Source organism: Pipra filicauda, unplaced genomic scaffold, assembly GCF_003945595.2.
Source record: "Pipra filicauda isolate LSUMZ 115617 unplaced genomic scaffold, ASM394559v2 scaffold246_size1145428_pilon, whole genome shotgun sequence".
In the NCBI taxonomy this organism is placed as follows: Eukaryota; Metazoa; Chordata; class Aves; order Passeriformes; family Pipridae; genus Pipra; species Pipra filicauda.
Window position 1 is genome coordinate 133,466 of NW_024104361.1, and position 514,792 is coordinate 648,257.

At 50.5% G+C, this 514,792-nt stretch overlaps 11 protein-coding genes and 1 long non-coding RNA gene across 29 annotated transcripts; 6 read left to right on the forward strand and 6 right to left on the reverse strand.

Annotated features, from left to right (window-relative positions):
- The first annotated feature begins 3,347 nt into the window (after positions 1-3,347).
- On the forward strand, positions 3,348-103,012 carry COL13A1 (collagen type XIII alpha 1 chain). The gene is made up of 44 exons (XM_039381894.1): positions 3,348-3,426; positions 6,204-6,373; positions 10,814-11,106; positions 16,742-17,056; positions 24,487-24,556; positions 44,346-44,353; positions 49,587-49,622; positions 50,228-50,254; positions 51,926-51,976; positions 55,797-55,832; positions 57,288-57,314; positions 58,357-58,383; positions 59,431-59,457; positions 59,576-59,602; positions 59,893-59,919; positions 61,885-61,941; positions 66,988-67,104; positions 67,587-67,628; positions 68,474-68,500; positions 69,243-69,278; positions 76,635-76,667; positions 77,265-77,291; positions 77,915-77,977; positions 79,815-79,868; positions 80,899-80,985; positions 81,441-81,494; positions 81,703-81,747; positions 82,336-82,404; positions 82,977-83,000; positions 83,425-83,478; positions 84,021-84,065; positions 84,355-84,507; positions 85,265-85,363; positions 85,673-85,726; positions 86,518-86,559; positions 87,048-87,074; positions 88,502-88,582; positions 91,213-91,248; positions 93,037-93,090; positions 93,367-93,420; positions 94,133-94,168; positions 97,028-97,114; positions 101,229-101,267; positions 102,424-103,012. Exons 4-44 carry the CDS (start codon positions 16,754-16,756, stop codon positions 102,424-102,426), a joined length of 2,265 nt encoding a protein of 754 aa, XP_039237828.1. The 5' UTR covers positions 3,348-3,426; positions 6,204-6,373; positions 10,814-11,106; positions 16,742-16,753; the 3' UTR covers positions 102,427-103,012.
- Positions 103,013-113,839: 10,827 nt separating this feature from the next.
- Positions 113,840-115,786, reverse strand: LOC113987807. The gene is made up of 3 exons (XR_005563736.1): positions 115,635-115,786; positions 114,665-115,026; positions 113,840-114,020 (listed from the first exon to the last, which is right to left on the reverse strand). It is a non-coding gene; the product is annotated as an uncharacterized LOC113987807 (long non-coding RNA).
- LOC113987817 (core histone macro-H2A.2) lies at positions 114,967-136,955 on the forward strand. Of its 5 annotated transcripts, none has more exons than XM_039381896.1 (9): positions 114,967-114,989; positions 120,897-121,130; positions 126,929-127,035; positions 128,243-128,440; positions 129,707-129,817; positions 131,010-131,109; positions 132,027-132,116; positions 133,543-133,717; positions 136,256-136,955. In XM_039381896.1, exons 2-9 carry the CDS (start codon positions 120,959-120,961, stop codon positions 136,419-136,421), a joined length of 1,119 nt encoding a protein of 372 aa, XP_039237830.1. In that variant the 5' UTR covers positions 114,967-114,989; positions 120,897-120,958; the 3' UTR covers positions 136,422-136,955. The 5 variants fall into 5 exon arrangements, with proteins under 5 accessions (XP_039237830.1, XP_027576732.1, XP_027576731.1 ...); XM_027720931.2 differs by lacking the exon at positions 114,967-114,989 and adding an exon at positions 115,198-115,314; XM_027720930.2 differs by lacking the exon at positions 114,967-114,989 and adding an exon at positions 115,500-115,543.
- Positions 136,956-137,484: 529 nt separating this feature from the next.
- Positions 137,485-141,937, reverse strand: AIFM2 (apoptosis inducing factor mitochondria associated 2). Its single transcript, XM_027720967.2, has 8 exons — positions 141,598-141,937; positions 140,639-140,754; positions 139,816-139,935; positions 139,351-139,443; positions 138,976-139,084; positions 138,649-138,801; positions 138,129-138,329; positions 137,485-137,936 (listed from the first exon to the last, which is right to left on the reverse strand). Exons 1-8 carry the CDS (start codon positions 141,770-141,772, stop codon positions 137,782-137,784), a joined length of 1,122 nt encoding a protein of 373 aa, XP_027576768.1. The 5' UTR covers positions 141,773-141,937; the 3' UTR covers positions 137,485-137,781.
- Positions 141,938-149,302: 7,365 nt separating this feature from the next.
- CHST3 (carbohydrate sulfotransferase 3) lies at positions 149,303-157,874 on the reverse strand. 2 transcript variants are annotated; one of them, XM_027720965.2, is made up of 3 exons: positions 157,774-157,874; positions 151,540-151,753; positions 149,303-151,389 (listed from the first exon to the last, which is right to left on the reverse strand). In XM_027720965.2, exons 2-3 carry the CDS (start codon positions 151,674-151,676, stop codon positions 150,159-150,161), a joined length of 1,368 nt encoding a protein of 455 aa, XP_027576766.1. In that variant the 5' UTR covers positions 151,677-151,753; positions 157,774-157,874; the 3' UTR covers positions 149,303-150,158. The 2 variants fall into 2 exon arrangements, with proteins under 2 accessions (XP_027576766.1, XP_039237835.1); XM_039381901.1 differs by having other exon boundaries at positions 151,540-151,749; positions 157,774-157,781.
- A 16,537-nt stretch (positions 157,875-174,411) lies between these two features.
- On the forward strand, positions 174,412-199,887 carry LOC113987810 (prosaposin). 6 transcript variants are annotated; one of them, XM_027720907.2, is made up of 15 exons: positions 174,413-174,509; positions 186,435-186,568; positions 187,554-187,628; positions 188,317-188,442; positions 188,702-188,896; positions 189,458-189,601; positions 190,155-190,211; positions 191,354-191,362; positions 192,991-193,104; positions 193,921-194,034; positions 194,220-194,406; positions 194,559-194,710; positions 196,341-196,421; positions 196,940-197,047; positions 197,607-199,887. In XM_027720907.2, the coding sequence occupies exons 1-15, from the start codon at positions 174,464-174,466 to the stop codon at positions 197,640-197,642; spliced, it is 1,578 nt and encodes a 525-aa protein (XP_027576708.1). In that variant the 5' UTR covers positions 174,413-174,463; the 3' UTR covers positions 197,643-199,887. The 6 variants fall into 6 exon arrangements, with proteins under 6 accessions (XP_039237825.1, XP_039237827.1, XP_027576708.1 ...); XM_027720908.2 differs by having other exon boundaries at positions 191,357-191,362; XM_039381891.1 differs by lacking the exon at positions 197,607-199,887 and having other exon boundaries at positions 174,412-174,509; positions 191,357-191,362; positions 196,940-197,107.
- A 715-nt stretch (positions 199,888-200,602) lies between these two features.
- On the forward strand, positions 200,603-208,811 carry LOC113987831 (prosaposin-like). 4 transcript variants are annotated; one of them, XM_039381904.1, is made up of 15 exons: positions 200,603-200,663; positions 204,322-204,446; positions 204,741-204,818; positions 204,906-205,031; positions 205,219-205,413; positions 205,900-206,043; positions 206,307-206,363; positions 206,571-206,579; positions 206,696-206,803; positions 207,002-207,088; positions 207,189-207,372; positions 207,456-207,625; positions 207,704-207,784; positions 207,930-208,037; positions 208,117-208,811. In XM_039381904.1, exons 1-15 carry the CDS (start codon positions 200,603-200,605, stop codon positions 208,150-208,152), a joined length of 1,569 nt encoding a protein of 522 aa, XP_039237838.1. In that variant the 3' UTR covers positions 208,153-208,811. The 4 variants fall into 4 exon arrangements, with proteins under 4 accessions (XP_039237838.1, XP_039237839.1, XP_027576757.1 ...); XM_039381905.1 differs by having other exon boundaries at positions 206,574-206,579; XM_027720956.2 differs by having other exon boundaries at positions 204,744-204,818.
- Positions 208,812-209,023: 212 nt separating this feature from the next.
- CDH23 (cadherin related 23) lies at positions 209,024-404,379 on the reverse strand. Its single transcript, XM_027720948.2, has 69 exons — positions 404,286-404,379; positions 394,304-394,375; positions 389,956-390,033; positions 358,734-358,876; positions 355,433-355,480; positions 355,120-355,212; positions 319,132-319,326; positions 315,084-315,212; positions 307,604-307,682; positions 298,010-298,122; positions 295,914-296,102; positions 287,493-287,642; positions 286,558-286,716; positions 272,073-272,137; positions 271,281-271,518; positions 270,618-270,723; positions 270,101-270,228; positions 266,866-266,938; positions 266,500-266,616; positions 266,027-266,139; positions 263,799-263,906; positions 262,380-262,569; positions 261,561-261,706; positions 260,865-261,084; positions 259,772-259,924; positions 258,547-258,660; positions 257,246-257,394; positions 249,319-249,379; positions 248,299-248,447; positions 247,118-247,253; positions 246,534-246,922; positions 246,340-246,441; positions 245,795-245,797; positions 244,642-244,791; positions 243,773-243,901; positions 243,534-243,662; positions 242,378-242,605; positions 226,690-226,911; positions 226,488-226,607; positions 224,452-224,632; positions 223,457-223,590; positions 222,997-223,206; positions 222,737-222,844; positions 222,139-222,241; positions 221,179-221,304; positions 220,889-221,092; positions 220,209-220,667; positions 219,251-219,367; positions 218,533-218,757; positions 218,280-218,449; positions 217,896-218,033; positions 217,621-217,740; positions 217,030-217,207; positions 216,097-216,308; positions 215,358-215,552; positions 214,970-215,080; positions 214,678-214,807; positions 214,246-214,509; positions 213,989-214,150; positions 213,627-213,883; positions 213,282-213,379; positions 213,074-213,194; positions 212,822-212,901; positions 212,496-212,536; positions 212,135-212,195; positions 211,620-211,749; positions 211,416-211,538; positions 211,115-211,228; positions 209,024-210,189 (listed from the first exon to the last, which is right to left on the reverse strand). The coding sequence occupies exons 2-69, from the start codon at positions 394,368-394,370 to the stop codon at positions 209,863-209,865; spliced, it is 10,080 nt and encodes a 3,359-aa protein (XP_027576749.2). The 5' UTR covers positions 394,371-394,375; positions 404,286-404,379; the 3' UTR covers positions 209,024-209,862.
- Positions 228,481-238,991, forward strand: VSIR (V-set immunoregulatory receptor). 2 transcript variants are annotated; one of them, XM_027720951.2, is made up of 7 exons: positions 228,481-228,614; positions 233,270-233,716; positions 234,420-234,467; positions 235,786-235,893; positions 237,346-237,373; positions 237,794-237,981; positions 238,260-238,991. In XM_027720951.2, the coding sequence occupies exons 1-7, from the start codon at positions 228,551-228,553 to the stop codon at positions 238,295-238,297; spliced, it is 921 nt and encodes a 306-aa protein (XP_027576752.1). In that variant the 5' UTR covers positions 228,481-228,550; the 3' UTR covers positions 238,298-238,991. The 2 variants fall into 2 exon arrangements, with proteins under 2 accessions (XP_027576752.1, XP_027576753.1); XM_027720952.2 differs by having other exon boundaries at positions 237,797-237,981.
- On the forward strand, positions 251,536-256,200 carry CUNH10orf105 (chromosome unknown C10orf105 homolog). 2 transcript variants are annotated; one of them, XM_027720953.2, is made up of 2 exons: positions 251,536-251,735; positions 255,101-256,200. In XM_027720953.2, the coding sequence occupies exon 2, from the start codon at positions 255,106-255,108 to the stop codon at positions 255,520-255,522; it is 417 nt and encodes a 138-aa protein (XP_027576754.1). In that variant the 5' UTR covers positions 251,536-251,735; positions 255,101-255,105; the 3' UTR covers positions 255,523-256,200. The 2 variants fall into 2 exon arrangements, with proteins under 2 accessions (XP_027576754.1, XP_027576755.1); XM_027720954.2 differs by lacking the exon at positions 251,536-251,735 and adding an exon at positions 251,749-253,348.
- Positions 404,380-412,401: 8,022 nt separating the features above from the next.
- On the reverse strand, positions 412,402-422,228 carry SLC29A3 (solute carrier family 29 member 3). Its single transcript, XM_039381906.1, has 6 exons — positions 422,180-422,228; positions 421,341-421,601; positions 417,846-417,928; positions 416,904-417,130; positions 415,740-415,902; positions 412,402-415,087 (listed from the first exon to the last, which is right to left on the reverse strand). The coding sequence occupies exons 2-6, from the start codon at positions 421,587-421,589 to the stop codon at positions 414,418-414,420; spliced, it is 1,392 nt and encodes a 463-aa protein (XP_039237840.1). The 5' UTR covers positions 421,590-421,601; positions 422,180-422,228; the 3' UTR covers positions 412,402-414,417.
- A 3,655-nt stretch (positions 422,229-425,883) lies between these two features.
- UNC5B (unc-5 netrin receptor B) lies at positions 425,884-489,068 on the reverse strand. 3 transcript variants are annotated; one of them, XM_039381902.1, is made up of 17 exons: positions 488,934-489,068; positions 442,231-442,452; positions 438,658-438,801; positions 437,096-437,199; positions 436,324-436,504; positions 435,590-435,757; positions 434,598-434,762; positions 433,818-433,850; positions 433,133-433,327; positions 432,474-432,866; positions 431,790-431,877; positions 431,533-431,701; positions 431,194-431,427; positions 430,153-430,302; positions 429,725-429,889; positions 429,447-429,628; positions 425,884-428,737 (listed from the first exon to the last, which is right to left on the reverse strand). In XM_039381902.1, exons 1-17 carry the CDS (start codon positions 488,962-488,964, stop codon positions 428,572-428,574), a joined length of 2,790 nt encoding a protein of 929 aa, XP_039237836.1. In that variant the 5' UTR covers positions 488,965-489,068; the 3' UTR covers positions 425,884-428,571. The 3 variants fall into 3 exon arrangements, with proteins under 3 accessions (XP_039237836.1, XP_027576763.1, XP_027576764.1); XM_027720962.2 differs by lacking the exon at positions 488,934-489,068 and adding an exon at positions 479,303-479,388; XM_027720963.2 differs by lacking the exons at positions 433,818-433,850; positions 488,934-489,068 and adding an exon at positions 479,303-479,388.
- Between the last annotated feature and the right edge of the window lie 25,724 nt (positions 489,069-514,792).

Genomic DNA, 514,792 nt, shown 5'->3' on the forward strand with positions numbered 1-514,792 from the left:
GGGTGGGAATTGCAAGTGGCATTTTGCAGAGAAAGAAGAGAGGAAAAAAAATAGAAATCAAAGCATTGAAAAGCTTTCCAGTAACAAAACTCTTCTCAGTCCTTTAAACAGCACAATAGCTATTGATGGATAAAAAATAAAACAGGACGGCGTATCCTCTTGAATTTATTCTGGTCCCAATGGGCAGTCCTTGGCATTTTTTTTGGAAGAAACCTTTGATTAAACACGTCGTCCAACGTGGAAAGACACAAAGCATGTCATAAAAGCAATTTGTAAAATGTTCTGGGAGACACACCAATGCTGTCAGGGCTGGGGAGCTGCTTAGCTTCACTTTGATTTACAGATAAATACAGTGTGTCTGGGGCTCCCAGTTGCCGACTGCGCGGGCGAGCTCCCGATTACGTGCTGTGTTCTGACTCCATGGGATTAATTGGGACCACCGGGAAGCGTGGCAGCGAGAGTAACCTTCCTGATTGCATGTTGGTGTAAGAAGTAAGGAGGAGAGTTTGCGTGGAGAGGTGGGGCTCAGCTTCTCCCATCATGGGACTGGGGACATAGAGTAAGATGAAAGGTAAAGAGGATATTGTAAAATTAGGATTTTCTGGATGTTCCCACACAGGCAGAGCTCTGAGTATTGAACATGGCTGTATCTCCCTGGTTTTTAACTGTGATGCATATTATAGTGGTTTTGGGGGTTTCTTCTGGGAATTGAAGTGAAGCAGGTGCCCAGTTGAGATATTTTGTTTTCTGTGGCATGATGAAACCCATGTGAGGACATTTGCCCTTCAAGCCCATGATTCAGGAAAACACATGTTGGAGTGGCCTAGAGGGGGCTGGGGGGGACCTGGCTTTTATAGATGGGGGGCTGGGGGTGTCCATAAAAGAGGGAGGAGGTTTTCTGGAAATGCAAGTGCAAAGGTAACTCATGCAGAATAATTAACTGGCGCTCTTATGGTTGTTAATTACTTTCCCTCTGGAAATGGCAGGCACTTTTCACAATGCTATTGTACTTCAATGTAGAGGCTGGGACACAGCAGGAGTGTGCTTCAAGTGTAAATAAACGTCAGCTTTTGGTACAGGGTGAGTTTGGCAGAAAAGCTGTTCTTGTAGGAGCAGGGAAGCCAGGAGGATATGCCATGGAAAACAGCTTTGTGCTGAGGCCTGAGGGTTTTTGGTGTTGGCTATTTTGTTTTGTTTTTTTTTAATATGTCTCAGCAAGGTTATGAAAAAAAGTACAAGTGGATCTGCTGAAAGATTTGTAATATTGAAGAGAAAACCTCACGTCCAACAGATGGAAAGAGAAGAAAATACACTCTATGTGTGCATGTGGAGAACAGGGGTGAGGTGAAATTAGCTTGTAAGAGCAAGAGTTACTCATAGGTGATACTTCACCACCCCATCTTATATCACTCTCGTGGGTCAGGCCAACTCTGCACAGGAATGTGATGGCGTGAGCCCTTACCAGCAGAGAGGAGCTGTTGAGTTTTTGTCCAGGGCTCGGTTTCTGAATCCAGCTCTAAGTGCTCCTTGATATGCAGCAGGTCTGGATCCTGATCTCCACCTTGCTGAGGTCTCTGATTTTTCTAGCCCTGATCTTCAGCTTGCAACTCCTGCCTCCTGCTCCTGGTTTTGGCCGGGGAGGTTAATCCTTGGCTCTCCAGCTTGCATATGAGTGCACGGCAGTGGGGATGTGCGTGTTGCCTCTGTGCTTTTTGCAGGCAGCAGTGTTGTGATGAGGCCAGCATGGTATTTGCTAAGGTTACTGTTCCTGGTTTGGCTTCTGCACTGGTATCCATTGTGCTTACTGTGGGAGGGATTCTCCTTTTTTGATTTCAGGCAAGGAAGCATGCAAGTGCAGATAAGTACCTTTTCCTTATCATGCAGAAGTGAGCAGAAATCCCTGGGAAAGATGAGAGCTCATTGCAGGAAAACATGAACAAAGCCAAGACAGCATCACCTTACGCCTCTTGCTGCCAGCAGGGTCTACTGACCTAATACAGGAAATTGCCAACAGGGAAGAGGCATTTTGAGGGACACTTCTGGTTTCCAAGGCTTGGGAAGTAGTGTGTGAAAGCACCTCCTCACCCCCAAGGCAGAAAACCACCTTTACCATTGTACCATTTCTTGAAGTCAGGCACCTTGGAGGGATTTGTCAGTGGGTTGCTATTCCAGACAGGTTTCTGCAACGTTTCTCTACCTCTTACATAGATTCTCTGACCCCAGCCATAGGGACTCTCCTTGGTGCAGCTGGAGCAGGAGCAGCCATGTGCAGGGAATGCTGGATGCCCAGGCTTTGCCACTGGAACCTGAGGTAACGGTGCAGGCACTCACTGCCTGCCTTCCCCATGGCTGTTCTTAGCATCATCATCAAAAACTGAGCAATGACACCTTTCCTCGTCCCTCCTTCCCCTTTTTTTCCTTCTGAAGAGGCTCAAAGAGCGCGGGTCCCTTCCGTGGGTCTCCTCTCCACCAGCTCACCTCCCTCCCTGCCCTCAATTGAAGGCAGCTGCCAGGAAATGTTTTTGGTGTTTGGCTGAAGTGAAAACACATGGAGGTGGGGGGGAAATGAAAGGCAGCCTTTACGACTTAATTTCTGTCATTTCGGGAAACTTGGGTTGAGGCAGGGAGAGCGGTATATCGAGCATCGAGTGTTTGTGTGCACAGGGTGAGACGCTCAGAAGATGGTGGCTTTGTCTGAGGCGAAGCGCCACAGCCCTCAGTGGTCCCTGTGAAGAACTGGGGCTGCTGCTTGAGCACAGACACCAGTTTATCCCAAGCATCCAGACCACCAAGGGTGAGCATGTGCCCTCTGCCCAGGGCTGTCAGTGGGGCTGAGAGATCTTTGAGGAAAGGCAGGAATTCCCAGGGATGATAGTGAGGTTGAGGGGTCTCTGTGAGGGGAGGTGGGAACTGCCTGAGGATGGCAGAGGGGCTGAGGGGTCTCTGTGAGGAGACGTGGAAACTGCCCAGGGATGGCAGTGGGGCTAAGGGGGTCTCTGTGAGGAGATGTGGAAACTGCTCGGGGATGGAAACAGTGTTGAGTGGTCTTTGTGGGGGATGACAGGAACTGCCTCAGGCACGACGAGTTCCAGCTGATTCTGGCGGCTGCACAGCCCTCACAGCCTGTTGGTGTGGTGCCTTTTGGAAATTGAGGTAAAAAAGGGAGAAAATGTTGGAAAACGGAGAGGAATAATGGGGGGGGGAAATGAGGAACAGCCCAGTGAGCACTGGGGGGTGGAGGAGGAGGTGGTGGTCCTCCCCTGCCTCCTGTGGAGACGCCCTGAAGGGGCAGGTCTGTGCCCGCCATTTTCTCCCTGTTGTGCTGAGGCGATGTGTGGGTGACAGCTGGGCACCGCTAACACAGCACAGCCTGAGCTTGGCTCATGTCATTTATATGAGGAAAAGGAGGAAAACAAGCCCAGAACCGTGAGTTTCATCTGTATGGCTGTGAGTTCAAATGACAGACCCCCGAGGTGTCAGCTCAAGCCCTAGTGGACACTAGTTCATGCTGCTGAGTCCACACAAGGCTTTTAGTTCGGTTTCCTCACTGAAAGAGTATCAGGGGAGGTGTTTGTGTGGGTTTTTAGTTTCATGGCACTAGATGCTCTGATGACAACCCAGGTTTAGTGCTGAAGCTCACAGGTTTCTCATTTTCTGGGGCAAGAATGTGTTTTGTCTACGTAAGGAGGAAGAAAAGTTGCTTTGGCACTTGCAACTGATAATGTATTTTTTGAGACAACCGGTTTTGACTATAGGCTAGATTTGATAGGTTTGTGCAAAGTTAAATGAAGATAAGATAATTTTATTGCTATTGTGATGTAAACCGAGACACAGCTCTGCCAAGAAAGGTATCCCTCCCTCTGGTATATTGTAAACTCACATACAGTTTATGAATGTGCAGATTAGCCAGTTTAGGGCTAAAAGGGGATATTGAAGACTACTACTTTGGATCATTCATTGTGGTTTTGTCCTTGGGAGGGTGGGAGAATGAGGCAGCTTGATGGACTGATTTGCTGTTAGCACAGCCATGGCTTTTCACCAGAAACAATATTTAACTGCTTACTGGCTGGCTTCAAACTGAAAGAGGAGAGATTTAGATTAGGTATTAGGAAGAAATTCTTCCCTGTGAGGGTGGTGAGGCCCTGGGACAGGTTGCCAAGAGAAGCTGTGGCTGCTCCATCCCTGGAAGTTTCCAAGGCCAGGTTGGACAGGGCTTGGAGCAATCTGGGATAGTGGAAGGTGTCCCTGCCCATGGCAGGGGGTGGAATGAGATGATCTTTAAGGTTCCTTCCAACCTAAACAATTGTGGGATTCATTCTGTGACTCTATGCACTTCCAAACACCGCTCCACACAACAACCCTTGTTTGGTAGGGTAGCCCCAAGAAATCAGTCAGATGAGGATATTTAATGAAATAAATTCCCTGAGAGAAGGAGCTTTTGATCCACAACGGATGCTTCTTGACATGGAGTGGAAAAAAGTATTAGACTGCTGCTGCAAACCTGGCTCTGTCTATATGAAGGCAGAGCAAGAAGAGAGAGCTGGTGTGTGGCAGGCAACAGCTCAGCATTAACAGATTGATAAATATGCCTGCCACCGAGAGGATACCATTGACAGAAATTGCAGACAATTAGTATAAATAGTGGAGGTGTGAACTCCAAGCCAGGCTGGGATTTTTCAGTGACTGTTGCCAGCAATGGGCTGTGAGGACTCTTGCTGGTGCTGAGACACATCTGACATAGACACAGCAGCATGGCTGGCCAATATGCTTTTGTCAAAAAACATACTTTATTTTTCATTATTTCTTTCTGCATTTGGGCATTTTTTTTTATCAGAACCATCACTGTTTTCTTTCATTTTTCCAAAGGCACCAAACAAACAAGCCTTTAAAGTGAAACAAGTCCGAGTTTTCTTTTCCCTCAGGAAATTTGTTTTCCATATTTTCAGAAACCAGTTCTTGCTAGTCCCTGCTGCTAGGCCTCTCAGGCCTGTGTCAGGGGAGCATCAAAGGGGACAGGGCCTGGGAGGAGCTGTTTACAATCTGAGAGTTTTCAGGACCAGTTTTGGGTTCACTGGGCTGCAGTTTCCACACTTTCCAAAATGCTAGTTTTTGGGGAGAATCGTCTGAGTTTGGCTTGGATCTTACTGTATAGCTGCCTAGTCCTTCAGACTTTTCAATTTTTTAATTTAATCCAGTGCAGCAATCGAGTATCAGCCCTGGAACTCTCTTGCACACCTGCAGTGATTGCTCATAGTTTAACATGTCAGTCCTTCTGCATATGTTATTTTTTTCACGTCTGCTTTTGCACACATTATTTGATTTACTCTGCAGAGAAGTCCAAGGACTTGGCCACAGCAGCACAGGAGTCCAAGGCAGAGCCTGTTAAGACCACAGTGTCCTTTGCGAACTCAGCCAGGAAAATATTGCAAGCCTGCAAATATCCTAAACAAACAGAGGGCAGTTTCAGAGAGATGTGGGCAGGGGAGTGAAACCAAAACAAACTACTCCTTTAAAGTAATATATGGCCCTGGTCTTTGCTACTGTGGATTCTGTGTAATTGTTTGGGCCGGAGCTGAAGTGGCTGTAAAGTGCAACCACTCAGATTTGATGGTGGTTTACACTTCTTTGCTAAATGTGCATCCCTACAAGAGGTACTGGGAAATGGAGACTCAGGAGATGCGTGGGCACTGTTAGGCTGTGTAGTGGAGACCTGGCAGCAAATCTGCCGGTCTCTGCTGGGTGTTGCTCAACACCTTGGCTCTCCCACACAAGAAATGTGCCTGGCTGAGCCTCTCCATCCAAGCCAGCCACTGTGGTCCTGTTCTTGTGTAATGCAGTGCTCGCTGTGAGGCCCATCAGGCCTGAGTCCACCCAAATGCTGCAGCACTGGCTTTTAGGTGTGGGCTTCACAAAGTCTTCCAGGAATGATCTTGCCCATCCACAGCATGACTGACATTCATCTGATCTTCTTTGCAAGCTCTGATTGCCCAGAGATGATGGCCCCAAGTAAGCTTGTTCTCAACCTTTCCCCAAAAAGCTAATTTCAGTTCCATGCATGTTGCTAGGCTGACAGAGCCCCTGAAAACATGAAGATACTTAGGAAGGGCACAGAGGCATTGAAATGGGATGGTTGTTCTTCTATCAGCTTCAGAGCATTAAGAGTGAGGGAGGCTTACTCATTAGTGTCCCTATGGGCTTCTCAGGTCTCCCTCAGCACCACTCACTGCCTTTCCCTGGACGACACATGGCACACGTCTCTTGGAAGTGTGAGTTGAACACGAGCAGGCTTTTAAATACTGTCCTGGTGACAGGAGCCTTTCCAGATGATGATGAGGATGTGTTTGTGGGTACCATGAGGTTCAAGACTTGCAAGGTAAGGGTTTGATAACTCTGGCTTGAAACTCTTTGTGGTTGACGGTTTATTCATCTTCTTTTTTTTTCCTTGACCCTGGTCAGCAGTTTATCTTAAAGCAACTTATAGTAGCCTTGTTTCCCTGCAGAGGAAAGGAAGAAAGACTCAATGAAAGGCATTCATTGGTCACCAAAGGCCACCAAGCAGCAGAGTGGCATACGTGGGAAAAACACCAAGTTGCCCATCCATCAGGCCACACAGCCCTAGAATTATATGTGCCTTGTAACAGAAAGGCTAAAAGGACAAAAAATGTCACGGGGACTGAGAGGAAGCCCCAGACTGTCTATCTGAGCTCTTGTGTGAGCTTACACCAGCCACTGCTGCAGATGATGGGTATCTTCCAATGCCGTTTCCCTACAAGCGGTCAGCCCCTGGCATTGCACCTGCCTCTGAGATAAAGTTTGTTCATCTCAGCCTGAGCTGCTGTTCCCAGCAGCTCCCCAAATTGGACACAGGGAACAGGGCAGCTCAGAGACCTGCTCCCAGCCACATTTGGGGGCTGCCTCAAGGCACTTGCCACCTCACCTCACTAGCCCTCAGCGAAGCAAATGATAGCTCAGGCTTGTCGCTGTCAATGGCAGCATTTTAACACCCTGTGGCTGTCAGCAATGTGAGTGTCCCGTGTGTAACGTGCCACTGGCCAGACCCTGGCTGTAACCTAAACCAGGATTGAATGTATCCTTGATTCTGCCCCGGCAGGACACAAGAGGATCTTGTGCTATTCAAATGCAAAAGCAGCATGGTGTTTGCTTTCTTAAAATTGTTTTTGATTTGGGTTGGTGTTAAAACAGGTTGAGCAAGCCCAGCAGAGAGAGTCACTCTTGAAAAAGGCAATCTGAAAGGACTTTCCCAGGGAGACCAATCCCTAATCCGGCAGTTACAAAGCTGCTGCAGCTGTCGAATAGGCTTCTAGGAAAAACAACAGGACAGCGAGGCAGGGCTGAAAGCTGAAGTGATACAGGTGATGGAAAGCGATGCTGCCTCACCAGGAACTGAAGTGACCGTTAGCTGTAAAAAAAACAAATTGTATGCCAGGGCATGATTTGGGACCTGAATGTACTGGGATATCTGCTGGTGAGTGCAACTGGGTTTTCCATCTGGAAGGCATGACCCAGAAGCCAATTTAAAGTACAAATTAGATCTGTCTCCTCCCTGAAAGGAGGACAGGGTGGTTATATAATATAAAGGACATATATGCAATAAGGACAGGGTGGTTATATAATATAAACCATTCTTGGTAATTTAGTGGTCCCGAAACAACAAACAAGCCAAGAGGGGAAAAAAAATGGTTTGCAGAAGAATTCAAAGCCGAAAGAGCTGGACTGAGGAATTCAGTCCATATGATCCGGCAGAGATGTGTGCTGCTATTCCTGTACTTCTTGAAAGGAAACTGCCACCAGATCCTCTGCTATTTTCTGTCTGCAGGGCCCTACTGATAGGCGTGATATTTCAGCCTCCACGCTAACCCCCCATGCTCCAAATGTGCAGGGACAGTTGTGTGCTCAGCCCAGCAGCGTTCTCCGGTGTGCCCGTGAGAGGCAGCTCTTTCCTTGCAGACGTACAGCAGAGCCCTCGGGAAAGGCAAACCTCTGCGGATCACATGGGTTGTGTCAGCTTTGCCCTGATCCATTGCAACATCCACTGACATGGGCAGGATGGGCATTTCAGGAAGAATGTCTTCACCGAAAAGGGTCGTCAAGCATTGGAACGGGCTGCCCAGGGAGCTGGTGATCTCATTCCTGGAGGTGTTCAAGAAATGACTGGACACGCACTTAGTGCTATGGTTTAGCTGGACAAGGTGGTGATTGGTCATAGGTTCGACTCAATGATCCTGGAATTCTTTTCCAACCTAAATGATTCTGTGATTCGCAAGGTGGGTGGTGGGCAGCAATGCCTCCAAAGAAGGGGTTCCATGCTCTCTCCCTGCTGACCCCTTTTAAACAGAGAAGTGTATTTTATTCACTGCATTTGTAGCTGCATATGGTCAAATTAAAAAAAATATAATATTCTGAGCCTGAAGGAAGTGAACCACCATTTCAGGTGAATCCTTCAAGGACCATTGCAAGGTGTGTTTACTACTTAATATTGGTCTACTAAGTATATATGCTTTACTCCCTGCTGTTTGAAATCAGCAACAGGCCTCTCAAATTCGAAGCAGGTATGAAGCACTCACACAAAGTGGATAGCACTGGTTTATTGAGGAGAAAGAGGAGGAATGTTACAATGCATCAAGATGCAGTTTCAGATGCCTGTGGTAAAAATGGGGGACTTGGCTTTTCCGTGTAGAGACTGAGTTTTGTGACCAGAGGACCTAGCTCTCCCCTCTTCTCATTGGGACCTGTCATAATGGATTCCCTTTTTCTAGACTGGCATAAATCTGGAGTGACCACACTGACGTCAAGCTGCCGTGAGACCTAAGTGCCAAAGACTAAGGAGGCTAAAAAGAGCTTTTTTCCATTGACTTTAATGAGTCCCAAGCGAGAAGAACTGGACCCTTTCTCTTAAAACAAGTTCATTTATTGGCACTCAGCTTCAGACATGTCCCTTGGGTGCCGAGCCTGATGGGGATGCAGAGCACTGACACTGCACATCCTGGAGCACTGCAGCCATTGTGTGAACTGGTCTTGCCAAGTGTGCCTTAGGGATGGAAAAGCATCTTTCCATAGTCCCCTTGCAATGCTGCTAAAAGGAGACAAACCCCTGGTGGCAGGTAAAATCCCAAAAAGCTGGAAGAGACTCCATAGGTGGCTGAAGGTTTACTGATAGAGCTGCTTTGAATAAAGCAGGTTAACTACCCTGCCAGGAGGGTTTACATCAGGTGCTGAGAAAGCAACTGTGGTGGGAGCCATGCTGCTTCCTGACACCATCAATCTGCTTCCAAGGATGGCAGCTCATGTCCTTCCTGCTTTGCTTTGGCTTTGCTCTCCCTCACACTGGAGTGCCGGGGGGATCCGCAGGGAACTGCGGCGTGGGAGGCAGAGGGCACAAGTGAGGGCTTTGCCCTGTGCAGGGGAAGCACTGGCGTTGCAGAAGGACATTAGCAGTGCTCCTTGTCTCCTGGCTTTCCTCTGCGAGCAATTTCCAGGGAAATTGAACCCGACTCCGCTCCATTAGCCACTAACCTCCTGTCCGCCGGGCCTGTCTTTTGCATTACGATGGAGCAGAACTGCTTTGCTCGCTGCTGTCAGGGTCTGAATCAGCTTTGATAAAAGACCAAGTGCTGGAGTGAGAGGAAGTATTTACCCAAAGTTGTTTTCAATTTCCTGAGCTTGCTGTATCCATTCTCCTTCACTTCTGGACTCCAAAACAATCAGTCTTCTAGGGGAGCCTCGCTTCATTATTTTTGCTTCCCCTAGTGCAGTTGACACTTGGTCTGGGTTTCCCAATCCTCCCAGCTCTGATTCATTAACTTCAAAGTCCATACAAAGCTGCTGCGGGTTCCCCGGCTGCTTGCACAGGGATCCCCGCCTGCCCCGGCACTGTAGGGCTTGGTTTTCCTAGACAGAGCTGTGACACAACTCTGCCAGCCTCTGCACATGCATGTGGCATCTGGTCTGCCCTGGGCAGGATTTTGGGGTTTCCAGATCACCCTATAGCGTGTTCACCCCACGTGTGGGCTGGTTGTCCCAGGTGGGTGGCAGCTTGAGCCTGATCTGCATCTGTCAAAGGTGAAGGGTTATTTTAGCGATGTGTGTGGAAATAGGCAGTGGAGGATTAATGGAACTCTGTACCTGGCAGAGGTGAGGGGGAGGCAGGATAGCCCAGCTGTGCAGTGAGGCTAGAGGCATTCAGCAGTAGCTTCACACCAAACTGTTTAATGGTAAACCCAAATGCAAATCAGTGCTCTGGCTTATCAGTCCCTCTCGTGCCAATGCACCGCAGGGAGCACCTCGGTGCACCAGTAACTAACTGAGCACACAATGCCTGAGCTTGGCCTTACCAGAGGGAGGTTTTCTGCTCAGCAAGGAGCTGAGGGGGAGTTGCTGTTGGGAACAGAGGAGCTTTTCTCCGGAGTCTCAGCCTTGTCCTGGAGAACATTGTGCCCTACTGATTTCATGCCTGAAAATCTCACCCTTATTTTTCCACCTGGCTGAGCAGATTTGGAATGTTCAGTCTGAGAACCTCTTTGCTACAGCTAATGCTTTGTACTGCTCTAGCTGTGCTGAGAGCCTGTGATGGTGCTCTGCATCAGGGGTTTCCCAGGTTCACCAAGAGTTTCCAAAGCAGCTTTCCCAGTGTAGGCACATCTCGGTCCTGAGCAAAACGCATCTCCCACAGGCTGCTGTGGGAATTTTTAAGCTTGCAACATATTGGAGAATAGTACTGTAAGGGTGGAGGCTTTTTCTTGTCTTATTTGTAGCAATGTTGTTCCTTTTAATTTACCATCTCTTTCCCATCCAGGCTCTGCAGGAACCAAGATAACAGCGAAAAACAGGCTAGAAGAGATGACCTTCTCTGCAGACTGCAGCAGCATTGAACACAACCCATTAAAAATCAGCTCCAAACACGGAGGAAAAAACCCAACAACAAACAAAAAACCCCAAACCACTGCTGAAAAGAAGTAAAACATCTCCATGTGAAATGCTTCTTGGCTGTGAAATGCTTTTTCTGTGAGAAAAAAGTTCCTTCCGCCATGAAGAAGGGTGCAGAGCCTGGTTTGCTCAGAGCCATTCCTCTCGTCATCTGAACAAAAGGTGAGAGGTTAGTTAAAAACACAGGGAGAAGCGTGGGCAACTTAACTGTGTGTGTCCACCACTTGCTGCCTCACTGTCCTCCTGCAAAGCCTTCCCTCTGCGGGGGGTGCGGGAGAAGGGGTGGCCTTTCAGAAGGATTGGCCCCAAACCGTGCACAACCCGGGTTTGTTTCACCCTCCCTTGGAGGCTGTGAGCCAGCCTCTGCAGGAGCTGCTGGTGGCTGCATTCCCACCCTGACGCAGCCCAGCTCTGCTCGGTTGTTCTCACACAGCTCCGGGGACAGGTTCCCACCACTGAGGCTGCACGAAGCCAGTTTGGCTTTGATGGGAGGGAGGCAGCAATGAGCTCAGGCATTTCAGGGTTATGAAAATATAAACCCCCAACCAGATACTACTAACTCTGTTTCTTCCCTATTTTCCTTGCTGCTACCAATACTAGGAGTTCATATTGTGCAGTGAGCCCCTTTGTTTTGTAGGAAACCAAGTGATTGAAAACAGCCATGATATTACTATGCGTGGACAGTACATTTTTTCCATGTATTTTCATAACTCTTTTCCCAAAGGATCAAATGTGTCTTTATTCTATAACTCTACAATGGGTTAGAGCAGCTCCTCAGGCGGGAATTGTTCTGCTCCATAGGCTACTTAATACTTCCTATAAACAAATGCCAAATTGGGTAGGTAATACTCAATATTACTGACCTTCCTAGCAAAGTATGTGTAGCTGCCCATTAGAGAGACAGGGGTGGAGATACCTATTGTGAACCTAGGGCTAAAGATGACAAAATACTGGTTGTGGGTGTTTCTTTTTTGTTGCTGTTGGTTTTTTTTTTTTTTTTTTTTTTTTTTTTTTTGTTTGTTTGTTTTGTTGGGGTTTTTTGAGTTGTTTGTTGGCTAATTTTTTTTATTTTATTTTTATAAAAAGCAAGGGGGTGTGTTCAGCTGCATTTCCCACAAAAGAAATGCATGGAAGCTTTGATCTCAGACCTCTATTGTAACTTAGGCATCTCTGCTACCTAAGCTAAAATCTATCTAGTTGAGTTTCACAATAATGCTATAGGATGTATTTTTAAGCTTGCATTTGCCTGCTTGCTTTTTGTCCCTAGTTAACACTATGTAATTCTCTAAATATTGTCTAAACTTGAGCCATGACATCAAGACTCTTCATCAGAGCAGGACCTTCACAGTCCTTGGGATGGGAGGTTTCCACTCTGTTTGCCCTTTGAGAAAGAGCTGCTTGGGGCAGACAGGGCACTGGTGGTGCCCCATGGGGACCCTAGACCAGTGGCAGATGCTGCCAAATTGTTGTGGAGGTGACATTACCCCACCATAAGCCTGGCAGTCTCTGGGACATAGAGCAACTTAGGATGAGGGAAGGTCTGTGACCAGGAAAGGAAAAAAAAAATGACTAAATCTCTCTGCCTCAGTATCCTATTTGTGTGAGAGCACTATAGCTGTTCCTCACAAGGACCTTGAAAACTGATGTGAGTTTTTCTATTCCCCCACTGCTGTTTCTCTCCAGCAACCCCCCTCAGACATCCTACTCTCACTGCCTTGCCTGGGAGGGACACGGCTGCGCTCGCCTCGGCCCCTTGCAGTGCTCCATGTGAGCAGCATTGTGCAAAGGGACAGTCTGCAGACCATGCACTTCCACTTGCAAGAGTCCTCCCCTGGCCTCGTTTTTCTACTCTTCTCCCTCCTCGCCTTTGCGCTCAGAAAACATCTGTTTCCAGATGTTGTTCTTGAGTCTAATAAACGCAGCGAAAGGCCTTGAGTTAATATATTTACAATAGCTGGAGATGTCGGCTGCTAGTTAATGGCTCATCGAGCTCACTAAGACCCCCACGTTTCCTGGGCGGGGGGAGGACAAGAACAGAAAGGAAAAAGAGAACTGGGGTGGGGTTTTTCCTCCCTAGTAAATGACCTGAAAAGGGGAAGTTCTCCTCAGACAGTTTTGGAGGTCGCTGGTGGGATTGAGCACACAGCCATTTCCATGCAGTTGGCTTCAACTTCCACTTAGTAACAGGAAGGGCACATTATTTCTTTAAGGAAAGGTTGTGCTTAAAGCGAAGGAAGGTGAGGAAAGCCTGCTGCTATTATCCACCCCTTTCCAGGCCAAGTGAAGACGAGCTGTAGATACCTGGCAGGCTTGAACTGTGCTTATAGAAGCAAGAACCTCATCCATGCGCAGCTCTTCTATTTCTGGCCTGTGGCATGGAGTGGTTCATGTCCACAGTGCCTACCTTGGGTCAAAGAGGGTCTGTTGCAGTGATACCACATTGTGCCCTGCCTTACACATTGTGCCCCTTTATGAGCATTGTGTGTCCGTTGCAGAGCAGTGCTGGGCAAACTTTGCCCACATACCAATGCCCCCTAGAAAGCTGAACTGACAGTGCCAGCAACAGACTGAGCGAGCCAGAGGCTTGCCAAACTCTTTGTCACTGATCAATTGCCCCAGTGCCATGTGCTAGATGGGAAACTCTTTCGCTGAACAGAGGAATTCAGCTGCTTTGGGAGGTATATATGGTTATATTTGCTCCAGATATCATTGTATGTTTGTGCTGAGGTCCATAACCGCCCCAGAGGACCTCCTAGAAGTGGCGGAAGTGTGTGGTTACTGTCGTTGTAAAGAATTGCATCAACCTCCCTGAGGAGAGAGGGATACAGCCTCAAGCTCAGCATATCGAAGGCGGTCCAAGAGTCACCGGTCAGTGAAATCACTCCTGATTGTAACGGAGCATCTGCTTCTACTCAACGAGCCTCAAGAGACACAAACTTGCAGGAGGTTTCAGGCCGGCACCCACCTCCTCAGGGGCTGTGGGGAGAGCTGAAGGCTGAGCTGTGCTCACCTCGTGGAGCGATGACTCCACATGCTGGGGCCCGTCCCTGGAGGCAGCTCATTTGTCGAGCAGCGCTGCAGACGCGACATGCGCAGTTGGCTCAGGTTCGGAGCTAAATTAGTCCATTTGTATTGGCATGGGATGACAGGGCTCCTTAATGCCTCATGGGTAGAAAAATTGCCCTCCTGCACATCTGCAACTAAGGCTTCCGCATGAAACCCGGCTGAGTGCGGCTCTCCAGCCTGCGGCATCCATGACATACCCCCTAAATGAGCTGATCAGCTGGAGAGGGGCTGGTGGGGAGGCAGGAAAAGGCACTTACAGAGTCATTCAGCCGATGCTTGTGTCTGGACAGCAGGGTCTCTATCACAAATAAGAGCGAAAGAGCAGAGACCTCTCCTCAGCCAGTGTGGGGAAATGAGATGTAGACACCCAGCAGATTTCTGTTTTCAGCTTAGAGGGTGGCTTTTTGTGATTTTAGTGCTTAGACTGGTATAAAGGGGAGATAGAGAGAGACAGCCTGAGGTGAAACAATGTATAACACAGGCAGGTAGCTGCAGTCATCAGTAGCTCAAACTCAGTCTTAGTGTTCTTCATCACTCTCTAGGATGCTCAGCACCCCAGTTGCCAACTGACATTTCCCTGATCTCTGCTTCCCAAACACTGCATCATCAGCCTCTAAGCATCTCCTCTTCATTTCTTGCTGTCTGCTTATTTTTTGTGATTGCAGATGGTATCTTCGGTAACTCCATGGACCGTGGTTTATCTCTGGAAAAGCCACAGCCTCAGGGACTCCTTTTCCTTTTGCAAAGAAATTGGCTGCTAACGTAGGGAAGAGACCGAGCAGGGGGTAGGAGACAGGGGTGGCTGCGCCTTCCGAACAGACACCCAGTGTGTGCCAGGTCTGTGGGTAACACGTTTCTGCCCTGCTCATATGAGAAACTGTTGAAAGGCTGCAGCCATCAGAGAGGTGTTTTCCATGCGTGCCGGAACAGCAGCGCAAATTGGAGCAGTGAGATGACAAGAAACCTGCTAAAAGAAATAAAGAAAGGATTTCCTGCCTTGCAGACACTAAAGCCCCGTTTTGGGAAGCGAGTGGCTGTGAAAGGCATGAGGCCATTCAAAGAATTGGGGTTGTGTGCTACTGGGTCCTCCAAGGGTTTGTCTGGTGGAGGAGAAACAGCTCGTGCTCGCGTTAACCTGCTCCCAGAAGGTCTATTTCTTCCAGCCCTCTGAAACAGAGACCGGGCCAGAGATGAATATGAGTTTTCTCTGCCAGTAATTTCCAGCACAGACTGCACGCAAAATCTTCATTTAAAACGTGTAAATGACAGCGAAAGAGCCACAAGGGAGCCAGATTTTAAGAGACCAATTTGCTGCCTGGGTTTTAAGGACTGTGCACCATGGTGAGCCCTGTGCTGCTCTGCTGCTGAGCGTGCTCAAGGAAGGGATCAAAGAATGGACAGACAGACAGGCAGGGGCTCAGCAGAGCCTGCATGTCACCCTGGAGGATAAAATATTGTATGTTATGCTCAGAAAAATTGGGAGAGGTGGGCCTCCCTTGCTCCTGAAGAACAGAAAGAGACTTTGTTTCCCAGACGCGTGGCTCGGAGCTGCCCTACAGCACGTTTTAGGGAGACTGCTCCCTGCCAAAGAGGGTTGTCTGTCTGGTGCCCTGCGCCCGCCGGGACACGGAGGAGAGGACGAGAAGCACTGCTTCACTAGAGGGCCTCAGCAGATTATTTCCTCTGAACGCCCTTGGCAGGCTGTACCCCCAAATCAGGCCCCAAAAGTTCCCCCCTTGCACTGCAGCTTGCCTGCCTGGGATGTTTCTCCCTGTTGCCCTTCGGTTGTTTCTTGCAGAGCCCTCAGCTGCCAGCTCTTGTTTCCAAATGTTTCCCTCTGTTTCTCACCCTGCCTGGCTGATCTCCTCAAAATATCAGGGTCAAAATACCCCGCCGCTGGTGCCTCAGGGATGCCCCAGGATCTGCGTGGGGGACGCGACAAGGCTTTTGCATCATCCCATAAAGTGCTCTCGGCTGCGGGGAGGAAAGGAAGACGCAGGCTGGTGTGAGCCCAGCCTCTGCTTTACAATCTCTTTCCTGCCACTATAAATAACCTCGGCGAGAGTCACTTCAAAGGAAGGGCTGGCGGCGGAGAGGTGCTTTGGGGACCGAGCGGGACAGGGGCGTCCCACTGCCCGATCCCACCCCGGCGCTTTGCATAAATAAATAAATCATGCAGCAAGGGAGAGGTGGAGAGAGAGGGCGAGCAGAGGAGGTTACTTTGGGAAGCCGCGCAGCTCGCTCATCCCAGCCCCGTAGTTCGAAGGGAGTGTGTCATGTTACAGGGGAGCCACGATCAGCCAGAGCACAACGTCGCCAGAGCAGCTGAGAATTACCTCTCTCTAATGGGGACTTTCATGTGCAAGCTCCTGGCCAGTTTGCGAAGGAACTGAAACGGGCAGCTTAGAAGGAATCAAAAACCCCCCAGCGAACCAAAAGACAGAAACACAGGAGGAAAAACAAAAATCTTGATCAGATTATTTTTCCCCCTCGCACTCTTTGCTGCAGTTGGATCTCTTTTTTTCTGCACCTCTTTTATGTGTGTGTGGTTTGTTTTTATTTTTTTAAAGACCCCCCACCCCCCCATCCACTTTTGTCATTATTGCTGTCATTTGTCATTTGCTGGCACTGGGATCCTCTTGGATGCTCTTTTTCTGTGCCTTCTGGATTGTGCTTCTCGGAGTAGGAGTGAGGCTTTCTTTATTCTATTTATTTATTTATTGTTTCTCAGGACAGGGAGGGAATGTTGGAGGAGAAGAGCTGGAAAGGCGTCGACGAAGCAGCTTTTGACAGGGGGTGTGTGACTCCCCCCAGGACCGGCGATGGGGAGAGATGCTGCCGCCTCCCTCTCCTGCTGGGCTCGGGGCTGCCCGGCGTCTCCCTGCTTTCTCTGGTGCTGAGCCTCCTGCTGTACTTTCGGACCTCCGATCTGCAGTCCCGGGTGTCCCACTTGGAAGCGGACAGACCCACACAGCTCCCTGCTTGGCTCTCAGCAGACCAAATGGAGACGGCTATTTTGGGAAGAGTTGACCAACTGCTTGATGAGGTCGGTGTCCTTTCATTTTGCATGTATAGTTTGCAGTGCTGTAGATTTTAGGCACGTGCATGCTTGCATAGCTGTGTTATCCGTTTTTTTTTCCCCTGCCTTAAAAACCTATCTCTGCACAAGTGATGCTGCTTCTAGGTTGAATTCCCTGTGTCTCCAGGTCCCTCCCGCCTCTCAAACTCACCTGGTGTTTGCTTCTCTCTTCCCTAGCCCACACTGTGGCTGAACTCTGCACTTTGCAAAGAGGAAAACCTCATCCCTGGTCCTGGCAGGGAGGGAAGAACCTCCAGCCTTCTCCGTCTGGTAGTGTTGCCTGCTGAAAGAATTTGAGCTAGAGGTTAAACCTGGGGATTCAGTGTGTGTCTGAGCCCCAGGAGAGGGAGAGGCATGGCACATTGCAGCTAGGGCTTCTATGGGAGGAGGTAATTGCAAACACCCCAGTGTTATGATGGGCTGGCTTTGCTGCTGTGCCAGCCTTGACCCCCTCTACAGCTGCTGGCTCAGGAAAATGAGGCACACTGGCATTGCCAGGATGGCTTCTGGTACTGCCAGAGCATCAGTGCAGAGCATATGCCTGTGTTATGCCTGCTTGAGCCCCATCCAAGCTCCACTGGACCCTGTGGGTTTTCCTCTGAGGATGGGGGAATGCTGGTGCTGGCTTCAGCAGGTCAATAAAGAAGCAGATTTTTGTTGGTGACACCCTTTACTCTGTTGGTGCTGCTGGGGGCTGTCTGGGCTTCTCTACCCTGTGCGGGATAAGTATTCTACAGTATTCCTTGCCTTGTTGGGCTTTGAAGCAGTGTTGACATGTCTGGGAGCAGATGGTGGTTCATGTCTCTGAACTCTTCAGATGGGTCCACACTGACCTGTTCCCACAGCTCTGGGGGAGTCTTGGGGCTGAAATTCAGGGCTGGAGCTGTTTCCACCCACCTCTCATTTTCTCTGTTTATTCCAGCTTTGGCTTGAGTCATGCTGGAGAGATCCCTGGGGCTAGCCCAAAAACTGTTTGTGTCTGAAAAAACCCCCTCTTGTGCTGCTACTGCCAAACGAGGCGAGGCGAGGAATGGAATGATCCGAGTGGTGGCTATAGGGACCTGCCTTGGGCAGTGCTGCCTGGTACCTGGGGTGACCTTGGCCCCCCTCCTGCTTTCCAGGAGCGGCAAAGGTCTGTGGTGAGGAGTTTAAACCTGCAGCTGACAGGCTCGGCTTCTGTTTATGAGTCTTGTGAGAGCAGTTCCTGGATCGGCTGGGGTTTGCAGCCAAAAGCTGTGAACCTCGAGTTAGCAAACACCGCAGGAGCTGAAGGATTTGGTTTTGAGTTGTCTCTTTAGATGAGGAATAAGGGGAAGATAGGGTACATGGAGTAGTACCCCACTTAAAAGAAGGTTTTTGGGGAAACAGAAGCATTGCAAGTGGCTGGAAGAGTTGCGCTCTTGAGCAGGAACTCCTTCCCCACTACCAGGCAGGGGATAACGTCCGGCGATCCCCCCGTTGCTGCTGGCATGAGTCTGCTGGGAAGTCGCAGTTTATCTCTACCAAGTGATTTGAGAAGTGCTACAGGATGCCTGCCGGGAGCGGTGCCCGAGGCCGGATGGCCCCCTGTGTCCTGCGGGCTCTGCTGGCCACGGCACCTTTCCGCCTTTTTATAGCTCGGCTTAGCGAGGAAATGGGGCTCTCATGGTGCCCGTGTGCCAGGCAGCGCCCCTGTTTTCTGAGCAGTCCCTCCTGTGCCCCTGGGCATGGCACAGTCTCCCTGGCAGCCAGCGTGGGGAGCAGCCGTGGAACAGGAGCGATGGCTTGAGGGGCCAGCACTTGCTCCCGGGTACCACCAGGGTTAACAGCTCCATGCTGGGTCACAGCTTCCAAAAGAGCTTGGAGGAAAGTGCCGGAGCCAGTGGAGAAGCAGGGATGCCTGGCCCAGGTCTCTGTCCCTTTACACCTGGGAAGGGCTGCTGCCAATGGAGAGAGGAGAGCTGTGCCCCCTGGGCAGGAGACCTTCCCCAGCTCCACTGCCCACTTCCCCTAGGCTCCTAAACCTCAGGTCTCCACACTCAGCCAGAAGCACTGTCATGGGCCAAGTGGCTCGAGGTCCAGGGTGGGGGTCTGCTGGTGGACAGATGGTGAGATGGCATATGGGGCTTTTGCTTAGGAAAGAAAAACAAATCCCCCTGGTCCTCCTCTTCATTGTGTCTGAAGTGGGGCTAAGTGGGACAGGTCTGGCTGGCAAGGGGCAAGGATGGAGAAAAACAGGGAGGATAAAGGGGAGCAGGAAAAGGATGTGAGAAAAAAATAAGGAAGGCAAAAGACTGTTCTGAGCACGACTGGAGGAGAGGGGCTGTGAATGGGCTGCTGTGATGGACGTGAAATTCATTCCCTCCTGCTCAGACCCTCGCTGCCTCTCATTGCCACATCCTCACAGAGTTTTCTGGTGTTTTGACCTTAATGGGTTTCACAGCTGCCAGCTCAGTGTTATCCATCACAAAATAAAACAGCAAAGCTTAAAGGAACCCCAGCTTTGGAAAAACCTGGTCTGAGGCAGGCAGGGAGGTGGGAGGTAAGGGGAGCCATGGTATGGGAGCACATTTCTAGCTCTGATGGCTGTGAAGATCAGCTGGAGAAAAATGAAGAAGCCAAGTCTGTAAGGGCTAATATAGAGGAGCTCTAAGGTTATGCTCAAAACCAGTACTGCTCTGTACTCCAAGCTGGAGTGTGTAATGCTCTCCAGTCAGTGCCCAGGTGTGCCCTGGATGTTCCCAAGGGTCTGTGAGGGACACCATACAGAGTGCAGTGAAAAGCGCAAAATGCCAAAGCTCTGTTAGGTGCCTTTCTTCTAGACATGCAAAAATAAAGCAAACCGGCAGGGAGAGGAGCTGAGTTGGTTTGCTTAAAATGTTAATTTTAAGGCAGTTGGTGGGGGTGTTTTCTTGATCTTGGAGCCTGGTTTTTGAGCATCACTGGTGCTGTGTCAGTGTTTCCATCTCAGTTCAGGAAGAGCAAGGAGAGGGCGGCAGATGCTTTCCCAGAGGCAGCCTGACCAGTGCTTCACTTGCTACTGTGTAAACCTCTTGCCTGGTGTAGGCGAATACCCGAGGGGGATTTCTACCAGACACAAATTGACTGGGTTTTCCTATAAAAACATCTGTGCAGAATGGGCCAGAAATAAGTAGTTCAGGGGGAACTTTACCTTCACATAGGAATTGCTCTGCATTTATGGGACATCATAAAATCATACAAAGAGCACAAATAAACTCATATTTGCAGGAGAGGCAAAGCTTTCCAAAGAAGAAAACAAGGTCCTTTACCATGCTGGGTAACATTTGGTACTATTTAATTTGCCGAAAGCTCATCAGGGTGGAGAACAGGATGGATTCAGTGCTGCTGCTAGGAAAAACAATCCCCGAATTTGTGAGCTTGTAGAGATAGAAGTGTGTATGTGTAACACAACAGCAGGTATCCTGTGCAGCCTGGAGGAAGATCAGCTGCCCCTCTGCACCATGGTGAGCATGCTCAGCTTCTCAGGGGTTTGTGTTGAAGGTATTTGTTGTGGCTTTAGTGATGCTGAAGGGATTCAGGGACTGTGCCCGTGAATGGGGAGGGAGCATCGATCCTCACTGCTTTCCCAATAGTCTCATTTCGCTGAGATTCTTTCCTTACTTGTGCAAGCAAAGGAGGGACAGCTGAAAACTCCCTTTCCCTCCCGACTTAAAGCTTTTTTTCTTCTGCTTTTATTCAGTATCTCAAAGCACACTGCTCAATTCTGCTTCCCAGTGTCTGCAAGCTTGCTCTCAACCTGGCCTCCATCTTCAGCTTAGTGTTTTCCATCCCAAAATACCAGATATATTTTTTCCTTCCAACTTCTCTGGTAGCTAAGTCCTGTTTCTTTTCAGCTGCTTGCAATCCCTGCACCTAGATGGTGTTATTTCCAAGCTTTTTACTCTATCTGGGAGGACTCCCTGCTTGCTTTTGCTCTGGGCCACATGGTCCCATGATTCCAGGAGCTGGGCCTTTAAGAAAAAACAGTGAAATTGGAGATAAAACAATAAGAGTTAACAAAACCACCCACCCTTGAAATCCCCCTGATGGTTGTAATAGATTATCTATTTAAGATGTGTTTCTTTTAGCTGTTGGAGATAGTGGTGGGAAATGATTTCACCTTCCCCGGGTGACTGCAAACAACTGGGAATGCTAAAGAGCTATTAATCTGCCCCCTTTGAAGAAGTGCCCTCCCTCTCCCCTGATCTCAAGTGCCCCTCCAAAACAGACAGGCACTTGCAAGGTTTAGGAGACCACAGCCATGGTCCTTTAATGCCAGAAGAGTTCTTGCTTTCTCTGCTCTGTCTGCCCCTGTCAGCCCTGTCCTGTCATGCTTGCAGTAAGTTCACCCACGGGAAAACCCCATGCTGGCTTTACTGCCATTCCCAGCACGTGTGTCAGCCCAGCCCTCCTTGCCTTTCCCTCTTGCAGACAGAGGGTTTCCCCCTTTCCTTGATGCTCAGTGATGTGTGATAGCTCCCTAAACACGCAGGGGTGCCCAGTTGGAGCTGGTCAGCTCTGGCTCCGGCGCTAGCGAAGGCTTTTTCAACCACGTTCCTATGTGCAGAGGGAAGGTGCAGCTGTTATGTCACTGGAAAACATGACAGGCAAGAGCAAGCTGGCTCTGCTGACAAGGCAATCCTCTCCAGAGGAAGTGTTTTCAGCGTTTCTGCCAAGGCAAGAGGGAGCCAGTTGCTGCTCTTGGTGTTACATGCTCCAGGTATCCCCCAGGTGAAAAAGCAAACCCCAGTTCCCAGGAAGGAGATCACAAAGCCTAGATTTCCAAAGCCCCACCTTCTTTTAATTTTGCTTACACAAGTCAACCTTGCCCTAAAATTGAATGGTTTTGTGTTGCCTGGGAATGAAAGTTTTCCCTTGAAAACACCATTTTTAGAGGGAAGCCCATTTGTTTTGCTGTCCTGAGCAAAGGCAGCTGCTTATGTTGGACCGGGCGATATTTTGTACAGTGGTATGAGGGAAGCAGAAAAGGACAGAAAATTGTTTTGTTTCACCATCTCAACCTAAAGTTGAATTGAGGTCTCCAGAAGCCAAAGATTTTTTTCTGTGTTTCAGTCCGTGTTTAATAGACTGTGCAGGAAACTGAACTCCAGGTGCTCCTAAATTCCTGGTAGGGTTTGCCTCCCACTGAAGGGGAGCAATCCCACGGCACCACTGCCCTTTGTATTCCCCAGGGATGTGCAGAGCTCTTGGACTCAAGGGAGGCACCAAGGATGGGGAAAATGCCAAATGCCGGTGAGTGCCTGATGGCTGATGGTCATGGTGCACAGGGCTGTGCTCCCATCCCTGCCCAGCAGCTCCTGCACCTTCCTCCTGAGGCCCCCCCCATCCTTAAGGCTATTTCAGTAGTCCCAGGTCTTTCCAGGGCCCTGACCCTGCAGATAAAGTCTTGGGGAAATGTTATTGCTCCGGTTCCGTTCCCGGTTATGCTGAAGTCCTGCTGGGTCATCACTTCCCTGACAAGTCCAATTGCTGCTCTTCTCCTTCTGTGCTGGCACAGCAACCCAGCCAAGGCTTCTTGCAGCCCACCCAAACTTGGCCCTTTCCCCTTAGCCCCTCCAGTGCCTCTGCGCTCAATGGGGCAGCGATCTGTTCCAGGTTTCCTTGCAGATTTCTGTCCTACAAAGGGTCCTGCTGCAGCCAGGGTGTTTGGATCCTTACTGGTTAGGAAATGCCTTTCTGCTCCTGCCTTTGCAACCCATCATCCCTCCCTTGTGCTGAGGCCGATTCCCAAACGTGGGAAAGCCACCCAAATGTGGCGGTCTGATGTTGAGACATTTTGGTTGGCATGCGTGTAGATGGAAATGGGAGTGTGTATGCCTACATACCAGTGTGAGTATCCAAATAAAGGCTCCTCTGTCCTGTTTGTGCCCATGTTTGACCATTAGCACAAAGTGATTCAGTGCTGCAGAGCAGAACTGTGCCATCGGGGAGGTGGCAGCTACATGGGAATGTGTCCAAATGCAAAGATTCACATATCAGTGCTTTTAAACTGAGAAGGTAAACACAGATAAAAATGCTCTATGGGAACTGGCAATTCTCACCTGAAACCCCCTCATCACCCTGATATCAAATCAACTCTCTATCAGAATGTTTCAGCACTGAAAATACTCAATTTCTAGTCAGTCACAACAACCCTTACTGCTTTTGACTTGCAATAAGGAAGCCAGTCATTTCAAAGTGAAAAAATGGAAGTGTTCCAGCCAGTTCTGCCTTCCCTCATCCAGGCAGAACCAAGTTGCTTTACTTTTTTCCTCTCTAAAAGGAATTTCCCCCTAACTGATGTGTTCTTTCAGGAAGGTGCTCGATTACTTGTGAAAATAAAGTCATTTCTGTATGATCCTGGGCATGGGCTTCTGTTGCACCCAATATTTCTTTTGGAATGTTGGCCCAGTTGTGAAGTAGGTCAAACAATAGGAAGGTGTAACTGGGATGGGAAGCTGGGCTTGAGGGTTAGAAGGGAACAGGGAGTGACTCATTAGCGCAGGCAGCCCAGCAGCTCAGCCTTCTCAGATCATCTCAAATCATTAACCAAGTGTACTTTGCAGGCATTAATGAATAGCTTCTTTGGGTTGATTTGCATTTTCTTTAATAAATTACAGCTATTTTAATACAGTCTATGAGGGGTGGTGGGGATGCTGTCCCTAAAGCACATTTGGCTCAGGACATGGGTTAAGTTTAATGACATTTCCAGTGAGGGAAGATTTGGTGACCTCAGGTGGACTCTATTGGCCCTTTAAGAGATACACAGGTGGGCCCAGAGAGCAGGAGACTGACATGCTGGCACCATTAGAAATCCAAACTCATTGGAAATGAACATTCTGATGCAATTCGACATTGTGGAAGCTCTTGATAGGTTTTGTTCTGTTCTGCACTTGGAGAAAAGTTAAGTTTCACAGCCTCTGAAGGTTTCAGGAGATGCTGTTGCTGTTCTCAGTTCACCTTGAGCCACAATATTTTGGTGGGACCCTCCTGTCCATCCAGGTGTCTCCATGAGCATAAGGAGCCACAGGGGGGAAGAGTACCTGCTTCAGATCTTCGGGTTTTGTCTGCTGAGTGAGTCTGCTGAGAAATGCAGCTTTTTCACAAGGACACAGTCACCAATTTATTTGCCAGTGCCAGCTCTTGGTTTTGTAATGCCTGTAAGGACCACATTTGGAGGCCGTTACGAAACTCCCTCGGCCTGCTTTTAATCAAACCCCACATTTCTAGTTAAATACTGTGAACTTTAATGCCTTTCTTCATTCCCAAATTGTTCTACCCTGTCTTTCCCATCTCTTGGGCACCCCCCCCCCCCCAACTCCCACTTTTCCAAGAATTTGAGGCTTTGGTTCTGATGGTATAAATTAATCCTTTTCCTGTTTCTCCTCTATTGACAGAAATTGAAGTTTCACTTGCCGAGACATCGAGAAGTTCGAGACACACACCAGCGATGCAACTGCCCGGCAGGTAGGGATGTGGGGAAAGCTGGCACTTTGGAAGGACCTTTTTTGTCCACATGTCATTGAAGGCTTTTTTAATGCTGTGTCATGTATGAGTGCAAAGTTGTGCATGTTTGCATAACAGTGCGCTCCAGATATGGGAATTCGATGTGGAGGGGTGCACCACAAGTTTGGTATGTGCCTAAATACCAACAGGTGACAGGAACAACAGGGCAAGTGTCAAATGTCCAGGTAGATTCTAGACAGACAATAAAGAGAGAAAGATAACATCTAGAGGGTAAATATTCCCAGTGATTTTAGACATCGGTGTTGAAGTGGGCAGAGTGGCTCTTGGGGAGGTGCATCTTTCTTGGCTGGTTTTAGAAGGTTTGAGACATGTAGGCTAGACCCAACACCAAAGCTGAACAGATGGATTTTGGTGAGCCAGAATGCCTCTGGGATGAGAAGATTTGAATTCCTTGGTGTTGTACCACTATCTGAGGCATCTTGCAGAATAACAGCCTTCTGCTAGAACTGTTCATTTGTGAGGGGGTTCGATGAAGTGGTCACTCGAGGTCCTACTTGTATAACATACAGAAATATTATGGGATTGCTTAATTGCATTATGTTTTTAATCATGCTAATATCAAAAGGCTCTTTGAGACACATCTTCTGAAGTGGTTTCAATACAATAAGTGACAAATTGCTATGGAAAAAACATTTGTGAATGGCATTTCATTCCATGACTATGAATCATTCAGCCTTCCTCATTGTCTTTTGATGCATCGGGCTGTGTAGAAAAAAACCAGAGAAGTGCCAGCTACCACTCACATCCTCAGCTGAATTTTTGTGAGAGTTTGAATTTGTATATCCAAACTGGGTATCTGAAGCTCATTTTGCAAAGAAAGAGGCAGGGGAAGTTGTGTCTGGACGAGCACATGCAAGCAGCATTTCTATTTTCTGTGGTTTCTCCTTTGGTTCTCTTTGGTGCCCAACACGAGGTGTTTGACAGTGTCTGGTGGTACACATATCAAAGTGTATTCAAATATGGTCAGCAGCGGGATAGTGGTGGAAATTATGGGGGGTTGTCTTTGCTGTAAGTAACGTCTCAAAATCATTGTATTTAGACCTGTGTAGAGACACAGGAGGCAGTCTCTTGCCACATTAAAATGGATCTGCAAGGTGGCAGCTTGTAAAAGCAAGAGGTAAAGTTGTACAGATTTATGATGGAAAAGAACTAAAATCCAGGATCCAGACTTGTAGAACATTGGAAAAAGCCTGATTTGACTACTCTGGATCAGGACTGTTGGACTTCCTTTTTAGTCCCAGAAAGAAACAACTGGAGCTATTTTAGTTTATATTTAAAAGATAGTACAAATGAAATGTCTTCTAAGTGTCTATTCTTCTAAGTATCTATTCTCTAAAGAACAGATCAAAACTGAGCTCAACTGTTTTTAAATGTCAAACTTTTTCCTCCAATGGGAACACAAATCATAGCCCTACTCCATTTTCAAGTTCTTGCCTAGACTCGACATATAAATGCCATAAAACCACAGGAATGAATATCCTCCTGGTGTTTCTGAGCCAGCTTGGAGAAGGAAACTTAGAACTTGAATGCAGAGCTGAGAAAAAACAGATTCACTGATTTTTGAGGCCATCTGAATGTGACCCCCTGCACCAGGCATGTGATAGATGAATTGCCCAAGTATTTCAGCATCAAGGTCATAATACTTGGTTACAGATACCCACATCCCGTGGGAAGGCTTGGCAGCAGTTGGTGATGGATTTCTCCTAGCACTTGGGTGCCCACTCATCCAGTTAAGCTCATAGTATTGCTGAATGACAGCTTTGATTTAGGAGGACTGTAGTATCATCTCATAAAGGTTCAGGCTGCCTTTTTACCTGTTAAACTTGCTCGTCTTCATCAAATATTCTACAGGTATGGGTACTGTATGTAAATTTTTCCCCCACCCTGTCACCTAATCCGTTGAGGGAAATGAGACCACGGTCTAAAGCTGATGTTGTGGCAGGTGAGGTCTTGATTGTCTTGGATCAGTGCAGAAATGAAGGCACCTTCAACCAGCTGCTGTCTCTTCTCAGACCCTTTGCTCCAGGGTATTTCCCTTTGGTCTCCAGGCTGATGCAACACAGGCCACCTGAATGCACTGTCACGCTGTTTCAATGTGGTCTCTCTTCCAGCCCGAGACCTTGGGAATCCTTTTCCCCAGTGCCTTTTCCCCCTTGTGTTTAAAATGCCCCAGGGACCATACAACGTGACTTTTGCGGGAGACCAAGGTATTCAGAAGCGTCAAGATGTTGCAAGACTTGGCGCATGCCTGTTGCTTCTCACTGGCCCACTTCACTGCCTATAAACACATCGTACTCCTCAGCAAAAATAAATGTTTATCAGAAGTGACATTTGAGTTCATCCCGAGCTGCGAGCCAGGTCCCTGTATGGCAGAGAAGGGGAAAAGGAAGACAAGTTCATTTGCTGACCTGTTCAGTGCGGATGTGGAGGTCCGGGGCAGTGTCACCCGTTGCCATAGAAGAGCTTCAGAACACAGGGGGCTGTGAATGTAAATGGTTTGGAAACGCTGGGAATAGGAGAGCAAGAAGGTTGTGAAGTGTGTGACTGCGCTGTGGATATCTGAGTGTGTGTGATAAGGACTGTAGGAATAACACGGTCAGGAAAACAGCACAGCTGTATTTATAGCAAACGATAAGGAAATATAAGTTTCCTTTGACTGGGAAGCTGCTACTTCAGATCACTTGGGCTGGGGGTGGGTGTGGCTACCTGTGACGCGTCGCTCCTTGGCATTGACTTTTTTGAGCTCAGGGGTCACAGTGGGCTTTTCCAGCAGTGTCTTGGCCGGGAGGACACAGCCTCCAAGTTTAGCACAACCTTTCTGGGTAATTAATCACTCGGTTCCCTCTGTCTGATAGGTAACCTGCGTGATTCCTTCTGTCCCCACTGTCTGCCAGACTGACCTGGGACAACTTTGCACAGGTTGGGAAAGAGACCCTAAGGTTCAGTGGTAGTAATGACTGTAGCTATTCACCATCCCCAGAGCCTGCGCCGTGCTGGGGCCAAGTGTGGGGAGGGAACTCAGCACAGGTTTGGTCTGAGGTTTTTGCATGCTAGGATGAGACTGGGGGAGGTTTTCTGGGGCTGAGCAGATGCTTTTCCATATGGTATGTGGATGTGGTTGAGAGCTACCTGAGGCTGGAGGATCCTCTTACAGCCAACTGGCCTCCCTTGATTTCTTCCACGTAGTAACAAAACACTGTGAGGGAAAGCATTGTCTTTCAAGTTGACAGAGCAAAAAAATCTAAGCTTTCTGTAGATCAGGTCTAATCTAAGATTTCCTTAGATTTTTTCTTATATTAGGTCTAATCCAAGATTTCCTTAGATTTTTTCTTAAATCAGGTCTAATCCTGATCCAGTTACATATCCAGACTGTGTCTGCCTGGACAGCCTCGATAGCCAGAGATTACACCAAAATCCGTTCCCACAGCCGTCCTGGTGGAGGTGGGTGCTTGTGTATTTTGTATACTGTGACTTTTTATTAGACCTTTCCCATCATCCTCTCTTCAGCTCTGATTTTCACAGTCCCCACGTGGCTGTTTTTCACTCTGCTGGCTCTCTGCTCCAGTCTTCAATATCCCTGGCTGCTTTCTGTCTACCCCCACAATGCTTGTTTTGGTCCAGTTTCTCCTTGGGCAGGTTAGGAGCCTGCGGTGCTGGAGGCGGTCAGCCATGCAAGCAGGGAAGCAGCTCGGAGGGATGCCGAATGACTTTTCCATCTCTCCCTGTGGCAGCACTCGCGGGCAGAGGAGAGACCTCGGCTGCAGGAGGAGGCAGCTCCCGGGAACTGGGACTGGCAGTCAGAGGGAGGTTGCACAACCCCGCCACAAACAAGCGTACCTTTTGCTGTTACAGGGGCTTGGAGGATGGTGTGGGGCAGCCGCAAGGATTTTGGCAGTGAATGGCAACTGGGGTATTCTCGGGAATGTCTGTAAGACTTTACAAAGGAATGTCCCCGAGGCATTTCTTCTACAAAATTCCACCCACGTTCCCTGTCTGCCCCAGCCTGGGGCACAGGGAAAGGTGCTTGGCCACTCTTCAGCTGCGATTGACCTTACAGAAATTACAGCAGGAGATACTGCAACACACAAAAGTTGCTGCTGTTCCCCTTCTTGCAGGGTGGCCTGCAGAAGTCAAGGTGCAGTGGTGGCCCCAGTTGCACCCGGGAGACAAGTGCCACATGCTGTGCACACTCGGTGCAGGCATTCCGGTCTCCCCCTTGGGCACCCCCCTGTCCATGCTGTCCTGACCCCTCGGCACACTGGCAGCTGCTGGAGGAGCCCAGCAAGAAACAGTGTAGGGCATCAGTGGGGCTCTGGCTCCCACCCAGGATGTGTCACCCAGAGCCAGCAGGGCCAGCTCACGGGAGGCCGCAGGATTAGAGGCATATCCTGACCCCTGCCTGGCCCCATAGGCAGCTGCAGAGGGAGGAAAAAACGCTGGGAAAGGCAGGATTAGGGGTAGTGGGGATGGCTGAAGCAGGGGTAGACCCTTGGGCAGCATGGGCTGAGCCTCAGCTCCGCAGCACGCAGGCAGAATATTGCATCCAGGTAGATGCATCTGTTCCTCCCTTGGGATTCATATCTTCTCCCCAAATGTCTCTGTGGAGATGAGCCAAAAAAGGGGACAGTGACTGAGTCCTGCCTGCTCCCCACATCCCAGCTGACATGCTCCTCTCTTGACAGGTTGTTTTCATGGCTTTTATATTTTCTTGTTGTTGTGTTTGACATGATCCTTTTTTAGCTTGCTGGGGCTGCTTTGGCAGATGATAGAATCACAGACTGGTTTAGGTTGGGAGGGACCTAAAAGATCATCTCCTTCCGACTCCCTGCTGTGGGCAGGGACATCTTCCACTAGACCAGATTGTTCCAAGCCCCATCCAGCCTGGCTTTGAACACTTCCAGGGATGGGGCATCCACAGCTTCTCTGGGCAATCTGTGCCAGTGTCTTAATGCTTCTCAGGGGCTCCCATGAGATGAAAAGCCTGAATGCTCTGGTGAGCACTGAGAGGTGGAGAAGGCGTTTGGGATCCCTGGCGTGGGGCGAGGGTGTGGAAGCTATTTAAACACCAGCAGCCATGAGCCGTGTCAGAAGCTCTGGCTCAGAGCCATGAGGAGCATGAGGTGGGAGGATGCAATGAAACACCCATCCCCATGGCCCTCCTGTCAGGAGGTGCAGTGAACTAATTGAAATGATACAGTTTTGTGTTTGACCCCTTTTCAGGATGGTAAATCAACGTGGCTTCCTATGCTGACTGTGCAAAAGGTGTTTTCAGCTTTAAAAGTGTCTGAACACAGCTTTTTGACAAGTGCTAACAAAAAAAATTGGAAAAGAGGACTTTTATCTCAAGCAGCCACTCCTTGCCAAAAGCTCTGAGCTTTCTGATTTGCCTGTTTTCCCTTGAATGCACTGGCAAAGCCCTCATGGCCAGGCTGGCTGGAGAGCCGGGATCTGGAGGGAGCAGTGCCCGGGCTGCTGCGGCACCACCGCAGGCACAGCAGAGTGGTGCTGTGTCAGAAAATGTGGTTCTCTGGCACGCCATCCTCATGGCACAGCTGGGAGAAAAACTGCAGCATAATCATTGCTTAAATAGTACTCCTCCTTTTTTCCCCCCTTTGTAAGACATCTCCCTGGGAATTCCCTGAAATTTAAATATATTCCCCCATCCACATATTTTGGGCCCTCCAGAGTATACACACACTTCAGCCTGGAAGGTTGTTCATGCGCCCTGGCCTGCTGGCTGTATTTTTGGGTTGGGATTTGTTTGGTTTAGACATACTGTTGTTTCATTTGTTTTGAAGATGCAAACCACACAATGAATTCCACAGATTCTGTGAGCAGTTATGAATAGATGAGGATGAACAATTCAGGAAAAAAAACAAACAAATAGTTTGCTTGGTCACTTAACTCTCTTTCTCTGAACATGTAGGCTGCTGTGCTCTTGCACAACTACCTGGAGCAACTCGAGGAGTCACCCCCACCTTGGCTCTTGTCACCTGGAGGTTGCCATATCCATGGCTGAGAGACAGTAAGAAAGAGGAAGTCAGGATGTTCCTTATGCCTTTAAGCACCATCTCATCCAGCTTAGTCTGTGTATGGGATTTAAGCTGACTTTATTAAGGAGTGTTTAATTGATGTTAATGAACCTGCTGTTGTTGTCTCAGTGCAGACTAGGAGGGCTTGCATATGCCATTAGTACAGCTGCGAGCATGGCCTGGGCTGGAGGACTTAGAACAGCCCCGTGGTGCTACCATGCTGATGGAGTTTGGATGGCAAAAACCTCGGCCTCTCCCTCTTTATCCAAAGTATGGTTAGAAACAGCCAATGAATTGAAAAGGGTGGGCTCTGAGGCACAGTAATGGGCACAAGTGCTCAGCAAGGGAGTGGCCTGTTTATTCACACTCGTCTGCTTGTTGGTATGATTCCTTCTTGCCATTCTCAGGCCTGTGTCTGGGACACCCCAGGGCTCCTCTCTTTGTCCTTCTATGTGTCTTCTCATTTTAAACTTTTTATTTTAGTTTTTATTATTTTAAGCTTGCTGGAAGGTGGGAGGAGTTTGCTCCAAACACACAGAACTGCTGTGGGACTTTTTCTCTGGAGGCTGAGCTCTGCCCAAAGGTGCAAACAGGTGAACCTTTATGTTCAGGTGTGCATGAGTCCTGGTGGCACAAGCATTAATTTTAATGGTGCTTGTATATTATAGCCCAGGTGTTATATCCCAGCCACTAAACCTTGGTTGTTCAGTGCAGCCATCTATGCAAAACCATAGATAAACTAACCTCTTCTCTAGGCAAGGGTATGGTGCAGAGAAAGACATTGAGGATTAAATGCACGGGAAGGAGATTTCAGAGCAGATACCCACCACAATGGGCTCCAGCCAGAAGCACAGATTGAGGCAGGAGAAAAGCATTGTGGTTGTGCTGATTTTTATCAGGTAATGGTCCCACTGTGACCCTTACTGTCCCTATCCAGCTGTGTCTGAGTAACAGATCCAGTGGCACATGGCATCCTGCATGCAGACCAGGGCCTGACAGGTTGCCTGTGGGGCAGCTGGGATGCATGTCAAGGGCTGCAGCAGGGAGCTTCTGCATATTTGACGGGTTTGTGTACAGATGTTTGGTAGAAGTGTTTACACCATTGCGTGCCTTGTGCTTACAATGTATATGGTACATATGGGCATAAATCAGCGCCTTGACAAAACAAGGCAAAAACATCCCAGCTGGCTGAGGAAACCCGAGGAGCACATTCGCTGCTACTGTACGGCGACGGCTTTGATTGAGCACGAGCGTGCTACCGGGGTGGAGGATTTTTCCCAGGCCTGGGCTGTGTGCACATGGCCGGGCTGGTTTGCGTCAGCCGCTGACGCACGTCCGGGCCCCACGACGCGGGCCTCGCGTGTGCTGCCCATGCTGGCAGCGCTGCGGCGGCCGGGGGAATGAGGGCGAGCCGTACTGGCCGCCAAGCGCGGCGGCGGGCGCGGCGCCCGGTGGCGGCCAAGCCCCTTGCGCAAAGCGTGGGCGCCCGCCAGCCGGCGAGGAGCACCGAAAATACCCGGCATGGGCCAAGGGGGACGTCGCAGGTGCCAAGTGGCTCACTCCAAAGTTGCTTGTGAGGGGACTTCGTGCCAGTGCCAGTGGGACATGCTGCCATGTGCTTGAGGGCAATGGGGAAGTAAAAGGCGGGCTGCTGGCCTAGCCAGTGGCAGGGTGGCTCTGTTAGGTGTCCCTGTGGTGGGGGAGAGAGGGGCTTTACAGTGGGGTAGAGAGGCTCGTGAGGAATCCTCCTCTCCAGGGTGTATGGTTTCAGTGTGGTGATACCCTCTTGGCTCTTCCGGGCATCTGCCCACACCTTTTCCCTGTGGAGACCAAGGACCAGGCTGATTCCCTAGTGCCCAAGGGTGTCCCAGGACGCAGATCAACAGGAAGAGTGGAGGAGCAGCTTTCCTTCCCCCGGATCGTCTTTCAGCCCTCGTGCCAAGCTGAGGCCACAGGTACGCTGACGGTACAGGGGCAGAGGCAGCCTTAAAAAGGGAGAGGTTGCATCATGTGGGGCTGGGCAGGCTTTGGGAGGCAGAAACCTCATCTGTTAAACACATACCGCCCCCCCTCCGCCAGGGAACATTCAATCCTCTCTTTGATGGACGTCCAAGAAAATACTTCTTCCACATCCTAAACTTGTTAGCACCAGTTAATCATCTTAACCTTCTTCCCCTCTGAACGCACACTCCAATGAGTTTCCCATCGCTGGCAGCTGTTAAAGACGCAGCAACGCTTTTCTCACCGACCTTCGCAGGCGAGTGTGCAGCCATTAATTATTGAACATCCCGGCTGATCCCAGGTGGGAGAGCAGAAACCCATGTCTTCTGCTGAAGGCTCTTCAAAGTGACTGTCCAGTGCGTCACTTTGAGAGTGGATGCAGTTGATGCAGCCCTCCCCTTGCAGGAGCTGGACCAGGTCTCTACCCCTCCGGGTCCTGCCTCACTGACATTCATAAGCATAGTAAAAGAGAAGCCTGGAAAATATTTGTCTGCATTAGAGCAATGCTCCCAGATTAATGTTGCAGAATGCCAGCAGCATGACAACCAGAGGGTTGGAGAGATGTGCTCACATGAGGGGTCTGTGCCATGCAGCTGGTGAGGGGAGGGGGGCTGTAGCATGACACCTGCTAACTGGGCATTTCCATTTCATCTGGCTATTTCTCCCCCTTCCTGTATGAAAACCCCCTTGTTGCCCATTGCATGTCTTTGATTTTGCCTCCAAAATAAGCTTGTGTTTCAGATAGAGGAAAGGTGACTCCTCGGTGCATCCATCCCCTCTGCAGTGCCTGTGGCTCCAGAGGGGCAGTGATGCCCTTGGATGCTATCTGGCTCTTGTATATGTGGGACTGGGAGGCAGCCCGCTCGCACAGGCTCCCTGGACCAATTCACCCCCTCACTCCTCCCACCGGGGCCGCTATGATTCCTGCTCTGCTTGCCCATCCTGTTCCAGCCTGGCTGCTGCAGCTCAGTGTCCGTTTCTTCCTCATGTGATGTCTTGGGTGAGCAGCATCACAGACGGACTGTGCAAGCAGGAGGTAATTAAATCAGCGTATTCCCCAGGGAGGGGAGGCTGATTAACAGCACATTTTCCCCACGCCGGGGGGCTGAGACACACACGGGCAGCAGTATCAATCCATCGCTTGCCTCACTCCTCTCCCTTAGGATGTCTGGTTTTTTTCTTTTTGCCTTTCTTTTTTCCCTTCTTTCAAAGGGAAGGTGAAGATTATATCAGCTGAACTGGAATCTGAACTGACAGAGCTTTGTGCGAGGGACTTGTTTATTATGATTTGGTGTTGCTCCGGGCAGTGTGCGCGCCTCACTGGGGACCACCCAGCTATCCCAGCCACACCAGGCTCCCCTTGCCATGCGGCTCAACCAGCAGCAGGTAGAGAACCATGGGGCTGCTTTGCCTTTGGGAAGGGGTCTTACAGAGGCCAAATCTGACTCTGGAATGTGGCACTGGGTGGATGTGGCCAGATCCTGGTGGCTGCTCTTTTCTTGGCCTTCGCCTCTGTCATCTGCCACTGCTGTCCAAGGGAGGAGATGTTGCTGGAGGCAGTGGCAGCTGCTGGGAGTTGTGTGTTGGCCTCGTCCCTAAGCTGAAGCACACAATGGGCTGGGATTTTTTTTTATCCTTTTTTATTTAGTTTTTAAATATTAGCTTCTTATTAGAGTAATTTTGGCAGCAAAGAGGGAGTAACTATGTCTCCCAAAAAGGCAGTCACTACCTACAGATTAACTTCCCCTTAAACCCTACTATATACAAGTGCCACACAGATGAAAGAGGGGTTGAAACCCCAAAAGCAGCCCACAGAGCTTATGGGTTTTTGGCACTGCCCTGGCCACAGCGAGGGAGCCATGTCTCAGCTCTCTGCTCACCAGGAAGTGAGGTACCTGGTTCGGACCTGTCAGAAACCCAGGGAAAAACTGTGGTATGGCAAGGCTGTTTGCCATCCCCTGTGCAATGGGATCTAATGTGGGCTTAAAAACAGAAAGAAAGGAGAGGGGGGGAAAAAAACCATCTATTTTTGGAAGATGTAGCCTCATGTTTTTTAGTTTATCCCAATGTGTCTAGGGATCTTTTGCTTATGGATGACCTGAGTGCTTATGGAAAATGCTTTTTTTCTGGGGAAAAAAGGAGGAGATGGGAGTTATCAGGTGTGGTTGTGAATAGTTCTCTCCTTGAATTCCAAAGCCATCCTGGATAAATCCCCATGCTCTGTTATTGCACTAACCCCTATCTTAATGGGCAGGGTCCTGGAGTTTCTTGGGACAGTGATGGGAAGCGCCTCTCAAGTCCTCTAGGAAGGGAAGCTACAAACATGTGACTCTTGGACTGGGGGCTGGTGTGGTGCATGCACTATCCCCAGCCCCACGTGGTTTAGCATGCCTTCAGCCATTCCCCCTTCCTCTACATGGGTTTCTCCATGTGCCTTTCCCCTGCAGCAAACTACTGCAGACCTCAAGTCCTCATTCCTCCCCTTTGGTCTCTTTTGTTTCTAGAACAGTGAGGATTTCCTGTTTTGGTAGGACTTGGACCTCTTTAGTGGTGGCTGAGAAGCCTCAACAGTTATTTACCAGGTGTAACACACACCCCATGTACTTTGGAGAAGTTTCTCTCTAAATGTAATGCCCTTTTCCCCTTATGCCCTCAGGGCCTTTCCTTTTGTCTGGGAGGAAGAGCTTCAGAGTAACTGGTTTCTAAACTTGCTTGGGTTTCTTCCAAGTTATTTTTTCTCTGCCGCGGGGAGAGGGGAAAATATGTCTTTTCCATTTTCATTGTACTCTCTTTTCTTTTTGAGATTATAATGGGATCTCTCGCTACCTTAAAAACTAACAACCTATATGCCTAAATAAGAAAAATCTTTTAGTCTCAAACAAGATGGAGGTTCTGACAGAGTTTAGCAAACTTATTGAGTCAAATTTGCCATGTTGAGAAGATGAGAGAATACAGGTGCCTTCCAGACCATGCTCTGAGGGAGACAGCGTTGGTTGGGGTTATTTTTTACCTTTCCAGTTCAATGGCTCTCTCCACAGTGTGTGCTCTGCAGAGCATCTGGTTTTGGCACTGGGGGTGGCAGGGAAGGGATCCGCACGCTCAGTTCATTCTAGGTAAGGGAAGCCGTGAGTCCTTCGTCCCTGTGAGCCAGTGCGGGTTGTCTCCATATGTGCAGCTGTCCCAGCCTGGCTCCCACCAGGCAGAGCCCAGCACTGGAGTAGCCAAGTGAAGCCAGCCTCCCCGAGTTCGAGACGTGCTAAGAAAGCATCAGCTAGATTTGGATGAATGAATGAATACTCTCCTCTTCCTGCGCCATAAAACACGCTTAGGCTCGTAAACTCCATCACATTTTTCCTTTTGAAGGGACTAGCACCAGCCCCACTCTCCTCCACATGCTCTGTTTGGAAGCAAGGCAGTGCATCAGGAAGGAGCCTGAAGGAAGAATTTATGGTGTCTCTAATTAGTCAGTTTGTTCCATCCTTGAAGAAGAGGATAACGAGCGACAGGGATGCATTGCTGGCCTCTGGAGGAAGAGTGCTGTGGCTTAGGCTCATGTCCAACTGCTGATAGGGTAATTAGTGGTAACTGGGAGCTATCAATCATCTTGGGTGGAAAAATGTCTGGGCGAAAGGAAAGACCCTCCCAAACATTTTCATAACTCAAAAGGGTGTGAGACAGGGTCTGGAAGACAGTACTGGCAGTCCGTAAGGTATTTGAGGAAGGAGTCTATTAAAAGATAAATTGAACACAATGGCCTTTTGTTCGTCCCTGGGTAGGTGACAGAATTTGCTGTTATAAAAATTGCAAAGTATTTTGGAAGGAGGAAGGAAGAAGAAAAGAGTTAGCAGATGGAAAAGAGGGAAGAATAACAAGAATTCGGGGGAGAAAAAAGTAACAGCGCACTAGTTATTGAAATCAGCTGCTAATTGCAAAAATGATATAGGACGAAAAAGAATTATGCAATTTGACAAGTAAATAAAACTTGTCATTTGCATTTTAAGTGCATGATCAGAGAATTTATTTAAATAATTATTAGATATAGTAAGGTCCAACTTTCTACTTTTCCCAGACAACCACATTATGAGAGAGATTTCAATTTTCAGCAGGAAGTAAAAACACCATGGATTTTGGTTTTTACTTTACCCAGTCATGATTTACTTTGGCCAGTTTTCCCCTGTTGTTCCTTCCTAATTCTGAGGCTCTCTGAGGAGTAGGACTTGTGCAGGGCCTGGCCGAGTGCTGAAGAAGTGGCCAGCTCCTCGATGGAGGAATGTCAGACTCCTCCTGAGTAACCAACTGCAGTTTTCAAACTGGTTTGGATCTCCAGAGTTTTCAGACACCACCTTTTTAGTCCTGCCGTGGAATAGGATGTGTTAGTGAATGTAGGGTGGGAACTGCAGAGAGATTATCAAACATCTACTCTGCCAAGAGTAGGGTTTTGTTGGAGTGGTAGCTTGCTGCACTGGCACGTGTGTCTTCAAGCTAAGAGTTGTGAGATGCTTCTGGAAATGTCCAGATATTTGAGGTGGATTTCAAAAACACAGAAGGAGCTGGAGAATTGGTGGGGTAGTGCCCCTGGAGAGCAGGAGCTGGGGAAGAAGTTGAGGAAACTCAGCAACCTGGCAGGGAAACTGTTGGAAGCATGAGGAGCTACAGGAAGGGATCAGCTAAAGAAAATAACGAACTCCTCAGCAAGCTGAAATTCAAGACAGGAGAAAAGTAAAGCTGAAAGGATTTAAAATGTATGGGTATGCAAGATGAAAATCTGAGAGCCTAGGGTCAGGTGGGACTGTGAATGACACTCAAGAAAATGCTAGAGTTGTTCATTGTGAGTGAGAAGGAGACCTTCCTTCTCACTGGAGCATGAATGCCAGTCACACCAGACAACAAGGACACCAACTTCCTGAAGAAGTCTCTGAGCCTTTGAGGGCTTGTGAAGGACAAGTGACATGTCAGAACATAAGGGCAAGGCAGAGGTGGTGACAGGGAGGAACTTCGTGTCCCTCTGTAAGACTCTGCAGATAAAGTAAATAGACAGTGTGTCTTCTGCCTTCACCACGTTGTGTGCTGTTGACTCCTGCAGTGAGCCAGAGACCAGGTTACTGTTTAAGAACTACACTTCAAGGTGCAAACGGGCCACTGACGGGGAGCAACAAGAACAACCAGAGGTCCAGAAAACATGGCTTCTGCAGAGAGACTGAAAGAATTAGGTTTTGTTTAGTCTAAAGGCAAGAGAAGACTGTGGGGAACAGAACAGCAGACTTCAAACGCATAAGAGGTAACCGCGAGAAGGAGGGAAATAAAAAAATCTGTTCTTCAAGTTTGCTGTGCATCAGAGGTCACTGACTGACTTAAACAACAACACTGGAAATTTTGGGTAGTCTCTAAGAAAGATAATAAATATGGCCTTATGAATCAGGGCTTGGGTATCGCCTGGACTGGATCACTAGGGAAGCATGTAGTGTCATCATCTCCAGAGGACAGCAACACGTTAGAGAAATATTTGCCCAAACGGGCTAGGTAGAGACTTTTTATTCCTTTGGTTGCTTTGAAGATGTTCCCTCCTCGATTTCATGTCACTGTCATTCCACAGGAATCCTTTAATCTCTGTTTGGTTTGCTCAGGGGAGGTGGAAGGGGAAGAGAAAGGGGATAGTCAAGAGCAGCAGTTTTGGGCTGGTGGTTTGCTGTAGCCTGGGGGCACGTGGGCTCTTCGGCAGAAGGTGGTGTAGCGGAATGAGCCTGCCACCATAAGGTTTCAATTTACTGTCCAGGGGTCCGCACCGCTACTGGAAAACCTTGAGGGGGCCTCCAACCATGAAAACCCACTGGGAGAGCTGACCCCGGGGGTCCTTCTCTGCTTTCTGTGACGCTAAGTGCTTCAGCATGGCAGAGAAAAATGCGATTGTTTGCTGCTTGGAAAGAGCTTGCTGACCCACGGATGCCTGCCCAAAACGAGCATTGCTGCCCAGCCCTGGCCATCCCAGCATCTCTCCCCCGGCAGTGCCTGAGGTGCTGTGCTTGTCCTGGTGCAGCCAGCGCTTCGTGGGCCATCTGCTCTTGACCCTTTCCTGTCCTTTGTTTTCACAAGGGGCTCTCCCAAATGTTTGTCAGACTATTTCTGCTTGCCTATTGTTGAACCCTTGTCTTTAAGCACTTTAATCTGCCTAATGGGCTGCCTGCTGTTATGCCAATGGCCCCAGTTATCCTCATCAGATTCTTCTGGCTCTGGAGGCCCACTGGCTCCCATTGTCCTTACAGACATTTCTTAAAACAAGCAGAGATGCTTGGGGATGCACTTGGAATCTAAACTAAACTCCACTATCAGACCCTCTCTCTTATTTTTGCTGCCTAATCATGTTAATTCTGCTGTGAGGCTCCACCTCGGTGTTCACTTTGTTCATGGCATCCTTTGGACTTCTCTTGGTGCTCTGCTTGTGGCCTTCTCCTTGGCTTGGACTGGTGGTGGTGATGGTGTGCCGGGATGCTCAGAGTGCCTGAGCAGCGACTTTTATCCTCAACAGCTGCTGATATTAACTGCCGAGTCTCGGTGATGTCATGGGTTTGATTTCGGAGGCGAGCTTGAATGACTGGCATAACCTGGTGCCTCAGCTTAGCGTTGGTCAGATTTTTTGGCAGTGAAATCCTGATAGCCCTTTTGCCGTCCAACATTGCTGCAATCCTTTGAAGAACCTCTTGCCACTCTGCAAGGGTGTAGCCGAGAGGGGAGTGTTCTGGGGACGGGGGGGCCTGGCCTTTGCAAGGGATTCGCACTCTCTGGAGTGAGTTATAAACTCAGATTGGCTGCTACTGCTGACAACACCTGAAGCAAAATTTCTGGAGGTTGTGCTTTGGGTTGTCACTGTTGCTTAAAATTTTTCTTATTATTTTCAAGATTTTTCTTGTCTTTAATTTCCCCTGCAGCTAATAATGAAGCTCTCTGAGTTAACGTCCCTCTGCCTCCCCTTGTATCATTTGCCCCCGGATGGACATGGGGAAAATGGCTCTTCATGGCTATGAGTACTGTAGGTGTGTTGTTTGAAAACTGTAGCGTGGCCAGTCTCTAAAACAGGCCCAAGCCACCATTTGGGCTCCATGTACCCAACTGGGGTCTGCCTGCTCCAAAATGGGATCACTCTGCACTGGACACCCATGGAGCCAGGAACGAGGGGATCCAGGCCACCCTGGATAAGGTCATGCTGAGGCCACTGACATTTTAATCAGCATTTCATAACTAATTGCCTGGCCACAGCTATCTTATTATCAATTAACATAGTCCTGAATGTCAGGAAGTAACTGTATCTCTCTAACTCGCTAAGGCTGCCTTCTGGGTCTGTGAAATGGCTGGATTTCCTCACAGGGATGGATTACATGTTTACATCTTCCCTGCTGCCAGAGTGTGTAGTGCGGATGACCCAAGTAAGCAACAATAATGTCTTCATGTTCTCTCTCTGTCCTCCTCATCTTGTGTAAGCTAAAGAGGGGGGAAAAAAAATCCCTTGTGTGTGAGCTTTTGGAGCAGGCTGGAAGACACCCACATTGCAGGCACTGTACTGCCTGAATCCAAGAAATTAGAGAGAAAAAAAAAAAGCTCCAGCATTTGAGAGCCTTTTTAGAATGGACATTTTTCCAGACAGCAGGAAATGCCCTTAAATGGATGGGATCATTTCAATGATCCTTTTGGTCCAGAGAGCATTGCTGTCTCTCAAGCTGGAGGATATCTCTGCCATCAGCGGAAGGTCTCTTACCAAACTGACCTGCTCCAATACGTCCATCTTTTAACATCTGCTATTTTGGAACACGGGACTTTCCAGATTAGGATAAATATGACCCACTTAACAAAACTAAGCATTCCCTCTTGTGAGGCTGAAGAGGGTACAGCATGGAGGGTGGCTTTTTATCTCTCTGCGTGGGTGAGAGCAAAGGGTTCCTTATAGTTCTGTTTTCGTTAGTCACTGGTTGAACGGGCCATGTGGAAGGTCAGGTGAGGAGAGGGCTCTGTGGCATGGCCTTGCTGTTCATCGCAGGTGTGTCCCTTCTGTATCTGCAGTAAGGTGGGTTTAGCCTATCTGCAGACCGTGGCTGCCCATTTACTCATTTGGGCTACAGGGAAGGCAGAGCTGCTTTAAGAAAAGCTTGTCTGCATAAAAACCAGAGCAGCTGAGAAGGGACAGTGCAGATGGTGCTAATTTCCAGAGGCCATATGTTTGGAGGGACCCCGGGTACCCCTACAAGAATTCTTTGTTTTCTCAATGTTCAGTTTCAAAGGTGCTCTGGGGGTCTCCTCTTTGCAGGAGACCGCTGCTTCCTCCCACTCATCCACTCCCGACACGTTTTCTCCGTCCCCTCCTCCGTCCCCCGCTGCTCCTGAGCCCTGCAGCTGGATAAACAGCGATCCAGTGCTTACAGCCCTCCGGTGCCTTCCAGCGAGGCGCCGGCACGGAGAGAGGCTTCCTGAGCTGCCCGTCGTGGGCGGACAGCCGTGCTCGGCCCACGTGCCAGCGCCAGCATCGCTCCAGGCCCAGCAAGATCAGGTTCAAAACACACGGCATCTGGAGGTGCTAATTACAAATGGGGGTTCTCTGTCTGTGCACGGCTGAGGGATTTGGTGGTCTGGGAGCTCTGGGTCTGCCTGCTGCCCGGGCTTAGCTATGGAATGGGCTTAGAAATGTTCGCGGTAGCTTTGATCTCTGCTCTGTTGACTCATTGTCTCTTCTCTGTTGACTGTTTGTATGGAAAGGGGATCTAGCTCTTCTCCTATGCAGCACCACCACTATCTCACCCCAAAAGAGCCTGCTGTAGGGAGAGGAGGAACGCCCAGAGGCGTGATTTGTACTTGTGACTGTTGATAATATTGGCTCCTGGTTGTTTGTGGAGCTCTTTGGAGTTCACCACCATCAAGAGCTGGCCCACCTGGGGGCAAGCAGGCCTGTTTCAACACAGCTGCCCCAGTCTGGCTGGGAATGCAGGACACTGGTGACATGAGGGACAACGTGCAGTGGTGTTGTGGTGACTCTGTTGCAGTTCAGGTGGCTTTCGTGAAGGCTCCCATGAAGCCTGGTGGACTTGTGAGTTTGCCCCCTTGGCTTACAGAGTTGTCAGCGTCCCTGACCAGGCCAGACCTCTGGCCAGGGGCAAGTCTAGTGCACTGCCCAGGAGGGGCTGGCTCAGCCTGACCACCAATGGTTGGAGCAGTTGGGGGTGGAGGTGCACATATCCCTGTCCTCCTTTGCCAGCTCTTTCCTCTAATGTGCCTTTACTACTTGTTTTATTAAGAATACACTTTATAACCTCTGCTCCACCTTCTTGTTTATCACTGGGACAGAATATGACCAGTGCATTTTGCTGAAGCTTTATTTTGCTTTGTAAAATCCCCAGTGCTTTGCAACAGCTTATCCAGCAACACCTCCTCCCTCCCCGCTGTCTTTGAGACATCTTGCCTCCTCCTCCTCTCCCTTTTCCTCCTCCTCCAGCCCATGTAAGATGATGTTGCTTTTGGAAATGACTCTGTCTGGGGGCTTCGCTTTCTCCTGGGTCACATGGACGATCCCAGCATTTGAAGCCCAGTCCCTGGATGGTCTCTACCAATTGACTTATTGCAGCCAAGACTCTGTCCCTGCAGCTCCCTGATGTGTGTTTACACAAGACTGTGCAGTCCCCCCTTCACAGAACCATTAATTTTATAGAGGGCATATAACAGAGATGGGCCTCCACTATGCCTCCTGCCTTTGATCTGTGTGGGGTGTGTGGCCTGGTGGGCCCAGAGCTGCTGGCAGTGCTGATTTACTCCGCTCTGTGGACAGAGCTTCTGGAGCAAACAAGAGCTTATGTTTTCTCGCAGTGGTAATAGCAATACCGTTACAGGCTGTGCTGCTGGCTGGGTGTGTTGGGGCTAGAAGGGCAGGGATGGCTCAGGGTTTGCTTGTCTTTAAGTTTTTCTTTTAATATTAGCTCAGTAGTTTGGCTCATGCAAGTCGTGAGTGCCCCAAGCCCACGCAGGCAGGTAGGCGGGTTATTAAGGGTCTGCAGTGTTACTAATGGAAATAAAGTCCGTGTATTGGCAAGCCATAAGCATTGACCTTGTGACAGGGCGCTCACTCTGAAACAAAATCTCTCCAGAACAGTTCTCTCACAGAACTTCATTGTCACCCAAGCCAGACTCAGAAAACTTTCTTTTTTTTTTTTTTCTCCCAGTCTGGCATAAATTAGGATTCCTGGATGTGAGTCTGACCTTGCCCTCCAAAATGAACTCTCTGATGAGGAACCCTTTTGTTGTTTAGACTTGATGTACCAAGTAGGACACTGACCTCAGCATCAACACTGGTTGTGGGGCAATTGCCAGACCAACCAAATCTGGGTCGCCCCTGAGATCCTGTCCTAAATTTGATTGGAGTTGAGTTGTTGAGCCTTCTGGCTGTGAGTGTTGACCTTAGCTCTGTCTGTCAGTCATCACGAAGGTGCTAAGCTTTATTATTTTTTAACCCAAAGGTACTCTTTAGAGGTAACCTAAATGAACCACGATGAAAGCTGTGTCTAACAGTGGCATTTGACAGGGCAGTTTTAGGTCACCAAAGCTTGATAGCCAAACCATTTGCTGAAGCCCCTGGTATGAAAGAGTCATGCTAAGTGAGAGATTTCCAATGTGGAAAACGTTTGTTCATCCAGAGTCTCCGGTTTCTTTTATGGACTTTCAGCCAGGGGCATTTTCAGGATGACGACGTATTCCGCAGGTGCTCACTGTGACATCCGCCTCCCGTGCAAGGAGGAGGCTGCTGCCTGTTATCTGTCAGCTCGCCTGTTATACTGCTTAGCCCTAATTCTTGGCACTCTGTATAGAGAAAAAAAAGAAAACAAGAGTATCTATAAAGTATGGAAAATGTAGAAGCCCCTGACAGTTGTATGGTGTGTCTTGCTTCTCCCACAGAGAGGAAACCACAAAATAGTGAGTCCAGGGGTTTCTTTCCACACACACAATATCTGTCAGGATTTTGAGGAATTTTCTGGGAACTGATGAAAGAAGCGTGCTCTTTAAGCCCTGATATATACTGTACAACTGTTCTGTACAAGGGAGTTGCAGCACTCGCAGGTTCCAAAAAGCTTTCCAAAATAAAAGAAACCCAAAGGATTTCAGGGAATTTCTTCCAAGAGGCAAGATTGGCTTCTATTGGAACATAGGCAGAAGCAAAGGGGAAAATGTGCTTGTATTAAAGAGAAAAGATACCTGATACGTTTAATAGCTGTAGTTTCCTAATTACCTTTTCACACCTTTGCAAGATCACCAATGCTGATGGGAAGTGCATAGGAATTTTAGCAGCAAAGGGGCTCTTGCCTCCCTAGATTCAACTTTTTCAGTCCCCAGGGGTGGCAGGGATGTGAGGTGGAGTCACACAAGTAACAAGCCCCCCACTCGTGTGCTGAAGGACCAAAACTGTGTGTAACAGCGTCAAGAGCTTGACTTGCATGGCCTTCCTGACACAGGGCTGTCAGAGGCTGCCCTGCACTCAGTGATTATTAGCAGCTGCTAATTGTGGGGATACCTTAATTAACAAACAGAGAGTTGGTGAAAGTGCATCAGCAAATGGGAGCAGCCTCAGGATCAACCCCAAAAGATGGTGCAATGTTTTTATCTAGTCCTTCTGGTTAGCATTTATTACATTAAAATAATTAATGATTGTTCATTTTTTTCCTCTCTTTCAGGTCCGCCTGTAAGTACCAAACCTCTGTGGTTTTAGAAGCTGTTGACACAGAGTTTGTGGGGCATGAACTGGCACAGTCTCCTGTCTGTGGTGTCTGGTGTGGTAGTCAACTTTGCAGTCCTGGTACCCTGAGATCTCCCAAACAGCAAGTACTGTGGGTTGTCAGGATCTATACTGGAGTGGGATTGCTCTTGCCTGCAATTCAGCCTGTGAGGGGGAGACAGAGTGAGCCAGGGATGGGGACACAGCAAACCCATGTGGTACAGGTGTCTGTGTGTTACCAGTTGGCCCCACATACCCCGGGGGAACCGCCTGCATGTGCTTCACATGCACTGGGTGCCACACACTGAACAAGACGTGTGTGCAAAAAAGAGAAAGACAGATCACAAACACATGGCAGGAGCTGAGCTGGAGGGACTTGTTCCCTGCTACTTCACCCAGGCTGGCTGAACTGCTGGGCTCTCAAGTATAGCTGCACAGCTATCAATTTCCAAGGAAAAATTGTGTTGACAGCTTCCTTTTCAAATGTTAGCTAATGTAAAACCTCAGTGCAGATGATTTAGGCTTCAGGAAAATAGCTAGGTTATTGCAGAAATTTTCTTGTAGCTCTTAAGAGACCCACAGTGAACCAGCAGCAGCAATGCAAGGACTGAGGCCATGTATCTCTCAGGATTATAAAGAAACACTATATTGTCTCTAGTACAGTCCTTCCAGGGGAAATGGTTTATATTCGTGTACAATAGAGTGACTATAGTGGGTTTCTGTGGAGGAACATGAGAAGTTAAACATACGGTAGTCATCTTTTGTCTGTTCATGCAAAAATGTCTTAAACAGTTTGCAGATGACGTTCTGAGGAGTAGTTGCTGTGCACAACCTATTTTCTTTCCTGTTTCATCAAGCTGAAATGCTATAGACTGAACTCCCCCAGATATACGAACACAGACGTATTTAATGACAACAATCTTCCAAAAAGTTGCACCTTCTAGGCCAAAAGGTCTGAAAGTGTTTCACAGCTGGAAGCCCTGATCCACACAAACCTTCAGCTTATCCCAGGGGCTTTGAGGATAAGGACAGAAGTGGATGTATTTCAGCATTAGCTGTGGGGTTTTGGGAAGAAAGCACTGCTTTGGAGGGGGCTGCAAGTGGAGTCCGTCCATGGCTGTCCCTCCTACTCCAGCCTGGGTAGCCAGACGTTGGCATTAAATAGACGGGCGGGCACAAAATTGGTAGTGGTGTTGGTATGTCTGTTATTGCTGTGAGAAATTAAAGAGAAATTAATAGCTCAGCACAGACATCTCCTAGAGAGCAGTCGGTGCCTTGTGGGGTGAGGAAGACGCACGCTCCAGGCTTCCTCTGCAGCACTAAGGGTTAGAAACCTAATATTGTAATGAGAGATTGAAGCCTGGCAGAAACACATGAGACCACCGGAGAAGTGCTGACATTATTTGCTACTGTATCCTGGCTTATTGCGACCCCTGAACCTGCCTCCGCATGCAGACTTCCAGGACAGGCCATAAGGAGTGCTACAGCCAATGGAAATAATAAGAGGAAGTCAGGCAGACTGCATGTCGTTAGCCAAGGTGGAATTTGTCCTGGGATAGCAGCACCCTCATCTCATTCAGGACCTCTTGGGTTTCTGATGGCTGGTGAGCGAAACCACTGTGAGCGAAAGTTCACCTCTGAAGAGCCAAATGGAATCCTCCATGTCACCATAGGAAATATTTTCCCCCTCATATTTCTTGTGATTAAAATGGCAATGGGTTTATGAGCAAACAGACCTGGGCTCCTGCCTGGCTGACTGTCATATGCATTGTTCTGGAGAGCAACCCCAAAGTGCTGACCACCTCACATCTCTCTCCTGTTTTTGTTTTCCATCTTGCAAAACACAGTGTGCAGTGTGGCAGGGCTTAGCTCTCAGTGCTGGTGTTGGCTTGAGTGTGGAGGTGGGCAGAAATTCTCACTAGAAATGCACTGGAACCTGCTTGTAGTCTAGGACAACGAGGAGAAAAGCCAGGGAAGTGGATGAGCAACATCACAGCAGCAGAAGGGGTCTCCATGCTCTCCTCTTGCCCAACTGATGCTCCCCCCCCTTATTTGTGAAGTCAGTTGAGGCTTTGGTGAAGGCAAGGGCAACCCGCAGTCACGTAAGATATTTGGTGAGATTGAGACTAAAAGGGGCAAAGGAAGGAAGGAAATGATGAAATCGTGCAATAGTCCAGAGGTTTCCAGACTCTTTCACTGTCTGGACCACATCCGAAGCAGAAGATCCTCTCATGGACATTTTCTCTCCCATTTCTGATCATGCAACATTTCTGTGGCAACTGCAGCAATTCCATACATGAAAAAATAATATTTAGCAGATGGAAAGTAATGAAGAAAGTCAAAGCCCTGTAATTAGCTTGTTCTCCATGGAGTTGCAGATACCTTCGGAGCCCGTGCAGAGAGCTGTGGGCAGAGCCATGCCAAAAGGAGAGAAAACTTCACAAGCAGGAGATTAGGAAACCAAAGCAATCAGAGCTGATGGTCAAGGAGCTGTGGAGAGTTTTTTAACCATTCTGTTTCCTAAACCATTCCATGTGATTTCATCTCTTTATCAAGCCCTCCCTTCAGAGTTTGAAGGTAGTTTTTGCTGTTTCTGTGTATTTGTCCCAGGGCCTCACAGAAAGGCCTGGGCTCCCAGTAGGTACTTCATTCTTTCCGTCTCATCCCCTCATTCTCTCTGTCTGGTAGTACTTTGATCAGGAGGCCTCCAGCGTTCGTAAACTGGGAGAAGTAAGTCTGGCATAGAAAATGTGCTGTGGAACAGAGTATTGCAAACAGGACATGGCTCATACAGAACAGGGACTGCAGGAGCTTTGTAGGACCAAACCTGAGGGTAACATAATCCCCATGAGCCCTCCTGTGTGTGGGAAACACTACTTTTGAAGATACCTTTGTCAGCTTAAGAGTCTGGTCGAAGAGGCGGGGTGTGCAGTATTCTTGCTGATGGGACTTGCTAGTTGCAGCAAGATTTAGAAGGCCTAAGTCACTCTGGGACAAATGCAAAAGTCTGTAATAACAGTATCTGCATCTGAGTTAGTCATGAGTGAGGAAGGAGTGTGGGTTTTGGAGTTAGAGCTGTGTGCTTTCCTGGTGATGGCTCCCTGCTCCCCAGGCTGCTGCTCACCTGGAGACTGCACGAGTTGCAACAGGCAGTTTCCTAATGAAGGAAATGCAAACTGTGCTGCTGGCTCTCCCCTGACTCAGGACAGAGGCTGTTTGTGCTCCTCTAGCTCCAATGTGGGAGCTTCAGGCGGCTTTGCATGACTTTGTAACCAACCTACATGGTATCATCCACCCACGAGTGCTCTTTCCTGGCTCCCTGTCACAGACAACCTTTCCTTATAAACATCTGGCATGTATTTGCTGTCCTACTGGGAGCTCCCCCTTTGCTGTTGTTGCTCGGAGGGCTGTAATGCTGTGCAGTCACATACCAGATACGGTGCCGTCATGTACCACTCCGACACCAGGTACTCACGGGAGACCTGACACGGCTCAGCCCCGACCTTGGGCTCTTCCTGTTCAGGCACCAGCCACAGCAGAGCCAGGAGAAATTAACTCAGCTTTTACCTCAAACCACGAGGGAGATCAGCCTGGGCTCAGCTGTGGAGGAAAGCAGCATTTAAGGGACTAAAAGCAGAGGAAAGCTCAGCGTTACGTTTTCCAGCAGCCACAAAGGAATCCCAGGGCAAGATGCTGACACCAGGAGTTTTGCTTGCTGCTGGCACACAGAGATAGGCAAATATTAGCAGGACTGAGAACCCGCCTAAAACCTTGGAAGAAAGCAGTTTCCCATAATATATCATGGACAAAATTTAAAATCAAGCAGCTGTTTAGCGTTTGATCCATCTGCAAGGGATGCTTTTGCAAAGCATGTATTGCTCTTCAGTTTATCAAAACATGGGCTGCATGGGAAGGAATGCTCCCCACACCGAACAGCTCCACAGAGGGAAGTGGCTAAACTTCCACCAAGGAATGGTTTGATCCCAGGCAATAATGTCGGAGTTTGGGTTGTACAACCAGAAGAGCCTTTGTGTACACCCAGAAAAATGAATATAGTGAAGTGCCTTCCCTTTCCAGAGATTTCAGAGTACGTTCACATGCGCCGGGGCTGAATGTGGGGGAAGGCACGAAGAGGTGGCACTGATGAGGCCGGTGTCTCCAGCTGCAGAAACCAGAAAACCAGGTTTGTGCCCACAGACACAGTCAGCCATGGGCAGGAAAACTCTGTTTTACATAAGGAAACCCCAAACATTGCTGGAAACAGAACTGAGAGATTATTATCATGTCATTTTTGCAAAATATAGAGCAGAAGCTGCATGACTGCTGAAGCCATAATCATCAAGATCCTTTAGCAATGAGCTGCTGTCTTCCAGATCTGCACAGCCTTCAGTTTTGGTGACCAGGAATGCAGAGGGGGGTGGTTTGTTTTTTTTTAATTGCATAGTTAAATTTAACTGCAAGAGGCAGCAAACTGCCTTGTAGGTAAGTGGCTGAAGAAAATTGCCACCAGTCCTGCGTTCATGTGTTTACGAGTCTCTGTCCAGTGTCTCCTGACCCACAGTCATTCCCAAAACCACTGTTGGGATCGTTCACACCCTGACAACGCACTGGGAAGTAACTCAAAGGGGTAGAGGACACTGAACACAGCTGCTCGTATGTCTTCTTCCAGACATGCTTTTTCCTGTGTCAGCTTGTGTTCTCACATTTTTCTGTTGCTTCTGGACAGGACTGTATTTTCAAGTCTAAGAGAATTGTGTTTCAAAGTGATAAGTCTATAAATAAGTAGCTAACACCCAGCTGACTTTGGTCAAGAAAGAGAAAAACGTGACAGTTGGCTACTTCAGGAAGCCAGTTCCCAGGACCTGAGTTTTATGAAGTGTTGGAAATTGGGATTACACTTTGTTTGACTGGAGACTCTTGTCCTTCTTTTGCTGCCTAAATTGCAGTGTGTGATTTCTGTTGTGAGATTTGCTGGTTTGTCATATATACACATGAACTGGTGGCTCACACATGTTCTTAAAGACAGGTTTGGGCACACGCAAATGCACTTTCCTCTCTTTAACTTTCTTTCTACCCCTCAAAATCCCTCGACACTTGCACCACAGCACAAAGCTGCTGCTGTGGCACACTTCATTGTGCTGTTTTATAACCTTGCTTTTGGTTAGTTACCAATTGCCTCTGATTTTGCCTTAATTGCCAGGGAGACAAAGGTGCGATGGGGATCCCTGGGCGGCCGGTAAGTCAAAACCTCTTGTGTGTGCCTTATCCTCCCCGTTCTCTTCCAACCCCCAGGATTTGGCGGGGGGAGCTTTCAGGATGGTCCTTGGCAGGTGTCAGTGTTCTCTCTGAGCCCCACACCTGAGGGGCTCCCCTTGTTGCTGCAGGGTGACCAGCCCTGCAAGCCACACACGTGCCAGGAGGGGTGTTTCCATTCCCTCTGCTGTGCTATCCAGGTCCTCCTCTGGTTCAGCATCCCCCTGGTTGGGTGCCTCCTGCTCCACCTCGTGTGCTGGCCAGGCTTGCTAACTGTGGGCTTGCTAACACGCACCCCTGCCTGCCACCAGCAGCTGCCCTTTCCAGATAATTCTGCCCTGAGTGACGGGGACCATCCCCTGCCTGGCTCAGGGCTGTATTTTGGAGCTGCTCCTTGCTCAGGCATCCCATGATGAGGATGGGGAGGAGGGGGGGGGCAGGAGCTGAGGCCACCCTGCTCATCCCAACCCCATAGCCAGGGTTTTGGGGCGGGAGAGCGTGCCCCTGCCGCTGATGCCTGTGTTTGTCTCTCTCTCTCTCTTCCCTGCACCCTCTTGCATGTGGCTGCGGTGGGTGCCACTGACCCAGGGACTAAAAGGGCAATCTGGAGAGAAGGTGAGTCAGCTTCTCATAGCCTGTAGCACCCCTAGACTCTAGGGCCTCCTCTAGGGCCAGCCCAAGCTCCCTGGTCACAGTCATGACCACTGCAGTCAGCTTTGGGCTTCCACACCCCCAGGCTGCCCCATCTTCCGTGTCAGTGCAAGTATATTTCCCAAATTCCTTCCAGGCTACTCAGCCTCTGAAGACGCTGCGTTTCTTGTTTATGACAATTTACTAACAGCATAAGAGCCAGCGGGCACACGCAGGGCTTCCCTCCAGGCTTCCTGGGTTTTAACCATTGACTTTCTTCCCCACTGGCAGCTCTGCTTGACCTAATCAACCTGCAGCTCCCCTCCACCTCCCAGGTTAGCCTGATCCCTGGTGCAAGCAGGAGCAAGGAAGAAAATGGCACAGCGTTCTTCTATTTCTGACACAGTGGGACACCATCTCAAAGACTGCTTGCTGTGTAATGAGTTGGTGTTTTGTGCCCACAAAGAACTGGTGGTTTGCAAAGCACCCTACTGCTGGCCCCTGTTTTGACATGTCAGTGTTAGCGTATTTTCCCCAGAGCTGTGAGTACTTCCCACCTGTGAGAACAGGGAAATGGAGGTGTTTGGGGTGTGTGAATAACTGAGTAACAATATGTAGGAATTAGGAAAGGGATGAATATTCACCTGACAGGGGCATCACCTGTGCGCTACCATACCAGGCCTATTTGCTCCTCTTCATAGTAGATAGAGAGAAAAATACAACAAGGAAGGGTAAGGTAGGAGAGAGATTCTCCTTCCTTGCTTTCACTGCTTGCTCATTGGAGCCAACCAACCTTATCCAACAGACTAAGATTTCCCCACCTGAAGCCATCCTGCTTTTTCTCTGCATGTCCTTGCATTTTTCTCTGGCCAAAGTTTTCAACATGAAGGGACAGCAGATACATACAAACAAACAGTGGAAAAAATCCATTGTCCCTGCTTCCCCAAAGCACTCTGTGAGAGCCCTAGGTCTTTGGCAGGCCACAGCTTTGTTTTGCAGAGAGCTCTGCTTGCTTGCAGGCTGCTTGGTTTATGGGATGCTCCATCCCAAAGATCCCCAGCCCTGGGCACTTCTGGAACTGCCTCTCAGGAGTACACTGTTTTCCAGAGAGAGGGACATGTCTTGCCCATCGCACGCCATGGGTGGCAAGGAGCTGGAGAGGCAGCTGTTTTCTTTTCCAGCAAGCACTTTGCTCTGTTTTCATCCACATCTCAGCTGAGTTTGAGAAGTACACAAACTGCCCACAGCTCCAATTTCCCTGAAGCCCAGTACCTCCCTCCTCCTTTTCTTTCTTCTGCAGGACACAGTCCTCCTGGACTCACAGTAAGGAAACAGCAAGGGTTTCAGGCCATCTTTCACACTTGCAATGGGGCAGAACCTTTGTTTTGCCAGAAAGTGTTTTATGTGTTTATAGTTCTCCTTGCTGTGCAGCTTCCATTTTCTGGCACTTCTGAGCGACTACAAATGACATCTCTTTTCTCCTAAAGTGTGAGGCAAGAGCTGGGGGAGGCCAGAATGGCAGCTGCCCCATAAGCCCTGAAGGTCTCACATCTGAGGCACCCTCATTTAACCCCAGTTTTGACAGGAGTATCATTGTCTTTGTATTTTCCTTTCCTCCTTTGCTCACTCCTCTTCCTCTCCCTCGTGTCTCTGCAGGGTGCTCCAGGAGAAGCCGGCATGTCTATCATCGGGCCCCGTGGTCCGCCTGTAAGTGGCTTTTTCTCTCTATTTTTGGCTGATGCAGGATGTGGGCAGGTTACTGGGAAAGACTGAGGAGGGGCACTAAGACACAGCATCAGCTGGAAAGAGCAAAAACCCTGTATAATGTGGTTCCCATACTGAGCCAGCCTTGGTTTTATACTGCTATTATATACTATATATAATGAAATTACAGCTCATTCTCCAGAACAAATAAGGAAGCCTTTCCTTGCAAGGAAACCATATTCCTGCATTTAAAAGGAAGAAGCATCCTTTCTTCTTTCAACAGGGCTGCTACCACTTTTGCAGAAAATGCCTGGCTGATCTCAACCTTGGTTTCTTCAGCAGGGGACAAACTCCCTGATTTTGATGAAGGAGCAGGATCAGAGCTAAGCTGATGAGTGGCGAACTCACAAAGATGAGTCGTTTGGAGGTCTTGTCAAGTATGCAAAATCTTGAAAACTCTTTGTCAACACATTTACTGCTATCTGGGCAGTCCCTTAGCTGTCTGGGGCGATGAGGAAAGTGCAGGCAGGATTATGCATCCTGTTCCTGCAAAAGTGTCCCTGCAAGGTGCAACAAGTCAGCCAGACAAAGCTTTTTGCAAGGATAAGGTCATAAAAAAAGACCAAGTTGAAGGGTTGGAGTGTGTTTACATGCCCTAAACGCTGGATGTTTCTTACACTGCAGTTCAGCCGGCAAGCCTCTGCTTTTGTGAGGGTGCAGCCAGTCCTCTCCACTCCATCCCTGCACAGCCTCCACCAGAGATTTCCATGAAAAAAAGACCTGGAGATTCAATTCTCTCCCTCCCAGTGGGCACTTCCGATTTTGATTAACCTGTGAAGAGCACCATCCTTGACCTGCAGAGAGGATGGGCCGCTGGAGCCTTTGTTTCACAGCAGAGGTCAAGTGAGAGAGACCTAGGCAGTGAGAACACTTGGCTACATCTGGCTTTCCAATTAACTTTCCAAAAGCCCCATGGCAAGTGTTTCTAATAACAAACAGCTTTGCCGGTTCCCAGACCCACCTGCCTGGGATGCTGGAGTTTGAGAAGTGACAGAACCAAAACTCAGGACCCAAACAATATGCCCAGCAGATGGTCCCTGGCCATATGTCCAGGCAAGGAGGAACAGCTGGCAGGTCTCTCAATGCCAAGATCTGAGCAAGACCACCCTGCTCCACAAACAGCAGATTTTGGAGGGTAAGTGTCCTGTGGATTTTGCTGTTTCTCCCAGGCTGTGGCTCTCAGTCTTCTGGACAGTGTAGTTACAATAATCGGAGAGAAAAGCCATCAGTCCCTGTCCATGTAGGTCCTGCAGAGAGAGACAGGCATCACTGTTTCTTGAAGGACACATGCCTGGTTTGCAGAACAGTTTTTAATGTCTGCTTTGGTGCTGCTGCCTTTGCTGTGGTTTGCAAAAGTGCAGAACACGTTGCATCTTCAAAGCAGCAGAAAATTTAGATGGCAAATGGTATCTAAAATGGGGTTTTGCCTACACCAGTCAAAGCCCTGATATGCCAGGACTGGCACAATTCCACACTTTTCCCGCTGCAAAGCCTACTGTGAAGATGATCCAGTTTCCTGGGGAGCTGGTGATAGGTCAGAAGGATGGCTGAGCACTGAAGACAAACACGGAAACCCTGGCCAAGGGGCCACTCGGAAAGACGTGGGATGACAAATAGTTTCCAGATTTTTGTTTGGAGGTTGAAGTTTTTGCTCAAGCTCAGAGCTGCTTAACTTCTGGCCAGAGAGGGACAGTGCAGCGATAGTGGCAGAAACAGACAGTCTCCATGATTTGGCAGCTCCCAGGATTCCATTCTTCATACAATCAACATTTTAAAAAGAAGACAAGGAAAAGCAGCCACCCAACAAAAACAGTCTCTTGGAATCACTCACTGCTGAACTGTTGTCTTGGCGTGATACTGTGCAAATCACGCTGTTGTCCTCCAGAGAAAGAGGCAACAGTCTGTAGTCTACAGAGGAAGCCAAATTGCACCATTTCCAGGTTTTTCTCCCTAATTCTTTTTTTAGCACTTCTTGTCCGGGGAAGTGTCCAACCGGGAACCAAAACTAATGAATTGTGGCTAGGCTCTTCTTGCTTCTTGCCTTTTCAGAAGCCAGCGGTGGACAGATCCTCTAATTTATAGCCTATCTTCCCTCCTGGTCACTGGCCAACAGGACCAGGTGGTTTTCTATGTATCTTGCAAAGCAAAGCTGACCAAGTTCAACTCTGCAGAGCTAAAAAGCCAGTGCAAATGTTATAAGTTCCTGCTAGCATTGTGTACAAAACCAGAACTGCCAGTGCAACACGAGGCATTTTGTGGAACGGGCACATCCCTCAAACCCTGCAAAAGGACTGTTTGGCCCCATCCTCTGCAGGGTTAAATATTCACTGAGTCTGCAGAGAGAGGGAGGAGATGTAACCTGAAGGTAAAGGTTTTCCCTGCCAGTGTAGCTCTGAGGTCTCTCCCAAAGGATACTTATTGCTTCACTGTGGCAAACCTCAGTCTCACAGCCCAGCAGGCCCGTCCCCTCCTTCCCCTTCCCTTCCCTCATCACCACACGGGATCGCTCTGGTTAAGGCAGAGTTGCACCCTTGTTTATAGCTCTTTCCTGGGAAACCCTTGTGGGACTCAAACAGTCCAGTCGTGGTGTCTCAAATTGCTGAAGAAAGCATTTTCTTCCCCAGAATGGGAGAGTACATAAGGAACCTGGGCTTTTTGGCATCGTAGCAGAGCTTTCAGGGTAGGCAAGATGCCGCAGTGGTCACCTGATGAGCATGGTACAGGATTTACCTCATCCTGCTGCTTCCATCTACATGAGTGCTTCAAAATCTGCTGAAGTCTGGACCATATGGACCATAAACTTCCTGACTTGGCTCACACAGTTTTTAATTTTTATTTTTTTTAATTTGAGATTGAAAATCCCTAAGTGAAGTGGTATCTTTACTGGATACCCACAAATCTACGGTCACTGTGACCTGGGGTGTCACAGGTCCCAAAAACTGAAGAACTGGGAAAAATTAACAGCCAGGACATTTTCTTTTTTTTCTGTGTTTTTAAGTGGGTGATGAAGAAGCTGCCAAACACATCCCAAGCCAGTGTTTGCTGTACCTGATCCCAAACTGGTAGCCAGTTCTGGCTAGCTAGCAAGAGGTGGGGAAAAGACTTGGTGCTCATGTTCCTCTTGTCGCAATGCCTAACTCTCCTTTTTCTCTTAGTTTTCAGAGGACCAAAAAAAACCCAACCAACCAATCAACCAAAAAAACCAACAACCAAAACCAACCAACCAAAAAAAAAAAAACAAACCAGAAAACAAAAACATCATCTCTTCTCCAGAATTATTTGTGAGGAAAATGAATGTGCTGGGACTTGAGATTAGGGGAGGAGGAGAAGGGGGATGGTTGTGTTTAGACACCAGTGATCTGTGAGGCTTGTCTTGCACAGAGCAGCACCCTGCATTAAACGCCTCCGGTTTATGGCAGCAAGAATTGCCATAAAATGAGCTCAGCCTCTGGAATATACTCCAAAGCCTAGCATATGGGCTAGGGACACCCATTTAATTAATGTAAAAACTTCAAGGAAACTGCTTGCAGTCCAAAATGGAGCTGCTCCAGCATTTTCTTGGCCCTATACAAGCTGGAGTGGGGATGAGAGATTTCCCCTCCTTCCCAAGACACTTTCCCTTGGAGGAGAATTAGGTGTCTCTTCAGAGAGTCCTAGGATAATTGGTCAGAGGCTGGAGGAAAGGCTCTGTAGAGAGGACTTAGGGTCTATCAAAATTCATTTCAGTTCCTCTAAACTGCTGTCTCCGTTTCATCCTTCCCAGGGACAGCCTGGAACAAGAGGTTTTCCTGGATTCCCGGTAAGTGTAACTGTTAATTTATGAGGTACGGGTGTGTGATGTTACTAGGAAGCCTCATTAGTGCCTGCTGTATCTCATCATTTCTTCCTGAAACCAATTACCTGATCTGATATCACTGGAAAAAGTAATTCTTTCTTCATTTGTTTTTCTTTTTTTTTTCCTTTTAAGTGATACTTAGGGGGGAAAAAACTCCAAACCACACAACTCCAGAAGGAAATTAATTTAAAAAAAACCCCAAGTGTTAAAATAACATAGGTGAAGCCAGATCTGTTCGATAAAAGAAAACCGTCCTAAGAAATATCCCCCAAAAAAGAAAATAACCCCTAGGTAGATGAAATTCCAACCTTAATTGAGCTTTTAGGTGATATTCCAATAGCAGGAAGTGCCTGGGATCCAAAGGGGGCCCTACATGGTGAGGGTCAGCTGGGGACTGTGCTGGGCTGAACACCCTGGTCATGCCAAAGGGAGAGTACATAAAACATGAGAGGGAATTCTTCTGAAACACTGTTGCAGATGGGCAAGGGAACAGAGAACAAGCCCAGGAGAGGACAAAGCAAATTTCATTTCAATCCTACAGCTGCTGGCAGCACTCTCTGAAGCACTGAGGCTGCTGGAGAACTCAAACGGTTGCTATTTATTCATATGCATTTATCCTGGACAACTAGGGAGCCTAAGGCAAACACCCCCCACATCCCTGCTCCTGCCAGGCAGCTCAGCTGCTGCTCCAGGACACTGGATGTGCCAGAACAGGTCTGCGGGGGAGACTCTCATGCCTGGAAAATGGGAGGAATTGGCAGTCTCTGAGCTGTCTGACCAGGCTCCATGGCTATGCCCTGTGCGGAAAGGGGGGCTGTGAGCTGCCCCGGGGCTGGGGAGAAGCAGATCTCTCTGGGCCGTTGTGGTCTTTGGCTTTTGGAGGAGCAGAAAACAAATCAGCCCAGCTCATGAGAAAGTGCCGAGTGGGACAGCGCTCTGTGGAGCCTGTTTCTCATCAAACAGTACCTTCAGCATGTGCTGAGCTGTGTGTCACCTCTTCCCGGGGACACTTTTATTATTCTATCACTTGCAAAAATGCCTCTTCCCCAAAGGCGTATGCCCTTTTAAGTTGAAGTCTTGAGAAAACTGCTGATTTTCAACTAGTTTACTGGACACCATAGGATTTTAAATTCTGAGGGCTTTTTGCAAATTGCCTATGAATCCCTCCTCTCTTCCCTTCTTTGTGTCCAGCATTGCTGCTGAAATGGGCTGACAGTGAGCAGGTCCCTGCTGGAGCAATTGGGAATCTGGGCTTGTACTCAGTGGGCCAGGTACCTGCCAGGACCTGGCCAGAGGGCAGGGAGAGTCACCTCACCTCACCCCAGTCCGTGCAGTCTTGTGGCACATGGTGCTTCCTGGGGCAGATGGACAGACACCCCGGGAAAAGCACTTCTCATCATTTTTCCTTTTTTATTTCAGGGCCCTATTGGCTTGGATGGCAAACCGGTAAGCAAACAACTTCTCTGCAGGCTTCCTGTCCTGCCTCCTGCTAGGTCCCACTGCCCTGCCAGCCTGTGTCTTATACAGTATGTTTTTAAGGGGATTATTTTGCAAAGTCATGCACGTGCATGGATTAAAAGAAAATTAGGAGACTGGCAGGTAGGAGGATACCACAGATGCCTTGGGGGGAGATGCAGGAGTCAGGAGAACTCGGGAAGGCAGAGTGTGGCCTCTTCCCTTCTAGGCAGATCTATAAAATAGCACGTCACAGGGAAAGCCTTAGCAGGCACTCCCAGCCTGAATCAGACAGGCAGAGCAGGTCCCCAAGGCAGCAGCCCTCTGCCTCAGCCAACATCTTCCTTTGAAGTTGACTCTACAGCATCTTTCTCTTCACTGCTTTGCTGAAAAGAGCTGCAGTAGAGGAGGGAAGGATCCTAAAGATCTCCATGAGACCTCCATGCTGTCCTTAGAGCCTCCTCATAATCAGCTTTGTAGTAGAGAGACTGAAGTTCTTCCCATCCTTTGGAGAGCCAGGTGTAAACACAGCTACTTCCCCATGAACCCAGCAGACATGAAACCCACAGCTCCATGTAGCAGCCACACAGCCAAGTTCCCCACCAACTTCCTCTAGCCATGCTGCAATGGAAAAGGAGCTGGTAGCTCATACCTCTGGCATCTAACTTCCTGCAGCAGGATCCTGTTTTTGCCATGAGGAACATGATCCCCAAGAGAGACCCAGCAGCCTCTCTCTTGTACTGCTCTGTGGGCACACACTGCACTCAGCAGAAGCTGTTCTGCCAGCCCGAGGGGGGCTGAACTGTGTCCCAGCCATGCCCTGCAGAGCCTTTTCACCCTGTATTCAGCCCCCAGAGCTTTGTTCTGAGCATTCTGCGTAGCAGGGAGTCGTGTCCTCTTAGTTGTGTGAGCAAAGCTCGGCGCTGCATCCCCCTTTGGAGGTACCTCCCGAGGTAAGGGGGAAGCGGGGTAAATCAACATCTTCTAGTGACTGTGGTGGCCGAAGCTGATGCATATTTTCTTTCTTTTGCAGGGTCATCCTGGACAGAAGGGAGAGACGGTAAAAATATACATGTTTGTCTGCAGGTGATGGGTAGGTTTGAAATGATGTTGCCTCTCAGCTGGAAACAAGCTCATAGGCAGGGTAGCAATCTTCGTTCAGCTGATGCGCGAGCTGCATCCCTAATTCTGTAACTTCATAATAGCAGTGCTGGGATGCACGGCTGTAATTTTTACATTATGGCTATCAGATTCATCATGTCACAACAGCAACTCTCTAGTTATGCCTGGGATGTGTTTTCCTTGCACTTAGCAATTATGTTCTTTAAATATATTCTGGGAGCTGACATTTTTTGTGGTTGGCCTCATAGCAAAAGTAAAAGTTGATGGAAAGATTTCTCAAAACCCATCTGGCAGCTTTCAACTTATCTAACAACAACCAAAACCCCCATATTTTTTGTATTAAATGTGTTCCCCCCCCCCTTGAAGCTCTGTTTCATATGTGCATCATTCTTAAAATGCATTTGGTTGAAAATGATAAACTTAGGCCGCACTTGATGGAAGCCCAAATGCGGTCTTGTTCCTCTTGACATCTCTGATGATGAAATCCCAAACATGAGTATGCCGAGCTAGCAGCTCTGTAGTCACCTTCGCTCACTGGAGTGCTGAATGTTTTCTTCTGCTAATTCTGTTTTTTGAGCCCGAGTGTCAGTACAACCCTCTGGCAAGCACATGTTGAAGATCCCTGCTCCCCACTCCCATTGTGCAATCCTAGCTCAGGCTTCAGTCCTTGCTGCTTCTGGTTCCATCCCAGTGCGTCGGCCGAGGAGCCGCGCTGTCAACTGAGGTCCTGGGAACAATAAGGGTGTGTTTTCCTGATGATTTTTCCCCTCTCCTTTTAATAATTCCCCCCTGCAGTGCAGCCAGAACATGTGTGCATTTTTACTCCTCCAGAGTAACAAAGGGAGCCCAGACTTCTTTTGGGAGTTTTCTCCACAACTGTTTTTAAAAGCTGAGTTTTTCACCTACTCCATACACTGAGAGTTGTTGTCTTCTTGTCACTGTAAATGGGAAACCATCTCATGCTCACATATGTATTTCTTTAAAGGGTGCTGCAGGTCCCAGGGGACAACCTGTAAGTATCCAAGTATCCCATCTCATCCCTATCCCATGTCTCCCCCTAATCCCTCTCCCTTGGCATTCACTGAACTCCTTAATTTACTGAGGCCTATTTCGTCACTTTTCTTTTATAGGGACCCCCAGGACAAAAAGGAGAAAAGGTAAATTCAATGGGAGATGTGTTAAGAATTAAATGTAAAGAGCGGAAGGGACTCAGTGGACTTGGTGCTGCTCGGTCTGACTGTGAGTGGCTGAGGAGTACAGCAAGAGCAGAGGGCTCAGGGGATAGGTGACAGGAGGCAGGCTGCTTGTCGGGTTCAAATTGGTATAACTGCACTGAATTTGATATAATCACAATGATTTACACCTTCTGGATCTGACCCCGTGTGCCTATTTCAGTCCCCTCTGTTTGTGGTTTAAACTCTTTCCTTTTAATCCTGTTCTTTCACAGGGTCAGTGTGCAGAGTACCCGCACAGGGTAAGTCATTAGTGTTATTATCCTCTGTCCCGTGCCTTCCTGCATGTTAATCCTCCCTCGTTTGAATGGCTTTTTGTTGTAAGTAGAGATCGTCTCATTAACAAGATGCGTCATCTGGGCCCCGAGGGCAGCGCTCGGCTGATTGATGTGTTTCACAGAAAAGCAGCAGATAAGGTTTTCCAGGAGGGATGTTGGTTCTCTGGTCTGTTCCTGCCCACCGGGGCTGACCCCTAGATATCTGCTGTCATTGCTGCTTCCTGGAGATTTGTGCTGGAGAAGGGAAGGTCTGTGTCCTCACCCCAAAACCCAGTGAATCCAGAGGTTTCTGGAGAAGTAGGGGTCACTCACATCTTGTGCTGCTACACCAGCTCCGTGCTGCTTCCACAGCCTCTGCGGTGGTTGTGTGGCCAGGAGCAGTGTGGGGTTTGCAGACCTGGGGGAAACTATCATCATCCCTTCGTTTTTTCTTCTCCCTCATGGTGGTTTCACCCCTGCATAGAGGCAAGAGGCTGTGCTCCCTGACCCACCCACAGTGCTCTGGCTGGTCCCTGTGCCGGTCCCGAAGCCTGGTGGACTTTCTGCCTGCAAGGAAGAGGCTGAGAGGGAGGGTTGATGCCAGCAACCATTTAATGGAAGCCAGGATGTTGCCCCACTTGCCTCTTCATCCTGGCCTGGCCGGCATCCACAGCCAAGAGAGTACATCATAGGGTTTGAGGGGATTTAACCAGTTCTAAAAACAACCGGAGTGCTGAAAATCCACTGGAAATGCATTGGAACGACATCATATGAAGTGGCTGGAATTTGTAATCTGGGTGTACAGGGAGACAGGCTTAAGAGCTTTCTGTTTATTTTTGACGGGCCTCTGGATAATTAGCTGGGCTCTGGTCCCTGGCCCCGAGGGAGCAGGGCTGGGATGCTCGGAGCAGCAGAGCCAGTGGAGAGAGAGCTTGGCTGGCAGCAAGGGAGAAGGGAGCTGTGGGTATGTGCCAGTCCCCGTGCAATAACAGCCGGTCAGCTGTGTTTATTTAGCGAGCGGGCTCACGAGATTGTTATGTTAAAAAGAAGCTAACAACAGCGTTCACCAAGCATCGTCCTGGGTCATGTTACAGCCCTTGGCTTCCACCATCCCCAGCGCTCAAGGTGAAAAGCAGTGGCAGACCCAAAGCAATACTAGGCTACTGGAAGTAGCCTAGGCTCGGGCTTGGGGGCAAAGGCACGCTGGTTTGGTGGGCTGGGATTGTAGGGTGACACGCTGCAGGGCTGTGACAGCGGGAAGGGGATGGGTGCAAAGCTTCACATCTTAGCAGTGTTTCCTCATGGAGGTACTTTTGGTTGCATGAGGCAGCAAGTTCAACATTTTCAAAAGCCTATGAGTTGTTCCAAGGCAGAGACATGCTCACGGGAAAGGTGACTGTCCTCAGATCAACTCAAGAATGGGCTGTGCTGAAGGCTCTGGTCACAGACTGTGCAAGCTCAGGGAGCCAGAGGCACAGACCAGTCAACAGAGGTGCAGTTCTCTTTCTTCCTCCCTGAATGAAAATTAGGATGTTGTAAAAATGCTACACAGCTGACTGAATTGCAATTTATTCTTGCTTTTCTGTTTGACAAGGTTCTTTGTCAGAAGTTCTGGGTGAGGAAATGAAAACCAGTATCCTGAAAAACCAGGGATGTTGTTTCAGTTTTGTTTCATCTTTGTTTTTATAGGAAGGAAATACAAAGTCAGGCTATATGCCTTGGCTCTTGTTGTAGTTTCCTATTTTTTTTCTGTATAAGTCTGTATGGCCTGCACTGCTGTGAGGGATGAGCCCAGGCATTGGGGCTACACATGTGGGGTGAGATGGCCACTCGAGCTGCTCGAAGTGCTGCTTGGGGGAAGGGGGGATGAGCTGTGCTCCGTCTGCTCTCAGAAATGCCATGTGTGTCTAACTGACCCCATTTGTCTCACGTGTCTTCACTGTTCCCCAGGAATACCTAAGTACCACCCTTGCAGCCCTGCGCTCTAACCAGATCCTTACGCTGAAGGTTTGTGGGTAATAGTCTGATGTGACCCAGTTCTGAAGCAAAGGCATGAGGATGTGACTCCAATATTGCACATTGCCTTCTTCCCATTGGGACACAGAGGAGGCAGGGCAGGAGCTGGGTGGGAGAGCCTTCAGATTTCTTCTCTAAACTCTCCCACTTGCACCTGAATCCATTGCTGGGTCTTGTCTCGCCTCTGTTTTTTTCCTCCTTATCCTTTTCAGCATCCTCCTTCTGCTTCTCTGTAAGCTGCATAATATTTCAGATACCCTTCAGCGCTTGAGGAGCCAGTCAAAGCCAGCTCAGCTGGCTCTCCTGAGCTATGGGGCCTCCTGCACTGTCTTTTAGAAAGGGATAGAATTGCCTTTGGATAAAATCAGCCCAGCTGAGTTTCCAGCAGCACTGCTTCTGGAGCGATAGCTTGTGGCTGTCTGGATCGAAGCATTCAAACACAACCACTTGATCACCATGCTGCAATATTGGGTTGCCTCTTCTCTTTGCAACAGGACTGGATCCTTGCTTTCACTGCGCACAAGAAGGACAATGTTCGATGGGAATAAAGTGCGCTGCTTGGAAGCGTACGGTGACTGTGGTGGGAGACCCGTGAGCACACCTCTGGGATCTGAGCGCACAGCTCACAACGGGGAATGGCGCACGCAGGCACGATTTTGTGTCTGAGCACAGAAAGCCTCTCCCTGTGTAAATCAAGAGCAGCTTCAATGGAAAACTGATAGCAACAGGAAAGTGGATCAGGCCAGAGGAGCATTCCTGGGCCTGGAGCCGGCACGGTGGGTGCCAGGCTGACAGCAGCGTGCATGCAAGTGGAAACTGGATACAGCAGAAGGATGAACAAATGCTCCTGAGCTTTAGTGCATTTGATTTCTGTGTGTCCGGGTCAGCTTTGTACCCTAAGGCAGCATTCCTGGCTATAAGCAGTCAGAGGGTGATGTTACTGTTGAGCAGAAAAAGCAAAGCACCAGCTACCAAGGCAATGTCCTTCTGCAGAAAACTGCCATTTGGATAGTTGCCCCAAATCTGATGATGAGAAATTAAGAGAAACAGTCTCATCAATGCAGATCTTAGCAGAGCCAGTGGGGGTATGTCTTGCAGTGAACAGTGCCTAAGGATATCAGTGGAGCTGAGTTAAAAACCCCCTGGGTAAGTTCTGTTTCTGAGCAGAGGAAGCTGTAAAAGCTCTGTACAGTGGGAGCATCGAGATGGTGAGTGGCCACCCTGCACCTGCCAGGCTGGCACTGCCAGTCCCTCTGTGAGCAGCGCGGGGAGCTCAGAGGTCTGCCCGCAGGTCCCTGTGCTGTGCTCATGCTGGGCTTTATTTTCATGGCAATCTCTCTGTTCCCCTCTTCTCTGTTCTCTCCCCTGGCCACTCTCTGACTCTCGGTGCCCTAATGGCCTCCTTTGCCCTGTGACCTTCTGGTTTGATCTTCTTCAGCTGTTGCCTCTCCTCAATTCAGTGCGGCTGGCTCCACCTCCGGTCATAAAGAGACGCACTTTCCAGGTAGACTTCTCCTCCTCATTGCCTGTTTCTAAGCTTATCCTGATGCTTGCCATTAATCAGCTTGCTACCTGTCTTTCTTCCCCTACAGAGGGGTTTCCAAGAGTTTCAGGCAGAGCTGAGGGACTTTCTTTGAAGCAGAGGAAATCTTTGATGTGATAATGTTGCTAAAAAGAAATGCAGTGAAGCCAGTTTTTTAAACTGAAAGAAATGGGCCATGAAACCGTTCTTAGGGCTGTCGACAAGCAGCCTCCTCCCTAAAGGAGTCAGTTCCTGCATATTCAATCTCCAGAAGAGGTTAGAAACCTCTTGCTGAAATGCAGCTAATGTCTGTGAAATTTAACTGAGATGAATGAATAGGCAAACGCTTCTTCTGAGGACTAGTCTAGTCTGAGGCACTTGGGAAATGTGTTTAAATAAGCTCTTAGAATGGTTTCATTAAATTGCATTAAATCTTTGTGTAAACACATTTATTTTTGTTTCCAGGACCATAATTCATGTTTAGTTTATTTTGGGAATTAATTCATAAAGCGAATTACAGACATATGAATAGTGAATAAGAGTGTCCATAGTCAGAGTTCATGTGGCTTTTAATGAGCCCACTTTAAGCTCCCTCATTCCATCAATTGGGATTAACTCTCCGTGTGGACAAACCGCTGTACTTACCCCGTGAAGTGTGCTGGGCACTCTCTATTAAGTGGCTGGGTTTTGTCACCCTGCTGCCTGTCTAGACAGTTGGATGCTAGCAGGGAACTGTAGGATGCAATTAGAGACCTTTACCATGAGGTGCCCGGTCCTTGCCCAGCACTGGACAAATCTTGACCTGACCAGTTGAGCCTGTGCTTTCAGTTCAGTTTCTATCGATTCAGCATTTGCACCACACAGAGCCCCATGGCTTGCACTGTTTGCCCTTTAAAGTGACAGTCTGGAGAGCCAGGCCAAGGACTGACCTCTTGGGAAGGCTTTGAAAGCTGAAGTTCCTCTCCAGGATGAAGTGGGAAACTTGAATAGCTGCCCTACGTCCTGTCGTCAGCCAGGGCTGCAAATTCCCTCTGTCCGCAGAGGCTTTAACTTCACCGGAGAGTTTTGCCATGATCTGTTTTGCTGTTGCTGTTTCGTTCTCTAAGTGCAACAGAGTGTAATCCGCTCCTACAGGTCTGCCAGCACCAGGCAATTCCAGGAGCCCATGAATACTAAGAAAAAAAGTGTGGCTGCAAAATGAATGTAGTGCCAGCGCCTGGAAGAGAGGAAAACCATGCTGCTGCCTCTGAGCACATCAGCAGGAGTGCTCTGCCCAAGGGCTGAGGCTTAGCCGAGAGAGGGGCTGAGCAGGGTCCTGTGTGAGAAGGCTGAGCAAGAATTGCAGTGCTGGGGCACAGTCAGGGTGGCTGCCTGGTGTTTAAAAGAACTGAAAAGTAGCTACAGTCAATGGCTAAAAATATAGAATGACAACTGACAAAAATGACACCTGATCTCCCACTTACTGTATCCACTTACTGTCTGGTTAGCTCTGTGGGGGTCCTTTTGTGCTGAACACATTAATAAGACTATAATGATGTGGTAATAATGCTTTGTGTGTTTAGGGATCTGCGTGGACGGGCACTCTCCTCAACAAAACACGCTTTAAGACAGCAAAGCAAGGGTGATGCGAATGGGAGTTTGGGTGAGCTCCTTCCAGCTGCTCCCCATGCTGGGGCAGGGCTGCTGCTCTTCCCAGCACCTTGTCCCCTGCCAGCACCCCTTCCCAGCACTGTGCTGCATTTTAGTGCCCTAAATCTGGAGCATGGACTGGGCTGGCAGAGAGCAGCTGAGGTGGGAACAGGAGGGAGAGCCAAAGTGAGATGGGCAAAAAGCCCCCTTTGCCTTCCAATGGTGCACCCATGCTGGGGGTGCTGTAAGATGGAGTGGGAGGGAAGTCTCTGAAGTTGGAATGAGAGGTCAAGGCATGAGGTAATCTAGGAATATACTCCAGCGTCCTCCCAACATCTTCATTAGATCCAAATTACCTTCCACATTTAAAAGCTACGAGACCATTTACAGGACAGTTGAATAGCACTGAGCGTGGAGGATAGTGAAGCTTAGGAAAGATCCTGTGTTCCCTTGCATGGGCCATAGGATACACTTAAAAAATGGGGGAAAGTGAGGATGCCCCTCCTGCCTGGCCCAGCAGGCTTCCCAGTGTGAGCTGTGGGTCCAGTGGTGAGGAGCAGGAGAAGGGCTGTGGCTCTACACATGACTGAGCTTCTTGTGAGCCTGGCCCACGTGTTGGAAATTTTCTTTTAAATAAAGCTCATGGAAGAAGGGATGAAATTTGCAGCTTATTACTTTCATCTATCATTCTAAATAAAGCAAACATCCCTGTATCTGCATGTTTTACTAAAGGCAGCCAGGATAAACAGCACACTTGGTAGGAACACATGCAGGGGACAGATTTCATGCGTCCTCCTGGAGTGTATAAGGCTGTAGAGAGGATAAATGCAGTGGAGACCCAACTGCACACCTAGTGATTTTTAACTGAGAAACAGCCATGTTTGATTTCTGGCTTCCCATGGATCCACCAAGTAGCGTTTTTCAAATTTAAATTGGATCACTAACAGTGATCACTGTCATGATACTTTATCCAGGGAGGGGAGCCTGTGAGACGAACAGCGCAGCGCGGGTGCCACGGTGCCTCAGGATCTCGCTGGATTCATCAATTATGGATCAGCTGTCTGGTATTCAAACGTGGCGCTTCCAACCCACTGTCTCCTCAGCGCCGCTGGGTCCCACGTCCAGGTCCTTGGGGCCAGATGACATTGCTGAGGCATGAGCCACAGCCCCTGAACGGCTACTGAGGGCCTGGGGAGGAACCGGCTCAAACGGCCCCGTGGCAGAGAGCTTAAAATGGCAGGTGGCTCGGCACGCACTGCCTTGTTAAATCTTAGAAAAACAGGCTATGCCTGGTGCACATGGGCCTGCTTTGGGTGGGCTCCAGAAATGCCATGATGATCGTGTTATTTTCTTTTGGGTTTGTGGCATTTCTACTTTTGGTCCTTGGCAAAACAGAGGGAGTGTTGTCCAACAAATATAGCATGGGGGAAAAAAATAGGCTGAGGTAAGACACTGCGGGTTTGCCTGGAAGTGCCAGTGTGGTCATGGGAGGCTTTGCTTCACATGTGACTGTCAAGTGCTTTGGAAAGCCTCCTCAGAGGCTCAAGAGACGTCGGTCTTTCGCATAAATATTGTACTTGACCGACTCAATGAAGAAAAAGGTCTCTTTGGACTGCTCTGTCATTTATAGATCCCTTTAGAAGAGAGGTCTGATCAGGCAGCTTCGGATGTCTTTGCAAACCGTAGGGTGCTGGCTCCTGCCACCCAGGCAGCCCAGCCATCCTCAGCAGGGCTCTCCATCACTCTTGGAAACTTCTCCTGGCACTAACCTGTGACTTGCTTCTACCTCATCTGCTTCAGCCAGGCTGGTCTGCCTTGAGCCCTTGGGGTGGCGGTGTGAAGGGTTTGTTCTGCCAGCTGATAACCTCTTGCTTTACAAACCACAGGGTGAACAAGGACAAGCGGGGATCCAAGGTCCCCCGGGGCCCCCTGGACCACCAGGGCCCACTGGACCGGCTGGACCTGAAGGAACCCCAGGACGTCCTGGGCCAGTTGGACCCCCTGTAAGTCCAATTACTGAAAAACAAATTCTTCTGCTTCCCCTTCCCCTGGGGCACAGGCAATTTCCTCTGGCCTCTCTTGCCTCTGCTGAAGCTGAGATAGTCACGGACACGAGACTTGCAGAGGATGTGGATGTGTGGAGCGGATGAAGTTCCCAGGAAGGAGGGGAGCGGGAGGGAAGGCGGAGGTGTGCGCAGGGCACTGCTGCTATCTGGGCACACAATGGGTGACACCAGGCTCATTTCCTCCTTCTCAGACCCTGCAGAGGGCCCCGGAGAGGAAGTAACACGAAGGGTGTAATTGTTGTGCTCAGAACAGAAACCTGACTGATAAGAATCCCTGCCACCCCTTTGAAGTCCTGTCCCTGCTCTAGCAAGCAGCCAAGGAGGGAGAGGACAGAAGCACCATTTATAAAGTCATACCATTGCTAAATGGCAGGGGACAGGGCAGAAAACCCTGCTAATGTACCTCTCTCTTGTAACAGGGCAGAGCGGGAGAACCTGGGAAGCCTGGCAGAGACGGAAAGGTGGGTACCAGGAACCAGCTCCGTTCCTGGGGGCTGCAGGGGGAGACATGGCACACTGGCTCTGCAGCCTCTGCGGAATGAAAGGAGTTTCCATCTCAAAGAGTTTTCAAGGCCTGCTAGCAGGACAAGCAGGTCTTTTCCCCAGAGGCAAAAGCACCCCTCCATACGTAGTACCGGAGTCAGGGATCCTGTAAGCATCCTATTTCTCTCTGAGCTCTGAGGAGCCAAGGATAGGATGGCTGAACACTTGAATTGCCATAAGCAGGCAACATCAAGGGTGGTATAGGCATCAGAGCATATCTAGAGTAGTTTCCCCCTTCTATCTGCTCACATACAGCTCTGCCACGGATATTTTGTTTATTTATATTTACATATACATATATCTGGTATGTTTCTTGGTTCATATCAGGTAAATTGCTTGGTTATTTCTCATTTAAAGACATGAATGGTTTGTTTGTTAATATATTCTCTCTTGTCAGAGGAAGCTGCAAATGCCTGATTTACTCCAGAGCTGCACAGTGGGTACAAATTTCCCAGGCAAGCCAGAGAAGCAGAAAAGGTTCTAGAGCATAATGCATAAGGCAAAGCAGCTCTTTGGTTTTCAGATTCAGCTAGATCAAACCTGGGGAGATGGAGCACTACAGACATGGATTTATTTGAGTGTATGGTTAAGACAGTATTCATCTACATGAAGAATAGATTGGGGGTGTTTGAGCTCACCAGCATAAATCATCTCTGTAAATCATCTCATTTCAAACCAAAGCAGCCAGCGTCTCCCATCACCCTGCAGTCCATGTAATGTCTACGTTTGCCAACCCCAGTGTCTGTTTTGATTTTATCCACAGGGCTTACCTGGGCCTCCTGGACCAAAGGTGAGACATCTCACCTCATTTAGAGGTGTAGCACGGTGATAAACAGGGATGGATACTCCTGGTGAGGACAGATGTGTACATTTTGACGGATGGAGGAGGGGAAAGGAGGTTACATCAAATCGCTGAGAAAGATTTCTGACCCAGCTTAGCATTGCCTTTGGGGCCCAGCCCGTGTGCTGATTCATGGGTTTTGTCCAGGCAACACGTCTGAGTTGCATCTTGACTGAGCCAGGCACGCCTCATCAGCCCCTCTTGCAAAATTGTTTGCCACACACAGCTTTATTGGCTTCTTCCATTCTCAAAGCATTTCCCAGCGCTTTAGGAATGGATTTTGCAATGCTATTGTTAACTCCGCCACGGGTTCCCATTTATTCACTTGCCAAAGTGCGAGGAGGGGGGTGGTTGTTGTTGTTTTTCAGCTGCAGCCACCCACCCTAATTAGTTTTTATCTGAGATATGTAGCCAGGGTGAGGAGATGGGAACCATGGAGCTGAGGCACAGAGCTGGCACGTGTTGTCCAGCTGCCAGGGCTTACTGTGCCTTTCCTGCCAGGACTCAGCCCAGTGCAAGTAATGGTGACCCATGGGTTTGAAGGGTCAGGAGCTCAGTGGAGTTGCTCTGAGCAAAAGAGGAATTTCTCCCCCTGGAATGCCCTCCCATCCCAGCAGTAAGTCAGGGAAAAGAGCAGAGATTTGTCCTTCTCAGGCCAAGCCTCACTTTCTTTTCTTTTTGCCTTTTGCAGGGAGAGGCTGGGATTCAGGGATACCCTGGCAGAAAGGTAAGAAGGGGAGCTCCAGTGCTGTTAAATGAATTAAGTGCACTGATGTCCTGTGGAATCATGGCTGCAAATCAGTGGACTACTCTGGAGCCCTCTGTGGAGCTCTGCTCCCACTGGACATGGGGCTCTGGCAGGCCCACAGATCTCTTCCTGTCGCCCACATCAGGAGAGCCTGGGCCCAGAGGTGTCTTTAACTCTCCAGCACCTATGAAACAGACTCCCCGTGCGTGTGCCCCTCTATACCCACTTCCAGGCTGAAATGCAGGTCTTGTTTATCCAGACCTGAACAGGAGGCTGAAAAGGGCCAAATCCCTGGCCGTGTACTGCTCTCTGGAATACAGGAAAGAGTCCTTAACCTCCTCCAGGTTAAGAGGCAGAAGCTGGCAATGTCCGAATGCCTTCAGCAGCAGCTGATCAGCAGCAGGGTTGTCAAGGCCGGAGGGTGTAATGAAGAGACAGAAAGAGAGACAGGGGAAAGACACAAGGAAGATCAAAGGGGAGAGAGAGAATAAAGAGATGTTAGCTGGAGAAGGGGTTGAATGTTCCCAGCAGGCAGGAGTCCTGTGTCCCCTGTTATCTCCACCTTGCTTTATGGGTGCTCTGCGAGTAAAATGGCAAGACCTGAGAGCTTTTTAAATAGATCTGTATAAACTGAGAAGTTTTTGTTATGTCAGGAAGTGGAAATTATAGCCCCTGCAGACCACAGCCCACTTCTGCAGACAGACACAATTTATTGCCCCTTCTCCCGGTGAACTGTTGGATTTTCCATTAGGAGCCCATCCTGTTCTGTGTGCGCTGGGCGGGCGGTCCCGGCAGCGACCTCACAGCGAGGGCCTCTGCTACCAGCTCCTCTTACACAAAACCACTTGTCTGGCTAATTTACTTCCGAGCAAAGAGCCTGCACTGATCTTGGAGGAATGAGCCCAAGGTTGTGACCTTTCTCTGGGAAAGGTGGAAGGAATAGATGAAAGTAGGGGAGCAAATCCTAAGAAAAGGGAAAAGAAAGCAAAATGTAGGGGAAAATTGTTAACTCAGATATAATACAGGATACGGGACCACTCCCTTCCCGACATTTCACACACATCTTTTGTGATGCAGAATGGTGCTCCTCTCCCAGAGAGACCCAGGTGGTAGGTTGGTGTGTGGGAGGCACCTCAGTGTGGGACATCCCTCTCACACCTCTGCTGATCTTCCTGGCAACCCACAGTTCCTTTTCTTGCTGCTGTGTTTGCTCCTTCCTCCATTTTCTTCTCTTCCTCAGGGTGAGGTGGGCGAGTCAGGCCTGCCCGGTGCCCGTGGCCTCCCTGGAGCCTCTGGCCCCAAGGTAACCCTTAAACTCGAGTCAGTGGGGGCATCTCCCAAGGGCAGATAACTGGCCCACAAGGCTAGAGACACACTAAAGGATGTCAAAGGCTGGGGACTGGAGGCAGTTCTCTAGAGCCCGTAATGAGCCATGTAACCAGGAACACTTGCTCCTGAGTGGGGAGCCTGGGCAATTGTTGGCCAAGGTGATTTCATGCTATCTGAACCAGTACCTGCACAGGGCTTCATTATAGAAGGCTTATTATTAGAGGCTTTTGCCCCAGGGTTGAGGGAATGGGCCATGAAACATTTTGACGGTTTCTACAACCAAATCATGTGGAAGAACATTAGTATGGGTGACCTCCAGCATCTACTCCAGAAACCTAAACTGCCTTGCATTCCCTGGGAGGGGTGGGCTGCAGCCAGTGCTTGGGCTGGTACCGTGTTGCTGTCAGGAGAACCAGAGGCCTGGGGTTGCATTATCACACCCCTCTTTTGGCTGCTTTCTCTCTGTCCCTCACTGTTATGATTGCTTGCTCAGTTACTCTTTATGTTCACTGTCCCTCTCTCTGTTCCCCCCCCTTCTCTCTCCTTTGCTGGGCAGGGTGAAAAAGGGGACGCTGGCATAAAGGTAGGCATGAGGAATATGTTTCTCTAAGGCGCGGTAGATCACCTGGGAGATAGATACTGCTCCTTGGGCTGACGGATTGCAAGGGGAAGTTGGGTCCGAGGCAGCTCTGTGGGGTATTTAATGGAGTGCACATCTGTGCTCTGATTAACCACAGACAGGCACTCTGAGCTCAGGCAATAAAAGCAGCCTTTATCCGTTCGGTGGAATTCGATTCTTACCAAAGGCATTTCTCTGACTATGAAGCTTGCTAGTGATTTGTTACATCTCTCTATTTGATGGGCTAGGTTGGGGTTTCCTCATAAAATCTGGTTAGCTGACGCATCAAATCCGCTCAAACTCTGCAACTCAGGCTGAGGTTTGGCACCAGGCGTTTCTGTCTGTTTCTGGACACTTTTTACAGGCTCATATGGTCTGTGCCCAGATGTTATCTATTTGACTGAAATTTACTGTACCCATATATTTAAAGTATATTACTCAATGTAGGCTGTGCTTAAAACATTACAACATTGGCTAGTGTTCATGGCAGTCAGAGCACACTGTGTCATTCCATACATCTTAAACATCACGAGGAAAGACCGGTCCTGTAATACTTGGAAAAGCATTAGCTGTGACACGTACATTTCAAGTATTTAGTGCGTGGCATGCGGCTCATTTATCGTGCAGCACATACACTTTCTATATCTTTTCCATCTGGGTGGATTATTGTTTGAAGGGAGAAAAGGCCCCTTCAGAGGTTACCAGGGACGTGTAACGTGGAGTTTAAAGAAATGTTCTTAGGGAATGCAGGATCTGGGTCCATAGTTGAATAGAGCAACAGCAATTGTCTTCCTACAAGAAAACTACACCTCCTCAGAAATACTGAGATGCATGTACAGTCCAAAGGTTCCCTGTGTCCATCTCCACATCAGTGTAATTCCATCAAGCACAAAGGCATCGCTCCTGTTTGTGCAAGTGTGAATAAAGGTGGAATTGCACCCAGAACTGATGTTTTGGGGCTCAGAGTTTGTTTTCATCTCTCCTGTTAAGCAGAACTGGAGGACTGAAGTCATCGAGTGTAGCCTGGGGGGAAGGAAAGGCTGGAAGGGGAAGTCGTGTTTCACCCCTGCTTGTACTGCCATGTTTCACTGCCAGCAGACATCTGCTCTGCTTGTGCACATCTAACCAGCCCTTCACTAGATCTCTGGCAAAGGGAAGTCTCCAGGTATTACAGTGATGTCTCAGGGCCATCCACAGGCAAGAGCCTTCCCTCACTCAGGGTCATGCTGGAGACACACTCTTCCTACTTGGCTCCTTATTCATCCCATGTCACAAAGAGCAGAGATGAGACCGGAGACACTTTTTTGTGATACTAAATTGCTGCTCCAAAGGGGCACCTCCCCAGACCCAAAGTGGCGTCTTTTTTCACACACAGACTTTAATTTGGTACTGTCAGGATCACTTGTCTCTCAACTTCCTTTCTTTTTGCTCAGAGGAGTTGAAAGGGAAGTGCAGAGGTACCCTTAAATCAGCAGCCAGACCTCACCCAGTAGCAGCTCTTGAGCGTCCAACACTGCATTTGTTGTCTTTGGAAATTGCTTCTTTCTGTTGTCTCCCACCTAAGAGGATTGATTTAGATTCTGGAAGACTTTTAATGCTTCCAATGTTGGATCCAATTATCTAGGCTAGATTCTAGCTTCTCTTAGCTTTGAGGAGCCCTGGACAAACACTGTTATTCATGGTTTAGCTGTCATGACCAATTTTGCATGGGATATCACTGCTTTGGCTGGCAGTGAAGAACATCTCAGGCCTGAAAAGGTTTGCTAGTATAACACAGACCCGGTGCTAATTTAACCACCTCTCCCCACCCAGTGACAGATGCAGCACAGCTTAGATTCTCTCTCTGTGGCCTCGTACTTTGGTCATGTAAGGACCTAAATCTGTGTCCCATAAAGGTCATTAGCCAGTGATTGTGATCACCTGGGCCTCTTGAATGAGCATTTGACTCACTGCCCCCAGCCTGTCACATTCAGCTTCACTGATGTTTTCTTTTTTCTGAAAGGTCTGTAGGATGAGGCTTTTTGTCATGCTCTGAGAAGGAGCAATAAATAAAGTGCCCACAGCCTTGCTATATAACCCCCTCATAATCTGCCTCTCCCCTCACGGAGCAATAAGGAAGGGTGTCTGCTTTAATTGGGAGCTAACGAGCTAATCAGCCTGGGGCTTCACTGGCACCCCGTGGGGATAAAGCTGCTCACACCAGGTGGAGGGTAAGCGAGTGTGAGGGGAGAGGTGTAGCCTAACTTTTCGGGAGACGTGGGGGAGGTGTTTCCTAAATCGGCGTGAAGCTTGCGAGAGCTGGGAGATGCTGCTGATTACCTTCCTGGAGCCCACTGGGGACTTGTGGTGGGTGTTTTGCCTATTGTACCCACCTTTGGTGATGTTTCCGAGCTCTTCGCTTGGCTGCACTGTTTCAGTGCTGCTTTTGATGGGCTGCTGCTGTCTGGCTACAGCGCCCTGTGCAGCTCGGAGGGCACCGGGGGATCACAGAGGGATCAGCCCAGCGGGTGCTCGCTGCGCTACAATGGCTTTCAAACACATAAGGGTTTAAAGATGTTTTGGAGATGTTTTTCTCTGGCTCTGGGATTTCATTCTGCTCTTCAGTGGTGCAGTGTCACGTTTGCTGCTCCCACTCTCTAATTAGCTCTAGTGCCTGTGTGATCCTGCCGGTGCCGGGGCAGTGCCAGCGGGCTGAGGCCATCTTCAGAAAACACAGGGTGGGGTGGTTGCTCTGTAACTTGCCCCCTGTGGGGGGTTACCCTGCTGCCTCTCGCTGAGGGGGCTTTGCTTGTGCAGAGCTAAATAATTAAGCATCTCTTCAGGCAGGCAGTTCTTCCAGGAAAGTCTCTGGGATGAGGAATTACTGTCACAGTCAGGGCTGCCCTGTGGGAATGGTCTCTGCAAACAGCGTGGGTGCCTCCCAGCAGAAAGCATTGGTCTTCTTTGCTTGATCTCACTTAAAAAAAACAGGGAGCATAACTGGGAAGGAGAGTGAGAGAGTGGTCCCCATTTTCCATTACAAAGTGTTCGTAATTATTGCTTTACAGCTGAAAATAGGGTAGTTAAGTATGTTGTACAGGGCAGGAGGTGCTCACACTGCCTCGATTATGTGTATTATGGTATTAGAAGGTATTTTACAAAATATAGTTCACAGGATGGCACAATTACAAACAGCGCTTTTTAAAAAAGCATACACATATATCCCTGCTGAATAGTCTTTCCAAGCAAGGACTAAACACCCAGAACAAAACAACAACAGCATGCAGATTGCCTGAAGACGTTTTATTTTCCAGTTATCACCAGACAAAATTCAGGTTAACAATACGAAGGCAAGCCTTGGATTCTCTGCTTCTCCAGATAAGTTTGTTTATCCTGTAGTCACTGCAGACTGACTCCCTGTGCCCCTGCAGCATGCCATGCCATGTGGCAGCAGGATACAGAGACTGTGGCACTCTAGTGGGGTTGGTCATGCTATAAGCAACAGGCTTGAGAGGTGCCACTGAAGGGAAAGGTCTCTGGTTAGGACAGTCGGTTGGGTGAGAGTCAGGTGGGGAGAACGGGCCATGTCTCATCTCACCCAGGAGGGTTTCTCATCACCTGTGCCCTGGGCACTCTGCACGGAGCCCTGAGAGGACTCACCTCCTGTCTCCTGCTCTCTTTCTCTGTGTGTCTTGCTCTGCTTCCAGGGGGAGAGAGGCATGCCAGGGCTGCCAGGAAGACATGGCTCTAAGGTACCTTGTAACCAGAGGAGTGATGCTTGTCTGCCTGATCTCACCCATAGCACTCGCCTGTCCCTGATGCGCAAGCATCGCCTGGAGTTGTGTGTGTGTCCGTTAGTTAGTGACTGTCCTCAGCTGAATTATTTCTGCTTCTAAATTGCAAAACATAGGGCCTAATTTATGCAGGGGATGGTGGGGGAAGAAGTGTTTTAGCAAGCAAATGGCATGCCCAGTCCAAGGATGACTTGCAGCATCAGGATCTTAATGCTTTACGCCAGTGAGAGCGGCCAGTGCCAGTAGGGAATTGGTGTTTTGTAAATTGGGGGTCCCAGGTGACCGCAGCAAATGTGGGATCAGCAGGGCCAACCCAGACTAATGCAGTGGTGAATCAGGGTCAGTGTGTGAGCAACCCTGCATGTCTGTGCCTTGCAGTTTAAGGATAAGTACTAGAGAATAACCTCATCCACACTCACTGCCATCTGAAGGCCGAAGAGTGAGGAACAGGCATCCCACCTGCACTGCAAAATCCTAACACAAAGCTGCTTGCTGCACGTTATCCCTTTTCATGGCTCTAGCCTGTATTCGCTGAAACCTACTGACCCTGAGACAATCTGGAATGCTTTTTCCCCCCATTTATTGCATAGAATCCCTGATCTCCATCTTCTGTCCTTGTGTTTTTTAGCTTTTGTCCCCGATTTCTGTTTCAGAAAGCTGAGAGGTATGATCCTGCTGCTCTCTGGCTCCCCACTCCTCCTTGTTTGAACTTTTCCAAGCTCTTTTCACTTTCAACTTGGCTCCCAGTCCTCCTCTCTGCCTTGTGCTACATCCCAACCCCTCACGTTTCCTAACTTCTAACACCACTTCACTCCCTGCCCTCTCCTTAGTTGACCCTCATATTTGTTTTTGTAACTTGACCTTTTTGCCAGGACCTAACTACTACTAATACAGGGCATTCAGAGATTTCAGAGCAGAGGGTTGATAGGGAGACCTGCTTTTTGCATTAGTGCTGTTGAGGGCAATGTGGCAGTGCCTATGGGAGCAGCTGCCGGGAGCTCCGAGGCTCCTGTCTGGGATGGCAGGGCAGGCTGGACCCCACTGTCCCGTGGTGGTGCCTCGCTCTGCGCTGCAGAATGACACCTGAATGGCAGATGTGTGGCTTCAGAGCTCTCCTGGAAATGTTTTACTGCAGGGTTTGTCTTCTGTGATAAAAACAGAATGATGGGAAATAGCAAGGCCAAGGCTCTGGGGTACGAGCTGGCCTTTCTCGAGATGCTCGAGCTGATGCATTGGGCTCAAGCACTGAACTGGGGGTTTGGTCCTTGGTCTGTCTTTGCATTCCTCAGTTATTTGACACTGTTCATCTTGTTGGCCTTAGCTTCATTTGCAAGACTAAAACCAGGATGGGGGGTGGAAATCTGGTTGTCTTGACTGGGTTGTGCTTTGGAGGAGCTTTCTGGAATGCAGAGCCACTGCCATAGGTGAATGACCTGCGCAGGGAAAGAGAGTGTGTGCTGTGTGGTGTTACAGCATTATTTCTGAGTTGTGGAAAGGAAAAGATGTGGATTTTTGCCTTTTTAGTTCCACCTGACTGATACCGTTTTGCTTTTTAAAATTTTGTGTCTGATTAATTTTCAAACAAGGTGTTCCTGTCTTTCCTCTCTCTGCCAGGGCGCTCCTGGGATGGCCGCTGCAGGGATGAAGGTCAGTTTTACACTGCAGTGCCTTGAGTAGGGCACGGGCTGGGGCTGGGGCTGGGAGAGCGCAAGGCGCTGGAAAATGGTCGGACAGCTCCCACTAAAGGGAAATATCAGAACTGCCATGCCTTTGGCAGAGGTACTGGACCTGTCTCCAGCAGCAGCCCTGCTACCCGGCACCGCTCTCGCAGAGATTGGTGAACTCGGATCATCACAGCCTCCCTCAGCCCCAGCTGCACCCGCAGCCTTGCTCTGCCCCTCTGCACGCACAGCTGGGAGCAGGCAAATTCCAGGAGATGAGTCTTGTCTTACTATGCTCCCTGGTGCCTGGTAAGCCTCTTGAAGTACTACAAGGTGATTACTCAGTCTTGTAGAAGCCATTACTCTCAGGTTTGCTGGTTTCTTACAGCAGCCTGGACACTGGCTAATGAAGATAAAACAAACTCCAGGCACAAAAGTCTGCACCTAAAGCATTCTTATGCCCTTATTTACAAGCCCAAAGGCCCCACAGATGAAGGTTCTTTTCTCTACTCTGATAGCTCTAGGAGGATTTGTACTCTCTCCTCTGGCTTTTCACTTTATTTTCCTGTCTCTTCCTCACCAGGGCGAGCCTGGGACTCCAGGAGAAAAGGTACTCTCAGAAGGCTTTACTGTGAGCCTGCACTTCTAGTTGGTTTGTGTATCTTTATTTTTTTCCCTCACGGAGCAGCTGAGGGATGGCTCTGTACTTCCCAGTACCCAAATCCAGGCCCAAATGGCACCTGCTGGTGTAAGCAAAATGGTAATAGGATACAGGGATACCAAGTGAGAGAGGGACTGTATTGCAAACATTCCCTCCCTCCTACTCCTGTCTGTGTGGGTGGGAATACCCTCCTCCAGCTGCCTTCCTCGTCTCCTCCCTACTCCACAAAACATGCACAGCATGCTTTGCTTAGTGAATACGTTCCCTCTGTCCCTTCCCCATCCCCTTCTGCCTCCCAGGACTTCTGATCCCACCAGCAGCCTTCCCCTGTCCCTGAAGGGGGCTGTTCTGCTGTGCAGTGTCTGCCCATGTTCTCAGTGTAGCCTGACCTGGTCTGAGTTCCCGGGGCAGGCACAGTACAGAAGTACCCCATCCATGAGCTCTCCATCCCTAAGCAGCCACTTTGGCTTGGGAGCAGCTGGCCCCTCTGGTTTGAGGCTGGCTGGGTTGTGTTATAGCGTGTGACAGCCACGTAACAGACACATTCTCTGTCTCTTTTCTTCCCCACAAAGGGAGATCCTGGAGTCCCAGGGAGGATGGGCCCCCCAGGTTTGCCAGGGAAGAGGGGGCAGCGGGTAGGACATTGTGTGTTTGGGCTGGGTGTCCTGGCAGTGCCGTGCTGTGTTCCCTGCGAGCGGGAGCTGGCGGGAGCCTGCTGCGTGTTGAATTATTGTGCTTGCAGGGGATTATGTGTCCTTTGCTGGCTCTTGCCCCCTTGGTGAAGTGTGTTTGCATGTTCCCGCTTGCAGGAGTGGGGGGCTGGTGGCAGGCAGGGCAGCATGAGATGCCTGGGATGTAGTCTTGTCCTGGGAATGATTAAGGACAGTGCTGCCTCTTTTTGACTCCAGAAATAACACCCTACAAAGGGATTCAGTAATCTGACCTCCCTCCTCAAGAAATCTGCTGCTTTGCACCTTAGTTCTGGCAGCACAGGATGTTTTCAGTAGCCCTTATGGACATGTGTATTCAAAATTAGTCCTTGAATGAAAAGTGGGATACTGAGGCAGAATCGGGGATTCACAGAATCCTGGGACAGGATTAGCCATTATATCTCTACAAAAACCCCAAATGCCCAGCCTTTTCCTTGGGTTCTGCAAATGTTTTCGCTCTTTCCAGGGATAGAAGCATTAATTTATGGCAGCAATGTGCACGCTCCAGCAGGGGAGGAAAGCTGTGGGGGTCTTACAGGTGGCTGGAGGCCAAATTACCTTGGAGAAAGGGGTCACTGGGCCCCCTAGGATTGCCTGAAAAAAAGATTGCTGCTAGTTAATTATTTTCCACGGAGCCACCAGTGCATGTCTGTTCCTGCAGCATTGACGCTCTAGGAGTCTCACTGAGTCCCCTGCATGTCAGATGGGTGCCCTTGAGTTCTGATAAGCAGCACCAGCCTCTGCAGGGCAGAGACAGGGCTCCAGGAGCCATTGTGGAGAGAGCTGGGCAATGTGTGGGGGGAAAGAGGGTTTGAATTTTCTGTGTAATCTGTACAAGTTGCTAAGTCTTGGAGGTGTGAGGGTTGAAGGTAAGAAGACACCTTTCCCTGGTGATGCATTTGAAACATCTTTTCAGGGTAACAGAAACTTCTGATATCTCTCTCTGTCCTGGCAAAATTTGCACTCCCAAACAGGACACTGCCTGGAAACCATGGATTTAGCAGCTGGATGGAATGGGGCTGAATAGAACTTAACTTCAGCATAAAGACCACTAATTGAGTTCCAATATTGAAAATATGACCCGGCTGTCATGGTGAACTAAGCAAAGGCACTTCACCAAGGGAGTGCTGGGTGCCCTCCGTTGTTCGCTGCCCGTGGCATCCTCCGTGGTGCCTCACACAGCCCAGCCTGCAGCCCTTGCTCTCCAGGCATCATCTTACACCATCAGCTGCTGTCTTAGCCACTTTTGCCGCTCTTGTCTTCGCTGCTTTTCGCGACCAGTGCGTGTCGCAGAGCTTGGTTGCCAACTGAGATGCTGCACTGCCTGTTTTTTGTAAGAGCACGATGAGACTGGGATTTGGAGTTAGGGAAGAGGAGCAAGGCATGGAGAAAGTCCTGCGTGCCAAATAAAATTTGCCCTGGGCAACAGCTTCTCTGTAAGTATAGAACAGGAAGATCCTGGGCTGAAGAACTGTCAGGGAAAAGGGTTTAGCAGACTAGAGTGATAAGGAAGATTCTCGGGGGGGACCCTGGATCCCTTTCCCACTGACCTTCCTTTGGAGAGAAATGACAATGATGTGTAGAGATAGTCAACAGGAAGGAAGAAAACATTCACTGCTGGAGGATGTCCTGGCTGTGCCTAAAATAAAATGCCTGGGGAGGGGAAGGAGAGTTTGAAACCAGGAGCAGCTCACCCTTTGCCTGCTCCTCCAGAATGAAGAGTCTGCAGAGGCAGCCCTGACCGTGTCTGCTTTGCCAACAGGGCGAGAAGGGACGAGCTGGTGACCCTGGGCTTCCTGGACTCCCTGGGCCGAAGGTTTGTCTCTTCCCTGATATTTTGGTTTTGGTGGGACCACTCTCTTCCCCTTTCCTTCGTCCCTCCTGTGTGGCGCAGCTCTCGCACTCTTAGGTGACTGTGGCAGCGTGTTCTGCAGCACTCAGCTGGATGTTTGTGCCCCAGGGACGTGAGGGGGCACACAAAGGATGCCTTTTGGTGAGGAATTCCTTGCGCTCATGCATGGGGGAGAGGTTGTGGTCCTGGGAATGGGACCATGGAACCACATTCCAGTAAGTCCACGTTAAAAGCATGACCTCAGATGTAACGTGGCATTTCAGCCTCCCTCCAGCTCCAAGATCCTTGTGTAATGAGGAGATGGGCTTTTTGGGAGCTGCACTGCTGTGCTCTGAGTTGGAGGAGTAGCCTTGTAGCCTTGGAGAGACCCAGGGCAGGTCAGCTAAAGCTAAGCCTTCAAACTGGCTTTTTCCTGGTGCTCTGAGGTTTCTGGATAGAAATCACACCTTTCAAATCAGACTTTCACAAAGTGCTTTCCCTTTGGGCAAGGGGACAGTGCATGGAATGACAGTGGCCATTTCAGGAAGTGATGTAATGGCAAAGGTTTCCTGTTGCTGCCTTTTTATCTGCTGTGTGCAAAAGATGTGGTGTGCAGGTCTGACTGGCTAATGACTACAGTTCCTGAGAGAGACATTGCAAAGGAAGCCACTCTCAGGTGGTTTTACCAGCTCAGTTCTAACAATACAACACAGTTGTGTTCAGGCTGGAGGCCAGGGATGAGGTCTGTGCACAGACCTTGGGCAGTAAGTGCTGAGCAGCCGCAGGGATGAGGATACCTGTGGCTGCTGGCAGGGCTTGACATGGACCCCTGGCAGGACTGGCCTGGTTCCTGGCCAGCTCCTGGTTCTGGAGCAGTACCTTTCTGGGCTATCAAGAGTCCAGCTGATAGACCTTGTCTTGGGCCATGGCTCTTGAAGCCAGCAGTTTGGCAAGTGAAATTACAGAGGTGGAGAATCTGATCTGTGACACATGCCTTGTTCTTCTTTGCAAACAGGGAGAGAAGGGAATTGCTGAGAATGCCTTGGTGGGAGCTAAAGGAGAACCTGGCCCTCCAGGTCTGCCTGGACCCCCTGGACCAAAGGTGAGTGATTTTTTTTCCTTCAGGGACTTGTGTGTTGTGAGGGATTGTGCCCAGCACAAGGTGTGTAGAAAGGAGCAAAGGTTGCATTCATCTGTGCCCACTTCTGATTACCTGCTGAAGGGATATCAGGTGCTGCAAAGTGTTTTAGTACTGCTCTAAATGCTGAAGGTGATTTGTGAACTGTGTTTCTGGAAGGAAAATACCCTCCTTGTGCTCAAGTGACTCCCCTCTAGGCTCTGTGAGAAACCAGTCTGAACACTCCCTCTGCGCTGGGTGGAACAGAAGGGCTCCTGGTGGGAAGTCGTGGCAGGAGATTTGGGCTTCCCAAGGAGAAGGGGGCACAGCAGGGGCACTTGGCTGGTGCAGTTCTTCCTCCTAGAAATGCAAAGCCAAAGTGAAGTCACCCGTGGTGCACACAACACAAACCCATTCCTTTCCCTTTCTCTTTCTGCCAGGGAGAAGCTGGTGACGTTGGCCGGCCTGGTGCTGCAGGGTCACAGGGAGAAAAGGTACAGAGTTTCTGCATAAACCAGCTCCAGTTCAGAGGTTCAGTAGCTGCAAGTTTGTTCCTACATGTACAAAATTTACTGGAAAAGGAGAATTTCTAAATTAAGCTGTCAAGCCCAGACTGTTCCAAAGGACCAGCAGAGAATGATTCCTGGAGTTTGAGCAAGTGAAGGGGCAGGCTCTGTTGACAGCATGTTCTTCTTGTTACAGGGGGAACGTGGTTCACCAGGAGACCAGGGACCCATGGGCCCAAGGGTAGGTGTTCCTTTACTAATGAGGAGTTTGGGCCCTTCAGAGGGGTCTGAGGATAGTGGGGCCATACTGACAGTCCAGATTGGGTCTTCCTGTCACTAAAATACTCATAGCTGGGCAATGGCTAAGTTTGAGACAGGCCATTTATTTCTCCACTCCGTCTCCCACCTCCACATTAGAAGGAAAAAGTCTTCCAAGCCATCTCAGGGTGGCTTGTTTGTAGGAGGAGGTGGGTTTGGACATCCCAGTCTGAACTCAGGCCCTTGGCCTATGAGAGAAGGGCAGCAGGAGGGTGCTTGGTGCGTGCCCGAGTCCAACAATTGGTCAAAAAATCCAGTTCCTGCATTCTGGCTTCAACTGCACCTCTTCCTGGACCTGCCAGCTTTGATGGTCAAGGCATGGCGATCTGGGCTGGGCTGGCTGCACTTCTGTAGTGTTTCCTACCCTACAGAAGCTTTCTGTAATAAATGAAGAACTGGACACTCATGAAATGGGTCCCTCTGAGCCCCCTTTTTCAGGGTGAACCCCAGCTCTGAGCACCCCAAGGGAAGAGCAATCCCAACCCCTGGCTAAAGAGGTGGTACTTTGCAGGGCCCCAAAGGAGAGCCTGGGAAGGACGAAATGATGGACTATGATGGGAACATCAGTGAAGCTCTCCAGGTGAGCAACTACCCTCCTGTCCTGTGAGGTGACTGCTGGATGCTTTACAATTTTCCAGGGGAGGCAGACAGCTGGGAACAAGGTAGATCTGCTTCCTCAGCAGTAGCAGCAAAGGGAAGCACTTGGATTGTGTGCCGTAGTCCTCTCCATCCCACAACTCCCTGCATGTAGTATTTTTGTCAATACCTGGGCACCTTGCTGGGCTGATGGATTAACACCAGTGGGTGTAGAGGTCATGTGAATCCCCTCAGGAGTGGCCTATGGTGTGGGATAGGTGGTGAGTGAAGGTCACCAAAGCTTCCTGGGAAGTGTGCACTGAGGATGAGCAGTGAGTGAGTGGCTGTGCCCAGCTCTGAGTTAGCCTGGGTTCCACTTTGGAAAAGGGGAAATTGTAGAATAACAGCTCTGTGGGACTCAGAGTGAGGGTTTTTTGCTCTTGTTAATTCTGTAGGTTCCTTGCTCATTTAGGCCAGTGTTACATTAGTGGAGAAGAAACTACCTCCAGGAAAAAGCTTAGTTTTCTGATAACTGTTTTAGTTTTTAATTTTATATTTTTTCCTGTATTTTCCTAGGAAATAAGAACTTTGGCCTTGATGGTGAGTTCTGGTCTTTGCTGTGGGATTTTGCACGAGTAGCCTTATGCCTATCCTAGGCAGAAGGCCTGACAATTTAGATGCAGCTAAAACATTTGGCCTTTGCTCTTGGGAGATAAAGCTGGGGCAGCTGACAGCTGAAGGGAGAGCTCATCTTGCCTTCTGATCTTGAATTCTAATCAGGACTTTGATCTCTCTGCTTTAAGACATAATACATGCTGCTGAGAACGGGGAGTGCTCAGAAGGAGCAGGGAAGAGCAACTCTGAGGACTCTCCCCTGCTTGACTTCCCAGCCAAATATGATTTTAGGAATCCCTTGAAAAATTCCCTGTGATTTCCCTTTTAAACTCCAGAGAGCCTTTGGGTTTCAAAACACAATAATAAAAGCCCTGTTGATAATATGAAAATGAACTTTTTCTTTATCTAGGGACCCCCAGGACTTCCAGGTGTGGCTGGACCTCCAGGGCCACCAGGACAGAAGGTACTGGCTCAGTTCAGCACTTGCAAAGCTTAAGGAAACAGGAGTAGCCCAGGAAGAATTCCCACCCACAGCTCTTCCCTGTGCTCCTATCTCCCTGTCCAGCACTCTTGAACTGTCCTGCTGGCCTCTACCACTCCTCCTCATGCACTATATCCTGAAAATCTCTTTTCCCACAATGATAATGCCTTATCCGAAAGATGAAGGATCCTTTCTACTTTCCCTCCCCTTCAGAGAGCAGCTTGTGGGAACTGCACTCTGTGGGATTGTGTCAGTTGGGGACTGTGTTACAGTATTGGGGCTGTGAACTGGCAGTCAGGATCAACAAGACATGGAAAATGCTCAGGCAGTCACACAATGTATTGTTTCAGCAGAGGCTTCCGTGCTTTATTTTCTGTAAAAAATAAAAACCCCCAGGTTTTTCCACGCTTTTCCCCTGTGACTAGTCCCTGCAGTCATTTCTGCAATGCCAGTCCTTCATTGTCGCCATGAACGAGTCACAACAGCTGCTTTCAAACTGCCAGAGTAACAATTCTGTGTTTCAGGGTGAAATTGGCTTGCCAGGTCCTCCAGGCCATGATGGAGAAAAGGTAAGGCATGATGCTCTTCCCTTCAGTGGCCTTACCTGGAGTCAGTGTGTTCCACCTCTGTCACTGACAGAGCACAGTTGCTTTTCCCACAGGGGAGAACAGTATTTTGCTTGACAAAAGTGAGCATTAATGGTTTATCAATGTCCTAACATTTGTCATGGCAATGCTACTTTGTCCTGTCTCCAAAGGGCATATCCATGAGGGAGAGGATGGGCTCTGGGCCAGGCAGGAGTAAACTTTCTCTTATCTGTAAAAACTTCACTTTGTGTTGTGTGAATTTTTTTTTTAGGGACCGCGTGGCAAGCCTGGAGAAATGGGCCCCCCTGGTCCTCACGGACTGCCAGGAAAGGATGGCCCCCCTGGAATAAAGGGAGAGCCAGGCCATGTCGGGGTCAGAGGAGAGAAGGGCGATAAGGGAGAGCCAGGACAAACGGGCTCACCGGTGAGTAAACCAAGGCCTCCCAGACTACTGGTGGCTACCCAGGTTATGGGCAAGGCCCTGGGACTCCTTGGGCACCTCCGAGCCCCTCCGAGGTGGGTGCTGCTGTGTGAAGTGTGACACTACAGAAGTGAGATCCTGGCATCTGGCAGATGTGCTGTCCCCGCTGCCTGCCCTGCTCTCTGGACCCTGTGTCACTGCCTCAGCTTGCTGCCTGGCATGTTGCTGGCACTGACTCTGAGCAAGGAGGCTGATGCACCAGTACACCCCATCCTGGGAGGGCACCTGCATGGGGTAACCCGTGACATCCTGGCCACTAACAGGGGCACAGTGCCCGGGCTCCCAGCTTGTCTGTCACAGCTTCTGTGTCCCCAGCACTGCTCAAGGAGAACGACTTCTTGCCTCTCTATAAGAGCACTAGGATAAAACTCCTGCTGTCTCAACAGCAGCTGGGGAGTGATTCCTAGCATGGACTCCAGCAAACTGCATAACCACAAGCAGAACATGGAGGCAGGAAAGCAGTGCCCCATCCCCGCTCTGGGGACGGGCACATCCACAGTGGCAGGAGGATGTTCAGCCATTTGCTCGTCCACTTCCAATACTAGTGAAGCCCAGCATTTTCCCGGGCACCTGATGGATGTCTGGGGTTTTCAGGGAGCTCTTGGGATGGCCAGAGCCAGTCTTGACTCCTGCAATGATGTCTTGTGTGTCTGCCTGGCTTAGTCTTGCAAAAAATCCACAAATCTTTCTTGATCCATAGGGTCTAGATGGCCCCACTGGAGAGAAAGGCGAACGAGGTGACCAAGGGATGCCAGGACCATCAGGATTGCCGGGTCCCATTGGACTTCCAGGATTGACAGTAAGAATGGGAAAGACAGGCTGCTCTTTCCTGCTTGGTAAAGAGAGAACAGCACAGAGCAGCACACAAGGGTTCATTTCCCAAAGTGCTGAGTATCCCGGGAGACTCAGAGCCCTGCCCTTAATTAGGTGTCGCAGAATGTCCGTCTGGTCTCCAGCAGCAGGCAGGGAATGTGGAATACATGGTCTGCTCACACTCCTCCCTGAAGGAGCTGCTGCTGGCCAGCACATGGGTGGTTCACAGATGGCTTCTGATGGAGGGAGACTCCAGAGCACAGCCAGTGGTGACAGGGTCTGTTGTTGTGTGCAGGGAGAGAAGGGTGAGCCTGGGGAACGTGGAGACAAAGGAAATCCAGGAGAATCGGTAGGTCACCTTTCTCATGTTTCTTCTGCAATCTGGGCAGCCAGGGAGGGACGATTTGTCAGCAGAGCTGCTGGAAACAGGCACATCCCACCCTCTGGTGATACCCCCTCACTGAGGACAGCAAGGCCCCATCTCCTGGGACTGGATCACCAGCCACCTCTAGCTCCTGATGCCTCCCTTTCCCTGACACAAGAACAATCTATCTCACAACCAGCAGTCAATAAGGAATACCTGGGGTAGAACAGAAGATCTTGGAAAGTGTAACAAATATTTTCCTCAGCATTTGCAGTATAGGGGTTTCCTAGCAATACTTGCACATATATATATACACACACATATACGTTTAGGGTTTTTTCAGTAGATTTTAGGGTTCTTGAATTTGCCCACTCTCCCCTCAGAACTCACCCCTAGGTTTTAGAATGCCCTGCAGCAAGGAGTCCCACAGGCTGTTGACATGTGTGGAGCCAGCCACCTTCTTCCCCATCTTTTGCTCTTTGACCCTGTGCCTCCTTGCGGTGAACTGTGGTAGAGTAGTGAAAGCGGACGTTTCTTTGGCAAAAACCTCACTGCTTTCTCTCCTCCTAAATATTTGCAACTGCTGCATAACCCTCCCCAGCGTCCTGCTGCTGCTTCCCAGTCACTCTGTCCTGGATTGCTGCTGCTTCCAAATGCAGTCCTTAGGGGGAGTCCAGGTTTCCCAGCCTGGCAGAGATCTACTGCACCTTGTGCCCTGTCTGCCTTTATCCCTAGGGCAGCACATTGACGGTGACTTCTCCTGGTTTGCTTTCTAGATATCTGGCCCCCCCGGACCCCAAGGTCCTCCTGGACCTCCAGTAAGTTTTGAGTGATTCACCTCAGGAGCAAGGCACTGGGAATGGGGGGGATAGAGTGGGAAGTGATTGGGGAGGATTCTGAGTGGAGAAAACAGGCAGAACCAGTGCAGTGTTGAAATGGGAAAAGTATCACTTCCAAACTCACCCCCAGGGTAGGTCAGAGCTATGGTGGGCTGGGTGGGCAAAGAGAGGGGGTTATGTTAGTCTCAGATGAAAGGGAAGACAGTAGTAAGATGGGATGATGGGATTAAAGGGATCAACTGCAGAAATGGTCTTAATAGCACACCTGGCCCCCTGCCAGGGTGTGCTTGGCAAGAGCCTTCTCGTTACCAGATGAGAACAGTACATGAAGTGCCCGTGACACAAATAAAGAGGCCTCTGTGCCCTCAGAAAGCGAAAGCCCTGTACTGAACACTGAGCTGGGATACCTGGAGTTTAAAGCCCATCCTGAAACATTACTCATGTCTTGTCTCTCATCCCAAATACAGGGTCTTCAGGGCCTCCCAGGACCTAAGGTAAGGCTGCAAAATCTTACGTCCTGAAATTTAACTAAAGTTGTCCTAGGTGTTAGAATTCCCTTCAGTAACAACTTCCTAGTGTTCAAATAGTACTTTTCTTCCATCTTTGTAAGAGGACAAATCCTTCTGGATGTTTTCTTGAAGGAAATGGATTAGCAGCTCTCACTTTAGGGCCCAAAGGACTGATTGTTCCCTCCAGTTTTCACCCAGAGAAGTGGGAAGTCACTGGTCCGTGGAAATCTTCCCATGAGAAAACAGTTGAAATCTTTGTCTGAAGGGTCAAGATCTGTACAGCAGGATGAACGTACATCATACATCCCTAAGTAACTGACCTGTAGCTTGAAAGGAGCCTTAAAATTACCCTGTATGTTCTGCTGTAAAGCACTGGAGAACTTCCCTGTCCTTGGTGGTGAGAATCTTTTTAATCTCTGTCTAAATGCTCAGCCCACACTATTGCTTTGCCTGCTGTAAAACAGCTCCTAGACAAAAAATAGTTCAAGGAAAGCTGCATCTTTCCTCTGAAATTCTGGGCAAAGATTGGAAAATGTGGCAAACATCTTAATTGTTCTGGTTATCCTCAGTATTTGGCCACCAGCACTGTTTGGGTGCTGAAGGGGATGGTGTCCTTATCCTGATTCTCCTTTCCTCCAGGTGTTATTACAGACACAGTAATCCATCTGGTCTGTAACTCAGTAGCCACTGCTATCAGGTGGCTGGGAGACTTGTGTAAGAGACCGTGCAAACTTGGTTCTTCTGGCACTTCTGTCTCAAAATGCAACCAAAATAACGTCTTAAAATGCCTCATGAATAGGAATGAGGGGAAAGAAGCTTTAGGTTACACTTTGAGTTTGTGAGAAAAAAAATATTTAATGTATTGTGTTTTGTTTAACATTGCTATATAGTTCATAATAAAGAATTTTAAAAATACAATTGGGAAAGGAATGATGAAATTATTTTCCCCAAATGTTTAAACTGATGCCTTTACATTTACAAAAGTCTTTGCAAAGATGACTTCTGCATGATTTTTCTCTGAAGCTTGTAGACACCTGTTATTTACTTTCAATCAGTCCACATCTTAAAATGTAAACCTGCCCTATCAGATAACTTCTGGTTATTTGTCTATAAATATATATACAGCAACAACAGCAGGGAGAGCAGCACAGGAGTGAGCCCAGTTCCCCTTTCAACATCTTTACTCACAGGGCCTGAATCTCCTCCATCTGCCATTGACTTAGAACAGGTGCTCACACAGGGGGAATTTGACTGACAGTGGTTTTCTTCAAATTGGGCTGAGAATTGCGCTAAAGCATTACTCTGGTGCCTCTTGTATCCCCCCTGCTGCTCTGGGGCTCTCTGAAGGGAGGAATGTTTGTTATATAAGTGCTGTTATGGTGAGTTTATTTTCTGCTCCATCCTTCCTTTAGGGGGAAGCAGGGATTGATGGAGTGAAAGGAGAGAAGGGTGCCCAGGGTGAAAAAGGAGACAGAGGGCCACTGGGATTACCCGTAAGTATCCAGGAAGCAAACAGCACTTTGTGAGCCAAACTTGTGTCAGCTGTAAAAAGATCCCTCAATAGGAGACGCATGCGGGGATTTGATATGTAAAGACAGAGAAAGAGATGGTCTATAAATAACTGTGCCTTTGCTCTGTACAGAGCCTTCAACTTTGAGATCTGTTGAGTAGATCAGCGATCACTTTATTTCTTCCTGCTTCTGGGAGGATTGGGAAAAACAGGCAGTAGCTTTCCTGGGGGTTCTCTGCACTTCAGGGCAAAAGGACAAGGCCAGAAACAGAAGTCAGAGATGTGGAAAAGTAAATGCCTTCCCAGCCACTTGTCACCTGGGCCAAGCTTTGTACAAAGCGTGGTGGTTCTCAGTGCACCCAACTTCTTCAATAGCCAAAACATTCCTGTCACTTCTGCTGCAGAATCAGTGCTTTCCCTGCCCTGGCGTGTCCCTGCTGCTCGTGAACTCAGTCCTTTCAGTCTGTGTTAGTGCACTGCTTAGCAGCCAAAGGAATTGTGGCTCAATACATTACAGAGAAATTGCAGGAGCTTTAGATACAAACCTGGGGACTTGGTGAAGCTCTTGGCTCACATCTGCTAAAGCCTGCTGTGTGAGCTGACAGCTGATAATGAGTTAGTCCCACCCAGTTGCTCCACTGGCCCCAAAGCCCTCTCCTCATAAAAAGCACTGGTAGCACAGTACACCCTCTCCCTTTCCTGAATGCCCTGGAATGAGCACTGCAGAGTGCATCTCATGTACTGTGTGACTTTGTTGTCCTGTGTTTGACCACCCAGATCCCTTGTCCCTGACTTTGGCTGAAACGTGCGTGTCTTTGTTTGTAAAATGTTTTCCTCCTTTAGTTGTGCTGTGTAGCAATTCCCTTCCAGGGCCTGAATGCATCCCCACTGAGTCTAGGCCCCCAAGTGAGCTCACATGACTCTATTCCTGTGGCTCCAGGCAGAGCCAGTGGGGAGAAAGCAGTGCTTTGGGAAGGCCACAACAACCCCATGCAGCGCTACAGGCTGGGACAGAGTGGCTGGAGAGCAGCCAGACAGAAAGGGACCTGGGAGTTCGGATTGACAGGAAGCTGAACATGAGCCAGCAGTGTGCCCAGGTGGCCAAGAAGGCCAAGGGCATCCTGGCCTGGATCAGGAACAGTGTGGCCAACAGGTCCAGGGAAGTGATTCTGCCCCAGTACTCAGCACTGGTGAGGTCACACCAGTTCAGGAAGGATATTGAGGGGCTGGAGCACATTCAGAGAAGAGCAGCGAGGCTGGGGAAGGGACTTGAGCACAAGTTCTATGAGGAGAGACCAAGGGAGGTGGGGTCGTTGAGCCTGGAGGAGACTCAGGGGAGACCTCCTCACTCTACAACTCCCTGACAGGAGGTTGTAGCCAGGTGGGGGTTGGTCTCTTCTCCCAGGCAGCGATCAGCAAGACAAGAGGGCTTGGTCTTAAGCTCTGCCAGGGGAGGTTTAGGTTGGATATTAGGAAGAAATTCTTTACAGAGAGGGTAATCAGGCATTGGAATGGGCTGCCAAGGGAAGTGGTGGATTCTCCGTCCCTGGAGGTTTTTAAGATGAGACTGGATGTGGCATCAGTGCCATGGTCTGGGAACCACGGTGGTAGTGGATCAAGGGTTGGACTTGATGATCTGGGAGGTCCCTTCCAACCCAGCTGATTCCATGATTCTGTGATTCTATGATCAAATCCAGAGGATTGTGCTGCAGTGAGAAGGCAGATCCCAGTCCCACGAGAAATAGAAACAGAAGCTTTCTGTGTAGATGGTTATTCCCTCAAGGCTGTGGGGTATCTGGACAGGGGAAGGAGATCCTTGTGACAGTCTGAGAAGAATTTGCCCCAGCAATTGTCCTGAGAAGCTCACCAGCATGGCAGGGAATGTGCTGGCTGCTTCTCCTAGAGCCCCATTAGCCCCCAGGGTCCCTTGGCTTCTCGCGTCACTCTTCCTGAGCTGTAGAGGGGGGGAAGGCTCAGAAGTGTCCTCTGGGAAATATTTTGTGTTTGGATCAGCACTATCAGCTGGCCAACCAGGAAGCACAGTTACTGAGCTGCTGCTAAGATCAGACACTGTGGACCTTGTGTCCCACCTCAGAGCCACTGAACTCTGTTCCTAAGCTTTTTCATGCCTGATCCTGTGTGTCTTCAGCCTGTAAAACTAAATGCAGTGCCAGACATGTACTGAACTATTTCAGACTCTGTAAAATCGTGCAGCTGGATCTGTTGCCTTTTCCTCTGTGACTAAGGGCTTGACATGATGCCAGAATTTCAACAGCCTTGGGCTTCTTTATGGCAATGCAGGTTCCAACTCTGCTGTCACATTGTCCTTTTCATGATCTGTCACAGAACAGCTGCTTCCCCAGGAGTTTTCTTGGTGGCATTGAGAGAAGGAAATTTACCCTCTTTAAGAGGATCTAAAAGTTGCAGGTCAATGTTATATGTATTCAGTGTTTCTGTGTTTTTGTTGGTTTGCTTGTAAGTACCATCACCTGTCCTTGAGATCTTAATTTTTGTTAATTGCAAGTGTATGTTTGTCTCAAGTCACTGCTTCACTCACCTCTCCCCTCCCCTCTCCTCCTGCCTTGTTTTTGTGAACCCTCCCCGTCTGTTCAGGGTGCTTCAGGTTTAGACGGCAGGCCTGGACCACCGGTGAGTTCCATTTCTCCATTGCCCTATGTTCCTCCTCCCCAGTTCCATGATTTGTTTTGTGTCTTCCAGCCCAGTTCTAGTTTACACCAGGAATAACCTTAATTTGTTCCAAAGCAGGCTTGGGAGGGTGGCTAAACTTAGACTGGGGAGTGATGTCACACACTTGTCTTTTTTTGATGCTATGAGTCTGTCTGGATCCTGGGATCACAGCTGCCTTGTTCCACTTTGCCTCAGTAACAAGATGAATGAAACCTCTGCATGGTTCCATGATGTTCTGTTCTCCTGTCCTCTCTGTCCTGAGGGGTCTCTGTCCTGTAGTTCTCCGTGGTAACCTTGCTTGCTGCCTTTACACAGCAGGAGCTCTTCAGTTTTGTCTGAGGTGTAATAACGCCGGAGCGTTTTGTGCTGTGAGCAGGAACGTTTGTGTCAGCTGCTCTGACTTCTGAACAGAACCTGAATGGCAGCTTATACACTCGCTTGTTTGGGGATATTGTAGATTTAATTTTATAGATGTGCAAGGGAGACCTCAGTGTATTCCAAGGCACTGAGTGATGCCGAAGTGCAGGCAATTAAGATTTCCATGATTGTATGAATTCAAGGAGAGCCCGATTTTTCTTACTTCCTTCACTGCACTGAAGTTGTGTGCTACATGAGCTACTCCTCCACTTGTATTCTGCAGATCTTAACTTGTCTGAAAACCTCTCCTGATCCACATGAATCATCCTGCTCACATCGGAGGGGTTACTTCAGTGACTAAGGATTGCAGGCTGATGTTAAAAAATGCAAACCCCTTTGCCTTAAGGCTTTTAGAAAAAGACTTCTCAAGCCTTGGTTCTTCCTAGGAGGCAGGTAATATGCCTCAAAAGTATCCCTTTTTCGAGGCTCCATGATGGAAGTGTAGATCCATACCTGTGTGGTTAGCAAAGCATGGATGGAGTTCAGGGAGTCTATAAAGAGTTGGAAGTGCCCAAATCCTGTTCTTAGCCAGAAGGACTATTGCTGAACTGCTGCACTGCCCACATTAAAGATCAGCTTTGGCTGATTCATTTCCCAAAGCTCCAGCAAGTTTCAGGAGCACTGGGAAAGAAGTTTGGTATGCTGGTGGGAGATGGCCCCTGTGTCAAAGGGTTAGGAACAACGCTGGGTTTTCCTGTTGGCACGACTGGGAGCCTGGTGGAGTGACAGGAATGGCAAAGAGGGAACAGAGGGACTGGAGGGTACCCCTCTTAGTTCACATCTCTGCCTGTGCACCCCTGCATTCCTCGCTGCACCACGGGGTCTGTCACCTTGCATGCACAACTCACTGGCTGCCTGCCACCACGTAACCGGACGCTTTCCATTTTGCTCAGCTCTGCTGATTTGGGGGGGGGGGCAAAGGGAAAATAAGGAAATAAAGGAGAATTGCCTAACATAATTCTAAATGGCCTTTATTCTGCTACAGCTTTCAGCCTTGTCTGATATAAACTAGAGAGAAAGAAATCCTGTCTGTGGAGTTGGTAGAAATGCCTGCTGAAACAATTGTCAAGGGAAAACTTCAAAATTAAAAATAAGGCTCTGTACAGTGGTGCTGGTGTGATCTAACTTAGCAGTTCCCATGTTGTTCAAACTGCCTGTACCAACTACTTCAGATCACCACCAACACTGAAAGCTGTAGTGGTGCGAGGTGCCCTCCACCACCAGACTGTCCTTCCAAGCTGTGCTTTTCCTCAGGGAGCAGCGGTGTCTCCTGGCTTTAATGAGGCCCTTGAATAAAAGCATCCTGATGTGTTTTCCTTCCTACAACTGCAGGGTACTCCAGGACCAATTGGGGTTTCAGGACCAGCAGGACCAAAAGGAGAAAGGGTGAGTTTGCTTCAGAACTGACTGATGCTCTGTAACTTCTCTGAAGATGTGACAGCTCTGAGGAATAGAGGAGATCTAGGCTTTTCCAGAGATGGAACTGCCCTCTCCTTGTGCATACAAGGCTCTCAGCTGGGCCTCTTTGATATTTGAGTGCCTCATCCTTGGAGGTTTTAGGTGCTTTGAATTGCATCCTTTGCTTTTTCTTCTCTAGTGCTTTGCTCCCTATTTGTACTGAGTAGGAACGTAGCAATTTCTACTCTTTTGTCTCCATTTCAGGGCAGTAAAGGAGATCCTGGAGTTGCAGGACCAATGGGGCCAGCAGGGCTTCCTGTAAGTATGGGCATACAAGGGATTTATCTACAGGGCCTGTATCACTGACAGCTGAAGATGCTGCAGTAATCCAGTGTTTGCAATCACAGCTGGGTTGAGTGTAACTCCAGTTACAAACCTTTGCTCACTACGGGAGCGACAGAAAGAGCTCCAGAGCAGTGACTCAGAGGGAGGAGGAGGAAGCTGAAGGGAAATTGTTAATTCACCTTGGTCCTCAAGCTACCAAAAGAAGCTGAGTGGGGCTCCCAGGATAGGTATTTTAGTCCAAAATGCTGCTTTGGAGCACATCTGCTTTCACAACCTGGCTGGGAGAGCCCTGTCCTGTCATTGCAGGGACAAAAGCTGCCTCCAGTGAGGTTAACAAATTCCACTGTTTGGGATTGCTTTTGGAAAAACGGGGCCAGTGTTGGAACTCTAGTGTAATGTAATCATGAAGCTGCTTTGTTGCTTAACACAAAAAAGGAAGTTTACTGCTTTTATCAGGGACTGCCTTCTCTAAACTAGTTTGTTTTTTATCTGAAGAACCCTTAGAGGAGTAGTGCTGTTACAGCCTGGATGGTCTGATGGAGCGGAGGTTGTCTGCTGGAAAAGTTTTGTTTGTTTGTAACATAAGTGGAAAAAACCCCAAATCCCTGAGCACACATTCTTCTTTTTGAGTGGGAATACAGTGGGACCTACTTGTTTTAAAATATTTTATGTTGATGCATTTCAGGGTTTACAAGGTCTGCCTGGTGACAAAGGAATCCGGGTAAGTTACCAGGCAAACTTCTTGTATTTAATTACTAACACCTTTACACAGGGACAGCCCAGTTAACTCTGAGCACCTCTAGTAGCCAGCATGTGTTTGTCTGCTAGACCTTCACACGAGTGACTTTGCATACCTGGATTTTAGAAGGTGATACCTGTAGCTTGTCCCATCACCTAGGACATTGTGGCACATCTATCTGAAGGCTGAAGGAGGGATTTTCTAATGTGTTCATTGCTGTCACAGCTCTGTTCTCACCAAAGCATGGGACTTCATGTGTAGTTCAGTTAGGCCAGAGTGGTGTGCTTTAGGAAATCCTTCTTATCTACTTACTGATGTGTGTGAATTCCCATGAGAATTAGCTGAGGTGCAGCCACAAATCTTATTTTGGTACTTTTAAATTCCCCCTGAAGCATGAAAAAGAAGGTTGTCCTCTAGCAAACACTCCTCCAGAGAATTTGGAAGATGGAAATTTGGAAAAGATAAATTAAATTTGCCTGCCTTAAAGAGTCAGACATGAAATCTCTTCAGGCATTACCCTGAATAGATATGATGGTGAAGAGCTGGGTCAAAACCAGTAACATGAATGGCAGACTTTCCATTGTACCACCCGTGTTAATAGAAAGATAAATATTACCAAGAAGTGTATGTTGAGAAGCTCCTTCTTTTTCATCAGGTTTTCTTGCCTGTTAAAGCTCTGAATCTTTTTGATAAAGACACTTGAGAGCTATAGTTGAATATAATTTATATTTAGAAATACAAATGACTTCTGGATTCGAGTCTTTGTAAGATAACAATTGTCTTAATGTCAAGCAGTTCAATATTAGTACAAGTGTGTGTACTCACACAACTCTTCATATGACTCTGGTATCACCTGAGTTTATCTGAAAACATAAATTTTGATAGTGCATGTGCCCATGTGGTGATTTCATTATATGGGTTTGCTTTTGATACATAGTGAGTCTTCCATCTGCAATGGATTTCTGACCTTACTTTGCACAGAAAGGGCAGTTTTGTAAAGAAGCAGCCAACTGGCATCTTAAACTAGGGGAGAAAGGTTCAAGGGAGCCCCAAAGTTCTCCCCTTTTTTAATCATTGCATTTCTGGCTTTGCTTCTTAACTTCCTCTTCCCTAACATGTGTTTTGTTTTGTTTTGTTTGTGTGGCTTCTAAACAAAAAGTAACTTTTAATTCCTAGACTTTTTCAGTTGGTTTTTAGACTGGGTGTCTTAGTTACAGAAGGATCTGTCATTAGCTGTAGATGGAATTTTTCTGAGCTCTGGCATAAAAGCAAGTGAAACTGGGAGAAATTGCAATTCCTTGTAGAGAATGAGTTCGAAAGCACGAGTGGGAGGTTGTGCTGGCCCCTTGAAATGTGCATGCACTTTGCATCACTGCAACCCATAATTTGCAATGATGAAAAAGTTTGAGAAACTTGAGTGTAAATGGGCAAGTGTGATATTTTAGCAGATGGGATCCTAGAAAATACCCCTTTTCCCACTGAGTAGAGGGGATTCCCCTTACTCCTCCAAAAGTCCCAGGCAATTTGCCAAAATCCTGTCTGTTCCTTTAGGCAGAGCAGGGCTCTTTAAACCCCAGAAATGTTCCTGCTGCCCTCTGCTCCGAGTGGGAGACGAGTGTAGCTGTGCCTCGGGTTGTGGTTGTGCCCTGGGTAGGGGTGGGAACAGGCAGAGTTTTGTGTAACCCAGCTGAAAAAGTGGGACCCCTGAACTCGTACTGCCAACCTGATACCTTCACTCTTATTTTAATGCCTGTGTTGTTTTTTTTCTTGTGTGTATGTGCCTCTTCCTCGCTCCTACAGGTCCACCTTTGTCCCCTTTATCCCTCCATCCTGTTCCGCCTTTCTTCCTGGTTCCTTCCTCCTTCCTCCAGAGCAACCCATGGCGCACTTTTCCTGGATTATCCTCTCCATTCCTGCGCTTGGCTCTGGGTGACTTCTCCTCATTGCCTCTCCTCTCCCATCCATTTCTCCTGCCAGCTTTGGGTTTAACACCTTTTTTTTTTTTTTTTTAAAGAAACAGCAGCCCATGCTGTCTGACTTTATCCCTTAATTCCTTAAACGCTCCCCACAAGTTCAGAGTTCAGTTCCCTGTGCAGCAGCCCCTTCCCCTGTTTCATGCTCAGCAGCTCTGAGGATTTCGTGTTATACGTAAAGATTTGGTATATAGATGTAACTGGCGAATACCATGCTATACCCTTGTGCTGCCAGGTAAGAGGGTCAGGGAGCAGCTGCTGCCCTGTGGCTGCTCTAGTCCCTGGTCTAACAGGTTTTTTGGGAGAGCACTACTCAGAGCATCCTAAGGGGCATCCAGGTTGTATGGACTCTCAGGGCTGAGTACTTCCTTTATTCCCTGGCAGAGAGTTCTCCGAGTGAGACTTTCGTTAAGAATGAGAATTCAGAGTGGTAAGAAAAGCATCTTAGTGCCATCCCAGAGCTGGAGTGGCAGAGGAGGGACCTTCCCAGCCAGCTGCAGATTGAGATGAGGTGGCACATTGCTGGCCAGAGGGGTGTTTGCCCATCCTGTGTGTCTGGGGTCAGCATGTTCCCTGATGTACCTCTCTCTGGAGTGTGGGAAGCCCCAAGAAGTCCTCTGATGATCCCTTTGATGCTGAGCCCTCCCAGTCTGTCAATGTGGGACTGCAGCCACAGCCAGTGTGTTTATGCAGCTCAGTTACAGCTTAGCAGCTCTTCACTTAACATCTCAAATGGAGATTTTTCTTCTTTTAAAATGTTTCCTAAATGTTTATCTTTTTTTTAAACTATCGCTGACATTTGTTTGAAATGGATGATCCTAAAGCTTTTGTGTATTCTTTTTTTCTCGGACTAAACTATTATTTACAGGGGGAGAGGGGCAAGAAAGGCTCTAGAGGGTCTAAAGGGGATAAGGGAGACCAAGGAGCGCCTGGATTAGATGCACCCTGTCCGTTGGTATGTTCTGTTTCATCAACTGTATTGTTTTAAGATGTGTTGATGGGGAAGACAGAAGGAAATCATAACATAAATAATGGTCTTGCAAAAGTACAACACTTGGATAAGGCCTGGCTGGGTTCCCACCTCAGCCTGTGGCAAAGCTGCTTTCTCCAGGGGGAGAACCCCCGATCCTCTGAGTGACCACGGTTATGTTCCTTCCTCTTCCAGAGCCCACTGAGGTTTGGGGTACATGGGGGTGTCCCATGTGCTGGGAGCCCAGGGCTTTCTCCTTTGTGGATAGAGCCCTGTCTCCTTTGCTGCCAGTTGCAGCTCTTCTCTGAGATGGTCAGTGTGATCCTGTCTACGAGATGGCAAAACTGGAATGCTGGTTCCCCTGCCTCGGAATAACGGCCAGCTGATGGGACGGCCTGAGAGCACACAGGGCACTTGAGCTGCAGCACCCAGAGGAAAAACAAATCTCACTTATCCTAAATGGGATGTGTGTCTGTCAAAACAGATTGGCTACAAATCTAGGCAAATTAATAAATATAGGAATATGCGTACACTTTTATCTAAACTCATATGCTGCAGCGAATTCTGCCAAAAATCTGTAGCAGTGCCACAAATCCCAGGAGTACCTGTGGATCATGCAGCTAGAAATCCAGCTGCTGGGTTTCCTAGTGAGGATCAGAGGAAGGGATGATTCTGAAACTGAGGAAATGCCGTTCCCATCCTCTCAGCTTCAGCTCAGAGAAGCATCTCCTGGCTCGCAGATCGTGGAAAACCCAAAAGGAAACTGCTGGTGCTGCTGATTATCTAAGTGTGGAGACAGCTGTGTGCTGGGTGTGCAGCAGAGTGCCCTGTGAGGGTCCCGGTGGGGGCTCGGCCACCCCCCGTGACAGGGAGCTGGCAGTGACTGAAATAACAACAGTGGTTGATTTCATGAACAGGGTCTCCGAGGTTTTAAAGGCGAGAAGGGTGAGCCGGGGTTACCTGGGCTGGACGGCCTGGATGCCCCATGCCCATTGGTATGGCCTACCTTCCCTTTCCTGCATGCTCGTTTGCTTTTTGGGTCTTGGGTGCTATTTCTGATACCTCCAAATAGCTGCATGCCCTAGAAACACCTGGCAGCTCCTTCCTTACCTGTCTCCATCCTCCCTTCCTCACATTGCTGCTGTTAGAACCAGGCCCTTCCCTTCATGCTGTGATTCCCAGCTGCTGCCAGCACTACTTTGTGGCATGAGGAAAAATAGTGGGAATGCAGATTTATTTACAACTACTTCACTTCTTCCTTTGCCTTCCCTTTGGCAACTTCCACTAAATCAGCCTATGCAGATCCAGCTCTGCACTGGCTTTGCTTCCTTGCAAGGAGCTGTGATGCTCGTGTCCTTCATTAACTCTGTTTTTAAGTGCTTGTGTGTGGTAGGCACGGCCTGATGTGGCTCTGTATTGCCTCAGTCACCCCCTACAATAAGATGACTGAAAAGAATAGTTATCCTGTTAGCAAGCCCATGTGAAACATATTAAATGGACACTTAGCCTCCCTGCGAGATAATTCCTATATATGACTCTCCCCAGAAGTCCAAATTGTACTCATAGTGGCAAAAAAACTTGCGTGTTTCCCAGTATCCAACTAAAGTAATAAAATGATTATTGTACTAGTGCCTGATCTAGCCCAAGTGCCGTAAGACAAAGGTCTTGAGGAACACTTTATCTCAACTGATTTCAAAGTGTCCCCCTAAACATCACCAATTTATTAATTTTCTCTGAGATTTTCTGAAGATGCAGCGTTCAGGTGAGGTTTTTGCTCCCTACAACAGTCTCAACATCTCCATGATACACAGAAACTACTGCCCTTCTGGCCTATTTGGCATGACAAAGTTTGCTTGAGGATGGTCTGTCTAAGCTCCCTTAAGGCTGTTTGATGCCATTTACAAGGGATGGAAGATCTGTTAGTTCAGCTAGCTGGAAAAATGCATCCCAAAACAAATACCCACATTTAGTTTGGAAGGTTTTCTTAGTTCTCCCAGGGAGAAAAAAAGCTGTGAAATTGCCATCAAAAGCCTTTGTTATTTGAGCTTTGTGAAGAGCTAACCAGTTTTCCTCCCAGCACCCCCTCCGTTGGGCACTGCTGTGTCCTCTTTGGGGCACTGACTCTTGCAGTGGCCACTGGTAAAGTCTCAGTTGCTGCTCTGTAAATTCTGGGTAGTAGAAAGAAACTTGGGCCAGTCCCACAGGTGAAACCAGACCTGCCCAGAACGGCCCACAAAGGAGGAAAACCACAGGGCCATGTGTTCTGCCTCCTGATGGTCATAGCCAGGTTACTATGGAGTAAGTTTTGGCTGAGTAAGGCACCTGATTCCCAGTCCCTGTAAGGATTCCACGGGTGCCTGGCAGACCACCCCTCTGTTTGTGTCACTGCTCCCAGTGAGGATTCACCCCACATGGCCATGTTGGAACACACACTTCTTGTCAATCCTATTTTTGTTAAGGGAAACTTGCCAGAAAATCTGATGAAATACAGATGCCATTATTTTTTTATATATAGTGTTCTGGCATGCGAGCTAGCTTGGGAACGTGAATAAGCATGTTTTTGGATCCAACTAGGTTAAAAGCTTAGCATCCAGCTGACACATCCACGTATGTAACTTATGGAGGCTGTGAACTAACGCTTTGCACATCTGAGATATGTGGAAGGAGATCCTTGATGCTAATAAGCATGTCATGTTTCCATTCTCAGCACATTCGCCTGCAACAAACACTTCCTCGTGACCCTGGTCTTCCTTTGATCCCTAAGCTGTACCTCCCTGGCCTCCCATTCCTTCATACACCTAACTTCCCATCTCCTCCTGCGCTGCACTACACCAGTCATTCCTACCACCATCAGTGTACCAATGGGAACACCGCAATATGCCCAGTAATTAACTGGTAACTCCATATTTCCACATGGGGAGGGAAGAGGAGGAAACAGTACAAGGAGACCACAGTCCAAAAAATACATTTGAAAAGCAATATTGTTGTGGCAACGTTCAGTTCATCAGGCCCCTGAAAGTGCATCTCTGTTAAATAGTTCGTTTCTCAGTATACTACTGTGCATTTGCTTTTCTGTTTGTATTGGTTTTGGTTTTCCTGGGGAATAGTGATAGCCTATAAATGGGCCACATGGACACAGCACAAGTGTTTGATTTCTCATGTCAGAGATGTATCTCCTTACCTCTGACTTCACCTCCTGCTCAAGAGCACCTTAGCACTGACATAACATCCTGTTTTCTCCTGTCAAACAGGGCTTCACAGAGATGATATGAATGGCAGCCACTCACAAAAGCCTTTCCCAACCATGGGGTCTCCATCTTTTAGTAGCACGGCCCTTAAAGCGTCCAACCTTCTTCAACGTCAAACAAAAATTAAAAAATAATAATGACAACAACACACCCACCTGGGGCTGTGCAGCCCAAGACGTCGGAGTTGCAGAGGTGCTGGGGAATATTCACAGAAATCCCACTGCTGTTATTGAAGCCCAGGACCCTTTTCAGGGAGTCAGCTGAGACATCCCGAACCAGCACAGGCGCTGCCCAGCTGCTTGCCTTCCTAATTTCTCTGGAGCGGGATCTCCTCAGAGGCAAGAGGGGACAGCTGGGCAGGATCTCACATGACAAAGCAAAACCCTTTAGCAAACAGGGCAGAAAGGAAACGGAGGTTTTTTATAGACCCTCCTCAGGATCAGAGGTTAGTGCTGACTCTGGGGTTTGCTTATAACCTCAGCACTACAGAGCCAAGCATTAAGACACAGACCCACCACCTCACACTTTCCTCTGCCTTCCTTCCTCCTTCCTTCACGGAAGCCTGGATAAACTATTCCTTGAGGAAGAACGAGAACAAGCCTACAGACCTCATGTGTGTAAGTCCCTTGCATAGCCTGAGGCCTCTGCCCTCTGCAGTCCCAGCCCTTGCTTCAGGTTCTTTGAGCCAGAAGTCTGGGTCACTCCAAAAGGATGAGGAATATCTCAGACTATTCCTCCAGCCCTGATTCACACTGTTTGTTGCAACTGTTATAGTTAACCCACATCTTCTTTCCTCCATCTCTGCACCACTGTCTGTGTCTAAACTGCTATTTCATCCATCTCTTTTTCAGGGGGAAGATGGGCTTCCAGTTCAAGGCTGCTGGAATAAGGTAAAATAATCTTGGAAATGCTGCTGTGCTGAGTTGGCAGTGCCGTGTGTTCTGCTAGTGTTTTCCAATGAGTCTGGTTAAGAACAAAAGAGGTGTGGAGGCATGGATGGGATTTCCAGGACTGTAGCCCTGTGCTGGTTTAAAGGTAAACCAGCAGGGGAAATGAACTCAACTCAAAGGAGAGATTATAAATCAGAATAACAATTTAATAAAATAATACAATAAATACGATTATACAGACAAACAGTTGGTTTTAACCCACAAAACACAAATGTATAACCCAGCACCCTGGGGCATGAACAGAGTGGTGTTCGTTGGGCCCCCTGAGTCCAAAGTAAAAGGAGAGGGAAAAACCTGTTGGTGAGGGTGCTGTTGCAGTCTGGTCAAGAGTGGTGATCTGCAGTCTTCCTCTGGATCCCACAAGTGGTTAAAAAAGTCCCAAGACTCCAAGATTATCTATCTTCCAGTTCAGGCAGGAATGCCCAGTACCTCCCTCAGGGCGGGGAGTTCCACAATGGGTGCGAGGAAAGGAACATCCTCCTATCTCAAAGGCCTCTTAACACCCAGTTTATAGCCTGAGGAGTCAGGGCTGCTCTGGGCAGAGGGTGTAAATAATCTATTGATAACAGTTTTTGGGAAATGGCATGGAAGGCTGTAGAATACACAGTTTTGGGTTACACCCATCCAGTGATGAACTGGTCCCAGCTGTTCTAACTAGGACAACAGCTGAAAAGCAGCAACCAAAACTCCTCCTTGTTTGCGTATCACGGTACAGCTCTATCTGCTACAAAGGAGAGAACTGTATGTGTGGCCTTTGAGCTGCCTGGCCCCAAAGTGCTCTAATCCTTACACAAAGATGAGATTTCCACATGGATTCCCTCAGACCCCCTGGGGTCTGGCCCACCTTCAGCACCTGTTGTGGGTGTAAATGCCAGGTCCTCAAGCTGCAGTGGTGGGAAGATGGTGGAGGCAGAGTCAGCCCAAGCTGAACCTCCCACCCTCACTCAGGGAAGTGGAAAGGATCCCTGCTGAGATTCCCATTGCTCTTCCTCCTGGAACCAGCTTCTCTAATGCTGTCCTTCCCTCCACGCCCTGTGAGCTGGCATTAACACTTGGTATTGAGTTGTCACTAACACTCGTTTGTTTTCTTTTGCAGTGATGATTCTAACCTGGACTGGCCTGTGTGTGTTACTGTACATAGGATATTTATTTTTATACAGTGTTCTTCTCCAAAATGCCAAAAGTTATGCATTTTTACAAATTATCAAAAAGCTGCATATTTTTTTGTACAGAAAATACTAGATTTTTTCCCCCTGTTTGTCAGTTCTCTGTATGATTCTATGTCTGCATTATGCTTGTTTTGTCATGGAGTACAGCTGTAATATTTACATGATACTTGTGCACACGTGATGAATATAGGAACTTAATAAATTATTACATTAAAGATGCCCGAAGGAACTGCCCTGTATAGATTTAAAGGTCATTTTCATTTTCCAAGCTGGGTCATTCCAGAATATTTCAAAATATTATGTATTTTTTATTAAAGTGAAATATAAACAGTTTTGTTGTGACTGAATTAAAGTGTTGCTGAAAAACCTGCTGGTAGTCACCGTGCACTGGGAATGTAAAGACTCCATGATTTATAATTATCCTCCCATGGGCTGGAATAACGCTCGTGACAATGAGCTCTGGCTGGCAAGAAATTCTGACCCCTTTCTAAATTGTAGGCGTGCAAGTAGCTCAGTGAAAACCTCATTTAAAATTAAGCATAATGCAGCATTCCTCGATGATATCCTAATGAATGTTTGTTAGAGAAATCAATCCATATGGCTTTTCAAAACATTAACCAAAGGTCACATGCAGATTTGCCATTACAATTTGCATCTGTACATCTTAATTATCCGTCCTGACCTACCCTTGTTAATGTCTCAAGTCTAAACTACCCAGAAAGGAAAGTACTGCCAGGCTAAAGTGACTATCGCAATATGCTTTCCTTAGAAAATGAGTGGAAGCCTAAATCCATTCCCTAAAACACGTCCACTGGCATTGGCCCTTCACGTAGGGGGAAAGGCAGTGGGCAACCCAGGAGATTCAGGGGGAAGCCACCATGTTTAACGATCCCAAGGGAGAAACGTGAGTGGTGGTTCATTAGTGAGCCTGATCCACTCAAGTCCTGCTCTTTGTGTGATGCCACCACTGAGACAGGAGCTGGGCTTCTCCTGGCTGCAGCTGTGCCAGCTGGAGTGGTCCCCACCACCACCCCTTCTGTACTCGGCTACGCTGCTCAATTATTCATCTGTTCATAAACCATTCATTAGTTATTTTCCAGATGATTCCATACAGTCTTTTAGCACCATCAGAGTCAAGTGACAGGGTATAAGGGATGTACTTCCCTGGTACACAGGGACTGCCCAAGGAACCCAGTGCAGCCCCTGACTGCTGCAACCCATCTGTCACCTCACCCTTTCAGAAATTTATTGAATTTCATCTAAAAACCAGTGAGGTTTCTCTGCCTGTGTCCCCTCCCTCCCCACCCCGCAGGCTGTTCCGACTCAAGTGCTCTCGCGGTTAGGAAACTCCTTGCAACTTTCAACCTAAACTAATTCATGGTATTTACAACCATTTCTTCTCATGCCAACATTGTCCTTGGGATGGAACTTTTCCATGCATGATGTTTTTGTGAGATGCTTGGGGTACTGGAGCTGAAATGGCACAGAAGGAAAATGAACCACAAGAGCCATGAGGGATTCTTGTTGGTTTTCTCAGTAATAGCTATCGTTAATATAAGCCCCAGCTCCCTGTTACAAGGCTTTGCAGCTGTGGAGCTGAGCTAATTGGAACAGCCAGTGTTCCAGTCGTGTTTTAATTGCTCACTTGTTAAACAAAGCAATTCCTAAAGACCCAGATGGGTACACTGGAGGTGCTTTGGGTTTGGGAGTTTGTAGCAGCAGTGAATTTCTACTCTGATCTTGAAGCGTTCAGCTGCAAGGTAGAATGTTTGAATGCTTCACCCCTTCTAAAAATGCTGGCTATCCTTAATCCTTGAAAACTTACAGATCCCTAAGAGAACCTGCCAATGCTTCCTGTCCCCTTTGGTCTCTGTAGAGTGCTTTTGTTTTGTAGCTGGTATTTGTGATTGCACTGCATGGAATTGTTGTTGCTTGGTTTTATCTGATCCAAAAGCAAAGTGCACGTCTGTAACGTTGCCCTGGCACAGCTACTGAAAGGTCAAGGACTTCTGAGGTAATACTGTACCTGTTTTATTTCTTGAGCTGTTTTTTGACTGATACATTTGTGAGAAAGCCCTTGCCTGAGGTGCAGGAGGCCTTGAAATGTAGTTGCCAGAACTCTTGAAAGTACCTGACTTGGGTCAGCAAAGACTTATCTGTTTCTGGGGGAAATGTGTAAGGTACCCACTCACCTGTCCTAAAGGTGGGAACGTGGTGGCAAATGTTCCCTGCCGTTGCTGCAGCCACAGCCTGGGATTTTAACTGAAGTAGATGAGTGAACATTTTGGATTGCTCTTCCTACAGCCCCCGTACTAACACAATCCCATCAGCCACTGGGATAGACCGAGGGTCAGTGACACCACACTGATCCGCTGCTCTTCCCAAACCTGAGCACTTTGCATGTCAAGAGAAACCCAAACGGTGGCAGCGGGGTTTGCACCACCCTGAGTGTGACAGTTTCCTTTCAGGGTCTGTCCCTACTAAAACCTGTAACCTGATTACTGTTGATTCTGCCTGGCTGTTTTCACATGAAACACTTTGTCTGCCACTTCAAGGGTCAAACTCCTTGGCTGATAGCCAGAAAGTGAGTCTGAGGGTGGAGAAGCTTGAGAAATGGCAGCAGAGTGAAAGGAGAAGGAGGACCTTCCTGAAGATTTGCTGGAGATGTTTTGCAAGTTGCCTCCCTGAAGCCTGGGAAGAGTTGTTGAGCTGCGCACCAGGAATGTGCCTGCTTGGGGCTGCGGGAGCTCGGCATGCCAGCGCTTTCTGCTTTGCTCTCTCTTCTCCCAGAGGCCAGAGGCAGGGGTCGAAAATGACACCATTTATATTCTTTTCCTTTGGTCATTTTCGCTTCATTCGACTTTTGTGGTCAGACTCTTCAGATGAAGAATTAAGCTCGTTTTCCAGCAGCGGCTGCATAAATGAGTGCAAGACATGGACAATATTTCGGGGGGGGGGGGGGGGGGGGAGGGGAATCCTTTGATCTGAGAGAAATCTTTCTTGAACGATTCTCTTTAGGAGAAGCAGAGAACCCCCCGTGTTCAGCTCAGAGTGCTGCTCAGAGAGGACACGATCACACTTTTTGCTTTCGTTTCTGGTTACCAGGTGACAGACTTCCACCTGTATCACTGATGATTCCATCTTTAACCTTTTCATCACAAACTTTCTTCTCCTGTGAAATTATAAGGAAATGACTTTGTTTTTTGGGTATTTTTTTTAACTGCTCTGGATTTTGAAGGCATGAACTATGTGTTCAAAGGAGGCAAATGTGGAGTGTGGAAAAAGTCTGGTTTCACTGACTAATTCCTTTGCTTCCTGTACTTGTGCTTTGGTCTCCACTGCACACACTGGATGTACTTTGCCTGGAGCCCTCCAGAAATGTTTTCTGCTGGCCCATTAAGGCCCTTTTGTGGGTATCTCTCCGCAGACGTACTTCCAGATGGAAAATAAGGATCACAGAGGTTCAGTTCCACTGTTACATGTTTTAATACATTCACTGAAGGGAAATAAAGATTTGGCAAAGTACTGAGGGCTTCGGAGGATGTTTCCCAGCTGCCTGAAGGGCAGAATATACAGTCCTGGATACCTCCTACCAACTGCAAACCTGGCATCCCTTCCTCAGCCCCTGCTGCTGAAGATTAAATTCTGTTCACATGTAAGCTCTAGTGTCTTGCCACCACAGCAATTTATTAAAAAAACCCCAAACCTAAAATAAATAATTAAGTATGTATCTTATGAACATGACTACTTCCCTGAGTGCATTGGGAATCCCATTTGCCCAAGCACTAAAACACACATTTAACTTTGATTCCCTGTGATTCCCGCTGGCCTAAATGATCCATTTGCATACTGAAGTACTCTGGTGAGCCAGGGCCATTGTTATTAGAGCTAATGAATGATGTTATCTGAGTCATTAGGAAGAATTAAACGATAAGCAATTCATGTTACAGTTCAGAAAGAAAGAGCTGATTTCAGGCTCAAAGGGATGTATTTAAACCAGAGCAATCCCAGATTCGAACGCCCTTTGTTAGCACTGGAATCATCCTGACCTTCTGATAAGGACACCTGTACCTGACACCCACCTCCTCCTGCCAACGCACAGGAAGTCTACTGTTAAAATAATTCCAGGTTTACAAAGATTGGGGGGGAAGTCCTACTTTCAGTTTCATCTGAAGGATTGCAGGGTTTTTTCTTAAGGCTTCTAACAGATGTATTCAGTGCATAGAGTAACAGGGGAAGAAATTGTTTCAGTTAGGAACTAGACTGGTGGAAAGGTTAATTTATTTTATTTGTATTTTTTTTTATTTTTACTTTTTCGGGGGGGGGGGAGGGGGTTGGAGGGAGAACCTGACCAGAACTGCAGGCGGTAGGTGTGCTTTTTTCCTTCTTTTTTATTGAAAACATTTATATATATAATTTGATAATGTTACTTTTACTGTTCTTTTTAATAATGATTTTTGGGGGCAATTTGTTTGCTCTGTTGTGTTTTCTTCTAGGTATATTTTTAATGGGCTTTTAGAATAAGTGTGTAAAAGTTCCTCACCGAAAACGCCCTAAGGACATTTCTATCGTCTTTTTTTTCCTCCCTAAGTTCAGTAGTAAAATGGTGCTTTCCACAGGCAAACCAGTTTTCAGTGGGAATAAACATATTCCCACAGGCCACACCGAGGGACCAGGTACCAGTGACCTCTCTCAGACAAAACAGCTCCCTCCACACTCTCCATTTACATTTACAAAGATGAAAAGGGCTATGTGAGGGACCAGCCGACTGGAAATGGTCCCTTCCCACCTCGGGGGTCTGTCGGGAAGCAGCTGGTCTAGCAAGAGCTGCTGTGTCCCCTTCAGCTGCATTCTACAGCCGGGCTAGAAAGCTCGTTAAAATTAAATTAAAAAGTCATGTTTATTTGAAGATGGCAAGTTCTTGGAGGGTACCTGCTACGGTATTGCTGTCTCTTGTTACTGTTTTCCCTCCTCGGAATCCAGCAACACACTCAGGCTCAAGCTTAGCATTAGGCTGTGCTTCACCCTGAGCCTATCTGCAAATGCTTTGCTGGATGAGGGTCTCCCCTTCTTTTCCATATTTTTTTGTGTTCTTTTTTTTTCCCCTTCTCTTGTTTGTGTCCCTATTGCTTCCAGATGTTTTTGTCCCGGACAAAGTAGTTTCCTCCCCCCTACATTTTCAGAAGATCTCTGTTGGTCGCATTTTGATAATTTCCCACTCACTTTTATTATCAGTCCTTCCTGCTATCCTTCTGCCCTCCGTGTAGGCCTGCTTTGTTAAACATTTTGATCTGATGAGAACATCATGGCAAACATGAAATAAGATTGTAGATGTTTGTTGATATTTTTTAGAGTTGACTGTAAAGCTTCTGCTGTTTAAAACACACGGCAGCAAAACCAGTGTAGCTTTGTAGCTTTCTTATGATCTCTGGTTTTTTTTTTTTTGAACAGGCTCATTCTGAGCCTGAATATTGCAAATTTTTTTTTTCACGAAAAACCTGCTAAACTTTTGTTTTTCCTGCAAAACGTGAGCTTGTTGAACTGCTGTTGCAAGGTTTAGTAGGTTAGACATTAATGACAGGTGTGAGAGGACTGGTTGTGGAGCCTGTGGAGTGCAACTTACACGCTTGCTTTCCATTGTACGCCGTTTGTTGGTCTGTTGTCTCTGGTGGAGGTTTGCTGGGAGTGTGAAATTCCATTTTGTGATAATTCCATTGGGGTTTTTTTCCACATTTGTGTTTCAAAGTGTTGCTTCAGTAAATCTTCCCTTTTGCTCTCCTGCAAAGATTTGCATTTACCCTGATGTTGCACCCCGCCAGCAGTGCCACAGACTGAGCAGTTTCACCTGTTTTTTGAGCCTTCCAAAGGAAGTGTGTCATCTCCCTAAACTCCACAGCCTTTTCTGCAGCGGGATGATGTCCATGAAAAGGAGAGAGGCAGCAAGACTGTGCAGGCCACCATAAGGAGACTCCTTCTCCGAGCCTGGTCCCTCCCCATTCACTCATGACCTGCCCCATTACCACTCCTTTTGCTGTGTTATTGTTCTCCCTCACCAGTCAAAGGCAGAGAAAACATTGCCATGGGCATGTTCAGCCCAGCCCCAGAAGGACTGAGATGACCCCCTGGATGCAGGGAGGAACCATCCTCATGGCTCCAGATGTTGGGCAGTGCAGGGATGGGAGGGAGTTCCTGATCCTGGGGGATGGCCTGCAGATGTCACGGCTCTCCCACTGGCAGTGCCCGAGTTCCAGGCCACACTCCCACTGCGTGTGTGGAGGTATTGCTCCTGATGCCCTGGCTTGCAGGAGTGTCCCCCATCCAGGGCAGTTCGCTTCACCAAGAAGTCAAGTTGTTGACCCTTGACAGGGTCCTCAGAGCGATAGAAAACCCCTCCCTGGTTCCACCTAGAATGCTTGTGTCATTGGCACTGCTCCTGTTTCTCATCTGTACATCAGCTGGACACCAAATTGACCTAATCCCTGCAGGAGAATGATTTCTGAAGCAACTTTATGTTGTTACATATCTGTATTTTACAACAGAGATTTTACTTTTGTTTTCCCTTTGGTGGCATAGACTGTAGAATATTTATTATAGCTGTAGTAAAGTGATGATTTATGAGTAGACCTTGACAGGGCATTGTTTCTGTGTTTCTCTTACAAACACTGATTAATTAAGATGTTTAAACCTGAATACACTTTTTACACTTTTTTTTTGCTTGTTTTTACATTGAACTTTTCAGCCTGTGTATTGAATATCCAGTGTTATTTGGCATTCATTAATGTGTGTGCTGTGTATACTTTGTGTTACCAGGAATTTTTACTGTCATTGTGCTGTTTCTAAGACATTGTTTCAACTCCTTTTGACATAGTTTAGCTATTTGGAATTTTTTGGCCTTCCAGACAATTCTACACTAAGTAATTGCTAGAATGAAGAGAACAAAGGGCTGTTCTTTCCCATAAGCTTTTCAACCTCAGCAGGAGCTTCTTCAGCCAAAATGAGCATTTGATTTTCTTCTTTCACTTTTTCCTTGTTAATATTCTTTTGTTTTGGTTTTCAATCCTGGGAATTCTGAATTCCATATTGGCCATTTCTAGCAATATTTTAGAAAAACAGAGATAGCTGTGCCATAAGGAGTTACTGATCATAACAGAATTGAAATACTGTAATTATTTTGGGGTTGTTAGTAAGTATATTTTCCACTATTAAGTTTTTAAGCAAATCTTTTCACAGTGTGATAAAATAATAAAAAGACACTAAAGGACTAAGCACTCAACATGAGGAAAGGGATTCAGGTAAATTATTTCCATCCATAGGAATGAAAAATAGCTTAGGAATTTTAATGTCAGAACAAATGCTGGGCTTCAGTTACCCATTTCCTGTGTCCATTAATTAATCCAGTGATTTCAATGAAACCACACCTGGCCTGGAAACTAAGGGCACACTTACAGGACTCACTGAATCACTCCTCAGTAGAGTGATTCATCAGATAAAGAAACTAGTGCTGATGTTGTTCAGAGGTGCTGGTTTATACTGTGATAAAAACTGCTCCGCAGAGCTGTATGTTGCTGTTTTAAGTACCTCAGCCTAGTAATGACATCAGGAGAACAAAGATTCCAGGAGCAAGTTAGTTTGGGGAATGGACTTTTGGAAAATCAAAGGAGGGCTAAAAAACAAGCAGGAGGCAATGAAAAATGTCTCTGGCTGGGTAGTTGTTGTAATGGTAAACATAACATGTGAAGTGTCATCTATTGTTCTCCAAGAGGAGTCTGATGAATTGCCCGTGCCTTCTGTTGAAGCTTTACTCCTTTGTGTCAATGTTTTAGTGAGGTTTCTGTTTTAATTTATAAATTAAATACATACATACATATTCCAGTACAGTCTGCATTTGCTACCTGTGATGTACATACCTTCTTCTCCCTTTTATAAAAACCCCTGTTTATGTACAACTAGTTTCTGTCTTTTGTAAATGACACCACATGCAGATCCATAACCCATAAATGCACATACAGGTGAATTCACTTCCCATTTGGGGTTTTAGGCTCATATCCTGAGACAACCGCGCCATCTGCTGTTTGCCATCAGGCCCGGGAACTATGGAACTCGGTGGGAAATGTCAACCGATTTAGCAGGGCAGAATTCTCCAAAGTACTGTTGTCACTGTGAAACTGGACAGCTGGAGAGAGGACAGAGTCCTTCCCAGTGCCTGGGCAAAGGGAAAGGCAGCAACCCCAGCTGAGACACAGTGCTGGACACTGGGGAATGTGCTTGGGAGAAAGGCAGCCTGAGCCCTCCCATGGCATGAACAGCCTTACTGGAGCCCACTCTTACAGTGTTAATTAATGTCATAAAACACAAAGCCACACTAATTGTGGAACTGAGAGGGCAGGGGCAAAGAGGGGAGAGAGGGAAGACCAGAGGAAAGTGGAGACTGACTCTCTAGTCAGGCCCACGCTAAAATGATCATAATTATCAGCCGTGGGTATTGTCTGTCTTTCCTCAAAGCAGACAGAACCAAAGAGAAGGTGTCCATCCATCTCTCCGTTGCCCTCAGCTTAGGTGTACCTCCCCTCCCTCCCCTCCTGCTCTCCTGTGTGCCCGGGTGTGTATCTGTGTGAGCCCAAATCACAGTGGTGGTTCCTTGGAATGAAAGCCATGTGCTGAACAACCATTAGCTCCTGAACAGACAGCAAAAGTGTGTGCTTTGCTCCTGACCTCCTCTGGGTACAGATACAATGAGCCTTGGAGTGCAAGGCAAAACCCTCAAGGATCTGGATGTTTAGAAGTGACTGATGCATCAAGTTATTTAGGAAAACGGACATGTTTCGATGCTCCAGCTTGGAACGGAGAATGCGTTTGAAACTTATGGCTTTTATCATTCCTGAAGGCTTCAAGGTCACTCTTGCTTTATAAAAATGATGGCTCCTGGATGTGTATTGCTGTACCCTGGGAGAGTAGTGAAATCTTGCACTGGTGCAATAAATAAACCTTCTGGAGGTTTGCTGTGTGCTGCCTCAGACCCAAGGGTAGGTTTGTTTCAAGGCATTTTCATTTATTTATATGTCACAGTTGAGATTTTTTTTTTTCCCCCCTAAGGGCTCTGCAGTTAGCAGGAAAAGTAGTTAATGAAGTAAATTGTCTCGTTTTAAATCAAGCTCAGGATCAATTATGAAAGCAGACAAACAAGCAGTGCTGTGCAGTCCTGCCCTGTGAAGCTTCTCTGAGAAGAACTTGGAGCTTAATGGTCCCATCCAGGGAGACGATGTGCTTGTTTGTGCCACCAGAGGAGAAGGGAAATGTGTGTCACTGCTCCAAACTGCACCAAAGAGTGTAACTGCGAGGGGACAGACATCTCTGCTGGCACAGAAAATCGATCAGATATAAGACCCCTTTGCAACAACTGTGAGAAGCGGGAAATATGATACATTTCGTATGTGAAATGCCAGTTTGCTAAGGATGTCCCCTGCAGTACAGACCTGGAGTTTCCATAATTCTGAAAGATATATTTGTAAATCTCCATCAGACCAAAAAAAAAAAAAAAAAGTCATGATTATTGTGATTAAACATGACTCAGATATTTGTATTCGATTAATATTTTTACTTACATGACTAAGGAATAATTAAGACAATGATCTCTGCAGTCTGCATTGCTGCATTTAAGGACAAGTAACAAGGATTAAAACCTGCTTTTAAATAACAAGGATGAAAATGCATTTTTGATATTTTTTTAAGCTAATAACCAGCATTAAACCTTTAGAATCAGTTGGTGTTTGGGCAGGAAAGACCTCTCTCATTGCTTACACATTATAACTAATCTGTGACTGCAGCTAGTGAGCCTACTTTATACACCATATGCTAGAATCTGACACACACAAAAATGTTAAATTCTGAAAGATGTGGGATGGTCTAATTTAAAAAATGCTACTTAAAAGAGAGTTCTCCAGAAAGTTGGGATTTAGCTTTTCTGGCTCATTGTGCCCACCCTAGCAGCATAACAGCCCCATAAGCAGAATGGAGGGTGGAGGAAGGGTTAAAAAGGGCTCAAAGAACTCCTTACAGAAGTACAGAGTATTTGCAGAACTTGGTTATTACATCTGTGCTCTGCTGCCACAATATTGACACACATCAGCTTTGATTGTGTTTGGTTATCCCAGTGACAGGGCAGTGCTTACACTGGTTGATCAAATTCCTGGATTATATACTCCCTTGAAACAGAGCTTTTGGAGCACTTGACGTTCCTGCCCTGCCAGGGCGACCCTGGACACCTGCCAGCCTGAGCGAGAGTGAAGCTGTAACTCCTGGTGCCAGAGCTATGAAATATTCATTGCAGTGTTTGAGATGTAACAGCTTCTGGCCCAAAATGAGAGTGCCATAAACAGGCTGGTTCTCCCATAGCTGGGGAGTCAGGCAGTCAGCACTCTATAAATGCTCCTCCGATGGATCTGTTGTTTATTTTGACAAAGTAACAGATTGTATTTGCGCTGGGAAGGCAACCGGCAGATGGTCTTTGCACAACCTCGCGAGGGCAGGCCCCGCTCCTGCTGAGTGGGGAAAGCTCTTCAATCCGGTGCTGCGCGTTTTTCCCTCGCACAATGTTAGTTAGTAACAGTTCCTCCCTGTACAACCAGGGATAAATGGCCACAACACACAGCTACTGTGTCCAAAAAATAGGTCTTTTAGCTGCTGGTTCCAAAAGTGTGGTTACTGCAGAGCAGTTCACACGTGTGGTAACTCTGTCCAAATGCTGCCTTGGTCTGATCTGCTAAAAAATTCTTTATTCTAGTGTCACAAAGCAACTGAGAATATTCCAGAAACACTTGAAGCAAAAAAAATCCATATAATCCTGTTAATATTTAGGTTAGAGGCTGTATCCACTGCAGAAATAAGGAGGGGAAATTGAGTTTATGGGACTATTAAAAATCACAACAGTAGGAAAACTGGTCTATAACTGCAGACGTCTATGACTGGCTTAAAGATAAAAACTGTTATATTGTGAAAATCCTTTATGTCCTCTCTCACACTTCTCCAGAATTCCCGTTTCCTTATGGAGAATGTTGTTTATAAACAGAAAAATGTTGCTGTAAACAGAGTGAGTTGTCCTAATGTTGAAAGTTTGCCTCACATAAAGACTTTTTTTTTCCTTGAAAGGCCTCCCACACATTTGTGTTCTTATCACACAGCAACTATTTGATGTTAAACTGGGAATGTCTTCAAAAACTCGGGATGCTTATTTTGCCTCATCTCAAATTATTTTTGATTACAAAGCTATGTATCACATGCATGATTGTGAGGGTTATTGGATGCAACTATTTGTATCTGGAAATAAGACAAATGTAAATGCTTTACTTCCTTCTTCACATGGGTTTTATGTTGTCATTTATTTTTATGCTCAGTGCTTGAAAATCTTCTTCAGATTCCTCCTGCCCTCCCAGTATGGTTCAGTACACTGACAAGTCTTACAGGTATCTTTTTCCTTTGCTAAATTCCAAGCCTCAGCAGGGAAGATCCAGGTAAGACTTTCCATTACCTGTAAAATAAAAGTCACTCACAAATGTGAGGTTTTTCTCTTATGATTTCAAAGCACCTTGACCTTGTTTTCAAAAAGAAGTGGGGAATAGACTCCAAAGCATTAATCCACAGAAATGTGTTAAAGCTCTTACTCATTGCTTAAAAAGAGGCAAGATATTTTTATTTCCATTTTAATGACAGTCAAAATACAGTTGTGTGTATGAAATGCCTTACTCAAGGTCACAGAGTAGCCCAGGAAAACACAGGTCCTCACCTCATGCCCTTTTTCTTCAGGAGATGGTGCAATCCACAATTAATATAACCTGAGGGAATATTCCATTGCTCCTTTTCCCCACCAAATCCAATTCTATACAGACACAAAATTGTTTACTTTGGCAGAGCCAAAAACCAAACTCCAGCGAACCTGTATGATTTTTTTACAGCAACAAAGGGAAAGCTGAAACCATGGATGACTCTTTATCACTCTGTTGTTCCCAGACACCCTCCTGAAGTAACACCGTGGGTTGGAGTGCTCTGGGTTAATAATGTATCTCCTAGTGCATTACAGCAGCCCTCAAATGTCTTTATTGTGAAATTGGTGCAACGACACTAAGTATTTGTATAGGCATGATGATATAAACCCAGCTTCATATAACAATGTACCTGAGTTAGAGGTAACCTGCACTCTTCTGTCTGCACCATCCCGTGCTCACGGATTTGGCGCTGCCAAGGCTCGTAACACAATCGCTTATTGCGTCTCTCGGAGTTCAAGCTCCTGAATCCGTGTGACTGCGGGGAAGAAAAGCAAAGCCCTCAGCTTTCGTTCAGAAGGGAAGTTTGCAGCCCCCGTGGATGAGTTGGAAAGCCTGCGAGAGCCCAGAACGCCAGACGACACAAAGAGCCGCCGACACTCTTTGTTACGGCCGTTCCCAGCCAGCTCGGGGATGCTGGAATATTTGGGCTGGAGGCACCGTGGCGAGGCACGCAGGTCACCTTGCTAAAGGGACGGAGGGACGGGTGGCTCCCTGTAACAAAAAACAAGCGACTCGCGAGCTTTAGCCCAAGCTGGGGTTGCCTTGAAACCTCTCCCGTCTCCCAACTCCCCCACCCTGGGAAAGGATGGGAAGGCTTTCTGCCTTTATGCTCCCCACCGCCACAAGCCCACTGGGAGCGGGGCCGAGGGGACCCTTTCCCCGCTGGGCGAGGAGGGGGTTCCTGCCCCCGCTGCAGCCCTGGGGCCCGGGCAAGGAGGGCGGCAGCCGGCAGAGGGGGGTTGTTGCGGGCCCGGGCTGCAGTGACTCCTCCTAGAGGCGGTATGTGCGGAGCGGGAGGAAGCCCCTGCCGCCCCCCTCAGCAGCAGCCGCCATCGCCATCGGAACATACAATACGGGCAGAGCTGCCGAGGCGGAGCGAGGGCGGGGGGAGCCCGACAGGGAGAGTGGGGAGGGCAGGCGAGGGGGGGCAAGGAGAGGAGGAAAAGAGGGGGAGGAAAAAGAGGAAGGGAGAAGAAGAAGGAGGAGGAGGCGGCGACGGCGGCGGCAGGTGAGGGGAGCGGCGGCGCGGGGGCTCCGGGGGCCGCGGCGAGGCCGGCCCTGCTCCTCTCCTTCCCCCTCTGCCCGGCCGCACGACCCACCTCCTCCTCCTCCTCCTCTTCCTCCTTCTCTTCCCGCCGCCGCCGATGCCTTTCTTCGGGAAGGTCCGGCCGGGGCCGTGAGGGGAGGGGGGGGACGGCCGTGAGGGGGGCGGGGGTCGCGAGGCGGCGGCGCGCGGGGCCGGCCCCGGGGAGGGAGGGGGGGTGTGCGTGCGTGTGTGTGGGGGGGGGGGGGGGGGACGACGGGGGGGAGGCTCTTCCTCGCTCGCTGCCTCCTCTTCGCCCCCGCCGCGATTCCCGTGTCGAGGCCGCGCCGCCGCCGCCCCTCAGCGGGGCAGCGGGCGAAGCCTCGGCGGCGGCGGCGAACGCTGAGGGCGGGGAGGGGGCGTGGGGGGGGAGCGTTTGCGCGGGAAAGCCGCGGCCACACCCCCCGCACCACACCCCGCCGCGCTCCAGCGAGCCTGCGCGCCCGGGCGGCACCGCCCGCCCCCCGCCCGTCCATCAATCGGCTCGCGGCCAATCAGCGCGCTTTCCCCGCGGCCCGGGCTGCCGCAGCGGCCAATCAGCGCGGGGGTGGGCGGGGCGGTGGTGTCTGGGCAACGTCGAGGCGCGCGCGGAGCGGGCGGGCCCAGAGGGGCGCGGGGCGGGCTCTGAGGCGGGACGGGGCGTTCCCCTGGTTCGGCCGCGCTGAGCCGGCTCCGGACGCTCGGTCTGGGTCTCAGTAGCCGGGCCCATCCCCTCAGCCGCTGTGCTTTGTGAGGGGGAGCTGCCCAGGCAGGGCCCCCGGGGTTTGGGGTGCTCGGGAAGCTGCTTTCGCAGGAACGCGCTCTGTGCCTGGTCCTGGGGTCCGGGGGATACCTCGCCTGCCCGCTGCACAGCGCTGTGTTTGTGCCCTGCGTGTGCCTCACCGGGGGCATTCGCGTAACCAGCATCTGCTCTGGGGCTCCTGGATTATTTTTCACAAGTATCTTGTGTCTATATGAGTGTGCAGCCGAAGTTGGCCCGTGATAAAACGTTTGTGGGTTCCTTGTCAGCTCGTAACTGTTCTAGTAGATCTTTGGCTGGAGATGAGGACAGTGCAAGTGTGTTGATAGTCCCACGTGTCCTTTGTTTCAGTCTTTGCCTGCTGAGTTCGAGCTCTCTCGGTGTTTGGAAGTCAAGATGCTCCGAGGGCTGGAGCCCCTCTGCTCTGGAGCCAGGCTGGGAGAGATGGGGGTGTTCATCTGGAGAAGAGAAGGATCCAGGGAGACCTTATTGCAGCCTTCCAGTACTTGAATAAAAAAGAGAAAGGGAGACTTTTTACATGGGCAGGGCAAAGGGGAATGGTTTTAAACTAAAAGAGATTTACATTAGATATACGGAAGAAATTCTCCCCTGTGAGGGTGGGGAGGCCCTGGCACAAGTTGCCAAGAGAAGCTGTGGCTGCCCCATCCCTGGAAGTGTCCAAAGCCAGGTTGGACAGGGCTTGGAGCAACCTAGTCTAGTGGAAGATGTCCCTGCCCATGACAGGGGGTGGAATGAGATGATCTTTAAGGTTCCTTCCAATCCAAACCATTCTGTGATTCTAAGTACTGCCAGCCTGGTTCTGCAAACCACTCTGCTGTTCTGGGGTAACAGCTATTAAATAACAGCCAAATGTTTTCAATCCTTCTTGGGAAATCCCGTATCACCTGTGTAAAATCCATTTGTCTATTTAAAAACAAAAAGCAATTCCTCCTCCTCAGAATTTACTATTCTCCACCAGTGCTGCAAGAGTTTTGGAGCTATATTGTTCAAACTAATCTTTCTTTTACTGTTCTCTGTGGGTTTTCTTAGTGAAAAATTTAGATTTGGTGTCTCTTAGGCATTTTGTACAGCACTGAACTCTCTGATGTGAGTCCCTGCTTTCTGGCCCCATCTTGACACACTAATTTCTGAAATTGTTTTCTGGCCAAGTCCAGGTTTTTTTGAGGGTTTCATCTGTTTCTGTGTCAACAAGTTGTTCATATTTTCCAAAAAAAGTTATATGTGCTTTTCCTGCCCAAAGATGATTATGAGAGTTTGTTCTTCAGACTCTCAAACCTGTGTAGGACGGACAGAAATGTGGTTGTAAGGTGGCTGTGGTAAAGCTTGATCCACTGGGATGTGGTGTGAGATGCAGATGGCACAATGGTGAGAGGAATATCCCAGGGCAGTCTGTCATCTCAGTGTCCTTGTGGAGCAGTCCTCACCCTCTGCTGATAACTGTGGTGGGAGAAAAGAGGGTGGTCATGTCTGCAGAGGAGGGACCCTACAAGTGGCCAAAGCAGACCTACCTGAGAGAGGTGAGGAGGCAGAGCTCTCTCTCTCTCTCCAGCAGGCAAAAGGAAAATGTCACTGGTTGTCTGGGCTCTGAAGAAGGTAAAACTCAACAGATGAACGCCCAGCTTGCAGAAGTCTACCCTGTTTCCATCACAGAGAGCTCTGGGAGATGTGGTAGCTGCTCAATCCCCCATAGCAACACAGGGATGTTGGAGTCATGGCAGAGTAGGAGTGTGCTGTGACCAATTAAGGGATTGGGAAAATTAATCGCTTTAAATTGCCCAGGCCTCGTGATGTCATGGTAGCCAGATATAGACTCTTCCAGCTCAGCGAGGACGGACTTCGCACGAACGGCACAGGCGTATCTTTAAATGGAGGCTGTGCTTTGTGAGGACAAACGTAGAGATGATGAATCAGCCGGCACAGAGGGAATTCATGTGGGTAGACTCGAGAGCTTTTCAAATGAGAAGCCCTTGAGGCTTGGCTGTGTCATCAGAAGAGAATAATTAGGATGGCAGTGCCCAACTTGTAGCTCTTTACCTGTTGGTTGCAGTCCAGGTGAGTGCCCTACCTAACTGTGGCAGGGCTGAGCTCAGGGGCATCCTCCAGGGTGATGGTGCTGCAAAGGAAACCAAACCCTTGCCTGTGGGATTCCTTTGTCCAGGTCCACAGGAGCTGATGTGCACATTTCTTTGTCCAGGTCCACAGGAGCTGATGTGACTATGCCATAGCTTGGCTTTCTACCAAAAAATTGCCTCCTGTAGGATTCAAGACAAGACAAGAACACAGTGTTGTCTGTATTGCTCCTCAGTGTACCCTGATCCACGTTAAGTTGCAAAGGAGAGAGAGAGAGACAGTGCTAGCAGAGTTTTGAAACCTCTTTTGTATTTACAAATGTATCTCAAAAAGTCCCACAATCATAACCTGCTCTGTCACCTGCAGTGTATTTGGAAAAATATTTTGGGATTCCAAAAGTTGGCTTGGCAGCAGGGGGATAAAAATGACTGAGGCTTGCTGTGAGAGAGAAGGGGAAAATAAAGGAGTAGACTGGGTGGAATGTTCAGTGAGGCAATGGAAGAATGAGCCAGAAGTGAGTAATTAAACATAAATTTATATAACGCTACAGCATGCCCAGGGCAATGTGGTTAGTTATATACAAATATGTTTGGATTTTCTATCACAGAGATCAAGTACAACTATGGTATTTTCTGTGGGTGTAATCTCTTGATGTTTGCCTTTTCCCATTGATTTACAAGCAAGTGGGATTTGATACTATGGGAACAAACATATGAGGAGTGAGCTTAATATGATTTTGATACATGTAGTGTACTCTGCCAGCATGGCTCTCTGTAGGGATTTCAGTGCTGGACTGAAGCCTTGGGTGATGGAACCAGTTCCTGCCCTACTTGCATACACTTATTAAGTTCCACCTTAAAATGAGTTACTCTTGCTCATATTGTTCACAAGTGAAGGCTGTTCCAGAAATTGGCTCTTCTGATGGCTAAGAAACCTAATTCCCTACGTTTATTCAGTAGTTTGAGTGTCGGTCACCTTGAATGAAAAAGACACATTTTAAGGGTGGTTATTATTATGAAACTGAAAGTTTGTAAGGAGTTTGTCACAAATTGCAAGTTTCATTGAGGAAAGGACCTTGGGAGATCACCTCCAGTCCCAGGGCAGATCCAATGCTGTCCGGTGATTTCTGGCATTCATTCTGTAACTGTTTTAAAGTTGTGGGAAGGTTCTGCTGCCTCCTGTCTGACCGAGTCCGGTGCTCTGCTCCCCCCCTGCTACACAGCTTCTGTGAGAGCCACTGCTGTAGGGAACACTCACTCTCTCCACCTTCGCAGCATCCTCTTACATCTCTGAAGCAATCTCTAAACTGGTCATGTCTCCCCACTCCCCTTTCTACCTTCCCTTTGAGCTCTGTTACCACCACTCATGATTCCAGGCTGGCAGTCAGCAGTGAGCTTGGAGTGGGATGATCAGCAACAGCAATTTTGACGTGTCCCTGTCTGATAGGTTTACTGCTTTAATCTTTCCCAACTTTTCTTATCATGCCCCCGTAATGTGTTGCACACAGAATAAAAAAATTGGCCGATACACAAGGACATGCCAGGGTTTTATAGATCCCTGCTGATATTTTTTTCCTTGACGCCATAAACGAAACCAGCGTTCAAGTTGGGTTATTGTAGAAACTGCCCCTTGGCTTTGGCTGTTATGGATGAGATGGTTTCTGGGAACGCCTGGCTTTGTATGGGCAGATTACTCTCTTTGTACATGCACTTCATTTATAATAATCAGTATAAGATTGAAACAGGTTTCTGTGCCCTGCTTGGGTGAATGTTGATTGTTCCCGAGGGCTTGCAGTGGTGTCAAATGAAATATATTTTTATTTTTCCGGAAGGCTGTTTAAAATGAAGATTGTGATAAAGTTTAACAATATCACCTAAATTCATTTATTCCCCCCCCCCCAAAATTATCTCCCTCCTTGTGTTTCCTCATTTCACTGGGGTGAATGAATACTGGGAATGAAGTAGCTGTGCCTTCACTGACAGAAATACCACCTGTGGCAGACCTGCTCTTCGTTGGCTTCAGAGGAGTAACCAGGCTGGTAATTGGGCCTCCAGGGCAGCTGTCAAAATGGAGTTAAAACCAGGTTTTGTAAACAGAGCTAAAATATCCCCATTATTTGGCTGAGAACTAGGGGTGTAATAGGACCACTCGCATCCTTTGGAGTGGAGCGGCAGATTCCAGGGTTTGTTACCTGTTTGCCTGTGATCTCGTGAAAAATACGGAGAAAATGAGGTTTGTTTTCTTTGTTGCTGATATTGCTTTCCTGACAGCGCAGTTCAAAAGCAAAGTTACAGCAAATATCCCAGTTATCCAACTTTTGATGAATAACGCCTCAGGTATTGAGGGCGGGCTTGGATTTTTTTTCCTCCTGGAACAACAACAACAACAACAATGCATGAAGATGTTTCCCACGCGCTGAACACCAACCCTGTTTGCCTTCTCTTGCAGCTTGTGGATTTGGAGCAAGGCGTTCGGAGTCACCAGGGGGGTGAGAAGCACAGGGCTGCGAGATGTCGGGCCGGAGCGGGAAGAAGAAAATGTCCAAACTGTCCCGCTCGAGCAGGGCTGGTGTCATTTTCCCCGTGGGGAGGATGATGCGCTACCTGAAGAAAGGGACGTACAAGTACCGGATCGGTGTGGGAGCGCCCGTGTACATGGCAGCTGTCATAGAGTACCTCGCAGGTAAACCAAGAACCTGGGCCTGCAGCTGCTGAGCACGCACGGGAGCCAGGCATGGCCAAGGGATGGGGCAGGAGCGTGTGGAGCACTTCTGAAAATCAGGCTCTGCCGGTGCAGCACTTGTTGATGTTTGCTAAAAATGCTGAGGAGGTTGACTTGTTTCTTGAAGAGACCAAGGGTGGAAGTTTTCTCCTATGGAGGCACCAGATGGACAGGATAATAACTGATATTATATTATTATGTTAAGCTTTTGACACACCTAAATGTGACCAGTGACAGGACCTGAGGGAGTGGCCTGAAGTTGTGCCAGAGGGGATTTAGGTTGGATATTGGAACAAGGTTCTTCCCCCGGAGGGTGGTTGGGCTCCCCAGGCAGGGGTCACAGCACCAAGGCTGGCAGAGCTCAAGGAGTGTTTGAATGATCCTCTCAGGCCCGTGGTGTGACTCTTGGGGATGGTCCTGTGCAGGGCCAGGAGCTGGACTCGATGATCCTTATGGGTCCCTTCCAGCTCAGCAGATTCTGTGATTCTGTGAATAACAGGAGAAAAAAAGTAAACCTACCTTGTACATCTTTTGTGCTTTTCAAGTGAGCAAACTGTTTTGCTGGCTGTGTTTCTCCTTGCAGGACAGTGTCAAAAGTGTTATGAAATATAAAGGTTGTTCTTTTGTATTTTAAAAACACTTTTGCTTTGCCTAAGCGTGTAAAGAATGTGCTTCGGGGTTTAAATCTTCCCACGTACCCCAAGTTTTCTTTTTCCTTCCTTTCTGAAACTGAACTCAGAGGAAGGGGCAGGTGTCACGTGGTGATACAATATCCTGTGATTCTGTACAGTAATGTTTCGGAGAGTCCTGTGGTCACATCTGCTCAGTTTCTTATTTAATTATGGAAAATAACACTTTAGGAAATTGTTAGAACTCACGGTGCAGAGAGGATTCTGGTTCAGGTTACTCAGGTGTTACAGATCAAGACTGAGGTGCATTAGAGAATCAGTGAGGAGTCACAGCCTGGATGGAATTAGTTGAGTGGATTGTGTTTCAGGAGCATAGTTTATTGCCAAAGTGGCAGGAAGAAGCTTGCATGGAGCCTTGGTGTCCATGTAAAAGCATGCCAGGCTTTACATAAACATCTCTGTCTTTTTTACATATGAAAGCCTGTTCTCACTACCAGGCAATAAAAGCACTATTTTCTTTCAAAGGTGTGGAGAAAATATAAAATCTCACTATTAAATTTCACTAATTTCATCATTAAAATTAAATTTCTGATGATGCCTAATAGCATATTACAGAAACTTCCATGTTTGTGCTGGTACATTGCAGGATGAGAGTTGACTTTTTTTGTTGTTTTCTGAGGCTACTTCTGGAGCTGGAGTGACAAAGTATTGCTTGTGTTGAAGAAATCACACTAACTTTTATAACATAATGTGCTGCACTGTGACTCTGCTGACCCTCTGTCTGGGGAGGAATATGTCTTTTCCCACTCCACATGGATCCAGAGCATTCAAAGGAGCTTCTAGGAGAAACATTTGGAGATGCTTGTTCTGAACTGTGGCAATTATTACAAGGTGCAGTAATAAATTGTCAGCAGCACATCTGGTGTGTGCAGCCTTTCGGTAGTGCAGACTGAGTTATGGTCAGCACTGTTGACCTATTACCTGAACTAGAACAATGTATATCTTGGCTCTGCTCCTGGCTAGTAAATGCAGTTTAATTTGGGTCATTAATATTATATGGACAGATTACGTGTGGGCCTACTCTTTGTTTTAGAAAAAAAAAGAATGTGTAGTGAACCGGGCAAGAAAATTGCTAGAGGTGTGGGCTGGGAGCCCACATAAATTGTAAAGGAATGCTATTTTAAGCTGCTTGGTTGAGCAGAGAACCCAAGCCTGCATATATTGTCATAGAATGGAGTAATGTTTCTGAGCAAACACCTATTGCTGGTGGATAGTGGCCTTTCCAAAACAAAGTTTCTGTGCTCTGTCCAGAGTTTTGTTTGGAAATACTACAAAGGTGGAGAGTTCGATTAAAAAAGCAGTGTTGCAACATCTAACCCTGCTGATCTAGTTATTACTAATACTTTGTGTGAGTAAAGTCTTTGGTTTTGGTAAGCCTGTAGAAACAAAATGTGTTTTTCCAAGGCTGTTGTTAAAGGGGGTATTACATGTCAAACTGGCAAATTTTCTTAACATTATCTGATGCTTCCTGTTACAAATGCCATTCTTTTCTCGTGGACTTGCATTTAGGAAATGCTGGTTACTCAGGATGAAAGGCTGCATGCAGGGGAACTGCTTCAGGCTAAATCTGAGACGGTGGCAATAAGGGAGTCTGGCTTTTTAGCTGTTTCACAGAAGCAGGTCAAACCATATATTTTTGTTGTGTTAAGGCATTCATGAGAACTTCTCTAAATCCCCGAGTGCTTCTCTGCATTTGAGCAGAGATTTGATGCTTTACAAAAGGGGAAGGGTGGTCTCTATGCCTTTCATTTAAATCTCTCTATGCTGTTTTATATCTTAGGCTGCAAAATCATATTGCAAAACTGCAGCTTAATTCCTGTCTAGAAAGTTTTGTTTGCTGGAACAGCGTTGGGCTCCACTGGCTTCAGAGTTAAAGCTCTGGAAAATTGGACTCGGTCCCATTGGATTTATGGAGTCTGCAGCAGACTCATGCTCTGAGTGTGCACGGGGCTGACTGCAGTCACAGTCATCTAAATCAAACATCAGCTGCACGTGTCCCACAGTGCACCTTCCCAAAAAGCAGGCAGAGAATGCAAATGCCCCTTGATTAGGAGGCAGAAGTCATGTGAAGGGGGTGCTGCTCAGAGGAACTCATGGAAGATGCCAATGGAAAGCCATCCCCTCTAAATTAGGGCAGAACACATCACCAGGAAAGGCTTCTTCCTTCACAGAAATCACCTGGCATGATCTGCCTCACACAACTTATCCTAAAGGGGAGGTGGAAAACAAGATAAATAACCTGTATGAAATCTTTCCAGTTTGCTGTCAGTAATTCTCATAGACCTTTCTTATCAGTCCAGCTTCACAGAAACAGGCTGAGCTCAGCTGAACAAATACCTTTGGCCTGGCTAGGAGGCTTTTACTTCACAGACACTCCAAATGTGTTGATCCATCAGCCAGAGAAACCTCTTTTTTCTGGTATGCCACAGGATGAGGAGATGTAATCCCATTCAGGTCATGGCTTGGCTGCCGCTCGTGTCGGCTGGAAGGGAGTTATATTCTTCCCTGGTCCGAGTGCTTATCAAACAAGAGAAAAGGCTCCTTTGAAGATACTTTAAAAAGAAGTGTTGGGTAGAGCCAGTGGAGAGTCCTGGGCACTGCTCTGTAGCCCAGCATTCCATGTGTGCCAGAGTCCCTCAAGGAGCTGGTTTGCTTGTAGCCCCCTGTGCTGAAGATGTCTGGACTTGAAGTTACACTTCTGGTGTGGAGGCATCTTTGTGGGTTTTGAATCCTGAGGGAAGCAAGGTTGTTTCAGATTTCGCTTTAATTCTTACTGCCTGCTGCTGAGAGCACATAAAGTAAAACCAACTTATGGCTGAGAATATCAAGATGCCCGATTCCCAGAGAGCTTGCTGTAGTACATGCTTTTGTTATAGGACCTATATTCTCGGACTAGTCTTAGAATTTAGGTAACCTCAGCTGTTAAGATGTTTCTGCTTGAAATGTAAAGCACTTTCTTTACGAATCTGTTATTATCAGCAGAGGATGTGACAACTGATGCCTCTAGTTTTGATGTGTATTTTGCAAGTGCCATTTTATATTATTAAGACTATGAGTCCCTGCCTCTACCATTAGAAAAATATGCATATAAACCACCATTAGAAGGAGGTAAGGTGATTATTTACCTATGCAGATATTTGGCATCCTTTGGGAAGTTGTATATACATTTTCCACAGTCTGCCATACATCACCTCTGCCTCGGATTCCCTTCTTCCCAGTGTCCTGTGGTGGATGGCTGGCATTTGAGTGTTCTGCCTTTTTTGCTCTTGACATTAGGCAGAGGACATTTGGGTGCACCATCAGGATGCTGCTGGCCAAAGGACCCAAACCTGGGGGAGTGGGGTGAGCACACAGGTAGCAGGATGTGCCTGTTGTTGGCACACCTGAAAGAACTTCAGTTACCATTCAGGTAAGTATGTGTTGCTTTTTTGGATTTTTGGTTTTTTCCCCCCCTGATGCAATTTTCCTCTGCTATCAGCACACATCTGCAAAACCCACTGGAGAAGCCTGGGTCTCTTTTCTTGCTCTCTGCTGGTCTGCACAATGGATGGAATCTGTTCCTGCTGTCTGCTGCTGCCTTAGCTCCACTGGCAGAGGCCTGGGAGAGGGTCTGAAACTTTCAGCCCCGTGGGGGTGAATATAGCTGGATTATGCAGAATTTCTTTTCAGTCTCTGTTAAAATCCAGGACAGACTCTAGGAAATGCTAGAGCTGAGAGGTTCCTCCCCTAACTCCTACAGTTCACTGTGAATATGCACATAAATTTCAAAAGATAGGCTTTTACATCTCCAGCATTCATTTAAATATGTTCACTGTGTACTAGTGAAAACTGGAAGACAAATGTGTACTTTTGTTATTCTTACTGAGTGATATTGAAAACTTGTATTTTTCCCAAGAGCCGAGAGCTAAGCCTCATGTTGAAATCATCTGGATTTTAGCCAGACAGCATTATGTACGTTTCCACTAAATTCTTCATGAAAGTTCTTCTTCTTATAATAGTTACAGTTCTTTATTTAGGAGTAAGGTATCATTAGGACACTGATGGTCTGTAGTTTTCATACCCCTGTATGAAATGCAAAACACAAACAAATGCAAACAACAAACCCCAAACCCAAAAGACAGGGACACTGTATGCTTTTAAAATGAAACAAAGTTTGAATGTGATTTTTGTGATTATTTGGAGGGGAGGGGGGAAAAAATCCCTTCTTCCTTCCCAGTGTTTCAGTAGAGTTCTTACCTGAGAAATAACTTCTGAGTAGGGGCCAAACTTTGTAAGTTAATGAATTCTAATGATTGTTTACTGCAGTCCAAATAAGCTTAGAAAGATGTGTCTATATTTCCTCCATAACACTTAGGAGAAGCTCGGTGACTTTGGTTGCAATATAAATGTTACTGATAATTTAGAGAAACTACTTCTGAAGTGACCTCCGGTTCCCAGAGATGCAGAAGGAACCTTCTGTCAATATTTCGTGCACTGAAGCTCTTACGTTGTCTCTGCTTGCACCTAAGGCAAACCTCTCATATCTTGATCTGAAATGAAGCTTCTCACAGATTTTCAGTGCCCTTTTATTCCAGCAGTGCCTGGCTAGTGTGCTGGCTTTCCAAGTATTTCTTCAAATGCACCTCAGTCTTCATCTTACCTAGTCCTGAGAATCCTTGCTGTTTGGCAGAGCTGTCTGTGCCAGGTTTGGGGTTTCACTGCATGCTTGACTGTTTGTTGTTACGGTGCTACTGCTAAATTTTGGACTGCTAATGTACATTTTTATAGGGTAGTTCTTTTGTCTTTTTGAAAGAATTATGACTTGGGGCTTGTAAAAGAAATGACGTGAACCGAGCTTAGCACGTTTTCTGCTAGCTCTCCTTTAGGGGGTACTGGGAAGGACAAATTAATTGACCTAAATTTACAAATACATTGAGTGGGATTTGGTTTCTGCCTTTCTGTAGCAAAGACCCTTTAAATCTGGAAACGTCCCGAGAAGGTAAATGGATATTAAGAAGGAATGTAAAGCGTGACTGCAGCGTGTACCCGAGGTGCATTTTTGTTGCTCATTTTTATCTCGCTGTGTTGCAGCTGAAATTCTAGAGCTGGCGGGAAACGCGGCGCGGGACAACAAGAAAGGGAGAATTGCCCCCAGACACATCCTCCTGGCAGTTGCAAATGATGAGGAACTGAATCAGGTACCTGTTCACTTTTTAATGCAGGAGTCACGTGCTGTGGCATAGGGGAAGGCTGGAAACAGTTTATTCTGAGACATGAAAATGGTTGTCAGAGCAGAAGGCAAGACCGTGCCCTCTTAAATAAAAGCAAACAAAACCAAAGGTTCTGAGATACCTTATCTTAAATCTTATGGACATAAATTTTGCTTCTTTTGTAGCCTGTGGGTCCTGTTGAAGTGTGTAGGCTTGATGCTTCATTCTTCTCAGGGACATGCAACACTTGAAGAAAATGTACTTTATGCAAGACCTTTTCCCAAAAAGCTTAGAAATGTGTGTTTTCCATTATACTGGCTGTGAGGCCCGTCTTGGGTAGGGATCTGGCTCACTCTGTTGCTGCCTCCCCACCCATTTGCCCATTAGCTGTGGTTTGCAGTGCTCTGACTCTCAGGATCACGTGTGGGTTCACTTCTGCTAAACTTGGTGAGTGAGGACAGAAATCATTAGGATGGCCTGTAAATCGTACTATTCAGGGATGCCAAAAAGGTTCAGGCAGCATCAGAGTATCTCTTCTTGGTGGGCCCCATGTTAAGATGGATGACATCATTCACACTTTGAATACTCCTGCACTTAATTTGTCTGCTTTAAATAATGAAAATGTGGTGCCCATGAAGTCATGTGACTCTGTTTCTACTCAAGCAGACTGAAAAGTCAAAGCAGAGGCCAGGAGAGAAGGAAAGTCATGCTAACACTACCAGCCCTTTCCCAGCTCTGTGGTTCTGGCCGGTGACCTGTGAACTGGGATCTATAGAGATCCAGTGTTGTCTGTTAGGAATTAGCCAGACATTGTCCTCCACATAATATCACAGCCCACTCCTGTTGTTTGTCTCTGCAGAGCAGGTCCTTGGGGCTCTTCCTTGCTTTGTCACTGCATGTTTCCCTGCCAAAGGGGTCTGCATCCAGTCCTTTGAGCAGGGCTGTGGGACAGGCACTTTTCTTATTTTACCCACACTCAGTGTTTCTGAGCCACCAAGGACAAGTTTGCACAAGGATCACTGCACTGGAAGAGACAAGAGTGATTGTACAGCAGCAGAGTTCCCAGGATGTGCTGGCTGACTTTGCTGTCACCTGCCAAGTTCCTTTGTATTGTGGATTTTCTCCCTAACAGTTTTTTGGTGGTGCGGGCTAAGAGGATCTGTAATATGCTTCTCTACACTGCTTCTCCTGGCAGTTGCTAAAAGGTGTGACTATTGCAAGTGGGGGTGTCCTGCCCAGAATTCAGCCTGAGCTTCTGGCCAAGAAACGGGGTGCCAAAGGCAAGTCTGAGACCATCCTTTCCCCTGCTCCCGAGAAGAAGGGGAGGAAATCCGTGGTGAACAAAAAGAGTGGGAAGAAGGCAAAGTCTCCCAAGGCCCGGACATCCAAAAAGGTAAGCACAAGGCAGGTGCACATTCCATGCTGCCCTTTGCACTACTTTCTTGATAACTGTGTGGAATCTCTTTACCTCCACATTAACTGTGTGGCAGTGAGCTCTTGCTTTTAAACATCGTGTACTGGAGGGATGTCTTGCCTTCAGCCTTGTGCAGTTACTGAATTGCTGTTAGAGATTTTCCTAACTGCCCAGAGAACTTGTCCTGACGTGGTATGGCAGTGCCGTTGTGACAAGCTCTTTGTTCCACGTGTTCTTAGCTGTGCTGTTGTTAGTGGTTTTTAAAAGAAGAATAAATGAATCAGAACTTGAGCACTGCACCTTCCCTCGTGGTTGCCCTTCCTCTGTCACTATCCAAAATGGTTTAATTTGGTAAAGCAGTAACCCAGATCAGTGCTCTTGGTTTGTCCTTCCAGAGCATGCACCTTAAAATGCTGCTAGGTTTTGTTTGGGTAGGATTGGATGATATTAAGCTTTGACTTAAGCTTTTTAAACTTGCATTAAGCACATTTTTCTAGAGGCCTTTAAGCTTTGATAGAGTTCCGTAGCTGAGGATATGCAGAGACAACTTTTGAAAAGAAAACAGGAGTTGTTTAGTAGGATGTTTATTAGGAAGCCTCTGTGTATTGATCTCAGCCACCACCTTACTTTGAATTGTGCACATCAGAGTTTGAACTTGTTAGGAAGAGTTAGCTTCTTGACATACCCTAAAGCAAATGTTGAAAGATGTGAGGAGATGCTCCTGCAGCCCTCTAGGGCTGGTGTGTTTGCTGCTCCTAGAGCTAAGCAGCAAGAAGGATTTATGATTTATTAACTGAGACTTAACAGGGTTTTTTTTCAGATCACAAAGTTGTTTTTTCTTCAGATTGGGATATTTGACTGGGTTACTAAGTTACTAAATCTGATTTATTGTGAGCTCTGCTCTGTTAGCAACAAAAATAAACTAGCACACACCCACCCATAAATACAACTTTAATTGTTAGTGAAACCACAGATGGCTGTGGGTGCCCCGAATCTGAATGTAACCACAGATGTATATAATACCTCAGATGAACCACTGATGTTTAGCATTATATAAACAGAGCAGACCTCTGTTGTTATATAATCTTTGGGGATTAGAAGGCTACAAGTAATATATTGATCTGAGAAGATTAGATTTATAGTAACTGATTAAATCTATCCATTATTCAATAATGGTATATGTTGATTTTTTTTTCTCCCTTTTGAGAGTCCTTGCTTCCTTGCTTTTTTTCTCCCCTCAAATAGAACAAGCAAAAAGACAATGAAAAAGAAGGAGCTTCGAACTCAACATCTGAGGATGGACCTGGGGATGGTTTCACTATCTTGTCCTCCAAGAGCCTTGTGCCAGGACAAAAGGTAATACGAAGTCAGAACGGATTGGGATCACAGCAGTGGGGCCTGGCATTAACAAAAGGATGAGTTTGATCCAACAGCACTGCAAAATCTCTGTGTTCTGCCTTAGTGGTTCCAAATTTAAGGCCAAAACTCGCTCCAGTCATTGGCAAGGTCTCAAAAGTATGTCTGCAGATAAAAGATTTCCAAGAACAATGTTGGTGAGCCCCTCTGCAGAGATCCACACTGAGTCATTTCTTGGCCTAAGCACGACTGGGGTTTTGATCGGTTTGGCTTTGTCTGTGTTGTGCTGACATACTGCCAAACCAGGTTTAAACTTCTAGGCTATTTATTGTTTCTCAAAGAGTATTTCTGGGCCAGGTCCCAGGATCACCCAGAGCTTGTTGGTTTGTGCCAGAAGCCCGGGTGCTCCATCTGAAAGTGGGCTGTGGGACTCTGCTTTGTCAGTGTTCCAACTGAGGACCTCACCAGAGCTGCAGAACGTTCCTACTGCTCCATCTCAGCACAGGCTGTGGCGTCTTGCCTGGCCAGAGTTACAAAACTGTCCCACCAAAATACATCTCCTTGGTGTTCCATCGACTGTGCCCTGTGTTTATTACTTTTTGTTCCCCTGTACTCTCCAAGAACAAGAAGGTTTTTTTGTCTTCCTTAATTTTTGAACCCTCTGAATTAAACTGGAGGTTTTCTTACAGATTTAGCTATGGGAATATAATCAATTTTTTATTATTATTTATGCCAGGAATAGGTAATTAATCACTGGGGTTGTGAAGCCTTCATAGATCAGGACAGTGCTCAGCCCATCTTCTCAGCCCCCTTACAGTAGTTCTCTGAGGGCAAGTGCTTCTACAGGAGAAACGCTTTTTGGTTTCTTTATTCTTCTCTTTAAACCAAAGCATTTCCAAAATCAGCCCTTTTTTCTCCAAAGTGTGAGGCTAGAACACTGATTCTCCTAGCAGTAACTTCCTCTGGAGCAAACTCCCAAGCTGTGGGCACATCACCAAATAATTGGAGCGGTGTGCAAATTAATTAATCAGAAGCTGAAAATCAGAATCACACATACTGAACACAATAAAATAACTGATCTCTGAAAGACTGAATCCAGACTTCTTTCATTTTAGTTTTTTTGTGGTATGAAAATGCTTTTGCACTCACATTACTATTTTTTTTTTCCTGTCCCCTCATTATTATTTTTCAGCTTTCTCTGACACAGAGTGACATCAGCCATATTGGCTCCATGAAAGTAGAAGGCATCGTTCACCCCACAACTGCTGAAATAGATCTCAAGGAGGAAATAGGTGAGGCTCTGCTACAGGCAGAAAAAACAGATCTAGAGCTGGAACAGTAGCTGGTCTACTGGCTGCCTGCTGAGATCCCATCCTGTTTCATCTGAATCTTCCCCAGGCCATAAATATCATTTACAACACTTCTGAAAATCAGGCTGGATCTGACTAGGTATAACAGGCTAATCACTAATTTATCTCTTTTTTTTTTTAATGACGCCTTGTGACAAGCAAAACACAGATAATTGGTTGAAGCACGTGAGCAGCAAAGGTGTAAATAATCATTACTGCTGTCTTTTCTTGGATTATTTTTATGTTTGCCTCTGAAATTTCTCTTACAAAACTTATGCATTAATAGCACTGCTAATTATGCTTTTCAGTATAGGATATGACATAATTTAGAAATACTCATGTACAAAACCTTATCCTGCTCATGTGAAATAAGGAAATATTATCATTACAGATACAGAAATCGAAGCAGGAGGGAGGTAAAAAGCTATTAGTCCCTCACATAGGGGGGCACAGAATCTAGTAACAGGCTTTGGGATCATTGTTTTGTAGTCATCAAGACCTTCACTGGCATCTCAGCTGTGTTTGTTTCAGCAAGTAGTAGGGTTTGTATGCTGAACTGATTCTGAAGGCTGAAAATCTGAGTCCTGAAAATCCTCACTATTTTAGCCATAAATCAGAGTAAGATAGCTTTCTTGCAGATATTTATATTAAAGTCATTTCCAGTAATATAATAGAGGGCTCTTCAAAACCAATAAAAAGTAACTTTATCTGTGTCTAGGCACAGTGGCAAACATAAACATCAGCTGCTGCTGATAGAGGGAGACAGGATAATAAGTGTACAGTGTTCTTTTAAAGAATGCAGAGTTGTTTTTCCACGCTGATGCTCTGAAGCCAAGGCCTTTTGCTCCGTGTCCTTGCAGGCAAGGCGTTGGAAAAGGCTGGAGGAAAAGAGTTTTTAGAAACAGTGAAAGAGCTTCGCAAATCTCAAGGACCTTTGGAAGTTGCTGAAGGTAAAAAGGATACTGCAGTCTGCCTTGGACACAGCTCATTTCATATGTTCTTTTCTCTGGACATTCTGGTCTGTTCTGGATTATATATGTGCCTTTGCTTGTGTGATGTAAATGTTTCCTCTTCGAAGCTGCTGCTGATGTGAACAACCTGCTGAGGGGGCGAAAAAGGAGGAATAGGATACCTGTGTGCTGTGCACGTTCTGTCTTTGGGCTGATTAATTTCTCTTAGGCAACTTCTGTCTGCAGGAGCCCCAAAACTAAGAAAATCTTGTGCTGTCACCTATGTGCCATCTTTCCTGCTGTGTTTGTACTGATTTTCGGAAGAGCAATTGCTCAGGCACTACAGCTAAATTATTAGAAGAGCTCCCTGCAAGGGTTTAGTGCATCTGTAGCAGTGAATGGGTTGGGACTTGAGCTTGTGCTTTCCTTTGTGGACAAATTAAACCAGTTTATATGGATTAAAGGTGGCTGGAAGATGGATTACAGAAAGTTATAATATGTCTTATTTGACTTAGTATCTCAGTACTCAAGAAAGTAAATGCTTTAAATTGTCTCATTTTGGAAATTTTCTGAATGAGTAGCCTAGTTTTATAATCTCAAATGACAGGGAAATTTTTATACAAGATAATGTGCTTCACTTTCACATCTAATCAAATTTATCTGCCCTAAAATCAAAGTAAACTGCTTTTCTCTGTAATGGTGGACATGTGAATACATCAAAGTTTTTCATCCTTGGGCTAATTTCATCCTGCACAGCTAATATCAGAGAGTTTAACCTGAGATTCCCCAGACCCAGATTTCCAGTAGTTCTGATGGTCACAGTTACAACAAAAGCAAACTGATGCCATGCTGTGGACTCTGCAGGTCCTGGAGAAATATTAGGCTTTCTGAAAAATGAATCTGAGTTTCCTAATTGGACATAACTGGTGGGGACCTTCAACAAGCATCTTTGATTTTCTTGTCCTTATCTGAAATTACCCAGCTGTGTAAATATTACTCCCCAACACTCTGGAGCTGTAATATGATGGTGATGATGATGCAGGATGTTTGTACAAAGCATTGGGTGACAGCACTGCAGAAATGTCTGTTGGGGGATTAGCACTGCCGTGTTCAGGGCAAGGTTTCGGTACTCTGCATAAAAAAAACTCAGAAGCCATGCTGAATGAGAGAGCTGAAAACCATTACTGAATAACTGTGTGCTAACCAAATGAGCCCTGGGTTCTTTGGTCTCCAAAGAAATAACCATTGATCACAAAGGTAATGATGAGACAGTCAGATTATGATTGCGAGCGAGCCACTGTGGCGCGTCATAATTCCAAATGTAGTTCTTTGGAGAGGTGATGTAATTAAGAAGTGCATTGGGTTGAGAGGTCAGCGCAGGGTGGTTCCTGTTCGACACTAAATGTTACGTTTCCGTTTGTGTTAGCTGCACTCACTCAGTCTAGCGGCCTAGCAGCAAAGTTTGTCATCCACTGTCACATCCCACAGTGGGGCTCGGACAAGTGTGAAGAGCAGCTCGAGGAGACTGTCAAGAACTGCTTAACAGCTGCAGAAGACAAGAAGTTGAAGTCCGTGGCGTTCCCCCCGTTTCCCAGCGGCAGGTAGGACTCTGGCTGCACAGGAGGGTTCTGTGTCAGGGAGCAGTGGTGTAATTAGCTGTCAGAGAGCTGCTGCTGGGGCAGAGAGGTGCCCTCTGCTCTGTGACCCTGCCTCTGCCCCTGCCATCCGACACCGTGCTGCTCCGGGGGAAACCAGCCTCGAGGGCAGCGCTGGCAGGACGCTGCCAGAAAGCCTTTGTGAAGAGAAATTAGCCACCTCACAGGAGAGCTGAGTGGGCTTGCTGTGTTTTGTATTGCTGGGCACTCATTTTCATTCCTCTGCTACGGGCCTACACCCCCTCAGGTCCCTTTGTTTGGCTGTAGGGGTCTTATTAAAACTGCATCTGTACTAATAAGGTTATACCAGCATAATACTGAGGGCAGGTAACAGGGATGCAACCTGAGGTAGGTAAGTAGGTGTGGGGTGCTCACTTAAGTCACCCTGGCAATATAGATTAAACAGACTAGTCACACAAAATCTCTTTTTTCAAAAGAAAATGTTTCTCAAATGTATATTTGCTTTAAAAAGGGAACTATGAAACTAGCTGTGAAGCTACGTGTTTCTGTCTCAGTGACTAGCAAACAAAATGTGGTTGACTAAGAAATCCAAAGTATTTATCTTTTTCTTTTTTTTTTCTTTTTAACTTCTTTTTAAACCAACAGTTTGTTGGTCTCTGATCACAAGAAACGTTAGACAAGCCCTGCTAACTGCAGAACTTGTTCTTCTGTGTTAGAGTTCGAAGGCTTATATTTGATTTGAAATGTATCTGCTGGTTTTGGTAGTAGGGCCCGAAGAGTAGAGTACATAGTACAGTCCAGTTGTGTTGGCCTGACAGTGAGTAAAATGAAAGTAAAACTGTGTTTTGATCAGTGGAATCACCCCACATCACTGAATAGACAGGAGGTGAAAGTGCTATTTTTACACAGACAATTTTCAAAGCAGAATAATATTTTTATGAATCAGGACAAAAGAATAAATAGAGGGGCAGTGCAATATTTAGTGATTTTTTTTTTTATATACAGATCTTTTTGTTTATGGTTTTCAGTCAGAGCAGATAGTGATAATTTTTTTTAACACTCTTTAATAATAAAGAGCACCTTTCAAAAATGAACTGTAGCTTTTAATGCCAATAGAAATAGTTTTGAGACCTCTTGTCTTCTGTTAGCATAGAATTAGAATAATCCAGTCTTGGACCATTAGTCTTGATGGAGATCCTTCTGCTGCTTTGTTCCATGTCACTCTCTGTTGCTCTTACAATTAGTCCTGCTAACAGAAAATAGAATAAATCTTACCACGTGGTAAGATTTATCAAAGGACCTCAAAATTTTCTGAAAAAAGGGAAGAATTTTTCAAATCGGACTTAATGACTTTGTTTTCGTTTTGTTCTCCCTACATGTCTGCACAGGAAATACTGGTTTTGTGAGTAGATCACGAATTATGCTGCATCAGTCCTGTGAATTTTTTACATATTCCTCTGTCCCATCCTAGGGACTGTTTGCAGTAACTGATGTAACACTACAATAGATGGGATATTTCAGTTGAGCCAGATCTTTTTGATGGTTTTCAGTATAAGTATGAGAGGTAGTCTGAAATCACTCACATAAAACTGAGTAAAGAGAAGTGAGAAGTACTAAATGTAGAAAGTGAAATACAAAACACATGCAAATGTTACCAAAAAGGAGGGGGGGGGGAAAGGAAAAAACACTGCAAAGGCAGTTCTGGATGCTATTAGAAGAAATACTGTAATCTCTCAAGTGTAAGGATTGTTAGGCACTGGAATGGCTTATCTGTGTATTCTGCTGTAGCCCCATCAAAGATCTGTAAGTATAAGTTAGACAGACCTTTTTTCAGAGCACAAAAGTTTTATATGTAATCCTATCCCAGAGGAAGGGCACGGCCTAGGTTGTGCTGACCAACTATTTTTGGCGTGGATCAAAATTCCTCTGGAGCATTATCATGCAGCAGAATCTAAATAGGAATTAAAAAGCCCACATACTGGAACAACCGGTAGCTTTTAGCTGTTCAGATTGTAGGTTAGAGAATATTACCATCAAAATGAGTGAATGAGTGTGTCTTGAGCTTAATTTGGCTTGGAGCTGTAATTTCAATTATTTTCACAGGAGTCCCAAGCAAAGTATTTTTAATGACAGAGTGAGGAAGTCAGCTAAGTAGGTGATGTTTTGGTTTTTGGTTTTGTTTTTTTTTCAGTTTTCAGCTAGAAAACATAATCATCCTTTGAACTTTCTAGCCTGTCCAGCATGGCATGGAAAAGTTTAATTCTAAGGGGGGGGAGCATTAAAAAAACCTTTGTGTGGTTATAAAAAGGAGAAGCAACTGAAAACAGCAGCTGTGCCAGCAAGGAGACTGATATAGCAGCAGGTGAATACTGCTATCAAAACCTTGGGGTTTGCTTCTGGATTTGCCAGACTGCGACTGGCACTGTCTTGGCAGCAGCGCTGGCTGGTTGTTCTCAGCATCACCTGTACCCAGTGCCTGCCCTGTGACACTCACCTGTGCTCTTCTCTTCCCCTCCCACACAGAAACTGCTTCCCAAAACAGACAGCAGCCCAGGTGACTCTCAGAGCTATTTCCACCCATTTTGATGGCACCAGCTCTTCCTCCTTGAAGAACATTTACTTCCTGCTCTTCGACAGTGAAAGCATCGGCATCTACGTGCAAGAAATGGCCAAGCTAGACACCAAGTAGCAGTGGCAGCCAAATGAAACTTTATTTTTCAACAAACTTGAGTAGCATTAAAAGCATTAGAGGTGGGTTTTATTTTTTCAATGTGATGAGGAGGGGGAGTGGTAGTAGTGTGATGTGTTGTGACTTGATGAAGAGCTGTGACTAGAGATGAGAGGGGTTTAGTCCGATTTCTTCATGCTATCAGCATCCTCTAGCAATTTCTATCACCTTAAGCAATTGAGTTACCATCTGTTTTTGGGAGTTTAGTGTCCCTTGGTACTTTAGTTTAGGAGTTTTGAAAGAGTAACCTCATTTTAGATTTGTAGTGATGATTTCTCCACACACACCACTTTAAAGAAAGCTCTTAAAAATGTTCTGCTCCCTTTTCCCCTCCCTTGAGGGTAGATGGTAAACTGCCTTCAGCCCACAGAGAGAGGGGAAAAGGATTTTAGAAGTGATGCATGAGAAGCTTCTGTTTTGCTTTTAACTCACAATAACCTCTGTAATTACTGAGAATATTTCATGCTGATTTTGTTTGTTTTATAAGAAAAAAAATGTGTCAAGCGTGGTTATTGTTATAATCCCTAATTTTGTTCTGGAAATTTCTCACCTTAAAAAAAAAAAAAAAAAAGAAAGCAGCATCAACTCTAATTAAGTACTTGCTGTATCACAACAGCAGTTTTTCTGGCTGAAGTGTAATGCTATAAGTGACGTGATCAAAACATCTGTGGTGATTTTGACACAAAGCTGCATTAATACATTATATGCATTATATAGATATATTATAATATATATAATATATTATATATGTAATAATATAATAATATATAATATATATATAATATGTAATAATATAATAACATATTATTATAGGAATATATATATATATTCCTGTCGAATCCCAGGATTACATTAGCCCCTCCCAGGTTTTAGGCAGGCTTTTCCCTGGCAGCACTGAGAGCCATTCTCCCTGCATGCTGCAGGACAGATTCCAGATCTGTAAGAGGCAGGTACTTTTTAGAAGAGCAAGAATAGAGAAAGCCAGGGAAAAAAGAAAACCCACATAACAAATAAAACACAGAGATTCTGAAAACCACAGTGTTTATTGTTACAAATCAAGGTAAGCCAAGCTTCTTGCTCAGAGATATCTCAGCAGGGGAGTAAAAGAGACATTCCTTCCCTGGTTTTTATCATGGGAACTTCTGTGCAAATTGTTTGGGAAGTGCTTCGTTCCCCTTTAGAGCAAGGCAGGGCGCTCTGTTAATGTGGCACGGGTGGTCGAGGAGGTGCTGCAGGAGACAGCACCAGCCAGTCCAAGCAACAGGAGTGCACCTCACCCTCCAGTGGCTGTTTTCCTTGCTGGCTTGTTCCTGGTGTCCTCCTAAGAGGGCATTGTCTGTCCCATTGCCTTCCAGCTCTTGGAGACGCACAGGTCCCGGCTCTTGGCAATGGTCACCAAGAGACGTCCCACGTAGTACCCGTTCACCTGGCCCACACCATCGTTCCTGCCCATGGACAGCAGGAATGATAGTGACCCTGGAAAGAAGATGTAGAGGCTTAAGTTAAGCAACTGCTGTCCAGATTCGCTGCACCCATGTGGAACAGCTCTCGACACAGCTATGGTTAGTGATCAGTGTCCTCTGATCAGTGTCCTATGCAAGTTGAACAGCTGTTCCTTGCAGCAAAGCAGCCCAACACCTAAGGCCAGGAGCTAGGAGATGACCTTACCTGGCTCGTAGGTTTTAAGAGGCTTCTGTGTGAGGCTGTTGATGATGTTTGTCACCACGATGTTGGCGTGGAGCCCGGCATGGTAGGCCATCTTGGGCTCTTTGAGATCTGCACAGTCTCCAATGGCGTAGATGTTCTCATAGCCTTCCACCTGGAGGTGCTTGTTCACTTTCAAAGCACCATTACTTGCCATTTTGTCACCTGTTTTGCCAAACAGCAGGTTTTTATAAGCAGCTTTGTGTTGCTTCTTGTGGCCCAAGACTCCAAAATGCTGCTGATGTTATTGACACAAAGTAAGGAGCTGGCTTTTCACCCTCTTTTCTATGTGTCAGGGAAGAGATGCTTTTTGCCTTGCTGTGGTTAATCATTGCAGTCTCATGCAGTGCATCATCCTTTGATATTTCAGTAGAATATCCCCTGCTGGTCGTATACAGTTCATTCCTAACCTCACACCCCTCAAGCAAAAGACACTGAAGAGCTGTGCTGGTTCCCCCACCCAGTGTTTTTTTTTTTCACTTACCAAATGCAGCAGCATACGCTGAAGAGTTAATCTTTATCCCCGTGCACAGCACCACCATGTCAGCAACCACCTCGGTGCCCTTTTCTGTCCTCACCACCATGTCCTTCTGGAACTGGTTTGGCGTGAGGTTTTCCACATCCCTGACCCTTTCACCTGTTGCAACAGAGAGTCCTGGGTCACAAACCTTTGCTAAGCTGCCGTTTCCAGCTAGCACAGAGGAACAGGAATCCAAGGGAGTCACACTTTGTCAGAAAGAGGACATCAGGAGATGCTTTGGCTAAAGGAAGAGCAGCCCATAGATCCTCAGAGGCATTGTTAAGTACGTACTTAGCAGGAGCCGCACTCCTTTCCTGAGGAGAATCTCCTTGACCTCCTGACGGACGCTGGCAAGCAGCTCCACATCAGCCAGGGCAGGTTTGGAGTGCATGAGGATGACCTGTTGGGGACAGAACAGCAAACGGGGACACAGGAGTGGGACAGGACTCACTACATGCCATGTGGGAGCAGCTGTAGCTGGCTTCCCCCTCCCTGCAAGGAGAGTGAGCCAAGGAGAGGCTTTTAGTGCCAGTTGCTGCTGGTGGCAGGCCAGAGGGTGCTCTCAGTAACTCCTGATGTGCAGTCATCTTGGATACCTCCAGCAGCACCATCACAGAACAGTCTCAGAGAACAGGATGAAGTTCTTTGTAACCGAGATGCTCCTACCTCTTTGGCTGGGTACTCCGTTTTGATCTCAGCAGCCATCTCAGCTCCAGCAGAACCACCTCCCACTACCAGGATGCGCCCAGATTTCTCAACCTTGAAGAGGCAACTCGTGTTAAATAGAACTGCAAAAGGTCTGGTGCCTTCAGCCACTCTGTGAACGTTCTGAGGCGCAGCACAGGCCCAACAGCAACAAACCACTTAGTTCGTTAAGAGGAAACAAAAAGCGAGAACCCCGTGCTCTCCTCCTGCCTGCACTGTAACACTGTTGAGCATTTCAGGTTTCCCCTTGCGCAGAATGCTAGACAAGCCTTGATGAGCTCCTTGTCCTGGCCTGTCCCTATAGGCATTTTATTGTGGCCTCTTGTTCTAGGACACAGATGGCTACAGATATCCACAGTGCTGCCTGGGACAGGTAGGCTGAACAAAGGCAGGCAGCACCTACTAGGAAATAAGTTGATTCCTCACCTCTTTAACCATGTCTTCATAGGTCTGGATGGCGCTTTCCATGTCAATAACTTTGTTGAACTTGCCAGGGAAGGGCCCATCACTGCCTGTTGCAAGAATGAGATGGGAGTAGTGAAGCTCCTGGGAGGGGAGAAAGTGGAATGGGACGTTAGACCTCTTGAAAACGGAGCCTAGGACACAGTGGTTGCCTCCTAGGCTCTAGTCACTCATTGCCTCTTCTCCAGCCCTTCCTGGTAACTAGGAAAGTGCTTGTTATTGTCAGGAAGTGACTTTAGGAGGAGACCTGGTCCAGGTGACACCAAGTAACTGCCGTTCTCAGGGTCTGAGAGAAGCACCATTCAGGTGAGCTGAGAGCTTTAAAGAAATTACCATAAGTTTACAGGGTAAAGTTATGTTTATTTTACACTTTGTGTTTAACTTATGTGTTATTTATGCTGGACGGTCACAGCTGGCTCCAGAGCATAGCATCTCTCCTTCACCCTCTTCTGAACAGAGGTGGGATGCTCTGGCTGGAAAGAGTGACTGGAGCTGCTGCCCTTGTCTCTTCCTGCAGTTAAATTAGGGTCTGAGCTCCAGGGTTAACTGCTGAGCTCTAAATCCAGCTCTAAGAATAAAAGCTCGTCTGAGCAGGAGATGGGATGGGGTATTTACTGCACACCCACATCCCACACAGCTCTAGGCCACTCAGCTTGGCTGGAAGGGATGGTGCCATGCAGGGAATGACGGGGGCTGTTGCCCTGCTCCTCAGGATGGTGAAAACACCACCTGACTCTCTGCACTAGCAGGTGATCCCATAAGGCAGCCAGGTCATTGCAACACCCACCTCACCGTCACCGAGCAGGACTTGTTGCCTCCCAGGGTCTATGCCCACAACCTTGCCTTGTCGGAAGCTGTCCCCAAAAGTGATGGAGTAGGAGATGAAAGTCTTCTTGGCAAATCCTGTGGTAAGAGGAGACAGCAGAGAAGAGCTCTCCCTCAGTGGAGGCTAAACCCCTCCTCCCTTCTGCCCTCATGCCATCCTTGCTCAGACAAAAGCACAGCATATACCTGGGACCCTGGGTTGTGCTGTGTGCTATCTCTGCCCAGCAATGAGCTCCAGGACCTTGGCCTCCTGGTGATAAGATCAGCTCCTCAGGTGATGCCCTTGCTTTGTCTCTGCTCCCCATATCTCCTGTACTGGTTTGCCAGTAAGTGCTTCTGCGGTCTCAGGAATTTTGGGCTGGGTGTCAGAGGCTTTTTTCATGTTATCTGCCTCTCAGACCAAGTTTTTGCCATCCTTTTGATGCTTGTTCACAGCCTTGAACATGAGATTTTCCCCCTAAACCCCAGTGGCTGGAGAAATGGGGTTAGCCCAGCCTCCCAAGTGAGATTCCAGACAAGCCTGAGTAGCTCTCCAACATGATTTCATCATCCAGGGCCTCACTGCTGAGCTGCTCGACATCTCAAGGGCCAGATACAGAGAGTGATTCATTCAGCCCTTCCAGCTGCTGCTGCTTTTAGCTTAGTCACCTACTAAACTCTTGAAATAAACACAAAGGGATCGTCTGAATAGTTTTTGCCCAGTTTTCCCGGCGGATCTGCAATTAAGTTAACACAGACGGGCCGTGGGTCCTCCCGGAGCCAAGTACTTGTTTTCCAGACGGAAAACATCAAGCCTCTCAGCTCGGCGGGGGCGGAGGAGGCAGTGCGAGCACCCCGTTCCCTGCCGCTCGAGGGTAGCTCCGCAGCCCCCGGTGGGACAGGGGAGCTGCCGCGGGGGTCCGGGGTGGGCTGAGCCCTTACCGCTCTCCACGGCGGCCCGGAGCGCGGCCACGTTGTGGTGGAAAGCATCCCTCACGTCCACCAGCACGAAGGGCACGGCCCAGGACTTGAGCAGGCTGGCGGCCGCCGTCCCCCCGAAGCCGCCCCCGACCACGACCACCCGCACGGAGTCGTCCAGGGACAGGCGGGACCCCATCGCGGGCAGGGCAGCGCCGGGCTCTGCGGGAGCGGAGCGCAGGAGCGGAGCGCAGGGGTTGTCCCGGGGGGAACACGGCCTTCCCGGGCGGAGCTGCGGGGCGGAGCCGGGCTCCCGGGCGCTGAGCCCGGCCTCCAAACCTTGGCTCAGCCGGGCGGGGGGTGCCCTGCCAGGCGAGTGCCGGAGTCCCGAGAGCAGAGCGCTTCACCTTCCACCTGCCTGAAGTGTTCCCCCCCCCCCGTACATCCCCCACGCGACAAAGGGAGCAACGATCTCACAAACCAAGGGCTGTGTTCTTAAATTCGTAAGTCTGCAGGCCGGGTGAATAGCGTGGCAGAGGATGTCTCACTCCATCTGGAAAAATAACCCCTTGGAGAGGAGATTGACGATCACAGAATCACAGAATCAATGAGGTGGGAAAAGACCTCTGAGATCATTGAGTCCAGCCTATGACTGAACACCAGTATGTCAACTAAACCATGGCACTAAGTGCCATGTCCAGCCTTTCCTTAAGCACCTTCAGGGGCGCTGATTCCACCACCTCCTTGGGCAGCACCTTCCAGTGTCTAATCACTCCTTCTGTGAAGAAATTCTTCCTGACGTCCAACCTAAACACAGATGTATCTGCTCTGAGTGGAGCAGGGGAGAGGGCTGTGCAAGAGGGATGGAGGGGAGATCACAGAATCACAAAATAGGGAAGGGACCTTAAAGACCATCTAGTTGTAACTCCCCATGGGCAGGGACACAAGATGAGCTCAGCATCACCACGGTGGAGATAGTGGGATGTAAGGAGGAGCAGGGAAGGGCTCAGGAGGTAGCAAAGGCCCCTGCAGAAGGGGAGCAGGGAGTGGAGAAGGTTGACAGTAAAACGTCCAGATCGTAAAATGTCCGCAGCACGGAAGTTTCCCTGAAGACTTTCGGCTCCTGTGGCATTCCGGATAAATATAGCTGCTGGCCATGTGGATAAATATAGCTGCTGTGCACACTGAGGTGCTGTGCACACTGGGCCGCCCTCGCGCTCCCTCGCTCCTCATCCTCCTTCAGTGAACCACAGCCCGCTGTGCCAAACCCCTTCCCAACGGGGTCCCCAGCAAAACTCCCCACCCTACCTCGCGGGAGGGAGACGACGAAGGAATTCGCATCTCTTCCCGGGAAAGCAGGGCCTGAACTCAGGATTGCCGCCAGAGGGTGCAGCCGGCTCGGCCGTGGGGACACGGGACGCGGGGGTCCCAGTCCAGGGCACTCTCCCCTCGGCCGCAGGAGAGGCTCGGGGCTGGGGAAGGAGGGTGACAAAAGGGTGGAAAGAAGCGGGGGACGTTCCTGAATCCCACACTGTTCAGCCTGGAAGAGAGTTGGAAGGAAAGGGATAGAACAGCAGACAATAAAGGTGGAGGGGAGGAAGGTCCTTGGTGGGAAAGCCCACGGCTCTGCTGAAATACGCCCAGGGCAGGTTGGTGCTGTTTGTTACACAGGACTCGGCTGGAAATGCTGAAGTTTTCAATGGTAGAAAAATCATTTTGATTAATGCATGCAATATAAACCCTCCAGAGCTGCTAAACATCGAGGCATCTGTCCTGGCCAGGAAATCCAGGAACTGTGAATGTCCAGAGGCTGGGAAGTATCCCCAGGGTAACAGTGCTCCAGATCTGCTCCCTGTCCTCTCTTCTGGTACTGGCTACCAGGTACCATGGTACCTCTGCGAGGAGGCTGCTGGAAGAGCCTGGCAATGGCCAGCTTTGGGAAAGCACCATTCAATGCAAAAATTGTAAAAAAACAAACCTGCCTCCATTTCTAAAGGGATGAACTCTGGAATCAAAACCTGGTTTAAGCTCTTCCCTCAAATTACATGAGCTGGCTTGTTTGGCACCTGGTGTGTGTGAACCCATCCCATCCTGGCAGGGTTGTTCTTACCTCCATAACTCCCCTGGCTCTTTATCCTGTGGAGCAAAGCTGGATCAAAGGCCCATTCTAAACAGATGAGGATGCTGAGGATGAGTCACCACTTTCCATGTGCTGCTGCCCTCTCCCCTAGGCACCCTTGTGCCTAGCTCTGGCTTTTCCAGAGGCAGTTTTGGGCTTTTCATGCCAGGCATTTGCACATATTTTACAGCACATACCCACTGCTGAGAGCAGTAGATTACTCCAGCAGTATTCCCCTGATTTCCCCTATCCCCTGGTGTGATCAGGCTGGACACCAGAAGATCAGGGAAACCTTTCAAAAAAAGGGGGGAAATATCTGGACCAGTGAGTTGGAGATGCACCAACAAAGGAAGAAAAGGCCAGTGCCAAAAAGGGTGCCCAAGGCAAGCAGGGAGGGTAAAAGGAGACATTATGAAAACCTCACATCCAGCCCCAGGCAAACAGGAAGAAATTCTGAGTGCCCAAGGCTGCTGCTTGGGTTTGGCAGAGGGGATGTTTTGATGATATTTCTCCGGCTGGCTGCAGGCAGATGGCTGAGGTGAAAGCTGCCCAGCCTCAGAGAGGGGTTTGCCTTCTGCTGGTGATCTGTGGGGCAGGGGCAGGCAGAAGGCCAGGAGCAGCAATCAGGCTCCCTGGGCTTTTCCTCACAGCTGCCCTGTGGACTGAACGCTCCCTGTGGGATGGCAGGGATCCAGTGGGAAGGAAGAGGTGTAGGGAAGGGGCTCTGCCACTCTGAGACAGGCAGCGTGGGTACATATATGTATCCTCTCCTCATCGGGTTTAATGCAACATCAGCCAGAGCTAATAATCCCTCCGAGTATGACTAATCCAAGGATGGGTACAAAGCTGCTGTGTGGGGAGACCTTACAATCCCACAAGTGTCCCTGCTCTGCACTCACCTGAACCCCCCCTAAGCCAGGGCCTCCTTGTCCTGCCCACCACGAGCACCAGGGCATGTAACTTTGCAATAGCCCAGATAGGCTGGAAGAAGGATAACATCCTTCCCTTCACCCTCCTCTGGAGAGTTGTTATCCTACCTGGGCCAGGCTGAAGGCCCCATCCCAGCTGGTCAAGCCTGAGCTGCTGGAGACACTGTTATTGGCTCACAGCCATCTCTGCAAACCCCCAGATACTCTCCTGTATCAGCAGCCTCACACAGCACATTCCCTCTGCCCGCAGACGTGTCCTGCACATTGTCCTGCGACAGCCGCAGCGGCACCAGCGTGGCTGCAGCGCTTGAGGCTGTGCTTCAGTGAAAGGGGGATCTTGAGTCTCCCAGGGATGAGGGATTGCTCTAGGCAAACTGCTTTGCCTCTCCTTGGCACCCGCCCCACAGCTCCCCCTTTTTCCTGGGCGATCTGCTCCCCCCCCCATTGCCTCAGGGATCTCTGCTGCAGCCGAGGTGGAACCGTGTCAGTTCAGGGCAAAGAATCGCCTGGAAAAAACAATTCAGGTTGTTCCTGGCTGCTTCTAAACATCGACACTGGCCATTTTATACTTTATAAATATATAAAAATCTACTTTTAGCAGATATCAACAAGGTCCTGTTTTATTTATTCTCTTCCCAACAAACCTCATTTCTCATTTTCAGTTTTTCAATGACACTGGCTTGGGAAGACAAGCTGCTTCTCATGGGCCATAGCACCAAAATCACCTTATTTTGGTCAGACCGGACCAGTCACTCGTATTTATAGGCAGCGCCTCTGTACGTGCCAGCCCGTAAACTGGTGGCAAATCCCATCCAGGAAAGGGATTCAGGAAGAGCCCAAAGGTGAAATGCAATGGTCTCTGTGGTTCAGGTGATCTTTGTATCCATAAGAGGAGCCATACAGAGCTGGTAGCAGGGTTCCAGTCCATCCCAGGGCCGTGCCATGGCTCTGTTCTCCCTGTTCCTGGGATGGCAGCAGACTCTGTGCCAAGGTGCTCTCCAGCTCCTCTTTCCCTGCATTGCAGTGGGATGAGTTTGCCAGGCTCAGTGTGCTGTGGTGATGGCTTTGTCTTACCTGCCATTGGCACCTACAAACTGGGGCTCTTGAGAGGCTCATCCCAAGGCAGGTTTTGGGGAGCCAGGGACGGCCAGGTTCCTGTCAGCCCCCAGCATGGGATGAGCAGGGGCAGAGCCAGGGCTGTTCTTCCCCTTGGAGGAAACCCCAGCTCAAACAGCTCCAGCAACTGCCTTGGGGTTTCGTGCCATGCAAGTCTTCCCTACCCCTCCAGAGCCAGGTGTGGGAATTTTACAGAAATGCCATTTTGTGGATATTCATCCCTTGTTGTGCTGTGATCCAGGCAGGTGCAACAAAGAGCTTTATCAGGTCAGCTGCCTGGCTGCAAGGATTGTGGGGATCTCTCTGGAAACACTCTGCTCCTGCAGCAGAGGAGCCCATGGACTGACAGTGTGGTGACACCTTTCTTTTATGGGACAACATGGTTTGCAGCACTAATCCTTGTGGGGTGGTAGAGAAGCATAAAGGAAGTCAGCAGTTGGGTTTTCCTAGAGAAATGGGAGAGGGCTCGGGCAAGTTCCTTTGCTCTCAGGGCAGATTTTGGGAAAGAACAGCTTTCACCCGTGAATTGTGAGGAATTTTCTCCTCCCTGCCCCCCAGATTTCATTACAGTGAGAGCACAGCGTAGAATAAAACTGTGTCCTTAAAAAAATCAGCCTCGAAGACAGGCAGCCTTTGTCCGAAGGTGTAATTACAGGATAAATATGGGATGCAGACCAAGAAATGCAGTCTGGTCAGGCATGCAGTCTCTTAGAAAAACACAACAGAAAACAAGGCTGTCATTTAATACTGAAATATCCACGTGTGCTGCAGCCCTCACAGGGTCCCTCGCTGGCCCACGGGTCTCCCCACTGACCCGGCATTTGGCTGTGAAGCTGAAGCCTGGACCAGCTCCCTGTGGGAACTGCACCGAGCCCTGTGATGGACTGGAAGAGGGCAGGGAGGATGGGTTTCCTTCCCTCCAGCCCCTGTGCACAAATCCCATCTGATAGCGCTGCGAGGAGACACGAGGGATTAGCTCATCCGATCCCATTAAATGGAGCAGGAGCAGGCGAGGAGAAGGGAATGGGGGGTCAGGACAACAGCAGAGCAGCCACAACTTCTGATGTTCGGGACAAACCTCATGCCAAGCTGGAAAAAGGCCTTTTTGTGGATTTCTGTGGGCCAACCTGGAGGCTTTGCTTTGTGGCCCAGCAGGGGCACCTGGGTATTAAACTGAGGGGCATCTAAGGTGGCATTTCAGAGACTTGCCCACCTTGACAACTCTCTTCCTTGGCAATGGCAGCTTCTGCCTCAAGCAAGAACTGCCTCTCCATGGCAAGCCCAGCCATGCCATCACAGCCACTCCTGAGTGCTCCAAGAAGGAGGCATAGAAACAGCAGGATGTACCTGCTGTCCAAAGTCAACTCTGGATTAGACCAGTGAGGGAAGCATTACCCTAGAAAGATCCCATTGACAGGGGAACATTGAGAGCACATCCATCGTTTATTAAAGCTCTCATTGTTGCTACATCATTTTGTGTCACCTGCAATGACCCTCAGGAGAAGCAGTTTTGGCTGGTGGCCCTGTCCCACAGGGCACGAGTCCCCTTGCTGCTCTTGGGCTTCTTGCAGAAAGGGTCTCTCTGGTGACAATAAGCATTACCACAGTGTGGTCAATTCCCCACAAAGCACAGCTGTGGCAGAGGCAGTATAGCTGCAGGTTGTTGAAAGGGTGGGAAACAGGGTGCTTACTTTAAGGCAAGCCTGAGCCTTTCAGGTGTGTTTTATTTCTGCAGGCTTAAATCCCTGGAAAAGAGGATGGTTTGGGTTTTTTTGGCATTGGTGTGGATGGTGAAAGGGTAAGGCTGCATTTGTTGCAGCTCCTGTTGTGGGCTTCCTGCATGGTTTGTCTGGATGCAGGTATGTCCTTGCTCTAAGGCTTTGTCTCTTGCCGTGGCTTTCCCAAGGCATGCTTTTCCTCCCAAATCCATGCCTGTCCTCCTCTAGGGAAAGAGCAGGGCAAGGCCTGGCAGCAGCCAGAGCGGAGTGAGCGGGAGATCCCTCTCCTAGCGGGACAAACCTCCCCCTAGTCGGCACAGGGGGAATTCAGCTGCTCTGGTCTCGGAAGGAGCCGCGTGTCCCCCGTGGCTTCCCGATGTGCCTGGCACCGGGCGGGAGTCTCGGCTCCGCGGGTTTAATGGGAGCAATTAGCCCCGCGGAAATCTGCATGGGTCGGGGGCGTGTTTTTTCTCTGTCCTGTGACGTTTTTGACGGGAAGCTGGAGGGTGTCCAGGAATAAATGCTCGTGCTTGGCTAGAAATGACAGGCTGGAGCCAGCCGGGGCTGAGGCAGCCCAGGTGAGAATGGTTGGTTGTCACTGTCCCCTCTTGGCCTCAGCTCAGCCCAGCACCCGGTTCCCTCGACACTTGCTTTGTATTTCCCTTGTTTGCTTGTCCTTGCCCCTGAACCTGGATTTCCCCAAGTTCCGAAGCACCGCCTGCACGCTGGATGGGAGGGGGATGCTGAGCACCCTTTGCATCCCTTCCCCGGCTGTTGGCAGCTCAGTAGCTATTCACCCCTTGTGCTGTTTTACAAACGATTAACTTAAATTTTATTTTCTCTGCAAAAGCCAACTTAACGGTACTTTTCCAGAGACATTTGCCCGTGACCCGGGTCCGGCCGCGTTCCCCCCAACGCTGGCTGAGCTCTGTGAGCTTTTCCCAGCGCGCAGCTGCGGAATATCCATCCGACCTCAGTGACCCTGCTGCTTTCCCAGCAGGAAGCCTCCAAACAAAACCCGATTCACTCAGCAAACCCAAGGCTGCTTGTGATGCCGAGAGCTGCGTGTGAGGCAGGGAGGGGGCTGACGCTTTCCACCGCCTGTAAGCGATGCGGGTGCGCCAAAAAGTGCCAGTTTTTGCACCCTGTCCCCATCCAGCCTGTGTCGAGCGCCCTGAATTCACACCTTGAGGCCAGATGATGCCCGGCCCCGCTCGGAAAACCTCCGCTGCCGGGGCGGGCGGGTGGCTGCGCAGGGCTCCGGCGCGGCTGCTCCCCGCCGGCCGGCCCCGCGCTCCTCAATGCCGCCTCTGTTCTCCCTCCGGCGTCAAAAACGCAGCTTTTGTGAGCTCAGCCCAGCCGCAGCCCGTCGCTGGAGCCCCAGCACGCTCCTCTCAGCCGGCAGAAGCACAGCCCAGCTGTACCCAGCCGCCGCCTCGTTTTATTTATTTATTTTTGCTTTTGGCCAACAGCTCCAGTTGGGGAGAGGGGACGTGTGGCTGCTGGGAGCCCTTGAGGCTCTTCAGCAAGTCTTAGGTGGAGGCAACCCCCCTCCTCCACCGAAACGCCTGGCTTCTCCCTCAGGTGGCTGTTGTAACCTAAAATACATGGGGGAGAAAAAGGATGTGCTGCAGAGAGAGCTAAAAATAGGCATTTTAATTAATGAAATGTGAATTGGATGGGGTAGCTCGGCGCCGGGTGAACGTCTGCACGTGGCAAACACCCTGAAACTCCCTGGGCCTCCACCAGGTTTGGTCACTCACCAGTGCTATTGGCCTATATTTCTGGGGCTCCCCCTGGGACAGGGGAAACCCACCAATGCTAAGGAGACAGGAGAGGCTCTGAGCTCTGTGCTGATGTTTTTGTTTTTAATCAAGTAAGTCCGACCATCTTTCAGCACCGCCAAAGTTCGCAGTTGCTTCCGCGCGGGGCTTGGGGGATTTACAGCCCATCGGTCCCTGGGGGCTCTCCCAGGATCATACAGCAGGACACGTGTTGGTCTCCAGCCAAAATGGGACCTCCCTTCTGGGTGTCTCCCTGTTTCTTTGTGGTATGTTGTGCTGCTCTGATTTTTGGGCTTAGCTCTTTGACTAGCCTCCCCCTCCTTTTCACAAAATAAATAAATAAATTCTCCTGGTATGCAAATACACAGGGGAAAAAAGGAAAAAAACCCAAACCTCCCAAACCAAGTTTGAAGAGCACCAAACCACAAAGTCACCTCATTTTGTTGCAGCCCAAGTGCCGTCCAGGGCTCTGTGGGCAGTTCCCAGTCTGTGCTGGTGTATGAAGGCACAAAACCAGTAAGGCCTCTGAGGTCTGTGTCTTTGCTGGCACCACAGCGATCTTGTCCCTGCCCTGTTCCAGCTGGGACAGGGAGTGGCAATGCAGAGGTGCTTGGTCCTGTCACCCTCAGCTTGCCCTCACCCTCCTCTTCCTCGGTGCAGCTCCCAGGCTGGGGAGGTGGCCCTGGTGCCGAACCCACCGCCCCTCACCCTTGCCTTTTCCCCGTTCCCGGGAAAATTGTGTAATTCAGGCTCTGCAGGACTCTGGGGTCAGCTCTGCCAGGGTGCTCCAGCTCCTGGGGCTGCCATGTGGCAGCAGCCAGGAGCATTTTCAGGAGCAGGGACCCCCAGGTCGTCTCCGGACCGGCCGGGAGCAGGGCCGCAGCCCCTCGTTCTGCCCCGCCGCCGTCCCCCGGTGCTGTTACGTGATCCAGGAGGGCTGTGCCTCCTCCAGCAGGCTGAAGGAGCGGTTGGCCAGCTCGGCGGGGCTGTTGGCCAGTTTGTAGCCAAAGAGCTGCATGGCCGGGGCGCAGGCGTCCTGCACCACCTGCGCCAGCTTGAAGGGCATGCTGAACCGCCACTTCTCGAACTGCTCAGAGGAGTTCTTGCACGTGGAGTAGACGCCATTGCCATCATGGGGCGCCTGTGTGTTCTTGCCAATCCACTCCTCCACCTGGGGGGTGAGGGGCAGCCCGGCGAAGCGGTACATCTCCTCTGCCTTCGGCAGGGGTGCCCGCGCCACGTCCTCGTAGCGCACCAGCATGTACCGGCCCCGCAGCCAGCCCGGCCGCCGCAGCCCCAGCTCGGCCGACGCGCGGATGCTCTCGCAGTTGCCCCGCAGCCGCTGCACCTCCTCCTCGTGCAGGGGAGCCTCCCCTTCGGATGCCCACTTCTTCCAGGTCTCGTACTTGCCCGAGAAGGCCACCATGCGGGAGGCCAGGACGGCCCGGGGGTCCCGCACCAGCTGGATGATGCGCAGGTCCAGACGAGGGTCCTCCACCAGTGGCTGCAGAAACTCCAGCTGGCGGACGCGCACCGTCTTCAGGGCCACGTGCTGCTTGCGCCGGCACGCCTCGGTGGCCAGGGTGATGTTGAGGGGGCCGCAGCGCCTGTTCTTGCAGTAGTACTTCTCAAAGACCTTCTTGGCGCTGGGCGTGCAGACAGGGTCCTCGCAGAGCGAGCGGCTGGAGCCCCGCCGAAACAGGAAGGGCGTCAGATGGCCCTCAGGCGCTGGTGAGATGAAGTTCTCCAAGATGTAGAGGTCGCAGAGGAGGAGCTGCTTGAGGACATCTCGGTAAACCAACGCCGAGCCCACGGCACTGGCTCCCCCTGGCAGGAAGGTCACCGTCTTCTCGACATGCCAGAGGGGCTCAAAGAGGTAGAAGATGCTGCCTTGCTGGTTGAAGAACTCCCCCACGAAGGAGGAGCCGGTGCGGGTGGTGGCCATCAGCAGGACGTGCCGCCGTGGCCCGGGGTCTCCATCCCCTGCCAGCTGCAGGGTGAGGTTGTGCAGGTGGGACCTCAGCTGGGAGAAGGCGGCATCCAGCTCCTGCAGCGAGGCCAGTGAGCCGTTCTCGGCCGGTGCCAGGCTGACCTCTGTGCTGTTGGCCTCTGTCAGTGCCTGCGGGGACTGCTTCAGCTTGTCTGACACCCTGCGGGGAGACCCAGCCCAGCCTGGAGGAGAGCGGGACCACCCCTGCATCCCGGTGGGGGATTTGGGGGGCCCTTGCTGCACAGGAGCTTGGGATGTGGGGGAAAGAAAGGGTGAAAAATGCGGGGTGGCTCAGGTACCCGCTCCCTACCTGGAGATGAAGTTGTTCTCCTTCTCGATGATGACGAGGCTGACAACGAAGACCAGCAGGACGGCGTACTTGCTCCTCATCTTCAAGAAGTGCAGCAGCTCCCAGATATCCTGGGGTAAAGCGCGTCGGATCTCCATGGGGAGCACACACAGATCTCTCCTGTCTGCCGGGAAGGTGTCCTGGGCTAGGGCATCCTCTGTCTTGCCAGCCCTGCCTGGGGGGAGAAGAATGGTCAGCATGGTGGTGGTGGCTCCCTGCAGGCAGAGTCAGAAGCTGAACCTTTCCGAGAAAGGCTTGACAAGAGCAGTAAAAAAAGGGGAGCTCCTCCCTACTGCTTTATCCCACCCCTGAGGAGCAGCTGCATGAAGGCCCCATCAGCTGCTCCCCCTCCTTCCCAAAATACGTCTGCCCGACAGGACCCCTTCCCATTCCCACGCTTCCACTAGCCACCCCTGCGTGCCCTGGAACCCAATCCCTGCTGCCCTGACAGCTGCCTGCTCCCCACTGGCAAAACCTGCTGCCCACAGCGAGGGACCCGTCGGATCATCCCGGTCTGTGGCGCATTGTGGCTCCCAGCCTTTGGAAAGAGCTACTTTTGGGGACAGTTGGAAGCTCTGCCGTAGGGCCCCGGTGTGGGGCCGTGTGGCTTCTGCCTTCCCCCAGCACAGCAGCGGCAGCTGCTCAGTACCGAAAATGAAACCCAGAGAGTTTCCAGCAATGATGACGGGCCGGAAAACGCTGCTGCTGCCAGTCCCCTTCGGGGTGTAAAATGCTCTGGGTGGTGGTGGGATTTTGCCAAAAAGGAAAAAAAAACCTTGGTGTGGGATGCAAAACCAGGAGACTTGGCATCCCTGCCCAGCAGAAAAGATCCCCCTGCATCCTTCCTTTTCATCTTCCTCCCAGTGCTGAAATTGGGGTGTTGGTGGAAACCACTCTGCATTGCTGCAAATGCACACACCAGCTGGGATGTGGTGGAGATTTTGGGGGCCAAAGCTGCTGTTTGGAGCTCTGGGGCAGGTCCCCAGCATGTGTTGAGTGTGCACATTTACACTCCTAGGGCTCCTGTTCCCTGCCCGCTGGTTTGCATGCTCGGACAGCTGTGTGGGTGATGCCATTTGCTCGTCCTGCTTTCTTGGCCAGACTTTCAGTGACTCAGGGAAAGTCTATTTGGCTTTTGTTTCACTCTGCCAGCATGACTCCAGCAGCCTGTACCACCCCTGCTTTCTGGGGTGAAGGGGGGAGCCAGGCACAGCCCCATCTGTTGGGGAGCGCTGGGGTTTGCCAGAGGGGAGATGCCCCGGCCGAGCCGCGGTGCCCCCATCCCTCGGCAGGGTGTGGAGCAGGGAAGCCCTGCCAGGCATTGCATCACATCCCAACCTCCTCTGCATCGTGCTTGGCCAAAATGTGCTTTTTTTGGTGTTGCTCGCTCTACTTCCCTCCCACAGGGAAGGAGGGAACACGGGCAGGAGGGGAGGGATGTGCCCCGTGGCCAGGGCAACATCCAGACTGTCCGGTCCCCAGTTCTCCCTGTGTGAGGACCAGGAGTTTCCAGGCTTGAGCAAACCATTCAGCTCTCAGGGCTTGGCTTTCAGCCATCCCCTTCCCAGCAAAGGCTTCTAAAAAGAGACACCTGCACCCACGCATCCAGGAAACTCAGGATTCAGTGGGATGCAGGGACTCTGGAGAGCCATGGCAGCTCCCGAGTCCTCCCTCAGGGGCCCCCAGGCTTCCCCCTTCAGTGAGTGGCACCGACATCACCCAGCACGTGTGTGTGTGTGTGTGTGTGTGTGTGTGTGTGTGTGTGTGTGTGTGTGTGTGTGTGTGTGTGTGTGTGTGTTTAACAGCCCTGTTGGCTCAGTTTGTCAGCACACTGCTCCTCGGGGACAGGCCAGCAGCCAGGGCAGGTGCCTTTCACCGCGTAGCCCTCCGGGTCCCCCCTCCTCGGTCGTGCCCTTGTGATGACAGGACTTGTCGGAGTATTTGAGGAACCGAGGAAAGAAATCAAACATACAAAGCCCTCGGTGTGCGGCTGTGTCTCTCAGCCCCTGCCAGAGTTGCTGACTTGGCTGTGGCAAAGGACTTTTGGGTTTGTGGCATCCCAAGGGGCGGCGGTCCCCATCACTGCCCTCGCCTGGGGCTGGGGACAGTCCCCTTGCTGCCTGCAGCACGCAGGGGGATGCCATCATCCACCTCCTCAGACAAATCCATGGGCAAAGCCAGCCTGGGGTCTTCCCCCTCTAATGCTGCCAGCTGCCCGACCACAAATGAGCCACAGACCAAGAATTATTCACAGGGATGACACAGAGAGCCACGTCCAGCAGTGCTGGCAAAACCCTCATTCCCAGGCCTGGGGCAGACATAATTCATTAAATGAACAGCCGTCTGCAAACGTCCGGCCCAGGACCCGCGGGGCAGCAGCGACAGGCACAGGGGCCCTGTCAGGGCTGAACCGTGGGGCTGGGTACACGCAGGTGACCTGGCGAGGCTGGTGGGGGCTGCTTGGCATCCCAAAGCTCTTCCTCGCTGGGGCACAGCCTGGACGGGGCAGCATGCAAGCGACAAGCATCCCTTTGTGAGGGGGAACAGAGGGGCTCTGTGTGCCCCATGTTCTCCCCTCTGGGGCTCCGCTGGGATGGGAGGGATGAGGAGAACCATCAGGATGCTGCTGCCACGCCGGGGTGCCCCACCAGTGACTGCTCCACCGGTGTGAGCAGACAGACGGACGGATGGACATGGTCCCTGGTGATGGCAGGCAACTGCTCTCCTCTTGCTCTGCACATCCCAAAGCAAAGAGCAGTAATTTCCAGGAACTGAGGTGCCTCAGACAGCAGCACTCACAGGTCCTCAAGTGCTGCTCCCTGACTTATCCTTCAGGCTGGAAGTGCTTTTCATTTCAGCAGGGACTGCTACAATTCCCACTGCCAAGAGGATAAAGGATTTATGGATTTCCCAGCTGAGTCAAAGCCAGCATAGGGTTTTGGGTGGTGGTGGGGATTTTGTTCCCATGCAGAGCTGCCCAGGTGGGATCTGATACTACCAGCAAGTTACCCTAACCCTGCCACAGCAAGAAGGAAGGACTCGAATGGTAATGGAGACACCAAACCATTCCAGTCCGCTGGAGCAAGTCAGTTCATGGGATGGATGCTCCCAATGGTGGTGCAGGTCGGGTGAGCAGGGTAGTGTAACTCCAGAGCAAGGACAGCAAGGCCCGCGGGGAGAGGGAGGAGCAATGGGATGCTCTTGTCACCCTTCTGCAGAGCATTTTGCAGGACTGCCTGACTGGGAGAGAAGAGCAAGGGTTTTCGGCTTGGTTTTGGGCAAGGGAAGGTCTTCCACGAAGCCTTGGGGCTCTCATCCCCCTCCTCTGGCTGCCCTGAACCCACACCAGGTGAGCTCCAGGAAGGAAAGGTGCCTGTGGCTGGCAGGGGAAACCAGCTGGAGGTGAGACTGGATGAAGTCACATTTTCCTCTGGTGACTCAACAGGCAACAAGTGAACTTCAGATAAGGAGCGGCAATGAAGCACCTACATGCAAGTTCCCTCCCTGCCCCAGATCCCTCTGTCCATCCAGCCCCCATCTGCTCCCACGCAGAGCCCACAGGGAGCTGCAGCTGAGCTCACTGCCCCCTGCACTGCTGCTCAGAGTAATTCCCTCCACGATCCTTTGCTTCATCAGATTTCCAGCAGACACAAGGGCCAGCAAAACACAGGGGTGGAACAACAAAGAGATAAGGAGCATGGGCTTATCTGCTGTCTGCACTGCTCTTTGTCTGCAACCTGGGGAAAAAAAATCCTCTGTATTTACTCTATCAACTATTTCCGCTCCCAGCTTCCTCCCAAGGCTGGCTTTGGGAAACGTGCCACCGGAGCTTCCCACTTTGCTTTCATCTCCCAGCAATTTTCACCCCGGCCCTGGCTGTCCTCCAAGCCATGGCACAAGCACAGCACTGCTTCGGTTTGCCCTGCAGCGCATGTAAGGAGTCTGTCTGGACAGGTATTTTTTGGTTAAAAACATGTCTAGTCAAGCTAAAAAAAGGAAGGAGGGAGGGAAATGTCACCGCCTACGATGTTTATAAAGCAACCGAGAATAGCCACAGGCCTCATCAAATTGAAGCCTGGAAACTGCCCATCAGAGAAGAAAGTTTGGGACGGAAAGTCCTTCTGGCTGAGGTTACACTCAGGAGCAGCGGCAGCGGGTGTTGGTACAAACAGGCACCACTGACACAACTTTGTTTTCATTGCATGAGCTCTTAAACTCCAGATGCACAAGGTTGTCTCCTGTCCACTCTTTATTGTCCCACCCTGAGCTCGGGGGTGAACTAGATGAGCTGTCCTTGCTCCTCGTCTCCCAAGAAGCACTGAATCCCAGATGGGATTTAGAGGCAGGTGTTGGCACAGTAACGCCAGTGACAGGACCAGCACAGGCTTCGTGGCCAGGACAGACCAGTCTGGGCTCTCCCTCACCTTGGTGGTGTCCAAGAGAGGTGTTTTGTCCCAACCCAGCAGAGAGGAGAGCTGCTGCTCCTGCCCCCGGTGATTGTGATGGGAGACACAGAGGCATCTGTGCTGGGCATGGGGGAAGATGTGTGTCTGCCAGGCAGGGACCGGCCTCTGAGGTTGGATCTGGACCAGGAGGCAGTTGAAACACCTACCACCTTGAAGCCAGCTTGCTGGAAACCACAGGCACCTCTGGGGTGGGTTTTGCAAATACCACCTGCAGCAAAGGTGAGCGACTGAACGGCAGCTGAACGGGCCACTGAACGGGCCAAGCTGCCGGGCAGCAAGGGAGTCCGGAGCACAGGCCACCAAGGCGGGTGAGGGGCCTGCCCGACCCCGTGTGCCCGGCGCCGGCGGCACAATGCCGGCTGCTGTGCGTGCCGGCAGCCCCCGGCCACGCCGGCAACCGCAAGCGCGCGGTCCTGCCTCAATGAGCCCTTTCTCTGGGGCGCAGAGCCCACGGTCCCTCCCACCGCCCCGCGCTCCTTCTCCTCGCTGCTCCGCACTAGCCTGGAAGCTCCCCCGCCAAACCCACCCCAAACCCAGGGACACCGCTCCCTCTGTGCCCTGCTCCGTGTCCCTTTCACCCCGAGACAGGCGTCTGTAGCGCTCCCGGGACCTCTGGGAGGGACCGGCGGCAATAGATGTTTGCTGGGGGGAAATAGTGACCCGTGCCCGGGTCTTGTTGCGAAAATGAGTCGTACACTGAAGCAACATGGCAGATGTGGGAAAACTGCAGAGTTAAATCCCTGTCCCGGTGTGGTGGTGTGGAAAAAGAGACACTTTCCCCGAGGCAGCAAAGCCAGGCTCGGTGCAAAGGTAGTGGGGTGCGGGCAGCTCCCCCAGATGTGGGAGAGGCTACTGAAATCCCGGCAGGCTCTGAGTGGGGGCTCTGCTGGGGCGGTCTTTGTCATCCTAAGGTACCCCCATACCAGCCAGGTCCCCTCTGGGGCCGTGAGGATGTCGAAGCCCCAGCTCCGGCAGAAATGCCGCTGGCTCCTCGGTGCCGGGAGCCGGCCCGAGGGCCAGGGTGCCCCGGAGGCCCCGAGGCAGGAGGGGAAAGGGTGAGGACAACTTTCCAGTGCTCCCTGGTAGGGGCTGACAGGCCGGATGATGCAACTCCGGGATGGTTGTGAGAAAGTCTCCTTTTCCAAAGTCTCCTTCTGCCGCCCCAGCTGCGCTTCGCTCCGGACGGAGGCTCAGCGCTGCCGCCGCAGAGCTCGACTCTATCCCATTGATTGCATTTTTCCTGTTTTTCTTCCCCCGAAAGAAAGGCACGGGGAGAGCTGCTGGGGCAGTCGTGCTGGGAGGACGCTCTCTCGGAGGCAGGGCGCTGGGATCCGGCTGTCGGCCGAGGGGAGTGAGGGACGGAGGCAGCGCCGGCGCTGCCCCGCTGCGGGAGCGGGCGGCCGGGGCCCCGCACCGAGACAAAGGAGCGGCCGAGGCCGGAGGGCGCACAAAGGACCCAGCGGAGCCCGGGGCCGCCCCGCGGGGGGATGCGGCCGCCGAGCCCCCGGGCTCTCCGCCGGCCTCGCTCCCCCTGCCCGGGGGGGCTCGGGGCCGCGGCCCCTCCTCGCACGCCCAACTTCCCGCAACTCCCCGCCGCGCCGGGAAAGGCCCGACCCCCGCCGCCATCCTCCCCCCCCGCCCCGGGGCTCTCGCTGCCCATCGCCCCGGTCCCGGCCCCCGGCTGCGCTCCGGCCCCATCGGTCCCGCTCCCGGCTCCCGCCGCACCTACCGGCAGTGGCTCCGCGGGGCGAGCTCGCCCGGTCCTGCCGTGCGGGAGGAGGGACGGCAGAGGGTCCCCTGCTTTTCTTCACGGTGCTGTCATCCTCCCTCCCTCGTTCCCTCCCTCCCCTCTTCGCTCCCTCCTTCCTTCCTTCCTTCCTCCCTCCCGGTGTAGCGGCGGGGGGAGCGGTCCCGGCGCCTGGACGCGGGTCCCGGGGCGGAGCCGGGCAGGGTCCCCGGGCCAGCCCCCGCTGCCTCTCCGCTGTCCCCTCCCCGACACGCCACGCCGGGAAACCGGGAGTTGCCGGCCCTAGCCCCAGGATCGCTGGAAGGGACCGCCTGGCCGCTGGGGTGGGGAAGTGGGGGCCTGGAGCGCACAGACACCCCGCGAAACTGTCAAGACAAGATCCCTGCTGGGCACCACGGTGTGATCTGGGCTGCAGGCTCATGTCTAGTTCCCTGCCCAAAGCGGGATCACACTGGGGTGGTCAGGGCTTTATCCAGCAAACCTCCAAGGATGGATCCAGTATAACGTCTGCCTGCCCGCTGTCGTCCTGGAGAAAATGTTTCTCCTTATATCCACTCCAAATCTCTCCCAGTTTTCACCATCCCACCACGTGAGGAAGCTGGCTCCATCTCCATGACCACCTAGTGGGAAGGTTCCTCCTGCTTGTCCCCAGCCAAAACTGGCTCCAGGGTCAATAGCTTTTCCCCCAAACTCCACTTTCTCCCCATACAGGAGCTTGGGGGAAGTTGTCCCCACTGTGGTGTGCTGTGCCAGTGAGCTCATGTCTGTGTGCTCCAGGAGGGCAGGGAGTGAGAACATCCTACTGGAAACAGCTCAGGAGTTGGGGGACACTGGCTGTCACTGTCCCCGCAGGGCAGGCTAAGGGTTTGGAGCATTAAATTGTACAGAAACAGCTGTTTTGGTTTAAGTGCAGAAATTCATACGTACACACACTCCCTCAGAGCTCTGTAACATTAGATACTGAGGAGCTGAAAGACATCTGGCTCTTCAGGCAGGGAGAGATCCAAAAAACTAGTCCCCATAAAAACTTTCAGCCTTCTTTTGCATTCCTGGCATAGTTTTTCTGCTACGCATGTGGCATAGGCAGAGAAATGCAGGTTTTCTTGGCACTGAAGTGTGAGGACCTGCATCACTCCTCTGCGGCTTCCTATCAGCCAAGGTGATGGGGACAGGTTTGCTCACAGAGTGCCAGTGGCTGGTGGCACAGTTGGCATGCAAACACCAAAGCAGGAAAGCCTGGGTGTGATGTTCATGGTGTAGCCTCCATCTATCCATCCATCCATCCATCTGTTTTTCCTGGTTTTATCTTGCACCCACAGCAGTAACTCTGTGATCCAGCTGCAGGCAGACACAGTGACTCCGGTACCCTCCTGCCGTGGCTCTGGCTTCCACAGCGTCCTGATGGAACTGGGGTGAAGGGCAGAGTCTGGGAAACTCTGCCTAAATGAGGCAAACCCGGCGCTTGCAGGATCAGGCCTGTGTAGGCTGTCAGGTTGATCACGTCAAAAAAGAGTGGATAAGTCTGGCTGGCCGCACACCCGCAGGAGTTTTGTGGGGTTTGGAAATGTGGCGAAGCACTTTCAAGCTCCTCGCTTGTTATTTCAACTGAAACGGGGAATTCTGCCTTGGATTTTGTGGGCAGAGGAGATCTTGGTGAAAACACAACCCTAATATGTAAATAATTTTAAGATGAGGGCAGAGAGAGGCTGGTGGGGAGTCAGACACTCACACTAGTGGGGTGCCACTGCCTTTGCAGGATGCTTTTGCGGTGGTCCCAGGGGGTGGCAGGAGCAGAGGAGAGACCTTCCCCACATGTGGGGCACAGCCTGGACTGAAGCCCACCCTCCGGAGCCTGGGGTGTGCTCCCTGTCTGCTCTGCACACACACACACACACACAGACACACACACACACACAGACACACACACACACACACACAGACACACACACACACAGACACACACACACACAGACACACAGACACACAGACACAGACACACAGACACACACAGACACACACAGACACACACAGACACACACAGACACACACAGACACACACACAGACACACACACACACAGACACAGACACACACAGACACAGACACACACAGACACACAGACACACAGACACACACAGACACACACACACACAGAGACACACAGAGACACACACACACACAGACACAGACACACACAGACACACACACACACACACACGCAGGGCTCGGGGTGGAGATCACCTTCCTGATTCATTAATAAGTAAAGATGGCACAGGGAGAAACAAAGTGTCTTCTCCACCCCTCAAGCTGCAGAGAGAGGCGACAGGAGAGGCAGGGAGTTGTGTTTCCTCCACCCTTTGCTAGCTGTGGGATCACGTTCCCTTTGTCCCCCATTCCTCTTCCCCAGGGATAACAGAGACTGTTCTCCTTGCTCCCCGTGTTGCACATGTGTGTACACACACACACACACACACACGCACACACACACACGCACACACACACACGCACACACACACACACACACACACACACACACACACACACACACATGTATCCCTGCCGTGCGGGAGCAGGCAAGGGACCAGTCCCCAGAATGACATCAGGAGCAAGGAAAGGGGAACATGTTACTATAGCAACCAGGATGCTCTGGGATTTCGGGGAATAGAGGCATCTGATGCTGATTTTCTGCCCTCGGTTCAAGCCGATGATGTGGTGGTGACCACATCGACTTGAAAAAGCCTCCACTGGTCTTTGCCCTATTATCACCAGGGCATTCAGCCTAGAAATCTTCCTGAGAAGACTGTCACCAAATTCTGTCCCATGTTCTTCTTGGTGGATAATTGAGGTTCTTGTTAATAGATCCCTTGGGGCAGGTTAGACTGAAAGGACATTGAATGACCAGTGTTTATATACATATATGTATATGCCAGGTTTATTTTGGAACAATTTGGTTGCAATGGAAAGGAGGTGTGTACCTTGTTTTGGTTATTATCTGTAGAAATATAGGAGTATAAAACTATAAAATTATCACTTAAGAAAATATATAAGGAAAAGAAAGAATTAGAAAGAAAGGATAAGGGCAGACAGCAGAAAGATGTCAGCACCCATGGATCCACTGATGAGACTTGATTGTTGCAATTTAGATGTTCATTGGTCTGAGTCTTGATCCATTGGGGGTGAGGGAAGCCCCCAAATAATAGAGTCTAATGGGTTAATATACACTCAGGTTCAGGTGGGAACGCCCAGGTTTCCCCCTGAGAGGGGAGTTTTACACTGTCATGTAACACTGTGGATCACTGGTGGAAGCCCCAGAAATGAATCTGGGGGCACTTTGGGAGTCTTCGATGTTTATGACACCTAAGACATGACAGCTGCCTCTCATGTCAGCCTGGGTTTGCCAGTGATGCCTTATCAGAAGGATGTGAATGTCCCTGTACCTCCCCCAGGGAGGAGTTTTACACCTGATACAGTTGTGTAAAGGAGGACATTGGCATGATAAAAAAGCATTCTCCCACCCCTGCAGGATCTGCTTCAACAATTTGGGGATAAGATAGAGGTAAACAGTTGTCTTTTGGGTGGGCAAATCTACTTAATCTGTAGGGGACAAAATTAACATTCTGGGGGTAAATATTGAGTTAGTCTGTAGGGAAGAGAATGAACAATTTAAGGTAAAAATGAGGTAATCAGTTAGTGGACAGGTAGGGAAAATTTTGTGTGCAAACCTTTAGGCAATCTGTAAAGGGATAGTGAATATTTTGGGGGTAAAATCCGAGATTATCCGTAGGGGACAGAATGAAAATTTGCAATAATCTGGAGGTAATCAGTGGGGGCTTTTTGGTGGCAAAGTGTAGGCAATCTACAAAATGCCTACAAAGGGAACATTTGGGGGTAAATCTTGAGGCCATGAATATTTTAAGGTAAACTGTGGTAATATATTGCAGACAGATAGGGAAAATTTGGGGGATAAAACTTGATGTAATCAATAGGGGATAATGAATATTTTTGATGGCAAATCTGAGGTAATATGTAAGGGAGAAAATGAACATTTGGGGGATAAGATAGAGATATTCTTTTGGTATTAATCTGTAGGGGACAGATTAATCTGTATTAATCTGTAGAGGACAAAATTAACTTTTTCGGGGTAAAACTTGAGGTGATCTGTAGGGGACTAAATCTTCATGACAGATCATTGCACAATATCGTCTTTTTAGCTTTAGAAACATTTAACTCAGAGAGCAGCAGGGCTGACCCATGTCCCAGACCACTTCCGTGCCTTTTAAGCGCTGGCAGCTCCATCTGCTGGGAGGAGAAAGAAGGAAAGGATGGAAAACAAATGCAGGGAGAGATCACAGAATCGTCATGGAATTCCAGACTGGTTTAGATTGGAAGGGACCTTCAGGATCACCTCATTCCACCCCCCTGCCATGGGCCCTGACTCACAGAAGGAGACGATTCTTGACTGGATTAGAGGAGTGAATCAGCCCAGGGTGCAGAGAACAGCACATGATGAGCCAGCCAGGCTGTGGGAGTGAGAGCACAGCAGCTTCAAACTGACAGAGAGCAGGTTTAGATGTGATATTGGGAAGAAATTCTTCCCTGTGAGGGTGGGGAGGCCCTGGCACAGGTTACCCAGAGAAGCTGTGGCTGCCCCATCCCTGGAAGTGTCCAAGGCCAGGTTGGATGGAGCTCTGAGCTAGGTTGCTACCTGGTCTAGTGGAAGGTATCCCTGCCCATGGCAGGGGCTGGAACAACGTGATCCGAAAGGTCCCGTCCACCCCAAACCAGTCTGGAATTCCATGACGATTCTGTGATCTCTCCCTGCATTTGTTTTTCATCCTTTCCTTCTTTCTCCTCCCAGCAGATGGAGCTGCCAGCACTTAAAAGGCACGGAAGTGGTCTGGGACATGGGTTAGCCCTGCTGCTCTCCGAGATAAACGTTTCTAAAACTAAAAAGACGATATTGTGCAATGATCTGTCACGTAGATTTAGTCCCTCAAGTCACCTCAAGTTTTACTCCGAAAAGTTCGTTTTCTCATCTACAGATTAGCGCAGACGTTACAGCCAAAATAACCCTCTGATTACCTCTATCTTAGCCACAAAATGTTCATTCTCTCCCCTACATATTACCTCAGATTTCCCCCTGACTCTGAGGGTAGGAAACCCCAAAGGATCCTATTTATTGGCAGAAGAAACTTTACAATTCCTCTTTTTTTCCTTTTCCTAAAGGAAATTCCCCATGGATCATAAACAATTATTAATAGTTTCTCCTTCTGCCTCCAAGAGGGAGAAGGTTGATCTCAGTGCCAGGGTGCAGGTGTATCACCCTGGAGTATGTGCACAGCCAGCCCAGGGCCCCCAGTTTTCCAGCTGAGTGCCTATCCATGACCTGTACCTGGCCTTCCCAAGGAAAGCACTCTTAGATGCTTTCATGGGAGCTCTAACGACTCCCTGGCTCTGGGCTGATATGGGAAAGGCAGCAGTGGGAAAATTCTTGTACCTTCCCATTTCCATTTGCAATCACTGTCCTTGGACTTTTCCTCTTGGACCTTGAGAGAGGTTTTTTTGTTTGTTTTTGTTTGGTTGGTTTGAGTTTTGTTTTGGCTTTATGTTTGGTTGGTTGGTTTTGTTTCGGTTTGGGGGTTTTGTTTGTTGTTGTTGTTTGTGTTTTAATGATCCTGTGAAAAAAATAAACCCTACTATTCCCTCCTATTGGCAAACCTCTCTCCGTGTAACTATCAGCGAGGTGTTCCACCCTGTCTGCCGCCGATGGGTCCGATGCCAAAGGCTGTAAAAGAGCCAGACTTTTTAAACTCAGTGTTTTAAGCCCCGTTTTCAGAGCCCTGGGATGCTGCTGTTCCCCTCCCCATGCTCCCAGTGCTACCTGGCGGCCGCTCGCTGACCCCTCACCTCTTTGCAAACTGGTTCCAGTTTCACAGCTGCAGCCCTTCCTGGGAGCCGGTGCTGCCTTTGGTTTGGGGGTTCCTCTGCCAAGGAGCCGAGCTCGCCTCATGCTTCCTGGCCTTGCAGGTTGGAGAGGGAAAGCCAGACCCTACATCTGCTTTTTCTGTTTCTCCTTCCCCATCTCTTTTTCAGACGAAACGAAAAAAAGCCCCTGCCTGCTCCCCTGCCTAACCTTTGTCTTCCCCTGCAGTGCCTGTTCCTCTCTCAACATCTCTGCTGAGCGCCCCCGGGGCTGTCCCGGACCCAACACCATGATGCACAGCCCTGGTACATCAGCTTTCGAGGGGAAGGTGTTGCCATTGAAGAAGAAAAAGCAAATTTCCCACAAAGAGGGCAGGAAGCCCAAACAGTGGCCCTGGTGACAGCACCCAGGGACTCGGAGAGGTGACAGCCAGCAAACAGCACGGAAAGGGCTGTCCATAAACCAGCAGCGTTTGCCACCCTCTGCTCAGCACCTGAGGAAGGAGTTGCTGCTCTCTATGGAGAACTGATACTTGCCTGGTTTTTATCCAGCGTCTGCGGTGACAGCTGCTGTCTTGTGTTTTGCTTTTCTACCCCAGCAAATCCCATGCTTTGAGCTCCCCTGAGAGATTTTCAGTGGATCTTTCCCCCCACCTTCCCAGCAGGTATACTCAAAACGAGAGGACATAATGAGGGTGTGAGCTCGGTGGGATACTCAGTGCTTTTGCCTGAGCTGCCTCCTGCAGCCCACCCCCGCAACACGCGCAGGATTTTCAAGTGACCCTGCTCCACATTTTCCGTTCCTTTTTCAATTCTGCTTCTCTAAAACTGCTGAGGGCAAAATAAAGAAGTTGGTTTGTTTTTAATCACAGCAAACGCTTTCCAAACCTGCAGCGCAAAAGTCTCGCTTTGACATGATGGGAGCAGCTGAGCCAGGGGGATGTCTGTCGAGAAGAGAGGCTGGCAAACCTTGAAGTAGTGATACCAGTAGAAAAGGTCTCTGATGTCCCAGCAAGGCCAGTCTGCTGCTCTCCCAGGCGAGCTGGAAGCCTTGTGCTTTCTGGATTGGCTTTTGAAGTCTCTGTCACAGAGAAAAAAGGAGAGTGGGAAGAGAGGGGGGATCACACACAGGCTGCAAATGTGTTTGTAACAGTGTCATTGGCTTTGGAGCAGCACTGCAGCAAAAAAAATGCCATCAGGTGCCTGTGAGCATCTTAGTAAGGTCAGCAGCATCCCCAGCTGGGTAAATCCTTGTGTCCCTGCTCTCTACAAACATGGAAAATTCCCCATCTGAGCACCCCACTCTCCCAACACACCATTCAAGGAAGAGAACTCCATTTAGGATCAACCAAGTAAAGCTCTTTTTCTTTTTGACCAGCCAGTGTATGACAAGAAAACCCCAGCAAAAAGGAGCTGATTGTGCTAAATGGCACCAGTGACCCACTCTGAGCCACAGTGGGGGAGGAAATGTCTGCAAAACCATGACTCGTCCCACTCTCTCCCCTCCAAATAGAAGGAAGTGAGAACCACCTTTAGAGGGAAGTTCTTGGCACCCATAAAACCCTAAGGGTGACTCATGTTTTCGGGTGCTCAGTGTGTGCTGAACTATTCAGCCTGGTGCCCGCTGGGTTTTACTCGTGAAGTGCCATCTGGGGCCACAGGCACACACCCAAGTGTGGTCCCTGCTGCAGGGTGTCCTCTTCTGCTTCTCACCCACAACACCATGAGATGGTCTTAAGAGCATGAATATAAATTCTGGCAACAGTGACTTATTAATATTTTAGCCAAACCCCTGGTGTCAGGATATTTGCAAGACAGTGTGGTTTTATCAAAGTATTCCCAAATGTTGATGAAACCTTTAAGAAGCCTTAGGTTGGAAGGGGGGTCCTCATGCTAAATGCTCTCATCAGTGAGATTTATTGATTAAGCTTATTTCCTTGTCCTAATGTGTTATTTGTATCTCATCTTTTCTGTTGCCCTGCCATTTCATGGCTTGCCTAAACCTACCTGAGGCAGGGAAGAGAAGAAACCATCCTGTGCTCTCTTTCTGTCCCCAACACGTGTTCCCTCTCCCTCCCTTTGTGTCACCTGCAGCAAAAAAGCTTGAAGTCTCTTCTTTTATTGCCTTTCCTTTGCAGGGGGAGCTTCTAGTTGGATCCCCCTGATACAGCTGGGTCAGGAGCTGATTAGGTCTACTCAGAGTCAGTCTGTCCCTAGGCAGGGAAGTAGCAGGAGCACATGGCCAGCAGAAATGTATTCAGCACCAGATATGCTTCCACTCTGAACACCACCGAGGAGATGCAGAAACCTGATTTGGCACTGTCCAGACAGACATATGTTCATCCTATCCTGAAACACCTTTCAGGACTGAGATTCCCCAGCCACTGCCCGAAGGATCCACTCTTGCATGTGACTGCTGCTAGTTTGCTTGACTGCCAGGTTGGGCTTTTTTGGGGGGATGTTTTAATTCTGCCTATGGCTCAGCCCCTGTTTGCAGAAGGGCAGGCAGTGGATTCTGACTATCCCCTGGTAGTCATGCTGTAGCCCTGTGGGTCTGCTTACAAAGGGAAGATAACATCTGGCTTGGTGATAACCAAATCCTTGTTACTTTACACAGAATAAGGGCACCTTTGAAGCCTTTGAAGCCCCCAGAGAGGGGCTTTTCCAATGAAGAGTCTGAAACAAAAGCACCAGCACAGATAAAGAACAGAGAACCAATATCTGCCCAGAAGCCTGGGGACTTCACTGAGATACCCATAGGGGCAGCCAAGCCCTGCAGCTGGACTTCTGGAAGATCCACCTCTAGGAAATGGCACTACTGCATCCTGGCAGCCTGTAGGGATGAGATATGCTTCTACACCTTGGGTGCTCTGGTCATGGCGGGTGTCATTGGAAGGGTGTGTTGTGCAATGAGAGATGGTGTGTGACACAGGGCAGGACACTCCTGGTATAAAACCCATAGGTCTCAGGGAGAGAGAAGGACCAGATCCGCCAAGGAGATCCTCTGGGGATTTGTGGGGACACCTGTAGGAGGAACCACCACTGCCAGCAGGGAGGCTGACACTGGAACAGCTGTTCAGAGCAAGCTGGGGAAACACTTTTACTAGAAATCACTATAAATTCCTCATATCTTCTGATGACCCCAGGCAGCAATGGGAAAACCAAATTAGAGCAAAACCTGTTTACTTTCTAAGCTTCCCGGTGAAATAGGAACAGCTCAAACCTGATAATCCTCATTTTTATGGAAAAGGAACCAACCAGTTTTCAAATCTCTCAGGGTTAATTAACTCTCATTTGCAGGTCTGTTAGCAAGAACAGAACATGGCTCTGAATCTTGTCCCACTAAAGGAGCACAGAGAGAGATCAGCTGCAGCTGAACATGACAATTACAACCTGAGGGGAAGCAGCTGTTGAATAAGTTTTAAAAGGCAGCTGCACTGTGGCCTAGTGGAGGGAGTTGGCAAGGTTTTTTTTTCTTCTTCTTCCCACCAGTGGGTTAGTGGTGAGTGCCTGAGATGTCCTAGGTCAGTTTTTCTCCCTGTCCTTCCACAAGTGGTGGATGTGACCCCAGGTGTTAAGCCAGGAATGACATTTGCTGCTCTTTACAGAGTGGTTTCTTGGTTTTTCTTTTTATCTCTTTTCCATGGGCTCAGCCAGCCTTTTGTTCTGCTGCTGGCTGGGCCGCAGTGCCCAAGGTTGGGAGCTAACTCCTACGCCTCTCTGCCCTCCCCTGGGGAAGGATAAGAGAGGTTTTGTTTCTCCTCTGATGTCCACCATGGCAAACAAAGCTCAGCAGAATGGGGAGTTTTGCTGCAGCTCTTTCTGGCTGTAGCTGAGCTGGTGTGGGTACATGATGCTGACTTTCTCAGGCTGAGATTTACAAATAGAGGGTTAAAATAACCTTTTATTGAACTAGTTTGTTTCTGGGAAAAGGCGAAGAGCAAGTGTCAAAGACACGTGTTAGGTGATAATCATGGAAACTGTGATTGCCATAGAAAACCAGGCTGTGAGCTGCCAATACTTCATTAGTCCCAGCACCTCTTTTGGCCCGTGTTTGCTGTTTTGAGGAGATGGTCCAATGTCTTCTCAGCTGCTGTTGGGTGAACTGTGGGAAGGACACAAAGGGGGGGTTGCCAGCAGGGAAAGGTGCTGCTGAATCCTCTTGTGAAATCCAACGGTGTTGAGCTGCAGCTGTTTGCCCTCCTCCTGCTGTACTCCAGGTGTGGGGTTTTTGGTTATTTTTCCTGATCTGAAACCTGCTGCTTCTCTACGAAATTGGAAGGTGAAGAAACACTAGAAGAGGCTCAGGAAGTTTGAAAAGGGATGCCTGTCAGATGCGGAATAAGCAAGGGATCAACACTACACTGGACAACTTGCTCCCAACCATTTAAATCCCAGACTTAGCTGGGACAAAGGGAGAGGGAGATTGAGTCTCTGACTGTATTTTTAGCCTTTTGTAGAAGGGCACAGGGCAGCTATTCAGATGCCCATGACTCCGGGCGTGGGTTGTGTGCTACTGGTAAAATGATGAAAGACCTTGTGGTGGAAGTCACAATAGCTGAACTCTGCCACTTCCCCCCTCTGTGCGGCCTTGTGACTTTGATAAATCCTGACCCGTGCCAATTTTGGCCAGGGTTAGCTGCTATTGGAAGCTTCATTGAAATCCACAGCCTGACTTAAATGTCCTAGGCTGTGAGTGCACAGCTGAGGCAGGATCACATGTGAGGAGGTGCTGCCTGATGCCTCCAGAGTTTGTGACCTGAAAAAAAGGATTGTAAAACTTTCAACAGTGCAGAATCCAGTGAGCAGGAAAGCAGTGATCCCTGCCTGACTTCTGGGCCTGTTTATTACAATATTGGACTGTATGAGCTCCCTGATCTATTCCCTCCCTCTTCCCTATCCACCAGCTATTTGCTCATCCAAATTTCTGTACCTTCTTCCCCAAATAATATTCCCTTCAATGCCTTCACTTTGGATAATGAAGGAAGAGAAAGAACATATTTCAACAGTCGAGGAAATTGTGTGAAGAAATTCTAGGGGATGGGTGTTTTCTCAGCCTGGTTCCTTACAGGAACCCTTGTAGCTGTTCCCTGCCAACTCTTATTTTTCCTGCTAAGTCTGTAATACTTTGTGCTTTTCCTTAAAGCTGTAGCTCCCAGGGTCCCGTGATTATCTAATCGCTTCTGTGTGAGCTGAAATGAGTCACAGCAGATGGAAAAGACTGGATGGCAATACCCTCCACGGCTGAAAAAGCCCTCAGAACTTCTGAGTGTAATCCCTGAAAACCTGCAAAGTAGAGAGCAAATAAAAGGAACTGAGCTCTGTATTTTGTGAAGGCATTTTGGGTTTGGCAGGAAAGTTTTGCCCGTTTCTGGCTGGTAATGCTGAAAGGTGGTGTTTGGAGCTACCAGTCCTGTGCTGAAAGCTGAGACCAGAGGCGACGGGCAGGCACAGGAGAAGGAGGAGGAGGAGGAGGCTATTTTCCACTCCACACCAAAAGCTACAGTGAAAAAGACCCTACACATATAGGGTCCCCCCCATGCACTTGCCACCCCCATCTGGGTCCAGGGCCTGGCTGTGCTCTTTGGTATTGGCTTTGGAAAATACCTGCACTGCTTGGCACCCTGGGTAGAGGTGAAGCCCTAAACACATCTTCTGGAAAGTGTCTCTTCTGGGGGATAGATGAGCTGCAAAGACCTGGCTGCTCTAGGAAATGGTGGTGAGCTTCAATGCAATATGGCACGGTGTGACTGAGGGAGGGAGAGCAGGAATAGCTCAGGGCACTCTTCTGTTTGCTCCATTATTTACTGCAGAAATCCTAAGAAGCATCAAGCCTGCTCCTCTTATTGGAGAGAATCTCAGCTCCCAGTAAGGAGCCCAAATCATCTGCTTTGGATGTTTATGTACAAGTCAGGAACGAAAAGAGGTACTGGCTCCTAGGGGCAGCTGGGGATCTGCTTCTCTGCTGTAGCATGAATGGGAACCAAAAGTGTCCTAAAATCCTCTTTTCTTGGTCCGAGTCGATTTTAATTTTTTTTTTTATTTCTGAAGTATATTTTAAAATCCGTTATTAATTTTCCTTTATTTTCTTCCTGGATAACCTAGATGTATATTTCTAAATTATTTTTTTTTTGGAGGGGGTAGGATAAAGTAAGATTTACAGGAAAACATCACTCTCTATTGATAAATACAAAGCAGTTTCTTCTCCAAAGAGTGTTGCAGAGGTTTGTCTGACTGCTTTCTTACTGCTTACAACCCTGAAAAGATGACACAATGGGAGCAGGAATGGGATTGTGCATCTTTGTGCATGTCCTTTAAAGCACAGATGAGGTGGTGCTGCATTGTTGATTCCCCTCTACTTAGAGAAATCATCTGCTTTTCTGTTAAGTCTTGCTAGCACTGGTCAGAAATCCTGGTTCACGAGGGCAAAGCATTTATGGCTGCTGACTCTCTGCTGACTCTCCTTATGTTGATCTACTTGAAGTAACAGTTGCCTTGGAATATGGTTTGCCTTGGCATAGGACTCTAATCCCAGTAAATGCTGAGGAAACCTTGAAACAAAATGAAGCTTGTAACTAAAATGTAAAACTTGTGACAGCTGACAAAGGAAATACTGAAATGAGAATTAGCTGCAGTGATTGGAGGTTTTATGTTATGCTTTGCTTGGAAAATCCAGTGGACTTGATGTGACCCCTTTGGATAATTGAGCTGTGGCTGAGCCGAACGTGGGAAGGAGGGTGGCCTGTGACCATGCCAGTGTTAATTGAGAGCTTGCTGTAGTGGGGCTGCCAAAAGGGGAATGTCCTCAGTGCTTTCACCCCACACTGCCATAAGCATTCAGAGAGAGAACTGGATCCAGGCAGAAAACTGCCCTGGGAGAGGAATGGGTCGTTCCTAAAGCCAGATCAGTCGCTGGGCTGGGCAGTGTGGGGCTGTTTGTGCTGATGTGAGGGGCTGAGAGGCTGGATCATAGAACCACAAGATGGTTTGAATTGGAAGAGACCTTTAGGGTCACGTTGCTCCAGCCCCTGCTATGGGCTGGGACACCTTCCACTAGCCCAGGTTGCTCCAAGCCCTGTCCAACCTGGCCTTGGACACTTCCAGGGATGGGGCAGCCACAGCTTCTCTGGGTAACCTGTGCCAGGGCCTCCCCACCCTCACAGGGAAGAATTTCTTCCCAATATCACATCTAAACCTGCTCTCTGTCAGTTTGAAGCTGCTGTGCTCTCACTCCCACAGCCTGACTGGCTCATCATGTGCTCTTCTCTACACCCCGGGCTGATTCTGTGCCCTAATCCAGTCAAGAATCATCTGCTTCTATGGGTCAGGGTTCTCTTGCTGTGTGCCAGGAGGAGGGGGACATGTCCCACCTGCCCTGTCCACTATCAGTGTCAGCAAGCTGCAGCTCTGCCCCTGGATGCAGTTTGCGCAGCATTGCCTTCCTGTCTGGAAACTGCTCTGCTTTCTGCTTTGGGAAGTATGTCAGAGCAGGAGCTTTTTCCCTGCAGCCTGTTATGGTGAGGAAGGGGGTGTGTGGTGGGGTGTCTTTTTCTACTCCAGTGGGACCTGCGAGCAAAATCATTTGCTGAATCACAGGGAGGCTGCTGTTGCTTGGGCTGGAATAAACTTCAAACATGTGGCTCTTCACGAGGCTACCAGGCTGTAATTTGCGGCTGGCTTTGCTGCAGTCTGAGTGGAAATGCAAAATAGCCTGAAAGCCAAGCTGCTGTGGAAAATGCCTCTTTTTATTTATTTCACTTGTTTTTTTTTGTTTTTTGTTTTTTGTTTTTTTTTTTCTTTTGCAATAAGAGCACTTCTCCCGCAGAGCTGGCTGTGGCTGCAAAACCAGAGCCTGCAGGGGCCTCTGGCTGGCCTCCAGGGATTGCCAAACAGAGATTCCTCACGTGCCCCACTTATGCAAAGCACAGAATTGAGTGCCAGGAGGACGAGGTGACGTGGAAGGAATTTGTGTGCTGTAGGCATGACAAAACTGAGCACCAAACCCGGCTTTCTGGAGCCAGCTGGGCTCTGGTGCCAGCCCGGTCCAACTGGTTGGTAGGGGAGGCAGCGGTCCTGGACACCAGCCCCTGGAAAATGAGTCATGCATTTTGCTGCAGGAAAGTCCCTCGCTTGGCTGCAGCTTTCCAGGCTCTTCCTACTCAGTTTTTCTATGCAGAGTATGCTCCTCCCAGAAAATAGGGCTAAAAATCAAGTTTAGGCTGGGAAGGCCCCCTTCTCTCCCAGCCACGGCCAAGTGATTCAGCTGTACATCACTACTGACAAGCCATGCCTGAGAATCCTCATCTGACACCTTATCTGGGAGGTTTATCTTCAGGAAAAACCCCAGATCCGAGCAGAAGCCCACCAAAAGCAGGAAGTGGAGGCAGACAGCAGGCCACTGCAGTTCACACCCTCAGTGCGAGGTCTCAGCTCATGTCTGTGAGCTGAACCTGATCTCAACAGGCTGAGGATACCCTTTGGAGTTTCCCGCTCTTCCAAACAGTCCTGTTGTCCATGGCAGGCAGCCTGTGCTTGAACTCTTGATGCTGTTTTATTTTTTTTAATCCCATTTTTAAGTGGGAAAACTAGCAGGTGGTGTGGCTAAACCAGGGAAGCTATGTCACGGTGACAATTTGTCATTGTCAAATATTACATGCTGTGTACTTGAGAGGAAAAAGAAGGCCTCAAATCAATGGGAATTAGCGAAGCTCCAGGAAAACCTGGGCTAGTCTGAAATGATAACAGATTGGAGGTAGCACCTGCTAGCTCGAAGCTAGTCCTTCCTTACTCCTGTCCTTCAGTTCCCACATGTAAAACACCCTGCCTGCTGAAATAGCTGTCCTGTTCCAGACAGTCTTACTTAACCTCCCTTTTATATATTCTTCACAAAGCTCTTTTTTTGTGTGTGTGGCTGACTGTTTGTTAGAAAGCCAGGGTGCCTCGTCAACACTTTATGTGCACTCCTGAGATAAGAGCAGCATGCTGAGCCCTGCCCAGGCAAAGTGCCTTTAGCACCAGAGTAAAGGTTGCTTGTTTAGTCTGGCCAAAGTTGCTGCTGGGGGAGGCTTTCTGCCTCGTTGATTCAGTGTGAGTGCACCTGGCTCCAGTTTGGGAATTACCTAAGAACCTGGCTTCAGATGGTGGTGATAGCCAAGGCTCTGGAGGCTCCAAATGAAGCTGTGCTGATCTGCAAAGGGGCAAAGGCCCTGTGTAAGCATCAAGCTCTCCTGCTGTGGTTTGCGAAGAAGAGCATGATAACAGGGGTTTCTTAGTTTGAATTTTAAAAGTTCTTTATAAGAAAAGGAGAAATGTGCATTACCCTGTTTAGTATAGCCTGGCAAAGTGAAACAGAACAGATCCATTTCCTCCTAACGTTCACAGTGCAAATAAACCTTAAATGTTATCAAGAAGCCTAGTCCTTGGAAAATGAACACACAGGTAGGGACCTAACAAGGTAATACCGTGTCTGCCCTTAAATGAAGAGCAATACTTTGGAGATCCCCATGAAATGGGCAGGATAAGTCTGGCAGATGGCAAGCACTTTAGATGTGATGAGTCTGTGTGTGTTGTGGTGATGCTGCAGGGGATACCCAAGTGGAGCTCTCCAGGCTGTGAGAAGCATTATCAAGGACCCTTCCTCCAGCTACAGCAAGCCTTAAATGTGGGTTTAGAAGAGAAGGGGAGCTGGTCTGGCAGCTCTGCACAGTCCTGGGGAGCCCACGAGGGACCAGCTCAGGCCTTTAGCTGAGCTGGTTTGGTTTGTTGATCCAGTCAGGAAAATGCTGCATTTTTTTTTTTCCTGCGTTAGTTTGTTGTTCCAGTTGCTGAATCAGTGCAAGGCACATCAGTGCAAGGGAGACAGCAAGTCAGTTCAGGCTGTCGTTCTTAATTGCTGTTCATTTGGACCACAGGGATACCTGCCTGCCCTGTGACAATGGGGAGCTGGATTCTGCCCCGCATAGCAAGGAAAAATCAGCACCCCCCTTGCCTCCTAACCCCAGGCAGTGAGGTGGGAAGCCTGTAAGTGGGAAGCACTGCTGGAGCACATGTCCAACAATGTCCAGCGTGATGTTTGGTTGTGTAGAGACTTCGATTGGTACCTGAAGAGGGCCACGGGGAAGCCAAAGAGAGAGAGAGGCTGCATTAGGAACTGTAGTGATAGGACACGGAGTAATTGCTACAAATTGAAAGAGGATAAATTTAGGGTGGGTATTGGGAAGAAATTCTTTGCTGTGAGCATAGTTAGACACTGGCACAGGTTGCCCAGGGAGGTTGTGGATGTTCCAACCCTGGCAGCGTTCAAAGCCAAGCTGGATAATGCCTTGAGCCACCTGGTCTAGTGGGAGGCATCCCTGCCCGTGGCAGGGGGGCTGGAGTGAGATGAGCTTTCAGGTCCATTTCAATCCTTTAACACTCTCATTCCATGTTGGTGTGCGCCTCCATCAGACCCCGCCAGCCCCCTCTGGGGGCTCTACTGCCCGTGGAGGCAAAAGGCGCCTTTTTTCGGCTGTGAGGGCTCTTTTATTTGCAGACAGCGCCGTTTCAAGCGGCGGGGACTCCGGGGAGGGGCGGCTCCAGCGCCCCCCTCAGCCCCTCCCGGCCGCCATTTCGCGCCCCTTACGCGCCCCCCCCCTCCCCGCCATTGCGCGGGGGGCGGGGCGCCGCGCGCGCGTGCGCCCCCCGCCTCTATATAAGGGCGGTGGCGGGCGGTGCCGGCGGCGCCGCATTGCAGACGGGCACGGAACGGGATCATGGCGCGGCTGCTGCTCCTCAGCCTCCTCGGGCTCCTCGCTGCCGGTGAGCCCTGCCTCCACCTCCCCGGCCCCTTCCCCACCGCGCCCGGGGAGAGCTGCCCTCAGCGCCCGGCGTGCCCGGGATGGGGGAGTGCTGTGGTGGTGGTGGAGGGAGGGAGGCCGGTCCTAACGCTGTTTGTGTTCCCACAGCAGGACCGGATCCCAAAGAGAGGAGGCGGCGGCGATGGGGTGGTTTCGAGGGTGCCTTCGGGGTGATCGTGGTGGAAGGGCCGTGTTTGGGGCGGCGGCAGGGGAATCGCCCAAAAATAGCGCCAGGGAGAAGGGGGGTCGGGGTGGTCCCGGTGAGGAACCGGCCTTTCCCGGTGCTGGTATGGAAATGACTTCCTGATCCTGCGCATCCACATCCGACACGGATCGGGCGTCTCAGGCACTGTGTTGGTGGGGGCTGCTTTTTCTGCCAGCAGCGCTGTTTATCTTCGTCATTTCAGGGAGAGATGGCTGCTAATCCTCTTGCAGATGGCGAGAGGTAGCCTTTGCTGTAGTGTGTTTTCATTACTCCAGATGGAAAATTCCACTAATTTTGCTGCTCGCTATCTCGTTACCTGTTGTTGCAGCAGTGGAAGTGCTGGGGGAATAGCTGTTATTCTCCTTTTAGCACTAGGACTGGAGGTTAGAACAAGCAGCCCTTGTGTTTCGTACACTGCAGAGGCTTGACAGAAGCGATGTGTAGTCTGACAGGAGTGGTAATACACCTTTGGGTTGTGGCATGGAATAGCTAGAACCCCCAAAATCGAAGGACTCGTACAGTGATGTGCACAATTACTCGGAGAATTTTCTTCTAATTGGGACTACTGTAATCCTAGAGCTTATTTACTTACAGGTTTAACCTGCAGCATTTCACAAGTCAACTAAAAAAAAAAAAAAAGCCTGACCGGCTGTTTAAAGGCCACGGGAATAACCACCTGGCAGAGGACAGCAGATAATACCTATGAAATCTTTCATGATTATACATTAGTCTTGTGCTTTATTGTAGTTTTAATGTCATAGAATGGCCTGGGTTGGAAGGGACCTTAAAGGTCATCTGTTTCCAACCCCCCTGCCATGTACAGGGACACCTTCCCCTAGATAGACTGATAATATTTAATATGCTGATATGACAGTGTAATGGAGAACCTCAGACTTTTCAGGCTGGAAGCAAGAAAGCAAATATCAGCTTTCACTCTGCATATTTATCTGCGTTAATGGTGTCTTTTGAGTCTGCTTTGCACTGAGTTAGCTGCCATCAGTTACCACTCCTACTGGGACCATTTCCAAATCGCTAAAATCATTGCAGCTTCTTGTGCTTTAAAAGTGAAAAGGATTCACCTTGAAGTATCCACCAGCTTTCCCACTAGTGTATTTAGGGAAATTGTAATGAGAAACCAGTTCAGCAACAAGGCTTCACTTGGCCTACCTGTTAAAGGCATGGTATGCAACTGAGTGGTGGAGTCCCCAGGCAGGAGACTCGTCGGGCCTGTTTTTCTTTAGGAAGTCCCTGTTTTAACACAAATAAACACCTATCTTTTCTCCACCAAGGTTCTGTTACGAATACTAATTGACTCTCTTGCTGTGCAGATTTTTCTGAAGATTTTGCTGTGACAACCTGAAACACCGTTTTCGTCTCCTAAGCTGGTTAATTATCTGTGTAAAAATTCAGCCACCCTTGGCGTATCTTAATGGAGTCACTTGGCTGGCTTACAGGCCATGAGGGTTTTTGGTTGACCTACTTACTTCCCTTTAAGGGATGCACAAAGGAATTAAAGCAGGGTGGACAGGTCCTGGCATCTCTGGACCACTGATGCACACTCTGATTATTGCTTGTCTTTGAGACCAGGAAAGGAGGAAGGCTGGGCGTGCTGTTAAAGCAGCAGTCAGTTTCTCTTTAGCTGATTTTTTTTCCCCCCTCCTTTTTCTAAAATGAAAGTTAAGCTGGGAGCGGAAAGTACAAACTTTGAGGATGTGATTATTTTACGCCCCTTCCCAAAATAGTAGACTTAAACCTTGGAAGGAGGGAAGATTCGAGTTAATATATAATTCCTCCAGCAAACGCTGGTCAGAACATCTGGTGACAGGAAATTTGAAGGCTAAGTTAGCCTGGCTTGAATTTTCTGGAGGATGTGGATAAAGCAGATAATGGGACTGTGTTCTGTGGTTTGCAGGCTGGTTATGAGTGTGGTTCCTAACAATAAATGCCAGGCTGGTGCAGCCCACTGCTGTAGGTTAAATTAGGAGAAGAGTGGAAGGTGTCTTGTCCCAACCATGGTGTGGGTGCAGTCCCAGGGCAGTGCCCGTCCCTGTGCTGTCATCGCTCAGGGACCTCGAGCGCTGTGTCCAGTTCTGTGTCCTCACCTCAGTGAGACACTGAGGGGCTGGAGCGTGTGCAGGGAAGGGAACGGAGCTGGGGAAGGGGCTGGAGCACCAGGAGCAGCTGAGGGAGCTGGGGGGGCTCAGCCTGGAGAAAAGGAGGCTCAGAGGGGGGACCTTCTGGCTCTGCAACTCCCTGACGGGAGAGGGGAGCCAGGAGGGGGTTGGACTCTGCTCCCAGGGAACAAGGGACAGGACTAGGGGAAACAGCCTCAAGCTGTGCCAGGGAAGGGTCAGGTTGGATATCAGGAAGAATTTCTTGCTGGAAAGGGTGGTCAGGCCTTGGCAGGGGCTGCTCAGGGAGGTGGTGGAGTCCCCATCCCTGGAGGTGTCCAAGGAATGACTGGATGTGTCACTCAGTGCTCTGGGCTGGGTGACAAGGTGGGGATCAATCACAGGATGGACTCAATCTTGGAGTGCTTTTCCAACCTAAATGATTCTGTGATTATATAAAAATGAAGGCCCTGTTTGTTGGAGGAATAACGGGGTCCGAGGCACCTCACAGCCGTCACAACGCAGCGGCGCTTTGATAGCGCACCAGTCATGTGCCCTGTGTAAACCTGCCCTTGCACAATCCCTCCCGTGTGTGCCGAGGTCTATAAATAGAAAGAGTGGCTCTCGGTTGTGTCTGGAGGAGCTGAGCAGGCCTTTCTTCCTGCTCAGTCACGCCTGGCGAATGCACCATCACATCCGCAGAGCTGCCCGAGCCCAGTGTGGGCTTTTTGCACTCGGGTTGTGCTGTTCCACACACCACAGAGGAGCTGTTCTGGGAGCCTCCGAGCGCCCAGAGGATGGAGAGGGTGGAGCAAGAGAGGGGGAGCTTGTCAGCAAAACTCATTGTGTCACCTGATGCGGCTGAGGCTCTCCAGGAGGTTGGGCTGTGCTATTTCAGGAAAGGTTTTTCTGGTAGAAAATGCAGGAAGGTTTTTATTTTGTACCTGTGGGGGAAGCAGGGCCAGTTGCTGCTGCCTGCCTCTGGATTTTTGTTTCAGTATCTCACGTAGATATGATTCTTCAAAGTAGGTTGGGGCAACGCCTTAGAACTGTATGACATAAAAAGGGATTGTTTGTTTTTTCTTTACTCTTTCACTTTCTATTTTACTTTTTTTAATGTAGCAGCTTTTTTTCCCCCCCCAATTAATTTGCTGCTATTAAGATATCAGAGTTCCTGTTGCAATTTAAAAGGGCTGCCTCTGTGGTCTTTGAAGTGTGTGTATTTTAGGGCAATGCTTCTCTGTATTTGGTTGTGGGGCAGTGTTTGGTTTCAGATGTCAGATAGCAGATTTCCCCACTCTTTGTGGTGTGGATATGTTTGCCTGGTGAAAAGGGGATGTTAAGTACAGGAATTCTGCAGAGACTCACACAAAAATCTGTCCCATCCTCCTCCCCCAAAAAACCCTCTCAAAACAAAACCAGAAATAATGGACATGGACAATAAGTATGTCCAACATGTTGTGGTGTATTTCTACAGGCATCTGCAGGGAAAAATGCTTCTCATAACTTTTTGGGAATATCTCAATGTATTGTATGGGACCACTGTCTCCTACTGACTGACTACCAGATGCCCTTGAACATCCAGTTGTCTCTTGTAGATTCTGTCATAGAAGAATCTCAGGCAGAAGCCAGGGCCTGCTTGACAGTGACCTCTGGCCTGTCTGGAAATTATTCCCTTGCAACCTTTGCAGTAACTGGGACAATTTATTGGGACAGTAGAGGTGATTTTGCTGTCTCAGCTCACCCAGTTCTCCGCTGTCTTTATTGTGATTTCTTGTACATACACGAACTGCTCCTCTTGCCGTACTTGTCTGCTGGTGAGGGAAGCGAGGGAGCACCTGAGGCAGAGGCATGTGCCAAAGTGAGAACCTGTTCCCCACTTTGGGGAAGAGCCTGGTTGTGGTCGTTAACTCATTTCTTCTGAATCACACTGGTTAGAAATGTTTCGTGCTTGGTTTTTCATCAGTAGATGTGGAACAGGAAGACTCTGAATTTTAACTGGAATGCTAATAACAGCCAGCCAGATTTCATCTAATTTTTCTGTAAATTGCCTATAATCTCTCAAATATTGTGGTCACTTTACTGCCTCATTAATCCAGAGGGTAGTAGCCCTCTGGCAAGAGTCACTGGTGTGTGATGTGTTTACAGCTTTTGAAGTTTTACTCATTAACTGACCAGAGAGGCTGTGGAGTATTGAACCCTTCAAATAACTTCAGATTGAGGTCACTCTTTGACTTGTAGACACTTTGTAAGACTTGGTGGTGAGAAGTTGATCCCTCTCGACTTCTTTAACTTAAAAACACTTGGCTTTTGCAGTTCTCAAAAGAAGTGGGGAAAAGTCACTAACAGAGCACAGAGTGGCAGAGACTGATAGATTCACTTGGTCTGTGGGTGTTTCTGGGAGATAAGGAATGGCCTTTTTTGTTTTAACATTACTAAGCGAGAAACCTTGGAAAAAACATCCCCTCCTGATGAATATGTTAATGTACTTGGACGAGTTAGACTGTTAAGGCCTGAGAGTTGACAGCACCCCAAATTGTCTTCCACATTTGACTTCAGCCCTTTGAGGTGAAGAGCAGCTCAGTGCTTTCCTGTTTTGGGTCTCCCCCCCACCCCAATTTACAGGTTAATTCTTCTGTAACCATGTTGCTCACAGCTGGGGTTTTCTAACAGTTTGGTTTGGAGGAGGCTGAAGCCTTCAAGTTGAATTCCTTTGTGTCCTGGGTGATAGTTTTCTGGTTCATCCTTTGGCTCTTTAGCGAATCTGGTCTGGCCCATTCAAATCCCTGTTCATAGAAACTTATATAAGGTATTAACTTTCAAGCACAATCACAGAAGTCTGATTAGTAGCTTCAGTACAGCTTTGGATGGGATTTCTTAGGATGCTTTTTTGAGAATCTCGGGGAAAAAATTCAGGCTGGCTCTCCTTGGAAGATGAGTAATACAAATGCCTGAGGGAATGGAAGGTTTTTCTCAAGACAGGTAATTACCTACCGATTTTCCTGTAGCTGTCCTTGCAGGATGGTAATCCAGACATTACAGCCATTGTAAGACATTTTAGGTTCCTGTTTCCTGGAGAGGAATGATGAACTGAGCTGTGCTTCCACATGCATGGCTCTGTAGGCTTTCCAAGGAGAAAAGGTGGTATTTTCTGAGGAGGCTCTCACCTCTGCTGCCCTAAGCCTGTCTTTATGTTCATGTTTCCAATCCAGGTGTGGAGGAAGGAGGTGAACATTAGCATTTGCTGCTTTGGAGAAGTGAAACAGTGCACAGTTGCTGAAGTAAATAGGATAGAACCACTGTGGGAGTGAGTTGCAGGTTTCCCTTTATCTTCACGGCCTTTAAACTGGTTTTTAAATGGATTCCTGGCAACTGTCACTGGCAGGACTGTGTTCCTGGTGTTTTGACAGTGTTGGGGTGCTGACCTGGGCCTCAAATCAAATGATTCTCCTTCCTTTTCTGCTGTTACCCTTCTACCCTTGGAGTATTTTGATCGTGTTGTTGGGCTTCAGGCTTTCTGGGGCAACGCTTGTTCTAGGAGAGGATTTCTCTTGTCTGTTAGACACAAACATCACAGAGGTGAGAGCGGGTATAGATCTTTTTTCTCCTCCATTTTCTTGCACCGCGTAATTTAGGAAAAACTTGGTAGAGCAAAGGCCGTTTTTTGTTAAATTAAAGAAGCCATGTCTCTGAAGCTGTTCAAGGAGGGAGGAACCAGTGAAGAGGATGACTAAAGAAAGACCCTGGTCTTCACAGATAAACTTGTTCAGTGCTCTAAAAACAGTGGCTTGCAAGAACTTCAAGGAAAAGGGGAGGGCAGATCTGGGTGGGCATGAGGTGTGACTGTTGAGAGCTAACCTACAGAGAAAGAATTCTGTTTAAAAACGGATGACCTGAGATAAAGAACAATATATAAAAGAAAAGGAGGCCAGAGAAAACTGTTATGCATTTGAGTGTACCCAGCAAGCGTTGAGAGCTGTCACTGTAAGTGACAGTGCTTTGCTTTCTCTTGGGTTGCTGCTGGGGATGTGAAATGCCGCGTTTGGGTGTTGCACTTCTCGCAGCAAAGGCTGTTTGGAGGGAAGAAAACTGTTAAGGGTCAAAACTCTTTGTTCTGAGACAGCACAAGGTCTTAACACACTTCATTGGCACATTTGCCTTTGTTGTAAGTTAATATATGATTGAAAAATGCTGTTTCATAATTAAATAGAACAGACTAAAGGGGGAAAGTGGGAACAGTAAAGGATTTCAGGCTGTACTTTTCTGAATCTGCAAGATCTGAATTAATGCAGGGTTTTTTAGTTTTGTGTGTTTTACACACAAAATGTTCAGATGTTCAGAAAGGAAGGGTGGTGGATATTGTAGCAATGAAGGTACATCCTTTCATATTAGACATCTAACAAAAGTATTCCCACGTGATAGAGAATAAACTAATACAAATTTAGCTCTATTTGAAGTCACTGTAGAAGATGGAAGAAAAGAAGCCATGATCAGTGTGTTGTCTTTGTTCTGTAGCTGCTTTCTAAAACGTGCCAGCCATGTGAGGCCCTGACAAACAGATTTGCCTGGTCATTGTTTGACCAGAATGATCTGTACTGAAAACATGGAATTTAGAGTTGTCTTCTCAGAAGGAAAGAACTTCCCCAGTGTCATTTGCAGGTGAAAGGGCACTGCTGTTCCACCATTTTCTGTTTCTGTAGGTAAGTGTTCATCTCATGCTGTAATCAGGTTTCCTGAACCTGTGGACTTCTTTTGATAGAAGTCTGTAGGTATAGTGGCATCTCCTCGTCCTCTGATGTTGTGCAGGAGTGAAGACTTTAAATAATACCAGTGAGAAAGTGTTTGGAGTGCTTGCTTCCATCCTAAAACTAGTTTTCACTGTTTGGTGGCTTATGAACAGTTTTCTTATGCCTCACTGTCCCTTCTGCTCCCAAGTTCTTCTGAGATTGTCTTTGGCCCTCTGTAGGGGGTGGCAGGTAGCATTAATGCCCTTATTCTCAAATTCCAAGTGACTTTGTGCCCAGTGGCAATGCTTTGAGCAGAATCTGAACAAAATGTGGCTGTGAAACTCCTCATTTTTCTCCTTACAAGCTGGTGAGATGGGATGCAGGGAAGCAGAGAAGTCAGAGGCATTGGTTAGTTAATACACTGCCAAAGATCAATCTAATTTTAAACCTTTTTTTCCCCTCTCCTTGTGAACAAGTCAGAGCATTTGTGACTGTGAGCATGTTTGATACAGAAGCCATGCAACACAGAGTTTGTTAAAGATACACAGCCAAAAAAGCTGATCAGTAAGAATAAATCTGAAGCGTAGTATTTTTGTTATGCACTTATTCATCATCATGGCTGGGCTTCACAAACAAAGATTTGGGAAGGGCTCTACCCACGTTTGTTACAAGCGCGTTGGTGGCTAAAAAGGCCAATACGAGACAGGCACGTCCGGTTGCAAAAGGCACAGCAGAAAGACTCCTTAGGTGGTAAATCCTGCAAGACACGGTTCTTTCTGCGTTGTCTTTTCTCCTCAAGGGTGACCCTGCGAGTGTTCTCAAAGGCATCAGCAGCGTTATAGATGGTGTGAGTCCAGACCTCCCAGTTGGAGGCCAGAGTAGACCAGTTATGGTGGTCAATATGGCCAAGGCTGAGATGTTGTTTCAGGGAGTCCTTGTATCTTCTCTTTGGGGCTCCTCTCTTGCAGCAGCCAGTGGCAAGTTCACCATAAAGCAGGATCTTAGGGAGGGGGTGGTTGGTCCTTCATCCTGGAGATGTGCCCTGCCCAGCACAGCTGTGTTCTCAGCAACATGGCCTCAATACTTGTGACTGCTGCTTGTTCTAGAACAGATGGATTGGTCACATAATCTGACCAGTGGATGTTTAGGATTGTACTGTACAGCGTTGATGGAAGTGTTCTAGGAGTCGCAGGTGGTGGCAGTAGATGACCCATGATTCAGATCCATATAAAAGAGTAGACAGCACTATGGCTCTGTAAACACTGATCTTTGTGCTTTTCTTCAGGTGTTTATTTTGCCAAACTCTTTTATGAAGCTTTCCAAAAGCACTATATGCCTTTGCTAACCTGTTGTCTATCTCTCCGTCAATCTCACCATCCGAGGAGATGAGGCTGCCTAGGTAATTAAACTGCTGAACTGATTTGAGCTCTGATTGGCCAATGGTGATGTGGGGATGATGGGGGACTTCCTGAGGTGTAGGTTGATGGAGGACCTCTGTCTTCTTTAAGCTGACTTCCAGTCCAAAGAGCTCAGCAGCATCTGCAAAGCAGGATGTTAAACGCTGCAGAGCTGCTTCTGTGTGGGCGACAAGGGCGGCGTCATCAGCATAGAGCAGCTCCTGGACAAGATGGTTTAAGGTCTTGGTGTGGGCCTTCAGCCGCCTTAAGTTGAAAAGGCTTCCATCAGTACGGTATTGGATGTAGATACCGTCCTGATCCTCGAGGTCTGCCGTGGCCCTTTGGAGCATCCTGCTGAAAAAGACTGTGAATAGGGTAGGAGCGAGAACGCAGCCTTGTTTCACACCATTAGTAATTAGAAAGGGCTCAGAAAGTGTGTTGCCATGTCTGACTTGGCCATGCTGATCCTCATGGAGTGAGATGATCATTTTAAGGAACTTGGGGGGACAACCTAAATGTTCCAAAATCTGCCATAGACCTTCTCTACTCACAGTATCAAAAGCCTTGGTGAGGTCGACAAAGGTTACATAGAGACCTTTGTTCTGTTCCCTACACTTCTCTTGCAGTTGTCTGAGAACAAATACCATGTCTGTACTGCCCAAGTTTGATGTGTTCTGGATATATTTGCTTTGCTCTGTTACACCCTGACAGGGTGGTCAGGACAAAGGGGTGTTCCTGGCTATTTCCTGGAGATTGTATATAGATAGGTGATAGCAAAGTAGGAAATGTAAGATATGCCCAAATTGTTCTAAGAGGAATGAAACCTGTGCACCCCTATGTGGTTGCGAGCTATGCTGGCAATGGTACATGCCTTAGGTAGGGTCGCCCATGCCAGACAGGTCAAAACCATAGGACCAGATACACTACATTCTTGGGCAGGATGAGCTCTTTAGCCTTCTGGCAGTCATCCTAGGAGAAGGACAACTCTAATCCCAAACCCGGGCAGATGGAGCTCGCTTAGCCCTGTAAGGCCATCCATCTAAGAGAAGGTCACTCTAATTAAACCTACGTCCAAGCTTGCTCGGCCCTATTCACTTATTAATGACCTGTTATTAAGACTATGAGGAAGGAGCAGCAAGATTAACTGTTGGACATTCTGCTGAAGCTGGTATGGATCTGAAAAGTCATACAGTGACAGGATCTTAAAGAAGCAAAAAGAACCTCAAAGGTCATTAAGAGGCAGATCAAACCAGTGCAAGCTACAGCACAAATGCTTCAGTTTGGCTTTAAACATTCTCTTAGATCAAGATTTTGAGAAACTGCTTGGAATAACTGTAACTTGAGTTATATAGTTTAGATTTGGAGTTTTACAGTAAGTTTCAATGCAGGGGCAATAATTTCCTTTGATTTACAGAAATAAAGGCATAGGTTAAAAGCTTTACTTGTAAATAGTTGGGAGCCCTTAATTCCACTGTTTAAAGTCCAGGTCTTGCTTTACTTTATTCAGAGCTTGACTCTGCCTTCCAGAGCCTTCTTAGCACTGTTCAGTGCCAGTATCTAAAAGAGAAGAATAACTTTCCCTCAACCAAGTGTATACTTGGTTATTGTCACCCTGCCAGAGCTGACAGCTCTTTGGCTGGCCAGTCTGACTTTGAAAATCAACTATTCTTATGTTCCCAGATCCATAATGCTGGAGTTTAGGATAGGCTGTAAATATTTTGCTGACCATACGTTATTAGGAGCTTTGAAGTCTTTTTTTTCCCCTACAGTTTCACAAGCAGTCCTGGTGTGCTGTCTTGCTCAGCAATAATGTGCAATCAGGGCTTTTTGCTGGGAGAGAGGGTGGCAAGCTCCAAGCTCTTGTGTAAAAGATTAAGCGTTCAAAGCACGTCTTTCTTGAAATAAATGGGTCATTCCTCTGAAATCCAGTGTAAACAGGCTTTATTAAATCAACAGCTGAGAAGGCTGCAGAATGCCACCTATAAAGCAGTGTTTGTGTGGCTGTTTGATGTGTGGTGGCTGTGCACCTGGTACGTGCACTCGTAATTCAGCTGTTACATCGATCCCCTGATTGCTCAGAACAAGACATGAGAAATGGAAAAGTGATGGTTCATCTGCTGTAACCTTACTAGAACTTTCTAGGGATGAAACAGCTTAATTCCTGCCTCTTGGCTGACAGTGTAATTTTACAGGATTTTGTCATGTGTAAACAGCATTGATGTAAAGATCCTCAACACCACCTGTACAGGTAATGGCTTAGAACAGGTTGGGTTTGTGTTTTCTTTTGATGTTTTTGTTATTGTGAACTTTGACAGCAGTGCCTTGTAGGCTTTGGACCATGGTAGATTTTGTTGGAACTTGTTTGCTGTAGGATTATAGGAGTTGTTTCTTCATAGGTTAGTGCAGCATAGGGCATTGCTGAAGAAACTGAGCCTGCTTGACAGATAGGATGGTTTTAGAACCTGGGAGCAGTTGGGTGTCCAGTCCAGACAGCACAATTAAAAAGAAGCTTGGAAAGTCAGCAAAAAGGTACAGTTGATTCACTTTTCCTATTGCTTACTCATAGTGCAGATGTTTTACATTTCCTTAGGAAAACTGTCCAGAAATGGCATTCTGTATTTTACTTGAAAACTTTATAGGTTTGGAAGGCAATTCCACGTGGGATGGGAGGTCATGTCCAGATAAGGACTGATACTTTTTTTTCACCCCCACAGATATTTCTGTACACAGTTGAATTGCTGACCAAGAGAAAAAAAAAAACAAAACAAGTATAAATAGATTTAGTGGTTTAAAAACTATGATAGAACATTCCTCGGGTTGTTTATTAAAACCTTCTGTTTATCATCAGTGTTTTGGTGTGTACCTGCTCTTAAGTCTTCCATGTAATGTGTACATTGTTGTGGCTTCTAATCCAGTGAGTGTCCTCCCTCTCTCAGTAGCTGTGTGAGAATAGGGTGGTTCACGTGGGAGGAGGAATGCAGACAGCAATTTCAGGCTGATTCAGAGTTGAAGTGACAGTGGAACAGGAGAACAGGGAGGTTATAGCCTTGGGAATCAGCTGTTCGAAGTGTAGATTTCTGCAATGAGCAGTTTCCTTGTTTTAAGTCATCTGATAGTTCTTGTGTGCTAAGTAAAGTGGCAGTTTGTATTTTGTTGGAATTGTGGTTTTTTTTTTAACAAAAGGTGGCTGATGGCGGGAATATACCAACGTGCTGAGACTCAGGCACTTCACGAAGGAGCTTCAGCTGTTGTGGTTTTTCTCGTTCTTTGTGTAAATCTGTGTTTGGGGCTCGTGTTTCAGCTCAAATTGCTGGATTGAAATGTGCTTAAAAAAACGTTAATAAACCGAAGTGATGCACTGGAGAGGAGGCCGTTACACTGCGCAGCGTTAACCTGCTTGCTTTGGAGCAGAAATCATTGAAGGATGGTTGTTTTTCTCTCTGGCAGCTGTGGCCAGCCCTGTGCTGTGGCAGAAGGAGTGTGTGAAGGGGCCGGAGGTGTGGTGCCAGAGCATCCGCACGGCGTCGCAGTGCGGGGCGGTGAAGCACTGCCAGCAGAACGTCTGGAACAAGCCTGCTGTAGTGAGTACCCACTGCTCACACCTCTTCCCCCGCCACCTGCAGCTGTCCCACGTGCTGAGGAAGGTTTCCCAAGTCTCTGATTGGATTTAAGTGTTACATCTGGCTCTGCTTTGATGGCTGTGCCTTAATTTAGGTGCTAGATAGAGGTTGCTTTTCACTGCTCTGCCTTGCACAACTTGTCTGCTGACTTCTCCCGTGACCTGTTGCACAATCAGGGAGCAATGTATGGAATGGAGCTAGTGGATTTCACTCGTTCCTCTTTATTGCTGACCCCTAATTCGTGGAGTCCACTTGAGCAGTGAGTTATTACGAAAACAGCCGTGTGCTTCTTTAGGTCTTTCTCAAAAGTTCATGTTCCAGCATATGCTAAATTATGAAAGCCATGACAAATAGTGGTAGAAATGTTACATTTAGTGCAGCCTTTCGAGTTGCATTTGCACTAAAGGTGAGGGCTGCTTTACTAGGTGTAGCTGTAGTTCAGGGTATTGTTTCACAACTTTGTAAGGGGGCCAAAGGCATTTTACTTACAGAGGCATTCAGTCCACACTGGCTAGGTCTCTGCTGAGATATTTCAGTTTAGGGGAAATTAGGGGAAGGGAGGAATCTCAGAGCACAACTAAAATGAGGGACGTTGCCTGGAATGTTCTTACATGCTAGCAAGTGTGAACTCTCTGAAGAGTAAGGTAAAAGGTTCAGGAGAAGGCTTGTTGGGACAGTATACTTCAAGGGACTGGGACTAGTTGAAATGAATAGGTGGTAGCATGCCAGCTTCTTCATGCCTTGTTGCTTTACTAAAGAAACTGGAGCTGGACATGCTTGAGATAGCCTCACTCTTTGTTTCAAACACCTCTTCCCACCCCAGCCTCAGCCAGTATTTCTTCCTTAATTTCCACTGTAAATGCAGTGCTTGGTGTTTGTGTTATTTACACCCTGCCCTTACAGCACTTAAGTCTTTCTCAGAGTAACTGTCTGCTTCTGTCTCCAGAGCAGTATCCCCTGTGACTTGTGCAAGGAGCTTGTGACGGTGGCTGGCAAGGTTTTGAAGGATAATGGCACTGAGGTAAGCAGAGCTTCCTTTCTCCTCACCCCAAAACACACTTTGATTTCGTGGACCTAACAAGATCTCACGATGAGGGGGTGGAACAGTTGGCTGTGTTGTTTTCCTAACATAAACAACAGATGTTGGAAGGGACTAGAGTACATGGGAAAAGGCTTTTTAACAGCCTCTACTGGTTTAGAAATTAGCAAATTCTAGAGCCTCTCATGCTTTAACACATCCCTGATTGACTGTAGGTGCTTAATAAAATTGTTCTTGTGCCAATGGGCCATCAGCCTTAAAAGGTGGGATACTGCAGACTCTAGAAGTGGATGATTACACCATCTGGTCTTTGTTTGGTTTTGAGGGCACTTACTCCTTTTTTCTTTTATGAATCTGTGAGTACTTTGTATAAACAAGTCACTGTCCCCCTAGTCCATAATTTCACTTCCTCCTCTTTAAATGTAAATGTTCTACTCTGGCAAGGCCTTGCAAGCAGTATTGAATGTTTTCACTTTGGCAGGGTCCCACCAAAGGTCAGGACTGGGGAAAATAGACTTACAGTGTAAAACCTCAGTCTAGTTGTGCTTCCCACTGCCTGGACCTATCTGAGTCCAGGGAGCTTGTTTTAGGCTTTGTATTGTGCATTTTGGCAATAGAAAGAGCATTTGAGAGAGGGATAATCTATCCATGCCTACCTCATCTTTCACAGGAGGAGATCCGCTCTTACTTGGAAAAGACGTGCGAGTTTCTTCCTGACCAAGGCCTGGTGTCTGAGTGCAAAGAAATTGTGGATTCCTACCTGCCAGTTATCATGGATATGATCAAAGAAGAGCTAGTAAGTAGAAAATTTTCAAGCACTGGATTTAAAAGTCATGCTCCTATGATGCCCAAGTTTCTCTTCTGCATGAGATTGTGCATATGATCCTTCAATCCTGTGTGGATCACTGGTGTTGCAGTGAGTAGTGTGAGTTTGAAGCCTGCTTCCTTGCTATGAAACATTTTCCTCGTCTGTCACGTTTCAGCTGAATGACTCTAAACTTCATACAAAAGTGACGTGAGTTTGGAGCTTTATGAGTGTATCTTGTCCCCCCTAGGATAAACCTGAGGTTGTGTGCAGTGCCCTCGCCCTGTGCCAGTCCCTTCAGAAGCACCTTGCAGCCATGAAGCTTCAGAAACAGCTCCAGACCAACAAGATTCCAGAGCTGGATTTCTCTGAACTGGCATCCCCGTTCATGGCTAACGTGCCTCTTCTCCTCTACCCTCAGGACAAACCCAAGCAGAAGCCTAAGGTAAGGGTGCAGGGCTGTTCCAGTGTGGACCCTGTGTATAATCTTGGATTAAGTTCTACAGCTGTGCCCTTCGGGGGAAGCATTTGTCTCTCTGAATGTAGAGGTTGATTGGAAAAGAACAAATAGTTGACAAAGGGGAGTAGATGAGCTGATGAGCTTGGGAGCAGAGGCTGAGTGTTGGTAGCAAGGCAGAGTGTGGGACTTAAACAGTGAGTGGGTGCAGAACAAGCTGCTGTGGGTGAAGCTGGTAAGATCTATGCCAGATTTGGAAACCTTCCCGCTGTGGTCTGTAACAAAACCAAGAGATTCTGAAGATTGGGTGTCTTAACTGTTATCTCGGTTTTGAAGCCAAGTATGTACCTAATCTCCATCTAGTGGCTGGTGCACATACCAGCAGTAGCTTGTCTCTGTATTAGCTCAGGCTTTAAAGTATTGTACAGATTATTTGCTAAGGTTTGTAAATAGCTCAAAATAGCTTGTAAAACTCGATAGTAACAGAAGCTTCTAAAACATGTTATGAGAAGTTACGTCAACTTCGGTTTCCTTTCCTTCTTTGTCCAGGCGAGTGGGGATGTGTGCCAGGATTGCATTCAGCTGGTCACTGATGTTCAGGAAGCTGTGAAGACAAACTCATCTTTTGTGAAGTCTTTGGTTGCTCATGCCAAGGAGGAGTGTGACCGTTTGGGACCCGGAATGTCCGATATGGTGAGCTGTCCTTTTTAGTTGGAAAAAAATTGTTCCTGGATGCAAACACAAAATAGTTTGTTCGGGGCCTTAATCCCCTCTATCGTATTCTCTATTTAATAACACAAAGGGGATTGTGTTCCATGTAGGATACTCGGTATAATGGTTACATAGTATAACAGTAACACTGAAATTGTAAACTTGATGGTCAGGAAAGGTGAGGGGGGGGTGTGGGACTGGGGAGGAGGAGAAAGACGCTCCAGATTGCTTCTAGCCCTTAAGGGCCTTTTTCACCAAAATGATCTGGCAGGGTAATGTGGTCATATCAGTAGGGGGAGGACTTTTTTGCCCTGAGTGGAAGAGAAAAGGACTCCTCAGATAAGCAATTATTTGTGAAGTGGTTGTGTAACCTGAAATACTGTCTTGTATTTGGGACAAGCTCTGAAAGACAGCAGAGTAGTTATTAAGTAGAGCAGGTAAATTAATGCCTTGAGATGTATTAGAAAATTATAGATGAACTCTACAGCACAAGTGGTTTGATAGTCACAAGACTTTCTTTTCCCCCTTCCTGCAGTGCAAGACCTATATCTCTGAATATTCTGACTTGGCTATCCAGATGATGATGCACATGGTAAGATCAGCAGAATATAGTACTTGCTCTCAGTTAATTTTTCTGATTTGTGTAGCTAACTTCTTTGGAAACAGGGATCATGTACTGCAGTAAAGCTCTGGGGGAGAGCCCTGTAAGTCTGGGTGTTGATGCTTTGAACTTGGCATTTAATTGGATACTGATTTCAGTTTCAGAATGCTTTCTTTAGCACTTCCTTTCGATTCACAAGGAATTCACTTCTGTGGTGCAAAAGGCACTCGAATCATTTGAAATGTGGAAGATACATTACTCATGTTCCTTTATACTCTTTTTATCTCAGTCCCGTACTTACACCACTTCCCCCCTCCCCACCAATATTAGAGTATATTAGAGTTGTCTGTCACGGTGTTGCAAAATTAGTTCAAGTGTTGCTTCTTCCTGAAGCAAGACTAAACGTCCTTCTCCTGGAGCTGCTATCTGGAGGCCCCTGCTCTCTGGGCTCTTGATAGGACTCATGGAAAGGGAGTAGTACTGCACCAGCTCTGGTCTTCTGCAGCAACATACATTTCCCTCTGACCACCTCCATAGCACCTCTTTGTATGTGCTATGATCTCACAACCTTAAAAACAAACAAAAAAGCCTTTCCTAGGGGATGCAGTCCCTAGATGCCACAAGTAACATAACAAACTATAGGTGAATTTCTGAGTAGAATATGTGGCTGACTTGAACCTGAATTTGGCAACACAGTGGCCTTTTTTTGTTTCCACTTGCTAAAGGCTACTTAGAAGCTCATCCTGTTTCTTAAGCACTTGTTGGGGGGGAAGTCAATCTTTGTTCTAGCAACTCTTGGTTTCTCATTTTGAGCATTGCAATGCAGTGTGTTGTTAGTACCTGAAATTGGATTATGACCACACCTTGCACCCATCCGAGTGTTGTCCAGACTCTTTGGAGGTAGTCTTTTGCCCAGGATGCCTTAATAACTGCAAATGAGTAATGCTGGTCAGCACTGTGCAATTAAATGCGAGTTATCAGTGCTAAGGATCTTTGGGGTGGGGACTGTGTCATATGCCATTATCTTCATGGAAAGAATATATGCAGTTCCAAGTGCTTGACGTGTTTTCTCTCTTAACTGTTATCTTTAATTTCTCCTTTCTTCCTCTGTCTCCAATCTCCCCTGTCAACAGAAGGATCAGGTATGTGAGCACCTTGCCTGTGATGATAGCCTGCTTGTAGTTCACCTTTTGCTGTTAAAGGGCTTGTAGTTCACTTTTTGCTCTATTAGCTGTGTACATGGTGTGACTGTACTCAGTGTTGACAGATACAAGGGATATTTATGTCATTAAAACAGAGAAAGACTCTAGGCCTCTTCCAGTGCATCAGTCCTACTTCCAGCTCCAGATACCAGCTTGTGCTATGAAGATTTCAGCTTGATTACGCTTTGGCCAGTAGAGCAGGAAATGTGATCCCTCTCCTAGAAGAAGGACAGATGCGGACAAAGCAGTGCCAGTGGCTCCTGTCAGCTGCTGGCTTAAAGTCTGGGCTCAAAGGGGGTTGAGCGGAGCTGTCCTGGGGTCTCTTCTTGGTTAACCTTTAAATCTAGGACAACGCTATAGATGTCTAAAGTACATGAACTGAAAAGATGTGGGAGGCCCTTAGTCTCCTGCTTCCTAGAGCAATTTGGGCTTTTAATTCACCCAGACCTGTGAGACCTTGTGTCTGTCATCTCTCAGTGAGAGAACGTGTGTATGTGGGTGTTGCTGTAACATTAATATCTAGAATTGCTTCTTACAATGCATGAACCAAAGGGCTTGACTTAAAGGTGCTGCCTGGAGCAGTCTGAAGCAGCACAGTGTCTTTGAGATGCTGCTTTTGCCTGTGCATGAGGTTGTGGCATGTGATGTATTAACTCTGGCATAAGCCTCTTCTGTAGGAAGCTTGTGACAGGGTGGGATACGGTCTTCTAATTACCTGTAGGACCAAGGGTCTCTTTTTTTAGCTTAAGTAGACTTCAGGTGGGGAAATTGAAGTTTTGTGTCTTGCTCTGTACAGCTTTTGTCACTTTGGGTATCATGTGGCCTCCTTAGTGCAGTTTGCCTCATGTCCAGCATTTATTTTTGCATTTAGTAGTGTATGCTTCCAAAACCTTTGAGAAAGACTTGGAAAGCCTTTTTAAAGACTTTGTTTCTGTTTGCTGTTCTCTTACTGTGAAAAGAACACTGGAAATACAGTTATTGCAGTAAAAATGGTTAGGCTAAGGTTTTTAACAAGCTTAACTTTTGTTTCTTGTAGGCTGTGTTCAGTAATGCGAGAAACTGTTTCTGTTTGCAGAACATGATGTTACTGGCAGCTTTAAAGAAGGTAGTTTGTGGATGAGGAAAGAAGTCCTTTTTTCTAGGCATTTCTTTCAGCTTTTGGGTGAACTCTGAAGTCAGGATAATTGGCCTCTTTGTGATTACTTAAAGCTGGGGAGCAGCTTTGTGGATGCAGGTCTAAAGTGACGCTGGTGGCCTGTTTTGGTGTTGGTAGCTCTTAAGTCAACTCCTTTTGAAGGGCTTGCATAGTGTGGCTGATGGTAAATGGGGTTTTTAAGTGGGGTTTTTAACCTCTTCCTCTTTAAAAGGAACTACTAAATTTCACCTGTTAGCTGTCCTGCCTGTAACCGTATCAAATGCTTTGGCAATACTTGGAGTAGAAGTAGTCGTGAAACTTCTGGTTGTGTTGGAGCCTTTTAAACCTTTGTTCTCTGTTCCTGCTCACAGGCTCTGTAGAAAGGGCAGAGCCTTCTAGACTTTAAAAAAATCGCTTATGCATCTTTTTCCAGCAACCAAAGGACATTTGTGCCATGGTTGGGTTCTGTGCTTCTGTGAAGTCTGTCCCCCTTCAGCCTCTGGTGCCAGCTCAAGTGGTTCATGAGGTGAAAATGGAAACTGTGGAGGTAAAATTGACTTTTTGTACTTATCAGCTTTGCTTTCCTTTTTGCTTTAGTGTAACAAACTGACAGAAAAATATGAGCTTTTATGCACAGAATAATCCAAGTCTCTCTGCATATAAATTCCTGGCCTCCTCTTGTTTCTGATGGTGATTTGTGAAGTAGGAGAACCGTTTTATTTGTTAGAACAGCAGAACCTACACTGAACAGCAGAGCCTACACTGAACCAATGCTTCAGGATTGAAATGGGAGCTCTTGTTCCAGCAGTTCTGAACGACACCTCAAATGTGAATTGCTCAATTTGAGTTTTGCTTTATCTTTGAAGTTATGCTTCGATCCCTTTTAATAATGGGGCAGCACTCTGCTTGTGCAGGTGAGAGATCAGAGTCAGAATGCTGAAGTTCTGAGTTTGAAGGAGTGCCTTGGCTTCTCCAAAGGTTTCCTTTGCAATCAGGAGGGTGCTCTCAATTCTAGGAAATTTTGTCCTCAGTTAATGTGTTTTAAAAACCACTATATATTTCCATTGACTTCTGTCTCTGTAGAATTGCTTTTTTCTTTGTGTCTGCTAAATTCAACTCCCCTCCTTAATACAGCCTGGGGATTGTAGTCTTAATTAGTCATACAAAGTGCCTGTTCATTCAGAAGGGCTTTTTACTGAGACCTTTGATGTTGGGCTTGAGTTCTGTGTGACCTTTTGAGTACAGCTCTAGGTAAAGGAGTGTGCTGCACGTGAATGCTATTAAACTGATCTTTTAGGAATTGTCCCTGTCAGGTGTGGTCCAGTGCTGATTTATTGTTTGTGTGTTTCTTCTGTGTACTCAGAAGGCCTCGGTTCAAGAGAAGGCCTCAGTTCAAGAGAAAACTTTTTCCTTGTGTGAAATATGTGAGACCATGGTGAAAGAAGTGACTGGCCTCTTGGAGAGCAACAAGACAGAGGTGTGTAAGTGGTGGGCATGGTACCTCTTCCTAGGCTTTGGCTGAAAGGGGGCTGTGTTGGAGGGGGAAGGGAAGTTAATTTTATTGCCTATCTTCATGACAGCAGAACTTCTGGGTGGGACAGAAAAGACAGGCTTATGAAATTTCTGTCCCTGATTTGCCACTCGCCCTCCTTTGTGCTTCAGGAGGAGATTGTGCATGAAATGGAAGTGGTCTGCCGCCTGTTCCCAGGAAGTGTCAAAGACCAGTGCAAGGACTTCATAGAGGTCTATGGCCAGGCTGTCATTGACATGCTCTTGGAGGCAACGAATCCCGAAGCTGTTTGTGTTATGCTGAAATGCTGTGCAGCCAACAAGCTTCCACAGCAGCCAGGTGGGTAGTGAGGAGTCTGGTGTTCAAAAGGAGGCGGTTCACCTGGGATGAGATCTCTTTTGAGGACGCTTTGCTGATGGCTGCCTCCTTCTGCTTGGAGGAGAAGTACCTAAGCGCTGATGTTTGGTTTGTGTTTTTATTTTCCTTCTCAGTTGTAGTGAAACCTGCAGGTGGCTTCTGTGATATCTGCAAGATGGTGGTGGCTTATGCAGACAAAGAGCTAGAGAAGAATGCCACGACAGCTGAAATCGAAGCTTTACTGGAAAAAGTGTGTCACTTCCTGCCAGAGTCTGTCAGTGATCAGGTAAGGAGTTTGGGCAGGAGGCTGACTAAAAAGCAGTGGTCTTGTTGAGGGTTGGGAACTGTCCTTGTTGATTTGTTGTGTTTACATGGGTCCTACAGTGACAGTTATGCTTAACCTCATTTGTTTCACCTGATATTTTGTCTACATGCTAATTTTAGGTCCATCTCTCAAGTGTCTCTACTTCTGCTGTAAATGACCAGGTACTCATAATAGAGGTCTCTGTGTTTGGCCAAATGCCTTGTCCATGGCTGGAGACAAACTGTCCTCAGGTGCAGCTGGGACTGGCTTCTGTCCAGCAACCTGATCCTTCCCAGGTTTTTCCCCTTTGTTAGCACAACAGCTTCTAATGTGCAGCAGAACAAAAAAAGAGGGAACAGGCTTGATCTGAGCCAGTGGAATGACCTCACAAGGCCTTGCTGTGTGGCAGCCTGCCTTCCAGTCAGGACAAGGCAGATGGAGGTGAACAGAAGGGTGAAACATGGAGTCTTGGAACAGTTTGGGTTGGAAGGGACCTTAAAGACTCTCTAGTTCTAACCTCCTCCCATGGGCAGGGGCATATTGCAGAGCATTTGGAAAAACTAGAGAGCAGTATCTCTTGCTGGTTTTTACAATAGTCTTCTCAGCTAGAAGCTGGGAGAAGTTTGGGGTGCAGAGGGTTTTCTCACTTCCCATCCTTGGGAATTGGCAGTCCTTTGAATAGATGGAGGCTTTTAAAGACCTGAATTGATTGACTGGATTGTTGTACTAATTTGCAGTCAGGAAAGGTTTGCCTGGAAATCCTCTGAGAACAGTGGGTGGGAACAGCTGAAGGTTTTATTTTTCCTTCAACACTGATCCTGTTCAGGGGATTAATGGAGTAATTGGAAGTAGGCTGGCTTAATTCCATTGAGACACCTGTGGGACCACCACTATCAAGATTTACCTGGAAATCTTATTAGGTGGCTGCTGAGTGCCAGCAAGTGGCAACTGCTTGTAATTTTACCAGCAATAGAATATACAGACTTAAAGCAGAGCTGTGGAACAGCTCTTCCTGCTGCGAGGCTGTTTAATAGCTGTGCCTGATTTATTAATGGTGCCGTTAGTCTCTGCTGAGAGCAGCATCTTCCTGAGCTCTGGAGACGGCCTCTCCACTAGAGGGAGAGAGACTGTTCCTGATGGGAAGTGCTCCTGCTGCTGCCTGATCTGAAAGGAATAGGAACTCCTTGGGTGAAAGTGCTTGGGAGTTGTTGCTGCTTTGCTGCTGTCCTGATCAGGATGTTTGTCTCCAGCTGGTTCCCTGTGCTTTCCTCTTGGGACAGCGGTGATCTCCACGATGAGAGACTAAGCTTTGCAGTCAAAGCTTCTCCTGCTTGGTTCTTTTCCCAAAGTCTGTCCTGTTTGGTTCCTTTTGACCTTTCCTTTCTCTCCTCATAACCTGTCTGCAGACAGCTGCGGGCAGGTATGAGCTGGTAGAAACCTGTGTGGTGAGTGCCATGCTGAGTCCTTTTCCATCTGCAGAGCTCAGGCCTCTGCTTTATCCCTTTGGAGTGTGCTGTTGAGGTGTTTGGGGTAGCTGCCTGCTGCAGACCACATATTCCTCTTCTTTCGGAGGCTCTAACAGGAGACTCTCTCAACCTGTGCTTTGTTACAGTGCGTTCAGTTTGTGGAACAGTATGAACCTGTGGTTGTGCAACTCCTGGCAGAGGTGATGGATCCCACTTTTGTTTGCACTGTGAGTATTGCCTTTGATTTGGTTGAGTGCAGGCTCTAATACAGTCCTGTGTGCCTTCCAGTGCCCAGCACATGGAAACTCTGCTGGAATAAGAATCAGCACACTGAATGCTTGGAGCAAATGTGGTTGTGCAAGGCCTGGGGCTCAATGGACAGCTGAGTGCCAGCCCAGTGCAGGGAATGACAAAAGGAAATATCTGCCACTGATATTCACTGCTGAGCTTCAGTGACAGGGTGTGGTGTGCCCTGAATGTGGTGGGAGGTTAAGTGGCACTTCTTGAGAAAAGTCCCTCTCTGTTTTTCGAAACTTGATATGAAAAAGGAGTTGTGGTAACTTAATTCTTCCCTGTGTCAGATCCCAGCTTCATTGCTGCTCGTTCAGCTGCTGCTGTGACCTCCGTGAGAGCTCCTGCAGCCACCTCAGGGGAGCTTCCACACTCTCTCAGGTGTAAGGATGGCCTTGAGATCTCAGGGTGTAATTAGAAAGGTGGTGACTCTCTCTTGCTGTTCTTTTCACAGAAACTCGGAGTCTGTGAATCAGCTAAACAGCCTCTCCTGGGGGACGATGCTTGTGTCTGGGGTCCAGGTTACTGGTGTAAGAACATGGACACTGCTGCTCAGTGCAATGTACGTAAAGCAGGGCTCTGCCTCGAGCTTCCTGTTGATCTTTGATAGCTCCTTAATGGCCACTTTCAGGTTCCACCACACTTGGAAGTGGGTATATTTCAGTTTAAAAAAGCAGTAGGGTGCTGGCTTGATTAGAGGGTCTTTCATAGGCTTCAGCTTTCTCAAAGCTAACTTTCCTCTACATTTTGTTCCTATCCCCACCTGCCTACTGGTATTTCAGAATTTATAGTAAAGTACAGTGTCAGTTTTATATGTAGTCAGTGGTCCTGCAGCAAACAGACCATGTCTCATGATCTCTCATCAAGCTCTAAAAATTGGCTTCCAGCATTGCTTTCTCTGCCAGGCTTTAGTGGCTAAGGGTCATCAGCCTTCTTTCCTGAAGCTTCTGGGTGGGGACAAGGATATTATTTATTCTAGTCCGTTTCAAAATCACTTATTTTAAGAAAAGCAAATTTGCTCCTGAGATCTTGGCTCAGAATCAGGTGTTGAATTGTGTAGATGCACGCTGGTTTGCAAACAGGCTCTTTTCCACTAATATCAACTCTTGCTTTCCCTTTAGGCTGTTGATCACTGCAAACGCCATGTGTGGAACTAGAAGAAGAATTTCCAGTTCTGAAAGTTTGCCATGGCTCTTAAAACATGTGGGCCGAGGTTGGCGGAGAGCTGTATCTCACCTGTCCCTCCTCTCTGCCTCGTTAACAATTTGACCTACAAGTTCCTTTATTGTAACTCTTCTGTAGCAGTGCTGCTGTTGAAGAATCAGATCTTCATCATTGACTTAACAAAGATATTTCTGATTGTACAGTTTAACTCGTTATGCTCCTAAAAATAGTCAGTGTGTTGTAGATTTTTTTTTTTTTTAATTGGTAGGCTGAAGTGTTTTTTAGGTGCTGGGAAGAATGACAGATAAGATGAAATGAGACAAGGCTCTTATCTTTTAATTTAAAAAAAGGACAAGGTAGCGACTAATCTTTCAAGTGTCTTTCTGTAGGGGAGCATTGGGAAGATTTTACATGCTTTGTATTTTTAACATCTGGCTGGAATGTTAATTTTCTGTGTATGGGAACTCTTAAGGGATAATGTTGAATCCGGGAATCCCTTCGGCTGGAATTTTCAAAGCTCTACAGATGCAGAGGAGGGGGCTTGGTGTGCCCAGCCACCTTTGAAAGTCACTGGTAACCTAAAGAGGTGCATTTTGAGTGATCACGCTTTTGCGTTGGAGCGACCACGCTTGTGGCTCACGGTGTTGTCATAGCTGAGGAAAACCCTCCCTCAACCTTTGATCGCATCCTTTTGATTTCCTTGGGCTCCTGGGTCTAAGCATGGGTGTTCTGCTGCCAAGCCCTATTCAGTGGGATGTCAGTCTTTTGAAGCATGCAGACGTACTTAAGGAATGACTCCCTTTTTTTCGTATCCTAGTTGCTCAATTCTGCTTAGTCTTGCAGCTTCCCACATGCAGCCAGGCTGGGTGCCGAGGAGTTGAGAGATGGAGGAGGAACAAGTCAGCAGGAGCTGTGCACATGTCAAAGGGAGTTCAGCATCGAGGGTGGGACGTGTGGAAAAATGGGGCTTGTTGTAAACTGCCCATTTGTTCCTTGATCTGCTTTTTCTCTCATAGCGTATTTCAGTCATCTAAAACTTCAGAGGTGGTGTGAGGCTCGGGGCCAGTTTCCCCTGCTGCCACCCGTTCTCACTGACCCCCTCCTGAGGAAGTGCAAGCAAGTAGAGATGGCAAATGGTAGGAACACTGTAGTAGGTATTAGAAGCTCTGCTGGCACACCTCACAGCCTGCCTTTCACACCTCTCTAAAATGACACTGAAATGCCTGAAATCCCCAAAAAAGCCCTTCAAGGCAGGCTGCTTCCCTGGGAACATGTCAGGCCCTTGGGAGTGAGAATCTTGTATTGCTTGAGATGGACCTTGGATTTGGTGTGTAATTCTGATCAAGTTAATCCCCAAAACACTGGATCAAAACCCCCAAAACAGAGGCACCAAAGTAGCTCTGAGGAGACCTTTGGGAAGGAGCAGCTGGGCAGATGTGGAGCTTTGAAAATTCCAATCCTGTTCAGAAAGATGCTGCTAACTCCTGCTGTTTCTGTGGTGTCTGGGATGAGCAGGAGCTCCAGTAACAAAGCTGTAGCAGCAAGCAGACTGTTTTTCATTGGAAAACCACTGGAGTGCAGGTTTTTAGTTACTCTGTACATACTAAATGCCTGGGCACTGCTGACAGATGGCAACAGAGGTTCGTCTCTTCTGTTTGCTGAATGCTTCAAAAGAAAAGAAAATGCTTCAAAAGAAAATAAAAAGGAAAATTTCCCCTAAAGATATAAAATACCTACAGCTTTCTGTCTTGGCAGGCTTGTGCAGTGTTCTGGTGGTGTATCCCAGTTGGGGTAGATACAGCAGATAGGGAATGGGCTCTTCCTTTGGCATCACTGCCCTGGAGGGATGGGTTGTGTTACACCTCGGTGTGGTAGGATGGTATTTGGTGTTTTAAACGGGACAGTGTTCTCTTAACGTGGATCTAATGGGTGGGAGGTGGGGCTGCATTGGCAGCTGGACAGGCTAGGAAGGTTTTATTTTTCTGGGGTTTTTTAGCAGTGGAGGATCCATGCTGGCGAGCTGCGGGGCGAGGTGAGCTGGGGAAATCCTGTGCTGCCATTGGGAGTCCCTGTAGTTTTCTCCCTTCCTGTGTGCGGCACCTGACCCGCTTGAGTCGTGCTGGGGGAACGTGCAGTTGCTTTCTGAAAAAACAAAACACATTGTCTTGATTTTATTATTTTTTTTTTTTTGCACAAAAGCTTCCCTAATGAACAATAAAAACTTCTGTAAACTGGTAAGACTGTGTGCTTCAATTCCTCATGTGCTGGTTGCCAAAGGATCTTGTTTAGCTTCCCCTTGGCTGCAGAGCCAAGAGAGAAGGCACATCGCAAGGTGTCAGTGGGAATCTGGGCCTGAATGGTTCAGGTTCCCATTAAGATGCCGTTGCCTTGCAGGCTGCGTGTCCTATCAAGCCTCTCTGTTCTGCTGAGCGTGGTGGGAGGTGGAAGAGGCTTGCCTGGGATTGCTGCTGCTCTTCCGTGGACAAACACAACGCCTGGTGTGAGGAAACAGCCCTGTGTCGCAATCCCTGCCTTGTGCAGGATGAGGAACTCGCTTGATACCGGCCTTCCCTGCTGACTTGCACTTACTGGGGCTTCCCTTTTGTCCTCCTCCCTTGCTTTGTTAGAAGTAAAATAAATGCCTTTTAAATACAGGGAACATGGTGGTGTCCCGTGGCTCCAGGATGGTTTTCCCTGTCCATGCCTACCCTCTGCAGCCCAGGCTAGTGTTGAGCAGCAGGTTCTGGGCTCTTGACCTCCCGGGAATACCTCTGGTCCCTCCCTCTCTTTGCAGCCTGGTGATGATTTTATAATCAAGGTGTAAGGCAAGGGGTGTGGTAATTGCCCTGCGTAGGTGTGGATTCTCACTGCTTCTCCCAACCCCTCCAAGATTCCTCAGTCTGGGAGCAGCATAGGAGAGGAACCAGCCACTGAGGACTATCTTAGGAACGGCATGGAGAGCAAATGGAGTGGCTGGGTGCTGATCGTTTCTGTGTGCCTGGGCTCCTACCAAGGTAAGGCCAGGCCTGGGGGTAGGTCTTGGAGAGCCCAGAAATCCCCTCTGAATTCCAAAACTATTCCCAGCTGTAGTGTCTAAGCTGCATAATGTGCTTTCTTGTTCCTCTATGGTGTTGGAATTGGGCAGAGGAGAGCTGGGGAAGCTGACATCATGGGCTGCTCTACCCACCTGGATGTGAGTGTTGGAATGTTTGCCCTTAAAGCTGATCTCAGAGCAAAAAGGGGCTCGTTCCCTCCCTTCTCCGGGATTCAGGTGGAGCTGTTGTTTTGTCGGGAAGGAGGGAAGCCAAGTGCTGGGGTGTTTCAGCAGCCAAGGGGGAGAGGGGCTATTCTCTCTGCTGCCCTTGGTCTTGGGGCCTGGCTGCCAACATGTGAGCTGGGGGAACCACTTGGTTGTCACAAGAGTGACCACAGTACCCCCTGAAGCTGCCTGTTTTCTGAGGAGCCTTTTACAAGGAGTGGGAGGCAGGAACCTGCCTCTGCTCTGGCTTGCCCACCTCCGGGAAGGGTGATGGGTGACATGCTGCAGCCCTACTCACCTTTGGAGATCTCTCATTGCTGGGACTTGGGTATCTGTGTGTGAATCCTCCTGCAGGCAAGCCTATGCTGCTGTCCCTTAGCCATCCCCCAGCCCATCCCCAGGAAACGAGCTAGGAGAAACCTGTTTCTAACCTCAGGTCCTCGCCTGAGGGCAAATCACTTATTCCAGGGAAAATTTCTCAGAGGAAGCTGTGTAGCCCTGCTGTCGTAGGCAAACCCCCCACCTTTCAGGGGGAAGAACCTCTCCTGCACCCTGATTACTCACTGGACTCCTCCAACGTGACTTGCCCAGGCCTTGTGGTGGAGGAGCTGTGACTGCGCACGCGTGACCCGCAGGGCTGGGGGGGACATGTCCAGGTGTTCAGCCAGCAACAGGCAGAGCAGGAAAGTTCGCCTGCGCTCGGCACGTCCATGCTTGGGGTGACACCTGCCCCGGAACCCGGTCGTGGCTTGGCTGCACGGCACAGTGGTGCTGTAGGACCAGGGGCCTCTGCAGGCCTTGGAGAAGGGTTTTGGAGCTGGGAAGAGTGTATTTATGGTTTTTGCAGTAACAAGGGTGTGCACCAGGCCAGGAACTGGGGCACCAGGGCCCACGCTGCCACCCCCGGGGTTTACGTCACAACCGGCTCACCAGGCTCTGCCGGCTCAGCCGGCACGTTCTGAGGCTCCACGTAATGCTGGCGTAGCCTTGCTGGATATGGAGCTTGGTGCTGGATCCCCCTGAGAAAAGCCCACCCCATCCCAGGGGCCTAGCAGCCAGGAATAGGGCAGTTGTGACTGGCCTGGGACCATCACAGGGGCATGAGAGCATCCCTGCCTCGCTCCTCTGCCAAAAATGGCACTGTCTATTGTCCTTCTTCCTGGCTGCCCATCAGTATGAGGTGGGTCCAGCACGGCTTTGAAATGTGGAGGAGAGCTCACGAGGCACCAGCTACCCTGGTTGCTTGCCTGTGGCAGTAATTTCCACCTGGGGAAGCTACCCCTGCTCTCAGCAGTTGGTAGCTGTGATTAGTCTTAATTATTTTTCTGGCTCAGCACTTATTGCCTGAGCAGGGTGAGGAGTAGGTGCCAAGCTGAGGGTCACTATGAGACAGAAAGTGCAGGACCAAGCCACTGGTGTCTTTTAGACTGCTCAAATCCCCCCATGCCTCTGCTGGGGTTTGGACTCCAACACAGGGCTGCTAGAGATGCTTTGTGTTAGGTGGGGCCAGCTCAGAAAAAAAGCTGTGGGGTTGTTGCCTCCCCTCTCCTTGGTTTTGGTGCTGCCCCTTAATGCTTCCACTGACTTGCCATTCCTGTTTGCCCTGATCAAGAGCAAGGGTTAAAAAAATAAATACATCCCTCTCAGCTGATGGGGTGAGGGCAGCATCGCACTGCTGGGGAGGTGTGTGGGCAGTGTGGGAATCTGGGGGGACTCACCCTGCCCTGGGGCCCATGCCTGCCCCGGTGCTGCCTCAGCCTGATGGGCCTGGACCACCCCCCGGCACCTGCCGAGCTGTGCCAGCGCTTTTGGGAGCAGGTGGGATGGAGGGGGCTCGGGAGTCCTCTCCCCACCTCCTCCATCTCAGCAACTTTTCACAGAATTACAGAATATGCTGAGCTGGAAGGGAGCCACAAGGATCATCGAGTCCAACCCTCAGCCCTGCACAGGACCATGTCCATGAGTCACACCATGTCCCTGAGAACATTGTCCAAACACTCCTTGAGCTCTGCCAGCCTTGGTGCTGTGACCACTACCCTGGGGAACCTGTTCAGTGCCCAACCGCCCTCTGGGGGAACAACCTTTTCCGAATATCCAACCTAAACCTCTCCCGACACATCTTCAGGCCATTCCCTGGGGTCCTGTCTCCACAGAGCAGAGATCAGTGCCTGCCCCTCCCCTTCCCCTCATGAGGAAGTTGTAACTGCAACGAGGTCTCCCCTCAGTCTCCTCCAGGCTGAACAGGCCAAGTGCCCTCATATGGCTTCCCCTCAAGGCCCTTCTCCATCCTTGTGGTCTCCTTTGGCTTAAATGGGGGACCTCCTCGCTAATGGCTTAAATATCTTTCTTATATTGTGTTTCCCAAAACTGCACGCAGTAGTCAAGGTGAGGTTTCCAGGGTGGCCCAGGGCATCTCACGCTGCTCTCTCATGGATGAGCTGAAGGCGTTGCCAGAATCCAGCATGCAGGAAAAGCAACTTTTGGGGGAGAAACCTGTTAAGGGCAGGGTGGGTTGGAGGAGCAATTTCTGCCTTTGGCTTTATTTCTGCTGTGCAAAATCACATGGCCAGGGCTGGGGCAAAAAAGCTGGATGTAAATGCTCAGAGAGTATGGAGTTGTGCTTTGTTTAGCGGGGTTGTTGCAAGAGGGTCTGCAGCAGGATCTGTCTGTCCCTCTGCTCATGTGCTGCTCCCCACACAGCCCCAGCTTCCCGGTGCAGCCAGGCAGCGAAGGGCTTGGCTTCTGCCGGCTCCTCCCCAGCCACATCCCGGGTGGGCATAGTTCCCGGTGGGAACAAGCACTCACCCCATCAGAAATGAGTCCTGACACACCAAGGTGACAATTAAGCGGCCGGTGTTGCGCCATTGCCCCGCGCTGCCGGGGCGGCTCGGGAGGGCGATGCCGCCGCTGTCCTACCGGGGATTTGCCGTCAGGAGAAAATGCTGTCGTCGGGAGGAAATAAAAACAACAAAACCCCACCAAAAGTGGGGTTGCGCAATCACTGCCGGGAGCTGTGGCGTGGCTACCCAGCTGCCGTGCGGGGCTGAGCGCTGGCGCCCCGGGTTTGCTCAATTTTCAAGGTTTTATTGCCGCTTTTATAAGCAGCCGCCTCCGCAGCCTGTCAAAGGGTGCCGTGAGGCTGAGGATGAGCCCCAAATTCCCTTTGCTTGTGACGCTGTGGCATCCCACCGGAAAAGCTAGCAGCAGACAGTGGCCTGGCAAAGCCGACCTTTGTTGGGCTTAAAAAATCATTTATAAACCAAACAACCGCACCACCGTTTTGGGAGCTGAGGGGGAATCACAGCGGGAGGGTGAGGAGCATAATTCTCAGCTCACTGAGGTGCAGATGGGGAGATTGGTTTGGTGTTTCGGGGTTCCTTGTGGGCTGACAGTTTCCTCTCCCCCACCCCCAGCCGGGGCCAGCCCCCTCCACGAGTGTGGCGAGCGGCCGGAGGACTGGTGCCGCGACGTGACCACGGCGGCCAAGTGTGGGGCCCTGGAGCTCTGCCAGCTCACCGCCTGGGACCGGGCCCTGGGGGTAACCGTGCTGGGAGCAGGGGAGCTGGGTGGGTGGGGGAGAAGTGCCCCAAAACATGGAGCTGGGGGGAGAATCCTAGCTGCCCGTCCCAGTGTTGGGCACCCAGAGAAGCATCTGATGCCCTCAGACAGCAACGCGTCTGCGGAATGAGTGGCAAAAAAATCAGTCGGTGTCCCAGGATGTTCCCAAGTGTCCCTTGATGGGGTGTTTTTTGGGGTGGAGGCTTGGGATCCTGGGAGCAAGTGGTGGGTCTGGGTGCTGTGACAGCATCCTGACATGTCCTCTCTCTCTCAGCAGAAGGGGATCCCATGTCACCTGTGCCAGGTGGCCGTCTCTGTGATGGGCAAGATCTTGCAGGACAACCGCACTGAGGTGGGTCACGGCCGGGAAGGGGGTGGAGGTCTGTTGTTCTTACCCACCACCACCACTGAGGCCCTGATCTCTCCGTTTGTCATGCAGGAAAAGCTGAGGCTCTTCTTGGATAAAAGATGCCAGTACCTGCCCTTCCAGGACTGGTCTGTCAAGTGCAAGAGGATGGTGGACACCGGCATCCTCATCCTCGCCCAGCTGGGCAAGCAAGTGCTGGTAACTGGCAGGGGACACCCCTGGGTTTGGGATGTCTTGGGGGCTTGCAGAGCAAAGGAGGCTCTTGGAGCCTGGGACAAACCCTCTGAAGGACATGATGGGGATGGAAATGACCCAGGGATGGAGCAGGGGGAGCAGGGTGATGGGGCAGATGCAACCTCAAGCCCCGACCCCTCTGCTCCCCCAGTCGGACCCGAAGGTGGTGTGTGGGACCATCAAGCTGTGCCAGCCCCGGGAGAGACCCACGGGGGCCTTGAAGTTTCAGAAGCCACCACCAGCTCCCACAGGGCCCACTCAGGATTTCGCTGACCTGGTCGCCCCCTTCATGGCCAACGTGCCCCTCCTGCTCTATCCCCAGGACCTGCCTCGTGGGGAGGCCCAGGTACCATGGCACAGGAAGAATGCTGCTGATCATGGAATTATGGAACGGGTTGGGTTGGAAGGGACCTTACAGATCATCTCATTCCAACCCCCTGCCATGGGCAGGGACACCTTCCACTAGACCAGGTTGCTCCAAGCCCCATCCAACCTGGCCTTGAACATTTCCAGGGATGGGACAGCCACAGTTTCCCTGGACAACCTGTGCCACTGTCTTGATGCTGCTCAAGGGTGAGAATCCCCTAAGCATCACCTAATTAACAACGATAAAAAAAATTAAAATTAAAACTATTGCATATCTGAAATGATTTCTGATTGGAGTCTCACCAATTTGGAGGATGTTGCAGGATGCAGGGGGAACCAGAGAGATGCTGGCCAAAGACCTGCCTCAAATTGCAACCAGCATTTAAATCCCAGCCCTGAAAATGCAGGCATTGGGGAGGGGTTGGTTTTATTTCAGAAGGTACTGATGTGTCCCTATATCTTGCAGGACATGGAAGAGGTGTGTGGGGACTGCCTGCAGCTGGTGTCAGCCGTGCAGCTGGAGCTGGGGACCAACATTGCCTTCACCCAGACACTGGTGGCCCGTGCTGAGTGGGTGTGTGAGGGCCTGAGCTCTGCTCTGGCACAGCAGGTAAGGGAATCCCACAACGGTTTGGGTTGGAAGTCACCTTAAAGGCCACCCAGTTCCACCACCCTGCTGTGGGCAGGGACACCTGCCACTTAGACCAGTTTGCTCAGGGTCCCATCCAACCTGGCCTTGAACCCTCCAGGGGTGGGCCCCCTTCTCCTCCTCCTCCTCCTTGATGTCACTGCAGAATGGGAGCATCTTTTGCAGATGCCTGCCCAGGTGGGGCGTCCTCTCTCAGGCACTGATGCCGTGTCTCCCTCTCACAGTGCAAGCACTACCTGGCCGAGTACGTGGACATGACCGCGCAGCTCCTGCGGTACCTGGTAAGAGGGTGAGCGGCTCTCCGGGGTGCCAGGGGTGAGTGGGTGCCGGTTGAGGGGTGCGGGGGCTCATCAGCAAATGCTCCCTTTTTAAAGTTAAACTCCCACAAACTTTAAAATATTTCACCCCCCTTCTCTCTGGCTTGCAACCACCGTAATTCTTCTTTATTTTCATTTTTTCTTGCCATTTTATGGCCTGTCCACTGGCAGCAGGCTGAGGTAAGTGAGACCCATGCCCTAACGGGCTGAAATCTCCCTCCATGGGGAAGTGGAGGGTGCAGGCTCACCCTCCCGGGGGGCAATGCCCACCTGATTTGGGATGTCTCCCTCCCCAGGACCCGATGGAACTGTGTGGCCAGCTGGGACTCTGTGCCTCCACCTCGGCACTGCCCCTCCACACGCTGCTCACAAAGAAGGTGACGCAGGTTCTGAGCATGCTGGGGGTAAGTGGGGTGCCCCAACTCTACCACGCTCCTTGAAATCTAAACACTGTGAAGGGGGAACCTTATTTTGCATTTTATTTCCTCAAGCATCTCCATTTTTCCAAGGCTGGGAATGTCTTACATGGGGGTTGATGGCTGAATAAGATGAGGGTGGCTCTGAGGGGGCTTGGCATGCATCCCACCACCTTGTCCCGACAGGACAGGGTGGGGAACACTCCGCTGTGTGAGGTGTGCCAGTTCACTGTGAGGACAGCCGAGAGCCTCCTGGAGAACAACATGACGGAGGTGAGTCCCACCGCTGCGCTCCGAGGGCAGGAGGGCTGAGACGGGGGGGCTAAAGGGTAGTGAGGAGTGGGGGTTTCCCTCTTCTGCCTTGTTCCGGCAGGAGCAACTGGTGAATGACATTGAAAAGGTGTGCTACATGTTGCCCCACGGCGTCATCGGGCAGTGCAAGGACTTCGTCAACTCCTACGGCAAAGCCGTGGTGATCATGCTGCTGGAGGCCACCGACCCAGCCGCCGTGTGCACCATGCTGCACTGCTGCCCCCGCGGCGGGGACACCCTCCTGGGTGAGCTGGGGGACCCGGCTGGCACCCAGACCCCACTCCCACCCTGGGGAGCAAGGTGGGTGCTGATGCTCCGTGTCCTCCAGGGGCTGCCCCGCTGGAGCAGCTGGCGGTGAGCGCGGGCGCCTTCTGCAACGTCTGCCAGATCGTCATCACCTACTTTGACAACGAACTGCTGAAGAATGAGACGCTGGAGGAGCTGGGCAACGTGCTGGAGAAGGGCTGTGAGATGCTGCCCATGCCCCTCACCAGCAAGGTGAGCTGAGGGGGGCACACCCTGCCTGGCAGGGACCGCCTGACACCCCCCCGGGCTCACCCCCTCTCTCCTCCCCAGTGTGAAGCGCTCATACTGCAGTACGAGCCCGCGGCCGTGCGGCTCTTCGTGCAGATGATGGACCCCACCTTCGTCTGCACTGTAAGTGTCCTCATCCCTGGGGTAGAACAGACCAAGATGGGCACCTTTTGTCCAAGCCTCGGGGTATGGGAGAGGGGCAGGGGGGTCAAAGGGTGCTCATGGAGGTTTTTTCTTCTCCCTCTCACCCTTTTCCTTTGCAATGCAGAAAATCCGAGCGTGCGACTCACGCAAGGAGGATCTCCTGGGCTCGGACCCCTGTGCTTGGGGCCCACACTATTGGTGCAAGAACATGGCCACGGCAGTCGAGTGCAATGTAAGTGTCAGTCGTGTCCCCACTCTGCTGGCCGGGGGTCCCTGCATCCCACCTCCCTCTCTCCCCATCTCTCCCGCAGGCCGTCGCACACTGCCGGCGTCACATATGGAACTAGGAGCCATCTCCCCAGCTGGCTGGACTCCCTCTGCCGTTTGGTTCAGGATCCTGGCTCCCCTCCCCTGGGACATGCCTGCACCCATGGAGGGCAATGGCAGGAGGGCTGTGGGGAACCCCAGCTACCTCTGCCACTTCCTTTTCCACCCCTGGGGCTTGGATTTCCAAATCAGGTTAAGGGACTCGTTAGTATTTTCAGGATTGGGGATTCACCCTTGACGTCTCTCAGGGTGTAAAAATCCCCATCCCCAGTCCTATCCCCATTCCCACCTCTATCCCCAGCCCCATCCCACCCTGAACCAGATCCTGCAATGTGGAGCCATTCCTGTGGGCTGCACTGGGTTCTGCTGCCCAAACGCAGGCCCCTCGCTCCAGGCCAGCAGCAACCTCATGCCACAGATCTGGGGATACTTAATATATAAACATATTGTATATATCATATATACTAAGTATCTCCTGAATATGAAATGAGTGAGTTTGGGTGCAAAGATTTACTTCCATGCACCCATTCCAGTGGGGGGTTCTGTGCTGGCCCAGTTCTGGTGGTGAGGGGCAGCGGGGTGCTGGCTCGTCCCTCCCCACCGTAGTGGGGGCACGCCTGCAGTGCCTGGTCCTGAGCATGCACGGGAGCATCTCATCACAAATAAACTCTTCCCGTGAGCCTGGCTGGTTGTCTCCTTCCTCTCTGTGCTGGGGGTGTGGGTAAACCCAGAGGACATTTAATGCTTCCCCTAAAATCCAGGGCACAGAAACACCCAGCAGAGCATCTCGTGAAGATGATAAACTGAAGGGGTGAATTAAGGGTAAGCGGGTTTTCTCTTTGAAAGGGGATTTGGGTGTGATGGATCTGGGGAGGAAGGACGACACACAGGTTACCCAAAGCCATAGACAGTGTATTTCTGAGTCCCGTAACAGACCGTGCCCGAAACTCTCCACAAGGTTACGACTGGAAACAAACCCCCGAACGAACAAACCCAAACGCAAGAGAGAAGGGGAAAGAAAAGGGCAACAAAAGACACGCACGAGCACTCCACATCCAGAAGCCCCAGTTATTGTCAGTCTCTCTCTTTTTTGACATCGTAACAAGTTTTGGTAAAGCCAGCAAAATGGAGAAATGTCTTCGGTTTGTTGTTTTTTTTTTTTTTTTTTTTTTTTTTATTTTTTTGGGTCTTTCCTTCCCAGAAAGGTGATGTTAATGCCAAAAAGGACTTGGCCTCTCCCCACACTGCCCTGGCTCTCCCCACGCCCATGGTCGAGATGTGACAGCTGCTGGTCCCCAGCCTGGGCCCAGGGATGCTGCGGCAGCACATCATCCCCATCCTCACTGCACCTTCCCCCCGTCCGTCTGAACTCATCGGATTCGTTTAGCTTTTCTTTTCCCTTTTTTTTTTTTAAAAAAAAACCCCTTTTTTTTTCTTTGTTTTAATAAGAAAAATAAAAAAAAAATTTAATGCTTTCATGGATAAATGACAGGCGAGTAAAAGCATTCCGGTCCTGAGAGCCCTTTCCCGGGGCCAAGCTCTCCGAGGCTACTGGAGCGATCTGCACCGGTTAGCCTGGACTCCTTCTGCAGGGGAAGAAGGGGCCAAGCACTGGTCTCGGGGTGCCCCTGGCCCCCACCACGGCCCCCCTGGTCTGTGCTTCATCCCTGCCGGCCCCGGCTTGCCTAGAGGAGCACCACCGCCACCGCCACTGCCGCCACCGCCGCTCGTCATAACTCAGTGATCTCCAGAGGGCTCTCCATGATCACCTCCCGCATCTTGTGCAGGGGGGTGGACTTGGCCGACTCGGTGCGGGCGTTGTGGTCGCTGTAGCCCCCGCAGTCAGCGGTCAGAGTCTCCAGCGAGCGGCCCAGCACCTTCTGGTCGTCCTCGGGCAGGCTGTTGAGGTCGGAGGCGAGCAGCGTGCCCGTGCTGCCATGCACTATGTGGATGCCGTCGGGACCCTTCAGCTCCACCGGCTGCTTGTGTCGGAAGCGGAGGCTGCCCTGGCTGGGACTGCGCTCCTCCTCCTCCTCCTCCAGCTCCTTCTGGATCAGCTGCAAAAGAGCCATGGAGCGGGAGAATCACCGCCGTGGCCAGAGTAGCTCCTGGATCCCCTGGCTCCAAACCTCCTGCAATGCTGGAGTCCAGGAGGGACAGGCCCTCCTCTTCTGAAGCACCCTCAGAGTGCAGTGATGAGGATCATCAGGAGATGATCTCCAGCTGGGTCACTCAATCCTTGGGTGGATGTCCCAGCTCAGGCACTGGCCACCAGCTGGGTTGTGTCCTGCAGCAGCCCTTGCAGTGGCCAAGGAGGAGTTTGGACCCAGGTTGGGATTTTGGGTTGTATGAGGGTGGTGGGGCAGGAGGCAGACAGGAAAAGGAGTTGGATGTGCTGGAGGGGGATAAAGACATGGATGATGGATGGCAGAAGGGTTGAAAGGCATCTCCCATCCCACTGCTCTCCTCTGCTCTCTGCCCCTCATTTTGCTCTCCATGAAGGAGTGGAAGGCTGCAGAAGGACTTGCTTCTCCCCACACCAGCCTTCCTACACCAGCACCTTCCATCCCAACCTTTTTTGCCTCAAAAACCTGCTGGGTTGACAGGCTCAGAGGAGCAGAAGGGAGGGAAGATGTTCCCCCCCAGTTTTGGCCAGCCTTGGCAGAGGTGAAGAGCTGATGGACAGATGTCACCCCACAAAGAGGAGGGGTCCTCCTTCAGGAGGGACAGACCAGAGAAGAAGGTGCTGCTGATGCTCAGAGGAAACACAGAGGGTCAAGAGAGCTGGGGCACTGTGGGGAACCAGCAGTCTCAGTGGAAAACCAACATCTGGCTCATTTTGGCCAAGCAGAGAACGGGAGGACCACTGGGTGATGGGGATCGAGGCCACATGGAGTGACTGCAGCCTGTGGGACCGGGAAGACACACTGCATCCCAGAGGGCACAGCAAGCACCTCCCCATGCCCACGCACACTCCTCTACCTCCGAGACCGAGGAGCGGTCCCCCTGACTGGCGGTGGCCTTATGCACCATCCGCTGGGCAAAGAGCTTTTTCAAGCGCATGTAATCATCCAGGACCACCTTCAGGAGAGTGCCCTGGGTGGAGGGGGAGAGATGGGGGGTTACCCAGGGGACACAGTTTGATGGGAGGGAGGGAGGGAGGCTGGCCTCATGCCAGCAGTTTTTGGAGCGACATCACCCTCGGGCACCGCCGCTGCGGACCTGGAAGGTGTAGCAGTAGGAGAAGACCCCTCGGTGGGGGATGCCTGCACCCAACACTCACCTTGATGGGTCCCTCCCGCATGATCTGCCCCAGCTTGGCAATGTTGTCGTACTCCTGGATGGCCGCGCGCAGGTAGCGGTCGTCCTCGGGCTTGGCGGCCGAAGGCTCTCTCCCGAAGGTCCCCTGCAGGAGGAGAGAGCAGCTGAGGAGGTGGCACAGGTGACAGGCGTGGGGAGATGTGTCCTGGCGGGGGCTGTGTCTCACGTGGGTGCGGGCAGGGCTGTTCCAGAGGTCCGTGATCTCGCTCAGGTTCTCGGGCAGGTCGTCCTCGTGCTCCGCCTGTGCCGCCAGCTCCATGTTCCTGCAGAAGGGGTCCAGCCACACTGGGTTGGCCCTGCCCAAAGGAGGGGAACAGCCATCAGCGCAGGCAAAGAGCAGCAGTATCCCTAACCCCATCCAGAGCCCAGATGCTGAGGTTGTGCTGCCTCCTCCTGCCCTGCGCAGGTAGGAATTTGGCTGCTCTGGATCCAGATGTGTGCCAACACCTGCTCATCGTCTCTGCTTGCCCCAGACCTGGCCAGGATTGGCAGAGATGGAGTCACAGGAGAAAGCACAAGCTTTTTTTGCTTTGAAAGCTCTCAAGACAAGCACGTGCCCCAGGGCCAGAGCCGCACTCCACACAGAGCATTACGTCTCCACCTCCAAATGCCTCTGGCTGCTCTTGGGAGCAGTCAGCAACCCCAGGAGGTTGCCCATTAGAGAGGAAGGGAAGCACTCACCCATCAAAGGAGTACTTGTTAGTGTTTGGCATGTCCATGATGTCCATGAAACCTCTGTTTCCTGCAAAGGCAGGGACGGCGGTTACAGCATAGCCCGTCAGTGGGCTGGGCAGCAAATCACAGTGTGACACTTCTTTACCAGGGAGGGAAACTGTGCAACCAAAAAGGCACCAGTGGTGTGAGAAACACTCAGGGATGTGGCTGATAATGCAAAGCCTGGATGCTGGGAAAAGCCCCCCACCATCATGCCTCGCTGGGCAGGATCACTGCTGATGCATCCCCCGCTCTCCCTGTGTTCCCCCTCTGTGCTCTCCATGCACCCCCTCTCTCATGCAGCTGGGACACCCCAAACACTGCTCACCGGTGGAGCCAGCCACTATGGCTTTCAGTTTCCTTTTGTGCCTGCAAAAGAAACACAGTGAATGAGGATGGAAAATAAGGAAGATGCTGAAAAGGAGAGTGACACACAGACTTGCAATAACCCTTCACACAGGGATACCATAAGGCTGGTAAGCATGAAGGAGAGAGGTGCTGTCAGCATTAAAATGATATATTTTGGAAGAAGAGGTGTTGGGAAGCTGAAGCCCTCCTTTGCTTGCTGGCATTTCCAGGGCTGGGAGCAGCCACGTGGGTCCCTGGCCCACAGGGACATTGCAGCTGGTGGAGCAGAGCTTGGGTGTTACTCACACTGTCCTGTAGTACCAGTTCATGAGGATGAAGAGCATGGCAGCCAGGAAGAGCAGGACGGCCAGCACGATGATTGCCATCTGGGAGAGACAGAGGGGTGGTGGAAACCTCTGGCATGGAGCCAGCACCCAGTGGTGGGCACACACTCGAAATTATGAGGGTGAAACATCTCTCCAGTCCATGACCAGTCCCCATCAGAAGGGACGTGGCCCCACCTGTGAGAAGCATCTCCAGCCCAAGCCGGGCCATTACCTGCAGAGCTGAGAGGTCATCTGGCGCCCGGGCAGTGATGGCAGGCTGCACGTCCAGCACGTTGTAGTTCCTGAAGAGATTCCTCAACTGCTCCTTGTTCTCGTCTATCATCTGAATAACCCTGGGAAGAGAAGGGTTGCTTGGGCATCTTGACATTAATGAGGGTCCCCGAGGCCCCACGGGGTAGGTGATGGGCCAGGGGACGTACCGCTCCACGTCCAGGATGCGGTTGGTCTCCCTGTTCACCACGTGGATCAGCAGCTCCGTCTGTGCGAAGTTCACCCGACCTTTCTTGTCAACATGGAACTGGGGAGACACAACAAGATCTGCAAGTGTGGGAGAGGCGTCTCCTCCTGAGTGTGCCCCGAGGTTGCTCAAGGTGGCAGGAGACCCTCAAAAGCATCAGTCTGGACCCCTTGAATCCAATCCATCACCTTCAGAGCTCAGGGGTGTCTATGGCTTACAGACAGGACTCTCACACAGGAGACCTCCCAAGCAGCATCTGGAAGGGAGTTACCAACCCCTCAAAACAGCCTCCAAGGTGGATGGTTACCTGCACGTCATCCGTGTTGACGATGGCACCCGTGATGTTGGAGAGCAGGCTGATGAACTCCTCCTCAAACTGCCTGACTTTGTCGGGGATCTCGTTGATGATGATTTTGACCCGCTGGTCATCCCGCAGGATGTAAATCCCCACAACGGCAGTGTCATTGTGGCCCACCAGGTCAGAGGCCATGATGTCCACCACAAAGTAGCCGGGGTTGTAGGCCGTGAAGAGGTCGAAAGTTCGCAGGATCCCATCAAGGGTTCCTAGGGGATGGATGTCACAAGCCTGGGATTAGTGATCTGGCCATGGGGACATCTTTGGCCATAGAGATGTCTGTGGCCAAGGCCCTGTGCTTGCAGGGTACTCACCAATGCTGAAGATGTTGGCCACCTCCTCAGAGTCATTGGAGTGCTGCTTGATGTAGCGGATACCCAGGATGTTGTACAGGACCAGGCTGTTATTGCCCACGTCGGCATCCACGGCGACCACTCTGATCAGCTCTGACCCCACCTTGGCATCGGTGGCAACCCCTTTGAGAGAGAGATGGGAAAGGGACCTGGGGCCAAGCTGGCTCTCACTGCCCCACCATCCTGCTGGTGCCTCCCCAGCCCCTGGCACCCCTTACCCGCCGTGTACTCCGACTTGGTGAACTGGGGGGACTGGTCATTGATGTCATCCAGGAAGATCCGCACCTCCTGAAGGGTCAGGTCCCCGCTGAGGTCCCAGAGCTGGGCTCTGCCTGCTCGCTGGCCCCGGGGAGGGGACCAGTTCCTCTGGCTGGATGCTTTGACAATGATGGAGTAGTATGGCTCCTTCTCTCGGTCCAGGTCTCTCAAGACCTTCAGCTTCCCCTCTCGGCTCAGCTGGAAGTTGCTCTCCTGATTCCCAGCTGAGTGTAGAAAGGGGTCCCCAGTAAGTCCCCTTTGGGCTTGGCATTTCCAAAATGCCACCCTGCCCATTGACTAGGGCAGAGAGGTAGCAAGGAGATGATGGGAGTAATGGAGACCCTCGGTGAGGGGTGTGCAGGGGGGCACAGAGCTGCCATCTCAGCACCCACCTGCTATGAAGTAGTAGACGATGGCATTGGAACCCTCATCCGCGTCCACCGCCCCGGTGACGTTCCCCACCATGGTGCCCGGCCGCGAGTGCTCTGGGACGGAGAGTGCCTGGTACTGGGGACTGTCCCTCTGCCAGAGCGCCCGAGAGAAAGGAATGTTGTGAGCACTGAGGTTGCTTTAAATAAAAGCAGACAAATCCCATCGCGCTTCCCACCATGGTGACACCCGGCTGTGCTTGCTCCACCATCCCTGTATCCCCTGTGTCCCACCCCCTTCATCCTGGTGCCTTACAGGTGGCCTGAGGAACACGGGCTCGTTGTCATCGATGTCATCGAGTGCGACCTGGAGGGGCTGCATGGTCTCATAGGGTGGCTGGCCCTGGTCACAGGCCACGATGATCAGCTGGGGAGAGAGGCAAAAGGGCCATCCTGGGCCTTTGGCCTGGGATATTGAGGGGATTCAACAGGGAATTGGGAGTTGGCCCACCAGGATGCAACTCCCCGATGGCACATGATAACCACCCCCCGATGGCACATGATAACCACCCAGTTCCTGCTGAGGTGTGATATCCTCACAACTGTGGCAGCTGACCCCATTCCCACCACACCACCTGCATCCCACCAGCCCCACACTGGACCCACAGTCTCAAGGACTGCCCCGGCCACCCCGCCTGGCTCACGTTGTACACTGCCTGCTTCTCCCGGTCCAGCCGCATGGCCGTCTGGATCAGCCCGCTGGCCGAGTCGATGCTGAAATACTCCCAGTCTTTGTTCCCTGCCCCGGTTTTCAGCAGGTTGTAGAGCACCACTCCGTTGAGACCCTCATCTTTGTCCGTGGCATAGACCTCGTAGACGTTGGACCGCAGGGGGATCTCCTGCTTGCACACACACAGCCCTTCAGCATTGCATGTGAGCCCCCTGCTCCCCCCACCCCTCCAAACCCCCTTGGTCCAAAACCCCTTGGGTTTGGAGGTCAGCAAGCTCCCACTACCCAAAGCCCAGGTGGGGGCTGGAGACATGGAGCTGTGATTCCCTTCCGCGGGGTGGGTGCTCCGTGCACGCACTGGGGACCGGCTGAGTCAGGCTCGGCTTCCCAGAAAGGAGAAACATCTTAAATGTCAGCATTTCCAAACCATGTTTATAAACAGGCTCTGCACGCAGTGGCTGACTGTTCACTTATTTTGAGTGCTGCTGGGGTTTCTGTTCCCCAAAACTGTCCCAGCATCCCCATTCACACGTATGGAGAGAGGCTGTTTTCGAACGTCCAGCCCCATGACCCAAACCTTCTTGCCACATGTTAAATCAAGGTCTTGTTCCATCCCCAGTGGAGATGGGAGATTGGTTTTTGCTGCTGATAAGCAGGAGTGCCCCTAGCCAGTCTCAACATGCCATGACCCTGCTTCCCCTCAAGGGATTTACCTCCTTGATGTGCAGGATGGTGCCGTTGGGTGGGCGGACAAAGACAGGGCGGTTGTCGTTGATGTCGATGACCTCGATGTGAAGCATGGTCGTCCCCCAGAGAGGGGGGTGCCCCTTGTCTGTGGCTACCACTGTCAGGTTGAACCGCTCATAGGACTGCAGGCGCCGCCGGGATGTGACAAGCCCGGAGTCTTTACTGATCTTGAAAGCCTCTAGGGGCAGAAAAACCCCACATCTCTGGCTCAGGACACTTGGCACCACATAAATTATTAGAAATGAGTGTAGCAGCTGAAGTACACCCCTCACTAGTGGGAAATCCCTGTCAAGGGGTGATGGAGAAGAGCGCAGCCAGGGGTGTCTCAGGGTTTTCGGAGCATCCCTGCCCACTGACACATCCTTGTCTCTCGGCCCTACTCCCTGGTCACCCCTGTCTGTGTTTCCCTCCTGCCCAGGCTGGGACAGTGGAGCCAGAGGAGCCCATGAGTCTCAGGAAAATGGATGTTCTGCCATTTCCCTCTACCTTTATGCTGGCTTTTGCCTGATTTCTATAATTTCTCAGTGTGCAGATATAGGATTTCAGGCACTGTCACTATCCACCCACACCTCCTAGCCCTTCCTAGCCCTCACCTAAAGCAGGCAGTGAGTTTGCTCCAAGACACACTTGTGTACATAGCAAGTCTTGCTGGGGTGGGGGAGACAAGGATAAGCTAAGGCCGAGCTGCAGGATAAGGCAAGCAAAGTCATAACATCCCACACCATGAGGAACCGTGGAGCAGGAGCGATAGCCTCACACTTTCAGTATTGCTCCCAGAGTGCGTGTGGAATGTTGCTCCCAACCAGCTGCAGGAGATGGGGTGTAAGCTTGACGCCTGTGTCTCCTCCCTCATCGCAACCCTCCTCCCTGGGGAAGAGCCCCCTGTCCCCAGCAGCTACCTGCTCCAGGACCCTCGATGCTGTAGGTCACCACGCCGCTGTCCCCTTCATCCAGGTCGGTGGCAGTCATGGTGATCACCGACGTCCCCGCCGGCTCGTTCTCGTAGACACTGGTGCTGAAGTGGCTCTTGCTGAACTGGGGCCTGACGTCGTTGATGTCCAGGACTGTGATCAGCACCTTTGACAAAGCACAGCCAGTGGGGTGAGGTGAGGCTGGAGAAGGCTGGGCAGCCCCCAGGGGCCGTAGCCCTGCTGTGACTCGCAGCTCTGCTGCCGGAGCAAGAGCACGGTGCCCTTCCTGCTGTTTGTTTAACTCTGCTGGCTGAATTCCTGCCTCCAACAATGGGGGCTGCCATGGCTGGGGCCCCCATTCATGCTGGAGCACTTGTAGACAATAGTGTCACCCTCCCCTGCCCCCCCTCCTGCTGTCCCCTGTGGTACAAAGTGCCCTGCACCACCCATGCCACAGCCCCTGGAGTTATCTGCTCTTCCTTCTGCCTAATTCCTCCCCACTGAGGAAAAAAGCTGCAGCTTTATCACCTTCTTGCTAGTACCACCACATGAAGGGTGGTGGGAGGAGGAGAGTCCTACCTGCACAGAGTTCTCCCGGCGGTTACTGGAGACATCCCCAGGGTTGTCCCTGGCCACAGCTGTCAGGGTGTAGTGATCCTTCTTCTCCCGGTCCAGGGCTGACAGGATGTAGATGTCACCCTGCAGCACACAGAGACCTTCAGGTGGACCTCGTCTGGCAGAGCTGGTACTCGAGAAGGGGCAGAAGGTGAGGTGTGGGAGCAAGGCAAAAGTTGGGACCATTTCAGCCTCCCCTCCCTTTCCCCACTCTGTTCCAGCCTTGGCTGGCTCCTTACCGTGTTGGGATTTATCCCAAACTTGCCCTCTCCGTCCCCCAGGCTGTACTGGATGAGAGCAAACTGCCCAGAATCCGCATCAGTGGCCTTGATTGTCAGAATGACCGTCCCCAGTGGCACATCCTCAAAGACAGCTTTCTGCAAGCAAAGGAAGCAGGCAGGACTGGTTGGTTCATCATGTGCTCTTTTAGTGGACAGTAGCCAAGGGTGTAGGGTGGCATCCAAGGGTGGGCACAGCCAGCTGTTCACACAGAGAGCATTGCTGGGCTGACCATCTTCTTCAAATGGTCCAAGCACAGAGGGAAGAGAAGGTGTCCCTGGAGAACCTCACCTGGTAATCACTGCCCAGCCCCACATGGAGTGTAACAGGGGAGCCTAGCTCACCTGGTAGGACAGTTGACTGAAAATAGGGTTGTTGTCATTGATGTCCACAATCTGGAGGTACACAGGGATCTCAGCGGATCTGCGGGGAGAGCCGTTGTCGGAAGCTCGGACGGTGAAGTTCAGCCACTGCACCTCCTCATAGTCCACCGTCCTGTTGGCCACGACCTTCCCTGGAGGAGGGCAGACCTTGAAATGAGAAACCTGCCCAAAGTCACCACCCTGCCCCAGACTCCCACCTCTCCAGGCCACCGACCTGCTGACTGGTCTTCGAGACAGGCATAACCTTCCGGAGAGAGGTTCAGCAGCTCGTACGTGATCTGCCCATTGGCACCTTTGTCTGGGTCCACTGCTGAGATGGAGATGAGCGTGGTGCCCTGCGTGGCTCCCTCCAGGATCCTCTCGGTGAAATAGGTGACCCCAAAGGGGCGGAAGCGGGGTGTGTTGTCATTGACATCCAAGATGTTGATTGTCAGCTTGGCTGTGGCCATGGTGGAGACCACAGAGGGAGAGAAAGAGAACGAGTCAGAAAGAGAAGGGAAAGAAGGATGAGAGGAAGGAGGGTGTAAAGCCAGAAGTGTAAAACTCCAGGAGAGCCAAGTGGTGCTCGTTCATCACGAAAAATTGCAATATTCCCCAAAGCCACTATACCTTGGTCTGTGTGTGTCTTCTCACACAGAATTTACCAGGAGCAGGGTGGCAAGACATGGTGGGGATGGTAATGAAGAAATGGGTGTCTCCCATATTACAGTTACGGGCAAATGGTCCCCTCCATTCCCAGTGCAGCCTTGGGATGTCTGGGACATTCTCTAAAGGAGCACTCAGGGTAGAACCAGAACCTTATGGGATTACTCCCTCTGGAATTGTCACTGATTGGGATGGAGAGGGAGGTGGGAGAGCTGCTGACTACACAGAAGCTGCACTGGTGCCTGGGAAGGGCCCCTGGCAGCTGCCAGCCCTGTCCCCCCACTTACCGTTGGGCACACTGACTGAGCGGTCGATGACTTCGCTGGCATTGTCGTGGACAGAGATGGTGACCTCGTAGGAGGCCACTAGTTCACGGTTGAGGGGAGTTTTGACCTTCACAGCTCCTGGGAACGCCAAAAAGATGGATGTCACAGGTTGTGCCTGTGCCCCCCTGCCCCGAGGACCCTCGGCAGGGCAGTGTGTACCAACCAACTGCTGCACCCTGCGCTGCACTTGTTCTCCTGCCTCTCCAAAGGCTAAGTGGGAAAAACAGTTGATAGCTACAGGAGACAACTTCTCTCCCCCTGCTCTCCACCTTCTGCCTTCCTGTCTCCTCCGCTCTGCCCAGCTAACAGGTTCTCACACGGCCTCAGCCAGGTAAGGGTTTGGGTTGTGCATCCAAGAGGGGTTTGGGAGCAACTGCTGCTGCTTCCCTGTACAACCCCATCCACCTCAGCTCAGCATCTTTAACAACCTGGTTCTGTATCCTTTCCAAGAAGGGCATTTTTCTTTCCAGATGTGGGGTGCTCCTGGCTCTTATTCCCCAAAAGTAGAGCCCACCTCCTACCCCGGAGTGACCCTCCTGCTCCCCCAGTGAGGGTGTTCATGTCCAGTCTGCCAAGGCTGAGCAGCCCCTGGCCCGCAGTGGGGTTGCCAGTGGAGGTGGCTGAGATGGAGGGAGATGGATGGTACAGAGACACAAATGAGCACAGACACAGAGACAAACCTGCTAGGCTGAGAGCCGGAAAAGAAAGAAAAGGGTTAATTAAGTCAGTCAGTCAGGGAAGAGAAGACAGGGCGGGGTGAGACGGGACAGCTGGAGGAGGACAGCAGGGAGGCAGGAGAGGTGCATCATCTCCCCATGCCTTGGACACCTACCTCCAGGCAGAGAAGAAGAAGAAGCAGCAGAAGCAGAAACAAGGAGAGGGGTCCACACTGCCTGTGCCACCCTTCCTGCTCTCCTACCTGTCCTAAAATCCACCGTGAATGCTCCTTGCTGTTCAGGCACCAGCGCGTCCGTGTCGTCACGGGCCACGATCTCCAGCAGGTAGTATTCCAGGCGAGGCTGCAAGTCCCGGTCAATGGCAGTCACCTGGGCCACCACGGTGCCGGGGGCAGCTGACTCGGGCACGCTGACCGTCTGGACGGGGTTGATGAACTCGGGCCGGCAGTCGTTGATGTCGTCGATGACGATGCTGACGGTGGCGGTGCCCGAGAGCGCCGGCGTGCCCTGGTCCACGGCCACCACCGCCAGCCGGTAGGAATCCCGCTCCTCCCGGTCGATGGTGGTGTGGGCCACGCGGATCACCCCCGTGGTGGCATCAATCAGGAACCTGTCCTGGCCACCACTCTCAATCCGGTAATCCAGCTGTTGGTTGAGGCCACTGTCAGCATCCGTGGCTGTCACCTGCAGGACGGAGAAGCCTAGAAAGGTGGGACACAGTCCTCTCAAGCAAGGGCTGGAGGGCAGCAGTAACAAGCCCTTGACCCCAAGGCAAATACCATCAAGCAACATGGGCAGCCCCAATTCCCAGATTTTCCCTTCAACCCCAGCGTGGTCAACCATGACACTGGGAGCTGGATCTTCACAGTCCCAGGGGGACACCCAGGTCTCCCCATCGCCCACCCTCACACCCAGCCCTGACCTGGGGGGCTGTTTTCCAACAGCCGTGCTGTGATGAATGCTGGCTGGAAGACAGGGCGGTTGTCATTGTCATCCAGGATGGTCACTGCCAGGCTGGCAGTGCTGTTCAGCCCCCCCACGTCACGAGCCACCAGTGTGAACTCCAGGTGAGGGTCCAGCAAAGCCTCTCGGTCTATCACAGCACCGGCCTTCACTGAAACAACACCTAGAGAAGGGGAAAAGCCTGGTGACAGACCCCACAGGTGCCTGGTGGCCCTGGGTTAGGGATAGGGACCAGCTGAGCCACCCCACCTGTCTTGCTGTCAATAATAAAGACATCCAGGGATGACTTCAGGAGCTGGTAGGTCACCACAGCGTTGCTGCCCTGGTCAGCATCCAGAGCTAGGATGGGTCCACTGAGCATCGTGACCAGAGTCCCTGGATGGGATGATAAGCATTAGGGTGGGTGGCAATCCCCTGCTGAGCCCTCCTCCCACCCTGGTGACACATGAGGGACAGCAATGAATGGATGGAGGAAGTGACAGAGCGGGGCCTCATGGGGTACAAGGCAGTGGGGGGGAGCTGCTTCAGCCTTGCAGACCGACTCGTGAGCCCAGGAGAGGCGGTGGGACATCCAACTAAAAACAAACAGACAGATACATCCATCAGATAGGGCAGCACCAGCACCCTGCTGCCGAGGGTGTCACCTGGAGGCACACCAACCATTCACCTGGGATGTCCCACAAGGGTGGGACAGGATACCTGAGGTCTTGGAGCAGGGAGCAATTTAAATGGCAGGAAGGCAAAAGAGAAAAAACCCGGTATTTCTAGCCCTTTGTCTGGGAAGTGTCTACCTGGACAGGCTGGACTCTTTTATCTCTAACCCCTGGAGCAAGGTGGCTCTAGGTGATGGAGACATGGCAGCCCATCCCCTGCATGGATGCTGGGGAGGAGGGTGCCCTTAAGGCTGCCCCCAGGGCTCGCTTCAACCCCTGGGCACCTCTTGCCCTCTGTGGCTGAGCAATTCCCAAGTGGGGCCCATTTCTGACCTGTGCCAGGAAGGGTTTTCACAAGCAACACAGCCCCTCCTCAAGGCTGATCTCCCTGGGCAGTCGGCAGGAGTCCCTGACACTCAGCATCCCTGTCCCACTGACCTGCAGCCTAGCCCTGCTCAGAGCTGTGCCTCCTCCACCACAGCCAGGAGACACCTCCCCTCACCCAACCCCAAAGGGAGTTTCCAGGAGCCACATAAGGGAGTGAAGGGAGACCTACCTGGGGGTGAGTTCTCCATCACCTCAGCCTGGTAGGCGCTCTGGGTGAAGAGGGGGCGGTTGTCATTCTCATCTGCTATGGAAATGACTAGCAGGTCAAAATCCTAAAGGACAATTGAGACAAGAGGGCGATGACCATCACGTCCTTTCCTTGAGCTCACCTTCCCCCTGTCCCACCTCCAGTCAAAGCTGTGTGATCGTGATGCTGTGTTCCCTGGACCACCCTCAAGGGCGTGCAGGGACCCTCATTGGGCTGGGCATTCCAAAGGGTGATGTCTGAGACATCACAGCGGAGCCAAAGGATGCCCTGGTATCCTTGTGGTTGTCCAACTCTCCAGCCCATCTTTGTCCTGCCTTCCATGACATCTACTGCAGTTGCATGGAGTCAACATGTGATCTTGGGCTTGCCCTAAATCCTACTAGTCCTGTTCTCTGCTGAGGGTGGCATTGCAGTCCCCTCCTTGTGACCCCCAGATGCTTTCTGGGGCTGGTTGCTATTGGAAATGCTGTGGGTAAAGGCATTGTCTGTTTTTAGCCATGGCAGGAACCCCTTTCCCCTCCCAGCCACCACTGGAGGTCCCGGCAGTGTCCATAATTACCCGCCTGGCATTGCGGATGTTCTCGGGGTTGTCCTTCACCGTGATGGTCAGCCTGTACTCTGCCACCCGCTCCCTGTCCAGCGGGCGGTTTACGTAGACAACGCCACTCTACCAGAAAAGAAAGGGAGAGAAGGGGTGCAAGGCATGTGAGGAATGCTTCCCTTAGGGCACCTCCTGCCAGGACACGGATCCCACGGGTGCCCAGGGAAGGTGGGGCTCTGGGGCCAGGGCTGCCCACCATCCCACCCCCCGGGGCGTACGGTGCTGTTGATGTAGAAGGCGTTCTCGGTGTTGCCTGCGGTGATGTCGAAGGTCAGGAGGGCGTTTGGCCCCTTGTCCGCGTCCCGGGCGAGGACGCGGGTGACGAAGCTGGAGACGGGGGCGTTCTCGCTGAGGGTGATGTTCATCGGGAGGTTGAGGAGCACAGGGTCGTTGTCATTGATGTCCAGCACACGGACACCCACCAGGATCTGCCGGGGGGAGAAGCAGGGCAGGCATTTGGCACTTATTTCTGTCCCCTCCCATCCTTTCCTTGCACCCCCAACCCCCAGGCAGGAGGTGGGCTTCCCCACTCAGCCCAGTACAGCCTGGGGGAGGGAAGCCCCAGGGACAAGGGGAAGGAGGAGGAGAAGAGGAGAACAAAGACAGAGACCAGAGGGAAGGATCTGGGAAGGGGGGGACAACACTCCAAAGCCCCTGGTGCCACCCCAGGGGACTCACCGTGGAGCTGAGGGGAGGCACCCCCCGGTCCCGGGCAGCGATGGTGAGGTTATAGAAGGGGATGTTCTCACGGTCCAGCTCCGCATCCTTCCGCACCCGCAACTCTCCTTCCACCGGGGAGATGACAAATTCCCCTGCCGGAGACAGCGGGGCCTTACTTGTGCCACGTCCCTGCAAATGGCCTGGCTCCCCAAGGGAATGGCTTGTCTGGGAGCTGGGACACAGGAACCACGGCAGGTTTGGGGACAAACCCATGCCCCACTATTGCACATATGGAAGGACTGTGGCAGCTTGAGACTGTGCTACTGCACCCCTAGGTACCAGTAGGAGCAGGGGAGGGGGTGAATGCCCAAAAAAGGGGTGCCTGTGCCCCTTTTCTGGGCCTTTCTGAAGATGTCAACAGCCCCTCCATGTCCTGCGATGGCCAGAGCAAGGTGGGCCACGCAGCGCAGGCTCCCCACAGGCCAAGGGGCCATGTCATTGTCATTCTGGAAAAGCTTTGCAGTGGGGTCAGCTGGGCTCTGCCTTCCAGATTCCCTGGACTGAAGTCATCACCCCCTTCACAGAGGAACAGCTCCATGTCCCCACAGTTTGGGATGCCCACTGCTCCTCTGCCACCTGCCCCAGGGTGCTGGTGGAGCTACGGGATGCAGAGCAACATCGTGCCCAAACGCCCTGCAAACTCCACAGGGGTGAGGTTTCTCTTTCTGTGGTTTGTTTCTTTGCCCTTTCGATTTATTTTTTTTTTGTCTTCATTGTTTAGTAGATTTCCCCCCTCCCTTGCACAAGCCCCAGCCACCCCCCTGTCCGGCCACGAACAGGTTAAGTTTCCTGTTGCTCAGAACAGGATTTCCTGGTGTCGAAAGGCTGAATTCACAGAAGCAGCTGCTTGGAGGGAGGATGGCTTTTCTGAAACTTCCGCCCCGCACTCCCTGAGCCAGGCTCCTCCACGGGGCAGCCAGCAGGACAGGCTGTGTCCCCGTGACCCCACTCACCCAGGGGGTCCCCGGCGATGATGCTGTACTCCACTTGCCCGCTGGGTCCCGAGTCGCCATCGTGGGCCAGGAAGGTCCAGACCCGTGGGCCGGGCTGCCCTTCCGTGACGTCAAAGGGACCCTCGTAGGGCCGGGGGAAGGTGGGACAGTTGTCATTGATGTCATTGAGGTTCACCAGCACCTGCATCAGGACAAGGAAGCTGAGGGCTGTGAGAGGAGAGGGATGGAAGGGGAGACCAGCCCACCGGCCATGAGCATGGGAAGCCATGGATGGGCAGCACTGCAAAATATCTCCTCTACTTCTGGCTTTTCTGGGTTCACCAAACATCCAGCTCACAGTTCAGAGGTTCAAACATAGTTATGCCTGATCATGCCCATCCTATAGTCACACTGTGAAACTCCAGCTGCACACGGGGGGGGACGGGGACACACTGTTAAACCTCTGGGCCACACATCGTGATGGAGAAGTCAAGGCAAAAGCCCACATTCACATCCTAAAACCCAGGTTGGATAGACAAAACCCACAGACAAGGGTTTGACCACCAAAGCCACGAATTTGGAAAGACCCGACCTCTGCAGCCAGCTGCACACTTGCATTCTCCTTTTCCTCCAGAAAGGCTTAATTCTTAATGCTAAGCAAACTTAAAAAAAATTTGCAGGTTGCATCCTTATTCCAACAAAACCACTCGTGGTAAAGGTGGTTATGAGAAAGACACTGGAAATGGGGAGTTTTCTGACCTCCTGGGTTAAAGGACAGTAAAATCCATCAGATGGGCAATTGTTACCGGTTAAATCTAATCTTTACAGAGAGTATATCCAAGTCTCTGCTCTGTTTCCTAGCAATGGAGAAAACAAACACTGGCACGCCTTATCAGGGTGATGGACTTCCCATCACTCGGGATCTTAAACAATTCCTAAAAGCTGTGTTTTTGTATGGTGCTGGCACAAACTCCCTGGGCCATGTAGGGAGGGTGTTTCCTATCCTTCTGGCTGCAGTGATTGTTGCTGAGGGGGTTTCCAAATCCGTGTCTCTGCTTGAGCCAAGTGCAGGGGAAGCTCTGCCTTCACTTGCATCATGCCAGCAGCTGTTGCCTTCCCTGCCAGCAGTGAAACCCCATGCCTGTCCCTGCTGCAGCTTTCCTGGGCCAGGACAGTATCAGAGGCCCTAATCTGAGGGCTTCCCATTTGCCCAAGCATGGACCAGAGCTTGTGGGGACAAATCTTATCCGTGGAAATCTCCCACACTGGTATCTCCCCTTCAGTTTCTCTCTTTAACTTTGCACACAAGAATTTATCTCCTTTTGGGGGACTACAAAACACTTGGCTCGATATCCTGGTGAAGGATAATGGTCCAAGGGAGTGAAGACACAAGGTTTAACCCATCTATGCCACCTGCAGACCCCCAAATCAATCTGGGCACAAACAACATTTGCTGTACAACCTGTCAAATTTTGGTTTTGGCCACAGAAATAATCAATTCCTGCAAAATATTTGCTTTGGAGCTGCTCGTTTGCCCTCCCCACTCTGAGCAGCGCACTAAGTTCAGGTCACCGTGGTCCAGGAAACAAAGGAAGAGCTATAGAGCAAAGTAACAAAAAAACAAAGTAGAAGATTTAAATACCCTCCTTAAAAGGAGTGAAAAGGGAGTTTTAAAAGCAGATAAGTAACCCGAGAAGATAAAGATGAAGCAGAAATTAATGCTATAGCAATGCTTTACTATCTGCTGTCCTTTCATGAGGAAGGACAAAGAAGACATCTAAAGAAAACATAATGCAACTTAAAAGGAGTTCCGGGGATTTCTCTATGTCTTTGCAGGGCCAAATATTCAGGTAAATTAACCCACAAGTGTCTCTTGTCCACGTCCCTGCTTTGAGATACCCATGAGGGAGCAGGGCAACAGCAACTGGGCAAACTGACCACATCTGGGAAAAGCGACTGGTGGCCACTGGGAAAGAGATGTGAAACTGCTCACACGAGAGGGAACTCCTTGACCCCAGAGAGGCGACGGTGTCGCAGCCCCGCCGGCAGCTCCTTACCGTGGCGGTCGATGTGAGCCGGCGCGAGACGGTGGGACACTGGTCGGTGGCGGTGACGATCAAGGTGTAGCGCCCATGGCTGATCTCATAGTCCAGCTCCTTCACCGTGCGGATCTCTCCCTGTAAGGAGAGGGGAGAGCAGCTGGGAGTGAAGGCAGCAGGACAGGGACGTGTCTGGAATGGGGCCGGCATCCTGACTGACCGTGGCATTGTCGATGTGGAAGGTACCCAAGATGTTGCCCTCGGTGATGGCGTATGCCACCGTGCCATTGGGTCCCTCATCCTGATCCAGGGCCTGCACGGTGACCAGGGTGGCGTTGAGCATGGAGGGACCTTCGTCGAGGGTCACCTCATACAGTTGCTGCCGGAAAGCAGGAGCATTGTCATTCTCATCCAGGACGGTGACATACACGGTGGTGGTGGCCTGTGGGACAGGGGACATCACGTTAAACACTGCGAAGGGATTTGCTGTGCAATCTCTGGAATTGGCTGGGAAAGGCTGGATCTGTCAAGGTCAATGACCAATGTGGGCTCAACCCTGCCAAGAGACACAAACTCAGTGCAGGGCTCAAAATGAAATGAGCCGTGGCTGCAGACGCACTTCCAGGTAATCGCTGGGTACAGAGATAAACATCCCAAGATTAAATCACACCCTTGTTCCCAAGCAAAGCACATCTCTGGAGAATCCTTCCCCTTTTCACACAGTTTACCGTTGCTGGCAATAACAGGTGATAACATTGCTTGTGGCAAAGGGAAAACCAGAGGCCAAACCCCTGCCTTTGGAGGAGACATGTGAGTCCTTGCCTTGGCTGTTACTAACAAGTGTGACAATGTCTATGGAAAATACCCGGAGACGATGCTGCCACGGCTCGGGGGAGGAACAAAACCAAGCATCTCAGACAACTAGACTGACCTCCCATGGTCCCACCATCTACCTGCTGACCACAACTTCAGGTGGACCCCACCCCGTTCCAGTTGTTCCTGGCCCTGCACAGGCACCTGGATGTTCTGACTGAAGGCTGTCTTCTGGGGGTGTCACCCCACCTGGGGATGGGGAGGTGACAAAGGCATGCACAGAGATGGGGTCTTGGGACAATAAACCATTCTCTTGGAGTCTCGACTTCATAGCTACAGCAAGATATTTCTTCCCGCCAGCCAAGAGTTACATTTTTGGCAAGGGCATCACAGCCGTGTTTGTTGTAAAAACCATAAAGCCACATGGTAATTAGCTACTTTTCTATTTCCTTGCACACTTTGAATTTAGAGGGGGCTAGAAGTAAAGTTTCCCGTGGTTTGCAAACCTCCCTGTGTTTTCAGGTTCCGCTTTCCAGGGAATACTGTTTGGAAATGAGGCAGCTCTCAACTGCAGCCAGAGATTTTGTTGATGCCTTTGGAATTTGAAGAGAAGCTCCAGGAGGAGTTATGTGTCAGATCACGGGGCTGCCTCACTATTCGAGGGCAGAATAAAGGTCTCTCACTGTGTAAAAGGGCTGAGGGTGGGAAGTTTTGCTCCCCTTCTTTTTTGGGAAAGCTCCTTCCCTTCTCTAAGCTGGCACTGCTCTGAGTTACCCTTCCCTGTACCTGCCTCCTACCCATCCCAAGGGGATTTCTGCCTGCTTAATCCTCACAAACACGAGAAAAGCAATAATTGCAAGTAAAGTAATTACAAGCCAGCCCCAAGGGATCAGCTCCTCCTGGAAAGGCGTGAGACCAACAGCCACAAGTCCCCCGGCACGGCCAGCATCCTCCTTAGCACCCCAAAAACATGCAAAGAGGGACTGGCTTGCTCTTAGCGATGCTGTAACGGGAAAAACCCAGCAAACGCCCCCTCTGCCCGAAGAGGTGGGGACAGCAGTGACACCCACCCGTGGGGTGCTCCCCCCGTCCTCCCGCCCGCCGCTCCCTGCAGCCTCTCACCTCCTGGGGGTGCTCGCCGTTCTCTCCATCCCTGCGCAATATCGCAATGAAATTTCCTGTGTGTGCAAGCCCGGCTGCCGCGGCGGGGCTGTTCAGAGCGTGCGGTGGCTCCGCAGAGGCCACCTCTGCCCGGCCACCCCGCTGCCATGGGGGTGACGTCCCCCCGAACTAGGCTGCTGCTGGCCGCGCTCTGCCTGTTCGCTTCCCACGGTAAGCTCCAGCTCGCTTGCCTCTCTCCTCCCTGCCCTGAGAAACTCTTCTCACTGGGGCACCGTGTTCGCCGGCCCGGGGCTGTGCCTCGGCACAAGGAATTTGGGGCGTTTAGGGGGTTATTTGCTTTCTTCCTCTGTGATTTTGGGGTGCGGGGGGGCTCAAGCCAGCGTTTCACATGATGCTGAGGTTGTGTCGGGGTAAAGGGGCCACAGGGGAGCTGCCGTTCTAAAACTCTGAGGCTGCTTTTTTCTTTCTTCCTCTGCTTTGATCTAACATGCGTGGAAGGAAAGCAGCCACCCCCTGTCCCCGCCAGCCCCCGCTGGGGACCCCGGGCTGGAAAAGCCACTCTGTTCCCCCACGTCACTTTTTCCTGCCACTGTGGGGGTCCCCGGCTGTGCCATGGTGAGAAGACCCTTCCGTCAGCCCTGGGGGAGCGGGGAGAGGGGATTTGTGCGAGCAGGGCCGGGATGCCCTCTCCGAGGATGCTCCGCTCTGCCGTAATTGCTCGGACGTGCCTAGCAGCTTCTCTGAATGGGCACCCAACCGTGGTCAGGATCACAGTGTGGTTGCCGAGCTCCCCTTCCCCGAGCGAGTGCTTCCCAGTGTTGGAAGCTCACTGGCTGCTTATCAGGGGGATGCTTTGGGAGGGATGGGGCTGCTCCATCCCTGACTCTGCAGCAGCCCTGGCAGGCAGCGTTTATGTTCGGGGCTCCGGGGCCAGGCAGTGACACAAGGGGCGGTGACAATTAAAACCCCAGATCGTCTGTGGACGAAGAGTCAAGAGAAGGAAGCTGGGAAGGACCGTGATCCCTCCCTGCCCTGCGCAGGCAGAGGACGAGAATCCTATCGGGCTTTGCTTCACCATCTTTCCCGGGACAGGAAAGTGACTGTCTCCAGGATTACTGCCAGCACATCCCCAGGAAGAAGAGATGCCCAAAGATGCCCCACTGCAACGGGGCTGGGAGGTCCCTTCTTCTCTCTCCTCTGGGACACCAAGGCTGGTGTGGATTGAACAACGCTTTGCTTCTCATCCAAGTCTCGGCATCAGGGAGTGATTCCCAGCATCTCTACAGGGATTTGAATAATTTCATTTATGCATCTGGGGTGCTGGGACTGAACCTCAGGCCTTCTGCAATGCAACAAGCTTGGATGTTGATGATCAACGTGAGCCTGGTGCCAGAGGAACCGAGCTTTGTGCAGCCACGCGCCTGCCAAAACTTTCCGAACCCCCACCTAATTTTACTGGGGCTTGATGGAGAAGTAGAGCCCTTGGAAACATCCAGTTTGGAGATGCTGGCAACAAGATAGATGGGGAAGGGGCTCCTCTCCACCTAAAGAATGGCAGCTGAGCTGGGCTTTCCAAAATCGCATCTCCGAGCTGTGCTGGCAGAGGAGCGAGGCAGGACCCCCCGGTGGGAGCAGCAGCTCCAGGCTGCTCTCCTGCCACTGCCTGGATGATGGGTGCCCCTGGAAAGCCATTTGGCTCCTCGGGGTGCAGGAGGTGAGGGCTGTTAACAGGGGCATCTTGGGCATCTTCAGTAAGTTTTTCCTTCTCTGCTGTAAGTACTTGTGCGGAGGTGTGGATGCCTCTGCACATCTCACCCAGCTGATAACTCTGAAGCACAATGACAGTACGGTGATGATGGGGTTTGGGGAACTTTGATGTGAGGCTGTTACAAAAGCTCCCAGAAGAGGGAATAAAGCCGTGTTCCTTGCTCCAGCGCTCCACTCTCTCTCCAGCAGCCCCTCCTCTGCAACAGGTGAGCCTCTCCAAAGGCTCCATCCCCTGTTCTGTACAGATCTTCTTGAAGTGGAAAGAGGCAGATTGAAGTGGAAATCACTCCTGTCAGGCACATGAGTGCAGATCAAACACCTGTTTGCCAGAGCAGGGGACCAAACTCAGGAGAAGCAGCCAGGAGAGGCTTTTGGTCACTGACCCAGAGTTTGGTGTGAAATTCCAATTTATTTAAGATGTTGGTTGGCAAAGAAACACAGGGCCCGGCACTTTCTCGCATTTCCTTCTGTCTGAAAGGAGATCTCCCAGGTTTCAAGCGAGGCGGTGATGGCAGCACCGGGGATGTACCCACGCTGCACTGGGCTCTGCACGGCACCAGTGCAACACCACTGCTTGGAGACAAAGATACTGAGGTGCCAAAGAGGAAGAGGGGCACTTCTGGCACCCACTTGAGACCTCCTCTGTCTTTACCAGATGGTGACAAGACAACAGCTCTAGCGCGGCCCTCAGTGGGTCCAGTCTCTCTCAGCTGGAGATGTGCAGAGACTGGCACCTGGCTTTATTCTGGCATTTGCCAGCAGCTCTGACTTCAAAGGGAATTGTTCAATCGGGGTGTGGATGGAGCCAAATTTAATCTCCTGGGCTTCTACCATGCTCAGAGCCCAAGATCCATGGGCTTTAGTATAGCGGCACCACCAGAAGCTGTTTCCTCTGGGCACCATCTGCTATCCAGCATGGCTTTAAAGCCTCATTACATCTTGGGGAGGTAACACCAACTTCCCTGGCGCTGCTGTGGGCTGCCAGCTGCTTTCTCCTACACTTCGTGGCTTTTGAGAGCCTTCCCCTGCTTGGGAGAATGAAGGGAGGTTGCTAATGCTGAAGGCTGAGCACACATAGTAACCTCTGCCCCTCCCCACTGCTGAAAGCGTGGGCTGTGCTGACTTTCCATCCAGACGGTTCCCATCAAGCTCCGGAGGTGGAAGCTGGACGGTTTAGTAAGACAGAGCTTTGCAAACTGTGTGGGGATGAGCGGGACAGCCTTACTCGAGGGCTGAGTGTGGAAAACAAAAGACTCCTGCAGATACTTTTGGAAGGTGTTGGAAGTGTGGCTTCCTTCAATAGAGCCCTGGCTTCCCTTCCTCTGGCTCCCGGGAGACCCCCGATGTGAATGGGGCACTTCCCGTTGCCGCAGGTATCACAAAACACATCTGAGGTGCCTTTTGTGCTCAGTGGGCTGGCAAGGAGGTGGGAGACCTGCTCTGCTGCCTGCCAAAACCCATCCAGCCCAGCCGTGCTTCCTGGCCCCAGCAGCACCTGAGGGTGAGGAGAAGTCAGGGCTTGAAAATAAGTCTGAACGAGGCAGCGTTGAGCTCGGGTCACACAAACCTGTGCCCCAGAGCGGCTCCAGGGATGTGCTGCTGCACGTGCTGTGGGGAGCAGGAAGCAATTAGCTGGAGAGGTCTGGCAAAGGTCACGCCATCCCTGGCTCCGTGGGGCTCCTTGGCACCCTGTGCTGCCGACCAGGGGAGTGTAATGAAGCAGATCTCCTTCCCAAACCCTCCCTCTCCCTGCAGAGCACCCTCGGGCAGGAACTTGGGGCTTTCATGGCTGTTCTTGCACCATCACCTAATAACCAGAAATAACCACGAGGGGTGGAAGGCAGCTTTTCGGTTTCACTCTCTCAGGCAGTGACACAGTGACCCTACCCAGAGGAAGAGGAGGATGCTTCTCTGGGTTGCCTAGTGATGGAGAGCCTCTGGCCCAGCTGGATGCCTGTGGGCAGGCCCAGCACACCGTGCCTGCGATCGACACCCACTCGATATAGCAAGCGAAAAACCTCAAAGCCAAACGGTGGCGGAGCTAATGGCACAACAGGATGTTACCAAAATGAAAAAAACATCTTGTCCTCGTACCATCTTCTCTGCTGCAAAGCAGCCCCAGGAACCTCCTCTCCACAGTAATTTAAAGTAAATAAGCCCAGAATCTGCTTTTTCTCCAGCTTTTGAAGTGACATTTGCCCTTCTGTTACAAAGTGGTGGCAGGGCCAGAGCACCAAAACCTCTCCTGTCTCTGCTCTTTCCTCTCCCCTCATGCACTTTCCCCTTCCCACCAGTGCCCTCCACCCACGTAGTGGGAAAGACCAGCGATGTTGTGGTGTGCCCCTCGCCCCTGCGCCTCTGCCAGGCCTCCCGCCCACATTCCAGAATATCCTTCTGAAAATTGTTTTCATTTTCAAGCAGCTCCTCACTGTCAGCGTCAGCCAGTTCCCCCTTCTCCTCCCCTGGGGCTGAAAAACAAGGAGGGTGGGACCTGGTCCCCACCTCATCTCAGGGGGCAGCCCCTCCTAGTTCTTTTCTGTTTACTTTTTCTCCTTTTATTTTTTTGCAGCTGGCTCAGCAGCACTTGTGTTTCCTCCTTCATGAGCCATAACCCTGCTGCCTCACCTCTTTTCCACATGCTTTGCCTCCCTTGCCCCACACCTCTGCCAGCTCTGATGGCCCCAGACGAGCTTCTGCCTCCCTGCTGCTGCCGCTTAACTGTATTTAAAGCATGTTTCTCCTCCAGAGTTTATTTCTATGGTAAAACTGTGCTCCCAGCCCTGCTGAGATGTTGCTACAGAATCCTGGAATGACTTGGGTTGGAAGGGACCTTGAAGACCATCTCGCTCCAACCCCCTGCCATGCGCAGGGACACCTTCCACTATCCCACATTACTCCAAGCCCTGTCCAATCTGGCCTGGGACACTTCCAGGGATGGGGCAGCCACAGTTTCTCTGGGCAACCTGTGCCAGGGCCTCACCACCCTCTGCCAGCAGTGGTGGTGGGGCTGCAGTGCTTGTCTGGGGAGGGATCCCCATTTTGCTACGAACTCGGGGTAAGGCTGGGGTCTGACTCCTTGCTGTGCCTTCTCCCCCCAGGAGGGCCAGCAGCTTTCCTGATCACCACCCCGTACTCGCTCTGCGTCTGCCCCGAGGGCCAGAACGTCACCCTGACCTGCCGGATCAGCGGCCCCCTCGCCGACCGCCATGACCTGCTCTACAAGACCTGGTACTTCAGCAGCAACGGTGACCAGAGCTGCTCCGACAAGAGGCACATCCGCAACGTCACCGAGAAGGAGCTGCACCACGACCTGGGCAGGCACCACGAGCCTGGGGGCAACAGCACCCAAAAATCCCCCCTCGAGCGGCACCACGGGGTGGAGTTTGTCCCCGACCACCACGGTGCCTTCCACATCGTGGTGATGAACCTGACGCTGCAGGACAGTGGGAATTACTGCTGTTACGCCGCGGAGCTGAGGCGGGAGCACGGCAAGCCCCACACCATGCAGGTTGCTCACGGCTTTGTGGAGCTGCAGATCCAGCAAGGTGAGGGAGCAAGGGGGGCCCCTGCCAGCTCTGCACCTGTGCCAGGGTGTATCAGGACTTGGGGGGGCCAAGAAGGGGTGGTGGGGGACACCAGGGTGCAGCATCAGGGCTGGGGAGGCAAGGAGTGAGAATGCTGGAAGCCCAAGCCATGTTGCAAGAGTCGAAGAGCAGCAGATGTTGAATGTTTGAATTAGGGCCAGAGAGCAATAGAACATTAAAACAAAATGAAAAAAATAATAACTCGAGAGGCTGGAATGCAGTAAAATCCATGGTACATAGTTTCACTGATCTTCTTCAACCTCTTTCTGGAAGAGAGGAAAACAAACCTCAACTTAAAAGGAGCTGGCTGGTGGTGCAAGCCCAAATGAGGGCTTGTAGATAACCTTGGGACACCAGCCCAGTGGGAGAGGCATGAGGGAGGGGAAGGCATCTCCTGCCCTTGATTTGCAGCATTAGGATAGATAGTTTCTCTTTTAGACCAAAAAAAAAAGAGGCTACATGGTCAGGGATGGGCCCCACTGCCACAGGGAAGAGGGGTCTTGCAGCAGGGATCTCTGCATAGGCTTCCCAGGATTAAACCCCTGCTTTGGGGGTGATATTAATATCAGGGGCAAAAAGGCAAGGACAGCCAGCAGTCTGGGAGTCCTGTGGGGCATGAGTGAATCTCCTGAGGTGTAACATGCTTTTCTGTTCTCTTCTGCAGGCAGAGGAGGGCTTCAAAACTGCACATTTCATACAGCCACCAGCAAAGGTACAGGGAAAAAAACCCTCTTTCCAATGTGCTGCTTGCCACCCCGGCCTGTGTTTTTCCCTAGGGATCGCTGGCTGCTGCAAACACCAGTGTCCACATGAAACCTCACTGTTGGGAGGGTGGTTTTCGATGCTGTCCCCACAGGGTGCATCTGACAGGCACGTCCTCAGGCTACGGAGAGCCTTCTTTAGCCCATCACCAGGATATGACTGTCCTGAAGCCCCTGGAGATCATTCACCCTGTGGTTCTAAAGCACCCAAGCCTGCCCCCCTCCTGCCCCAAAACACAATTAGGGCTTTGGCAGCTGCTGCCACAAGAAGGTGGGAAGTGACAGAAAGGTAAAGAGTTGCAGGAACCTCTTGCAACACCTCAAGCCTGTGCCACCTCTGCCTCGATCAGGGGAAACCCAAATCTTGCTTGAGCGCTCAGAAAACGTGAGGCTCCGCCAGTGCTGTGTCTAGACATGGAGATGCCCACACTTCACTGTGCAGGTGGTTTCTTGGTGGGTCGCTCTGTCTGCTCCCATTTGCTGGCTGCTAAATGGGCAGATTTGGCTAAAATGCTCTGAGGCACTGTTGGGGCCAGCCCAGACAAGGGAAACAGCCCCCCTGCTTCCCACAAGTAGTGCTTCCTGTTCCAAACCCTTAGTCTCAGGTGTTGGGACACCCTGTCCTGCCAGGCAAAAAAAGGGGAAAAATGCCCCCCACTAAAACACAGACACAAGGAGTAGGAAGCTGCTTCCTCAGACGGATGCACAGGAGAAGAGGGTTTGAGCTGAACCTGCCTGTGGTTTAGGCAGCCCTCAGCCCCACCAGGAGCCATCCACAGGACCCTGATGGCCACAGATGTGCCCACAGGTTGCCAGCCTTTCTGTGAGCCTCCATGGGTAAGGTTCTCCAGGGGCACGTTTGTTAATGAGACCGGGTTAACGAGCCCTTTGATGCCCGAGCACTGTGAGGCTGCCCGTGGGTTGGAGCCAGCGCTCTGAAATTGCTGGGGGCCTTTATCAGGGCTTCTCTCCTCATATCTGGAAGACCAAAGAAGGGCCTTGGGGTGTCCTCCAGCAGTGAAGGACTTTGGTCAAGGTCCTAAAACGACGCCTCAGAGCTTATCTGCACAGCTGTCAATGCATCCCAGCGCAAATCCCGCGTGTGTGGGAGCCGCACTGCATCAGGTGTGGGGCAGCGTGGGATGGCCCCACGCTGCACTTGGGCATCTTAAAGGTCTCTTACAACCTAAACAGTTCTGTGATTCTGGCTTGAGGAAGCCGAGGACATGGCAGGTGAGCCCTCTCCATGTCTGCCCTCTTCTGTCACAGACATCACGGCTGCTGCACTGGCCACGGGCGCCTGCATCGTGGGCATCCTCTGCCTGCCCCTCATCCTGCTCCTCATTTACAAACAGAGACAAGCCGCCACCAACAGACGTAAGTACCAGGGACACCCCTCTCATCTCCTGGGTTGCATCAGGGTGGCAAGGATGAGATGGGATGTGCCCCACTGGGATCAGCTGGTTTGGCTGCTCCGAGTCCCATGGGCACAGCGTAAAGTGGCCCAGTGACAGGTCCCTGCCAGGTGTCTCCCGCAGAGCTGTCTGGGAAGGGCCAGGCATGCCTGAAGGCTGCTGGTGAGGAGTGTGGGATAGGAGGAGACCCTGGGAGCATGCTGGGGGCTCTGAGACTGCAAAGATGCACCCTGCAGAGCCCTTTCCTCCACATCCACTGTAGGAGCTGTCTCATTTACTCATTCCTCCCTCCATCACACACCCGAAGTAGAAGCTTTGCCTTCCAAGCAACTGAAAAAGCATTCTTTGCACTTTTTCTCCCCCTCCTTTTTAAAAAGACCCCTGATATGTCTATGGTAACAGGACTGCAGCAAGCCAGGTCTCCCCTCCGCTGCCCCAGCCCTGGAATACCAGGCAGTGCTGAGGCATAGCTGGCTGCCAGGTCCTGCCCGTGCTTGGCTCCCAGAGATTTCGGTAATTAAGCGGAAAGGGGCACCACCTAAACTGGCAGAGGCATTTCATCAGCCCTTGGGCAAGCGGGGCCCTGTGGTTTTCCTCACCCAGCTTGGTGGGCGGCTCTGTGGCTCTGAGCAAACCCTTTGGAGAAGTGGTTTCTGCAGCAGGCGTGGGCACGATGCCAGCCACAAGACTGGGAACTGGGCTTTTGACATCCACCCCCTTCATGCACCCATTTAGCTGTGGCTGGGGTGCACCTCCCACCTCCCTGTTGCAAAGCATCACCTGGATGCTATTTCACCCTGGAGGGAAGGCAAAATTCAGGGGGATTTGATTCTCAAGTATGATGGGCCGGGTTATTTCCACACAGCACTTTTCTTTGGCACAGTTTGGGCCAAAACTTGAGCAGCTTGGCTCGAGATGATCTTTGTGCAGGCATCCAGCACAGCCCAGAAACACGGGCTGTGGGATCTGCTGCCACAAAGGGGATGAGGTAATACACAACAGAGTGCTGTCCAGCCAAACACAGGGACTGCCAAACGCCAAGTGGTGTTTTGCAGAGCCCCAGGAGGGTGTCACAGGTGGGTGGTGGGTGCACCTGGGCACGAGCAGGGACAGGCTGCAGCCCAGGCACCCCAGCTGCATCTCTCTTCACCCCATGCCTGCAAAAGTGTCTCTTCCCTTTCTCTGGTGCCTGCGGTTTCAATCTGGGAGGAAGCTGGGTTGGGGAGTAAACAAGGTGGGAGGGATGCAGAGGAGGGTTGGGAGCAAAGTAGACAGCTAAAGGGGGGGGGGGATAGAGGAAGGCAGAGGAATTGGAGGTGAACGAGACAGCAGAACACAGCACTGGCAGTGGGTCTGGGTCCGACACTGGGCCTTATGCTGCCAGCACTCACCCCAACCACTTTGTCTTTGGCAGGTGCCCATGAGCTCGTCAGGATGGACAGGTAAGGAAACTCATCCCCTCACCTCCTCACACCCCCTCTGCCTGCATCCCAGGCCCCACAAGGGTCTTGTCCTGTCCTCCTTTCCCTTGAAGCCAGCAGGTATCCTCAGCCCAGCAGAGAGAAAGGGATGCTGATGGCACCCACGCTCTGAGTCCTGTCCCTTTCTGGGAAGCCACTGTTTCTCTTCCCTCTCTCCAAGTGGGAAGTGCCTCCTTTCTTTTTGCCTGCGCCTAGGGCATGCATCTCCCTACACCCCAGGAGAGCCAAGAAACCACTTCAGCAAAGCTTTCCCCCCTGCACCGGGCTCCCCACTTGCTCTCAGCTGAGGTGCCACCCCCTGAACCTGCCTGGCTGTTCCAAAACCCTGGGGACAAAAAAGGCTCCTGAAATAAACACGCACATCCCTGTCCTCTCCCACAGCAGCGCCCAGGGCATTGAGAACCCCGTGTTCGAGGAGGTGCCGTCGGCGAGCGCGGAGCCGCGGCCCCGGCCCCAGCTCTCCTACATGGCCAGCCGGCTGCCTTCCGAGTCCGGCCGGCACCTGCTCTCGGAGCCCAGCACCCCCCTGTCCCCCCCTGGCCCCGGGGAATGCTTCTTCCCAACGCTGGGTGAGTGATGCTGAGCCCCCTTGGAGACCACTACAGGAGAGGAGGGAAGGAAAGGGGAGGGGGGGGAGGGAGTGAAGGGGAAAGGAGGGAGTGAAGGGGAAAGGAGGGAGTGAAGGGGTGTTAAATACCAGCTGCGAACTTTGTGTTATGTGGGACATCAAGCCCTATGGCTTAGAAGATGGGAAGGACCCAAACCCTCTGTTTTCCATGCAAAAGCAGAGTTTGGCCGCTCCCTTCAGCTGCAAGCTGGACTAACATCCCTGGTCTGCCCTTTCCAGATCCAGTTCCTGACTCACCGAATTCTCTGAAAGCCTAAAGACCCCCGAGGAAACCACATCCTGCAGACCATGCCATGCTCGTCCAGCCGAGACCCCCGAGAGGGTGGCAGGGCCAGGGGCAGCAAACCCTTAAGATCTGAAGCTGTGTGCAGGATCCCTGCCCTTGTCTCCCATCCTGCCTCTGCCCTGGGACTGGAAGTGAACCCCTCTTGTCCGGAGTTTGATTTTTAGCTACCTGTTTCCATGGAGAAGAGCATGGCTTTGTACTGCTCACATTTTATGTACTAGCTGAAAATTGAGGATGTGGGAATGGAAGGATGTCCCATACCTGGAAACTTCCCTGAGGATTTAATTTATTGCCAGGGTTTTAAGATCTGCAACATCAACATGTTCCTGCATCCTTGACTGAACATCCTCTCTGGGAGTGGATGGTAAAGTACTTTATCCAGCATGAAACCAAACAGGGTCACCAGCCAACCCTGTACTACCTTTTTCTCTGCAAAACAGGAAGGGGAGAGGCTCCCTGCTGCCACTGGAGCCCTCCTTCCCTGCCAGCCTTTTGAGATGGCCATGGACTTAGGATGCTGCCGCCTTTTCAGCTGGACACATGCCAGGAGGAGCCTTATTTCTGCTGCAGTTTTATCCTTGTCTTGGGATCAGGGGAATTTATCTCTCTGTTTGTTTCATTATCAGTGCTGATTAAAAGGAAAAAAAGGATGTTTATTGTTTTCATTTGTTTGGTTGTTTTTTTTTTCAAATGCCTATCAATTAGAAAGTTCATCTGGAGGATGTTGGAGGATGTTCCCGTGATGTGGCTGAGAGCCTGGGTGGAGAGTGGAGGCATAGGAATGCAACAGGCAGTGGGAAATGCCATGGATGGATTTCCCTGAGCCTCCTGGGGCCAGCATGGCCAGAGCAACCAGCCCTGGGGCCACTGTGAGAGGACACTGTGATGCCCTGGGGGTTGTACAGGTGCCCTCTCTTCATCTGAACCCAGCAATGCTTATTCAAAAGTGGCCGTGGGTCAGGCTCCAGAGTGAGACTCAGCTCTGACAAGGAGATAAAAGGTTGTGGTAGACACTGTTTCTCCAAGAGTGTGTTTGGTTTTGGGTTTTTTTTCCTCTCTTGCTTCTGTTTTTGTTGTAAAGTGGGTAAAAAAATCACCACGAGACAAACAAAAACATTAGTCATATCAAAACAGTGTCAGACCCAAGCAGTAGCTGTACCAGGCAGCGTGCCAGGGCAGAGCATCCCCGGCAGCACCCCAATTCCCACACTACGGGCTGGAGGAAACAGTGTTTGCTTCTGGAATGGGCTTGGGGACACACTGAGCTGCTGCAGGATGTGATTAAACCAGCATTGGTTTCAGCAAGAGCAACTTCAAGATGGTTCAGGGATGAAGGAGAAGGCTGCACCCCCCACCCCCCCCATACCTCGGATGTAACTTCCTGAGCACAGGACTGGGGCTTTATTGCCACCCACGGCTCAGTCCCTTACCACCTCTGCTGGGGAAACTTTCCCAGTGCCTCCGGCGCTTCCCTCTCCCTTCCCTCTCCCTGTCCCAGCAGCTGCAGCTGGAAAGGCACTCCAGGATTCTGACTGCCCCCGGGCCCTAACCGCTTTGAAACCCTCTCCAAGTCCCTCTGGTTGCTAACGAATGCATTGTTTGATGACAGAATAAAGCTTTGTCGGAAACAGGTTTTGCTCTGTGCAGCAGGAATCTCATTTTTCGGGATATGCAGTGCTGCAGGCAAAGGTGAGCTGAGCAGCCATGCTCTGCCAGAAGCACTGGTGTGGCATGTTGGGGCACTGAGTGGCATCAGGGACCGTTTCCCACCTGGAAAACTTGCCAGAAGGAAAACTAAAGACTTCTAGAAAGAAGAAATGATGGTTGCAGGTGGTTCCTGCAATTCCCACAGACACCAAGACCTTCCAGTTGTAGCTCACCTGCTTGGGAAGGTTTTCTTCCCTGCAATGCTTTTTGGGGTAAACATTTTCCTTTAATTACCAGCATTTTATCCTTTTGTCCCTGCATTTCCAGCTCCCAAGAGCATCTTCTTGGCTAGTCTACGCTCCATTGCTGTTCTAGGTATCCCAGATCATCGTGGGACTTCCAAGTCCTCTCCCAGCTCTGTCCTCTCTGCCTCTCCTCACTCAGAAGGCCAAATCTCAAAGCACATGGACAAATTACAAACAATTTTCCCCTTTTGTGCACTGTTGCATCAGCCTGGACCTACTTGTGAAACCATAATTTCTGGCAGCCAACAAACCCCTGACAGACATCATTTCACCACCCAGGCGTGAGGCCAGCAGGCCCCAAGCGACACGCCGGACTGCCTTTCACAAGACCTAAGTGTCCTCAAGCTCTGAAACAGGCCAAAACTCTTCTCCCCACGCAGGAATCGGGTCACTGGGTGCTTTGTTTCACTTCAGCATGGTGGGATTTGGATTGTCAGTGTTGGCATAACTTGTGCCAGTGACGTGGTGGTCACACAGCAGAACCCCCGAGGACACGCAGGGTTGTTGGGACCCCACTTCTGCAGCGGGAAGCGACAAGTTGTGCCACTTGTCCTCTCTGGCACTGGGAAGGCAAGAGGGCATTGCCATGGCAATGGGATTTTCCGGCTCGGCACAGGGCGTTCCTCAGCACGGCACCATCAGTGATGTTCCCACAGTGTCGAGGTGATGGTGACAAGGAGGAGCTGGTGGTATTGGGGTGATGGGGACAAGGAGGAGCTGGTGTAATTGGGTGCTGCAGTGACCAGAAGCTGCCTTCCCTCACCCTGGGGGGAAGAGACTTACCTAGATTTAACCCTCAGTGGCAACACAGCTTATGGAAAAGATGGTGATGTAGAAGCAGGAGTGTGAACTACCCAGGAGGGAGGAGCTGAGAGTGCAAAGCCTGAAGTGAGAATCACAGCCACAGTTTGCACTGCTGGCTGTAACCTGTTTCCTGAAAGTGTATTGCAGTCAGAGCTCTGTTGGGAGAGCAGAGAGATGGTGAGAGATAGCAGGTGGAGGGGTGGGGGGGAAAGGATGGCAGTGTCATGCAGGGTGTCAGCCTATCTCACCATTTGGGCTTCTTTGTGCTCACTCACCTCCCTGCAGAGACTTGGGGTTAGAAGGGCTGGAAAATGCTCCCGACAGTATTTGCTCTTTTGACTCTGTCACGCCAGAATCCTCCTTAGAGGCACAAATAATGAACAGAGGAAGACAGTCACCTCCCCAGACCACAGGATGATGGATGGGGTCTTGTATCAGCCCCAAACATGTGCTCAGACCCTGCTCACCGTGGGCAGGACACTCTGGATGGCAGCAACATGACTAATGAGCTCCTCAAATCTCACAAGGTGTGGACTACAATGGCTAAAGTGGTAATTAATCACAGAATTCTATAATGGTTTGAATGAAAGGGACCTTAAAGTTCACCCAGTTCCACCCCCTGCCACAGACAGGGACACCTTCCACTAGCCCAGGTTGCTCCAAGCCCTTGAACACTTCCAGGGATGGGGCAGCCACAGCTTCTCTGGGCAACCTGTGCCAGGGCCTCCCCACCCTCACAGGAAAGAAATTTCTTACTGATATGTCATCTAACCCTGCCCTCTGTCCGTTTGAAGCCAATGCCCCTTGTCCTGTCACTCCAGGCCCTTGTCAAATTTACCAGAGTTCTTCTCACTCACAAGGACCTCAGCAGGCACACGTCAGCCCACAGTGAATTGAACCACGGTCCAGCTGCTGCTCCAGCCACTTCCAGTGCTGAGATGGGTGGACAACATCTGGAGACCTTCCAGACTCAGCCCACAGAGAGCCTGTGAGCAGGACAACTCCTGCAGCTGCCAGCACGCTTTCCCATCAGGGTGCTCGTGACATTTTTGGCGTTTAGAGATGGGAGACAGAGCTCAATGAACGACTACATGAGAGAATCCTGCAGGGCCAGGCACCAAATGATGCCCTGAGCCAAATCTGTGCACAGGAGATTTGGACCCCGAGTCGCACCCCAGAACATCATAGCCTGTGCCTTTTCCACTCTTCCACGCTCGGTGTTTCAGTACTGAGCTTGCTCCCACAGTGCTGCCCAGCCCCATCTTCCCCCCGGAAGGCCCATTCTGGTGGCTCACCGACAGGGAGGGGTTGCCCTCGTCCTCGACAGTGACCACGAGGCTGTAGAAGCTCTGCCGCTCGCGGTCGGGCGGGGAGGGGCGGGTGGCGATCTCGCCGGTGACGCGGTCCATGCGGAACGTCAGGTCCTCATTCCCATGGGTGATGTAGTAGGACAGGACACTGTTGAGGCCGATGTCCCGGTCGGTGGCACGTACCTGGGCCACCGCTGTGCCACCGCCGACGTTCTGCAGGGCGAGACGCCGGGGTGAGCCGCAGAGATATGCAACATTAGCCTCATCACATATACAACAGCTGATTAATAACACAATTCCAATATACAGAGAGGGGTTTTCCAGGCACTGAGGTGCTTGAGGCCCAGACTTGCTGCCCCAACACCCAGCAGCTCAGCAGAAAGTTGCACATTAGGTCTTATCTAGTCTGGCACAGCCTGGAAGGGCATAAAACCCACGGTGTGTGCAGAGGTGAAGGCTGTGTAATGGACTCGGAGCTCGGCTAATTATTTTTGGATAGTCCCATTATGGAGGAAATCAAAACAGAAATTCTGTTCTTCAACCAGCTCTGAACACGTATTAAATAGATAAGAAAACCCTAACAGGGCAATAACCTTAATGTGAAGCTATAAATCATGAGCAGCAGTTCCTCACAGCTAAGTGGCACTGGCTATTACTCACATTTCATTTTTCATCACCAAATTGAGAATCCCCCCCTCCAGTCCAGGAATTAAACTGTCAGGAAATAAGTTGTCTTTCCTCATGCCTGATTGTGTTTTATTGCTTCATTATCTAGCCCTTGCCAAGCTGCTTCCTGAAAGCCATTCCTATTCTGCACTGTGCTGCCTTTTGTGTCACTTCAGCGGCATTTCCATGGGTGTGTAGCAACTTCTTCTTCCGGCTGGTCCCTCCAGCCTCACAGGCTTAAGTTGCCTGCAGAGCTTTTTCCTAGCCCAGAACTAGGAGTCCATCACCAGTGAGGGCTTTCAAGGGGTCACCAACCCTTAGATCACCCAAGGTGAGGACAGCAACAGGTCACCAATCCTTAAATGACCCAAGGTGAGGTTTGCAAGGGCTCACCTACCCTGAAATCACCCAAGGTGGTGAGATGCATTTCCCCTTGGGAGGGTGGAAGAAGAGAGGAGCAGGGCTGGGTGCTCACCTCGCTCACGCTCACGTTGTAGCCGAAGGGGCTGTCAATGACAGGGGGGTTGTCGTTGATATCAAGGATGTTCACTCGCAGGGTGTGCTCCTTCCTCCGGGGAGGCACACCGCCATCCGATGCTTGGATCTGCAGGTGGGGGTGGATTTTCAAAAAAAATGCTATTTTGAAGCTCACAGCTCCAAGAAAACAGCCTCGCTGCTCAAACCAGAAGAAGCCTAGGGAGGTTTGGTACTCACCCGTAAGGTGTAGTGATCCAGCAGCTCCCGGTCCAGTGGCCGTGCCACAAACACCTCACCATAGGTGTTGTTGGTGGTACGGATCTCAAAAGCCCGGCCAATGTTCCCTGATGTCAGCGAGAAAGTCACCTGGAAACATCACAGGGAAAGAAAGACAGGGCAAGCAAAGTGATGCTGTGAGGAGGAGAGAAAAGGGACCCTACAAAAACAAACCCAGCATCAACTCAAGAAGTCTTTGAGCTTTTTTAGAGGGTCCAATGAACTGGGATCCACAGGTGTGCTGGCTTACTGCAGCCAACCCATAGCACCCGTCTGACCCCGCAGCTCCTACGCTGTCAGCAATTTTTGTCATTGGGGGTGACGGGGCCTCATTAATGCCTGTCTGTGTGGTAATGAAAATAACAAATGTCAGCGAGCTTCCTGTTCAGCCTGCCAAGGACTTCACTGCTGGCTCCCATGGCTGGAGAGACCACAGCTGGTTTTCAGATTGCTGGGCTCCTTTCAACACGTGTCCTGCAGAGCTCTTTGCCCCAGAGCCCAGGGACAATGTTTTTCCTTTTGCGCTGCAGGTCCTGACTGGGGAAACTGCACAAACCCCACAAAAACTGCTGGCATCAATGATCAGAGTTTGCTGTCACAGGGATGCAGAGGGGAAGGGGTGGGAAGATGCTGGTGGAGGTATTTCTGTGTCAGTGAAACAGTACCACAGCCTCATAGGCAGCTTCACGACTGCTGTGCCAGCCTCACTGTAGAATATCCTGAGTTGGAAGGGATCCACAAGGATCATCGAGTCCAGCTCCTGGCCGTGCACAGGAAAACGCCAGGAATCACACCATGTGCCCAAGAGCTTTGTCCAAACGTGTCCCTACCTGCCCGTTCCTGCCTGCATCTGGATCTCGGGCCAGGACCACGGCCACCCTCCTGCCGACGGCGCTGTCCTCGGCCACGCTGACGGACGAGTCCGAGGTGATGTCAAACTGGGGGCTGTTGTCATTCTCATCCAGGACTGTGATAGTCACCTGTGGGCATGCACAGGGCTCAGGTGGGGCACAGACAGGAGCTGGCCCCCTGCTCACCTGTCACCCTGACACCTTGGCACATCCTCAACCCACCACGGAATGACACAGCTATTTGAGCCCAGGGGCTGAAGTTACATCCCTGCCTGCAGAGGAGGAGGAGGAGGGATGCTTGGAGGCTGGAGAAACAGCAAAAGGCTGCTGCAGCTCTCAAGTGGTAGTTTGTTCTGTGGAGCATCCTTTGCTTTTTATCCTCCAAATAGCTGGGCACAGAGAAGCTCAGGCTGCTGCAGGGTGACCCTTTCCTGCTAAGCTTTTCACAAGCAGTGATTTCATCCGTGCTCACAGCATCAGGGTCAGGCAGGGTTGGCTTTGAAGTTCAACAGGCACAAGGAAGGCAGAGCTGAGCACGTTTAAATCAACCAGGGCAAGCTGGGTGTAGAGGAGACCTGAGTTCCCTCCTGGGAAAAGACACCTGAGCACAAGATGCTTGGAGGGGACCTGGCTACCTCGGCCACAATTAGCCAGAGGAAATGCTCTCATCGAGTTTGTAATCAAAGTGCTGCAAGGGGACACAGAAATGAGAGAGGAAGAGCCTTTCTGTTCCTGGGGATTTATTTATGGGTGCCCCAAGCTCCCAGGTGCAGCCAGGCTGAATAGGACAACATCCCGGGAGGAAGCCGGGAGTGAGTTGTGCGCCTTGGGGTGATTCAGTTATTGTTGCTGCCGAATTAAAAACAGAGAGCCAGGAGCAGGGAGAGCTCATTCGGCCACCAGGACGGATCCGGCAGCTGCTGTCCCAAGTGGAGGATCAGGGCACTGCGATTCCGCTCGCAGCAGCAGGATGGCTCACAGGAGCTGCACCACGTCCTGGGGGATGTCAGGGAGGCTGGTGCTGGTGGAACGGGGATGGATACGTCCACCCTGATCCCTCCCCGCAGCTCAGTGTGGAGTTTGGAATGGATTCTGGTCCCCAGGGTGATGACAGCACGACGGACATGCTTACCTTCTGTTGGAGGAGAGCAGAGGGGGAAACAGAGAACACAAAGAATGAGGAGTTAGTGGGGGATGAGGAGGTGTGGGTTAACCCTGCATCCCACCACAGCAGTGTCAGGAGCCACAGGTACCCCTCCGCAGTGATTCAGGGGCTCCTCTGCTGGTGCATCTTTTTGTTTTTTTTCTAGATAAGGTTGGCAGATTTGTCCCTCGCCCTGGGAGAGATCCAGACAAGGGCAGGGCAGTGTGTGGAGAGCACAGCTGCTGGGACCTGTGGGCTGGCCCTGCACCGGATGTGCCTCCTGCCCTGACAGAGAAATGCAAATCACCCCCTGCTCAGCTGCCAAATATAACCCTGTTAAACACAAACCACGAAGTGTTTCAAGGCCCCTAAATTTACCTCCCTTGAAACTGTTTTAGCTGGTTTCCCCCCAGATCAAGGTTTCCAGGCCCTGAAAACTGGAGTGGGGAGGACATGCTGTCCCATGCTAGAGGAAGAGGAAGGTGATCTGAGCTTGACAGAGGATGGTGGGGAGGTGAGGAGATGCTACTCACCACCGTGGAGTCAATCTTTGGTCCTCCATCATCAGCCACCACTGTCAAGGTGTAGAAATCCCCTTTCTCTCGATCCACCTGGCCTTTGACCGTGATCACACCCTGCCAAGGATGAAAAACAGTTGTGTTGGCCACCAACATCAACATTCATGGTGCACAGCCAAGCCAGGAGGGACCACGCTGTGGCTACTTACAGTGATCCCATTGATTTTGAAGAGGGAGAGCGCTTGGGTGTTGGTGTTGGGGTCAAACTTGTAGGTGATCTGGTTGAGGTTGTCGATGGAGCGAGCCTGGACCCGGAGCACCTCGGAGCCCAGGGGGATGTTCTCCATGATCACAGCCTCGTAGCTGCTGTTGGAGAACTGCACGGCCTCATCCAGCTCGTTCTGCAGGCTGACGTACACGCTGCAGAAGGCCTGGTTGTTGGGGGGCGCTTGGTCCGTGGCAGAGACATTCATCAGGTAGCTGGTTTTGGTCTCGTAGTCCAGGTACTCTATCGTCGTGATGAGGCCCGTGCTCTCATCAATCTCAAACTTCCCTTCTGCGCCCGACACGATTTTGTAGTTCACCAGACCACCGTTCCCTGGGGAGGGAGCAGGAACCATGGAGCTGGCTGGACCAAGCACCCTGAAGAGGCGAGCGCCACCGGTGCCAATCCTCACCACGGAGCAGAGCCCATCCCATGTGTGGATCTCATGCCAGCCATGCCGGGATCCATGCAGTGGCTGATTTCACCGCTCCCCCCCACACTGGGTGTGTCTCACCCCCACCTGCCTACCTGTGTCCCGGTCGGTGGCCCGGACCACCGCCACGGAGGTGCCAATCCCGGCCGTCTCCCGCAGCCCCAGGCGGTTGTACTGGCGCTGGGTGAACACCGGCACCTCGTCATTGACGTCCTCCACGTACACGATCACCTGTGGAACCCCCCGGAGAGCCCACGGGTGAGCAGGGCAAGCTTGTGAGCCCTCACCCAGCTTACACCGGTGAGGGGAAAATACGTCCTTCGTGGTGTTTGTGGAGAAACATTTCAGGGTGTTCAAGGCCGGGCTGGATGGGGCATGGAGGAACCTGGTCTAGCGGAAGATGTCCCTGACCATGGGGAGGGGAGGGTTGGAATGAGAAGAGCTTTAAGGTCCCTTCCAACCCTAACCATTCTAGGATTCTATGATAATCTCTTCTATAAACACCACGTGATGGAGAGTGAACACAAACGGTTTAACATCACAAATTTAAACAAGCCCTGTGGTTGGAGTGACTCAGTCCTTCCCTGGTGGGAGGGAGGTACACTGGGTACATCAATTCCTCTGTCCTTTGGGATCCCCTGCTCATAACCTTGGAGACCCCACAACACAGAAATGCTGGTGACTCGGTGGGAAATTTTGCTCAAAGTTCAGCAGGTCGAGATGCTGTTTCCCCAGGGAACCTGTTTTCTCCTCCTGGTTTTCTGCCTGCTGCTGGTGCTGTTGGCATGTCACACTCGGCCAGAGCCCATCCCACCACTGAGTCTAAAAATAGATGCAACTGGAGGACTGGGTCGGTGGGAACCATGGGAAGCTGGTGTGTCACAGCTGAAGATTATCACCACTGGGTCCTGGATTATTTAAATAGATGCCTGGCCAGGAGACACAGTTTTCAACAGGCTAAGGCCCAGCTTTTCCTCCCGGCAGCAGACCTGCATCTCACCGGGCAAGCAGGTGAGACAGAGACTCCCTCTGACAGTGATTGCAGCCCACTTAGCAGCCTCATTGTGCCAAAATGTCACAGGAAAAAAGAAAAAAAACCCCAAAAACCCCTTAACAAGATCTTCTCCACCCACGGGCAGCCCTCGGAGACTTTCCGTCAGCATTTCCATGTCAGCTCTCTCTAATTTCCTGCACAACTGCCAGGGCTGGAAAGCATCCTAAATATTTTGCACAGACTCCCCTGCTGTCCAGCCCTTGGAGGCTGTGAGGTGCTTACCCGCACGGAGCTCCTCATGGGTCCCTGCTCCGTGTTGTAGGCCTCCACCTCCAGGACGTGAGAGGAGTTCTGCTCCCGGTCCAGGTGCCGCACACCGCGCATCACCAGCCCGGTGCTGGGGTTGATGCGGAAGTGGTTGTGCTCGTTTCCTGGCAGGGGGAGAAAAAACGAGAGGGATGTTGCCCACTGCCCTTACATCCATCCTGGTGACACACTGAGCCCTCCCCAAGGGGCTATTCTAGAAGAAGATTACTGAGCACAACCCCAGACCCACCACTTCCTGCTACATCAGGCTCAGCTACATCAGGGTTTGGCCCTGGGACAAGCCAGGAGGAGCTACAGAATCTCATCAAATAAGAACAACATGGATCTGTTGGGGTGAGTCCAGAGGAGGCCATGAAGACGCTCCAGGGTCTGGAGTACCTCTGCTAAGGAGCCAGGCTGAGAGAGCTGGGGGTGTTCAGCCTGGAGAAGAGAAGGCTCTGGGAAGACATTAGAGCCCCTTCCAGTGCCTAGAGGGGCTCCAAGAGAGCTGGAGAGGGACTTTGATGAAGGGTCTGAAGGGACAGGACAAGAGGGAATGGCTTCCCACTGCCAGAGGGCAGAGTTAGATGGGATATTGGGAAGAAATTCTTCCCTGTGAGGGTGGGGAGGCCCTGGCACAGGTTGCCCAGAGAAGCTGTGGCTGCCCCATCCCAGGCCAGGTTGGATGGGGCTTGGAGCAACCTGGGCTAGTGGAAGGTGTCCCTGCTTATGTCAGGGAATTGGAATGAGGTGGTCCTTAAGGTTCCTTCCTACCCAAACCATTCTGCAATTCTAGGATTCTATCTATTGTCCATCCTCGACAAATCATCCCCCAGCAATTAACACTAGTGCTGGAATTACGCTTAGGGGTGGGGGAAATGTTTCTGTGGGCTGCAACGTGCAAAAGGACGGAGAGTACAACCTCCTGAGGCTGCACATGTGGTTGCCAGAGCCTGGTACAAACCCACCGATGCACAAGGGGGCACTTGGACTTACCCTTGACAATCCGGTACCAAACTCTCCCATTAATGCCTTCATCCGCGTCTGTGGCCTTCACCTTCATGAGACAAGAAAAGCAGCGAAGGTGAAGGGCAGAGAAACTCAGACTGTGACAGGTCCCCCCACCCTGCCGAGGCTGGACATCCTGCTCCTTCACCTGAGCCAGGGAGCTTATCAGCTGCAAAGTAAAGTAAGTTATCCTCCCCTCATCATCAGACAGCAGGGATAGTGGGCTTGGGTTTGCTGCTGGATGGATTGAAGTGGGAGCTGAGCTTGAGGACTGTGCCATGAAGCCCAGGGGTCTGTGCACTGGTGGAGGTGCCTCCATGGATCCTGCCCTGCACACCAATGCTTGTCCCAGTGGCAATGCCATTGGGATGGGGTATTGCTGGGATGATTTGAGCTGGGCAGGGAGAGCTGCTCCCACATCAGGTGGGCACATAGCCCACAGCATCCCAGCGAGTCACCCAAGCAGCAGCATATGTAAAACCTGCCAAGAGAAACATGAATGCAACCAGCCTAGAGCATGCTGGTGCTCAGGCTGAGCCCTCATGAGCCCCTGGGCAGTGGTGGGAGCACCCCTTAGCTGTGATGCACTGCACAGTCCCGGCATGCACTGAATAACCATTTGTCTGTCCTGGGAAACCCAAGGCATGGGTCCCCTCCGGTGTCACTGAACAAGACTGCAGTGCTTTCCCTAAAAACCCAGCCAGCAGCCACCTCCGGCAGCTGGGAAGCGGGACCTGGTGGGGAACAGCAGGACGGGGCTCACGACCCAGCTGGCACTGAGCTGCTGCATCTTCTCTCTGCAAACCCAACTTCCCACAGAGCATCCAAAGCTCGACCGCAGCGTGGCTGCATGGAAATCACCACAGTGAGGACACAGGGAATGCCTTGGCCTTTATCCTCCTCCTATTTCCCTCTGCAAGGCATCTTCTGCCACATCTTTTCCCTATAATGTTACCCAGCAGTTTTGTTTTCCCAGGCAGGTGGGGGTTTGCACCCAGACTGGCGCTGGAGAGAGGAAGTGTGGCTGCAAAGGATGTATGTGCAGTGGGAATGGTGAGGGCTTCCACCACCAGCCCCACAACACTTGCAGGAGTCAAGAGATGCTCTTCTGAAATGTGTCTGTGAGATGCTTTGAACTGCTCTTGCTCCCTTCCACCAAAACACCCTGAGTCAGCAGAAGTCTTGGAAAATACTGACCTCTGCATTTGTAAACTCTCTGGATTTCTCATCCCTGCACCACACATGCTGTTTTCCTCTGTCCCAGACCAGATCAGATCTTGCTTGTGGCTTATTCCACATTCTAACATGGACCCAGACACCTTCCTTTCACAGTGGGGAGTTCCCCCTCCCAAACCAGCTCTTCCACCCTGAGGTTGTCTCTGGGCAGGAACTGGGCTGTCTCCTCTCTCATGGGATGGATGGGCCCCACAGCAGCAGGCAAGTGATGCCCAGGCAGACCGGCTGCCTTGGCATGGCACTGGCTCCCTCCTGGGAAAAGCTATCATGCAGCCAGAGGAGGAAAAACAAAGAGACGGGAGGCAAAGCTTTGCAGCTTTTTGTGCCATTCCCTGAGCTGCTGCGCTCAGGAAAATGCATTTCAGGATGAGCCAACTGCACCCTGCAAACACCCCTTGAGCCATCCTCTTCCCAGCTCACCCCAAGTGTTTCCTGCATGAAACTTCAGCAAATAAATGGGGAGTTTGGGTTTTGTTAAAACCCAGTAGTTTGCATTAAAGCAACTCGTGCTCCTGCCAGCCTGCAACCTGGAAAAAGCTTGGCTGCTGCCACTTTGACCCACTGAGGTCCCAGCGGAGAAGTGGTGATTTGACACTGTCCCAAACTTGGGAAAACAATGGCACTGGAGTGCAAGCAGTGGGAGAAAAGCTCCTTCTGCTGCAGTTGGAAGGCACCTTGTGCAGCTGAGTACCAGTGTCTCAGCCTGCTTTATCCCTCTGCTGTCCTTTTCACAGCCCCCTTTCAAACACCCCCAGTTACTGGAAAGGTGTCAGAAAAGGAGCGGGGGGCAATAAAAGAATGGGAAAAGAATAGAGCTGGTAGGAAAACGGGGAGCAGGCACATGGCGGGCAGCCCAACACCTCCTCCCCAGCACAGGGGGCTCGGCCCAGAACGTACCATTTAGCCTTTCCACAGGGACAAAGCCTGGGAAACACATCCCCAGGGGGCTCGACCTCTCACTCCAGGGGGACACAGCTCCGGGGCACTGCGGCACTGGCAGAGCCCGGGAAGGGGCTCAGGGCCCCTCGGCTTTGCATGCTCAGGCTGTCCCCATCTCTCTCCCACCCTCCCAGAAAGGAGGAGGGGGCTGGCAGCCGGCAGAGTGCGGTGGGAGAGGCGCAAGGCAGGCGTGCGGAAGTCAGAGCCCGGGCTCGGCCAGCCGGTGAGAGGTAGGGAGCCCGAACCCCTGCAGCAAACCCAGAGCCGGCCCCTCGGGCTCTCCCCGAGGGGTGAGAGACAGACCCCCGGCTGTGCCTTCAGCCCTCCAGCCTCCCGGGGAAAGAGCCGCAAATGGGGGGAGATGCAAAGTTTGGGGTGGGCGTGAGGTCAGGTATCCCTTCTCCCTCCCCCGCTTCGCGTTGCTTTGTCTGTCCCGCTGGTGGGAAAGTCCTGTGGATGCAGCTCTGCCGCTTAACAACCAGGGAGATGGGGAAAAGCATCACTCACAGTCCTCTGCTTTCGGTACCCACTCATCCGGGTCGGGAAGCTGGGTGTTTGGTACACTCCAGCATCACCTCCTCCCGCACGTGGAAAGACTTAGTGCGCTGGGAAAAGCTGGGGAGCTCCAGGAAAGCGCCGCTAAGCAAGACAGGGAAGGGAAATGGAGCTGCTTTTCACCTGAGCTCTGTTACAGGCAGTGCCTGAAAACAGCGTTTTCCTTGCAGGTTGAGGAAAGGAAGAGAGAGCATATGGAAAAGCTCACGCCAAACTAGGCAGCTGGGCCAGGCCAGGGAGCAGTGCCTGGTGCTGGGCAGGATAACCCTCTCCACTGCTCATGCATGACAACTATTTCTTCTTCCTTTCCACCTTCCCCAGGGGCATTTTACCTTTTGCAATTTCTCATCTTTCCCTCTGATCCTCAGCTGCCTCACGCCCACGGCTGGGTCCTGAGTGCTCATGGGGATGTGTCATGTTTGGAACTGATCAGGCAGGGATGAGCCTTCTGGGGAGGATTTCCAGGAAGGACAAGCCTCGTGTTAACCCACCAGGGTTGATAATGTGGGGCTTGGGTGGGACAGTGATGCTATGAAAGCCCAGACTTTCTCTGGACCTGAAGCTCTGCCGCTGATCTGGGCATGAGGAGAGGCTGGATGGGAAGCAAGAGAACAGGGCATGGCTGCAAAAGCCTGGGAAAACATCAGTTACCCCTCCTGATGGGTTTCTATGGAACACTGTCAAGTGAATTTAAAACACAAACTGCAGCCAGGACCAAGGGAGTGAAAAACAGCCTGAAGGAATTGCCCACGCCTCCCCGTTGGCTCTTAAGGAACAATGTAAGGTCACCAAGCTGAACACGTGCAGTCAGTAAATGCCAGCGTTGAGGTAGCCCTGGAAACCTTGATTCAGGCTGCCTTTGGTGTGGGATATGCTGCAGCCCTGCCTGCTCATTTTCCATGCCCGGGCAGCACAGAGGAACAGCTTGTACATGGAGCAGGGGGTCCTTGGGATGGCTGCTCTGCTCCCAAAGCCGAGGGGAAGGGGCTGAGCCAGGCAAGGAGCAGCTGCATGATAAAAAAAGTACTTTTGGGGTGAAGAGAGGGGAAAACATCACTTTGGAGGAGATGACAAGAGCCCTACTCCGTGGGCCTGCTTGCAATACACACACGGATTCTGTCACTGTTCTCAGATGCTGAGAATTTTTGCAATTCCCATTTTCCAAGCACAGACCTGGCTCTGACCCATGGAAACAGCTACATCTCCCCAGAGCCCCCAAGCTCTGGGCAGTCTGATACAGTCCTTGCCCTGAGGCTGCCAGCATCACAGTCTGGAAGCTCAAGCCCAGGTAATGCAAAGTATTCCAGAAATAAAACACATCTCCCTAGTGCCTCAAACCCGGCACCCAACTCTAGTGGAAACCTCTGACCTTGTTCCCTCTGTATCTCAGCTCATTGTCTGGAGCACAGATCCTGCAGGAGAGATCCTGAGGCAGGGTCCTGGCAAACCAGAGCTAGGAGCTCACCCATGTAACCCAGAGGGTACAGTTGGGGCACGAACAGCCCAAGTTCAAGGGCTCCTGACCCCCTCAGCACTCAGCTTTGCAGGTCCCAGAGTGTTTGCTGAAGGTTGTTTCCTCCTGCGTAATTCAGGCGGTGAGCGATGCTCGTCTCTCCTGAGACAGCACCTCGCTTTCCACGAGGCTTGTCTTCACCAGGGTGTCTCATAGTTTCCAAACAACAACGAAAGATATGTCACTGATGTTCTTCCTCCCCTTTTTGAGTGTTTTACAGTGAATGTTTGGCTGCTGCCTACACACACCTGCGTGACTTTGGGATGGTGGCTGCAAGAGCAGACCCAGAGACCCTGGCAGTCCCTGCAGCCCTGCCTTTCCCCTCCAAGGTCTTAATTTTAAATTGGCTCAATCCAAATCCAAACTCGCCAGGAGGCTGCCCAGCCACAGACCAGCCAAACAGCTCTCCATCACTCTTCTACCTCCCACTTCTCTGTAGGAGAGTAACAAAGCTTTACCTCCAGCGTACAGGCTGGAGCACCAAGGCCATGGCAGAGAGTTGGCACAGCAAGGTTTTCCCAGCCCTCATCTCTGAGCTGAGGGGATGCCAGCCTCTGGCACAGCCTATCTGGGACTGGAGGGTGCATGGAAGCTAAAAAATGGGTACAAACTGCTCTTGGGAGGATCTGACCAGGCAGGGAAAGGAGAAGACAGTCACCATCAAGTGTTAGGTAAGAGCTGTCATCCATGAGGCTTTGGGAAGCTGCTTTGTATCACTCTGCAGAACTGGCTGAGAAACCTGTGACATGTCTGAACCTGAAAGCAGATCAGTAAAATGCCTGACACAAGGATTTTTGGTATGAGCAGGGTAAGGGTGTTACATTTCACCCCTGCAAAATAATAAAGGCAATTCCAGTGCAATACCACAGCTTGATGGGGAATTACCAGGGCAGAGCCTTAACCAAGTATCCGATTTCCTTGGGGGAATAATCAAAAACCCCTAAATGCCAACCAATCCAACAAACCCACATTTCTGGGGAACAGAGAAGAACCAAACTCCAGCAGCCTAGAGGGAGGGTTTTGGATCTTCTGCAGTGCATGGATATTTATCTCTTCCAGAAGATCTTCATGCAACATGTGCGTGCTCCCTAAAGGTGTCCTCATAGGGCCCATGGCACCATGTGTACATAGCACTATGTGTGCTAGATTTCTTTGCCAGGTGGTTTTGCACTTCAGTTCAGGGAGGTACTTTGCAGGTATAAATCCCATCTCTGTGCTTTGTCTCCTGGGACCCCCTGTCTCCCTGTGTCACAGAAAACATGGCTGGGAAAATCCTGCACATCAAGGCATGACAAGAATCCATCAATTTAACCACAGGGTGGCTGCCTGTCCAGCTTCTAGGTGGTATGATCCTGAGATTAGCTCAGTTGGTCAGAGCATGGGGCTAATAACACTGAGGTTGTGGGTTTGATCCCTGTATGGGCCACTCACTTAAGAGCTGGACTTGATGAGCCTTGTGGGTCCCTTTCAATGCAAAATATTCTGTGAAATCTGTGTCACTTCTCTGTATCACCTTGTGCACTGCAGGGAAGATGAGCACAGAGGACTCTAGCAATGGGACCTCTCCCACCCCGCCTCTCCTTGGGCTTCTGGTTTCAACCACGGAGCTGGTCCCACCCAGCATCCCATCCCCTGAGATGAGAGACCCACTGTCTGTCATCGTCGCACTCGTCTGCATCTTCCTCCTCCTGGTGACCTTCCTCATCTTTGTCACCCTCTGCAAGCCAGCAGCGCTGGACCAGTCCCTGTCTGGACCCCGGGAGTGGATGCCCCACCACCCATTGGATGCCAGTGAGCCCCAGCTGAGGCTCTGGAAGCGCCTGGGCTCCCTGCGGGGCTCCATCAGCAGCTTCAGGAGAAGCAAGCCAATGTCTCAGAGCCAGCTCTCCTGCCCCAGGAGCTCCCCTGCCAGACAGGACTGGGACATCATGGAGTCCACCAAAATGTGATCTCGCTCTGCTGTTCTTTCCCAAGCTTTTGGTTCAGGCTCAGTTCCTTCCTCAAGCATCCCTTGGTATCCTGGGCACCCTGTCAGAGCCCCTTTGAGCAACTCATTTCCAGGCAGTGGCTCTGTGAGGCAACAGGAGATTTTGCAATTTCAGGTTTCCAAATGCTTTCCAGGTTACTGTTTCCTGTCAGGAAAGGTGGAGGCATCCAAACTACACCCACATGCATCTATAACCAAGCAGCCAAAAAAAAAATCCTGCTGCTTCATTTCTTTTGGAAAACATTGTGCAAATTGTGCTGCACCTGAACAAACAGCTTGGAAGAGAGTGGAGCAACCTGGCTGCCTAAAGAGGGGCATCCCAGGGCAAACCTGCTCCACAAAAAAGCAGTCCTCAGCTGAGATCTCCCCACTGAGCTGTGCTCCTGAGCAGGTGGAGGGAGGCTCGTGTCCCCAGTGTGCTGCCTGGTCCCTGCCTCCCCCCTTCTCATGCACCTCACTGGGCTGCCTGGGACATTCCTGCTCTCTGGCCCTGCACTGCCTGGCTTTGGGAGAAAGGGATGGGGAAACATTCAGAAACTGTCCTGTTGCCACAGGGACGTGGGGATGTATTTGAAGGGAGAGACCTTCTGTAACAAATGGTTCACACTGAAGGTGTAAATTAAAGCCAGGTGATGACCCATTTCTGTTTCCCTCTGGTGTTGTTCTGCAGAAAACAAACTTCCCCCAAATACCTCCTCTCCTTTGCCACAAAGGGCCACTTGCAGGGATACCCCCCTCTTTTGGGAAGCGAGTTCTAAGAAAAGGCACTTTGATGCCAGTCAGACTCGAGTTTCCTCCATTCTTTTGATTTGCAAAATCAGCTCAGATTAAGGAGTCCCAGGCAGGGCTTCCCTCTGCCTACAACTCCACTCTGGGACTACGGGCAGCTGCCTGACCCCAGAGACATCACCTACACCGTGCCACAGCACAACAGGTGATGAGGAGCCACAGCACTCCTGCTTGGGGACGGGCTACCCTGAGCATGACACACGGCTCCTAGCAAATCTTTGTTGCAACAGGCAAAAGGCTCCTTTCTTCTCTCCCCGTGACTCACCCTGCCTGCCACAGCCGGGGACAAAGCTGCCCCTTTCCTTGTGCTGGGAGAGGTATTCAGGCAGGAGGAGCCTTCCCAGGGCCCTCTGCAAAGAGCCTTTGGTGCCCGCTCCAGAAGAGCCCTGGGTTTGAAGGGATGCTGGAAGGCCTGGGAGGCCGGTGTGAATGCCTGCATTCATTCGCTGCTCACTGAGCCATTCAGCCCTGCCACTGCTCCCTCAAAGAGAAACAAAAATGAAAGCAGAGTCCAAATGCTTTTCTCCCTCCGTTTTTTCAACCCCTCTTCGAGCATCTCTTTGCAGACACTCTTCTCCCTCCCCCTTGAGATCTCTGCCTTGTGAGAAGGGAGAAAGCAGGGATGCAGCCAAAGTGGCCTCGCCAGCACAGGGCTTGGCTTTTCCCCTCTCACCCCCCTGCAGAAATGGGGTGAATTTCTTAATTTTCCTTTGTTCTTTGCTGCCTTCTCCCCAGCGCTCACAGCCTCTGTGAGCAAGAACACACCTCGCTCACACACACTTCTCCAGGGGAAGACACCACTGACAGAGAGAGAAAATCTCTGCCCTGGGCTTCCTGCAGCTCACAGTTAGTGGGGGGACCCCCTCCTCCCACCCAAGGGTGGAAAAGCCACGTGCCTGTACTATGCTGCTGGCGGCCGGGATGTCCTCAGGGACGCTGACTTCGTAGCTGCTCTGGAGGAAGATGGGCCGGTTGTCGTTGACGTCCAGGACGGTCACGTACACGGTGGCAGTCCCGGTGCGCCGGTTCCCGGTGGGGCCGTTGTCTGTATGGGAGAGAAGGGGAAGGAGGGGAGGTTCAGTCACCTCCACCTCTGAACTAAAATCCTTTGTCTTTTCTGCAGCTTCCAAATCCCACGCTGAACCACGGGTTTGGGTGTTTTGGTTTTTTTTTTTTCCTTTCCTATCCCGAAAGGAAAAGGAAAAGCCAAACCATCCCCAAGCTCTGCCAAGGAGCCCAGCGAGGCTGGAAACGCAACTGGTCGATAGAGAGGATTTGCAATTCTGTACACTGAGTAATGTGCGCTGGAAGGGACTGCTGGAGGCCAGGGATCTGGGAGATGAAGACAGGTAGGGGTCTGGTGAGTTTTCTATAGCCACAGCTCAGCTTATAGTCAAGGAGCACCAGGATACGTTGATGTTCCATACACAAGGACATGGCAACGTGGCTCTTGGATTTGCAGGAAGGATGAGGCACTGGGAAGCATTGGTTGGGTTTGTTTTTTTCAACATGCCTGATGCAGTGAGTGCTAAGCCCACCCAGCTGGAGCCCATGGGATCTGGTTCCTGGGAAAACACAGGCAGCCTGACATCCATCGGAGGAACATAACAGACCCTTTACCCCTTGGGATCTGGTCCTGTGTGCCCAGCTGGTGCAGCATCTCTGCTGCAGCTCCCGTGGCACCTGCGATGCTGTGCCCCCGAGATTTCTGACTGGCCACTTATTTCTCCTTTCAAAAGGGGCATCCAAGTGGTCTGTAAAGAGGCATGTCATTATAAAGCTCTGGGGGTGACAGCCAAGCTGTGTTTGGCACACGGGCCCTCTGCACGTGCCAGGTGGCTCAGGGTTAATCAGCAGCCATGGAGCCAAGGCTGGCATGGATTAGGGGAAGGTTGTTGTGGTGCTGGCATTTTTGGGTGGAGGGCTGCCCTGGACAGTGCAGAGCCTCTCAGGATTGGGGGGCCCCACCTTCCCCAGGGGAAAGGGGCTGGGCAAACCTGAGAGGTGAATATACTGTCTGAAGAAGTTATGGTGGGACCAGGACATACTAATTCACGTGAGTTGTGAAATGTTAACACCAAGCACAGGCTGTGGTTTACAGAGTGCCTCAGAGGTTGCTGCCTCTCTGACACACCTGCACAGCCACGCCATGGAGCTGTGTGGCAGTGGTCCCATGGGATCAGTGGGAAATCCTTACCAATGGCTTCCAGGATCAGCGTGTATGATGCCACGGTCTCCCTGTCCAGACTCACGACTGTCCTGACCACCCCATCCCTGAAGCCAACGCTGAATTTGCCATCCTGGTTCCCACCTGCAGCAAAGGACAAGGACCAAGGAATCATAGAATCCTGGAATGTTTTGGGTAGGAGGAGACCTTAAAGATCATCTTGTTCGATCCCCTGCCATGGGCAGGGACACCTTCACTAGACCAGGTTGCCCAGAGCCCCACTCCAACCTTGGACACTTTTAGGGATGGGGCATCCACAACTTCCCTGGGCAGCCTGTTCCAGTGCCTGACCACTCTTTCAGTGAAGAAATTTTTCCTAATATCTAATCTGAATCTTCCCTGGTGCAACTTGAGGCCATTTCCTTGGATTCTGCAGCCTGGGCACGGGGTCAGCCCAGTTGTGGAAGGATGATCTTGTATCTTGTCCTAGGCAGAGCTGCTCTGCAGCAGAAGTGGGCAGAGCACCTTCCCTCTGCCTCATGGAATGCTGTGCCAGCCTCACAGAACCAATGGCCGTAGGAAAAGCTGAATCATAGAAGGGTTAGATCATTTCCTGAACGCTTTGGAAGCAAACTGGAGTAACGCTGCATGTGAACTGTGGTACCTGTGGGACAACACACCCTGTTTCACTCGCAGTGAGGCCGGAGGGGCTGCGACATGAATCGCCAGGCTACTGTGGAAAAAAGGACTCTCTGCTGACACTTCTGCTTTCACCCTCTTCCTGGGGGCTCAATGCCACACATGCAGTTTGCAAATCAAAGCGTGGCCAGGGGGTTCCCCGGTCTCCTGTTGCAGGAGCTGCAGCTGCAGTGAGAGCTCAGCACTGCCCGGGTGGCGTCGCTGCCACTGAACCCCACCGCCACACGGGGATACAGAGTGCCCCAAAATTCCATTTATGGCTTCCAAGCACAAGCACATGTGAATGCCACCCCAGCCCTTGCTCCCCAGCCATGTCCTGCCCATCCTCATGCCCTTCCTGGCTGTGTCCCAGGGATGGTGGGGGTCAGTGGTCGCCCCCAGGCAGGGGACAGCAGAGTGGTCAGCATGGCAGGAGCCAGGCGGGGCTGTTCAGCAGAGGGCGATGCCGGACAAGGTTTGCAGGGGCTGGGAAAGGCAGCGCTGAAGTGCAGAACACCCTGGCCAAGGTCTGGGGCAGCCCTGCAGCCAAAGCTCCTGTTTCACATGGGGTTCATACCTGTGATGAAGTAGCTGAGCTCGGCGTTCAGCCCCACATCAGCATCCGTGCAGTTGAGCCGGACCACTTTAAAATCCCGGGCCACGTTTTCAGGCAGCGACACGTTGTAGATGGCTGGGAAGAAGGTGGGGTTCTCATCGTTCACGTCCAGAACTGAAAAGGGGAGCAGAGTTGAGTGTCCCCCTCCAGGGCTGCCCCTCCTGCAGAGGCCAGGCTGATGTCTGCCGGGCTCCCAAAGCTCCTGTCTGCTGTCCTGAGCATCCCAGGGAATGCTCTGCCCGACTCTCTCTGGCATTTGTGTGGTGTGGGTGCCTGCAGAGCAGCTGTAAGGACTGGTCCCCACAGCTGCAGGCTGTATTTACCAGCCTCTGATACATACAGATCACCCTCCTCACAGCCAAAAAACCCCCACCTTACGTCACTGTAACTCAATTCAGTATTTGCACCAAACCCATTTCCATGCCCATTTGAAGAGAAAGCTGGGGCTTAAATATAAGGTCAGTATTTCCTGGTGTATGGCAGAGAGCTCTGGAGGTACAGGATCAGGAACTTCTTTTCCAAACTCAAGCCCGAGGACAATCCAGGGTCAGTTTATTTCCAGATGATGCTCATCCTCAGCCCTAGGCTCACATGAAGCCAGTAAACAGCAACGCATTAAATTAAAGACAGACCACGCAATATGGTCCAGCTCTGAACTGGGAGTGCGTGGGCTATCCAGGCACACAGCTGATGGGAATCACATGCTGAAGCAAAAGACAGGCTGAAAGGAGAAGCAACACTGGGGATGGGGGAATGGAGGAAAAAACAACAGAGAATTTGGGGGCCCTGCCAGAAAGACCATGTTTTCCCCGTCTCTGCACTGTGCTGATGGCAGACACAAAGCCTGTGGGGACAGCAGAGCAATGGGCTGCCCTCCCTGCATCCTGTCGTACACAGAACCAGACAGGATCCTGTTTTCAGATCATAGATCCGTCTGATTCCTCTGCGTGTCTCCCATATAAACCACGTCTCCTCCAGCGAGGAGTCCTTGTCACCGAGGGACGGAGGGGTCTGTGTGTCTGGGCATGGCGCAGAAGGGTCTCGGTGCCCCCACCTTTGACAGTCAGGGTGCTGGTGGAGCTCTTGGAGGGCACGCCGGCGTCGCTGGCCACCACCCGCAGGTAGTACTGGGCGATCCTCTCCCTGTCCAGCACGGCTGTGGAGGTGATGAGCCCGCTGGTGCTGTTGATGAGGAAATCCATGCGGGGCATCCCCACCTGCATGCGGTACGTCACCTGCCCGTTCGGGCCCTCGTCCAGGTCGATGGCCACTACCTGGGGGGGAGAGCAGGGGGGAGCCTGAGCATCTCCTGATAAGGAAAATCAGGGTACAGAAACCCCGAGTGTTTCTTTGCCCCCAGGGATGCTGGGATGAAACGTAAGGGCCCTCAGAGGACCCGCCCTGCCAGGAGCGAGCACGTGGGGTGGGGATGCCACAACCCCTTCTGCATCCCCCCAGTTGAATTGTTAGAGAATGGAGAGGAGGGAGAGGATGGGAAAAAATGGAGAAGGTGGGGAAGAGGACTTGAAGCATCCCCCCTGCTGGGAGCCAGCACACAGGGTGGGATGCACAACCCCTTCTGCATGCCTCTAAGTTGCATTGCTAGAGGATGGAGGTGATGAAGGAGAAGAAGAGGATAGAGAAGATGGAGAGGACAGAGAGGATGCACTGCTAGCCTGCTTTGCAGAAGCAATGGCAGCAATGGCAGCAGCTCCCAGTGCGAGGCATGGCAGCAGTGGGACGCACTCACCTGGAAGACAGAGGAGCCTGCGGGAAGGCCCTCGGCGATCTCGGCAGCAAAGGGCAGGTTTTGGAAAGTGGGGTCATTGTCGTTCAGGTCCAGCAGGTTGACAAAAACTGTGGCGCTGCTGGTAGCTCTCAGGGGTGGCCTCCCACCTGTAGAGGCCAGGAATGGGAGTCTCAAGGTTAATACTCGAGCTGTTTCCACTCCTTTTCCCTAAAAAGGAGGCCTCATTCCCTATGCAGACAGTAGTGAAGAAGGGGGTGATGCCCCTGATTTGTCATGGATGATTTGTCATGGATGGACCCCTAGTTGGAATTCTAGAATGGTTTGGATTGGAAGAAACATTAAAGACCATGTAGTTCCAACACCCTGCCATGGGCAGGGACACCTTCCACTAGATCGGGTCCAACCTGGCCTTGAACACTTCCAGGGATGGGGCAGCCACAGCTTCTCTGGGCAACCTGTTCCACCATCCTCTGAGTAAAGAATTTCCTCCTAACATCTAATCTAAATCTCTCCTGTTTTAGTTTAAAACTGTTACCCTTTCTTCTATCACTATGTGAAAATAGAAATTTATCTTCATATCTCTACCTTTTTTCCTAAAAAAACCAAGTTTCCCTAATGTAGGATTTCCAGAGAAAAATACATCAGCTCTTTTTCCCCCACCTGCTCAACTGACTTTCTGGGATGCCGATGGAGCCAGGCTGAGGGGCAGGAGAGTTCCTGCTTCCCAGGCTCAAAGGTTCAACTTGTTGTTGTGAAAACAATCTGTGAGGGAGAACGGAGGGCGAGGAGGGAGCACTGTGGGATGGAAGTGGCGCTTACAGTCGGTGACGGACACCACGATCCTGCGCATGAGCTGGGCCTCCTGGGCGTTGGGATTCTCCCGGTCCAGGAGCACGCCGGTGGTGCGGATCTTGCCCGTGGTGCTGTTGAGGCTGTAGAACTTGTTGGGAGGCCGGATGCTGTACACCACCGTGCCATTCTCCCCCAGGTCCGGGTCCACAGCCACCACCTGCCATGGAGAAACAGCAGAGAATTAAAGCAGAGTGCTGGGAATTAACTCCCACATGGATTTTCCAGTGTCTAACAACAAATCTGAGCTCACACGAGAGGTTTCCCTGCACCAGCACCAGCAAGAAGCTCCCCTTCCTCCATCCAGCTCTGTATTTTCATGGTATTTGCAGGGATTTTACACCCTCGAGAGTAGAGTTAAATGTCCCCAGAAATGGACTGTGAGCCCAGGAGGTGATGGCATGGCAAGAGAGACACAAGCACGAAGCAATCAACCTGTCTTTCCTTCTTTTAAATAAAACCAGCTAAAAAACAAGGACCCTGCCGAAAAATAAACTAAACAGGACAAAGAGGCACTCTGAGAAACTTGTGCTGCCGCACCCAGAATGCTGGAAGTAATTCCTTGGTGGAGTTCTCCTCCACGTCAGATATTCTGTGTTTTACTGCTCTCCCTGTGACATTTTTTATTACAGGGGACATTTACATAAAAAAAAACCCCAATTTCATTGCACTCATAACTTCCCCAGCTCCCGCTGCTTGTCCTGCAGCTGAATTTACATCGGATCGGTGACAAAATAATTATTTTCCCAGCAACTAATTGGGATGTCAAAGGCAAGATGACTTCAAGCTGGTGCCGAGCAGCGGGGCTGGTGCTGTGTGGAGGAGAGAAAACCACTGTGCTCTGGCTCGGGCAGTGCTGCCAGACCTTTTCTCCTCCAAAAAAAAAAAATCCTTTTTTTTTTTTTTTCTCCAGCCTTCCTCCTTATATGATTTTGTGGATTGTCTTCACTTTTCCCTCATTTATTTTCCATTCTGTTCCCATCATTTTTCTCTCGGCGTGATGGAGTAGAAGCCTCCCCCTCTCCTTCTCTTTTATTTCGCCAGAGGGACTTGAAAGGCTGTAAATCAAAGTCTTTCAGAGAGGTCCTTGAAGGAGGTCGCAGGCGAGGCTAAGAAAAGGAGAGTTTGGCCAAAATCCACACAATTTGGAGAGGAAAAATAATATCCCAGCAGGGAGAAGAAACACAGGGAATGGGCAGCAGGTAGCAGGCTCAGGAGTAATGTTTTAAATGGAATTCTGCAAGATGGTGCTGGACTGGAGATGACACAGGCTCGGAGGTGACACCGGTCAGGAGGTGCCACCCATTTGGAGGTGACTCCCTGCTCCAGCCAGGCTGGTGACAATCTCACCAGGCTTCTAGTGCAACCACCACCCTCCCTCGCACGTACTGTGGTGACATCTGAGTTGGGGGGTGTCATTTCCACCAGGTTGATGAAGTATGGCTCATCCTTCCACGTGGGATAGTTGTCATTGATGTCCAGCAGTGTGATGTTCACCTGCGAGAGAGCAAGGAGGCAACACTGAACCAGGAGGTACAGCTCCCTGGGGTGGCACAGCGTGTCCCCTGGATGTCCCCAACACACAGTTCAGGCATTGGAACCGCCTGCCCAGGGCAGTGGTGGAATCACCATCCCTAGGGGTATTTAAAAGATGTGTAGATGTGGCACTTGGGGACATGGGTTAGTGTTGGGCTTGGCAGTGCTGGGGAAATGGTTGGGCTTGATCATCTTAGAGAGGTCTTTTCCAACCTAAATACTTCGATGGTTCTGTGAGTCTATGTTCTCCCCCTGGAGGGAAAAAAAACATGGAAAGCCCACATCATGCACCTTCACAACCAAGGCTCCTTGGCATATCTGAGGTGGGTTTGGCCCCCGTGTGTTTGTTAAAACCAATCACAGGGCACAAGGTGTGTTTTCAAACAGCTATTTCACTGGGAGGGGGATTGAAATCAGTGGGGGACAGGATGCAGCAGGAATGGGGCAGGAAAGGAAGGAAAAAACCTGAGTCACTGGTGAAAAGCAAGAAGGAAAAAAAAGAATAAATGAGAAACCAGGAGAGGGTACAGGGGTGGGAGATGTGAAGACAAGAGAGCATGGGTAAGGACGGTGCTCTGAAGTGTTACCTATCTTTGTTTTCAGCCTGAGAAATGGCATCTAAGCGACAGCAGTCAGTCTGTGGGATGGATCCTACTGCCTGCGAGTCTTTCACCTCCCCAGATCACCCATTTCAATCCAGCCTGTGAGGCTATGAAGGTGTCTGAGGGGAGAGCTGCAGCTCAAGGGGAGTGGGGTCCTAAGCAGGGGGTCTCAGTGGAGCTTCTCCAGGGGTCTTCTCTGCTCCCAAGTCCCCGTGTCAGCTGTCACACCAGGCTGAGCTGCTGGTGCCACCCCGTGGTAGGAGAGGTGAGTCTGGACAGCACAATCTCCAGGGACAAGCCAAGGCAACACGGTGGCCCCTGGAGAAGGTTGGTGGCTCACCCAAGCACTCCACATGCTTGTCCATCACCCAAGACCCTTATTACCGATCAAAAATGATTATTTTGAGCTCCACGTGCTAATGGCAGCAGACAAACTTACTCAGTTGTCCTCATCTCACCGAGTTTTAATATTCTTCAACTTTCTGGGAATCAGGAGGCTTTCCCCCCTCCTTGTTTTGCCTTTCAGCAAAGCTATTTAGGAGAACATAGTCTCATCCAGAGCTCCGGGGGGGAACTCAGCATACCACAGGCCATGCTGGTGCCATCACCTACCTCTGGGAGGCTCCATAGGGAACTTTTAGTCTGCTACCACAGACTTCCTGAAGGCCCTTGGCAGGAATGACAATTATTCCAGGGATATTCCTCAACACAACCACAATTTTTTCCGCCTTGTCCTGTGTTGTGTGGGACACCTCTGCTGCAACCCAACTGAACATCCCGGGAGCAAGAGCACCCCAATGGTGCCAAGAAAATGTCCCAAAAAAGATGGTGCCAAGAGCACTGAGAGACAGAATCATAAAATTGGAAAAGACGTTTAAAATCATTACGTCCAATTGAGATGGATCCTTGGCTTTTGACCTCCTGGTATTTCCAAAGAGTTTTACTAACGCTTTACCAACAATGGGGCTCCCTGATGCCTGTGAAAGGCAAGGCAAAGAAGGAGGCTTCAGCCTGTAGCTCCACCAGCACCTTACGAGGAGCCCAGGCATTCCAGGCTGGCTGGAAACCCTTGACCCAGGCAGCATGTGAATAGACTGCTATTCCTGTCACCAGGAATAACTGAGTGTGCCCACAGGCTCTCCAACTCAGCCTCTTCCCAAGAGGCATGAACAAAGAGAGCCGTGCTGCAGGTGAAATAGGTACCCATTACCACCTCCACAAGGACAGCTGGACACGTAAAGCTCTGGAAGATCAAGTGGCTCCTCTGTGGTTTTCCAGAAAAGAGAGTTGATTTCAAGGTTTACACAGTCTGGAGAGTCAATTTGTGAGCAGTGGTGGGGGCAGTCCAGAGGGCAGGGATTGCTGTGTGCTCTTCACCCATTCACACAGCTAAAATGAGACACCGCAGCCGCCCTTGTCCCAGCCCCAGGGGGGAACCAGTGGCTAGAGGAGATGGGAATCACTCCTTCCTACACTCACCATAGCAATGCCTGTCTTCTGATGGTGGCCCACACCTCCATCCACTGCCCGGACGATGAGGATGTACTCGGATTTGGCCTCCCGGTCCAGCAAAGACGTTGTTGTGATTTCTCCTGCAGCCACAGGAGATGACAGGGGAAAAAAAGAAACACTCAAAACCAGGGCCAGGATACTCCACAAATGGACCCTTTCTTCTGATGCAAAGAGATGGACCCTGGCAGCTCCTTAGCTAACAGAAGCCTTCACAGCCAAGCCTTTCCTTAGGTGTCAATCCCACCAGGGGCTGGGTTTCCATGGATGCTTCTGCCGAAGCTCTCATGGCAACTGGGCAAGTGGTGGTGTCTGAAATCTGGTGAATCTCTTAAATTGTGGGTCTCCTAAGCAGGCTGATTGGAAGAGAGGAGGGCAGGGCAAGGGAAGGAGTGAAAGACAGAACTGAAAGGAAAAGGGGGAGAGGGCGTCCAGAGTCTCACCTGAGCGAGCATTGATCCGAAAATGCGAGGAGCCTTCCAGGGAGTAGATGATTGACTCCTGTCCATACTCCCTGGACCGGTCCATGTCCGTGGCATTAAGAAACAGCACTGTGGCTCCTTGGGGAGGCAGAAATGAGGGCTGGGATGAGTCAGAACTGCCCTTATCCCCCACACTGCTCCTGCAGTTCACCCAGCCAAGGGGTCCCCTCTCCTGCATGCACAGTGGGGCCAAAACCCTACAGCTAGGGAACTTTACCGGGTCTCTGGCTTTACCTCCCCAAAAAGGCATCACCCACCCTGTTCTGGCTGTAAGGCACCCAGTGCCCTGCTAGGAACCTGGAGAAGGAGCAGGGGGGTGACCTGTACCTGCCATAATGTCCTCCATGATGGTTATCACATAGGAGGGCTTGCTGAACGTGGGGGGGTTGTCATTTTCATCCTGAAGCAAAGAGAAGGTCAAGAGGCTGGTTGGGAAAATGGCAAAGTAGTCAAGAGCTGCAAAAGTCTGGTATGGGGATGCTACTGGCCAACTGCATCTCAAGGTGTGACCAGTTCACAGTGCCAGTGTGGGGAAGGTGCCTTGGGGGTGAGGCACTGCGGGTCTGAGCAGTGGTTTCACTGTAGAGGCAGCTGAGGCTGAGGTAAGATGATGGTCAGTGACTTTTCTGAGTCCTACAGTGGGGATGATACTGACTCTCTTATCACTCAGCACCCTGGGCACAGGCTCAGGAACCACTGCCACTGGCAGATGAGCATTCTCCAAGCTGCTCCTGTCTCCACCACAAGGCCTGGGAAGCTCAGGCACCAGAGGAAGCACGGTAGCATCGTGCACGGACCTGCTCCTCCCTAGTAATCCAGGTCACCCTGGCCACAAAGCAAACTTGACTGGCCAGGTGAGCTGGTGAGCTTTGGCTGCCTTTCTTTCAGAGGAGGAATGCTGTGAGTGTTTGCAGAGAGGGCAGCCACAGTATTTTTGGGGGGAAGCTGGTTTGCATACCAGCTCCCTCCAACCCTGTCTCTGCCATTGACCACTGGAGAAATGTCCTGGAGAAACCAGGCAGGAGCAATTGTTTGAAACATCCCTCAAAACAGATTTTGGACTGGTTTAAAGCTCCCCCCAGGGGGTCTTAAATGCCGTTTAAACATTGTTAAGAATCTGTCTTAAATGAACCAAACCCAATCGCCCATGGAGGGAAGGACAGAGCTGCCAGGATATTAAAACACCATTATGGACCTCACCAATTCCCTGGGGCTGCTCTGGAGATGTTTTCTACCTGGACACCACTGATGGACCTGCAGGCTCAGCTGCCACCAAACTTGATATTTGAAGCAATTTCACATGCCGATGATGCCCATCGTACTGCAAATAAATTTCCATCCCCTGCTTTCGTTCCTGGAGGCAGGTGGTCTTTAATCAGCCTTTGCGCCACTCAGCTTTCACCGCGCCTCCTCCGAGGGCAATGAGGAAATTGCCAGCTGCCCGGGTGCTGTCCTCACCATCCCTCCTCCTCCTCCTGGCAGAGATGGGTGGGGGGCATCCAGGGCAAACCCGGGATGTCTGGGCAGGTTAAAGGCAAAGGAAAAGGAGAAGCTGAGTGTGCATCCACACGCCACCTGCAGCTGGGCCTGGGTGAGCTGTGCCGTGGTCCAGGCTGGGTGGACACAAGCCAGAGCAGACGCCGTGTCGTGTCATTAATGTTCCTGAGATCATCAGGCCAGGCTCAGCAGTGCCACAGCCTGGCAAGGGTTCTCCTGAGTAGGTAGGGCTTGCTTCTGGCTGGCTCTCCATCTGGCCAGAGCTGGCGTGCACCTGCCTCCTACTTGAGAAGGACATTTCCCACTTCAGCAATATGAACTCCAAAGCTCCCCGCAGGCAATGCCAGGTGATGCCAAACAGAACCCAGCACTCTTCCGCTCCCATGGATGAGGTCATCCACCTAATCAGCTAAGATGAGTTTCCCATGTTCTCCTGACCCCCAGCCTTCCTCCCTACACCCTCACTCTCAGACAGCCATCATATCGTGGAATCACAGAATGGATTGGGTTGGAAGGGATCTTAAAGCTCATCTCATTCCAACCCCCCTGCTGTGGGCAGGGACACCTTCCACTATCCCAGGTTGCTCCAAGCCCCATCCAAGCCAGCCTTGAACACTTCCAGGGATGGGGCAGCCACAGTTTGTCTGGGCAACCCGTGCAACGGCCTCAGCACCCTCAAAGCAGAGAATTTCTTCCTAACACCTAATCTAAACCTGTCTTCTCTTCCAGGTTGAAGCAGATCCCCCTCATCCTATCCCTCCATGCTGTCTCCAAGGATGCTGAGGATCATGGATGCTCACACTACGCACACAACCCTTTCCTCCAGACACAGGCAGGCTGTAAGTCACCGGCTCATCGCTCCGAGCGGGGCGGCAGCGGCAGGGAGCGAGGCAGAACCTTATTAGCAGTGATATTTCCCGGGATCCTGGCGCGGCGCGCACTATTAGTTCTGACTCGGCGACTCCCTCTACAAAAGCGTATTGTCCCCTAATGGGAAATCTACAAGGCGAGTTTGACTTCTTTATTAAAAACCAACAACCAAAGGATGAAAAAAAATTACCTCCCTCCACACTCGCTCTCGCTCTGCCTTTTCACGGCTCTTGTTCCTCAAGTGCCGTCAGGAAATGCTTCCCCCTCATTTTCTTCCTATTTTTTGACTTTTTTTTTTCCCTTTTCTTTTTCTAGTTGAGAGAAATTCCCTTTGGTTGAGAATGGGAAAAGTGACAGCTATTTAAACCCCGCCAGCATACAGACTCAACCCAGGGAGATGACCCACTGAAGTGCGGTCTCTTAAAAGAAGTGTTTATGCTGTCTAAAGCACAATGTGGGAAGAAGGATGTATTTAACCACCACTAACTCCCCCGGCACTGCCTTGTTCCCCCTCTCTGGAGCGCAGTGAGGAAGCCGGAGGAAAGACGTGTTCATGGGACTTCACTCCCATCTTACGGCACCGTGGGCTTTTATCTCCTTCACCTTCCCAGGCTGACGGTGCCGCCAGCCCAGCACAGATCCCATCACTGCGAGAGTGACGGGTTATCAACCAAACTGTCTCCATCACCGATACCTCCCTCCACACATCCTCAAACCACAACATGCCTCAAAGTGACACTCCGATCTAATCTTCCTGAGGAACGCTGTGATGCTTCGCCTCTCCCAGCAGCAACCCCTCCTCCAGAGGGTGGATTTCCACCCTGTTCTCAGCTCTGCCCCTCACCTTGTGTCTCCCACATTGGCTTCCCAGTGCACCGTGCACAGCCAAGGAGAGGGAGGAGGTGCATGAGATCAGGACAGCCCATCTGCACTTGTTCATGGTGACACCCCTCGGAGGCACTCTCAGTCAGCCTTTGTCCCTCAGACCTTCCCAGATGTCAGGGACAGCACTTCTTTAACCGATACATACAACACATGAAATGTATATGGCATATATATGAGACACATGTAACCACAATCCACGCACACATATCCATGGGGGGGGATAGTCTTGTTGGGTTATTGATGAATTAACAGCACTGCTATGGAGCAATTGCAGGGAAACCATGAGAGGAATGTCAGGTGCTGTACTTACAAACACCTCGATGGTGACGGGGACGGTGCTGTTGAGGGGTGGTTTTCCAGCATCCTTGGCCATCACAGTCAGGTAGATGACCCCATTGGCCACCTGCTCATAGTCGAGGGGGTGGTTCACGCTGATCACTGGAAGGATGCAAAGTGGGGCAGTCAGGAGGGTCTTCGTGCACTGAGCAGGACGGCGGGCTCGCTCAGGGGGTGGCCCATTGACATCACCTCCCCAGGGCCAGCAGTGGCTGTTTGAGGGGGCAATGCCCCAAGATCACGAGCACTGGGCATCACTGAGTTCCTTGGACTGGCATGACCTGGAGCGAGCTGTGCACCCATGGGAACATGGCTCCACAGTGGCTCATCTCAAGTCCTGCTCCAAAAGACTGCGCTGCAGGTGAGGTCAGGACAAGCAGAGGAACTGCTGGAGCAGCTTCCTAAAGGTTTCTGGCATGACAGCTTGTGGGGCTGTGAGCCCGAGGTGCTGCTGTTCGTCAGTGGCACTGTGGTGCCAGACCAGTGCTTACCTCCGTACCCTTCTGACACCGTGATGTCAAAGTAGTCGCGGAAGGCAGATGCCTGCACGATGCTGTACGTGATCTGGTTGTTGGGAGGGGAGTCCTCGTCAGATGCCTGGGGCGTGAGCAGAGGGAGGACATGAGCATGGAAGCTGTGCCAGGGACATGTGACAGGAGAGAGTCTAGGGGATGGGAGGTGCAGGCCGGGCCCAAGGAGAGTGGAAGTGATGGAGGAAGATGTGCTCATCAGGGGCCCCAAGGGGGTCTGTAAACCAGCCTCCTCTCTCCTGCTTCTCTCACCCCAGAGAGAAACCAGTTGTTGGGACTTGCTTTGGAAAATGTTTGTTAAGCCCGTCACAGGCACTGATCATATTAAACTGACAGAGGGAGATTTAGATTAGATATTGGCAGAAATTTTTCCCTGTGAGGGTGGTGAGGCCCTGGCACAGGTTGCCCAGAGAAGCTGTGGCTGCCCCATCCCTGGAAGTGTTCAAGGCCAGGTTAGACGGGGTTTTGAGAAACCTGGAACAGTGGGAGGTGTCCCTGCCCATGGCAGGGGGTGGAACGATATGAGCTTTAAGGTCCCTTCCAACCCAAACCATTCTATGACTCTAACCCGCTCCTGTCTCCCCACTGCACATCCCAAGCGGAGGAGCCACTCGAGTCCCTCACCCGGAGCCGGACCACCTGGGCGACGGAGGGCTCGTTCTCCCGCAGGGCCCCCAGATATGCCTCCTTCTGGAAGGTGGGGATGTTGTCGTTGACGTCGAGGACATTGATCCTGACGCGTCCCGTCGTCTCCTCCCCGCCGCCGTCCCGCGCGATGACGGTCAGGGTGTAGCGCTGCGTGGTCTCAAAGTCCAGCCGAGCCGTCAGCAGGATTACACCCGTGTCCTTGTCCAGGGAGAAACTGAGGGGACAGGAGAGGAGGGGTGAAAAGCCCTGGTGACCACACGCTGGAGATGGAGAGGTGGGGTGGCAGCAGCCTGACAGCTTGCATGGCAATGGGTGAAGTTCATGACTTTCTTCCAAGGGCTATGAGGTCCCAGGGCATCTTCAGGAGCTCAGTGCAGCTGGTGGGGGTAAAACCCTCAGTGCTGCTCTACAGGCAGAGTAGAGGGGTGCAGAGGCCTCCAAATCCTTTCTGCTGGGCAGCCCACATGCTGCCCCCAACTGCCCACCACAAATGGGTCACAAGTGGTGCCCCAGGGTCAGAAACTCACTGCAAACTTATTTACTGGTCTCAAGCAATGTTGATGCTGGTAGGTCCCCATTTAGCAAAATATGCAGAGCACAAGGTATGTGCTGAAGTTAACTCACCCCTCTGGGAGACAGCAAAGAGAGGGTTTCATAGGGCATCTTGCAGGTAGGACATAACCAAGGCCCTTAATTGCCCTGTGACTTCCTAGTGAGGTTAGAAGAGGATGTGGGAGGATCCAAGTCATGCCAGTCAGTCACACTTACCGGTCAGGGTCATCGCTGAAAAAATAACTGACTTTCCCATACGTGCCCACGTCATTGTCAGTTGCCTGGAAAAGATAAAAGTTAAGTAATAAATGAAGGTATTCATGGAAATGTTGCATTACACACACCAGTGCAGACCTTGTGTGCTGCCATTTATTTCCCAAAAGCTGCAGGACTGGAGCTGCTTGCACTCCCCTGGGTTATCCTGCTCATCCCTGACTCCCAGCCTGCTCCAGGCTAACAGCCCTCCATCCGCATCTCTCAGTATTGGTCCAAAAACCTTTGGCAGTGGGAAATGTTACACTTACTTACACACTAAGCTAAGCTGGAAAGCACACATGAAATATAGGTTTCCATGGGTAACTCCTGAGGGCCACCCATCCTGTCCCTGTGAAGGCAAAGAGCTGGGATCCTGCATCTTGTGCATTCCGGGCTGGCAGCATGCCTGAGGCTGCAGGGAGAGGAATAAACACCCATTCCGCTTCAAAATTCCTCCCCCCTCAGGCTAAAATACAGACCTGGAAAGGCAAGGAAAGGGATTTCAACCTTGATTTCCATGAGGATAACCCTTTCGGGGGTGTAATCTGCTGCATCCCCGCGGATGGCTCAGGATGGCTTGGGATGTTGCAGGATGCGCGTACTTCCCCGGCAGCTGCCGGAGCAGGAGCAGGCTGGTCACAGCTAAGAGACCAACTCCTCGTGGGGAAGGTGTGCACAACTCCCTGTGTCAGCTCTGGATGAGCAAGGCAAGATTTATGTGTGTTTTAAAGTCTTTGCTCTAATGAATGTATAAAATATGCATGAGCGGCAGCAGGAAAATGGAGCAGAAAATTTTATTTTTAGGTGAGAGAAGTGGAATGCAAGCCCCAAAATATCCTTTTTCTACCCCAGTATATTTTCTAAATTGAGTCCTGTCTGGATTACTCAGAGACCAACAGGTCTGTGAAAAAGCAGGGTCAAAGACACATTTTATGTCCAGATACCAGCAAAAGGCTGTATTTTAGGAGTGGCATGGAACACAGCCTGTTCCTGAAACCTTCCTGATTTATCGATGGCCTTGATTACCCTTGACAGCAGAGTAGGAGCTTGAGCACGGCTTTACCCCCATGTGCTGCTTACCTGCCACACCACGGGATGACAGAGAAGAAAAAGGCATGAAAACCAGACAGGATTATTTAAGTTTTTCTCCTCAAAGGTCTTCCCAGCCCGAGCAGTGAAATCTTGTTGCTTTACACCAGCTGAAGGGTGCGCTGGCAGATCCAGCCTTCCAGGCCTACTGATTTCGCTGATTTTCCTCTCCACTGCCAAGATGTGATTTCTTTTCCATGTGCATTGAATTGTGTTCAGTAAAATGGGAAAAGCCTGCCCAAATCTGCCTGGAGAGATGCCCAGAGAGTCAGCAGCACCCTCTCCTGGAGGACGAGTCCCTCTGGGGTGCATCTCCCCCCTCACAAGACACATATGAAGGTGCTCCAACTCAGGCAGACCTGGGCAACATTTCCATATGGAAACACCTGGAGAGAAGAGGGGTCAACCCACCATCTACCCGCCCTAGCATCCCTCAGCCAACTCGTACTGGTGTTAATCCCCCATCCTAACATCTGCCACCAGCCCCTTTTTTGGGTCCTCTTTCCCCAGAATCCTTGAGTGCCTTGAGCACCCTCAGCATTGCCTGGTATGAGCCAGCCCTCAACCTCTCAGCCAAGATTTTTCCTATCCATTACTTCCATGCCCACAACCTCTGTGCATCCCTCAGTCCCATTAATTCCTAAGTGGCTGATGCGAGAGCGAAGCCCAGAAAAGCATTTTCCATGCACCTGGATGGGCTGTTGATGAGATAATGATTTACAGGGGGCCTGACAGTACCACAAAGCACAGGCAAAACAAATTCCCTTCATTTGGCCCCCTACAATTGCACTTGTAAGTGCTTATTGCAGTGACAGACAACACTGGGAAAGTGTAATTTTCTTTCTGATGGGGAAAAAAAAAAAAAAGATAGGGAAGGAGGAAGGTTAAAAGAAGGTTAGCATGGAGGCGCTCCGAATGAGAGCCCTGGGGGGGGGGAAGCCAGGAGGTGGCTGGACCACAAGCTGTGGTGATGCCAAAGGTGCCAGCGAGGAAAAGCAACCTTCTCCCAAGGAGCCAGGAGGGTGGGCAGCATGACCCTGCCTCACCCTCCACCTCACCAGCTGGGCTAATTAATGACCCTGATTTACACCGAGGGAGGTGGAAGGTGCTGCTGGCTGGATGGCTTTCCTGGCAGCTGAACATCAAGGAGATAATGCTGGGCAGCGGAGCAGGTTAGTTGAGCGTGACAGGGAACATGCAAAAAGCCAAACGATGCACGCTCAGCATATTTAATTCGGGATCTATGCTTGTTTCTGCATAACCAGGCTTTTTTCCCTCTGAGGGTAAAAAGAGATGCTCAGATGCTCGAAACCCTGGGGAGGCGACACGCACTCCCTTTGCAAAGTGATGACAAGGGCTCCAAGGGAGCACACGCCTGCAGAACACCCCAAATCCCACCGAGCTGATGGCAGTCCCTGGGTACCAGCTGTTTTCCCGTGGCTTTTCCCCATCACTGACTGGTTTTCCCCCCCAGCATGCACACATCTATCCCCACAGCTGGGGGAGGAAAGGCATCTGGCTGGAAGTTTCCCGGGGTTCCACCTGGAGAGGCAATCAAATGGCTTTTACCGCTGCTCCTCTTCTGCCCGGAATATTAAAGCAGGATTTGCCCACTGGAGCCTGCAAAAGGGCAGGATGAAAACGCAGGTCCACATCTCTACTTTTATGAGCTGTCATCGGCGCAGACCATTTCTAAAAAATCCCACATTTGTGCAGCTAAACTCTGGGAGAGCGGCAAGAAGAGGAAGCCTGGATAACCCAAAGGATTAATTTACTGAGCTGCAGTGTGGGCACTCGGCACATGAATCACACAAAAATATCCACAGCCCAGTCCTCTGTCCATCTCCATCCCTCAAGCTCAAATATTTTGGATGTCTCCCTTTTATCCCACCACGGGCCATCACATCCACCCTTCCCCTCCGGCTCGAGGGCCGGCAGAGCCGGAGACAAAAGCGAGGAGCTGGCGAGCGGTTCTGCTCTCGTGGGCAAATCTGCAGGAAAGGGCATGTCGTCCAATTTGTTCGGGAAACAATAGCAATGTTTGACATGTCATCAGGATTGATGGAGCAGAAATTTACATGGGAGAATTCAGTTTTAAACAGCTCCACGGAGCTTCGCCCGGTAATGGTTTCGACATTCATCATCCGCCAGCCCCACTCAACGACTCCTTAAACTGCTGGAGATTAACTCTACTCACAGCAGCTTCAGGGAGCACGGCAGGAGGAGTGGGGAAGGGCTTAAAGAATCAAGAAGAGCCTTTCAAGGTGGCTCAGATCCCCCACGGAGCCCCTGGGATGGCAGGCCTCCCCCCAAAACTGTCAGACAGGGATGAGCAGCTGGAAGTTGGTTGCAGGGGTGAGCAATTGGAATGATGATGTCCTGCCTGGCTGAAGACGGCTCTGCTGGCACCAAAGAAGCCAAACCCTTCCCCACCTTTCCCTCGGTGCGGATCTGCCAGAGCAGGTCCCAGCTCTGTTTGTTCTTCTTCGCTCTCTTTGTTTTCCCTCCCCTCCCTCACATGCACAAAGCAGGAAATAAAAATTGATGGGGAGCAAATTGCTTTGGCCAGGAGCTCTCTGCTTAAAAGAGTCGTCGCAGGAAAGCAATTACAGGACGTCAAAAAGCTGTCAGGGTACCAGAGTGACCGGGTGTGAGGCTGGTCCCTGCCTGCTCCCCTGGCTTTGAGACCAAGGCACCGCTGCTCCAGCAAAATGCCTGGGGCTTAGGAAAGCAAATAGAAAGAGGATTCCCACCTGCTTCCTACTTTTTGTTGGTTTTTTAGGGGCTTCTTGGGGCTAACTGGGCAGCCATGTGCTCCCTCAGAGGGCAGTACCAGAATCCCAGGGTGCGGAGCCATAGCCTGGAATCGTACTGGTTTTTGGAGGCACCAAAACCTGTGTGTGCTAACCAGGCGATCATCCAAACATCTCTTCCCAAATGCAACCTTCGGGTCCCAGGGGAATAACAGTTAATTGCTGGTATCCACTAGGACTGGAATTCGATTTGTGATCTGAGGGAGAGAAATGCAAAGGGCCAAGACCCTCTGTGAGATGCAATCGCTGGGCTGCAAAACTGGGACAGGAAACCAAAGGAAAACCTACTTAGAGTTATTATGGAGTGACTTTAGTCGGAAAACAGCTCTTTTGTCAGTGTTGCCTGCCCTGGCCGTGCTCTTTCCCAGGCTTTTAAAGAGAGGCTGCCCTGTGGGAGGTGGCAATCAGGCAGGAGCAGAGCTGGTGGATGGCTGGCATCGCCGTGCCGGAGCCCAGCAGTGTGATTAGCTGGGAAAGAGGGAGGTGGGAGTGGGGAATCAAGGCAGTGCCGAGGTCCTGCCGCTGCCGCCACTTCCCCAGCAGCTCCAAACCACGCACCGAGCCAGGGAGCTCAATCGGTGCTAATGACCCCAGAGGGCTGCAGTGAACCTGGCTGGGGGGGAAAAAATAGTCAATCAACCCCCCTGGGAATGGCAGAGCTTTTCCCCACCTCTTCTGCCAGCCACCAGGGAAAACAAGAGCCTCCTTGATTGTGTTTTATAACAGCATTCCCTGCAACATCAGCTCCACGCAGGCGAGGTTAACACTTGCCTGGGCAGCCATGATTTAGCAAGGAGTGATTTACTGCAGCCAGGCTGTTGGGATGGCTGGAGACCAGGGTTTAAAACACGAGGGGATGGGATATGGCTCAGAAGTGAGAGAAACAGGCTTCTCCAGTGTGGGTTTTCCCTGGTGACACCAAGACCATTCAGATGCCCGCCTCAGTGGGTTTTACTGGAGCTTGGCGCTGGAGCTGGGCTCAAGTCCCCCACTAACGAACCGTATTGATTTCATATTCTCCTGTTGTCCACCTAAATGGCAAGCGGCACATCTGAGCGATTAAATAACCACACAATTGCCTGGCTTGACATCTCAATCACTTTGCTGTTGGGTCTCTAAAGAATTTTACAGCCCAGCAAAATGGAAGAAATTAAGGTCAAAGTCCAGCGGAGGAAATATAAATCCTCAGTGATCTCTAAAGTATTTGCAAGAGCTCCGGGAAGCCAGTCACGCCACCTATGATCTGCAACTCCATCTCTTCCAGGTGAGGGGCATCACCTGGGGCCCAGCAGGGAGAGGGAGGATAAAAAAAAGGAGGAGGAAAGAGCCAAACAGGGCCTTGCCTGGAGACGGACATGAACATCTTGAATCCCAGTGTGGAGAAAGGGAAGAGCGAAGCTCAACTGTTGTCCAGCTGGAATGAAGGAAATTCTCCTTGGAGCTGGATGCAGCCCGTGGTTGCTCTGAGAGTGAAGCAAATCCAGCTGGAGACTGGGATTTTATTTCTCAGCAAAGAAGAGCAAGACCAAAACACATCCCTGCCATGCAGAGGCTTTCCTGGAGAGAGCAATGCAGATGCACCTTGGAAAACTGTGATCCAGAAGCCATAGGCTGACGTGTAACAAAAAGACAACATCCTCACTTCCCTGGAGCTGGAAACTACACCTGAGTCTCAGTCAGTCAGTCAACAGCCACTTCCCAAGGCTATCTTAGGGCATGGAGAGCCTCAGCTTTACTCCTGTGACCAGAGATAACAGAGGTTTGCTTCTAGGACACAGCAGCCAGCCACAGGAAGATCCAGCAGAACCTACGGCCTGGGACACAAGTGGCCTCTGGATGATGCGAGGGATCTCAGGAGGTGGATTTACACATCTCAGGGTTCCCGAACATTTTCAGGTAAATTTCCCTCCCCTTAAGACCCCAACAGCAGCCTGCCAGCATCACCAGGGGCTGCACAAGGTCATCTGTCCAGGGGTGACACTGTCTCTGTCACAGCATCACTCAGCCAATGGCACCTGCTGGGTGCTGATTCCCACGGGAGTCCCTTGCTTGAGGAAACAGAGCCTTGGATGTTTTGGGAGGGCATGGAGGAAGCCAGCTTGGAAAACAGATTAAAATCCCAGGAGCATTGGCTCTGTTGGAACTTTATGGGTGGGAGAGAATATATCAAGGTGAAGATGGCAACTGCCCTACATGGACTGCTGAGAAGGGGGTGTGAGTTCGGGTGTTCACATGGCAGAAAGCATCACCTTGGGAAAAATTCTCCCTTTAACTCCCAGCCACCTCCCAAATCACCAGGCAAAGCCAGCAGCAAAGGAAAAACATCCAACTCCACCTCCTACTGGGAACACTGGGAAGCGTGGGGGGAATCCTGCTGCTTGGCTTGTGCTTTGTAGGATGCAATTTGGACAGGAGCAGGTGTGCATTTGCTCCCTGATTTTCTTTCCCATCTCAGGGGCTGAATTGGCTTTTTTTTTTTTGGGGAGGGGGGCGGTGGGGAGGGGGCAGAGGGCACAGGCTGTGATTTTGTGTTGTTTTCCCACCTCTGTGCCTTGACTGTGCATTTCTCCTGACAGCTCCATCAGGACAGGGAGCGGCTGCACAAGCTGCAGTAAGTGTCTCTCTCTCTCCTCAACGCCTGGGCTGTCATGATTCCTATTCCACCTCATTTCAGTCTTATGGATTGATATTTAGATTAAAGAGATAAACACAGCCAAAGAGCGCTGGGCCCTGACAGAAAGACGAAGACTTCAGATCCGTCAATCACATTGCTACCTGGTAACTCCCTCCTCCCCTTCCCTTTAGTTACAGAGCAGGATTGATAAGAATATTTAACAGGAACAAGGAGTACAAGCATCTTTTTATACTTGTAAAAACCCCAGAAGCACCCAGGAAGAAGACAAGCCATTCATGTTTAACTTTCCAGGCAATTTGGGATCGTCTGCTTTGATTATTTAACTCTTCACTGTTTCGTGTGTTTGCAGTTTCCCTCTCCTCTGGCAGATAAAGGATTCAATTTTCTTTTAAGCGGCAGGGAAATTGGAAGAGATTTTGTTCTGTTTAAGCACAGCTGGAGACAGAGTACTCGGGGGGGGACTGAGAACAACAAGATCAATTAAGATGCTGACTGGAAGGGAGAGCTGTGTGGACCAGGGGTAAGGGAGAAGGGCTGGAAGGAGGGACAAAGTCCAGGCTTGTGGGACATCAGAAATGTCCAACTGTGAGTTCTCCAGCCTCCACTGAGCTGCTGCTGAGCCATGCCTTCATATTTCCCAGTGTCCTCTGAATGCCCTCCTGACTTCTTAAATATCCTCTCCCCGTGCTTCAGCCTCTGTAACACACAGCCTGCCCTGGACATTTGGCTGGCAGTCTGCAATTACCACCTGTCTGTCATTCCCCCTCTCCAGCAAGGGCTTTCTGAGACATTCTCCATTCACTTAAAGCAGAAGGAGAGGATGGGGACATACCCGAGAGTCCTCCCAATATTTGACCATCCCATGCCCCCCTAACCCATAAGAGAAGGCAGAAGAGGTGCAAGTTACTCCTGACATAGGCGGGGTAGGTGACTTCCCACAGAGCAAACTCAATCCTCTGTGCAAAATTTAAACAGTCAGTCCACTGTAAAAGATTGAGAAGCCCTGTGCCATCCTCATGGTAGCATCAGGGAAAGCTGTCCTGCAGACCACCTGAGACGATGGGCTGCACCACTCTCCAGGCTAACGCTGGGAGGACACCTCAGGTGCCACGGACGGGGCAGGGTGTGGTTTGTCACCCACCTGATTCCCCACAGAAGCTGTAACTATGCTCATCCCTAGAAGCCATTGATTTACAAGGTATTTCTCCACCTCACTCCCTGCTCTGGCTATGCTCTGTACTCCATGCAACATTCCCAAAACTGGGAGCAGTGTAGGTCTTGAGGTTGGTCCACACAGCCACCATCCCCATGTGGGAGAGAAACAGAGCTCAGGGTGAGCCCCTTGGCACAGCCTCTCACCCACCAGCACCTCAGAGCTACAGCCTCTATTACTGCCTTTCATTTTGAACTGTTTCTGCCCCTGCATTCCTTTTTTCTCCAAGAAGAAGGGGAAAGAAAAGCTTTAGAGATCACCAAGAAACAACAGACAGTGGCAGCCACACAGATGTGAGGGGATGGTGAGTGCCCTTGGCCAAAGAGATGGAGGGACGCGGGGTGGGGTGAGTCCTGAGGGCAACCAGAGGAACCCCACAGGTTTGCAAAGCCCCATCCCACCCACGTCAGGACTTGAAGTCGGACAAACTCAGAGAATGCATCTCTCCAGGGCACCCCAAAGCAGCCCTGGGACTGCTGCAAAGTGCTACAATGGGACGTGGGAGCCCATGGAACCGCGGCATCACCGCACCCCTGCCAAACTCAAAGGCTGACAGCTGATTGAGAAAGCTATTTGCATTTTAAATAGCTGCTTATTGATGTCTGCAACTCTCCTTCCCAGGGTGGGAAAAGTACATTATTACTTTCTTGTTGACTGGCGTTTACAGCTGGCTGGAAAGAAGGGGAAAGAAAATCAGGCCGGGATCGATTTTCCCGTCCCCGACGTGAGGCCAAAGAGAGATCGAAGAAGCAGGAGAAAACTGACAGCTGAGTGGTAAAGGGGAGGAACTTTGCCAACCAAATTAAAGGCTGACTTAATGAGGAGAGTAATGGAAGGTTAATTAGCGCATTTACTTCATTACGTTCTTCCTAACAAGGCTTCTCCCAAGGAAATGCAGTGGCAGGGAGGGGGAAGATGAGAATTCAGGTGAATGGATGTGTCAGCGACAATGTTCAGGGAGGGGACAATCCAGGGAAAGTAGGGGAGAAGAACTACTCAGGAATGTGAACCAGTGTACATATATATTTATATAAAATAATATATGCACACATACATAAGAATACATAGGCTAATGCATTTGCCAGAAAGATAGAGACACCACGTCTTCCCCCTCTCCCTCAAATAATCTGAAAATTATAATCCGAATTTCATAAAAAAAAGGGAAAGCAGTGGGTTTTTTTAAGCACAAGGCTGCCTTAGAGATTCAGGTTATCAAGCCCTGAGGGAATACAGTGCTTATTTTACCCGCCTTGTTGCATATCACAAGATACAGAAAATCATTCCGACACCAAAATCGATGCCTGATGGCTGAATTGGGCACCGCAGTTTATAGTCTGAGGTCTGCTGGAGATGCTCACACTATTCCTGAGAGTCTCCAAAAGATAACTCTGGAAAGCCCATTGGCAGCTTGCCCGACAATGTCGCGTGTGTGGGGAAATATTTCGAAGCTCTGGAAAGTCTCCACATCCCTTTCAGACTCCTCAAGGGTGGTTGTCATGAGCCCCAGACCAGAGCTACTTCAGGGTAAGGAGGACCAAGGCAAGGCAAGGAGCATAACCTCCCAGGGATGTGCGGGGAGTTGGTTCCAGAGAGAAGGCAGTCATTAACTCAGCAAGAGTTAATTGGACAAAGAGCTACACAACCATCTCAGGGAGGTGTTGATGTGATTTTCAAAGAGTGGCTCATCTGATCCATGCCTGACCTGGCCAGAGTAAGGAAAAGCTGTCTGGGAAGCACTGGGAACTGCAGGCATTAATGCCTGCTGGGAGATTAACCCCTTGTGGGGGGGTTGAAGGTGGGCAGTGGGTAATTCATTCCCTGCAAGCCTCCATCTTCATCCTAGCCATTTTCCAGGGAGGGTGAGCAGGGAGGGGGCACGCAGCAGCCCCCCAGCTCCCTGCTGCTTGTCAGCCAGTTGATGGAGCCCACAGCCACCAATCCCAGCCTGAGCAGCCAAGCCAAACCGGGGCAAATAAAGCGGAGAGGAGGGATCACGGAGCTAGGATTACTTTCCACACTTCCCTGGAGAACCATTTTTCTCCAGACCCTTCAAGGCAAATCAAATGCATTGTTGTGTCAAAAACAAGTTACTCTTGGTTTGTTTGGGCTTTAATGATTTTGGTTATCGAAGCTTTTCAGGAGGACTTTGCTGTGCAGATCTGTAGCGTATGAGGAGCTTAAGGAGACCTCCCGCCCCTTAATTCCTACCTCCAGGTCTACAAATACATCAGCAATGGGCAGCGAGGCACGTGCCTACGCCCCCATGCAGGTCCCTGGCTTTTGGACGCTCGTGGCAGCTGCTGGTAAAGCAGCAGTATCCCAAGGCAGGTCTGGAGGGGCACTGTGCTCTCTGCTCCCCTGTCACGCCACTCACACCCCCAGCCCTGCGGTGCAGCAGGACCTGGAGATGCCACAGGCCCAGTGACAGGCGTGAACACACAGTCACACCTTCCCTGAACTCCCCAGCCGAGCATCCTCCACCGCACGCGAGGGGCACGGCTGGTGCCAGAGCCCCGGCGCGGCCCTGAACGGACAGGGGGGATCCTGGGCTGGACCCCCCTCCTCGTCTCCCTGCTGGGGAAGCTCCCTGGAAGCTGGGCTGGATACTGGTGAACCCAGAAGCAAAGCCATGTTTACACAGCTTCTCCCGCCCAAAAAATCTTCATGGCTGAAAACTCCATCTAGTGCCTCTTCCCCTACTGAGGCCACAGAAGCTCTTCAGGGAAGCCCCACTTGAGCTTACAGGATGTGAGCCCAGGGGACCCTGGGCTTCCAAACCCTCCACCCCTCGGAAAGGAAGGAGCAGAGACCTGAGCAACTTGGTCTGATGACTGACCAGCATCAGTCCTCTTCACAGCCACTGGGCATGGAGCCCTGAGACTTCCCTTTCTCCTGTCTCAGCTGATGTGCAGGGGGTCGTGAAACTTTCATACTACTCTCTCTGCTGCCGGCAATGAGGCAGCTTGGAGCAGGACAGAGAGAAACAGTAGCATGGGGACACATACTTGGGGACTTCTCTTGCCTCTGGAATCAAGGACTAAAAGATTAGCAGAAGGTGTCCCTGCCCATGGCAATGAGGTTGGAACTAAATGATCTTTAAGGTCCCTGCCAACACAAACCATCTCCACAGCCATTCATCCCCCTCAAGCAGGGTTCTTGCCCAGGGCTTCCTATCACACAGTCTGAGTGCTCTGCCCCATGCCCGAGATGGCACCCTTGCTCATCACACCTCTCCAGGGTCCATCTTTCCAGCCTGCTCCCACTATTAGGAAAGCCAGCACCCATCAGAAGCCACCAGCCTCCCAGGCAGGCAGCACCTGGTGGGGGTGTCAGAGCCCCAGTTAATTCAGGGTGCAGTGTATGTTCTCGCTGCCTCGTTCCTGGAAGGCATGAAGTTATACCGGCTGCCTGCTTGCTCAAGAAGTGTGAAATTCTTTTTCTGACCTTTTCTGTTACGTTATTAAAAGGCTTCATGGCCAGTTGTTTCAGTAAAAAAATAGTATTTCAATATCTGTTGGTAGCTGGGGCAGAACTGGCCCATATCTTCAGGCTGAGCTCTGCTCACCTCCCTGCTTCACCCCCAGCCTCACAAAAGGTGTTTGCTGCTGTATGGGATCTACAAGCCTCACCAGCCTGGTTTTTCCTGGCACAGCAGGGTCTGGGGTAGGGAAAAAGAGAAGTTTGCCTGGAGAGAGGCCACTAATAAGTGCAGAGCCCTGGACAGGTTGCTTGCCCCTCCGCTCAGCCATTGGGCTGCAATGGACATGTGACTCCAAATTGCCATGATTTATATTACCTGGAAGCTTTGGCTGGAGTAAGGAGCCCTTCACACTGGTCTGTGCAAAAGCAAACACACAAGGAACCTCTGGCCTAAGGGGCTTATCACACAGCTAAACAATCATGGAATAATTAAGGTTGGAAGAGACCTTTAAGATCATCAAATCCAACCATTAACCCAGCACTGCCAAGCCCACCACTTGCCATGTCCCTGAGCGCAACATCTACATGTTTTTTGAACACTTCCAGGGATGTTTTATGCTCTATAATACTTCCCTGGGCAGCCCATGCCAACGCCTGACCACCCTTTTCAGTGAAGAAATTTTTCCTATTATCCAATCTAATCCTCCCCTGGTGCAAGTTGAGGCCATTTCCTCCTGTGCTGTTGCTTTGTTTTCTGAGACAAGAGCCTGACCCCCACCTAGCTCCATCCTCCTTGTCAGGGAGTTGCAGAGCCAGAAGGTCCCCCCTGAGCCTCCTTTTCTCCAAGCTGAGCCCCCCAGCTCCCTCAGACACTCCTCATAAGACCTGTGCTCCAAGAGTATGGAAGCAGGAGGCAAGGCTGCCTTTGGGCACACTGCGGGCTCCCTGCACGGGGCAGGAGCTGTTTCCGTGGAGTCTGGACTCCAGATGCTCTTGTGCAAGCAAATGACTACCTGCATCTAGAAGATAAATGTCTTTTAGGGACAGAATTAAACAGACAGATGGATGGACAGGGAGATGGAGGGAATGCAAAACAAAGAGCAAACAAAATCTCAGAGGGCAAACAAGGCTGTACCGTGCCAGGAAGGTGACAGAGGTTTGCCCTGGAAGCCACAGATCCAAGCCCACACATCTCTGGGTACAGGGAAAAAGGCAGGGAGTGGAGAGCAAGCAGCAGCTCCTGGTCTCTGCTGGCTGCCTGCATTTCGGGTTGTTTTACAGTTGATTTATACGTGTAACAGGCAACGTTTCTCTGCTGTCACTGTCATTAGGAGCTGAAATGCTGTAGAAACGAATGGCCATTTGTCACCACAAATGAAGTCTGCTTGCTCTTTCTTTTTGTCTTTCCCCTCCAGGCTGGCCAAGCCAAGTGCCTTTCCCCTCGCCTACACACACCCCATCATGCGCAGCCAAGGGGGACTAGTCGGGATGCACTCTCTGGAGGAGGGGCAAACAGCCTGGAGGCTTCTGGGAGCAACTTCTCCTCCTTCCCCAGGATGTGGGGCTGGGCAGAAGACCAGCCATCTCCCGTTGCCTCGGCTCCCACGGTTTTAGCTGCTTGCCTCCCTGCCAGGAAGGTGCTGCAGGCACTGCTCTGCCCAGCACACTCCCCTGTTCATCCCAACCCCATAAGCCACCTGATTTGTCCTTAGCACCCTGAAACCCATCATACCTCCAAACCTGCACTCATTTGCACAAAGGAGCATTTCTGCAGCACAAAAAGAGGGGAGCCAACCGAAGTCCCCTTTCGTGAGGATGTCATTTATTAGTGTCCACCCACACCATGTGGCTGGCCAGGCTTTCCGCAAAAACCCCATCCCTAACCCCTGTGGGGGAATATCCAGAAGGAGCTCTCAAGCAAGTGGAAAAGAAGGAAAAAAAGAAAAGGAGGAATTCATTAGCAAGGAAAGCAGGCTTTTAGTCTGTGGCACGTGGGACAGTTGCAGAGATGTGGCACAGACGGGCAGTGCCGTGGCAGTGAGCAGAGGGCTGCAGCTCAAAGGCAAGCGGTCACAGCAGGAGGAGCTGCTACTTTATGAGGGTTGTTGGAAGTTTGGGATCAGCTGGGAGGGCAATTTGGATTTCAGCACTAATTGCATCCATTCTGATTTATCATAGAAGATTCAACTCCTGGCATTTTGTGTTCACTCTGAAATGCTGGCATAGCTGGAAGTTGGGGAAAGAGGAGCCGCAGTAACAATCTCATTGTTTAGTGTCTGACGGCCTGACTAGCTAAACATCTGCTTGAAATATTAATAACTGTCAGATGGGAACAGCTCGGGGGCTCTATACAGTTTCACACCATCTGTTTGTAAAGTAAACACACTTATGCACAGGCACACACACCCAACTCTTTTGTCAGGGCTTTATACCCTCGATCATCATGCCTGCACGGATGGGAGAGCAGGGGCTGTGTCTCAGGAGAGCAAGGGGGTAACGGGGGGGCAGGAGGGCAGCCAGAGCAAATTCATTGGAAAGGGAGCCAAGCAAACTCATCAATGACTAACGATAGTGGTAGTAACCAGACTGTTAACACCCTGCACCCAAAGCCTAGCAGGGGTTTTAGTGCTCCCCGCTGTGATATTCCCCATCCCAGAGGAGCCTTGATTCCTATTTCGCTTATTTTTCAGCACAGGGTTTTGTTGTGGTTCTTGCTGTGCTCCACACTGGCACTGACTGACACTGCTCTCAAGCATCAGGAAATGTGTCTGCTTGACGAGAATTTTGGGTGCTTCCACCCAACCCACGCAGGAGGGATGAGCGCTACGGAAATGCCTCCCCCCGCTATCACCTCCACCTCTGCACCACTGTTCTGCTGCCAGCCACGCCATACCACACTCCGCCAGATACAGCCATCCTTTTTCCATCCTTTGCCCTTTCATTGGCTCAGCTGGCCTCTGTTAGGTTGAGGAACTTGGTGCTTCAAAACAGAGCAGTGACAAAACCCTCACCAAGACCATGACCATGACCACTGGGAGCAGTATTTGCACGTGAGATGCAGTGTAGGACTCTCTTTGAATTCCTGGTGTGGTGGGAACCACATACACATCTTCCAGAGGACAGGAAAAGTCAAGACATCTGCTCCAAACCCCCACCATCAGCATCTCTTAACACTCCCTTGCCAGGCTCCCCAGCCTGTGCCTTGATGACAGACACCGTGGAGCCACACGTGCGTGCCAAGGACCCGGCAAAAGGAGACAGAATGCTCCTACTCACGTGGACCTGGAGGACGGTGGTGCCCATGGTGGTGTTCTCCAGGAGGCTGACGTTGTACAGCACCTTGCTGAAGACGGGGCGGTTGTCGTTCTCGTTGATGAGGTTGATCTTCACGCGCGCGAAGCCGACGTGGTCCGGGACGCTCTCGTTCGCAAAGAGCTGGGCAGAGATGGGAAGCAAAGGGCAGGGATGGAGACGCTGTTTGTGAGGCTTGGGAGAGTTACCCACCCTTCCTTAGTGGAGAAAACAATGCTCTCCTGAGCTCCCTCACTAGATGAGCCAGCTCAGGGCAACCCACCAGCAAAGCTGGAGCAGGAGGATGGGGAGGGCTTTGGTGCCTGATAGGTGCACTTAAAACAAAGTTTTATGCTCTATAAAGCTTTTATGGCCCTGCTCTGCTTAAGCTTTTGCAGCTGAGCCTTTGGATGCTGGAAAGAGAAGGTGCAGAGCACATCTCTTCCCCACCTCCTTCTTTGCTTTACTGTAATTTCCAGGTTTTTGGCTGTTTTGCAGTGCTACAGAGTTTCACAGTGTGGATCATCATGGAATGGTTTGGGGTGGGAGGGACCTTTAAAGGCCACCTAGTCCATCCCCCTGCCATGGGCAGGGACATCTTCAGGTTGCTCAGAGCCCCATCCAACCTGACCCTGAACACTTCCAGCAATGGGTCATCCATTCCTCTCTGTGTAACCCGTTCCAGTGTTTCACCACCCTCATGAAAAAAACTTTTTCCTTATAGCTGACCCAAATCAACCCTCTTTTAGCTTAGAGCCATCACCCCTTGTCCTATCACAATGGGCCCTGGTAAAACTTTTGTCCCCATTTTTCCTATAGGCCCCCTTCAAGTACTGCAAGAGAGAGGAAGGTGGTTAATGGTCACTCAGGTCACGCTGAAAACCGTGGATGCCCCACAGAGCTCAGAGGTGCAGCCTTACCGAAAATTCATAGCGAGGAATGGTCTCGAAGTCCAGTGGCACCGCCACACGGACACGGATGTCCGCCTTCCCCTGGATGGAGGTTGGCGAGATGATGAAGTGGTTGGAGTTGTTGCCCACCAGGTAAACCTCAAAAACGCTGTTGGGTCCCTAGAAAGGGAAAGAGGAAGGCTGGAGTTTCATACAAAATCCACACGGACATGAAAGGAATGGGAAGGCACCCCTGGGATGAACCAGCACAGCACACACCTAAGGGAAAGCCCCTTTTGCTGTTTGAAGGTCCATGCACTACACAGTGTATCATACACTGGGATTTTACTGCCTGGGGCTGGGGGCACAATGTGGGTGCCTCTCCCATGCAGAAGGCTCTTTCCAGTAAGACAGCTCGAACTGGGAGCTGGAAAAACTCCTCCTCTCCCCAGACCAGCAAAGCAGCAGGACCACCACCATACCGACACTTTAGGAGCCCCGCTCTGGGCACAGCCCCCTTCCCAAAGCACAGCCCAGCAGAGCACGTGAAAAGCAAGCTCAGAAAGCTGCCAGAGATGAATTTCCCATTTTCCCTGAGTGACCTCCCTCCTATCAGAAAAAGGGGCCAATTAAATGCACGAAGGGGCACTAATAGCAAAAGCTGCCTAAGTGTGACTGCTGAGAGCTGGCAACATGAGCAGAATCCCTGGCCTGCCCTTCTTCCTACACCTCCATGCAATCCATGGAGCTGAGGGCAAGCTGAGCACATCCAGCAGAGCCCCACAGCAGGAGCAGTCCTTGAGGGCACCCACAGGATCACACAACGGCACCCAGAGCCCAACAATGCTCTGCTGGAGGACGGTGGGAGCGTCTCAGGGTAGACTGGCACCTTCCTCGAGCTGTTTTGCTGCCAAGCTGGGAAGGGAGGGATGCTCCTGACACCCTGGACATACACTTGGGAAGGAGGGAGCAGAGGATACAGTGGATGGGCAGAAGGAAGCATTACTCCCCGAGCCGTTATTTCATACCTTATCCTTAGGATGTCAATTTACAACAAATGACCATTTTCAACCAGTGACAAAAAGCCATTTTATTGAGGAATTTCTGCCTAGCTCTGCTGCTGAGCCCTCAGCATCTCTCCCAGGACCCGGTGCTCTCCCTGCCCTTTGTGGCGGCGAGATCCAAGGGATTTTCTTGGAAGCCAGAGAAGAGCCAGTTTGTTGGAGGCATGAGATAAAAGTTGAAACATCAAAAGAAATCCAAGTATTTGCACGAAGAGAGCCGGGTGGATTAATTCCCCTCCAGCTGGGGATGGAGATCAGCCTCCAGATACCCACCATCCCTAATTAGCAGCCCCTCAAGTGCCTCAGTCTCCCCACGTGAGGTCTGGGGAAGGGGAATACAGCTGCCTCTTGGGAGGGCTGCAGCGAGTTGCCATTTATATATTTTTTCAGCTATTTATTTTTTTGTTTTGGCCCCCATGCTGCTTTCCTTGCTCCTGGTTCCCAGAGCCTGCGAGCCCCCTGTGGATGCCTGAAAGCAAATCTGAATATTCAAATTGTTATCAGCTGCCCAGCAGAAGGGACTGGCTAAACCCAGCTCACAGCAAGGACCCCCCCACTCCAGAGGAAGCCACGGGGAGCTGCTTACATTTTCCTCACCCCTTCCTACCTGCTCCTGCCACCCAGAGCAAACAATGGATCTGAAATGTGGTTGGGAAGAGGAAAAACAAGCCTGCATCCCCGGGCTCTCAAAGGTCCTGGTGGGCAGTGATCAAGCCAAGCATCATCTCTCTGCAGTGCTGAGGATGAGGATGGGATGCACAGGGTGCTATCAGTGCATGACCTGCTTTACTGCTCCTTCCCCTTTCCATGCCCTGACCTACCAGCTCCTGCATGGCTCCAGTTTTTCCCCTATCACTGAAAACAAGGTCGTCTGCTTTCTTTTAGAGCCACAAATTAAGGAGCCGCCTGCCAAAGCTTAGCAACCCTACAATAATAAACCTGTCTCCATCCAAAACAAATGGAGCCATAAAAGAATGGGGTTTGGAGGGAAGTTTGCTGTTGCCCAAAGCCGGGTTGCAGCCACACGTTTTCCAGCTCCTCTCTTCCCGTGCCAGCACGTGGGGCCAGCCCTTGCCGTGGCTCGAGGCTGCTGCCCACTGCCTCCTTCCCAGCAATCAAGCCTCCTCCCAGCCGTAGCTGGCGCTGCAACCGATGGAAATTTCATGTCAATTCAGCTAAAAGACAATTGTAGCTGCAGTTGGGCATAATTACAACTCTGTTCTTCGCCTGTGTATTCCTTGGAGCGTGTAATGGGAGCCGCGCCCTGGCTCTGCTGCCAGTGACAGCATCAACCTCATGCCGATACCCCGCTCCCAAAAAAACCACCACTGACCGAGCAGCTTCATTTTTGAACCATTTGTGACCTGTTTGGGAGCCCCACGTGTCCAATATCCCTCTGAAATTCCAGGGGGCTGCAGCAGAGGGAATAACCCTGGGCACAGGTAGGACTGACAGGCAAGGGCAGAAGCGGAGGCTGTGAGATGCCAGGAGGTGGGTATGGGTGTCCCTCCAGAGGTGTGAAGCATCGTGAGGGTCCTGCTCATGCACCTGCTCTGAATCGTGGACAAAAATCTGCTCTCCCAGCTTGCAAGTCGCACTCACAGGGCACAGTTCACCATGGATTAGGAAACCCCTTCTCCCACCAGGAGGCCAGGGGCAGCCACATCAGCTGTTTCAGCTGGGACTGGATGGATCATAATTTTTATCCCTGCTTTTTTTACCCAGTGTCCCCCAATGGCTTCATTCATCACTCCTGCTCCCACCCCACCCCTTCCTCATGGGAGCCCACCTGCAAATGCTCCAGAAATTATTCAGCCTTCTACAGTCAAAGCAAGTATTTGGCATCACTTACTAATGGCTACACAAGAAAACAAAGTAAAAAATAAAATAACTCAAATCCCTAGACAACCACACCAACCTCTGAAATCACTGAGGTGCATCAGTAGGTTGACTTTCTGCAATTACTTTCAGCACAAAGCCAGTTTCATTGGGGAAAAGCAACCTGGGATCCTCGGTTTTCTCCTCTTCACCTTCCCTCAGTACTGGGCTGCCTTTGCTTCCCTCCACCCTAGCTCCATGCAGTTTGCTTTTCCCTGCCTTCCTGAAGCACAAAATCCAGTGCAACTCCAGCTTTCCTCCCAGCCACTTTCTAAGCACAGGCTATTACCTACAACAAGCTTCCCCTCATTCTGGGAAGTCCACAAAGCAATGAAAGAGCTGAGAGTTCAGGAGTGGGGGAGAAGGAAGGGGGGGTGGAAAAAAAGAGTTGTTTCTTTTTTGATAGCAATTAGTATCTTTTTGTAGGGCTTGGATACTTTATGCCTGGTTCTAGTGAGTCAGAGACAAATAGCACTTAAATCCTTCCTTTGAAAACACAAGGCATAAAGGGGTTTATTCTCTCCACCTACTTCAAGGTATTTAACTGAAAGTGCTCTGAACAGCCTCTCTGGCATTGCCTGCCTCTCTCCCATTGCCCTGCCAGGCAATTTGGGCTTCCAGTACCCACCCAGCACCCATCGCCCACCCAGCACCAATAACCCTGTTGAGGGCTCACTGGGCACGGGCGCTTGTCCCCTGCATCTGTAAGGAACTCACTGGGGTGGTGGGCAATGCAGGATGCCCGGAGCAAAATGCTCCCCAGCCTTTTTGATCCTCCTCCCCACTCCAGCAGTCCTTCTCTCCCATCCTTCTGTCCATCCTGAGCTTCAGTTCTTGCCCTCCCCCTCCCTCCCGGAGGAGTTTTCTCCTTCCCTGCTCTCCCCAGGTTATCTGCTGAATTCCACACACGCCTGCACAGACGGGATCAATCTGAGGCTGCCTCGCCTTCAGCTTATCTCTGCTCCAAATGATTGATTTTCCCTCTTTAAGGGTAATTTGCTGGTGAATTCCATGTATTGCAAAAACCCCTGTGAAATCTAATTCAGCCCGACTGGCAGCTGGCACTTTTGGGAGAGAATACTCGTGCGCCGTCAATTCCCCTTTACAGTTCCTTGCTGTGTAGATCATATTTATAGTGCTCGTGCCTGTCATATGCATATATATGCTCTGGATGATTCACACATTGCACCTGCACACGCATGGGCACATACAATGCCCCTACGCGAGTCTCCGGCGGGAGCTCTGTGCAACAAAGAGCCCACGGCCTGGCTTTGCTTTATTTTAAACTCCCCATTTGTCTTCCTCAATATGCTTATTTTAGAGGATTGTTTCAAAATTATTTTAAAATGTCAGACCATCATACTGGTGCTCCAGACAGCCTCTGCCCTTTTCTTCCTCTTCGCTCAACCGTGCCGAGGAAAATCAAGTGGAAGCCCGGTGGAAGAGCTGGTTTCCCTGCCATGCCCTGGGAAAGCACACTGCCACTTCCCTTAACTCCATGGATCTTGCAGCCATGGGAAACGGGGATTCCCTGAAGGATGCCCTGATGCTATTCCTGCATGGCCAAACCCGTGCCTTCACCCTAAGATGCTGAATCAAGCCACCAGGTATACAAATCCAGCATATCCAGAAAGGATATCCATGCGCCCCCACGTCAGCCAGCCCAGGAGCACATGAGCCCTCTGAATTAACATCAAACTATTCCACAGCTCGGGACTCATGTTCTCAACCTGGAAACAAACCTTGCTGCAAAAGCAGATAAGTCAAGGCTTTAATCTTCCGTCTCATACACAGGATTTATTTGTCCCTGCTGATCGACCACAATGTGAATGACAGGAGAAGCTCAGCCCCAGCCTGGGAGTGTCTATACACACTGGTCTTCTGAGGTGTCCAGCCGAGTATAGGCTCAGTCTAAATACTGGGAAACTTCCATGGATTTTCATAAACAGCTCTCAAACGGCTTTGGAAAGGTTTTCAAGGGTCTGTTCTCTATCTGGCAGGGAGAGAAAATCAGCTGCACAGAAAAAATGCTTTTTTCTTGGTTCACAGAACCCCAGAATGGTTTGGGCTGGAAGAAACCTGAAAGCTCATCTAATCCAACCCCCCTGCCATGGGCAGGGACACCTTCCACTAAGACCAGGCTGCTCAAGAAGGCTGGATCCAAAACCCCGTGCAAACCCCGTGTGCTGATTTCTCTTACGCTGAAGTGTTTTCCATAAGTCATAGAGAATGCAAAAGGTAAAACCAGCACTCCTGGTTGAACACCTCTTGGCTGTACCCCAAATCTACGCCTGGGGTCATCTCAGCTCAACCCAAATGCGTCCTCTTGAGATGCTCCCCATCCCACCTCGTGCCCTCAGCCAGCTCCTCTTGGGGCAAGACCATGACCACGTTTGGTGGGGGTGGCAACCAGGAGTTTGCAAGGGCTGGACTCAGAGGAAGGGGCTTCTCCTTGGAGGCCCCTGCTTAGGCACCTCGTCCGAGAGGTTAATGCCAGCCAGGCTCCAGAAAGGCACTTAAACACACAGGTAAATCCAAGCACAGGCTTTCAAGCATGGTCTTGTGTGGCACGTAAATACATTTTCAAGTGCTTTGCTGAGTCGTTTAATCCAACCCCTTCAAAAAGCCATCATTTGAGTTTGTCCAAAACACACCAGAAGAAAGAAAGATCAAAACCCCCACCATTAAAAAGGGCTATGTGGGCCTGGTTATGAAAAACCTTGTTTAGCAGCCTTGGTAACCCATGCAGTGTGTTTTAAGGGCCAGAGTCAAGTGACACCCCTTTCCCCAGCTCTGCACAGGCACAACTGGGGTGCAATGACAGGCAGGCTCCCCAAAACCATCCAACTCTACAGGACCCCTGCCCAGGGCAAAGTCCAGGCATGGGCTGAAGGAATAGTGTTGAATTTTCTGGAGGGGCCAGAACAAGGCTGGGTGGCTTGACTCAAGAAAGAAACCAATCTGCCAACAGATTCTGCCAGGACTTCATGACATAAGTTGGGAGGCAGGAGACAAAACTTGAACAAAGTGATCTTCCCAAAGACTCTAGCTTTGATTTCCTGTGTCTCAACCCATCTGCTCTCATTTATTTATCTATCTGCTTTCCCCGGAGATGTGTATACTTCTCTTCCTGTGTTCCCTTGCCCCTTACACAAATGAGTTGTGTCATCTCCAGCATGAAGGCCGTGCTGCTGAAATAGCTTCTGTCAGCCACGTCCTCAGTCACATTCCTGCCTGAAGACCTTGGTCCTTGCCAACACATCCCTCCACCCCTGCACTCACAGAGACACGAGAGAGCCCGGTGCCATCTCAGCTACCTCAAATCCAGATGGTTTATAAAAACCTCACAACTCTCACGAGGTACTTGAGCATCCAAACTATCACTGTCAGGCAGCTACCTTCCCTTTCCGCAGCTTTTTCACTGGAAGTCTGGGGGTCTTGAGACCTCTAGAAATATACTGTCTGGGAAGCAGTGCTAGAACAAGCCTGACTGCAGGCATACTCCCACTTCTATTTCACACACATATTTGCAACAACCTGAGTATCTTCTCCCCGTTTTTTCCCCCCCACAGGTGCTACCTCGACGGTTAACCCAGTTGCAAATATATAAGGAAGATCCACCACAGGATAATGCAGAAAAGAAAAACCCAATTGCTTATAACTTTCCACCCTCCAGATATTCCAAGAATCAGCTCTCCTCTGCTTCTTGTCAGTGAAAATAATGCCACGGTCAAAGCAATCTGTGCTCTTGTGGTGGTCTCTGAAGACGTCTACAGTAAAACTCCTTCAGACTCCCTTAGTGCAAGAGGTCCTCTCTCAGCAGTTTTAAAAATCTCAGCCAATTCTTTTGGGGAAATCTCAGGAAGTTAAAGAAATACATCAAAAGAATGGTGTCTATTTTTTGCTGGCGCGATGGGGAAGGCAAGGCTATTTTTTATTCTCCCATTTTAAAATTAGCAAGGCTGAAAAGTGAATTCTTGAATGGGAGTCACTCCAGTAAAATGAGCTTTTAACCAGAAATAATGACAGATACTTCATCCTTCTGGCACAAACAGAAGTGTTACAATGCCCTTCAAGAATGGATCTGCTGACATCTCTCAGAAAGCACGACAGCGGCTCTATTCAGAAACTATCCTAGGCATCTGTCATATCTATATCTTCTTTATTAGCAATTGACATTTTCAAGAAAAAACAGTCTCTTTATCAGCTTAATAGCTCATCTGCACCTCTTCAGGCTGCACTCATAACTCCTGGACAGTGACATCATGTCACAAGTAGATTATTAGTTCTGTGTCATATTCACTTCAGGTGAAAAAAAATGGGATTTCTGGGTGGTTTGACAAGACGGGGTGAACTCCACCCAGGGCTGGGGAATAGCAAATCCATCATCTCTGCCAGCAAAGGCATCCTAAAAGATGCACATTTTAATTGACCCACCGGTATTCTGGGGGCCAGGCGGAGATGTTCCGTTTCCCACTCCTTGGTGCTATCACATCATTTACCTGAAGCACCAGGAAAACATCCTGATGATGTTTTGCCATGGTCCTAGACAGGGCTTGGAGTAACCTGGTCTAGTGGAAGGTGCTCCTGTCCATGGCAGGAGGCTGGAATGAGATGAGCTTTCAGGTCCCTTCCAACACAAACCATTTTATGATGCCATTTATTCCGACAAACCCATTCCCCTCATCTCCCACTCAGCCCAAAGAGGAATAGGGGCTGCAGGAGCCTGTAGCCAGAGCCTTTCCGAGGGATTTCGGAAAGCTCACCATGAGGTGTCAGCACTTGTTTGAGCAGACACCAGGCAGCGTGGCAGGGTTGGAGGGGACTGGCACACAGAGGCAGCCAGACGTGAACTGCACAAGTCAAATAATCAGAGTAATTGAAGGCTGCGAGCCCAGGGCTGGAAAACGTGCTGCAATCCCGAACACGGCACGGATCGGCGCGTGACGAATGGGAGCTCCATTAATACGAGGGAGGAACAAGCCTCCAATGCTCCTGGCTTGTTTGCAGTGATGAACTGGTATCCCAGTCCTCCCATGCTACTGGGCATCTCCTACCCCCTCCCTGACAGCGGCAGCACACGTCCCTCCCGGGGCAGAGAGCCCAGAGCTCCTGTCCTTCCCTCCCCTGGCAGGTGCCCTGTGAGCCCAGCAGAAAAACTCCTCCTTTTCTGAACCAGACTAGCAAAGCACTGCCCGACAAGAGCCCTCAGAAGCAGGCGGGAATCAGCATCCCACAAAATCCTATTTTCTGGCTCTCAGGGGCTGTACAATCCTGACTGCATTAAAGCTCATACCGTGCCTGGGCCCAGGGGAGGGAATCTGCACTCGAGGTACCCAGCAAGCAGAGCAACGCCAGCAGTAAGAGCTGAAGAAGTGGGTGTCAGGACATAACCATGAACCTTGTCACAGGCTCACCAGTGACTCAACCTCCCCTGCACCCCCCAAAACCACACCAGTGTTACCCCGCAAAGGAGAAACAAAAGCTCCCGCGGCAGGGCATATCTCACCTCATCCTTGTCCTGCACCTGGATGAAGAGGGGAAGGGCAAAGCCCACCTGGGCCAGCTCTGGGATGGCCACGCTGTACTCGGAGCTGTTGAACTCAGGGGCGTTGTCGTTGAGGTCAATGACCAGGATGTTGAAGGTGGTGGTGACGGTGGCGTTGGAGGGTGTACGGTCATCGTTCAGCTCTGTCCCCTGCCAGGAGAGAAACCAAGGGAGCCTTTATTTTTCCAAAAGAATAAATGTAAAAGAAGGTGTGCGTGGTGCATGTCGTGATGAGAGACTCCTGCAGCTTCTTCTTCCTCTACTCTGCCATGAAAGGACACTCAGTTGGCTCTGACACTGCTGACCCGTTAACAGACAGAGATGTTAGACCAGCTCTCCCACCACCCCTGTGTCAGGCCCACAGCACTCTCACAAACCTTCCCAGGGTCTTAACATTTCCCTTGGGATGGCTGTGGCCAAGTTCTCACTTGCCCATATCATCTGGGGTCACACTGAAGGACAAGAAGGAGCCACAAGCATTTAAACAAACAAACAAACAAAAAAATCCCTTGTGAGATGCAGGGGATAGACCACAAAATAAGGGAAGGCAGGATGGAGCAAAGGGCACTCCTGTTCTCCCCTTTGCAATCCCCTGAGGTGGGACCAGCAGTAGGGAGCCAGACACCATAGTACTACTGAAGGGACACAAAACTAGGGCACAGAGGAAAAGAAGATTTAGACCTTAAAATAGGTTTGGCAATATGTGTCTAAATACAGAGCTGAGTCATGACTCCGCATCACACCTCTGTCTCAAGAAGGACTTTAATTTTGCCTTCCCAAAAGGAAAGAGTGCAGATTTTATTGCCAGAGAAGCAAGACTCGTGAAACAGCCTTTTCAAGCCGAGTCCCTCCTCTTGTCCTTTGGATAATCTTGCTTTGCTGTGGGCATGGAAAAGCAATGCTAACACGACCCACACGGCTCATTGCTATTCACTGCTTCTGCACACAACAGCAGAACAGGCTGATCCCAATGAGGAGCAATCCAGCTGTATTTTCACTGCGTGCTCCAGGACAAGAACAGCAGAGAACATTTTGGGTCCTGGGGATGTGGGACACAGAGAGCTGGCACTTGCAGGAGGATGCAAAGTTTGTGGGGAGAGGAAATAGAAATCTATTGGATCAACAGAATATGGCTGGAACTCCATTACCACGCAGGGAGGAAAACGGGCAAGTTTTCAGACTCACAAACCATTCCAAGATTAATTTTTGTCCCCATTAAAATCAGAAAATCCTCCCTTTCTCCCTTTTTGAAACTATAAAAGCCCAAAGGAAGAGATACCAGGGATGGAGATCTCTTCTCCATGCACAAAGCCCCAGTATATGAGCTGTGCCCAGGACCAAGAGGGGTGATTTCTTGTCCCTCTGCCTTGGCTCCAACAAAGCATCACACTTGCCAAAAAGAGAAGGCGCTGTGTTGGCTGCCTCCCTCCCAGTCAATGACCGTTCCTATGCTGCTGCTGATTTTCCCCCACCCCAGCCCAGAAGAATCCATACTTCTAAATGTGTTTCCAACCAGCTGCCCAGCTTGGTATTGATTTTAATTACAGGGCTGCGAGCAGAGCCAGGGAGCCGCTCTCAGGTGGGGCTGGAAAACCATGCTCCAGTGCCTTTCCTTGACAAGGCAACTTCCAGCATCACGCCCTCCCTGTGCCGGGCAGGCACACAAGATGCCTGCTGACATGACAAAATGTCATGTTTATCCAGGGCTTTGTGGGGGGAAAGGTGGGAGACAGGAAAAAAGAGTCACAATTTAAGTGCCTGAATGTGTCTGGTGCTATTTGCAATCCCAGGTATCTGGGACACAACCACAGGCAGAGGAGGTAGGACACCAAAAACACCCTTATACGTCCACACAGACTCCATCATGTTTTGGGCCACCAGACAAGGGGGTTGTGTTTAACATCTCACTTGGCTTCACCAGCACATCACGGCTCTGCATGCCCATGAAAGCAACGTGTCCCAGGCTTGCTTCCTCCTCCTCAAAGGAGTTGTCCCTAGGCAGGATGCCCTCCCCATCCTGCTCCTCTGGTGTGCCTCCCTGCTGGAGGAGATCTCACCTTCACTGTGAGGATGAATCCAGAGCTGTAGAAGGGGTTTTCCCGGTCCAGGGGCCCGTTCAGGGTTAAGGCCCCGCTGATGTAGTCCAGTGCAAAGATGCTGTTGGTGTTACCTGAGGAAAAATAACAGGCAGTGTGAGCACAAGCACAGCTGATCCCGAAAGGTGCTGGGGGTAATGCAGGGAGGGAAGCAGGAGGACATGAGCTCCAAGCTGGGCACAGGATGCAGTGGGCTCTGCAAACCTGGCACCTCATCCCAGTGTGCTTTAAAATGTCATGGCTGTAACAGTCCTGTCCTCCTCTCACCTGCCCTAGCTCAGGGCTGAAAATGGGGCTCTTCTTTCATCAGCCAAAAGTTGCAAATGCTGGAGGCAGCTGAAGAATTTCAAAGGGCTTTAGTTATTAAAATATGCAGCAGCAAAGCTGAAAGAAGAGCCAAAACCAGGTGCTCCCCTGTGAACGAGCACCTGCATTCACAGGGTACCATGACCCCGGCACAGCATCTCTCCTAAAATACAAGAGTTCAGGGACATCAGTCCAGGTTAGTCAGAGGAAGGTGCAGACAGAACAAGCTCACAGGTAATTCTCCACATAACAAGCAGTAGTTTAACTGTGGGGCCTCTTGCCAGAGGATGCTGAGGATGATACAAGCCCATCTGATTTCAAGGAGAGGCTGCGGAGGTTAAGAAAAGAAAAAAATTCTGTCAAGTAACAGAGAAGCCGCACACAGCTCAGGAATTTTCTTAGCTGGATTATTTGGAGCCAGGGAGAGTATTAGCAAAGTACTGTAGGCACTTGCCCTGCTTTTATGCTCCTGCCAGATTTGTTGACCCCATGGCCCTTTGTTTTCATCTGCTGGAGCCAAATTTGGCCCCTCTGCCTGTCCTTACATGCAAGTAACCAGAGAGGGTGCCATGGAGGGCTGGGCTGCCTCCACAGACCATCCCAGCTTGACTCCTCCTCTAGAATTAGACACCCAGAGAGGATTAAGAAACACTGGAGTATCATGGCCAGCAGATGCTAAAGGGACTAATGTCCTGCTGTGGGAATGACTTTGTGGCAACTCCAGGTGCTCCCTCTGTCAGCCAGACAAAAGCAAGCAGTTGGTATGTGGAGCCTGGAATACCTGACACCAGCCTGACACAAAACCAGAGGAGGCTGCTGAATTAGTGATGACCGAGGAGGAGGTTATATACAGGTATACAGCCACCCACACCACTCCCCCCATCATCTCATGGCATCCAAAAAGCCCTGATCCAGCCCCAAATGGGAGCAAGGAAACCCTGCAGGTACGCTCCAGTCATCCCAGTCAAAAATAACCAAAAAATAAATCCTGTCTTCTCAATACATCTCAGCGTGAAGGAAACTCACACAGCATTTGTCATTTCCCTGGAAGGGAGCTGCAAGACAGATCTGCTGCCACAGAAAGTTGTTTCCCATCACTCAGCATCCACCTCGCTCCCTCCTGATCCCTGTTTGAGCAGAGTTGCACCTTTCCTGGGATGGCCAAAGCCTCCAGGTCTGTCCATCCTGTCCCTCTAATTCTGGGAGCCACCCTGGCCTCTCCTCTCTCTCACAGAGCCTTGAGTGCCATAACACCTTTCTCCCCCATTACCAAGCTGTTACAGCTTCCTCTCGGAACAAATTCCTCCCGTTTCTGTCCTTGGTCCTCTCTTCTCTCCATCTGAAAGGCCCCATTGACCACTCGCCAGCTTAATGAACTGGCACACGGCTACTTAAAATATTAGCAGCAGTCTTGTTTTTTTTTTTTTAATCTTTTCCTCCTGTACATGAAGATCTCTAATCTTCTCCCTTGGACAATTCCCCTCTTTCCATCCTGACTTCCCACCTTTGCTATGTAATTTACGGCTGAGTCTTTAGGAAGCTTCTTCCAATATCAGCTTTGAAGGACACTCCACGAGATGGATTGTACTGTGCTGTGAGGCATTTAAATGCTCCAGGAAGCCAGGCTGCCAACGTTTCTGCATCGGGGCCATCTCCCCCTAACATGAAGTGTAATGAAATGTGGAGACCAACGGAATTTAGTGGAATTGGGTCAATAGGACAGGAATTTGACTAAACACAGCACTGAGTTCTGTGCCCTAAAGATGGTTATGAATTTCATATTTGAACACAGTAATTTTTTGAAGGATGGACAACTAACCTCTAGACCCAAAGGCCCCCCCAGGATGCACATCGGAGGCTTTTCTCTAGCTCAGCCTCCCCAACACTATCAGCCATGCATTTGATGCCCACTGGGGTGACCTTTGAGCTCCAGAGAATTCCTGGTTTTCCAAATTAGTCTCTGAAGGGAAAGTGGTGTGTCCAAACTCATCCCTCAGAGGCCTTTCCTAATCTCCTCTACAATACCTCTCCAACCACCACTTTGTTATCCCTGCTGAAGCACTCACACTGCCAAACAAGGCACATTCTCCCAAGGTATTTTCTTTGCAAAAATCTCTCTAATCATCTTCACATGCCCTCACTTTCCACAGAGCAAGGGGGAAAAAAACAAGGTGGGGGAAAATTAGCCAATTTTGCCTTTCTTCCCCCCAGTCTCTCATTCTGCCCACTTCTATTTTAGTTCTCCTCCATCCTGGCTCTCCCATTATCTTTCCAGGAACTAGATGATCTTTAAGGTCCCTGCCAACCCAAACCACTCCAGGATTCTGAGGAGACCAAGGACTTCATTTCTATGCCTCTGGTTTGAGAAGGGAGCCCAAGACTCTTCTCTGGTTTCTGTGAAACAGAGGCTTACATGTTCTCCACCTCTTTCTCCATCTAGAAAAGGATGTGGCACATTCACAGAGAACCTGGTGATCCAGCTCCATTGCAAAGAGTAAGCAAGGATAAGGAACAAACAGGTCCCTCATCAGCAGAGGAGGAGCTCTCCTTTTGAGTGTTAGGACAGCAAGGATGCCCTTAAGGAGAGCAGGGCAGGAAGCAGAAAATAAATGTGAGGCTGCCTAGGAGGCAGCATTCATGGAGAGGGACACCTCATGGGAAGGCAGACTCCACTTCTACCTCTCTGCTACTACTGCAAACTAGGGAGCTGGACACTGCACAAGGTAGGGGACAGCAGGAGAGACCAGAGGTGGGGTGGAAATTAAAGGATGGGAAGGGAAAGGCTGAGCAGCAAAAGGGAGCACAGAGAGAAGGAAAACAAGGCAGACAATGTTTAAAATACTCAAAAAGACAGAGGGAAGGTGTGAACAATGACAAGAAAATAAGGATGAGCTTTGGGGCTGCAATATGAATCCATTTCTGGCAGACTTGTTGCTCCCACCTGGCAAGGAACAGTCTTGTTCACAACATACAAGCCCAACTCCTTGTTATGGGTAAAAATAGAAGGAAAACTTTCCCATCTGTCTATCCATGCACAGATACAGGAACAGCAGCAGCTCCTGCACACAATCCACAGCCAGACTGGGGACTGGGAAGGCAGGGACTGACAGGATGCTTGGTTGGGAGCAATGGAATGGATCGCAGTGGCCCATTCACAGTGTTTTCCCAGGCTCATTGAGGAACGGATGGTGGCATAGGCATCATTTTGGAGAAACACTTCTATAACGAGGGGTTTTATAGATGAGGGCCATAATGTTTAATTGCCCTCAGCCAAGCTCTCACAGTTTAAAAAGGCCATTAAAAGTACTGGCTCAAACCCAAAAGGGGGGGGAAAAAGAAAAGGGGAAAAAAAACGTCTCCTCCTTCCTCTCTACCCCTTTGGCCTTTGAGCGTTGTTCAAATCCCTACAAGATAGAGATACAGCTGATGCCCAGCTCTAGTGAAGAGCTACCATGCAGGAAAGTCCCATGCAGGAGAATTTTCCTGCCCCCCTCTACACAAAGGGCTGCTCATATCAGGAAGCTGCATCCTGGAAAGGCCCGGGGCCTGCTGAGCCACTGAACTTGGAGCGGATGACTTTCATGAGATGTGAAAGGGGAACCCATCACACACCTTGTGCCGGATAATTTATTAATCAAAATGTGCTCCATCAGGGCTCCTCAGCACTGAAATAGATGCTGTTGGATGTGGTTCACAGAGTCAGCAACAGACACAGTTATTATCGTACAAATAGCCCATCAGCTGCTGTGACCACCTCGCTGCTCTTCACCTTGAGTGTCTGCCCCTGGGCCGTATGCAGGGGAGCCAGGGCAAGTACCTTACCCTGGGCTTAAATTCAAAGGCAACAAGTTATTTCCACAGGAAAAGGGGTTATTACAACCTGAGCTGTGCATGAAATCAAGATGCTCTACGAAACAGTGAAACAGTGCCTGTTTCTCCTGCTCGGGACTTTGGCTTGCTGTTCTTCTCAGAAGGTGCAGCTCTCTGGGCCAAGGGATCCGCGCCCAAAGCTGTGTGCTGGCACTCCTCTGCATGTTTTTAGTATCTTCCTCAAAAGATTTAATTGTGTGTTCCAGCACGAGCAGCAGAACTTCTGATTTTGATGAGCCACAAAAGCAGCTCGGATTAAATGCTCGCGCGGTTTCCTTTTTTAGAACTGAATGTACAGTTCAAGGAAATAAAAGGAGACAATTATCACCTGAGGTGCAATCCCACTCCCAAATTCCCTAGGAGCTGTGGCCGGGCCCTAGAGAGGAGAACAAAGCCTACAGACCTTCTGCTTTCAGTGTAATTCTTCACACAAAAGGATGCTGCGTTCTGGACCACAACCACCATTCTCGGACCATTCACCATTCCACACCACCAAAAATGTGCTTTTTAACACAAACCTTGCATCTCCAGGCTCAACACCTTTTCAAAAATCCTCCATTAAAAGCCATCTCAGAACCAGCTTTCTCCAGCGCTGACATGAACAGAGACAGTGTAGGTTCATCCTACTCCAGTGGTTGCCAATCCCAGAATGGTTTGGGTTGGAAGAGACTCGTTCCAATGCACCTGCCATGGGTAGGAACACCTTCCACTAACCCAGGTTGCTCAATTGTGAATACACATTAAATCCCAAGAAGTTATATAGGAAGTCTCAGAAATTAAACAGAAAATACACTTTTGTTTCCTACTTACACATAAAAGGGAATGTATAGTTTTAATTACCAAAGGCCATTTGCTAGGGGACCACCTGCCACGCCAACCATTATCCCAATCATATCTCTTCCCAGTGATTTCTGGGTTGCCAGGGAGCCAAAGCTAGATGCCAATGTGACGACAAAACACCATTAGGAGCATGGAGGAAGATGGGGAGCAACTGAGCCAGGAAAAGAGGGACTGTGACCACACCATCATCTCTGCTTTGTGCTGTCTCATCCCCTTGCACTGGCAGGGTGGGAAAAACAGCTTCTGATGGATAGCTCAGCGCAAGGCACTTTTCCACCCATCAGCATGTCCTCCTACAGAAATGTTCTGCTGTGATGCCTGCCTTTAAATCATGCTGTAAGGCCCTCCCAACAGGTGTAATTTATGAGGACTTCAACACCCTGCTAGTTCACCAAGCGAGTCGAATGTGGGAAAAAGCTGGCACAATGCAGACAATGGGAATACTAACGTGAGCGGGTCCCATTTCCAAGGATTCTCCCTGATGTCCAGTTTAAGGGACTCAGGGCGCTGGTTTGCTTTGCCCCTGTCTTCGTTATTAAGTTAGGTCCAACTATAAAGGGCAATGTCAGCAGCTGAGGGCTTGGAGACTTCTTTGGTCACTTAACCTTGCCTCAAGGATTTGTTCTGCACTTTCAAAAGGAAGGCATCGGGGCACTCTGGATCTGTTAAGACCATGGGAAACATGTTCTGAGAGCTACTGCACTGATTTTTATTTATATAAATGTATATAATTCATATATATTTATTTATTTTATATATGACATTTTATTCCTTAGCAGATAATCCAGAAGAAAGGTGGAGGACAATTCTTTTCAGCTTCCCTCCCGCTTTTGTAACTTACACTTCTATCGCATTGTGCAGACAATGATTTTTAATTCACCCTCCCCCTGGGATGCACCAGCTTTAGGAAGGGAGCACTTTGCCAGAAACTGCATCAGTCTCCTAAATCAATCCACTTTGGGGGAAAATAAACCCCACTGTAAGGGTTTGTGGATAGCCCTGAGGACCAGCTCGCTGACTGAAAGCCTCACGCTCGCTCCCCTCTCTCCTGAAGGACTTTCTAAGCCCCAGGAAGGACGTATGGATTGCCCTTGTGCAATCCCCCATTGCCCATCCATCACCACACCTGAAATGTGTCAGGTAGGCAGAGACTGACATTCGGGACCCTTTCCCCTGGGTTAACCCCTCAGTGCCCGCACAAGCAGCACAGGTCACCTTCACATCCTCATGCTATCCTGGAAATCAATGAAGCCCAAAGTTTACCACGAGAGAGCTACATGTGAGACAACGCGATTTCCTAATAAAAGCTCGCGGGCCAGAGTCTCCTTCTGCCTATTAATTAAATTGCTGTTTAACTCACGATAAAAATTCTTCCTTTGGAGAGCCAGAGGATTCCCCGTGCCCCAGGCGATGTGCAGCGGCAGCAAACGTGAAAACACAGTGCCGACTGCAGGGCTGAACCTGCCGAGAGCACCAGGGCCCTCCGGCTTCCACCGGGAAAATCAATCTCCGTTAGCCCGGAGAGTTCCCCTAAATGAAAAGTCTTATCTAGAACAGGTCGTGTTATACAACAAGTCACTCGCTTTGCCTGGGAAATGAAAGATGATGAGGCAGAGTCCCCGGTACAGAGGCTATCTCCATAAATCTGCCAAAAAGGAACTGTGGATTACTTTGCTGGATTAATTATCTGTCCTTCAAACAGAGTCCTGACCTCAGCGGCTGAGCATCTCCAACCTGTCAAAGCAGCTGGGGAGGGAGGGCTTTCACAGGGCTCCGGCCATGGGCTGCCTGCACCCATGGGAAAAGCAGCAGGAACGCCCCTCAGAGCGATGGGAGCACTGGCACTGATCAGCCCGTTGTCACGAGGGGCATGAACTGAGAGGTTTTAATTTGGATGTCTTCTTCAACTGGCCTTTTCCAAGGTGGTGAGCCCACTCCTTGTAAAGTGTGAGGCAAAAAAGTACATTTTCCTGTGGTTGAAACACTCTTATGGGAAGGAAAGGGGAGAAACAATTGAATGGCTTTTCTCTATTAGGTATGGAAATTATTCCCAGCGCATCCAGGCAGGCTCACGTGCCCAAGAGGACAACTAGCCAAAGCCAGGACACAGCTAGACCAGTGCTCCTCCAGCACTTCAGCCTTAACAGCTTTGTAAGCTGGCGGCATAAAGTTAGATCTCAAGTCTTATTTTATGTGGTTATGGTTAATCTTTTAGTTTTATTATGTTCCTGTCACGAGAGGACCTTGCGCTGGAGATGGCTGTATAAATAAGAGCTGCTGCAGTACATCCCAAGGGATGGAAACAGATAGGACAGCGGCAATTCCAAATTAATTTTTATACCCCACCTCCAAATCATACCAAAGCTTTAGATACTAACACCGAAGGAATGATAAATGGCCGGGTTTGCTTCTCAGCTCTCTCACTGCTGTACATTCAAGCCCAAAAGGTAAAATCAGACCAGCTAGATGCCAACCCTGTGCCCAAAAACTTGGGAGAGACAGGGAAAGGCATCATCCTTCCCTGCAGGGAAATGGGAGCAGCATCACTGCCACCTCCCCTCTTGGGAGGGAGCTGAGGAGCCAGGTATAATTACTACCTCCACTGGCCACTTTCACTTTTGCTTATGGTTAGTTTCTAATTTAATTTGCTTCCCCATTCCCATATGTTAGGGGGGTTTTCTTGTTTGGTTTTTTTTCAGAATTGCCATAAAAATTTTCCAGCTCAGGCGCAAAAATGCTCGCTGACCTTTACCATCATGATTGAGGATAATGAGAAATTAATTAGGCTTTACCTGCCTGCCAAAAAAAATGGCCTGCCTTGGGTGAGCAGGATTTTGGAAGTGCATTAGATGCCAGTCCCGTGTCTGGACCCTCAGGTCCATCCACAGGCTCATCCTTCCCACCACCCCTACTCCACAAGACCCTGGAGCTGACAGGAGAAGGACTCCTGGTCAGTTAGGATAACACTCTGCAATTCCCATGTTTGGGAAAAAAACATAATAGTGCAGAGTAGTTTAATCACTCTTTGATATGTTCTGCCTGATTCTCCCATTCAAGAGCTGCCCCCCACCAGGCAGAACTGGGGGCAGGGACTGAACTCCTGGCATACACAAGCAGACTCAAGGCTGTTTGCAGTGATCTGCCTGCATGTCTCTCCACATTGCACTGTCACCCGGATCCCAGAGCATCCTGGTTCCCTGCCACTACCCCACTGCCCATCCAGGATGGCCAGGCTATTTTACCATTCCCACCACAATTCAGCAGCCTCTGAATTAGACTGATGTTTCAGTCCTGTCTCCAGTGAAAAAGATCCTGTATCAGCCAAAAGAAAGCCCCTGCTGCACTTTGGCCAGTTGATACCCACAATCTGGGAGAATCTCTCGAGTAAATTGCAGAGGGAATTAGAGGAATAAATAATCCTTGCATCTTCAAAGGCAGACCAACATGGGCACTTGCAGCCAGGATCAGTGGACTTGAAAGTCAGAGTGAAATCACCTTGACCCCTGAGGTTGATTAAAGAGGGTTTGAAATGGTTGGGCTTTAAGGAACAGAGACTGGAAAATTATTTCCACACGTGTAGCTCAGAGGAGCTGCCAGCCAGCACCCAAGCATGTGGCACAGCAGGGAGGGGAGGCACTGCTGCCATTTCTTGCTGGGAAGAACCCCCTCAAAAGCAATGCCAGGAACAGGATTATAACCCAGACCCACCAAGCTGGTCCCTCATGCCTGGGTTACCCTGAGTAGTCTGCCTGTCCTCATCAAAGCAGTGTGTGAGAGCAGCCCAATGAGCATCAAAGTCTGCCTTGGGTGTGGCAGAGATCGCTGATCTCAAGGCATCTTAAATGAGTCACATCCTACCCCAAAAACTGGCCTCTCCTTACAGCAGCTATGTTTTATCTCGAAATGCCTGCCTGGATTGCCCTGCTTCTGGCTCGGTTGCTATCAGCAGAGGTCCCCAAGCTATGGAGCCAAAGGAACCAAGCACTGCCAAGTGAGGATCATCCATGGGGATCCATGAGGACCCATGCAGTTGCAGTAATCCATTCACCCACCCTGGGAAGAGTTCCCGGCCTTCAGAGCCAGTCTGCAAAGGCAGGATCAATCCATGTGCCCGTCAGAAGGAAAAACCCACCATCATTTTAATTAAGCTTCGTTCTCCAGCTCTGCACCCTTATGGGTCCAGCACTTGCACCCCAGCTTCTGAAACTTTTGGGAAACACCCCAGAAACCACCAGGAGCCATTCAGTCCGTAAACAGTACCACTCTCTCCCTGAACACAAAATCTCCTCTGTGAAGCTGAGCTGCTTGTAGCTCATCGTTAGGAACGAAAGGTTTCAACACGACATATTGTCAAATTTGCCTTGAGCAACCTCGCCTATGGAAGGTGTCCCTGGCCATGGCAGGGGCGTTGCAACGAGAGGATCTTTAAGGTCCCTTCCAACCTAGGATTCCATGATTTCTCAGGTACGGGATGTGCCTTATTGCGGGGTTAGCTCCTCCATCCCTGCTGGGCTGCCCGCCGTGTCCCCCAGGACTCACCCGAGACGATGGTGTATCCGATGCCGCGGGGACGGCCCTTGTCCTGGTCGATCGCCGTGATCATCCGCACGGTGGTGCCCTGGGGAGGGACAGGGGACAGGTGTCACAGCCAACCCAGACAGCACTGCTGAGGCTGCCAGGGCGCCCTGACAAGGCACTGCCCCTGTTACCGCGGGCCAGTGTAGCACTATATCTGATGAGAAACTTGTTTAAACATGTCTTAAAATGGCTCTTTGTGGTCCCTTTGCAAACACGTGTTTCTTCTTCCCAACACCCCCCCACAGCAACTGTTATCTCCCATGCAGGAATGTCCTGGGAAAGGTGTCCTGAGGTGTCCCATTGGTCCTTTGTTTAACCCCTTCCTATTGGCTGTTGACCCCTTACCTGATGGTTTCTTTTGTGTGACCCTGAACTTGTGATTGGTTCCCCTTTGACCCTCCTAAAAGCCTTATAAACCCCTTCCCAACAATAAACTCTCTCTTGCCTCCTCTCCACGCCCGGTGTGCTGTCTCTGTGCCTGCCATGGAGCCACGTGGGTGGTGGGGGGAGGGGAGGGCACCTCTCCCCTCCAGGCTCGGGGCCTGAAAAACCCTGTTTCTGGAGTTCCCCTTCCCCGTCCCACAAGACGTCGGAAATGGTTCTTCAGACGGAGAAGGAACTAGAGCTGGGCTCCCCCACGTCGTGGATGGGGAAAGGGAAACCCAGATCTGGTGCCCCGTGTGAGGAAAGGGAAACCCAGAGGCCAGTGCTTTGGATAACCTGTCCTAGGACAAGGAAAAGTCCCACCACCCGCCTCGTGGGGCAGTTCAGGCTCACCACCCATCACTTGCGTGTGAGCTGCAGAACTTTGCTAACCCATCCCAGGATGGAGCTGGGAATGCTGAGGGTATGACCAGGGGAACACACCCTCTAACCAAACCCCCTGAGCAGGGTGAGCTGCACTGTACCAGGGGAAGTGTATGCAGGGACTGGAGAGGGCACCACCAGGCTCCATCCCTGTGCTGCTCATCCCCTGCTCAGAGGAGCAGGGTCACATCTGAAGCAGGGTCAGTGTGGTAAGCACAGCTACCAGTGCTTGAGGAAGGAGAGGAAGGAGGAACTGAAGGTGCAGCACAAGCCTCCTCACAGCTTCACAGCTGGTAGGCAACAGCACATGCTCCTCTGCCACAAGGATTTTCACTCTGCAGTCCCTCAAGAACCAAAGGCAACAATTCCCTCTCATCACAACCTTCAGCACTGGTCACTACAACAGTTTTATCTACCACTGGCTTCCCAATTTCAACCTGTCCCTTTCTCCCTGTATTCTTCAAATGAGGCACCCCAGGCAGCACGGGATGCTCACACTGGCCAACTGCATAACTGAGCTGCAGAGATTTTCACTGACACCTTCAAGGAGGAGAAGGAGGAGGAGCGTTGGGCACATGCTGAGAACCAGGAATTGCCCACAGGTAGGAGGTTCTGCAGCTGCCAGCTCACCCACTCATCCTCCATCCTGTGGGACAGACTGTTTCTATAGCCCAGCGGAAAGATCTGAGAGTCCCCAAAATGGAACAAAGAGCATAAAAGTGACCCAAAATTCTTATTTAGCTCTTGAAATAAAAATACCACACCGCTTATGTCAACTCCATAAGTCAACTTCCCCCGCCGCAGTGCAGTGAGCCCCTGTGAATACCAACACACGCACGCGCCCGTAATTAATGGAGTGTGAAAAAATTTACAACTCAGCTGTTCTTGTTTTCACTGGCTTATTAACAGTGGGGAAAGCAGCAAATTTTTTAATTCCCCTCCCCCCCCCCAAAGGAAATGTCAGCAGAGGTGTTTGCATGTGTAACGAGGGAGCAGAGCGGGTCGGCAGCCCCGTGTTTGCCCCTCAATCCATCAGCTGAAGGCCAAAGGGAAAGCTGTGGCAGAAACATCACCAGTGGAAAACAGGGACTCACCGTCTTCCCTGGCTTCCAGGTTCGTGCCCCTGTGGGCTCAATGCCACTACTGGCCATAAAGCAGGCTCCCAGGGCCAGGCAGGCTGCCCATTCCCTGATCTCTGAGGGCATTCCAACAGAGTCCTTAAGTAAATCCATGTTATTAACTGAGAACATTAGCCATAAATCCCAGGTCACCAGCCTCTGAGCAGCGCTTGGCTGGTGAGGCTCAGCAGCCACCCGGAGAGCCTCTAAATCACTGACAATAACTGTGCTTTCCAAAGGAGCACGGACAGATAAAAAGCACAAGAGAAGTGGGAAAAGAGCAGGTGGGAAGGCAGAACAGGGGATGTGGAAAGGAGGGCAGGTCAAAATAGAGATGAAAAAAAGGGCAATGCAATCCAGTGTGCTCTGTCTCACCTTTCTCTTGTTTGTATTATAATTTATACTATATATATAGAGTATAATATATATAATATATATTACTGAATTATAAATTATGTATTGTATTATATATTACTATATATATTATATAGCCTGTATTCTATTGTGTACTATTGTATTATATAGCCTATATTGTATTATATATTATAATCATATTCAGCAGAATTAAACTTCATCCAAGCTTTAATCTCCCATCTCCACAGGGCAGATCTGAGCTCCGTTCACTCCTTGGCAAACCAGGAGTTCCTCCATGGAAGGGCAGTGGGTGAAGGCACTGGGTCTGTCTGACAGCTCGCTCTTCACCTGTCAGACAGCTCAGGAGCAGCATGGAATGGGAATTGTGTCCTGCTGTGCACGCTGCAGAGGAAGGCAGCTGCAGGAGAGGGCAGGGCTCCTGCCATGGCTAGGGAATAGCAATGGGCTGCCTTATCTGCGGGAGAGGCCCCTCCTGCAGGAGCCAAGGGGAAGAAGGGCTGTTGGGAGAGATAAAAGGATGAGCGTGGATGTGGCAGCAGGGAAAGTTTGGGAGGGGTGGAGGGGGAATCTCATTCAGATATCTCAGCAGCGTGTGCCACAGAGATGCCCATAGGGAAGAAATTATCCAGACATTTGATCCCAGGAATGAGGGCTACGAGAGGCCACGCTGAGGTTCATCCTGTCCTTGGTAAGCTTGTGATGATGACTATCATGCTGGTGGCGCTTGACGTTCTCCTCACAGCCCTGTGTTTCTCCTCCTTCCCCACAAGCCTTTTCACCAGCTCCTCCTGGAGATGAGCAACACTTCACCAGTGACCAAGAAACACGTGTTAGAGTGGGGCTGACCTCCCTGCTGTTCAGGGATGCTATTTCCTGGAACCACAGCAAGGGTGGGGATCTGGGCACCTCTTCACATCCCACCTGGTTTCCATCAATCCTGACAGGTCTTTCACAAGACTCTTCCAATATCCACAAGACTGGCAGATGCCAGCTCCTGGGGATAGATGATCCCTCCCTGAGCACCCACAGTGTTTAGGAGCAATCTGGATCCTTCTGGGGAAGGGGCTGGACAAGTGTCCCAGGGCAGGCACAATGTTTATCTGTGTCGCTGGTGGCAATTACTGCCTTCGTGGTGAGGAAGTATTCCCACTCAGCATGGGTTGGAGTGAGAGGATGTGATGCAAAACGTGGTGCTATACAAAGGCTACACTCAGTACTTGGTACCTGTGATAGCCACGAAGTGCTTTGCCCACCACACCAGCAGAAATAACTACCCAGAGAGGAGAGGTTGGAAGTGGGAAAACAGCCCAAACAAACCAAATCCCTCATCTCAGCCATACCACGATGGCAAAGATCGTCCCCTAACAAACCACGTCAACAATTCCCAATTTCTCCTCCAAAATCCTATCAGACCACATCACTATTCCTTTCACTGTCCATGTCTTGGTGTCTTCTACTTACTCACAGAAACCCCAGGTTGACTTCCAGTGCCAACAGCTCTGCCCTCAGGTATTTTTGGCATGAACCTGCAGCTCCCCAGAAAGTCCCAAATATTCCTGACTTTTCTTAAAACAAGTCACAACTCACCTCCCTACTGCAGACAACAGTGGCTGCAGGGAGAGGGTTCAGCTGGTGGTAGAGAGAGAGCAGAATAACCCTCTCCCTCTAGGGAAGGAGGAAGAAGGTTTATAAAAGTAATAATCTGGGAAAGCCTATGCTTAAAAAAAAGGCAAAGAAAATAAAGAGTGGCACATTATCCAAACAAAATCTGAGGGTTTTTTGAAGAGGGGCAGGAGTAAATCAATCCTTTTTTAATAAAACCCTGAGCTTTTAATAAAGTGTTCACACTGATGGGCTGGAAATATTGTAAGAAAGAATTAACTCGGAGCTATTGAGACTCTAGGGCAAAAATAGCACCGATTCTACATTATTTCTTCAACCCAAGGAGTTTCTGAGGAGGAGGAGGATGGTGCTGAAGAATTAAAACTGTTTTAATGATATCTGACACATAGCTGTACCATCCTATCGTGAGGGAATACAACTGCTGGGCTTGGGATCAAGTGCCAACAGGATCTGCCCCCACTCTCACCTTCACGTGGCTCCCCGTGGGATGAAGCACGTGTTCATAGGCTGTCTTCAGCCTCAGGTTGTCTTCAAGGGAGTGGATTTCTCCTCTCTCTCCCCTAAAGTGAAGTTGTGGTGCTGCCTGGACCGTGCCCCAGCTGAGGTCCAAAAGTGGGGGCTCATCAGAGCAACAGCTCCTCTGCAAGGGGAAATGGCCCCTCTCCTCCAACCCCATCAACTTGTCTGGAGGACATGGAATCACAGAACCCTTTAAGTTGAAAAAGCCCTCTGAGATCATTGAGTCCAGCTGTTCCCCCAGCACTGCCAAGGCCACCACTAAACCATGTCCCCAGGTGCCACATCCACATGTCTTTTAAATCCCTCCAGGCATGGTGACTCCACCACTTCCCTGGGTAACCTGTTCCGGGGCTTGACAAGCCTTTCAGTGACGTTCAGCATCAACCGGTGCACAGACGCTGTGAGGACAGACACCCAAAAAACACTCTGAGGATGAAAAACACGCCACCAAGCTTTGCCATAGCTGCAGGCAGCTTTGGTGCACTCAGGTGCCCTGGGAGAGATGTCTGAGCCATGCTGGGATGATAAACAACATCAAGAAAGAAGATACAACACCTCCAGGGACAGCAGAGTCTCTCCCCGCCGTGTCCTCTTCCTTTGCCCGATAAGAAATTGCTTTATTCTCAGTGTCAGAATAAGCACCTGCCCAAAATGCTTCTAAATTATGCTTCCAGATCCCGGCCTGAGAAAAATAAGAGCTACAACGGCAGTTCTCTCCCCTCTCGTGCCCCTCCACCCCTTTTTCTTCTTCTTCTTCTCTTACAGGATTAGGGACTTGAAAGGCGAAGCACAGCCCAGCGTTGCAGCAGGAGGAGGGGGGGCAGGGAGCGCTTCAGAAAGCTGCCACGGCAAAAAAAATCCCATTTCTCACTTCTTAATTCCAGTCAATTCCAGTCAAAGGGTTGATAGAGATCTGTTTGCGGTAATTTGCTGCAGTTTATCCACTCTTTTCACCTTCTATCGACTCTTCACTGCCGGGCCGGCTGACATGCTGTTACTCGAGTGAGGAAATTAAAATTTGATGCAATAATCCCAAATAAGAAGGATTTTATTAGGTAATGTATACACTTTAGATGAGGTATTCTCGCCTGATACATTGATAGAGGAACACAGAAATGCTGTGCACCACAGATAAAAAGAGAGGCAAGAGAGACGGGGAGCGAGCGGGTGGAGCAGCAGTGAGGCCCTGCTCTGTACAGCTGGGGCTGAGACAGAAGAGGTCGTGCACATTTTGACCTGCTGAGTCCAATGTCAGGGTAAACATCACTCAAAAATGCACTGCAGCCTGTTGGCTTGACCTGTAGGCCTGGTTTTGGACAGCCACTGACCAAGGACAGGCTCCTCATCCAAATTTATTGTTATCATTTTGATAACCAAGATGTTCTCTCACTCCATGCTCTCTTGGAGGGGGCGAGGCAGAGCTGATGGGACTTCCACAGGGAGACAAAAATTGCACATAGTTAACATTTGGACTTGATGATCTTTGAGGTCTTTTCCAGCCTAAATGACTCTGTGTTAAACCCCACACCCTTGTTTCAGCAGCGGAATTTCTCCCAGGAAGGCTGGGACTTGGGGTCCAAACCACTCAAAGCAGCCCTCATGTTTTGCAACCTTCCTCTTCACCGTGTCTCTGGTGTCACCTATCCATCTTGGACACCTCATTGCACGTTGCCAAGAGAAATTAAAATCTCTAAACCCGCCTGAAAAGTGCTGCCTGGTGAGCACTCCTTCCTTCATTTCCTGTATCAGGGTTACACTGTGGTTATTTGCTGCTTTCCCTACTGCAAACATTGTATATTCCGGGAAAAAACATGTCAGTGCATCAACACAAAGAGATCTTTGAGCCTTAAAATACATTATTATTTGAAGGAGATGCCCTTTCCTGGATACCAGGTCACCCTCCATGAAGGTGATGCGGTCTACAATTTTTTATACTCGTGGATCTTCCATTTCTTTCATTCCATCTAAGGCTTTTTTTCCTCCTAGTTAAGGTTGATCTAAATTGTGGGTTTTTTTACTTCCCTGCAGCTCACTCTGCCCACACCAAAAATACACCCTAATCTCAGCAAAACTTTCACTTTGTGCAAGTAATTCATGAATAAGCCATTTTTTGGCCATCTCTTAGCCAGCGGATGGGTAATGTGCTGTCTGACCACAGGATTTGGGACAGCAGGACTCAGCCCTATTGATCCAGCACTCTCCATGTCAGGGCTTTGCTCAAAGTGAATAAAAAGGAATTCCCTCTTCCGCTGTGTGAACTGAGCCATCAGGCATTTGGGATCCCAGAGTTGTTATGGGATGCACACGTGGTATGGGCACACACCATGCCGCTGTTTAAGACAGAAGGTTTTTCCATCCACACACAAAAATATTTCCCTATATGCAAAGCAATGGGATGCACAGCTGTGCCTTGGGAAGGTGGATGCTACTGGGGAGGGCTGGTGCTTGGACTGAAGGCCCTGGGCACCCTTGCTGGGAGCAGAGCAAACAACTCCCAAGGCCCTGATGTCTGCTGTAGTGGTGGGGGGGGGGGGGAAAACCCCCATCCCTGCTGTATTTAGAGACTGGGAGACGCTTTTCCACAAACAGTGAGTTTGCTGACAAACCGAGTTTCGGAAGAACTAAAATGATTGGATCAATTTGGCAAAACCTGGGGGAAAAGACTCAAAGTGCTGAAATGGCTGATGATTCTGGCATTTTCAAAACTGCCTCATTTCAGGAGCGTTTAAATTTTCCTTCAAGTTCTCTATTGGAAATGGCATGCAGATAGACTGTGGGGAGGGAACGGGGTGACCGGCTGCTAAGAACAGCCTTTGTAAAATTTAAGAAAAAAAAGCTCAGGAAAATATTTGACTTAGGGTTCAGCCTTCCTAAACCCCCTGGCTTAGGCTCCCTTTTTTTTAAAATAAAAGGCAGAATGTTTTGGAGCTGGCTGGAAACACGTTGCTTCAGAAAGAAACCCCGCGGTCCTGCCCGTCAGAGCGAAGCACAGCCCTTACCGGAGGTGAGTTCTCGTAGATGTTGGTGCTGTAGGGCAGGTTGATGAAGATGGGGTCCATGTCCTGCACGTCCGTGATGGTGATGGCCAGGTTGGCCAGAGTAGACAGCGGCTTGTTTTTATCTTGGTCCTTGAAAAAATGAGGGGTGGGGAGGAGAGAGAAAGGATTTCTATCAGAAACCGCAGAATTATTCAGCAGCATTAAGTCTCCTGCAGCTGTAGTTGGGCCAGAATCTCTGAATAGTGGAGGTAATCATCTCTTTTTTCAAGCTACCTGCTGGAATTATTGTCCACTGCACCTCCCTCTAAGCTGAAACACAATATGCATTTCATTCCAGCATCAGTCCTTTAAAATAAAGCAAACACCAATTTAGTTTTCATTACATTTTGAGTGAAAACGCAGCAACACTGTTCAAAATATACTTCAAAACATAAATCCCCTCCTAACACAGACACAGCCCAGGGTACCTCTGCATGGTGAGACCCAGGGGTGGCTGCCAGCAGTGTCTCACACCAGCACATCATAACAGAGTGTCTCATACCCACCACCAGTGCTGATGCCTCAGCACAGCTTGGGCTCCATCAGCTGGAACATGACCCAAGTCCACCAGCTCCCTCGTGTTCCCACTGCTCTTCCAAACCCCACGGGCTGCCTTGCAGTAGCAGCTTTATTCTGTTCTGTATTTGCTGCTCCAAGCTCTGGCAGAGGGTACGTACACCCAGTGCTGCTCCTGGGTTCGTAGGATGCCCGGGCTCTCACACAGAAGGCAGACTGGAAACCCTGAATTGCAGGAGTCATCCCCACAGTAACAACATCCTTTCTCCTGGGCTGCTAAAAACCTCTCCCCTCCTACCTTGCTTGAGGACTGGCAGGATCGAGGTGACCATCCTCCCTGCTCTGCCAAGCAGGTCACAAGCATGCAGAGATCTCAGAAGGACCAGTCGTGGCCCTTGAACACTGAAATGCTCCGAGCAGGACCATCAGTACCCTGGAGCACTGCATCCAGCTCTGGGGCCACTCAGCACCAGAAGGGCGTCAAGAGGAGGCCATAAAGATGCTCCGAGGGCTGGAGCCCCTCTGCTCTGGAGCCAGGTTGGGAGAGCTGGGGGTGTTCACCTGAAGAAGAGAAGGCTCCAGGGACACCTTGAAGCCCCTTCCAGTGCCTAAAGGGGCTCCAAGAGAGCTGGAGAGGGACTTTGGACAAGGGTCTGGAGGGACAGAAGAAGGGCAAATGGCTTTCCACTGACAGAGGGTAGGGTTAGATGGAATATTGGGAAGGAATTCTTCCCTGTGAGGGTGGGGAGGCCCTGGCAAGGTTGCCCAGAGAAGCTGTGGCTGCCCCATCCATGGAAATGTTCAGGGCCAGGTTGGATGGGGTTCTGGGCAACCTGGTCTAGTGGAAGGTGTCCCTGCTCATGGCAGGGAATTGGACTAAATGACCTTCAAATGTCCCTTCCAACCCAAACCACTCCGTGATTCTATGATCATCTCCCTTTCACCCCATCACATCCCATCAGAATGGAGCCTCAAGCACTTTCCCAAAGCAAGACCCTTTCTCCGCAGCCAATGCCACAGCAGTAGGCACTGCCACCAGCTTCTCCTGGCAGTGCCCTGCTGCCTGTGCTTTTCTTGCTGAAGTCTCATCCCATGAGTGCTCAAAAGTGCCCCCAATGCCCACAGCCCTTTGCTAAAAGCGTAGGAATAAAGGGAGAGCACACGAAGGGAAGGAAATCAATCTCTCCTTACCCCCAATCAAGCACTGTGCTGGAAAGCAACCATTAGAGGTTACCACACACTCCTGCAAAGCGGCTCTGAGTAGCAGCAAAGGCTGATTGCCAGAAGATTAATGTTAATTTAAACCGTATTCAACAACACAGCTTGTACATTATCCTCTTAACCCGCAGGCCTCGGTGTTCAGGGCCTGGATGGAGGCTTACTTCAGACTCCAATCTGCTGTTAGTGTTATCAGGCTGAAGTCCTTTGTTTCTTCAGATAATTTTCTTTCCCCTCCCCTTCACCTTCTAAATTTTGTTTAAGGCATCACAGATCACCGAAGAAGTGAGCACACTTCCAGTTTCCTCACTGACTGTCTCTCCTGCCTCTGTCTGCCCTTGCTGCCTCCCTCCCTGGTGTGAAATGACTCCTGCCTTGCATCTGAGCTCCCCAGCTCTCCTTGCAGCCACCCTGAATTCACCATCAGCCCAGTTCCCACTCCAGACCATGCAAACTCTTCATCAGGCAGGCAAGAGACTGCATTTGCTCTTCCAGCTCCTGCTACGCTTCTGCGACTCTCATCCTTCTCCCCTGGCACGGATTTGCCCCGCAGTTTCTCATCACTTCTCTTCTAGGGGTTACTACAACTGACCAAGCCAAGGAGACATGCCCACAGCTGCCATCCGGCCAAGTTCAGAGACTTTAAATATTTAAGTCTTTTTTCCCTGAGCTGGAAATCACTATATGCCATGAGCACATAGAGCAAGTATCAGCTTGTCAGGGAAGTTGTGGCTGCCCCACACCTGCAAGTGTTCAAAGCTTGGCTGGACAGGGCTTGGAGCAACCTGGTCTAGTGGAAGGTGTCCCTGCCCATGGTCGGGGAGTGGAACGAACTGAGCTTTAAGATCCCGTCCAACCCAAACCATTCTGTGATTCTATGAAGTACCAGATATGCCCCCATTTTATCTTCACTGGGATATGGGGCTAGATGGAACTGGATAGATCAAGGTGACATCCTTGCATCCTTGAGGACACCAGACTCATGGAAGAAAGTCCCTTTTCCATCATGGATGATGTTTGGTCCCACATTTCCTAACCTGCCAGACAGTTCAACAGCACATCCCAGGAAAGCGTGCCAGCAACAGACACCAATAAGGAAACAAAGAGAGGCCTGCTCACCACTGGAATATTAAAAATAACATGAGGTATGTTTCAGAAAAAGAACAAGCTTCTGGGGGAGATTCCACAGCCTGGAACATGCAGGGCTTGGGCTGAAAGGTTGTGGTGTTTGCCTGTGGCCCTGCAGTCTGTGAGTGCCCCGTCTCGGCACCGTGAAGAGCAAAGCAGCCCTGGACAGCCCTCCCGTGTCCTCCTGACATTTGTGGTTCTGCATCAAGACAATGATCTTGATTAAATCACATGCTTCAAGAGTTCTAGCCAGCTGCCTGCAGGAGACACAGAGGGTTTTCTCCCCCTCTCCTGAGTGCAGAGTTGGTCAGATGTATTCCAGAGCTGAATCTCACCTTCCTCTGTTGAATCTGAGATGGGAAGAAACCACCACCCAGATCACCTGCTCGTGTGCTGCTCCACATTCTCAACTCTCACTAGATTTAACACCAGGGAAGAAGTTTCCCATTCAAATGGGCCATGAATTTACCATGGTGGATGCATCTCCCAAGGGTCCCCTCCCAGTATGATGGTATTGACTACAATTAGGACTTTGCTTTCTCCTTTGTCCACCAAAACTTTAACTCATGATGTCTGAACTTCATACAGGTAAATCCACCTGTAATAAACCATGATGTACAAGGAATGAGCCTGGAGGATTAATATACTAAAGAAATCCTTCCCTGTGAGGGTGGTGAGGCCCTGGCACAGGTTGCCCAGAGAAGCTGTAGCTGCCCCATCCCTGGAAATGTTTAGGGCCAGGTTGGATGGGGCTTGGAGCAACCTGGTCTAGTGGAAGGTGTCCCTGCCCATGGCAGGGGCATCGAATGAGATGGTCTTTAACGTCCTTTCCAACCCAAACCATTCTGTGATTCTATGAGTGGTCTGTATGGCCTGTACTGGGTTTCATCACCAAGGGAGCTGCTCCCCTTCATGCAGAAGCCCCTGACAAGCCTGAGATGCTGCTGGAGAGGTGTAGCTGTGCTCCACACAGATTTGAAACTACCCAGGCACTACATTGCTACAATACCTTGCTAAGTAGAAAACACTGGATATGCCCAAGAAGATGCCAGAGTAGGGCAATAAAATAAACAAGCAACAGCTCCTTCCCCATTGCAGCCCCCGCAGACACCACCTCCAGCCCTGCAGCAGCCAGAGGGGGACTCACCGTGGCGTTCACCTGGAGCTGGTAGGCCTGAGTCACCTCATAGTCCAGCTCTCGGATCACCGACACGATGCCACGGCCGCTGTCGATGGCAAAGAAGTTGGAAGGGGGCTGGAAGGAGTACAGCACACTGCCCCCGGCCCCCTGGTCTGGGTCCGTGGCGTTCACGATGAAAATCGGAGTGCCCACCGGGGTGTTCTGGAAAGACACAACAAGCATCAGTAATACTGTGAACCTGCCCATTTCCCCATCAAACACACATCAGCAATTTCCTCTACCCGCCAGAGGGAATTCCTAGAGACCCGACAACTTCAGTCCTGTGTTTTCAGGACATTTAGAAGTTATACAGCTGCATTCTTTATGACAGTATTGCAGGAGCTATAATAGTTGTTACACACTTATAATAACAGTTATACAGCTGTGGTCAAGATGGCACTCTATCACAAACCCGTATTTTCCCACACATCCCAACTTTCCAGAAAAATTGCTCTCTTTGCTGAAACTTGCTTTCTGCCCAAAGGCATTTTTATTTTTGATGCCAATTCCCTCAGGATTTTCACCACAAGGCATTAAATATAGGAAGACTTAAAAAATAATAATAAAAAAAAGGCATTAAATGCACCACAGAACTTAACGTAAAAGTCAAAGTTGTAGTTTCCACAGCAACTACAACCTGGCCCGATTAACACAGGCATGAACAGTTACATCGTCATAAATCTGGAACTAATCTACATGCATAAAATATGCAGCTGAGTGCACAAAATCAGCAATGGCAAGTGCAGTTTGGCACTTCTTATTGTTTAACTTCACAGCGGGGAGAACAATTATCCATTTTTGGTGGAACAGCTGCATGTTCCTATGCAAATCTTAAAATGCATATTCTTGTCTCTCTCCAAAGGCAAAAGCACAGACAGACAAGCGAAAAGGCTCTGCTGGGGCCCCAGGCTGCAGGTACAGATGGATCATGACACCTTGGGCATGTCCCTCTGCTTGTGACGCAGTCAGAGCCATGGGAAGGGGTGACAAGGAGCTAAACCTCAAAAGGGAAGACAGCAAAGGTCACAGAAGTAAGACCGGGCAGCAGCTGGTTATGGCCAGTTGGGATAATACGGATTATTTCTGCAAACCTCTCCCCAAGCCTCTGTATTTTATTGTTAACTTCTTTCATACTAAATTATTAGTCCTCAGCTTACAGAGAAGTATCATGAAGTGCTGAGAAGATGGAGAGGAGGTTTGAGGAGAGCCAGAGCTTAGAGGACGAGGCACTGCTTCCCAGAAAAACCTTTGCCAAAGTTGAGCAACAAAACAGAGCCATTTTCAGGTTTCTTGGGAACCACGAAGCTTGCAGTGAATCAAAGGCTGTCCTGGTCACCAGGGCTCCACGCTGGCACATCTGATTTAACCAGTTTAACAGTGGGGCATGGCACCAGCAAAGAACCAAAGCCTCTGAATTTCCCCGCCCCAAAGGCAGGTAGCAGGATTTTGTACGAGGTTGGTCAGACAGAGCAGGGAACCCGGGGCACATTCTGCAACCCACACAGACCAATCCAGGCTCTGGACACTCATCCCATGCACATCCCTCATGCTTCCTGCCCTTGGATCCAGCCATGCAGCACTGCAGGGATGCTCTGACACCTGAGTTCACCTCAGGCTCCAGCAAAACTCCACTTCCCTTTCATCAGTGTCTCTTCTGCTGAGGTATGACAGGTTGCAGCTCCATCCTAGGTTTTTCATTTCCTTTCTTTTTTTCCCTCCTCTAAATCAAGCTGCTATAGAAAGTCTCACAGGGCACGGCCTTAGGATTATTTTTTAAAGCACCTTCAAGTTTTTTGGTGATCAGCAGTCACAAAAGCATAAAAAGATAGAGCTAGAAATGACCTCAAAAAAGAAACCTGTCTCCGTGCTACACCTAAATCATTCCCATCCTTAGAGCCTTCTAGTGATGGAGACACCACATCCTCCCCAGCCCATTTGTCCCAGAATTTTGCTGCCCTTTTCCTTACAGCTGCTCATTCTCTGGCATGCTGAACCAAGATCTGCCCTGCTGCCATGTAAACCCTTGACTTCGTGCCACATGCACAGCAACTTAATCCTGGTTTGTGAATTTGAACTGTTTGGGAACCAGGATTTTGTCATCTCAGGGCGGGTGTGTTGGGATGGAGAAGTCCTTCATGGGAGGCTGTGGTGAGTGTTTGCTTTTTGAGCACTCCCAAGACACCTTTTCAGACACAACTAGAGCATCTCCCCACCCCTCTTGAGGGCCACCTGCCTCCCCCAAGCTATCACCATCTGGGAACAGCTCCAGAGCATCCACAGCCTTCCTCCTGCGGCTGCCAGGGCACTGCTTCCACCACTGCACTCCGTATGCTCCAACAACTACCTTCTCAAATTCCTTCCCAGAGCCACTGAAGGTATCAGTGTCCTGACACGGAGGGTTAGAAATTAACCATTAATAGGGAAAGGCAGCAAAAGAGTAGATGATGGGGGGTCTGGGGCATATTGTCCCTGGGAATAATAATATTCATACGGATAAAGCTGGCCTTGATGAATATGTTTCCTCTTCTTTTTAAGTGCCCCTAGCCACTCCTTTTAATATGCAAATCCGCTCTGGTCACCCGTGATTAGGGGTCTGCTCGGCTGGCTGTGAAAGAGGAGAGCTTGATTTCCCCTGCATTGTATTCCATACAATAGCCCCAAAGCAGGCTTTGAAGGGAGTTCATCTCCTTGTCCTTCCAAAGGAGAAGCTGCCTGGAGGGACTCAGAGGTCACTGGCTCTGGTGCTGTCAGCTCTGGCCCTGCAGACACTGTCTGAGCTCTGACTTGGTGATTACCGTGGCTTCATCCTTATTTTACAGCTTTGCTGACCAGGTCCCTTCATTGGCCAGGAGACAGTTCAAGCCAAACAATCACGGTGTCAGCTCTAGACAAAGATCTGGCTGGGCCTGGGAATCAGTCACAGGCTTCTACACCAAAGCATCTGAGGGGCTGGGAGGGACCCCAGAGCAGGACCTTGTTGGGGGCAGTGTGCACATACAAGCACGAGGGTGGGTGCGTGAGCAAAGCACAGTGTTGGTGAATTTAGGAGGGGTGCAGGAGGGCTTCCAGGAGGAGTGTTATGGGAGCATGAAGCCACGTAGCATAGATACAGAGAGGGAAATCACTGATAATGCCCAAAACACACAGGTCAGCGGGGATATTTCACTACTAAACACACGCCCTTATTCACAACAGCACGCAGGTGAAAGGATGCAAAGCTGTTACTAAGGAGTGCTCTGTGTAATGCATCTTTTCTTCCCCAGCTCAAATTCAGGCAAAAAAGAAAAAATAAAATCCTCCCAAACCAGCAAAACCAGCTGTGGGATGCAGCAGTCCCATACCAGCAGTCCTCCAGGGAAAGAGGTCTCATTCTCAATGCTCATGCCCAGGCAGGCACAGTCAGGACTTGGAGGAATTTCAGACCCTCTGCCTTAAGAAGCATAAGAAAGACATGCCTTTAAAATCCTCTTGCCATTTTTGGGTGAAACAGACTCAGGATATTCCTCAGCAGGAAGCCAAAGTCTTTATTTCTCAAAAGATGCGGCCCATCATCTAAACAATGAAGCAAAACATCTGGATAAACAGAACTGCCTGGGGCTTGTGTTTGACGGTAAATACCAGACAGAGGACACAGCCCAGGGAGATGCCATTGGAAAGCCCTGCACTGGACCCTATTTCTGCATTTTCAGCATTTGGGCCACTTATAGGACTCTTCTGCATATTCCTCAGGGCTTTTCTTCATTAACAAAGACTAATTGTAGTTATGCTTATCTCACCAAGAGGCAAAAATAGCAAATTCTATCTTTTTTTGTCCAGGCAGACAACAGCCTACAGGTGCTTGTGGGAAGCAGGTGAGTTTTCCACACAAGTCGCCAAATTTTGTCACTTTTTAAAGCTTTCAGCTCCCTCCAGCAGCCTGCTAGGAAGCTCCATTCACCACGGAAAAAAGAACTGGTGAAAAACTGTGTCATATCATTAAATCTTTGTTACAACACCAGCAGATGTGAGATAAAAATAAACATGCAGACAGATGCCACCGTGGAGGAGGAGGAGGGCAAGCAGGAGTGGGACCTACTCCTGACCCATCTCCAGCATCACATCCTTCATCCTACGGCTCAGCAAGAGCAGCTCCAGCACCCAGATCTCCCCTGAGCAGCTCCAGGAGTTAAAGGGCTCTGAGGTGCTGGGTAGCAAGGCCATTTGTGCCTCCCTTATTTTGCAATAAATGAATAAGAAAGGTTCAAACTCTTATTAAAAAAAAACAAACTTCTAGAAGAAGCTTGGGAGGGGTCCAAACCAAAAGCAGCAGCAGCCCAAACCTCTAATCATAAGGAGACCACTCTGCTTCAGGAACAAACAACTCTAAAATCCCTGTTCAAACACAGAAGGATGTTGCTGCACAAGGAGGAGGCAAAGGAGAGACCAAGACCTTACCTCTCTCTTACCAGTGCAGAGGTGAGGCAGCAATATGTGTCTTTGAGCAACCACAAAGCATCAGGATCACAGAATGGGTCAGGCTGGAAGGGACCACAGTGGGTCATCTGGTCCAGCTCAAGCAGGGCCAGTCCAGAGCACACAGCACACGATTATGTCCAGACAGTTCTGGAATATCCCCAGTAAGGGAGACTCCACACCCTCTCTGGGCCATCAGTTCCAGCGCTCAGTCACCACACAGGAAAGAAGTTCTTCCTCACATTCAGGTGGAACTTCCTGCACATCAGCTCCTGCCTCTTGTCCTATTGCTTGGCACCACCAAGAAGAGCCTGGTCCATCCTCTGGACATCCTCCCAAGAAGTTGTGTTTTCATCCCAAAGTCGTCGTGGGTATGGCCCAAGCACTGCATATCACAGCAAACACCTCCCCTGGGCTGTCCCCTCCTGTGTGACCCTCAGCACAAGTGACCAGACACAGACACGCCCCGTGTTAACCCCGAGAGCTGGGACGCCAAACCCTTATGCAATATTCTCTGTAAAAGGGCAGTTAAGGCTGAAGAAGGGGTTAGAGAAAAGGGACTTTTAAAAATATTTACATCTCACTCTGGTCTTTAATATCTTATGAATCCTGCTATAAAATGCATTAATGTAGTGGGTTTTTGTGGCTGGGTTTTGGTAGCGGGGGGGCTACAGGGCTGGTTTCTGTCAGAAGCTGCCAGAAGCTTCCCCTCTCCCATGGAGCCAATGCCAGCCAGCTCCAGGATGGACTGCCTGCTGCTGGCCAAGGCCGAGCCAATCAGGAGTGACAGTAACGCCTCTGGGATAACATATTTAAGAAAAGAATGTTGTGGCGCAGGAAGAATTCCAGCCAGGGAACAGTGGAGTGAGAACATGGGAACAACAAGGTAGACACTGAGGTCAGTGAAGAAGGAGGGGGAGGAGGAGCTCCAGGTGCCGGAGCCGAAGCCCTGTAGCCCATGGAGGACCATCAGGATGCAGAGACCCCCCTGCAGCCCACGGAGGAGCCCATGCTGGAGCAGGTGGCTGTGACCCACCCCATGGGAGGCCCAGGATGGAGTAGGGTCCTGCTGGAGACCTGCAGCCCATGGAGAGGGAAGCTCATGCAGGAGCAGGAGCAGGTTTTTCCTGGGTAGGACTTGTGGCTCTTTAAGGTTCCTTCCAACCCAAACCATTCCGTGAGTTTTTGATGTGCCCCACCAAGCAGGTTACATGGCCACAGCTGAAAATGAGGGGAGCTGGGCAGGGCACCTGAAAAAAGTCAGAGCACAATCTCCTCTTTGTCTGCCACCAAATGTTCCCCTCCAGCTGTGCCAGGGGAGGTTCAGATTGAACAACAAGAAACATTTCTTCATGGAAAGCGTTGTTCAGCACTGGAACGGCTGCCCAGGGAAGTGGTAGAGTCACCATCCCAGGAGGGATTTAAAAGACACGTGGATGTAGCACTTGGGGACCCGGTTTAGTGCTGAGTTAATGGATGGAGTCAATGATCTTAGAGGTCCTTTCCAACCTAAATGGTTCATGTGAACGAGCTCTTCCTTCACACAGGGTTAAAAGAGAAAGGCTGTTTGCAGAAAGCCCAGCATCCACACCATTTCCCCAGGCCTGCAGCACCTGCTCCCACAGCATATAAACCCCTCTGGCTGCCAGGCAGTTGCTCGCCCTGCTGAGGGAGCAGATTTGCACAGTGCTTTTGAGAGTTTTCCACCACAGCAAAACCATTTCATGGGCCACAGGCCGCCAACACTTCAGATGTGCCTTGATCCATCAGTCTCGTCCAGCTGGCCTGACACCAGGCGCCCTGTGGGCAAAGGGCTGAGAGGGGGAACATGTAGCGCTGACTTTTTTACAGCAGGGTCAGAGTCATGTAGAATAAAGGTGGGAGATGAAGCAGAGGAGATCTGGGAGTTAGTTTTTCAGATACTCCCTTAAATGCATCCACTTTTCCAACACACAGAGTGAGCAGCTGTGCAGCTCTTAGCCGCTGGCTGGGGTTAAACCATGACAATGTCCTTACAAGCTCTGGCTGGGCACTAGAAATGTTTATTTTGGTTCATCTGGGGTTGGTCCCTCCACGCCTGCTCACCCCCTCTCCAGTGGTTGGCCAGGCAGAGGACCTCCACGTGACCTCCCAGGGCAAAGTCACCCAGCAGAAGCTGGTGGAGATGATTAGGATGCTGATGCGTGTGTGCTGTACCCATGCAAATAATGTGGAAAAACGGCAGGCAATCTGGCCCAACAGCTGTCTGAAGGTCGGGGAGATGAGGCGACGCAGATGGACTGGGGGGCACCGCGACGGGCATGAGGGCTGGAGCAGCAGGCAGCTCTGATCTCAGCATCAGCACTAAAACAGCCCTGCCAGCCCTATTTCGGGTCCTGCTTCCCCCCCCTGCATCAAGGTGGGAGCTGACCGCTCCCATCAGGAGATATTTCGCTGCTTCCTGCTCCTGTTATAGCTCTGGTCAACCTATTACTCTTAAATAATTCCCTGCTGCTGTTCCTGGTGGCTCTTTTCCCTCTCCCTGCCTCTCCACCGTGCAGTGGGGCGCGTGAAAGGAGCACTGTGCTCCGCTAAAGCCGGCTCAGACATCCCTCTGCTCCAGGCAAAGGTTCTCCCGCCGATCCTGTCTCATCACAGGCGGGAAGGAAGGCTCAGTGCCTCTTGATCTCAGAGGTGCTGAGGAACAGAGCTGACATGGATTCCCAGTGCTCTCCTCATCCCTGGGCTGCCTGGGACAGATTTAAGTCACCTATCCCTGCCTAGGTCTCGCTGCAAGAAACAGCTGCAGGAGCAGAGTCAGAGCAAGTGCCAGCCCCTCATCCAGGCCCTGCCGACAGTTCAAACCAGCCCCAGGTTTTGGTTTCTATCCCTGTGCTCCATCTCAGGAGCCATCCCAACCGCCAGACTGGGTCCCTCGCTTGCATGCCAGCTCTAAATGCTCGCACGGATGTGCACAGACTTCCAATTCCTGTTTTCTTAATTGCACTTTTAATTACATTTATTAATTGCATTACCGCGCCTCCAAGCCAAGCAATTTCCAATTTTAAAGTTTGATTCTAAAACCTGATAATTTCCCTTTTTAAAATTTCTTTTTTGGTTGAAATTCAGCCCACCTTTCAATGAGCTCTCATTAATATGTATCTCCTGTTGCTATCTCTATTAAGTGACCTCCCTCATTATCGGGTGACACTGGCAAACGGCCACCGCAGAGCTATAATTCAATTGAGGGGCTTTTGAAAACACCATAAACACAGCTGGAATAGATGCACTATAGGAGCTGGAGAGGAATTCGCTGCTGGATAACCACACTCAGAGCCGAGAGCGCTTATTCCCGGCAGACACGGCCCAACCCAACGTACGGCGATGAAGAAAGGGACATCACAACCAACAAGCCCACATGGCAATGTGCCATGGTGGGAGGACAACGGTGAAGCAGCCACACACAGGAAAGGATGCTCTGGCATGCCATGGTATAAAGCTCCTTTGTTTTTCCAGCCCAGAGCTGTCCCATTTCCCACTGAAGATAACCCTGCCCTTGCCAACATGGAGCTTAGATGACTGATGGATGATGTGGCATCCCCAAAAACTGGGTGCACATGGCTCTGCCACCTCTCCACCAGTTGCTTCTGCAGCACAGGAGGGGAATCCTAAAATGGTTCGGGTTGGGTAGGAAGGGACCTTAAAGATCATCTAGTTCCACCTAGCAAAAGCCAATCGTTTCCCCCTGCCCTGGGAGGGGGTAGAAGGGTGGTGACACAATCACCACTTCACTGACTCAGTGCCCACAGCCAAATTTCATCAGAAAAGCCACATTCCTCTCCCATTCCCCATGTCCAGCCTTCAAGGAGCAGGCAGGGCCAGAGCAAAGGTTGGGAGGCAGTCTATGCTTCCCTCCTCAGCTGCTATTAGGTCAGTCCCAGTTTTCGAGACAGCAGATGGGAGCCCAAGATGGTCTAATGAGACGTTTGAAAGTCAGACACAAGTGCCAAGAATGTGAAAACCTGTCAGTCAGAGAGCTCCTGGCTTCACCAGCACCGTATCACTCCTACTGGTGTGATTTTCCTGCTGGAAGAGGGCGTTTGGAGCCATTTCCCCCTTTGCAAGGGCACCCACGGCAGATGGCTCGGTACCCCTTTGGCTGTCCTGCTGCTGGAGATGGTGGGCATGGATCAGGTGGGTCCAGGTGGCCACAGCCAAGGTCTGGACTCCTGCACTGGCAGAGGTAGCTTTTGCTTAGGGAAGCAAATTGCGGAATCCAGTGAGAGTTTCCACTACCCCTCCCCTCGATATCAAAATTAGAGTCACCAGAGTCATTTACTGCTATCAGCCAGCATTCACTGTGGGGTGAGAGGAGAAATCCTTTTTCCAATTCCTTCTTGGGGGTGATGCCATAAACCGGACAGATCCTATTTTCTTAACATCCTGTTTTGTTTTGCAGTTGCCACTAACTTCCACTTTCTGGCACCCCGTGGCAGCCCATCAGGTGATGCTCTGGATGGCAAATGACTTCCATTAAGGCAGAGTATTCATACAGTGCATTACAAATGAAACCCTAATGACAGGACACCGACAGTATCGCTCCTACTTGATATTAATTGGGTGCCACTTTCTTTTAATGGTACATTAATTAATGTGGAATATCAACGGAAGTCCACGACACCCGCATTAATACAAATGAACTCATTATCATCGGTGTTACTACAAGAAATGACAAATAAATCTGTAACAGTGGGACACTTCAAATAATAGCCACGAATCATTAGGTATTGTCTTCATTTACACAACATATTCCAAATATATACACAAAATCTGTGGATGCTTATCTAGTCACACGTTCCTCTCCATGCCAGTCCTGTATCTGCTCTTCCCTGGCTCTCAAGCTCTCCTGAGTCACCTTGAAGGATCACCAAGGTGACCAAGGAGAACTGGGACTTGCTTTCACACCACCTCATCGCCTATCTCCTTCTCTTATCCCAGCACTACTCGCTATGTCCTTCTCTTGAATCTTCAAAAAACCCTCAGATCTACCACATATGATCCATCTCTTGCCCTCCCATTCTAGCCAGGCAGATAAGAAACCTGCCTGCTTTACCACCTTATTTATTTTACTGCTTATTTATCCCCTGTTCTGGTAGAGAAGCTAAAAGTCCCTTTCCCAGCACAGTGCCTCGCTTATGACCACAGGAGGAGCGAGTAAAGTCTCATCAGAAAAGAAGAGAAACAAGCCCACAACTCTCTTGGAACTCTGGGATTTGAAGGTCCCAAAGATCCATCAAAAAGAAACTCCTGCAAGAGCAGGTATCACCCTCAACACAAGCGAAAGCAAATGCATACAGCTGTGCTGACATAAAAAACACTTCCCTGTCTTCCCAGGCATGGCTTCATTACCAGAGGAGGGATCGATACCGGTTCAGCTCGGGTCTCATCAGGCTTTGCTCGGTGCTGAAACAGCAAATTCCAGCATGAAGCTCTTCTGTCGAGACATGTCTGGAGTGTGGGTACCCTCTCCCACGAGAGCTGGCCCCCCAACTCCCTGTCTCCCACCGCCACAGGAAGAGGGGACAGTTACACGCCTGGGACAATGGAATGTGCAGGGAACAGCATTTTAAAATACAGTCTGTGAAGACTGACTCGTTCTCGAACTGCAGGAACAGCCAGGAAGGAGCAAGACCAAGTGAATTAGACTTACAAAAAAGACAGGGAAGCTTGCAATGCCAAGGAGGAGGATATGGGAAGAAAAGCATCGAGTCTCCCAGTTCATGCTGCATCCCAGTGTGACAACATAAGGAATGGCATGTGCCCCACGCTCCAAACTCCTCTCTGCTGTCAGCCACACTATGAAAGATGGGTTTATCAACACACGACACCCCACCTTTACCTCTTTTGACCCAAAATCTGCCTGCTACACATTGAATCCATGTGCAGAACAGCTTTGCCTCATTGTTGCCATCAGTGCCACCCTCACGGAGAGGGTGAGGCACCCTGAGGACAGCACCTGCCCTCTGCTACAAGCAGATGATGCTCATCTTTAAACTAAAAGAGGAGAGATTTAACTTAGATGTTGCTCAGAGGGTGGTGAGGCCCTGGCACATGTTCCCAGAGAAGCTGTGGCTGCCCCATCCCTGGAAGTATCCAAGGCCAGGTTGGACAGGGCTTGGAGCAACCTGGGCTAGTGGAAGGTGTCCCTGCCCATGGCAGGGGGTGAAACTAGATGAGCTTTAAGGTCCCTTCCAACCCAAACCATTTGGGGATTCTGTGATCTTCCCCTGCACACACAGCTGTTTTTTTCACACCTTCTTAAGAGAGTAAGTGGTTTTTTTCCACCTGGGAAGAGCAGAGACCTCAGCCTGCAGCCCTGGCAGGAAAACTTGTGCAAGAGCTCCAAGGTACACTGTGAATAAGCTCCTGGTCCCCAGAGAAGGTGCCTGAGCATGGAGCATAAGGAGTCAACCTGCCTCAAAAGAAGAAGAAAAGGCACAAGTGGGAGCACAGAAAGGTTTGGAAAGCGAAGCAGCACCTTCTGTTGGGGCAGTCACTGATGTCCATCTCTGGAAGAAGGAAAGAGTATCCTTCATAACTAAACAGAGACTGAGGACTAACATTCAAAATTTACTGTGACTGTGCCAACCACAACCACACAGCCCCACACAGCAGGTATTTGTGAAGTGGAAAGGTAATAGCAAAAAAAGGGCCAATAAAGTCACCAGCCTCTTGAGGACAGGGAGAGAGGCACATAATCCTCACCTCTGGCTACAGCACGGGAAGTTATAAAGCATCATTCACCTCGTAACTTTCCCAAGAGTGTCACGTTTGGCACCAGGTTAAAAGATTTAGATCCTACCCCTGAGGAAAGGCTGAACAGATCTGCTCCCAGCACCGCCCTCGGCGAGGCTGAGGTTTTCCATGCACGTGATGGGGAAAAGGCTGCTTGGAAAAGGATTTTTCTGAGGTACTGCCTTCCTTGCTTCGCACTCCTCCAGCTCATTTCCTTGCAAGGCTCTGTGACAGGAGCATCCCGTGTTCAGGAGCGATGCAGCTGAGCTCCTGGAGCAAGAGGAAGGGATGCAAACCATGGGATGCAGCTGTGTAGCCACATGGCCAGTGCTCTTCTATCCTGGTCAGAAACATGCCCTCCCAAGCTGCAATTAAAACACACAGGGCTCATTTGCAGCATTAAAACTGTTGGAATCATTCACCTTCGGGGTTGTTTTGGTTTGGTTTTGCTTTCCTCTAATCTAGGCTGGGATCTTGGAGCATCAGCTGGGATGTTGTGCTGCTTCCCTGTCCAGCAGGATTCCTAATGAAAAGGCTTTTCCCAGAGGACTCAGCTCACCGTCTGCATTGACTGGCATGTCAGGGTGAATTAAAGGAGCAGTGTTTTGGAATTCTCTTCAGTCACTCCAGGTCAAAGAGCCTTCAGCTCAGGGTAGCATCTGCCCAGAGGGAAACAGGCACAAACCCAGCTTAATCCCCTCAAACCTTGCAGGAGGAATGGGGTTAAGTCTATTCTTCTCACATGGATCACTTCAGTTCTCCTCTTCCCTTGGCTTTGCCCTCATTCACCACTAAGAAAACAGATTATTTTCCCAACTCTGTTTCTTTAGCAACTCTGGCTTATAGGTTACAAATTTAAACAAAACTCACAATAATTACAAATAAATCAGTTTCCCCTCTCTTCTTCTACTGTTTCACACCTTCACTCACCTCCTTGTCATCACCTCATTGCCAATGTCTGGCAGGAACCCGCTGTCTGTCAGTCTTAGGCAAGCTCAAGTCTCCAAGCCCACCAAAGATTCCCTCTCCATCCCCTTCACTCTTGGAAAACCCTAGGAAAGCAAAGGCAAAAAGCCCCAAAGCTGAGGTGAGTGCTCTGCACCCCAGAAGTGCCAAACTCTCCTTCAGCTGCCCTGAAGCTGCGAATGAGGCACATCAGCACAAAGGCTGCAGGAGCTGCTTTGGAAGAGGTGGCTCCAAAGAGAGCAGGTGCTGGCAACAAGCTGATACCCTGGAGACACCACAGCTTTAAATACCTGCTCCTGCTGTCACAGCCAGCTTTGAGCCATGAAATCAGCTGGTTTTGCTCCTAAATCCCTGAGCAACAACCCGAGCAGGAGGTGGGGTGACCTTTCAAGCTGACGAGACAGCGTGAGCTGCAGAGGGCACGGCGGGAACATCTGCAAGGGACAGGGTCAGGGCTGGTCACCTCATCGGTTAAATCACAGCACAGACACCCTGTTTCTAACGACAGTTTTCAAAAGCACAGCTTATCGAGTAGACCCACAAAAGAAATCATGTTGGACATGGCTTAGGCGCATCATCACGTTAAAAATAACAACTTTTCTCCTTTTCTCTCTTACTTCCTAAACCTCTCATCCCCAAGAGCAATGCAAGGCACCCTGAAACACCAGGAATCTTCTCCTAAAACCTGAGCTTCCCTTCAAACTCCCCCCTAAGCTTGATTTGGAGAGGGATGGTAGCAAAACACCCAAAAACCTGTTTTTTTCTGCAATTCCAAGTATCTGCCCGAGGCCTCATAAACTCTATGTTGAGGCATACAATTTTTCTCTTTAATTTCTTCTGGTGTTGCCAAAGGAACCAGACTTTACAATCCAGCCCAAAGAACCGAGCACACTGTGAAGTCACATCAGCAGAGGGGTCAAAGCAATCAATCGGTGACACCAATTGTGTCAAGGAGATTTTAAAAATACCTTAAGTGGTTTTAAGAAATACCCGGTGTTTTATTATAAAAGCACTCGGTGCGTTGATTTTTTTGTTTTAACAGGGCCCCAATCTCTGAGTGCCCCTGGTAACATCACAAGAACCAAGGCAATGGGGTCCTACAGCCTAACCACAGCACCTCCTGCAGGGATAATAAACCACTAAAAGGCTTAGAAAGCACCAGCGTGGACAGTACATTCCAGCAAGGGATCTCTGTTTTAAAGAACAGAAAAGTGGGGGAAAAGGAGAAAGAGAGAGAAAACAGAAGGGAGAAGGAAAGAAGCTGCATTTTGACCCTTTCCTAGAAACACAGGGAGACAACTCCCTCCTTCCCTCTGCCAGTTCATCACGTCTTTTTGCAACCAGCAGAGGAGATCCCAGCTCTGCCAACACCCTCACCAGATCCAAGGAATTAACTTAAACTTTTGGCATTACCTGAGGGGGAAAAAAAAAACCCTCAAACCCACACAACCCTGCAAAGCCTTCCTTGCTGAAACCATTCCCTTTCAGACACCGCGTTCGGTCCCAGCCATTTCCTGAGTGCTGACATCCCTCCAGCAGAGTCAGACCAAGCCTTGTCACATCACCACTGGCTGAGGGTGAGGGCTGGAAAAGAGTCAGGCTTATTTACCAGGGCAGGGAACAAACAACTCTGCATCCCCCCGAGCCCTCCTGCTACAGCTCCCGCTCCCCTTCCCGCGCTGATTGCAGCCCCCTGTCCTTCTGCTGATTGCAGCTGATGGTCCTGGCTGGGTTTTGCCCTTCCAGACCAGCCCCTCAATTATCAGGGTCTGGTTTTTATAAGAGGTTTGGGTTTTTGACTGTTTTTTTAGTCCAGCTCGCGAGTTTATTTTTTGCTTGGGCTCTTTTCCTTCCCTGTCTGGATGCGCTGATGGATTTTGGCGCTTGCCAGAATTCAGCAAAACCAGGCTTGCTGGGTAGTATTAACTTCTAACCCCCGTGTAAAAATAGCTGCAATAAAGCAGAGTGAATAATATCAGCTTCACCTAATGTAACTTTGATTAAAAAGCGCTGCCCTCTTCATCACTCCTGGGTGGTAACTCCAGAGAAATGTCCTTCCCGAGGGCTGGAAAGCCAGCAAGGTCTGGGAGACGATAGTCAGTATGACACTGGCACATTCCAGGGCTGTTGCTGAGCCCTACAGGGAAAGTGGAGGGAGCAAACTCAGAGGAAAAGTCGACAAAACAGGGGAAAAAGGCAGATTCCTGCCCCTCTGGGTAGCAAGGCAGCCCACAGGCACTTCCAACTTCAGCCTGGCTACAGGATCAAAGCACTGAGGTCCACTGCAAAAAAGCCTCATCCCTTCCCTTGGAAGATGCAAAAACCTCCACGTATTTAATTATTCTCCTCTTCACTCCTGGTGCCGGCAGACTGTGGCAGGAGCTGTTTTGTTACACATGCAGGAGGAGGCAGAGAAGGTTTTAATTTCACGCCATGCACCAGGCGCTGCAATTTTGGACACTGTTTGTTATCTGACTTCTGGCCCTATCTCTGGTCCCGGCGCTCCTCAGGCAGCCGCGGCCAGTTGGCTTTTTAATTTATTCTCTGCTAGGATGGGGATTCTGTTCAAGTGAGAGCCCTCACTGCCCAGCCATGCTGCTTTAATAACAAAATGCCTTCAGGTTTGGAGGTGCGACGTTGTGCCAGGTTAAATACAACCACTGCCACTTCTGGGGGGCTGCGGCTCCTGTCTCCTGAAGGAAACCCCACGGCTGCAAATCATCCTTCCCTTCTGCTTTTGCCCACCCAGAAAGAAAAAAAAAAAAAAAATCACCTAAAATGGGACTAAAACCGTTTCTCACATCTCTCCCTTCCCAGATGGGTGAACCATAACCCCAAATCAAAGGACGACCTTCTGGAGAGTGAGAGGAATCACACAATGGTTTGGGTTGGAAGGGACCCTACAGACCATCTAGTTCCGTCCCCCTGCCATGGACAGGGACACCTTCCACTAGCCCAGGTTGCTTCAAGCCCTGTCCAACCTGGCCTTGGACACTTCCAGGGATGGAGCATCCACAGCTTCTCTGGGCAACCTGTGCCAGGGCCTCAGCACCCTCACAGGGAAGAATTTCTTCCCAATATCCCATTTAACTCTGCCCTCTGGCAGTGGGAAGCCATTCCCCCTTGTCCTGTCATTCCAGGCCCTTGTCAAAAGCCCTTCTCCCACTCTTTTGTAGCCCCTTCAGGTACTGGGTGGGGCTCATTCCCAAGCAGAGCACTGAGGATGACCTGGAAAACAGCTGCCCTCAACTCTCCAGGCTGAATCCTTTGCCCAGCAGCCAGGTGAAGGATTTCCTACATTTTTGGCATGAGCAAAAAGCAAGGCATAAAAGTCAGAGGTGGGGAAGCCACAGCATCCCTCATGCGTTGGATGATCAAAAAAAAAAAACCCCAACACAGGGTGAGCACCTTTGAGATTATCACACCCCAGGGAAACTCTCCCTAAAGTTTCTGTTGTGTAAGCCTTCTTCCCAAACCCTGACACCCCCTCTCTTTCTTCCAGGGTGGTTTGTCAATATAGAGCTTAGATCTCCGGCAAAGGACTTGGGATGTAAGAAATCAAGAGCAAGTAATTGCTGCGTGAAAATGACAGCGCAGCGATTTACACAGACTAGACCAGACTGTGGAATACCAAGAGGCAGCCAACAGCGGAGAATCAATACCTCCCAAGAGGTGGGATTATTAGGGAGACAAAGGGGCTTGAAAGATCCATAAGTGCCTGATGACTGACTATTTCCAAAACAGTTTGCTGAATGAGAATTGCCTTCGCAAAGATGCCGGGCCCACTCCAAGGGTGAGCCTGGGGATGCTGGCACACCTCTGCCAGGAACTGAGAAGTCTGGCAGCAAAACACGGCTGTCCCATCACCCCATGCCTTCCCCCGAGACCCCCCACTGCAAAAGGGAGCTCTCCTCTTTCTAAGGTGCTCTCTGCTCTGAGGGTGAAAGTGGCAGTAACATCCCAACAGGGATTTAGGTAAAGCCACCTCTGGCATTTTGGCCTCTGCACTGGCATTTCCATCAGAAATGCAGCAAAAAGAGGCAGTAGGAGGAAATGAAGGGTTACAATTCTTCTTATCCAAAGCATCCCTGCAGCCATTAACAAACCACATTTGTGAATTCCCCTTCTTCCCTAAAAAAGGCAGTCTCATGTTCCATCAGCACCTTTTAAATCACAATCTCCACACTGTACCCACACACAAGGTCCATCCCACAGAGACTTCAACATCCCCCAAAAATGATGAGTAGATCTGTTTTACACCTCTCCATAAAGCCCCAGGGAGACACCAGGATTGCCTCCAGCACTCCCAAGTGACAATGGCTACTGTTTTCAGCCCCAGGAGAGTCCGTTTCCCACAGGAGTCATCCCGTTCTCCAGGGACAGCCGCACATCCAAGCAGCCAGGACGCCAACATAGGACAACATCACTTCTCCTGCTGCAGCAGCTGTACACCTGCCAAACCATCCTTAGGATCAGTCTCCTGGAAAACAGGATTTGCCCTCTGGACACGAACAGGGAGCTCATTTTTAACAAGGATGCCTCTGGGCATTCCAGCTTTCCACTGAGTGCAGGTTGCAGACACCCAGCAGCTCTCTGCCAAGATCAGGCTGCTGAAAACACAGCCTGAAAGCTGCTCTCAGTGACTTGGGGGAAACTCATGTTCAAAGTACTGAGTATGTTTAAATACAAAAGTTCCTCCCGGATGAAAGCAGCCAGGAGGCCCAGGAGTCTTGTTTTCTCAGAGGATTTTTAAGTTCACAGCATATCTGGGTAGGCAAAATGAGTGAAAACCAGAAGAACTGTCTCCTCTCTGACCATTGTGTAGCTCCAGCCCGTTTATTTATTTATTTATTTAAAACTATTTTTTTCAAAGGTGAAAATATAAATAACATTTTCTTTTAGGAGGAGAGAGAAGGGAAACCACAGCACAAGCAAGGGGGGGGGGGAGGTGAGGAAAAGCCTGAAAGAGCAATTTTTGAAATGTCATCAGGCAAGAGTTTGCCCAGGGACAGCTTGGATGTACCATTTCTTTTTCAAAGGAGGGTAAAAAGAGGAGTTATATCTCTGGGTTAGCACCACTTAGTTCATCAGGCAGACTGCATAGTAGGAAAAGAGTAATGCTCTCCAAAACCTTTATCCAGCAGAGTTTCTTCTATTAGTGTTTATTTTTTATTAAATGTTAGAAGAATGAAAGATTTTTTGTTTGTTTGTTTAATTGAAGGAGTTATTCGCTAGCACTTAGCTCAGGCCAGAGAAGGAGGGTCAAAAAATAAGGATGCATTAGCCCTCTTGGACAGGAATAGAGATGGAGCTGCACGTGCAGCCTCCAGCTCAGAGAAGCTTTGGCACACCTGGCTCAGCACCACCAGCGCCACAGCCAGCCCTTGGAGCTCTTCTGGGAGCTGGAAGGATGGGGAAGCCCAGGGATAAGGGATAGAGGATGGGAGGAGCAGAGAAATGGAGACAGCAGGAGAAAACTCCTTCCTCGCCACTCCTGGCACCCTACGCTGGCTGAGCTGAACCTTTTGCACTACTAAATCTTGCTTCCTCCAGCATCCCACCCCTGTCTGTGCCAGAAGGCATTTATTGGGTCCACCTACCTTCACTGTGAGTTTAAAAGCACAAAAACCAACAAAAGGTGTCCTCAAACCAGAAAACCAATGAAAGAGACCTGTAAGGAAGCCCAACAGCCCCAACAAGCCACAAGATATCTGCTGTTACCAAAATCCTATCCCTCTCCCAACGCCTGGACAAGAGGCAGCGAATGAACATCCAGCAGCAAGAGATGTGGGTTATTTTGGGCCAAAAAGAATGAATGCCAGAGTTGGAACAGCGTAATTGTGTCAGCCAAATAACTGCAGTGATGTTGGTTCTGGAAATGCTGTGCCCAAGGCAGAACTTCATGGAATAGCACAAGCTCCCAGCACAGGTAGTGGGAGCAGCCCCCCAACAACAGCACACCACTCCTCTGCTGTGCCCTACCAGCACTCCAAAATGAAAGCCACCTCACACAAAATCATGGAATTATTGAGGTTGGAAGAGCCCTCTAAAATCATCAAGTCCAACCACTCTCCCAGCACTGCCAAGGCCACCACTCACCCATGTCCCCTCGTGCCACATCCACACATCTTTTAAATCCCTTCAGGGATGGTGACTCCAACACTGCCCTGGGCAGCTGTGCCAGGGCTGGACAACCCTTTCAGTGAAGAATTTTTTTCTAATATACAATCTCTACACCCACTGAAGCAAAACACTGAAGCCAAAGAAAAATTCACCTGGCTGAGGATAACCCAGAAGTATTAAGGCTGCAGCCTAAGTGCACATAGAGCTATAAATAAAAAGAAGAGAGGACTTTCGATATCTTGATGTAGTTCTTGTTCTGAGCACATTCAGTTTACTTGGTTCGACTTAAGTAGGAAATTTAAAAAAAAGCACCTTGTCAAAGCTGTGATGAGGAGGAGGATCTGGGGGTGAGGGGGGTGAACGATGCCCGTTAATCACCCATTGCAACCAACTCCCAAGGGGTGAGAGCAGAAATTCCAGCTTGGCACGGGTGCAGGATTCAACCCCACGCTCTGCTGGTGCCCACCTGCTCTGCCAGCAAAATCCCATTAAAATGCAACAAGCAAAATAATGTTTCAAGAACACATCTACTTCAAAACAGCTGCACCCGGCAAACATTATGTGGCCTAAGACTCAAATGCTGCTCTTCTTCCCATCAGTCAGGCTCGGTGAAGGATTTGCTGTGTGGGTTTTGTTTTGTTTATTACTTCTAATGACTTTCTCATTATCATTTTGCTGTGAAACATAAACGATGGTTATGGGAGAAATCATATTATTTGGATGGCTTTATTAAATTAGAGAGCAAATCTGTGTGTATTTCTGGCTCAGGATAAATGTTTGAACTTTGAGAGGCCAAAATTCATTTTCACACAAAGCCATTTTCGGAAGCTCTGGAATCAGTGGTTAAATTTGCCCTCAGCTGCAAGGGAGATGTATGGGGGTATTTCTCAACTTATTCCTTCCTAGAGATTTAACCAAATCTCCAAACCAAAACCCTGCTTCTAGCTCTGCTTATGAGAAACTCAAGACTTGTGGAACATAATGGAGAAATAAAGGCAAAATAGCACTGGAAAGAAATATAATAAAATAATAAAATCCTCCTGTCTGCGTGCCCCCAGTCCCCCAGTCCTCATAGGGGGACTTCAGTCAGCTCACACATTTTCTCTGAGAAATCAGAGAGAATCACTGTCTTCACACCCTCACAACAAGAGCTGAAAAAGTGCTTATTCCTACAGGAATACAACTGATAACACCAGCACAGCTCCAGCAGAAATAGTAACACCAGCCAGCAGCCATGCAGATGGGTAATTGTGTTGGTACTGGTTACCTGCAGGAAATAGAGACGTGCCACCTAAAATACACAAGGAGACGTCTGGCACCCTCTCTGCATTAGGATTCCTGCAGGACCAGCAGCAGGACCCATCCAGTGGTGACAGTGGAACACAAGCAAGTGTGAAACACACGTACAGGATGAAAAAGCTGTCACTAGACAGGCAGAAGTTGCTATTTCCTCCTCTTTTCCATCCCTCCCTTTCTCCCTCCCAGTTCAAAGAATAGAACAATAAACCAAATACTTTTTCCAGGTAACAAATCAAAACCCCCCTCCCAGCCTTTTAAAAGCAATACCTGACACTGGAATAAACCTGTTAAAAAGAATAAATTCCCCTGAGCACACCCAAAGGGAAAAAGCAACAGAAAATCAACCCTGATAAAAGGTCTGTTAAATGAAAGCACTTTCAGCGTGCCAACCCAAAATGAACAGCCTAGAACAAGCAAGCTTGGTGAGAGAAATCCCTGCCGGAAAAACACAGCAAGGGAGAGTGGAGAGGAAATATTTGGTGCCCTCCATTCACCACTATGGCAGGGAATATGATATGACCTACAAGGAACAGGTTCTGAGGCAACGGGACATGCCTGTGAACCGCAGGACACCCCAGAAGCAGAGGGCCTTGAGCAGCCCAAGCATCTGGTGGGAGCACAGGATGAGAAGAGACACAGAGCAGGAATATGCCAAGCTGGAAGCAAGTAAGATCTACTCTGCTGTTAGTTCAGCAATCGAGATCAAAGGAATTTGGGGGAAAATACATGGAAAGGAACAGTTTTTGGAGCAGGAACAGCTCCACAGTCTTGGGCATGAGCGGCTGTGCTCACAGCTGCTGGAGGATGGAAAGCAGGAGTGGGTCCTACCTGTCCACTGCCCAGAGGAAAATAGATCTGGCCAACCTTCTTGCTCCTCCACAAGCTGGAGATGAGCAGAAATGCTGCCTGGGGCACCCCAAGCAGCCCTGGGCGTGCTTAACCCTCTCCACCCTGATGGTACAGGATGGGGCAGCAGCAGAAGCCACTCTCCCAACTCCACAGCCAAGGGATGCCCATCCCTTGTCCAAGGAAAAAAGGAGGGGGAGAAAGAAGATGTCCAAGGAAACTGAAATAAATGGACTTAAGGTGTGAGAAGAATGAGTTAATGAACACCTCATTCTCTCAGACTGTCTGGGATATCCAGGGAACCACCATGTGTCACCACCACCACTTCCCCTCCAAGGAATCCCCCTGGATGGCTAAAATCCCCCAAAACACTCAAGAGCATGTTTCTTCTCCTTCTCCTTAAGTGAGGCCCTTTGGTCCTTGCAGGCAGATTTACTTCAGTGAGTGCCATGCAGCCCTTCTCCTTCCTCCTCTATTTAATTCCTTCTCCTCACCCCCTCCCAGGGTTCCTGCTGGCAGCTCTTCAGGTTTCTGACACTGACCAGTCCCACTGAGGCTGTGACACCACCTGTGCCTGTAAATGGGAGGAAAACAAAGGTGTGAATCCTCCCCACAACCCTGGTGCAGAAGGACCTAAGCAAGAGGAGACCTTCTCCACATCAAAGCTGAAACCCACCAGCCCATATCCTGGCATCCCCCATCCTCCTGTGGTATTTAACTCTGGACAGAGCGCTCACATTCCTGAGCTTCCACAAAAACACTGGTTGTGACAATTTCTTACCTTCCCCACAAATGCTTTAAGACAACTCTTGAGCTGAGACTGGAGGGAGGCAAAAAACCCCCACAATCCCATCAACTCTGACAACCCTTTTTTATGCTGTACGTGTCCGGTCGTATTATATTTCTAAACCCAGAGCCAGGCAGATGTTTCAGATGCTCAGACAGAAGGCACAGATATATCTGGGAGCACAAAAACTGAGGGATGGTGTCTGAAATCTGCTTCCCAGTGCCTGTCCAGAGCCTGCACTCAATAAAAGGTTCAGTTGCAGCAGACAGCAATGAGCAATACCATGTTTCACACGCCACCTGCACCTCGGAATGGGGCTGCAACATGAAACACCTTGATGAAGAGCTGATGTGACAGTCCTTTAGCAAACTCCCATGTCCAGGAATGACGTCCTACTTCTTACAACAAAAATCCTATAAACACATTTATCCTTTGCAAAACATCTCCTGACACCAAATCGATGGAAATAACCTGCACCCTTTGCCCATAAGAAAAGCACTTGCTTCAAGCACACGGAGGAGTCCATGTCTCAGTCCCTCTCTCTCCCAGTGTTGTCGCCCCCTTCAGTCCTGGCCACCCCATTTTCCAGAAGCAAGAGCACCCCAGAGGATCCAAACACCCTATCAAACAGATGGGGAGACAAAGGAAAAAGAAAAGAGGAACTTTTGCCGATCATTTTTTCTGAACTCGTAGAAAGGGAGAAGGAGAAGAGCTGAACCTCCTTGTGAGGCAAAGCCTTTAAAAGTTAAATGTATCATGAAAAAGAAAAACTTCTGTCACTGCTTAAAAAGGTTTTTGACAGGTCTTCATTTGTAACCCACAAACAAATGCAGTTTCTCATGCTCCATGGACTCTAATATCACTTCAGAGCAGACCTGAACCCAACTCTCCGTTGAAAAGCTGGAGAAGCAACAACATTAAAACAGCTCTCTTCACTGCTTTTGGGCACACCAGAAATCTTTCATTTCAGGAGCTGCACCTGGGAGTACAACCTGAGCAGACAGAAACGGCTGCTCAGAATCATTTCAATAGCTTTGGGTGTACCAGTTGCAGTTAAGTCAAGCCTAACAAACAAGGCATTATTATACAAGACAGAAAGAAATAGTGCTTTGCCCTATTCAAGCTACAGTCAAATTTCAGAAATCCCTTTCATGACTCAGTTGATGAGAGAAACCGGTCATAAGCCAACAATTCAGGCCCTTGTGGCCATGGTGAGTCCCTGCTACCTGGGTGAAGGGAGACTGAAAGGGAAGGGAAGAGTCATCCACCCACATCAGGGTTAGGGATAGAGGAGGGAAATAAGAACTCACACCACCTAAAAAGGCAGAGGCCTTGGCACAGGTTGCCCAGAGAAGGCACAGCTGCTCCATCCCTGGAAGTGTTCAAAGCCAGGTTGGATGGGGCTTGGAGCAATCTGGGTTAGTGGGAGGTATCCCCGCCCATGGCAGGGGGTGGAACAGGATGATCCTTAAAGTCCCTTCCAAACCAAAGTATTCTGTGATGCTATGGACGTGTCAATTGGCCACAGCCTCTACTCTCAGTCTGAAGGCTCACAGCCAGCTACAAAAGCACTGACTGAGAAGCACTCCCTGGTTACCTGCTCCACAGCTCCCATCAGTCCTTCTCGCTCATACATTTAAAAGTTTAGCCAGCACGACCTACTTGCCCAGAGTTCCTTGTAAGAGATTTACAAACCTAGCCAAGCCTGGAACTCTGTATTTTATCTGGATGACACAAGCAGAGGCATTTTTACCTCTTAATTTGGTGTTAATTTTGGCTCCTTGCTTTCTTTCTGCATAGTTCCCAAGATTTCATGTCAGCTACTAACTCATCCCTCCTCCCGAAAGCGGGACGAGCTGCTACAAAGCCGAGGTTTGTCACCAGCCAGAGGAATCCTCTAGAAAGAAAACCTGCAGGAGAGAGATAAGAAGCATCTCCTCCACTCATCAGAATTCAGGGAAAAGACCAAAACAAATATTAATGAGAGGCACTTAGCTGTGCCTGTTCAGCAATCAATAACGCACGACAAGGTGCACAATCGGGCCGAGCACCTCACGCTGTTGCTGTGCCAGGGGTCCAAAATGGAGGGGTCTTCTGCTAATCCCCTCCTTGAGGCCACATCAGCAGCTCTCCAAGCCCCCATCCCCTCCCACAAACTCCCTTGACTAGAGAGACGAGGGACCAGAGCCCCTCTGTGTTTAATAACTACATTAATCCCAACTAGCAACATTCTTCTTTTTGTTAAAAGTTTAATTAATCTAGTCTTTCTGATTATTCCAAAATATGACTGGTTTGGCCACACCAGTGAATGCTCTGGAGCACCTCCATGCGTGGGTGGCATTTGGATGTCACAGGAAGCACAGGGCTGCATGGTGGACATCCTGAGTGAGAAAGGGGGACAGCAAGAGGATGTGACCACAGCGGGACACAGGGAGATGCCACCTGAGCCGCAGGGACTCCTTTGGAGGGTGGATCAGTGCCTGCAAGAAGGGAGGTTGCAGTTCAGGAGCATTTTACCTTTCTACGCCCATTTCACACAAAACATTCACCTGTCACTAGTCTGGTTTCTCTGCAACACCTCTGCAGTGACCATCTCCCACCCCTGCCTGCGAGCCCGGGGAGGGGGCTGAGGGGACCCAGCCCAGGGGGTGCACTCCCACCTCCTGCTCTTCCAGCAGGATCCCCAGGATGGCCTTCGAGGGCCCTTCAGCGGGTCCTGCAGCGCGGGCTGCGGGGAGAGAATGGATTTCAGCTCAATTACCCTTCACATTCCGATTCCATAACGCTCCGATGAGGCTCTTTAACCAAATCCCCCCTCAAAACGAAGCCTGCCTGCCGCAGCCCAGTTTCAAGCGCGAACGTGCAGAAGGGATGCGACTTTGCAGCCGGCGTGAGGCTCCGCTCTCCTCTCCCTGCCTTTCCCGAAGATCTCCTCGAGGCTGCCTTCTCCTCTCCTTGCCAGCCACCCTCCTACCATTCACAGCCCAAGCCCCAAGCAGGTGGAGATCAGGCTCCTTGGAGATGCACGTGAGGTGCAAGCAGACAGCACCCACCGCTCCCACTCGGGCCACCGAACACCTCGTACACCCCACAGAGATGGGTCAGCACAGCACAGACACTTCACACTCCTCCTCAGAGGTGTCACCATAAGAAAAGAACGCGGTGAAGCATTCAATGCTTCATGCAACTAAGTGGAAAATAGGTTTGCTGTCTTCCAGAGAAGAGTTGACCTCCTCCCGACATTGTCTGAGCAGATCAAAGACGATGTGTGAGCGCACGGCAAGACACCGGTTAAGGTGGTGATGAGGGACAGATCATGAAGCATGTGCTCTGGAGGTGCAACCTTGATGAAAGAGTACCTTCTGCCCTTCAGACCAGGAAAGTCTTGTGTTCAAGGCCCTCAGAAAGGAGATCACCGAGGGAAAGCCTTGCAGTGAAGCCCCGTGACATGTGGTGGGATACCAGGTTGGTGATCCCTATCACGTGAGGAGGAATCAGGCTTCCAGTGTTCTCCCAGCCCACCTCTTGAAGCTCAGTCAGTCCACAGACCCACGCAGAACCCTGCAGGCAAGGCAGTTATGCTCATCCCCACCTGCACAACTCCTGGTCTTTCTCCCCGACACCCATTTCCCTCGGATTGCGAGGACTGGGGTGAACTGCAGGGCCGCAATCCCCACGGGGCTCATACCAGCAGAAACAGTCTCTTTGCAAAATTTCTTTCCCCAAAGGTGTGAGTTAGACAAGGGAAAACAAAACATCCACCTGTCCTGCTATTTTCCCAACTGGCCAAAACCCCCCCCGGGTGTTTCACAGGCCATCAGCTCTCCACTGCAGTGGAACAGCTCTGTGTTCAACCCTCTCAGCCCCCCTCAAAGGCAAGGTACGGGCAGCACATCATGGAGCAGGGCAGCTTTTCCTCCTGGGAGGTTGAAAAACCTGAAAACACACATCTGGCCATGCATTTCCAGCACGTTTAATAAAGTGATTTTCCAAGTGCTGGCTCAGTAGCTCCTGACCCGTGCAGGTTTGGGGTCGTCTAAATCACATATGCAGCAAAACCAGTTCTCCTTTCAGGTTGTTCATCCAGCTCCAGTTATGGGATGAAGTACAGGTAGGTCCCTCTTTTTCCACAGCTCAGAGAACTACGCTCTCAACTTACCTCTAAATAAAGATTTACTAATTAGGGAAAGATATTTACATCTTCCACTCAAGGTAATGAACTGAGGAGTGCTAAAAAAGCATCCCTTGGATAAGCATGCCAGCCTATCAGTTACAAACCCTTTTTTTCCTCCTTGAATGCCAGTTGCAAGGTAGTGTTGATGGTCACCCCGGCACAAACAGCCAGACTCCAGGTCACCTAAGCAGGAGGTGCCTCCAAACACATGTGAGCAACTGAGACTCACCACACACAGGCTGTGCAGGAGGTGGCTGACTTAACTAATTGCTCCTCTTCTCCCTCCCCTCCTTCCCATTACCCTTTCCAGTTTGATTTAAAACTGCAGGACAAGCCTGTGGAAGTGACATATGATGAAAGCCAAGGCAAGTTTGAAAAACAAGGAGGTTGTTGGTCACCTGAGCTCGGAGATGTCAGGCTGTGACTGAACACACCTTCCTGGCATCTCAGCGAGGCCCCTCAACCACACAGAACAGGCTGGAAAAGAGGGACAAACAACCATCATCCTGCACAAGGTGACATCCACCATCTCTCTCCTCTCATCCACGCACCTCTTCACTGTTAATTCTTCAGAGACAAACTGCACTAGGGCACAGACCCAGGTTGCACAGCCCTTTGTCGAGAGCCTTTGTACACACGTGTGTGCCCCAAACCGCCTCACGAGCCGCTCATGCTGAAGAAAGAGCAGAGCCTGACATTTGGAGAGCAAGGTGGAGCAGCAGGAAGGCAGCAGGAGTTGGGAAAGGGGGAGCAGGGAGGCAGGAGAACCACAAAAGTGTATTTGTAAAACTCATTTACTGCGTGTTTGCTTGGTCCTAGGGGCCTGAGGGAAACATCCCAAAGGTGGGGATCAGCTCTGTAGATAGCCAGCAGCTCAGCATCCCACTGTCCCCAGGCCAAGCCTTCCCACCCAATACCTCAACCCACCTCCACCCACATTTGGTTTGCATCCTCACTCAGAAAAATAAATAAATTTTTCAAATCTCCCATAAAGCAAATCCCCAAAACTACAAACTTCCCTTTTTCTTTACCTTGAACCAAAATTGCCTTGAACCCTATATTCACTTTCCCTGCTCTCTTCATTATTCACACTGACAAAATAAATCAACCACATTTCAAGTTCCCACAGCAATTAATGGTTGAAATTAAATAATGGCCGCCTAATCCTGATTGAAACTTCTCCTTAAATCAAATTCCCTCCATTTGTAATGAAAATAGTTCAAAACTGATACAAATAGTTCAGTTCACACATAAATATTTAAAAAACTTATAGAGAGGCAGATTTAGTCTATTATTTTATCACAAAGTATGACCAGCAGTAGAAAGCTTATTATACATGACTGTCACTGACACATTACAAACTAATAAAACACAAAATGCAATTCTGAAGAAGAAATTGGAATGAATCTATTGCAAGAGCGATTTTTATGGTTCTTTTGAAATGCTATTTCTCCCCAGCTTTGCTGTCAAAATGGCAACATTTTCCCCAAATATTTCCATCTTAATTAAAAATGGTGGGTTTACTGAAAAAAAAAGCCTCTTGTGCCAGCTCCAGCTTCACCTCCCTATGCTGCACGAAGTGAGGATCTAACATGTGCCTACCTCCTGGATCTGCTGCTGATCTTGGTTACTGAAGGTGGGAAAGAGTCTGTATCCCAAAATTCCAGCATCCCTTCGCAAAGCACCTTCCAGCACGACCTCAATCATCCCTTAATTTAGGGGCTGTGATTGGAAAAGGAGCCCAGAACAACAAACTGCACAATTACGCGGGTAAAAAATATTAAATATATTTTCAGTGACTGGTCTTTTGCTTCCTGGCACAGAGCTGTTGTCACTCACATAGTGCCCTCACCACCTGAACGTGTTAATAACCATTCCTATGCCAGGCATGTTCCAACTCCAAGGGTGATGCACAGAGAGGGAGGCAAACAAAACAGGGATGTGAAGGGACAGGATGCGGCTTTTGCTGGCTGGCACGAGATAATAAGTTACATCCCAGGCTTCTGGGAGAAGATGGTTACCAGAGGAAAGGGAGATAAAACAAAACTAATTGCCAGCAGGTCACATTCGTTACCTCCTCGCTCCTCTGCCCGCTCCCAGCAGCACAGAGTCCTTCCTCCTGCCGGGGACAAGGAAGAGACCTTGAAGCCATCTGCTGCCCAGATGTGTAAGTGTAATTATACTGAGAGAGCTGGGCTAGAATGTCCCCTGGAAAAGGGGGAGAGACCTTTCAGCCCGAGCCAGAGGAGCTGCAGGACCACAAGCCACTGCCTCTGTTCCAGAGGAACATGCCTGGTCTGAGCAACCCCCTGCCAACAGGGCCAAGAGGATCTGAGGACTCATCAGCCATTCTAAGCTCAGACACTGTCTTGACCTCAAGGATGAGACTAGGAGAGATTTCAAATCAACAGGTACATGGCCTCAGTACCCACATGAAGGAACTCAGTGAGTGAGGCTGCTTTTCCTTGTTCCCGTTTCTTCCACAAGTAATGATGACTGGTTTGTTCAAGTTACCTTTCCCCTCTTTGTCTGGGTTCCCCATGCTCAGAGAATGCTGCTCTACACTTTCACTTCCTCTGCCTCAAGACTATTTCCTATTTTCCCAGCACAACAGCTCCTCCACAGAGGCACTGAATCTCTTGCTGCCCCACACTGGCTTCCCTTCCAGCTCTAAATCTGCCATCTTCTCCCCTTCCTGCTTTCCCCTGTCCCCCTCTCCCACTCCAGCACTACACTGGCCAGAACAGCACGACTATTTCTAATTTCCAGGCTGCCCCCCTCCTTGCTGCAGTACCCTTGCAGAAGGAGCCCAAGTTTTGCCTGGTGGAAATGACTGTTATCTCCAGGACACTTTACACATTACTTCCACGCCATTTGGAGTTTTCCGCCCCAGTAGTTTCTGTTGCATCTCTCATTCCCCTCCTCGGTCACGTGTATTAAAGGACCAGGGTCTCCTATGCACCGGTGAATCCAGACAAGGGACAGTGGAGACTTTCTTTGTCCCTAGGACGTCACTCGAGACCCTCTGACGTTCTCCATGTGACACCACAGTAAAAGCATCACCAATAACGACAAAAACTTGCTCCCAGATGACCTTCAGAGAGAAGGATGCTCCAGGTCTGAGCACCAACTCTGTCTCACCACGGCTTCAAAGCAAGAAGCTATTTAAAATGAGGGTGGTGAGGCCCTGGCACAGGTTGCCCAGAGAAGCTGTGGCTACCCCATCCCTGGAATCGTTCAAGGCCAGGTTGGACAGGGCTTGGAACAACCTGGGATAGTGGAAGGTGTCCCTGCCCATGGCAGGGGGTGGAACTGGATGACCTTTAAAGTTCCCTACCAAGTCAAACCCATTCCAGGATTCTACGATGACAGGATTCTGTGACATCTACAATATTGGCTGTGCAAACCCTTTAGCCCAAACATTGTTTTACTCAATGCACTGCAGTCAGCTTTGTTTAAGCCCCTTTCTGCCATCCTGGGGGAAAAGAGCAGGGAGAAGATGGCAGCTGGTGCCTGCTGTGCTCCCGAGCTCTTGCCCGAGGACACCGGCAGCATCTGACAGCCAGAAGGAAAGCCCAAGACAGTGCCTGTACTTCCCAGCCCATTTTTGTTTTGCTTGCATGTGGAAAGTGGGGACTTCTATGAATATTTACAAACTCGCCCCAGAGCCAAACATACCCAAACACACACGACGTCCCACCCGTCAGCGCAAACTCAACCCAATGACTTGTGCACTGTTCTCCTCCCTCAGTCCCTCTCTGCCTGCTAGTTCCTCAGCTCCCTTCTTTCTGCTCTTCCCTGCCAGTGCAAGCCAGGAGATGGGCTTTGCACAGTCTCTCAATTACTGACAACAACGGGTGTCCCACCACACCTTTGGCTAAATCTTGACTTGCCAATTTTCTCCATGTAAAGATGTGTTTTAACGTTCAACATAGAAAGAGGTCCATCTTGGTAGATCATGAAGGCTGGGATTGAGAGAGGAGGGGAGAAGCCATGATTTCTTTGAGGGATATTATATTCTACCCAGTGATCAGACAGTTGATGAGACCCTCTCAAAAGGTTTACCTCATCCAGCTAAAAGATGGGTTTTTAAGAAGTGAGCAGTACAGCTGCACTTAAAGGCTGTTGAAGTGAAGGCACACCCTTCAAAACGTGTCTCCGCTTCTGTGAGTTTGCTGGACAAGGTTGGAAAAGTAATTAAACGCATAATAATAATATCTGGAAAGGAGAAATATCAAAACAAATTGTCTAGTACAAAGTGTCCCTGCCCACAGCATGGGGTTGGAACTAGGTGATCTTTAGAGTCCCCTCAAACCCAAACCATTCCATGATTCTATGAAATACATGGTGACTAGCTCCATGGAGCCAGAATGGAGATTTAACCAGTTATCTTGTCACCCCTCAGGGTGGATGGAGCTCATTTTGAAACCCAGCCACAAATAAAAATGAGGATGCTCGGGAAGGTTGGGAAATGTTTCACCTGCAGGTTATCACAGCATACCTGTGCAACAGAGATCCCCTCACCAGTCAAATCCTCACCTCCTACTTCTCCAACAGGCGCTGGAGGTGAGAGATCAGCAGCACTGGCCATGCCAATGGGGTGCCAGGATGGAGGAGAGTTGGAGGTGCTTGGTCTACCCAGGAAGGAAAACCAGTTTGTTTTTGCCCAACAGGGTTTAATGAACACAGCTTGAATAATTCACTAAGTTGTTTGTTGCCTTTCTAGGAAGTTTTAAAAACAATAAAACCCAACAAAATACCCTGAATAAACAAATAACAGTATATCTGATTTGCAGAGGAGTTGTTCAAGATGCTTGCAAATTTTGCACGCTCAAAGGTGGTGGAAGGAAGGGAAGGCTGGATTTGGGGGATAAGTTATTCACTGTAAATTACTTGTTCAGTTCTAAACTCAACACATAAAGGTAAGGAGGAAAACAATGAGTGAAGAGAAAGGGGGGGAAAAAAACCAGATTGGGGGGGAAGAAAAAAGAAACAAGGAAGGAAAGCAGCCAGCAATGAAATGATTGTAGCCCATTTTTTACGGTGTGGTAGGAACATCTTCCTTATCAGCTCTGTTATCATCACCTTCACTGAAAAGGTTCTTTATTTAAAGGGGGGGGGGGGGGAAGCCTCAAATGGTGGCTGGGAGCATGGAAGGGAATGGCTAATGCAGCTGGAGTGGGAGCTCACGCTCGCTGCAGCTGCTTCGTATGCGCGGCATCAGGCCGAGCACGGCAATAGAATTATACGAGCCCCTGAAGAGCCCGGGCAGGATGGCAGGGAAACTGATGTAATTACTGGCATTATTGTCATTAAAGCAAAATAATAATTTTAATTACAGCAAGGGCTTTTGGGCCTTGCCCTGCTCCTCCCTGCCCCTGCTCACTGTGCAGCACGGTCTGGATCCAGGCTGTGTAATGGGACAGGGCAGTGATAGTCCCCTCCTTTCTCTCCCCCTTCCCCGCCAAATACTTTTCTGAGCAATTAAGAAAAAAACATTGTAAAAGCCACGATTTCAACTCCATCACCATATTAAGGGTGGAAACGGTGACCAGCAGCTTGTGAAGGCTCAATCCCAGAGGCTGCTCCCCGAGCAGAAGGGACTGTTGCTGCTGGCAGCTCCCAATTACAATAAATTGGTAAATCAGGGCCGAGCTCAGGAGATGCGACACCTGCAAGCTGGACTGTAGTTGACTCAACAATGCTGTGTGCTGCCCAGAAACTTCCCTGTCCATTTTTAAACTCCTTTCCCACAGCCCTGCCTCTTACTTGGTGGATGCTTGCTTGAATTCAGGATGAGATGAGCACACTGGCAAGGCGGATGGTTGTGGTTATAAGCCTTTTGAAAACAGACTTCTGTTATAATTACTATATCCTCATCAAGTTAGATGCTTTTTTTTTGTGGTGCAACTGTCATTCCATGAATGGTTGGGGTGCTGAGTGGCAGTCTCTGGCCCATAGGCTTGCTGAGGCCAGCTTTTTGCTGGAAGATCATAGAATTATGGAATGGTTTGGGTTGGAAGGGATCTTAAAAAATCTTCTAGTTCTTCCAACCCCCTGCCACAGACAGGGACATCTTCCACTAGACCAGGTTGCTCCAAGCCCCAACCAACCTGTCCTTGAACAGTCCCAGGGATGGGGGGTTGTAATTCCAAAATGTAATAAACATTACTTCATAAATCACTCTATGTTAAATATAACAGGAGGAATGAGGTGGGGAGAGCACCAAAGGAGAGAAAACCCCAACAGAAATCTCCTGAGGTAACATTCAGCAAAGTAACCAACAGTGAAGTGACCTTTATGCCAGCATGTGAGAACTACTGATGCTCCAGGACCAAGAAAATGCCATGGATGGTTTCAACTTGATCAGTAAGCTCAGGATGTTGGGGGGTTATGAGGGAAAACCAAGATGGTACTAGACTTGAAGTCTGTTCACTGTGTAGTACAATTTAAGTTTGAAAAGCCCTCTATAGGATCAAGCTTAACCATTCTCTCAGCACTGCCAAAGCCATCACTAACCCATGTCCTCAAGTGCCACATCCACACAGCTTTTAAATCCCTCCAGGGATGCTGACTCTACCACTGCCCTGGGCAGCCTGTTAAAGGCAAAAGGGAAGTTGTCTGGAAATCCCAGAAGGTCTCCTGCTTGGAACTGGGACAGGAAAGCCCAGCAGGCACCCAGGGGGAACAGTCCACCCTGATCTCACCATCACACCAGGGTACCACAAAACCAATACAGGGCCTTGGCTCCACTTTGCTTGCTCGCTTCACCTAAAAGCACTGAACCATGACAATCCAACAACTCTGAGTTCCCTACAGATCCAGTCAAATGGAAAAAGAGATTAGATAAAGCAGATTGGATTTGTCAGAAACTGAGGCATGGCCACAACAGGCTTGGCAATAGATCTCTCCTTGTTTAAAAGCCAAACCCTGAGACTCCCAGAAACGCGGTACCCTGGGGTCGGGTGAGGAGGGTAAAAAAAAGAGAGGGAGCAGGAGGTGAAGCACAAGGGATGCATTCAGGAGGAGAGCAAACCCTGAAGGTCAAAGTAGCAAGCACATGAGTGGCTAACTAATGTCCTGCAGCAGCACCACAGGGCACAGACACAGGCACACACGTCCTCGCAAACTGGAAAGCCATAAAAGTCTATTACGGCAAATCAAACAGCAGCCAGCATGACAGCCATTAGCCTGAAATGAATACACAAGAACTTAATGAGCTCTGTCGAGGCCAGCTTGGTGAATTAAGTTGCCAATTCTAGCAGGATTCCCCTTTTCTTTACAGACTTGAGAGCGCCCGTGCCGCCTCGGTGCCTTTTGACAAGCAAATCACGGGGCGCCCTTGCCCAGACGGGACGGACGATTACGCTGCAGCAATATCCCTCTCCCGACACGGGGCCTTCCCTCAGCTATTCCAGGCAGGTGCCAGGGATGCCATTAAGACACAACGAGCTCAGAGCACCAGTGGCATCAGCCTGACGCTGGAGCGATCCCTGGTCTGGGGATTCAGAGCCGCTATGGTGCGGAGGAGCTCGCAGTTAAACTGGGCATCCTCTCCCCCCTCCCCACACCGGAGAGGGATCACAGTCCGCAGCCCATGCCCAAATAAATTCCCATTCTCACACCAAGCGGACCGCGTAAAACACCAGGATGGGTATTTAGAGGCAGTATTGTTTTTAAAGGTCAGTTTACTTCATGTTCCATTTATTTATGCACACTCTTCTTTTGACTTTCCGAGCGCCACACAACAGCAGCGAGGTTTAAATAGCCTTTCGGTTGCTGCTCCATTAGCTACGACAACTGCGAATCGATACATCCATTTATCTCAAAATTAAAAAGAGAAAAACCCTCATTAGCTGCCAAATCTGCACAGAGCCAGTCTATTCAAAGCCACACTTGCCTCTTCTCTCTCTCTCTCCAGGCTCCAGCCCCTCTTCATTCATTATCCACAGGCCCTTCAATTTGGGCTGGGTGCTCTTTGAGGCAGATTTTGGTACCTGCACCCTCACTGCTCACCCTGAAGCATGGGGTGACCTGGGGATACTGTCACCCCCCACCAGGGTTGGTTCCCCTGAGTGTCCTCTGGCACATTCCACCTCCAGCTTTGACAAGCAACACGGAAAACCTGTGGCTCAGCACAGGTCTCAAAGCCAAGCAGACACCTCCTTGAGAGCCATGCCACCACACACAGCAGAAGTTTATTGCTGACATCTGCTGTGGGCTGTAGCCCTTGGAGGGCCATCTTTAGGTGGTGGGACCCCATCTCCTGCTCTCACAGTGCCTGGCAAGGCAAGGCAAGGCTCTCTCCCTGGCAGAAGAACAGAAGTGCCTCCAGGATGCTGGCGGAGCAACGCATTTGTGGCTCATTACCTCTGATCGGTGCCCTTGGTTAAAGATCACGGATAGAAACTGGAAACTGGCACACACCGCCTTATAATTAGATTAGGCCAAGCTCCAGAAGAGCAGACCTCCCAAGGCCAAGTGCACAGCAGCCGAATGGAGGGGAATAACTGGGACTGCTGTACCCCAAACAGCCGGGTGGTCCTGGAAATCCCTCCCAGCAGAACCACATCCCACGTACAAAGCAGTGTGATGTGCCAGAGAGGGGTTCTAAGGTTCAGCCTCCTGTTCTTTTATTTACTTTTGTTTTGAGGAAGTTCCCTTTCCTCAGCCAGCCTTTATTTTCTACATACCAGGACATGTAGTGATAGAACATGGGGGAATGGCTTTCAACTGAGAGTAGGTTTAAATGAGATATTGGGAAGAAATTATTCCCTGTGAGGTGGGGAGGCCCTGGCACAGGTTGCCCAGAGAAGCTGTGGCTGCCCCATCCCTGGAAGTGCTTAAGGCCTGGAAGTGTTGGATGGGGCTTGGAGCAGCCTGGGATAGTGGGAGGTGTCCCTGCCCATGGCAGGGAGTGGAACAAGATGAGCTTTAAGGTCCCTTCCAACCCAAACCATTCTGGGATTTCTATGATTCCAAACTAGCACGAGGGCATAACACAGCCCCAGTTGCCCAGGGGAGACACAGAAACCCATTTCCATCTCTTTTCACCAGAAGGGAGTCCTCTGTAGCAGAGGAACAGCAAAACTGGAGATAAATCTGAGGGCAGGAGAGAGGAGAGTGTTCTCCCGCAGTCCCAGTGACATTCCTGTTGCTTTGCAGACCTCTGCAGGCAGAGCAGCACCGGGAGGACCAGCAGCAAGGCAGGACAGCCCCCTACCAGCCCCCAGAGGCCCAAACAAAGGTGAGAGCGAGGGGCAGCTCGTGTGGGTTTGGCCAAGTCGTTTCTGCACCGCTCGTGCCTTAAAGAGCAGCAGAACTGACTCTGACCCACTGTCATTCTCACAGGGAGGTTTCAGATGACTTGGCACAAAGATGAGACTGAAACTCTTGGCTCATACATCACGAGAACTCTAATAAAGAAACCTCATCCTTTCAGCAGAGGGACGGGGGGGGGGGATCAAAGCCCAGCACAGTGGGGCAGCAGCAGCTGGCATATTAAGTACACCACGGTAACACAATCCTCTGTACCTCTCAATTACCAAAGCCGCTTGATTTCACACACATAATGCACATGTGACCTCACCCACACCTCGAGGCACGATCTGGGAAAAATTGGCTCTGCCCTGGCACTGGGGTACAAGAGGAAGATGTTTCCTCCACTGGGGGATGTCAAATGCCCTACTAATCCCCTATTTCAAATAGAATATCCTGACCTTCTCCTCCTAGCACCAGCAACCACATCTTTAAAGTCTAAATTCACATCAGACCTGTAAGTTCCTGGCCTTTTTCTGCCAAGTCAAGCTGCAGGTGCAGCAGCATTCCCTGATGGATGAGTGGATGTCACCTCCCTTGCAACAGCCAGCATGGAGAGCAGCAGAAGGTTGTGGAAACTCTGTCCTTGGGGATATGAAACAGTTGGCTGGATAAAGCCCTAAGCAACCTGATCTAACATAAAAATTCTCGCTGGTTTAGTGGGAGTCTGAGCCAGATGATCTCCTGTGGCCCCTTCCTACCTATTTTATTCCAGAGACATCGTGGGACAAGTCCTGCTAAGGAACTGTTAAAGGAAATCACCAGCCAGGGCAGAAGCCTTTGTGCAGTACTCTGACAGAATTCAGGAATTTGGAGAAATAGTTATTCCTGCCACAGGTCACCTCTGTGACAAGAGCTGCATATCCCCCCTGCTCAAAGAAAGAGGAAAAGACACATAATCTCATTTACACCTACTTTCAAACTTCCCATTTGTCATAAGAAATATTGTCACCAAGGCTGCACAAAGCTCCAAATCTCCTCTTCCACCTGCCTTCCCCCAACACCATCACTTGGCTTCTGCCCATTTTCACACAGCAGTAACTTCCAGAGGTTTAATCCTCCTCCAACCCCACGAGGGTCCGGGGCAGGAGGACAGTCCTGTACATCAGCAGCCCTCACATACAGTCAGCTCTGTGCTGGCAACCATGCAGCAAGAGTGGCCACTGAGAGAAGAGCCAGGCGCCAGGCTGCAGGGGGAAGCTGTGCTGATCCCTACCTCTGGAATGCGGACGCTGTAGGGCTGGTTGTGGAACTGTGGGGCGTTGTCATTCACATCTCCCACCTGGATGTTGACTGTCCCTTTGATTACCTGCAGTCACAAGGATAAGAGCAGGGTTATGCGCCAGCTCTGTGTGTGCCTTTAAAGCCTGCAGTTTGTGGCTGTGTTTTCTGACTTGGCTTTGGACCAAGGGGTGACCCCACTCCCCAGGCCCTTGGGGTGATGCAGAAGGTCCCTTGGTGACCCACACTCACCCTCCCTGCTCCCCTCTGTCCGTGCCACAGACCATGAAATGAGAAGTCACACTCACCCCTTGGCTGTCACTGACAGAAAACTCAACCGTGAATTCTGACTTAGTCTGAAAGGGAAAGAGAAGAAAAAACACATAATTAAAGATACTGTAGCGTTTATCTGCAGATGGCAGGCTTGGGACTTTTAGCCAATATTATTACACACAAAATGCTTTCAGGACCTTCCAGAAGAGAAGAGGCGCTTGAGTGCCATTACCTGAGTTGGAAAGGAAATGCTGAGAAATCTGGATGCCAGTGGGGCTCCCATGTATTCCACAGGCAGAGAGAGATGCTCTGTCCTGGCTCAGAGGGATGAAGGGACCAAGGAACTGACTTCCTGCCTAGCAGCTGAGCATTTAAACAGACAACTAGGCTCAAGTAGGTGAGAGGAGCCCACTCTTTAACCTTCTGCAGGTGCCAGCAAACCCCATCTCTCTCTGCACACCCACCCAGCCCCTAATGCCATGGGCTGACTGCTTGGGGCAGCGAGAAAAAATGAGTGGAAGGGGGAGAAAAGCAGTTTTCCACCCAAGGTGTAACTGTGACCCGGCTCCATCTTCACCTGCAAGACACAGAGATGATGCAAAAAGAGGAAGAAGTCCGAAGTAAAAGCTCTGTAGTCAGTTTTTGTTCGAGATGACAATGCAACACAGTGTCAGTGAGGACTTCTACATCTTGCTGCTGCTTTCCCAACTTATCTATCACATTGTTGGGAATACTGGCATAAGTGCACAGTCTGTAGTAAGAACTGGCTGAAATCCCATGAAAATGCCTGTACAGTCCTCTCTGCCCCTTAGTGCTTTAACTACATTAACAGCTTGGTCTGAAATGGGGATATATTAAAGTCACTGGGGTGAGGGACAAGTAGGGAAGGGGACTATTTTTCTATCAGGGCAGGGGGATATTGCCAGTGGAGGCAGACTTTCTCTTCCTGGCCTTTCTTAACCACCAGGAATCATTTCACTCATGTTTTACCAAGGAATCCTGCAGGGATGGCCAGAGGACTCAGGCCACCACACCCACCTGGTACCTGACCATCAGCTGGTGTTTTGTTCCCCTCCAATCCTGATAATCCCTCCCTCATCCCGCATCCCTTCCCACCTCTGGTGTCCCTGCCCTGTCTGAGCTGCTGGAGTACAGCAACTTGATGTTTCCAAAGCATCACTCAGGAAAGGCTGGAAAGGAAGCTTGAAATGGCTCTCCCTGCTGCAGCTTTGGTTGATTTATCCCTAATGAGATCACTCAGGGACAGGCAGCAGCCACCAGTGCCCAGAGCAGGAGCTCTGCTTGTGCCAGGGCAGCAGTTCCTCTAAGAGAAGGGTTTAGGGAACAGCTCCCCAGAGCGTGCCCTCCTCCTGCCCCCACATCTGCCCCCCTCCATCCAAACAGCCGGGAATCCAAGCCTTTCCCAGCTCCTGCCTTGGGACAGCACTTGTAGGCAGAAGGAAGACCTGAAATCCCGATGGAGAGGAGGAGATCCTCTGCTCCCTGTGACATCCCACCCTGCTGCATCAGAGCCTTTCAGTCCTCTTTTCCCCCTACTCATCCACGAGGGACAACACAATAGGGAAGAAAGTTAAAACAGGAGAGAGGAAACAACCCGTTGAGCATTTGAATTTTAAAAATTTAATAAAATAATCTGAGAAATCTGCCACTTATTAATTTCTGTCTCAAATTATTTTAATAGATACTTTTCTAGCCTCAAGGTCTGTCTTTAAAAAAAAAGGTTTTCCTTCTAATCTTCCTAGAAGTAAAAAAAAAACCTCAAAACTTTTAAAAATCATTTTTCCTCTATACATTCACTCCTTCCTCTTGTTCTCTATTTCCCCTTTTCCTGCATTATTTACCTTGCTATGACTTCTTCTCCCTTTTCAAGCTTCTCTTTTTCTCTCCCACTGTGCAAGGATTGATTCCTTGCTTTTCCTTCCCCAGCACTTTTCTTGCATGGCTTTCTCTCCCCCGACTTTCTGATCACGTGCATCGAGGCTGCTGGTTCTCTGCTCCCAGCCTGCTGCCCACCCCTCCATCCACCCCTTCCCTCCCACACCGTCCTGCTTCCTCCACCACAAATTGCCATTTACACCTTTCCCATCTCCTTTAGACCTTTCCCATACCCATACCAAGCCATGCACTGGTCTGTCTTCACCATCTTCCATGTATTCTTCTGACTTTGAGCCTCTGGGATGAGCTGATGGGTGCAGGCTCCTCTCCCAACTGAGCCTATCCACGAATCCGAGCTGTGCTCAGCTCCTTCCCTTCCCAACCTCCATGAAAAGACCCCTAAAATCTCTTGATCGCCCTCCCTGGCTTAAGGCTGGCATCATGAGTAGGGGGAAGCAGGAGGCATTTGAATGAGGGAAGATTTATGACTCATGCCAGCAGCTGTTGGCACGGGGAGGCGGAGGGGAGAGGGGTGAAGAAAAACACTTCATCTTCCCAAAGCCTCGCTCTTAACGCTGTGAAATTGGCTTTGCCCTCCCCCTCACCTCAACCTGAGCAGCATCCACCACCCTGCTTCCTCCACATCCCAACCTCTGGCTGGCTCTGACTGGGACCACCAGTGCCTGAGGTGTGTTAATGGGTTTGATCTTCACCACGCTGCTGCTGGCCAAGGAAGCACTAAATACAGACAACACAAGCACAGGGGAAATTAAGCACATTGCCCAAGTCATAGAGTATTTTCCCAGTCTTCCCAAGCTCCCGTCCAAGTGCCTGCGCTGTCCCTTCTTCCTCGCTCCAGGAATACGGCAAGGGCCAGGGATTTAGTAAAGCAGGCACCTGGATGGGATCCCATCCTTGTACACCAAAGCTGCCATGGAAAACAGGGGTCTGAAACAGCTTTGAGGCAAGAATCTTGCCAAATTTAGCATCCAGCAGCCTGAATCCACAAGAGGATGAAAAGTCTTGATGAGATTGAATAAGCAGGGACACCTCACATCTCTTCACACACTGTTCTAAATAGCAAAGGATTTAATTTAAATAGAGCTTTAAAGAGAGAGTCCATAGATTTCCCTGACTGTAGGAGCATCCTGACTCTCTGGTAGATCATTTATTATTTCTTTTCCTTCCAGAGTCACAGGTATTATTCTGGCATCCAGGAAAACCAGCAAGCCAGATCAAACCAGAGCTCCCTGCTTATTCCCCATGTCTCCATTGAACTGGAGACAGCGACAGGGTGACTAGGGATGGGGGCACGTCTGGATTCCCAACTCCGTGTGGGAACAACATCCATTTCGGCTGCCACCGAGGGTGCAGAGCCACCACCTATCTGAGCAGAGAGGGCTTTTCCCTCCTCTCAGCAGAGGGTATTCTCAGCATTACCTCTCTGTCCAAGGGCTGCCGGAGCCACACGACACCGGTGACACTCTCCACGGCGAAGAACCTGCTGGCCTCCTCCCCGACCACGCCAAACACCAGCGGGTCGTTGTCCAGGTCCCGGGCCAGCAGCTGAGTCACTGAGGAACCTGGGAGAGGGGGAGAGGAGAGAAATCATGAGCCAAATTGGGCAGGGAGGGAGAAATCCCGAAAACATTCAGCATGTCAGAGAATGCAGGTCTATGGAAGACCTGAAACCATCCCCAAACTCTTCTCCCATGGCACTACAGTGCTTCAAGGGGATTCAGGCTGTGCATGGTCTGACTGTTCTGCGTGGCACAGACGAGCTGGACCACAGATCCTCTCCTTCCTTGTCCTTATCAAGAGAAAGTCATCTTAGTCCAGCCCAAGCAAGGCCATTTCTGGCACTAGAGACAGTGGAGGAACCCACACCTCTTCTGGGTAAGCACTGACCAGCCTCCTTCACACTCTTCCCTGACAAGGGGCACCACCAGCAGATACAGCAACAAAAGCAAAGAACAGCCACCACCCCCTTATTTCAGACCCAGAAGAATCTCCTTGAATCATTTTTGGCCTCTCCATGACACCTCTGAGCACCTTCAAAGCCTGCCATGTCTAGCTCACCATGGGTGGCTGCCTGTCGCCCACCCAGCCACTTGCTCTCTGTGCTCTCCTCAGCAGGATGGGGGAGCAAATAGGAGGGAAAAAGCTGGTGGACAAGGATGGAAGATCCCCTTGGCTGCCTGGCCTCGAGGACGGGGGGATAAGGATGGGAGATCTCCTCGGCCACACGGCCTTGAGGACGGGGGCACATACTCTGCATGGGCCAAATTTGGCAATACAAGAGCACTCAGATCACCGGGCCAAGCAGAACAGAGGCCCAAATTTCATCCATCTGGGAAGGGGAGGGAAGCTCCAGCAGAACAGAGGGCAAAAGCAGCAACGCAGCTTGGAGAGCAGAGAGAGGCTGGGCAATTACAGACCGACAGGCCCGACATCAATCTCAGGGGAAATAATGGAAAAAGCTGATACGAGACTCCATTAATAAGAAATTAAACGATAGGAACATAATTAATGCCAGTCAACACGATTTTATGGAAAATAGACCTTGTCAAACAAACCTGATTTTATTCTTTGACGAGATTACAATTTTGGCAGATAAAGGTAACTGCAAAGAAATAATAGACTCCTATAAGGCATTTGACTTCACCTGCCATGACTTTCTGATTAAAAATTTAGTGCCCTACAACACTGATGAAGCACATCTGAGTGAGGACCCAGCTGTCTGGCAGGTCCCAAGGCCACCCACCTCATTGGGTGCCATGTAAAACTGCTGTTGGTTCAAATTCAGGTGACAAATAACAGGAATGGCAAATAACAGGGAGGACCAAGCAGCCAGGAGAAGCCCGTGGTAACTGGGGCTTGCTTGGTAAGTATTTGCTTTTATGACCCTGCTCCAAACACCTTCAAAGAAGGCTGGTGGGCGACAGCTGCAGTGGAGAATATCCCAAAGCCATTCTTGCAGGTATGGGGGTCCAAGCATGCAAGGTGCACAAAGCTCCTTCCATGCCCTGTCTGGCAGAGCCACAATGCTCTTTGGGCATGCAGGAGTAACTTTTATGGAGCTGGTTCTGCCAAGGCTGCAATTTTACAAGCTGCTGGGCTGGGTGGATCTTCAAGACTGGATGCAAGACGAAGCCACAAACTTTCAAGAGCTAGCAAAAGTGCTTTTCCCTTAAAAAAGGCTTTAAAAGCTTGAACTGCCTCCTCTCTGACTAAGAAGAGTGAGATGACTCAGGTCGTCTTGAGGACAAAATGTAACGCTTAGCGATGACTCTTCCATGAAAGCACAGCAAGACTCAATGCCCCGACCCAGACAAATTTCTCTTTGGAGAAGGAATAGCAGTTGCTTCAAAAAGAGCAGCTAGAATTAACCACTGGGAAAAAATTCCTTCCACCAACACGGGTGCAAGTGAGCGATGGGTCACAATCAAAGACATTTTGGACAAAGACAAAATCCAAACACGTGATCAAACTGCTCATTTGCAACGCTCCCATTTCTTCAGTGCAGCCAACACTATAGAAATGAAGACCCTACACTTTCTCAAACCTTGGAACCTCAATATAAAACAAGGTACTAGCTTGGTTTTATGCTGGAGGACATCCAAAGTCATCCTTAGCAAAGGTTCCTTTTCCTCAAGAAACAAGAAGACTCTGTCAGTCCCCCACAAAAATGAAAGCCAGTAGTGAAGACAAAGTAAGTCCAGGGTCATGCCTCTTTATTCTGCACAATTTACCTTGCACCCTTTACATCCCATTCAAACCCTCCCAGATCAACAGGCTATCTGCAATTCCCTCCAGAATGGCAAACACTTCAAACTCCAAGAATTCTTGGTTGCACCTCTGGAAGAGAAATGATCTTAAAATTCCTGCTGAATAGGAAAATCATGTGCCACCCAGTTCTAATTATAGTTGTGCTTATTGTTTGTGTGCTGCAAACCCAGTTGTACAACCAATCAATCGATCAGCCAGCAAACAAATATTTAACTCTCCTCTCTTTGCATTACAGCTACTTCTCACTGCCAGGGAATTTAGCCCCTAAATCCAGGATAACCTGGAGAAGGAGGCAAGGCTTTTCTGGGCAGAGCACAGCATCCCACCTCCAGTTCCCCGCACCTGTCAGTCTGTGAAGTCAGATCCCTGTGAAACAGCACTCTGGGATCAACCCCCCTCTGCTCCCAGAGGAGCAAAATTAAGGACAGATTTGATGGGTAAAGGAGGAAAAGGGAAACACAGCAGGAACATTCTCAACTTTTCTTCAAAAAACTTCATTAGGATACGGATAGGGCAGCTCAGAACTTTAAAGTGTGAGCTGCACTGTAACAGAGGAAAATTCCATCCTAAACAAAGCCTCATAATTGAGATACCAAATTCTAAGAGCTCTTTTTCCCATTCCCTTACCCCTCCATCAGGCAAGTAATCACCATCCCACCTTCAGAGCACCTCCAGCTCGTTACAGGAAAAAAAAACGATTACAAATGTCTAAAACAGATCAAAATAACAAATTAAATAGAAGATAATAAGAAATAGAGCCTGAAATAAGAAGTGAGACTTCACAGTTGGTTTGTCCCAATTTTTCTCGCAAGTTTTACCCCAAGGGAATCCTAAGTTTAGGAGTGTGGTATTAAAACTTCACCACTTCCACCATCACAAGAGAAGTTTGTGTGAGCTGCCTTCCACTGATTTCTTCAGCACCAATTAATTGTATTTATTTCTTTTATCCTACTTTCCCCCCTTCTTCCTTTCCTGCACCAACAGAAAATGAGCAGACTGGCTGGACAGCACAAGGTAAAGCTCCACAGCTGGAGCATCTGGACCAGGGCCACCACTCAGCAGAGCACCAGAACTCCCATTTTCCAGGGTGATCCCAGGGAAGCTGCTGTTGTCCCATCTGTAGGTGAAGCCAGACCAAGGCAAGCCCCAGGGGCAGCAATACTCAGCTCCACTCCATACCCTCTTTCACGGAAGCAACAGTGGAACTGCTCTGGGTCTTGGCATTCCCAAAACCCTCCAGTGTCAGAATCACTGGCAAATCATCGAGAAGCAGAGGGTCCTGCTCAGACAGGCTCTGTAGAGCACCACATCTGCCAGAAACCCCTCTCAGGGTGGCTCACAAGGAAAAACACCTTCCCATCTGTCCCTGGGGTCGTGCTGAGGATGCTGTTCAAGCCTCCTCCAGCCCAAGCACCGTCCTGGCTCCAGCAAGGGCTGAGGAAACAGGGACAAATTATCCTTCTGCAGTGCAAAGTTATAGGCTCCATTTGTTTCCTCTCAGGAATCAGACAGGGCAGTTAAGTGTCTTGATTCCACCAGATAATCAGAATTTATCTCGTCTCCTTTTGCCTCCTTTCTCTCAATCACAGCTACTTCTCCCTCTTTCTCACACATACACAGATTTTCTTCTTTCTCCAAGTCTTGAACTTTGATTGACCTCAGGAGCTTTTTTTTTTTCCTTGCTGTTTTTGCCTCCTGTTTTGTTCCTGCTTGGATTTTGTTATATTTCTTTTAGTGTGGCTGCTTCATGGGGTCTACTTTTCCATCCTATAGAGGGACTCTTGTCTCAGTATCCTGCTTGCAGCTGTAAACCTCTATATTTTTCTTGCCCTTCCAGTTTGCCACAGAGGAAAGCAGGAAAAGGGGTTATGCCCGCCCCAATTCCTCTCCATTGGTTTTGCTTTCAAGAGGGGGATGAGAGAAGAGAAAAAACAAACTCACTCTCTGGAGGATCCTAGAGCTCCCTGAGGGCTGTGGAAGCACTGACTCTCAGGGTCAGGGAGGGAGTCTGAGGATGAAGAAGCTGCCCAAGCAAGATGCTGACACAGTCCAGACAGGAATGGGATGGGGTGGGATGGAGGGCACTGGGATCCAACAGAAGGGGCAGGTTTCTAATTAGTTGCTTAATAAGCTTCTCTGTTAAAAGGTCTGATTCGTACCCAAGTGGAGTTAATAGGAATGTCTCTGCTGACTGCACTGGTTTTTGGGCTCAAGACTTCAGGCATCAGCTACACTTTCATATAAAAAGCATTTTAATCCTTGTTTTTAACAACGAGTTAAAAACCGTTTCTCCTTGGCTCCCCGAGCTCTGGGTCGTATCTGCAGGCACAGTCACCACAGAGCTTATTGGCTGCCACCAGAGCTGCCAGCCAGCACCATGAGCACTCAGCTCAGGGACCAGGGGCTTTGTAGGATTTTTCCCTGGATTTTCTAAGGAGCAGCAGCAAACGGATCAGAGGCCCCAGACACGCTGGGGAGGGAAGCAGGAAGGAGACAGCCCTAATACCAAGAGCAGTGTTTGTGGTCCTCCATCAAAGTCAAGAGCTGGCACAGGGGGCCCTCAGCAGCCCTTCAGCAGAAATGTTGTTAAAAATCATCTTAGCAACCGCACCCTGCAGCAAGGGGTCCCCTGACACAAAGGCCACCGCCACACTTTTGCTCCAAAGTAGCTATCAGAGCATTTCCTTGGTTCCCCCTCCTTCCTTGGAAAGCAGATGGGACAACCTGGTCCTGCCTTCCTGCCCCAGTCACCCCAGCACAGGCATCTCCAGTTAGCCCAGTTCATCACAGCAGCCTGGCCTCTGATGTGCTTGGTGGCAGGATTTGATCTTGAAATTCCAACCCTGTTCTTCTCATTTGTCACCTGCTCCCTTTTTTTACCTCTAATTCATTTTCTCTTTCAACTTTCAGGAAAAAAAGAAAAGAAAAAGAAAAAAAAAAAACTAAGAGGGGGAAAAGAAAGCCCTTTCCCAAAGACTTTGAAAAGAAGAAATGTCAATATTTCTGTGCTGCTGAGCAATCTCCAAGCAATGGCAGGGAGAGGAAAGGACAGTGACTTCCTAGCAAAGAAAGTAAAGCAAAATCTAGTTTCAAGCGGGAGGTCACAGCAAGTAGAAGCTTCTTCCATGTTTGGGATTACTTTCCTGGAAAGGACAAATCCAGAGCTGGGGACAGAGCGTGCACAGGAGACCTCACTTGATGTGCAGGGGGCAATGCCAGCGGGGGGGCTGGGAGGGCAACCAAAGCACACCTGGGATCAGGAAATCTCTTGCAGGCACCAAGGTGTCTCCATCTCCATTCCTGCACTCCTTGGGTGAACAGTAATAGCAGAACTCCTGCCACACAGCCGTGCTGAGTTTAAACCCTGGTCAACACCACTCAGCTACGCTCAGGGTTACCTAAAAGCACATCACAGGTACACAGGCATCCCACTCATCCACCTCCAGGCCTGTCTCCAAGCTCATTCCGTAAGCACAACCTCAACAGACACTCCCTGACCTCCTTCTCAGAAAGGGCTCAACCCCTTGAGCCAACACTTTCCAGAAGGACTCAGCAAAGAAAGTTTCCACTCCTACAATTCAGGCTGAGCTCAACATTACACGTTTCTCTTTCCAGATGCTAATGGGGAGCATCAGCTTTCCCCTCCACCAAGGCTGCCTCCACTACAATTACCACACTGCAGAGCAAGTCAAAAGGGGAAGGGACACACCAGCACCTTTGTAAAAGGGTCTCATAATAAAGAAACACGAAAAGAGCAGCTCCTGCCATCAGAAAAACAGGAGCTCTTCACCAATGGTGGAGGGGGGGAAAGCCCTGGAGCAGCTGGTCCGGGAACCACGTGCACGGCTGCCGTCAGGTATGGGAGAGGAAGGAGCCAAACCCAGGGGTGACAGGGAAGAGGGAAAACAAATATGTGCAGTCAAAACCATTTCTGAGGGAGTTTATCAAGCCGGGAAGTGAAAGGCACAGCAGAGGAGTTTTTCCTAGTTCCTCAGAGGCTCAGAGGCAGAGCATCTTTTCTGCTGTATTTAGTTATTTAAGTGAGGAGTCAGTGTGAAGACAGAATCCATAAGCAGATCTGGCAGGCAGTGGTAAACCTCAGAGAGAGGCATCACCTGCCTTTGGTCCCCCCAGCTCTCACAGAGATGTTTAAAAGGGGTTTTAAAGCTGTTTAAGAGGCAGGGAGCAACAGCAGGTAAAGAAGATCCAAGTGTTTGTACTGAGGGCAACCATACAGAGGGTTTGTTTGGTTTACTTGGCTGTTTACTGAGCACTCTGGTTAACTTTATAAGACAAATAAGAAGGGGGAAAATATAAAAAAAATCAACAGCATATGGAAATTTCTAGACATTGCCATTAAAACAAACAGAATTCTGAGGCTTTGCTGGTAGATGCTGTGCACGCAGTCACTGGGTGCTGGCATGAATATGGGCACAGAAGTGACATCCTTCCAAATAAAGTCAACACTGACATTGACACAGGTAAGGCAGAACAACTACCCTCCATCAACCTTCAAATAGGTCTTACAGCAACACAAATATCAGACAAGCTCTCCATGTTCGCTTTTAAACATGTGGCTTCACACTGGTGGTGTGTGTGTTCAGTGGATGGAAAGGCTGGGAGAGCTGGGGTGTCCAGCTTGGGAAGAGAAGGCTCCATGGAGACCTGAAAGCCCCTTGCAGTGCCTAAAGGGGCTCCAAGAGAGCTGCAGAGGGACTTTGAATAAGGGCAGGAGTGACAGGACAAGGGGGAATGGCTTCTCACTGCCAGAGGGCAGGGTTAGATGGGATATTAGGAACAAATTCTCCCCTGTGAGGGTGGTGAGGCCCTGGCACAGGTTGCCCAGAGAAGCTGTGGGTGCCCCATCCCTGGAAGTGTCCAAGGCCAGGTTGGACAGGGCTTGAAGCAACCTGGGCTAGTGGAAGGTGTCCCTGCCCATGGCAGGGGGTGGAACTGGATGAGCTTTAAGGTCCCTGCTGACCCCAGTCATTCCATGATTCTGTGGATGGAGGGCACAGCCTTTGCTCACTCACTGGCACCTCCTTGGGCTGGAGACAGGGGTTTATTAATCAGAACTCTCCAACCACACTGGCACATTGCTGCCAAAATCACTGATACACCCTAATATTGCTCTGGTATCTCCAAATCTGTCTGGGAAAAAGGGATTAAAAGAAAATGCTCATCCCTGGGAAAACCCCCTGCAAGCAGCAGTGTCACAGGGGTGCCTTGCCTCTCCTTTCTCCCTGCCCGCTCAGACTAGGATCCAGCAATTCCTGCCTTCCATTTCACTAAAAACCCCACAGGTTTTCCCTGGGATGAGAGAGAACATAAAGAATAGGCCAAAAACTCAAAGGAGTTTTGTTTCCTTTTGTCTGCCAAAGAATAGGCTGCATCAGCGTGAAGGAGGGAAGTAAATACACTTGCATCCAAAAAGAACCCCAATAAAACACCCAAACACCCAGGAGAGTAAAATAAGAAAAGAAACACTTGTAAAAGGAGGAGTCTGGGTTTGTTAAGACATTCCCAGTGGGAAAAGGGTCCCCACACTTACAAAAAACCCTCTTAAAAATAATTTCCTCTCCAAACTGCCTGGGAGCCTCATAATTACCAACAATGATCACAGACCCATTCATTTCATCCTAAAATTAATACATCATGTTCGAAATGATATCGCATTAATTTATCACAAGATTTATGAAACTTGTACTTTTTTTCTAATGAGTTTTATGCAAATTCTGCTCCATCCATTGTTTGCACCCTTAAAAAAAATATGAAAAATAAAAAGTTCCCCTTGCAGAAGCTGCTCTGTCAAAAAGTCTCATTCACTTTTATTGATATCTGTCCTTCTCTCCTCATCCCCACAACAGGAGGGGGAAGGAGAGGAGCTGGTTGCAGCTAGGATGTGGTCCTGTTCCCAAGCAGAGCTTTGCAGGTGAGCCAACCATTCAAGGCACTAAGTTTTCAACTAATTTTAAAGGAAATTAGCTGGTGGTTCACTCACACCTTTGTCTGAGAAGGGTCAGAGAACAGGGCGAGCAGCAGGGAATTGGGAAATTGAAGTATTTACACTTTCTAGAGTGGATAGTCAATGTCTGGTAAACTTAGAGAATAAATACGAAAGGTGGGAGGGAGGAATAAACACCAAGGGAAGGATAAGCACTGAGCATCCTGGAGTTATAAAGGGGAGACCACATGAAATTAACTCAATATTTTATGGCAGAGCATAAATTGAAGACTGAATGCACAAGGTGTCCAGGAAAGCACTCGGTGCCTTACAAATCCTGAAGCTTCCTAAAGACCAGGGGAATTCTCAGGAGCACAGGTAACACTGCACAACAGGGAAGACAATGTCCAATTAAACCTGGGCAGGAATATTGTCTTCCTTTCCTAGCACTGCCAACTGGAAATCAGACTGAGATCTATATCCATACCCACACAGCTCCACCCACGAGACCAGGGAAGGGGATTCTGGAAAAACCCCAAATATCAGGTGCAGCCTCACTCCTTGGAGCTGCCCTCCCGTGACTAGCAGCTGTTCATGAGACACATGTAGAGAGGTGGGAGGAGGCAGGATGGAGCAGAAAAGAAAAGGACAACATAAATCTGAGGTCTGCAGTAACATCCCAGCAGTGAAATCTACTGAGGTGTTAAATAACGGCAAAAAAGCCCCAACGTTGCCTTGGGGCTCTTAAAAGTGGTCTGGAAAAGCTGTCAGCAAACCAGCCCTGGAATAGCAGCACTGACTGGGTGAGATCCAAACCCCAATTCTGGCAGCTCTGGGGAGCAGAGAGGAGGGTGCTCCCCACCTCCGAAGGCAAACCCATTCCCTCTGCTTGGCCAAAGACCCCCACGAGCTCTGCTCCACATACCTCCTGCCCATCTATGAAAGAACCTTAACACCATCCCCCCTAACTCCTCAAGGAAAACCTACCTAATGCAGTCTTGATTAACATTTCTGACACAAAGTTTAAACCCTAAATCCACAGAATATCCTTTTCTAATTAATTTTTGAATTCAGAAACAGCACAGAAAGAATAAAGGATATTTCCTTTGTTCCTTCCTGCCTTGTCCCCAACTCACTCCAAAAAGAAAGAAGTTAATTTTTTACCTAACTCAAAGGAGACCCTGTCACAGGTGCCAGTGTGGAAGGAAACAACACCCAGTCTCCATGGCAAGTTAGAGCCAAAGGTGGGAGAAGGATTTGTACCACAGAAAACACAGCATTCCTACAAGTTTCATGAAAATTATAGATAAATTACGGAAAGTCAAGTGTTCCTCCTTAGGGACACAACCCTTTTTCTTTAAAAGACATGGCTGAGAGCTGTCCCATAAACACAGAATCCCAGAATAGTTTGGGTTGGAAGGGATCCTAATGACCATCTCATTCCAATTCCCTGCCATGGCCAGGGACACCTTCCACTAGCCCAGGTTGCTCCAAGCCCTGTCCAACCTGGCCTTGGACACTTCCAGGGATGGGGCAGCCACAGCTTCTCTGGGTAACCTGTGCCAGGGCCTCAGCACCCTCACAGGAAGGAGTTTCTTCTGAATATCTAATCTAAATCTCCCGTCTTTTAGTCAAAGCCAGTCCCCCTTGTCCTGTCACCCCATGCCTTGTGAAAAGTCCCCCTCATGACCATGAACCACTTTTCATGGGACAGCTAAGGGTCCTCGTGGACATAACAAGAAGACCTTCCTCCCAGAAGTTTCACTGACTGCACCCTCCCTTTTTGACCACCCAGAGGTGCCTTGCCAGCTAAAACCAAGGAGCAGCAGGGATGCTGAGCATCCGTAATTCCAGAGGCATCTGCCAGCTGGACACAAAGCCAGCTGAAGCAAGCCATGCACCCTCACTAGGAAAGACTGGACAATGCTTGCCTAGAATATAAATTGAGCCAAAACGTGCCATCAAGACAGATAAGATGTTGCCATCCCTCCCAGAAAAAAGGGTCTAGAGCATGTGGAAGACACAGAGTTACCATATGTCCAGAGAGCACCAACCAGCTCTGCTGACTGAAATCAAATCCTAGCTCCAGGGATTAGTTTCTCCTCAGTGGATGCAATAAACCAACAGGAGCTGCACTAGGATCGTACAGGTGGGGTTTACCTCTCCTCAGCTTGGAAAAACAGGGGTACATGCCCACTGTACAAGAAAGCAGGAAGGCAGAGGAGATCAGAAGATGAAGGTGACCCACAATCCTCAAGCTTTCTAGAAACACACCAGGGCAAAGAGAAGAAAAGCAGGACTCCAGAAATCTATTTAATGAGGTGTTTTGCTACTTGGCATAAATAAATGATTTATGAGTAAGGTGACACATGCGGTATTTTGCATCTTAGCCAGACAAGGTAACATAGCTTTGTGTTAATTAGAAAAGAGAAGTTGTTCTGCAATTAATATGAGGTCAGAGATAAAGCTCATTAGGTTGCAATGGCTATGGACCAGGTCCCAGGACTGCCCTGGCACTGAGCAGGACTGCAGGACCAGGTCCCAGGACTGCCCTGGCACTGAGCAGGACTACAGGACCAGGTCCCAGGACTGCCCTGGCACTGAGCAGGACTGCAGGACCAGGTCCCAGGACTGCCCTGGCACTGAGCAGGACTGCAGGACCAGGTCCCAGGACTGCCCTGGCACTGAGCAGGACTACAGGACACCCGTAGGGTATAAGACACCCCCGGAACAGTAAGGCAGCAATGCTAATGGAGAAGTCACAGAACGGTTTGAGTTGGGAGGGACCTTTAAAGGCATCTAATCCAACCATCTACCACGGGCAGGGATATCTTCAATTAGATCAGGTTGCTCAGAGCCCCATCCAACCTGACCTTGAATGTTTCCAGGCATGGGGCCTCTTGTTCCAGTGCTTTACCACCCTTATTGTAAAAAAAAAATATCTTCCTTATATTTAATCTAAATCAACTCACTCTCAGTTTAAAACCATTGCACCTTGCCCTATTGCAACACGCCCTGCTAAGAGTCACACAAACATCAGTGTTGAACTGCTTTCCTCCACCAGCAGCCCTGTCAAGCTTGAGGAGCTGATCAATATGAATGGGGAAAAGAGGAAAAAAAAAAACAACAAAACAAACCCGTCAGCAAATTACACTTGCACAAGTGAAGTGCGAGCTGGATTCATTCATGTCTTATTTGAAATCTCATCTGTGCCTTACAAAAGCTGAAGCATCCCCGAGGCTCTCAGTCTCACAGGGAATACAAACCCTTCCGTGCTGCACTTGCCTATGGCCCAGCTGCTCTGCTCTCTGAATGGTTCAGGGAAACTGAGATACACAGAGCCCAAATATCACAGGGTGTTTTGCTCCAGAGTGTGCTTTGGAGCAAAGTCCCAAAGCCAAAGGAAATGGTACCAGCGGTCAGGTTTTTGCCTGCAGACTTCAGATCTGTAATCAAATCGGCCTTGGACTGTCACTGTAACTCTCTGAGGTTTCAAAACATGTGCTGGGTGATGAATTCTGCCTTGTTATAATGAAGATGCAGCAAAATCCCTTCTTGATTTATCTGTCCAGAGCCGAGTTAGCACCTCTTGATCTCCAAGATATGGCTGCAGTAAAAGCAAGACTTACAGTAATGGGCCAGGAATTTGAAACCCAAGGCAGCAGTTTTGGAAAGGCTACATTTCCTGCTCCTCTCTCCCCTTGGATCGTAGAGCTGTGGAACGATTTGGGTTGGAAGAGACCTTACAGACCATTTGGTTCCAACCCGCTGCCATGGGCAGGGACACCTCCCACTAGTCCAGGTTGCTCCAAGCTCCACCCAACCTGGTCTTGAACACTTCCAGGAATGGGGCAGCCACAACAAAAGCAAACAAAACCTTTAAGAGAACCAAGAGAAACAACCAGGTGCTTGAAGTCACTCCTCAAAGGTGACAGCCCGAGAAACACAACACATGCAACTCATCAAGCCCTTCATCCATCGGTCCCGGACTCAAAGCACAACCCAACTCCTTGGGGCCGGCAACGACTGTCACAACGTGGACGGAGCATTTCCTACCATGCCTCCCTCTTCCTACCTCTCAAATGCCAAAGAGGAGGTGGGGAGGGACTTGGCAGGTGGTGCCTGGGTATCTGAGGCACGAGCTTATCTGCGTCACCACAGTAAATTGCTTGTTGATAAATGAGGCTATTTAGGAGCAAGTGGTGCCAGTGTTGCTGTTATTAATGACACCAACGTGGAGAGACATTTAAGAGCGGCCCCACGTTCCATTGTCCTCTCTCCTGTGAGTAATGGGGCACTTCAGCTACGGGGCTTCAAAACCAGCTTGGGCTGTTTAACAACAGAAACAAGACCGAGGGAAATGGATGAAGCTCACTGGGCTGATGACTCCAATATACTGATAAAGCCTAGCTTCTCTGGTAGGAGTTGGGCAAAGCTCCAGTCCTTAGATGAAATTAAACCAGATCCAGCGACCAAAGCTCTTCCACTCATCCCTGCAAGCTCCACACACAGTGCCTTGTTCTCCCAATCTACGGTCCTGTGCAGCAAACCCACCCAAATCAAAGGCAAAAGCCAAGCCACAACAGCCTGAACTGGAAACAGTAGCGGTCCAGCTGTACTTGCAACACGTGGTACACCCTGGAGCACAGTGAGGGTGGTAACTGTTGAAGCCTGGGAGGCTTTCACAGGGCCATTGCCTCACTTTGGACGTCACAGATGCCTAAGCATGGCCAAGAGGACAATGAGCAAGAAATAGAGGCTGTTTATTGCAAGAGGAAACCTTGGAACAGAGCTCCGCAGTGGCTGGTGGGAGTGCAAAGGCAGAGCGTGCAAGCACACAGCTGTAAACTTGTTTCTGAGTTAATATACCCACGAGTGTTTTTCTTTTCCTATGAAAGCACACTCTTCTGCAAACAAACATCTGGAGAGTTCTGTTACAGCTGGACCATTATCCCCAGTGACTAAAGCATTCAATTAATTTAGCCTTTCTCATTTGCGAGTTGTCTGCAAATAGACTCGGATTTGCAGGAATTTATTTGCTATTTGAATATATTCGGTGAATGGTTTATTAAAAACATATTTCAGGCAAAGGATTTCTCATAAATGCTCCTACAACTGTCGCTCTGAGTGTTGGCAACTGACTGCTCACACCATGTAAATGGTCACTGTGGTCAGGTGGGAATGCCTTTGCATCTTGATGGAATGTAAACTACCTCCAGAAAGAGCTTTCCAAGCGTCTGCGGAAGCACCTGCACAAAAACAAATCCTCACACAAACACACAGCATCCAGCCTGCCTGAATTTCCTCAGAAAACCACAAACCAGTGTGCCCAGAAGTTGCCACAAAGGGAACAAGAAGAGAGTTGAACACCAGAATTAATTGACTTCATGCCAAACACCAGCAAAAACATCTCTCAGTCACTTCCGCAGCACCTTGCAAGAATCCACGGGGCTCCTGATTCAGGATCCTACCTGCCCAGCTGCCTTTTGTCTCAAAACCCCAGGAAGCACTTGCTGCAGGGATTTCAGCACAGCAGCCAGAGAAACAGGGTGAAAAAGGAAGCAGTGAAGGGCTCTTTCCAAGACTGATGTTATCCCTTGGGCATGCAACAAGCCAGACTCCTCCTTGACAGTGTACAACTGCAGGTTATACAGTACCTGTGACATGTCTGAAATAACAAACCTGCTACAGGAACAGTTCTGGTCTTCTACTAGACAGGACAAAGAGGAATGGCTTTAAACTGACAAAGGTTAGGAAGAAATTCTTCCCTGTGAGGGTGGGGAGACCCTGGCACAGGTTGCCCAGAGAAGCTGTGGCTGCCCCATCCCTGGAAGTGTCCAAGGCCAGGTTGGAGGGGCTTGGAGCAACCTGGGTTAGTGGGAGGTGTCCCTGACTGTGGCAGAGGGGGGTTGGAATGAGATAGTCTTCAAGGTCCCTTCTAGCCCAAACCATTCCAGGATTCTATGATTCTATGATTCCCCATGGCCAAGGTGACCTGTGACAAGTGACCTTTCTGCAAGTTGGGTCAGAGCTGCAAGGGGTGGCTGAGCCCACAAACCCCTCACCTGGTGTCCAGATCAGCCAGTGCTCAAAAAAACCTCCCTTAGTCACATGTAAAACCAAATAAAACTTTACAATCCAAACGGAAAACAAAACTCCATGTGAAATCCCAGCTGCTGGGTTGTTTGAAGGCAAAAAGAAAGCAATCACTGAGGTTTCACAGACTGTTCTAAAAGTGGAAATTTGTGAAGAGAAAAGTGATCCAATAAGTAACAGTTTCAGGCTTTTTTCTTTCAATAGCTCAGGGTAAAGATTTTCAAAGCTTCTCTTTCCCCTGAAGCCCTGATTGAGGGAGAAATGGGTATTGACCACCAAATTCAGCATCTCCTTGCTACTTGTAAACATCAGAGACCCCTCTGCCCTGACAGCTGCATCATGTACTCTTTTTTTCCCCAGCCCCTTTGGAGCACCAGCCTCCAACTGATGCAAATCCAGCCCCTTCACAGCATCTCAGAAAACTCCTGTCCACAGCCAGACATTTGGCCCCTTGGCTCTGCAGAAGGACCTCATGGATCCCCATGACTGAGTCTCACTGCATCAGATCTGAGAGGATGAGCAATCCTGCAGCCCTGGGGACACGGCCCCAGAGGCTGGAAATCTCCACTGCACGAGACACAGCTGAAAACCTCAAAAAAACCCTCAAAATAAACTCAATCCACCGCTCCAACCACGCCACAGAGGCATGCAAGAAATGCACCTTTTTTCTCCCTTTCCATTATAACACAGTCATTCTTCTTCTCTTTCTTCTTTAGTTATCCTTTATCCTAGCCCTTGTCCTTGACAGGATACAGAGAGCACCCTGGCCAGGTAGCTCCCATAAATTCTTCAAATTTGGGCTGAGATTATATCTGTGGTTATTAAAGAGTGCTAATAAACCTTATCAACCAAGAGTGAATGTAAAAGGAATAAGGGAAGGATTTTCCTAGGTCTGAAAGTGTAAGAAATTCATAACTAACTTAATACCTGTTCCAATAAGAGATAACCATGGAAAATCTATTTTAAAACCAGTTTGACTCTTTCCATAACCAAAAAAAAAATAAAAAAAGAAGAAGAAGAAATGTCAGGACCTGAGGGAATGGCCTGAGGTTGTGTCAGGGCAGGTTTAGGTTGGATATTAGAACAAGGTTCTTCCCCCAGAGGGTAGTTGGGCACTGAAGAGGCTCCCCAGGGCAGTGGGCACAGCACTGAGGTTGACAGAGCTCAAGGGAGTGTGTGGATGATACTCTCAGAGATATGGTGTGACTATTGGGGAGGGTCCTGTGCAGGGCCAGGAGTTGGACTGGATGAGACTTGTGGGTCCCTTCCAACTCAGCATATTCTGTGAAAAAAAGAGACACTGGGGGTCTCAGCCATTCCCCAGAGACAACACTTCCAGGCTCCAGACCTGCACCTCCTCACCCCAGGTATTTTTAAGCAGTTGTGCAAACCACCTCCTTCTCTTCCATCTCTTGCCCATGACATAATCCCAGGCTTCTCAAGCTTTGGGATGCCTGTGCATGCTCTCAGCTGAGGATGTTGTAACCCCTCAGGATCATGCCCCCAGGCTTCCTGCAGCCTCCCCGCCCGCAGCGGCAGCCCCTGACACGCCCGTGAAATGACTGATGAGTCGGTGCGTTGTTTTTGAGCAGCTCACGTGCCTCCCCTGCACGCAGGATGACAGACCTTGGGAACCTGGGTATTAATCTGGAGATTTATAGTCAAATCTGTCACGGTTGGGGAAGCTTTTTTCCCCCCAAGAACTCTGCCTGAAGGTCGGCTCTTCCCAGGCAATAAGCTCAAAGAAACTTTCTCAGCCACCTTGGACCCCAGCAAAGGGCACAAGGGAGGGGGACAGCCACCGGATAACGTGCCCGGCCTCAGGCTGCTCAGGCAGTCCCACAGATCCCATCTGCTCAGGGGGAAAGCATGTTATGCCAGCAGAGCCCTGCCTACAGCTTCTCACCCCCTGCAGGTGTGAGAGCCCCCCACCCTGAACTCCTCACATATCCCACATCCTCAGCATACTGGGTAAAGATACACAGACACAGCCAAAGCCCACCATCCAACCCAGCACAAGTCCCACCTGTGCACGTAGAGCAAAGGTGAGAGGGTTGTAAAACAATCTCCTCTCCTTCCAGCCCTTCCTGTTCAAGCATCCATTGCCACGAGACGTTTGATGCATGAGGTGACATCTCCCTGTGCACAAACACCATCCCGCAGTTCAGGGAGGCTGCTGTTTGCTTGTATTTCACTGTCAGCACCACACTATTAGTTCTGTATCATGGCTGGTACTGCAGCTCCAACAGCCAGCAGGTGCCACCAAAATCAGGGTAAAACCTGGGAAACACAACTTCACCCAGCACTTTAACAAAATGCCACGTATTTGCCATCCAAAGGCAGCACAGCCACACTGCATAACTGCTTTAGGATGGGATATCCCCCCTAAGATTACCCAAATGTGCCTCTGGTGTTGAGAACACACCAGCAAACTGTGTCTTTTTGCTCAAAACAGTGGAATCAGTGGAACAAATGCCCCAACAACTGATGACAGAAGTGGGAGGAGCTGGTGAGGAATAAGAAGCCCGGGCATTTGTAGGTGCAGCAAGTTTTGGAGCAGGTAGAGGCAAAACACCTGCCAGGAGCTGCCACAGACTGAGTGGCAATTTCACAGATCAACAGCTCAAAAAAAATCAAATAAAATGGCCCAGGCCACGACTAGCTGGGCAGCTGGATATGGACTGGCAGCAAAAACAACTCAGTGGGCTGCCAGAGGCAAAGCCCATCATTCATATGGATGAGAGCCAGGACCACAAGCAATTCCCACCTGAGCCTCACGGGATGCTCCAAAAGGATGCTCTGGGTGAGATGGTTTCTAAGAGAGGCTCTTCCCTGCACATCACTTTGCTAGGCGAGTTTCTCTGGACACACCTAAAAGACAAACCCTTTTCTCAAGGCCTCAGACACCCTGAACAGAGGGTGTCTGTTATGAAAGATGCCTTGGACAAGGCAACAGCCCTTCTGTTCTCCTACAGCGTGTGTTAGGATGGGCTGATGGTGCACGTGCTGCTTGCTTGCTTTGCCAGCAGAACAGATCAATTCCGACAAGGAAGACTCCTGAGGTTTATAGTCAGGGCAACGCGAATAAAACTGATGATCATTTATTCAGTCAATTTTAGCTATCCCGAACAATGAGCTCTCTGACAGCAGACCACAAATTTCTCCAGTGTATTCTTATTTAAAGCAATAATCCCTGTGGATAATTCTTAGACTCCAGCTTGTTTAGAAAGCACAGACTATAAAGATGTTTCAGAGGGATACGATGATTGCTGTACCCTTTCTTCCCTTGCCTGAGCCGTCAGATCAACTTTACAGGCTAGACAGAGATAATTCCAAATCAGTACTGCTGGCAAGATCCATGGAATGCTCCTGCCTGCAACCTGTGCAGGAAAACGATCTGCAAAGCTCCAAGGTACCTGCTTACAAAAATTCATCCCACAAATGTTTGCAACACTCGTCATGAAATCAAAGACCCACAGCAATGATACATCAGAGAGAGAGACTCCCTAAGTGAGTCAGAAGACTGTGTGAATAGTGACAGACTAACTACTTCATCATTTGGTGCTTTCCAGGCTGGCTTGTGTGGATAAAAGGCATAGAAGAGAAAAGGGATAAAAGGTACATTAAAGGCTTTTGAAATTAATTTGAGAGTTTCAAGAGCAAACCTGCGCTAGTACAACTTCCCCTTCAGGACAACAGGCATCCTTTTCTTTCCCAAAATTCTCCTTGCACATCCTTCCAAGCTCTTTCTTTTCTCTGGGCTGAGCTCCAGCAGCTCCCCCATGCTCTTCCAAGCAGCCAGTGGGTCTCCTGCCCACCTCCCCCTTGGCACCAGCCCACCCTGCCAGCTGGGCCACGTCAGGATGCCGACTGCTCTCCGCCTCACCTGATCAGTCACTCCATCGCTTTCAGGCTGGAGCAGCCAACACCTGTTCCTTCCCTGCCTTCCCAAAGCATTCCCACACCCCAAGGAAGGCAGGGGGGACCACACACACACATCCCCGCGTCGCCACAGACAGAAGCCACCCAGGTGACAAAAGCATGTTGGGCAGAGAGAGCAGGGGGGAGCAGAGAGGAGGCAGATTTGCAGGCTCTGATCCCAGGTGCCTGACCCCCTCCTCTCCCTCGTTATGGATGAGGTAAATTAGCTGTGACACTCATTAGCTGCAGCTCCTAATTAGTGAAAATTAATATTGGTTTTGATAGAAGTGTTGGCTGAAGCTCTCCCAGGCAAAGGCATTATTGACCTTGTTATCCCGTTTAATAGCAAGTTACATCACAGAAACTACTTTTTGTGGAGTTGACAGATTGCAGCCACCTCCCACCCTCCACAGCTCCCTTCCCCTTCCCTACTGCTCTGGGACACAGCTCCAGCCTCTGCCACAGCACCCTCAGCCCCTTGGGCACCTGCACTCATCCCTGGCTGCATCCCAGCATCCCAAATCTCATCTCAAGTCCTCTCATTCTCAGCTGCATCCCAAGCCTCCTCATCCCCAGCAGCAGCCATTTCCCATGACCAGCCCTTTTTTCCCCACTGTAAGGCAACAACATTTTTGATCATTTTCTCCCTTTTGTCCAGGCAATGGGAAATGGTGCAAACCTATACCCAGTTTTTAGGGCTATAATAATCTGTCTCTGGAGCAGTGCCAGCCATCCTTCCCCGCCCACAGACAGTGTTCCTTCCAATTGGCCTTAGATGGTCCCTAGGCCCTGTGTCCCATTCCATTACCCCTCCTACTGTCACAAAAAACTCCAGACTCGCCAGAGGAGTTGCTTGCCACCACCTCTACTCACAGTTCAAAAGAAGTCGTCAAAGGGAAGAGGAGCAATGCAATGGCAATTATCCTTTAATAAGGACAGAAATACAAGCAGCATTCCCTGACCTCAGGGATCTCTGCCCTTGGAGCCTGGGAATCCGAAGGTGGCAAAGTAACAGACACCACTAAACAAAAGGAAAACATTTGCTAGCAAAGTGATGCATAAAAACCCACCACACTCTATTATTCACACATTAATAACAATAAAGATGTCAAACTGCCAGATAAGAAGTTAATCTCGTTCAGAGCACAATTAAGGATGCCATTATCCAACCACCTGGGGCCACTTCCACTTGCACAAGGCAGTGGGTTTCACAGATAACAGGGATGAGCCTATGCCTGGTGAAGCAGGTCCCCCAGCCACCCCTTGTCACCACCCCACAGTACCCTCCAACCAGGGCACCTGAATATTGATGTTCCATCTTGTTCAAAAGAGGCTGAACATAGATCCAGGACACAAAACCATTCCTTCATTTCTGGGATCAACATCACACCGAAAACTGTCCCTCTGCTCGCCTGGATGATGCCACTGGATTCAGGATGCAGGATACACAAAGGGCAAGCCCAAACCATCTGCAGTATTGTTGGTCCCTGGGGGGAGCTTAAATTTCTGGGGGATAGGGAGGGGGAATACCACCACTAGAAATTAACTTCTCCAACAGATTCCAGTTGATTTTACAGCAGGATGCCCACCAAGCACAGCAATTTTGGCTTTCAATATGAACTAACCCGCTCTCTGTGAACCCTTGAGCCTTCTCTCCCACTCTGCTGCTTCTGTTTAGGAAGCTGAAGCCAGAAAAGCCAGGCACTCACTGCTGAGTATAAAGACACAACCGGCAAAATCTGTCCCTTATGGAAAAGGCACTGGAAGAGGAGAAACTTTTGAAGGAGGAAACCCTCCCTTGATGTCTGTAATGAAGAGATCTCTGGCTGTGTCAGCCCCAGCACTGCCCTGTACTGCCTGAAGGATCAGTATTTTTAATTTAGCCATAAAGGAAAAGGTTAAAAAAACAGTCAAGGGCCGAGAGCAGGAAATTATTCTCCAGGATATTAATTGCATTCAAGACTCTGCCACACACATCCCATACAAGCCCCTCACAGGGTTTCCTTCTGCACAGCATAAGATACGAGGCTCTGTGCCATGGGATGGAAGTAAGACCCAGCAGAAGCAAGGCAGAAAAGAAAGCCCACATCCCTCACCAAGCAGGATCCCAAAGCTGCTCCCCAGAACCAAGGGCCACAATAAAGCAAAGGTTAAAACACTGGGAATAGGGACATGAAATGCCACGGGCAACTACTGAATCACTCACTCCAGCAACTCCTAGAGCCAGAGTGTTTTTGAGTGAAACTGAAAGAACACAGATTTCTTTAACAACAAAAAAAAGGAAGAAAATCAGCAAATTGCATTTTAAATGCTCTCCCTCCACACCTTGCAAGCCTGCTCTGCAACAGGATGTTGTCTCTTCTTTGTCAAGGTGTGAAACAAGCAGCGTGCGAAGCAAAATAAAAGAAATACACTTCCAGCTTACAACCTGGAATGCAAAATCAAGCTCCTGGCTTAAAATCTGGGGGGGCAGGAGCCTCCCCTCTCTCCTAGGAGACACCTTTTCTACCTGTATCTGCCAAAAGCCGGCTGCAGAGCATCTCAGCACTGGTGAGGCTCACTCTGCTGCCAGCACTGCGTAAACTTGGAAGATCCTGCCAATTTTTATAGCTCCATGAGATCACCCTGTTGCAGCATGATGATATCAGCCTGGAATTTTTCTTCCCCTTGCCCTCTCCAACACAGAGCCTTAATTAATTATGACTATTTCCTCCATCCCACCAAAGTACGAAGTACATGGGCAGTGGCTTCTGCTCTCTGCAAACTGTCCCTGCCCACTCCACACCTGATGGCACTGCAACAATTTTTCCAAGAGAAAGAAGAGTTTGCAAATCCAGGGAGATGCTTTTTTCCCCACCCTCTATGCCCCTGGAAAAGCTGCTTCAGGGCTGGTGGGAGAGATGCGGAGGCAGGATGGTGCCTTCTGTGTGGTCCCTTCGCTTCTTGCCTTACCACCCCACTACACCCAGTTGGACATCCGTGCTCCACTGTGAAGGAATGTTGTTTTATCTGGCAGGATGTGTTTAATTTGACACTGCTGTCATGTGGGAAAAGGTGCGTTTCCAGAGTCAGGGTTTTCCGCAGTGCTGTTACTTATTTTACAGTCTTCTGCCATATCTTATTTCTTCCCCTCTATTTCCCAAAATCATCAGGAACAACCATCAATCTCTGCCTGGGAGGATGCTCCTCGCTCCTCCCCACACCCAAAATTAGGTCTCCCTTGGACTTTCTGCATTTTAAAATCTTTTCCCCCCCTCTTATTTTCAAATTAACTGCTTGAAACCAACACAGCGGAGCAAGGAACACCATTGCATCACTGCTTATGAGAGGATATTACATTCCATAACACCAGCTCTCACCTTAAAGCTAATAATCAATTAGAAAGGAAAAAGAAAGAGGTTTCTCCGCATTCAGGCACCGAATCACCCCCCTAATTGCACGCAGGCAGCGAGACAACCTCCGTGATACAATCCCAGAGCCTCGGCGGGGCAGGCACCTGACAAACCCATGCAGATGAATGGAATAAAATTGAGTTACTAACCATTAAATGTCAAGTGTTTGAAATCTTTCCCCCTCGCGTACTGAGCAATATTAATAAATCTTTAGGAGAGGGAGCGCACGGAGCTTATTCACGGCTCTGACCACCCTGCAAGTGGAGCAGATGTTTGCATTGAGTTGTCCAACAACGCTGGCTCCGGCTTTATTCCCCCCCACCCCCGAGTGGTTAATTCAAAAGCCATCAATGTACTGGAGCAGTTTGACAGGAGGAACCAATTTATTAACTCCCCCTGCCAATCAAGCACATTAAGCCACTAAAAGGCAGAAAAGGTGCATTAGCACAGGTTGGAGACGAACCGGTTTAAAAGCCGGGAGATGAAGAGGGGATGGATTGGTGCCACAACACTGAGGTGACCCACGGTCCCCAAAATCATGGGAAACGTCATAAAACAAGTTTGCCTAGAGGTGACCCCACACAGTCAACACAGCAACATCTCCCACCATCCTGGCCCCAAGCAGAGGATGCTCACGGGGATAAGGGCAGGTTTCCAGCCAGGCGCTTCCCAACAGCAGGAGCGCCACAATCCCAGTGCCACGGCACCTATGTGCATTTCCAGAAGGGCTCTCTCTCTTCTACCTGCTGATTTTGATACTGGAATGTGGTGGTTTTCCATAACGGGGACCCACTAAGTGAATTTTCACATTTTAATTTCTCAGATGATTTTGACGCAGGTGAAAAGAAGCTGGACATTTTTTACCCTTTTTTGTTGTTGTTTTTTCTTTGGGATTTTTGGCTTTTTTTACACCAGGTGGCAACAACTGCCAACTGGTGGTGATGATGAATAGTCTGAATTTTTTATTTCTTAAAGACAAGGGTTTCCACAGTGACCTATTATGTTAACCTTTATCTAAAAGGTTAATTTTGTACAAGTCTGAAAACTGTATAAAAAGAGCCATTGAGGGTATGATAGAATCACGGAATGGTTTGGATTGAAAGAGAGCTTGAAGATCACCTTGTTCCAACCTCCCTGCCATGGGCAGGGACACCTTCCATGGTTCCCAGGTTGCTCCAAGCCCCATCCAGCCTGGCCTTGAGTACTTCCAGGGATGGGGCAGCCACAGCTTCTCTGGGCAACCTGTGCCTGGGCCTCCCCACCCTCACAGGGAAGAATTTCTTCCCAGTATCCCATCTAACACTGCCCTCTGCCAGCTTTAAGCCATTCCCCCTCATCCTGTCACTCCATTCCCTCTCCAGCTCTCTTGGAGCCCCTTTAGGCACTGGAAGGGGCTCTAAGGTCTCCCCAGAGCCTTCTCTTCTCCAGGCTGAACACCCCCAGTTCTCCCAGCCTGGCTCCAGAGCAGAGGTGCTCCAGCCCTCTCACCACCTCACCCGGTTGCCTCGGGAGCTGGCTGTGCGCCTCCACAGCATTCCAGGGATAAACTGTGAACTGTGCAAGCAGTTGGATGCCAGCCCATCTTCAAACCATCCATCCCAGCACCTGTCACTCAACACACCTGCCACCTCACCCAGCCCCGGGCTGGGTGGCAAAGCACATCGAGGGCAGAGTGTGGCGTGTGACGCTCCATCGCTCCCCTCCAGCCTGGTACAGGCTCCTCCTGAGCGCTGGGGAAGGCATGGGAATGGCCCTGCCTCCCCTCACGTCCTCTTGCTTTGCTCCTCAGTGAAGGAAATTAGCCAGAGGGTGGTGGAGCAGATCCAGATTGCAGATACGTGGGATGAACATGCTGTGTGCAAACACAGAGGTAGGGGGTAATGGAGTGTTGGGGGATTTTTTCCTTCTTTTTTTAAGCTCACACAACCCAAATGTATCAAGTTTCTGATAAGCATATTTATCACTGTTTATCACAATCAGAGCTTTTTTTTTAACGAGAGCCCATTGACAGATTCAAAGTGAAGTCACAGCTCAACTTCTCCACCAAAAATAAAAATTATGAGCGTATGGAAATGCAAGTATTTCCCTACAGTACAGGGAAATACTCTTGGCTCACAGTATATTCCCTTAAAAGATTCATGGCTAGGCTTCGCGAACGAAGATCTGGGAAGATCTTAAAAGATTAAGATTAATACCTTAAAAGATTAATACCTCCACAAAGATACATATATAGAGTCTCCTAACTTGAATAAATACACACATATCCATACATATATACTTTTTCCCCTACCCTGTGTTTTTTGCTTTCCTATGATTGTCTCACATTGTTATTCCTGCTCTATACCAGGTTTGTCACCTGTGCTAATGCCTCCAAGCAGCCAGGAAAAACACAATTTAACTGAGCTAGGACAGTATCGACATCCAAGCCCAGGCATTCCAGAGTAACAAGGAATGGGGCACAGCCAACAAGAAGCCAGCCCCCAAATGAAGCTCCTACAGACAACACTGTGCAGATAATTAGTGCTGCTAAAGTCATCTCAGACATAAAAAAAATCACCCCAGACCTCATTACCAAACTCACACATCTTTCTCTGTGTCTTTGGAAAGAGCTGAGACCCGTGCAAGGGCTCAAAAGGTGGCGAGATCAAACCTTTAGCTGGTTTGACGAGGCAGTTGCCAGAAGCAAGGTTATCCTGGCATGTTAATGAATCCATATTGCAAATACACTTTCTTCCCTCTCTCTCTCCCCCTTCTTAAACATAAGCATTAACGTTATTGCCTATTAGCAAAGCAGATAGGAAGGTTTAAGTGATTGATGAAGTGATTAATTTAATGACGCAGGGTTAAGGGTTTGGGTGGGAGTGGGGCCTTTTTTTTTTTTCCTTGAGTTTCCCAATGTTGGGAATAACTGATTTTCTAGCCTTAAGTTTTCATTAAGGATGCTGTACTTTCTGCAGCTCAACAAGTAATTTCATCAATGGGCCTTCTAACGACAAGCGATGGAAAAAAAGGCTTGAGTTCGGAAAGCTGAGAAGCCCTTCTTAAGTTCTCAAATATTGCTGTCCATCAGGGTCGTTACCACACTTAGAAACAAGGCTGCTCCTTCACAGAGCACTGGAGAATCCTGAAAATTCAGTTTTAAGCAGTAAACAGCCATTGAGTGATAACATCACTTTCCATGTATACTCAAGGCAAAGGTGACAAGGTGACATGCCCACAGCCTCCCTTTCTGCAGGGGAACCTCGGTGATATCCAGAATAAAGCTTGTGAGGCAGGTTTCCTATTCAAAAATACGCAGTCTCTCCCGTGGCCACAGCCTGGTGTAATGATCCTTTGTAAAAGGCCAAATGAATTCTGTCGGCCGCACACGGGCACACACCCTGCAGGGGTGATGAACAAGGACCTGCCACACCACCACCACCAGCCCACCCAGCAGGAAAACCAAGGGGTTTAGGGTCTCCCTGTGCTCGCCAGCTCACCTTCTCTCTGTCAGATAAACAGCTCTGTGGGGCTTGTACCATTATGAACACCTCGCTCCCTTGTCAGTCCCCAAACTCTGTAACCAGCCACAGACCAACTCCCACCATGCACTTGCCCACTTTTGCTCTGTGCTTGCCCTCCCAGCTGGGGATTATTTATCTGCAGCACCGTGGTTTCACCATCAGCTGGAGCTGATCCAAGGCAACATCACAGCAAAAGGAGGGACAGCCTCCCTTGCCCGCTTCACAGAATGGCTGGGGTTGGAAGAGACCTTTGAGATGACCTAGTTCCAACCTTTCACTAGCCCAGGTTGCTCCAAGCCCCGTCCAACCTGGCCTTGGACACTTCCAGGCATAGGGCATCCACCACCTCCCTGGGCACCCTGTGCCAGGGCCTCACCACCTGCTGGGTAAAGAATTTTCTCCTAATATCTCATCTAACCACGCCCTCTGCCAGCTTTAAGCCATTTCACCTTGTCCTGTCACTCCAGACCCTTGTCCAAAGTCCCTTTCCCGCTCTCTTGGAGCCTCTTCAGGCACTGGAAGGAGTCTTCTGTCTTCCAGCTGAACACCCTCAGCTCTCCCAGCCTGACTCCAGACCAGAGGGGCTCCAGCTCTCAGAGCATCTCCATAGCATCCTCTGGACTGGCTCCAGCAGCTCCATGCCCTTGCTGTGCTGTTCCCCAGGGCTCAAGGCAGCTCTGCAGGAAGGGGTGTCTCACCTGAGGGGCAGAATCCCCCCCTGCCCTGCTGCCCATGCTGTGGGATCAGCCCAGAGCAGGGGGGTTCTGAGTGCCAGCACACACAGCTGGGGCATGTCCAGCTCTCGCCCACCAGCACCCCCAAGTCCTTCTCCTTGCACCATCTTGACTCTTTTAAGTCCCCCTTATCTTGTAGTAATCCCACAATCAGCTATACTTGAACGCTGGTCTGGCTGAAAATCAGCTTTGCAGACTAGAAGAAAAACCCTTAACAAACAGATCTCGACCAATCTCAACATTGGTGTCGCTGGGGTGGGAAAAGGTCTCCTGGCTTTCAGCTCTCACCTTCCTCCCACTTCACATTCCCACCTTGCCTTCCTGGTAGGGCATGATCTTTCCTGTGGAGCATTTCTGGAGCTGTTCCAGCAAACTAACACACACACACAGAATACAGGGATGGTTTTCCTGCTACCAGCTGAGCGCAGCCCTGGCTGTGGGGAGGGCAGTGACACCTGGCTGGAGCTGGTGAGGCTGGACGGAAGTCTAATCCACTGCACAGTGACCTTGGATAGAGCACCTCTAAAGGGAAGGCAGGGGCTGTCTTTAATTAGACCAAACAAAGGCACAGAGGCCCCAGTCCACAGATTCAGCCAAGTCTGAAGCCATAGGAAGGGAGCTCCCGTCAGCACCGGTGTGAAGAGGGCACAGCCACTGCTTTAATACACATTTCTTACAGTCAAGGAGGCTTTTCCAAGCTCTCCATCCACTCTACTACCAGGGGCCACCACGTTTTCCAAAAGCACCTTCCAACGTGCCAGATTTTGCCAAAAGCCAGCCTACCTTGTATTGTTCACAGAGGCTCTTGCCTCATGTTCCCAATGTGCCCCGTGCTGCTTTACTCCTGGAGGCGTTAACCCCAAGCTTTAAAGCCATTCTCTGAGCCCCACCTCCTTGCTACCCAATTAGCACCTCGTTAACAGCATGCCCAGGGTACTTTCTGGTCCTGCCACTGTGACTTTTAACCTCGTGGTGCACCGACATTAATTTTTCTCTCTTTAGCTTTAGTACTTAATTTTGAGCAAGAAGGACACAAGAGCAGCAACAGCTCTCCCTCTCCAGCAACAGCAGCATATCCCTGCAAGAGTCGGGGGGGGAGGCCAGGAGACACTTAAGGGAGAAGGGTCCCGTGGCTGTGCCGTGTTCAGATAACCAGTCCATCAAAAGCTGTCCCCAACAGATGGCCCCCAAGCCTCATGCATGGATATCTGAGCTCTGAAACGATTTAATCAGCCCAGAAGGATGCAGAAACCAGAGAGCCAGCTTTTTTTTTCTCCTTTTTCCTTCCCGTGATGCATTAGGCAAGTGCCATGGAGGAGCCTACAGATGCCTACAGCTGTGGGATCAAACAGGTTTAGCCTGTGCTCAATACCACACAGATAACCATATCTTCAGCAGCAGCTTGAGTGGCCCAGCACCCCCAGGGACCATCCCTGAGTGCCAAAGCATCTGGCTGTCCAGGACCAGAGCACTGCAGCAAAAGGATGTGCTGGAAGAGAGGATTGCTTTGGAAAGGACAGATACAGTGTGTGGAGAATGGCAGCCTTCCCTGCCTGGAGAAGAAAAGACTGGTCCTCACCTAGGATGGAGAATCAAGTCAAGTCATCCACAAATATCAGAGGGATGTGCTGCCTCAGATCCACGTGAAGAGTCACCAGCCAGAACCCTGCCTGCTAAATACCATGTTCCTCTTCAGTTTTCTTGTGAAATAACTCTCCATCCCAGCAGGCACGAGGTGTCACACGCCAACCCACACCCTTTAATCACCACCAGCCAACAAAGTACATCTACACCTCAGTGCTACTCCACTATCCCTGGCTCCTCTTAGGCTGCAACAGCCTCAGAGGCACAATGAAAGCCACAATTCGTGAAACACTAGGACACAACTTCATGGGAAACGTCCACCCATTTTGAAGTAGGGCTTAAAAAGAGCAAGGTTCAGCTCTGCCCTTCCAAATTTAGTGGAGAAATACCCAGAGCCACGGTGTTTCTCAGCTCAGCAAAAACTGCACATAACAAAAAGGGGGCAGGAGCGACCCCTGAAATTCCCTGTCAGCCATCCATCCGCCTTGCTTTCCGAGCACGGGGAACCCAGGGGATGGAGAGCACAACCTGTGCCTCCTGGGAGAGGCACGGAGCCAAAGGGAAGGAAAAGGAGGCTCTGAGCAGCAAACACAGCCCCGGTCACTGCACACTGTGCTGAGCCAGCACCCCTCGAGGCTGTCGCTCTCAGCAACCCTGACTGTGGGACTTGCTGAGCTGGGGGTTCTCCTCAGCCCTGCTCTGCCACGGGTTCACACACGGGACGAGATGCTGAGGCAGCCAACTTTGGGGGACCCAGGGCTGAGCATCCCACCAGTCACTGGAGGCATCCCAGTGGCTCTCAGGAGAGCATCCCAGTGAGCCGAGAGCCTCAGCTGTGCTCTCTGCTGCCCAGGAATAACTCAGGGAATCAAGCAGCAGCCTTGGAGAAGTCCCAGGAAAGCCCAGCCCTCCCACCTGCCAGCTGTCCCAGTGCTGTCAGCAGCTTCACCAGCATCTTTTCACACACACATTGCCCAGGGGATGCTCATCCCAGTGGGTTTCCCCATGTCATCCACTGCTCAGCCTTTACAGAGGACACCAGTCCTTCACAGAATCACAGAATGGTTTGGGTTGGAAGAGACCTGAAAGATCATCTCTTTCCAATCCCCTGCCATAAACAGGGACACCTCCCACAGGTGCTCACAGCCCCATCCAACCTGGCCTAAGATTCAGATTTACTCCTAGTTTTAAGCAAGGAATGTGTTACCAAGGTCTGACGAGCAGGAGGGACAAATTGTCCCCAGCCCACCCAAGTGACTGTGTCCCTGACATGACATGGCCCAAGAGCAAGGCCAAGTGCATGTTATCACCTCAAGTGCAATGGTTATAGTGTTTCCCACTCTTTTAAGACAACATTATTCCAGTCATGCTAAAATGTTATCACTAGGATGAAGGGAAAGTGGAATTGCACTCGTCTGAATGGCCTCTTTTGTCATGCATTTTGCAAGGCGTTGAGGCATGAAAGCTTTCAGAGAAACTCGGGTGAATCCAAGCTAGGTGGTTATAAGCCTAGTTACAGACCTGACATGATGGATCATCTTCATTTTCCCATTCCTGTCCTGCTCACAGCAAATCCATTTGCTGGGCAATTAGACTGCAGTCATTACATTATGCTAAGAAGACGTTCCTTTGGCAGCAGGAGGGACCCCAACCAAGAGAAGCCCAGAGTGCTGCCTGCCCATCCCCACCTTCTGACAAGTGCAGGGCTGCAGGTAACCCCAGCGGCAGCAACGCCCTCCCAGCTCACATCACACCTCGCCAGGGCCCTCCAGCAACTCACCTGGCATCCAGAGCCACGCCACTCTCCTTTATCCACAGCCCTCCAAAGGGTTTGGGATTAAAAGAAATGGCCCTTGGAATGATTTTGCTTAAGGCAATGAGCAGCACGATAAAGATGGACAGTCCCTCTCCTTCAAACTCTTCCTCCAAGGGCTGTTAACCCGGTACTCCCGCTTTCTGCGTAGAACACACGGCGACACGGCTGCTGGTAGCTGGCCTGGGCTCTCTCAGGACCTCCTCCTGCCCATGCCTCCACAGCCCAACCAGTCATCATCCCTCCTCCTCATCCTTCTCTCCAGGCATCTCCCCCCATCTCCTGCAATTCCCTGCCCAGCACCTCTGCCTTCCTGGAGCTCACGTCTCCGATTCCCTCCACACCTGTGTGTGTGTTCCCATTACTTCTGGGTGAAATAACTGACTAGAGGGTCAGTCCACCTGAAAATTGCTCTCCCCAGACCTAAATGAAACAGATGGGCATTGATGATGTTTTGGGAGAAATTAATCAGCCTGGACCGGCGGCAGCACCAGCAGCTCCCTCAGCCCAATCTCGCCTAATGAATTCCGAGCTCTCTGTCTTAATAGCTCCTGACAAGACTAATTTACTCTTGTAAGTGATTAGAGGGGGAATGATCTCTTAATTGTTGCTTAAGATCCCTTTCGGCATAGCAGGCAGCAAGCAGGGAGCTGCTGAGTTGGGTGTGAGGCAGGGCTGAGCTGGGAATGCTGTGGGGAGGAACATCACGGGGATGGGCACTTGAGCAGACCTCAAAAAAGGAGGCACCTTTTTTTTCTAGGGAACCGGCGCCACATACTGTTCTGCTACTCACACTCAGGATCCAAGAAAAGTGTTTCCAGACAATACCTATTTTTTTTTTTAAAGTTAATAAGTCTGAACTCAGAGAACACCCACCCACAGCAGGACACACAGAAACACTGTTTGTCAATACTTTCCAGGCTGACATTTCTCTCCAGTGCATCTGGAAACAAAATTCCAGGGTGCCAATATTCTTAAGAGTCACTTATATATATATACAGTGTAACACAAAGTTTAAAAAAAAAAAATTTCAACCCCCAAAGTAATTCCAAAAGCAATTTGACTTGCACAAGGTCTCACTGGAAAGCAGACTGTCAGAAATCTTCCCCTATTTTCTGACAAAATAGAAGTTCAGTCCAATTCCCATAAGGCATTTCAAGCTCAAGTACCTCAAGAACAAGGTCTTCCAAGAGGAAGCGCTTCAATTAAGCTGTTCCCAACCAGTTCTCCCTTCTTCTCCCTTTCCAGGACTTCTCCTGAGGATGCATCTCTGTGCAGAGCTACCACCCAGGAGCCTCCACCACCTATCCAAACTTGCTAGCAAGACTCCATGTCTTGCCTGCTTGCTCTGACGCCACCCTAAATCCCACTCAGCAGGACACCATGGGCTGCAAATATGCAACCAAGGGGACCCCAAGAAGGGACAGAAGGCTCAGCTGAAAGCCCTGGTTGAGCTGAGAGGTCACTAGAGGGGACCTCTCCCATATCATCCAACCCTCAGTAGCTCTGGGGATGACGTGGGTGCAGCAAGAGCCCTTTTTTGGGAGGTTGCTGCTCAGGCTGCACGGCTGAAGGCAGCAGCAGATGTGAGAAGGGGCCTCCACGGCCTCCATCCCAGATGCCCTCCGCTCCCAATCGATTCCTCCCACATTAGAAGCCAGTCACGAGCCCTGATTGAAGACCACAAGTTTAATGGACTGAGAGCCTGGAAAGGCGCCGAGAGTGACTGGGTCGATTTCTGCATTTACTAAAAACCAATCCCCAGCTAAAGAAAGAAAGAAAAGCTACATCTGTCAATCAAAACAAAAGCATTCCTTCAATGCTTTTCCATTGGGGGGGGGAAGGCAGCAGCAGACACCCCCTGCCCATGGGCACATCCTACTTACCCACAGGTGTGTCCTCATTGATCAGCAGGTAGGTGTCAAAGAAATAGTTGATGAAGTATGGCAGCCGATTGCCCTGACCTGGGGAGAGGACAAAAGCAAGGAGTTATTTCCCTGGCATGGGCCAGCACAGCTGGGAAAGGCTCGAGAATGCACACGGGGGACCAGGCTCGTGATGGTGCGGGGTAACCCCGAGATAGGGGATAGCAGGAGGACAGAAAGCACCATGAGGTCCCTCATAGAAGCTAGCTGGGGAGTCACTTCCCTCTACAGGCCTTTCTGGTTTTGGTATTTTCCTCTGCAGGGTGGGGGCAGAGGGGAAGGGAGAAGCCGAGAGCTCAGGGACTGGGAACATCCATTATTGTTTTACTGCCTGATTAATGCCTTCGGGAGCCTTTCGCCTCATCACCAACCCCAGCAAACCCCCTGCACCTTCCCTCTCCCATCACCCAGTCGCCCTTCCCTCTAATTGCCTCCTTTCACCTTTAATAACCAGGCTCACTTCTTTCCACTCCCTTTTTATGGAGCTGGAAGCTCCGAGCCTGCCCCCGGACCACAGCCTCATTAGGTGACAGAGTCAAGTGCACAGCACGTGGGAGAGCAACAGCTGTAGCCTGAGCCAGGGAAAGAGTCAGCCAGGGAAGATCTACTGTTCGAGGGATGCAGGGAAAAAGGAGGCAGGAGAGAAACACAATGATTTTCCAAGAAGGTTTGTCTGAGTGTGCTCGGCATCCCACTTTCAGAAACAAGGACAAGACCAGCATCTCCTTTGCCTGCCCGAGCTCCCAACGGAGGGAGATGCTCCTAAGACCTTTCAAACACAGGTCCCAGGTGTGCATCCAAACAAACCTGCTTGGGGGGACATGGGTACAGGATGGGGAAGCAGCCCAAGCTCCTCCAGGGCTCCTTCCATAACAAGGCAAGGATTTCAGTCAGCACTGCCTTCTTTCCCAAGGCACCAGGTTGGTTAAACACCTTGAGAAGTGGGAAAGCACTGGAAGCAGTGCTGTTGCAAAGGCACATTTAAATCTCAGCCTCTGGAGTTAAGTATCTGGAAAGAAAATGAGAAGCACCCTGACAAAGTGGGTTATTTTAGAGCTAACGGCATCTCCGGGGGCTCTGGAGCACCCTCATCACTGGCTGCCACGCTGGGGCCAGCAGGCTCTGAAGGGGGCAAATGAAGCTAAAACACCTCAAGCAGCCCAGAGGACTCACTTCTGCAAACCCCTCTATTTCAAAATACATTTCTTAATATCACCACTAAAACTAAAAATGAATTGTGCTTTCCAAACCCAGCTGCAGCAGGTGCTGGGAGGTGTCCAAACCACCCGGCACGCAGGATCTGTGTGTTAAGAGAGGAGAGCGAGTGGCAACTGAGAGCTGGGAAATGCAGAAGGAGGGCCTGGAGGCAGGCCACTGCTTTGGGCTGCAAATCCCAGGATAAAGAGCAGGGCTGTCACTACACTGCCAGAATTCCAAAGGGCAGCGCGTGATGGGAGGAGATGGAGAGGAAGCATTTGGATGCTACAAAAAAATAGGTCATGTTGATAGATGTGTTCTATGATGAATGGAAGACAGGCCCCCAGAATAGCAAAGGGACGCTGTGGCTGAAGCCACAGCCCCATCAGCCCTGTCTCCCTGGCCAGTCTCAACACTCACATCCCAACCACGGCTACTTCCAGCTCCCCCATAGCCCAGACCACTGCCAAGGGCTGCATCCATGGAATGCCTGCAGGAACTTCTCCCTGTCTCAGATGTGGCCACGAGCTCTTACCCCCATAACCTGGGTGCTGCCAAAAGGTACTGAGCTGCTCTGCAAAACACAAGGCTCCCAACACGTGTCCTGCTGCCCAATTTAGGATGGCCAGGAGTTTTCCTTTCACATTCAACCCAGAGCTATCAATGTCCTGTTGGCTTTCTTGACACCTGCCCTCTCGCAGAAATTAATTTGGGAATCACGACCACATGCCACATATCTTAAAAGCAAGTTCATGCTTTCCCAAAGGCATCACTGTGATCCAACCATCATCTGTGGCTTCATCTAGTGGATCAGCAGCTGGATTTTTCTTCTGGTAGACTTTCACAACCATCCAGTTACACCCTGAGATGTACCATCCCTGTAGCCCTCAACAAAAGGAGGAGTCCCCTCAGAACAGGAAGGATGTGGATCTGCTGGAGCTAGTCCAGAGGCTGCCATGAAGATGCTTCCATCCCTGGAAGCGTCCAGGCAACGCTGGATGGGGCTTGGAGCAACCTGGGATAGTGGAAGGTGTCCCTGCCCATGGCAGGGGGGTTGGAAGTTGACAATCTTTAAGGTCTCTTCCAAGCCAAATCACTCTGTGATTCTAACATGGCTCTTGGCACATTGGCAGAAAACCATCACTTCATCACACACACCTGTAACCCTTTTCTGCTCCTTCACAAGCTGCCAGCAGGCTCCCAGGGATCACAATCAATGCTGTTTTGATGCTCTGGGAGATTTCTTCCCTGCAGGTGTGTGTCTTCCATGCCTGCTCCACGTTACCCCTGTAAAACCTGCTGTTGGCTTTGCCCTCCAGAGTCAGCACTCACATCCTTGACCATTGCTGGTGTGAGAGCATGGCAGTCCTGGACCCCTTAGTCCCTCCTAACTTGAGAGGATGGAGGTCTCTGCTCATCTCCAGTGACTGCAGCAGTAGCCATGTAGGAGCAGGGAGACCCCACTGCCAAGCCAGAGCTAAACCAGCCTCTTCCAAACAACACTCCAAGCCCACTCAGGCTGCACTTGTGCATTTACCCAGCTCATGGCTTTGCCAGGAGCTTTGTAAATCTCCTGGGAAGAGGAGCTCCATCACCTGCAGTCCCCAGGGAGCATGGCAGGGCATCCACACGATTCTCCCTGTCCTAGGGACAGGAGTTGTGCCAGCACTTGCTTATCAAGATGACGACAACCAAGCCCTGGGCAGGGTTTAGGAGAGAAGGACTGGAACACTGCTCTGCTGTAAGCCTCCAAATCCCTGTTTCCATGTGCTGCCTCTTCAAGGCTTTGCAGGTTGTTATTGCAATGAAGGAGCAAGTCCCCAACCAGGCAGGCAAAACCCACCACCCCACTTCCAATGGGACACACTGGACACTCGTGGGAAGTGATCTCTCCAGGGGCCAAAGGGCTCGCTGTGTTGTCTTTTTTTACTTATTTTTCCCCCTTCCAGAGGAGTGACAGGGCAGTTACCCAGCAAGGCTACACTTGATCCAACACGACACCAGAGGGAGATTGACTGCGCCTGTCAGTCACAGCTAATGTCATCCACTGACTGCTTAATCAGGCTGCCAATCTGGGCAAGCCATCTTGAGGCTTCAGGAGGGGAAGAAAGGGGGAAAAAAGCCTTTATTCCAAAGGGCACAGTGCTATCAAATGGACACACACTCGCTATTGTTTATCAGCAAGAGCCACACAGGCAAGCTCCTGCCCAGCCACCCTCTCCCCCACCAGCACCCAGGGGTTTTAGGCCATTCGTGTAACAATCCCAATTTTCACGGAGCTTTGCCGTACATTTCCAGTACTTATGCACCCTGTGATATGCCAAAACCTGTCTTGAAAGGCACATTTTTTACACCAAAAGGCTGTTGTCCCACCAGCTCCCTGCCAGGAGCCCCCATGCCAGGGAAGACCCAGAGAAACAGTGGGAAGAGAGCTGACTGTGGAGGCTCTGCCAGCCCACAGCCCTGTCTTCCCTCCATCTGGAATTAGACAAGGGGTTTTGCAGCTTGGAGAAGAGTTATTTCCCCTTCAGTATATATTAAAGCACAGTTCAGGTAACAATTCTGCTGCTGAAAGCAGAGAGAGAGCCCTGCCAGCAACACCTCTGCTGCTGAACAGCTAACAAGCTTCTCCTTTACATCCTGCCTGTGATCACTCCCTCTAGGTTTCTTCGGGGTTTATTTACATAAATTGACCTGATGCCAGGTCCACCACCAGCTTTGACTTGGTGAATCCACGCCTTTAATTTGCCAAGGGCTCACAACTGAGATACACCAGGAGCACTACCACTGCTGGGTTCACCAGAACATCCATCCTCCTCCAAGGCTCTTTCCAGCCCCACCTGCTCTCTCCCAGGAAGGGCCATCTGATGCCAGGTGTGCAGTCACTAATGACTGCAAGAAAAGCAGGAGCATGATGTGCAGGTCCCCAGGACTTTGCGGGATGGAGGCAGAGATCTGCTTACCCATACCAGCCACATCCCTCCTTCACCCCAGCAATGCTGCTTTGCACAGTCATCAGGAGACCACAAACACAACAATTATTACCTTTGTTCCTTGCAAACCCGAGCCCCAAGCAGGGAGAGAGCATTGGACAGACATCAGGATGACTTACCGGGACAGACCAGCTCCAGGAGCAAGAGGAGGAGCAGCAAGTTGCCGGCGGCAGCGCGACGCTTCATGGTTCCTGTCAAAGAACAAAGGCAGTGTCAAGTCCAGCACTCCATGGATGTGACCTTGTCTCTCCAAACCAGGCTCAGTGCCCCAGGGGACACTCAGGACACCAACGCTTTGTTTCTCAGGTCACACAGCCCCAACCATCCTCCTGGCGAGCACCAAATCAAAACCAGGATTAACCTGGGGCAGGGGCTCCATTTTTTCTTTCCCACTTTCCAAGGGCTCCTCTGCTGCGAGGGGATGAGCCACGGTGACCTCCGTGGTCAGGACAGGAGGAGCCCCAGCTGAGATGAGCTGCTCCAGCACCGAAGGGAGATGCTGAGGGTAAGGAAGAGCTGCTGCAACCCGGGAGCGACACAGCAGCGAGCTGTCAGCACCAAGGATTTAAGATGATTTGGCAGAGCGGCACGGGAAGCTTGACCCAGAATCACTGGAGAGGCACCAGGATTTGGGAGGACAAAGCAGAGGCCCTCAAACCTCTTCAACCACCTGGGTGGCTGCAGAACAGCCACTGCAGGAGCACGGGAAGCAGAGAGGCTGGCAAACGTGCCTACATCTCTGCCTCCCAAATTTCCCCAGCTTCCCATTCAATACAGCACAAGGCTCCTCATGATGAGGCACCAGAATAAAACAGTGCTAAGGAGCTGCATACACAATGCCACATCCTGGCTCAGGGTTCAGACCACCACATCCAAAGCTTTTTCCGAACCAATCCCACAAAACCTCAGCAAAGTCCCACTTTGGAAGTAAATTCGTACATGTGGATCTTAAAACATCCCACCCCAGGGGCAAGCATAAACCATACACATTGCACACAGCAGACAGGCACAAGGAAACCCCCGGGCAGCTCGCGAGAACCTGAGGACACTACAGTGACCCATCTCCGAAGCTCTCTGTGTTTCTGTGGGTGCCGTGCAAGTTGTGGGGCAGTGGAATGTTCTCCCACCAGCACGGCACATCCATGCAGCAGCAGCCCCAGGGACAGAGCACAGAGGTGACAGCCATCCTTGGGGACAGCAAGCACAGAGATGAACCTGCAGTTAAACACGGAAGCAGCTCCCACTTGAGATCAAGCGCTGGCCAGAGCAGAGAGGGCTGAAACGAGTAATAAGTCCCTCTTTCCATTCACCAGCTCAAGCAGGGACTCATTACACTTGCAACTGGTCCTATGCACAACAAGTTTTGGTTCACCTGGTGCTCGCAGCACTTGGAGGACAGATCACTAAAGCAACAGACCTGAATACGCTGTTGTGACACGTGTGATTCCCACCTGGGGAGCATCCAGACAGACAGCTCATCCATAAACCCAAGGTACCACCTTTGCCCACCATTCATGGAAGCGCAGAACGGTTTAGGTTGGAAGAGACCTTAAAGACCATCTAGATGCAACCCCCCTGCCATGGGCAGGGACACCTTCCACTAGATCAGGTTGCTCCAAGCCTCATCCAGCCTGGCCTTGCTTAACTTTTTTCCTCTCCATTTACCCCAAAGGCAGCAGCTCAGCCTTCCCTTCACAGCATCCTGCTCTATACAGACTAAATACAATGCCAGCAGGCAGTTATCCCAACACGTGGCACTGTAGCTGGGAGCCCAGCTAAGGTGGAGGGTTCTGCACTCCACTGCCCCCCAAGAGATTCATGGGCACCCTCGTGGATGCTCCTACAGGAGCTTCAAAGCAATAGCTACACATATTTTAGTTTTACTGATGGATGTGTCAGAGAAGACAGCTCATAACAATTCTGTCACCGCAGAAAGGGCCTGAAATTCTAATTTCTTCAGCTATTTTGCAACGAGAAAACATCTGGGAGGAAAGGTCTGTGCCTAGGCAAGAGAAATGGTGCTGTGGTGTATTTTGTGCATCTTTAGGAACTTCAGTGCAAGCCTGAGAAGACATTTGGGGTTGGCAGGGCTTCACTTTTAGGTGTATCATGCCAGCCTCCCCAGCAAACAGGGAAAGGGCAGGAGAGTTCAAACCTCCACCCCTCAACAAGCTTCTGATTTCTGAGTGCTCAGTATCAGCAGAGCATCCAAAAAACCAATTTCTAAACAAAAATCACCAGTTCCCCAGGAGCCAGGCATCCTAATAGGCCCTTTAAATCTTTAGATCCGGCCAACAAAAGCAGAACACATTCTTCTAATAGAGCAAAACACCAAACATCTCAATTTCCTCCCTTGTTTTAATAAGTTTTGGGGAGGAGAAAATCTCAGATACAGACAACATCCCCGTTTCAGACCCCTGCATCCCCCCTGGCCAGCATCAAACCTGGGGTGCAGAGCCCAAGGTCGCCGTGCTGCAGCCAGTGAGGATAGGATAGAAATGAGTTTCTCTGTCTTCTGCAGTGCCAAAATGCCATTGAGGAGGACGCTAACTTTCTTCTCAAGCAGCACCACTATCAGCCCAAGTGAGCGGAAACATTATTTTCCGGCTTCACAGCCCGTGTTTAAAAAGAAACAGGGCAGTGGAAAAACAATTTACGCGATGCAGAAATCAAGGCAGCTGACAGCATCCCCTTTCGAGTGTCCTGATAAATCTAAATATTGTATATTCCAAGTCAGTCACTTCATTATGTAAGTAATTGCCTGAAATGTCATTTTGATTTTCTCTGTCTTCATTAATATTGCAGCTCTTCACTGGTTCCCCGAGATGGTTCACTCGAATATTGCAAATTTAAGGAATGGGATCGAGAAGTCTCTGGGGAGAACTTAAAAATTGTGACTAAGAGCATATTAAATTGCACCTTCTGCCTGAAAGAGGCTCTTTGGAGGAAGCATTCCGTGTGGTTTCCAGCATAATAATGTCTCTGGGCAAGTCGTCCCTGGGAACTCAACTGTTGCCTCCTGGCTGCCAAAGCACTAATGTGAAACCAGAGGTTTCCCCATCCGCTGGCAGCTGCTCCCTGGGGCACACGGAGCAGCAGAGCCTCAATAAATGGTGATGGACGGGAACCAGAGGAAACACCACAAATGAGTCCAAGGCTTGAAAGTTTAGGAACCAGTTCAGGTCAAGCAGAGGTTTTTCAGCCTGCTTTCCCCAAATGCCTCCTTCCCAAGCCCGGGAAGTGGCTTTTTGCTACTTAAACAGCATCACTGCATCCCTAAATGAGGGACACAGATGGAGACCGGCCAGTGCCGGCTCCAGCCCTTGGCATGCCCCCATGCCAGTGGTCCTCCAAGAGCCTCCCACCGTCTCACCTCCGTGAAAAAACAGAGTTGAGATGCTCCCACTGCTCAAGCCCAGGCCATGGATTGCTCTTGGGGTGCCTAAGCATCAGCTTCAGGGCTCTGCACCTGCCCTGGTTATTTTTGCAGGCACTGCTGGGCCCCTGGATATGAGAGAGGCTCCACACGCAAAACACTTCACTGCCTCCATCAGAGCTGCGGTTTTGGAGCTGGGCTGGCAGAGATGCTCCACATTTGAGCTCCTTTAATCATTCCCTGAGTCCCTGGCCCCTCTTCCCCCAACCTGGTCTTCCCCTCCCCAAACAGCACCGCAGCACTTGCACCTCAGGATTTACAGTGTCAGCCTCTCCCCCTTTGCTCCACGCTGTTCCAGGAGCAAAAAGAAGAAATGGAAGTGTAAATCAAAGCATCTCCCAAACGGCTTCCACAAGAGAAAACTACGTGCCTTCCCAAAAAGCCCCTTTTCCGGTGATGAAACACAAACGACGTCCCCCAGAAAGGGAAGCCCGGCGGCCGGCGCTGCCCACCCACAGGATTCGCTCCTTTGGAGGCGGGGTGGAAGTACCTGAGGGGCCACCAGGATGCCACCGTGTCTGTGGAATCCATCTAGCTCCTGGAGGACACCTCTCTCCCCAGCACCCCATCCGTGCCCACTCTCCCAAGCTTCCTCCAACCACTGTGGTCCCCTTGGAAGAGTGGCCAGGAGATGGTCCAACCACCAAACACGCATCCAAGGAAGCACCCCTGAGATTCCCTTCAGCAAAGCACATCACTTGGCATCATCCCTCACACCAAAAAAACAACCACTTCTGCTTTCCCAGCTTCCCCATCCCTCTGCTCCTTAAAAACAAGCACCACCAGAAATCCACCTTTTCTTATTACAATTGCCTCTTGGCCAGGGCTTAACAATAAGCAGGATTCAAAAGGAAAAAAAATTACAAGTTAATTTTGATTTTTTTTTTTATTTTTTTATTCCCACCCCCATATTGGCATGAGCCATACCCGAATCATAATTCCCAAAAATAACAAATTGCAGAACAGGGTAATCAGAGGTAAATTGATATTGATAAATAAGCTTTTCTTTCGTGCGGTAGGTGGTTTATTTTAATCTAATGAGTTTTATATTTTCTGAGCTTTCAGATTCCATGATGAAGAGCCGTCCCCACTAGAATTACAAAGCACTTTGAAATATTGTAATTTTATGGCTCATTTTGTCAGGACTCTTGAAAATGAGATTTGTTCCCAGTGAAAAAATTTGCCCTTTTTTTTTCCTCTCCTATTCCCTGCAGCGAGGGGAAATAAAATTTCCCTGTTAAATAAATACAGGCCAGGATATTAGTGTGCACATGGTGGGAAGCATGGATGCCCACAGGGAATAAAGGGCACAGCTGCTGGTACCTGCAATGACCCACCTAAGCCCTGAGGTGGTACTTGCAGGAGAAAGAGCGTGGAAAACACTCTCTGTCCTTCCTTCATCCCAAAAGTAAGGCTGAGGTCAGAGACAGGGGTGTTTTCTCCCCACAAAGCTCTGCACATCCCAGCCAGCATCAAGTGGGGTACTCAAACCTTGTTTCTTCCAGGGAAAAAGCTGGAGCTGTTACTGACTAACAACTCATAGCACCAAAGTGTTTCCCACAGTTCCAGCAGTTTATCTCCATTTCAAAACCAGGACGTTTTTGGATGGGGCTTCCAGACATTTGCTTTCCCATAGGAAACAAACGTTAGCTGCAAGAAACATTAACACATTATTTAACCGAAAACCCAAGTCCAGAAGAAAACATCTTAGAACATCTCAGTCCATGCAGGAAAGCTTTGTCCAGGTTGAAAGGGACACTGGTTTTCCAAGTCACTGCCACAAGATAATTCCAACAACTCTGCATAAGCAACATGCAACCCTCGCCTTCCTCCACAGCAGCACAAAACTGTGGCATCACCAAGCAAAGTCAAATAATGCATCCAATTCACTTCTGCATCCATTCAATATTAAAATAACACCCTGGGAGCTTCAGGAGGGGAATCCTCATTCCCTGCTGCATCAGTCACTGCCACCCATCCCTCCACGACAAGGGCAGCATCTTCCCAATTTATTTAAGTGGGGCAGCACTGGCTCTATGGAGTCTCCAGCACTGGTTGCTAGTCACCATAGGCATCGTAGCAACCATTTTCCATCACAAAACTTCACTTCAGCTGGAACAGCAGCTCCTGAATTAGGAGGAAGGCTGGGATGGGGCACGGAGACCAAGCCAACAGGCTCCTGGCTCTCCTGGGCTGCACCAACACGGAGGCAACACAGCAAAGCTGTGGAGCAAATGATGCTAATGTGGGATGAAAAGGTGGAAAAGCAGCCAACAGCAACAGTTTGGCTTAAAGAAAAAAAGAGGGAGGAAAAAAAGGAGGGGGGGAAGAAGGGTGGGAATTCTTGCTTTGGGAGAAAGTAGGAAGCTGAATGCAGTGAAGTGACACACAGAGTCTGGTCTCACAAGACAGGAATCTCTCTCCAGGCTCTTAAAAAATATACAGAAATGGACAAAGTGGTAAATGTAAGGATGCTGAAGGCCTGACTCCAAGCCTGCTCAGGAATAGGATGCCAGACACTTTCTTCTTGTGCCCTGCCTGGAAGAGGAAGGCTTCCCTCTGACTGAGGGTGGGCAGCAGCCTGGCTGGACTTCCAAGCACTGCCATCAAAACGACGCACGAGTGTCTAACATGCTCCAGCTGCCACACATCATTTGTGAGCACAACTGTACCACTGCCACCGATCCCGGGGCACTCCTGCCCGCGCCGCGTCAGATGCGCTGGGTTTGGGGGTTTAAAGGGAAAAAAGAAGAGAAGACATGTGAAGTAGAATTAAAGAGAAAAAAAAAAAAAGGCATGTGCTGGCAGGGACTGGCACAGCACCTCCCTCCATGCCATGTTCAGGTGCAGCTTTCAACGTGAGCATCACCCTAAGAGATCCCGCCGTGACGGCGTGAGCGACACGATAAAGAATTCAGCATCAACCCCAAGAGCAAGTCACCAGCCTCAGAGCCACCAGCTCTTCACAATCAGCCACAAACTGCCTTTTAAAGCCCTGCCAAAGAGGATGGGTGAGTTATTTAACTCCATCTCCCTTGGTCAACACTCAGTGCAGCAGACACCGCTCCAAGCCCAGGACCTGGGCTGTGCGTGCACCTGGGATCTCATCCCATCTCCCTGCCTCCAGCTACTCCTAAGCTCCGTGCTGGATGTTTACATTGCTAAAAAGAAGCAACAAGGCTGTTTGCTTGGAATTATGGTGACTGGAATGGCAGACCTTAAAAAGAGTGGGAAATAGGGATGCTTCAGAGGGAGGGGAAAAAAATATAACAACCCTAAGAAAACCCACAAAAAACCCTTCACACTGAGCAACCAGAGCTGCAAAGGCTCTCAGGCCATTTCTTTCCTCATCCAAATCAAGAGGGAAGTGTCCTTGCTGCTTTCACACAAAGCTCACTTAACTTCCAGCGAGAGGCACTTTGCTGCTCCAGACCTTTTCAAGGCCCGCTGGCTGTTCCAGCTGAGAACAGGGAAGCTTTGCCTGATGGAGCAACACTGCGGGCACGCTGGGGCTAATCACTCGTTGCCTGGAATTGCAGGATCAGGGAGAAAACGAAGTGGGAGAGCCAGCACAGGGAAAGGGAGATAGGGATACTTGGGAGGCATCCCCTGATCCTGAAGAGCAGCCCTGGAGAGCAGAGATTGAACAGAAAGACAAAGGCTTTCAGCAGAGATGGAGTTATTTGGATTAATGGCAGTAGTTCATCACCGGTGACAGGTTTGTTCATGCAAGCCCTCCTGAGACCCCAGATGGGGCTGAGGACCCTCAAAGCTGTTCAGTCTCTCTCCTACATGCCTTTTCATAGGTGCAGCAGCCCAGGCTCCAGCATATCCCTCTATTTCCATCAGGAATTTGCCCCCAGTGCCCCTCTCTCCCCAGCATACTCCAAGCAGAACTTCTTTCTGCCCCAGAGAGCAGCTGTTATATCAAACACACAGATCAGGGCAAAGCAATTCAGGCTCTGGCAGAGGCTCTGGAAGGGACAGCACAGCCCTCCCACACCCAGAGCAGTTTCCATTGCAAGACACAGCCAGCAAGGTCCTTGTTCCCAGGACACGGGTTCAAAGGGATGCTTCTGGGAGGCTGCCTGGCAAAAGAGACCATGTGTGCCCAGGATTGCCCCTCTGGTTGGAAGGGACCTTAAAAACCATCCAGTGCCACCTCTTGCCATGGGCAGGGACATCTTCCACTAGACTGGGTTGCTCCAAACCCCGTCCAACCTGGCCTTGGGCACTTCCAGGGATCCAGGGGCAGCCACAGCTTCTCTGGGCAACTTGTGCCAGGGCCCCACTGCCCTCACAGGGAAGGATTTCTTCCCAGTATCTAATTTTCACTTTCATGGACTGAAAGCCACCAGGCTCCACAACCAAGTGCTGCTCTAACTCCTGCCCAGAGTTAGAGCTCAGCACAGCCCGTGGATAAATGCTATTCCAGGCCCTTGCACAGCATCCCGGTCCTTACCAGACCACTGGCAAGATCCAGGACATCTGCAAGATTTGGGTGAGTCTTAACCACCGGGATTCCTGATTTCTCCCCATTTCAGCTGCAGAATCTATACACTGAAATAGAGTCGGATAACAATGTAACAACGAAGGCAGGAATTGTCGCGTTTGTAGGTCTTGGACCATGAAAGCCCAAAACGAACCCTAGTTCTCCTGCAACATTATTAAAAGTCTTACTGGAAGAAGCAAGACATTGTACTGGGAAAAAAGCAAAGAAGTTTAGGTTGCACATGGAACTGTTTATGCTCCCAAAGCAAAGCTCTAGCTCAATTAGCCCGGCTGCAATATCCTGGCTGCAAGCAGCTGGGATGTTTTACACCCTAATAAGAGGTCACAGCCCCTCATCAAGACAATCCCATATCCTAAAGCTTCTTAAATTCAAAAATAATCCGTGCTCCAGACCATCTGCACAGAACATCTAAGAAACTTCATAAATTAAATCCTTTTTAAGTTAAGAGGTCCTCACCACCCTGGCTGCTCCCAGGGTGTGCTCTGAAGGGGACTGCAGTGCCCTTTTCCTTTGCACACTCCCACTGGGTCAGCAGAGAAACTGCCATGCCATGGACATTACTCTGGAGATTATTGCAGCTGGGCAGCCAGAAAATAGTTTTGGTGCTGCCTCCATCCCTGCTGTATCCAGGGGATGCTCCTGGGAGGGACGTGCAGCCCCTTGGCACATGGGCTGGGTGCCCTTACCAGGCTCAGTCACAGCAGCCAAGCTCCACAGCTCCCACCTCTTTCAAACATTGCCGTTTCCACTTATCACCAAAAAAATCTGAAACGACGAGAGCTCATCAATTTTTACCATTTCCCACAAAGAGAGTGTTTTACAACCCGGTCTTCAGACAAACCAATGTATATTTTCACTACACAATCTTGACTTGTGCTACAAAACCTCCGGTTTGCCTTCCTAAACAAGAGGGAGGAAGGCGGTAAAGGAAAATGGAATTGCAAAGGGATTTCTCCTCCCCGAGTTCCCCAGGACAGGGGGGAAGGAGAGACAATGGTAAAACTCACTCTGCCGAAACACCCACCTGGATTTTCACAAATGCCAGTTTCCCATGGGAATACCTTATCCCCCTCATCCCACCCCCCCAAAAAAAAAAAAAAAAATTAAAACATTTTTAATGCACCGGCTCTATCTCGTGCCGAGGCTACATGCACGAGGTATCCCAGGCTGCTGCAGGACGCACCGGGAAGATCCGGGGAAGGAGCCTGGCTTGTTGCGCGCAGCCTCCGGCAGCTCCGTCAGCCCTCCTGACCCCCTGGACATCCCTCCTGCCCAGGGAATCTGCTGCCAGACACGGCTTTGCCCCCAGCACAGGGGAAAAAAACCCAAACCAACAATAAAGAAAACATGCATCAGCATAGGAAATGTCCCGTTCCAGCATCCCCTTCCCGGAAAACACCGGTGGATAAGAGAGAAGAAGCAGCAGCTTGGGGAAACGAGAGTGGCTGGTAAGGTGGTCAGGAGAACATGTATTTAAAGAAAAGAGGATTGCAGGGTTTGTGGAGGATGAAGGAAAAGAGCAGCAAGTCAAGAATCGGGGGGGGGGGGGGGAAGAATTCCAAATAAAGTGTTTTCTGAAGAGATTCAGCGTTTTAAAACGCTGCTTTCCTATTAAATAATGTTTTGAGGGGGTTTAAAAATCCCACCGCTCCCATTGCGGCTCAGCCCCCACTCGCGGCTGCGGCGCAGCATTCCCACGTCTGGGAAGAAGTTCGGCCCCGGCTTATCCCAGAAACTTTGCAGCTTCTCAGCAGCCCAAACTGCAAATTAGAGACGGGGATGGGGGAGGGAGGGGGCACCGTGTCTGCCTCCCTCGGGGGCAGGACAGCAGATACCATCACACATTTACAGCATTATTTTTGGGAAAAGGGGAGAAAGGTTGGGCTCCCCCTTCTCCTGCCCCTGAAACCACCGCGCTGAGCGACTCCCCGCGCTCCAAAACAATATTAATAATGGCAGGGCTCACCCCCCAAAAAGCTGTCCCCTCAGCGAAAGCAAATCAAGGAGGTTTGGCAAGAGGGACCCCGCGCAAAGCCGTCCCCCGGCAAAGGGAAGGGGTGATGCCGAAGCCTCCGCGCATCCTCCTCGCCCCCCCGCACCCCTCCCAAATAAAGAAATACACGAGGAATAAGGAAAACCGGCGGGGCATTACCTGCGGTGGATGTGTCGGAGTCCGGTATCAGCGGCGACCCCCCATTGCTCCCCCCCCGCCGCCCTGGAGCCGCGTGAGCCGCCGCGGGAGGAGGAGGAGGAGGAGGAAAGGGAGGGGAAAGGAAGGAGCCCGAGAGGAGCTGACGCGGGCGGCGCAGCGCCCCTTGCCCAGGTATCGGGGATTTCAGCGCCGGCTCCACCTTCCACCCCTTCTGATCCCTCCCTGGGGACTCCCAGCCCCCCAAATCCCAGGATCGCCCCTCAAAGCCAGGGCTCGCCCCCCCGCCCCCAGACAGCGGTTGCTTCAAATACAACTTCAGCCCGAGGCAGGCGCTGGTTACTCAAAGTTCAACTCAGCCTCGGTGGTTTGAATTATTTTTTTTTCTTGTTAATATTATTATTATTTATCTGCCCTGTGTGCAACAGCAGCTGGCAGGACCCGGAGCACGTAAATCATACATGAGCGGGAAGGCGATCCGGGCACGTTGTGCCAAGAGAGCCGCAATGTCCCTCCCCAGCTCCTCTCCCCCGGGCACCCGAAGCCTCCTCGGTTTCCACAGACACCGTGTTGTATTTGCCGTGCTGCTGATCCACATTTCCAACTAACCCTTCTTGCCACTGCTCCTCCCCAACCCCGTGCCCTCCCAGCTTTCCTAAATCTGGCAGGACATTCCTGCCCCCAGTCCTGAGACCTCCCTACAAGCCAAATCTCACTGCTACACCCCATTTCTTGCCTTCTCGGAAGCAACAAAGCCATAAAAAGCCACCTGCAGTCACATCAATCCTCATGCCAAGGGGGTGACTCCACGTCCCTGAATCCCGGGAGGGTCAGGGCTTTGGGTCCTGCCCTGCTACACACACCAGCCTCCCACCACGGGGGACTTGGAGGAGCTTTACCATCCCACCAGACCCCATCGTGACCTCTTTAATTAAAACACTTAAGCAAGTGCAGTTTGTGCTGCAAAAGCCCATCTTTGAGCCTTGCCTGGGAATCCCAGAATCCTATAATGGTTTGGTTTGGAAGGGACATTAAAAATCATCTCATTCCAACCCCCCCGCCATGGACAAGGACATCTTCCTCTAGACCACGTTGCTCCAAGACCAATCCAACCCGGCCTTGAACACTTCCAGGGATACGGGGAGCCTTCCTCTCTACTCACCTCAACACCTCTCCTCCCGGAGCATCAGTAGGCAAATACCTCTACAGGAGCAGGAGGGGGTAATTATGCCTTTGCCTCCCTTGAGCAGCTTTTGCTAATTATGCAATTAGCACGGGGCTGATTGGTTTGAATTGGGCGGAGGTCTGGTCCTGGTGCTCTCCCCTCAGCCCTGGCACACCTGCAGCTGCTTAGGGGTTAAAAACCAAAGGCCCTGGCAAACAGGTGAGTGCCATGAGCTCCCTAATGAAGGTGCCAGCACATAATTTCCTCCCATCACACCTGGGCTGTGTTGGGTTTGTTAAGGAGCTGCCCTCCCCAGTTTGCACTGAAGTTGGAAGTCACGAGGAGGGCAAAGGGTGGGGCTCTGAGCATCCTGCTGAGCTGAGCCCATTGCAGTCTGGGGAGTTTATTCCTCCTGGGATCTCTAGCCCTTCCTTGCCCTCTTAATAGCCCACAGCCAGGATATTTACATTATGTTCATCCCAGGCACGTCCATACAATCAGAGAACTAATCAGGGGAAGAAATGGTAAAAGAGGGGAGGAACCAAAGCAAAACCATGTGTAAAGCAACTTGAAGACACGTTTCAGGCCTGGATGGCTGTAGCCCTCTGCCTTTGCACTTAATGACTCTCCTGGTGAATTCAGGTCAGAGTTTCTATTTAAATAGAAGCACACCTCTCTTCTTCCTAATCTCTGCCCAGTTCCTACGCCTTGGCTTCACACCACAGATTTCCGCTCACATCCTGACTCCTTTGAAGAAGTGTCACCTGTTTTACATAAGTCAGCTCCAACGAAGCCGAGTTCGCCCTGGCTTGGGGGTCTGGCTTGGGCTCCTGGTCCCATTCCCAGTGGAGTACAGGCTGCACCTTTTCCCATGCAGGAGGCAAGGGAGGACTAGGGGGGTTTCAGTGCCTAGGTTCATGAAACCCACAGGAATTCAGTGTCTTGTGATCTGTACCTCCCTGTCAAGCTTGGTTTAAATCAGGCAGGAACAGCAATAGCTGTGTGCAGGCTGGACCTCAAACCAACTCACTGAGCTGATGTTCCCAAGCTCCTGTTTGAAGAAAGTCACATCTCTCTGAGACCCAGCCCACGGGGGATGTGCCTTTTAACAGGCTCATAGCTGGGAAGAGAAGGGAATAAAGGAAAGTGATGCATTGTGAGCAGAGGGATGCTCCCAGTTGCTACTGGGATAGGAGGCCACCGTAATTACTGCCAACCCTGAAGCAGGGAGCTGAAGGGATGGCATAACCTCCCTGCTCTCCCAGCCTTTCTCCACGGGCTCATTACTACTAAACCTGATTTTTTGGATGGCAAATCCTGTGACCTCCCCTCTCCACCCTGCCTGCAAACATGGAGCAGCTCGGCAGAGCCTTTCACAGCCTCCTGGCACCACTCACTCAACCTTGAAATTGTACTGCGGGGCTTCTCCCCTGCTCATTTTCCATCTAACCACGGAACATTCCTGCATCCAGCTCTCCCCACGGTGTATCACTCCTCTCTCTGCCTTCCCCAGCCCTTCTGCTGTGAGCGGTGGGATCACTGTTTGTCTCTAAATAGATGAAATATCACAAGGAAAGAGGGTGAAATATGGACACGTGAAAATCCTGCCCCACCAAGGTATTGAATTATTTCTGCTTGCCATGGACCATGTACTGCTGTGGAATCCAGGGTCAGCACCGACATCAGCTGCCTGACAACCAGCCCGTGCAATACTGTGCCATCAGTCATTTCCTCACACCTCCTTTTTCACAGCAGTCTCCCACAAGGATCCCTTGATGTGCTTCCCCAAATTGCCATCTCTTTTTTTTCCCCCAGTAAATAAAACCTGTGCAAAAGTGCACGAGGGTTTTATGCTCAGCACATGCAGCCCATGCCCCCCCACTTCTTTTACTTTTTGGGATGCAAAGTGGTTTTGTGTCCCTCAGACCACAAGCTCCATAGGGATGGTGGTATCCTCCATCTCCCACAGCCCTCCAGCATGCCATGTCATGGGGTGGGTTGGGATGGTGGCATGAGGGGGCAGCTCCTCCCGGTGCTACCCTCTTGCCCGTGTCACAGAATTAATTTGTGCAGCAGTCATAGAGTTTTCTTTTTGACCACCTGTGCTGTGGCTGACAGTGAGCTGGCTTTTCCAGTGTGAAATTAATTTCCAGGTCCATTTCACACAGAATTTTAAGGCCAATATTAGGATCATGTTGTTTGTTTAGGAATTTATGAGTGGAGGAGGCTGGTGAGAAAGCTGAACAAAGTTAAGGGATTGCTGGAGTTCTCTCTCTGGAGAAGAAAAGTGCTGAAAAAGCAGCTGGTTTTGGGGGTCTTTTTTCCCCTTTAAAAGTACTGGGTTTCAAATTGCATCTTTGTAAGGTGATAGTCCATCTGGAGACAATAGGAAGGGTGGTAGCTGGGCACACCTTTGTAGCACATGCCTAATTCTGTAGCATCATTCACCAGCTCACGTTTACGGGTGGGTCCAGGTGAGCTACCCCTGGATAAACCAGCCCCAGCTGGGACAGGGCAGTGGGGACTACACATGGTGGTAACACATGGCAAGAGGGATCAAAGTGTGAGCCCCAAAAAGCCTTGCAGGACCTGGCTGAAGCTCGGAAGCTCTGCCCTTTGCAGAGCCCGAAGCAGCCTATTTGCAGAATGCATCGTCTCCCTTTGCAGCCCAAGTCAGAGCCAGCAGGACCTGTCCCCTGCCAAGGGTGCCAGAGCACCCTGTGGCCCCAGGCTGGGCTTGTTACATCCAGAAATGGTTAGTGAGGGCAAAAACCCCCTTTGTACCAACTCTCCGTGCAGCTGGAAGCACTTTTCACTGGCTTTTGAAACAGCCCTTAATGTAATTTCCTACTGATGGGGAATGTTAGTAAACTCCGAGGTAACGAGGATTCAGTGCTGATCCAGGTGACCTGGATCGAGGGCAGCGACAGTGAGAGGGGGCAGCTTTGGGGGCTGGGAGATAACTACCCTGAGTCTCTTCACACCACACACTAAGGCATCTTTCTCTTAGCTTTGAGCCCTACCTTAACCTGCTCGGGTTTCTTTCTTCCGCTCGGTTTATTCTTTCTTCCTCAGCAGAGGAAAAGGTGCCATCTACAGGCACAGAGAATCCACGTGCAGGCACAGCCTCCTTCTACACGCACAGCCCTCCACATGTCCCCACCTCAGGCTCCTGTCCCCTGCCGTCGTCCCCCCTTCTGGGTCACCTTCCCTGCAGTGTGGTCTCTGAGCTGTGTGTCCAGGTTGTTCCCTCTTTGGGGTCAGGGAGCATCAGAGGGCTGTGCCAGGTAGAAGATGACCTCCCTCCTGGCCAACCCTTGGGCACACCTGTGTTTACCCTTGCTGGTAACCCAGTGGAGTAGCAAGATAAAAACTCAAGAGAAGGTGACCACCATGTCCACAACTTGGGGGGAACCAGAAAAGGGGACACAAAGGAAATTTGGTCACACTGTTGCCTCAAGGGAATCCCGGAGGGCTCTTCTGCTGCTTGCCCAGTGTCACCACTTCCAGCCCCATGGGTCTACCTGAGCTGCTCAGTCTGACATTATACTCTTCTGCCATGCTCTGCTCTTACAGCTGCCTCTCATTCAATCCATTTTGGCTGGGTTCACACACCTGTGATGAAGTGTGAGTACAGGGCAGTGGGGTGACTGTAGTGAGGGGTGACTCCTGCCCAGCTGGAGGGAGAGTGTGTGCAACAGCCCCCAGACTCAGCGTGGAGGTACTTGCACTTTGGCCATGAAGGGCTTTTGGTGCTGTTTAAGGGCAAAAACGAGTCTGAGAGGTCTCCAAGGTGATGCAGTTAAAATGGGAGCCAGGTCCTGGAGATGAATATTCAATGGGAAGCTCCCAAGGTTGCCCCAGGAGAGCTCTACCCGCCTCACCACACCTAGGGCTCGCCAGGGTGGCAAAGAGAAGGCGATGCTGAAGAGCGGAGTTAATGCCAGGCAGCCACAAGCCCAGGGCTGCTCCTGCTTCAAAGCCCCTTCTCGGGTACCCCCCAACCGCCTGCTTCATATTGAAAGCATTTGTCACAGCAGACACTCCCTCCTGCGCCGCCGGTACCCCAAGCTGTGCAGCGCAGAGTGAGGGGGGGTGGTCACAAAATCCGGGATAGAGGATGAGCTGGGAGGGGGGTCTGCACACAGCATGCAGGGATGGCAGGGGGATGGCTTGTTCAGCTTTGCCCAGCCTGCTCCAGGCACGCTGGAATTCATGCTCAGCCAGCCCCAGCTCCTCCACTCCCCCGCCACGGCGTGATAAATTAGGAGGAAAAGTTTCTCATCTCAGTTTGTTCTTGCAGTGCCGTCCAACAGAGCACAAGCCTGTCTAATCAGGAGCTACAGTCCTTCACCATCTGTTTGGAGCCTAATTACAAATGCAGAAAAATAATGTGCTTTACAATTGCACCAGTAAATGCTGTAAATGATTTAAATGCATGCATATGTTCCCTGCAGAATTCAGCATGCATCTGCGACTTCTTCTGCTCACATTAGGCACACAAATCAAGGGAAAAAATACCCAGATCTGACGAACAGCATGTCCCTAGGACGGTGATTTTTATCCCTTTTTTTCCCCCTGCTGGAATGGCAAACAGGGCTTTTTTGTAACAATTCATCCAGCAGCGTTTTCTTTGCTTCCATTTTAAAAACTGTTTATCACTGCTGTGTAAATATAGTACAAATTACTCCATAAAACATGTAAAAGGAGAACAGCAGCCGGGCAAGCCTGCAGCTGGCTGGCAAGGTTTCAAAGCCAAGGGTTTTTTTCCTCTGGGGCACCTATAGAGGGTCAGGATCCAGCTCAGCTCATCTGCTGGGGATGGTGACCCTCCCCAAGCCCCTGCAGAAGAGAGTGACCACTCACATTTCATAGAATCATGGAATGGTTTGGGTTGGAAGTGAACTTAAAGATTATGTTGTTCCAACCCCCTGCCATGGGCAGGGACACCTTCCACTAGACCAGGCTGCTCCTGGCCTTGAACACTTCCAAGGATGGGGAAGCCACAGCTTCTCTGGGCAATCTGTTCTGATGCCTCATCACCCAAGGATTTCAAGCCCTTGAGTCACATGTCCATCTCCAGGAAGATGCTTCCCTAACAAAGGGGAAAAAGTGCCAAGAGCTAAATTACCTTGAAAATACCTTTACCATGGCTGCAGAGGCGAGAGCATCACCTGCTCTGCTGTGGGGTGACAGCTCTTCACACATTGCCCATGTATCACCAGTAGTCTCCATTCCCACAGTCGGTCCAACAAAGGCAATCCCACTTTTGCCCTGCAGTGCATCCTGTCCAGACACTGAAAGGATGAGTCCTGCCCCAAAACACGTGCAATGGAACAGCCAGGAGGCAGCAGATATTCTCTTTGGCCACCACCAAGGTGATGCTGAAGGATAATGAGGTTGTTTCAGAGGTGCTTCCCCCTCCCAAAGGGTAACAGCACTGCCCCAAAGCCTCTGCAATACAAAGCCTGGTGTCACAGGGGCAGCATTTCTACCCTGTGGGGCACTCCATTGAGTGAGGAGAGGCTGGACAAGGCTTTGGACATGAGAGAGAATGAGGGAAAGCCACTTGCAATGATGGGAAATGAGTATCACTCCAAAGCAAAAATTCCCTTTTCCTCCTCCAGCACATTTGTTTGCTTTAAAGCCCCAAATACCAACACTTAACTGCTCCAGCTGTGAAGCAGGGAGGGGTAGCTGGCACCACAGAGATGAGAGAGAGGACAAAAAGAGGTCAGGCCTAGGCTCAGTGGGTCTCCTTTGAGATGGAGCTGCTGCAGATGCGTCCCCTCTGCTTTCTGCCCTTTCATCCATTCCCCTCCTGCTCCCCACGCCCTCCTGCCTCGCTGCTGCTGCTTTGCCAGTTCCCAGCTTTCATCTCCCCTCAGCCACTTGGATTTAACTCCAAAGGCTGCTGGAAAAGGCGGCATGGGGCAGGGACAGCATTCCCACCGTGCCGGGCTGCCAGCCCTCTGCAGCACTGGGGCTCTCCATCCTCCTGGTGGGAATGGCAGCGATGCCGGCCCCGAGTGCAGGGATACGTGCCTGTCTTTGATTCACTTCCACATCGCGGGCTCACCCTCATGAATTCTGCAATGCCTGCGCTGCTCGTTTTACAGCCACGGAGGAGACGGGGCCAAGCCCTGCAGAGCACGCGGCCCTTCCCTGGCCCGCCGGCACCGCCCACCTCCCTCGGAGATGGGGAAAACATCTACGACCCTGCTAGTCTCTCTCCAGCAGCTGAGGGGATGGTGTTAATCGAAGGAATAAAGCCTGGGAATGCACTTTTGGGCAGGTAAGGAAGACCATAAAAACGTAAGTTGTGGCTGCACTTTGACTGGTGTACCCAAGACAGACCATCCTCCATTCCGCCACCACCGTTTCCCTCCTCATCCCACTTTTCGTTACCTTGAGCTCCTTGATATAGCCCACACTGAGCAGCAGATGTGACTTCACCCAGGTAGTGTAATTACTTCTCTGTTGTTATATGCCATTCCCTATAAATTACTCATCCTCTTTTGCAGGGGGATCACCGAGAGGCTCGTGGCTCAGGCTCCTGGCACCATCCACCCCCATCCCACGGCACTCCCACCAGCACTCCTTGCTTTATACACAGAGCTGATTCTTGCTCTATTTGATTTTTCCCCTCATTTCTCTAACCTTCCTGAACTGAATACCACCAAAAACCAAAGGATAAATTCCCTTTTTGCTCACTTCCCCCTGCCATGAGAATACTCTCTACACCTACCTGTGCATCATTTGGAGATGTTCAATTAGAACAACCAGGCTCTCAAAGGAATTCTTCTGTAGCTCCTTCACCTGGCCCTTGCCAGTGATTTCTCAGAGTTTGCAATCTAGGCTGGGAGAGAGGGATGACCAGAAGGAAAAATGCCAGCTAAAACTCCATGCATCAGTGCATCTCCAAGAGAAATCACTCCAGACACCAACACTTGCACAGGATCAAGAATTATTTTTATTAGCAACGGTACCACACAATTAAGTTTTGCCTCAAGAGGTATTTGGTCTGTAACACGAAGGAGAGGAGGAGCAGAAATGCAAAGCAGTGAGAAAACAAGCAGAATCTCATCATTCCTTGGATGGGAGGAAAACATACAAGCTGGGGAGAGCAGAGCACAGGGCAGGCTCTCACATGGAACGCATAAAGGCCACAAAGGGACTTTTTGGTTGCCAACACAAAGTTGGTTTGGGCTTTTTGACCAACTACTGCATTACTCCAGTGCCCAGGGAGGCGATGGGAGCGCTGACCCCCTGAGCAGCACCCAGCATCCCTACCCTCAGCCCTTGGATGGACCTTCACCTGGGTCAGGGCAGTCCCTGGCCAAGTGGTAGGGGCTGAAGGGCTCCAAACCCACCAAAGGGACAGGATTAAGAGCCCACACGTGCCCAGGCATGTGCCACAAAGCTGCTCCTCATTGCCACATGCCCAGTACATTTTCCACTTGTGTCTGGATTTTATGTTTGAATAAAAATCAGCCATAAAGCAAAGCTCTGTGTGGGTATTGCCAACAGGCCCAAACTAAATGCTGGAAAGGGTTATAATAAAAAAACCCAATGTCCACCAATCCTACATGTCACCCCATAGCAATAACCACCCTAAATCCTGTTGTTCTCCCAGCAAAGCCCCACATCCAGCCCAGCATGGAGATGCCTGGCAATCCCAACCAGGAGCTCCACCACTACTACAAGCAGGAGATACTGAGAGAACATCCCACTACTGGAACATCTGCTAATAACCGAGTCTTAAAGGAAGTATTTTCCATAGACAGCACCCCTCAGGCATCACTGCAATGTAAAGCTCTGCCATCACACCTTTGCTTATCAGTTCACCTCTCCTAGACCATAAATCCAGCCAATTTAAGAAAATAAATGCAATAAATTGGATTTAGGTCAGGCTGCACTAGCATATGGGAGTTTAAGCCACTTTAAAAGCCAGTCCTCTTTGGGTGGTCTGTATTTTGGGGTGTCACAGTAGCTCACCCCTCTGAAAACATCTGGAGACCATATGCTGTTTGTCTACATGAATTAACCAGATTTCTGCTGAGAACATCACACCAGAGCCCCTCTGATACTTCTCCCTGCCTTCCATAGACCTCTCTCAACACAGACTAAAGCCACCTTAGAAACATCAGGGTAGGACCACTCAGCATTTCACTTTCCTTGGAGGTCAGACAGGTAAATTGGTGTCCACAACCACCACCCCACAGTCACAGCAGGAGAAATGCTCTCAGGTTGGCCACAACATACAGCTCCAGCACTGATAGCACCTTGCTGGGATGTGGATGATCCCTCAATTACATTTTACCTGAAAAAGATTAAAGCAAGCAAGAGTCCCAAGTGGAAAGGTTTCCCTTATATATGTCTTTTTTTTTTTGAATGACTGTATGAAATCCGTGCAAAACGGTGCCTTGATCCCTGTCACGGCTGCTATCTGCTCCCAGAGTTGGTTTAAGGTGCTCCAGGGCTCAAACCCCTTTTAGCTCAGCACCACCATCACAGCTCAGTGATGGGGGATCCCCCCGAGACCACCCAACCCTTGCAGGGCTGAACTTGTAACAGCGAGGTAGCAAAACCCAAGGTGCCCCCAAAAGTCCTGGGCTCAGCTTAAAACCAGCGTGGTGGCCCCAACAAGCCACTCACTGGCACTGGGGTGAGGGCCTCTGGTGCTTCCCTGAGCTCCCTGGCAAGGATGAACCTTTTTTGGTCTCTTTGCTCCATTAAGCCGGAGAGTGACATGTCCGCTGGGATGTCCCCAAGCACAGGGGACACCCCTTCCCAGAAGGGAGACTTTCCCTTTGCAGAGGCATCCCCCTGGATGCAACCACCCCCCTCCCAAGACAGGCAGCCTGCCTCAAAACCATGGCATGCCTGACTTTTTTGGGGAAAAAAATCCCCTGAATATCCAACAGCAGCACCACAAACTGAGGGAATCCTCCTGCCCCAGCTGCCTCTCTACACAAGGTGGACCACGAAAACGGCGCAGGCAGACCCCACAGCCAGCCCCAGCATGAGGTAGAATGTCATCACCACCCCTGCTGCCTCGGCCAGCTCTCTGGGCACGATTTTGGGGCCGTAGACCATGACCAGTGTCCCCAGGTAGCCGTTGCTCAGCCCCAGCAGTGCCGTGAAGACCACCGGGTAGACGTCTTGCTTGAACAGCACTGTCCGGATGTGAGCGCGGGGCTGGTAGTTGCTGAGGATGAAGAGAGGGAGGAAGATGGTTCTGAGGAGGACGAGGGCGGGCAGCAACTTGCTCTTGGGGCCAGGCACCTGGATCCAGGCCGTGATCTGCCTCCCACACCAGTCGGCAAAGTTGTACAGGAGGAAACTGGTGAGTGGCACAAAGTACTTGGTGCTCCACAGGCTTCCCGAGGCCTTGCTCACTGACTCAATGTTGGAGGAGAGGGAAGGGAAGATGATGATGGAGATGAAGAAGACGTAGAAGAGGCAGAAGCCAAGGAGGGCGGTCTTCTGCAGGATGGGGCGGAGTGGGGGGATGCCAGTGCTTTTTGTGAGGAAGGAGGAATTTGTGGTGCCTCCCGGCTCTGCCTTGCCCTCCGCGGAGCTGTCGGGTGGCACAGTGGCCAGAGATGGGCTCTCCTTCTGGCTGCTCAGGTAATACCTGGAGAAAGAGAAGGAGAGAGGCTATTAGGCAGTGTGCGAGGGGAATACAAACTGAGATTTGGAGAGAGAGCAGGAGAGAAGCTGGTGATGCAGGGATGCCCGCTGGACCCAGTGATTCCATCCCACCTCTAGCTCCCACCATCTCACAGAGAGATGAAACCCTCAGAAACCCAACACCCCCTTTTCCTCACTGTGGGGATCCCATTACACCCTTGATGGTTCACAGAGGGGATGCAGGCATTTGGGGGGCAGGGGGTTTTGAGGGTTACAAGCACCAACGAGACCAACGGGTCACATACAACAGTGCAGGATGTGGCAGAGAGGGATGCCCTGTGGGGGCCTGGCTGGCTGCCTCCAGATCACAGCTCTCAGCTGACTCCACAGATTTTGGGAGCCCCGGAATCAGCACTTGGTGCCCCTGAGAAAGCTTGGCAGAAACTCAGCCAGAAACCCAGTTTCGGTCTGTGGTTTCAGTGAAATGGGGAAGCGTGGCTGGAGGCGCCGGAGCGCTCCCACTGGGATGCTGAGGGGTGACAGGACAGGGATCAGCACAGAGAGCATCCCACGGATCCCCCCAGCAATCCTGCTCGGCACTGACAGCAGCAAACCCTCCCGTGCCCACGGGATGCCCTGGCAGCGGGCGCACACACCTGGAGTACTCGAGCCTGGGCAGCAGCAGGTACACCATGATGCAGACCACGATGAAGATGTCAGCAGTGAGGAAATAGGCCAGGGCGCTGTCGGTGACATCGGCTGCTGCTGCCAGGTCTATCACAGAGGCCACGGCGCTGATGGTGCCGCCCATGGCCTGGCCTGTGTGTGGGAGCAGATGGAGCTCAGCGCTGGCACTGAGCCAGACCAACCCAGGAGGGCACAGGTGAGGGACAGAGAACAGGAGGGGGAACCCAGAACCAGCATCCTCCTCTTACTCACACCTTCCAACACGCACAGCTCCCCGGGGGACAGAGCTCACCCCCTGCCCCTCATGCTGGTCCCCAAACCCGGCTCAGGGAGCAGCTGCACACATCACCTCCTCTCCATTTCCACACCTCACTGCAACACGGGTGTCTGTGGGTCCCATCCTGCATCCCCTTCCAACACAGCCACAGCACACACATGGGTCAGGATGGGACCAATCTGCTGAGCTTGCATGTCCCAAGTCCTGCAGAGAAAGTACAAACCCTTTCCAAAGCCTAAACCTATCTTTCCACTGGCGCACACATTATCACCTCCCTTCTGCACTCCCGCAGATGGGAATTCAAGCCACCAGCAGCAGGAATGTCATCTCAGGAATGTGGTGCTTTCCCCCTCTGGGATAAACTCATCAAAACATTCCTGTCGTGGCCCCAGGAAAAATTTCTCCATCCTGAGTTTTTCCCCTTCCCCTCTTGGTTTGTCAACCGTTCCACAGCACATTTATAATGTTATCAAAGCTCCAGGGAGCTCATCACTCACAGCTCCCAACCTGCCCCTCATCACTCATGGAAATGCATGGAAATGCTAAAAAGAAAGGAGGGGACAAGGCAAAGCTGAAGATCCCTCTGCTGGAAATAGCAAAGCAGAGGGATGTCATCTCCTTCCCCCTTTCTCCCTGCACCCAGCAAATATCTAGGGTCAGTTTATGGGTATTTACAGAAACCAAAGCTCATGTGACCGAGCGTGTTTCTCCTTCAGCAACTTCCCTTTATCATTAGGCAAAGCCAAGTTTCTAAAATAAACCCCGTGTGACAAAACCCCAGATGCAGGAGAGAGACAGAGAGAAAACCAGGGGGAAGCCCGAGTGCACCATCCCTGCAGGGCCGGGGATCACCCACCTGAGATCAGGGCCTGCAAGTTCCTCATGGGGAAGCAGCTGCTGAGCCCGAAGATGCTGCTGGAGAAGACAGTGGAGGCACTGCTGACCACGGCCACGCAGCCCACGGTGAGGGCGAAGAAGGGGGTGGTCCAGGCTGAGGTGTCCACCTTTACCAGCACCGTGATCACCAGGAACACGGCCAGCATGACAAAGAGGGAGGACAGGATCCGCACGCTGGCAGGCACCCTGGGGACAACGGGGGACAGCACGCTCCTGCCTTTAAACTGCAACATGAAGGTGCAACAGGGGGGACAGCAACTCCTCTGCCGCCAGAGGGAGGGAAGAAAATAAAGAGAGGTGGGGGAGATGAGGAATACAAAGCAATGAGGAGGTGGAGAGAGGCAGGTCCAGCAGCTGAGATCTGGAGATTAGGCACACAAACACATGCCTGGAAACCTGATCTGGGTTAAGGAAGGGTACAAATGAAGGGATGAGGTCCTTGTAGATTTAAGCCAAGCTTGCAACAAGGTGCAGATGGTCCATTTCTTAACCCAATTCAGGGGGCTGGTAAGACAAGGATAAGGCATCGCTCCTGCCTGAATGAGCATGGCTTCTGTCAGCCGGTCCCCTGGTGACAAGGGTATTTTTAAGAGGGAAAACTTGTTTCCAAGCAATTAACCAAGGAATTTATTAGGAACTGATTTACTCAAGCCAAGTGCAGGCCTGGGTGCTGTGGTGGGGAGCAAGGTGCTTCACCCTGCTTCATCTCAGCCGACTGCAACTCAAACATAGGTGGGGGGGGAATTTTGGCTGCACAGGGAGGCTGAGCTCAGGATGCCCTGTGGCCTCCCCCTGAGGGAAGGGCAGGCTGAGCTGAGAATCAAGACTGAAGCCAGAGAAAAGCAGGAGCAAAGCCAGGGAGAGCCACGGCTTGGGGACCCAGGATCAGAGCAACACTTACTTGTTGACAAGCAAGAAGTTTCCAATCAGGCACAGCACCGAGGGCACAGTGGAAGCAATGGAGATGTAGCTCTCAAAATAGTCCTGCCAGGAGAAAAAAAATTAAAAACAAAGTAAAAAAGACTGGGTGGGGAGGGGAAGAACAACACATGAATTTCAGGTCCTAAATAGGGAGTTATGGTGTAGGTGTCCACCTCGTTGCATTGTAGCACATGTTGCAAACTATTCAGGGCAACAGGCCATGGGAATACTGGAGTTCATCTTCCCATAGCCCTGGGCTATTTCAGGAAATTAGGGACACAAATTCAGAAGGAAAAAAGGTGAAGGAAATACCTGCCATACCACCACACTGGCCCCATGGGGCAGCACCTGAATTAAGGAGGGCTGGATTTCTCCTGCTGGCTCCAGCATTTTGGAGAAACTCCCTGAGTGTTTTCTTGTCCTTGAGGGCTGGCTTTAATAATATTAATGCTTTTGTGTCCTGATTTATGATTAGCCAACTGCCTCGAAAGCCCAAGATGGGAACAACCAGGACACCAGATGTGAGAACAAGCTCATGCCAAAGCAGCCTGAGCAGGGACACAGGGACATGACTTTCCCTCCCATTCTCCCTCTCTGCACACATAAAACCCGTAGAGAAACTCTATTCAGACTCCACGCCCATTAACTCCACGGACTTGTACATCATCTGAGCAGGTTGGCAGCAGCTCCAGTGAATCCCCACCAGCCCAGAGGTCAGGTTGGGAACACAGAAAGCAATAACCACAGCACAGAGAGAGAGATTTCTTGGCCAAGATTGCAGCCAAATGCTTACATTTTCAATCCACTTTATGTGTCAAAGCGTGCCTGCTCCCTCTCCTCCCCTCGAGGTGCTTAATCCCATTTTTTTCTGCAGGAATCTCAGCAAGCAGGTAGGACAAGGATCACAAAGAAGATGATGACCTACGTATCCCTGTCATATAGGCTTTCATTTTCTGCAGTTATGCAGCTACAGAGACAGGGCCCATCATGTCCAAGCACGAGAAGGCACTTGGCACATTTTCTCTGCATGCTGTATTATTTTTTTTACAGCTTTGTATCATTTTAATCAGTTTACAAGCACATTCATCTATCCTTCCCTATCAGAAGGTTCACTGTAAGCAACAGGAAGTGTAATAATCACTCCTAGAGGGTCCAGATAGACAGACACAAATGCCTGTGCTTACAGCACCGGTTTGGCCAAGCAGGAGGCTCAAAGCTCCACAGCCCCAAGATGAATTACAGGAGGAAACACAAAGTAAAATGCTGGCTACAGCTTATTTACCAACCTACTTGAAACAAACCCCCAAGCCATCCAGGGGATATTCAATGCGTACTTCCAAGTTAATTTTCCTTTGCTTTTGGGGAGGAAAAATAACTTTGTAACATTTTGCACCAAGCAGAAGTGTACTCAAAGTAAACCAGCAGAGATGCTGCGTTTTGAGCATCCCCAAGAAGCATTCATTCATTCCCAACAAATGGGCTCACACCAGCAGTGAGAAGAAAATTGGGCAAATATTAAATGTTTTTAATGCAGCAACAGAATGGTGGGTGGCAAATTTAATCCTTGTCTGGACCAATGGAAAACATCAGGCTCCATAATCATCTCTCCCGCTCGTTGGTTTTAATCCATCTCCAGTGGTAACTCTTCTCCCTGTGTGGATATTCCCACTCATCACAGACACTTTCAGAGCACATTTTTGGCAGTGCAGGTTATACCTAGTTCTTCTCCCTTTCTGCTGAGCCCAAATAATAATAAACCCCAAAGCAAACCTGGCATCTTCCTCCCAGCTCCACCTCTCCTGGGGGAAGGTGTTATCCCTCAGCCATGGAGCTGAGACACATAATGGCAGTGTTTAAGCTCATATTAACTACAGCACCTCCAAGCACACTGCCTTAAAAAAAAACCCAAACAAGAACAAAGCATCATGGTGACAAATTAGTCACAAGATGCTTTTGCAAAGTAGTTTTTATTCTGCTCCAGCCTGGACTTGGCAGCTGGGCCCCTGCCAGGCTGGAAAAGGAGTCCAGGTCCATGACGGTGGCTGAAGGCACTGGAGTGTTACCTGGAGCACAGAGCATGAAATTGGAAGCAGTGAGCAGGTTTGGAGACAGGAGCAGGCTGGAGCCAGGAAGAGAGGCACCTTTCCAGAATCAGGCTCTGTGGCAGGTAAACCCTCCCGCTGCAGCCCCAGGACTCACCATCCCAGGGCAGAAATGGGGCTGACTGGTTTAATTTTCATCAGGCTCAACTGCAGGAAAAGCCACGTTGCTTTTCACAAGAGGGAGGAAAAAGCATCGTCCCGTGGCCATGGAGAAAGAGGAGAAAAACCTTTTCAACAAAGCAATGGCTGATCTGACCAGGAATGCAGCTCTGCCAGAAGACACCTAGGGATACTTACCCTACCTAAAAACAGCTTTTTCAAGAATTGCCTCAGACCAGTGTGATGTAGAAGCAATGAACAGGGGGTGGGATGCAGGGAATGTGGGAGAACACCATGCCATGTGGTGGCAGAGCACACTTCACCCCCTCTGTGCACGCATCACCCCTCCCTGACCACCCTCACTAGCACAGGGGCAGACAGCTTTGGTCCTTAGGCAGTGCAGGGGCTTGGGCTCCATCGGTTTAATCTGCTCAGTGCTGCGATTTACACCAGCAGACCTGTACTTCAGCATCCTGGTAGGAGCACTCTGCTTCCTCCTCATCAAAAACGCAGCTGGCTTAATAATTATTAAAATTAAAAGAGCTGTGGGTGTACTGGGGTGAGAAATCAGAGGGCAAACGTGGGTGTCGCACCTGGCTCTGTGTTTATATGAAAACAAAAAGTGCCCAAACCACCTGAACGAGCTCGGCCTCAGGAGGAGGATGGAATGCAGCCTCAACACTCCAACACTTTTTCCATCCACCAAGAAACAAAGCCATAGCTTTGCCAGGGAGCCACAGGGAAGTAATCCTGCTGTGGCAGGAGGAGCAAGAAAAGGCAGCTTTTTTGGGGAGAAAGAGGGAGGCCATAAACGTGCCACCCCAAGGCTGTCTCATCAATTGCTCCGTGACAAGCTCCTCGCCCCATATGCCAGAAGCCAGATATTTATTGCTGCAAGGAGATATTCGTGTCACACCTGCCAGATCTTGAATGACAAAAAAAAAAAAAAAGACAACCAAAAAAACAACCCACCACAAAGATGTTTTTACTTTGCACTGTAGAAATTGCCCTATGAAAGGTAGCCTTAGCCCGATTTTTTTAGACACACCTTAAAACTTACCACTCCAAATGCAGGTAGAAGACAGCCCCCCAAAGTGGTTTTAAGCATCTCTCTCGCTACTATCTGTGCTCCCCAAATAAACCTCTACCTCTGATTTGCAGCAGGTGAGACCCCAGGAGATGTTCACTCACCTTCTGGGGAGGTGGAGGGAGAAAAAGAGCAAGTTAGGAAGGGAAGCAGCTTTTTTTCCCTGCCTTGGAAGCCGGACACTCACCCGCAGGTCCGACACTGCCTGCCCCGCTGGGCCGGCTTTGTCCGAGCAGTTCTGCAGCTTGTACATCCAGTAGTGCTTTGCCGTGATGAAAAAATTCCAGGGCAGGAGGGACCCGATGCCCAGGAGGAAGAAGATAACGTAGGTCCCATGGAAGTGGTCGCTTGGCCTGGGCCGGCTGTACCTGTTCCCCAGGGGCTCCTCGATCAGGGGCTCCTGGTCTGGGGGGACACTGCCGGGTGCCGGGTGCATTGTGCTGGCACGCTGCAAAAACAACCACCCACGAGGGTGTGATCACAGCAGGGTTACAAACTGCCGCCCACAGGCTGCTGTGTGTGGGCTCCATCCTCCTCTGGCCCCACCAAATCATGGGATCACAGAGTGGTTTGGGTTGGAAGGGATTTGGAAAGTCACCTCATTCCAAAGCCCCTGCCACAGGCAGGGACACCTTCCACTAGACCAGGTTGCTCCGACCTGGCCTTGGACACTTCCAGGGATGGGGCAGCCACGGCTCCTCTGTGCAACCTGTGCCGGGGCCTGAGCACCCCAGTGCTGCATGAGTGAGCTGAACTGGCTCAGCATGGGGATGGAAAGACTTGGGAAAAGCGACTTGGATATGGTAGGTTCCACCCCAGCAGCACCCACATTTCCGCCCATAATTAATAATTAACCCGTGCCCTCGGCCTTGCAGGAGCAGGAAACCTCAGTGAGCTCATGAGAGGCTCCGAAAAAACCAACAGCCGGCAAACCAGCAGCGCCGCGGGGCTCCGCAGAGCAAGGTGTAAACTCGTAGTAACACCGCCGGGCTTTCCGAAACGACTTGTAAACTACTACGGCATCACCTGGGCTGTGCGGGGCGGCTCGTAAACTAAACGCGACGTCAGCCGGGCTGAGCAAAATGACTCATAAAGACACAACAACGTCACCCGGCTCTGGAAGAGGGGCCGGGAAGGCAGCAGGACGCTCGGCAGGGGCAGCGGGACCCACGGAGCGATCGGCACCGACCCCGAGCGGCGTCAGCGAAACCCCCGCCCAGGAGGGCAGGGCAGAGAAAGGAGAGCGCGGGGGAGGCGGAAATGCCGGGGTTTGGCAAAAAAATAACAAAAAAAAAAAAAGGAAATTTCTGGAGCAGGAAACGACACATCCCACCCTCCAGCCGCCCGCTCCTCCACCCACCCACCCAGCCAGCCACGCATCCCTCCATCCGTCCCCGCAGCACTCACAGGGATCTCGCACGGCTCCGCCACCGCCTCCAGCCCCGCACAGCCCCGCCCCGCCACCTAACGGGTTGGCCACGCCCCTCACAGCTTGATCACGCCCACTCCTGATTAGACACGCCCCCTTCATGTTGGCCACGCCCCGGCCCTGACGGGGGTGTGGCCTCCCCGTCCTGGCCCCGCCCACTCAAAGGTTGGTCCCGCCCCCTCCCCCCCCCCCAAATTCTGCCTTTCTGTTCTGCGCAGGTGACACCCGTCTGTGTCCAGGTCTGGGGCTCCAGCACAGGAAGGATGTGGAGCTGCTGGAGCGAGGCAGGAGGAGGAGGCCACGGATTTGCTCCGAGGGCCAGAGCCCCCCTGCTCTGGAGCCAGGCTGGGAGAGCTGGGGGTGTTCACCTGGAGAAGGATCCAAGGAGACCTGAGAGCCCCTTCCAGGGCCTAAAGGGGTTCCAGGAGAGCTGGAGAGGGACTTGGGACAAGAGGGACAGGACAAGGGAGAATGGCTTCCCACTGACAGAGGGCAGGGATAGATGGGATACTGGGAAGGAATTCTTCCCTGTGTTGGTGGGGAGGCCCTGGCACAGGTTGCCCAGAGAAGCTGTGGCTGCCCCTGGATCCCTGGAAGTTTCCAAGGCCAGGCTTGATGGAGCTCTGGGCAACCTGGGCTAATGGAAGGTGTCCCTGCCCATGGCAGGTGTTGAAATCAGATGAGCTCTAAGGTCCCTTCTAACCCAATCCATTCTGGGATTCTGTGAAAATCAGTGTTAATCACAGTCTGGTTTGATTTTTTTTTGTGGAATGGGGAACATATTGTGTTGGATTTCGGGCCCCTTACCCGAGATCCTCCTTTACTCACTGTGCTTCCTGCAACACCCCATCAGGATGAATTTCACTGTAAAGTCCTCAATTTTCTTCAAACTACACTTTAATGCTCACCTTGAGAGCACAATGTAACTGGAAAGGAAATCATCATTAGCTCTTCTTTCCCTTTTTCCTTCCCCAAAAATGTGTTTGGCTCCTCAGCCACGCAGGGAAGTGATAAACTGGTGGGGCCCCAGTTTTTCTGTAACCCCACTGTAACCATCAGACAGGCTTTGCCAATTCATTTGTATTTGTGTGGGCAAATACATTTGAGGAGTTTTACATCATCTGTTTCCTGTTGCCAGCTGTTTGCCTTTAGCCTTCCCCACCTCCAGTCCCTAAGGTAAAGATGACCAACCTGTGTCTCTTCCTTGCTTTTTCCTCCACTGAAGGAAAAAGCCCTTCTTCCAGCCTTTCTTCATCAAAGCAAAATGCTCTCCACTTTTCTGCAGAAGACCCCAAAATGGTCTAGTCTGGATTTTTTTCCACCTACAGCTGCCTATGGGAGAAATGCAGAGGGACCCAGATATCTCCCAGTAGCACCAGTGCAAGCACAGCTGGCCACCACACAGCTCCAGCCTGTGAGCCTGTGAAGAGAGCAGGTCAGGTGGCCTTGGCCACCCCGATGTCAAAATAACCTCAGACACACGCAGGCCCCCATGTTTTTTCCCTCTTTTGTGAGCAAAACAAGCAGAAACACGCAACCAACACACCCACTGGCGATGTGCTGAAATGGAAAGGCTTGAGAGGAGCACACGGGTTTCTCTCCAGAGATTTCTCCTTGGGATTTTCATCTGCATTGACATGCCAGCCTGGGAAAGCAACTGAGGAGGTGGCACGGCCTATCCGAGTCAGTAGCTCATCAGCTCTGAGGGATTTGCCTGATATTTCTGACCTGCTGCCATCCATCACGTCCAAAAACCCACTGCTGGAGCAGAGCCTGGGATCACATCAGCACAAGGGACTGTGACAGCCCAGCAGGGGGGACAAAGCCAGGCCACGCTGGGCCAGAGCCACCACGGCCTCTCCAGAAAACATTACCCACACTCCAGAGACCCTGCACAGCAACACAGCCCCCCACACGGGCTGGGGGCAGGTTTTAGGGACACCCCTGTGCTGCTCTGCTGCTCCTGCATGTCCTCTCTCCTGCAGAATAAATCTGTCAATGCTTAGCAATGGGACAACTGTTGATTTTGAACCTGTCATGGGGACTGGGGTCAAGGTATCAGCTGAATTTTAAGGGGATCGAGCAAGCTGGGTATTTCCATAAGGGAACAATGGATGAAATCAGGCACCAGTCAGTCAAAGCTATCCATGGATTTGGGCCCTTGGAGAAATGGTTTAGTGGAAAAGGTGCCCAAGGAAAGCAACTTGGGAGATCGAGGTTAAAGGAATTCAGGTGTAAAGAAAGGGACAAGGGAGAATGGCTTTAAACTGACAAGGGGCAGGGTTAGTTTGAATATTAGAAAGAAATTTCTTGGTTGTGCAGGTGGTGAGGCCCTGGGACAGATTGCCCAGAGAAGCTGTGGCTGCCCCATCCCTGGAAGTGTCCAAGGCCAACTTGGACAGAACTTGGAGCAACCTGGGCTAGTGGAAGGTGTCCCTGCCCATGGCAGGGGGGAGGAACAAGATGATCTTTAAAGTCCCTTCCAATCCAGACCATTCTATGATTCTTTGAATAGCTTACCTCTCCTGAGAAGGCATTTGCCTCAGCACCCTATCCGGAGCTGGAAAGCCCAGCTGGGAGGGTTTGGCACTTTTGCATGGCTACATTGTAAGTGCTGCGGTGTCAGGGCAGCACTTCCCTTTTCTTTCACTAGTTGCGGAATCTCCATGCCTGCCCAGAGCAGGGACAACCATGCCATCTCCTGGTGGCACCTGGTCCCGACGAGTTGGACAAAGTGAGTGGCCCAGGCAGGCTCAGCGGGACCCTCGTGTTCCCCTGCAAACCCTTCTGGCTTCGTTTCCTTGCTGGAATTGAAGCAGGGGAGCAGCGTTAGTCCCTAAGCAAGGCAGGAAGCAAAGGGGGATGCTGGAGGACAGGATGTCCAAGCTGCTGATTGCAGCTCCCTTCCCAAATTAGCCACCCTGGTCCTGGTCATTGCTGGAAAGAGCATTGTTTTCTGCAGGATATCCCTTGGGGAAGGGAATGAACTGCTGGAGAAGGTGGCTTAGAGAAGAGACTCGGCTGTAGCACTCGGCTCCCACCTTGCAATCACCCAAGCGGGTCTGAAACAACCCATCAATCCATCTCCAGCTCATCTCCATCAGGGACTCCGACAGCAACATCCTCCCACTGGCACGCCTGTGGCATCCCAGCCAAAAACAGACTGGAGGGATGCTCACAGGGATCCCCACACTGCCAATGCTGCCAGAGCTGAATCCCTGCAGGTGCTAAATCCCGCAGGAACCAGCAGTGAGTGATATAAAGGAAAGGAGCAGATTGTTTCTTTTTCTTTTTTTTTTTTTTTTTATTAGACTAGGAAATATAATTTATGGCATAAAAATTAATTTGTTACAATAGGAATGCTAAACTTTATTTACAGTTCTTTAGTTTACAGAATAAACAGACACGGTTTCAGAGGATGCCACCAGGCCCATCCCCTGGACATATAAATATGGAAACAGACTGCGGAGCAAGAGATGGACACTGCCAGCACAACATGGACCACGGGGCTGCCTTTGCCAAAAGGCCTGGCTGGAGAAACCCCTGGGTGTGGTGGGAGGTGTGGGAGTTGCACCCATGTGCTCAGGGGACCAGGGTGGGGGGCAAACTCTGCCTCCCTCCTGCCCCACTCCCAGCACAGGTTCCCTGGTCTGGAGAATGGGGAGAACCTCCCCAAACACAGCTGGGCCAGGTGGCTGCTGCCTGCCAAAGGGAAAGGGGAAGATGAATGCAATGGATGGGGATGGAGCCAGAGGCACCCGTGGGCGGGACGGATGGACGAACGGATGGACAGACACACGAGCCAGCGCAGTGATCCATAAACGAGAGACAGCGAGAATGGGAGCGAGAGAGATTCAGAGGCAACCTGAAGGAGTATCTCATCTCACAGAGAACACCGTGGAAGTGAGAAAGGAGCCCTCCAAACCACCAGCAGTTGGTTTTATCCATCAAGTCTTCATTTATTTCCAAATTTGCTTATTCCTCCTTAGCTCAGAGACAGGGTCTCAGAAATGCTCAAATGCAAGCTACAGGATGGATATAACCCTTCCCATGTGACACAGGAGCTCACCCAGCAGCAGTCTTCCCATCCGGCACAAGTGGAAAAGATCCCTTCTCTCCCACAGCCTTGAAAACCCAGCAACAAGCCCAAAGATCCCGAAACACAACAGGGAGTGGCTCTACGTGTTCCATCATGGCTCCAAGAGCCGCCCAGAGGAATCCTATCGTGCCCCAGCAATACTGAAAGCTCTCCCCGAGCTGCCCTGTGCAGGTGATGCTCTCCAGGGCTCCCTGAGCGTGCTCCAGTCCCCAGCACACTGTGGGATGACACAGGCACCCTGTGGCACTGGGCCAGGGCTCTGCAGCCAGGACACTGCACGTTGCAGCCCAAAGCAGGACCTGCTCCTAATACTTCCACTGACGGAGAATCCACAGCCTTGCCGTGTGACCTAGCCTAATCCTGAGCTTACCACCCCCTTCCTCTATTTTTTTCTTTAAAATAGACAAATTTCTAAGATACAGCACTCTCTGAGTAACTATTTCTATCTGCAGGCAACCTAAATTTTTACCTTCATCAAGACACCGTATCTGTGTGAGGAACCTGGTTCCTGCCTACCCCTTGATTACTTTCCATTCACTCCCCAACTTCCCCATCGTTACAAAAGGCCTGTTAAAGGGAAAAACAGGAGCTGCAATGATGGATGGAAACCTGATCACTGCTCACGATGCTGTCCCTCATGTGGAAATGCTCAGCCTGGCTCACAACTTGGGGATGCTGAGGTATTCCTCCCTGAATCCCTCCTGAAATACTGCATCAAAAACCGGGGATGAGCACATGGACCCGAGATGAGGCCACATCCCAGCCCATCAGCCCTCTGCTCTCCCTGGATCCTTCCACAAGCCACTCCTCACCTCCCTCTGACCCCCGGGCCCAGGTTTGGAGTGTTCACTGAAAAATCCTGCTGGGTCTAAAACACCCCCCGCTTTGGCCTTGGGGTCCGTAGGTTGGTGCAGGACTGAAATCTTTGGTTTTTACTGAAGTTACACAAATGAAGGCGCAGTCATCCTAAAAAGCTCCCCCAAACAATGCCAGGGAAGAATTCATTAAAAATACCCATATCTGGATGCACTCTCCCCACCCTGAACCCCAAATACAGGGCAGCATCCCTCATCCCTCCTCACAGGTGGAAGGGAGTCCCTCGATCCGCTGGGCACTGCAGCCAGGGAAAGGGGAGTTTGCAAGGGAAAAAACCTTGGGAAGGGTCCGAGCTGGCCCTGAACCAGAGGGGCGGAGAGGCACTTCACCCTACGGACTCCCCGGGGGTCCCAGGACATGTAAACATGTTTTGCTTGACTTGGATCACACACTTTTCCCTACAAAAGTGTGTCCATTGAAATCTCTCTGCCACCCTGACCACAGCAACGCTCTTGCTCTCACGCACCAAAAAAAAAAAAAAAAAAAAAAAATTATAAATCTGCCCTTTTTTTTTTTCGTTTTTTTTTTTGTTTTTTTTTTTAAAAAGGACACATCCAAAGATCTGGATAATAAATTATTTGCGTTTCCTAGGAAACTTTTTTTTTTTCCTTTTTTTTTCTTTCTTATTTGCCTCGTTAAGCTGCCTGAAGCCTTTGACAGGAGTTAAGCCGTTCGCCTGGATTGAACTCGCCTCTTCAACGCAGAAATGCTATTAAAGGAGGAGGAGGGAAACCCAAAAGAAGAAGGAAAAGGAAAGCCCCCATCCCAACTCAAGAAGCCCTAATTCCTCCCCGTGCCATGAGGAGGAGGAAGAGGAATGCTGCGTAACACTTGGATTGCTTGTAAACACTGAGGACGGGTCTCTAAGGCTGACAGTGATGTGGGAGGGAGGAGGAGTGACGGCCTCTGCCCTTCCTTGCTCAGGATGGACATGCCTCCCCCCCCAGCCGTTGGGGAAGGACCCCTCCTCACCCCCTGTTTCGTCCTCCTGGCCCACCAGCCGTGGGAGCATCATCAGCAGTCCCCCTCCGTGGCCATGACCACCAGCATCTCACTCTTGCCCATCTCCTCTAAGGCACTGGCCAGGGTGTTGAGGTCACCGTCATCCTGGTGCTCGGCTTCCCACAAGTCCAGGAGCACCCCGGTGGGGCTGGCTTTGGTGGCAAAGTAGTTCAGATACCTGAGGAGGAGAAGCAGAGGTTGGTGTGGTGCCCTTCGGGGGTGGAAGGAGGGAGGATGCCAGAGCAGCAAACCTGTTTGCAACATGAACCGTGGCAAGAATGCCATAACACAAATGCCAAAGCCCTCAAGATGCCATTTTCAACTTTTACACAGAGCTGACATTCATGCAAAAGAAATGTAAGCTTTGTTTTGGTGAGATTACCCTCCCTCCCTTCAGTCCTAAGGGTGAACCCAAGCAGGAACAGGACTGCCCTGGTCCCAGGGCCATTCCAAGTGCCGAGACCCACAGATGGATCTCAGAATGGTTTTGGTGGGAAGAGACCTAAAAGATCATCTCATTCCAACCCCCTGCCATGGGCAGGGACACCTTCCACTAGACCAGGTTGCTCCAAGCCACATCCAACCTGGCCTTGGACACTTCCAGGGATGGGGCAGCCACAGCTTCTCTGGGCAATCTGTGCCAGGGCCTCCCCACCCTCACAGGGAAGAATTTCTTCCCAATATCTCATTTAAAGCTCTCCTCTTTTAATTTAAAACTGTATCCATGGATAGGGATGGATATAACTATGCAGAACTATATCCATATTTTTGGTTGTACCGATTGAGCTGGACATAACTTCACTGGGGCCTGCACCACAGAGGGAGCACAGAGTGAAGCCCCCCTGCCTGGGGCACAGCAGTGGAAAACAAAGCACAGGGACACCCACCGGTCCATGGAGAGCTTCTGGGCGAGAAGTCTCCAGTCGTTTCCCCTGGAGCTGGGAGCATCCAGGCTGTTGCAGATCTTCTGCCGGATGGAGAGGGGGATTTTGAAGGCGTAGGGTCCCACCTGGGTGGTGGGGGTGGCACCACTGTGGTGGGAGCGGAGGGTGTCGAAGGAGCTGGAGTGCTGCAAGTGGAAGGACAGGGAGAGATGTTGCAGCACAGAGCTGAAATACCCGAGCGTGTCCCCTCACTGTGATCCCCCCACCGCCCCAGCGCTCACCTCTCCCAGCGTGATGTGCAGCTGGAAGATCTGCCCTTCCCCTTCCACCTGCCGGACGCAGATCTTGCAGGTGAGCTCGGTGGAGGCCTGGCTGTACCTCTCCAGGGTGAAGGTGCAGTGCAGGGCTCGCTGGCTGCCGCTCCAGATGTGATAGAAGGGGATTTCCTGCAGGCCACCAAAGCACGGGCTCAGCCAAGGCTCCAGCAGCTCCCCTGGGAGATCTCACCTCCTCCAGCCACCCCACGAGGGACAAGATGGGACAGCGGGACCCCACAGTGAGCATCCCTCCAAAAAGACCAGAAAACCAGTCCCCCTTCCTCCCCCATCCCTTTGGGAAACAATTCTGGAGATAAAAGCAGGGTACTCCCAAACCCTGTGGTGCCTGGCTGAAGATGGTGCTGCCATTCTGAGCCCCCTCAGCCCCTCACCTGGTACTTGGCCAGCAGCTTGCTCCTCCACAGGGCGTGGGGGATGTCGTGGATGGAGAGACGCAGGTTGTGGTAGCTGTCCTTGAAGGGCAGGGGCTTGGGCTCCTCCAGCAGGTACCCTCCCAGTGTCCTCTCCAGCTCCAGCACCTCCTGTGTGCAGCGGGACAGGCAGCATGAAGACCCAGGAGAAGGGCAGGGGCTGCTCCTCTGCCCACCTCCATGCCCAAAGCCAGGCATGGAGTGGGGAGAGGAGCTGCCAAGAAGAGCCAGCAGCAGCAACAAGCCATGGAGAGCAGCTTTTGCCACAGCAACAGAACTTGCCAACTCATCTCATGCACCAGCCTCACCTAAAACTTGAATTTTATAATGTGAGCATCTGTAAATGCCTCTGTACTCCTCAGAGAATGCAAAGGTCCAACACAAGGGTCAGGGACTCCTTTGAAGGGTGCCACCCTATTTGTCTTTAACATCATCCCACCATCACACCAGCAGCTTTTAGGAGAAAAAGACACTCTGGGAGCCAGAGTGCTGCCTACATCCCCATCTAGAGGCACCACAGCAATCCTGACAGGATCCACAGGACAGGTCACAGGGAATCACACAGCCACCACACCAGTGGTCCAGGTAGCCAAAGCATCAAAACTCCAGCTTCCTGTGCTGCACTGGATGGTGTCTATACCACAAAACACTCCGAAGGAGGGGAGACACACAGATCCATGCAGGAATAAGAGGATCTATAGAAAACTGAGGTAAATCACAACTTTCTGTGCAGCAGAGAGAAAACCCACCCATGGGCAGCCCAACCTCTCATGGAATGCCTGCAGGAAGGGGTTCCAGCAGAGGAGACAAGCAACACCCTCATTGTTTCCTTCGGAGAAGGCGCAGAAGGACAGGGAAAGCAGTAAACACCTTATTATTTCACTGTGGTCACTTTGCAGGCAGTTGCATCAGGTTGTCTGCTCCCTGGGGCCAGGCCACCCTGAGAGGCACCAGGCAGCATCTTGCTGCCAGCACAAACAGCTTTGGGAAGGTGATATTTACCTTCAGAGCATCTGGCGTGTCCTCCAAGCAGTAGACCTTGAGGCTGTACTCCAGGGAGGTGCAAACGGTGGGGGCAAAGATGGCCAGCTGGAGCCTCTTGATGGCTGACCTGGAGTAGGACTCTCCCACGAAGACGTAGGTGCCCAGCTGGTCTAGCAAAATGTGGCAGGACTTGGCTTCCAGCTGGCAGTAGCAGGGAGTGTTGAGGGTCTCCTCATCCAGGGTCACAACTTCCTACAGATGGGACATCAAGGCTGGGGGTCAGCCCATGGTCCCGAGGGCTTGTGTCCCTCAAGGCTGACGGTCTCTGGCGGCCGCTGGGCTGGGTTCCCACCTTACCTCCCAGTTTCCCTGGTGGGACTGTGTTTTCAGCTGGTAAATCCAATCTGAGGAGCTGACGTCGGCACAGTGGGGAATGGTCAGGACGACGGGGCGGCACAGGAGCAAGCCAGTGGGCCCACAGGTCACTGCCGGGCTCAGCACCGTCTGCGTGCCCTCGGAGGGCAGGCTGGGGAGGGAGAGGGGACACTGGTTGGAAAGGGAACTCCATGGTGGCCAACAAGGAGCGGACACGCGGGTGGCACAGGGTGACTTACAGGGCACTCTCTGCCTTGTTGAGGACCAGGTACATCTCGTAGAACTTCCCCTGGGGGATGGCCCCATGGGGCACCAGCAGGCTCACCCCTGGAATGGAACACATAGGTGTTGTTAGTCACAAAAAGAAGGAGAAACCACCCTCCCATCCCCCTGGCCAGACAGCACCAGGACAGCAGGGAGCTAGGGCAGCCCAGAGAGAAACACTTCTACATCAGAAAATCATGGACCGTTTTGGGTTGGAAGGGACCTTAAAGATCATTTTGTTCCAACCCCCTTGACACAGGTAGGAAAACATTTCACTAGGTGAGGTTGCTCAGAGCCCCATCCAGCCTGGCCTTGGACACTTCCGGGGATGGGACAGCCACAGCTTCTCTGGGATGGCTCACAGCTACACCACTTGCAGGGATGAGCCAGGCCAATGCATGAGGATGAAAATCCTAATCTTTGGATCTTTTTGCAAGGTGCTGGCCCTGGATCAATATCAGAGAAAGGCCAAGTGAAACCCAAGGAGGCTGTGACCTCTAGCCTTCCAAGCCCGGCTTGGGAATGGCTTTCTGCCTTTCTTCCCTGAGCCAGCTTTGGGACAGCAAAAAGCTGCTCACAGCAGGCAAGTTTTCTAGGACAAGAGCAACCCCTTGATCGTTCAGAAGCCAAACAGTCCCCCCTCCCAGCTCGGGGCTTACCAGTGCCTGGCACGGTGAGCCTTCCCCCCAGGTAGCCAAACGTGCCGCTGGCGCTGTAGCCGTGCTCCCGGGGCAAGCCAAGGAGGTGCTGGGAACCCAGGGCTTTGCTCCGCACGTTCCCGAAGTGCCCCTCCCTGGAGGTGTCCCCCGGGTAGGTGCCGGTGGCAGGGACCCCCCCCAGCAGGTCCGTGCTGTCGTGCAGCCCCGGCGAGGAGGAGGCGGTGGAGGAGTTGTACACCTTGATCTTGAGGTTGGGCAGGGGGTCCAGCAGGGGCGAGTTGGTCATGGGGATCTTGTCGGAGGAGTCCTGCAGGGCGTACATGGGACCGCGGTACAGCCCCGCACTGGCCGTCAGGTCCGGCTGCATCGAGGGGTGCAGCAGCTGGGAGTTGTCTGGGGGAGCAGGAAACACAGGTGGGATGAAGACAGCGGAGGAAACAAGGGGTTGGGAAAGTACTGCTTGAGTGGAGGAGATCACAGAATCCTAAAATGGATTGGGTTGGAAGGGACTTTCAGGATTATCTAGTTCCAACCCCTCTGCCACGGGCAGGGACACCTTTCATTAGACCAGGCTGCTCAAAGCTTTGCACTGATTCCCCTCATCATGGAGCCCTCAGCCTTCAGAAATCAGCACATTCCCCCAGGAATGTGGCTCTCACCGTGCCGGGAGGTCTTGAAGTTGACAGGGTGGAATCCTCCGGTGAGAGCAGCTGATGAGTCTGTGATGTCCGTGTCAAAATCCCGGCATCTCCTCCGGTACACCACCACCCCCACAGCCATGAGGATCACGATGAAGACGAAAATGGCCACCACTAGCCCGGCGTACAGGGCCACGTCACCTGTGGCCTCCAGCACTGGGAGGGATTAAAGAAGTGGAGGTGAAAAAAGGAGCATGAGAAATGCACGTCAAGACCCATCAGCGCTCCCCAAACCCTACCACCGTCTCAGGCACGAAGGGGAAGATGCGTATTGGGCCTGCTGGGAAGGCTGGCAGGAGGATGGAGGGTGTTTTCTAAGAGCAAGAAGTCAAGAGCGATGCCAGAGAATGAGATGGAGGTGAAGCCCTCAAACCTTTGTAGGACACCTGGCCACAGCTCATGCCAACTTCACCTGAGCACCAAGGATCCCAGAAACATTAGATTTGTGCAGCTCAGGTTCATGATCAGCCCTCACATCCTAATAGAGACAATCCTGAGGAGTACACAGGAGTTTTGGGGTGGGCTTTAGTTGCTCCCTCTTCCCACCCTGTCCTTGCCGAGCTGTTGAGGAGCCCAACCACAGATGCAACAGAACAAAACCAAAGAAACAAACAGAAAAAAAAATGGCCATGAAATGAGCACTTACGGTGGCTTTTGGGTTCGCTTAGAACTCTTTTATCTGTTAGGAAAACAAAGTTAGAAAAAAAAAATGGTGAAGGTGATGATGGGCATGAGATGAAGCAGAAAGTGGGGAAGTGGGGGGAAGCCAGCCTGGGGGCATGGGAGATCAGCACTGTACCCCAGGGCATGCCAAAAGCAAGGCAGAATCACAGTGACAAGGGCATCCCCATGCCCAGCCAGGCCCTGGGACGCATGTCCCTATCTAACAGGACTTTGGAAATATCTGGCCATGGCGGCATTAAAGGGGACAGTGGTGTCACACAGCAGCAGGTGGCAGCATTGGGCTGCCTTCAGTGTGCCCACTCACAGCACAGCAGCACCATTATCTTCACTATTGCTTTGCTTCCCTAAACACTCAGGAGCTTCGGAGCTCCTACCCAGCAACGACCCAGGGCAGGTGTTTTCATGGTGGGGCTGAGAAACCCCTTCTGCTTTGCCCCTGCCAACCACAACCAGCCTTATTTCAGCCAAGACCCCACACCTAGAGGGGGGCTGAGGGTCTCAATGCCATTGGGACATTTAGATCCCAGCAAAAATCCCCAGGATTTCTTTCTTCCAGGTGAGAACTAGCTTCGGGAGGGGTCAGTCTGCTTGAAAACACTTTGTTGAAGACACAACCTGAAACCCAGGTGCCAGCGGTGCTGCTCCACCGGCTTGCAGGCACAGCCAGCGACAGCGCGGCCAAGCGCCGGAGCAGCATGGCCAGTGGCACCACGCGCCTGTGCCCGCCTGCCCAGGTACTCACTCTGCAGGCAGAGCCCGTCGGTGCAGTTTTTGGAGTCCAGGAGCCCCCCGCTGCAGTCCTTGCCGCCGTTGCGGGGGGCCGGGGCGGCGCACTCGCGGCTGCGCCAGTGCGTGCACTCGGTGCTGCACGCCGACCACTTGCTCCACTCCGTCCATGCGCCATCCACTGCGGGACACCCAACACAGGAGCGTCAGTAAAAGCCCTGGCACGGCCCCGGGTGCTCGTTCCCCAGTGCCAGGATGGTGCTGGCAGCACAAAGGGGCTTCCCTTGGGGAGTGTTATCCCAGTGCATCCCGCCCTGATGCCATCTGGGGAGGGCAATTGTGTCCCTGCAGACACCCCCAGCTCTTTGAGACTAAAATGGGGTAGAATCATTGACTGGTTTGCGTTGGAAGAGACATTAAAAATCATCTCTTTCCAACCCCCTACCGTAGGCAGGGACACCTTCTGCTGGGCCAGGTTGCTCCTAACCCTGTCCAACCTGGCCTTGGACACTTCCAGGGATCCAGGGGCAGCCACAGCTTCTCTGGGCAACCTGTGCCAGGGCCTCCCCACCCTCATAGGCAAGAATTCCTTCCCAATATCTAAACCTACTCTCTGTCAGTGTGAAGCCATTCCCCCTTGTCCTGTCAGTCTAGGCCCTTGTAAATAGTCTCCCTCTATCTTCCTTGTCAGCCCCTTCAGGCACTGGAAGGCCACAATTAGGTCCCCTCAAAGCATCCTCTTTTCCAGGCTGAACAATCCCAACTCTCTCTCAGCCTTTCCTCACAAGAGAAGTGCTCCATCCCTCTCACCATCTTGGTGGACTCGCTCCAAGAGGTCAATGTCCTTCCTATGCTGGGGACCCCAGAGCTGGACGCAGTGCTCCAGGTGGGTGCTTTGGACTGGGTCTCCTGAGCCCCTGTCTCTTTGGGATGCACTGGTAGCAGAGCTGGGCCATTCCACCTGGGGCATGGGCAGTGTGGGCACACCAGGTTGCGAACCTGCCTTACCTGGGCAGAGGGTGGTGCAGGTGATTTTCTGGAAAGGCTGCCCGTCGCAGAAGGAGCCGCCGTTCAGCGGCGCGGGGTTGGTGCAGGTCCGGGTGCGCTTCTGCCAGCCCCGGCCACAGCGGTTGTTGCAAGGAGACCACTCAGACCAGGTGGACCAGCCACCGTTCACTGCAGGAGGAGATGGACAGCACTAACACCAGAGCCCAGTTCAGCAGGGACGGCAGCTAAGCCTTGGTTTCTTACATCTGTGACCCCCTTGTACAGCTCCTTCTCACGAAAAGCAAATCACAAGACTCCTTCTCGTGTATCCCACCTCACGCCCAAGATGCTCAAGCCTTTTAGTTAAGCCTTGGGACAAAGCTTTGGTCTTTCTTCCACTTGGCAAAATATTTTTGTGCCTGGCCCCAGGGAGATCCTTGGTTTCATAGCCAAGTTCAGCCAAACACAGCTTTTCAGCTGCTTTGAGAATCAAAACAATCCGTCTGGGTCCAGCCTCCATCCACCTTCCTACCCAACAGAGAAGGCTTGGAAATACCTCCACCCCTACACCTCCGAACCTCCCCTAACAGGCTGTGCAAGCTATAAGAGGATCCTGTTCTGCAGATATTGGTTATTACTTAATTTCATGCACTAATTTAATTCCCTCCTACCACTCCCAGAAAGTGCCCGTGTTCCCCCTTGGCCTGGGGACATGGCCAGAGCAAAGGTCCCCTCCCTGAAGCAAGGGCTGGTACCGTAGACGATGACAGCGGCCGTGGTGCTCCGGCGCTTGGCCACGATGTTCTTGGCCATGCAGGTGTAATTAGCAGTGTCCAGGAGCCGGGCCTGCTTGATGATGAGGTTGTGGTCGATGGTGATCAGGAAGTTGGTGTCCTGGGAGGGGTCGATGACGTCCTCGTTCCTCAGCCACTCCACCTGGCAATAAAGGAAGGGGTGGGTGAGGACAGTGAGTGAGCCATCACCGAGACCACTGATGTCCTCAGCACCTCAACCACTGACTGGCCAACCTTGCCTCTGACTGTATTTATTTCTCCTTAAAAACTTAAAAGTCTGAGGCACATAACTGCTGTTTGGGCCAAGGATGTGGCTATCACCAATGCACAGCTCCCAGGGGCTGACAGAGCTGTGGGCATGGAAAGCTCCACCACCTTGGCAAGGAAACCCATCCATACTGACTTTCCCAGCTGCCCTCTGCTCCCACTGGTGACTGCTCCCCTTCAGCCAACTCCTTGGGCTGAAGATTTTTCCCTCTAAAAGGGGTTAAGGGCACCTCAGGAAGGGTGAGGGAGGTGTTCTGAGCAGGTGCTGAGGTTACGTGTGTTACTAGATGTCACAGTAAGAGATCCACTGCCCAAAATAAACCTTTCTGCTGCACAGTGAGAGCTGATGGTCTCGGCACGAGGCCATCCATCATGGCCACAAGCCATGTGCAAGGACATGCCCTGGGAAGGGAGGGGACACCTCAGCCACCAGGGTGGCATTCCTTGGGGCTGTGGAGCCACTCACCTCGGCCTGTGGGACCCCCTCGGGCGGGCGGCACTGCAGCAGGACCTCGTGTTCCAGCGGGACCTCCTTGCCCAGCGGCTCCTGGTCAAAGTTCTTTCGTAGGTCTGGGAGGGAAAGGAAAAGCCAGGGGTTACCAGCGCTGCTGCAGGAGCAGGGCAACCTCCAAAACTTTGGTGGGCAACCTCCAAAACTCAGCACCAAGTGTCCACAAGTCAGGAAATCCCTCTGGCATAGCACAGCCAGAGCAAAACGTGTCCTGGGAGGAAGGAGCTGGAGAATCATGTTTTCCAGGATGCATTTGGGCAGCATGTGGTGCTCAAGGACAGTATCTTTCCTCCTTCATGTTGTTGCAAGCTTATACCCCATCCTGTCATTTCCTTTTGGGGCTAAACCTCAGCTTGACCACTGTTTCTTTATCCCCTCTATTTCCTTCCCCCTCTGGACCTTGCTCCAGGACCCTCTTTTCATGAAGGGGGAAAATGAGATTTGCAGAACAGTTCAGCTCCCACATCAGCACTCCCACATCACATTCAAGAGAATTCCCAGACTTCAGGGTTAAGGGGGTTTGTTGCTCAGCTCTGCCCTAGTTGGTCCTGGCTAAGCCATATCCCCAGACTTGCTGAAAATATGGCCATTGCACTCCAATGAGGAAAGGTTGCAGAGGAAAAGCCAGGCTTCCTCAGCGAGGGGCTGGACAGTGTTTTGGGGAAGGAGAGGCCCCTCGGGATGTGGGGAATATGGTTGTGTCCTGCTCCAGAGCCTTGGAAGGAGCAGAAGCATCACTAGATGGTGCTGCAATCCTCTGCTACAGCTCCAGCCCTCTCAACGTGGCTTCCGAACCCTCACTTCACCTCCTCTGCTCTGAAAAAACAACACGTGTTCAAGGCCGGGTTGGACGTGACTTTGAGCAGGCTGGTCTAGTGGAAGGTGTCCCTGACCATGGCAGGGGGGGTTGGAATGAGTTGAGTTTTAAGGTCCCTTCTAACCCAGACCATTCCATGATCCTCTGATCCCGTGATTTTCCCTGTTCAAGCTAAACCCTTTAGCCAATTCATCAGCCCTCTCCGTTTTGGATAACACGTGGGATTATTAGCCCTCTAATAGCAAAATCCATTTGGGGCTGGGGAATCCTGGCTGTTCTCCCATGGCTTTGCCATCTCATTTGCTAATCGAGCAAACTGGGGAGGGAACAGCCTGATTAACCCGCCCTTAGTCAGGCTGACACCCCCAAACAGCAGCTCAGAGAAGTGACATATGACAGCAGGGACTTTGGGGACACTGAGCCGCTGATTCAGGCAGAGCGTGCAAGGTGCTATCCTTGGGTTATTAGGGATAATAAAGCACTGGGAAGAGCTGAGCTGACGGGCACTGCGGCATTAACCCAGGTAGTGCCACAGCCTCTCGCCCAGAAGCAAAGCTGGAGCTGGGATGGGGAGCGAAGACCAGGGCCATCCAGCAAGGATGGGTCATTCCGAGTGATCAAAAAGTGACTTCAATAGGGAGCCAGCTTTTGGAGATGGGCAACCCCGCGGGAGCAAGCACGGCATGTCCCGGGCACTTACACGCTATGCGGACGTAGGCGCGGCGGCTCTTGGTGGTGCCCGCCGAGCTCCAGGCCACGCACTGGCACCAGTAATCCTCCAAGCCAAAGAGCTCCTCCACCTGCTGCCGGGAGACCTCGATCTGCACCTTCCGCACCAGCATGCCTGGAAGGGGAGAGAGGGACGGCATCAGCTCGGCAGGAGCATCCGGGACGAGGGGGACCGAGGCAGCACCTGAGAGGGATGGTGGACGTGCAAAGCTTGGGGACAGGGGTATCTCATCTGGGGACGGCACCTCTGCAAATCAGGGGGACTGTTCCCTCCAGAGGGTGACCTGGATTTGAAGCCAGGGCAATGGATCCCGTGGAATTGTCTGGTTTTGTCCCTCCTCAGTCTGACTGAGCAGGACCAGGACCTCTCCACCGTTTCTAGAGGCATCACCCTCCTCCACCAGCTCTCTCCCACGTCACCAACACCAACATCCCTGCCCAGACTCCTTCCCCCCCTCCCCCAGGGTTTGAAGGATGCCTCCCAGGCTTTGTTGCAGGGAGAAACCATCTCTGTCAGTGCCACTTAAATACAAACATAACAATACAAATAGAAGATCTTAAGGCAATCACCCTGGCCATGGCAGGGGTGTGTGGTGGCAAAGGTGACACCACCACGTTCAGAACATGCTGAAGCATCAGTGGCCATCACCAAGGGCAGGAGGGACTCAGGGCTTACTTTTCCTTATTTTAAGCAATACCTGCCCTTTTATTTGCAGTTTCTATTTTAAAAAGGCCTCAATTTCACGGCGATCGAGCGCCGCACGCTCCCCAGCTGTAATTTTGTTACAGCCCGCTCCCAGCGCTGTGAGGAGCAATTACTGTCTCTCTGCCACCTTCCTGCAGGAGAGCTGACAAGGAAATACAATTTATTTTGCCACTATTCCGGGGAAAGAAAAAAAAAAAACCAACAAAAAACCAACAAAACAAACCAAAGAAAAGGTATTTGGGCCAAGTGCTTTTGGGAAACAGGGTTTTTAGAAGGACCCAGGATGGAGATGGCTCAAACACATCTTGTCTATCTGGAAAGCTCCAGTGGGGTGGGTTGAGCAGCCTTGGAAACGTGGGGAGCATCCTGCAAATGCTGTATTTCTGTCCCCTTGAAAGCAATGACTACCCAAAACTGTAGGCTGAGCTCAAGGCTCACAGGAGTGACTATGTAAGGGCTCCCAGGCATCCAAACCTGGCTGCTCTTCCCGCCCTGCCCTTCTCACCCAGCTGAATTATCCTCCCTGACTTGGCCTATTTTTGCTTTCTTCCACATGAAATGTTTTGGATCAGACGCAGACAGAGCATTACTGAGCCGGGCTCATTCAAGACACATCATCCTAAAAGTTCCTTTTCTTTCTTTTTTCCTTCTTAAAGGTCCGTTTTTCCAAGCTTTTAACTGAGGACACTTAAAACTAACCGTGTTAACCTGTGCCTTTGTGCCCAGCTCTGCCCTGTGCCCTTTGCAGCAGCTTTCCTGGCCAAGGTCAGGCGCTGCAAATGCAGATTTTCTAGCATGTTAAACCACTTTGGTTCCAGCTCCTTTTTTCTCAGGGAAGCTGCCGGGCAGAGATGCCCACGCCAGCAGCTTTTACATGCACGGTATCACCTCCACACTGAAGGTACTGTTGGTGTGTTCCCTGATAGCAGCAATACCATCTTTGAAGCCTGGACGGAGGTGGTGCACGCTGTTTCCTCCACAGATTGCTGGGAGGGCCCAAGGCAAAGGAGTTTCCCCTGCAACAGGTTTCCCAGATGGATGCTCCATTCCTGGGAGTGTTCCAAGCCAGGTTGGATGGGGTTTGGAGCAACCTATCTAGGGGAAGATGTCTGCCCATGGCAGGGGATGGAACTACGTGACCTTTAAGGTCTCTTCCAACACAAACCATTCTGGGATTATATGAGCCTACGAAATATAGTGGGTTTTTCCACAGTGCACATCAGTAAGCCATGAAACTCCCTGCTGCAGGGTGCTGGGATGATCCAGAGGAGAAATGAGTCCTAACAGCATTCAGACAAATTAACGAGTGGGGAATTCATCTAGGGCTGGACTACACTGCTCAGATACCTCCACTGGAGCAGGGAGTCCCTAATCACGGATGTCAGAAAGCTGGGAGGGTAACAGAGCAGGCTGCATCATTGCCTCCTTGTCCTGGTTCAGTGCTCTTCCCCTGAGCATCCTCCACTGCCATACACAGGGCACAGGGACCTTTGGCTCAACCCAGTGTGGCCAGATGTTATAAATAAATTCAAAACCCCTCAGCAAAGGCTGCTCGGTCATTGACCAGCTCTGACTCTGCCCTGGAGTGGTGAGGGTTTCAACTCTGGCCTCTGCAAGAGCTGGAAGGTGGAGATGCACCCTGGAAAAGAGAAATGCTGTGGCCCCTGTCAGCCTCTGGAGAAGCAAGGGGACAGCTTTGCCCTTCAGAGATGGCATCTCTGACCACCCTTCCTCTGGAAGAAGAACACTCCAGGAATAGCTGAAGCAGCTTTAGGAGGACAGACTCAAAGAGCCACAGAGGAAAGAAATGATCCCCCTTTTGCAGAGCAGGTTCAGGGACGGGCCCAAGCACAGACCGGGTCATGGCTAGTGCAGGATGGAGAGAGAGAGATGCCAGGGAAGGGCAAGGCTGTGGGAAAAACCACAGGGACAAGGAAAGATTCTGTAAAAGTACTTGTGACTCCAGGCTAATGAAGTCTCTCCTCTAAGCCCAGCCTGACTTCTCAGGCCAACACCACAGCAGTTCAAAAGGGCTGCCTTGGTTTAAAGCCCTCCAGATGCCACATGCTCAGGGATTTGCAGAGAACAGATGTTACGTGGGAACTGTGACTGTTTTCCTCCACCCCTGGTCAGACCACAGGTACCAAAACTGGTGCAGAAAAGATGGGAGCTGAACTAAAGCATCCCAATTTTAGCAAATCTATTTGATCACACAATATATCCAACTCCTAACCTTCTTCTCATGCCAGGAGGTTTCAAGGCATGGACCAGGCAGCTCTGCGGAGCCCAGTCCCATGGAATAAACCCCCCCTAAAATGCTCAAACCACCTTCTTACCCCCTGTTCCAGGCAGCCAGAGGCTGACATCCTCTGAGGCAGGGAAGAGCTCATTTGCCATCAAAAGGCATTTCAAATCCTACCTGCAATTGCTCTCATTACCCATTAAACACCTAATCCCTCTGCGAACCTGAGTAAGCTGCCAGCCTTTGCCACCCCTCCTGGCAATGACTCCTACGTGTTGATTAGGCACTTTGCAGGAAAGCTGTTCCATTTTTTTATCGGATTTAAACATGCTGCCTTTAAAATCCCATTTAACAAGCCCAGGTCCTGCAGAAGGGTAAGTGTGCAAGCAGACTGGTTGAGTTTCCCAAGCTTCCAGGGGGTGTGGTGACCACAGCACCACCATCGTGCCTTCATCCGTGCTCTGGAAAGTCTACCTGTTGTTCTGCCTGGAGGAGAGCCCTCAACAGGTTGGCTGTGCATGAGGGAAAAGGGCAGAAGCACACAGAAAAACGAGAGGGAAGGGGAGGCAGGGGGATGCTGAGGTGGGTTTGCTCACCAGTGACCTCGTCCAGGCTCTCCTTGGTGACGTGGTCTTCCTGCTTGACCCACTCCCCGTTGCACTTGAAGTAGATCTGGGTGGCGGGGTTGGCATGGCACACGAGCTCCACGGGCTTGTTCTTCACGATGTAGGCGTCCTGTGGCTCCAGCAGGAAGTGAGGGAGGGTCTCCGCCGGCGCTGAGGGGAAGGAGTCGGGCAGCACATCGCTGTACTCCAGCCCTGCCAGGGGAGCCAGAGGGTGGGGAGGTGCCCTTAGTCCCATCCCAGCAGGAATGCATCTCCTGCTTACACCGCTTCATCCCTTCCCGTCCTTCCCCAGGAGTGCCCTGCACATGGTGGTGTCACCAACAGCCCTTGCTGAGGATGCTTGGAAAAGCAAAAGAAGGCTGGAGGCTCCCCCAAAACCAGAAAATCAAATCCCTGCTAGTGAGAGAGCTGTGGAGTTTATCCTGTTTTTTCCTGGGTACCAGCCCCTCACCCACACTCTGAGCCCACAGCCTGGGTGATCTCACTGGAGGACACCACGAGGGAAAAAGCAGAACAAACCCAGGTCCAGGGATGCTGATGGGGACACTGAGAGGCTCCACAGGGACTGGTGTCCCCCACCTCAGGTCTCCTCCTCACAGCCCTGAGGAATGCACGGGTATGCCCCAGGGAAAATGCTGGCAGGGCTCAGTGCTGGGAATGCTGACCATTATCCCAGCACAAATCTCAGACATCCAGTGTGAGATCCACATCCTCAGTGGAGCTGTGTTTGGGATCCCACACCCCTGTCAACACTCGGATTTCAGCATCACACAACAGGTGAGCAATTGCTTCCAGCCCAACCAGCTCCAGAAAATATCACCCAAAGGTGCCACCAGGATTCACACCCTCTCACCCCAGAAACTAGGGGTCAGTGACCTGGGGACCTCCATCTTCCTGCTTTTTTACTTTCAAAAGCCATCTAATTGCAAAAATAACGGGAAAAAGAGGTCAGGTGTGCTCAGGCCAGGCCAAGAAAAGTCCGGAAAGGGGTTAGCACCTCAGTGCTCACACAGGGACATAATCCCTGAGGAATGGGAACCTCAGGGTGGCTCATCCCCAGCAACAGCTTGGGAAGATGAGCTGAGCATCATCTGCAGGAAGCCTGTTTCCAGACATTTCACCCATTAAGATCAAACCCAAATATCCCAGGACTAATAGAAAAATCCCCAGTGGTGCACTGGGATGCTACTGCTTAACCTGTTGTTCCTGGGAATCTCACTAGCAGTCAGGTCACATCGCAAGGCTTTTCTTTACACCCAAAGGAGTTATGAGCTTTTCCTCCTCCTCTCTTCCCTCAGCCAGAGCTGTGATTCTCAACTCCAGGCACTGCAGTGTGCAGGAAAACAGTAAATATCCCCAGCCCCGCGATAACATCTCCAGAGCTGGCAGGGAAAAGGAAGGAGCCCACTCCCTTCATCACCCTTGGCAAAGAACGGTGCTGCACAGAGAGAATCAGAATCCCAAGATGCGAGGAGGAGGAGGAGGAGGAAGAAGAGAAAAAAATAAATATAATCAGATGCATCAAGAAAACAAGATGACCAAGCTGCCTCCTGAGCAAAAATCAGTGAGGGGAAAAAAAAAATGCACGAGGTCAGTCGTTTAAAATCCATTTAGGAAAATTGACTTTCCATTTCCATTTAACACAGCACTAAGGGAGAGCGGTAGGACATTTGTCATAATCCATTAACTGCTCTTTTGGAAACAATGAATTAAACTCCGGGCTAATTTCTCTCTCTCTGGCTGGCTCTTCCCCACCTCTGTGCTGCTGGTTATTTCCTCCCCCATCTTTTTTGCAGACCTGTGATTTTCCCAGGCCCTGCGGCGGGCAGGGGGACAGGGAATGCCGAGGTGTGAGCCCCCCACCCTGAGCAGTCCCACACTGCCCCCCGTGCCCACCTCAGGCCCCAGCTCCTGCTCCCCCTCTCCTGTTGAGCAGCCTCTTGCCTGTGTCCCACCAGCAAATATCCTTTATTTTTATTCTAATTTTTTTTTAAGTTACTACTCAATTTTTCATCTGCTGAGTTGTTGTTTTGTTGGTCGTTTGCTGGTTTTTTTATTTCAAAAACTGCTTCGATGCCACGAATCTAAATTCCCTGGCAAAGAGGGCTGGCAGGAGACAATCTAACTGGCAACAGAGGCAGCCAACAAAACTTCACTCCTGGGCTCGTGTGAAAACCTCCCTGAAGTGATGCTCCCTGTATCCCTGTGCCATGCAGCCTGCAAAGTCACACCTGAACTTGGCAGCTGGGAAAGGGCACAGGCACCCTCCAAAAATCCACCTGGGGGCTTGCTGGCCACTCATCCCCAGGGCAGGGGTGGCTCCTGGGTTTTGTTTAATAAGAATGACCCACGAAGCCTCAATGTCCCTAAAGAAGCCGATTTTCAGAAGGTCCTTCCCCTATGGAGGTGACACGCCGAAGTGCACGTCCCTGATCCCAAACCATGACCAAGGAGAGGTCCTCCTCCAGCAGTCAACACCAAAGACATGTTTTCTTCCACCTCAGTGCCACTTTGGTGATGTTAAACAGGACCTCAGGTCATCCGAGAGGATCCGGGAGCGGGGAGGGGATGAGTCATGGCTGGATGGGGATGAAAATGCCAGGTTTGTGACTCACCAGTGATCATCTCCAGTGCAATGGGTGACTGCTCCAGGCTGTGATGGGAGCCACCTTGGCCCCCCAGCACAGGGTTTGGGGGTGAAACACCCCCGGAGGTACCAAAAACCTGCTGGGTCCCATCTGAGCCCCTGCTCCAAGAGGGGGGGTCTGCCCAAATAAATGCTGTGGATCTCAAGCTCAACACTTCAAGGTTGTTCTCATGGAGGCACAGTGGCTTTGGGGATGAGGGTGGTTGGAATACAATGATGTCCCAGCCAGATACAGCATCTGCTTTTGGTGGCTACAAAAATCTGCTCAATTTAAGGTTTGAACCCAAAACACCTGAACCTTTAAAGCAAAGACCATCCTGGCTGCTGGGAAAGTTTAAATCCTGCAAACTGACAACATCTGAGAGATCTTTTTTTCTGGCCAAGAGAGATCTGGGGCCAAAAAATCAGCTCTAACAGGAGACGGGGGAAAAGGATGATGGTTTTTTTGTGGCAGACTCACAACTGGGGCCATGCCATGGAACCCCAACCCCACGGATCCCTCAGGCTCATGGATGGGAGCAAATCAACGGGGAGGATGATTTCTCCATCCAAAAATCCAGCTGAAAAAAAAGGCATGTGCAGCTGGGCAGGGCGTTTTTCTCCAGCATGATATGGCCACTAGTATTTAAACAAGCTGGGTAAGAAATAAGGCACTGGAACAACGGAGACTTTGGATAAGAAAAGGGAGGAGAATCATGCTGGGCACATTTATCATAAGCCATCAACCCAGCCTTTCATCCCCCTTCCCGACGCCCGGCCACCCGCCGCATGGGAAACCTCTCACTCGGCTAACACGCACGGGGGGGCCCCCAAAAAGTCCACATTCAGTCGGTAGGGGGGAAAACATGGCTGCCTGTGCCATGTGGAGGAACAACTGCTGCTCCTTCTGCCCTGACTATCCAGCACCAACTGCAAAACACCCCCAAAATAAAAGTACTTTCCCAGTGGTGCAACCCCCTCACCTCCAGAGAGGCCACCTCTGCTCTGCCCACCCGAGGTGACACTTTGGTCCACTGACCACAGGAGTAGCATGCACAGGAGATGCTTTTGCATGGGAAAGCAGGAGAGGAGCCCTGCACAGCCAGGATTTCCAGTCCCGCACTCAGACAAGCAATAAAACTCCCAGCAGTGACAAACTAATAAATATTTGAGTGTGCGCTCCGCTGACTGCCATCATCATCTCCCTGGCAGACGTCTACAGGGGGTTCCCATCTGCCAGCTTCCCTCCTTCCCACTGGAGGTGGGTGCCTGCTTCCCAGCTCTCTTTTGGGGTTTTTTGTTTGGTTTTTTTTTGGAAGTCCCAGGCTGTCACCATCCCACAGTCTCACACTGCTCGGGGCATGGTGTTACGGGGCGCCTGGAGCCTTCAGTATTTGAGATGGAGCCTTCGGTACTCGAGATGGTTTTTTTGGGGGGGAAAAGGCAAGGAGGAGCAGCTCTTGGCTCGACCCGTGAGGCCAAATCCTGACGCCTTGAGGATGAGTGTGGTGGGAGCAGCGAGGCGGAAAAGGGAGGAGGGGAATAGGCACCGAGGGTTTCTTCTCTCTCCCCATCCCTCATCACACGTTTTAATCTGCCGGGGTTGAGCTGGATTATCCGCAGCATCTGTTCCCCAGGGGGTGACCTGCAGATGTTTGCAGCCAGCGCTTGCAACTCGGTTGACGATCGACCGATGATCCCACCCACCCCCTCCACGGGGAGCAGCACTGGAGCCGGGACCCAGCCTTACCCTCCCTCCATCACCCCAAACCTCGGCACAAGGGATGGCAAGCCCGGAAAGCAATTCCCCTTGGAAAGCAATTCCCTTTGCAGCAATGGCCCAGCAAACCTCCACAGGAAAGCGTTAAAATCCTCTCTCCTGCAATTGTTATCCCTCCAAATATTTGGAAGATTACAGGAGCATTAGTAGCTGCCCATCACCCACGGCCACCCATCCCTCCCTCCCCCGTACCAGGCAGGCAGGGATGCAATGTAAGGATGTAAGGATTAAGCTGGGATGCCTGGGTCCTCCGGCTGGGTTTCTCCGGCTAAATCTCAGCGGCAGTGGACGCTTAACCCCTTCTGTCTCCACCTCCCCCCATTCCCATCTGCCTCAGGGCAAGCACTGTTTCAGGGGAAGGCCTGGGAGGCAACGGTTAAACCTGCCAGGTGGGTTAAAATCCTCCTGTAGAAATGAAAAAATATATGGCAGCTTATCTCCAGCACCACAGGAGGAGAGTCATCTGCCTTCCCAATCCCCCTTCCCAATCCCCCAGCAGGGATGGGAATGGCTCTGGTTCCAGAGACCGAGATGGAGGGGATGCTCTGGCCACCGGCTTGGCCAAAGGAGGTGTCTGAAAGGCTGGAGTGGGACTCCCTCCCTCCCCAAATTCCCCCCCTGTTGCTTCCAGGGAGAACTCATTTAGGGATTAGTGCTGTTGCCATTTATGCTCCAGCAGATTTCCATGCTGGAGCCATGGCGTGGCTCACTCCTATCCCAGAATGCCTGCCCCACTGAGGGCATCCCCACCGCAAGCCCTGGAGGGATGCAAAGGCTTCCCACCACATTCCAGTCCATCCCTGAGCTTATGGGGAACCAGAATCACCACTCCAGGCCTGCCCTGTTCCTATGGGCTTTCCATCACAGACTGCCCTCCTGGTACAATTTTGTGTCCAGCGCTAACACACAGCCAAGCTTTTCATCCTAAAACCACCCTGAACATCCTTCCTCCCCCCAAACATCCTTCCCTGAGCATCCCCTTCTCATCCCAAATTCAGCCCCCCACACATGTGTGGTCACCCAACATGATGCCCCATCACTGAGCAGGTGACAGCAGCCTGGGGCATCTTCAAAGTCTCCATGAGGTGGGGCAGTGCCATGCCAAGCCCACTATCCCTTCTCTAGGGATGCCTCCCACTGGAGCCACAGCAGGGAGAAAGGAGGACCACCCAAAATACAGTGTGTTGCTGAGGATGGGTTTGGAAAATTTGAAGCCACTCACATCAAACTCTCCCTGCTGCCTCCTTGCACAGAGCCCACAAAAGCCTGTGCCTTCAAAACCCTGGGATTGTTCAAAGCGGGCTCAGGCACAAGCTGGGAAGCGCTGACGAAAGTGAGAGGCAGGGAATGTAACAGGTCCCCAGGGCTGAGCTGGCTGATGTAACCCCCGGCCTCATTAACTCAGCGTGGCTCATTAACCTCTCCCTCGATGAGAAAGACCCAAGAGAGGGCAAAAAACTAAGCATGGAACCTCTGGGGGGACCATGGAAAACCAGTGGTACCTGGCCTCTGAGTTCATTTGGGCTCACACTGACAGAGGGGAAATTTAGGTTAGATTTATGGAAGGAATTCTTGGCTGTGAGGGTGGTGAGGACCTGGCACAGGTTGCCCAGAGAAACTGTGGCTGCTCCATCCCTGGAAGTGTACAAAGCCACGTTGGACAGGGCTTGGAGCAACCTGATCTAGGGGAAGGTGTCCCTGTCCAGGGAATGAGATGATCCTTAAGGTCCCTTCTAACCCAAACCATTCCATGATTCTATCTCATCTCCAGTCTGGAGCAAGGTTGAATTTTGAGGTCAAAATGCCAATGGGATGACGTGGGGTGACCCTCCCCGTGGCACCTGACACCTCCCCCAGACATGGTAACTCAGCAAAGGCTGGAGCGCAGAAACCCAGCCATCGGTGTGCTGCCGTGTTCAGGGCTGTGCTGGGTCTGCAGAACATGTTGTTCTACCTCTCTGGCCCCTCAAAAAGTGGAACCCATCCCCTTCTGCTCCCATCAGCCAGGAAAGTACCTGGGAGCCTGGCTGCATGGGGTGCATTTGGCCTCTCCATTCTCACCAATCTTTTATTAATAATTAAACCAGCAAAGAGCCACTTTAACCTTTCCCCCGAGCACCTCTGCCTGACAAATCAGCTCCTTTTCCTCCACTGGCTGCCCTCTGCCAGGAGCTTCACAGTCCCTTTGCATACCCTTCCTACCAAACCTGGCATCGTCCAGCGCCACTCCTTCACCCCATCACCTCCAGCTCCTCCCAGAGCCCACCCAGCTCGGGACAGACGGACAGCAGGACAGACAGGCATTTCCCAGTGGGTTAGCACTCCCTCCCACCCGGCGACATGCAAGCTTTATAATTAGAGAGCATTCCTCCCCAGTGTGGGTAATGAGGGGGTGCACCCAGCCAGCCCTAATTACACCCTTGGAAAAAAAATAAGCAGATTTCCTCCTCTCCCAGCCAAAGGAAAAGCCTGCAGCCGGCCTATCTCGCTGAACACCTTTATTAAACCAGGACTGGATGGGGAAGGGGAAACAAAATAAAGAAAGCAAAGTCTGTGCTGAAAAAAGGGTGGGTAGGAGAAGGTGGGCAGCACCAAGAATGTGTCTGCATGCAATGGCCTTATGGATCAAACAACACTTAAAGACAAAAATATAAAAATAAATCAACTTTTTAGCTAAATTCTCAGGTCAGGTTTTTGCAAAGCAGCCTGAGAGATAAAATAAGGCAGGGTGCCCTCACACAGGGGATCCAACCATAGCGTCCCTGCACATCCCATGGCAGCATCCCTGCACATCCCACCACAGCATCCTTGGGCACCCCAGCTCAGCACCCCTGCCCATCTCACAGCAGCCTCCCTGTGCCCCTGCCAGCCATGACTAAGTGGGTCCAACCCAAATCCCAACCATCTCCAACCCCCAAAAGGAGAAACACCCAGGCTCTGGCAGCAACTTCCCATGCTGGGAGTTGGGAAGAGAGAGATTCATCTTGTTGATTACGCATTACGTCGGAGTATTTATGGAGCCACTACTCTTTTGTTTATCCTTACGATTATTATAATCAAAGACGAAGCCTCCTGAGAAGTGTAAACAGCTGAGATCCCTTATGGTACAAGCCTCTTCATTTTTCATTATATGGATTTATAACACGACACAGGCAGATTGGAGTAAATTGTTCCTTATTTCTGGTTTTAACGGAGCAGAGCTGTGAGCTGCGCAGATCCCCGTAAATACCCGCGGAAAAGAGAGTGAATTAAAAGAAAAAAAAAAAAAGAAAGAAAGGCAGAAAAAAAGGAGGAGGAATTATGTAGCAAATCCCTGTTACACTCTATTGTGCTCGCTTCTTTTGTGCTGTTTTATACATTCCCTTCAGGGAAGCAGTTATGTTGGAAAACTATCTCCAAATTTCATCTAGCGCTGGTTCTTGTTACGGGCACAGACACTTCCCTTTGTGCTATTTTAATTCCATTGTCACGGTCCTCTTGTAGGGTTTGTTCTATTTACTAAGCTACAACATTATTTTTAATGGACACAATAATTATATGAACTTTTTTATTTATTTGCTTTGGCTCATAAAAGAAAAGAGCCAGCAGCAGAGAATGCGGTAACGTGCTGTTTATTCACATGTACGGCGTGTGCTGGGTTTCTGTTGTGAAAAGAATAATAATTTCAACAAGAAAAGAGAGAAGGGAAAAGAAAACAAGGAACAAACAGGGACTTGTTGCCCTGGTTAGTGCCAGAAAGTCCAAGGAATCATTAATTATCTTTCAAACTCCAGTAAACCAAGTGCAAGATGGGATCTCTCCTTGGAAAATGGAAAAAGGGAAGGAAAAGAAGGGTGTCCTGTTCAACTGGGCAGTGCAGTTTTAAAATGTTAACTCCGTGTGAAGGAAAGTTGCCAGTTTTGCAGAGAGAGAGCGATTTCCCCTTCACTGAAATCACACACATATTTCAAAATGTAAATTCCCCAGCATTCCCTCCGAGAGTGCAAATTTCAGCTGGGGGTTCTTTTTCCCTGACCATGCAAATCCAGAGGCGACTGCCTTGGCTTTGGGCATGAAAAGTGACTTTAAACCAGCAGCGAGCAGGGCTGGGAACCACCCACTGCTCCTTGGGAAGAGAAGGATGCTCTGCTGCCCAGCAGGCATCATCCCAGCTCTGAGCATCCCTCCCTGAACACGCACATCCCACTGGACCATGAGCTGGAGGGCAGCAGCTTTCACCCTCTGAGCATGTTGATGCCAAACATCTGGGGGGGGTGGGGGTGGAAAACAACCCAACCACGCTCTCTAAAAGTGGCTCACAAGGTTTGGTGGTCCTGGGTGGTGGTACTTTTGTCCCAAAATCCAGAGGAGGCGGCTGTGCGTGTCCCAGCCCGAGGAAGCCAATGTGGCGGCATGAACCCAGCTGAGGCAAACCAAAAAGTCCAGGCAGCTGGCTGCAAAGAGGGGACCTTCTTCGCAAAAGGAAGAAGAGAAAGCTGGGGATTTTGTGTTCGCTTTTTTGTGGGGATTTTTTGGGGTTTTGCCCTTTTTTTTTTTGTTCTGTTTTGTTTTGTTTGTTTGTTCCCCTCGTTTTTGTCTTTTTCTCACTCACTCTCTCCTCCCGCCAGCCCCGGGAAGCCAAAGCTGGCTGGAAGGATGCTCCCGCCGCCTCCAGCCAGCCTCTCCGCGGGCCCCTCGCCAGATGCTGCCCTACTTTTCCCGATGCTTTTCCCACTGTTCTCCCGCCGCTCGCTCGGCAGGCGTGGGCTGGGAGCAGCACCCGCTCCCCGGGACCCGCAGCACCCACTCCCCCGTGCCAGGCACCCAGACCCAGCAGCCAGGGGTCACCTCCCACCCTGCCAGACATTCCAATTCCGCAGGGGAAGGTGCTTGGTGCAGCGCTGTCCTGATTTGAAATAATTTTAATCTTCACATTATTATTTAATCATTAAAAAAGAACAACAAAAGGAAAGGTCCACTCCATGCCCCGAATTCCCCATTAATTCAGCTGGGGGAGGAACATCACAAGAGCGGCTGATTAAGGTCCCTTTATTAAACAGTCTTTAAAGTTGCCCTTAATCTTTCAGATTTGTTGTTACGATAAAAAAAAACAACACTAAAAAAAAAAAACAACAAAACAAGAACAACCACCACAAATGGAGTTTGGTAATATTTTGCTTTTCATTGTCCTTTCTCTGCCCTTTTCTTCCCTTCTCCTTTTACTGAGAGGACAAACAGAAGGAAAAAAGGGGGGGAGGGGGAGAATAGGGATAGAAAAAGATTTAAGAGAAAAAAAATAATCCCTGCTGATGCTGAATGTCAAATATTAAGATTTTTCTCTCCCCCCACTTTCAGTAATATCCCCATTAAAGAATAAACCCCCAAACAATCAGCGAGACTAGCTTAGAGGACAAGGCTTCCCCATCCCTTCTTCCCTGTTAGGATTTAATCCCTGAAGCCAAGAGCAGGTAGGATGGAGAGCAGATACCCAAGACCAGGGCCTGGTGACCCCATCGTGGCACAGAGGGAGGTCTCTGGCCAGTTGCAAAAGGATTTTAGCAATTACCTTGATTAGTTTTATTCCTTTCCCTCTAAACCTCGCAGCCAGCTGGGCTCCCAGCACCTCACACCTGCTTTTACAGAGAGAAAAAAACCTGGGATTTGATCAAAGCTGGGAGGTTTTGGGGTTTTTCTGGTGGGTGGCTGTTTTTGGTGCCTGGCATCACTGCTTCACCATCCAGAGTGGGAGCAGAAACACCCTAGGCTCCAATGGAAGGAAACCCCTACAAAAAACAAAGCCTTTTGCCCTCACGCTCCCATTTCCATCGAGCTGGGAAGCCCTCAGGAGCTTCCTAGCGTTGTTTGGCACCCTCCTCCCCTCCCTGGCACTTCAATACCAGAGGACCAGTTTCTTCCTTTCTCACTGCCGGGAATTTCCAGCTTTTCTTCTCTGGACACAGCCCCTGTTCCCACAGTGCTGAGCTTCTCTTTCCTCCCTTTGTCCTCTGGCACACACACTCCTGCTCTGCCCCAGGGACCAAACTCCAGCTCCCAGGTGGGCCAACCTCCCACGAGCATCTTTCCCTTCTCAGCACGGGTACCACTTGGTGCTGGAGGTTCCAGGGCTAGAAATGCCCCAATTTTGGCAGTCTGTGCCACCCATATAGGTGGGACTCCACCTGGAAGTGTCCCAACTGATGCTGCAACACATGTGGACCTACAAATCGGATACACCAACAAGCAAATCAATGCTCCCTCCCTCACCTTCCTCTCCCTCCCTTGGTGCTACAAGATCCCAAGGTATTGACAAAAACTGCCCTAAAAAATGTGCAAGACTGCCGAGTTAAACAAAGTTTGGGATGCTGAGTCCAGGTTTGTTATGGTCACAAACACGACCTCGCACGTGGCTCGGGTGGATGCAGGACATCCAAGGCAGAGCAGTGAAATGGCTCTTGAAGGGCTCAGAGGCACCTCCGAGGGATGCACAGTAGAGACAGACACCAGAGGTGATCCAGAAAGGTCTCAGGGGAGCAGGGGCAAAGGATCACGCATACTGAACGTCATGGAAAAAGCAGGAAAAAAAAAATCACGGTGCCCCCCAGCCTCGTCCTTTTCTCCTCTCTGTCCCCCAGCGGCTGCATTTCCATAAGCGATCTGCACTAATTGCTTTAACTACGGTCGTGCTGTGGGTAATCAGAGTCATTAGGTGACCTCTGCTCCGGGAGGGCAGCAGGGCTGGTGCAGCTCTCCACGTCCAGCACCACGGGGCAGCCTCCCCCCGGAGCAGGGCACGCTCCTGCATCCCTCCCCCGTGCTACAGGGATGGAGCTTGGCTCCAATTTACTCTTCCCTGGAGCCCAATCAGTAAACGGCCCCCCCTCCTGCCCTGCAGCGGGGAGTCTGGATCCTCCTGCCGCAGGAGGGATGGATCCTGAGGATTCCCGGTTGGACCAGCCGCCGGCAATGCCACGGCACCGGGGAGCTGCCACCACGGCTGCCAGCTAGACCGGGGCTGGGGGCCGTTGGGCTGGGTCCAAACAAACATGTACAAGCACCTGAACCCCCCCCAAATCCTCCCCAAACTGTATTTCTGAATGCAGAAAATAGGTATTGCCCCATCCCCGTCCTGGGCAGGGGACAGGGATGCCCAAGGGACACTGGTCTCTAAGGCTAAGCACCAGCCATGCACCAGCCTGGATCTGCTCCCTGGCACTCCCAAAGCACCCATGGATGGCTGTGCTGAGGGGTTTAGCTTCAGAAAGTCCCTGAGATCCTGCACTGAGCCTCCCAAAGTAACCCTGTCCTCACTAAAGGATATGTCTCCTATGAAGAGAGGTTGGGAGAGCTGGAATTGTTCAGCCTGGAGAAAAGAAAGCTCTCGGGAGACCTTAGAACCCCTTCCAGTGCCTAAAGAGGCTCCAGGAGAGCTGGAGAGGGACTTCAGACAAGGGCCTGGAGGGACAGGACAAGGGGGAATGGCTTCCCACTGACAGAGGGCAGGGATAGATGGGATATTGGGAAGAAATTCTTCCCTGTGAGGGTGGGGAGGCCCTGGCACAGGTTGCCCAGAGAAGCTGTGGCTGCCCCTGGATCCCTGGAAGTGTCCAAGGCCAGGCTGGATGGGGCTTGGAGGAACCTGGGCTAGTGGGAGGTGTCCCTGCCCATGGCAGGGGGTGGAATGAGATGATCTTTAAGGTCCCTTCCAACCCAAACTGTTCCGTGATGTCCACCAACATGTGACATGTTCAACCTCCTGCAAGCACAGCTCAAAATGCAAGAAAAAGAAATAAAAAAATGCTGCTTTAAAACACAAGCAACCCTCTCCTAAGGAGATGGGACTCCAGACCCCACAGCAGCCTGTCCCCACAGGCGTGTGGGCAGTGGGGTCCCTTCCACATACTTGACATCCAGGCTGGGAGGTGTAAGGAAACATCCACGCTTCCAGGAAAACACACTGCAGCTCTGCTTCTGCCTGTCCACAGGGACCCATTACACTAACAGTGTGTCCATTCAGCCTGATATATAAATTACTAATGTAAATTAATGGATAATTGAAGTCCTTTAGTCCTAAATATTTAAATTATTTAACAGGCAATTAAGAGAGAAGGAGAAAGAAAAGAGGAAAAGGGGCCTTAACCCCAACAGGCAGGAAAAACAATATAAATGAAGTGAGAGGAGCGCAGAAAGAGCTGAACATACACATTTTAAAGGGATGCTGCCAGGTTCACTTTGTTTGAGTTGGGAGGGTGTTAAAGTGGATGCTCTGAGACCCAGGGGGACAGAGAGGGGATCATCCACCAAACAACCCTGCTGAGCAGCAGGACTGATCCTGATCCAGGTGCTTTTCAGGATGGGAAAACTCCATGGCTGCGTTTGTAACAGCTCCTGGTTATACCGCGATCACCAGAACTTCCTGACATGCCAAAACAATACTTTTGAGATAATTTTTTTTCATCCATCCTACCCCTAAAATGACGGCATTCCTTATGGTAATACCATTTCTGACCCCTTTGTTAACCTGACTCAAGCACAAACACCTTTATTCCAAGTGTTTTCATCTCCTTTTTTCTTTTACAAGTGGTCGATGTGGCTATTTCACTCTCTGCACCCTTCACCCCATTCCTCTGCAAACATCCTCATCAAGGCAAAGTGGCTACAGTTGCTCACAATGGCAATCCATGGGGATGCTGGATGTCACCAGTGCAATGAGTTTCCCCATCCTCAGATACACGGGAGAACCCTCCAAACAATACAGCCCGCAGCAAGGAGCAGGTCAGCACCGAGAAACACACTGTTTCCTCCTCAGGCCTCCATGCCAAACTGGCCAGGGATATTCCCAGAGCTCCCCTGAGAGCTGGAAGAGGTCATAAGGAAAAATGGTCTGTTGAGAGAAGACGTCATGTGGGAAAAAAAGCACCTTAACAAAAGCAGCGTGTGAGTCTGAGCGTGCACGGGGACGACACCGAGGGCAAGGAGGGGGATTGAGACAATAGTGAATAGACCTCAGATTATATCCTGAACTCGCCGCCCCAGGGGAACAGGGTTATAAAAACCCTTTTTATTTTGTTTGTAGTCCAAAACAAACAAGTACATAAAAAGCTGAACGAGGAGAAGCCAGACAGGAAGTGAGTAACATCTGGGAAACATCTGGCCCCGGCCGTGCCGTGAGCCCGGCCGCCGGCACAGCTCCGGGGACCTGCAGCTCCACACCAGTGGAGGTCCCCAAAACCCCTCCCCAGAGGGGCACTCCTTGGCTCCCCAGCTGGGCTGGGTGAAAGGGTGCCCTGAGCAGTTCAAGGCACCCTGGTACAGGGCTCTGAGCATCGCAGGACACCCCCAAGAAAGGCTCTAAGCATCGCAGGACACCCCCAAAAAGAGCTCTGGACATTGCAGGACACCCTCCGAGCATCACAGGATACCCTCTGAGCATCACAGGACACCCCCAAAAAGGGCTCTGGACATTGCAGGACACCCCCTAAGCACTGCAGGAACCCCCTGAGCAGGGCTCTGAGCATTACAGGATGACCCAAACAGTGTAAGACCCCCCTGAGCATCTCAGGACACCCTCTGATCATTGCAGGACACCCCTGAGCAGGGCTTTATGCAATAAAGGATGCCTTGAACATAAAAGACACCCTGGCACAGGACATCCCCTGAGCATTACAGGACACCTCCAAACAGGGCTTTGAGCATTAAAGGATGCCCTGAGCAGTGAAAGACACCCTGGTCCAGGGCTCTGAGCATGGCAGGATGAAATCAGGGGTCAGCTGGCACCAGGGCACACATCCTTCCCTGCAGGAGACAGCAGGTCCTGCCCAGCAGTCACAGGGGCTGGAGGTATTTTCTTCTTTCTACTTCTCACCTGCAGCTCTTACTGCCCCAAAAGCCCTGGTGGAAGAGCTGCCCGGCACATGGCCCCGTGCACAATCCTGGGAAGGCTGGGGAAGGATCCAGGCTGGCTGTGAGGAAGGAGAGTTGGCTTGGCAGGATCTCCACCCAGACTCGGGCACCGGGGAATTCCCCCGTGGCCCCAGCCCAAGCTGCCAACCCACACCTTCCCTCTCCACCCACCCAAAGCCAACGGGGGCAGGAAAAGAGGGATGCAAGTGACCCCACAGAGAGGTTGGATAGCAGGGGCAGTTGTCATGGAAGAGCAGCCATGCTCAGGACTGGTCTGGACCACAGCAGGAGTCACTTCTGTCACCTCCGTGCACCCCCGGCTGCATTTACAGCCAGGAAATGCACCAACCACACTCAAACACGTGGAGCAACTCCACTGATCCACCACTGTTCCATCGGCTGTGCCGGGGCAAAGCACCAAACTCCTGGCAAAGCAGCCTCACTCAGCTCCTTGGAGCAATCCAGCCGCTCCTGGCACAGGATGGCATCCCCCCAGCTCACCAGATATACCCAAAAGCACTCTCAGTTCTCCCCAAAACATCTCCTCAGCATTTCCCACACAGGGAGAGATGTAGTTCCTGTTTGCTCCGGCAGAGCCCGGATTAGCACCTTGGGTATTCCAGAGGGGAGGATTAAAGCCGGTGTGGTGCTGGACCATGCCGGAGAGGAAGCAGCAGCTGCCTGCGCAGCATCTGGCACCTGCTGCTCATTTATGTCTTGTGGTGGGCTTGTGGGCAGCAGCCTGTAGGGCTGTTGAGGGCCAACAATGTTGCTGCTCGTGGCTCAGGTGTCCCACAAGAGCAGGAAGGACAAGGGCAGCTCTTTTGGGGTGTGTTGCAGCCATGCTGGCAGCCTGCCTGAATGTGGAGCACCTCGCCCTGGAGAGCCTGGACAAGATGCAGGGGACTTGGGGAGTGAAAGGGACATGCAAGGGATGAGAATGGGGATGTCAGAGAGGAAAACAGGGAGGGGGAAAGAAAGTAATCAGAATCACAGACGAGTTTCGTTTGGAAACGGCCTTAAAGATCATCTCATTCCAGCCCCACTTCCATGGGCAGGGGCCCCTTCCACTAAAATACCAGAGGAGGAAGGAGAGTGTTTGGAAAGTGGAACAACCAAGGCACATTAAAGGAAAGAATTATCCACCAGGATGGCAAGGTTAAAATAGCAAAAACGCTGGGACATAGGAGGATATAGAGGCCTAATTAAAGAAGCCTCACCCAGAACATGCCACTAGCAAAAAGCATCCACTGTGTCAGGGACAGAGACGCCAGATGCTCGTGCCCCATCCCCTGTCACTGCACACCCTGCAGCAAAGGGCACAGCTCCCAAACCCCCAGCAAGTGCCTGCAAAAGCCCAGTCTGATTTTGTTCCATCGTTTTCAGTCACCTTTGCCCCAGCTGATGCCCACTTGTAGGCTTTTTTGGTGCTATTACTTTAAAAATAGCTAAATTAGGCAGCTCCAGCAACAAGCAGCTGCCCAGACAAGTCGGACCCCATTGCAGGAGGCCGTGAGAGCACCAACCACGTCTCCACCACAGCTAAATTTGGCCCAGCTAGCAGGCAGACCGGCTCCTGAAGGTGTCTGAACACAGGCAGGCCGTCGGGGCGAGGAGGGTGATGCACAGGAACCCACCGGAGTCAGGCAGCCTGTTCCCACCATCCCTCGCACGTGCTTTTTCTTTAAAATTCCCAGCCTAAATAAGGCTTTGGGGAGGAAATTAATGAAAAGCAAAGCTGATTACAAAGAACAATACAATGACTCAATCTGTTTCTTCTTTTACCTCAATTGTATAAAGCTTTTACATTTATGAAGGTTTCTCTCAATACACAATGAAATGGGCCTCCGAGGGAAGCAGTAATGGCCCTGGAGACTTTTGAGCAAGACTGGACAAAACACCACCAGAACAATCCCAGAGGAAGGGCCAGATGATCTAACAGGTCTTTTGCATCTTTAATTTCTCACCCTTTTCTTTCTCCTCCTGTTTCAGGCACAGGCTTTTTTGGTTGCTGCTAATTAGATGTTAATGCAAGAGCGGCTGCATTTGCAGCACATGGTGTAACCAAGAGGAAAACATCGGGGCCCTAAATGACAAACAGATCCCAGGGATGTGTGACCTTATTTTCAGCATGGAAAATCTCTCTCCGGAGGAAACACAGCCCATAAAATGTGGATATCCTTTCCACACCAGGATGGGTTGCTTCTGCACCCACTGCCTAATGCCTGTGAGTCAGGACAGTGCCAGCTTCACATCTCCCTCTCCAGCCCCACATCCAACCTCTCAACCAGTGCATGCAAAGGATCTCCAAAGTAGTTCTGTCTATCCAGAGACAGCGGGAGAACCCCACCAGCACAACCTGTATTTATGTCAACCACCTAACTGACCAACAAGACCGACCAACCCTCCTGGCTGCCCCTTTATAGAGCATCTCCCGGGAGAAGGCAACGGGATGCTCTTCACCACCAGCTCCTCCTCCTCCTCTCTGCTCTTTGCTGGGCTATTTGGATCATCTCTAACACCCACCTCAGTGAGCTGCAAGGAGCTGAGCCGAGCTGTTTGTGATGAAATCAATGAGGCGACGCAGAGGCAGAGTCTGTGCCCTTGCCCGTGGCGCCCGGCCCCGCCACAGGACAGCCACCAAGGCTTGTCATTACCAGCACAACCGTAAACACCATCAGAGAACCATCAGGTTGGAAAAGACCTCCCAGACCACTGAGTCCAACTGTACCTTGTCACCCAGCCCAGAGCACTGCGTGCCGTGTCCAGTCGTTCCTTGGACACCCCCAGGGATGGGGACTCCACCACCCAACGGTGCTCGGAGATCATTTGGCAGAGATGTTCCACTGTGCTCCCACAAGATTTAAACAGATTTCAAGTATTCTGTTGTCTTTGATCACCCTTCCAGAAGCTTTACAGGAGAAGCCCACGCTCTGCCAGCCCTGGCCGGCAGAGACAACCCTGACTCTGTGCAAGGGTTTGTGCTCCACTGGAGCACCATCATACCCTGAGGTCCACATGGAAGGCCAAGGCATGGATCAAGAATGGATGGGGAGCCCCAAATTTGTGGCAGTGGGATGGTACTCTCCTCATAAGCGGGGTCAGAGCCCCCCCACGAGCTACTGGTGTCCTCACGGGCAGTGACCTCCCTCCGGCCCCACAGAGGATCCCGGTGCCTAAGCCCCAGTCAGGACAGGAACAAAAGTCACTGCTAAGAGACACATTTACGACCTTCCAAGAGGGACCCTGCTGACAGCTTAACGAGCTTTTTGTTTTTCAAGTAGTGGTTTTATATTTACGACCTGAAAGGGAAAGATGCAAGTAAGGCAGATGATCATGGGGCTATCTGCTCCTTCTGCTCCTGACCCGCTGCTGTCCAGCCCACATCCAAGCCATTCCGGAAAGCCATAAAAAACGATTGCATTTCAGCTTTCCCCCCCTCCTCCTTCTTTTTCTCTCCCGTCCACTAAAAACAAAAAGCACGTTTTTTGGTGGTGGTCATTTCTTGTTAACGCTCACCCCAAGGAAGAGCATCAAATATTAATGCAGGAAGCTTCAGAGAGATCACACCAGAAACCAGAGGCCCCATATGTTGTGGAGCATCCCGGTGGATACAAGAGCCCACCAATGCATCCCCAAGGCCTGGCTCTTTAATGCCTGGGAAGGAAGGAGGAGGCCAGAAGCTGGTCTTTTATGAGCCGGAGAGATCACATTCCTGGGACATCAGCCCAGAGTTACACTTAGAAGAGGAAAAAAAGTTAAGGGGAAAAAAAAAATCAAACCCCACCACTGCTCCACAGGATGCTGCACTGTTATTTATAAGCTTCAGAGTGAGAGGGCAAAACTCACTGGTTGTGTGGTTGTTTTTTTTATCCCCAGATCTCAGCATTAGCACAGCAGAGAAATGCCTCTGGGCTGCAAGAGCATTCCAGCCACCAGCAGGAAGATAAGCCTCTTCCTTTGCCTCCAGGTTCCTTGGCAGAGAGGAGACACATGGGGTTTAATTGCATACAGAGATGCCACAGTGCTGACACAAGCATGATAAGAGCTTTTGTCCCATGAAAAAGACCCTGCCCTGTGCTCCTAAAACTCAGAAGGGACCTTTGCTGAGGACTTGGTGGGGGACTTGCAATGCAAGGAGCTGGTGGGGGACATGGAAGGCCTGGATGTGCAATAAAACATCTGGAAGGGGAACTGTGCACCGTGGCAGTGTCCCATGGAGAACTGTGCCTGCTCCACCACAGCACATGATATAGGACATACACATCCCATCTTCCAGGGAGGAAAGCATCACTGTGTGCTTGGTGGTGGCATCTTTGTGCCCAAATGGCACTCAGATGGCTTTTCCAACCTGCTGTGCTGTGTCCAGCTCTGGGGCCTCCAGCATAAGAAAGGACATGGACCTGCTGGAGTGAGTCCAGAGGAAGCCACGGAGATGCTCCAAGGGCCAGAGAACCTCCCCTATGGAGCCAGGCTGGGAGAGCTGGAATTGTTCAGCCTGGAGAAGAGAAGCCTCCAGGGAGACCTCAGAGCCCCTTCCAGTAGCTAAAGAGGCTCCAGGAGAGCTGGAGAGGGACTAACCCAAACCATTCTGTGATTCTATGAACCAGACTTCCGAGCTTGGGACATCTTCTTCCTCATCCCCCTCCATGCCCACACAAGCCCAGCCGGGCAGCAGTGAAGCTACAGAAGCCCTGGGTGCACAGGTAAAAAAGGAAAAAAGAAAACGGGAGAAAAAAATTTAAAGAGAAATTAAAGAAAAAAAATAGGCATTTAAGTGAGACCGAGGATTCCCCAAGCGCAGTTCAGAGCGGTGCGGGGGAGGGGTGCGGAGTAGCGGGCAGCCCCCTCCCCGCTCCCCTTCCCCACTTATCGCTGCCCCGGGCTCTGCCCGGCGCCTGCCGATAATCAGGGAGCGCATTGAAACCCCGGCGCCAGACTGGATCCTTATCTCCTCCCGAGGAGGAATGCGGGATGGGGGCAGCCCCTGCAGCAGCTCGAGGAGGAGGAGGAGGAGGAGGAGGAGGGGAAGGAAGAACCCCCTTCCCCCGGCCCCAGCAGACAGAGAGCAGGAGCCTGGGGAGGGGCGGGGGATGGAGGGACCCCCGAGGGGTGCGCAGGGCTCGGTGCCCAGCCCCGGCTCCCGGGGCGGCCGGAGGGGTCGGAAGCGCCCCCGCCTTGCGCAAGGGCCGGGTAATTATCCCCGGGGATAATTACTCTGCTTCATTTCCCCGTAAAGTCAAGCCCTGGGTGCGGGAGCACGGCTGGGAATGCCCGAGGCTGGAGCCGGGGGGACACGAGGCGACAGCCCGGAGAGCCACCGTCCCGCCCAAAAACACGCGGGGTGAGAGCTGTGAGCCCTTCCCAAAACAGCCATTCCCAAAACAGCCCAAGACCTTCACGGCTCGGTTTGTGGACCCTCGCAGTCTCTCCGGTGGGAGGCAGAGGAGGGCGGGACCCCCAGAGCCTTCCTCCCTGGCGAGGAGGGTGGTGGGCTCTGCTCAGACTCTGGTTCAGGAGCTGCACGGGGCTGATCTCCATCACCAACAGGACCGACAGGAACTTCCAGCCTCCCAGCACCAGCGGGGAGGAGAGGAGGCGCTGCTGGCTCCCGTCCCGCCTGCTGCCAGGTGGGATAGGAGCCACGGCTCCAGCCTGGCGCTCCCTCAGCTCCCTCCCGGCACGAGGGCTGGATGCTCATAACACCCAAAAAGAGCTTCGAGTGGTTATTTTCACAACTAGGAACCCAGAACCTTCTCCTCAGTGGCTGGAAAGCATCACACCAGCACCCACAGTGAATTCGGACTTGCATCGTGCCACAGGCACGCGGAGTCCATGGACAGCGAGTCCCAGCCAGTGTCTGCAACCCCCAGCTCCATCCCTGCCAGGGATTTCATGGGCATCCACCCAAAAAGGACTCTTGTTGGTCCCAGGGAATTCGCATCCAATTAAAGGGATATTTAAAAAAAATCATAATAAGGGGCTAATGAAGTTTAGAAGCTGCCGACAGCAGCCATATGCCTCAAATATGCTGGGTACAGCCGGTGCCTAGGTAATGCAACTGCAGGTATCAGCTCGCCTAATTAGCTACCAGAAGAAAGTCTAATTTAAAACAAAGCTCTTATTTTATTTATTTGCTGACAGTAGCAGAGCAATTCCCTCCAGCATGATGTGAAAGCAAACACACTGCCCTCAAAATAAACCACCACGGGCTTTTTAATTTTATCCTCCAACAAGTGTTCCCTGGTTAGTCTTTGGCAAGGGGAAAAGAAAAAAACAAAACAAGAAAACAAACCAACAACAAAAACCCAACCTGCAGCTTCCATTAGCATTACAGAGGGCTTGCAAAGACAGCTTCCCACTTGTCACCTCCCTGCCACAGAAAACAGCAACACCACCAAGAGCTTCTGCTGTGCCAGGGAAACTGCCTGGAATAAAATATCCCTAAGAAAATGTGTCCCCCCTCTACTGTCATAATTTGGGGTGATGAAGGGGTCCGGCAAATCCAGGCCCCATTGTTGCCATCACCCTGCAGATGCCCAAGCTGGGTGTGAGGTGTAGGTGTGAGGTGTAGGTCACCCACCCAAAATAAGACTCCTGACCCTTCCCTTTCTTTGCCTCTGGATGCATCCAGAAGTCAATGTGGGGAGGGGAAAGAGAAATCCTAGAAGCACGGAGAAAGTGCAGGGCCACTGTGATTTTATTTAGTATCTTTATTTATTGAAGTGCTTTAAATAGATAGGGATTGACTCTGCCAGGTCTGGCTATTACAGCTTGAAAGGGGAGCTGCAGGCAGCTCTCTGATTAATGCACACGAGGCTACTTCCATGGATGCTCAGCATCCCACTCCATGTGGTACCTCCTCCCATCTTCCAAACTCCAGCAGGGACCCCTGAATCACCCTCCTCTTGCAAAACAAAATGACTTGGTGCCTCTGCTGCTCCCCTTTACACCATCCACAGAAAATGCCTCTCCACCATCACTACCCTCGATCACCTCCACATCCAACATCAAGCCACTGGCTCCACCACCCACCCAAGCCAAACCTTTCACCGTTCTCCTGTCACCTTCCTCACATAGTCCAAGCTCATCCAAATAATCAGGGATTTATTCTTTCCTAACAACATGTCCTGCCAACCATTCGTGGATTTCTGAAAGCGGGGAGAGGCATCACAACACTGGCTGGGCCCTGCATTTTTCTTTCCACTGATTAAAGTAATAATGTTCAGTTAAGGAGTAAGTAAAAAAAAAAATCACACTATTCTTAGGCAGCTAGGAAAGAGGAGGAAAATCTATTGCAGCGACCCTGAACAGGCACTTCCCCAGGGCTTGAGGCAGAAAACTTATCAGACACTGCTCTGATAACATATTCAGGCTGAACCATAAGTCTTCAGCATCTAAAAGGTGGATAAAAGGTGTTCCTCACTGCAAACTAAGTGAGCAGGGGAAAATGAGGTTACAAAACCACCGAGGCCAAAGGCTGAGGGGTGGCAGCAGCTCTGGGGCTCAGCCACATCCCCAGCACACGCTCCTGAGGGCTAAGCTGGAAGATGCTGATGGTGGGCACCCACCTCCTGCCACCAAAGTGTCCAGGGAAAATGTGTCTTCTGCTTGTTTAAAGCTGCAGAGAAGTAAGAAAATCAGCATCCACACCACCCTCAGGCTGGTGAAAGATTTCCCCCGGGCCAGCATCCTCAATCATCCTCAACAATGTATTTGCTCATTCTGGCCAAATTTGCTTCCCCTGCTATGTGTTCCAGTCCCAATGCCCATCTTGCAACACCTTTCCCCCCCCTCTCCCCCCAACACAGCTCCTTTTCTTCCCTGTAACTCCAAACGAACCCTTTGTCCTGGGCACAAAGAACTGTGAGGTTTCTGCTGCAGGTTTCTCTCTGCACTGGTTTCCCATCTGGCTTCTTTGGGAATGCCAAAGCACAAAGTAAGCCAGCTGTGTCCTGCAGCTACTTTTTAAGAAGTAACTCCACTGGAATTTTCTCCACACCTGGTGCAGTGATGGAGTTGGAAACACAATCTCAGAGGGGTCCCCCTTCTCCTTAGCAATCACCTGCTCTCCAATCACCTCCTGAATCCCATAACAATCACCCAAGCTGGGAAAGCCAAGCAACACAAAACAAGTTGGAAACAAACTGTCCTGTTTCCAAGCCACCTTGGAAAGGTCAAGTTAACTATTCTTGAAAGAAAAAAAAAACACCAAAAATCCACATTTTCCATGCCTTAGCACCCCCCATGCATGGATGGGAAGCTCATGGCACGAGCAAGTAGCAACCACACAGCTGCTTTTGCAAGTTCCTCTTCCAGTGCCTCAGGCTCAGACTTCCAAGCAAACCCCAGGCTACAGCCTAAGTGCTCCCCATTCCTAGGGATGGTGACCCCTCAAACAACAGCCCACCAGCTCCACAGCACTGCCATCCCTACAGATTTTGGATGTCACCACCTTCCCCAAACCTGCAGCTCTGTGCTGCAGACAGGGGTGCCCGATCCTGGCATCACCCAGTCAAAGCCACTGCTTCCTCCCTCCCTCTTTCCCTCCTCCCTCCCTCAGAGGCTGGTTTTCCAGGCAAAGCAAGGATGGGAATTACTCAGGCAGCATGTGACATGACCACCAGAAGGAGGGCATTGCATTACTGGAGCTAAAACTGGATCCCGGTTTCTATTGTCTATTCTTTTGTAGTGATGGGAAGAAAGAGCTGCTGCTCTGTAATCAGCCCTCTTCTGGCTGCTTCCCTGCTTTTAGGGCCAACCAGGATAATGCAATGTTGCTTTCATGTGGCAAGAGAAGCTTATAAACAACACTATTACACTGATACAGCGCCGAAATTAAAGCCCTGCTCCGAGCCTCAGTCACTCCCACAGGCAGCCTGCATTGCCTCGGACTTCATATCTTCTCCCAAAGTCTGCAGTACGGTGAACAGACTAAATTTCATCCTGAATTAGCACTCGTGAAATTTAATTACTCCAAAAATGATGTCTATTACCTATTTCTGAAAAGAAGAGTAATTCCTTCCAGCTTTTGCTCATGTTCTCTCAGCAAACGCTCGCTTCTTGTTTCCCTCACAGCAGAGCAGCTCCAGATCACGATTCACCCCAAAACATGACAGTCTTTTCTTCACTGATGCATCTTCGCAGCTTTATTTTATTTTTTGGCCCAAAATTATTGAGATTTACCCCGCCACTGCCTCATAAAAATTCAGATTCTGAGCTCACCCATACAGATCGAGCCTAAAACCTCCAGAGCGGATTCACTCAGCCAGAAATGATCTCAGCTGTGAAACATCACAAGGGGCAGTCACTTTCTCGGCAGCCTCAAAATAGAGGTTGTTTTTCCCTTTTTTTTTTTTTTTTTTTTTTTTAAATTAAAAGGGATGCCATCTCTCTGCATTATCTGGAATAAACATCCTGGTCCTGGAATAAAAACACACTTTTCCTTTCCTAGCTCCAGTTTCTTGTTTTCACCAGCTTCTTGAGAACCTTGTCATGGTTTTCCAAGCCTTCTCCTGCACTGCATTAAGAGCCTATGTCTGCAAGTAATGTGGTTTAAATCCCAGGGAACTCTGCAATAGGACAGGGACTCACTTCTCCACCCAACTGACCCGAACCCTTCCCCAGACTCAGCTTCTCTTGGATGAAAGCATCTCCTGGGCAGCTTGGTTGGGATGAGCCAGTGAAGCAAGGGCCAGGTTTATTATGGCACTTCCCTAGGGATAAATACCAGCCAGATCAAACCCTGGGGAGACCTTCAGGACCTGCAGCGGCAGCTGGAATCATATCAATGGAAGATCCTTTTTTTCTCCCCCATCTTTCCCCCTGATGCTCCCTTTTCAGAGAGGTCAGGGACTCCTGCTCCCCAAAAACACGAAAAGCCAAAGCTGCACCATTCTCTTGACCCAGAGATAACCCAAACTCCTCCAAACTTTAGGCCCCGTGATTGACATAAATGCCCTTTTAACTCCCTTTTTTCTACACACGTGGTGGCAAAATGAGTCCCAAGTAACTACACCACATCCACCATGCCAAGGGATTCCATCCAAAGCCCGTGTCTAGCCTGCAAGGAAGCCCACCCTTCCTTCAACAACCCCCCCGCTGACCAGGGCATGGGATGCTCTTCTCCCGCTTCCCCTTCCATCTCAAACATCATTAGCAAAGGATCATTTCCTTCAAATAAAGGTCACCCGCCAACAAATGCCTTTTGCCATGCCCTGACAGCAGCCTTCAGCTCTTCCCTCACCTTGCCTAAGGTTTTTCCAACTTTTTCCTCAGTCCTTCATGTGTTTCCAGGTACCCCATATCCCAGCTTGTACGCCCGTGGTCCCTCGAGCAGCCGAGCAAAACCTGTTTTCCTATAGATCTGCTCCAAATGCTCCCACCCACGTGGCGTTTGTGTTCCCCAATAGTAGGTGGAAAGTGTTATGCTGTTGATGCTTTGGGTTGGTTTGTTTTTTTTGTTTTTTTTTTAGTGGGATATTAATAGATCCCTCTCACTGGCCGACTAGCTCGCCTAGATAAAAACTTTATTGCTAATTTCCTAATCAGGCGGGCGCTTAATTACGAGACATCTCCTTCTGAGTCAGAGGGGGAGGGATGCAGACACACAAACAGCACGACAGGAAAGGGAAAAAAAAAAAAGTCTGGATTTTTATAGGAAATCAAGCTAAAAAAAGAAATCCCCTCCCCCCCCCAAACAAGCAAACAACAACTGAAAAAAACCACAGAAGCCATCCAGCCAAAAGATAAATCCGTGGGGAATTTTTGTATCTTTGGCACAGGAGCTCCTCTTGGTGTGGGGGACAAGGTGATGCTGTGCCCTGCGGTCCCTTTGGACGAGGGGCTGGAGCCCACGGCCGCTCCCGGGGGTCACGGCAGTGCCTCCCCCCTCCCGTGTCCCACATAGAGCTCGGTCCCCATGGGCTGAGAGCAGATGGTTACCAAGCTGACAGGTTGCAAACAGCTCCGTGGAGCCGGTTGGGGAAGCACATACTGTCTCCGTGCCTTTAGTTTTGGAAACAAAAGATGTCTCCCAGCTAAAAAAGTTTGCTGGGAGACCTCGGCGCTCCTTCCTGTCTTCGGATTTCTTTTTAAAAGCACTTTCATCCAGCTCACATCGCTCGGGTCCAATGTCTGCACAACTCTCCAGGCTGCCTGCACAGAACATTTTCCACTCTGAGAAGGGAAAACAGACCTTTTCCTTTGACTTGCCTCTCTATAGCTGGAAGGAGACTGCAAGGACAGCCACGGTGCAGGGCACATCACCCTTGCTTTTCCAGCAGGCTGCAGGCACTCCCTTCCCAGCAAAAATTTCTTCCTGTCAGGCTTGCAAACACCATGAACTCAGGACAACCCAGAGGAGCTTCTTCCCAGCATCCTTGTTGTTTATTTATAGGAACCCCAAGGCTTGAAAACAGCCCTGGACCCCAGCCCTAAATACACTGGACAGGGACCCAAATCATCTCTTAGTGTGGGTTTACTTTGCTAAATCATCCTTTGCTAGGCCACGTTGGACAACCCCTCCACACCTACCGGGATGCAAAGCGCAGCCAAACTGCAGGATTCTGGCTTCCTTGGCTTCCCTGCTGGTTTTAGCTCTGCAACTCGACCCTTGCAGAAACATATGGTTTGTATTCTCCCCCCCTAAACCTTCCACAGACTCACACACGCTCTCCTTCCCCCGCCTCCCCTTGGCACACAAACCAAGGCCCTTTTCTCTTTAAGCGAGGAATGGTGCCGACAGCGCTTCCCATCCCTCTCCGAGGGAAGGAGACGGGCACAGGTGGAGCGGGAGAGGCTGCAGTAAAACCCCTCGGCCGAGACTGCTAAGTGGGCTTTGCTGTTCCATGCAGGGGTCATTAACATCCCGGCTGGATCTGCTGCGTCCCCTTATAGCCAGTCCATAAATACTGATGGAAACAGAGCTAGCATGTCACTGGGATGTGGAGATGGAAAGGGAGGGGGGCAGCAAGTGCATGCACAACAAGGAGCCACTCTACAAGGGAAGCTTTTCCTTCCCCAGCCAGCCAGGGACCACATCCAACCTCATCCCTCTGCAAAAGACAGGAACAACAGCATGCCTTTGGGATGCAGGGATGGCAAGCGGGTGCAGCAGTGCCAGCGGTCAGAGGAATGTTCAGGGTTAAGCAGCAACTTCTCCTCCTCTTTTCCCCTCTCTGTGTGCAAAAATCATCTTTTATCTTCCTGTTAGGCAGTTTTCATCTCATTTTCTGCTTCATCCAGCAGCCAGGCTTTTCCCCCCTCAAAATGACTACGGCAGCCTAAGCTGGTTTTTGTTCAGCCCAGACCAATCCAGCGGGAAGCAGTAAGAGGGATTTTTATGGAGCATTAGTTTGCCTTCGTGAAAAGCGAGGCCTCACCTTCCCCCAGCCCGCGCCGCTGGGTGAGGTTAAAAATTCACAGGGGCGCTCAGACCTGCTTCTTTCTCCCAGTGTCCCCAAAGCACTGCAGTGGAGAGGAGGCCTTGCGGAGCCTGGGAGGGTGTGGAATGGATGGATGGACGGACGGATGGATGGACGGATGCCCCTGGCCAAAACAGCGCCGGCTGTGATGGAAACCAGAAGCCTTGTGGTCTGTGAGCCCGACTGCCTTCCCAAGGCATACCGAGCATTGCTGGAGTGCCTGTGTGCCCCACACCACCCTCCCGGCCACCAACCCCGGGGCAAAAAAAAAAACCCCAAATCCTCTGAATTTGTATATTTTCAGCAGCACAGGACCAGCAAGCCTGACAGCTTCTTGGAGCATGAATTCCCCTCAGCAGGTATTAAAAACCACACTTTAAAAAAAAAAAAAAAAAAAATCTCTATTTTTGACCTGTTCTGCGTTTAGGATCAGCGTTACTCAAGGTTTTAGCTGGACAGATGAGGCCCTGCAGTAACCTGTGGCTTCCCCTACTGCTTATCCCTCAGGATCCTTCATCATAGGCTGCGACCCCATCTGCAAAGCCGGCGTGTGGGTTTTTCCATCCCCGGCAGGACCAGCCCCAACACGCCCCAGACTCCCAGGGTTTTGCTATAAACTACAAAGGAACCTGCCCAATTCGCCCCAGTTTGCATAACCAGTTTATCCCAAGCATTTGTTTTAAAAACTCAGCTCTGGTTAGTCATTGTTCAGCCCAAACAGAACCCAACCCTCTTCCCAGCTTTTGGATCTAGCTTTTCCAGCTTTGGGCACAGCCAACATTTTTATCTTGGTGTATAAATTTTAGAGTCTGAAGTATGTGCCTCAATGCCCTTTTTTATATATATACACACATGTATATTTTATATATATAATATATATATATGTCAGGGTAGCTGAAGGACCCACAACCCAGGATAGGGATTAACCAGTAGGCTCTAAGTCCTGAAATCCAAAACTAGTCATTCACCAGTAGCAAATGATTTAGCACAGACACACATGGAAAAAAAAACAAAAAGAGGGACTGAAAAGGGGAAGAAAGTCAGTTTTATAGCCCTTGGCAGCCCACACCCCACTTCCTCACACTCAGGATCCCGGTCACCCGAGCAGCTCTGTGCTGCTCAGCTCCACAGCCAAATCCCCTCTCCCGAAACAAATCCCTTTAGTGCCGACACCGGAGCGCGGAAAGAGGCATTTGCAAGGCTCTGACTGCAGAAAAGCAGCCAAAATGATGTGCAAGGGGAATCAGGCATCCTGCAGGAAAACCTGCTTCCACAACTGAGTCAGCATCTCTTCCTGAAGACCAGGGGAGGACGAGCAGAACCGCAGACCTGGTGGACACGCGCAGATGGACGTGGAAGGAGAGCCCAAAATGCCACCTCCTCTTCTTTCCAGCCCAAAGTGGGCCTGGCAATGGTGACAGAGTTGGGCGTGCACCCAGCAGTGATACCATGTCACCAAATCCTTGTCCCCTAAACACAGACCGATGCAACTCAGAGGAGACCCTACAGAGCTGTGTAGGGACATCCCAGCGAGGAGCTGGGAGCACTGGGAACAGCTTAATTCCAGCCTAATTCAGACTTCCAGCAATACTTGGCCCGCTCTACGGAAATGTCCCCCAGTCAGGTCCCAGACAGCAGAAGAGACAGACATTTAAGCTTCTCCAAGATAAGCTGGAAGAGAAAACCCTTCAATGAACCCCGTCTCCGGCACAGCGACCCAGACCGCCGATTACTTTTAATTGCTGCGTAATTGGACTCGAGAAGCCATGCTTTCATTTTAAGCCTGTCTCCACATTTCACATCTGTCAAAGTGGGAAAGAAAAACCTTCAAAAATAATATTCCAGTGCAGGAACACCATAGCAACATCCAGCAACTGCAAAAAGAGCTGCGGCAGTGGGGAGGCAAAGGTTGCACCCCCAGCCTGTTTGGGATAAACAGGGGTGGAGGGAGGCTGCTGGATCCCACACCTGGGCAGTGATGGCCCCAGGCCAGCCCACAGCAGACAGCCTGGCCACACTGCAGATCCACCCTCATGACCAGCACTAATTACTACCTTCACTTGCAGGGCCCTGCAAAGCCTTCAGAGATGCCCCTTCAGGTGAGGGTGGGGACGCTTGCTCGGCTCCACAGATGAAAAGGAAGCAGCAGACCACATTATTTTTTTTTTTCAGTTGTTTTAAATAGCAACCACTTTCTGGCTGCTGGAAAACACCCTCCTTCTGTTCTTCAAGCCAACCCAAACAGATGGAGCCAATAACGCAGCTGGGTGATGGCATAGGACGGCGAGGTCTCCACAGGGGGAGATCAGCCCCTGCTCACAGACCATGAGAGGGGAGGCCACACCCCACAATGACGGCAGGGAGGCATCAACCCAGAGGAATGAACTTTATTCCATAAAACCCTGTTACACAATCACAGAATCACTAAGGTTGGAAAAGACCTCCAGGGTCATCGAGTCCAACCTCTGACAAAACACCATCTTGCCAACCGTGGGATTGTCCTCCATTCCAGTCGCTCTCAGTCCTCCAAATAGCAGTCACCATCACCTGAAGGAAGTATTCCAATTTCCCAGATATCATGTGAGTCCACTGGAAAACTGGACGGTCAGTGAAGCAAGGTCTTCCACTGAGGACCACCCTGGTGCCTTCAACCACTGCTGGGTGGATGTGCCCATGTGTGCCCCAAACCTCACAGCCTAGAAAGCATTGAGGACACTTGCTGACGGCAATATTGCATCCCAGGCGTGTCCCTTCTCCCATTTAAATCTGTCCCGAGGAGTTTCTGGGCTCTCCAACCTCCTGCCTAAGGAAAACTCCCACGCTATACAATGCAGCACAACGCTTTAATAGCCTCCCGCCTCCGCAAGCCACCCGGCCGGGAAGCCTGGGTATGGTCTGACACGTCTCATCCCTCCCTGTCACTGCCCCAGGAGGTGTAGGTGCATCCAGGAGCCCACCCAAAGGTGCTGCTCCTTGTTTAAATCCTGGAAGAGGACCTGCAGAGGCATTTCAATGCTGTTGAAGAGGAGGGAGCATGGCGAGAAGGGAGCAATCAGGGGTCACTTCCACGCCAGTGGCAGCTCCCAGGGATGAGAGTTGGTCCACAAAGGGAAGGCTCACAAAGCAACAGCAGTAGTACAAAGTCTGGGTGAAGAAAACCTTGCTCTCATCTCAGCTGTGCCCTCATCTCCCACCCTTTAACAGCCACCACGTCCGTCCCCACACGACTCCAACAGGGAGGGATGCCCGGTGGGGAGGAGCATCCTTGTGCCTTATAGGAGCATTCCCCGTGCCCCATCCTGCACTCAAACCTTCTCACACACGTTTTACCTGCACCTGGACAGCCATTTGGTCCAATAGATCAAGGTGTGCTGAAACTCATCCCTAGGACAAGCCAAAGCACCCAAAAAACCCCTGTGCCTGCAGTGACATCAATATCAAGAGCATTTCTCCACCTCTATGGAAGCTTTGCAGGGTTTTTTCACTCCCCACACCTCTTTCCAGCATCCCATGCTATCCACCTGCATGGATTCTCCAGCTGGGGATACTCCTGCAGGGCCCCAAAGCCCACCCATCTGCACTGGGATGTCCTCACCTCTCCTCCTGCGGTGGCCCCGCTCCAGAGGAAGGCAGATGGATCTAATACGCATTAAACGTCTCAAAATGGGATTTTCCACGCTCTTTCAAAGGGAAACAATCCCTCAGCTTTGGTGCTCGGCATAAGCTTGTGAAGGAGGGGAGCTGGGGGGCAGCAAAGGTTATTCATGGGGTCTTTATGGAAACCACCCTGGCGGGACCCCCCGGAAGCATGAGAGATGCTGGGATCTGACTTTTGTGTCTGGCTCCATGACAGGGTTGTACCGATTAGGGTGGCAGCCTGTGCTCACAGCCCTGGGTATTCCAGCTGGGAAGGGATGGCTTGTGGTGCTTTTCCTCCTTCTCCTTTATTCCCATAAGATATGGGAATAAACTGGGGAGAGAAGCGAGGGCAGCCATGCTCTAGGTATGTATGTACAGATATTATGGACTGCTGCAGACAGACTGTGGTGTAAAGGGAGACTCCCACAAATCTGTACAGGTCTTGTTCCTCACCTGAAGGGACTCACTCCCCCAAGGAAAGGGACAGTACAGGCCCAAAATGCCAGGAGAGAAAAGCTCCGCTCAGTTTTCTCCTTGTACAACCAGGTATATTATTACTCTTAAGTAATAATATCAGTGTCTCAACTCGTGTCCTTCATCTCCCAGGGTATGAGAAAAGACAACAAACAACACAACACACCAGCACTGCCTTAAACTGACACAACAAGCAAAGCCAGAGGGGAAAAATAGCTCAAAACCATTTGATTTTTAAATCTGGGGGGCTATGTCAACCCCATCCATCCAGACCAAGCCCTGTGTGGCAGGTAATGGGATGCAGCTCCTGATACATATTTCACCTAGATAAATTCAGCTCCAGGAGGAAACTTTATGTCATGGTCACAGTCCAATTTTGGGAATCCTATGCCACTGCCATCCCCATGCTTATACCCCACGTGGCTCCACAGCCATGCCCAGGGCTTGGGACCTGGTAATTCCTCCTCCCCCAGCAAAGAGCCATGTCAGCAAGGAATTAGCTGGAAAGGGAATATTTCCCAGCACCTAAATGAGCGAGAGCTTGGCCATTAATCCCCAGTGAAGAGGGACTGAAGCAGGAGGAGAGAAGACACAGAGGCCTCCATGTGTGCTCCAGGTAGGCAGGAAGGGAAGGAGCCTGGCAAAGCCCAGGGAAAGATGGGAAGGAGAGTTCACACCAAAGAAAAACACGCTTTTCCCCCCTCAAGCTGTAAGACAGCCTGCCTGCTGCTGAGCATCGCAGTGACATGGGGATTGCTTTGCTTCCGTGCTTTTTCCCCACCTGAATTTCCCGGTGGTGGGCTCCACAGAGAAACACTGGGCTACCTGCAGGGACACAGGGAGCCAAACTTGTCATCACAGTCCCTCTACCAGACTCACCCCAAGATGCACCCCTGGCCATCAAGAGTTCTGTTCAAGGCTTACAGCTTCAACACCCCCCCAGTTACACCAGGCAGCAGTGCCTGCACCCCCAGTTTGGGGCCCCATCGCCTCAGGCGTTTCACTCCAAACCTAACCCAGCTATGACACGTCTGTGTGGGTCTCAGGAAGCCCACTGAAACTGGGAACAGCCCCCCAGAAAGTGGGAGAAGCCACCCAAGGCAGCAGAGAGCAGAGGAGACTCGAGCGGGGCCACGCTGGGCTGCAGCAGGGAGGGACTCGCAGGAGATTAAAGGCAGAGTGCAGGACACGCTGGAGCAAGCCCCGTGCTAAATAATTCCTGCTTCCCTTCCCTTCCCTTTCCTCGTTTTCCAGCGTGGCTTTGCCCAGCCTTTCCCAGCTTGGCTGGCATTAGATCTCAGGGCTCCGACTGCCTTTCCCTCACCTCCATGCAGCCGATGAGATCCAGAGGTGCTGAGCCTCCCCAGCAGAAATAAAAAAATAGGGGTTTGAGCCCTTACATGGAAAAAAGAAAACCAAAAAAAAAAAAAAAAAGGCAAATAGCAGAGGGATAAAAAAAAAAAAAAATCCCCTAAAAATCCAAGCTCAGCAAACATGTGGCTGCTACCAGCCCAGCCCAGCGGTTTGGGACGGGAACGGGCTCCGGAGGAGGAGGAGGGGACGGCAGCTCTTCCCCTCCGAGGAGCAGGTCTGGGGCTGCCAGCCCAGCGCATTCCTGCGCCGTGAGTCAGGCCTCCGAAAAACCAGGAGGCTTCAAAAATAATACTCTGTGCAGCCTTTGGGATGCTTGCTTGCCTTCTGAATCCCCAGCCTCCCCCGTTTTAGCACTTTGCTCCCCAATGGGACCAAAACTGATTTATCCCAAAACCCAGCTGGGACCCTCAAGAACAACATCACTCTCTGTGCAGGGAGCCCCAGTGTGAAGCTAAAAGGAAACCCACACTCCAGAGCTGCCTCGACAGTAAAAATCCAAGCATCAGCCAAGCCTGCAGGGCTGCAGGGACAGGGAGAGGGAGGATTTAGGGAGTGTTAGGGAGGGTGCTGCATCCAGCGAGGGGCCTCCAGGCTCCCACCAAGAGAGGTCCCTGGGAGGGTGGGTGTGAAGCCAGAGCAGCTCTATGGGGCTTTCTGCCTCTCCCAAGCCAAAGCTCTGCAATTCCCAGTCCTAGTGCAGGTCATACAGGATTTTTTCCAATGCTCCAGCCTAACGTGAGGAGACACATCACTCAAAAGCTACTGGTTCACCAATCCTGGGACACCGTGAAGGCTCTGGTTTGCTTGGGTGGTTTTTTTTCCTTAAGGTTCTGAGCTCTGGCAGTCCCAGGGAAGGATTGGCCAAGGTCCCTTCAGCCCAGGATGCGCAGCAGGAATCACAAAATGCTTTGGGTTGGAAGGAACCCTAAAGTTCATCTAGTTTCAACCCCCTTGCCACAGGCAAGGACACCTCTCACTAGACTGGACTGCCAAGGACTCTATCCAACCTGGCCCTGAACACTTCCAGGGATGGAAGCTCCAGGAGAAACAAGTCTCCATGTCCCCAGACACAGGTCCCCTCACAGACCCCAGCACCCCATGGGCCAGGGCTCTGTCAGCTTGGTGCCACCGTGATGCTGTGACTCACGGGCAGGGGTGTCTTGCACAATACAACTGATTACAGCAAATTACAGCTTTGCATATTATGGAAAACCAAACTTGGAGCCAGTGGGCCTTAAAATGCTACGGAGGAGCAATGCCACAGAGGGGCCGATGGCAGCCAGTGAGCAGCTCAGGCATCCCCCACAGCCCTGATAATCCCCCCTTCCCATGGTGAGACGAGTGGGATGGCAGGAGGGGGCAGAGGGGATGGGCTAATGATTTATTTCCCCCCCTCTCTCCTGCTCCAGCAAATGTTTTCACTCGCATTAGCATCGCTAAAGCCGGGAGGATATAAGTGAATAGGAAACAGCAGGAACCTGTGGCTTTATGGCACCAACATCTGCTGTAATGAACTCCTCACAGACTCCATACAGCCCCTTCCACCCTCACCTCCCAGCCTTCCTGCTGCCTTCCTGGCACCCGCCTGCCAGCCTGGCTTGGCCCAGCAAAGCCCAGCTCAGGACTCTCCTACGATAACCTACGAGGCTGGCAGGATGATCCTCTGGCCCCAAACACACTGGGAGGGAGAGAGCTGTGGGGCTGAGGATTTAAAAGTGCTGCCACTGCTAGAAATGGAAGGAAAACCAAGCTCCTTGAAGCATCTTGGCTTGCTTAACTGACCCAAAATACAGATCTGTTTTTTAGATATTTTTATATATATTATTCCTGTACAGCTAGGACAGGGATGGAAAGGGAACTAGCATGCACAGCATCCAAGGGACCCATGGGATATACAAAGCAGGGAGATAAAGGACACAGATGGACTCTCCAAGCAAACTCCTTACAGGGTCAGCAGCCGTGTGCTTGTGCTTTCTAAACAGAGAAAATGCAAGCTGGATTTCGCCTCTACCCCCCCCAACTACCACTTCCAAGAGATTCTGCCCTCTTTAAATCAGTGTTTTCCCATTTCTCTCCTTTTTTTGTTGTTGTTGTTTCGGTATTTCACCCTGCTGCTATCATACACAGAGAGCACCCCCTTCTAGGAGAGAGAAGGCTCCATAACCAACCAGCTACAGGAGAAAGAGACAAAACAAAAAAAACGGAGCAGATCCTTCCACATACTACTGTCCTTAAGCCTCCACTTCCAAAGGGCAGGATTGGATGAGCAACAGGTCTTGGAGCAGCTCTGCCCTGGCCATCTGCTCCCGACAACAGCAGCAGGCAGGCAGCCTCCTGCCACCACTGTCCTCACAGCTCACAGTGATGCTGATATCCCTTCCTCCCCAGGTGTTTTCCCACTGGTGATAGAGCAGAAGGATGGAAGGACAGTCCTTCACCAGGATGGCAGTGCCACACTGTCTGCAAACCCCTTTGTCAGCTAAGTGCCCCCCTCCAGCATCACCCTCGGGGTTTCAGCCACCCTTCTGCAGCCTCCGTGCAGCCCTCGAGGAAAGACCCTCACCTCAAGCAAGCTCCAAATCCTCACACAGTTTTCTCCTATCCAGAGGTGCACGCAGAGGAGCAGGAGGAAGCCTGGCAGGTAAAGCCCCAGGCTCAGGATGGGGGGATGTGCTGGGAACTGGGATTCCCCCAGCAGCAGTCCAGGGGATGGATGAGTGGACCAGCTGCTTCTGGGCTTCAGACCCACACCCAAAACAACACTTCTCCCCCTGCATTGCAAAACCCAACACAAACAATGTGTACATTCTCTGTTATCAAAAGAGAAAATTGTTTTCTAGGTGATGGCTCTCCCTCCCTCCTTAAAACCAGGCAAGGATGGGGAAGGGAGCGGATGATCACCGGGTCTCGGCTGCCTCCTCTGCATCATCACATGCCACCTCTACACAACACTCCTGGAGAAACGCTAATTATAGCTCTACAGCTAAAAACTTTATTATACGCAGACATACATATGCCAGATTACCAGCGTGCCTTGAGAGAGCTCCCCAGGCTCAAACTCAGCCGGGTGGGTCAGGTTTAACTTGTTTGGTTTTTTTTTTTTCCTCATTCCCTCCCTCCCTCCTGCCCAGTTTTATTTCAACCCCTGCGTGAACTCGGTGCACACAAAAATAAAGAGGACAGAGCCAGGCACAGGGGTCCTGCACCACCAGCCCAGTGACATCTCACCCTCCCCTCGGCATCCCCACTGCTTGGTCACAGCTAAACCCTGCCCCGCAGCAGCCTGGCTAATCCAGCCCTCCCAAACCCATCCCCAGCATCCCACTCCATGTTGAGCCTCCGGGCCCCTCACTGCCCATCCCTACACCCCGGCACCGCTCCCAGCCAAGCAGGACACCAGTTGCCAGCCCTCAAACCTCTCCCTTCCCAACGAGGGAGAGTTTCTCCCGGCTGGAAGATGCCGCTGCAGGAACGTCCAGGCCACTGAATAAGTCAATAGTGCCATTCCTGTTTCCCATTCGCCCAAACACACTGGATCTTTGTGTGGCGGAGGCGGAAAAAATATTAATCTAATTAAACTCCCTCCCTAAAATTCCTCGTCACCTTAATTACGCTTCAGAAAAGAAGGCTTGGTTCATTTTCCTAGAAAATCAGCTTGTCAGGAGACGCTTTCAACTCCTAACAAGACCGATCTGTGCTTTGCAACGTGTCCTCAAACCCTCGCCAGAAGCTGCGGGGAGCGAGAGATCCCGAATTCCCACGGGGATGACTACCCTGCCCATCACGGTTATGGTCTCTTCCAACCTCTAAAAGCCATCAAACTTTATGGGGCTCCACTTCTGAGCTCTACACTCGAGCACGTCTTTTTGCACCTGGAGAATAAACACCCGGCACCTTTGCTTTGCCACCGCCGGAGGATGACAAAGGACAGAGTCCCGAGATGCTGAGGATGTTCGGGAGTTGTGGAGTGGGTGTGGGGGGAAAAACACAGCTGAAAGGCTGAATTTGATCACAGGAGTCCTAACGAGAGAGGGCAGCAGGAGAGAGGTGGCTCTGTTTCTTGTCTGTGGCAGGGATTACTGACGGAAGGGCTGGATTTAAGTGCATCTCAATCACGAGATTGCGTTGCGCACAGGAAACTTTGAAGAGCCGTAGGAAAAGACCACTTGGCTGCCTGGCCATCAGTGGCTCGGCTTATGAAAAAGCAGATTTATAAAAAAAAAAAAATAGATTAAAAAAAAAATCCAGGCTGAATAATCACTTCTTTGACACGCCGGGGAATCGCAGCTGGCGATACTACAAAAACAGGGCTGGGTTTGTTTTGCTTTTGCTAAGAAAAATAAATATATATATATATATACAGAGAGAGAGAGAAATATAAGGAAGCGGCACGGCGAGGCGGGCAGGGAGCGGCGCTGGTAGCTCACATCCCCCCAGAGCATCCCCCCCGGAGCGGAGAGCGCTGCCAGCCCGTTTCCCCACGGAGCATCTCCCCCGGACTGGAGAACGCTGCCAGCCCGTATCCCCACGGAGCATCCCCCCCGGAGCGCAGAGCGTTGCCAGCTCCCACCCCCCCGGAGCACCATCCGCCCCGACCCGGAGCATCCCCCGAGCGCGGAGGGCGCTGCCAGCCCGCATCCCCCGCGAGCATCCCCCCCAAACGGCGCGGAGGGAGAGTCTCCCCTCCCGCCAACCCCTCAACCTTTATCTTAAAGGAAAACCAAAACAAACACGAACTCAGCGTCACAAGGCTGAACACCACAACCGGCAGTGAACTTTTTGGGGGGGGACGCTGCCCACCCTACAGCCTCCCGCACAGCCCCTCCAACCTTGTGCCCCCCTTACCTGCGGCGGCCAGCGCCCGGCGGAGCAGCAGCGGGAGGAGGAGGAGGGTGATGCGGAGGGCGGGCGGCGGCATGGCGGCGGGACTGGGATCGGGATGGGATGGGATCGGGACGGGAGCGGAGCGCTGCCCGCCCGCCTCGCCACTGCCGGGCTGCCCGGCACGGGGGGCGGGGCCTGGGGCGGGGCCTGGGGGCGGGGCCTGGGGCCCTCCATCCCTGCGATGAGCTGCGACCGGGCTCAGCCTCTCTCCGTCCCTCCCTCCCCCGGTACCTCCGCCCGCCCCGTCCCGGGATACGGGGATGGAGCCAGGCCGGGAGAGCGGCTGCGGGGCCGGCGTGGGGAACCCGCGTTAACCCACGGAGCGGCGGGTCCCGCTGTGCAGTGGGGCCGAGCGGGCACAAGGGGGAGCCCCGCAACGCGCTCGGCGCCGAGTCCCCCCCTTCCTCCCCCGCCGCGTCCTCCTCCCCCTGCAAAAATACTTTGCACGAGTGAAGCGGCGCATCCTGCTGCGATGTGAGTGCCGTGGGGTGGCGGAATGGACGCTTATCATGGAATGCTTTGGGTTGGAAGGGACCTGAAAGTCCATCTCTTTCCACCCCCCTGCCGTGGGCAGGGACACCTTCCACTAGACCAGCCCAGAGCCCCGTCCAGCCTGGCGGCCTTGAACATTTCCAGGGATGTGGCATCCACAGCTACGCTGGGCAACCTGTGCCTGGGCCTCACCGTCCTCACAGGGAAGATTTTCTTCCCAATATCTAAGCCAAACCTCCTCTTTAGCCGTGTGAAGGCATTCCCCCCTTGTTCTGTCCATACTCTTGTAAAAAGTCTCTCTCCATCTTTCTTGTAAGCTCCCTTCAGGTACTCTTATACCCCCCCTTCCCCCCTCCCAAGAGTGGGCATTAAAATCCAGGCTGCAAGATGTACCCACAGGAGCATAAAGATAACATATGCACACACACACAAATAATTAAAAATAAAATTCCTACACTGAGGGAGGTATCCTGCAACTGCTCCTCAATACGTGGCCTTTTGGTACTTAAAGGGGGCTTATAAAAAAGATGGAGAGTGACTTTTTACTGGAGCAGGTAGTGATAGGACAAGGGGGAACGTTTTTAAACTGAAAGAGGAGAGATTTAGGTTAGATGTTAGGAGGAATTTCTTGCCTGTGAGGATGGTGAGGCTGTTGCACAGGTTGCCCAGAGAAGCTGTGGCTGCCCCATCCCTGGAAGTGTTGAAGGCGGGGTTATACAGGGCTTGGAGCAATCTGGGATAGTGGAAGGTGTCCCTGCCTATGGCAGGGGATTGGATCTAAATGATCTAAGGTCTCTTCCAACCCAAACCATTTCGTGATTCCATGATATCCATACATCTCCCTTCTTGTAAAGAATTGTAAACTTACAGGTTTGTAAACCTTGTTGGGGCTGCAGTTTTCCACCTGGCGAGTCCCTCCTCAAGCTGGGTTTAAACCCAACCCTGGCCCCTTGCTCAGTGGAGGGGGGCAAAAGGACTCAGCAAGCCCTTACTGGGGGAGAGAACCCCAAATTCAGCAAAGTCACACGACACTGGAGCAGTGCTGCAGCGGCATCTGTGCAAGCAGGGCTGCACAATGCTGAGTGACAGCAAGATCCACTCTTTCCCACTAAGGAAGGGGCTGCCATGGCTGCCTATAAATGGTTAAAATAGCATGGGAACTGCTAACTACTTTTAATTGCTGGCAGCTGCTCAGCTCCTCGGGGTAGGGCAGTGGGGGCGAAGGAGCCCTGGCAGGCAGGCGGTAATTACAGCCTGTGCCGCCGCCAGCCCGGTGGAACCGGGGCCGTGGGTTTGGCGCCGGGGCTCTCCAGGCTCCACGAGCTGCTCCAGACGCGGGTTTGCTCCCAGGGCTGAGCCTGGTCGTCGCCTTCGCAGGGGCAGCGTGAATCCCGACGGGACGGAGCAGCAGTGGAATTGGGGTGTTGCGTGCAAACCATCACCCCAAAAATGAAAATCCACCTTTTGGGAACCTTCCAGAGCCATCATGAGCTTTTCCTGCTGCCCAGGTGCCACCTTCCCCCTCAGCCAGTCCCATGGGTGCCCCAGCCAGACCCCAAAAAACAGGAGGAACTCATGGCACATCGTTTGGGCCACCTGCACTTCGTGGCCGTGCAGCTGCCTGGAGTGCCACCTCGAGCATCTCACACCCGGCTGCACTTGAGCCGGTATTTACAGAGCACTGGGACGTGCCGGAAAAGGCTGAAGAGTGGGGGGGAAAAAAAAAAACCCTCTCATTTCCAATTGCTGTCGAGGGAGTGAAGCTGTAAGGGAAGCACCCGGCTGGGCAGCAAGGGGGAGGGATGCACCTGATGCAAACCCAGCAGTGCTGGCGTTGGAGAGAGGCTGAGACTGACAGCTTTGGGAAAATAAACTGGAAAATTAAGGTATTTTCCAGCCAGAGTGGACATTTGGAGTCCCTACTTTGGGAAGGAGAGCGTGCCTTTTGTGCCTTTTTTCTGTAGAAATGAGGGAACGTGAGTGGGTTAAACCGAGTGGTGTTGTCATTGCCCGGTATTCAAAATATGAATTAAAGCAATGCAAATTAAGGGCTCACTTACCCCTATTGCACAATTTGAGAAAAATATGACACTACAAACTATCATTAAGGCAAAGGGCCGTTTTTCCTCCCAGGTGTTTACATATTACCCCTCGCTTTCCCACTAATGGCCCGGCGTGAACGCGTCAATCAAATTCCCAGCATAGAGGGAATCAGCTCCCAGCAGCTGATCCGAGGTGTGAGGAGCTGCACTGGGCTCAGCTGCCCTGGCAGGGTCATCAGCCCCAGAGGGACAGGGCTGGATGAAGCCAAGGGGAAGCCGTTGGCATGTGGGAAAGGGTGGGTTGGCATTCTGCAGCAGGCACAGGGAGGGACTGCTCCCACTCAGGGATGCAGCAGGACCGGCAGCCCAAATCCCACCGGTGGGTGACACACGTGACACCTGAGCAGGGAGCCTCTGACCTCTCTGGGTTGGATATTCGGGTCTCTGGCATAACCAGGAAGGGGGGTGGATGCATTAAAGCGTTAAAAACTATGGCAATCAGATGAATAATAAACAGAGGAAACTCCCAGAGCATAATCAGGAGGTGAGACAAAGACTCGCTTGTTCGGGATTTGAGGTCATGGCGCCCTTCAGCTCTGACCACACCGTCATGGGAGGGGTGGGTTTCTCTTCCCACCCAAACTTTAGAGGCAGAGCAGGCCTTAGGTGGGCTGAAACATCCCCTATTAGTTCCTTTTCCTTTCAGACCTTGCTCCTCACTAAACACCTCAGTGATCTGGGATGAGGCTGGGCTTGGTGGCACTGAGATATCAAGACATCTTTATGGTGCAAAAAAACTTCTATTAGGGGCAAAATATGATTTTTATCTATTTTGTTTAATGAGCATTCTCTTTTAAGCCTCCAGATGTTATTTGCAGCTGTGGTTGGCCAGAAGGGCCGCAGGCAGCTAACCAGGGGGCTAGCCAGAGGTGCTTATCTATTTGGGGGTTCAGAGGCCTTCAAGGCAATTTGCATAACATTATCCACAGCTGTGCTATCAGGACAACCAATCTCACCAACCTGATTAGGTATTAGGAAGAAGAGAGCATCTGAAGACCTGCGCACGGGAGAAAAAGAGGGGATATAGAGCAAAGCTACAGATAATGTGGGGTCAAGGCACTGGGAAGGGCTTCCCCAGCGTGGAAAAGCCTTAGACAGAGTTTTGTTTTCCCTGGGATGCTGCAGCCGATGCCCTGGTTTCTCCTCCTCACTGGCTCACCCTACCACATCTCCTTTCACTCCACAAATAGCTGCCTCCCTCCTCTGGGAATCCAGCTGGGCTGAAATGCCCCTGCTTTTTGTAAAGAGGGTATTTTATAGGGAGCTTGTTGTTACCGATGGAGCCCTGGCACAAAGTAAACACTGGGTTAGCAGTGATTCATTTTATCTTTTCCCCTACTACTGACAGTTTTCTCACCTGGGAGCTTTGGGAGCACTGAAGGAGGCTGTGGAAATCCCTGCTGACAGACTTGCTGCAAGGATGCTGTCACTGCTACCAAAAAGTCCTGGACGCTGCCTGGAAAGGACAGGGAATTTGTTCCTCTCCATAATACAGGGAGAGTCAGGGCAAAAAAAGGGTTGGAGGAGGAGAGGGCAGGTGTTCCTGCAAAACAGGTGGGCCAGGGTATTTTGCTGGGTAGGTTGTTGCTGGTGGCACCAGGATGGAATCAGAGTGTCCTCTTGGTTTACCATGGGCCAGCTTCCCTGGGCAGGTAGTGACAGGACAAGGGGGAACTGTTTGAAACTAAAAGAGAGGAGAGATTTAGATCAGAAATTCTTCCCTGTGAGGGTGGTGAGGCCCCGGCACAGGTTTCCCAGACAAGCTGTGGGTGCCCCATCCCTGCAAGTGTTCAAGGCCAGGTTGTACAGGGCTCTGAGCAACCTGGGATAGTGGAAGGTGTCCCTGCCCAGGGAATGAGATGATCTTTAAGGTGCCTTTGAACCCAAACCATTCCGTGTTTCTATGATTCCCTGTAATTTTCTCCCATGCTTTCTGAGGAAGAAACACCCGGCACACTCCCTTCCTCCCCCCACTCCATGGGCTCTCTCATCCCACACTGGGGTCCTCAGGTTACCCCTTTAACCTTGGAGCAGGGAGGTGAAGGCAAGGGGCTGTCCTGTCCCTCACCTCCAAACAGGGATGCTGTGCACTGCACATTCCACACTCGGGCTGGCAGGGGCTCCCGAGGGAGCTGAGCAAGATGCAGGAGAAGATGCAGCAGATGAGGATGGAGAAGGCCCCCTTGACTAGCAGGACATTATGCATATCCAGGGAGACATCGCTGTCAGGGAGATAACTGGAGAGGGCAGAATACCCCAAGATGAAGACCAAGACCATGAAATACCATTTACATATCCTCCAACCGATGGGATACCTGGTGTGCAGGCCCTGCACTGGACATGGGGAACAAGATGGGATCTCTGAGTCCTGGTTGCCTCCCAAGCCAAATTCATGGGTGAGAGATGGAGAAGAAGAGAGGCAGGATCTCCGTGGAGGCACTGGGGAGGGAGGGGGTGTTTGTGGTTCAGTGGCTCCCAAGTCCTTTCTGCTTTGCAGAGCTTTCCGAGTGACACTGGCGTGTGATTCGATTAGGGAAAGCGCTTCACTTTCTACCCACTCCAGAGTCTCCTCGGCTTCAGCTCGAGCCGTGATGGAAAACTCTCTGGGTGGAAGGGAGAGGCAGACACAAACAGCCCCCACCTCTCCCTGATACCCCTTCAGACCCTCATGCCACCTCTCTCCTCCACCTTGGATGGTGCTTCATGGCATCTCTGTCCCACAGGGGGATGGAGGTGGAAACTTCTCCCCTGAGGCCAGGCCATCCTGGTTAGGAGATTAGTGATTCCCAAGGTGACCAAGATCCATATTATGAATCCTTTCCCTTGTGAGGGGCTGGGCTGGGTGGCTGGGAAAAGCTCCCCATGTGCACACATGGACACAAAGGGAAGGACTGAGCACCCAATGCCACCAGAAGATGCTTTGGGGATTTGCATCAAGACCATGGTTTGCTCCACAGGGAGCCGAGTCTGGACCAGAGTCAGCAGTGCCTCTCGAGCATCTCTCACGCACCTGTAACAGAAGAGAGTGGGAGAGAAGGGAGATCAACACAGCCATGAAGCAAAGCAGAGACTTTTCTAGCTCCATCCTCCGTGTGAAGCCAGGCTGGGCTGGGAGGGGAGTGGGAAACTGCCAGGAGATATGAATAAGGGAGAGGGAAAAAAAAGCCACAGTGGGCCAGCATAAAAGCCCCAGTGTGGTGGAGCAGGTGCAGAGGCTGTGATAATTCCCCATTTCTTCCAACAGAGGAACTAGGAATGTCCAAATTGAGTTATCGGGCAGCAGGTTTACGGACAAACAAAAGACGGCGCTTTTTCCACGCCACCCGTGATTAAATTATAGACCTCATTGCCACAGGGTGCTATGGAGACCTACAGGCTAAGTGGCCCCCAGAAAGCATTTAGGTAAACTCACGGGGCACACAGGTCTGTCAAGGTCTGTTAAACATGATGGAGCAGCCACCTCAGGGAGTCCCTAAAGCCCAAGGCTGCCTGGAGCCTGTGCTGGACAAGGGGCTCAGCAGACCTGCCATCCCCTGCCAGCGATGCTGGACCAGGAGATAAATAAATCATTCCCCAAATCCTCTTGAGGGCAAGCAGAGATTATTTGGCTCGGAACTGCTCATGGTGATGCTACAGGATAGACAGAGAGGGGACTCCAGGGTTTATGTCCATGTCCCAGTGCAGGGATCCTCCAGGATCCCTTGCCAGGGATTTTTGCCCCTGGCTGCCCTCACAGCTGACTGGGTGAGACAGGGTGGGCAGAGCCCTACTGTTTCCACAGCTTCAGGCAGAGAGGCTCTTGCTCAGAAGGAAAGGGAGAAAAACATCCTCTGCTCCCCGCAAGGATACCACAGGCTGGATCTGCCTGCCATAAACATGGCCCCAGCTCCTCACTCTCCACCAGGCACATCAGCTCAATAATTCATCGTCCAGGAGGTGCAATAACTATCCATAATTCACGAGCAGTAATATTCTACAAGTTGGAACTGGCAATTTGGCTCCCTGGACCGCCTTCCCAGGGCTGCCTTGCACCATATCCAAGGTCTCGTTTCTTCTTGCCAAAAGGCACAAAGGCACCAGCCACCTCCGAGTTGATACAGCCAGGAAGGGGTGTCCTAGAAGCAGCAGGTTTTGGAACTGTGTACATCTGTCCCTGTTCTTTAGGTTTCCAAGGGCTTCCCTCACAGGGTGGTCTGAAAATTATGAAGAACTTTTGGGTTTTGGTCTGAAAGGCTGATAAAAACAACAGTCTGGGGGGGCTCTGTATTAGGGGAGCAATGATGGAGGTGCTTGGGAGGAGCAAGACAAGGTGTATCAGCGATGCAGGGACGTGGCCTTCACCAGCAGCTCATAGCAGCAGTGTTGGGTGTCCTTTGGTGACCCTTCCAGCAGTGAAGGGACATGGGAGTGTGCAGGTCACAGAGATGCCCCAGAGCAAGATGTACAGCAGTATCTTAACATTTGAGGCTGATAAACAGCTCCAAAGCACAAGATCTGAGGGATGATTTGGGACTGGGGGTGGCAGAAAGGGCTGAAGGAGGCTGCAGCAATGGGTTCCCCTCCAGGATATAGCACGGAAGCTCCTGGTATCAGCAGGGAAGCGCAGCAGCTCCAGGGAAAAGTGGGAAACGTGAGCCACAGAGTTCTCAGATTAGAAAAACACCTCTTGCTCGGCAAACTCTGTAAGTCAGACGTAAAACACGGTGAAGCAGAGCATGTTGGAGCTCCCTCGCTCCTGGGGGAGATGTTTATTAACTCGTCAAAACAGAACGTCTGGTGTTGCCAGCGAGGAGCTGGAACAGGAGAAAAAAAAAAGAGAGAAAATAGAGAAAGGGGAGGAAAAACAAAAATCACAAGTGAAAAACATCCTTTGCTTCCCTGTACTTGGCTGGAGATGGTCTATGGAGCCTGCCTAAGCCCAGACCAAGCAGGGATCCTGGAGCATCCTCCTGGAGAGGCAGGAGGAGATGCCAGGGAAGAGGCTGTTGCAGCACCTGGCTCCGACTCCCACACTCTTCACAGGAGCCGCTCCCAACCTCTGTATAATTGGGCCAGTTGGCACACCTGGCTCAACATAAATTAAGGCTTCTAAAATAAATAAGGTGATAGCCGGCAACGAGGCGCCAAATTGATGTTGCAGTAGCACAGGGTAGTCATTACATCGCGGTGACACTGCAACAGGGGACGGCACAGCAGCCACCCAATTATTTTAGTCGTATTTGTTTAAATGCTACAGATCAGGGACTAAGTTTCTTCACCAGTTAGTTGCTGTTGCTCTGCTCACCTTGAAAAGGAGACAGAGCGCCCAGGGGATTTTAACTGGGGGGATGGTGTCATTATCCCGGGTTTTGGCCAAGAGCATTCCTCTGAAATGAGGCCTCCTTGCTCCTGATAACCCCAATCCTCCACAACTTACATTCACAGGCAGCATGATCAGTTTATTATTATAAGCCCAAGGGGCTTTGCTGGGGTGCTACTGGCCTTGATTCACAGAATCCTAGAAGGTTTGGGGTAGAAGGGACCTTAAAGACAATGTCATTCCAACCCCTTGCCATGGGCAGGGACACCTTCCACTATCCCAGGCTGCTCCAAGCCTCATCCAGCCTTGGACACTTCCAAGGGGAAGCTTGTCTGGGCAACCTATGCCAGAGCCTCACCACCCTCACAGGGAAGAATTTCTTCCTAGTATCCAACCTAAAACTAAAGTCCCCCTCCACTGAGGTCCATTAAATACCAGGTTTGTGGTACTTTCTGTGCTCACTGTAGGGTTTTTCCACCCGCTCCAGCCTCTGGTACTCTCAATATGTACTTTAAAGAACAATTTACACCTAAAAATGCACCCCTCCTGTGAAAGCACCACCGTACAAAACAGCAGATGGTGTTTGAACACTGCAAAATGGAAAATATATCTTTAAAAGAGATATACAAGAGTTGTCTTGGCGCTATGTGGGTGCCTCAGGGTCTCGATTTGCAGCTTTCTGCATTGGGGGAAGAAAAGATGGCAAGTACTGTTAGTTAATATTGGTGGCAGGAAAACGCTTTTCCAGGTCAGTCCTTGGAAACTGTGGCTTGGGAACAACTCAAAAGGACTGTGCAGGAGGGGTTCTCTGCCCAGCAACACCAAAAGCCCTCACGGGCCACCACACGTGCCCAGCTGGGGATAGGATAAGGAGGAGAGCAGGCTTTTTCCTCCCTTTCTCCCCCCCCCCCATTTATGCTCATCACACTTCTTTGGATGAAAAGCTGTTTATGGAGAGGCAAGGTGGGGTGGGAGACGCATAAATCACCCTGCTTCCATTTGGGGCTGCAGGGAAAAGCAGGGAGAAGTCCTGTCAGTCATGCCAACCCTTCCCAGGTCCCAGCCCCAGACTGGAGTTTCAGGATTGATGCAGCAGGAGATCCTGCTCCTGGAAAGACACACCCGAGTGTTACAGTAACACTGCTTTTGTACATGAAACATCAAAACTGTTCCTTAAAAAAACCCCTCCTCCCCCTTCCCATCCTGGAAGCAAAACCCCTGCTGAACATCCGTCCTCCAGGCAATTCTCCCTCCATGTGAAAAAACCCTTTTTCTTAGAGGTTTTCTCAATAAAAAAGCTTGAATGCTGCTAATTTCCAAAATAAACAAGCAAATCTTTGGAGCAGCAAATGCAAAAGGCCCCCAAGGCACCTTCTAAATGTCACAGAAAACCATTAGCCCCAGCGCGTGCCCGGCTGTCGCTGCCTGCCCGGCGCCTGCTCCGGGCACAGGGGACATCTTTGGGAAGTTTGGTTTTGGTGGGAGCAAAGAAAACCCCAAACTCAGGCCCCTTCACAGTTGCTTTGAAGCCGACAGGCTCTGCAACAGGAAAAAATAATATAAATTGGGTTGGGTTTCACTCCTAGCAACGACATTTTGACAGCTTCTATTTCGGGGATGGCTTTATTGTTTTCCCTCTGGTCCTCAATTAATGCCTTACCTCAAAATAGCTACGAGCCAGCAGGACTTTTCCACTCACCAGGCTGCAAGCTGCTCTGAGCTTCCCCCATGGTGTAAGTGCTCCTGGATTGGGCTGGTTGTTCCCCGCCTGACCCCACATCTCCACTTCTTATCCCTTGAACAAGGACAACCTCCCCGCTGAAGCCAGGTGCTGGTCAGCCTGGAAGAGAAAGCAAACTTGTTTCCCACTGTTCTGAGGGTGCTGTGCCCAAACACGTGAGGCCAGGACCAGGGCAAGCTGCTGGGAGGTGGATGTAACCAGTGCACAGGCTGGGAATGCTCTAAGGGGTGTAGGGGGGCAGATGGAGCTGGGGTTCACTTTTATGTCCTGTACTTGCTTTTGGAGCTGGGAAAGGTTTGGTATGCGTTATCCTTGAGGATATTCAGGGTTGGAACTAGGTCCCTACCAATCCAAACCATTCTATGACATTCCTTGCAGTGCCAGCTGAGCTGAGCAGCCCCATCCAATGGGATATACTGGGCCTCCCACAAGAATATCACACTGCAAACCCCCTTGGGCTCCCTGCTCCCATTGCCAAGGAATAAACCCATAAACACCCCTCTCAAGGTTATCCAACAGTGGTTAAAGATTTAAGAAAAGCCCTCTACAATGTATACGGCTCCTCCTGAAATATTCATCCTCTGGCATCAATGTTTCATCAATTTTCTATCATATATCACCCCCGACACCAGCTTCAATCATGGTGGTGCAGATGGGCAAAAATAGATATGTTTACAGAGCCATCCGCCTCCAGTTTCCTCCTTTCCCACATAATTTAGTATCAGTCAATTAGCTGGTGCAGACACCACCTTCCCCTCTGCCCTGGGTGAGCCAGGCATGCCCCAGCTTCCCTCTGGGAGCTGGTAAGATGGGGTGGGCAATCCAGATGGGTCAATGGGAAGCCTCTGTGCAGCAAGACACTGGGCACTCAGCCGGAGCCATCCGAGAGCAGAGGAGCCACACCAAAGGCTCCAGCTTATCATTTACCTGTGCTCCCATTCCAGGAAGCCAACTGCCCTTTCCCTCTGCCCCAGAGGTCCCAGGAGCAGAGCCACACTCAGTAGCCACATTCCTGGGCACCTACCAAACACCATCTCCCATAGCAGAGACGCAGATAGGCCCCAGGTGACTCTTTTTTATTATTTCCCTTTTTAATTCCTGTAAACTGTTTAACCTGTGTTGTGCCTGGGCTTCTCCTGGCCACACTAAATGACCAACAAGTTGTTTCAGTCTGCCCATCAGTCCTTGCCCAGCTGCTATGCGAAAGGATGGAGGAAAAGCTCTCTGGGCACAGTCATCTTTTGATTTCAGCATGGCTAAAGAAGTTAGTGGAGACCTTTCCTCTCCCCCCCAGCCTGAGCCAGAGAAGTCAGAACATTTTAGCTGTTATCTGATTTGATGTGCAAAAAAACAGAGGGAGAGGGGGAAAAGACCTTCCTCCCCCCAGCCCACCACTGGCTCCTTCTCGCCTTTAAACTGTGGCATACAAATGCCAGGCTTGTTTTTGCTCTCCCTGAAATACCCTCTGTCAGTAAAGGGCTCCCTCTGGTTCAGGACAAAAATTGACTTTGTGTCGTGAATGAAGTAATTATTTCCTTCCACAAATGAATATGGCAATTATTCCCCTTTTCAGGAGGGTAGGGATGTGTGTGAGGTTTAAGCTGCCGAGCAGAGCCGATGTCCCTGCCCGGAGCAGGGATGCACTCGGGCTTTGCTCACCAGTGTTTCTGCCCCCTCCACCACTCCCTTGCCCCGCTACCTCTTCTCTTTCTGAGCTCAGGCACAGACTTGCTGGATCCCCACTGGACACAGGCACTTTGCTAGATCAAGGGCTGTGCTGAGGGGAGCAATTGCTCTCCCCTGCAGATCAGCCTTTAGCCTAAGGTAATCTGCTGGAGCTGAAATCAACTTTCCCATTCTGTGCTGTTTTCCCCTGGTTCAGCAATAAAGGACGTTTCCTAATGGGTCCATCCTGTATCTCTTCGCTAAGGAACAGCAGGGATAAAATACTGCCTTGGGTATATGCACAGGGGGAATATTAGAGACATATAGAATCACAGACTGGTTTGGGTTGGAAGGGACCTTAAAGATCTCCTATTCCAACCCCCTGCCATGGGCAGGGATTCCACCCACTAAATATATGCCAGTTACAGAGATGACCATGGAAAAGCTACCCTCCTGCTTCTCCATTCACCAGTGCCCTACTCCCTGCCTGGATCAAGGTCTCCCTTCCCCAAAGAAAGGACTGGGGTGATGGCCAGGAGACCAGGATTAGCCCATCACAGGCAGACACTACCTGCCATCACCATCACAGTGAGGCAGTGAGGCACCATCCATGCACAAACCCTCCAAGGGGTCAAGGCTGAGCTAGGCCTGGGTCCCACCTCAGCACCCAGAAGGTCCTTCTCCAGCAGCAGGGCTGTGTTTGGAGACAGGGGTCTGTCACACACTCACCCTGCAACATCCTGACTCCTTTTCCCCCTGGCCATTGGCTCCATGGATGCCCATTTCCCGGCTCCAGCAACAAAGGGTTTACCAACTTGTGAAGTGTTTCTGTGCCAGCTCTTGACCATGTTGCAGCTTCTGCAGGTGTTAAAAGCTGCTGTACAGAGCGACACACAGAAAGCTATTTGTGGCCGAGATCTCTGAACCCCACAAAGACACTGAAGCGCTGCAGCAGTGTGTGCTGGAGAGCGATGAACCAGCACCCAAACTATTAACTATTTCCAGGAACACAAACCCCAGGCAATCCTGCAAGAACAAACATTTCTCTGCCAGAGCAGATGAGGCACTTCTACCAGCACTCAGAAATCTCGTCTTTGCGTCAAAGGATAGAGCTTGGAAAGAGGGAGTTCAAGCATCTTCTCCAGAAAATCGTGTCCCTACCACCATGACCAAACCAATTCCAGCAACATGAGAACAAGGATTGTAAGAGGCAGAAAAGTGGTAACAAATACATTTTTTAAATGGTTAAAACCGCAGGACACAAACTCCCCAAGCAAGCTGGAAAGACACTTGAAGGTTGTGAGTGACCTTGGAGGGAGCTGGACCTTGGCTTGGTGGCTGCGGCGGCGGAAGCGTGAAAATGTATTGCAGCCCTTGGGCAGCCTTCAGTTCTCATTTAAGCTGTTAATCAGAGAGGGAGAGGGAGGAGAGCAGCAGCAGCAGCAGCCGCAGCTTTTCCCCGTGAGCTTGACTGTAAAAGTGTGAGTGTCACTGGAAGGGCCTTTAGGACATGGGCAGGGGGCGGGGGGAAGCAGCTCTGCCTCTCTGCAAGGAGGAACAGCTCTAGGAGCTGAAAATACACATTCTTTTAGTCTTCTTATTCCTTTCGTGGGTGGAATTATCCCAGTGACTAGTTTACCCGTGGTTTGCTTGGTTGCTGAGGTGAGCATCCCATCGCTCTGCCCTTCAGTTTGGGGCAGCCTCGTAATGAGGGGGGTTTTTTGACCCACTGGACCAACACTGAGGTGCAGCTGCTCCAGAGCATCCTGCCCTTCCCATGTCATGGCAGGGGGGACCTTTCTGCTTTCAGTCCACAAGTCACCATGTCAGGGACCTCATCCACTGTCCCCAGTGTCCCTGAGGAACAGTGCAGCTCCTGTGGGACCTGGCACAGGCTGCCCAGAGAAGCTGTGGCTGCCCCATCCCTGGAAGTGTCAAAGGCCAGGTTGGATGGGGCTCTGAGCTACCTGGTCTAATGGAAGGTGTTCCTGCCCATGACAGGAAGTTGGAAGGAGATGATCTTTAAGGTCTTTTCCAATCCAAACCTTTCTAGCATTCTATGACCTCGGGCCATGAAGCTGTTGGAAAAGGACAGAAAGGGACAGAAAGGGACACAGGCACAGACTCCTCCTTGGAAAAACAGGGCTGGTGACCTGCCCTACCATTCAAATCCAGGTGGGATTCTCTAAGAGAGAGCAGACAGAATTTGAGCAGAGAACCAGAGAAGTCACCTCCCCACTCACCTGCACTGCTCACCCTTCTCCAGCATCACAAGGGTTAAGATGAGTCTATTACTGTTTGCTTGTCACTTTGTCGCTGATCTAATGACCATCGATAATAGCTGAATAAGAATTGATGGAGAGATGGATTTAATTAACCCCGGTGTCAGCAGCTCGCATTGCTGTCTGTTTGTGTTAATGGAGCAGCTCAGGAAAAAACTCTCCTGAGCTTTGTGTGTCTCAGCCTGCGGCAAGTAAAACAGTCCTATTCATCAGCTGCACCCTCCAGGTATACCCAGGCAGTGCCACATGGCAATTGCTTCCTCCTACCCCTGAAAGGATAAAATAGTCACCTGCTCTGTCGCACTCTGAGCCTCCGGCTTTGCCCGCCACCCCATCTCCTCCTCCCCATCCTGCTGCTGCTGCCTCTGACAGCACAGCCAAGGTCTCAGCAGGGTGGGTGGGAGTCTGGGAGTGCCTGGGAAAACAGCATGCTGATACTGGGAGGCTGGATATCTTTCTTTAGCAGGAGGATGGTTCTAGGGGTTTGATAGAAGACCAGCACAAAGACGGGAGCAGCTTGGTGTTACCTGATGGTGCAGATGTCAGGTCAGGGACGCAGGCTGAGAGGTGTCCCCAGCCAGCCAGCCTGCTCTGCGTCCCCCAGGCCTTCCTACAGCCTCCTCATGCCAAAATCCAGGTGTTGCATGCACTCCACTCGGATTTATTCCCTTCTTCTGGGTTTCAGACCAGCTTGTGAGCCAGCTCTGGGGGGGGCAGGCACAGAAGCACAGCCCATGCAGAGGCTGGGAGCTCACACCAGACCGTCCCAGTCCCACTAATGAGGCTGGTTCTGCCCATTCCTTTATTGCAGCTGGTAATTAGTGTCTGCCAGCTCCTTCCCTCTCTTCAGCCAATCCTCAGGTACAGCAAATGACAGCTGGTGTTGCTCCTCATCCTCCTGCCCTGGCTTATCAGGAGGATCACAAGGGAAATGCCAGCCTGGAGGGAGCGTGGCCCTTCTTGCCTGTGGATATCCAATCCCACTGATGAATTTCCTGGTAGCCTGGGGACCATGCCATGCACCACAGCATCATCCAGCACCCACAGGCCGCCCAGCTTCAGCACCCACTTCCCGGGGCAGAGCAGCAATCCAAGGGTGCACACCGGAGCACCACCCTCCCTGGGTGTTATCCATTTGGAAGAGCTCTCAGGGCAGGCTGGGGGGGGGCCTGTCTGACACCCACCAGGGTTTCTTCACACTTCCCTTTCCTCTAATTTTCAGCTGTGATTGATTTTCGTGTTCTAACACGTGTCCAGCCTTGACCTGCGCTGGCAGGCGGGTGTGGATCCAGCCCCGGTGCTGGGGATGCACTGGGATGGTGCTGGTGCCACCCCTGGCTGGCTGGGCTGTTCCTCTGGGTGCTGCAGCCAGAGGTTCCATATGCTTGCTCTGACAGCCCAAGGTATTACTGTCTGGAGGAATAAGCTTCCCAGGGCAACACCTTGCCAAGCTAAAAATACTCCTTCCAGTAAAAGCACTGGCTCCTGCTGCCAGCGCTGCCTCATGGTATTTCCAGGTAGGATGGGACACAGATCCTTCACGATATGAGGTCACTGAAAATACCAGTTGCTGGCGAACTTATTTCCTGCTGAGAAACGGTGAGGTCACCTTTGGCTTTGGCACCTCAGCTGGCATCTGCAGGCAACTCTGAGGGAGCAAACGTCTCAGCTGGGATTCCCACGGAAAAGACAGGCGTGGAAAACAGGTGCACGGACAAGTGAGGCGGAGAATATCGCTGGGGAGGTGAAAGCTGGTGTCAACAGAGATTAGGGCTCTGTTCCTACCCTCAGGCCTCGCTCCTCTGGCTGCAGGATGAAGATAACATCACCTCAAAGAAAGGTGAGGAATTTAATTCAGCACTGGCTAATCTGGAGTTTCCAAGACTTTAACAGCAGCTCTCCAAGCAGCCCTTGGAGCATTTTGGGTCTGGATTGGGAGAGCCGGTCTTAGCAATGCAGTGGGACATATGGATCCCTCCCTCCCCATCCCAAGATCTCCCTTCTCCCAGCAGAGAAGAGCAGTACTAAAATAAGCAAAGCTGGCGGTGGAAGGCAGAACTGATCCTGGCCTCCTCAATGCAGTCCCTGAAACAGCAAAATGCATCCTGCCATGGCAGGAATTGGGGAGCCTGGGAAGGATCCCAAGATCAAGTATCATCCCAAGTCCATCCTAGCCTGGCAGGGCTCCCAGCTTCTGAGCTGGGTGTAAGCTGGAGCCTTCCTCCCCTCAAAAAAACACCCACAAAGTATCCCACGTTTTCCTCTTTTAGCTTTGTTTTCCCAATGGAACATCCAGTGACTGCCCACAGCTCCACTTCACCCCCCAGAAAAGATGGGCAAGACACAAGCAAGGTCTGTCCTGCTCTGGAACAGCCTGAGCCTTCAGAAAGATGCTGATTTAGGGAGAAGCAGGTTTCCTGTTTTGCTCATCCCTGTCCCGGACAGAAAGTGCCTTTGCCAAGTACATCTTCAAATCCCTGCCAGTAACCTGCAGTCATGGAATACGTGAGGCTGGGGAAAAAAAAATCCAACAGAATTTAATTTTGAAGATCTAGCTAGTCTTATAGCTTTTCAGCTGCTGGAGCAGGTGAGCCAATAATAAAATCAACTGCCCAGAGAGGAAATGAATATTGGGTTTTGTTCCAAACGGATGAGTTCAGCCAGCGTCAGAAAAAGAGGAAAAAACAATAACAATATAAAATAAAAGAAGAGTAGGAATTGTTCTGTGACAAACGTATTTTGACAATTCAGCTGAAAGGGCTGACAGAGTTATGAGTGAGGGGGAGGAATTACTGATCTCTGAGTGTCATCTCACTTGTTTTTCTTGATTCAGCCTGGCCCCGCTAACAATGTGTGTCACTGCCCAGTGCTGGGAACATCCTTTGATGAATGACACATGGTGCTCCCAAGGCAAAGCCTGGTTTCCTCCTGCAATATACCTGCCAACAGCACCAGGGGGGACACAGGGGGTACCTGCCAGACAGGCTGGATTTGGGAAGGTCAGAGGTGGAGGGGTCGGGGTCTCCAGCCACATATCCTGGCGCATTTCTGTTTGTGATGCACCTCGAGTCACACTTCCTGGTCTTCTGCCTGGCTGAAGCCATAGAATCCTAGAGTGGTTTGGGTTGGAAGGGAGCTTGAGGACCATCCAGTTCCAACCCCTTGCAGGGACACCTTCCACTAGCCCAGGTTGCTCCAAGCCCCATCCAACCTGGCCTTGCCTTGGACACTTCCAGGGATGGGGCAGCCTCAGCTTCTCTGGGCAACCTGTGCCAGGGCCTCACCATCCTCACAGCTAAGAATTTCTTCCCAGTATCCCACCCAACTCTGCCCTCTGTCAGTTTGAAGCCATTCCCCCTTGTCCTGTCACCCCATGCCCTTGTCCAAAGTCCCTCTCCAGCTCCCTTTAATGCTCTTGTTATTTTTTGCATCCTCACATGCTGAAATGGGACTTGAGGTCTCCATTTGCGCCTACAAGCCCATGTTGGGTAAAGTGGAGAAATGTAGGAGGGTGGCAGCTGCTTGATTTTGGGTTCTTCAAAAGAAAACAAGAGCCCCTGAGGAGGAGGGGTGGCTGTCTTTGCCAAGAGGGCAGCTTTACCAGGCAATAAAGGAGACCATCACAATATCTGGGAAAACATCCCAGCAAAAAACATCCCATCAAAGCTGTGGCATCCCAGTGCCCACTGCAGATGTTGAATGAACACTGTGCTCACACTGACCTGAAGTCCTGAAGTTCAGGGCCTTGGAAGCTGTCAGCTCCTGACGTCTCTTTCTGTGAGTGACAGGGCTGGAGGTGCCTGGAGTTTGTGTCTGTGGAGCAGAGGGTTGTTGGGGAGTGGTCTCTGATGTCTGTTACCACCTGTAGCTCCCCACCTAAAAGTTAGGCCTGGACTGAGGACTTGGAGATTTTAATCTTGGGATTTTAAATGTTCCTTCTCAGTTTGAGCTCTGCAGCTCTGGGAGCAGCTCGTGCAGAGCCTGCTTCTCCTGTGGCATCTAAAACCTGGATGAAGCCAAGCTGCAGGAGCACATTAATTTTAATTACCTTTGGAGCAGGACTCAGCCCCAACGTGGGCAAGACCTGATGGCATTTCATGGCATTCAGAGAGGTCCCCTCTGGTTAAAGGATTCCTGTCAGAGCTGCATCAAGCCAAGCTGTGACCACGCTCTGGGAGAAGGATGCTCCCTGTGACTGAGTCAGCTTGAGTCACCTGCCTCCCCTTGCTGCTGCTAATTTACTACGCACAATAATTTTGAGAATTGGGGATTATCAACTGCTTATTCAAATTTTCCCCCTCCTAGAAGCAACTGTGAAAAATACGCATCTTGAGGGGGGTCCTTTGGCAGGAGTGGGTCCTATAGTAGCTTTTCTCTGGCTGTCCACTCTTTGCTAGGAATGTTAGGGAGAACTGGAGATCTTCCTCCACCTTCCTGGTGTTTGTTTGCCCAGCCTGGTTCTGCAGCTTTTCAGACAAGCACATTTATGCCTTGCTTCCCCACCGAGTGACATCTTTCAGGACATGTTTTCTGAGGGTCGAAGCAGAGGGCAACCTCCCAGAGAACAGCATGATGCTTCTGAGATAAATAAAGCACTTGAAGTGAAACCTCCTTGGATGGACAAGGGCAACATGAATTTCTCTCAAGGCTTGAGGGATGGCTCACTGTTTCCAAGAACAACCATCTTGTGATTGCACTGACAGCCATTAAAATTGTGGGATGGAGTTCAACCAGTTGAAGGTCAGGTTGTTTGGGAGGGGAAGAGCTCCAGAAATTTCCAGTGATATATTTTATATTTTTAAACCTTTTTCCATGACTATCTTTTGCAGGTCTTTCCCACATGGCTTAATATCTGTGCCCAGCCTGGCCTTGGGAGAAAGAAACCCCTTCACTGAGGTTGTTTTGGATAGATAGGGAGAGCAAAATTAACAAGTCCAGATGGTTTCAGTTGTTCTTCATTTCAAGAGAGACCCAGAGGGGCTGGAGCGTGTCCAGGGAAGGGAACGGAGCTGGGGAAGGGGCTGGAGCAGCAGGAGCGGCTGAGGGAGCTGGGGGGGCTCAGCCTGGAGAAAAGGAGGCTCAGGGGGGACCTTCTCACTCTCTGCAACTCCCTGACAGGGGGGGCAGCTGGGGTGGGGGTCAGTCTCTGCTCCCAGGGAACAAGGGACAGGACAAGGGGAAACAGCCTCAAGCTGCGCCATGCGAGGTTTAGGTTGGATATTGGGAAAAATTCTTTAACGAAAGGGTTGTCAAACACTAGAACAGGCTGCCCAGGGCAGTGGAGTCACCAGCCCTGGAGGGATGTGGCACTTGGGGACATGGTTTAGTGGGTTGGCAGCGCTGGGGGAACAGCACTTAAAGGTGATCTTAAAAGGTCCTTTTTTCAACCAAAATGATGCTGTGATTCTGCTCCCACTACCCTGCTTTGTGCTATTACTCATTGGTCAAATGCAGGGAAAAAGGCAAAATAAAGCCAGAGCTCCTGTTTATTCACCCTGATGGAAGTTATATGTCAACACCTCATCATTCCTCTCTCTGCTGGTGGAGACTGTCTGCTCATGATGACACCGAGCTCCTAAACAGCTGCATTTTGCTCCAGCTCTGTGTGAACATCCAAAGGAAGAGCCCAGGCACCCAGCTCCACAAGGGCTGCTGGATCAGAGCACTGACATCCAGCTCCACCCGTTAGTTCCCCTGGAGAATAACTGGAAGTGGCGCTGCCAGGTTTAATAACCCCTCACGCCCCACCAGCCGCTGCACGGGACGCAGACCTTGTTAACATGCAAAATAATGGAAAGATGCAGGTGGGGTTCTGGCTGGTTAACCAGGAAATGCTTCAGTGAGAATTATCCAATTAAATCTCCATGTCTCCCTTGCTTTCATGGGTTTTTTCCCCCCCATTGTAGCAGTGTTATCAACCAAAGCAATAAACACGAGTCCTAATCGAGTGCTGGCCGTGTTAATCCGGCACTGAGGGCACTTGGTACCCCTGCAGCGCTGGCCTGGGGCTCTGGGAGGCACAGAAAGTTAACCACAGCCTAAATATATACATTGGCACACACTTAATAATCTCAGGAAGGATAACCAGTGCTTTTCTTCCCTTTTCTGAGAGCACAGCTCCCTCTTTACTCGACCTATCCTTTCTCCTTTGCCAGCATCCCATAAACAAGCTTGAGTAGGTGCTGCTGCCCTCCTTAAGTGAGGATGCTAAGCCCCGTTCTTACAAAAAAAATCCAACCCCCCCCCAACCAACCAACCAACCAAACAATACCTTCCCAGTCCTGCCACTTCTTGGCTGCTCCATGACTTCTGTGGCAGCCCCAAGTTTCCCCAATAACAGCTTGTTTTCCCACTTTTCTCTAGCTGTTTCCAGGGTATTTTATGCTGGGATTCTGGTGAAATAAGAGCAAAATAAAAAAGAGAATAAGAGAAATAATTTAGACCCTGGAGGTGAAAAAACAAAACCCCCAAACCCCCACTTTGTATTAAAGGTCAGTTCATTTTATTAGACGCACTCCCCATTTTGCTGAGAAAACACAGATCTCAGATGTGAAGCTGAAAAGCTTTAAGGGGTTAATTCTGTTCCCACCCATCTGTGGGTGGGAGTAGCAGTGCCTGGTGATGTGTCTGGGCAGCTCTGGGGGCAGAGGATGTCCCTCTGTGTCCCCACCCTGGGCACTTGGGGGAGGTTCAGGTGCAGTCCACTGATGATGCACCCACAGAGGGGGCTGCAGGTGAAGCAGAGGTAGCACCCACCATCCCTCTTATCCTTTCTGGCTCCCCACCAGGAGCTGGGACCCTTGCTGAAGCCTTTCCCATAGAGGCAAGGCTCGTGGCCAGGTGGGAAAGGGGCTTTTGCAGCCCCCATCTCCCCCGGGAAGGGATCCCGGTCTGCCTGGGCACCCCATGCAAGGGATTTCCTCCTGTTTCCCTGTCTGCACATGCAATTACAGCAAATCCCTCACTGCAGGAGCTGTGACAGTGGCTAAAATTGAACTCAGTGCTGGGGGACACCCTCCATCATCTCCACTTGCCTCCCCCAGTGCTGGCTGCCAGGTCCTGCTGGGCACCGAGTGCGGCTGCTAAAAGCAGCAGTAAATGAAACCGCATCACCCTCCCAGCCGAGGTGATAATTTGTTTCTCTGAGGCCATCTGACACCCAGCAAGAGCCCAGCCAGGGTGCCCAGCGGGCTTGCTGGGGCTCACAGAGATGGAGATTGTCATCGTGCTGGGGGCTCTTCCCTCTTGTGCCACCTCCTGAGCCTGCCTGGCCCCGAGAGGTTGGCACCCCTTTGTCCTGTCAGGGGGCCCTGAGCCCTCATGGGTGTTTATCCAGTCACAACAAACCATTCCAGCTGATGCATCCCAGTCTCTGCAGCACCTCTTGCCTCCACTCCACGAGCTTTTGCTCTGGGATATTGGGAGCAGAGAGGAGGTATCTCCCTTGCCTGACAGCCAGAGCAGGCTGAGCATCCCTGGGGAGCGAAGGATGCTGCAGGCTGAGCACCCCAGGATCCCATACTGCCATCCATTATAAGAAACAGAGCATGTGCACTCATGGTCCCGTGTTTTCCAGCATCAGGTGATGCTACTCTGCTCCTGGCAAGCAGCCCTGGACACCTCTCAGTTGTGCAGGGAAAAAGGGAGGTGACCAGCAGAAATGATGTTTCCCATCCAAGTTTAGCCCCAGTGTGTCTTTTTTTATCCCACGCAGAAACCCAAAAACGGGCTTTTTTTTCCCCTTTGCCAGCATGCCATGAGGATGAGGCCCTTGAGATGTAAGGAGCACCTTGGAAGTCATCCAGCAGGCTGACACTTCACAGAAGCAGATAACTGTCATCCCACTGGGATGCAGGAATCCTGTGTTACCCTCCAAGACCAATTTTTGCCCACTTTTAGAAGCTGCTGACCTACATTCTCCCATGTGTGCTGGGCACATCCACAGCCTACCAAAGGTAAAGGCACATTCCCTAAGCCACAGGTAGTTTTTGGCAGATTTCTGAATAGCAAATGGGTTGATATTTGCTGGGTGGAAGACAAGGGGGGGTCTGCCATACAGCATTCATATTATACACAGGTGTTTACCTTCCTTCAGGCTCCTCATTTCTTTATCCTCATCAGGTAAGCACTGGAAATGTCACCTTCCCACGCCTGTAATTAAGCTCTGCGACTTTTGTCCCGGCGTGCACACACACTTAAGACAAAAACTACCCAAAACTTCCTTTTTGCTCCCAGTCAGCCATGCAGATGTGCACCGTGCAGCTGGAGATTGTCACGGCAACAGAGTTTGTCCCTCTTGCTCCCCTCTCTGACCCCTTCCCCCAGATGAAGAAAGGGGGAAAAAAATTAAAAATAAGCAATTTTAATAATGTCACAAAAAGCAGACAGGGATCTAAAAATCCATTAAGAGCTGGAGTGGCCCTCGCAATGGGAAGTACTCCAACTCCTTCCCTTTCTGTCGCTCTCTTGCTCCCTCTCCAACCCCCTGAAAGGTAACCTTTAAAACACACTCGGCAGCGTGGTACTTAAACCTCTGGCATTTACCTTCATTTCACTCTGGCTTTTATTTCTTTCCAGGGGAGGAGGGCTTTCGTGTTATAAGAAGACAAGTTGGTTTTTTTCCTTCCCCTCACCTTGATTATTTTCCCCTCCTGTGCGTGTGGCTTCTTTTTTTCCCCTCCTGCTTTGTGGTCCCCATCACCCATGCACACAGCCCTGGTGCCCATCACCATGGGGGAAGCAGGAAGAGGAGCCAGCCTACTACCAAAATTCCCCCCCCCCCTTCCAGACACCCCAAACTAACATTTTAACATCTTGAAAGAAGGATAAAGGTGATGCTGGAGAGAGAACAGTAGCCTGGGGTTCCTAGTGGGCTGCAGAAAGACAAGAAGGTTGTGATTCACAAGAGAGGTGCTCAAGACACAGCTTTTGGGGGGCTTTTCCTTTTTACATGCACACATCCCTCAAAGTCCCCCGGAGAAGAAACTTCAGCCCTTCAAACTCTCCTTAATATTCCTCTCCTCTGGCATCTCTGCCCCCAAAGCGATCCTCCCTGACACGGTGCCAGCCAAATGTGGTCTCACAGAAATGCCACTTCTCCTGCTCCTCTCATCCATCTGTAACACAAAGCTCAGTGCTTGGATGGGGTTCTGAAGCTCTGCCTCACAATCAGGGCTTCACTTCAGCCTCCCCCTCGCAGCCTCCCAGTTTTTGGCCCATTAAGAGCCGTTAAGAGCTGGGCCCGGAAAGGCATCCGGCAGCAAATGCTTTGCAATGACTTCATTCCAGCCCTGTGAATCCTGGCGTGGATTTTTGTGCCTCATACTGAGGGATACCTGCATGTGCCAGTCACACCAGACCAGGTTTTATCACAGTTTGCCCACTACATTTGCTTTCCTCCCCACACTGCAGACCCTGCGGCGGGAGCCATGGGATTAGCAGAGCATCTCCAATTCTCATTACAAAATAAAATCTTGTCTTTTCCAACTTGGAAGGAGCTTGAAAGCGTGACCTAATTGTGCCTGGACACCCATGGGCAAAGAAAGAGTCCAAACTATATTAATAAAAGGAAAGTGGCCAATTTTTTCAAAGCCATTCATTAATTTCAAGTGTGACCCAGGAACAGAGACATGAATTATTACTTCTTCCTAACCCAGCAGCACCCGTGATCCCAGGCTGACTCCGTGCCATGCCTTGCACAGCAGGAATCCTGAGCAGCCCAGACTCCCAGATGGATGCCACAAATTCCCAAGAGGGATGGGAGAAGGTCATACCCTCTCTCCCACATCTGCACCTGGAGAGAGACAGGAGCATCCTGAGGGTGACAGGGAGACCTGGAAGCTGCTCACCCTTCCCAGCATCCCTTCTGCACCCGAGTTATGCCCTGGGACTTTTTCTGCTTGAGCCCAGGCATAGGGGCATGCTGAAGGACACCTTGCTGTGTCCTGATGGAGTTCCTTTTTTTTTATCCCCAGCTCCTGACAGGGCTAAAGCAACAGCTGCAGTGCTGAGGCGATGCAGATTTGGGAGTTTATATCAGGTATAGCTGGGTATTCCTTACCTCCAGGAGCCCAGGTGGCTGATGCTCCTGTCTCCTACGTGTCCGCCCTCCTGGGGAGATAAGTGGGGCTCACCCAGGTCCCCAGGAAGAGTTTGCTGGGAGATCCTGACTGGTGTCAGCCACACAGTGAGCAGGAGAGGCTCAGACCACATGCATCCTGGGGAAATCAGGACCAGGAGAGCACACAGAGTAAGGCTGGGGGCTCTGCAGCACCACCTCCCAAGGCTTCCAGCAGTGCCTGTACCACCCCAAATTCTCCACTTATCATGGCACCCCAATTGCTGCAAATTGACAATTTTGCAAGTTCCACTGAGGCCACGTTTTACCTCCCAGAGACAAGTTTGCTCTTTTAACACATTCATCCCCTCCCACTCCACAAGCAACACAAAACAGATTTGCAAAGCAGCTTTCCACTCCTTTTTTTTTTGTTGTTCTCCCAGATCTTCTGAGAGCAAGTTCTTACACTCCTACAAGTCTCCTCTGAACTGGCACCAGTCAGGTAACATAAGCAGGAACAGCAGTGATGCCTTTCTCCCTCTGCAGCCTCATGGAGCAACCCCAAAATCTCCATCTCCTGGGGACCACCATCAAGCATAAAGTCTCTTCAGCTCATAGTGATCAGTTTTCAGTAGCTTTCACTAGTTTTCCAATGTAAACACGACCTTAAGAAGGAGCCAAACATAGGAGTCAAGGAGTTTGTGGGAGGGTTGTAGAGTTTTGGTTTTTTAGGGCAGTGATACTCCAGGCTGGTAAAGACCAAACCTTCACCTCTTCATGGCTCAAAATAAGTCATCATAAAATAATCTGTGCATCAGCCCAGTGCTCTGACCAGATTCAGGTACCAGCTGGTTTCCAGACCGCTGCTTTCTCTGGCTCAGGCCCAAATTTATATGGCAAACAATCAGCACAACAAATGGCCATAAAGGAAGCAAGCTAATTGCAACAGATTAAAACACCCAGAAACAAGTAAAACACAAATTTATGCAGATCAGCCACCTCCCAGCTGCTACGTGGTGGACTCCTCTGCAGCTCTGCAGGCTGGAGAGGGCAGACAAGCCTCCAGGGGAACGTGGTTTCCTTCAGACACATAAGGCTGCATCCAAGGGCTGGGCTGTGTCTTGGGCTTGAAACAAATGAGATGCCTTCAGAAATCCTCCAGAGCAAAGACTGTGGTCCCAATCCATCCCCAAGCCCAGCAGGCAAGTGCAAGAGGGACAAGCTGAGGTTTCGGGGTCTCATATGAAGGTGAGCAGTGTTACAACTCAGTCATGAGTGGAAGTAAAAATAGAAACCATCAGAGATGCTCTTCTGGGAAAAAGAGTCCAGGAGAGCCAGGTGAGGTAGATCACAGAGTCATGGAATGCTTTGGGTTGGAAGGGACCTTCAAGATCATCCAATTCCAACCCCCTGCCATGGGCAGGGACACCTTCCACCAGCCCAGGTTGCTCCAAGCCCTGTCCAACCTGGCCTTGAGCACTTCCAGGGATGGGGCAGCCACAGCTTATCTAGGCAACCTATGACAGATCAACCCCATTTATTCATTTTTGCCAGTGCCTCAACCAGAGAACAGGATTTCAATTGGATTTAGATGGTACATCTGCTGACCCTCCAGATGAGGAGGGAGTTTTATTTAAAGAAAGGAAACAAAAAGTGCAAAGGTATGAAATTACCTGAGGATTTTGTCTGAGTGTGATGGGATGGGGCTCTGGTGGCACTGAAAAAAAGAGATAACAAGGGAAAACTTTGACTCTTCAGAGATTAATCTTTGCAGAGATTAAATTGAAGCCTTCAGGTCTGATCCATCGATTGCATTTCACTTCCATGACAGTTTTGTGGTAGAACAAATTACAGAGGACATGGACTGTACATTTTTTAGCCATCCAGCAATTTGCTCATTTATCAGCAAGGCTCTCCTTAGAGCCATCCAGGACAGTCAGGTAGGAAGCTGGGATCTATAGGAATGCCCCATGGCAGGAAGGCTGGAATTAGATCATCTTTAAAGTCCCTTCCAAACCAAACCAAACCAAACCATTCAGTGATTCTGTGAATTCAATCCAAGGGAAAAGCCAGAAAGTGCCTTCCTTCCTTCCTTCCTTGCTAACTCCTGGCGTCACACAGGTATTAAATGCAGAGGTTAACAAAGAGGAGATGTTGGGAGAATAATGAGGAAAGGAGGAACACCCAAATTTCTAGGATGTACATAGCACTCTGGTGAAGCACCAGGGCCTGAGCCCTTTGGGAGGACATGGTTGGAAGGGCCCTACCCTTGGCATCCAGGCTCAGAGAGGATGGTGAAGAGATGCCTGCAAAGGAGCTTGCCTAGAAATATCAAAATTTCTCCAGCCATTGACTTCTGCCAATAAATACATTCAAATCAGCCAAAAGGAATAAAAACTGGCATTGATACTGCTGTGCAAGCTGGTGTTCACAAAAGACATCAGCATGACATTCATGTTGGCAAAGTCTTCCCATGGGCCAGTTTCTTTTCCTCACTTGGATCAAGGAGCTTCTCCCACCAATGCCTGCACAGTATCTCACTGGAAGTCCCGGCTGCTCCCTGTCCCAAGTTCCCCATCACCACCGCAAGCCAGTTTCAGAGCCATCATTTCTGGTTTTGCAGGCAAACTCCTGACACAGCGCTAACATCTTGCTTTTCCTCTTCGGAATCTGCAAAGCTGGATTTCAAGTGAAAGCAGAGAGAAGGTGTTTTACTGCAGGAGGTGTCAGGCAGGGTGACGAGGCGCCGGGAGAAGTGTCCTCAGAGGCGCGATGAGGGTCACAGCAAACCCTTAAAGCTCCTTTTTATCATTGCTAATGTTTAATTTCACCCATTTTTAAGGGCTGTTAGCATCCTGGAAACCCACGTGTGGGAAACCCAGAGTCATTCCCTGAACAGCAGAGAGCAGTGACAAGCGTTCGGAGGGACAGGACCTTCCCAGGGAAGGCCAAAGGATGAATCACCCTGTGCTCAGGAAGGGACAGGATCACAAAGCAGACAGCAAAAGAGTGCTGACCACATAACACAGCCCAAACATCTACACCCCTTCCCCCTGAGGGGACAGATTTAAGGGCCAGAGTGCTCCTCCTTTCAAAGGAGAGGCGAAGACCCAAAGTGTTATTCCCATTATATCAGCAGCAATGACCCTTTTAACCCTTCACTTGGAGAAGATGATATCTATGGTACCCACTAAGATTTAATAAACAGGAAATCATTTCTAAAAACTTAAACCACCTATTAGGCTCAATCAATCTACTTCTGCCTATTCCCTGGATGCCAAAAATTAGTGCAAGGCACAAGAGCTCTGTGTGAGCCTCTATAACTGGTGGTACTGAAGCTGAAGGTACATTTTTGGATGAGCAGAAGGGACAGGGTGTCTTTCCCTGGCTTTGCTCAGGCTCAGGCTCTGGAGGGATCTCCAGGGAACAGGTGCTTCAGAGAGGACCAGCTTTCTTTCCCCTTTTCATCATATTTGTCCAGAAGGGGTGGGAGAGCAGAGTAGATGGACAGGATAAGGGAGCCTTCAGTTAATTCCACTCTAAACCCAATTTCATTTTCCTTTCTAATTAGAGCAGCAGGCATGTTTTAACAACTGATTATCTCTCCTGGGCAGTTGTGTGTATTCTTCTTGGCTACTTATTCAATTTTTCCAAGCAAAGCTCTGCTGTGATTGTAACGTAAATAAAATTGGAGCCAGGCAGATCATGGGCAGTTTGGAGAATGCTCTGCCAAAAACTGGGACCGAGGTTTTCTTTTTCATTCCTAAAACTGAAAAATAGAAGGTGCTCACCATAGGAAAATATAAACCCTTGGCAGTGTTGGAAGGAGAGAAGAGGTGTCAGCAAATTATTATTAAGGACTATCTGTAAAAAAAACCCCTCTGTGACAGGCACTCAACTCTCACAGACATTCTAGAGCTGCTGTATCTCCTACCTGTGCATCCCACAGGACCCAAGCACCCACATCCAACACCTCCTATCCACCAGATCCTGAAATAAACCTGCTTGGGAAAAAAAAAACCAAACTCAAAGCACCGAGCTGAGTTTCCAATCTCCTCTTTCCCATTCCGGGCGCTGCCCTGAGCCCTCTGCCACCAGCAACGGGATGGGAAGCCCTGAAGTCCCTTTTTCCACCCTTCTTCTGCTCTGGCAGCCAATTCCCAGATGTGAGACTTAGTTTGTTTTCCCTCTTCCATGACCTCACCCACCCCCCCAGCGTTCCTGTTGGCGCTGCCTCTCCCCTCGCCCAAGGGTGCATACTCAGGGGGTGTATTTTTCAGGAAAAAGGGATTTTGGCACAAAAAAGGGACTATGCCTAGGGATGTGCCACTATTGCAGACACTTCCTGCTGCCAGGATGATGTTTGGAATATTCCCATCCTCTTCCTCACGTTAACAATCACAGGTTCCAGATGAAGTTCACGGGCTTGTGTGCGCCCATCCCACAGTAAACGTGAGGGGAATGCGCTGAGGAAAGAGCAGGAAAATGAAAAGCAATGTAAATACCACTGCTCCTGATCCATGTTTTCTTTTTCCTCTCCAAAATCCTGGAATGGTGCTTAAGTTTCCTGGTCCCTATAAAACCTCATTAAACAGTTTTGGCCCAACCAGAGCTGTCATTTTCCTCCCTTCAAATGGGATGAGACAGCTTAGAGTTAATAAATCCGAAAGGAATACTTATAAAATAAGGTGGTGTCACAACATGTTGTTAAAATAGCAGGTGAGCAGGCCCGTTTGGAGAGCACTTAATGGCCCCAAGTTTTAAAAATATCTGTGCTACATTTCCCCCGACAGGCAATAAATCTGCAGCAGATATGGATTTTCCTGCCTGGGTGCTGTGCTGAGCTCCAGCCCGGACTCTGCATCCCAGGGGAATCTCAGTGTCTGCTCAAAACCCTCCTGCTTCCCCTCCCAGTGCCTTGTGGCTGCAGGGATAGGGTTGTGCAAAGGTCATTCTGGTGGAGGCACAGTCATCTCCACCCCCACCTGGGGGGCATCCAACTGCTGTTGGATATCCCCCCTTCCCAAGCATCTCTCCTTCACTAGGTTCAAACTTTCGGGGGCTTAGCAAAGCTGTTCCCACCCAGGTCAATACTTTATTTTCATTTTTTACCTTGCGCTATTTGCAGGAATGTCACGCCCAGCACAAAATTTTCCAACTGACAAGTGAAATTTAGTTAGCAGAGCTTCTATTATTCCCGATTTATTACTCCACTGGAGAGTTGTGCAGGCTGAAGGGCTGGAGAAAGGAAAACACAGGCGTGCATGCACACCCCGGCAGCAGCCAGCAAGCCAAACCCAGGGCTCCCGCTGAATTATGATTCACAATTTATAAACCATTACGTGCAATGGATTTCAACTATATTTATTGCAATCCGACTGCTAGCAGTTCAAAAATCAATTTGGTAAATGTGGAGGGAAAGGGCAAAATTATTAATATGTTTTCTATAAACGCTGTAGCTTATCCTTTCCCTGGTAAATAAGTGTGAGCCCTCGGCTTCCTCGGGGAAGGGGTTTGCCATCAGGAATGGGATTCACCCTGGGGTGCCTAAAACAAGGGGATGAATGAGAGGGGAGGGATGTGCAGGGCATAATAATGGCAAGGTGACCCACACAGAAGACGATGGAGGAGCCCTGGGATAGGTGTGGGGACAGGAGGAGGTGACTGGTCGGTGAATCGAGGGAAGGATCACCAGGGATGAAGCAGAGCACGTGTGCATGCGACACCCTTGAAAGTGGATGTGTTTGGGGTTAAGGATGTGGCAGAAATGCTCCAGAAATCCCAGCTCCAGCTGATGGTGAGATGCCTCACACACTGTCACCCTGTGCTGGGTGCTGGTGAGGCCACACCTTGGATCCTGTGTTTGGTTTTGAGCCCAGCACTTCAAGAGAGACACTGAGGGGCTGGAGCGTGTCCAGGGAAGGGAACAGAGCTGGGGAAGGGGCTGGAGCAGCAGGAGCAGCTGAGGGAGCTGGGGGGGCTCAGCCTGGAGAAAAGGAGGCTCAGAGAGGACCTTCTGGCTCTGCGAGTCCCTGACAGGAGGGGGGAGCCAGTGGGGAGTCAGTCTCTGCTGCCAGGGAACAAGGGACAGGATGGGAGGAAACAGCCTCAAGCTGTGCCAGAGGAGGTTTAGATTGGATACTAGGGAAAGTTTCTTCCTGGAAAGGGTGGTCAGGCATTGGAATAGGCTGCCCAGGGCAGTGGTGGAGTCACCATCCCTGGAGGGATTAAAAGTCATATAGCTGTGGCACTTGGAGACACGGTTTAGCAGTGGGCTCGGCTGTGCTGCGGGAACGGTTGGACTTGATGATCTACTTGGAAGTCTTTCCCAACCTAAACGATTCTGTAATTCTGTTACCCTAAGCCAGTGGATAAAGCAAAATGTGGTGGGCATTTTGCCACCTGCCACCTGGCCCTCACCCAGAGGTCTGGCCTGCTGCTTCCATGGGAAAACACTCCGGTGAGGGAGACCTGGCATGCAGGTGACCTGGCACATTAGGAGAAGCAGTGGCTCTGCATCCAGGCAGATGCTCTGCCCCACAGCACCTTGGACCTGCTGCACCAAACCCAAATTGCATGAATGTCCACGGGGCTTTACCCCTTTGCCAGCCCAGGCCCGGGGTTGGTTTGGAGGGGTCTTGCCTTTACTCTACCTGGCCAAGAGCAGCTCAGACTGCTGGGTGGGAAGGGGGAAAATCCCATTTGTACAGAGAGAAGGGAGGGGTGGAGACACCCTCAACAGTCCACACACCTCCTTTACTGGTTTGGGAACCACAAGCCCAACTGTGTCAGGAAAGGTGTAGGTAAGGTGGTGGCTGCCATGCCCGTGTTGAGCACCCTGGCTGAGGGATATTGGGGCATCTGCTCCTAAAGGTTGGATCATATTGGCTTTTCCATTTTGGTGATATGCAACCATACGGTGTACTCCGAAAGGGAGTGTTTCTTCTCCTCCAAATTAAGAAATGGAATGAAAAAAATATGAGATTAGATGAGAAGCAGAGAGAAGTTTTACATCTCTTTAATGATGACCTTTTTCCAGGTTTTTTTTTTTTAGTTTTTTTTTTTTTTTTTGCTGTAATGCTGGGAAGAAAACTTACTTCTATTTTAAAAGAAAAACTGGGTTTCTCATATGTTCCCATGATTCCTGATGCTGGCACTTTAAATTAATCATTGCAGAGAGCCACCACGAAAATAGCGATACCAGAACTGAATATCCTCTGGGCAAATGTTGCAAATGCTGCCTGATGCATTCACGTTTTAAAAAAAAAATATATATATAAAAAGTCATTTTTTTTCCTTGGCACTTCTCCTCTGGCTCATCTTATGCAAATCATCTAACGAAGGAGAATTTCCCAGGCCTCAGCCGAGGTTGGTCAGTGGGGCAGATCGAAACAGCAAGTTCACAGGTAATTATTTACGTGTGAACTCAATACAAGAAGGTGAAATCTGAGCTACGTTCTCTGTCAGGGTCCATTTTCCCTTGGAGTGATGCCTTACACAAAGTTTCATTGCTCAGGGAGGCAAAGGTTTGAAACGCGCCAAAATCTGGTAATCCCATGTGTCCACTGCCTCTTCCCAGGTCTCATCCCACCCCACTGACTCCTGGCATGTTTAGGAAGGGGAAGGAAACCCCTCATGGTCTATGTGACCAGGTGCTGACAATCTACACAGCTCATTTATTGAGCAAAATAAGCCCAAGAACAAATTTTGAAGCGGTGAACGATTTCCAATACCTGGTTCACCCGAGGACACCACGGGTCGCAGCATGTTCAGGAGCAGTTTTCCAGAGGTGAGAGAAGCTCAATTCACTTACTTAGCAAGCTATTTACATGGAATTATGTGTCAGGCTATGCTCTGAGCAGAGTTTGGCAGAGGAGTTTTAGCTGCATGACCTGAAGTCGTCCTGGATTCAGCAGGATTTGTCCTTTTCTCCCTGGGGTGAATTAAGAGCAGAAATCCCATGACGGTCCTTGAGCAGGGTGGAGGTGTTTTGGCAGAGCCCCGTGGCTTGGGGATGTTGTCAAAGAGGATAAGTGATTTCTCACAGAATCATTTACCTTGGAAAAGCCCTCTGACTCCAATCATTTCCCCAGCACTGCCAAGCCCCCCACTAACCCATGTCCTCAAGTGCCACATCCACATATTTTCTAAATCCCTCTAGAGATAGCGATTCCAGCACTTCCCAAGTAATGGAGTGGTTTGGAGTGACAGATCACTTCCTGTGGGATGCCACAGATGCCAAGAGGTTGCCCCAGCTCCAGAAGAGACTGGACAAGATCATGGGTAAGGCTCCACTTAGACCGTTCAATACACAGAAGGTCTTTTGGTGCCAGGTATCCCGAGAAAAGTGTCTGAATTGAGCTGATCATGGAATCACCTCTTTTTGTCCTGACAAGGGACAGGGAGCAGCAACAACCATGGTTTCAAAAAAGAGAAGACCCATAATATTATCCCCCATTGGGGGGAGGGGGACAGGGGGGAATCATTTAAATCATGAATTGGCTCACAGCAAATGCTCCTCTTTTTCAGGATGAATATCCCCTTCCCTGTCTGTTCCTGCCCACCTGTGCAGCCCAGCACTGCCCACTGCACTGAAAATACTTCAGTGGTATTAATTTTGCGACTGGAATTAACTGGTGTGCAGGAATTGTTACTCACCGTTAACTTTAAACGACCTGGAAGCTGGGTGAGAAGCTGGGCTTCCCAGCTGGCATATTTCCTCCAGCTCTAACTCATCCCAACCCACTGCTTTCTCTCCACCTTGCTCCTGAGCCACTGGGATGACTTCTGAAGGATGATTTGGTGGACTCACTGTCTCTAGAAGTGTTCAAAATGGTGCAGATGTGATGCTTAGGGACATGGTTTAGTGGCTGGACTGAATGGTCTCAGAGATCTTATCCAACCTTAATGATTCTGTGATGGGCAGTTGAGGTGGGGGACTCATGGATGACAGGCTAGCTCAGCTCAGGTACCCATGCCAGAAATGAGCAGGCAGCTTCTGGGAAGGGATGGAGGACTTTCAGCCCCTCAAAACATTAAGGGCTATCAAGGTATGTTAAACTTTTAGCTTCAACTTGCTAAATTTATTCAACAATTTTAGATATTTTCCATATTGCAATGCGTTATGTCATATAACGAAGCTTCTCCCCCCCTTCATGGCCCACCACTGCTTGCATTCAGCAGTGGCCTGCTGATAGCATTTCTCCAGCAGAAGTGGCAGGTGCTGAGAGCTTGGGCTCCATCTCTACAGGCCTGGATGTTGCACAGATGCGTGCTCACCCAGGCACCCATTTATCTACGTGCTCTGGCTGCCTTTCCAGTGCTCGGGTGCTCACATTCCTTATTTCCCCCAGCTTCACGCACACGTTTTTTTTCCATCAGCGCTGACAGACCCACCCAAGGGACAGGAAAAGTTTATCAGGATTCACAGCTCCCCTTCGCCCTCCCTCCCTCCCTCCCTCCTGAGTGGTTTCAGCTCAGAACCAGGGAGAGAAAAATGTGCCTTGTATGAGCCGTGACGGCTGATGACTGATGACATTTATCTTCCCTCCCGAGGAGGATGGGGGAAGTCACTTCTGGCTGGTTTCACCTGGGCTGGCAGGTTTCTCAGGGCTGGCTTTAGCCTGGGGGTGACACTCGCATTTTCACAGGCTGTGATGCAGTGCTGTGCTGCCAAGGCTTTCACCAGGGGCTTCCCCAAATTCAGCCCCACACCTTTTCTCCCCCGGTACAAACATCCCCTGTAAGTGCTCAGACACCAGCGAGGGATTCAGGTCACTGTTTCTCCACCAAAGCAGTTTCCATTTAACTAAGGAACTCTGTCCAGGCCAATTTTTTTAATCTGCCCCTTCCTGGAAGATGTGACAGCACATAGCTGGGAAGATGGATGGCACACATGGTGTGGAGCACAGCATCCATAGCGTGGGGCTGGAATGAGAGGGAAACACGGAAACAAGGCTCAGGGAGAGAGGATTGCTGGCAGGCACTGGATTTCTCAAGTAGAGATGTCTGCTGGGTGCCAAGGAGCTCCTGCTCCTCCCTTTGGCTGCCCAAACCCAGCCACAGATGTGATGTGGGTGTTTTCTCAAGTACCTTTAGAGCTGCAAGGTCAGGATGCTCTGCTGGAGCAGAAAGTCCCTGGGGGAGGGTTCTGACAGCGGAGCATCCCCGGAGCAGAGCAGCACGAGGTCCGCAGCGTGGTGTGACCTGCTTCAGTCCCAGGTGGAGAGCAGCACTTTTCCAGTGTCCCATGGGACCATCAAAGGCAGTGTGACCTCTCCCTGCATCACTTGGCATCAGATAATGTTGGCGGGGGAGGGGGGGTAACAACCTGCAAACATCAGGAATAAACTTCCTTCCCAAGGACAAGAGGGGAAAGGCAGGGAGGGTCCTCATGCTCACTCCAAGCTGTGTCATGCTGGAGAAGAGGACAGCAGAATGTACCAAGGTAGAAGTCCCATCCCTGGAAGTGTTCGAGGCCTGGCTGAGCGAGGCTTGGAGCAACCTGGGATAGTCTAAGGTGTCCCAGTCCATGGCAGGGGGTGGAACTAAATGGTCTTTAAGGCCCCTTCCAACCCAAACCATTCTGGGATTCTATAAAAACCTACAAGGAAATCTGCTCCTTGAAGGAGTTTTTGAGTACCCCCCGCCCTGTGCCTATCTGCAAACTTCAACACCATTGCTCTGCACATTGAACATCTTGGGGAAGAAGATATTTGTGTGGGCTCACAGAGGGATGCAGTGAAGGCAGGGAGGAAAATCTGCTGGGTGTTACTAGGCAGAGAAATCACATCAGTCTCCAGGATTCCCTGGAGAGGAAAACAGTTGGAGGTCAGGACAGCCTTTGTGGTAAGTACAGACATGCTCTTCAGCTGAACCAGAAAAACCTTTCCTATGTCCTTACAGGCTTTTTCCTTCTGCAAAGTGCAGAGGCATTGGAAATACGCTTTTTTTTTTGGTTTACTGGTAATGTGTTTTGTCACTATAAACTCCCTCCACTGAGTATTTAAATACCTCTGGCATTCTCCAAAATCTGTTTTCTGGCTGTCCCTGTTTCCCCTCCCCATTTCTGAAAGCACTGCAGGTTTAAACCAAGCAAACTAACCGACCTTCCCCTGACTGATTTTTCTCTGAGGCTTTCACCTGAATAATTCCCTGCTGGCTTCCCATCAGTGGCTGTACCAACAGCCACCAGTAGTATTGATCAAGTACTGAGTCACTTGTGAGCCAGCACAGGCACTTGGAAAGAAAAAAAAAACAAACAACAAAGTCCTCTACAGGAAAATCTATCTAAGTACAAGAAAATAAGGAAAGAGAGGGCTAAAAGCATTGGTATTAAATGCAGTACAATCTGGCTTTATAGAGAGCCCTTTGGAGGTAGTTCCAAGTTGCCTCACGTGAATTTAAAAATGATTCAAGGTAGTACCTCCTTGAAAGAGCTGGACTGTTTAGGGACGGTTATTATTTTTATTTGTGGTGTTAATGCAGTGCTAAAACACCTGCTCACACACACACGTTTGGGGAGATATTAGTGCCACACAAGAGGGTCCCACAACGGAGGTGTGAGAGAAGAGTCACCGGGTAGATACTGACAGCCAGGGGAGAACAGGCTCTGTGGTCCTGCTGATCCAGAGCAGCCTCAGCACTGTCAGTGCCAACCTTCCTGGTGTCTGAGGGATCTGTCAGCTCTCCCTCCCCTTGGGGCAATGACCTCCACTGCTGAAGGGGACAACAGGGGGACATGAAGATGAGGAGACTCCCCCTGCAGAGCTGCCTCCAGCCCTGGGAGCCCAGCACAGCAAGGACAGGGAGCT

Bases quoted from the DNA above. Each gene is read 5' to 3' on its own strand.
- CHST3 (XM_027720965.2), bottom strand. From the start codon at position 151,676: ATGGAGATCCGACGCGCTTTACCCCAGGATATCTGGGAGCTGCTGCAC. The intron at 151,390-151,539 runs GTAGGGAGCGGG...GTCTCCCCGCAG, and splicing joins GAGAACAACTTCATCTCCAG to GGTGTCAGACAAGCTGAAGC.
- CUNH10orf105 (XM_027720953.2), top strand. From the start codon at position 255,106: ATGAGCACAGAGGACTCTAGCAATGGGACCTCTCCCACCCCGCCTCTC.
- SLC29A3 (XM_039381906.1), bottom strand. From the start codon at position 421,589: ATGCACCCGGCACCCGGCAGTGTCCCCCCAGACCAGGAGCCCCTGATC. The intron at 415,903-416,903 runs GTGGGTGATCCC...TCCCACACACAG, and splicing joins CTTGCAGGCCCTGATCTCAG to GCCAGGCCATGGGCGGCACC. The intron at 415,088-415,739 runs GTGTGTGCGCCC...CTCTTTCTCCAG, and splicing joins CCCAGGCTCGAGTACTCCAG to GTATTACCTGAGCAGCCAGA.
- LOC113987810 (XM_039381890.1), top strand. From the start codon at position 174,464: ATGGCGCGGCTGCTGCTCCTCAGCCTCCTCGGGCTCCTCGCTGCCG. The intron at 187,629-188,316 runs GTAAGCAGAGCT...CATCTTTCACAG, and splicing joins TGAAGGATAATGGCACTGAG to GAGGAGATCCGCTCTTACTT. The intron at 194,407-194,558 runs GTGGGTAGTGAG...TTTCCTTCTCAG, and splicing joins CAAGCTTCCACAGCAGCCAG to TTGTAGTGAAACCTGCAGGT.
- LOC113987831 (XM_039381904.1), top strand. From the start codon at position 200,603: ATGGAGAGCAAATGGAGTGGCTGGGTGCTGATCGTTTCTGTGTGCCTG. The intron at 205,414-205,899 runs GTACCATGGCAC...TATATCTTGCAG, and splicing joins TGCCTCGTGGGGAGGCCCAG to GACATGGAAGAGGTGTGTGG. The intron at 208,038-208,116 runs GTAAGTGTCAGT...TCTCTCCCGCAG, and splicing joins CCACGGCAGTCGAGTGCAAT to GCCGTCGCACACTGCCGGCG.
- UNC5B (XM_027720962.2), bottom strand. From the start codon at position 479,375: ATGCCGCCGCCCGCCCTCCGCATCACCCTCCTCCTCCTCCCGCTGCTG. The intron at 437,200-438,657 runs GTAAGTGCCCGG...TTTCCCTCCCAG, and splicing joins CGCCTACGTCCGCATAGCGT to ACCTACGAAAGAACTTTGAC. The intron at 434,763-435,589 runs GTAAGGCAGGTT...GGTGTCCCGCAG, and splicing joins CTGCACCACCCTCTGCCCAG to TGGATGGCGCATGGACGGAG.
- VSIR (XM_027720951.2), top strand. From the start codon at position 228,551: ATGGGGGTGACGTCCCCCCGAACTAGGCTGCTGCTGGCCGCGCTCTGC. The intron at 233,717-234,419 runs GTGAGGGAGCAA...TCTCTTCTGCAG, and splicing joins GGAGCTGCAGATCCAGCAAG to GCAGAGGAGGGCTTCAAAAC. The intron at 237,374-237,793 runs GTAAGGAAACTC...CCTCTCCCACAG, and splicing joins GAGCTCGTCAGGATGGACAG to CAGCGCCCAGGGCATTGAGA.
- CDH23 (XM_027720948.2), bottom strand. From the start codon at position 394,370: ATGAAGCGTCGCGCTGCCGCCGGCAACTTGCTGCTCCTCCTCTTGCTC. The intron at 217,208-217,620 runs GTAGGACTCTCC...GCTTTGTCAAAG, and splicing joins GCCGGGAGAACTCTGTGCAG to GTGCTGATCACAGTCCTGGA. The intron at 211,229-211,415 runs GTGAGTGTTGGG...CCCTCCACCCAG, and splicing joins TGCGGGAGGGACCCATCAAG to GGCACTCTCCTGAAGGTGGT.
- COL13A1 (XM_039381894.1), top strand. From the start codon at position 16,754: ATGTTGGAGGAGAAGAGCTGGAAAGGCGTCGACGAAGCAGCTTTTGAC. The intron at 57,315-58,356 runs GTAAGCAAACAA...TTTCTTTTGCAG, and splicing joins TTGGCTTGGATGGCAAACCG to GGTCATCCTGGACAGAAGGG. The intron at 97,115-101,228 runs GTATGTTCTGTT...TCTCTTTTTCAG, and splicing joins TAGATGCACCCTGTCCGTTG to GGGGAAGATGGGCTTCCAGT.
- LOC113987817 (XM_039381896.1), top strand. From the start codon at position 120,959: ATGTCGGGCCGGAGCGGGAAGAAGAAAATGTCCAAACTGTCCCGCTCG. The intron at 129,818-131,009 runs GTAATACGAAGT...ATTATTTTTCAG, and splicing joins GCCTTGTGCCAGGACAAAAG to CTTTCTCTGACACAGAGTGA. The intron at 132,117-133,542 runs GTAAAAAGGATA...CGTTTGTGTTAG, and splicing joins ACCTTTGGAAGTTGCTGAAG to CTGCACTCACTCAGTCTAGC.
- AIFM2 (XM_027720967.2), bottom strand. From the start codon at position 141,772: ATGGGGTCCCGCCTGTCCCTGGACGACTCCGTGCGGGTGGTCGTGGTC. The intron at 139,085-139,350 runs GTAGGAGCATCT...TGTCCCCAACAG, and splicing joins CGGAGTACCCAGCCAAAGAG to GTCATCCTCATGCACTCCAA. The intron at 138,330-138,648 runs GTAAGTGAAAAA...TTGGCAAAACAG, and splicing joins AGCGTATGCTGCTGCATTTG to GTGACAAAATGGCAAGTAAT.